We start from the raw sequence: 536,946 nt of genomic DNA on the forward strand, positions 1-536,946 counted from the left end.
TAATCTCAGTATAAATCCAGTTTTGTTTCTTAAAGAACATTAGTGAACAAACACCATCATGAAGATCGAGCTTCACAGCACACAGGTCAGCGATGTAATTTTGGAGAAGTGTAAAGCTTTGAACATCCCAAGCAGCTCTGTTAAATCCATCATCTGACAATGTTGTGCCACAACTACAAACCTATCAAGACTCTGCTGTCCACCTAAGCTGACAGGTTGGGCAAAGAAAGAATCAATAAGTTAACTCTAGAGGAGATGCAGAGACCTATAGTTCAGGTGGGAGAATCCATTGGCAGTTGCGCACTCAATAGTCTGTGTTTGACTCAAGAGTTGGAAGATTGTTTAGTTGAAAGAAACCCCTAACAAGTCCCGATGGCAGCTTGCCACAAGGGGACACAGCAAACAGAAGGAGGTGCTCTGGCCAGATGAGAACAAAACCAAACTTTTTGTTAGTTCTGTATGCATAAAGCTGTTTGTGGCAGATAATTGACATTACACATCACCCTGAACACAATACCCACCTTGACACATGGTGATAGCAGCATAATGCTGTGGGAATGCTTTTATTCAGCAGGATCAGGGAATATGGTCTGAGATGATGGGGAAATAGCTTGATCTACTATAAATATAGGGAAACTCTGAAAAAAACAAAACTTTTAAAGACTGCATAAGACTTGGGGCTGAGGCAGAGGGTCACCTACAAGCAAGACAACAACCTTAAACACACACTCTGAGCCAGAATGCCCAAAACCTAAAAGTAATTGAGATTATCTGGAAATACAAAAATCGGATGTTCATGGATGCCCTCTGTCCAATCTGACTGAGCTTGAGATGTTTTCTGACTGAGCTTGAGGTGTTTTCTGACTGAGCTTGAGGTGTTTTCGCAAAGACAAATGGGCAAAAACTTCAATTTTAGCTGATGGAAGCATACCTGAAAAGACTTTTGCTGTAATTGCGGCAAAATGTGGTTAATTTTAGATTGTAAAATGATGAAATATCTTTGCTGTTGTAATTAGTGGTTTCATCAGGCAGCTGAAAGAAACAGCATTCTGCTTTACAATTAAGTTACTAGACAAATGTTTTTGGATTGCATACATGAACAAAAGAAATGAACTTGCTCCCTGTTTGGTTTTCAGTCCTTTGAACAAGACTACGGTGGTAACGTAAAGACATAAAACAGTCAAACACTAGATGTATCTTTCTGCCTTTATGTGGTATCCTTAGATGGAATATGTGGAGGATTTCAGGCTGAACAGACATCTAAATTACAGAGTGTGCTCTAAACCTAGAAACACACAGATAATTTGTTAGTTGGCTCAGACCAGCTCAGGGCGTGATATCTATGTTCTTGCTGTAAGGTCAATGTTTGAAAGTCAGCTTTGAAGTTCTTTTTCCAAATATGAACATTTGGCCTGCACCCCAGCTGCTTTTACACACAGAGTTCATCTGAATGCATCAAAAATGTTTATGCAATAAAATAAAATGTCATGCAAATGAAATAAAACCATACTGAACTGTGAACGTTTGATTTATTCTAATTTTCTCGACTTCAGTTTCATATCACTTTTAACAATTACACAGTAGATGTTCACTGATACTCAATAGGTTCTTGTTCTGAGCCTTGTTTTGCTCGATAATATGGGAAGAATAATTTGTATAATACAAATAATTTATTTCAAAGGCTTTTATTAGCAAATCATATTAGCACATCATATGTATACAGTGTAGACCCTTCTTCATACCTTCTGCAATTAAATCTGACATGCGAGATATTAACATCTCAACCAAATCCTGATTGACTGTTACATATTCTTGTCTTATCAATGCTTGGAGTTTGTCACAAGTTCTTGGTTTCTGCTTGTAGACCCATAATATGAAAACTGGCCACACTTAGTAAGTCTCCTGGCCACAAGAAAGGACAACATTTGGGTGTTTTAATTTTTCAGCTAGTTATCCTAGCAATTATCCTTCATCATGTAAGGAATCAGACCAGACCATTTAAAAAACTGTTTGGATTTCTGGAAGAGGTTGCTAGTGGATTTTATGTCGATACTCTATACTTATTTTTGTTCTCTTTTCTATTAGAAGCAACCCTTATATCATATATGCTCAGCTGTTGAAAGGACAAAGGACTCATGGTAGCTCACACCTTTCATCTTCCAGATAAATGGTTTCCAAATATCCCTAATCAGAAGATTGGTTTATCAGAGATAATAACTTTGAAGTAGGGTCATGCATCTCTTGTCTGTGGTATGACTGTACAATGATACAGTCATGTGTTTTGGTAAGTGAAGTGAGATTTGATGCAATGCAATTTAATCTGCAAGCTGACAAAGCAAATAAATAATACTCTGCTACTGAGTGAACCAAACTATTGAACAGCTGCCTTTCACAAACTGGTCTTATTTAACCAAATTTAGGGCGCTTTAATAAAACGTGACAAGTTACAATGAGGCTTAGTGCAACATTAAGAAATTGGACAGGCTGCAGATTTGCTCACCACTCATACAGTGACTCTGCAGTGTTGGTAAATGTATCAAGATTTCTTCTACTTTTGCTTATTAAATATCCCATTAATGTCATAGTGTGCGGAGTAGGTGGACCAAGGGGCAGACAGGAACTCGGGAGCCACAAGGTGAGCAGAAGGTTTAATAGTAAGAATCAAAAAAGGTACAGCGACCACTTGGAGGCATGGAACAAAGAACAGGAAGATAAAGAATCCAGAGGATGATGAGTATGATGCACAGAGTAGGGTACCAGAAGATCTCTGCAAAGAAACAATAAAAATCAACTAGTATATATACAAGGAGAGAGTGAACACAAAGGAAGGGCAAGCGGGTGAGAATAAGCAATGGATGAGGAGAATTAAAGCAGGGAGCTGAGGGAGAGAGGGAACAATAGCAGGGACAGATAGGAAGAAACACAGGGAAGAAATCTCACAGAATAAAACAAAGCAGAAGAATAAACTATAAACGAAGCACAAAGGAATGAAATGATTTGGCAACATCTAACAAATAAACAACAAGGTAAGAAGGAAACAGGCATGAAATGAAACCCCAAAGCACCCACAGCTCATGACAATTAGGGTGTTAAAGGAGGTATTAAAATGTGTTATTTTGAATGTAACAGTAACATTGTTATTGAGTACCGTTATTTTGTTGGTTTTATTTTGTTTATCATTTACATGTTTATTACCCGAGGAACTGCAACCTGCAGCTCTGGAGCCACAAGTTTTATAGCCTACTAAATATTGTATCAAATAATTCCTTTTTGTTTGCGACATCGCACACATTGATACTGGGGTTTCCAACTGTGATTTGATGTAATAGCAGCTCTGTAAATAAGGTATTGTTTTCAAATTTATAGTTATCTGGTGTGTATACCTTTTCCATCTCTGCTATGTTTTTCTTTTAAGGCAAATATTGTAAATAAAAAAGACAGTGATGATTTTAAGCACATCTGCTCCACTTTCATGTAGTGACCAGTCTGCTGATTGGATGGATTTCACCTGTACTTTTGTTTTTGAGAACTTTATTTTTTATCTTTTCAATTTAACAACAGACAAACTATCTACATAACAAACAACAAAATCCACATAAAAGCAGTTTCGAATCTACTCGAAGATCTATTATCCATGCTAATAACAACCCTCTTTTATATGAAGTGGGAAAAAAGGGGTTCCTCCATGTTGCATATATGTTTGTAGTAACTACTAGGTTGGACAAGGCTACAATATTTTTCTTACAAAAGCTTGTACAGCTTCATTGAATATCTATATTTTTAACAAGCTCAGTAAAGGACGACCAGGTGTCTGTAAATTTTTCATGACATCCTTTTCTACTATATCTTATTTTTTCTAACTGTAGCATGGACAGCATATCATCCATCCAACTACTAAAAGCAGGTGGTCTGTTAGACTTCCACTGGAGAAGGATGAGTTTGCGAGCTATTAATGAGGAAAACGCTGGTGATTAGGCCTGTGTTTTAGTGACTAACTCCTGGAAGGAAGATCCCAAAAATACCAACAATGGGAGAGGGTGATAGTTTTCTCCCACACATATGCGAAATGATGTTGAAATAGATTTCCCGGAAGTTTTTTTTTTTTGTTTTTTTTTTACCATGTCCTGTCCGGCAGAGTATCGCTCAGAATTGTTGTCTGAGTGCCAAGAAACTGCACAACAGATTTACTTTCACAAGCAGAGCATCACAGCTAATGCTTTAAAGCTCTGCTTGATATTTATAAAAGAAACTTTATCATAAACTTCTTTGGGAATATTTCAATTGTTACGAACACGGAGACTGAAATAAAAAGGAAAAAAGAAGCTCAAAAAAGAGAGAGATGGGGGAAAAAGGGGAGAAAAGGAGGAAATAGTGGAGGAAAGAAAGAAGGATGAAGAGAATACAAGATTACACCATGCTTGCTTATACACCTGCAGCTGTTTTTATTTTTATTTTATTTTATTTTTTAACAAAATAGTACACGGTAATTCTGAATGTAAAATGTACTTAGTGAGAGGTACAGCCCAATATAGAACATCTGTGTATCTGTCAACACCTGAAGCTTAACACCTGTGAGTATGGGTGTGGACGCTCTTTTGTATACAAGGTTTCTCCACAAAAATATGCAATAGCGAGTGTGAGGACCCACAGGCCTGCCCCATGGTCCCTGGACGGACACTGAGGAGATCCAAGCCACAGACATCTAAAGGCCCCCCAAAGCACAGGAACCCCAGGAGAACCACCGCCGGGACCATAACCCCCCCAGAGAAGAGCAGTGGAGAGTCCCAGGGGAACCACCCAGCAGCGACAGTGCAGAAGCCCCAGGGAGCCGCAGCGACAAGCCCACAGGCCCCGTCGGCAGCCGTCCACGTCCAAGCAGATCCAGCCATGGACCCAGAGGCCCAAGACCCCGGGACACACCACCCCCCAAGCAGAGGCCCGACAGAGCCCAGGGGGCCAGGCCCCGGCAAGCATCCACCGGGAGTGAGCCAGCACACACCAAAGCACCCGGCCCCAGACACCGAGAACCACAAGTACACCAGCGGGCAGAGACTCCAACTCACTCATTTGAAAAAGTTTTCCCAGAAGTTTAACGACTGGGTCATATGTTTTGGAACTGGCAACGTGGCTTGATCTGTACGACATCTTATGCATGTTGGATCAACACTGGGGTATATTCTAGAAAGTTTATCATTGGAGTAATGTAGATAATGTAAGTAATCTGTTATGATTCTGGACCGTCTGCCTGCTCTGCTCTGCTCTCATTCATGCAATCAACTCATCTGCTTCACCTGTCTGCTGCTGCGCTGCTGCGCAATCACCGTCATGCCACACACCTGTGGAGATGCAGTTATATACGGCCCTCTGACAGGCAGACGGTGCCAGATTTTCGAAAACATTTGTGAGTAGTTATCCAGCGTTCCTTCCTGACTGATCTTGTTCTCTGACCTTGCCTTGCCTCACAGATTTTGCCTGCCTGCATGTTCCTTGTCTGACGGATTAGATTTCTGGATTTCGACTCTGTTTTCTGCTTCTGATTTTCTGCCTCTGCCTGCCCCTTGTCTGACGCCTCTAGCCCTGGAATTCGACACTGTTTCTGTCCCTGGATTTACGCCTCAGCCTAACCACTGGTTTATTCAGCCTGAGTCTGCCTGGCTCTCAAGTCCGCCTGGAATTATTGTCAAGAGGACAATCACAGCTCTCTGTGTTCCTGTCACAGTTTCAGCTGATTCCCTGGAGGATTCGGATCAGTCGGCAATCCGACTTCAGTCTGTTTGACGCTTCCTCATTAACTGTCTGGATCACTTCCTCCTCTGGATTCTGTGCCTCATCCCCAGACTGAGAAGGTTAGTGGCTTTATCTAACTCTTTGCAAATCCTGAGTTTTATTCAGCCACTAACTAGTCTCTCTGTTCTCAGTGGTTCCTGGAAGCTGACTGCTGTTCTCCTGCTTTCTGATCCTGAGTTACTGAATAAACCTTTTTACTTTTCACTTTTGTGTTTGGCTGAATTTGGGTTCTCTGTCTCTGGTCGTGATAGTAAAATCTGGCCAAAAGATGGACCCATCGCCAGCACAGCAGTGGCGCACTAATGTTGATCACTCTATTGCCTGTCTAGATTCCGTCATGAGGGAAATAATTTCTATGCTGTGCTCCATGACTCCTGCCTCCACGCCAGCGACCTCACAGCCAGTTTCCCCCAGAGTTCCTGATCTTTCCGCTGTGGTAAGAGAACCTAGACTCATGCCTCCTGAACTGTTTAAGGGAAATCCTGACCAGTGCCGTGCTTTTCTTACTCAATGTGACATTCATTTTGAGCTTCAGCCTTCTTCGTTCCCTTCTGAATGCTATAAGGGCGTTTGTCATTTCCCTGCTCTCTGGAAAGGCTAAGCAATGGGGCACTGCTGAGTGGCAAAATGGTTTGGTCACATGTGCTTCTTATGCTGCATTCTCCAAGGAGCTTATCAGGATCTTTGACCCAGTTCTTCCCAGTCGTGAAGCTGCCAGAGGTTTACACTCCATAAAACAGGGAGAGAGAAGTGTCACATCATATATCATTGACTTTCATTTGTTGGCAGCTGACAGTTTTTGGAATGAGCATGCTCAAATGGATGCTTTCATGCAAGGTCTTAATGAGAACATCAAGGATGAACTGACTACCCGACACTACCCTGCCTCCCTTCACCAACTTGAGGACATGGCAACCTGCATTGATTTATGGCTCAAAGAAAGGAGGAGGGAGAGGCGTCATAAGGAGGTTAAACCTTCCTCAGCTCACAGTCCTGTTCCCCACCTAGAACCCATGGGTCTTCCACCCCCTTTGTTATGATTCTGGCACGGCTGCTCTACCCTGTCTCCCTGGCTGCAATCAGCAGATTAGATGCACCTGGTGGCTGCTGCAGTGTAATGCAATCTGTGGAATGCCAAGCACCTGTGTCTTCCCTGATATATACTGACTCTGACAAGCAGACGGTGCCAGATTTTTGAAAACCATCGTGTGAGTAGATATCCAGCGTTCCTTCCTGTCTGATCATTGTTCTTGACCTTGCCTTTTGGATTTATGCCTCTGCCTGCTCCCTGTTGGACTATTTGGATTTTGGTTGTCGACCTTGTTTCCTGGATCTGGTTTATGCCTCTGCTTGCCCCTTGCCTGACGCCTCTTGTTCCGATCTTTGACCCTGTTTCTGTCCTTGGATTATTGAGCCAGCCTAGCCCTCAGATTATTCAGCCCGGAGTCACTTCTTACCTGTGCTGTGGAGATCACCGCCTGCCGCCCACTGAGGTTTCCCCTCTGGGTTTCAAGTTCCACTCAAGACAAAAGCAGGTTAGTGACTTTTCTGATCCCTTCAAAATCTGGAGACACTACAAGTCACTAATCCCTCTTTCTGCCTCAGTGATTCCTGGAAGCTGTGAGGAGTGTTACCTGTGTGAAATGTTCCTGTGGCTGAATAAACCTTTTAAACTTTCAGTACTGTGTCTGGCTGAATCTTGGGTCCGCCTTTTTCTGATTCATAGCATCCTTCTGATCACCGTTATGACCATAAGCCCATGCAGTTGGGTCGTTCAAAGATGATCGACGTACGGAGAACAACATGTGTTTTTATTGTGGTGGACAGGGTCATGTTGCCTTCAGGTGTCCGTTAAAAGCCCAGGCTCAGTAGAGGTGAGGAGAACTCTACTGAGCCGTAGCCAACTATCTGTCTCCTCATGCTCATTTCCTGCAACCATTCAAGTGTCTTCTACTTCTCATCAGATGTCAGTGTTCATTGACTCAGGGGTGGACACAGAATTTATGGATGAGTTGTTCGCCAGGGACCATGACATCAAGCTCCTTCCCACGTCTGACACCCATAATGTTCTGGCATTGGATGGTCATAGTATCAACAGTTCATACCACAAAACAGAGGTCATCAAACTCACACTGGGGGGCAACCTTTTGGATGAAGTGACTTTCAGGATCATCAACTCGCCTAAACTACCCATTGTTTTAGGGGCCTCCTGGTTACAAAAGAACAACCCCCACATTGACTGGCAAGCCAAATAAATTTTGGGCTGGGCTAAGTCCTGCTCGGCCACGTGTTTGTCTTCTGCCACCGCAGATAATATTCCGGAAAATTACATTGAGGAGACATACCCCAATTTGTCTAAGGTGCCTCCCGAATATCATGCTTTTAAGGAGGTTTTCAACAAGTCCAGAGCTACGGCACTTCCACCTCACAGACCCTATGACTGTGCCATTGAGCTCCTACCTGGCACATCTCCCGCTAGGGGTCGATTGTATTCATTGTCTGAACCAGAGAACCAAGCCATGGGGAAGTACGTCGATTAATCACTAAAGGCTGGTATAATCAGAACCTCTTCTTCTCCAATAGGGCAGGCTTCTTCTTCTTTGTGGGGAAAAAGGATGGTTCCTTGAGACCATGTATCGACTACAGGGGTTTAAACGACATCACCATCAAGAACCGATACCCTCTACCACTTATGAACACCGCTTTCGAACAGATTCAATGCACCAAGATCTTCTCTAAGTTGGATTTGAGAAACGCTTACCAGCTTGTTCGTATCAAGGAAGGGGATGAATGGAAGATGGCATTTAACACTCCCACTGGTCACTATGAGTACTGTGTAATGCCTTTTGGTTTAACCAATGCCACTGCAGTTTTTCAGGCATTAGTGAATGATGTCCTGAGGGACATGGTTGGACAGTTTGTTTTTGTTTACCTTGACGACATTCTGATTTATTCCCAGGATCTGGAAACTCACAGAAGTCTTGTTCTGACTGCTCTCCTCCGTCTTCTTCACAATCATCTGTTTGTCAAAGCTGAAAAGTGTGAGTTTCACACCACTACCACTTCATTCCTTGGATTCATCATTTCTCCAGACCAAGTCATAGTGTACCCCTCCAAAGTCAAGGCGGTCATGGAATGGCCTTCTCCTACCGACCACAAACAGCTTCAAAGGTTTCTGGGGTTTGCTAATCTTTACAGATGATTCATCAGGAATTATAGCCTCGTAGCAGCCCCTCTTAATGCTCTCACATCGTCTAAGACAAGGTTTGTTTGGAACAAGATGGCAGAAAGAGCTTTTGTCAAGCTCAAAGGATTATTTACATCTGCTCCTGTTCTACGGTCCCCTAACCCCGATAAACAGTTCATTGTGGAGGTTGACGCCTCAAACACAGGGGTTGGAGCAGTCCTAAGCCAAATAAATTCTGATGACTGTATTCACCCATGTGCCTTCTTTTCTAGGACTTTGTCCCAAGCAGAGCGCAATTATGCTGTGGGGGACCGAGAACTGTTGGCAGTCAAGTTGGCTCTCGAGGAGTGGAGGCATTGGCTAGAGGGGGCTAAGGAACCGTTTCTTGTATGGACAGATCATAAGAACCTGGAGAACCTGAGATCAGCAAAGTGCCTTAATCCCAGGCAGGCAAGGTAAGCTTTATTTTTTGGAAGATTCAACTTCTCTCTGTCTTTCAGACCTGGAGTCAAAAATGGCAAACCGGATGCCCTGTCCAGAATACAGGAACCCTCCGGGTCACGGGCATCTGGGGAGGATGAATTTATTCTCCCGGAATCAGTGACTCTCTGTCACCATGTTGGAGTTGGAGGGAGAGGTTAGAGATGCCACCAAAGACCTCCCTATCCCAACTTCATGCCCACCTGACCGGTGTTTTGTCCCGGAGTGCCTCGTACCCAAGGTACTTAATTCATGCCATAATTCACGTCTGTTCTGTCATCCTGGTATCAGCAGGACGTTGCAGATGGTCCGGACTCAGCTTTGGTGGCCATCTCTTGTCAAAGATGTCCCAGATTACGTCACGGACTGTACTCAATGTTCCCAAGCCAAGTCTTCTCGTCGCCCTCCTGCTGGACTCTTGCATCCCCTACCCATTCCTTCTCGTCCCTGGTCACACATAGCCATGGACTTCGTCACAGGTTTGCCAGTTTCTAATGGCTTCACAGTTCTGTTAACTGTCATCGACAGATTTTCAAAAATGGTTCACCTAGTTCCTCTCAAGAAGCTGCCTTCAGCCAAGGAAATGGGGGACATTCTGGCACGTGAGGTTTTTCGCCTTCATGGCATACCCACAGGCATTGTCTCAGACAGAAGGCCCCAGTTTGTGTCACGTTTCTGGAAAGAGTTTTGTTCCTTGCTGGGGATTAGTTTGTCCTCAGGATTACACCCACAGTCAGATGGACAGACTGAGAGGGCCAACCAGGAGGTGGAGACCAAACTTCGCGCACTATGGGAGTCAGACGCAACTAAATGATCTCAAACTTTACCCTGGGTTGAATATGCTGTCAACACCCTCCCGGCTAGTGCCACGGGGTTATCCCACTTCCAAGTTGTGTTTGGTTTTCAGTCACCCTTGTTCACAGTCCAGGAAAAAGAGGCTGAGGTTCCTTCTGCTCAGGCCGCGGCCCTAAGATGTCAGCGCATCTGGAGGAAGGCAAGAAGGTCTATGATCAGAATGTCGGAGGTGCAGGGACGCACAGCAAATCGTCGGAGAATCCCTGCTCCAAGCTACCAGGTGGGACAGAAGGTTTGGCTGTCCACCAAGGACCTCCCGCTTGTGGTTGACTCCCGTAAGTTGGCACCTCGTTTTGTGGGAAGCTTTCCCATATCCAAGATCATCAATCCTGTGGCTGTTCGTTTACGTCTGCTTCGTGCCATGAGAGTTCACCCTACCTTCCACGTGTCCCGGATCAAGCCCTATGTGGTGTCCCGTCTCGCTATGCAATAGCGAGTGTGAGGACCCACAGGCCTGCCCCATGGTCCCTGGACGGACACTGAGGAGATCCGAGCCACAGACATCTAAAGGCCCCCAAAGCACAGGAACCCCAGGAGAACCACCGCCGGGACTACCGCAACCCCCCCAGAGACGAGCAGTGGAGAGTCCCAGGGGAACCACCCAGCAGCGACAGTGCAGAAGCCCCAGGGAGCCGCAGCGACAAGCCCACAGGCCCCGTCGGCAGCCGTCCACGCCCAAGCAGATCCAGCCATGGACCCAGAGGCCCAAGACCCCGGGACACACCACCCCCCAAGTAGAGGCCCGACAGAGCCCAGGGGGCCAGGCCCCGGCAAGCAGCCACCGGGAGTGAGCCAGCACACACCAAAGCACCCGGCCCCAGACACCGAGAACCACAAGTACACCAGCTGGCAGAGACTCCAACTCACTCATTTGAAAAAGTTTTCCCAGAAGTTTAACGACTGGGTCATATGTTTTGGAACTGGCAACGTGGCTTGATCTGTACGACATCTTATGCATGTTGGATCAACACTGGGGTATATTCTAGAAAGTTTATCATTGGAGTAATGTAGATAATGTAAGTAATCTGTTATGATTCTGGACCGTCTGCCTGCTCTGCTCTGCTCTCATTCATGCAATCAACTCATCTGCTTCACCTGTCTGCTGCTGCGCTGCTGCGCAATCACCGTCATGCCACAAACCTGTGGAGCTGCAGTTATATACGGCCCTCTGACAGGCAGACGGTGCCAGATTTTCGAAAACATTTGTGAGTAGTTATCCAGCGTTCCTTCCTGACTGATCTTGTCCTCTGACCTTGCCTTGCCTCACGGATTTTGCCTTCCTGCATGTTCCTTGTCTGACGGATTAGATTTCTGGATTTCGACTCTGTTTTCTGCTTCTGGTTTTATGCCTATGCCTGCCCCTTGTCTGACGCCTCTAGCCCTGGAATTCGACCCTGTTTCTGTCCCTGGATTTACGCCTCAGCCTAACCACTGGTTTATTCAGCCTGAGTCTGCCTGGCTCTCAGGTCCGCCTGGAATTATTGTCAAGAGGACAATCACAGCTCTCTGTGTTCCTGTCACAGTTTCAGCTGATTCCCTGGAGGATTCGGATCAGTCGGCAATCCGACTTCAGTCTGTTTGACGCTTCCTCATTAACTGTCTGGATCACTTCCTCCTCTGGATTCTGTGCCTCATCCCCAGACTGAGAAGGTTAGTGGCTTTATCTTAACTCTTTGCAAATCCTGAGTTTTATTCAGCCACTAACTAGTCTCTCTGTCCTCAGTGGTTCCTGGAAGCTGATTGCTGTTCTCCTGCTTTCTGATCCTGAGTTACTGAATAAATCTTTTTACTTTTCACTTTTGTGTTTGGCTGAATTTGGGTTTTCTATCTTTGGTCGTGATATATTCTAATTATCTAAAAACAATGTGAAAAGTGTTTTGTTTATTTTTTCAAATTAGCAAACGATGGCATTAGTTGTAAATCCTTTGTGGCACAGGATTTACTTAATGACAGCCGTTAACCATTGCAGGTGTTAATTTTGTTTGCAGTCAAACTGTTTTTCAGTACTTTATCAGTCTTTGAATATTGACATCTAAATGTAAAGCAGTCTGGCACACTGTTCTTGAGACATATTGAAGATTTTGCACAGATTCATGTACAGGTGGACGGACATGTTTCTGTAGCAGTGGTCTGAACAACACCTGTAGGCGATGGCATCTCTTGCATTTACTTTTCCTCTACAGTGAGTGCTTTAGATGAGGTGGGAATCAGTATAAAATATTGCTCTCACAGCTTACTGGCTGTCCATGTGGCGTTTAAACAATGACTTCTCAATTAAAAATCACAAATTCCAATTGAATCATTGTCAGTCAGTAAAAAGCATTGGCTTACAGTTCAATACAGCGATTCAGACGCATAATTTCTGCTCGGGTCATTTGAACATCTAACACTGGGAAAGGCTCAATTAGCATCATCTCACAACCACTCAAGATTCCCCAATTACAGATCTTTTTTGTTCAGCGTTAACATAATTTCTGCTTGTTTCTTTTTGAACATATATAAGAATATTTTCTAATAACATAATATTCTCAGGATTTAAATGAACTCACATCCCATTCAATTCATGCCACCTGCTAGCAAACACTGCCCTCTTCTGTGGAAGACTGAAAAAAGGGCGGAGGAGGAAAAATTCAAACTTTGCCTAGCAACAGGCTCACAGTGCAGATGAGATAAGCCCTCATTGTCAGAACCCAGGATAGTATGAACCAGATTTATTATTTCTATAACACTTTCTGGAAGTGTGCTTGTGTTTTCTAGGAGCCAGCACCGATATAATTTTTTATGGGGTGGCACAACAGGGACACAGATTGCAAGAGGTGTAGTACATGTAAATGAAACAGTATCCCTGTCATGCATAGTGATCAGTACAGTGGACAGCTATTCAAATATATATATCCTGAATGGTTGTTGATGGTGTACTTGGATATAAACTACGTCATTTGATCAATCCTTACATTTCCACTTACTTGCCAACCAGCGTAAGTTGCTAAAAATGTCTTCAAACACTCATAGCAGGGACTAGCGGCCTGGAGACAATGATAAACGGATATAAACGATGGATGGATGGACTTGTAGCAATCATTCAGAAATACAGCACCTGTCAAATATGTACAGGTCAGCAGCCTGTTTATATGCTAATCCATTTGCTCTGTTGCTAGGTAGACAAAGGAACGCCTATAAGTATGATGATTAGTAGAATCAGAATCAGCTTTATTGCCAGGTTTGTACAGACAAACAAGGAATTTGACTCTGGTACACTTTGCTCTAAATAATAATAAATAATATCTTTTTAAATGTACATATATATACAATGTAAAATAATGTGAGATCAGTCCAAGTATGCATGGTGTTGTTCTGGAACTCAGACTGTCAAGTGTTCATCATAGGGGGAAGAAACTGTCTTTGTGGCGGCTGGTTTTAGCAGACAAAAGTCCCCCATCATGTCCACAGTCTTGAGTGGGTCTTGTAAGTTCCAGGTGGTTCTGACCACACCAGCATACCAGCCGATCCAGCTCCTGTCTGTATGCAGACTCGTTACTGTCCTGGATCAGTCCAATAACAGTAGTGTTATCTGCAAACGTTAGAAGTTCCACAAACGGGTCTGCTGAGGTGCAGTCATTTGTGTAGAATACACAATGTATTCTCATTTGTTGAGAATACACCCCTGGGGGGTGCCGGTGCTGATGGTTCTTGTGCGGGAGAAGATGCTCCCCAGCATCACCTGTAGCTGCTGGTCCTTTAGGAAGCAGATGATCCATTGACAGGTGGAGGCCAGGACTTTGAACTGGATGAGCTCCTGGTGGAGGATGTCTAGGTTGACAATGCTGAAGGCCGAGCTGAAGTCCACAAACAAGGTCCTGGCATAAATTCCTGGGTGGTCGAGGATGAAGTGTAGTCCCAAGTTGACATCTGACAACCTGTTTGCCCAGTAGGCAAACTGCCGCGGGTCCATCAGGGGGCCTGTAATGTCTTTCAGGTGCTTCAACACCAGTCACTCAAAGGATTTCATGATCTGACAGGGTTTAATGTCCTCACCGAAACTAATGTATGCTGTCACCCTTTCAGTAAGTTGGTTTAAATCAGTGGCTGAAATTTAAAAAACAGTCCAATCTGTGCAGTCAAGCAGGCCTGTAACATCTGCTTTGACTCATTAGTCCACTTATTAACAGTCCGAACCACAGGTTTGGAAGCTTTTTTAATTTCTGCCTGTAGGTTGGGATGCGGTGGACCAGAGAGTGGCCAGAAAGTCCCAAAAGCAGCCCTTGTGACAGCATGATATGCATCCTTTAAAGTTGTATAGCAGTGGCCCAGAGTGTTTTTATTTCTGGTGAGACACGTAATGTGGTGTCTGTATTTGGGAAGGCCCTCGAGAAAGGTTATAGCAGGCCTTGAAATACTAAATCCGTTTGATATCTGTCATCAATGACAGTAAAATGACAAACTATATCATTCATCTAAGTGGGTAGGCTTTGTAATCATAATGTTTATGACATGTTCTGCCTGCTGTATGGACCACCAATCAGAGCTTAGTGGAATCTGGTGGGGCTGAGTGTGCTAGCTACCATGTCCTGAGATGTTTCCTGCAGTTAGGCAGAAATTGTGACTGATCAGCTCATTCTCAGCATTATGTTTTAATACGAAGTTGGACAGTGTGTGACTGAAGGTGTTTATGAGTGGTCCTCACATTTTGGGAACTTGGACCCAATAGGTTCTGTTCTGTTTATACGAAGAACTTAAATGAACCTAGGTTCATTTGCCAGCGCTATATTTGCGAGTAAACGAACAATTCAGTCTGTCTTTTTCAGGGGCAAACTTTGATACATTTTGCAGAAATGGCTATATTCCCACTTGGCGGATGCTGTGTGTGTGTGTGTTTGTTTGTGTGGGCGCGGTTAAGCTGTTACACACTCATATTCTTTGTGGGGACCTGATGTTGGAAAAACTAATAGATTAAACACAGTGTCTGCTCTGAGGTTTCTGGGTAGGTTTCCAACTACAGCAGAACTGAACAAAGAAATTAAGCTGCAGCTCAATGCATTCTGTCACCTCTAAGTTTTTCTTCTGACAGTTGTATGGCTAAGCATAGCAGAACCCCAACTCGCAGTGCTTTACAAGTGGTCGCAATTACACGTGGCGTAGGAGCCATTCCTATAAATAACTGGAAACATAATGCAAAATACGTTATTTTGTAACCTGAGTTGTTTTCTGTGAATTTTAGCTGTTACCTTTTATAAGAAGATAAGCAACTGGAATTGTATGTTATTTAAGCTTACTACGTGGTGCATTTTAATAGGCCACTAAATAGCTAATATAAAGGCATGAAAACCATTAGTAGATAGGAGTAGGGATAGCAGGAGTCTGGCACACAGAGAGTAACACAGTCTTTTGTCCTGAATCTGTATGTTTTGTATTTGCCTTCTTTGAGTTCATTAAAGCCACAAACGTAACTGCTGGATTAAAGATTTTTATTGGAAGAAATGTGTTGCGTGCAAAAGAGTTTAAATGGGCTAGACTAGTGAGACCTTGCTGCACGTATCTGTAGTCTTAACCATTTATAGACTATCATCTTAAAATCACCCCAAACCACAACACAGCCAAGGCGGTGCATGTAAATCACTAATGTAATCACTAACTATTAGAAGCACTTTGCCGCCATCTAGCATGCCAAATATAGCTTGTTTGCATACTATATAACTAAACGTGGTTCTTTTGTATGTTATATTCAAGTCAACAACCTCTACTTAATCTAAAATTAGTTTGAAAGCAAAAACACAAACAATTGATTTTTTAACATAAAATAGGAAATAAGGGGTTATTAGATGGATTGTGAGTCAGAAGTTCAAACTCCGGCTTCCTTCCACAGTCCAAATACCTGCATTGGTCTCTTTACATTGTCCTTAGGTATGAGTGTGGGTGTGTGTGTGTGTGTGTGTGTGTGTGCGTGCCTGGCTGTTTTTCCTGTGTGTCTCTGTTGGTCTGTGATAGCCTGGTGACCTGTCCAGGGTTCACCCTCCCTCTAATACAAAGACTCCCGGAGATAGGCACCAACCCACCAACATACTCCGGGCGTGTTTTGATTGTTGGAACCTGTCCTATCCTAATTTACATCTTGCCTAGGACCTTTTTTACAGATAAAGAATGAAATAAAATCAAGTAAAATAAATCACTTTTATTCATGTTATCCTGTGCCGTCTAATCATCTCAACATGCTAATATTCATTGCAAAAGTTGAACCCACGAGACAGTGGGCCACTATGAAAATCTGAGAGCCTTCTGGGCTGCATACACTCTGATCTGATATTTACTCGCTTAAACACCAGTTTAGACACTTTAGATATGGCTGTCAAGAATTGCTGTGGCCCTTGGGAGACGGCCAGTCAGATTGTTGGAGTGACATGTGGCCCCACCCTTGTTAAGATCTGGCCAAAACAGCTGAAAACAAACACTCAACCATCAAAGTTTCACTGCTGTTAATAAAATCCCAAAACATCAATTTACTTTCCTGGAATCTTCCAAGCACTAAAATGTTAATCCACCCCCTTTTTAACAAAATTAGACAGAATGACAAAACAGACAGGATTTAATGGACTTTTTTATTTGCAATAAAAAAATAGGTTCAAGACCTCCCTTTACAAATATACCAGGGAATCGCAGCAGTCTGTGAAAACTGCAGGAGTCTCAATAGTGAAATAATGCATTCATATGCTCACTAATAATGCAATTATCTTGGCTGTCCTATGAACTGGATCAGCTTTAGAATATGCCACTGTTGAGCTACTGCAGTTTGTAAGAAATTCCAGTTTAGGAACAAAATATTGATCTTCTCCCTACTGCTTGTTCTCTACTTAAACCCACACTGGAATTTTCCTGTAAACGAGTTCAGTAAGTTAAGTTTTTATTATTCGAAACACAAGCATTTTGATTAGTTAAGACCTTATTGCTCACGAGTCAGGAACCCTCCTCTTGTTTCTATTTTCCTTGCAAAGTAAATATGTTAGTGCTAATTTCTTAGTAGTGGAAGATCTTCAGACTGTTGGCACAAACCCCAATAGTATTTCCTGCTTGCAAATAAAACTGGGGCCAGCTCATGAATGTTACTTTAAAAAGACCACATGGTACCATTTATTCAAAATGTCATTTAACTAAATCCTCCCTGCAGGATGTTGGGATTGGCTAAATCCAGACAAATTTAACTTGACCCATTATTGCATGTAGAGGCTTTTTTTTTTTTTTTCCAGCAATTGATATTTTGCCAGCAAAATCAGTTAAACTGAAGGCGCTGACATGTTTTCTTTTTCCCTGTATTTTTGGTTAAAATTGCAGTAGCTTTAATTTAGACTGAATATTTATGCTTTTTTTTTTCACCATTAATGCTCAGGTTCTTTATTTTATTAAATTGCACAAATGGGGGAAAAAAAAAAAAAAATCAGAATTGTCTTTTGTTTCTTCAAATTAAATAAATAATAGATGCATTTCGGGCAAACGTAAACTAAAATAAAACTTTTTAAAGGTATGAATGGGGCTATGTGTGACAAGATTTTTATTAAAAAGCTGTAGAAACAAACAAACACCAGTAAAGGAAAAATAAACAATGCAAATATAAAACTATTTAAAGAAAGAAAACCAAAAAACATCAGTCTTCAAGGCTACTGAAATATGAATACAACTTATTGTTTGTAAGGAAACCCCACAGCGTGGGAATTGCATTATTATTGTGTGCATGTTAAAACAGGACAGTGAAAGAGACGATGAAATTGTTCCTTGAATAAAACATTAAAAAGGCCTCCAAATTACATTGATATACATATAAATCACCCAAATTATACACATTCACATACAGCTACGGCATAGTAGAGAGAAACAGAGGAGTATGCTTACAACCTCTAAAACTACATGTGTTTTGTCCCAGAGATATGCTACAATAGGACACAATGTTTCAGATCAGCAACATCTGGATGGTTTTCTATCAGTCTCTTCCTCACTGCAACTAGAGTTTGTGCAGGTAATGCTAATTCCTAATGTGTCCAAACTAGGAACAAACACTTGTTTGCACACTGTAGTCTGTGGTTTATACTTTAACATGAGCTGAATGAAAATGTCGCCCGAAAAACCGTCATGACTGGAGATGCACCAAGAAATGGTCTGGTGATTGGAATCGGAAAGATCATCTTTATTAGTCCTGGCAGACAACCGGCTGGTTAGAAACTCAAAAATCGATTCTTTTTCCAAACCGTGAGTGCACCATACCGAAGCCCTACCTGTTCAGGTAGCGCCATCGCTGACACTCTTTGTTGTGGACGCTGTTATTGAGGAAAGAAGTCTCTCAAAGTTAGCCATTTTCTGGATCAATAAGGTTTTCAAAAAATACAGTCGGAGATGTCAGAAGCTTTTCAAAATTGAACAAAATTTTCTAGAACATATTGAGACTTCCCCTTGGTTCATTCAGCCTGCGAGAGAGTAGGACTTTCAGGACGTACCAGGAAGGCTGAACAGAGATCAGGAAAGCTGTTTTATCCTCGAGAGCTTTTGACCTTTGTCACAAAACTTGCTGGATTTGGAAATGTTGGCAGCATTTTGGAAAGCTCATTCAAGATAAGGTTCTACATTCTCTAGAATATACACACAGAGAATAATTAAAGAAACCAGAATCTGTAAAATACGTATCATAAGCTTTACCAAAACTTGAGATTGGCCACAAAATCTGGATCGGTGCATCTCCAGTGGTGAAAGTTGGGATTTTCTTTCAGACAGTCTGAGGTACATACCAGCCAATAGGCCTGTTTTGGCTCAGTCAGGAATACTTAAAGTAAGACGCAGTTACTAGCTCTCCTACAAGGTAATTAATTAAATATATTTTATAAAGGCAGTAAGGCAGGGGATGGGTGGGGGCAGACATCCAGTACATTCATTATATGTTGTCATCATGCAAAAGCTTCTGTTTTTGCACATTGTTTTGTGCAGATTTCTGTTCCACTTCTCGTAAATACTGATTAGTGTGTGCAGAATATAGTTGTTCATTCTGAAGCAGCTTTGCTCTTGATGTTTCTGTAAGCACAGGTTTTTGTTCCTTCATAGTTAAAAAGTCCAGCACATCCCTACAAAGTCATACGGAAAATCTGTGTGTTTTCATTTACATAAAGTGAATCCCAGCAGTGAGAAGCTACTCAGTCAGAGGTGGGTGCTTGGACAGGAGTGCCGTCACTCTGACAGCCCGACCAACCTGATGCCATCAGCAGAAAGATGTGCTCTGAAGGGCTACATGCCACAGGAATGAGTTCATGAACATCTCAGAGTGAACTGACACAGGACTAAAGGAGTAAACGAGTATAAATTAGTGAATGACTCAGACAGCATGAACAGATCAGACTTCTGAACTGCATAGACGTCTGAGCAGGTCAAAAGGTGGCCAGGTCGAATCACCGTGGCCTCTTTCGAGTGACAAAGATGAGGACCCTTCGAATGGCGATGAGGCGGTCCTTGAGGGAGGTCATGGATAGGATGGTGAGCTGGGCTCGATTCTCCAGTGGAAGGACAGCGAGCAGCCACCAGCACCAGGCTGGACCTTCAGGACTGGCCTGCAGGGGAACAAAAAGAATCATATGTACCATTAAATGTCTGAATTCTCAAGAAGCGTAAAAATGTATGGGCATAAGTAATGTCCTCCTTGCTGTAAACTTGTCAGTTTAGGTGCATGGCAACATCTTGGTTGGTTTGCAGTTGTGCCACATAGTGCCGTGTGATTTGCACTTGTTTACTTGTAATCTAAAATGTCCCACAATGCTTAGGGGAAGTTTGTGTTGAAACAGCAGCTATTGCTAATTTGAAACTATATAGTGATAGTTACTGAAATCATTCAATATGTCGAACGAGCATGAATAATTTACAAGACATTTTATAAACCTGTGATATCTTGTGAGTGTGTCTCATCTCTACCAGAGGATTTGTATGACTGGGATCTTAAAAACAACGTATAAAGAGAAGATTTTCCAACCTGTGGGTCTGGATCTTTGCTGGGAAGATGGCCAAAGTGGCTGAGTATCTGATTCTTCATGTTGTCCTTCAGTGATCTGAACCAGTTGTTGGCCTGCTCATACACAGAGTCATGCAGCTTCAGGACCTCCGCCAGCTCCTCCCCTTCAACCTGATTATCAAGAGAGATTTTATTTTGAGGATTATAACAACAGAAGAAACATTACTTGGACAATTACTGATTGAAAAACTTGCACGTTAGGTAAATGTACTTATTTAAATATATACTAATCTACACATCACCTGAAGAGACTTATTAGATTGTTTAGATTTATTTTCTATACTTCTAAAAAGCGAAGAAAACCCTGCTTTATGTGAGATTTAAGTATTGAGATCAAAACTATTCTAGAAATTATCCAAATGTCCTCAGACAGCAGATTCCCACAGCCATGCTCTCAGCTCACCTTCCCGTCCTCCAGGTACTCTATCTTGCAAGTGTTGTAGCCGTCTCTCTGTCCATGGCTAAGGACCTTGAACCGTGAAACACCGATGGTATCGACCACGGAACGGCCATCGGGAAAGAACTTTACATCTCGCACCTGCAAAATAATTTACAGCGTAAACCTATCACGTCTGCTTTGGGTGAAATACGATGAGATGAGCTGCAAAGGAATAAAACCAGTAAGATGAATTTTCTGTGCTCTCACCTGCAGCATGCAGCCGTAGTCAGCAAAGCCTTTGAGCTCGTCTGCTATGCACATGCCAAACTGTTTGGTACCCGTCTCCATGCAGCGGCGAATCATGAGGCGGTAGCGTGGCTCAAATACGTGAAGTGGGCAAGGGATGGTGGGGAAGGCCATTGTGCACACGAAGATGGGCACTTCCTGGTTCAAACTACAAAACACAGAGGGAAGAGGTTAATATTCCATTTGTAAGGGTTCCAGGGGTTTTAAAATGCTTAAAAACAGCCCATTTGACAAACTGAAAATCATAAGGAGTTGTAGAAAAGCAACACTATGTCATTTAAAAATATACAGTTAAACCACAATGAAATTCCAGTTGAAAACTTTTAGGTAGCTCAATTACCTTGTATAAACAAACAAAAAAGGCATCTAGTTTCTACTATTCTTTTTCCCATCATTCGTGTAAGAAAGTATACCGTTTACCAAGTGGAAATTCAGTGACTTTGTTTATAATGACACAAGAAATAGCATGTATGTGCTGTGGATGCCAGACACACAATGTTTGGATCAACACACAGATTTCATCAGAAAGATCAGCATTGAACTGTTCTCTCGCCAAAGCATGGTTCTCAAATTGAAGACATACATTGAACCTCGAATGCTTTAATATGTTTGGGATTTGTGTAAAACTAACTTTGACAGCTCCTTCATTTCCTCTTCATGGATTTTCTTCCGCTCTGCCAGTTCGTCTCCAAGGTAACGCTGCAGGACCGCCTCCATCAGAAAGGTCTTATTGTAACCTCTGGTAGCAAGATACTGTAACAAAATACAGAAAGCATGCTATTCCATTAATACCAAGACCACTATTTTAGACTGCATTTGCTTCTCTAACAAGACTACAATAAAGTTTTATTGAAAAAGAAATTCAAGTCTTTTCCAGAGTTCCGAATGCTTTACATTAATTTGAAAATACAAACTGCTGAGATTCGCTATAACTTTATGGCAGATGTTTGTACAGCAGGTTGGATTTAAATATAATATTTATTGAGTGAGTGAGTGAATGAAAGAAAGACAGGATTGCATAGAGCCATTGCTTGAACACCAACTCATATTGATAAATGATGTTTTCTGTTTATCCATTTCCAGTATAGGTATGGGTGCGTACCTCAGATAGATTCTCCTTGCACAGAGGGCAGTTAGGGTTGTGGTCCAAACAGCGTTCCAGACATCTGAGGCAGAAGGTGTGACCACAGGGAGTAGCCACAGGCTCATAGAACAATCTGAAGGAAAATGCTGGTTACTTTTAATCAAATATCGTCCCCCACCCTTACACAAGTGAAGCTACAGAATATTTGCATCTCATTGTTGTATAAGTTGAATTTGCAGTAGGTGCTGAAACATAACCTGTGTGTATTCACCTCATGCAGAGGGAGCACTCCAGGTCTCCACTGTCCAGTAAATGAGCAGGAACCACTCTCCCTTCACGACCTGAAGCCATCTGAACTGTGTTCACATCATCTGAATAACAAAGAATCATTACGTCCCCTGGTGTTTTAGCAGACTGTAGAACAGGACATGTGCAGCAGCATTTGACAGCATTGTATCGGTTAAGTACAAGACCCTATAGCGTGTTTTCTCCACTTTGTCTGCATTTATATTATAAGTTTAACAGCTGGATCCAACAAAACTAAACACGTTACTGTACATTAAAAAGTTGCAAAATAAAACCGTTCATCTAAAAATTCAACAAGTGCAGTAAGAAGCCACAAGAGGAGCCTCCTACATTATCTATGTTGGTTTTTTTTTTGTTTTACTTAGCAGTTAGCATTAGTTCTTTCACAAATTAATACGAGTTAGCAAAGCTAACTTTTTGGTTAGCTTTGTCCACCACTGCTTTTCTGCCTCTAAAGAAATTTAAAAGATGTAAGCGAAGCTTTTGTTTTAAACCCAGATTTAACATTTTAAATAAAAGGCTTTCCATGTAATGAAACTGTTAGCAGGAAGTGCGTCTTGCTCATGGCTTAAAAGGTAAAAGCAAACATTTTGCATCAGGTCACAACGGGACAAACCAACACCTGGTAAAGACTGTTCAGTTACATCTCATACTGATAGGATGGCAGACTGGCTGCTCAGGAACACTACCCGAGGTAACATATTCAGTCTCTGTCTCATTACTAGTGCATATTCAATCTAATTAACTAAGAATACTTGATAAAACTGATTCTCCTACCAGGTCTGGAATGTTTGGATGGTGGGTTGAAAGGTGATGAAGCCCCATCGCTGCTGTGCTTCCTCTTAAGCCCACCATGGGGCGCTGGCAATGAAGCTAAAACCTCAGTCAGACTTTTGGAGCTGCCTTCCCCTGCAACCTGGTCTGATTTAGCAGGAGACATGGGACAGAGCTCGGAAGATGATCCGCCCACAGGAGTGCTCTTTGCTACGCTGAACTCTGAGTCCTGCAAATAGCAGAATGAGAAGCTGCTGAGCGTGTTTGAGTGGATTATTACAAGGAGGGTTGTCTTTACAGCACGTGGCATTAATCATACTGAAAAACAAACCAAAACATAAATGTACAAAATCTTAAAATAAGCTGCAGCTGTAATTAAAAGGCATGGGTGTTTTGAAACAGTGATCTTCAGCACAAACGGTAAGGCAACAGTTCCTGGAGTAGCCTGACTATTAGTTCTTTTTATCTCAGTGTCTAAATTAGCACACAGATAAGTGTCTCACATCTGACTTAGACTGATGTCTCCAGAACAGATTAGAAAATAGGTCAATTCTATGCCGTACTCTTTAACCTGTGATGGTGGACGCTGTGTGTGTTTGTGTGCATTAACCTGTGAGGAGCAGCCTGGTTTCTGTGTCAGCGGCCTCAGGGTCTGCAGCAAGGCGGGGGGTTTGATCAGACGATTAGCAAACCCTCCCTGGAGGGGATGAAGAGGCGTGGACATGTCCTCATTCTCGAACACGGAGGAAAACACCTCACTAAGCACCTGAAACATGTAACAAACCAAAGCAACTTGATTCATCTCATCCTGCAGAGATGGATAAGATGAGGCAAACAGTGATTAGTTAACTGGTCTCTACTTTGCTTGGGGTCAATAACTGATGACATTAATGTCTATCAACATTTGTCCTACCTTCTGAGCTTCCAGCTTCACTTTGGTCCAGTCCGGATTCAGCGCCAAACACAGGAAGTACTCTTGCAGGGCCTCATCGTTTCGGTCAGCTTTACTCAGTGCTGTGGCTTTCAGACAGTGAGCCTGGAATAAACAAGAAAAATGAAGTAACTGCAACGCTGCATTCCCACCACCTTCTCTAAAAATGCCCATTAGCAACCAGCTGTATGTCTTTTATCCCAACAAATATTAACTAACACCACTGCTTTCATGTGTTCTGTAAAAGTTTGCCACAATCAATCCAAAAATTTATGTGTGGAGTTTTGAACTTTGGGTTCTTCTCCAGTGTTACTGAGGTTGCCGACAACGGATGTATTTATCTGCCAAGAATCTAAAAACGAGATCAACCAATGAGGTGGACTACAACTCATGTCGTGATGTCACAAGATAAAAGATCGTCAGCTAAAAGTGAATAAAACAATGTAAAAATCCCTTTGTTTTTTTCATAAATCCTAATCTTTTATTGAAAGGAATAAATAGGAAATCAAAGTCAGAAAACACAAACTTCTTGCCAAACTCAAATGTCATTTTCCATTCTTATGCAGACCTGGAAAATGACAACATTAAATTCCCTACTATTCCAGAATTTTCATAATGCTACAGGGACCCTGCTTTTCTGAGCATTGCTATTAGAAGAAGTAAACCTGAAAGTATTTATAACATCGCTACTGAAAAAAATGTATTTTTCTGCTTTGATATCTCATCTGCCACTAACTGGTGGTGTCGTCTACATCAGTTACAAAAGGGAGACTCACCTTTGTCCAGAGAGGTTTTAACCTGCAGAGACTGTTGGCATCCTGCACAGCCTGGCTGAAGTTCCTCATCTCCATGTGCAGCTCAGCACGTTGACATAGTAAGCTGCCTGAAGAGGGCACTGTAGACACAGAGACACACCACAGAGCCAGGTCAGACAGTCCTCTGTGGGATAAACCTTTTTTCTAGATCAGACAAGTGAGGCAGTAACGCAACAAAGTGGAACGTCACCAGCTTGAGACATTTTGTACTGAACATTATAACTTCTGTGTCAAACTACATAACATTTGGCCTCATTCAAATGAAATACCTGCAGAGTACAAGAAAATAACTGGGTTATGTGACAAACCAACTGAGATGCTGCAAGTAATCAACTAGATCCACAACGGATCAGGCATAATAATACGTAGCTGATCAACTACATATTATGTAGGACGAAACACAGCTAAATTAAACTGGGACCTAACTAATAAAACAAACATGTAGGGCCAGTTTCAACAAACAAAACACATTCTTGTGCTTTCAACAAGACTAAATCTGTGCTCAGACACACACACACTCTTGTTTTGCTATATGCAGTGAGGACCGTGTGTTGACTCCCATTGACTTCCATTGATTTTCAGTCATTTTCAACCCTTTCTATGCCCTAGCCCTGACAATAACCCTAAACCTAACCATTACCAGTGCATGCCTAAACCTAACCTTAACCTAAACTCAATTCACATCTTAGTCCTAAACCTAACCGTTAACAAAATAGGTCGTGAGGACCAGCAAAATGTCCTCACTTTGGTACAAACGGTCCTCAATTTGATGGTGAAATCGGGAAAATGGTTCTCACTGTGATGCCAAGACAGGAACACACACACACACACACACACACACACGACTGACAGGTGCTTCTAAAACCTAAACAGCTGGTGAACAACTAGCTCGACCTTTAGTGACTCCGCTCAATGAGGTTGTGTGCACAGACAGAAGAATTCACGTGTCCCAAATACAAGGCGGCACACATATTTTGGACCAATAAATAATCTCTGAAGGATACTTGCTGATTGCTCTTCCACTTGTTGACATTACTGTATACAATTGAAGCCAGATTTCTACATATCAGTGTAGATAAAAAAAAAAGACATCTAGCCATGACTCCTCTGACGTGACATTGAACTTTTCCCATTTTAGGTCTGTAAGGATTACCAAAATTATTTTTATTTGATAAATGCCAAATGAATGGAGGACCATTTAAGTGAACTCTTTACTATTTTCTCCAAAGTCAGAAGTTCACATACTTCTCAGTATTAGTTTAATTTAATTGTCTTTTAAAATGTGTGACTTGGGTCACATATTTAGGTATCCTTCCACACGCTTCTCACAATAGTTTGCTGGAATTTCGACCCATTCCTCCTGCCAGAACTTGTGTGACTGAGTCAGGTTTGTTTGGGACTGAGATCAGAGCTTTTCTGATGGCCTCTCCTAAACATTGACTTTGTTGTCCCTAATTGGTCATTTTATAACCAATTTACTGGTGTGCCTAGCTTTTAGCTTCCTGTCTGATGTCTCAAGATGTTGCTTCAATATTTCCTCATCATGTTCTTTCCTCATGAAACCATCCATTACGTTAGGTGCACCAGTCCCTCCTGCAGCAAAACCCCTATAACACCATGTTGCCACCTCTGTACTGTACAGTAGTTATGATGTTCTCACACTTTGATTTTAGTTACATTAGACTTCAGGACATGTCTCCAACGAATTAGGGCCTTTGCCACAGAGTTCATTCATCAGCTGTAATCTGCATTGTTCGTTGCTTTTGGAGTAATGGCTTCCTCATCTAAGTGACCTTTCAGCCCATGTTGGACTCCTTTCATTGTGGGTAAGGACATTTGGTAAAAGACAGAAAACAGAATTGAAGACATCTAAACTGCACTAATCTTTTGATAAAAATCTGACTTACAGGAAACTCTTCAATACACCCTTTTGTTCCTATCCACTGACTGCAAACAATATAAATAAACTTATAATGCTAATGTTCTTCCTCCTTACAAGTAAATACGAAATTATATAACCAGTAAAATTATGAAAAAGTGATAATATGTTGCTTTTTCAATATCTTAGCCTAGCGTAGAGCTGTTTTGCTACCTCACAAATAATAGGAAGTATAGAACAAGCATCAATAGCCTATAAAGAGAGCTTGGGTAAGATGTGAGTTTATATTAATGACACTGTTTTACTCGTGCTATATCAGACAGCAGAAGGTCTCCTGCTGTATGTAACGGGGAAACATAGGCTTGTAGTGACAACACTGAAAGCACACCTTCCTTCTGTCGCCCAAAAGAGACAGAAGGCATGAATCAATATTGATACGGAGAAGAAAATGTCTACATCATCACCGTCAGGATGCTCAATTAGCTGCAATTTTAAGCTTCAACTGATCACTTTCTAACAGCCAAGGCTAACATAAGATGGCGGACATCAGAGATGGGCAGTAATGCCACGGATCACGGACTCTAGCGTAACCTAGACAAACAGTCAAGAGCCACTCAGTGTAGAATATATAGTATTACAATTATGACCTGTTTAGTGTTAGCTTATATTATCAGATGGCACATTACATGCATAGACTAAAGTACAGTTGAAACATACGGTGGTGGAGTAAAGTTCGTGGGTAGGGGAAAAAGAAAAAAAAAAAGCATACATTACCCTGCTGACATGCAAGTTCATTTTATGCTGCTCGTTAGACCGTAGATATGTTCTCCTTGTATGATAATCTTAGATAAATGTACAGCGGTTTAACATTATTTACTCAAAATCCATGTGCTTTTTTTTTTTTAAGGACAAATAAAGAAAACTGCTTAGATTCTTGCACTGGTCTGACTGGAAAACAACATGTCCTGCAACAAAACCACAGATTGTAAACATAACAGCGGCCGCACCGTCCACTCAGGTAGATTGTTTTAACCAACACACACAGATGACAATGCGATAACAACAGCACCGACAGAAGGGACTACACTTCTGAAAACAAATCCCACATTGCCATAAAGTCTTTCTATGAACGCTAACCAAAGGAGTTTTTTCCAAGTGATAAATCCTTATCTGTGTCTCAGAGTAAATAACATTATAACTTCCTTCTTCGGGAGGAAGTCTCTTTCCTGTTTGCACTAAGGTCCCTTTCCATGGACAAAATTATAATAGAACTTATGTTACCCAGAGTCAAGACAAAATCCCAAGCGTTTTTATATCATAGCAATGTTTGGAATAAAATTACACCATCATTATCAGAGCGCTGAAGTCTTAGACTACAAACAGCTGACTCACTGGAGCAGGGACAGGTCAGGCATTATTCAGAGAAGGGCAGGAAAAGCATGACAATGAAAAGATAATCAATCTGCAACTTGTCCTACTTGTGTTACTCTAAAGAGTAGAAAGGCAAAAAAGTATGAAATCCAGCACTATAGGATCTTTTACAAAAATACTACCACTAAGTTTAGCAGGTGTTTATTCTGTATTTTAGCTGACGTTACTGTATCTGAATCAAAATAACGAGAAATTAATGTCATACAAAACATTCTAACTGTAAAAATTACTCATACTCGTCGTCTTTCGCTTATCCGGGACCGGGTCATGGGGGCAGCAGACTCAGCAGACGCCCAGACGTCCCTCTCCCCAGACACCTCCTCCAGCTCCTCCGGGGGGAGCACAAGGCGTTCCCAGGCCAGCTGAGAGACATAGTCCCTCCAGCATGTCCTGGGCCGTCCCTTGGGCCTCCTCCCGGTGGGACGTGCCTGGAACACTTCCCGAGGAAGGCGTCCAGGAGGCATTCGGTATAGATGCCCGAGCCACCTCAACTGGTTCCTCTCGATGTGGAGAAGCAGCGGCTCTACTCCGAGCCCCTCCCGGATGGCCGAGCTCCTCACCCTATCTCTAAGGGAGTGCCCAGCCACCCTACGGAGGAAGCTCATTTCAGCCGCTTGTATCCAGGATCTCGTTCTTTCGGTCATGACCCAAAGTTCATGGCCATAGGTGAGGGTAGGAACGTAGACCGACCGGTAAATTGAGAGCTTTGCTGTTCGGCTCAGTTCTCTCTTCGCCACAACGGACCGGCACAGTGCCCCCATTACTGTGGCAGCCGCACCGATCCGTCTGTCAATCTCCCGCTCCATTTTTCCCTCACTCGTGAACAAGACCCCGAGATACTTAAACTCCTCCACTTGAGGCAGGAACTCCCCTCCAACCTGAAGAGGACAAGCCACCCTTTTCCGGTCAAGTACCATGGCCTCGGACTTAGAGGGGCTGATCTTCATCCCAGCCGCTTCACACTCGGCTGCGAACCGCCCCAGTGCATGCTGTAGGTCTTGGCTAGAGGAGGCCAGCAGGACCACGTCATCTGCAAAAAGAAGAGACAAAATCCTCTGGTCCCCAAACCAGACCCCCTCCGGGCCTTGGCTGCATCTAGAAATCCTGTCCATAAAAGTTATGAACAGGACCGGTGACAAAGGGCAGCCCTGCCGGAGTCCAACATGCACCGGGAACAGATCCGACTTAGTGCCGGCAATGCAGACCAAACTCCTGCTCCGCTCGTACAGGGACCGGATGGCCCCTAATAAAGGGCCCCCGATTCCATACTCCCGGAGCACCCCCCACAGGACATCACGATGGACACAGTCGAATGCTTTCTCCAGGTCTACAAACACATGTGGACCGGTTGGGCAAACTCCCATGAACCCTCGAGCACCCTGTAGAGGGTATAGAGCTGGTCCAGTGTTCCACGGCTGGGACGAAAACCACACTGCTCCTCCTGAAGCCGAGGTTCGACTATCGGCCGGACTCTCCTCTCCAATACCCTGGCGTAGGCCTTACCAGGGAGGCTGAGGAGTGTGATCCCCCTGTAGTTGGAACACACCCTCCGGGGACCACCACCCCAGTCTGCCAGTCCAGAGGCACTGTCCCCGACCGCCACGCAATGTTGAAGAGGCGTGTCAACCATGACAGCCCAACAACATCCAGAGATTTGAGGTACTCAGGGCGGATCTCATCCACCCCCGAAGCCCTGCCACCGTGGAGCTTTTTACCACCTCGGTGACTTCAGACAGTAGAAATTAATGTCAGATTATTGTTTTTGCTGCAGTAGAAATAATTACCGTTTTACTGGCACACGTTAGGTACGATCTGCATTTTTATTTATGACACTGTTCCACTCATGCTACATCAGACGCCAGAAGGCCTCCTGCTGTCTGTATTGGGAAAACAGAAGCTGGCATTGACAACACTGTGAAAGCACTCCATCCTTCTGTCACCCAGAGGTCCTCAAAACGCAGAAGGCATGAATCAATGTTGATACAGAGAGGAAAATATCTACAGTGGCTGCCAACCAAATGCTGGAAGACGGTCATTTTGCCAGATGGGGGGTTTAGCTCAGCTTCCTCTGACTATCCAAATTGTGCAATGTGAGCCTCACCCAGGCCTGTGGTTACTGAGGCGTGCTGGCACTCTTTATATAATAAGAGAACATTCTGCATTTTGGCTCAGCAGCTATACAAATAAGGCTGACTGAAATGACAACAAAGCTAAAAATGAAGCCTATAAAAACACAAATTTGTTAACTACGTTATTTAAATCAAAAGGTCCAGCATCTATAGATTGTGAAAGCTACTTTCTAGCAGTTATCCAACAGCCTGTGAAACATTCCTACTAAAAGAGACCAGTGAGTTTGATGCTTATTCCCTCTCAGAACCAAAAGGAAGTCATGTATGGTATTAGGCAAATAAAACGTGACATGATGATGCATTGGGGAACCGCCACAGTACTCTGAAGTAAAAATAGAAAATAGGATATGAATGAGGCCCTGACAAGCATTATGAGACGCGTGCTACTTAGGTAACGAAGGACAGTGCGTCACATAACGAAGCAGCACAAGGGCGCCAACTATCGTTGACACGAGGAAGTTGCATTGATAAAGTAGGTCACTACATCTTTATTTATAACATATATAAAAAGTGTACATGTAAGATTTTTGTTACCCACTTACCTAGATCTACTGCTGCATTGTACCTTTCCAAAGCATCCACCAGGTTCTGTTTACTCCACAAAACTTCCCCCTCGATCCACATTTTCCTGGCTTTGCTCTCAGTTTCAAACAGTTTATCCAACAGGCCACTGATAACAACGTTAACTCTCCAGTCGCTTTTGCTCAGCTGCTGTTTACAGTTTATACAATCTTTGACAGAGTCGTTTTCTATGCATCGCTTACAGAAAGTGTGCCCGCACTCCAACGTTGCGGGCTCATGTAGCAGACATCTGCAGATGCGACAGGAAAACAAGTCCGGGGTTTCATCTTCTTCACACTCCCCGTCATTCTGAATCCCACCCTGTCCGCTGCTGCTGCTTTTATTATGCCCGTTTGAGGTAACAGGTAGACCCAGCTCTTTCCCACGAAGCGTCCGGGCGATGGTTTCCACCAGAACGGGCAGCTCCTCCGGGCGCAGCTTGCCCAGGTTGGCCGCTATGCAGTACGCTTCCAGCGCTTCTGATATCCGCCCGGCGCGGGCGAGAGAGTCGCCCTTCCTCAAGCACAAGCCCCGATCCGGCTGTTGGAGGTCTGCGAGCTGGGAGCTGTAGATCTCTACGGCCAGGTTAAAGTCACCAGCCCGACTAGCCTCCTCGGCCACCTCCAACATTTCGGGGCAGAGCCCCGCAGCTCCAGGATTGGAGAGCGGATGGAGGAGCTGGTCGCCCTGGTGAGGCAGAACTCCTGTCTCCATCTTCTCTTCACAGTGATTCAAATAATAATAATAATAATAACACACTTAATGTCGGTCTGACGAAAGCAGACAAAGTTCTCTTCCATTATAAATCATCATGGTACCTAAATGTTCGTGACAGTCATTTAAAAGTTTTGATCTTAAAACAGACCACCGCTTGGATCGACCCCTAGTTATGGCCATTGGATCAAGGTTAGGGCTTTTCCCAATCTATATGAAATAAAAACATTAAAAAAAAACCCAATAATAAATTATATATGGGCTAGGGTGTCACGGAAAATGAGTTCTTCAACCACTCTATATTATTAACACACCACTATCCTCTAAAATAAAGGAGACGGTCTACAAACTAAAACGTACTTTGATGAGACATTAAACTGATTCAGAGGTGTTTTGTTACACCGAGACTAGATCCTTAAAGCTTAACTGAAGAGAAAAGCTCATCTACCACTCGGTCAAGCGCACAAACTAATTGACAGCAAGTTATAAACTCATGTCCGACGATTAGATTACCTGAAAAATCTGTTTGAATTAAAAAAACATTAGCTACAGGTCTACGAGCTTGTTGTGTTTATATAAAACAGCTTAAGAGCTCTAGCTAACGTAGATTAGCTAACACCGACTGCTCCTTTACTGCTCCCCAAACTCCACAAACAAACTCTTTCGGACAAAATATTCCCAGATTCTTATCCGTTAAGGACTCCGATTATCATCGCTCCCACCGAAAACCGAGAAAAACACGAGTTAAAACAAAGCATCCACCGGAGAGAAACTTCGTCTCTGCTCGTCTCTGCTTGCTAACTGTCTTCAGCAGCTAAAGCTTCTTTGGATTTCATATAGAATTCGCCAGAGCAGACGCAGGACACCACGTGACGCGCGAGAAGAGTTTCTATTGGCTCGTTATGTGGCTCACTTATATAACTTAATAATATTGTATAACCTCTGGTAGACAGCAATGGCCAGCTTTGGGGTTTGGCTGAATAAGTTCACAGTTATTTGTTGTAGAGAGGTTCCACGCGTGATCTTACAGCGTGATACTTCTGTGTAAACCAGGAGAATTTGTGGTGTTTGGGTTGGGTCCCACAGTTTTTTCCTGAATGTTCTGTTTGTTTGACTGATTCATTGTTTTATGTAATGTTTTATATAAGCACTGTGTCAGTTCTCCTTCTGTTTTGAAAAAGCTGAAGAGATAAAAAAATTTGATCAAAACCCAGAAAAATTTCAGACCCACAGAATGCCGACTGTGTTACCAAATAGCTGTGACCATGTATGGAAGACAAAAAGTGCCACAATTTAATAGATGTCATTAAAATTAGTATTTATTAAGGAGATAATATAAATCAAATAAATATATATACATTAAATAAATAAATTCTTAAACAATAATTTATTGTCCATCAACTTATGAAATACATAATTTTATTATTTTACAATCCTTTCCACACTGTGAATATTAAGTTATTTTCCTTGCCTAAGTTAATATTACCCATCACAGTTAGTGGACAGAGCTAACACTTCTATCATACAAGGCGATTGATCTGCTTTTGCAGTTTTGGGCCTAAAATATATTTTTCAGTCCACTATACTGCCTGCTAAGCCTGTGTGAAATTTTTGTCACGGTAGGGTTTGCTAGGACTCCCTGCAGACATCCACATACAGCTGATTTTTGTGACTGCTCTGGCTGTGTGCATCAGCAGCCACAGCAACACTCCAAGTCAAAGCACGGCGCTAAACTTACAGCAGTTAAAAAAAACAATGGGACAGACCATGAGCTGAAGAAGAAAAATAACAATAAAGCTTGCTTTTTAGTATCACAGTCAGGAAAAACGTTCCTTAGTCTGGGTCAGTAGGCTACTCAATCTTGGGGTAGACTGCTGACTTAATTGAAGTTGCTAAGGAAGCTGGTTGTTCACAGAGTGCTGTATCCAAGCACATTGATAGAAGGTTGAGTGGAAGAAAAAAGTCTGGTAGGAAAAAAGTGCAAAAGTAGCAGGGATAACAACAGCCTTGAGAGGACTGTCAGGCAAAATCTTTTCAAGAATTTGGGGGAGCTTCACAAGACGTGGACTGAGGCTGAAATCAGTGAATCAAGAGCCACTGTGCACAGACGAATCACCGAGTTACAAATGACAAATTCCTCATGTCAAGCCACTCCTGAACCAGAGACTGGACTGTTGCTCTGTGGTCCTAAGTCCTCTTTTCAGATTAAAATAAAGTTTGCATTTCATTTAGAAATAAAGCTACCAGTGCCACTGTGTTTTGTTTTTTTTAGATATTTTTTCAGCACTAGTGGCCTCTGCACATGGTCGCGCGCTTAACCCCTACACCATCAGCGCCGCGCTCTACCAGTGCCACTGTGTTTTTTGAAGTCCACAGTCAACACAACCATCTACCAGGATATTTGAGAGCACTTCATGCTTCCATATAATAACAAGCTTTATAGAGATGCTGATTTCATTTTCCAGCAGGACTTGCCCACACTGCCACAGCTACCAAAAATGGAGGCGACTGTGGCTCAGTGGGAAGAGTAGTTATCTTGCATTTCAAACATTAAGGGTTAAATTCCAGCTTCCTCCTGCATGTGGATGTGTCCCTTGGCAAGGCACTAAACCTCGCTGATCTGTGTATTGGTGTATGATTGGGTGAATGTGAATGCTCTAATCTACAGTGCTTTGAGGGTTCAGTATGACTGGAAAAGCGCTACATCAATTCAGACCATTTACCATTTAAAAGCTGGTTCAGTGACCAGCAAACTGAGAATCTATGGGATATTGTCAAGAGAAAAATGAAGACACCAAACCCAACAATGCAGATGACCTGAAAGTAAGCAGAACCACAGGCTGATCCCTCCATTAATGCAGTAATCTAATTTTCTAAGACAGAAATTTGGGTTTTCATTACCTGTAAGCCATAATCATCAAAACCACAAGAAATAAAGGCTTGAAATATTTCACTTTATGTGTAATGAATCTACAGTATATAATATGAATTTCGCTTTCTGAAATGAGACAAAATAATTTTTGAGATGCACCTGCACAGGTCTAAACTCAGCCCAGCTGTAAACACAACAGCATCATTGCTTCCTGCCATAAAGCTGCTTCAGAGGAATATTGTAGCCAGAACACCACAAGGATTTCTATGCAGCTTTGAAACCTTTTCTCTTTTTGTGAAAACAAAGCGTAACTCCACAAAAGTGGGGATTCTCAGTCTTCATAAACTTTTGTGGAAATCTTTTTGTATCTTATCTAACTATATATACACTACATACAAAAAAGGTAGGGGAATTCGGCTTTCAGGTGAAATTTATGGAAAACCTAAAGTTCATGCTACAGTGATATTATATCATAAAAGTAGGGCAATGGTGATTTCCTCATCTCAAACGATTTATTGAAACAAAAGCCAACAACAATGGTGAGTATACCACAACAAAAATGTCATTGTCTGAATAACGTGTCAAGTGACACTGAGCATCAATTATAGCTTGACATCAACGTTTCATGCTGTTCACAAGTCGACTTATTGTCTGCTGCGGCATGTGGTTGGGTACCCTTTCAGCTGGTCTAGTATGCAGACCACAGACTGACTTTTTATGGACTTGTTAATTTGTTTTGCTAATTAACTAATTGCTGATTGTCTAATGTCTACATTTAAAAAAGCAAGGACATTTTATATTTTATCTTTACATTTCATTTTATTAACAATAAGTAAATCAAGGATAATCAAGGATTGTAACCGTTGAAAATCACCCTAAGGGCTATTTCCTAATGACCAAATGTGGTAAGAAGAATCACAAGAACAAACAAGATAGCAAAAATATGCTAACACTAATTCTACAGATTAGTAGTGCAGCTAAAAAGGAAAAGCCTTTTGCATTAAACATTAGTTGTCAAAATATTACCTAAGCCAATTAAAAGTCTAACTTTGATCAAACATTTACTGACCTCTAAGGAGTTTAAAGGAAGGGGCTTGCGGCCTTATTCTGTGTCAAATTCCTAACATTTGAGGGGGATATTTTGGGTGAGGGAAAAGAGACGAGAGGGAGGGTGTTAGGGATCTGGGTTTAGGATCTGTGTTTGTGTGTTTTTTTCCTTGGAGCTGCAGGTTGGCGGGGCTGAACCAGTAGGACTGCATGCCTACATTCCATTTGGCTCATCGGCTGGGGAATAAGAAGAGCTGCCAACTGTTGTCAAGCTGTTGTCATTTGTTGTGGTTTCTCTTTGAGCTTCTTCCTTGAAACTACCAACTTCAGAGGTTCTTGGATTTACCAGTTCCACTGAACTGTTCAATTCAATTCAGTTTTATTTATATAGCGCCAATTCACAACACATGTTGTCTCAAGGCACTTCACAACAGTCAGGTACATACATTCCAATTAATCCTAACTATTGAACAGTGCAGTCAGATTTAGTTATTTATTCAAATTGGATAAAACGTTTTTCTGTCAAAGGAAACCCAGCAGATTGCATCCAGTCAGTGACTTGCAGCATTCACTCCTCCTGGATGAGCATGTAGAGACAGTGGACAGTCACTGGCGTTGACTTTGCAGCAATCCCTCATACTAAGCATGCATGTAGCGACAGCAGAGAGGAAAAACTCCCTTTTAACAGGAAGAAACCTCCAGCAGAACCAGGCTCAGTGTGAGCGGCCATCTGCCACGACCGACTGGGGGTTTGAGAGAACAGAGCAGAGACACAAAGAGAACAAAGAAGCACTGATCCAGGAGTACGTTCTATGGGAAGGAAAAGTAAATGTTGATGGATGTAGTTCCTTTAGTCGTTTCACCTAGAAAGAAAGAACAGATAAACTCTGAACCAGTTTTCAAGGTTAGAGTGTGAAAGAGAGCACATATAATTAGTTATAGTAAAAGCTCAGTCAATTGCCATGTCTAGGAGAGAGAAAGGGTTAAACACTAAAAGACAGGGCCATGTGGATCATCGGTAGAGGGTGAGCATTAAGTTGTGCTTGGCATGGAGCAGTTGGCCTCCCCGCCTGGTGCATGTTTCTCTCTCATGGACTGGCGGGCTGGGGCTGCTGCCGATGGTTGGGTGGGCTTGGCGGTATGCTGCTCCACTGGCTGTTGTGTCTGGAAGGGGGATTGGGGTGGCGGGCTGGAGGGTGGCGTGGAGGGGTTGAAGTTTGTGGGGTGGGGGGGTTGTGTCCTCTTTTCGGATGTGGGGTAACCAGCATTTGAATCGGCTTAGCAGTGATGGTGGAGCTGACCTGGTTAATGTTTTTCCCTGGGCTGTCATTGCAGTGGCGGTGATGTGGTGTGTTTGTGTGGTTGCGGGGGGCGTGGTGGGGGCTGCTGGCCCTGGGTGATTGCCCTCTGGCCGGGGACCTCTTGCCAGGTGAGTTTATCCCGTCTTAGTGTGGGGTCGGGGTTTCCATTGATCGGTGGTGTTTGTTGTGCCTGTTGGCAGAGGCTGGGGTGGCATTGTGCAGGGCCCTTGCCTTGCAATCGCGGCACACTGTGTTATGGGGGGCAGGATGCGGTGGTGGTTCTCGGAGCGGGGCTGTGTGTGGAACTTGCGCTGTGTGGGTGTGTCTTCATCAGTTTTTCAGGGATGTAGTTCATCTGTGGGGGTGTGCCCCTGTGGGGATTCATGGCATTTGAGTTAGCTCTGGTTGGCGGGGTCGTTTGGATCATGTAGACCCCTCTTTTGTATGTGGCTCTCCGGATGGGGATGGGAGTTGTTGGGGGCTGGGGTTGGGGCAGGGGTAGGGGTCTGGGCTGGGGTCGTTTGGGAGCCGGCACTAGTCTGGGCTGGCACGGTCTGCCTCTCTTCACACCGGAAGGAAGGGGACCACCTCCTGGGTTCAGGGGGCTGATCGCCCCTCTGGGATATCGGCACCTGGACACCCCCCTAGGCTCCAGCGTAGATGGCTGCCGGTGGGGCCTTTTGGCTTGACGCTACAGCTCCCTGGGGCTTCTGCACGGTTGCTGCTGGGTTGTTCCCCTGGGACTCTTTCCTGCTCTGCTCTGGGAGGCCTTTGGATGTCTGTGGCTTGGATCTCCTCCATGTCTGTCTCAGGTCTAGGGGGCAGGTCTGTGGCTCCTCACACTCGCTATTGCATATTTTTATGGCGAAACCTTATATACACAAGCACGCTCACACTTAATCCCAACGGTGTTTAGATTCAGGTGTTAACAGACACAAAATGTTCTATATTGAGCTGCAGTTACCACTAAATACATCTTGCACTCATTAGTACCGTGCACTTTTTGGTAACAATGCAGTTGTTATATATGTTTCTGCAGGTGTAGAAGCTGTCTTCTAGGGGGTTATCTTGTAATCTTTTCAACCTTCTTTCTTTCCTCCATTCTTTCTCCTTCTTTGTTCTTTTTGCCCATATCTCTCTCTTTATTGCTTCTTATTTTTTCCTTTTCGTTTCCGTCTCCATGTCCATAACAATTGAAATAATGCCAAAGCAGTTTGTAATAAAGTTTCATTTATGAATAGCAAGCAAAACATTAAAGTCCCAGCCGTAATGCTCCACTTGTGAAAGTAAATCTGTTGGGCTTAATAGCGCACTGTGACTACTCTGCCAGACAGGACAGAAGAGTAGGAATTGGTATGAATAAGTCAGTTCAAACAGATGTCTTCATACACAGATGTTTGGAAAAAAGTAAAACCAGCAGTACTGGATGTAAAAATTACACTTTATACTGGTTACATGACTTTGCAAGTCATGCTGTGAGGCATGAAAATGTAATAAAAGAAATAAATGAGTGGTGCTTAAAGCCTTGTTATCATTTTACTTTCAGTTCCTGGATAACTCTTTTGACTGTGGTTAAAACAATTGTTTTGCCACTAATGAATAAAGATTTGCTTCTTAATTTAAGTTTTTCTGTTATGAAGGCCCTCAAACTACACAAGCAAAAAGTGTGAATATGTCAGCCTAAAACAAGTACATTTTGATATTTGTAGAAGTCATTAAGCTTTTTATACATATTTCTAGAAACATGATTACATATTTTTTCTGTTGTTATTTGATGTTTTAACATTCAGAAATAAAATGCGATTTTTATAATGGTACACTTAGTATCTTAGGTAAAGCACAGTTCAATGATAGGCTGAATTCTTATAAATAGGACATCCTGCTAAAATGTTGGTCAAACATTAAGCTGTAAACCTAAGCTTTCATAACCACTAGTCCAAAACATTACATGTATCACAATTAAGCTATACAGTTATGCAGTCAGTGCAGTGCAGGAGAAACATTATATATTGTTAGTTTTGTTTTTATCTCCTACATAAACCCCTTCTCTTGGGAGGGTTAATAAGTGCAAAGTTGTATAATGATTACAAGAACGTCTATGAGTCATTCCCTGATGTGATGTAAAAGCACCATTTGTCCTGTATGTTCGCCCTCCCCGACAGAGCTGTGTCTGTGTGTGGCTTGATAAGGTATCACAAAATGGCCACACATGTATAAACAGAGATCCGCATCAAGGCTTAATGTTTCTGTGTGAATATGCAAATCTAATATAACAGCAGTGAGTGATGTGTGATGATAGTGATCTTCATGAAAACACCTGGGTTATTTTTCCTTATGAAACAACCTTCAGTAACTTAATTTAGCATTTACTGCTGTTACACAATTTCTATAGTATATTATAAAAATGTAGCAGAGCTTCATTTTACAGCCATTGTATTGCATGGGCTTGATTAAAACAGCACATTGTCTTTTATTACATGAAGTATACTGAAATATCCTAGAAAGTGTCTGTGTGAGAAAAAAAAAAATTGCTATTTTGATAGCTCTAAAATACAAATCAGGCCAAGTAATTATGAATGATGAATTAAGATGATTACACAGGGTACAATGAACTGGTTTATGTTTGGGCTATGATACCATCCAAATTCGGAGTCACGCACAGAATGTTCTATAGTTTTTAAAATTACTGATACCCTACCTACACTTATTAATAAGAAACAATGTTTTCACACAACTTTCATAATGGATGTTAGAGCTGGGCGAGGTAGGAGTAAACTAAACCACTGCTTAGTACCCACATCCCAGTAGGGGCCCCCAAGAGCCTTTACAATTTTACACAATACTGACGTCAGAATCCTTTTTACTGTTGTTTGCAGTTTATCAAGAATGAGGAAACGTTTATCGTTGCCCCCTTACTGTTTTAAATAGCAAATGTAAAGTATTTAAAACTATAGATTTAATAAAATGAAATTAATTTATTCACCATTTATTTCATAGTGTGGATTAGCACTATTTGAAGTCACAGTACTATATAATGCAATTGGTAAAATGGTTTAAAAAGGCTTCTAAGAGAAAAAATTACCTACAGTTACTGTTTGAATCAAAGTATAAAATTATTATCAGCCAAACTAATCTGTATTTACTAGCAAGAAACATAAGTAACAAACTCGTAACAAAAACATAGAAAAATACTGAAATTATAATCTACTATGGATGAAAATAACAGAGTTTTGGCTAGAATAATAAGTGAACATTAAGCTTCTTATCATTTAACATGTTCCAATTCTAAAAGCTGCAAGGAGTGTGGGAAAGTCTTCTCATCTTTGTGATTATCTATTTAGCTCTCAAAGGAAGGGGAAATGTAGGAAGAGAAAAATGAGTTATGTATTTTTGTCTCTTCCTTTCAGTAATGTAAACAATCCCACCTGGGTGGAAGAAGCTTCAGTTTGTCTCCTCCAGGGGTCACAGGCTGGCAGCGAGCTCCATTATCTCTGGCTGGGAAGTGTTGACTCTCATTCTTTCAGTCCTGGTGATTGTTTCACAGAGGGCCGCAACTCCATTATCTCTCTTTCTGTACAGGTGTCTGTAGGTCATTCTTGGCAAAACCTATACTGCATTTGAATGAAAAACACAGCATGTTTTTTTTTTTTTTTTTGGGAGCTTGTGATCAAGCGGACCCTTAGATGCCAAGTTCTATTCGAAGTTTGGGGACCCTGACACATTGACGGGTGTCTGGCATGCGGCTAGAAAATACCTCTGTTTTCTAGTCCATTTCATGTCAGCAAGATCAACAAAACAGCAGCCAACACACACACTGAATAGTGTCGTAGTGGGTTGGAGTTCTAAGGTCACTTTGTCTAACATCAAAATAGGAGATGAAGTATTTTAATATTAAACAATAGAACATTCAAACATGAAAATTGTCTTAGCAAAGAAATATTGTGGCATGAGGATTTAAGAAGAATTTTCAAGGTTTGGGTTCAATTTGTGCAGAAATCAAAATCTATTTTAAAAACCAATATTCTGCAGTGTCAGGATGTGACATTTTGGACTTTGTGTTTTGTTTTGTTTACTGTTTATCATATTTCTCCAGCCCCTCTGGTTACGTTGTGTTTACTTATTGTTTACATTTTGTTTGTTTACATCCTAGTCCTTGTGTTCTCTGCTTCCCTTCCTGTCATTTCAGTCTGTGTGGTGTTAGGTTTCATTACTCTGTAATCTGGTTTGCTTTATGGGTTCCTTGTTCGTTCTTAGGTTTGGTGTTATGTTCCCTTCAGTTTCTCAGTTTCCTTCAGTTCATGTTTATCCCTGATTCTTATGCTTTATTTTTATCTTGGTTTATAGTTTCATTTAGGTCTGCTTACTGTCTTGTCTTTAGTCCCTTTCCTCATGCTTTGGTTTTATTAGGTTCACCTGCTCCCTCTGCCTCCCAGCCTCCTTGTGTCACCTGTTCCCTGTTCCTCTGATTACCTGTCCTATTGTTTCTTGTCCACCTTTTGTCTGTATTTAAGTTTGCCTTCGTCCTTTGTTCCACACGGTGTCGTTATGTCTCTTCCATGTACTCGTGAGATGTCTCTTTTGGATTTTTGTCCTTGCACTGGATTCTGTTAGGTTCTGTTTTCAAATACCCTGTCAACTGGATTATCTTGTCACCCTGCACCTCGCCTTCATGTGAGTGAACTCTTTAAATTCAAGTTGGAGTTTTGATCCCACTCTGCTTTTCTCCCTGCTTGTCTGCCTCTGGTCCACCACAAAATACAGTTATGACATGCAGTTGAAGCTGTGCATGACCTTAAAGGGAAATAATGTTACATCTTGAGAGTTCCATAATGGAACTATTACTTTAAAGATGTAAAAGAATTTATAAATGTACACATAATAAAATTCATATGGTTTGATAGTTATGTTACCATACTGCTGCTGTCATTTAATCATTTCTGTTGCTTGCTTCAGTGCTGGGGTCAAGTTTCATGCAATTCCTTTTTGCAAATAAATCTTAACAAGTAAAGGATCATTTTATTTAAATTAATCCTGGTCCAACACCCCAAATCTACCAATTATGTGCTAAAACTCTGCATATGACTAGAAAAGGCAACTGTGTAAGTCAGAAATAATATGAATTCCCATAATATATTTACAGCTTTCATTTTCTGAAATACTTCATCTCATACTATTTTTCTAATAAATAATGCAAACCTAATTATTTGATTGTTATACACTGTTTTAAATGAATTCATTGTTGGCTCCCTGGTTAAGTCTAAAACAATTAAGCAGTCTGATGTGCTTTTTTTATCTGAAGTGTGCTTCAGATGATGTGTCCTCTTTACAGTTGGATAACAATGCAGACATGCAGAATATGGAAAAGAAATCTGGTGGTTGCTTGGGTTGTCAATATTCTAGAAAATAATGGCCAAGTCAGCATGATTGACTTTAGAGTAAGGAATTATTCAAGAAGAAATGTGTGACAGTTTGGTGTTCTGTCCTGTTAAAAGTTCAGATAGTTATGTTTCTGTCTTTTTCCAGACTGGATTCAATTCCAGTCCCCTCTATGATGCAGCATCCAAGCATCCTCACTGCAGCTGTATCATTTGCAGTGTCATAGTAAAAGTAGGTCACAGAGAAACACAATTGACCACTCAGGAAACTTAAAATAAAAATACTTTTCTGATGTTAATTTTAAAAATATTAATTGGAAAAAACGGCATCAATGAGATAAAAAAATGTAGATTGTACAAAAACATAATCTGATAAAAATCAAACTTCCACAGGGTGTCGCTTCTGTTGGTCCAAAAAATAATAATTGTAAGTTGAGACATGATTCTCTGCTACTCAGAACCTTTTTTCACTGGTTCCCTATTACCCTGAGCCCAAACTGGGCTGTTTGATATCTGTGATTCCAGCACGTTGCTGCTTATGTAAGTTATAATGATTTTCAGTAAAGAATACATGTAAACTCTGTTCACGTGTCACTGAAACAAGTTTAAAATGCATTTTATGGATGCAGCCTTTGCCTTGAATAAGAGGAGAGATGAAGCAGAGGGAGCTCTAATTGGGGTTACAATCTGGTGTTCTACAGCCATAAACTCAATTGGTTTGCCAAAGACAGCAGCATCATTCAAAACTTCACACTGTTAGAGATACACTTTCTGGGTGGTGGGTTGTGGTGGTTTTAATGTGTACCTCAAAAACACTTATTAGTTCTGAAGGATTTACTCCCTCTGTCTCCAGAGATGGTCAAAAGCAGAAGTCTTTGATTTTTAATGTATTACAGTTAAAGTTAACAGAAATATAAACTCCAGGGGTCTTTAAACTAAGATGAATAAAATGTTGGCACTCTTCCTCCACAAAGCTCCATTCTAAAGGTTCAGGGGAATCTCCAAAGTACTATGTCCTGTCCAGGGCCATTTTCTGGGGTACATTTTCCAACATGTTATTTGCTTTTAGTAAAATTAGTAATTTAGTAATACCCTGGTGAACACAGTGGAATGAGAGGGGGGTAAGGAATGGTTCTAGGGAAGTACCCTCGTTCCTGGAAAACGTTCTTGAAGTAGAAATGCATCTTTAGATGTATAAAAGTCTATAGACCTTTGTTACCCAATGAAAAATACCTATATCTGGTAACATCCAGCTTTTGACAGCAATCTGATGTGTTTAATTGGCATTATCTGTGTGGAGTAGCTTTGCAGAACTTCTGAGTATTTCCTAGCTTCAGTCCCAATGACAGCTGAGGAAAATAGAACAGTTTGTTCATGTAAGTAAGTAACATTTTATTTATATAGCACCTCTCAAGACACAGATCACAAAGTGCTTCACAACACTAATACAAAGTACAATTGGAATAATATATTTATAAATGTAAAATAGAAGATAAGATCAAATCAAAAATAAACTAACCAAACGCAAGCCTAAAAAGATGAGTTTTTAGCTGTTTTTTAAAAGATGCCACCGAATCCGCAGTCCTTATACACAAGGGGATAGAGTTCCAGAGTCGGGGAGCTACTGTTGCAAAAGCTCTATCACCCTTAGTTTTCAGCCTTGTGTGATGTACAGCCAGTAGGACTTCATTGCATGACCTCAGAGACCTGGGGGGAATGTACGGATATAAGAGTTCACTGATATAAGTTGGGGCTTGACCATGAAGACCTCTATAAGTCAGGACCAGAATCTTAAACTGAGCTCTGAATTTAATGGGGAGCCAGTGCAGCTGGATGAGTAACGGTGTGGAGTGGGAATACTTAGAAGATTGTCAGACGTCTAGCAGCAGCATTCTGAACAGCCTGGAGACGTTCCAGGGAGTTTTTGCTAAGACAGGTAAATAAAGCATTACAGTAATCCAAACGTGAGGAAATGAATGCATGGATAGTAATCTCAAGTTCAGAACGTGACACAATGGGACTTAACTTAGCAAGGTTACGTAAATGATAAAAACAAGAGTGAACCAGAGATTTGATGTGGGTATCTAAGGAGAAAGCAGAGTCAAAGGTTACACCAAGGTTCCTGATGAAAGATTTAGCAAATTTGCCAAGAGGACCAAGAGCTTCCATTATCCTGGGTATAAATCTATCAGGGGCACAAAACAAGCCCTTCTCATGAGCTCAGGACACTAAGACTTTGCCCCCCTACGTTTTTCTCACAAGAAGCACATATTATCTCACCCTGTCATTTCAGAGAGAGACCCTGAAACTGCCTGCAACACTTTTATATCAGATACATATTATATAAAGATCTTAGAGAATAATCCAAGTTCACTGTATACATAACAGGTGACAAGTTGTTCTTTCTTTTTGTGTAGATTAACCTCTCTGCTGTCCAGTGAAAATGTATTATCCAGCCTAATCATCTTACACTATCATGATTACCAGATTGCAACCTTATGGATATGGTATAACTCCATCCCTTTATGTTGTCAGGTTTGTGCATTTGGAAGTAACTGTAGTGTTATTATGAAAATATCTGTATTTTCTGTGCCTTTGTATTGTCATATTTCATGTGTATTCTCTTCGCTGCCATTTCTTGCCAGCTTCAGGGGTTAAAATTAGACATGGCTGAAGGAACCTAGGAAGTTATGCTACCCTTCGAAAACTCTTGAGGCTGAAGTTCTTGGAATACTTTATCTGATAGTCAATGACTCTGAATGGTAGTGGTTAACGCACATAGGTTCTTCCACATGTGCGATGTTGGTATATAAAGCATCTGAAATTAGATCAACTTGCTGGCTGTCTGCTCAACCAAAGCTTCACTAAACAGTTCCTTGATTAATGTCTGGTGTCTCTCTGTAGTCTCTAAGGTGTTTCAAAGAATCATCACTACACAGTCACAGTGTGCTATGAACCTGTTGTAGCCAGGAAAAGGCTAAGGCTGAACACATCTTAGAAGATAAAACTCTATTTATAAAACCTGTTTAAACAAACTTGCTTTTGGTGCAAAAAAGGCATAAGAAATAACATCTCTTTTCAGTGTGGTGAACACAGGCATCATTTAGCAAATAATGATCTTAATGAGTCCTTTCAAGTTCTTCTTTTAATTAGGAGAATTTCAGTTTTGCTTCTTTTAGAGCATAACTGAAAGAGCTGTGAGCAACGAAAATGGACATATCCCAGATTCCCAGATTACCTTAGCTTTGAAAAAGTATTTTTTATGTACAGTATTTGACATTCAAAACTATTGCTCTTTGTAGTGTCCTGTGGCATTTATGCCACAGGGTACTCCAAACCTGAACAGAAAACATAGGTATGAATACTTTAAAGGTACATATAAAAGGATGATGACAACAAGACTGATCCTGCAACAGTATCCTTCCAATCATCCATTGTCTTTACCCACTTATCCATAGAGGTTCATAGGGAGCTGGTGTCTATCTCCAGCAGTCATTGGGCAAGAGGCAGGGTCCACCTTCACCAGTCCATTACAGGGCAACACAGAGACACACAACCATGCAAGCACAGTGATACCTATGGACAATTTTGAGTAATCAGTGAACCTAACAATTATGTTTGTGGACTGTGGAAGCCAGAGTACTTGGCGTGAACCCACACAGGCACTGGGAGAACAGGCTAGCTCCATGCAGAAAGACCCCAGGCCAGGATCTTGCTGCAAATCAATAGTACTACCAACCATACCGCTCTCCAACAGTATCATGATCTTGATTTAAGGAAAACCTAAAAACAATTACAGAAACACAACTTCAGAAAAAAAGAAACACATTAAGCTTTTACACTTCGGATCAATACTTTATAGCAAATCATGTCTACTGCACAACTTAAAGATATTTCTGTGTCTGCTTGTGAGCCAAGACGTCTCTCTTCTATGTAAAACAAGATCTGACTTTGTTATTTGAGTCCTTGCCTTTGCAGATTGTTTCATCAAGTATTCATCTCTTGAGTGCTTCTTTACTGCCACTAGTATCAAACAGCAGGCAGAGTTGTATAACTGGCTCCTATCACTGGTTTCCCATCACATTCACGTGGCTCCGGCTACATTCAGTATGTTCACATGTGTCATGGCCCCTGAACGTCACCTGTCGCCCAGCTTCTGTGTGTCCAGGCTGATGTGTGTGTGTGAAGTCAGTAGGAGTAAATGAGAGTGGGCAGCAGTAACACGTGAAGCTGGCCCCTCCTGCTCTCACACATGCAGAAAGGAAGAGGAGCAGATAAAAAAGGGATGTTGTGGTTACCATGGCAATGATTTTAGTTACATTTATATATACATATATATTTACAAAAAAACACTACCTGTTTTTACATATATTATAACAGAATAAATCTTTCGTTTTAGATCAACCTAAATTATTTCTATTTCATAAATGCCAAATATTGTAAAAGCAAAAGAGTTTGTTTGAAAATGTTTTTTTCATCACTTTTTTTCAAATTTATATGTTTACAATGAAATCAGAAATCAGAAATCAGAAAAGCTTTATTGCCAAGTAAGTTTTTGGACATACAAGGAATTTGTATGTCCAAAACTATAATAATTTCAGGAAAGCCTAGATGCATAGACTTAGATTTATTCACAACATTAGAGTTCAGTGGAGGTGCACTGGTGCACTTTAAGGCAACACCTTAAACACACTGCGTCACAATATCAGGAAGAGAATTGTGGATTAAACAAAATTTTGTTTTGTATTATTTTAGCCACTAGTGGCCTTTATTTTTCTCAGTTTTTTCAAAAGTAAGCTAACAAGAAATGGGGTGGCGAGAAGGGGAAGACATGCAGCAAAATCAACAGCTCAGGACTCAGGACCTGTGACACCCATGTCGAAGACTGAGGCCTCAGTACATGGGTTGCACACTTCCACTGTGCCCGAAACTAAAATTTAAGTGACCATCCTTACATTTGGAGAAAAAAGATGAAAACTTCTTAACCCAAGAACATCACGAGTGTTTTGCTGCACTTAGGACAGGTGCACTTTATAAAATAGATGGCAACATAAGGAAAGAACCTGGTGTGAAAATGTCATTAACATCTCAAGACACCAATGAGGAAGTTAAATTTGGGCCCAAATGAGAGCTGAAATGGACACGTTCCCTAAGCATACAGTGAAATTGGCTACAAGGAGGTCTAAAGTCAATGTTTGGAGTGTCTATGACACTGCCCTGATGTTTGTCCCATTAAACGTATGGGTGGCTTGTCTAAAAGACAAATCTACCAAAAGCTAAAGAAACGTATGTTAAATTCCTAATTTGATAAAAGGTAAAACAAATCTAAAAAGAAATTGTTATTTTGGCATTTAGCAAGTAGAATTATTTAATCCTTCTGACCTAAAACAGAAAAAGTTTAGTCTAATTTATTGTCAGTCAGTGAGAAAGAGAGGTTCTATTTCTTTTATATAGTGTATGTAAATACGTGGTTTCATCTGCCTATATAAACGTAACCTTCAGCCACCTTTTTGATGCAATTGCAACTGTCAGTCAGTCACTTTCTACCGCTTCTTCCATAGTGGGTCGGTCGCACGGAAGCTGGTGCCTATCTCCAGCAGTCTACGGGCGGGAAGCGAATGACACCCTGGACAGGTCGCCAGTCCATCCTATTGCAACTGTCTTTTGGGATGTCTCCACCAGTCTTGTCCCTTCATTATTGCAAAATAGCTCAGGTTTAGTCAGATTGGATGGACAGCATCCATTAACAACAATATTCTAGCAGATAAATATGTTTTGGTCTAAACCACTCCATTGTACCTCTGGCTGTGTGTTAAGGACAGATTCTGACTACCTTCCACCATGTTCGCCATAGAGATGCTGTGTTCAGAGGAAGGTACACTATTAGTTTTCTGCCACACAGTATTTTACATGTGGACAAAACGTAGTGACCAGAGTATCTTCTCCCATGTGTTTGGTGTGTCCTCCACTTGATTAGTGGCAAACTCCGAACAGGACTTCTTACAGGTTTCTTTTAACAATGTTTTCTATGTGCCACTGTTCCATCAAGGCCAACTAATGAAATGCATGACTATTAGTTTCTTGCACAGGTACAGGAATCATCTCAATAGATTCTTGCACCTGTGCTATGAATTTCTGTAGCTTCTCCAGTTGCCATTGACCCCTTGACTGCATTTTTGATTACTGATCTTCTGACCTTTCAGTTGAGGGTGGACAGCCATGTCTTGGTAGATTTGCAGTTGCACCTTACTCTTTCCATATTTGGATGATGCAGTGAACAGGGCCCTGTGAGATGTTTTAGAACCTAACTCTGCTTGAAGTGTCTCCACAACTTTCTCCCTCACCTGTCTTGCTGTGTTCTTTGATCTGTTGGTTCACTAATGTTCTACAACAGGCCTCTGATGCCTTCAGAAAATAGCTCTATTTATACTGAGAAAAAAATTACACACGTGGATGTAATTTACTAATTAGGCGACTTCCAGATGCAATTGTGCTGAATTTAATTTAGAGACATCAGAGTAAAGGGGGATATAAATGGACCCACACATTTCACATTTTTATCTATAAAAACGTTTGTTTTAGAGAGTCCTCAGTGAAAAATGTCCTGCATATGCAGCCTTATTTCTAAACCCAGTCCTAAAGATTTATTGTTGCAGATGTTTTTTTTTTTTTTTTTGTCAGGTGGACCACATTCATTTTCAAAACAAGTTTCTTCCTTGTGTTTAGTTTTTAAAACATAATGCCACGACCTTCATTAAACAAGTTAAGGTTGAGAGCAGGGCAGATTGAACCACTAGATGGCAGTATAAAGTCTTGAAATACTCTGCTTCACACACAGTAGAAGTGATTAGAGAATTGTATGGAGATTAACAGCTTTTCCTCTGTTGCTTCAGCTGCTTTAAAATGTATGTATCATTTGGACATGATTGTACAAATTTTTCATGAAAATGCATAAATTGGAAAGAAACTGTATATTTTATTTATCTTATGCATTTTATCTATGTAATGTAAGATTTTGAAAATGTCACATTTTCAGTTTAATTTACATTTTTACTTCAGAAAAAACACTTTTGTGTTATTTATATTTGTTGTTCTTTTTTGTGGTCTTTCCTCTAAGCCAGTAAAATTCCTAAACAACCCCTCTGTACTCACGGGTACTTCTAGGAAAATGTCGTCATTATAGGATTCAGAGATTGACTTTGTTCTGCTGTGCCATGAGTCACTGGATGATGATGTGAAGTAGTAAATCACAGCCAGGAACAGAATGCATTTCTTAAACTGATGATCTTAGCTGTTGTACGATAAAGCCAGCTGGGGCATCACGGTGCAGTCAGGCATGATTAATGAGAAAAATAACTTATTCCTGGCCCCTAAGGAGTGACTTCAGTCTTCACATCCAGTGCACATTTCTCACACCAGACAATTTCATGAGGACGAACAGTGCATTGTCTTTATACTGTGGCAGCATTAGTTGTTCCCTTTTGTGTTGAGATTCTACGGATACATTAGTAACAAAATGAAAATGGATATTTCTTGGGCCTTTCACCTGATGAAACTATGGTTAAGCAGCATGTTCTATCCCCAGTGCATTGTATCATTCACTTAATGGGAACTTAATGAGTTTCAACATAAAAACCATCATTAAGCAGAGTGCAAGTTTTAAGATCTGGTAGTCGGACGCATACATCCCTGTGTAACTGAGCTGAATACTAAAACTGAAGGAAATTAATCATAAAGCCTGAAAGAACATTGCAGGGGTAAAACGCGCGACCCACGGGTTGTGGGTCTAACCAGATAGTCAGCAGCACAGGAGCACCTCAGGCCACTGTACTCTCACCATTCCTCTTCACTCTGTACACCTCAGACTTCCAGTACAAGACAGACTCCTGTCATCTGCAGAAATACAGGTCCTTCTCAAAATATTAGCATATTGTGATAAAGTTAATTATTTTCCATAATGTCATGATGAAAATTTAACATTCATATATTTTAGATTCATTGCACACTAACTGAAATATTTCAGGTCTTTTATTGTCTTAATACGGATGATTTTGGCATACAGCTCATGAAAACCCAAAATTCCTATCTCACAAAATTAGCATATTTCTTCCGACCAATAATAGAAAAGTGTTTTTAATACAAAAAACGTCAACCTTCAAATAATCATGTAGAGTTTTGCACTCAATACTTGGTCGGGAATCCTTTTGCAGAAATGACTGCTTCAATGCGGCGTGGCATGGAGGCAATCAGCCTGTGGCACTGCTGAGGTCTTATGGAGGCCCAGGATGCTTCGATAGCGGCCTTTAGCTCATCCAGAGTGTTGGGTCTTGAGTCTCTCAACGTTCTCTTCACAATATCCCACAGATTCTCTATGGGGTTCAGGTCAGGAGAGTTGGCAGGCCAATTGAGCACAGTGATACCATGGTCAGTAAACCATTTACCAGTGGTTTTGGCACTGTGAGCAGGTGCCAGGTCGTGCTGAAAAATGAAATCTTCATCTCCATAAAGCTTTTCAGCAGATGGAAGCATGAAGTGCTCCAAAATCTCCTGATAGCTAGCTGCATTGACCCTGCCCTTGATAAAACACAGTGGACCAACACCAGCAGCTGACACGGCACCCCAGACCATCACTGACTGTGGGTACTTGACACTGGACTTCTGGCATTTTGGCATTTCCTTCTCCCCAGTCTTCCTCCAGACTCTGGCACCTTGATTTCTGAATGACATGCAGAATTTGCTTTCATCCGAAAAAAGTACTTTGGACCACTGAGCAACTGTCCAGTGCTGCTTCTCTGTAGCCCAGGTCAGGCGCTTCTGCCGCTGTTTCTGGTTCAAAAGTGGCTTGACCTGGGGAATGCGGCACCTGTAGCCCATTTCCTGCACACGCCTGTGCACGGTGGCTCTGGATGTTTCTACTCCAGACTCAATCCACTGCTTCCGCAGGTCCCCCAAGGTCTGGAATCGGCCCTTCTCCACAATCTTCCTCAGGGTCCGGTTACCTCTTCTCGTTGTGCAGCGTTTTCTGCCACACTTTTTCCTTCCCACAGACTTCCCACTGAGATGCCTTGATACAGCACTCTGGGAACAGCCTATTCGTTCAGAAATTTCTTTCTGTGTCTTACCCTCTTGCTTGAGGGTGTCAATAGTGGCCTTCTGGACAGCAGTCAGGTCGGCAGTCTTACCCATGATTGGGGTTTTGAGTGATGAACCAGGCTGGGAGTCTTAAAGGCCTCAGGAATCTTTTGCAGGTGTTTAGAGTTAACTCGTTGATTCAGATGATTAGGTTCATAGCTCGTTTAGAGACCCTTTTAATGATATGCTAATTTTGTGAGATAGGAATTTTGGGTTTTCATGAGCTGTATGCCAAAATCATCTGTATTAAGACAATAAAAGACCTGAAATATTTCAGTTAGTGTGCAATGAATCTAAAATATATGAATGTTAAATTTTCATCATGACATTATGGAAAATAATGAACTTTATCACAATATGCTAATATTTTGAGAAGGACCTGTACTCATGACTCTGCAGTTGTAGGGTGGATCAGAGATGGACAAGAAGCTGAGTACAGGGAGCAGGTGGACCGCTTTGTGGCATGGTGTGGAAACAATCATCTCATCTTGACTGTGAATAAAACAAAGGAGATGATTGTAGATTTTAAGAGAAACAAGAATAGGTCAGACACTATTGGGAGAAGTGGAGGTGGTGGAGTATAAATACCTCAGTGTTCACCTGGACAACAGATTGGAGTGGAGATGCAACTGTGAAGCCATCTACAAGAATGGACAGAGTAGGCTGTACTTCTTGGTGAAGATTAGGTCCTTCAGTGTTTGCAGTAAGATGCTGCATATCTTCTATAAGTCTGTTGTGGAGAGTGTGATCTCTTCGGCCATCATCTGCTGGGGAAGCAGCATCGGGGTCAGCGACTTAAAAAATAATAATAAAGAAGAAGAATACAGAAGAATAATAAAGAAGATTGACTGTGTTTTGGGGACTCCTCTGGAACCTCTGGAGATCATTGTGCAAAAAATGTTTCAAAAAATCAAGAACATTATGGAGAACCCTGAGCATCCTCTTCATGAGACTGTTGTACAACAACAGAGTGTCTTCAGTCAGAGGCTTCTTCAGACATTCTGTAAGACAGACCACTACAGGAGATACTTCACTGCCCACAGCCACCAGCATCTAAAACGGCTCTTTGAAGAAACTTTAATAATATGAGCTAGAACAACGTTTAATTTACCTTTGGGATGAATAAAGTATTTTTGAATTGAATTTGAATATTCAGAGGCCTTACTCCTTGATTTTGGCTGTCGTTGGTGCGAATCCCATCTAGTTGTCCTTTGCTGCATGTCTTCCCCCTCTCTCCAACCCTTTCTTGTCAGCTAACTGTCAAAAAAAAAAAAAAGCCACTAGTGCCACAAAAAAACTTTATTATACTTTAACACAATAAGAGTAGATAAGGTGAATGACAGTTGATGCCATCTAAAGAGATGAACATCATCTGTGTAAAAAATTAATTTTTAATGGCAAAGTAATATCAATGAAAAACAAACAAAAAGAACCATGTATATTTTTTTGTAGCCTAATGGAAACAAATTAAATGTGTATGTGGCAGTATGTATTTGTATACGTCTCTTGTTCAGATCATTGACCCTGTTTCTGTCCCCGGATTATTGAGCCAGCCTAGCCCTTGGATTATTCAGCCTAAAGTCACCTGTCTCTCTTACCTGCGCTGTGGAGATCATTGCCTGCCACCCATCAAGGTTTCCCCTCTGGGTTTCAAGTTCTACCCAAGACAAAAGCAGGTTAGTGACTTTTCTGATCCTTGCAATATCTGGAGAAGCTACAAGTCACAAATCCCTCTTTCTGCCCCAGTGATTCCCAGAAGCTGCGTGGAGTTTTACCTGAGTAATTAAAAATTTTACATTTCGGTTGTTTTATTTTGTTTTTTGTCTGTGCACCACCTGTGTAAAATCTCCCAGTCCATTAAATCGAACGCACCGATCTCCTTGGCATCCGCTCTGTTTTAGAGGTAAGCGCGCATGCGCTCTCGTGTAACGTATGTGAAATCTCTGGTCATAAGCGGTGTTTTCGAGCTGTACTGTGTTGTTGTAATTCAGCAAAATAACATGAAACACAACTAGTTTCTCCCTTTGCTTTTAACTGGAGTATTTAGCAGCGAGCAGACAGACATTAAACGTAGCGGTGCTCGTTTTAAAGGCAGGCCGTTCACAAAAGCCTCGAGCTCAGAGGGGAGAAAGCAAGAGCATTGAGGCTCCATCATATCAGAACAGTTAAACTATTTGGAATGAGGGGGAAAAAAACTATATTTATAAACAGATTAAGTCGTGTTTTAGACTGCAATCGCAATCTGATCTGATATTCTTTGTGTGCTCGTGAATTTTTGCAGCCGTAGCTGGTTCTGGATGACGGCTTCATAGCAGACCTGTTCTTCCCTCTTCTCGGTACTGCGTACCGGCGCAGAATCTTAGTGGTACGCAGTACTGGACCGTACCGCCTCACTTTCACCCCTGCCCCCCTCCCAACCTATACAAAAAATTGGATGGATGCGAACTGGTGTGAAGAAAAGCCCTTGGTGGAGATGCGTTCTCTTTGTACTGGAAATACAGTACAAGTTGGAATCCTGATCTAGAAAGTTATCCAACTTTCCAGATGGCTGCGCAAATAGGATGTCAAAGAGTTGCCAAAAATTTGTGTCATTAAACCAGTGGAACACATTCTGCTGTTTGTGATCATGTTTCTTCAGTGTTAGAACATATACAATGGAGAGAAACCTATTGTTTTTATATCATGTTGCAGACGGCACCAAATAGCAAATCCCACTTACAACTTGAACACTCTTAACTCAGATAGGATGTTATTCCCATGTCTAAACTCCAACGTCCGAGACAAATTTGAATGTAGCATTAACTTCTCTCTTTGTGGTAACAGTGAGCAGTAAACAGGATCACACCGAGTCTCCCAGACTGACCCATTAACACTGCTGTGGCTGAGTGTGAACATATGGTCGAGTCATCGGGAGTGTGGTTCCTAGTGACACATTGCAGATAATCCTCGTGCTGTGTGCCACCAATCAACAGTAGCTTTAAGTGGCTGTCAGCACCCACACTTTCCTTACCTTCATTTCAGCTGAATGAAATACTGACAACACCTTTGATTCACCTCAAAGTTGGCCTTATTAGGCCAGATTAGATACCTGGAGGTGATGTGGACTATAGGTTCATTTTTTTATTTCTGATTTCCTCCTTAAAGTCACCAAAGCTAAACCTCCATTGTCATCTCACCTTTACTTATCTTCATCGCTGTCCAAGTTTGAAAAGCTTGCAGTGACTGACTCTCTAACATCCCTACCATTGCCAACCATGAAGATTTCTGATGCAACTAACTCAGTGGTCATATTTAACCCGAGCAGTGCATTAGATCCATATGTTCCTTGGACTTTAGTTTCTGTTGTACTTTAAGTGTCTAATGTATTGTTTAAGGTTTTAGACTTACCCTTGTATACCTATTGCTATTTTTTGTAACTGTTGGTGTTATATTTCAAGCCACTCTTGTGTTTTGTCAAGTTTGTTCAATTATTGTTTTCCTGTGTTTCCTTTTTGTGTTTATCGGTCATTCCTCTAAATGGTATATAAGCAAGCAGTTAACATTATTTCCTTATCATTCCCTTATGCTCTCAGCTTAATACTTGAACCTCTTTTTGGTGTTTCCACCATACCCCTTCATCATTCATGTTTTCTTGTTTGATTTCTGCAGGATTTATGATCTTGGTTTCTCTATTTGATTCGTTCTAACTTTACTCTCAACATTTAGACTTTCAAAACTGTGATTAAAAAATTAAATTGCTTTTGTCCTTCTGAGGTGACGATCCGTCTGACCTGACAATGGCTTCCACCTTCCTTCCTGCTCCCTCCTGTTGGTCACCCCCACTGCATTTACATTACATTTTGAGAAGGACCTGTACATTTCCAGGTTTGTGATACATCCACTGACCTCTAGGGGCTCTCTTAGTAGAGGAGAGTTTCTTTTCTTCTCCTGTTTGTTTGCAAGCCTGCTGTCACATGCACAGCTAAAGTTGCTTCCTCCTCATCAGTGGACTGCATAAAAGCTTTAGTCATCCAGTGCTGCACCCCTTCCTCTTCAGCATCAGTGAAGTGGTTGGCTGTGAAGCTTAATGCTGATGCTTGATGCTAATGAGTGTCTCAAAGTGAGCCTTATTAGGCCAGATGAACTGTTTTGTTTAAGATATCTAGTTTTAGGTAGCAGGTTTGGTATGTTTTCTCTGCCTTTTTCGTTTAAGTAGTTTTTCTTGTATTTTGTGGCCAGCCTGCTTAGGCATTGTACTTTTGTTTTGTAAGATAAGAATTGTTTTTATTATTAGTCAGAAGGGGGTATTTGTTTGTTATTTTGGCCCTGGAGACCCTGAAGTTTATTTCTTCTTTTCTGTTTAGGTCATGTATGAAACCCTGAACTTGTAAAAATAAATCCCATTTATGCTGAGGAGGTTTTTTTTGAGTAGTTTTAAGTTGGTTGCTAGATTTATTTTATATATTTGGAATTACATCCGAGGCCTCCTAGACTTCCATTCTAGTGGTTATAACAGTTTGGAAGAAAATATCACAATAAAGGTTAATCAAAGGAAATTGTCTGTCTCACCCCATACACTTTGTATAGTTAAGTCCAAAATGTTTATACCCCTGACAGATTAAGATTTAAAATTATTTTCATCAAACAAAAGCAAGATAGAAAATGAGAGAAGCATTTCTTAAAAGTTAAGCAATGTAAAAGGACTATTAATAAAACATAATTTACATTTAATTAAAAATCTCATAAAAATCTTATTTCCCTTCTCAATAATCAATCAAAAAATCATCATTGCATCACAACAACCTAACCCTTTTTATAATTGCTGATAGGAGTTTAGCATGTTTCCCCTAATATTCCTAAAGGTTTACCTTTAGGAACCCATGAGAGCTCCAAGGTTGGAGAGTCCATGCCATCACCCTAATCTTTAGCTTCCTCTATAGATTCTCTATAAGATTCCAGTCTTGACTCTGGCTGGGTGAGTGCAAAACGTTGGCATGTTGGTAAAATTAAAAGAATACTTCAAACTATAATCTGTCAGATATATGAATAATTTTGAGTTTAGCTGTGAGTGATTTACAATGTTTTGTTTTCTCAAAGCACTTTTCTCAAGTCACTTGAGGCTAATGCTACACATTGTGTTTCAGTATTTTAACTTTCCCATTCAATTGGCAGCTGAAGTCAAAAATGTATTTTCTTAAGACCGTGAGAAAAACTGACATTTTCGCACATGGTAATAACTCAGTGTGACATCTGTCTGACTGCTATAGGTTCTCTTTGGGTGAGAAATGTGGACTTCAGTTCTACTTGGCTCTCAATGAAGTCTTTTTTTTTTTTTTTTTTTTCAGAAATATAAAAGGAAAATAACAGGTTTTACAAAAGAAAAAGGCATGGTTGAATTGCTGCAAATATGCATGTGAGCACTGTTAAGCGTTCATCAGAGAAAGAAACTGGGGAAAGAAACTGTCTCTGTGGTGGCTGGTTTTGGCAAATACCTCTAGCGCCAAACTGAAGGTAAAAGTCTAAATCGATTATGTGCAGCCTGTGTGGGGTCTACGTTGCCCTTTTCCTGAACCTAGACCTATACAAGTCCTGAAAGGACAGAACGTCAGCCCTGATGATCCTCTCTGCAGACCTAATTGTTTGTTGTAGACTAGATCTGTCCTGTTTTGTGGATGAGCCAAACCACACAGTGATGGATGTGCACAGGACAGACTGAATAACTTGTCCCTGTCCGGAATGAGACCAATTATAGTGGTGTCATCTGCAAACTTCAGGAGTTTCACACACGCTTTGCTGAGGTGCAGTCATTTGTGTATTGGGAAAAGAGGAGTGGGGAGAGACACGCCCCTAGAATTTATTGGGAATCTTCCCTAATCCACACATTTAAAATTGTACCATTAGGCTTAAATACGTGTATACCACCCCACTAATGTTTGGATAAATGTCTTTTAACAAGTTGCAACTTGACCACATGCTTTTTGTAGCCACCAACAAGCTTTTAACTAGCAAGGACTGCACCAGATATGAGTTCAAAAGTTTATTAAAGGAAGGAGTCGAGGGGATGGATGAATTGGGAGTGAGGATGGGTCATCTAGGAAGATTTGCTTGAAGGCTTGGGAGGTGAAGACTCAGTGTGGGGGTGCAATCTTCAGAAAATGGTTTTTTCCTGAGCCTACTTTGGCACCCCTCAGATGGAACCTGCAACCAAGAGGAGAGGATAAAAAATGAGGACATAGGGATAAGGCTGATGGAATGAAGAGGAGGAAGTGACTAAGTGATAACTTTTACAGGATGACGGTGGCTCCGCTGGTAGGGGTTGATCCTGTGGGCTGCCAGTTCGAACACCTGCTGTGTCCGCCTGAGTCCTTGAGCAAGACACGTCACCTACCTTGCCTGCTGATGGCTGCCTAAACTTGAGATAGTAAAATGCTCCATAAAAAACATTACAAAAAACCAAATAAACTCTTTAATTTATCAGCATTTTATAGTGAAATTTTTTTTTTTAAATAAATACTTAAAAGTCCATAATTGTTTGACTATAATCCCAAAAAAATAATTTTGTGTGCTACACTAAATTGAATGCCATGAAAGAAAAGTGTTAATGATTTGGTACAAGCTATCACATGGTTCAGCCTGACACATCCATTTGTTGCTTTTAAACAAAGCTGTATGGGAACAACACAACAACACAAAGTCTGTTTACTTTCCAGTATCTGGGTTATTCACCAGAGTTTAGTTGTGGTTTGTAAAAACTGTTTTTTGAGACTGTGAATGAAGGTTTTCATTACCTGAACAAATGCTTTGTTTGTGTGTGATGTTTTACAGCTCATCTCAGCAGACTAGGAATCTCTGCTTATTGAACGTGCAAATCATGCAGCGCATGTTTGCGATTTTATGATCGCTCACAAACGACTCTGCCAAGCTGAGGCTCTTTCTCATGAGCGGAATGGTTGCAGGAAATGTGCCAGGAAACAGATGTTTTGGGAAAATAATGAAAAACTCAGTTCTACTCCTGTGGTGTATTATCATGCAGTCATGTTAAAAAGAAAGAAAACTATTATTTAATCTGGGGTTACAGATATCCCTAACCTCAGAATCAGCTTTATGACAAGTTTGTACAGACAAACAAGGAATTTGACTCTGGTACACTTTGCTCTCAATAACAAAGAATATCTTTTTAAATGTTCATATATACACAATTACCTTTACAATGGAATATAATGTGAAATCAATCCAAGGATGCCTGGTGTTGTTCTGGAAGTCTGACTGTCAAGTGTTCATCAGAGAAACAGCCTGGGTGAAGAAACTGTCTCTGTGGCGGCTGGTTTTTGCAGACACCTAAGTTATGTCAGCCTTGATGATTCTCTCTGCAGATCTGATTGTTTGTTGCAGAATGGAGCTGTGCTGTTTAGTGGATGAGCCAAACCACACTGAGATGGACGAAGACAGGACAGACTGAATTAAGGTGGTTCTGACCACATCGGTGTACCAGCCGATCCACCTCATCTCTGTATGCAGACTCATCATTGTCCTGGATCAGTCCAATAACAGTGGTGCCATCTACAAACTTCAGGAGTTTCACAGACTCCTGAAGGTGCAGTCATTTGTGTAAAGGGAGAAGATGAGAGAGGAGAGAACATACCCCTGGGGGGGCGCATGGTTTCTTGTGCTGATGATTCTTGAGCAGGAGAAGATGGTACCCACGCCTCACCTGCTGCTGCCAGTTCTTCAGGAAGCTGGTGATCCACTGACAGGTGGAGGCCGGGTCTTGAGCTCGATGAGCCTCTGGTGTAGGATGTCTGGGTTGATGGTGTTGAAAGCTGAGCTGAAGTCCACAAACAGGATCCTGGTGTACATCCCTGGGTGGTCCAGGTGTTGCAGGATTAAGTGCAGTCCCAGATTGACTGCATCATCTGCCAACCTGTTTGCCTTTTAAGCAAACTGCAGGGGATCCAGCAGGGGGCCTGTGATATCCTTCAGAGGCTTCAACACCAGTCGCTCAAAGGATTTCATGACCATAGATGTCAGGGCAACAGGCCTGTAATCATTTAATCCTGTGATGGTGGATTTCTTGGGTACTGGGATGATGGTGGAGCATTTGAAGCAGGAGGGAACCTCACACAGCTCCAATGACTTGTTGAAGTTCTCAGTGAAGATGGGGGCCAGTTGGTAAGCGTAGGCTCTCTGGCATGATGGGGAGATATTATCAGGTCCTGAGGCCTTCTTTGTATTCAAGTGCTGAAAGAGCCTATTTACATCTTTCTCTGAGATCCTAAGTGCCTATGAACAAAACACACAACAGATTCCACACTCTCATTATTAAGAAAAAATCAAAAAGCTGTGTGTGAAAAACTAAGTACTTCCCAGCTGCAGGAGCCAAGTACAGCAAATAAAATGCACTAATGAGCAGTATTATTTAGGTTTGTGTTTAAATGAACCACAAGACTTCTGGAACAGTGTCTTCTGGGCAGATAATACCAGGGTAGAGATGCCTGGCCATTATGCACAAACACAATATAAAACACTTCATACCAACAGTTAAGCATGGTAGTAGAGGGCTGATGACTTGGACTTGTGTTACAGGTACAGGATCTGGGTGTCTTGCAATTATTGAGTCAGTCATGAATTCATTCCACTGTACTTATTAAAGTGTTCCTTCACAAGCCAGAGAATCAGAAGGAGGACTTTGTTTTCCAATGTAATTTTAGAACGTGGTTAAGATCAGTTAATACTCAAAGAGAGGTCATTTTTTGTTAAATTCAGTCCACTGATGGGGCTTCCTTTGAAGACTGTAGACACTTTAGATAATTCCTGTGCTGTTTTCGGATCTAATAGCCGATCTAATAGCCGAAATACAAAGTATTTCTAACCTATTTACTGTACTGAGGGCGGGAGTGTTTTTTATGAAATATTCTAGATAGTGAAAAGTTTATCGAAGGTGACTGATGTATTTGTTTTTTTTTTTTGTTCTGAGAGTCTTTGCAAGGTGTTAGAGAACCAGGGGCATCAGAGTTCACACCAACGAGGAAGGCCAGTTTTATTGTCTTTAGTTCCATTAATGACCTTCTTGGTGGAACAAGGAGTAACACAAAGACCCACAGTCGACAATTGGTGTTTCTTTATTTTAAACCTAGTGACGCTGCAGGCCATCTTAACACATGATTCACTTCCTACTTTTAGTGACACCTCATGCCCTGCAGATCAGATGATGGGAATAGTGTTTACGCACAAGTTAGGTTGATTTGCACTGACACAAAAGTGAGAGTCTTGGCTTTTGATGTCCAGATGAAACTGCATAAACTTTGTAGGTTTGTGGGGGCTAAATTAGGAAAATACTGTCTAAACAAGCTTGATTTTTGTAACTTTAAAGTTATAAAAATCTAAATATAGTTTAGTCTTTCATTAGGTTCTTCGATTGATTAGATCAGGTCTTTCATGAACCCCTCCCAGGATATTAAATGTTTTGACCACACACAGAGTTTCTTCAGCTTTCTCTTTCAGACCCTAGTTTCTTGAGATTTTCTAAGCACACATATAGGAAATCACAACACTAAGTAAATGTCTTTTTTTCTTCAGTCTTGTTATGTTCCTTCGAGAAGCTGCTGCATGCAAATCACCTTTCTTGTGTACACCTCACTTCCACCAGCAGACGTTGTTACTGTCCTGTGACTCATCCTGCACTGGGCATTAACAGGAGCAGAACGTTTTCCACCGCTGACTGGTTCAACTGGATGTTGAGACAACAGGTTGCACAGTAACAGTGATGGATCCCTTCACATGCTCCACAGCTAAAGTCAATAGAATAATAAATGCATACAGCTTTGTGCTCCTAAAGCACATCCATTGTAATCTTTCTCAAACAATATTTCACTACTGGACCAACATCATTACTTTAAATATGTGAAAGTTCACAGAAGGAAATTTATTTTTTAAAACGTTGTCCCTGCTTTATATGTAATCTGTTTCTTAATGTATAATTTAGTATCTGCTAAGTAAACTTGCAATTGTGTAGTGGAAGAAAAACAGGGTTTACAAAATGTTCTACATAATAAAGTCTGAAAAGTGTGGTGACACTCCTAAAAAAATTAATGTGCAACCAATTGCCCTCAGATGTCACTAGTAAACAGAGTCCCCCTGTGTGTAATTTAATCTCAGTATGAATCCATCTGTTTTGTGAAGGCCTCAAAACAATGTTAGAGAACATTTGTGAACAAACAGCACCATGGAGACCAAGGGAGACATCAGCCAGGTCTGGGAGAAAGGTGTGGAGAAGTCTGAAGCAGGGTGAAGTTTTAAAACAATGTCCCAAGCTTTGAACAAACCATAGAGCTCCGTTCAGTCTATCATCTGAAAATGGAAAGATTACGGTACTTCAAAACCTTTCAAGATATGAACAGCCACTTAAACTGGTAACTCTGGAGGAGCAGTCAAGTTCCCAAGCTCAGGTGTGAGAATCTGTCAACAGGACAACTATTAACAGTGCCATTTACAAATCTGGGTTTAATGAAAGAGTGGCGGGAACACCGTATTTGTTAAAAGAAAGGTATAAGACGTCCCATTTGCTGTTTGCTACAAGCCATGTAGGGGGGACAACAAACACAAAGATGACCAAAATATAAGCTCCTGTCTTACATGCAAATGGATTGTGTGGAGAAACCATGGCTTGACAGTATCACGCTGTGGGGATGCTTTTCTTCAGCATGAACAGAGAAACTAGACAGAGTTGATGGGAAGATAGATGTAGCTAAATACAGGGTACAAAAACCTGTTCGCGGTGGCAAAAGACTTGAGACTGGGGTGGAGATTCACCTTCTAGCAGAACAACAACCCTAAACATACAGCCAGAGCTCTGATTGAATGGTTTAGATCAGAGCATTTTATGTGTTAGAATGGCCCGATCAAAGTCTGGACATAAATATCATTGAGAATCTGTGGCAAGACTTGAAAATTGATGATCAACAATTTTCTTTTCAATCTGACTGAGCCTGAGCTATCTTGCGACGACAAATGGACAAAAATGTCAGTCTCAATATGTGCAAAGGAGGTAAAGACAACCAAGGAGCTGGGCTGAATAGCCTAATAAGGGCCTAACCCAGTGCAGGCTCCAGGCACTATAAAAAACAAGGTAGAGAGAAGAAACGTTGTTGTATTCCTCGCAGAAGACCAGCAAACAAGATCGGAGAGATGCCACAGAGGACCAGAGACACAGCCCAGCTGATCGACTGCATTTAACAGAGAATCAACCCGTTGCCTTTGAAGGACCGTGTCTCAAGATTAGGAATCTGATTTCATCTGAAAACGTTTTTATCCAGACAACAGAAGTGAACTTGATCGGTGAACAGCTGATTGCTCCAAGATTCAGGCATCTGGAAGTCCTCAATCAAACTCATTTGCGTCTCCGGTTTTCCCTCAACTCTTCAGCCCCTGGAAACCACAACCTTTGGGGACAAAGAACAACAAAGATCCAGTTTAACCATCAAAGTTTGGAGCATCAGTACCTGCCACTTAAAGGAAGAAAATTGAAGATTAAGTCGTATTCCCTTCAAGAAACCACTCGTTGTCACCGGAAGAATTCTTCTCCATCAGGTTCATGGATGAGTCTCCGTCTTCAAAAGCCTCTTTAAATCCACTAGTTTCAGCATCAGGGAAAGACCGGTTGAGTTGATTGATTCATTACTATTTTTGTGATAATTAATTGTATTGCTGAATTTAAGCTGTTACTGACTCCTGCCAAAGCGTTACTAATTAAAGCAAGCATATAAAATTCTAGTTCATTCGTGGACATTCAATTATTTGAGTCACTATACTGTTGGTTTTTCAGTGGTGGTAAAAAGTCTTGTTGCCTGGTTCTGAGATGTATTAGGAGGTTTTTATTGGTTGTCTTAGCCAAAGTTTGACAAAACAGCGCCCTTGAAGCTTGTTCCGAGCTACTAAAATTTACCTAGCCCATATACCAAGTGCCAGTTGTAAATTAGGGAATGAGCAGCCGTGAACAAAAGTGACTGTCGAAGGTGTAGATGACTGCGATAGGCTACTCGGTCACCCGGACCTCCAGTTGAAGAAGGGTGAGACTTTTGGATGTAGGCTGTCAGAGGCTAGGCGAGTCATTTCCCGACACCAGCTTAAACAGAACTTTCAGTAAATCTATTTAGTAAGACCTCTCAGGTTTGGGGAAGTCCGGACCCGTTTGATGGAGAGCTGGATTGAGCAATCCCTTTTAGAATTAAGGAAGTAGGAGGGTGGGGTTGGCTCAGCGGACAACGAAACCTTACACACTTACAGCTGTAATTACAGTTTCTAAAAGGTGGTGACTCAGGGATACTGAATACAAATACACATCACACTTTCCAGTGTTTTCTTTGTAAAGGATAACAGACAAGTACAGGTCCTTCTCAAAATATTAGCATATTGTGATAAAGTTCATTATTTTCCATAATGTAATGATGAAAATTTAACATTCATATATTTTAGATTCATGGCACACTAACTGAAATATTTCAGGTCTTTTATTGTCTTAATACGGATGATTTTGGCATACAGCTCATGAAAACCCAAAATTCCTATCTCACAAAATTAGCATATTTCATCCGACCAATAAAAGAAAAGTGTTTTTAATACAAAAAAAGGCAACCTTCAAATAATCATGTACATTTATGCACTCAATACTTGGTCAGGAATCCTTTTGCAGAAATGACTGCTTCAATGCGGCGTGGCATGGAGGCAATCAGCCTGTGGCACTGCTGAGGTCTTATGGAGGCCCAGGATGCTTCGATAGCGGCCTTTAGCTCATCCAGAGTGTTGGGTCTTGAGTCTCTCAACGTTCTCTTCACAATATCCCACAGATTCTCTATGGGGTTCAGGTCAGGAGAGTTGGCAGGCCAATTGAGCACAGTGATACCATGGTCAGTAAACCATTTACCAGTGGTTTTGGCACTGTGAGCAGGTGCCAGGTCGTGCTGAAAAATGAAATATTCATCTCCATAAAGCTTTTCAGCAGATGGAAGCATGAAGTCCTCCAAAATCTCCTGATAGCTAGCTGCATTGACCCTGCCCTTGACAAAACACAATGGACCAACACCAGCAGCTGACATGGCACCCCAGACCATCACTGACTGTGGGTACTTGACACTGGACTTCTGGCATTTTGGCATTTCCTTCTCCCCAGTCTTCCTCCAGACTCTGGCACCTTGATTTCCGAATGACATGCAGAATTTGCTTTCATCCGAAAAAAGTACTTTGGACCACTGAGCAACAGTCTAGTGCTGCTTCTCTGTAGCCCAGGTCTGGGGAATGCGGCACCTGTAGCCCATTTCCTGCACACGCCTGTGCACAATGGCTCTGGATGTTTCTACTCCAGACTCAGTCCACTGCTTCCGCAGGTCCCCCAAGGTCTGGAATCGGCCCTTCTCCACAATCTTCCTCAGGGTCCGGTCACCTCTTCTCGTTGTGCAGCGTTTTCTGCCACACTTTTTCCTTCCCACAGACTTCCCACTGAGGTGCCTTGATACAGCACTCTGGGAACAGCCTATTCGTTCAAAAATTTCTTTCTGTGTCTTAAACTCTTGCTTGAGGGTGTCAATAGTGGCCTTCTGGACAGCAGTCAGGTCGGCAGTCTTACCCATGATTGGGGTTTTGAGTGATGAACCAGGCTGGGAGTTTTAAAGGCCTCAGGAATCTTTTGCAGGTGTTTAGAGTTAACTCGTTGATTCAGATGATTAGGTTCATAACTCGTTTAGAGACCCTTTTAAAGATATGCTAATTTTGTGAGATAGGAATTTTGGGTTTTCATGAGCTGTATGCCAAAATCATCTGTATTAAGACAATAAAAGACCTGAAATATTTCAGTTAGTGTGCAATGAATCTAAAATATATGAATGTTAAATTTTCATCATGACATTATGGAAAATAATGAACTTTATCACAATATGCTAATATTTTGAGAAGGACCTGTATATTTCCTTCCACTTTACAATTATGAAAGTTGTGTGTTGAGCGAAGCAATGTAGCCTCTTTCAGTTTAGACATGTTTCTAACTCCATGTGATTGTTTTGTCATTGTAAAATGATGCATGTTTTCCATCAATTTTCCATCCTACATTCCAATAATTTTATTTCACATCCACGTCATTTGAATTTTGTTTACTTTCCTGGAAAAAAAAACGTAGATCTCTTTGATTCAGTGTTTTTCAAGAGTCTTAAAAAGAAATTTACAGTATTTTTCCCAATGCTTTCATTTTTGAATTTTAGATCCTTAACCAATAGCTTAAAGCTCCGCCATGCTTTCTCTTCTACTCTTTTAGAAATATCCATCCAGACCCTCAAGGGAAAATGATGAGTAGCAAAGTTTTATGCCATTTTCCATACAAAGGTAAAAATTATCCAGTGGACTCCCCAGTTGTGACCTCTCTCCAATCAAGTAAATGCAATTTGATCACAGTGTTGAGCTATGTCCTTGGAGCTGAATGCGTTTTTGTGTTCCCTAAGCAGCCCTTAAGCACATCGACTGTGTTTGATGTTCCACAATGGGCCATTTTAAAGGTAAGGTCAGCTCGCAGGGAAAGCTGAGTTATGGCGTTAATAAGGGGAGGAACATTAATGTGTCTCGGCGACAAAGTGATGCTGGATCCGTTCATTAACGCTGGGGGTTTGATAAACAGCCGCACCCAAATAAGAAGAACAAAACAAATTAAACACAAGGAACCCTTTGTCTGTTAAGGCTAAGCTCTAATCAAGATCGGGTTGTTTTTCTTGTTAGTTCAGATGAAAGCTGACATTTTTTTAGCATCCTCCTAAAACATTTTCATTACAATCTTATTACACTGTGTGATTCTCAGTGGGTATCCTGGTTCGAAATCTTTCCATTCAACATTCAACAATTTTTTTAATATAATCTTGAAGAGTTCCTATCAGGAATCAGTGTCTTACCAGCAATATACAGCCTACTAGGCAATCTCACTAGTGAAGGACAGTTTTTAAAGTACTGAACATCTGTATATGTTTTTCGAAAGTCAGGGTCACATGGATATTGTAGTCAGGAGGAGAGTAAAACTTGAAACATGTTTCAACCACATAAAAGAGATGAGAAAACTAATGTTAGGAGAACTCTAAGCTCGGAAAGTAGTTCAGCAGAGCAAAACAGAAATGAGGGAACCATCATATGGTGCATAGAGGGGGGCAGTTTCAAGGCTGGACAACACACGAAGAGGGTAGAACCAGTCGCTAATTCACATTATTTGCAAGTAAATACCAATGAAATTGAATTGTAAGAAGATCAAAAACTTGGAGAGGGGACACCATGTGGCTCAGTGGTGGAGCAGGAGGGTATAGTCCTCGATGCAGCTGTCACGGGTTCAATTCCCAACCCCGAGCCATTTGTTTCAAATCTTCCAATTCTATTAAGCTACTGCTAAATAAAAGAAAAGCAAGGCAAATTCATTTGTACAGCACATTTAAACAACATGACATTTCAAAGTGCTTTACATACTGAAAGCATTAGAAAAGAATACACATAGAAAAGAAAAGTACAGAGCATAGGCATAATTAATGAAAGTAAAGAAAGGTTGCACTACAGATTAATAATAATAATTTTTAACAGTCAAAGACAAATCTAAGCAAATGGGGAAATAATCTTGATTTAAAATAACTCAGGGTTTTAGCATTTTTGCAGTTTTCTGGAAGTTTGTTCCAGTTTAGCGGAGTATAAGAACTGAATGCTCCTTCTCCATGTTTGGTTCTCGTTCTGGTTAAACCATGGATGACTTTTTCAAGATCCTGCTGGGACAGTAGTTGTTTAATCCTGGAAATGTTCTTCAGGTGATAGTAGGCCAGCTTAATGATTGTCTCTGAAGGTTCAGGTCTGACCCCATCACTTCCCCCAGATTTTGGGCCGACCAGCAGTTTCGAGCTGTAGTAACTGAAGCTGTGTGCTGACTCCTGATTGTTTCTCCTTCGGTCCAAAAAATATTGACTTCAGTTTTGTTCTAAATTCAACTCAAGAAAACTATGGCACATCCACACATTATTTGTTCTATGCATTTACCCAACACCTGAGTAGGTTCATAATTACCTGGTAACATGCTAACTTATGTTGTTGTTCGTTATGGTCTGAGATAAGGGAAGCATGTAAACACTGAATAGAATTGGCCCCAAAATGGAGCCTTGGGGAACAGAACGTGTGATTTTGGTCAACTCCGATGTAAAGTTATACTGACACAAAGAAGTTCCTTTCCTTCAAGTTAGACTCAAACCAGTCAAGTGTTGTATCAGACAGACCAACCCAGTTCTCTAGTCGCTCCAGTAATATACCATGGTCAGCAGGGTTGATTGCTGCAATGAAGCCCAATAATAGCAGCACTGTGGTTCTTCCACAGTGCTGAATTTATGTGGATGTCAATGAATACCTTGACAAGGACAGTTTCAGTACTGTGGTGAACACGGAAACCTGACTAGAAGACGTCAAAGTGGCTAGACAATGTTAAGAAAGTATTTAACTGCTGAAATTGGAGATTTAAGATGGGCCTGTAATTTTGCAATATCAACTGGTCCAGACTATTCTTTTTCAATAGTGGTTTGATAATTGCTGTTTTTAAGGCCTTGGGGAAAAAACCTGTCAAAAGGGATACGTTAATTATGTGAAGCAAATTAGATGCTGACACAGGCAAAATGTTGTAAATGAGTAAACTTTTGAGACAGCAGGTGAAGGAGCTTAGTGGATGTATACTCTCCTTTAACCTTGTGTAGCTAATTTGGTTGAATTGTGTCTATTTGTCCAAATTGGTTTTGATTGGACACAACATTCGTGCTAGATTTAATAATATGTACAGACCACCCTTCTAAGCGTATGAATTTTCTCAGTAAAGAAGTTAGCTGGTAGAATGGAGTTTAGATGCTACATACACAGAGGGGTTTGTTAACCTGTTGACTGTGGCAAATAAAGCAGGAGCATTATTAATGTTTTTGTTGATGATTTCACAAAAAACGATTCCCTTTGTATCCTTAAATTAGTAAGTTATTTCTGCAGAGTCTCTTTTTAGATGCCACAGTGAACCTGGAGCCCAGTTTTTTGCTACCTCCATTCGGCACTCCCTTTTTTCACATCTCACCAGCAGAGCATTTCTCCACTGAGATTTCCTCTCAGCAGACAACCTTCACCTTTATGGAGGCAATTGAATCGATGTCTGACGTTTTACAATGGCAGTTATCTACCAGCTTATTTACGGACAAAGTGGAAGAGTAAACTTGGTTAAAAGTTTCAATTGAATTGTCCTTATAAAACAATTTCTTATAATATCTCTTTGGGTAAATGAGTTGATGGAAATGACGCTTTCAAAGATAACAGAAAAGTGGTCAGATACCAGGACATCAGCTACAAAGACCTTGGAAATGTTCAGATCCTTACAGGTGACCTATTCCAAAATATGTACAATATTTGTGTGTTAGCTGTTTAAAATGTTGAGTCAAACCAAAGTTTTTAAGTGTATCACATAGTTCTTTTGCCCTGTGTCTTGGGGGTTCTCCACATGGATGCTGAAGTCGTCCATGCTGACTCTATCGGCCTAGGTGTCTCACTGTTTTCATCTAACCATGTTGCTCTTAAAAATATAACACCAAGATTATGTTTAGTAATGAAGTCATTGATTAAAAATGATTTTTGTTTTTACAAAAATGTAATGTTTAATAAAGCCAGTTTACATGACTTAGTGGTTGGTATTATTTCTGGTGTAGGTTCCACTTGACAAGCAATAGAGTTTAAGTTTGCTTTCTGTCCACTGTTTCTTTTGCTATTACCTTTCTTTTTTCTTTTACTCAGCACAGAAATTATACAGCATTCTCCCAGGGGCCCAAGCTTTTCCTGGAAACAATCACTTTTGGGACTCTCGCCTGGACCCTATACATATCATAGGAATGTTTCTGGAACATCCTAAACACAAACAGGCCCATCATCCTAGATATGTTTTTATGTGGCACTAGTGGCCTTTATTTTGAAAGTGAACTGATAGGAAATGGGTTGGAGAGAGAGAGGGAAGACATGCAGCAAAGGTCAATGGGCTGGGACTCGAACCCGTGACAGGCTGCATTGGGGACTAAGGGCTCCATATATGGGTCACATGCTCTATCCCGGAGTCACACTCGCGCCCCGTGACCTTTGGTAGAAGCTGGATGTTGATGGGGATTTGTGGGGAAAACATGAGATTTGAGCATGAAGTATGTTGTATTCCAATATTGACAAGGTTTTTCATGTTTTTAGTGAAAAGCCATTTAGAGTGCAATCTACTCTCATATTTCTCACTGGTGTTTGAAGATGAGCTTTCCTTCAAGGAATCAGAAGTGGAGCAAACCTGTTTTCTAGTTGAATTCCTGGTTTTTCAGTTGGTTTACTCCTTTATTATTTATTTTAACGTGTCCTGTCTGGCAGAGTAGCACTCAGAATTGTTGAGTGCCAAGAAGAAGCCCAACAGATTTACTCTTATAAGTGGAGCATTATGGCTAACACTATAATGCTCCGCTTGATATATATATATATATAAATTATTAGAAAAATGATTAGAAAAGGAAAAAAAAGAAGCAAAAGAGAGAGAGAGGTGGGGCAAAAAGGAAAAAGGGAGAAAAAGGGAAAAGAATAGAGAAGAGAAAGAAGGTTTCATCGTTTTACCGAGCTTCTTGACCCACATGCAGAAACTTTCAGGAGACAAATGAAGTTTTAAGAGATTTATTCATAAGGGATATGACATGAATGAGGAATTCAGGGCGGCTCCGGCACGATGTCCTCTGAGGAGGGAAAGCAGAACGGTGAGTATTGTTTCAGAGTGAGGAGGGGGAGATTGAGTGATGAAGGCTTACTGTTGCTGGCAGGAATGGAGTCCGGGAGGGGTGGTCAGTTCTTGAATGGAAGGTCCGTGTTTCCAAACGTTAAGCAGTTCGTTGGAGGGCGGACAGGTTAGGCAGCTGAGCGTCTAGAACCCGGTGATGGTAAGCCTGCAATTCAAACGGGGAACTTCAGAAGGAGAGTGAGAACCACCCAGCAGCCACATTGCAGAAGCCCCAGGGAGCTGCAGCGACGAGCCCACAGGCCCTGCCAGCAGCCGTCTACGCTGGAGCAGATCCAGCCATTGACCCAGAGACCAGAGTCTCTGGGGCACTTCACCCTCCAAGTACAGGCCCGACAGAGCCAGGGGGCCCAGGCCCCAGCGAGCAGCCACCGGTAGTGAACCGGCACACATCAAAGCACCCAGCCCGAGAACCACCAATACACTAGCAGGCAGATACACCAGCCACCGGCAGGGTGTGTGGCAGGGAGGAAAAGTTGCCACATTTGATGGGGGGCCTAAGCTGATCCAGGGAAGGGAGCAGCCAAAGACCCAACCTGACACAAAAACAGGTGCACACAGTCACAATCACATATTCCCACCCTCATGCGTACACATAGAAACACTCACACCCACACACCCAACGAAAAGACGAACAACAATGGACATCGTACACTCACTCACACTCCCCATAAACACTCTATACTCCAGTGACGTGCAGTTAGGGGAGGCAGGTAAGGCAGTGCCTCACCACCGATGGCACAGTGTCACATACACTGATTGATGCAGGCAGTTGTCGCATGCCCATTGCTGTCTCTCTTTATGTCGACAATATATATGCTGCATTACACATGTACTAAACATGATGACTTTCCACAGTCTATCTAATACATTCAATGACTGTGTGAAATATTTAATCTTTCAAATCGGTCATAAATACGCAGTGAAAATGGACAGGTTGAGGCAAAAAGTACCGTGCCGCACTATAAAGGGACAGTGCTGAGGCCAAAAAGCACAGACAGCTTACCAGCACGTCACTACGTATTCTTCAGCTAAGCAGAGGGTTGGGGTGTTTTTACTGACAAATCTTGTTACCTTACATTTATTTAAATTTGGTCCGACGTAATGGAAGATTTTTCTAAACTGGATTTTCAGTCAAAACAGGAGGTTTTAGAGAGAGGAAGACCAACTTTGCAGCTGAAAGATCTGCTTCAAACAAGTGGGAGAAAGGTAACCCGCTTATTTCAACCAGTGTGGTTCACATGAAAACAATGTGGAGAACATAGATTTGCGGTGCTTGTCGCGGCGGCAATCCCCGAACCCGGTGGTGGACACCGGCAGTAAGGGACGCTGTCAAGCTGAAGAAGGAGTCCTATCGGCTGTGGTTGGCTTGTGGGACTCTTGAGGCGGCTGACGGGTACCGTGGGGCCAAGCGTGCTGCGGCCCGGGCGGTGGCAGAGGCAAAAACTCGGACCTGGGAGGAGTTCGGTGAGGTCATGGAGAAGGACTACCGGTTAGCCCCAAAGCGATTCTGGCAAACCGTCCGGCGCCTCAGGAGGTGGAAGCAGTGCTTCGCCAACACTGCTTACAGTGGGGGTGGGGAGCTGCTGACATCGACTGGGGATATTATCGGGCGATGGAAGGAGTACTTCGAGGATCTCATTAATCCTGCCATCACGCATTCCCTGGTGGAAACAGAGGCTGGGGACTCGGGGTTGGACTCTTTCATCACCCGGGCTGAAGTCACCGAGGTGGTTAAAAAGCTCCGCGGTGGCAGGGCTTCGAGGTTGGATGAGATCCGCCCTGAGTACCTCAAGTCTTTGGATGTTGTGGGGCTGTCATGGTTGACACGCCTCTTCAACATTGCGTGGCGGATGGGGACAGTGCCTTTGGATTGGCAGACTGGGGTGGTGGTCCCCCTACATAAGAAGGGTGACCGGAGGGTGTGTTCCAACTACAGGGGGATCACACTCCTCAGCCTTCCTGGTAAGGCCTACGCCAGGGTATTGGAGAGGAGAGTCCGGCCGATAGTCAAACCCCGGCTTCAGGAGGAGCAATGTGGTTTTCGTCCCGGCCGTGGAACACTGGACCAGCTCTATACCCTCTACAGGGGTGTTTTGTGGACCTGGAGAAAGCATCCGACTGTGTCCCTCGTAATGCCTTGTGGGGGCTGCTTCAGGAGTATGGAATCGGTGGCCCTTTATTAGGGGCCGTCCGGTCTCTGTACAAGTGGAGCAGGAGTTTGGTCCGCGTTGCTGGCACTAAGTCGGACCTGTTCCCGGTACATGTTGGACTCCGGCGGACCTGCCCTTTGTCACCGGTCCTGTTCATAACTTTTATGGAGAGGATTTCTAGGCGCAGCCAAGGGCCAAAGGGGGTCTGGTTTGGGGACCAGAGGATTTCGTCTCTTCTTTTTGCAGATGACTTGGTCCTGCTGGCCCCCTCTAGCCAAGACCTACAGCATGCGCTGGGGCGGTTCGCAGCCGAGTGTGAAGCGGCTGGGATGAAGATCAGCTCCTCCGAGTCCGAGGCCATGATTCTCAACTGGAAAAGGGTGGCCTGTCCTCTTCAGGTTGGAGGGGAGTTCCTGCCTCAAGTGGAGGAGTTTAAGTATCTTGTTCACAAGTGAGGGAAGATCGACAGACAGATCGGTGTGGCTGCTGGAGTAATGGGGGCGCTGTGTCAGTCCATTGTGGTGAAGAGAGAGCTTAGCCAAAAAGCGAAGCTCTTGATTTACCGGTCGGTCTACGTTCCTACCCTCACCTGTGGCCATGAACTTTGGGTCATGACCGAAAGAACAAGATCCTGGACACAAGCGGCTGAAATGAGCTTCCTCAATAGGGTGGCCGGGCACTCCCTTAGAGATATGGTGAGAAGCTCGGCCATCCGGGAGGGGCTCGGAGTAGAGTAGATCCTCCACATCGAGAGGAGCCAGTTGAGGTGGCTCGGGCATCTATACCGTATGCCTCCTGGATGCCTTCCTCGGGAGGTGTTCCAGGCACGTCCCACCGGGAGGAGGCCCAGGGCACGGCCCAGGACACGCTGGAGGGACTATGTCTCTCGGCTGGCATGGGAACACCTTGGGCTCCTCCCAGAGGAACTGAAGGCGGTGTCTAGGGAGAGGGACGTCGGGTGTCTCTGCTGAGTCTGCTGCCCCCGCAACCCGGTCCCGGATAAAGCGGAAGACGACGAGTACGAGTTTTCTGTGTTCTTTACAAACTATTTCTTTGATAGCAAAGCAATTATAGGATTATCTCAGCATCTTTTCAATGCAACGTATGACTCAGGATGATTTTGACTTTGGCTCCAACAATAGATTGGTTATGTCTGCTGCTAAAGGTCTTTAGAAGTTTTAAATCACATGCGACACTAGCTCCTAAGCATAATTTGTATTGCAGATTTGCAAATAAATGGTTTTGCGCTGAGCAAAGCACAGGTGAGGCACAGCTCATACCACAGCATGGAGATGCATGCAGCTCTGTGAAGCTTGAGATCCAGTCAAGTGTAAATTTGTTGAAATCTGACTGCAGTAAGCCGTGGCCGATACTTAGCCAATAGAGACAGGATACCTATCAAACTGCTCAAGACAGATCATTGGGCTCCTTCACAAACTCCACATTGCTCTGAATCATTGGGTCCCATCAAACTTTTCTCTCCATGTTTTTTCAATTCTCTCTCTTACAATAAAATATTTATGTCTATTGTTGATTTTAGCACAAGAAGAATTGCAGCTTTGGAGATAAAACAGCAATTCTCTACATTTGCTCATTTAGCCGTTATCACAAATCAGAATGATCAGGACAAAATTTGTGTTTTTAGAAAGTAGCAAGGGAGGATTTACACTACACCATGCATCTGCTTATATCATTATATTTGAGGTTATTCTGCCTTACAGTTACCATCTTTTTTCTTGAAGGAAGAGTGGTTTATTATTCTTTGGACATTACCAGGCTGATGCTTGGAATACATCTACTGTAGGTCTAAGCCTACTGATTATACAAATGCACGCTGTGTGTTTTAGAAAGTTAAACTGCTTGAGAATAATATCTTAGCCCATTGACAAAAATCTGCAAAAACGTCTAGACAATAACTGTCAATGTTATGGTTTTATGCAGGCTATAGGCACATGTTAAATTTAGCCATCCCGCAGTGTTGCTTACAGGAACAGGCATGGACAGGCAGGCAAGACAGGCTTAGCACGAACAGAACGAACTGAAATGTTTCCGCGAGGAATGAATAGAATGAGGGTGTATACGTATGTCGAGACACAGGTGAAAAACAAAAGCTGACTGACATGGTCAACAATAATCATAACCCCCAACATATGGCATCCCTGGGTGGGCCTTAAAAAGACAGACATCAAATCACTATTGCACAGAATGAACAGTTGTGATCTCCGTTAACTAGACGTGTATTGTGAGACTTTTGAGTTTCGCACAGAACGTTTGTGAATTAGGGGATATTTTGACTAGGTTGTGCTCAGTTCTACTGCAAAGGATAATATTATCTTTCAGAGGTGTTTGTTGTGGATGCAAGGTGAAAGTTGGTTTAACTTGTGGAAAAGTTCAAGTTAATTTCCAGTCGCCAGCCTGCTGCTGCAGCTGTAAAAACCAGCGCTGATAAGCAGCAGACCTGCCCCGGTGTCTGCTGGGCGTAATTACAGTTGTGACCAACATTCTCCCAGTCAGGTAGAGAACAACACCTACATCTGGTGGCCATTTAATAGATTACAGATTGCAGCTGGATTTCCCAAACCACAGACCTGCACTCAGTACCATGTGGTGGTCACTAGTGCGAATTGCATTTCCTACTTTGATTTTTTTTTTTTAAATCACTCAATTCATTAACAAAGGCAGATAATTCCATCACCTATGATCAAAAGGGCATAACTTGAAGTTGAAAGTTGAAGTTACAGATCATTCATTACCACTTTTGGATAAAATTTAAGCGTTTTTGCTGGGTTTTATTGTGTGAAGCATGTTTTGATCTGACTCATAAAACTAACTTAGTTGTCAAACAGGAAGGTAGGTGATTCATATTAGAGAACACTAACACTTATTTGAAGCTAAGAACAGCATTGAATGTTTTAGTTTCGTTTTCCCATTTTAAAAATTTTATTTTGAATTTGGGTTTGGGTTATTTCAAAATTATTTTCCCTTCTTCCTTCTTCCCCTTTTTGTGTGTTTGCTTGATTAACCCCATTAAAGCATAGACTTGGGTAAGCCACAGTTTGAACGGTCAAACTTGTGTGCCCATTTTAAGCAAACCCATACACCTGGAAGATGCAGGTATGAATCAGACAGCGAGCTGAATAGCTTAGCCTGTTGTGTGCGGCTAATTAATTTTAGCAATCCTTTAATCACTGAACAGCTTAGCCTGTTGTTTGCGGCTAATTAATTTTAGCAAACCTTTAATCACTGAACAGCTTAGCCTGTTGTGTGCAGCTAATTAATTTGAGCAATCCTTTAATCACTGAACAGCCTAGCCTGTTGCATTGCTGCTAATTTCTTTTAATGGTGGTTCATAAATAAACAGTTTGTGTGTTTGCATTGTGCATTTTGGGCCAAAGGTGGAGGGAACATCCCAGACTGCAGCTGGAGATGTGTGTATGGTGGAGGACCCCATAGGAATGCAAGCACAAGAGGTGATTGGGTCATTGATTCTGTTGTCCCCCAAGGAGCGTAAAGGCCTCAATGAGTATGGCATTGAGCAATGTGAAGCCAGGATTCAGGAGTTGCTCCAAGTCATTAAAAACCCACCGAAGGACAGACAGGTCTCAGATGTGTTAGGACAGCTCACTCTGTTATATCAGCGAAGGTTAATGTTGGAAGTTGACCAGCGCGTTAAACTGAATGATACTTTGCAGACAGTGGATGTCCTTAGAGGTGAAATAACAGAAGTTGGAAATAGATTGGAAGCAATAGAGGGTAGCCTTGCCACCCCTCCCCCACTGGAAGAATGGGGGGACGGACCGAAACCCACCTCACAGGTTGAAACCTTTGGAGGTGAGCCACACCTGCGAAACCCTGAGAGAACCTGCAGGTCAGATCTGGGGGATGTAGAAGCTGCTCCCCAGAGATTACCTTTCCAGGCTCATAGGGTTCCCCATACATCCACCGAGGCAAGAACAGGTGTAAGTAGTCAGAATAGGTTCAGTGGTGCGGTGCTCCACCCCACTGCAATCAGCAGCCATGAACGGTACCTAGCTGGGGACCCAGCAGGTGTAAATAGTTCACGGTTCAGATGCGAGCAGCCGTCAAACGTGACTCGCAGTATGGTCCTCTACGATCCCTCACCTCCGCCAAGGCGACAGGAGTGCCGCCCCTGGGATTCAGGTGGTTCCTACCGCCCTCAACCGCTGCCCAGGACCTGAGTCCGGGAAGCACAGGGCCCACCGTTATACCGGGAGCAGCCTCCACTGCCTCCTCCGAGGATGAGGCGTGATGCACCGATACCCCCTGAGTGCAGCCGGAGTGAACTCTCCGATGATGACTCAGATGGGCCGGGACCAATCCCTGAGAGTGGATTGCGCACCCTCCAGCTTGAGTCCCTTGCCAAAGACATAGAGCGTTTCGACCCTAATAAGGCAGAATCAAAAATTGATGATTACCTTAGGGAAGTGGAACGCTGTCTTCTAGATTTGTACTGCCCATCAGCACGGGAGAAACTGAAGTTCATCTGGAAGACAACGTCCAGGAGCGTCCATGTTTTCATGGAGAGCCTGACACCCGCAGTCCGAGACCGTTATTCAACCCTTTGCGAAGCTTTAAGGGAAGAATATTCTGTGTACACGGACCGGGCCTCCGCCACACATGGTGCTTTCACAATCCAGCAAAAGAAAAACGAAGCACCCAGGGAGTATTACCGGCATTGAGGAGGAACATGCTTTTAAATCCCTGTTCCTCCACAACCTTCATGAAAGTGTGCGATACGATGTTACTATTTATTGCAGAACCAAGACCGTGAGCATGCAAGAGATCCGCAAATATGCTCAGATGGCGTGGGAAACACGTGCTCGCCCGACCAAGGGATCGGAGAGCGAGGCTAGGGTTTTACAGGTCCAGACTGACAGAACCAGCCTCGCATTAGAAGGTCAGGAAATACCTCCAGCAGTAACCCACGCCAAGAACCGGTTCAGGGAACAATGTAAGTTTAGTCAGCAGGACCGGGGCGTTGGCAATGAACGGCAACCAAAGTCTGGTAAATCTGATAACCCTAGGTCCAACAGGCGCCCTGACTACCAAGAGAGGCCGAAAGGTAAGACTGATGGAAAAGGGTGGGACCAACATGCAGAGGGAATTATGGAGAGAGAGATGAAGGAGGCCTTACGCAAGATGGTAACAGAAGCGGTGCGTGAGGCCACCGCACCACCACCACCTTCAAAACGGGAAACCGACCACCTAGATAAACCAGATCCGAAACCCCTGTCAGCGTGACTAGGCGTGGATTCCGCCTCCACGGCAACCAGAGTCTATCTGGTCGGGTGGGGAGACAAACCTGAGAAACCTCAAGTACCCTTTGAGACCTCGTCAGGAAAAACACCCCGGACTCCCTTCCTAAAATTCTTAGGTGAACTAACCCACAACACACATGCCGGTTGCCTATACTGTCCGACAATTATAGGGGGGTGCGTTAAGGCGAACGCACTCCTGGACACCGGATCAGAAATTAGCCTGATGTGCTCAACCCTGTTTGAGGAGGTGAGTAGAGCTATGCTCACTCTCGGTAAACCATTTCAAATTGAGGGTTGCGATGTAAGCATAACCAGCTACACCCAAGACCGCTCATACATAACCAGTCCGGTGTGGTTGGATGTTTCATTCCAAGACATGACTTTGGTCCACCCCATTTACATTTGTACATTGGACACAGAGCCTCTCCTTGTCGGCCAGGACCTGCTGGGCAGGTTAGCCCCGCTCATTGACTGCCACCAGGGCCAACTCTGGGCCCAGGTGGAGACGCCAAAACCCCTGGGCACGAGCAGTAAACCGCCCTTTTCCACCAACCAAGTTTCCAGTGTGGAGGATTCCAAAGAACCTCTAGCGAAGCTTATGCCTATGACAGAACCAGTCTCGGGCACCTGTGGGGCACAAGTGCATCCGGCCACCCAGGGAACTGCCCTTCGCGGTCATGACTCGTTTCTCTGCTCTCTGGAAAGCGAAGGGGTGAAACCTTACAACCCCAAAATAGTGGAAGGTGTGCACCTGGAGGACACCTTCACACCGGAAGTGATCTTAGCACTTTGGCTGGAGAAGTCCGCAATCAGCAGGGAGTTATATGACCGTCTGTCCCAGGAAAACCCACATCTAATTGAGGCGCGACGTAGCCACAGTCTGCTCTCAGCAGGCTGGCCATGCTGCCTGCTGAAGGCAACCGGAGTCTGCATCCTCAATGTGCAGCTGGGCGTGAGACAGCTCGCCCATACCTTCAGTATTGCTCAACACCTGCACCCGCCGGTTTTCATCGGGGCAGATCTACTGGTTCGGCTGGGCGCCCAGTTAGACACCTTTAACCAGGTTGTTTGGACCCGAGCCAACGCTCCCTCAAGTCCCTTCCTGGGAACCCCTGAAGTCATGCTGTTGGGACAAACTACCCCTCAGGCCTGCCAGGCCATCAGTGAGACCGATTCACTAATACCGCAGCGAACAGCAGGGGTACCGATGCGACTGACGGTCAAAACCGGACAGAAGCTTCAGAACACCCGCGTTTTCTTCCAACCTCTTCCCTACTTCCAGGACTTGAACCTGGTGGTCTGTGGCACGCCCATGCTTGAGTTGAACAACCGTTCGACTTATCTTTTGGTGGAGAATCCAACCCAAGTGCCGATCCAGGTAGCTGCAAGGAAACCCCTGGGCATGCTCATAGACAGTTCTCATCATGACTTCGAGCTAACCATCCCCGTGATTGGAGACACGCCCTTATTTGTGTCCGATAGACAGGACTCTCCAGACGTTGTGTCCACGTTCCCGTCGGACATGATCACAATTGAGAGACATGAGGTTTTAACAACCAAATCCACCTGTGGTGCTACCCTGGGGCCTGAAGGCAACCTGGTAGTGTACGCACTGGCGACACACCCAGAACAACCAGCTCAAGAAGAGCCTGGGACCCAGGACTCCTCTAGCGAGCCCTACCCCAGTTTTGAGACTGAGGTCAGCGAGCAGCTGGAGAAAGCCAATGCGCTACGCACAGAAGAGGAAAGAACAGCTCTTAAGAAGTTGTTTTATGAATATCAGTCAGTCCTCTCGAAGGACTCACATGACTGTGGGGTCACCGACCTCCACATGGTTCGTATTCCAACGAACCCAAACGCACCCCCCACGTTCGTGCGTCAAAATAAGATACCTCTGGCCGCTTACGAGTCGATTCAAGAGATCCTCGACAAGCTGTTGGAGAAACAGATAATACGTGAATGCAACTCCACGTACAACTCCCCAATCTGGCCGGTGTTGAAACCGACCGGGAAATGGCGTCTGACAATCGACTACCATTCACTGAACAAGCAGGTACCCCTCTCATGATTCATCTGGACCAGGAGCTGGCTAAGGTGAGAGACGCTCGCTTCTTCTCCACAGTGGACGTGGCGAATGGCTTTTGGACAATGAAGGTAGACCCGGCCGACCAATACAAATTGGCGTTTTCCTTCGGGAACTGCCAGTATACCTGGAACAGGTGCCCCTTTGGGTACTCGAACTCTCCGGCTGAATTTAACATCTTCCTTCACAAGGCCATGTCCGATGCCGCAACCCGGGGAAACCTCATTTACGTCAATGACATCCTTATGAGGAGCAGGACGTTCGAGGAACACCTAGCCAAACTCCGGCACGTCCTGGACCAGCTTGGCGCAGCAGGGGCTAAGCTAGCACTCGCCAAAGGCCAATGGTGCCGGACAAAGGTGGAATTGAGCCACAAGCCAGCAGGATCCGAGCCATCCAAGATATAAAGGCTCCAACGAATGTGTCTGAACTTCGGAGTTTCTTAGGGGTCTGTAACTACTCCCGCCAGTTTATTGAGGACTATGCGGAGATGGCCAGATCCCTCACAGAACTCCTGCGCAAAGACACGCCTTTTACTTGGGGGGAGCCCCAAGAGCATGCCTTCCAACTCCTGAAACAGAAACTTGGTTCTGCTCCTTGCCTGGCCTACCCAGATAAGGACAAGGAGTTCTACCTGGAAGCGGGTTTCTCCTCCAAGTGTCTAAGTGCTGCATTGAAGCAGAAACATGACCAGGACATGCGAGTTGTCGCATACACAAGCCGACCTTTGAGTGACATAGAGGTTAAGTTCTCCAACTGTGAGAGAGCTCTGCTTTCTACAGTTTGGGCAGTTGAACATTTCCGCAGTTACATTGGGGGGCAGAAAGTCATTATTGAGACGAGCCACCAACCGGTAATTTTCTTGAACAGCGAACGTTTGAGAGAAGGAAGAGTGTCCAACAGCCGCATCGCAACATGGATGATGGCACTCCAAGGTTATGACGTTGAGGTCAAGTACGGTCAGAATAATAAAATGGTGTTGGGACAAGGGTTAGCAGAATGTCAGCACTGTGAATGCGACACCGTAGCGACCACCATTGACAACTCGGCCACCTCCCAGTTTTCCTCGAATCACCGCTATTTCGATGAAAACGTGTGCGAAGGGCTTCCAAGAGCCTACATTGACAGGTGCGCCTTTCTTCATGAAGGTCGATGTTGGATGGGTGCAAAAACTTGTTATCACTCATGTAAAAACCTTGGGTTGGAAGGCACCTGCACTATGCCTTCCTCCCTGTGTGTGTGAGATCATTGTTATCTCTGTGTGAACCAGCCTCCTTTCCGTCTCACACACACACACCCTGTCTGAACTGTCTGTTGAACTGTGTATATAAATAAAGAGATAGGGTGTCAAAACTTTGTAGTTTCACTGCAAAGTGGGCTACCCTTGTCACAAGTAACTCTGACTGTATCGTTCTTACCTCTGAGTTGACTAAATAATACCTAACATTTATTGGTCCTTCGAAGCCGGATTAATTCAATAACCTTATTTTTCTTTGCTTTAACAGTGACTCTGGGATCCGTGGGGGAAGCCTGACGTCGAGCGAAGCACCGCTGCACAGCCTCCTTTAGCCGGAGTGGCTGAAAGTCCCGGTGTGTGTGAATTCACACCTGGCCAGTGGGTTATTGCCTTCCTCTGCGCGGGGTGACTCTCACAGGGTCCAAAGAGTCACCAAGAAGTCAACTCCGAGGTGAGACAGTTTTAAAATACAGTTCATAGGAAAAGTACTTAACAGTCGTTGGTAGTGCGTCGCCGGTAAGGACGCTGCATTCGGATGGTTTTATTCCACCGTGAAAGGGATAGTGACAAATTTGGTACAATCCCGCCGTGAAGGGGATTAAAGAAAACGACTGAGGATTATTCTCCTGAGAGGGAATAGAGTAAGCGCTATATAAATAAAAGAAGAAAAGTACTTAAAAGTCGTTGGTAGTGCGTCGCCGGTAAGGACGCTGCATTGGGATGGTTTTATTCCACCGTGAAAGGAATAGTGACAAATTAAGGTAGGGCCCCGCCAAGAAGGGGGCCAAATAAAACGACTAAGGGTTATTCCCCTGCGAGGGAATAGAATAAGCGCTATAAAAGTAAAAAGAACGGAGTAAATTGAGCTCATAAAATAACACCAAGTTAACTTAGAACAATTACAAGGTACCTGAAACTAACTGTGTGACTGTGTTGTGTGTGTATGGAGGACTAAGCATTTTAATAGAATCATAGCAGGATTCTGCTAGTCCTGTGTTTTCTTTTGCCCAGATTAAAACTACGTACTGGTGACTTTGGAGATTCAGGTCGGATTTCATTCCAGAAAATTAACACCGCTGCGAATTAGTCGCAGTAGAAGGGCGTGTTAATGTCCTCTCCTTAAAGTCTCATGCCAGTGACCTTTTATCTGGGACATTCATACTACAATTAAACTAACATAAAACATAATGGGGAAGAAACAAAGTAAACTAATTGACTTAGAATGGGAGGTAAAGTTTATGGAGAACTATGTAAAAGGAGCAGGTATGATCTGTCATAGATGGAATAAAAAATAAAAAACATGGGTTTTTGGGCAAATTAGATACAAAGGATGTCTTAAAATTACAAGGGGATCTAAAATTAGCAATAATGAAAACTAAAAATAGAAAAATAACAAAGAACAATGGGGAAAGAACAGAGAAAAAGCTCTGATTTAACAGAAATATGTACACGATGGCATAAAAATACGGATTTTCAGGTAACTTAATTATCACTGAAATCCTAAAACTACACGGGGATCTTAAACTGGAGATTATGCATTCAAAAGATTCAAGAGACAATAAAAAACCTTGCCAGATTATAATTTCAAAGGGGACTTTTCAGTCCCTGAGTGCTCACAGTTGATAAACAGATTAAAACAAAAAGATGAATTAAAAAAACAACAATAAGAGCAGCTTTTAACTGACATAGCCATAATACTGAGGCCTTAAGAAAAGCACAGGAAAAAACTTTCAGCTTAACTGAAAACAAATAAAGGGGGGGGGGGCGGACCGCCACCCATCCCAGGTTAGATTATAAAGACTAAGAGATGGTTTTAGAGGACGTGGTAAAAGAAGTTAAAAGAGGAGGTGACAATGTGGACAACATGGAAACTGTCCAACTGGACAACCCAGTGAACAATGACTAGAGTTGTTAAAGAAGTAATCTGAGAGTAAAAGATTTTGTAGGCAAGCATTAGTGAGAAACAGGTGCTTTAAAAATCATTCTATGGTGTTATACTACTAACAATATCATGATAAAATGCAAAAGATTCATTTTACAGGGAAATAATTCCATATTTGGCTCAGATTGTGTGCATTCTTGATTTTTCCTCTTTGAGAGAAGTTAAATTTCAGCTCTGTGAAACGACCTTGACAAAGAGATGCAGCTGCCTGAAAACAAAGATAAAACTTCTGCAAACAGCAGAAGCCTGTCTCTGCTGAAAGGTCTGAAAAAAAATTGTAACTCTACCCTGCATGTGTCAAACTCAAGGTCCGCGGGCCAAAACCGGACCTCAGGAGTTTAGTGATTCTCTAGAAGTAGAGCCTTTTAATATGGTGATTGTGTGCTTGAATGTTATTTTGTCAATCAATAAGCAGTTTTGTCTACATTCTGCCACAATCTGCCTTTTGAAAATGTTTTGAATCTTGCTCTTTATGTATAAAAAAAAAAAAGAAAGAAAAGAAAAATTGGCTAAAGTCTGCAGACACAAAATGAACTTGGATTGAAGCTCTAACTATGTTTATTTAATCTGAGATTTTCTCCAAATGCAACAGTATATGTCAGTCTACATGAGATACTAACAACTTCACCTACTGGTATAATATGCAGATCTGATTGAATATGTGAAACAAACAATGATGAAAGTTTTTCAACAGGTGATGCTCATCCAGGAGGAAGACAGTGTTCCTAGGAAATGCAGCTCATTCATTAACAATCAATTTTTCTCCTATAGGTGGAAGTTTTGCTGACTAATCATAGGCTGGATCTATGAAACATTATGTGCACAGACCAAATGACCAAGGTTCTGACTGACTTATGAACCTCACTGACCTGACAATGATAACATGACACCCAACAGATAACACCTTTAAGGTGGACCCACTAAGACCACCTTATTGATTCTTGGTGAATAAAAAAAAAAAAATTGAAGCGTTCAAAACAGACCTAGTGGAAACAAAAGGGGTTATGAGGAAACAATGTGCATTTTAAGAATAATAGAAGTCAAATTATGTTCAAATTTTTGCAAATAAAAATTACTCTGACAGAAAAATAAGTAAGTAGTGTGTGAATGTGTGTGAATGGGAATGACTGATTTCATTGTAATGCATCTTTGAGGGACATTAAAAGCGCTAATAAAGGTCTGATGTTCTGATGATCTTTGCCAAATTTATATCTTAATAAGGTTTCCAGAATCTTTTTCAAAAAATCATTTAAAGATGGCAAAGGTTCTACCTGTATTAAAAATACTGATAACCATAGGAAAGTTCATAGACCCGTCTTGAATTTTTCCTAATTCTTTTACAAACAGGTTATTTAAACTTTCATGTGGCCAAATGTCTGTGTTTGACTTTCTGTTTTTGTGAAATAAATGTCTGTTTCATGTTATGTAAAAATTAGAGTCCTCAACATTACCATAATAATATTAGGTCAGTTCTCTATGGTAAAACAAAAAGATTTTAACAGATGTTTAGACTTTTTCCAGTTAGGTTCAAAATGATTGAATTAGACTCAAACTTAACATAAGATTAAATTAACCTTAACAGAATTACTGGACTGGACTGAAATAGATAAAACTTTAGTTAATTGAAACAAACTTTAGTTACTTGAATTAAATACAAAGCTGACTGAAAGTGTATGTTGTATCTATAAAACTGGGTAAGATAAACTAAGATTATAAGATATAATATGCCCTTCATTTTTTGTGTTCATCAGTGAGTGAGTTTTTATTTTTATTTTTAATAAGAACTAAACCAAGCATTATTTATAATAATAGCAATTACCAAAAATAGTGATCTCATTTTTAAATGTAATAAGGACTTACTTTATAATATATGATAAAAAAGAATAATAAGAATTTGGAAAAACAGAGGCTTTAAACCTCTGCAGGAACAGCACTGACACTGTCAAAGGTAGATCCTAATACAGGAATCTGGAAGCTCATTCTGGCGTGGATAGTCAAAGTCCATCCAAGGACACATTTAGATGAGGCAGAGGGACAAATACAGGGTTTAGCTGAGAGCAAAGAGAGCAACATGCATCCTGTCCTAGCTGCTGTCCCACCTGAACTGTGGTCCCAATCATCAACTGATGTAGGGCTTATAAAGGGGTTCCCACCGTACAAGGTTAAAACTAATATCTGAAAAAAGGCTATCAGTCCGCCAATACCCCTTAAAGCCAGAAGCTGAAGAAGGTATTAAGCCAGTAATACAAGATATGTTGAAGTCAGGAATATTAAAAGAAGCACCTGACGCTACATGCAAGACATATCACACTGACATCGCTATTATTATCACAGCCAAACATAACTCTAAAAAGATGTGCCCTTTAAATCCAAGTACTCTAATACCTACTGCAGAAGATGGAAAACCACATTCTTATAAAGCAAAAGTTGAAGAAGACACCAAACCCAGACAAGACATTTCTCAAACCCTTATACCAGATTCATGTGTTGTGTTTGTAGATGGCTCAGCATCTAAAGATGAATATGGAAAGAATAGAGTTGGTTATGCAATAACAACCATCGACAGAATAATATAAGCTAAATCTCTACCCAATACATGCTCAGCCCAAACAGCAGAATTATATGCTGTCGTAAGAGCATATGAATTACATGAGGGACAAATACTTACTATATACACAGACAGCCAATACGTTTTCAGATCAGTACATCACCATGCTAAGATTTGGCAAAATAGAGGTTTTAAAACATCATCAGGGACAGAACTAACTCATTTCAACCTATTAAAGAGAAAATGTCAGATCTGCTATTTATAGACACAGACGTGCTGAAAGACGCCCAACAGTCAGCAACCAAGACAGAAATAAAGGCCTGGCTAAAGAGAGGAGCACAGAAAAAAGATGACATCTATCAGATAGAAGATAAACCAATCCTCCCAAAAACATTTAACAACACAGCGGCTACAGTGACACATTGGGAAGACCCACGTGTCAAGGGGGGAATATGTCACATCTGGTAAAGCATTAATGCTACACTATAAATATTTCTGACTATGCAAATCATTTTTGCAGATCATGCATAATTTGTTGCAAACACGGGGGAAGAAATATTGCCTAGTTGTAATAGATGAACCTAGCGACACATTTCTTCCCCACATATGGTATCCCACAGATTATAAGGTCAGATAATGGAACTCATTTTGTAAATAAATTAATAGAACTAAGTTCTAATGCATTAGGGTTTCAGTTAAAGATTAAGGAAAACAATGGAAGAAACAGGGAGGCCATGACCCGAATGCCTATCCCTGGTTAAATTATGGATGAGAATAACTCCAAATAAAACTGGTCTTACTCCATTTGCCACCTACTGTACATCATTGTATGGCTCCACCCACTATATTCTGAGCCTGAGATCACGTGACACCAAGTTGCTGATGTGAATTTGTATTCTCAAAGAAATGGTACATGGCAGACCGTTTTCTCTGCCCTCTGACATGAATGAAATAGAGAAAGCACAACAGGAACCTTCATTAGCTGAGTGGATGAATAAAATGTTGCAGACAAAAGAAGAACAAATGTCCAGTGGTCTGCCGATAATCTCTGCTCCTATCCCACAGAATGAGGCCTGGAGACATGGTCCTGATTAAGACACTCCACCGGAAGGATTGGAGCACTCCTTGGTGGAAAGGGCCGTTTCAAATACTCCTAACAACGCCCACAGCTCTGAAAATAGCAGAGAGGCCTTCCTGGATCCATAAAAGCCACTGTAAGCCAGTTTTGCCGTTACAGGAGCCAAACCAACCGACGGGGTAGCAGAGGAAGTCCGGGTTCAAAGATGGCCCAGCGTCTCAAACCGGTGAAGAAAACAGCTGATCTGCGCCCAATTATAAAATGGCTCTCTGTAACTTGTAGACAGGACTGATAAGCCTGAGCTTAATTCTGGTAGCAGGACTCTTTCTCTATCTAAAGCAGGATCCACAGGAGGTGATACCAAACCAGAAGAGATGGACATCAGACGGGACCCATCTCAGAACACTGACGGAAGAACATGACGCACATCCATTCCTACAGAATTTCTGGTATTGTTCATGGTGGCATATGCAACACTGAACCAGGTAGAAATGCACGAAAATGAAGGGGACGATTATGATGACATGTTGTAAATAAATCACATCAAAAGCCTGAGTGAACTCATACATTGTATTTCATAAAATAACCTTACAGCAGAAAATCGGAAGAAGTTGTTGCTTAAGTGAAATGAGAAAAAGTACAATGATGACATAAACAGGGCAGATTTTTTAATTCTTTTATTTTTATGATTTCAAGTATTATTCTTTTATTTTTATGATTTCAAGTATTATTCTTTTATTTTTATGATTTCAAGTATTATTCTTTTATTTTTATGATTTCAAGTATTATTCTTTTATTTTTATGATTTCAAGTATCATTCTTTTATTTTTATGATTTCAAGTATCATTATTTTATTTTTATGATTTCAAGTATCATTATTTTATTTTTATGATTTCAAGTATTAATCAACATTTAACTTTTAATGGTCGCCGAGGGCGGCGGGGCCGTATGAGTATTTCCCACAAAATATAATCTGTTTACCGTCCGTGGGTTTTCGCTCATACAAAGTATTTTTCTTACTCGTTTTTATATTAAATGTTTTTACTTGTGATAAAAGGAGGGACTGTTGGATGGGTGCAAAAACTTGTTATCACTCATGTAAAAACCTTGGGTTGGAAGGCACCTGCACTATGCCTTCCTCCCTGTGTGTGTGAGATCATTGTTATCTCTGTGTGAACCAGCCTCCTTTCCGTCTCACACACACACACCCTGTCTGAACTGTCTGTTGAACTGTGTATATAAATAAAGAGATAGGGTGTCAAAACTTTGTAGTTTCACTGCAAAGTGGGCTACCCTTGTCACAAGTAACTCTGACTGTATCGTTCTTACCTCTGAGTTGACTAAATAATACCTAACAGTCGACTACAGGCTGGTGTGGGCATCATCTGGGTTGGACACCACGTCACCGAACCAAACCACCACCAACTGGGGCCGAAAACAAGTCAATATGCAGACATTGCAGCAGCACTCATCACCCTCCAGCAGGCTACAGCCCTGGACATTAAACAAATGGTGATCTGCTCCGACTCCAACTATGCCCGGCACAGTTTCGTCTCCCATCTCCCGGTGTGGAAAGAGAATGGAATGAAGAATGCCAGGAATAAAGAGGTAAAACACTCCGAACTCTTCCTGGCATGCTACCATCTCATCACAGAGCAAGGAATGGTAGTGTATTGGAAAAAGGCGAAAGGTCACTCCTGGACGTTGGGCCCAGACAAGGACGGAAATGATGAAGCAGACCGTCTAGCCCGATTGGGAGCTGAAAGTGGAACCCCATGGAGTTTCCAAAAAGAACAGCTTCCTACCTCTCATACCCATGTCATCTGTGCCGTTACTTGGCGACAGACGAAGGAGAGGCGTGAAAACCCTCAAAACTCCGGGGAGACTCTCCACCTTGGACGAAAACCCATTGACACAGACTTGGCAACCATGCAGGACCAAGACCCAAACCTCCACACCATTAGGGAGCTAGTGGCCAGTGGTCGGTCAACGGAAAATATGGAAAATAATGAACTTTATCACAATATGCTAATATTTTGAGAAGGACCTGTATATCCTCAAACAACTGCAGAAATTCATGGTCACCGAAGAGGACCTCAGCGGTAGTAAACGCCCAAAGAGATTCCTAGGTGGATTGATAGCCTCAGCTGCGGCGCTGGGATCTCTGTTTTCCATTGGCCTTTCAGCAGCAAATTCCGTTAGCCTGAAAACTATTCAGAGACACGTGCAAGAATTGGATGACGAAATGCCAGAAATCCAACAAAGACTCCTCCTCCAACAGAGACTATTAGACATACAAACCAAGACCCTCCAGGGCACCGTGGTTACTGTAAACCTACACTCCACTCTTATTAACAATACTCTGCATGCACTGCAAACCCTCACAGAAGTGGTCAGGAATGTTTTGATGTACACACAGGTTGTAAGAGATTTGATGCAGGACCTGATTAGGGAAGTTGGTTCATCGGTAGACTAACCGAAGGACGGATACCCACTTACCTAGTCCCGCTGGATTTGGTAGAGAAAATCCTAAAGTCCACCACAACAGACACCTTGCAACCTCCACAAACACACCTAGCTTATAGCTTAGGCAGTGCAATCCCAATTTTCATCAATCCGGATAACCTAGAGATAGGATTTATGCTCAATTTTCCTATCATCGAAAGAGCAAACGTATACAGGCTTAAAACAGTGTTAAATGTCAGGTTTTGGAAGGAAAACACACACGTACAACTAAAAACCCCATCACTCTTGGCTTACCACGAGGCCGACCCAAAGCTTTATTTGATTCCCAATTTAGACCTGTGCACCAAAACCAAGGACCTCCATTGGGTGTGCCCGAGTAACCCATTTATTAGAGATGTCACCGATTACATGTGTGGTTTAAGGGAGGGAGCTCCCGAACAAAATTGTCAAGCAAAGATAACTCTGAAGGATGTAGGGTTAGAAACCAAGGTCGAACGTGCGGGTAACCGATGGCTTGTAAGCACACCAGTAACAGAAGCCTTGCTATCCTACGATCAGCATGACACCGTTACCAGAATAAAATTACCCAACCAAACAATGTTCGTCTCCATACCCCAAGGTGCACTCCTACATCTCGGGGAGATAATTCTTCATCACCTTAATCTCGATTGATATGATACAGAAAGTGAAATTATGGATGCCTTCAAGGGATATAATTTCAGCATTGACGCTAGTATTGAAAAACAACTGATAGTGGAAGGTACCAAACAGATTAAGTTCAGCCTCACCCCTGCGAAATTAAGCTTCACACCTCTCCCTCAGTTCCCCCGGCGAACAGAATGGACAGAAACCCACACTATGACCGTTACGGTAGTTCTCCTTGTAATTGGGTGGGTCGTGACGGCAGGAATGGCACACACCGCATAAAGACAGGTTAAGCGTTTACAGGTCAGGATTGATTCCCTCACATTCATTCCCCCACGGTTCATAGCACCGCCTTTGCCAACACAGCCAGGGTCCAGTGCCTAATAGAAGTTGGACGAATAAGCTATGAACCATGATTTTTGTTTTCTTTTTTTATATATACATATATATGTACGATATCTTTTATTGTCGTTTCATTTTGTCTCAGGGTTACCAAAGCTGATGACATGAATGTATTGTCCTGTATTTTCTCATTGAACAACGTAGAAAGGTATGAGTTTAGTCAGAGTTTAGTCCTGCCCAGGCTGACCTCTACTCTGCCCAGGCACAGGTTTTGAGGAACACAGAGACAGTTTGTTTTGTTCTGTTTCGCCACGGATCACTGATTGTTCAGCAAAGGACAGAATGGTCCCAGTAGCTTCAAAGACTCCGATTCATCTCACCCTTTGAACCTAGGGGGGAATGTTGGACCACTTGTTGCTGAATATTGGACTACTTGCACAGACACCAGGCCTCCTGATGCTTTCGGCCATTTTGTATCCAGGACAGTCCGCTCCTCCATATCCCGTCAAGCATCACGACTGATATGACGGGGCGTCCCAAGTCTGACGTCACAAGATGCTATACAGGAAGGCGGACATTTTCGAAACTCGCTTTCAGCTGGGAATCTTGACAAGGTTACCACGCAACTGGAGCGTCCTCTGGAGAAGGAGAGATCCCACGTGGAGTCTTCATTTATTTCTCTCTCTCATTGGCCAACGAACAATTCATAACTGAGGTTTCTGGACTAGGAAGGCCAGAAATTTCACTTTGCCAATCGAAGACGTGAGCTTACCACGTAACTAAGAACACGGAGTTCGAGGAAACGAACCGTCATCGTGTTTCACCTCTAGTCGACTGCTGATGGTCAGATCCTATTTTTTCCTTTTCGTCAAGAAGACCAAAGGACTGACCGCTCTCTTGGAGTGTAACTGCGGACGCGCACAATGCTTCAACCCAAATATTCACATAGATAAAGAGAGAGCGTTTTGTGTTCATTGTGTGCGAAAGTGATTTGTCAGTCAAAATAAAGTTAACATTCCACACGTTTCAGCAGAAACAGTCGATTAAACAGTGACATCTCCGGCAATAGTTATTAATTATTACGGAGTATTTAACGGTTGTAATTGTCAAAGGCGTTGAGCCACAATTACAACACCAGAAACATCTCTGGTCTCGATTCATAAATGAGGATTTTGGTTAAGAAGTTGATTTTGTCAGATTATGATTTGTAATTATAATTATTGATCAAGATTAATCAATCAATAATCATAACCCCCAACAGGCGGCTACTTTAAGGAATCTAACATATAAAACATATTTAAAGTTCTTTTACAATTTTTGGTTCACTACATAATTCCATATCTGTTCATTCACTGTTTTGATGCCTTCAGTGAGAATCTATGTACAATGTAAATAGTCATAAACATAACGAAAAGCAATAAATGAAAAAGCCGTTCTAAAACTTTTGACCGATAGTATATCTTAATCACACATCAGTGTGTCCTGCTAGCGCTTACTCTCTGTCATTTATTGATCAAAAAATGATACGACTATTGAAAATTTGAAGAATATGTGAGATCTTGTCTTTATTTGTGATGTTTGACTGGATTTTCAGGAATTTCAAACAAGGCTGAAAAGAGGGAGTAGATAGATGTAGCAATGATGAAATGAAGCAATAACTGGAAAATGACTTTGTACTATTTGTCACAGAGTGACATTTTTGGACTTTGTTTTTGGCTTTGTGTTTCGTTTACCTTTTGCTTAGATTTTTCTATTTTGGTTTTTGTATCATGTTTTTCTTTTCTCCCTCTTCCGCCTCCTAGTGTTTTCTTCTTAAGTTATTTTATGGTTGTTTTCTTATTACTTTGTATGGTTTATTATTATTATTATTATTATTATTGTAATTATTATAGTTCTTGGTCTTCCCTGGATTCTCTAGTTTTATTTCTCTTTAGTATCTTTGTGGTTAATTGTGTTTTATTTGTTCCTTTGCACTCTTCTTGTTTACTAGTTTATTTTCTGTTTCCTTTCCAGTTAATTCAGTCAGTTTAGTAGGTTTGTTTACTTTTGTATTCAGGTTTTCTTTATGGGTTCTTTGTTTGTTCTCAGGTTGTTATTGTTGTTCCTATGTTCCTTCTAGTTTCACTGTTTACTTTAGTCATGATTATTCTAGCTTTCTTATTCCCCATTTGATTATTTATCTTTGTCTATAGGTTTGCTTGGTCTGTGTTTCTGTTTATTAGTTACTTTGCCCATCCTCAGCCTTTGTATTTGTTTCACCTGTTCCTTCTGCTTCCCTGCCTCCTTGTCACACCTGTTACCTGTTTTCTCTGATTACCTGCCCTTTGTTATCTCACAGTATATTAGTTGGTTTTGTGTCATTGTTGGCTGCTGGTTCCTTGTGTTCGTCACACCTCGTTCTCGTCCATGATTATGCCTTGTTTTTTGCCACGTCTTGCCTTGGGAAACCTGCAGTGATTTTGCTACGTTTTTGACCGTGTAAATAAATCTTTGAATTAGAAAGATGATCCTGCCAAGCTCTTGTCTGCACTTTGTTCCGCCCACAAACAACATCGTGACACTATTATATTTTGCTGTCTATCTCAAAGTCATTGAGAAGAGGAAGATTGTGTTTATTTGAATTTTTCACAATCATATGACAGCCTTCATTCCCTTTGAGAAAATGTGGATCCAAACCACAGGCAGAGACAGCAGTCAAAGACTATCCAATATCTGAACATCTCCACACATTTACAGTGATGAGGCAACTGCTGCAACATCCCAATCACTCTAAAAGACTGATCTGGAAACCACCAAACCACAGGACACTTTCCCATCACAACATATTGCAGACGAGTCTATCCTGAGCAGCTGTACAGGCAGAGCACATGTGCCAAGCTATGGGACCACAGGGGCATACAGCAGGGGTGCCTGGGAAACTTAATGGCCAATATATGTTGTGGATTGCATTGTGTTCCATATTGTTTGGACACACTGACAATAGCACAACTGTTGTACATGCCATTGGATTTATATGTAACAAGCAGCAGTACTGTGGATGTGGAGCTGTAAACAGGCTACACTGCACCTAAAGTACAGCTTACTAGTTTTGGAACCCCGAAGACCCATCCTTATTCCTGCATCAGTATGATCAAAAACGTAATTTTCCGCACACATTATAGAAGGAGCTTAATTTATTTTTAAAATGAAATGTTTTTTTGGGGTTTTTTTTATTTTAAGACAGGGCAGGGCCATGGCCTGATATAGCAAAAGTAAAGAAAAGTAAAGAAAAGTTGGACTACAGATTGAAATTAATGACTTCGACTGTTTTGTAAAATTGTAAGACTAAACGAACCAGGACAATGTTCATCTTTAACCCATTTATTGATGCACTCGGTCCATATTCTTTTTTTTTCTTTTTTGTTTTAAGTTAAAACATTTTTTAAGTTAAAACAATGATCATACCACAGTCCTCTAACAAGCAAAGCACTTTGTTGTTTAAGTTTCATATAACTCACCACAGCAGTTTTCTGTAAAGGGCCGTTTGGGTTATCATATTTCTATAATGCTCTTAGCTTTGTAGTAACACTTTGTTAAAAACCTTTAAAGAAATATTATAGGTGTTCCTGGCAAATGTATTTGTGTTGACACATAGCCATTGTATAAATCAAGGACTAATAAAAGATGAACAAATCATTAGCTCCCTGACTCGAGGATAGGTTTATTTCTTACAGGGATAGCAGAGATTTTTTTGAATTGGTTTTCTGTGAGGTTATTAGTACTGCTTCCCTTACCTGTAATAGATAAACGTTGGAACGTGCAGTCAGGACAACAATGGTAAGCACAGCCGACTTGCAAAAAGTAATTTTCAACATCAACTTATGTTTACTTATTTTGTTTTGGACACTTTGGGCAATAACTAAAGTCTTTTAATGCAGTATCAAAACCATTTACTTAAGCAGAACATAGTAGAAATAAGTCAAGGATGCTCTCTGCTGTTCAGGCAGGGGTCTGACTGCATAAGCAAATTCACTTAGTCCTTTGCTAGCATCACAGTGCAGGTAGGTACAATCAAACTGGAGTTCTTGCAACCTTTGTTTGAATTTGTTGTACGACAGTCCCATAAGGAGGATGCTTAGGGTTCTCCATAAAGTTCTTTCAATAAAAGTCCTTCTTTATAAAATCATCTCCAAAGGCTCCACAGCAGTCCCCGGAACAGAACTAGTCTTCTTTATCAGCTTGTTGAGCTTTTTTAAGTCCCTGGCTCTGATGCTGCTACCCCAACAGATGATGCCAAAAGACATTACACTCTTCACAACAGACTTACAGAAGATTTGCAGCATTTGGCTGCAAACAATGAAGAGCCCAAGCTTCGTCAAGAAGTACAGTCTGCTCTTTTCCTTCTTGTACGTGGCTTTACAGCTGTATCTCTACTCCAGTCTGTTGTCCAGGTGAACACCAAGGTATTTATACTCCTCCACCATCTCCACCTCTTCTCCTATGATGGAAATACTGCTTTACCTATTCCTGTTTCTCTCAAAATCTACAATCTTCTCCTATGTTTTTTTTTTTTGACATTCAAAATAATATGATTATTCCCACACCATGCCACAAAGCAGTCCAACAGGTCCCTGTACTCAGCTTCTTGTCCATCTCTGATCCACCTCACGACTGCAGAGTCATCTGAGTATTTCTGCAGATGACAGGAGTCTGTCTTGTACTGGAAGTCTGAGGTGTACAGAGTGAAGAGGAATGGTGAGAGTACAGTTCCCTGTGGTGCTCCTGTGCTGCTGACTACCTGGTTAGACATGCAACCCTTCAGTCTCACAAACTGTGGTCTGTTTGTCAGGTAGTCTTTGATCCAGGAGATTGTTGAGGTCCCCACCTATGTTTTCTGGAGTTTCTGACTAAGCAAATCAGGGTCAACTGTGTTAAATGCATTGGAGAAATCAAAGGACATGATCCTCACAGTGCTGCTGGCTTTGTCCAGATAACAGTGGGTTTGTTCAAGCAGGTGTATGAGGGCATCTTCAACTCCAACTCCATAGTGATAAGCACACTGCAGGGGGTCATGAATGTTGCTGGTTTGCTTTCTCAGGCCAACAGGGGTTTTTCTAGGACCTTCATGAGGTGAGATGTCAGGGAAACAGGTCTAAAATCATTAAGGACTGATGGGTATGCTTTCTTGGGTGCCAGAACAAGGCAGGAGGTCTTCCAAGAAACTGGAACTTTCTTCTGGGTCAGCCTAAGGTTGAAGAGATGCTGAAGTGGTGAGAAGTTGTAGTGGTGAGGGCTGTTGGATGGCTTGTGGAGAGATTTGTCTTTAAGTGACATGCATTGATTTGTTGTTTTATTGTGTTGTTTTATTGGGAAAGTATCTTACTCTTCTGAAGGGGAATTGAGTTATTCGCACAAAAGTGTATGTAGTTATTCACACACTCAGTCATGGCAATGATGTCCTCTCAGTGTGTCTAGGACATTACATCCCAGTCTGCTTCCTCAAAACAACCCAGCAGAGGTTTTTCAGTTTCTTGTGACCATCTTCTCACATTTCTTTTTATCACAGGTTGCCTCTGAACTAGTTCTTTATTACAAGCAGAGAAAAACAAGATTATGATCTGATTTGCCAAGCGAAAGTCTTGTTTTGGAGAGGTATGAGTCTTTGACATTTGGATAAAACAAATCCAATGTTTTGTTATCTCTAGTACAGCAACTGAGAAAATGCTGAAATGTTGAAACTGCAGCAGAGAGTGAGTTGTGACAAAAATCACCATTTACTGCCACAAGTGTGTTGGAGGGTTGTGCCTGTAGCATATTGACAACTGAGTTGATGATTGTGACGTTGTTGATGTTGTGCCTTTGCATCCCATTTGTGTCATGATTTATTTAAGCATGTGCAAACTAAAACATGTTTGCTCAAAGGCTGCCTTTTAATGCAGACTCTTAAGTTCCCTAGCAATGCTTAAGTTTAGATTAAAAAGCAGGCTCAGACTAGCAACACAGTCATAGATAGTAAGACTTAAATTGTTTTCTTGATTTTTCTTTAATAAAACAGAAGGGTGGGCGTAAGAAATATATACACTAAGAACATCTTTCTTCATATCACAGTATCTCTCACAAAATGTCTGGCTCCCTGTGTGACCAGCTGTTAGTCTTCCACTCTAAGGATTCCTCCCATGTTCTACTGCAGGGAAAGGGAACTACCATGTATATATAAACTTCACAAAACCTTTAAATAAATCTGAACAATCCCTTTAAAGTGTAATACCACCAACAACAATTAGTGACTATAGCTTCATTAAATCAGTGGTTCTCAAAACTTTTATGATAAATATCAACACAGAATGTTCAGTTTTCCAAGTATCATCATACTGACAGACATTTTAAAGTGCCACTACAGCAGGACGTGGACTTTGCCAGTTTGATTGTCATCAAAACGAAGATTAAAAACAAGGAGAAGAACATTGGCACAGCATTATACGTTGAATGGCGCTCGTTAATTATGCATTCCACTTTCACTAAGGTCTTGAAATTTTTTAAGTTATAACTTGGAAAAAAATAACAGAAAGGTCCCTGAAGTTAGAGTGTCAGTTTGGGAAATTGGAGGTTTCTCACCAACCCTAACCTCAAAACCTAATATGGTTTCCTTGTGTACACTTTTAAAGGTCAGAGCAAATTAAACATTCATGTGCACTTTCGAAAATTTGCATGTAAAAATGTAATTGTTAGTTTGTTTTACTGTTAGCCATTGGTCACTGGGGTTACCAGTTGGGAAACCCAACTGGTTTTTGAACTTGAAGGAAGTTAAATCATTGCCAAATCCCGGTTCTTGATGTCAGAGGTAAAGGGAACACAGCATATTGTTATGGTTTGTGAGATATAGGACCCCTCAATGCAGACCAGAAGGCAGTATGATGGTAAGTGAAAAAAGGTTTAATAACAAAAACTCACACTCAGCAGGAGGCAGGAACAAAACAAACGGGCAGGCAAGACAGGCATGGCATGATCAAAAAAACAAGACTAGGTTTGAGAATGTTTCTGCAAAGAACAACTGAACAGGAGTGTATATATGGAAAGTAAACCAGGTGGAGCTAGGAGACAGATTAGTTTGGGCAGGTGAACCGAATAAACTTAATTGACAGACAGAACAAAACATGGCTGCGGCAAAAACAGAGACTCTTGAACACAAACTAACAGAAACTAGAAAAAACATGAAGCAAAAGCATAACCAGATCCGAAAACCAAACTACCCCAAATCATAACACATATAAAGCCAAAAACATATGCTCCTTCTCTCATTTCTGTAGAGATTTGAGGCAAACCTTTGAACCACATACAACGTTAAGCAGAACGCAATCAAACGTTAACAGGTTTATTGATTACAATGTTTCAGAGGGTTTCTTGGTCCAGGGTTTCTGTTATCTCTGGCTGACTATTCACTAAGGAAGATGTAGAAAGATAAGTGTAGTGATTGGGCAGAAGTGAGTAGTAGAAAGGGAATTCATTATCTTATCTTACTCTTAGGAGGCAAAGGCTTGATGCTAGGATGTAATGTGGAGAGTCCAGGTGGTGTTGGTTTGTGTGGTGAGCCCTAGAGAGGTGTTACTGAGGGAGCTTTTGGTGTAGCGTTGGGGGATGGACAGGTAAGAACTTAAGAAGTCATGGAGAAAGGAGCTGTCAGTTGCCCATCATGATGATAAGATGACTAGAGGGTTATTGCACCAGAGAATCAGAGAAGTGGATCCAGGAAGAGTCCCAACAGAGAGATTCTAGGTAAAAGCATGGAAAAATACCTCACAAAACACAGAAAGTACCTTGTAAGTAATCCAGTGAGGGAAATATCCCAAGGAGGAAAAACATGAACATATGGAATATTCACAGAGGGTAGCAATTACCACAGAGGTTGACATTCAGGCTTTATTTTACTGATCCATCAAGCCCAATCAGTTGATTGGGCTTGATGGAGCGGGAGTACACCACTTGGCCTCACCCTCTGGCCTCACCCTCTGGGAAAACCTGCAGCTCAGTGGCAAAAACACCACAGAGACACCTGACAGGTTTAGTCTTTACATGGAGTTCTTGAAATGTCCTTAACTGTAATTCTCTTTTGAGAAGCTTCGAGTTAGGCAAAGATTAATGTGATTGAACAAATAATCTTTCTGGTAAACAGTTCCCCGTTCAAAGGACATTATGTCTTCCAGTTAAATCCTTAGGATAACTTTTCAAAATAACTTTTCAAGTAATCCATTATCCTGGTAGCAAATTTCCATCATTCCGTTAAGTGTCCTTGAAGTCTGTGTACAATAATTGAGTGAATGATCGAAATCATCACAGACAAAAACGGTTGCGACGGTGGTAGGGGTTCTTCCCGTTACCACTGGGTTGCCGCTTCGAACCCCTGCTGTGTCCATTGTTGCGTCCTTGGGCAAGACATTTCATCCGCCTTGCCTGCTGATGGTGGTTAGAGGGCTCAGTGGCGCCGATTGTATGGCAGCCTTACTTCTACAGTCTGCCCCAGGGCAGCTGTGGCTACAATGTACAGTAGGTTACCACTGTCATTGTGTGAATGGTTATATGACTGATTGTAGTGTAAAGCGCTTTGGGGTCCTTGGACTTGATAAAGCACTGTACAAGTGCAGGTCATTTTACCATTTACCAAAGATGAAACATTTGGCTTTAAAACAGACTCACAAATCCAAGATGGCTTTGGGACTTTCTGATCACTGTCTGATCCATCTTATCCCAACCTACAGGCAGAAATTGAAAGCTGATGAGTCAAAGCAGATGTTACAGGCCTGCTTTGACTGCACATAATTGACTGTTTTTGAAACTCCAGCCACTGATTTAACCAACTTACTGAGGTGGTGACATCATACATTAGTTTCTGTAAAGATGTGTGTACAGACCAAGACCTTCTGCACATATAATAACAATAAACCTTGGTTCACTTCACTTCTGAGGAAGATGTGCAGAGATAAGGAAGAGGCTCACAGCAGTGGGGATCGGGCTCTGTATCAGCAGGCCAGGAACAAACTGACCAGAAAGATCAAAGCAGCAAAGAGAAGCTTCTCACATAAGGACAATTCTGCTGTTTGGAATGGTTTGAAAAACCTGACTGCCTACAGGAGCCATTACCCCAACCCTGAGCAGAATCCTCACCTGCAAATCAATTGAATGGCTTCTACTGCAAATATGGAAAGCAGCAGTCCACAACTCCCCCACATCCCATTAGGGCACAAAATATTTTCCCAAACACTAACCACCCCCATACCTTAAAGACTCCTGCCTGCACTAAGGATCTCTGAGGAATTTATAAATAGGATCTTTCAGTGCCTAAAAACAAGGAAGGCCTCAGGACCTGATAATATCTCTCCATCATGCCTGAGAGCCTACGCTTACCAATTGACCCCCATCTTCACTGAGATCTTCAACAAGTCATTGGAGCTGTGTGAGGTTCCCTCCTGCTTCAAATGCTCCACCATCATCTCAGTACCCAAGAAACCCACCATCACAGAAATAAATGACTACAGGCCTGTTGCCCTGACGTCTGTGGTCATGAAATACTTTGACCGACTGGTGTTGAAGCTCCTGAAGGACATCACAGGCCTCCTGCTGGACCCTCTGCAGTTTGCCTACCGGGCAAACAGGTCGGCAGATGATGCAGTCAGCTTGGGACTGCACTTCATCCTGCAACACCTGGACAACCCAGGGATGTGTTGTGATTATGAATATGAATATGTTATTTAATATTAATACTTTAATATTTTATGAAATAATAATTTGGTCTGTTAAGGGTTGTCCTGCGAATACCAGCCCAATAAGGCGGTGGTATTAGGACAAAATTGAAAGGGATAAGCTAAGCTCTGACATTATTGAACAGCAAAACTCTGTACACACAGAGAATGAATTCACACAATTTCTTAAAATACAATAATTTATGCGTGGGTTCTCACTGGGTACTCCGGCTTCCTCCCACAGTCCAAAGACATGCCTGTTAGGTTAATTGGTAACTCTAAAATTGCCCTTAGGTGTATGAATGAGTGTGTGCGTGGTTGTTTGTGTGTTGCCCTGCGATGGACTGGCGACCTATCCAGGGTGTACCCCGCCTCTCGCCCATAGACTGCTGGAGATAGGCACCAGCTTCCCCGCGACCCACTATGGAATAAGCGGTAGAAAATGACTGACTGACTGACTGACAATAATTTATTAACAAAAATAAGTTAACTCAAAGTCAAACACATTTCAATCAACAAACTCTTTACTATGCTAAAACAATCCAACTAAGCTACCAAGCAGAATGAAAGAATAAAGAAGACTAACTATGTATAATATGAATAAGGAAGACTAAGGCTATGTACAATATAAACAAGTATATCAAAGATGGTTAAAAACCATGTCCAATAAAGTGATGCAACATTACCATTCAATGTTATTTATGTCTAAGAACCAAGGATTATCTTGCAGAATCCGGAAAAGTTATGTTAGTCTTGGAACGAAGTTAGGCAGTAATTGGTACACCTTCAAACAGCCATTCACAAAGCAAGATCAGATAAAACATTATTTTAATAAAATAACATTTTAAAGAATGATTTGCTGAATAAAACCAACCTGCTAGATAACTAATTATCAATGGTGTTTAATTAGCTGCCTTTATTTAGTACAATAACATTTAAAGAAATATTAAGGAAATATTAAAATAATATTTAAGGAAATATCCCTTTGAATAAAAACCAAAACTTTCTGGATAAATGTGTCTTAATGCTGTTTAATCAGTTATCACGTTTAGTAAAATAATATTTAGGGAAATATTATTCCGTATATTGGAAACTAACAACCTTTCTGGGTCAATGATCTGTAGCTGGCTCATAAGGTGGGCGAGCAAGTGTTGTGAGACGTTATTGGCTGTAGCTAACAAAAGAATCTTATAGTTGTTACCAGAATCAAACAGATACCTTTTAAATACCACTAATACGGTGCATTATGGCCAATCTGTTTAAAAACGACCCTAAAGTTTGTCTTAACTTTAAAAGACAACACAGAACACGTCCTTAGCTGAGTGCTAGTCTACTAGCACTTAGTGTAGCTAAGTTTTCTCAGCAAAAACAAACATAGATAAACAGACATTACTTGGATTATTTATAACTAAACTAATCTTCTCTGCCCAAACACTACCTCTTACGTGAAGCGTGCTGAGGAAAGGTTGTCCTGGGCGTTGAGGAAAACGACCCTAGCATTGGGCAAACAAAGGATTAGCTTGCAGCAAACCTCCGTAGCTGTGCGGAAGGGCCTTTAGCTGACCCAGCCAAACCGTACTACAATGGCACGTTTGGCTCCTTGAATGGCCGCGATGCGACGGGGAGGCTCTTGCTACCTGGACGTGCAAGCAGGAAGGCGTGCAATGTGGCCCCGGTCTTCTTCTCCAGGCCGTGGTGGAAATCCGCTTCAATTAGGGCTGCTTCTGGAGGCCTCAGAAGAAAAGTCAAGTCACACTTGTCTTATTATATCCTTTATATGAATGAATGCCGGATACTAGAACAGCAAATCATTGCTTAACTTTGTTGCATGTGATTGTAGTCACTCTGGATCCAAGTTGAAGAGTTATGTCTGCTTGTCAGCAAGGAGACAAATGCGCGCTGAGACTCTTCTGTCCAGTTCCCTTGGGGATCCGCAAGGAAAGAGGTCTGTTTGGTGGAACGCATGGTTTTTATTCAAACAGTGACGTCACGGGAAGTCCGCTGTTACTCCTGTTCCTGCCTGAGCTGGAAGTAGGTTAATGTGATTTATTTTGAAAGTTCCAGAAAAGTTCTTACTGGCCTTTAATGTTGTAACCCATGGCTAGGCTCCCAACAGATGTATGCCAGGATACAGTTTGTGGACTTCATCTTAGCCATCAACACCATCAGCCCAGAAGATCCTCGACCCGAAGTTCATCCAGCTCAAAGCCCTTTCAGTGGATCCCGCACCCCCCAGGGGTGTGTTCTCTCCCCGCTCTTCTTCTCCTTCTACACAAATGACTGCACCTTAGCAGACCATCTGTGAAACTCCTCAAGTTTGCAGATGACACCACTGTTATTGGAAAGATCCAGGACAGTGATGAGTCTGCATACAGAGCTCGGCTGGTACACTGGTGTGGTTAGAACCACGTGGAACTTAACCCACTCAAGACTGTGGACACGATGCTTTCTCTGATGAACACTTGACAGGCACTTGAGTTCCAGAACTACACCATGCATACTTGGACTCACATTATCTTCTCTGTGAAGTCATTTTCTCTGTATATATGTACATTTTAAAGATATTTGTTATGTCCATTTGTTCATATTGAAAAAAAAAAAAAAATCTTTTTCAAGAGCAAAGTGTAGCAGAGTCAAATTCCTTGTTTTTGTGTACAAATTAATAATAAAGCTGATTCTGATTCTAAAAAACTAAGGCATATCAGGTAATGCTACAGAGTTTTGCACTGACATGTCAAAATTAGCACACAGTTCATGAAGTTCAGATAATTATTCCCTTTATCCATCCATTTTCTTCCATACTGGCTCACGGGGAGCTGGTGCCTTTCTCCAGCTTTCTACAGGCAAGAGGCTGGGTACACCCTGGACAGGTCGTCAGTCCATCACAGGGCAAACTATTCTTTTTATAAAAATCTTTATTTAAAAGACATAAAGTTTTTGTCATTTTCAAATAAACAGAAAGGAAGAAAAGTTACAGGAAGTAGACATGTCTGTTAGGCCTCGAGGACAATGATGTAATTAAGGAAATAAATATACTGATTCATTGTTAGTATCCTAAAAAATTTCCCAACGTATTTTTAACTTCCTGAAGTAAAGGTAAAATACGGTAAAGGCATTCCACGTTACCTGTTCTGCATGAACATTTATTTTGTGTTCCTTCATTTCCAGTAAACAGGTATGGGTTGCTTTCAGGGGATCTAATCTTTCAAGCAAGAAAGAAAATGTATTTGAAGTATCTTCTTCTTCTATACCGCTTATTCCATAGTGGTCCATGGGGGAGCTGGTGCCTATCTCCAGCAGTCTATGGGCAAGAGGCAGGGTAAACCCTGGACAGGTCGCCAGTGGATTGCAGGGCAACACAGACAGGACAAACCACCACGCACACAGTCACACCTAAGGACAATTTAGAGAGTCATGTTAACAGTCATGTTAACCGTCATGTTTTTGGACTGTGGGAGGAAGCCGGAGTACCCGGTGAGAACTCATGCATGCACGGGGAGAACATACAAACTCCATGCAGAAAGACCCCTTTGGCAGGAGTTGAACCCAGGACCTTCTTCCTGCAAGGCAACAGTGCTACCACCTGTACCACAGTGCAGCCCTGCATTTGAACAATCATAATTATTCTTGCTTGTTTTGTTTCTTAAAACCTCCATTGCATAGAAATATTAACATCCTTTCTTACCCAAATAATGCAGATGTGACTGAAATATTTGCTACATATTGTGCAAAGATCAAAAAAGCCTCTTTCAATTTGAATAACTTTTATTTCTGTTACTTAAACTGGAAATTAACATGTAAAAATCTGAGCGGCCTAGAACGACTTCAATGAAACACTTCCCTGTTCACACGTTATATATGTGTAACAAGTACAGTTGTGCGAGACTAGCCAAAGTGTAGTTACAAAGTGTTCACCAACAGGAACTTCAACATTTTTTCTTAAAGGACAAAGGGAGAAATTACCGTCAGTACGGAAGGTGATGAAACAAGCGAGAGAGAGTTGCTTGAGGAGCTTCCTCACAAAAAAACATTAAGTAAAATTGTTTCAGGCATTATGAGTCTGCCACTCATTAACCCTGCCATTCTGAACATGATTTAAGCTAGTGCAAAATTCCACATGCAAGAATGTGGGAAGACTTAATGGCAATTTATTTGTGTCCAATAACTCTGTTGGACACAAAGAACCTAAAGCTGTGTCCAAAATAATGGGAGCGTGTTTAAAAAAGTAAGAATTTCCATACACACAAGTGCTTTGAAAAAATTGCTTATTCTCTTTCAAACAAAGCATGAAAAAACATCACACATTTGTAAAAAGCGGAAAAGGAAATATTAAGCATTAAAAAATAGTAGTGTCAGAAGTTTTCTTTACTACCTTTAACATTTGCGCTATAAACTGAAAAATGATTAGAGATTGATCTTTCCTGTAAATCCCTAAAACATTATTTACCTGCAAATGCACTGTTTTTTCATTTATCAACCTGTAACCTATGGGTTGCTTGTTCAAACCCCTGCTCTGCCTATCTCAGTCATTGTGTCCTTGGGCAAGACACTTCTCCCACCTTGCCTGCTGAAGGTGGTCAGAGGGCCCAGTGGTGCTGATTGTATGACAGCCCCACTTCTGTCAGTCTGCCCCAAAAGCTCAACTTCAAATAGGCATCTTACATCACTTTCAAGTAACTGGAGACCTTCTTTGATTATCCTGGAGCTGGCTGAGTCCGTTTTGGTTATTTAAAAGACAAAGTTTTTGTCATTTTCAAATAAACAGAAAGATACATGGAAGAAAAGTTACAGGAACATGTCTGTTAGGCGTTAGCTGGCTGAGTCCGTTTTGGTAATTCTTTGATTCATTGGAATTATACTTTTTAGTGGTTTTCCACAACTTTCTGGCTTTATTTTCAGTTTGAAAGCATTTGATCTTTTTGATCACAAGTAATCTGTTTTTCTGAATATCTGGAACAACTCCAATTACCTTGATTTTCAGAGAGGTACTGTACAACATTCACTGCCTTGAAGTATATATTGAAAATGTTAAGTTTGACTAGGGCAAACATGTAATGGCAGCTCTGGTGGAATTCTCCTGGTCTTCAGTGATTAGTATATACCAAAAAATGGTCTGAAGAAGGAATGTTGTTGAACTGGGATCAGGGTCATGGACAGCTAGAGATGACCGACACACAGTATTTGCAGACTGAATGCGGGCTTGTGTAGTCCAATCCAACAAACAAGCTACTCTTACAGAAAGGTCTCAGAATTGGTTATGCATGGGGCATTGAGTGATGTAGCAGTGGAGCGAGCACCCCATATATATAGGCTATAGTCCTCAACGCAGCCTTCCTGAGTTTGATTCCCAGACTTGAGACCTTTGCTGCATGTCTTCCTCTCTTCTCTCTCTGCTCATTTCCGATCTGGTAACTGTCAATAAAGGCTACTAGTGCCAAACAAATGTAAAAAAATAATTGACCATGCATATCTGGGTGTCCATGCTGATCCCTGTCCACCTTTTAAAGAGCTACCAGTAAGCAAGTGAGTATCAGACCTGGACCAAGGAACCATTGGAGAGGATGGCTTGGTCTAATGAATCATGTTTTTTTATACATCCCTTGTACAACTGTGTGTGTGCATTTATTACCCGTGCAACCGTTTCCCTTTCATAGTAAACCATTTTCCTCAATGACAGTGGCTTCTTTTCGGAGGATAATACACCCAGCCACAAAGCAAGTAGGATCCAGAAATTATTATTATTATTATTATTATTATTATTATTCCTCATTTGTATAGCCCTTTCAAAACTGCCAACTAGGCAACCAAAGTGCTTTACACATGTACAGATGAAAAGAAAAACTTTTCAGAAAAGGTAAAACAGCCAACCAAAAGCAGAAACAACAAAAGGAACACTAGAAAAAATGTGCCACCAAACTACTGGATATTAAAAGCCTTAAAAGCCTATTAAAAGCCCACATCAGAAATAGATTGTAGGTCCGGAGGGAGCCGGTCCCACAGTCTAGGAGCTGCTACTGAGAACACCCTGTCACCAGAATGCACATACTTAGTCCTTGGTACATTTAATAAAAACTGGGATGAAGACCTCGGGGATCTACAATGCCCACAAAGACACAGCAAATCAGATAAACTAGATGGGGCCAATGGTGGCTGGTTGACTGACACCAAAATAAAAGCATTAGGAAGAGTGTGTGTAGGTTTCGGCAACGGTGTTGGTGTTGGCGTTAGTTTTAGAGAGTATATCTGTAATCTTGTGCTGTTGTTTTCAAAGTGCAATGACAATAAATTTAGATTCTGATTCTGATGTTTTTCTCTATTTTAGTATGGTAAAGTACATTTATTTTCTAAATGTTACAATCTTGCGAAAACATGTAATCCCTCGGAGACTTTGTGCTCTGAAATCAGGTGTCAGGATTAGAAAAATATTCAACTCAAAAGTTCTGTCCGCAGCCTACCTGATCAGAGCAGTTAATCCCCTCACATGATAACACCGAACAGCATCCACAGCCGAACAACACCTGACAGAAGGTGGGTCATCTGATCAGATAAATAAAACAAAAGCATAGTCAGCCTCTCAAATTCATATGCAGCAGGAGAGGATGCTGTTTTTATCCCACGATAACACAAACATCATGTGTTACATAAAAGAAAATATCAAGGCGCATGCACATTCATCAGTCTCATCTCAATTGTAAACATTTGCAGTGCAATTTGGAGTTTAAAGGTTTAAAATACTGCGATAGCACATCTTTTGGTTGATACCATTTTAATTAATCAGCATTAGGAGAAGTCTGGATGGTTGAACTTCCCCTGAAAAGACAAATAAAAGTGGTAGTTAGGATGTTTCTGAAAATAAACATTAAAAATACACAATTCTCCATTAAAAGTAACATCTACTCCTTGTACAGAAAAACAATATCATATGGTAATCCAAGAGTTTTAAGGTTGAAGATAAAAATTGAAAAGAAATAAAAAAGATGTAATTTTAAATCTGTGTCATGTTTCATTTAAATGTATTGTACTTAAGACCCGTACATAATTTTAGCAGTAGAACATTGTTTCTGATTAAAGGCACCTGATAAAACCTTATCTTGCTTCTAATTATTTAATCTGTCCAGCTTGATTCTATGATTTAAAGTATTGTATTCTATAACATTTAAATATTTTTTTGCAACAAACTGTGCTTTATATTGTATGATGGCTTAAATAGGTCCCTCTTGAATAGGATCTCGTCTCTCCATGGGATTTAGCAAAATAAATAAAGGTTATGAACGATTGAATTATCTGAAAGGCATTGAAATTGACAATTTTACATCATACTGACTGGAACATCACAAGGTTGGTTATGCCATGGAGAGCTTTCTGTTCTCTTGGAGACCAATGAGTAACAGAGGATGTTTAAAAGTTCCATTGTGGCACAGCTCCAGATGTTAAATGTCTTGAATGGACACTTATTCATATCAAGATCTCGGTTTACTGTGACTGTAAGAGGAGAAAATAAAGCAGCACACCGGAGATTGCACTGCAATTTGCACGCTATCTAAGAAAATTATGGCAATGATTGCAAGTTACAAAATCAAAACTTATTTCCCTTAAAACACCCTTTAAATAAAAACAGTCTTGTACTTGAATTGAGGATCTTTTTTAATTCCTTATCAACTGGAGCCTTGAAAGCTGAAACCAGAACCTTATGTAAATTGTTTACTTCAAATTAAAATATGGCTCATCATGTGTTACAGCCTTGATCTGAATCATCTGGAAACGTAATTAGCTCAAACCCAGAGGAAATAGTACTGAGTACTATAATCTCCACACACAGCATATGTTGAATGGATCCATATCACACACAGTAGTGCATTTAACACGACATTAGACAGAATATTTTAATTTCTTAAAGTTTTTCTGACTAATTCTATTGGATTAACCTGTTTTTATATGAATAGTACTGTTTTATACTTTTATAGATGTTCCTAGTATCCTACAATTTTGTTTTGAAAGGCAATATGGAAATAATGTTCATGTATCTGTTGGATTGCAGATTACTTGAATTGAATTCAAAAATAACAACCAAATAACATATTCCAAATATTGAAGTTGCAATGAATGGTGTTCTTAGAGTTAGACTTATCTTTCAGATTTTCATCACCAAACACATATCTGGATCAGATTTCATTGCAATGGCTCAGGAAAAAGGAAACAAAACAGCAGCACCATTTTTAAATACTGTATGAAAATTTTCCAAAATTTGAACTACAAAACTAACCCCTTAGTAAAAGAAGAAAAGAGAAATATGTATGATAAAATAAATATTTTAAAAGATACAGAAAATTGTACATATGTCATCAAGTGCACTTTGTGAATTAGTTGATAATTGTATATATTACACATTCAACATAGTAATAGTATTCATTCTGTCAATACAAATTGGAAAGGCAAGATTAACACATAATCACAAAGTTTTAGCCTTAGTTTTAATTAAATGTCAGTATTAAAAGTTCAAGTGTCATCTGCTCACAATGTCGAATTATTAGGGAATCTTGTTTGATTTCTTAGGGCCTACAGTGTCCGCCACATTTATTTTCTCTCCTGGTAAAGATGCATTCAATCTCTTTAGATGATTCTGGGTCCTCCCTATTGCTCTCGTCTTTCCAGCTCACTCTACAAGTTTTTGTATTTAAATATGGCCATGGGAGAAGGTTAACCTCCTAGTGAACTGTTTCTCTCTTCATTTATTTAGGTTCAAGACCCATTTTCCGTTTACTACCAGAGTCCAGGTTTGACAAGTTTTGTTTAACATCCTTGCATTTTAAAGAATTTTTATGCTATGACTTCTTATGAGGTACCAGAAGCCTTTGTAAGAGAAACAACCCCACAGCATCATAGATCCTCCACCATACCTAACAGTGGGCATGAGCTGCTTTTCCACATATCTTCTTATTCATACCAAACCCACCCGGGGTATTTGTCGCTGAAAACCTTAATCTTAGTTGATATTTAACAAAGGATGTGGTTCCAGGTAAAGGGTGAGTTTATAGTAAACTCCATGTTTACGTTTGTGAGCCCAGCTCTGCTTAGGGCCCAGTGCTTACCAAAAATCCACATAGGGCCTGTATGTATTTTGCCTGAGTTTTGGACATGAAAATCAATAATTATAAGGAAATACTTTAATACAAGATTAAAATAACTAAAGGACACTGTAGATGTGTCTTTACAGTATTTCAATTACTTACTCTTTGGCAGAAAAAAGTGGTTATTTTGTCCTTTTATGAAGACCACGCTGATTTTGTTGTTTCTCGAAATGTCAGATAACAAATGCATATGGATACTTGGAAATGTTACTACCTAAAAACTCTTGAACTTTGTGCAAACTCTCAACCAATAAAGAAAGGGAAGTAGTATTCTGTGACTAAACTCATGAACATGATGTTCCTTTAGCCCACCATCACCTTGTTCCACTTTCAGATTGTCGACTAATTTCAACCCAACTTTGATTTGCTGTTTGGATTGTTTTGATCATTAGAAGCGGTGATCTTCCTCTCATCTTGCGAGACAACAATCACATCTATGTCCTGACGTAAGCACCCACCGTAGTTTACATCAGCCCAGTGATCCCAGTGATGCGCAGCCTGTGTGGACTGGTGATGTGCGCGAGGAGGTGTGGGCTGGGAGTTGCGCACGCGGCTGATGATCGGATCGGCGTGTGATTGGTCGGCGGGGAGGTTTCCTGACAGCGTTCAAAGAGTTTAAGGTGCTGCAAGCAGAGCACAATGTGGTCAGAACCGACGTGAACCGAACTGAGCGGACCACAGTATCTTTAACAGAACCACATAAGGGAAGAGGAACGACGAAAACGAGAGCCAGAGAGATGACTCTACCGACTGTGCGACAACTTTTCCTTCTGTGTTTGTTGGGGATTTTTGGATGTTTGAGCACAACAGGTAAGCTGAGACAGGCAGGGTTTTACTGAATGAAAGTGAACGAAAATGTTCTTATTGATAACTTTATGAAAGGGTCCGGGTTTGTTGTGTTTTTAGACATAATTACTTAAAAATAAACACCGTTGTTTGCCCTGCTCCAGCTCACTAAATATCGTCATTCATTAGTGGAAAAAAAACCTTGCTAGTATTAACTGGATTCTGATAACCTAACAGGGGTTTATTGTTATTTCCATTGTTTTATAATATCTAAATCATCTGGTTTAGGAACTGAGGATGCATTTTTAAACATTTAGATACAGATTTTTTTTTTTTTTTTTTTTCCAGCAAAACATGGAAACCATGTTTTCCATGACTATTGCGATGTTATAAAAAACAAGATTTTAGAGCAAAACGGATGAAATATTTTTTTTATTCTCCCTAATCTCCCACATATGATAAATAGTGTCAAATTATGTGGAAAAAAAACATTTACAGTCAAATTCAATAAGTTGGAATATTATGGAAAAGTATTTTACATAAGCATAATTACAAACTGACTAACGTTTTCCAGCCTTTATTTCTGCTAATTACGATGAATTTCTGCTTAAAGGTTATTTTCAAAAGCTACTTTTAATCTGAGAAATGAGCCTCATCGGAACACATGTTCTAATATATAAGAATACGACTGTAAAACTGTGTATGCTACAGAAGAAGCTGTGAGGGTTTTAAATGGTTCGCGTGAAATATGACCCATCTAAGAAGATACTAACTGAAGTGTATGCCTTAAAATTCTACAACTTTATACAACTGAATACTAAGCAATATATATATGATATATACTTACTTATATATACTTAAATATTAATTTAGTTTGAAAATGATGTAATTTGTTTTCAGATGGAATAATGGCTTAATTCTTGTTCAAATGTAACAGAGAGCACTACATCTAATCCCAATCTCTAGAAACCTTTTATTTTCCATTTGTAAATCAGGAGTCAGAAATCAGATTAAAAAGGATTTAGCTGAATCAACACATCAGTGTTATTGTGAGATTGAGCAATTTAACCACTGGCGGTCAAGTGAAACCAATTTTTAGTGGATGTTCTATTAGTCATCAATGATTATATTCTCTGTAAGGGTCTTAATGATAATAAAATCCTGTGAATTATTAGTCAGATTGTATTTGAAGTTACTGCTCAAAATTACCCTCATGTTATCTGATGTCACACAGAATTATCCAGTCTCTGATTGGCCAGGAAACTGTAAACTGCATTAAAGAAGAAAAAAATTCACTTAGAAAATATTTTTGGACCTCTGAACATAATTGCTATGGGATCAATGAAGAGTGTTATTAGATTATCCAATGTGCTGAAGATGTAATGATATTTTTGTTATGCAAAGCTGCACCAAATCTCACATACACAATTAGAAAATGTTAACATGTCCTGTTGTATGTCCTCTTTGTCCAGATGCCAGCGTTTTTGGACAGAGGAGGGATGACACTGCACTACGAACGGTGATAAAATAAGTTCTCTTCATCAGTATCAGCCCTCATTACTGCAGCATATCTGGTTACCCTCTTCATGGATGTTCACTTTGATCCCCTGCCGTTTTTTCTATTTCCTTCTACCTTAATGGCTAAGACACAGCCGCTGGCCAGATAATCGTGTTTAATTATCATAGATTAAGTGACAATTAAATACAATAGATCACACAGATTTGTAGCATCCAGACCAAAAGATGTAGTTCTGTGACTGAGAATAAAGCAGTAGTGATGCTAAGCTGTAATGAAACCTGTAGATTTTGTTCCATGTAATCTCCAAAGGCCTAATGCCTTTTTTTCTTTTTGAATAAACTAAAATACTAGGTTGTATTTGTTGTATGTAATGAAATCCTGAATAACTGTGTTGTTTGTTCATAGGTGCGAGGCATCCAGAGCAATGATATGAGTAATGTGTTGTGGAAAGACCAGAATGAGGTAGGCCAACATCCGAGCGATTGGACTGTCATGATAACATTAAATATTTATTTCAAAGAGAAAAAGAAAAGATGAAGCACCACATTTTTCCTTGAGCCTCAGTTCCTGAATGAGCAATGATCTGTTTACTTTCAGAGATAAATAGCATCAGCATGCTGATGCTATTGGTCACCAAAATCTGATGACTTTTCTTCAGCAGGTTACAGATTGCCAGGATCAGCTGTGAAGTTTCTAAATATATGGATTTGATACCAAACGATAGCATCTTCTACCATTCAATCAGTGATGCAAGAGGCCTGATGGGGAAAAAAAAGCTGGATTATTTCAGTTAATTACATGCAGAAAGAATCCTCTCTCTGGCTCAAGCTTCCTCTTCCTGTTTATGGTTCTGTATTGGTTCTCTGGTCTACTCTGTTTGTTTTTTTAGGTAGAAAAAATGATTTCAATGAGCCTAATGGGCAATTTTTACATTCGACTCAGTTGGGGAGATCCACGAGGTTCACCATGTACACCGTGGTGTTATATCATTGCTGGAGACTGTGGTCGTTCTAGGGTGAATAACCCTGACACAATGGTACCCTGAGTGGTGAGCCGCATCTCCAATATCAAGCACTACCATTGGCTGCAGAGACAGAGTGGTGGAATAATTTTAATTAACATCTGGAACCGTGGAGGCCTTGGTGTACAGTATATATTTTGGCAGATAATCTATATTTTAATCTCTGATGACTTTTTTTTTGCCACTTTATGCTGTCTCACCTATATGCTGATTCACTGAAACCATTTAAAGAGTTTACATCAGGGGTGCCCAAAGTGCAGCCTGGGACCATGTGAGGCCCTTGAAATAATTTTCTGTGGCGCCCAACATGTCTCAAGAATGGTACATATTTGGCCCTCCAGCAAATGGAGCAGATGCAGATAGACACTTTTTATGATTTTTAGGATAAGGTTTTTAATGACATCCTCCTTAAATGTTAGGTACAACACAATGTTTTTTTGTTTATTAGCGATGTCGTTTCTGCTTTCTTTTTAATATCATAGTAAGTTGAGCCAAAAAAATCAAGCGGTCTTTAAATCAAAAACAGACGTGGGCACACCCATTCATTACATTCATACAAGGCTGTATGACACCTGTGTGTGTTTAAATACTGTTGGTGCAATGGGGTAGCTCTGAGCACCCTCCACCTGAACAGTGCAGTAGTGAGCTAAGTTTGCTTCACACTTAAAAACTCAATCCACCTCTCCTCTCTATGGCTCCATGCAGTCTCATTCAAGAGATCACGCTGAAACGAAGCAACTTTCTTTCCAAGTTAGGTTGTGCCACAGGGGATGAATTGGATTTGACCAACTCACATGTGAAGGAGGGTTAAAATTTTAAAGTAATTTGAAATGCTAGGTTAAAAAAAATTAAAGCGGGAATCAACAGAGATTTTAAATTTTGTCTGACTACAGTATAATCAGAGTTTTTGGGGGTCAAAAAGCTGGAGAAAAAAAAAACTGAAGTTTGCTCCTCTGCTTGTAAAAATTGGGGACCAGTTGCTTCACTCGCTCCATTGTTCATCTACAGTACAGGTCAACCAGAAGCAAAGCAAACTCTGTTCCTCACTGGTTTGTTCATCCAATACATTGTGATTACGTCTGCAAAAGGTAAAAGCTCTGGAAAGCTTTAACTTTGCTCTAAAGATTTGTTAACTCACCTGAGAAGCGAGCATGGCCCAGCTTGAAATAATTTCTTGGTTATTTAGTTTTGCCATTCTGTGTAAATAACGTGCTAAATTCCATGTTTTGGAAAACCCACAACTGGAACCCTCAGGGAAATATTTGGAAAAGAGGTTCAATCATCTTTCTGACATACTGAGTTCAGGCTGTGCTTGTTTTTACACATTGGGTCAAAAATACCACTCAGAAATATAAGGTCTGTTGTTGTGTGGAGAAATTTATGGCAAGCTTCCAAACTTGGTGGTGGAAAATCTGGTAAATTAGCAGAGATGAGCTTCATAGACAGGCTAGTGAGGTAGTGAGCGAGGCCTGAAGAGGTAAAAGACGGTAAAAGATACAGAACAATTTCTGGAATTCATCAAAAAACACGGGACAAAAAATATAGAGGTAGAACATACAGCTGTAGTTAGGTACAACAAACACCTGGATAACCAGATATCACCTCTGAATTTTATGGTATTTCTTTCTTTCTGTGCCTCGAATATGATTTTATTTGCTTTTAAGAATTATGAGAGGTATAATTATAGCCTTTTTTAATTAATACTTCTGGTATTAATCTCTGATTGTGTTCATTTTCTTCCACAGGAGCAGGTCCAGAATGTTTTCAAAAGAGTAAGTTTTATTCCCAAATTTCCCAATTAGTTTTATTATCATCATTCCCATGGTAAATATCAGCTCAAGGAGATCAAAATTGCCTTTTTTTCCCCACAGTTCCTGTTTCATTACTCCAAAGCGCTCAACTCTGTTGGAGCTGTTAAAGAGGTGAGCAAAAGAAGACCAAAAGTGTAATCTCTTAGATTGTTTAGCTACTTTTACACTTATCTCAACATGTATATTATGTCCAAAAAAGCACTTTTTGTGACTCTAAATGTGAAGATGAGGCAGTTTGTGAACACAAGTCCCATTACACATATGACGTATATGTAGATTATTCATCATGTACAGATGTTATGTATATTGCATGTACATTAAAAAAGGGTGTAAAATTTACTGCGTGCCTCTGCTTCCAGACAGTTTTTTATCCATGCTTAACGATCATCTGACCATCTCGGGCTGAAAGTTCAATGCTCTGTAGTCTCAGAGTGCCCCTGGGTGGTCAAGTAGTTCTACTCTGAATTCACTAGAAGACAGTTTCCACTTCCATGTCATTACGCACCAATACTCAGCATACTAAGTTGAGGAAATCTTCATCAGTGCATACAGAGCATCTGCATAGCATAGCACTACTTTAAGTAGCATTACAGGTTAATTGCTACAATCAGTTCTATCAAACAAGTCTGTTTACGGAGCAAATATTTATGATACTCTAACTATGGCATCTCTGGCATGCTGATGCCACAAGAATTTTCCAAAAACTCCGTAACACCCCAGTTAGCTGCAGATCACATTATGAATGTTACAGTATCAGATGCATAAAAAGGGGATGCAGGAGCATTATGTGCTTAAAGCTGGGTATCTTTATACACCATAGATCTGTGAAACAGATGTGCAAAAGTGTGCCATGGCTATTTCAAATCTAATTTTCAGGATTTAAATTTATTTTCAGTAAAGTCCTTTCAGCTGTTGAAACATGTCATTTCAAATGTTAATATGGGTAAAAAAAAAAAAAAAGACAATCTAAGTACAACTACGGGTATTACAAATCATTGATTTATATACAATAAGTTGTTTTTTTCTTTTATTCTGTTGAAAATAATGATAATGGACGGGAGGGCAATAGTTTAGCCTTTACACCACTAGGATTGTCAGTATTTTCCACAACTTTCCATGTGCTAAATGTTAAAGCAGTTCTAATACTGGTCATACCTCTTATTTTGTTACATCACATAAATAATGATCAAATCTCTTTTTTTCATTTAGTCTCACTCAGTGCACCCTTTGATGCGACTTTTGCCTAAACTATCCCAGAGGAGAAAGAAGAAAGTGCTACTTCTGGTAAGAAACGTTTTCTAGTTAGTCTACGTTACATGTTTGCCACCAGCTGTTTTAGGAGATAAAATACAAGTGCACACAACTGCGTATTCCAGTAGAAATGTGAAAATGAAAGCAACTCTTGTTTCAGGAGGGACTTTTTTTCGAAGTTGCACAACTGATTATTTAGCAAAGACATAAAGGAACTTCCTTTTCAGGTTCCAGTTGTTTTATAGGGCAGATTTTTTTTAAATCAAGTCTTAATGATTCAAACGGGTTTAAGCCGCCTTGTCTTCAAGCTCATTGGCCACCCTTAGTCCTGTAGAGGCAAAGATGTATTTGAGGGATCAGTTGAACTATTTTGGCATTTGTAGATGCAACACTAAATGTGGTTTTATTAAGAGCTTGGGACAGTGGCAAACAGTCAAAAGTTTTGAATTAATCACCAACTTATTTCTTTTGTCATCTCTACTGAAACAAGGCAGTGTCTTAATTTATGCAGCTTGCTCCTAAAATTCTGACTTGATATTTTAATGAGCACAAACCAAAGCACAGTACATAGTTTTTCCCTTCATTTATCTCTCTTTAGGCCAGTGGAGGTTTAAGTCCAGACACACCATTAGAGAAAAGGACACATTCCATTATTTCTCTTCTACCTTTAGAGACTTAACCTTTCAGATAGAAAAGAAGTAGTAAGAAGTGATTAGAATGGAGCCCAAATAAATCACATTAACTTCATCACTGTACATGTTCATTGACTGCTCGCACTGACATTTCTCTGCCTCTCATTACCTCCTGCTAATTAAACAGAAAATCCGAGACCTGCCGGAGGGGACGTTGTAAAAGAAGAATCTGAGAAATGGAGGAAATGTAACACAATGGGCAGGAGGAGCAGCTGGCAGGTCCGGCCTGGATGAAGAGCCTACTGATACCGAGCGACACGCGGCATCTCTGGCTCGCGTCTCCAGACAGAAGATTTTTTTGTCTCAACAGAAAACAAATTGCTTATGAAGTAAAAAAAAAAAACAACTGAGCTACGATGACGGATACATGTCTTAATGTTTCCAAATGTTGATAACTATTACTTAATGTTAACAAGCTGCTCTCTGAAACAAGATATAAACACTTTAAGTTATTATCAGCAGTGACTTTTTTATTTCAAATAGGAATTTTGAAAACTAACGTGGCAAAGAGGTACACTCACATTTAATTAAAGGGGAATTAAATGCATATGTACATTTTGTGACATAATTATCATGTAATAAAAAAATTGTTAAACTTTGTCTCTCACGGTTCTGTAAGGTTGTAGCTGTTGTTCCATTTTTCCACTTAAACAGGTTTACCCTGGGGTTAATTCTCTCCTGCAGAGTGGCCTGCCCATGTGCCTTTGAGCAGGACTGAGCTCTGTACATAAAAAAAGGGATTGTATTTGAGATTGACACATTTTTACATACAAGGAGGTCTCCTCTCTCTCGCTGCTCAGGTCTTTAATAAGTGTTTCCATGTAAAGGCCTCGTCCTCTGATAGGAGTGGTTTTGTTTTGCTGTTTCTTCAATTGTCCTCATCCTCAGAGTCGCTGTCTTTTCGTGTAGGAAGCGAACTTCTGATTGACGACATTAGTTTGTCTTCGATTTGTTTCTTGGGGTTTTCCTCCAGGTCGGTCTTCACGGCCCCAGTTTCTGATAACCTCCACTCCAGCTCTGCAAGGGATATAGAAAAGACACAAAGGGAGGATTTCACACAAGGGCACTTGTGCAGGACATGAGCTAAAGCTTCCAAAATTAGCTCCAAAACATTTTGTAAAAAAAAAAAAAACAGAGGGATAGAAAACAGAAAGGAGAGAATGCTGCTGCTGCTAATTTCTGCTGACAAAGATGTCAAAGTTCCCAAAGTCGGGAGATTGTTTGTACTTCAACTACAATGATTTGCAGTGGGTTCAGTTATTGTGCACAGGCTCAAATATATGCACATACCACCACTATTGTTCCCTGGCAACCTGCAGAGCAACTGGCTAAGGTCACGTTTGTAAATGTGAACTGGTTCTCAAACATTTCACCTGCTAAAATTAAGGTAGAAAAAAAAGAAACAAAATCTGATACATAATACATACACAATTCTATGTATAAGAAATGCTCTTACTCATACTCGTCTTGGTTTATTTAAATTGGTTTCCTAGCAGCTGGCCTATCCGCTCCAATGTTGTCCTGCTGGAACACTGAACCAGCCAAAGGTTTCCAGCAGTTGATCTGGGATGACGTTGATGAATTCAAAGATAATTTTCCATCTTAATAATTCCCAACACTTTGAAGAATACTCCAGTACCACTGGCAGCAAAACAGAGCATTAGCAAGATGCTACCTCCACCATGCCTGAAAGTGGGTGCTGTGTTCCTAGGTTTGAAAACCTTACCTTGACTCCTCTAGCTTACCTTGACTATTTGGCCATTGAGGCTAAATAGTCCTTTCTTTTCACCACAAAGCATTTAGCTTTGTCACACGGAAGATTGCAGCTTTCAGTAATGCTTGTTGGTGACTTTTGAGCAGGTACTTCTTTTTTGGTTGGCGTGTTGATGGTAAACTCGCTCCACCGCGGAGAGCGACACTGGTGTTCAGGCAGCTTTCAATTCATGACAGATTTGAGCCTGATTGGTTCCTGGGCTGTTCTTAATCAGATCTCTTGAATTCCAGTTGTTGAGAGCCAGTGCCATTGCACCTTTTAGATGTTCCAAGAAACCTAAATCCAATGAATAGCTTATTACCAGGCCTCTACAGAACTCGATAACATGCTCAGGAGGTAATCCAGGTATTTAATTCAGGTGTTAATTTTTTTTTGCGGCCCTTTATTTTTTTCAACAGTACACTGATAGGAAAGGGGTGTAGAGAGAGGGAAGCAAAGGTCGCCTGGGTGAGAAGTCTAACCCGTGATGAGCTGCGTTGTGAACTGAAGCCCTGGAATATGGGTTGGACGTTTTACCCCTGTGCCACCACCGTGCCCGATTCAAGTGTTTTAAGGAGGGATGCATCTAAATGTTGCATGACACTGGCTCTTCAGGACAAGAGTTGGACCCACATGTTCTTAAACATCTTAACCTAATTCTGTCTTCCCATTGAAGGACAACGGTTTGGATCAGACGGTTGAAAATTCGACGCAGCTGGGCGTTTAAATAGGACTATTTTGGAATGGATAAAGCAGACTAACATTAACCTTCTGGAATGTCCCCGACCTCAATCCTACTGACAGGAAACCAACCAATTTAGCTGAGCTCGGACACAAGAAGACAGGCCAAATATCCAGTCATTTTTAGGCCAGAAACTTGGTGGCTACAAAAAGTGTCTGGTTTCTCAGCAAATTGCCAAGGGACATTTACTCAAATATTAATTGGGGTGTATGTAAACATTTGAGCCTGCATTTATAGTTTTGGCCCTGTAAGGATTAAAGAAAATTCACAGATTTAGGCTTGTACATCTCTAAAGTTATATGCTCTGCATACACTAGAGCCCGAAAAAAGAACAGTTTGAACGCATCATTTAAAACCTGAAACTAACCTGACAGTTATGCCCATGATGAACGTATGGAAATTTCTGACCGGTCCTGCAAACCTAAACTAAAACTTGGAAACTTATTTTGTTTTTTTTAAGTCATCAAGGAAGACCCTACCTTCAGCTTTAAGGTTCATGCCACCAAACACCAGCGGGCCGATGAACTGGGCCTTCATCTCTCCCTCAAAGTAAACGAAGATGGTTGGCAGGTTGCGGTCAGGGTAGTTGGGGATACAGGTGGTGGAGATGGATTTAAGGAACTTAGTCTGAGGGAATTTCCTGGCCAGGCCACTCAGGTGTTGGTTGATGAGGGTACACAGAGGGATGCTGGGCCGAGATACAACAGACAGGAAGGTTAGCACTGAAATGTACTAAAGTGTACTCTAACATACCTGAGGATGTATATTCTCGAGTAAAACAGCACATCTTAGCTGAGAACAACGTCCAGATAAGCTACAGCCTGACCTACCCCTGCTTGTAGAGGTGCAGCACCACCCAGATTCCTTCTCCAGCCTTGTTGACCTCCTTCACGTAATCCTGTCCAGAGATTTCACCCAACTCGCCGAACACGTTCTTCTTCTGAGCCGCCTTCCACTCTGCGAGACGCTGCTGTCTGAAAGGAGATACAGCTCTCATCAGTACATCGACAAGTGGATAATCTTTACGAGACTCGATAAATCAAAATCCAAGCATCACCACCTGACTTTCTGAGCAAAAAGAATCATTATCCACAATGCAACACATGACCTGTGGAAAAAAAACTTTTCACACAATACAATAAAGCCAAGTCATTTTCACTTACTTGTACATCTCAATGGCTGCCTCGTCATCTTCACCAAACTCATCTTCATTCTCCTCAAGTTCCTCCAGCGTCATGCTTTCATAGGTTTTAACTATGGGAACAACAATTAGAAACTGCTTACATGTTCTAAAAGTAAATCAGTTCACAATTATTTGATCAAAAAACGTCTTTAAAAAAAACTTTAATCTGTAACAATATCAAATATTGTGTGGTACTTAACAATAATCTACAATACAGAAGGGAAATGATCATATTGTAGGCATTTAATTTGTTGTGATTTATTATGATAACAACAACCTTTAATTGATCATGTTTGAAAACCCTAAAAACAAACAGTATGGTGAGGATTGTTTCTTTTACTATATTTCTCCACTGTTGGAATAACAGATATCAATTTCTGTGAAAATAAGATGAAATGTAATCATTAGCATTTTAGAGCAGTATGTGTGTCTGTGAATCTGACTGTATGCAGTGACATGTAGTCATAGCCATACACAATCTGTTGCCATGAAAGTCCATCTCTCCTATGTCAAATTTAACACATATAAATAGTACATTTCAAGCCATCTCTCATACCAACAGACTGCTGTTTTAGGGCCACTTCCTCCTCCTCTTCATCATCTTTAGGACTCTCTTTTGGAGGAAGGATGCCTTTCTTCCTCAAGATGTCATTCCACTCTGTATCTTCATTCGGGTCCTTCAGATAGAACAAAGTATATAGATATAAATGCAATACAATCACTGATCATTTTAGGTTGTTTTACATTGAATATATAACATATCCTTTGCCTGTGGCCTATCTGAGGTCCGATTGCAGGCGACTTATTGGTTTTTGTAAAGACAAGAGTGAAATGTCGCACAGAAAGAGAGAAAATAAGGCACACACGTTTCTTTATCTCATATGTTTGTTTTTTAGAGTTGAAATAGCTTACAGATCATAAGAGCACAGCTGAGTTAGCGGTTCATGCTGCTGCAACTTTATTTCAGTGGTGATTTTAGATATGGGTGATCTGATTCACAGTTTAGGTTTCAGGATATTTGAGTGTTTTTAGGAGGCTGGGCTGCATTGATCCTTTCTACTTTAAAATCTAACATGCACAATTCAGGATTTCTGAAACCTTTATTATATTTTGCTAACAATCAGAAATAATTTATGTATTGCTTTTTTGAAATACAAATGATTGTCCATCTAGATCCATTTATATCAGATCAACAAATTTGTTATAATATACTTTCTATTTGTTTTTCATTTATTAAAAAGGCTCTGTTGGGGGATTCGGGTGGCAGAAAGGTGGGGCTCGCCCAGGACTTCATTGATTCAATGAACACTCCTGCTTGAATTCATATAATGCTTCAAATTAACCTGAATGTGAGGATCTTGGGCTTTAACCTAACAGACGTAAGGTAAAATCCATATAAAACCTGGGATCTTCATTTGTTTCCCATTATTTTTCTTTCAATGTTTTCTTGAAAAAAATGTTAATGTTACTAAATATTGTTTGTTAAGCTGCTGGCAGTCTCGTCCTATTCAGAAAATCAATAACCATTTTAAATCATTCGTTTAATACTAAAGTCAATCTTAAAGTTCTGATTAACTAAAATGCTACAAAGCTAGCTAGGTAGAAAAGCTTTAACATAAAATGTCGGAAGGTTTCCCCTGAAGCTTATGGTAATGAATCGCCTAGTTCTCTAAAAGTAATCGGCATTCATTAAGAGAGCATAAAAATCTGAACTGACCTGCATTTTGTCAAGTAAAAGAGTCCCTTGAAATCACACCACTGCTCCTCTCCCTGACACGGAAACAGAAAGAGCTCACGGTGGGTGATTCCGGAAGAAACCGCAAACCTAAGAGGGCTTCAACTAATTTCTACATGTGCAGCTAATTCTAAAATCCAACTCCTTTCTATTACTATATTCGTATTATGATATGTCTATTCTTTTAAACTGATGTGAAGATCTGCATTTTTAGCTTGAAATTATCAGGAACTGTTGCTTTAATAGTACGACAATAATAAAGGTGACACCGACTTCCTTCGGACCTCAATATGACTATAAAAGGTGTGGGAGCGGAACCAAGTGACGGCGCTGAGAGCAAAACCAAACAGGTGTTGCTCTCTGGCACACAGAAGCAGACATTTGACACACAAATACGCATTAATAGTCTGCTTGGCATATTCACTTCGTATATGAGTGAAAAAGAACGATCAATAAAATGTTAAGTTTAAAACATTTTTCCTAAACACGATTGAAAAACGGAAGGATGCATGCACCGTGTTTGTATCCTGAAACATTGGGGCCTAAACCCGGCCCAAAAAGTTAGATTTTAGCATTATAGTGCATTATTTTCATGTTATTGGTAAAATAAACATAATACATGTTGTGCCAGTAACTGAATCACTTTAATAGCATAAAACTAAGTCCCAATTATCACGATCAAAATTTGTAAAACTTTTTTTTATTATTTCTATTATTAGTATAGTTAGCGCTAGAGTAAATAATAAGTGTAATACCAAGAGCCCCAACAGCACTTAAAACCATGTAGAAAATGTCATGTGAGCTTTGAGCTCATATTGTTGAGATAATAGAATCAAAGGGGCGTGAGTTACAAATCTTAGCCTTCACCAGAGCAAAGCTTGACCTTATGTCCTGATCCTCATGTAGGATGTTCAAATCCAATCAATGCTTTAAATACAAGCAAAGCTATGATGCCTGACTCCAGACGCAATAATAATAATAATAATAATAATAATAATAATAAAAGTCTTTGTAAGCTTAGTCATATGTTTTGGTCATTTCTGAGGTTTGAGATTTGTAAAACAATTCTGATATTTTGAAGAAAGAAACTGATCCTTCTCAGACTGCTGTATTTGGATTAGTAGATACTAGTAAAACATAATGTACTACTAAATAGTCAAAAATTATTTAGTTGACTTCATTTAAGAACATAAGAACAAGAGAATTCCTTTGTTGTGCGAGAATAAACTGCCTCTACATTCAGCTTCCTGCTTATATGACACAATGTCCTTTTTAAAGATGGACAACATAATATTTTCAATTTGAGGCTTTAGGCAACCTAAAATTGAGACTATACGCTTTTATCTTTCCATTTGAACAAGTTTTTGTTTTTTTCCAATGGTCTAATCAAGACAGTATGAATTACTCTTGTTGTATTTAGAATTTTATTTGACTAAATTCAGTGTTGTGTTTCCCTAAATCTTTTGTTTCTGTAATATTTTGTGACTGTTTCATGTGTTCAAAATGTAAATAAAATATCTTGAATAAAATTATAATATATGCATACATAAATGGATGCAATCGATTCTGCAGAAAATATATTTTTTTTTACAGTATGTATTATCTTGTCTTCATGGACAGACTATTAAAGTTAATCAACAGAGCTGAATGTATTTGAAACCGATTCAAAAGTATCAGATTGGATAAGACATGTCTTGGGCTGTCATCCAATGATCATGTCACATTGATGAGTAACACATAAATATGGTTTTGAGACATGCATAAGCCTCTCATAGATCAAAGCAACATGGTAATGATGTGAGTTGTTGGTTTCTGTGGTTTGACACAATTGTCTCCTGTCTACATTTCCAGTTAGAAAAAAAATACTTCCCGTGGTTGCAATCTGATTCTAATCTGAACTAAAAATTATTATTATTGTTATAAATAATTTATTATTAGTAGCCTACATTTATAACCCATTTCTTAATTTTTTTAATCATAAATGCATTTCTAGCAAACACTGTTGTTATCCAGATATTTACACGTGAGTTATTAATTTATTAATTATTAATTTGTACAGTGGACTTTGTGTTAAAATGATCGAAATAATACATTGACAACTGTGTCATTTGATAATCCAGTGAATGTAGGTCCAATAAATCTCAACCGGAACTGGCGAAAGGGAAAGCTGGTGAAAGGACGAAGAGAGGTAAACAGAAAGAAGACATCCTACTCTGAGTATTTTTCAGGAACCACACACACACACACACACACACACAACTGAGCCTACAAAAAAGGGGAAAATCTGAAGTAGTGGTTTTCTAACTTTTCAAACATGGCATTAGATTTCAGTTGGAATTTGATGCAGCATATGCCTACTATGTTTTGGGAATTTTAATGGATGAAACAGAAAAGTTTTTTTCTTTCTTGCTTCCCCCCCTGGCCCCCTTCTTTTCCCTCTGATGTTGGAATGTGTTTGGTAATCCACATAATTATTTTTTTAAACCATCTCCAACAGCAACACAACCAACTGCTAAATTTATCCTCTTGGATTGTTGAACAAACTGCTATAATTTTATGTTTTACTTCAATCATCACACCATAGTAAGGATTTAAAAAAATTATTATAGATTTTGTCTGTTAGTTGTGGATTCAGAACTAAACACCCCCACAACTTGATGCTGCCACCCTCATCTATCAGAGCTGGGATGGTGTTTTAAGGCTTGCAAGCTTTCCCTTTTCCCCCCAAATGTAACAGTCATCATTCAGACCAAAAACATACATTTTAATTCATCAGACCAGAGGGCATGTCTCTAACATTTTAAATCTTTGTCCCTGAGTGCATTTACAAATTGTCTGTCTTTTTATGTTGCTTTTCGAGGAATGACACCTTCCTCACTGAGTGCCTTTTCAGCCCATCTCGATACAAGACTTGCTTCACTGTGTATAATGGCACGTTTTTACTGGCTTCAGCCATCATCTTCCCAGGGTCTTCTGCCTGCACATTTTGGACCAAAACACTTTTGTCTTCGGGACACAGAAACCATCTCCTTCCTGAACAGCATCTGGAAAATGTGCCCAAAGATTAACCAGACTTGTGAAAGTCCACAATTCTTTTCCTGATCTCTTGGCTGATTAGTACAGATTTTTCATGATGTCACACAAGGAAGAAGCGTGTTTGAGGTGTGGCCTTACTTAACTTAATTAATTGTGACTCAATTAACTGAAATATAACAAATTAGCCTGTTTGAAGTTTAAAAAGCATATCATTTTCTAGGTTTTTCAAAATTGTTTAAAGGCAAGTTAAACCTTAGTATATGTAAACACATCTGCAGATGGATCAGAGAATGGCATCAAATCTAACCTCTCAGTTCCTAGTTCAATAACTAGTGGAATTTGTTTATTGGTATGTTTAGTGACGAGTTTAACTATATCAGGTCCGACCCCTTCCCTTCGAGCTTCTCCTGAAATGAGCTAATCTGAAAAGCCTTTGTTTTCAGAGATTTTACTTAATTGGCCTGCATTTGGTTCTCTGTCTCTCCGTGGGACGTCGCCCCCCATGTGGGTGGTGGTGATGTGTAAACAAGGCTCCTGTTCCCCAAAATCGTATATCTCTGATATTATTTTTATTATTCAATTTTTATTTAAATTTTTTGGTCTCACGACCAGATGCTACTGGATTGTTCTGTAAATGTTCCCAGCTTTAAACTTAGAAAAATTCTCCTTATAATTAAAATGGAAATGCATGAATAGATAGTGTCCTACGACCAGGGGTGAAAGTAGTTTTAAATCCTTGCCGGTACTTAGGGACGGAGCTAGAGGGGGGCTGGGGAGGCACTGGGGGCATATATGCATGCATATATATATATATATATATATATGCATGCATATATATATATATATATATATATATATGCATGCATATATATATATATATATATATATATATATATATATATATATATATATATATATATATATATATATATATATATATATACAGCGTACAGATGTTCTGGTCCTATATGGTCCTATAATGGTACTATAAACCCTGTCAGATGCGAGTTTCTCCACACCCCGTCAGATACCGTTCCTCCTGCATTATACACGGGGAAACTCGCATCTGACAGGGTTTATAGTACCATTATAGGACCAGAACAGTATCGATATCTGTAGACTATAAACTCTGATCCTCACTAGGGACCTTTCTATTAATTCCTAAATGTATACATTTGGAAAAAGTCCAAGCGGTTTTGAAATAACTCAGTATGATGGTACTTGAAAACTACACATTGCTCTGCAGAGTTACTGGCACTTATTTCAGTAACCGGGTACGTCATTGTGTCATATAGACGATCTTCGAATGGTCCGTACAGCTGCTGCAGATCGGGGGGGTGAGGCTGCAAGCAGACGCGTCCGAGGCAAGGAAGTCCGAAGCCTGCTGTTGTCAGGCAAGCGGGATAATCATGGATAAACAGCCAAACCCACCGCTTTAGCTCCAGCAAGGCTGCCCCCGGAACGGGAGGACAGGCGGAAATCTTCATATAACTCCGCAGCACCGACCGACGGGCGGAGGGCTTCGTCCGGGTCCTCCCCGCTGGAAGAAATGTGGCTGAACCCGGAGGAGGTTCTGCTGAAAAACGCTCTGAAGCTTTGGGTGACCGTGAGGAGCAACGACTTCTTCCTGCTGCAGAAGAGGAGAGGCCACGGAGAGTCCACAAACAGGATAACAGGTAAACAAAGCCCCCATAAGAAGCACCATATAGCAACAGGGAGAGACACAGGGCAGACTGCCTTGTGAGGTGGGCAGAAGCTTAACAGAGGGGAGGCCAGAGGGAAGCAGGTAGGAAACAATACAACTGCTAGTTTTATATGGGTATACCAGGGGTAATAACAGGGCATGTGACCTACACTGTACACAGTTTACTGTGATTATGAAATCAAAGTTCACCAACGATTGGAGTAGTATTATCTGCCCTGAAGCTGACCTTTATCAAGTCTGAGCTTATACAGAGGTGGTGTCCACATCAGTCAAGCTATGTCATCTCATTTTCTTAAACTCACTGTAAAGCTTCCCTTCCTACAGAAATAACAGTTTTTCACCAGACGTTTAATGTTCTCCACTTTCTTGAAATGGAAAAAAAAACAAGAAGTGTCGGTGAAAACCTAACAAAGAGGATCTATGTGTTAAGTGAGTTTTGCGCATGTGAAAACTCCACATAATTGCAAAACCAAAAGGAGAAATTGTTAATTGCTTCCCCTACATAAATGAACTCTATGTAGGGGGTTTACAGGATATAGGGTTTATTTACAGTGCCTTACAAGTAAGGGATAGCAGCACATTTCATACACCACGGAATCATTTTCACATTTTTTTCACATCAAGACCACAATATAAGTTTTTTGGGGGATTTAATGTGATGGAATAGCTCAAAGTAGCAGATCATTTTCAAATAGACGACGCATGCATGGTTTTCATAATTTAGCACCCTACACAATACTTTTAAGAAAGTCATTTGATGGTCTGTCTTCACCAGCTTTACACATCTTTAGCCATTTTTGCTCTCAACTTTGGTAAGATTGGATGAAGACTGTTTGTGAACAGCAGTTTTTCAGTCTTGCCTCAGATTTTTCATTTTGATCTATTCTGGACTTTGACTGGGCCATTCGAACATATGAATGTACTTTGATCTGAACCATTTCGTTGTATTTCTGGCTGTAGGTTTGGGATAAACCTCCACCCCTGTCTCAAGTATTTTGCAGCCGTTTTTGCCCTGTATTTAGCTTTAGCCATCTTCCCATCAGCTATGGCCGGCTTTCTGGTCCCTGATGTGTAGTGTTTTTTTTCTGCCAGTCATTTAGTAAAGGGGAGTAAACAAATGTATGGCAAACGTTTCATATTTTTCTGAAGAAAATTTGGAAAATCATGTATAATCAACCTTCAACTTCAAAAGTATGTGCTGCTTCGTGTTGGTTGACACATAAAATCCCAATAACATGCACTGAAGTCTTGTTTGAAGGTCCCAGAATGTGAGAAGTTCAAGGAGCATGGATACTTTGACAAGACACCGTATGAGCACACAGTGCAGTTTTTGCAAGCTTACAAGTTATAACAAGTGTATATCACCCCCCATTGTACCTAAATGGGATAAACATCTACACCTTTGTCCAGACTCTTTTTATTGAAACTTCTTTGGTCTCAATGAAAAACCCCCCTACAAAAATCTTTTGTAACTGACAGAAAAACCGACTTCCAGCTGTAATTTACTGTCAGACAATAAGAGGCTTTGGTCATGTTTATTATGCCTTGCTGTGTGGTAGAAATGTTGCTGTCTTGGTATGAAAACAAATTTTTTCACCAGGTGTTGGTTACAGATGCAGGCTGTCCAACTGCTTCAAACCGCTGCGAGTTACAGTGCAGCCTGTTTGCTGTTTCCTATATATGGTTTCCTTTCTGTAATTGGTTTCTGTACATCAGGCTGTACTGACACACTGGAACTAGTTCCTACAGTCATATGAGTGGCTCATGGTTCACACAGTGGCTTCTTTATGCCCTGTCTTCCGCCTTGTGGATAATCCCATTTAGAAGGTTTTTGTTTCTCTCTCATAAAACAGAATAAGGGGAACTTCCTGGCTGGGCTTTACTATAAATGTGTTTGTTCCTGTGGTTCCCCTAGCAAGAGGGGTAAAGGGTCAAGTGCTGTTGTCTTGTTCAGGATTAACTATTTCAATGTTTTCCACTTTGGTTTTCCTGTTCCAGCAGCAAGCAGAAGGACTGTACTAAGTATAAAATAAGTGTATTTTGTTACTCCTACATTTCCTGGCAAAAGTACTTGTATCAGTTGAGGTTTTCCATAATTTTCCACATTATAACCACACATTTGAGATTATTTATTGAGATTTTATTTGATAAATAGTACAAAACTAGTGCGTAATTGGGAAGTAGAAGGAAAGTGCTACAAGGTTTTGAAGATTTTGTACAAATCAAAATCGTAAAATGTGTGGCCTGTATGTATTCAGGCCCCTGTTACTCTGATAGTCTTGAATAAATTCCAGTTGTTTACAGGTGCTTTTCTGTCCAACATGACCGAGCTTGATCTGTTTTGCAAAGAAGAATGGACAAGAATTTCAGTCTCTATATGTGCAACACTGGTAGAGACACAATGGAAAGATATGCTGCTGTAATTACAATGAAACAATGCACTCTTTTGAGATGTTCGAAAACCCTTTATACTTGTGGTACAAAAAAATGTCCACAGATTCAAAGGGTATGAATGCTGAAATTTAGCTGGGTTTCACTCTCAAAGCTATGAAAACAAACCCACACCAGCAAACTACATATTACATCAGGACGCATTTAGCAGGGCTGGTGAGAAGAGCTGAAATGAAACATCAGGTGGTTGATCTTAGCCTTGGTTTAGCAAGCTTTTCAAAAGTGTGGGGGCTGTTCATCGGTGGTGCGCATCGGCTAAGTATTGAGAGTTTTAATGGCTGTGTTTTGTTTTTATTTTAAAATAACTTGCTCTGCCTCTCTGTCGTCATCACTCATGACCACATCTTAAAATACATCCTAAAAACATTTAAAACTGCGAACTTTATAAACCCTTACATACATGCACCTAGGATGGAAATAAGCAACACACACAAACACAATGTATGCTCCAGTCAGTGTTGCCAGGTGTACGATAATTATTGTATTTGTACGACAATTTTGCTCTCTGTACGATGTACGATCAATGACAACGGCCATAATTGGCTGAATAGTCCACTGCGCCTGCCCATGATTGAGGAAAAGAAAAAAAGAAAAGAAGAAGAAGCAGAGCCCGACACTGTGGGGCTGCAGATGTTGATAAATCCTACATGTTCATTCTGTGAAAATGATATAGAAATGATTGACCATATCTTCTATGAATGCAATCAAACCAAAATATTTTGGAATTGCTTAGAAAGGTGGATCAAATCAAAAATTACACTTCCTGAATCTATTTCTAGAGATATGGTAACTTTTGGAGTGTTATTAAAAAACAAAACAATAGAACTCTGTTGTAACCTAATATTTTGCTTGGCAAAATTCTTTATTCATAAACAAAGAGTGCTGAGATCATCCCCAGTTTTTGACATCTTTTTATCTGAATTCCAGTTGTATTTGAAATCTCTAAAATATATTGAATCATATCAATAACTGACTAAAATATTAATGGAACTGCCCACCGATGTATGTCAATCCTAACATATCAATCCCCTTGTTGCTATTTTAGTTATTGTTTCATTATTATTAGTGTGTATGTGTATATATGCATATGTATGTGTATGTATATATATGTATATATATTATTATTTTTTTATTTATTTCTATTTTTATATTTTTTTTCTCTCTTATCAATAATACTTTGTTTTTCCATTTTGAGATCTGCCTATACTATGCCCTATAAGAATTGCACTGTTGCTGTAATTGCCTTACTTGTTTGTGCTACTTTGTTTAAATAAAGTAAAAAAAAAAAAAAAAAAGATGTTTAAAAATCCATTCCGTTCTGACCCCACAAAGCTGCGAGTGTCTGTTAGACGCTATTCAACACATCAACAGACTTGTTATTTTGGTTATGACGAGTGTACAATAATTTCCCCCAAAATACGATAATTTTATGTCCCTAGTACGATAATCCTACATTTCTCACCTGGTAACACTGGGTCCAGTTGACCTCTTTCACAAACTGTAACTAAAACATAGTATAGTTTAAACCTACATTTATTGAATTGCTGACCTCTGAAACGTCATGTGCTCTCTGAAACTGATTCCTCTTGCAACTGCCTATCCTAAACCAGAACGGTGCAGTGGTAAAGAGTGGGCTCAAAAATGATTTAAATACTTTTATGGCTCAGTTTACACAAAAAAGCTCAATCCAAAAAATACATTTGTTAATTGTTCATTTATATAGGCTTTTAGCTTTCACCGTAATATCACCTACGGATTTCTCTTGAAAAAGTTGTCAGTCTTCTCTTGCCTTTTTCTTTTCTGCTTCTTAATTATACTAAGTGACAAAAAAACAAACAATTAAAAGCTTGACAGTGTCATGGATCTGACGGACATGACAGAGGAGCTGCTTTTTCTGGCTAACATATGCTAGCACGTCCAGAGAAACAATATGTTAGCAATTAGCGACTTCTGTGTCGTTACCGGTGTTTCCTCAGCACCAACTGAGCATAAGACAGGCGGGACTTAAGGCGGGACAGCCAATCAGCAGCTGATGTCAGGTTTCAACAGGAGAGGAAAGGGGAATACAGCGAGCGCAATATGGAGGAAAGAGACTGGAAGTGCTGTGGGTCCATCTCACAAGGAAAAGTGTCGGTGTTAAAACACCTACTTCCCCCCACAGTTGCGACGCCTATAGATCTTAGACAACTCTCTTTGTCTTTGAAGCCAAATGAACTTCATCTTGTTTTTTAAGTGTTGTTATTTTGACCAGATAGCCTCAGTTTTATTCCCCAATATAAAACAGTCAAATTAAAAACCCACATTTGGATTCTTAAAGATGTAGTTGTTGATGTTCAGGTTTTCCCAGAACCTTCTAAGGATTGCGGTTCAGAATGGTGGTACTTTTCTCAAGGCTTTACCAGAGTAAAGCGTTTCTGGGATTGAGGTGACAGATGGTTTTGCGTTGCCAGGCTGGCCGGTCTGCAGCTTCAGGCTCGATGTTAAATCTGAAGATGTCCTTTTAAACTCTGCTGAGAGCCTGAAGTACCCACTAGAAAGGACAGTACACTCTGCTTGCAAAAGGTTCTGCAAACATTGCTTACACCATGGTACTTTGTTGGGGCATCTTATTTTATTATTACAAAGTAGGACTAGATCTTTATGTCCAACGTTTTGTGTGCCAACATTAGAAATTCCTTCACAGGGGTAGTTGCATTCTGGCTGCATGAATTAGCAGGTTTTAAAGTCTAACTCCTCTAAATGTGTAGATTTATACTCTGAGAGCGCCAGATGTTTTTCTTTTGTCATGTCCTGTCTAGTTGTTTTAATTTCCTTATTAGGTACACCAGACCATAAAGGGGAACAGAAAACACAATGATAGAGATCTGTTCACCTTCATCACGTGCAGTCATAGTTTTGAAATGCAGCTGCTGCAGAGTGGGCACAACAATGCTGCCTTAAACATCTCAGAATGCCCTCAGAGATTAAAGTCAAGCTTGACGGGAACTTAACGTTTGCCCTTCTCTTTAATTTATTTCATAGACTACGAAGAGTTTAAACCAATCCTCAATACTGACAGCCTCTTATAAAGGAGTTTGGTACTTTAAACCATGTTCTAGCAGCTCTTCACTGCAGACTGATGTGTGGCTTTTATGTAAAAAGAGGCCTGCAGTAAACTCAGCCACGAGTAATCAACCAGCAAACACTGAAGCAGCTAACATTTACATATTCTTAGGAACTTGCGTAGGACTAAAAGGTTAAAATTGTGTTTTATTTGAGTTTTATGTAATTGACCAACATTTGGTAGTGTGTGTATTTAAATGTTATTTATTAATTTATTTTTTAAGAAATGCAAATCTGAAAGTGTGGCATGCATTTGTATTCCCCCCTCCTGAGTCAATACTGTGTAGTACCATGCTTTGCCTCAGTTACAGCCACAAGTCTTTCTGGGTATGTCTCTGCTATCTACAGGCGGACATTTTCTCCCATTGTTCTTTGCAAAGTAGCTCGGATAGTTTGGACAGGGAGGATCTGTGAACATGAAGTTGATGTCTTGCCACACATTTAGGTCTAGGCTTTGACTGGGTCATTCAAACATGTAAAAGTACTTTAAATTATTTCATTGTAGCTCTGGTTTAAGGTTTTGGTCCTGCAGTAAGGTCAACGTCCAGCCCAGTCTTAAATCTTTCCAGACCTTCCAGGATTTCCCTGTATTTATCTCCATCCTCCTTCATATCAGCTCTGATTCCAGATTTGTTGTCCCCGCTGAAGAAAAACAGTCCCACAGCATGATGCTGCTACCCCCATGTTTTTTGTTTTCACCATGTTTGTGAGGATCATGTGTTTAGTGTGATTTACAGTGTTTGTTTTCTGCCACACATAGAGTTTGGTCTTATTTGACCAGAACACCTTACTCCACAACTTAGCTTTGGCTTGTGGCAAACTGCAGAATAGAATTTATTGAAAAGTTCTTGCTAAGTCTCAAATCTTCCCTATAAAAAGAAATGTCCTAAATTGGCATTTGCAGTAATCCTAGCAACAACAACTGTATCTGGGTCGCTTTGTCTTGGAGATCTCTTGCTGTATTTAGCCACAATTATTTTTTTTTTCGGCATTAGTGGCCTTTATTTATTTTTTGTTATTTTTTTAAAGTTGGCAAATGGGAAGTTGGGTAAAGAAAGGGGGTAGACATGCAACACAGGTTTCCGGGGCCGGGACTCGAACCTGGGACAGCTGCTATGAGACTCAGCCTCCGTAAATGGGTTGCATGCTCTACCCCTGCGCCGTGCGGCTCAAGCATATTTAGCCAAGTTTAGTGAATGGGTATACCGAATCTGTTTTTTATCAAAGATGAATACTAGAATCTGTACCTAATATGTCCTATTTTTGAAGATTTAATTTGTCGTCATCCTGTTTGAAAGGCCTCGCATCAGTGAAAATCTTACCCCAAAATGTTTTTTAAAAGCTTCCACCTGCATCTGTTATACTTGTTGGCGACTCAGATTTGTACCGTTCTTTAACTACAATTGCAGGCCGCACAAAATCAAACGGCTCATGGGCCACACTTTGGACACCCCTGATTTATGTGGCACCTGTTCAAAACAGATGTAATTTCAAAGCATTTTATTGGACAAAAGACCCAATTCAGGACATTCTAGTTTAGCCTACATTACTTAATTCAATTCAATTCAGTTTTATTTATATAGCGCCAATTCACAACACATGTTGTCTCAAGGCACTTCACAACAGTCAGGTACATACATTCCAATTAATCCTAACAATTGAACAGTGCAGTCAGAGTTAGCTTTTTATTCAAATTGGATAAAACGTTTTTCTATCTAAGGAAACCCAGCAGATTGCATCCAGTCAGTGACTTGCAGCATTCACTCCTCCTGGATGAGAATGTAGCAACAGTGGACAGTCACTGGCGTTGACTTTGCAGCAATCCCTCATACTGAGCATACATGTAGTGACAGCGGAGAGGAAAAACTCCTTTTTAACAGGAAGAAACCTCCAGCAGAACCAGACTCAGTGTGAGCGGCCATCTGCCACGACCGACTGGGGGTTTGAGAGAACAGAGCAGAGACACAAAAAGAACACAGAAGCACTGATCCAGAAGTACTTTCTATGGGAAGAAAAAGTAAATGTTAATGGATGTAACTCCTTTAGTCGTTTCACCTAGAAAGAAAGAACAGATAAACTCTGAGCCAGTTTTCAAGGTTAGAGTCTGAAAGAGAGCACATAGAGTTAGTTACAGTTAAGCTCAGTCAATCGCCATGTCTAGGAGAGAGAAAGGGTTAAACACTGAAAGACAGGGCTATGTGGATCATCGGTAGAGGGTGAGCATTAAGTTGTTGCCAGCAGAAGCTTGGACGATGCCCCTCTCCAGAAGGTGTCACATGTAGACACAGAGCCAGGCCAGGTGTAGCTTCTAGGAAGAGAAAAGAGAGAACAAGGTTAAAAGCTGAAATAACAGCAAACAATGCAAAATTGGAGAGTAGTGTGAGAATGTAGCGAAGAGGGTGAAAGTGGTCGTTATGTCCTCCAGCAGCCTAAGCCTATAGCAGCATAACTACACAGATAGTTTCAGTTCAGATTATTTAGTTAAACGGCGCTTATTTACAACAATATCGTCTCAAGGCACCTCACAAAGGGTCCCACTGATGGTCATTGTTATACTAAAAACCACAATGATTGGGATACCTCCCTCTGTCAGACTGATTATAACCATTGGAAAAGAGAAGGGGTCATACAGGTAGCAGAAATGGATGGTGTGTTTGCACCTCAACCATAACTGAGCCGGTTTAGGCTAAACCTGACTCCCCCTTACTCCAACCAACAGGGAGGGAAGAAAACGGAGGTAAAAAATAAGGAAGATAGCTCAGGATAAACTAAGCCACTCTTAACTATAAGCTTTATCAAAAAGGAAAGTTTTAAGCCTAGCCTTAAAAGTAGACAGGGTGTCTGCCTCATGGACTAAAACTGGGAGCTGGTTCCACGGGAGAGGAGCCTGATAACTAAAGGATCTGCCTCCCATTCTACTTTTAGAGACTCTAGGAACCACCAGTAAACCTGCAGTCTGAGAATGAAGTGCTCTGTTAGGAACATATGGAACAATCAGATCTCTGATGTATGATGGAGCTAGATCATTAAGGGCTTTATATGTGAGGAGGAGAATTTTAAATTATATTCTGGATTTAACAGGGAGCCAATGAAGGGAAGCTAAAATAGGAGAAATATGATCTCTCTTTTTAATTTTCATCAGAACTCTTGCTGCAGCATTTTGAATCAGCTGAAGGCTTTTAACTGCATTTTGTGGACATCCTGATAGTAACGAATTACAATAGTCCAGCCTTGAAGTAACAAATGCATGGACTAGTTTTTCAGCGTCACTCCTAGATAGGATATTTCTAATTTTGGCAATGTTCCGGAGATGAAAGAAGGAAATCCTAGAAACCTGTTTAATATGGGATTTAAATGACATGTCCTGGTCAAAAATAACACCAAGGTTTTTTACTTTATTATCAGAGGTCAATTTAATGCCATCCAGGTTAAGTGATTGACTAAGTAGTTTCTTTTTTAAAGACTCCGGTCCAAAGACGACAACTTCTGTTTTGTCTGAATTTAGAAGCAAAAAATTTAACGTCATCCAAGTTTTTATATCTTCAAGACATGCTTGTAGTCTATCTAACTGGTTGGGCTCATCAGGATTTATGGATAAGTAAAGCTGAGTATCATCAGCGTAACAGTGAAAATTTATCCCATGCTGCCTAATAATTTGACCTATTGGAAGCATATATATAGTAAAGAGAATTGGCCCAAGTACTGAACCCTGTGGTACTCCACAATTAACCCTGGAGTTTAAAGATGATTTATCATTTACATGAACAAACTGGAATCTGTTGGACAGATAAGATTTAAACCAGCCTAGCGCTGTTCCCCTGATCCCTACAGCATATTCCAGCCTTTCTAAGATAATTTTGTGATTGACTGTATCAAATGCAGCACTGAGATCTAACAGAACCAAAACAGACACAAGTCCATTATCTGAGGCCATAAGAATATCATTAGTGACTTTCAGCAGAGCTGTTTCAGTGCTATGATGAGCTCTGAAGACTGACTGAAACTCAGGTCAAAAACAGGTCATTGCTGTGTAAATGCTCACACATTTGATTAGCAACAATTTTCTCAATAATTTTAGATAAGAATGGAAGATTGGATATAAGTCTGTAATTTTTCAAGTCATCTCAATCAAGCGAAGGTTTCTTAAGTAAAGGTTTAATTACAGCTAACTTAAAAGCCTGTGGTACATATCCATTTACTAAAGATAGATTAATCATATCTAAAATGGGGCTGGTAATCAGAGGGAACACTTCCTTAAATAATTTGGTTGGGTTTGGGTCTAACATACAAGTTGAAGGTTTAGATGAAGCTAATATTTCTGATAACTCAGGAAGCTTCACAGGATCAAAACAGATCAGGTTCTGCAGTTATTTCCAATGTTGTCTCACTTGCTGAGGATGAAGTACCGTATTTTCCGCACTATAAGGCGCACTTAAAAACCTTTAATTTTTTCAAAAAATGACAGTGCGCCTTGTAATCCGGAGCGCCTTATATATGGATCAATTGGTTAATTGGTTGATCCATACTGGTTGTACACGGCGCTCTGTCAAAATGTTTCAGTACGACTGGTAAACTACAAAGCCGCACCGCTTGTAGCATTACGGCAACCGTAGTCAGGGGTGTCGCCGAAGTAATAGCGGTAAACACCTGTACTGTGCTTACTCCTAGTCCAACACCACTTGTGTGTGTATAACGTTTGAATGTACTGTTGCAGGAATTGCCTGAACTATATGTGATTAGAAGCTCAGTGTGTGGGGTGTATGGTTCGTGTGTGTGTATGGAAGATGTTGACATTACTCCTCCGGACAGAGGTGGCGCTGTGTGCTGCCGTAGCTGAGAATCAAGAGTGAAGGAGTGACGTCGGTATTATTGTGTGTGGGGTGGGTAGAGACGGCGACCGGAGCAGCGGTGTATGAGTCTGTAAGCCCTGTGTTTTTACGTGCTGCAAAGTCATTAAAAAGAACCCCAAATCTCGTCAACAACTCAGTGTTTTGATGCTGTTTCTTCATGCTCAACTCAGCAACGTATGAGTGAGGGAGTTAACCCCAAGGAAACTAGTAACTTCGGCCCTGGAGAAAGCATCTCCCCTGTGTCATAGACTATGGTCAGGGAACAGAAACAGGAAAGGTTAACAGTACTAACGTTTGATTTAGTGCATCAAACTGTTTCTTTTACGTGTTTACTGAATCAGGAAAAAGTTCCCTTTCACGTTTTAACTAGCGTTTGATTTCAACTTCAACTTCATAGACTCCAATGCATTCCTAACGTGCGGTTGGCTCTATTCAATAGAATTCTATGTACAGGTCCTTCTCAAAATATTAGCATATTGTGATAAAGTTAATTATTTTCCATAATGTAATGATGAAAATTTAACATTCATATATTTTAGATTCATTGCACACTAACTGAAATATTTCAGGTCTTTTATTGTCTTAATACAGATGATTTTGGCATACAGCTCATGAAAACCCAAAATTCCTATCTCACAAAATTAGCATATCATTAAAAGGGTCTCTAAACGAGCTATGAACCTAATCATCTGAATCAACAAGTTAACTCTAAACACCTGCAAAAGATTCCTGAGGCCTTTAAAACTCCCAGCCTGGTTCATCACTCAAAACCCCAATCATGGGTAAGACTGCCGACCTGACTGCTGTCCAGAAGGCCACTATTGACACCCTCAAGCAAGAGGGTAAGACACAGAAAGACATTTCTGAACGAATAGGCTGTTCCCAGAGTGCTGTATCAAGGCACCTCAGTGGGAAGTCTGTGGGAAGGAAAACGTGTGGCAGAAAATGCTGCACAACGAGAAGAGGTGACCGGACCCTGAGGAAGATTGTGGAGAAGGGCCGATTCCAGACCTTGGGGGACCTGCGGAAGCAGTGGACTGAGTCTGGAGTAGAAACATCCAGAGCCACCGTGCACAAGTATGTGCAGGAAATGGGCTACAGGTGCCGCATTCCCCAGGTCAAGCCACTTTTGAACCAGAAACAGCGGCAGAAGCGCCGGACCTGGGCTACAGAGAAGCAGCACAGGACTGTTGCTCAGTGGTCCAAAGTACTTTTTTCGGATGAAAGCAAATTCTGCATGTCATTCGGAAATCAAGGTGCCAGAGTCTGGAGGAAGACTGGGGAGAAGGAAATGCCAAAATGCCAGAAGTCCAGTGTCAAGTACCCACAGTCAGTGATGGTCTGGGGTGCCGTGTCAGCTGCTGGTGTTGGTCCACTGTGTTTTATCAAGGGCAGGGTCAATGCAGCTAGCTATCAGGAGATTTTGGAGCACTTCATGCTTCCATCTGCTGAAAAGCTTTATGGAGATGAAGATTTCATTTTTCAGCACGACCTGGCACCTGCTCACAGTGCCAAAACCACTGATAAATGGTTTACTGACCATGGTATCACTGTGCTCAATTGGCCTGCCAACTCTCCTGACCTGAACCCCATAGAGAATCTGTGGGATATTGTGAAGAGAACGTTGAGAGACTCAAGACCCAACACTCTGGATGAGCTAAAGGCCGCTATCGAAGCATCCTGGGCCTCCATAAGACCTCAGCAGTGCCACAGGCTGATTGCCTCCATGCCACGCCGCATTGAAGCAGTCATTTCTGCAAAAGGATTCCCGACCAAGTATTGAGTGCATAACTGTACATGATTATTTGAAGGTTGACGTTTTTTGTATTAAAAACACTTTTTTTTATTGGTCGGATGAAATATGCTAATTTTGTGAGATAGGAATTTTAGGTTTTCATGAGCTGTATGCCAAAATCATCCGTATTAAGACAATAAAAGACCTGAAATATTTCAGTTATTGTGCAATGAATCTAAAATATATGAATGTAAAATTTTCATCATTACATTATGGAAAATAATGAACTTCATCACAATATGCTAATATTTTGAGAAGGACCTGTAGAGGAGACCTTACCATGAGAGTGAATGGAGTTATCAGAACGCTGGTTTGTAGTGTATTAATAAAGTTTGACTGACTGACTTATCTGACTGTTTTGTTGACATTCTCTTTAGCACAGCTCCATCTAGTGGATGCATAACGCAACCCCAGTCAAACGTTTGACTGCAGTAGCTTCTATTCTATGCGCCTTATAATCCGGTGCGCCCTATATATGAAAAAAGTTCTAAAATAGGCCATTCATTGAAGGTGCTGATAATGATCTACTATAATGAAATTTTCTTTCAGGTGTGGAGTACTCGGTTAAATTAAACTCAAAGGTTATTAAGAAATGGTCAGACAGGACAGGGTTATGAGAGAATATTGTTATGTCTTTACACTCAATGCCATATGTCAGCACAAGGTCCAGAGAATGAAGACAAAGGTGGGTAGGTTTGTTAATGTTTTGATCAAAGCCAATTGAGTCTAAGATAGCATTAAATGCTATATTTAGACTATCACTTTCAGCGTCTACATGAATGTTAAAAACCCCCACTATAATAACTTTATCTGTATTTAACACTAAATCAGATAAAAGGTCTGAAAACTGATCTAAAAATTGAGAGTAAGGGCCTGGTGGACGGTACGAAACAACAAACAGAAGTGGTTTTAGTGCTTTGCAATTTGGATGAGGAAAACTAAGGATTAAATATTCAAAAGAGTTGTAGCTATTGATTGGTCTGGGACTAATCAATAAATCGGACTGAAAGATGGTTGCTACTCCTCCTCCTCGCCCAGTAATTCGAGGAATGTGAAAATTTTAATAATTAGTAGGAGTTGACTCATTTATAGTAACATAATCCTCTTGCTGCAGCCAGGTTTCTGTGAGGCAAAGTAAATCAATCCGATTGTCACAAATCAGGTCACTAACTAGCAATGTCTTTGAAGAGAGAGATCTTATGTTCAGTAAGCCACATTTAATTATTTTCTTTTTCTTTTCGGTCTGAGTTGTGTTTTTTTTTATTAGATTTTCCTGATTTCCTCCTTTTAGATTATTTTTTAATCTATTTAATTTTGGCCGTGGGCAAGACACTGTCTTAATAGGGTAATGGGTGGGTAGCAGTACAGAAGCTGCAGAGAGGAGTGTTAAACTACGACCCTGCTTCCTGGTCTGAACCCTGGGTTGTCAGAGTTTTGGAGAACTAATAAATTCGGCCAGATTCCTAGAAAGAAGAGCTGCTCCGTCCAAAGTGGGATGGATGCCGTCTCTCCGGATCAGACCAGGTTTTCCCCAAAATGTTCGCCAGTTATCAATGTAACCCACATTGTTTTCTGGACACCACCTAGACAGCCAGTGGTTGAATGACAGCATGCGGCTAAACATGTCGTCACTGGTCCGATCGGGGAGGGGACCAGAGAAAATTACGGAGTCCGACATTGTTTTGGCAAACTTACACACCGAAGCTACACTAACTTTAGTGACCTCCGATTGATGTAACCGGGTGTCATTACCGCCAGCGTGAATAACAATCTTACTGTATTTACGCTAATCCTTAGCCAGCAGTTTCAGGTATGATTTGATGTCTCCCGTTCTGGCCCCTGGCAGACATTTGACTATGGTCGCTGGTGTCTCTAGTGCCACGTTTCTGACTATGGAGCTGCCAGTTACCAGAGTTGGCTTCTCAGCGGGTGTGTCGCTGAGCGGGGAAAATCTGTTAGAAACGCAGACGGGTTGGTGGTGACCTGTGGGCTGGGATCTAGGACTATGCTTTCTACGTACCGTCACCCAGCCGGCCTGAAGCCCCGGCTGCGCGGGCTCTGCTGGAGGACTGCTACGGGGAGCTACCCTCGGCGGCTCCGCGCTGGCTAAGGGGCCTCGGCTATCTGCTGGTTTTTCAACAGCGCGGAGCCGGGCCTCCAATTCCGACACCCTCGCCTCCAAAGCTACAAAAATGCTACATTTATTACACGTCCCATTATCACTAAAGGAGGCAGAGGAGTAACTGAACATCTGACACAGAGAGCAGGAGAGAGGAGGAGACTCAGAGAGAGAAACAGTAGAACGGGTAGCCATGGTGGAACTAACGCTAAGCTAGCGACCCCTTACCACTACTAGAAAAACCGTGTAAACACGGAGAGTCCCCAAACGTTAAAAGTAGCAACAGAAAGTAAGTGTTTTAACGTGCTTATGTATTATAACAAGTAAGAGATATCACAGTAGAGAGAAATCAGATCAAACGAGAGAGCTTCACACACCAACAGCGAAAACAGGAAGTGACGTTACCCAGAGCAACAGAGCATCCAATTACTTAAGATAAAGGTTTTAGTGGCCGATGTGATAAAGATCAAGTAGTGGAGGCTTTATCATGATGTGGGGGAAAGTGGAGCCTGAAACCAAAAACCCTGCCTCCTATCCTGTTTTTAGAGACCCTAGAAACCACCAGTACACCTACAGTGTGAGAACAAAGTGCTCTTCTGAAAACATATGGAACAATCACTGGAGAACAGTTGTTTCCAACCATTTGTAGATTAACTACGCCTCAGTGTGATGACATTAATGGTAGTGGCCTTTTGAGATACTAAAGAGGCATTTTAGTTGTTGATGATCGTATGCGTACAAACACTACTTTCAAAATTCAGAGCCATGAAACTGTTTCACTTCATCTGTCTTTAGGGAACAATTTTAATCTTCTGAACATCTGCTGAGGGAAAGGAGCTCCTCAGAGTGAGCTTCATTTAAACAGTCTGCAAACATTAAAACCGACCCACAAATATGATTGTCCACTGAATAATATGTTTCCTGACTTATCACATACTGAAGCCCTTTTGCCTTTAAATGAGCTTGGTGTTTGTGGAGCTAACTTTGGATTTGAAGTAGCAGCTTTGATTCTGTGTGGCTATTTTTACATCTAATCCAGCCTTTGTATTATATGGAAATGCTACAATAATCATTTATAAATCCATGACAAAATGAATAGATAATTTTACTCACTAGTTTTGCTGGTACTAGTTTATTAGTAAACTATTTGTCCTTGTGTGGACCAGGCAAAATGTCCACACAGTGTTGGTGTTCCGTCAGAGATTTTTCACACAAGGTTGGGTAGACACACACACACACACATTATAAATCGAACTTTAGTTTCGATAAAAATCTCTTTGCTTTTACCGACATTCACAAACTCCAGACACTATTTCCCATGGCAGATTGAAATTTACAATTCTTTAGATCCAACCAAGTTTGATTCTTGTAGAAAATAACAGGGATCTCTTAAAAGATAATAAAACAACATAAAATGAATATCAATTAAAAAAAAAGAAATAACTTGCTAAAGTTTGAAGGGCTTCTTGCCAAAGACCCTAATCTTTAGCTCCCTCCGCAGATTCTCTAATATTCAAGTTAAAACTCTGCTTGGCCAAACTATATTCACATTATTCTTTTCATGTGTTCAATATTTATGTGTGCTACATTGGTTCTTCTTTCTCAATGAAAGATCAGGTTATTGGTTTTTATTATGTTTTATGTCTTTATTCAGATCCTTTAATTTTCCTTTAGGATGTCTGTTATGACCCCATGGCTAATCATATCTCTGCTAAAACCAACATAAATATTACAGGTTGCTAAGACTTACCTCTGATTTCCAGTATTTCCATTCTAATTCAGGAAACTAATGTTTCTTCTTGTGATCTCTGCAGGTCTCCTGGTTGGGGCACTGGACACAGTGTTGGACTCCAATGCCAGGGTCACGCCGTTCCGTATCCTGTTGCAGGTCCCTGGCTCCCAGGTCAGCTGGGTCATTGCCAGTGGTGAGTAGAACCACCACTTTTTCACCTGCTCCTGTCTCTTAGCTTCTATTACCATTTGAAGATATTGTTTGTGTGCTATGTTGCTTAACTTATGTCTCAGTTTTGAAGTTGTGTTTTTCTGGCTTTTGGTTCAACAGGAGCCACCATACAGGAAGTGAATAAGCACTGGGACTGGCTGATCCACAACCTACTTCACTCCCTGTCAGTGTTTGAGAACAAAGAGGATGCTGTCAGCTTCGTCAAAGGAAAAGTCAAGGTTGGAACCATGCCCATGTATGCAAAATAAAACTTCAAACTTAAGTGTAGTATAGGTCAAGAAGTGGTGTCCTGTGCAGGGCCTTATCGCAGAGGAGGTTCGAGGACGTCAGGCCGCTCAGGAGGAGGATCCAGGAAAGTTCAGAGATGCCCTTCTGAAGTTTGAGCTGCACTTTAGCCTCCCTTCATCAGAGAAACTGGTGACCTACTACTCCTGCTGCTGCTGGAAGGGTCGGGTGCCTCGGCAGGGTTTCCTCTACCTCAGCGTCAATCACATGGCCTTCTACTCATTTCTGCTGGGAAAAGAAGGTATGCATGGTCAAGGGTGGGAGTACTGAAGGGTTCAAGCATGGCAAACTCTAATCTATCAAAAACGGCCCTGTAATTTTCCAAGCCTACATTTAATACCCTGAAATGCAGTGCCTTCTTTACCATTCTCACACTTTGTAATGTAGCAACTACAAACGTCATTATGTTTTAGTGGGATTTTATGCAATAGACCATCACAAACAGAGTGGAACAATAATGAGACATGGCTTTAAAACATTTTTACAAATAAAAAATCTGAAACGCGTGGCATGCATGTGTATTCAGTCCCCCTGAGTCAATGCTTTGTATTTCCCCATTTCCAAGTCTTTTGGGATATGTCTCAACCAGCTATGCACAACTACATCGCATTCTTCTTTTTAAAATTGCTCAAGCTCAGACAGATTTTATGGAGAACATCTGTGCACAGCAATTTCCAGGTCTTGCTTCAGATCCTGGATTGGAATCAGGTCTGGACTTTGACTGGGCCATTCTCACACACTAATATGCTTTAATCTAGAACATTTCCTTGCAGCTCTGGCTGTATGTTTTGGGTTGTTGTCCTGATTAAAGGTGAACATTTAGCAGCCTGCAATAGATTTTCTTCGAGGATTAACGTGCATTTAATCCCATCTATCTTCTCATCATCTTTGAACCACTTCTCCGCTAAAGAAGAGGCTCCTCAGAGAATGATGTGCACCACCATGTGGGATGGTGTTGCTCAAGGTGATTTGCACCTTTAGTTTCTTGCAACACAGCTTTTTATAACTAGTCCAAAAAGGTCCAATTTGCTCCCATCTGACCAGAGCACCTTCTTCTTTTTTGCCATGATGTGGTAGGTTTGTGCCATACTCTTCCCAGTTTTAGATGATGACTTCAGCAGTGCTCTACAGATTTCTTCCTGACATTAGTGCTGTGTTTCTTGGTCTTCATGATGCTGCTTCACATAATGTTCTCTCACAAACCTCTAAGGACTTTACGGAACAGCTAGATTTATACTTAAATTAAATTACACACAGTGAGACTATATTTACTAATTAGGTCACTTCTGAAGGAAATTGACTGCACTGAATTCTTTTTAGGGGGATCAGAGTAAAGCAAGCTGAATACACACAGACCACACTTTTATTTGTAAAACATTTTGAAAACCATTTTGTCATTTCCATCCTTTTCACAATTTTGCATTCCTTACTGTTGGTCAAAACCACAAAATATCAATAAAATGCATGAAATGTGGTTTTCATGCAGCCTTTGCAAAGTACTGTATCTGTCTTTTGATACTCATAAATGTTGATGGAGCTTATATAATCTTGCTTTTGCCTATACCTCATGCTTCCCTTTCTTCCCCAGTGAAGTTTGTGATTCCCTGGGCAGAGGTAACACGGTTGGAGCGGGTTTCCACCTCTCTGATGACTGAAGCTATCCGGGTCACCACCCGAAAGCGGCAGAGGGAGTTCTCCATGTTCCTGAACCTGGATGAGGCCTTCAGGTTCATGAGTCAGCTGGCTGACATCACCCTCAGGCGGCTGCTGGACAGCAAAGGTCTGGAGCTGGACCGCGTGCTGCAGCAGACAGCACGTATAACCAAGAGGTCAGGGCTGCTGCTGATAGTCCTGTTAAATCATTAGAACTAGTCCTATAGAGTAGGTAGACCCTTAGCTGTGTACATCTTCTAACTTAACCTTAAAACACTTCAACGATATTGAAATGGCTAAATATGGTACCAGCATCCGTACCAAAGAGTGTTGTCAGTGTGACCTGTTAGCACATACTCACTGATAGGAAAGGATCAGGGCCCGTATTCACAAAGAATCCTAAGACTAAAAGTAGCTCCTAGTGACATCATTCTCAGAAAAATCTTAGAATTTCTTGAATTCCAAGATTTTTCTTAGCATTTTCCCTCGGTAAGATAAAAAGTTATTCATGAAGCATCTTAGGCCTTAAGAGAGCTCCTAAGGCGAGGAGATGTTAAGAATAGTGAGGAGGACTTTTAGTGAGCCTAAGAGTGTCTTAAGCAGAGAAGATGTTGGAAAGACCGGGAAAAAGGAGAGATATTCAACGAACAATGAACAACTGAATTAATAAAACACTACCAGCTCCACGGTGCAGGCATCCACCCTCTCAACAGTCGAATAAATGAGCACATAAACTTCTATAACAATCATAACATTATTAACATAGAGATAACATTAATAATAGTTTGAGCGGTAGAACAGATTAAAGGTGCACCTCTAGTAAGGAAATATTAGGAACAATAAATAAATAAATAATAGAAACAAATAACCATGAATAAAAATTGAACAAAATTACAAACAGAATTATTTAAATATTTACAGACTGTAAAATGCTTTCAAAAAATAAAAATTAGATAAAAATTGAAAAAACCTGGAAAAAATGTATATATACATAGAAACTGAGGACAAGATATAGTACAATAATCTAAGCACTATATACATAGAAGGAAGATGTAAATCAGGTGAAGTATTTGCTGTATTGTTCATGATGTCAGCAGCGTAAGCCTAAGTAGTCATCTCCAACGCTCCCCGTCTGTGGAGAAGTTCTCTGGTGTTCTGCTATCTCCTCTCTAGCTTCTGATTGCAGCAGGAACCAGAACTGCTCACATTCCAGGCTGGTGCTGAAAGCAGAGGGAACGAAGCATTGATCTGCTGGGAATGCCTGATTGTTCCCATGGTGATCCCAGGACCAAATCTACCTTTCAACACTCCTCTCTTCAGGCTCTGCTGCTCTGTTCAGTTTGGTTTTCTCCACCTTTTTTTCTCCGTTTTGTTTTGGTCATTTTACCAAACTAAACCTCATTATACAAGAAGGAGATCACAGTAAAATGCAGAATTTTCATGTTAATATGAAATTAATTAATATGAAATAGATGCAGTATGAAAACGACCAGCATGGCAAGTAAACATGATAATAAGCAAATCAAAATAATGGCAAGCTTGTAGATTAGCTACGTTTAAAGATTTTGATGCTGTGTGACAATTAAATAACTTAATTTTGCTAATTCATTATCATGATTTACACATTTCTGAATCCAGTCTAAATTCAATTATTCTTTAATTTCTCTCCATTGATTACTAGAAGCGCATTTGTTTTTGTCTTTTGCAACAACCAATTACAGCTCTTACAAAGCAGTCACACCTTGTAATGGTGTCAACCACACCTCCTCACAAAGATGGAAATCTCTGTCATCTCCTCGCTCAGACTCGCTCTCATCAGCGAACTGAGTCACTCTTCAGCTACAAGTCCTTGGTAGTAATTTTTTGGCTAAGATAGGAGCTCACTGAGAGGACTCTGAGGATCTTTGTGAATACGGGTCCTGATTTTTAGTTTCTGATGCCCAATTAGAGCCCGTCAAACATAAATTTAGGGCAGATTCAAATGGTCACCAGCCACATTCTTTGTGCTTTTTTTGGTGCTTTATTTGTTTACCAGGACTGCATCTTCTGGCATTAATGTTTCTTCTTTACATGTTTAAATTTTTTGTGCTTCCAGCTCTCAAATATATCACACTAACATTATTAACAGTATCAGACGATCAGGTTCATTCTCATGAAGCTTTAGTAGTTCTTTGGGAATCACCTTGTTGGTGTCTAAGTACCATTTTACTGTTGTCAAGCTGTGTTATTGTTACGATATATTTTGTTAAGAAATACGAATTATTAATAGGGTTTAATGATTTCTATTTTATCATGCATAAAAGGAAAACTGAAAGAAGAAATTAAACCAGCTGCACACAGATCACAAAGACAGCAAAACGTGAGAAAACAGGAACTAAGAACTTAACTCGAATGTAGAAAAATTTTAAAATGCATTGAAACAACAGCGCGATGGATACATGTAGCACTTCTAGCATCATAGCTTGTTATTCAGGATTAACAATTCTGATTTGAATCAAACAAGTTTGATTATTCTAAAATATCATTAATTTATCTGGTCTCTTAGATTTGGTCCTACAGTTATAAAATAATAACTGTTGTTGAATTATTAAAGGTACATTCTCTCCATTGTTTTTGTACTCTTCACATTAAATCCTTTTTACTTTCTTAACTGTAGCCTTAGTCATTAATTAGTCATTCAGAATATAACATTTTAGCACATGAATATGAGTTTTTATTTGTGCACACATGCTAAGCGGGGAGCTGTGCATTTGAAACACAAAAAGAAAGTATAACAACTTTATCAAGGTGTCTAAGAACAAAAGCAGTTACTTACTGACACCCAGCCTGGCAAATGTACTCAAACATTGTTTTATTGCAACAATAAAGAAAAAGCTTCCTTAACAGTTTATTTCTATTTATCAATAATGTGGCTAATATCAGGAAAACATTCAATTGATTCAGTGCTAATTCTTGGGCTGCCTGTCTGTAACCATCTTGTCCCTCAGGATCTTAGAGGAACAGGCAATCAGAGAGTACGTGTTGGCTTTGTTTCGTCTGCCCCGTTCAGAGAAGCTCCACGAAGTGGCCTCGTGCTCGGTGTGGACGCCGCACAGCCGTTCCCATACAGCCGGGACGCTCTACACCACTGACAGCTATCTGTGCTTCTCTAGCAGAGAGGAAGGCAGCTGCATTCTGCTCATCCCCCTCTCTGAGGTACAGAATTCTGCTTCTCCTCCTCCTTCTGCTTCTTCTTTTCTGCTGCTGATGCTTCTTCTCCTCCTCCTGCTCCTTCTGTTTTTCTTCTTCAAAGGATTAGTTTAATGTAGTGAGTAAAACAGTATATCAGGTTGGTAATAAATGGGCCTTAATTATGAATGATTATAGGACTACATTTGACTTACAGATATTTAATAGCATTTTAACAAAACACAGAAATTTAAGTGATAGAAAGAAAAACATAAAAAGTACCTTTTAAAACTTCCTGTACAATCTCAGTCAGTCAGTCATTTTCTACCGCTTATTCCATAGTGGGTCGCAGGGGAGCTGGTGCCTATCTCCAGCAGTCTATGGGCGAGAGGCAGGGTACATCCTGGACAGGTCGCCAGTCCATCGCAGGGCAACACACAAACAACCATGCACACATTCATACACCTAAGGTCAATTTAGAGAGACCAATTAACCTAACAGGCATGTCTTTGGACTGTGGGAGGAAGCCGGAATACCCAGTGAGAACCCATGCATGCACGGGGAGAACATGCAAACTCCATGCAGAAAGACCCCAGGCTGGGAATCGAACCCAGGACCTTCTTGCTGCAAGGCAACAGTGCTACCAACTGCGCCACTGTGCAGCCCATTTGACTTACAGATATTTAATAGCATTTTAACAAAACACAGAAATTTAAGTGATAGAAAGAAAAACATAAAAAGTACCTTTTAAGGTACCTTTTAAAACTTCCTGTACAATCTAATAATAAAAATGTAATATTTGGGGAGGGTTAAATTAGGACCCCACCTCCACATTCCCACTTAAAATTCCTACATCAATAGCACATGAAAGGATGGGTACCGAATGCGTAGCTTTTATAGATACTGACCAAATTCCATCTGTACTACCGAGTACTGATTCATGTTAAAGTCAAACGGTACCGTGTTTCGGTACCCATACCATATTTGGAAATGGTACCATTGCTCTCCGGAAATGAAGGGGGCGCTATTTCCTGTACCAGGATGGTATGTCACATTTTTTTGTCTTTTGAAATCTCTTGATTCCAGCTGTTAAAACATAATAATAATAATAAACAGTGTAGCCGCAATATCTGACTTTTTAAATCTTCATTGATTCCGGTCATAGTTAAATAAAAAAAACAACAACTATACAACAATAAAATACATTAACACCTAAACTATTGTAGGTAATTTACTTTGCTTGTATTCCTAATTTTCTAAAAAACAAAATTATTATTCAATCATCAAACAAAACATAGTTAAGAAACAATATATTTACAACTATTGTAGTTTGTTGGTTTTACTATTTTATTACAGCCACAGACAACTTCACCATTTGCTGAGAAGTGAAGAAATGTGGTATGCCGTCACCGTCGGTTGCAGGAAGAACATCTTATCACTGCAAAGGGAATGTGGTATGCTGATTTAAAGGATGCTGAAACTACTCCAGTTGATTTCACCTGTTAATGAATGATCATTTTCATGTAGGTGAAATCTAATTTCACATGTTTTAAAGTGAAAACAAAAGTCAAAGGCCATTACCATCCTGCCAAGCACTGAGAATATCCATGGCGTTTCTATATAAACTTTATGTATCACCTTTAGTTGTCACACATTGTTGGTAATGTTTTCATTGTTTTCAATCGTTTTTGGTGAAATACATGAGCCTTTGGAATTGAAGAACATTACTTAACTCACTACATATTAGGGGTAAGGTACCCTAACTTGTTCCTTAGTCAGAAAATGCATTTTCATATTTTGTTACATTTACTTGAAGTACTAGAAGTACTTCTGGGAGTATTTTTACTGTATCACTTCTATTTAAGTAGTATTATTTTGAAGTAACGCTATTAACTGAGTATAGTCTCTGGCTACAGTGCCATATCTAAGATCTTGTAACCAAAAATGCACCAGACAGACACACACAGTTGATGTTAAAGTAAGACGTACTGTGTGGTAAGAGGTTTGTTGTAGTGTTATTTTCTATCTGCTGAGCCGACTGTGCCATTTGGAGGTCTGGTGAATATACAGTGTTGATATTAGCTGGATCTGTTGGGAATGCTGGCGGTTATTGGCCAGAAGAATATCAGACTTTTGAGTTTCCAGCTGGTCGATCATCAGTTCAGCCTCCTCTGTTCTTCTCTAAGTTAAGGCTTTAAAATGTAAATCCACTAATGGGTCCACTCAGTGTGACACAATCAGTCATGACTGAACTAAATAAGTATTAAGGAATATTTTCGGGGTTTGTCTGCTTTCCCTTCTTCCAGCTCATCTGGAATAAAACCCTGGGAGTGTAATTTTTTCAAACAGCTGCACCTCTGGGCAGAAACATTTTTATCTATACAAAACCGTGTTTAGGTGAGAAGTTTATTTTCAGCACACTTTGTGTTTAATTTGCCGGTTGCTGGTTAAAGAGTAACAGGCAGAACCTTGATGTGGTTGATAAAGTTTGCCAGCTTACACATTACAGTTTTTTACAGAAAGAAACATGTAAGCATTAAATTAAATGCAAAAAAATCTGAATGCTGACAGTTTAAGGAACTGGAAGTTGGTAAATACTGAGCACTTCTGTTGCATCAAACTGTATCTTTATTCTACATAAGTAATAATTAAACGTGGGCTTATTGGGTTACAGTTTCAGTTGATTTAATCTGAAAAGACCTATAGTCAAGTTAATCATTTCACAACAGTCTTGTAGCTATCAGCTTGACTAGCTCGTCATTAAACCAAAAATGAGCCAGTGTTCAGTCTCTGCTTTCACCGTGGTTATGTTATCATGCATTTTTTTCCTTTTGCCACCAATGTGGTTTATTTCCTCATTTCCTGTTTTTTTTTATAAATACGTTGCCTTCAGAACAGTTTAATCACCTCCACCCTTCTGATATCCTCTGTTTCGCAACACATTCTCTATTTTCTCTGGTATCCCTGAACATCTCCTTCATCATTGGAAAATAGTTTCCTATTTTAATGTTTTATTTTATTCAAATTATTTCTTTTGGTCACAAATATGTAGAATCATTATGTTTTGGTTAAAGGTGTTAGTCAGTTTGGTAGATGAGCTGTTATGTCAAAGTACTGAGATAATCTCTCACACTTGTACTATCAAAAGATCTATGTTTATATCTGGAATAATTATAATAAAATCTTCTGTGGTAATAATACACTACCTGGCCAAAAAAAAAGTCGCCACCTGGATTTAACTAAGCAAATAGGTGCGAACCTCCCATTGGATAATTACTGCATGGGCGATTATGTTTCAGCTGGCAACAAGTTATTTAACCCCAACTGGGGCAGTGAGTTGCTTCTCATTTCTTAAACAACCATGTTGAAAGACACATCTCGTGGTCGTGGAAAAGATGTCAGTCTGTTTCAGAAGGGTCAAATCATTGGCATGCATCAAGCAGAGAAAACATCTAAGGAGATTGCAGAAACTACCAAAACTGGGTTAATAACTCTCCAACGCATTGTTAAAAACTGGAAGGATAGTGGGAACTCATCGTCTTTGAGGAAGAAATGTGGTCGGGAAAAAATCATAAATGATCGTGATCGGCGATCACTTAAGCAACGTTTGGTGAAATAAAATCGAAGAAAAACAACAGTAGAACTCCAGGCTATGTTTAATAGTGAAAATAAGAGCATTTCCACACTCACAATGTGAAGGGAACTCAATGGATTGGTACTGAGCAGCTGTGTAGCCTTAAGAAAGCCACTAATCAGTGAGGCTAATTGGAAAAAAAGGCTTCAGTTTGCTAGGGAGCATAAAGATTGGACTCTGGAGCGATGAAAGAAGGTCATATGGTCTGATGAGTCCAGACTTACCCTGTTCAAGAGTGATGGGCGCATAAGGGCAAGAAGAGAGGCAGGTGAAGTGATGCACCTATCATGCCTAGTGTCTACTGTACAAGCCTATGGGGGCAATGCTATGATCTGGGGTTGCTGCAGGTGGTCAGGTCTGGGTTCAACAACAGTATGTGTTCAAAGGATGAGGTCAGCTGACTACCTGAATATACTGAATGACCAGGTTATTCCATCAATGGATGTTTTCTTCCCTGATGGCACGGGCATATTCCAAGATGACAATGCTAGGATTCATCAGGCTCCAATTGTGAAAGAGTGGTTCAGGGAACATGAGACATCATTCTCACACATAGATTGGCCACCACAGAGTCCAGACCTTAAACCCATTGAGAATCTTTGGGATGTGCTGGAGAAGGCTTTGTGCAGCGGTCAGACTCTACCATCATCAATGCAAGAGCGTGGTGAAAAATTAATGCAACACTGGGTGGAAATAAATCTTAAAATATTGCAGAAGACCATCGAAACAATGCCACAGCAAATGCGTGCCGTAATCAAAGCTAAAGGCGGTCCAGAAAAATATTACAGTGTCTGACCTTTTTTCAAACAATACTACATGTTTTAGGGATCAGTTTGGGCCATGTAATTAAAAACAAGATAATTATCTTAACCATAGGCAGTATCAACTTTTTTCTTTTACTATTGCACTTTGCTGAAGGGAAAGAAAGAAGTCTACACCATTGTTTTACGTTGTGTGTAGAGAAACTGATCTCGTTTTGCCTCAAATTTTCCTTTAGGTTTCGTCCATAGAAAAAGCAGAGAGCACCAGCCCCCTTCCCAACCCAGTAATCGTGAGCATGCGGACCAAAAAGGCCTTCCAGCTGATAGACCTGCTGGAAAGAGACGAGCTGGTGGAGAGCATGAACTCCAGACTCCGAGCTCTGCAGTGGAAACACTCTGTGTTCCGCAATAAGAGGGGCAGCAGGAGGAGCGTGGTGAGATTGTCAGCAGTGATTTAGATGTCCTTCATTTTTTCATGTTGTAAGTTTTCTGCTAACATTGCAAGCTTAGCATCTGCATCTCATCTTGCTCCATTTCTAGCTCTGGATGTATTTATCTCAAAGTGTGTGAATCTGCAATACCTAGACATAGACCATAGAAATATTTCATAAGGTATTCTGACTTCAGCAGTAGTACTTGAAACATGCTCAGCAGAAGATGTCCCCACCATAGACTTGTGTTAAACAGACCAACTAAGACACTAGACATTAAAAAACTGCATATAAAATAGGATTCCTAGTTTTCAATTTAAGGGAGTTAATTGTCACACTTGACACACATTGATTGTATTGATCTCGCTCAAAACATTTACTCTCACAGCGGGAAAAAAGATCTGACTTGTTTTCAAATATACAATATCAACAAAAGTGAGTACATCCTCTACATATTTGTAAATAGCTGTTATGATACAATGTAAAATAGTCAGTGTCCAGCTTGTATAACAGTGTAAATTTGGTTTCCCCTCAAAATAACTCAACACACAGCCCTTTATGTCTAAACCACTGGCAGCAAAAGTGAGTACACCCCTAAGTGAAAATTGTCCAAATTAATGCAGTGCCCAAAAATAATGGAGACCACACAAAATATTGACACTTTGGCCACAATTTCAACATTTTCATTTAAGGGTGTACTCATTTTTGTTGCCAGAGGTTTAGACATTGATGATTGTGTGTTGAGTAATTTTTAGGATACAGTTTACACTGTAATACAAGCTGTACACTGACTACTTTATCCTGTATCAAAGTGTCATATCTTCAGTGTTGTCCCATGGAAAGTTTGTCCCATGGACAGTTTGTCCCATGGACAGTTTGTTCTTGAATGCCTGCACAAATATGTTCTGCTACCATTAAATCCTGCTCTAATGCTTTAACTTTCTCAGTGGAGGTAAAGACTGCATTCTCACACCCTTTTTTTCTGCGTGCAGATTTACCTTGCTCCTTCTTGAAGTTGTAACTACCTGACAACAGTTGTAGGATGAAGTTGTAACTACCTGACAACAGTTGTAGGAAATAAAATGACAGCGTGGCTTTAAAGTCACTCCCTTCCTTAGGGCTATTCTGTTGTGTTCATGGCGGTTACCCAGGTGAGATTCTCAAGCAGAGAACATAACTGAGAGCGCAGCTATTAGTCACAAACAGAGGAGGTGTGAGTGTGAGGACCAGGATTAGAGCAGCACAAGATATTTGTCCAAGAGGCATTCAATCTGATTGCGGAAACATAGTTCTGAGGTGCAGCAGAGGATATGTGTTAGCATGCAAGACATTGTTTTACTGCAAGAGCAGATTTTATTGGGAAAGCAGTATATGTTCCGAGAGTGAAAATAAAGAATAATGCTTTTGACTTGAAATGTATTCTCTTAAATTTGGTCTTGTTGCTCACTATGCATCAAAGACCACATTAAAGATGTCATGAAAGTGCCGAAGCTGACATGAAAGTTCAGAAAGGTGTTTCACAGGATGTGAAAGTGTGGAATGAATCATCAGTAGGGATGTAAAGAAACACTCAGCTGACGAGCCAAGATGATACATATTAGGCTCACAAGATCGGACCAAGATGAGATTTCAGAAATATTTTAGGGGAAAACTAAGAATTCCTTTTTTGTTTTCTCAAACATTTTACAAATCACTGTGTTTTTTACAGAAACTACAGGTCCTTCTCAAAATATTAGCATATTGTGATAAAGTTCATTATTTTCCATAATGTAATGATGAAAATTTAACATTCATATATTTTAGATTCATTGCACACTAACTGAAATATTTCAGGTATTTTATTGTCTTAATACGGATGATTTTGGCATACAGCTCATGAAAACCCAAAATTCCTATCTCACAAAATTAGCATATTTCATCCGACCAATAAAAGAAAAGTGTTTTTAATACAAAATACGTCAACCTTCAAATAATCATGTACAGTTATGCACTCAATACTTGGTCGGGAATCCTTTTGCAGAAATGACTGCTTCAATGCAGCGTGGCATGGAGGCAATCAGCCTGTGGCACTGCTGAGGTCTTATGGAGGCCCAGGATGCTTCGATATCGGCCTTTAGCTCATCCAGAGTGTTGGGTCTTGAGTCTCTCAACGTTCTCTTCACAATATCCCACAGATTCTCTATGGGGTTCAGGTCAGGAGAGTTGGCAGGCCAATTGAGCACAGTGATACCATGGTCAGTAAACCATTTACCAGTGGTTTTGGCACTGTGAGCAGGTGCCAGGTCATGCTGAAAAATGAAATCTTCATCTCCATAAAGCTTTTCAGCAGATGGAAGCATGAAGTGCTCCAACATCTCCTGATAGCTAGCTGCATTGAACCTGCCCTTGATAAAACACAGTGGACCAACACCAGCAGCTGACACGGTACCCCAGACCATCACTGACTGTGGGTACTTGACACTGGACTTCTGGCATTTTGGCATTTCCTTCTCCCCAGTCTTCCTCCAGACTCTGGCACCTTGATTTCCGAATGACATGCAGAATTTGCTTTCATCTGAAAAAAGTACTTTGGACCACTGAGCAACAGTCCAGTGCTGCTTCTCTGTAGCCCAGGTCAGGCGCTACTGCCGCTGTTTCTGGTTCAAAAGTGGCTTGACCTGGGGAATGCGGCACCTGTAGCCCATTTCCTGCACACGCCTGTGCACGGTGGCTCTGGATGTTTCTACTCCAGACTCAGTCCACTGCTTCCGCAGGTCCCCCAGGGTCTGGAATCGGCCCTTCTCCACAATCTTCCTCAGGGTCCGGTCACCTCTTCTCGTTGTGCAGCGTTTTCTGCCACACTTTTTCCTTCCCACAGACTTCCCACTGAGGTGCCTTGATACAGCACTCTGGGAACAGCCTATTCGTTCAGAAATTTCTTTCTGTGTCTTACCCTCTTGCTTGAGGGTGTCAATAGTGGCCTTCTGGACAGCAGTCAGGTCGGCAGTCTTACCCATGATTGGGGTTTTGAGTGATGAACCAGGCTGGGAGTTTTAAAGGCCTCAGGAATCTTTTGCAGGTGTTTAGAGTTAACTCGTTGATTCAGATGATTAGATTCATAGCTCGTTTAGAGACCCTTTTAATGATATGCTAATTTTGTGAGATAGGAATTTTGGGTTTTCATGAGCTGTATGCCAAAATCATCCGTATTAAGACAATAAAAGACCTGAAATATTTCAGTTAGTGTTCAATGAATCTAAAATATATGAATGTTAAATTTTCTTCATGACATTATGGAAAATAATGAACTTTATCACAATATGCTAATATTTTGAGAAGGACCTGTACAATCAGTGCAGAACTACCCAGTCCAGGTTCACTTTTTTCACAAATTGCATTTTTAAGCTGATTGCTAGATGCTTGAACCCCAAAAACACAGTAAAATGTTGCCTTTTTGTGTTTTCAAATCTACAATATTTGTTTCATAAATTTCAAACTAAAGAATCTCTGCTCAGTGTAGAATTATCCAGTTAGGGTTTGATCAGTCTAAGGGTTGAAAGGTTGATTAGCCCAGAACAGTGAAGTCCTTTTGGTTTAATGTGAATAGGAAGCTCCAATGCAACCATTAACTTTAGCATTATTAGTGGCTGATAGTTAGCCAGTCATGACATTCTCAGGGTGCTTACAAGTTATCTATATGTTATGTGTAAGATGCTACAATGCTCTAGCCTTCTTCAGTGTTGGCAGCTCTCGCCCATGTAGCGGTCTTTATTAGTCAACTGTGTCAACACAACAGGGCAACCGGAGAGCTACTTCCTTTCTTCCTTCAAAATAAGAGTCTCCAACACACGTACAGGGTGTTCATATCCAGGGCTCATAATAGCTAAGTCTTAATTCACTAGACAAAAGAACATTCTGACAGCAACTGGATAACACTTCCTGGTTTGAATTGTACCTCAGGGGTCCACCATTTAACGGGCCCTGCCCTGGTCACAACTCTACAGTGCAGCGTCTCATCTCAGGGGTTTCCCAAGGCTCAGTTCTGGGACCTCCTCTCTTTGCCATATACATCACTTCACTGCACCGGATCATCTAATCACATGGCTTCTCATGTCACTGCTATGCTGACGATACCCAGCGGCCAAATGCATAAACATAAACAAGACAGACTTCGCTTTGGCGAGAAATATTGTAGCACCCCTAATCATCAAGAGTGTTAAATGAAAAGTTCAATAAGATGACACATACTTTAATGTTATTGTGAGCACACACAAAAGTATATATTGTTTTATAGATGTAGGCAGATTGTAAAACTATAAATATATTTCTTCTGTACACCAATTGCCCACTTTACTTGGGAAACCTTGCTAGTACTAAGTTTGACCCCCTTTTGCCCTCAGAACAGAACTGCCCTGATTATTTGTGGCATAGAATCAACAAGGAGTCTGAAACATTCCTCCATATTGACATGCAACCTTTAATATGCAGCACAATGGATCCGGTTACTTCACCCACATTTCTTTCCCTTTTATTGACGCTCAGTTTGATCTTCAGCAAGTAATCGTCACGTCTAAATGCATTGTGCCATGTGATCGGCTGATTCACTGTTTGTGTTTACAAGCAACTGAGCGGTTTCTAATAAATGCATGTCGAGTGCATGAGTTTTATAGATACTTTAGACTTGATGACAGTTTGCATGCATTAAAGCTTCTTTGCAGATATTTGGATGTGAGGAAGTGAAGTGTTTTATGGAGATGTCATTTTAGAACACAGACTTCCCTTTCTTTGCTGCTCTTTTCGTCAGTTTCACATTAACAACACCCAGTTAGTTTTTCAAGCAGCTTATTTTCAGTAACATACACAACAAAAAGAGATGTCAACGCCTACATTTCAGATCTAGCCGATAAGAATTTAAACCCAGAGCTTCACGTTTTTTGGCCTCAAAGGAGCCTCTTTACTGGATTTCTTTAGCTTGAGTTGCTTTTACTTACCTCTGGGACACACAGTAAATGGTAAAATTGAGGGTTTGTTATTTGTCAAAAAATTCGAACCTATTGAAAACAACTGTGTTCTGAAATAAAGGCTTGAAGTTTTTGATGCTAAAATAACCCAAACTCAGGACCTAACTGTTTTTCCTCCATCAGACCTCCCCAACACCCTACTACACCTTTTACTATGACACTGGCTTCTCTGATGAAGAGAAGGTGGAGGAGCAGGTCCTCCGTAACACCGTCAACAGCGAAGCTCTCATGACGGCGTTCCACCAAAGCCAGCCTGGAAACAATGAGAATAAGGTGGGAGAAGAAGAAAAATGCTCCTCCTTTCTCAAGTGTCTCTGAGATTTTTGCCCCTTTTAATACCTGAGGCACTTCTGTTTGTAAGAATATCGGTTTATTTATGTCAGAGCATGGAGCTGGTGAAGGAGCGACTGTGGGAGGACCATTTCACGGAGTTTGGCCGCGGCGTTCACATGTTTCGCACTGAAAAGATCCAAAGGCTGGTTGCTATGGGGATCCCAGAGTCACTGCGAGGGGAGCTCTGGATGACGTTTTCTGGTAAGAGGAAGCTGAAAACGAACTGGAAAACGACTTTGTGCACAGGCAACTCAGTAACACTGAGATATCTGCACCTCTAGTAAAGACGTGTAAGAATCTTAAAATAAATTGGGCTTTTATTGTAGAAGCAACATCTGATGCTGAAACATTTGAAAAAGGCCAAACCGTTCATCACATTTATTTCCACAGATGTCTGTTTTAAGGACTGCGATGGGGAAATGTTTGTGTTTTCTACTTAGCTATTTCTGTGATGTTCTGGATCATTATTCTGCTCCAAGATCTAATGATGACTTATTTGTAGTCTTCTTAAGACCAGACAGTTATTTTAAATTGCCTGGTATTTCAAATAAGTATTGCTGCTATGCACTAACAAGTATCTGAGGTCATTTTGAGGAGTAACAGGCCCACAGCATCACAGATTCTCTACCATAGTTAACAGTAGGTATAAGGTACTTGTCCCGCTTGTCATATGTCCAAAGCACAGAGTTCAAGTTAAAGTGCCAGTAGAGTTTAGCAATTACCCCCCCGCACACAGAAAGAAGTACAGATACCTTCACTTCCTCTTCTGTCTATCAGCTTTGGAACCTTTTCAGCCAGAATTAATGTCTGCAGGTTTATTTTGATCTGTTGTCAGTTCTTGTGTTCAGTCTCCCTTCAAGGTATTGAACCGGTCCCAGCCAGGGGTGAAGGAGAACTGGTTGTTGGCCCAAAAAAAAGAAACTGGCACTGAGTAGAAGTACCTGTCATACAGCTGTAATTCTAATGAACAGTTCATAGTATTTCTCAGATTATTTCCACTTAGGAAAACAAAAGCAAAGTGTGAAAAGTGTCCCTTCCTGATCGTCTGCTTCTATTTATAAAGCTGTGCTTCAGAAACAGAAAATCTCAGTGTTGCAGAATTTTCCATTGTTTGTCCACTTTTTCAGCTCTGCTTGGTTCGGTTCAGAAGCCTAAACATACATGTTACAACATGCACAAACTGTATCTTTCACTTCTTTCACAAGTCCAGTGAAGCTTGACATATAACCTCTTGGTCGTATGCATTGTTATCTTGTTTCTGCGTCTGTTTTGTGCAGATGCATGCACTGAGCTGGAGTCCCACCAAGGCTACTATGCCAGCCTGGTGCAGAAGTCGATGGGCCACAGCAACCTGGCTACGGATGAGATAGAGCGTGATCTGCACCGTTCGCTGCCGGACCACCCGGCTTTCCAAAACCCCACTGGCATAGCCGCGCTCAGACGAGTCCTCACTGCCTACGCTCACCGCAACCCAAAGATTGGATACTGTCAGGTAAAAGATTTTAATAATGTTAACATACACGGTAGATTAAACATTTCTTCAACATACAGAGTTATGCAAAAGTCTTAATACACCTTGAATATTTTCAAATTTTGACACAACAAACATCTCTGTTTACGTGGGATTTTATGCGATAGACCAACACAAAGTAGTTTTACTTTGTAGTTCTGAGTGTAAATGCAGTCATTGTGTGAAGGCATCACATCAGGTCAGGGATTGAGGTGTGGAGAATATCCCAAGCTTTGAACATCTCACAGAGAACTGTTTAACAATTAATCTCTTCTGAGTCAATGCTTTGTTAAACCACGCATACATTATCAGATCCTATACCAGGTTTTCATATTAAGAGACTGAAGTATTTTGCTTATTCTTCTTTGCAAAATTAGGGATATTATCCCACTGAAAGGTGAACCTCCACCCCTCTCCCAGATCTTTTTGAACCGCTAACAGGTTTTGGTCCAGGGTGGTGTGGTATTTAGCTCCATCCATTTTCCTATCAACTCTCACCAGCCTCTGTGTCCTAGCTGCAGAAAATCACCATCACAGCATGATGCTGCCACCACCGAGTTTCACTGTAGGAATGGTGTATTTAGGATGACCTTCAGTGTTAGTTTACCTCCACAAATAGCATTTTCCACAAAGTCCAAAAAGTTCAAATTTGGTTCTTCTGACCAGAGCACCTTGTTTTAAATGTTTGCTCTGTCCCCTACATGGCTTCTGTCAAACTAGAAATGGGACTTTTTGTGGCTTTCTTCTTCCCGCTCTTTCGTGAAATGCAACTTATAGTTGCTTTTCAGTTGCCCGTTAACAGTTATAGTTGCCCGTTAACAGTTATAGTTGCCCGTTAACAGTTATAGTTGCCCGTTAACAGTTATAGTTGCCCGTTAACAGTTATAGTTGCCCGTTAACAGTTATAGTTGCCCGTTAACAGTTATAGTTGCCCGTTAACAGATTCAGAACCTCCTCACAGCTGCCCTGCTGCATTTATACTGAGAATAAATTACACCCAGGTGAAATCTGTTTACTATAACGAAGGAAATTGGCTTTTATTCAGGGGCATTAAAGCAAACGGGGCTCAATAAAATTTTCAGGGTTTTTTTGTTAAAAACTTTTAAAAGTTTATCTTTATCCTTCACAATTGTGGGCTACTACGTTTCTGTCAATCAACTTCTTGCTCCAGCTTCTGACTTTCGTGTATTTTTTTCTTCTTTGCTCCTCCTGTGTAGTCTATGAACATCCTGACGTCTGTCCTGCTGCTGTATGCCAAAGAAGAAGAAGCTTTCTGGCTGCTGGTGGCTGTATGTGAGACGATGCTGCCTGACTACTTCAACCGCAGGGTCATTGGTAAGGGACTCAGGGAAAGGACCAGCGAAAGCAAAAAGTCTGAGCCTACAAGCTGTTTATTTTGTTGTGGTTTTATTTTCTAAGCTGTTGCTTCTCAGACACCAGAAGCGTCCAGATAAGCTTCTTTTTAGCCTTTAAACGAAGGGCTTATTTCCTCTGTTTTAGAGGCTGTTTATTTTCGGCCTGCCAGGTGCTTTTGAAGCAATTTCCGCTCCCTTCTAATGTCCATGTTTGCAGGCTTCTTTCATCTTTAAAGCAGCTGTGATTGTTTTCTGAGAATCTCTTGTGAGGCATAGATTAGACGCACATTAATAGGTAGAGTCATTTTTATCTTGAGGTAAAATCTCAGACAAAACAACAACAACTTAATCTAAGTATAAACCTGTCTGTGTAATTTATGAATCTGTATCACTGGTGCTAAAGTCTGGACCTAAAACACAGAATATAGTGCTGAACAGTCAGAAGTAGTCTGGGGTGTTCTCTTCCCACTCCTCTTCTTCCTCTACATAAATGCCTGCCCCTTAGCGGACCCGTCTGTGAAACTCCTGAAGTTTGCAGATGACACCACTGTTAATGGAAAAATGCAGGACAGTGATGAGTCTGCATACAGGAGGTGGATCAGCTGGTACGCTGGTGTGGTCAGAACCTCCTGGAACTTAACCAACTCAAGACTGCGGAGATGATGGTGGGCTTTCGGAGAACATCACCCCCACAATCCCCTCACCATCCTCAACGACACTGTGTCTGCTGTTGACCACTTCTGGTTCCTAGGAACCACCATTTCTCGAGACCTGAGATTGTCCTCACACATAGACAATGTTCGGAAGAAGGCTCAGCAAAGACTTTACAACTCAAGAAGTACAACGATCCACAGGAGCTGCTGGTCATCTTCTACACGGCCATAATTCAGTCTGTCCTGTCTTCGTCCATCTCAGTGTGGTTTGGCACATCCACAAAACAGGACAGGTCCAGACAACAATGAACAATCAGGTCTGCAGAGAGAATCATCAGGGTTGACCTTCCCTCCATCCAGGACCTATACAGGTATAGGGTCAGGGAAAGGGCAGCCAAAATCTCTGCAGACCCCACACACCCTGCACACAAACTGTTTAGGCTTCTGCCCACAGGTTGGAGCTACAGAGCGATGTCTTCTAAAACCAGCCGCCACAGAGACAGTTTCTTCCTCCAGGCTGTTTCTCTGATGAACACTTGCTGCCATCTAGTGGCCAGAACCATAACGACATACTATAACATAAAACTTAAATGACATTTTTTTTTTTTTATTTAGTTAAAATTTTCTGTTTTTTTGGTCATTTACAAATCCATTTATCAGAAATGTAGGTTTTTTTAAAATATGCTAAAAACAAATCTGTAATTAATGATTAGCAGAAAAAGTTAAAAAGGAATGACATTCACTGGATTGACTGACCAATTTTGTTGCAGTGAGGGAATTTCAATAGGTTAGATGAGTAGTAGATTTGTTATTGTTACATTACTCTTCTTTTAGTCAGAAGGTTAAGTCAAGGCTCAAGATTAATTCTCCCCTTCGTCATTTCATTGCCCTATTTTGTACCCATGTGCTGCATCTATAAACAAAACACTACATCAACAAACTCAACCCTTATATATCAGGTTATTTCACTTACATAGTTAAATATTTTGATGAATTATGGAGAAAAAGATTTATGAAAACTACTGTACTTTAATGTGATCGCATATTCTGAAGTTTTTTTTTATTAAACCTGTTTTCCATTTATTGTGGTTGAGATCCACATTTGGGCTAGTTGACTCTTATAGTTTAAGACAGGTTAGGAGCCCTTGCTCAAATCCAAATATCTATGAGGCATCTCCTGCTGGTATAATGTATTACAGTCTCATAATGACTTCCCTCACAGCAGACTTTGAGTAGAATACACAATTCAATTCAAAGATACTTTCTTGATCCCTGAGGGGAAATTAGAATTCCAGTACAACCCATCCAAACATACATCATGACACAAGACAAGGGGGGACGGGTCACCGAGGCTTTGCTGCCCGCTCACAGGCGCTGCCCTAGCTAGATGAGAAAAGAGGCCACATTAGGAAAGTAGAGGGAAAAAAATCATATTTCACAGTTTATCCTTAGCAGGATACAGTTTGAGATTGCAAAAAACCTCAGCACAAAGAATCAACAAGTTTACAAAACAACATCATGCCAGGAATGGTGAAGGTGGTGTGAGGGGTGCATATGTTTATCTTGAGCATGTGTGTGTGTGCAAGTAAGTCCATGAAGCACTGTCACAGAGGCCATTGTCCTTGATGGTTCGTTGGAATGTTCATCAACCGGCCACAAAGTTCTGAGCAGGTCCACAGGTGTCCTCAGGGAAGGGAGGGAGCAGAGCGTCATGTTTACATAACTTCCAGGAGAAGTTGAAGATAGCCAGCCATTGAGGCCGTGCAGGGAAGCCAGATTCAGAAAAACAACAATTATTTGGGTTAGGCTGACTCTTAATTTTCCATCAGCCTTGAGAGTCTCACTGGTGCTTCTCAAAGGCGAATCCAAACAGACAAATTACTGGTCTTTCTGCCAGATCCGAGCGAACAACTTTCTCCAAGATTTATCCCATTTCACCCCTGAATCCAGGAACCGCAACCTGCCTGCGATCCTGTATAAGGATCACATCCAGTCTGCGATTCAGCTCACGTAACATCTCAGTCTGAGTGTTGATCGCCCTGAAGATCCCATCACACATGCCAGGCAGCCTCACAATGCCCAGAACAGCTCCTGACACTCGGAATTTCTCGATATACCAGGTAACCGCTGACTCCAAAAAGCAGAAATCCTGATATCAAACATCCAATTATATACATATCTTCCACATCCTCGACTGACATTATCGACAAACACACAATCCTCCACTTCTGCCAGGAGTCCATCGTGTATCCAGAGAAAAACGTCCTGTCCGGACAAGTTGGGCTGTCCTTCACCCTGTCTTCTCCTCGAGAAAATTTGATCAATTGCATTGAGAGACCAGCTGACCAAATCCATAACTAAGAATTTGGAAGATGTGCAAAAAGAGGCTCCAAAGACAAGACACAGAGCTGAAGCAGGGCAGATATGGGAGGGGGTGGGAGACAGAGAAAAAGCGTCCTCTTCCAGCGAGAGCAGAAAAATTCTTTAAGTCTTCGGTTTTCAAAGTGGGTACAAAATGTCCCCAGCGCAGGTACTGGTTGACTCCCTCAGTGTTTATCAGTAGACTATGTGTCACCTTTGTGGTGTCTATCTGCTAGAGTGTGTAATAGCAGGAGTCCAATCCTCCAATCTAAGTGTTGCTGCAGCATTGTAATCAACCCGGTTGCAGACTGTTCCACAATCAAACCCGATATACTAAACTTTATATAAAAACCCTAGGTCATTTGTCCTCGTAATGTACGTGAATGAGGATTCTTATCCACATCCTAATAAAAGTGAAAATATCAGAATTTATACTTTATCATCATGCTGTGTGTGTGTGTGTGTGTGTGTGTGTGTGTGTATGTGTGTGTGTGTGTGTGAGAGAAAGCTCATCTATAAGTAATAATAAGAAAGGTTATTCCTAACACATGGTGAAACGTCCTGTAGCATGCAGCTCTTATTTTCTACCCAGCGATTTCAGTACTAAAATGTACAAAAAGTACAAAATGACAAAGATAACATACAACCAGACTCCATGATGATGGCTTTGTTTATGTGATATTAATTCTGATTAAACAGCAAGGGTCTTTGATAATAATAATAATTGTTGGACCTGCATCCCGACCACATGCCTTTTAAAACAATGATCCTAAAGCTAGTTTAGAACAGTCTGGCATTGTCTGGGTTAAAAAAAAAACCACAAAACTCTTTAAAAATCCCTTTGATGCCTGTAAATGTCTTATAAACATTGACTCACACACCAATGATCCCCTCACACATGTCCAGTAAATCACCCAGTGATGAACCCCGGCACCAATAAAGAAGGTGGATCTGGGAATGTTTGGTATTTAGAACGAGATATTCCAGAATCAAGCTGAAATCTGGATTTACCTGACAGCTGAAATACTGCTACTGTCTTCTGGGCCCTCCAGAGAAGGAAGGCACAGAAGCAAAGAAAGCAGGACACTGTGTGAGATGATGCGCTGTAAAACAGGGTTTTGTGAACATCTTAAAAAAAAAAAAGACAAAAATATTATTATTTAAACTGTTAAGCATCTTAAAAGGCTGCCAGCATTTCCCAATCCAGCTAGTTCCATGATAGGTAAAGACATGGATTAACTTTGCTGTAACACTTTCAGCCCTCCTGTTATCTGCTAAAGTTCAACTCCCTCTTTAAAAGCAGCATGTTAAATGAGCAACCTGCCTCACCCCTGGAGAAAACACAGGCTCCTTTTAAAACACATTTTTGTCTTTCATCTGACTTTATTTTAAACGCCGCTGATACTGAACATTGCTTTGAGTTTCCCTCCTTCAGTAACAACTTCTACTTTGAAAAGTAGTGTTGTTGTTGGCTCTTCAGGTCAGGTGCACTCACTAACCAATAAAAGGTGGACACACAAAGGTGTACCTTTACACACAGAAGTGTGTCCAGATTTGCACCTTTATCAGACACCTTCCCTGCAGATGTTGGTCATTTCCAACCACTCAGTGACTTTGTAACAACGTTTTCCCAGAAGTGGTAAACCACAGCACATCCCTGCTTGAAATTGCTCCTGGATGTAGAATTGTTTAAATTTGGCCCAAAACATTAAAGTCGTCCTATAAAGAGCTATATAGTCATTTCTTTGTATTAATATTATTTATTGTTATTTTTATTTAAATGCACAAATAAATGATTAAATTAGTGTTTTACATATTTGCTACATTTCAGGATTTTTTGATCCAGCGGATTGGCAACATGTCACAAAGTAGATTTTGAGGAAGATGAAAATATATTTCGTTGTCATATTTAGAGCTTCCCTCCTTTCCCACCCGCAAACCCACTACTTGTTGCCTTTTTCCCAAATTTCCCTTTGGGATGAATACAGTATTTTGAATTGTTGCTTGACCCCCCTTCTTACCCTGCAGGAGCTCAGGTGGACCAGTCGGTGTTTGAGGAGCTGATCAGGGAGCGTTTACCGGAGTTGGCAGAGCAGGTCCCGGATCTGTCTACGCTCTCCTCCGTCTCCCTCTCGTGGTTCCTCACCCTCTTCCTCAGCGTCCTGCCTTTCCAAAGTGCCGTGTGTGTGGTGGACTGCTTCTTCTTCCAGGGGATCAAAGTCATCTTCCAGCTCGGTCTGGCCGTGCTGGACGCCAACTCTGCCCAGCTGTCCGCTTGCACGGATGACGGACAGGCACTCATGATCCTCACCAGGTGGATTCTCTCCCACTGTGTGATTGAAGTCAGTTTTAATCAGCTGCGATCTGGTTCTGTCTATCGTTTGGGAGTCACACCTTATACATAAAACAGATGGAATTGTGTGAGATTAAAGCATAAATTGCTGTTTATTTATGACTTCATACAAAAAGGGTTTGCATATGATTTAAGCTCTCATTTTCAGCCAAAATGACCTCCATCATTATGACCTCTGCAGTTTCTTAGAACAGGTTGGAAATACAGAGTCAGCTTGTGTTCCGTCGACCCCGCCCGCTGCAGAGGAAAACAGCTGCAGTGACACAGATATTCCCACTGGGAGACACACAAACATCACCGACCTCATCAGTGAGGCCTTAGGGGTGAGTGCAGTGTAGATATAATAGAAAAATATATTATTAGTGTCAAATACTTTATTGTTCATATATTTTCTTTTAGAGGGTTTTCATGTTTACCAGCTTTTGTATTAGTCAGTTTTATCCCCACAAGAAAACTGTTTTACTGTATTTACATAGCAATATGGCATCTCACTTGTTAATATATTGGGATGTCAGAAGGTTTTTGTAAGAAAAAAGCTGATTCAGCATGGTATATCATCCTATTTGTGTTCTCTCTTGACAGAAATTCAGAGACCTGACAGTGCAGCAGATTGAGCGCCTTCGCTGTCTCCACAGAGTCCGTGTGCTGCAGGCCCATGAAGACACCATCAAAGACAACACTGTGAGCAGATTTTTGTTCTTTTTAAGCCATGAGTGAAATGTTCCTTGTTCGCTGTACCAGGCTGCTATGCAAGACCCCCGTGCTCGCTCTAATTACATTCTTCAGCTTTTTTATTTAAAGTTACGGCAGCTAAAACATTTATATCAAATAGAGCGACAGAAAAGAGTGTTGTTCTTGATGCAAGGGAGAGCAGCGGTTAGTTCATCAAGTAAAGAACAGCGTTAAGTTCAAACTTTCTTAAAAAGACACTCCTCTAATAACCTTGCTCACTTGAATGTGCCTGCACACAAACAGGTAATAAAGATCTTACAGGTTTTTTCAGCACAGACATTCAGTACTATAAATAAGCCTCTATTACTCTGTTCCTGGGGTGAGGGATCAATTTAGCTTTGGATTAAACAGCTTTGATCGATTAAATCAACAAACGCTCATGTGCTCTGTGGGTTGGCATGTAGCTGAGACTGGTTTCCTCAGATGTCTCCATCTCTCCTGAGAATCTGGATGACCTGTATGACCTCTTTAAGGTAGGTTCCCATTCCACCTCTGATGACTAATATCCTCAGTCTTTTATGAAAATGTATCATTTAAAAAGGTTTCTCTTCCTTGGCCTTCCAGACGGAGCACTTTATCACTCTGTATTGGGGTGACAGCAGCTCTGCGGCAGCAGCAGAGGCTGCGGCCTGGCAACACACCGACTCCGGTCACTCTTTCGTAGAGCGCCTGTATCGGCTGGACCGACCACAGTTCAAAAGTCTCTTTGGGCTGCTGGCGCCGTGGTCGTCTGGGTCAAGTCAGCACACAGACATACTGGCCAACCGCACCTTCATCCTGCTGGACCAGGACCGTGACAACCTGGTCACCTTCAAGGAGTTCGCCAGCTGGCTGGGTGGGTGTGGAGAGAATATAAGCTTGATTGAAATACAAAACTGCCTTTCTGAATTTTTTCTTTCTTTTCACTACAGACACACTCTACTGTGAAGATCTGAATGAGAAAATAAGGTTACTGTACCGTCTCCACATCCCTCCAGGTGTGATTATCTGTGAAAATGATGAAAGAATCAGAGTTTGTAGATGCTGTCAGGACTGAAGTGACACAGCTCTTCTCTGTGTATCTGTATGGCTTTAGCTCTGACTGAGAGTGAGGATGAACCTTCCCTGACGAGCCCCCTGCTGTCCACAAACAGGCCCCTTTACGTTAACAAGGAGACCCCTGGTTGGTCTGAACTCACACAATGTTTTCCTCAAAATCTGCATAAATCTGACATGTCTTTTTCAGTACCTTCTACAGTCTTATATTGTTATTTCTTTTTTTTTAAACAAAAACAGTTTTTGTATCTTGGCTTGACCCACCTGTTAGGGTTATTATATAAACCAACCTCTATACTCCATTTACTGTCATGGACATGCTATGGACTCCTCGTCGTAGTCGTTCCGCCTCATCCGGGACCGGGTTGCGGATGCAGCAGACTCAGTAGAGACACCCAGACGGCCCTCTCCCCAGACACCACCTCCTGCTCCTCCGGGAGGAGTCCAAGGCGCTCCCAGGCTGTCCTGGGCCGTTCCCTGGGCCTCCTCCCGGTGGGATGTACCTGCGAAACCTTCCAAGGGAGGCGTCCTGGAGGCATCTGGTATAGATGCCCGAGCCACCTCAGCTGGCTCCTCTCGATGTGGAGGAGCAGCGGCTCAACGCCGAGCTCCTCACCTATCTCTAAGGGAGTGCCCGGCCACCCTACGGAGGAAGCTCATTTCAGCCGCTTGTTTCCGGGATCTCGTTCTTTCGGTCATGACCCAAAGTTCATGGCCATAGGTGAGGGTAGGAACGTAGACCGACCGATAAATCGAGAGCTTTGCTTTTCGGCTCAGTTCTCTCCTCACCACAACGGACCGGCACAGTGGCCCCATTACTGCGGCAGCCGCACCGATCCGTCTGTCGATCTCCCGCTCCATTTTTCCCTCACTCGTGAACAAGACCCCGAGATACTTAAACTCCTCCACTTGAGGCAGGAACTCCCCTCCAACCTGAAGAGGACAAGCCACACCTTTCCCGTCGAGAACCATGGCCTCGGACTTGGAGGAGCTGATCTTCATCGCAGCCGCTTCACACTCGGCTGCGAACCTCAATCATGATGAAGTCACCTCAGTGCTCCTTACTAGCAAAGTGACCATTCCACAGATTTTATCTCAAGCAACATGCAGCATTGCTGTTGTTTTTAAGTTCATTTTAGCTCAGGGTGTTTTCTAGAAAGTTTTAAGGCTTGTTAGGTTTGAAAGCTCCCTGAGTTAAGTAATAGTAACATTTATGTTGAGCGTGCAGGGGATGTTTTCCTCTGATGAGCATGTAGTCTGCAGATTAGAAGCTTTCTTTAAGATGTAGCAAGATTTTACTTGTTCTTAACGTAAAGACAATAGTTTCATCGTCTTTTAGCAATACAAGTCACAAACCTTATACAATTGTTTCCTTTTCCTTTGTATTCATTTGCAAAAGCATGTATACCTTTTGAACATCATATTTTGTGAATGTGCCACAACAGAAGTCAATTTATTTCATTGGGATTTTCTGTGACAGACCAACACACAGTAACACCTAAGTGTGAGGTGGAAAACACAATCAATTGTTCTTTAAGATTATCCCAAATATGTCAGTCAAAAAGTTAGATTTTGCTCTCATCATAGCGGAGCACCTTGTTTCCCAGAATGCATGACTAATAACTGTCCTATTAGTAGATTCTCCCACCTGAGCTGGAGATCTCTGTAGCTCCTCCAGAGCCATGGGCAACAGTTGGCTAATTAGTTTTCTCCATGCCCAGCCTGTCTGTTTCAGTGGCAAAATGTGTCTTGATAGACTTATATTTGTGCTGCACCAGTTCCATTGCCAGATCGAAGGGAGCTGAATACCAATCCAATGGGACTTGCCATAATTAAGTGAAGCACGTTTTATGTTTTCAGTCATAAAAACAATTGAAAACCAGGTTGTAAAATTCCAGGAAAATACTTTGTATGCTTGGGTTGCATGACAAAATGTGGAAAAATCCAAGTGGACTTGCATTAGGCAATGCGTTCATATGAATGCCTGTAAATGTAATTCCTGATGTAAATGCATCTGCTCATGTAGTTCCAGACAGTGGAGAAGAAGTAAAAGACTACCAGGAGCAGCTGAAGCAGATGCTGCAGGACTTGGTCAAAGAGAAGGAGAAAGACGTGGACAAACCTCTGCCGCTTATGAATCAGGTGCTGAAACGAGGGCGACTATGTTCTGTTCCATCGCCGATGTCATAAAGATCTTATGTGGAAACTAATTATGAGTTGAAAACATGTTTATTGTAAACCAACATCTTCTCCTTTTCCCAGCGAGAGTTCATCCAGTTCTGTAAGACACTCTACAGCATGTTCCACGGTGAGCCGGAGGAGAATGACCTCTTCCAGGCCATCGCTAAGGTAACCAGTCTGGTGCTGCAGATCGGTGAGGCCGGCCACCGCAAACAAACCAAAGCATTGGAGGAGAAGGCAGCAGAACCCATCCAGGCATCCGACGGGGCTTTGGCTGCAGACGATGAGTGGACGGTCAGCTACGCTCAAATCCTGGCCTCGCTGCTCACCGAGCAGGCGCTGGTGAACTTTTTTGAGAAGCCAGCGGACCTGTTGGCAAAAATCGCACAGGCCAAACAGAATCAGTACCAGCAGCGGGCGGGTTTGCTCACACTGGGAGGGACCAGGTGACTGACAGTGAACCACACTGGAGCCATATGTGAGGACATTGTCACGTCTGTTTCATTTGGTCAAACAGGAGACCTTAAGATGGAAGCCTTATCTGTAACATTAATCTAACAGTTGGTTTAAGAGCCAGAATGACACAACATGAACTCAACGCTACCTTCTAACCACCATGATGAAGCCTGCCGGTTAACTGTCGTCCTCTATAATGTTTACACATTCTGACTAATTACAGCATTAATTATTATACGTCCTTGATTCCACCAGCCTGCCGTTTCCAGATGACTGCCTTATCAGAACCTTTTACCAACAGACCTTACAAACTGCTCCCAGGACAGATGTTACAAGCCGAAAAGGTTCTTTTTGTATTCGTTTTATTGCTTCTGCTTCTTTCATAGGAAATGTTTCCAGATGCTCCCTTTTTAATTAAATGCATTTTTAAAATAACTTTCAATTCTTTTCATTTAAGTTGACAAATATACGCTCACTGGCCAGTTTATTAGGTACCCCTTCCTAATACTGTGTTAAACCCTTCTCATCCTCAGGTGTCAAAGTCATTTCTCAGAGGTTGTACTACATATTTCTACGGAAACGTCACACAGTTGGAGCAGCTTTGTGAGCTGCATATCCATGGAAATTGCTTTTACTATTTTGTTTGGACAATGCAAATGTCTTAAAAATCTTAAATACTAGCTTAAAAAGTCAGTATTTAACAAGAAGGACTGACAACTTGAAGTGCTTCTTTAAATGAGCTGGGCAAGATCCAGTCACCAAGTATTTGGATGTAAATGAACAAAATGATGGATAACAGTGGAAAGAAGGAGGCGGAGTGCTGCAGGAGCTTGTGTGCTTTATTAATTACTGAGTAAAGGTAGAGGACGAGCCTTAGCCAGGACCCAAACAATCGGAAGAAACAAAACACACATGAAATTCTATTATCCAGTCGTCATTTAGAAGAAGGGAAGACTGGTGCTTATTTCATACAACTCTATAGGAGTGATTCGATCATGGAGGAGATGGGTGGTAGCTACCTCCTATTTTATTCATTCAGATCTTAGTACTGGATCTAGTCCAGAGTTCTTAGAAGAAAGTAATCTGTGTAGCTTGGACAAAAACCGTACATTAAATTTTGGTATAAATTGTTGAAATGTACAAAATAGAGGGTCTGGTCGTCTGTTAGTGAGTCGTGTTTATCCACAACAGGGTCTTGAAACGATCTAAAACGGTCATTTATAGAAGGCATGTTCTGTGAAACCAGGATTAATGTCACGTCATAAAGCTTATGTCACATCCACAGGAAGCACGGCAGCAGCGTGTGAATAACAACGACTTAAAGAGAAGTACAACACAAAACACTGTTGAAGAGCAACAAGAAACGAAAAAGCTACAGATTGCACAAAGCCACAGTTGTGATGGCAGGAAGACCAGTCAGCTTGCCCTGTGGATGGGTCTCGCCCACTCTGGAGGGACGATGGGCGGGCTCTGTCTTTAAATTGCTTCCACGTAGTTGGCGGGCAGCATGCCGGTCTTGCCGGTGCGCTGCACGGTGCCGTACATCCAGCCCTCGTCAATGGACTGCACATTGACGATGACGTCGGAGTCTTTGAATGACACCTCGTCGCTGTCTGCCGCTGTGTAGTCGTACATGGCACGCACGGTTTTCTAAAATAAACAAAGAGACGGTGTTTGAGAAGAGCCTGATGTTGGAGTTTCACGATCAGAAGTGAGGAACCCTCCTTGGAAGAGAGGGAGAGCCAAAACAGAAATCCTGTAAACAGTTTGAGTCAAAAGCTTACATGGCATAAATGCCTTTTTAATGTTGGGCTTTTGAAAATGACACATTTGGACTGATTATACATTGTTATTACAATGTGGAGCACAGATTGAATATGCTGGATTGTTTCTACTCCACACAAGGAAAAATAACAATCAAACCTTCGTTAATAATTAAGTGTCTAGACAGGACTATGATCAGGTTGTGGCAGAAGTCTGCTTTGGGCATTTCATAATTGGGTTTGATGTGTGATTCAACCATCTGACCCATACTATCATCTCTGATGAAAGAAATATTTAAGAATGTTCAAGATCAGCCCGGACCCCACCAGAAAATATGACCTGGAATTTATAGCTGCCCCAATAAACAAGCTGAATGCCTTCTGGAGAAAACATTTCTGGTTAGATGACAGAACGATTGAGGTGTTTGGCTACAACAAGACAAATGTTTGGAGGACTGAGGTTGAAACTTCCAATTTAAAGAACACTAACAAACTTTCAAGCATGGTGGTGGTAGCATCATACTGAAGGTCTGTTTCACCGCTAGTGGTATAGGTGCCCAAAGTGGGTGAAATTATGAAGGAGAACTACCCCTCAATTCTTTTAACTTCAACCTAACAGCTGCTGGAACACGGACAGAGTTGAGTGTTCAAACAGAACAATGATCCCAAACACATATCTCTTATTTGGGTTATATATATTGACCCTGTTGGGATTGTGCACCTAATTGTTGTTTTTAAAAATCATTGTCATTGTATATTGTGACATTATTTCCCCCTGAAAACAGAACAGTTTAAATAAATGATTGTAAACCCTGAATTAATGAAGCATTCATGCCCATCATGAGTACATGTAAACATCTGAGCCGAACTGCCTTAGAACTCTTAAAACTGCTGTGACCTGGAGGAGAAACATGTTTCCAGAAGATGGTGGGTATAACACGACATTACTAACCCCAGTGGTAGATGGGTGTGAAGGGATGGAGGAGACTGTGGTCTGTTGGGTGGCCACAGATGATGACCTCTGCTGCAGCTCCACAGTCCTGGTCTGCTGGTAGCCTGCAGATATTGAATAAACAACCAGGTAAGGAACAGTCACAGTACAAATAAAGCTCATATATATTAGATGAAAACCATAGACTGCTCAAATGTTTAAGAACAGTCCACTGGATATGCTGTTGTTGTGACTTTTTATTGTTACCCATAGAGCTAGCCATGTAGCCATTACTGTAGAGGGACAGATGGGGGTCAACATCCTGGGACACCTCTGACTTCTCATCAGCCATGCCACTCAGGGCGCTGGTGGAGCGGGAGTGCTCCTTGCTGCGACGCTGTGCTTGCACTGTTAGATCAGTGCAAAGAAGGCATAAAAGCCGTGTCAGTGTGGGAGAGATGAATGGTACATTTTAAATAGTTAACCAACATTGTGAGACACTATCTGGCTTAAGGCTGAGAGCACAACTGCTGCCTTTTTAACTGGAATTTTACATGAGCTTATATGTTTGCCAAGGAAGGAGGGAAGGAAATAAATGAATGACACAAAGAAGGGAAGTAATTATAAGAGGGACAAAACAGGAAGGCCACAAAATACTAAGGAAGGAAGTGAAGGTAAAGCAAAATAAAGTAAACAAAGGGTAAGAAAGGAGACGAGAGGAGAGGAATGAAGAACAGAAAGAAGAACGAAATTAGAATATCACAGAAGGAGGAAAGAGTCAGGGAAAGAAAATAAAATAAAAATGCTAATATTTTCCATATTCTTATTTTCTTTTTCTATATATGGAAAATGCTAAAATCAAATTCCACAGTTTTCTAAACTTTCCTTGACTGTGTAAAAGGCCTATTTGTTTTCAATAAATCCATTACCCTGACTCTTAGCGATCACTCATCATCAACTTAAACCTGAGAACTTGAATGTGTTGGTTAATCTGAATCTCACCTGACATCATGTGCAGACTCCTGGATTGGATGTTATCCTCAGCTGGGTCATAATCAAACACAGAGCCGGGGTTGGTGCGCCACACACGCAGATCTATAGATGCACAGTTATTAATTAGATCGAACAGATAACTGATAGGATGTTGATTTGATAGTAAAAATAGGAGTGCATTTATTTTCAAAAAGAAAATAATCATAGTCATATCTTTTAAGATTCACAAGGATACAGTACAGGTGAAAGTAATATTGCTTCATAAACCCAAGGAACATCCTACAGAACGCATTAGTTTATCAGCTTTAATTATTTACAGCTGATATCTAAAACAATTGGATCGTGAAAATTATGAGCAGGGGTATCTGTTCTCTATCACAGTACCAGTGATGGTCTCCTGGTCGTGCTCGATGGCGCGTCTCCTCTCCATCTCCACCACGCGCCTCTGGATGCCGCGGTAGCTGATGTCGCTGAAGTCCTGCATATTCTTCTTCACACGCTCCGTCACAGGGTCAGAGGTGGTGGGAGTGAAGCTGCCCTTGCTCTTCTCGAAGTCTTCATGGTATTTCACCTAAACGAGTAAAATGAAAGTCATATGAATATACAGCATTTTGATCACCGATACCTCTTAAACCTTTCACATTCTGTCATGCTACACCTTCTACCTTTCATTTATTCCATTAGGATTTTATGTGGTAGGCCAACACAAAGCTGTGCATGATTGTGAAGTGGAAGGAAAATGATTTATGCCATTTACAAATAAAAACCTAGAAGGTCTAGTGTGCATTTGTATTCAGTCCAATACAATCTGACAGTCCTAAATAAACTCCAGTGAAGCCAACTATGTAAAGTAGGAAGAGGACAGCCATTACTGAACAAGGAGTCCCATTTAAAGTATGCCACAAGCCTTGTAGGGGAAACAGCAAACGTGGAAATAAATGTTTTGATCTGCATGGAAAACTAAAATTGCCCTTTACCCTGAACACACTATATGTAAGGTGAAATATGGTAGCGGCAGCATCATGCCGTGGGAATCAAATTTATTTGTTATAAAATGGCCTAGTCATAGTCCATCCTGAAATGCATTAACAATCTGTGTCACAACTTGAAAGCTGCTGTTCACAGACATTTTCCTTCCAGTCTGATAGAACTTGAGCTTGTTTTGCTAAGAACAGAAATTCTGGTTTCTAGATGTGCAAAGCTGGTGGAGACATGGCCTAAAAATGTAAATTTTCCTAGAAGTTGTCTCTGCAACGTATTGACTCAAGGCATGTTGAATACAAATGTACTACGTTGTGTTGGTTTATCACATGAAATCCCACAGATCCTGCAGATTAAAACTACATAACAAAATAAATCTTACTCCAGAAATGATGCGTTGCGTCTCTCTGACACGCCTCATCTCAGGCGTGTCTAGAACAAAAGCCGCCTTCCCCTGGACCTGCCTACGGAAGCTGTCAGAGTACAGCACCTGGAGGAGCCAGGGAGGAGGAAGAACATAATAGTGAAGGCCTGAAATCTGATTCCATGAAAGCATCAAGAGCACAAAGAGGGAAATCTAAGAGAACACACAAAGTTGGAGGCAGAGTATTACTGGGAAATCAGACAGAAAATCAATTAGCAGGGTGTTTTTTTTTTATCATTCGTTATTTTTATTAGGAGAGGAAGATTTAGAAGAAACACAATTATGTTCCAATCTTCAGAGTGGAAAAAAGATGAAGTGGAGCAGTCTGAAGAACAAAAGAGGTTAGCGGCGAGGATGTGTAGGCACACCACAGCTGGTGGGATTAAAGGTATTCAAAGAGAGTGCAGTCAGGATAATTAATAAGATTAACTAAAGCAGGGGTGGGCTCAGTTAGAAAAAGGTTAACAGGAGGTAGAACGTTTCTTAGTAAGAATATGTTCTTGGAGTGGTTCTAAAGGTACCGAGCTAATGTTTTCTTGGTTCCTTTTGACTCGCTCCATCTCAGGAGTAAAGACCACAGGAGTTCCCTTGGCAGAACTGTCCTTATACAACACCTATAGGACACAAGCACAGTACCCAGGAGGGCCAGTCAGACACATTAGGACCACACCACTAAAGCACACTTTGCACATTTGGACTCTTCAAGCTTAAATGTATTAGAAAAAGCAAAAAGAAAACAGATTTATTCTGAAGATGTGATTCTTGTATTTAAATATAAAGAGGCCTTGACCCTGGTTTGAACAGCCAGGATCTCTGCTGTAGGAACAAAAAACATGTAGTCTTCATAGCTCAGCAGAAGATTTAGCTTCTCATTAGCTGGGATGTTAAAAATAATCAAGTAGAATGCCATAGATTGATGAAGAAAAAGCTTGGCTGCAGGTTAGAAAATATTGTATTAAAAGGCCAAAGAGGCAGGAATGATGTGGAAGATTAAAGGATAAAAATAAAAAGAATAGGACAGAGAGACAGGCAAATTTAGGGTGGAAATAATGGAGCTCAAGAATCTGCAGAGTGAGCCTTGAATAAAGATAGATGGGGTGAGCAGGAGATGGAAAAACAGAGCAGGAAGAGAAGATGGCAGGTAGCAAAAGGGATGGAAACTACTGTCTACGCTCATAGGTTAGGAGCACACGTGGTTCGGCTTTGTTCCACTACCGAGCTGATGTGCCTCTGGGTTTCTTTGACCCGTTTCACTTCGGGCAGGTCCGGTATTGCTGTGCCTCGACCCAGCGAGTCCTTGTATTTTATCTAGCAAACAAATATTGGAGGGTTGTATGCAGGGACAATAGAAGAACAAAAGAAGCAGATCAATAACGGACAATGACACAGACAGACAAAAACAACAAAGCAAAAAAACAAAACTGAATGAAATAAAAGCAAAAAATTCAACATTTCTGAGAAATGAAGAAGCGCTTCATGTTAGAGAAATGACAGGTGTTTAGCTCGATCCCTGGGTATGTTGGTGTTACAGTTACGGTCAGAAATGTACATTCACTGTTTACTGGCATGAACGGACTTCAAAGATGCACTTGAACTGTTTTCTTTTGGAAGAGGGAATGATGAAACTCTATACAACTTCAATTATTTTTCGAAACCACGACTGGATGAATAAGTCGTAATTTTTGTGGATCTTTTTCTAAATAACCGTGGGTAAAATTATATATACAAGCTCAAATATACATACATCCCTGCAAATATTTCAATACATATTTTTAAGCAGGTTGCAGAGAACCCACACGCTTTTTAAGCTGGGTATTTAGCCATTCCACATATCAGAAATAGCACAGCTCATATTAAACTGGCTGGCACAGACCTTGCTTTTAAGCATAGTATAAAATGTTTTAATAGAGTTAAAGTTTATGCTGTTACTGCAGATTCATTTTAGCCTGTCTTATCCATGTCAAACCATTTTTGATGTGTATTTGGGATCATTATCCTCTTAGAACAAATAATTGTGTCCAAGTTTGCAGCACCTAGCTATTGATGGTGAAATTAAGGATCTTAGAGGTAGTCCTCCATCTTCATTACACCATCCACCAGCGGAGCAGACCCTCAGCATGATGGTGCCGCCACCTGCTTGACAGTTAGTACAGTGTCCTTTGGTTTGAACCCTTCCCATTTACTTCTCCACTTCTTCCTGTCAGCATGGCCAAAAAGCTCAATCCTTTTCTCATTTGACCATAAATCAAGTGGGCAGCTGCAAATTTCAGTCAAGGTTAAAGGTCTCGATTCTGGAGCAGGCTCATCTTGGACAGCACCCTCCAGTGATGTCAAACTCTGACACTTGTCTTCATGACAGGCTTGTGCCTTAGTGGTTCCTAAGCTGTTCTTAAACATCCTAACTGATTTTTATTCATTTAAAAGTGACTGTTTGGGTCAGATTGTTAAAACATGGACACAGTTGGCTGTTCCAACAGGACATTGATTATAAACAAACATCAACACTGGTTCTGGAACAGCCTCCTCAAAAGGCCCGGCTTTAATCCTGCTGAAAAATTGTGAACTATGACCAAAAGCAGTGTATGTACAAGGAATCCAATCAATTTAAATACATTTCAGAGATTCTATCAAGTACACTGCAATAAATTCAAACATTTGCACCAGATCCTAGTTATTAAAAATCATATAAGATGCATGTCGCAAAATCCTTCCAACCTGGTTAAATTCCAATTCAAATGCAGCATTAAAATCACAATATCTGTATGACATTCGTGTCCAGGATGAGTATATGTAAGTTTCTGTGTATCAGAGGGTGGGGCTGATGTAACTTTCAACATCTAAATGGTCAGAGGAGGCTCAGGTGGAGGGTTGTTACGTCAAGATGTTTGCAGGAGATGAAGAGTGAGGTATGGGGGAGATGGATGAAGGCACAAGACAGGAAACTAAAGGGTCCCTGCTGTGAGGTACCGTGCTAATGTTTTGCTGATTGCGCTTGACTCGCTCCATCTCTGGGGTCTCTGGCACTGATGTGCCTTGTCCCACTCCTTCTTTGTAACGATGCTTTGAACGAGACAGCACAGAACAGTCACATACGGCGGCAACACCTTCCACGTTAGTTTTCAGTTTGAGCAGCGAGGAAACATCAAAAACAAACATAACAAAAAGGGAAAGAACGTCATTAAAAATCAAGTTTAGAATCATTTCTGGAAAAAGGAATGATTTATGGAAAATAGTTAGGATGGAGGAGGATAAATCAGCACTAAAAAATAGAAATGGGTGGGTTTTTTTTTTTAGAAAACAAAGGTATGAGGGATAATAATAAGGAGGAGGGTCACTGCAGTAGTTTTGCTCTACCAGACTGATATTCTTCTGGGTTTCTCGGACCCGCTTCACCTCAGGCAGATCTGGTATGGTCGTGCCTTGACCCACAGATTCCTTGTACTGTATCTGCCCATTGCAAATGTCACAGAGGTACACAGTAAGATAGCATCCTATGGTTCGTACACACGGACATGTCCATCCATTCATGCTTGTTTACACATAATTACTTCTGATGATGAAAATGGTTAATCACTTGTGGTGGTCGTGACGTAGGAGGTTTACTATATTAGTTTCCTCAAAATTACTTTAGATCTAGCATTAATATATTTAGTAGGAATGCCACCAAAGTTCCTGCAGATGATAAAAATGTTAATTTATAGGAACAATTTATGCTAGAGCTGAGGTCTTACCTATTCTCAATTCTCACTCAATCCAAACAGTCTGCAGACAGACACATTTAATCCTACTTCTGGTAAAAGTATCTAAACCTTCTCAAAATAAATTCATCATAATATTGCACTTAGTCTTCTATACCGTTGTACAAGCCAAGTTCTTCTCTTAGGCTCTCTTCAGCTCTCTTTCTTTTAAATTTAGGTCTGGGATTGAGATGGCCATGGAAGTAGGTAAATGTTTTGGATCATTATCCTGTTGAAAGACCTAATGATGACCTAGGGTTTCTGGAAGAGGCTATCAGATTTCTATTTAAGGTTTTCTGATATTTCAAAGAGTTCCTGATGCTACAAACCGCCCTGGACTGGCGACCTGTCCAGGGTGTACCCTGCCTCTCACCCATAGATTGCTGGAGATAGGCACCAACTTCCCCGCGACCCACTATGGAATAAGCGGTAGAAAATGACTGACTGACTGATGCTACAAACTCGTACTCATCGTCTTCCGCTTATCCGGGACCGGGTCGTGGGGGCAGCAGACTCAGCAGAGACGCCCAGATGTCCCTCTCCCCAGACACCTCCTCCAGCTCCTACGGGGGGAGCCCGAGACATTCCCAGGCCAGCCGAGAGACATAGTCCCTCCAGTGTGTCCTGGGCCGTCCCCTGGGCCTCCTCCCGGTGGGACGTGCCTGGAACACCTCCCGAGGAAGGCGTCCAGGAGGCATCTGGTGTAGATGCCCGAGCCACCTCAACTGGCTCCTCTTGATGTGGAGAAGCAGCGGCTCTACTCCGAGCCCCTCCCGGATGGCCGAGCTCCTCACCCTATCTCTAAGGGAGTGCCCGGCCACCCTACGGAGGAAGCTCATTTCAGCCGCTTGTATCCGGGATCTCGTTCTTTCGGTCATGATCCAAAGTTCATGGCCATAGGTGAGGGTAGGAACGTAGACCGACTGGTAAATTGAGAGCTTCGCTTTTCGGCTCAGCTCTCTCTTCACCACAACGGACCGGCACAGCGCCCCCATTACTGTGGCAGCCGCACCGATCCGTCTGTCGATCTCCCGCTCCCTTCTTCCCTCACTCGTGAACAAGACCCCGAGATACTTAAACTCCTCCACTTGAGGCAGGAACTCCCCTCCAACCTGAAGAGGACAAGCCACCCTTTCCCGGTCGAGTACCATGGCCTTGGACTTGGAGGAGCTGATCTTCATCCCAGCCGCTTCACACTCAGCTGCGAACCGCCACAGTGCATGCTGTAGGTCTTGGCTAGAGGGGGCCAGCAGGACCACGTCATCCGCAAAAAGAAGAGACGGAATCCACTGGTCCCCAAACCAGATCCCCTCCGGCCCTTGGCTGCGTCTAGAAATCCTGTCCATAAAAGTTATGAACAGGACCAGTGACAAAGGGCAGCCCTGCCGGAGTCCAACATGCACTGGGAACAGGTCCGACTTAGTGCTGGCAATGCAGACCAAACTCCTGCTCCGCTCGTACAGGGACCGGATGGCCCCTAATAAAGGGCCCCCGATTCCATACTCCTGGAGCACCCCCCACAGGGCATCACGAGGGACACAGTCGAATGCCTTCTCCAGGTCCACAAAACACATGTGAACCGGTTGGGCAAACTCCCATGAACCCTCGAGCACCCTGTAGAGGGTATAGAGCTGGTCCAGTGTTCCACGGCCGGGACGAAAACCACACTGCTCCTCCTGAAGCCGAGGTTCGACTATCGGCCGGACTCTCCTCTCCAATACCCTGGCGTAGGCCTTACCAGGGAGGCTGAGGAGTGTGATCCCCCTGTAGTTGGAACACGCCCGGGCTGCAGCAGGCTTGGCCTCACGGTACCCGTCAGCCGCCTCAGGAGTCCCACAAGCCAACCACAGCCGATAGGACTCCTTTTTCAGCTTAACAGCATCCCTTACTGCCGGTGTCCACCACCGGGTTCTGGGATTGCCGCCGCGACAGGCACCGCAGACCTTACGGCCGCAGCTACGGGTGGCAGCATCGACAATAGATGCGGAGAACATGGTCCACTCGGACTCTACGTCTCCAACATCCCCCGGGATCTGGTCAAAGCTCTCCCGGAGGTGGGAGTTGAATACATCCCTGGCCGAGGGCTCCGCCAGACGTTCCCAGCAGACCCTCACTATGCGCTTGGGTCTGCCAAGTCTGTCCGGCTTTCTCCTCCTCCAGCGGATCCAACTCACCATCAGGTGGTGATCAGTGGACAGCTCAGCCCCTCTCTTCACCCGAGTGTCCAAAACATGCGGCCGAAGGTCTGATGATACGACAACAAAGTCGATCATCGACCTCCTGCCTACATTGCCCTCAAACCTTTTTTTTTTTCTTTTTTCTGGCACCTATACCAAACAACCAGTTCCAGATACGGTCTAGTTGTTTTCTCAACTTGGGGACCCTAAAATGCCACTTCTGGCTTCAGTTTTCTAAAAGTGAACCATAAATATGGGTCAGTATGCAGACTAGAGGTCAGAGGCTGAGAAAATATTTGCTTTATATTTATACCCCATTTTAACAGGAAGGCCCAACTTGATTAACTTAAGAAAGGATGAATTAAAAACATGCTTCAGTTACATTTATTTTAAAGGTATTTTTAGGGGTAACCAATACTTTTGTCATCAGTAATTTTGTTAAAAACAACTATTTCTGAACTTTTATGTTCTTTATTTGGGCTGTCAATAAATGTGGCTGGTGCTGTACCACCTTGAGAAAGTAGACTAAGAATCTCTGACATACTGTAATTTAATTTCTGAAGTCATTTTTCCTCTTGCTGTAGCTTATAGATGTAGGATAATATTGCTGATTCACTGTTAATACCTAAAATGAAAATATGCACTGTAGGTGGACATCTAGTGTACCGTGGAAGGAACCTACATTTAAATGTTTCGACTGTTAGCTTATTAGCTTCATTCTCAGATGAATAAATGAATAAGAAAACCAACAGAAATTTACTTTAAATAAAACGTTGAACTGAAAATGTTTATGGGAAGATATTATATGTGACGTCAGTTCAGGCTTTATTCTCTGTTACACAAAAATATGGGCGCATGGATGGAGAACTGAGGTTGGGGAGATGATGGAGGGCAGGGTCATTCGTCGGAGTACCGTGCTAATGTTGCGCTGGTTACGTTTTACTCTCTCCATCTCAGGGGTTTCAGGCAAAGCTGTCCCTCCTCCCAAATCTTCTTTATAATGAATCTTTGTGTGAATGAGAGACGAAAGCATGAAGCAGAAGTTAGCCTGATATTTGTTCTCGCTCATGCTCAAGTTAAATAAAAACAAAACACCTTGAGAGCACAAACCAACGTGAAATAGGCAACAAAAAACGGAAGAACAAACTAAAAGCGCACAACAAAGCACAAGATCACAAGTCTAGCAGCTATAAACATTAGTCTACAAATCTCATTTTAAAGGGTTAGTTGCATCAATTAAAATGCTGCGTCAAACAATGAATAATGGCTTGTTCCAAAGATATGGGAGATTTATGTCAGAGTTTGTTAAAATGAGGAATGACCAACCCAAAAAAAGTTAAAGATGACAAAAAAAAAACTGTTATCAAAAATGGTAAAAAACTATCATGGAATAAATACCAAGCTGAAATTCTTTGTATTTTCTTTAACACGGAGCATTTCTGGAGTGTCCTTAATAGTAGACACTTTGCCCTTTGTGTTTTTTAGGTCAATCTGGTATTGAAGCTATAAGAAGAAGGGAAAGATGGTGTGGTTAAAATGTCTGAAGGCTGAAACAAAATGGTGCTAAAACAGTATATAGTTGAGGAAAATAATGCACTGTTTTATCTGCACTTTGTGCACTGATTAAAGTACAAATAATAATGCCATACACACAACTGAACAACATACAAGAGTTAAAGGACAGAAGCAAAGCATAAAGGATTTAAAGTATCTTCATATCTCATTATAGACAGAGGCAGAGACTGAACAACAAGGCAGCAACACTGAATAGAAAACTGAAGTTTTCCTGAGGAGCAGACAGAACATGTCTCCGCTAACTTACAGTGCTGAAGTTCCTCTGGTTCTCACGGACTCTCTGCATCTCTGGAGTGTCCAGGACCGGTACGTAGTGAGACATAGTCTTCTCTGCTTCCTCTTTGTACTTTTTCTGTTTAGACAATATAAACAGTTTAAAGGACACGCTGGTTATTTGGGTTCAAATCTACTCACAGGTAGGACAGGAAGCTGAAAGGAAAATGCTTGTTCAGGTGGTCAGAGACAGGTGTTTTGGTTCCTTTCAACAGCATACCTGGCTGACGATGTTCCTCATCTGCTGAGCGTGGATGATTTCAGGGGTGTCAATGACAGTAGTGTAGCTGGCTCTGTCCATCTCAGCGATCTGTTTGTACTTAGTCTAAATAAACAGAAGCTCTCAGTGAGGACCTCCTAATGTAGCTACAACTGAAAACACTGTATTTCAGCACACACATTATAGAGTTATAGTGTCTTGCAAAAGTACTGATGTCCGTTCACATTTTGTCACATTACAACTACAAACTTTAATGCATTTTATTGGAATTACATGAGTTAGAGCAGCAAATGCAGTATAAGTGTTTTTTTAAAGAATGTTTTACAAATTAAAAGTTGAAGTGAATGGAGGGCATTTGTATTTTTTCCCATTCTTCTTTGCAAAATAGCTCGAGCCCAGTCAGATTGGATGGAGAAAGTATCAGGTTTTGCCACAGATTCTAAATTGGATTAAGGTCCAGAGGTTGATCAGATCATTGTAACAAATTTGGCCTAAAAAATTCAATTTTAGGTCTGACTCCGTGTTTAGGGTTATTATCCTGCTGGAAGATGAACATCTGCGTCAATCTCAAGTTTTTTGCAGTATCTAACTTCCATAATTACCCTGTATTCAGCTCACTCTGTCTTCTCAACAACTCTTCCCATCTTCCTTGTCTTTTCTGAAGAAAGGTGTCCCCACAGCAATATGCTGCAGCCAACATTTGTCAAAGTGGGGATGGTGTGTTCAGTTTGATGTACAGTATTAGTTTTCTGCGATGCATAGCATTTTGCATGTGTTAAAAATACACAATTTTGATCTATTTGAACAGATCAACTTCTTCCAGATCTTTGCTGTTCTCCTACATTGTTGGTTGCAAACTGCAAACAGGACCTGTTATTGACTTTCATTCAACAACGGCTTTCTTCTTGGCACTCTACCGTGAGGCAAGAAGAGCGCAACAAATGGTTGTCCTGTTATCAGATTCTCCTACTTTACAGAATGCAGAATTCTCCCAATTCTGCATTACTCTGTGTCGTTTTCTTAAGACAAAATCCCAATCAAATACACAAAATCAGGGAAAGAATGAAAAGTTTTGCACTTTTTTTTTGTGGACTCCACACTGATACATTCAGGCAGATATCACTTAAACAAACCTGACTGAGGATTTCAGTAGCATTCCTGGCTCGCATAAAGTCCGGGGTGTCTGTAGCCAAAGCCAACATTCCTTTGCCCTTGATCTCCTGCTCCAATGACTTCCTGTACTCCCTCTGTAAATGTGAAAATTTACAAATCACAGCTAAATTATATACTAATACCAAATATATATAAACAACCAAATTTCTACTCTTTCATACTGTGGAGGGCTGCAAAACACCTAGGGGGGCAGGGCACAGAGGAGGTTAGCAGGAATTAGGGAGAGGATTTAGGGAAAACAAATGATGTAAGATAGTGTGGAGCTCCTCTAAAAACTGAAAAAATTAAAGAATGGGAGTCAAGAGTTAACATAGTGTATTAAAGCATAATTAGTCCTTACAACCTAACTAATTTCTAAAACAAAAATAAAAAAATTACCACTTTACATGTTTTATCTGAAAAATAGAAGGTTTGATATAGTTTAAGCTCATTTAATGCTCAGTTTTCATTACACAGAGTGGTGTAAGCATAAGAAAACAAATTCAGCAAAACTATGCAGGAGAAGAGGAAACAGTAATTTTGAAACTAAGGACCAATGGAAAATTAATCATGTCAAAAAGCAGGAAGCAAGAAACAGAATCAAACCGATGTAGTGTGGCGAAGCAGCTTAGTTAAGAGGGGGAGAGGATTCAACATAAGTGAGGTTAAGGGAAGTCAGTCAGATGAGAGCGTGAGGCCACCTCCATCACCTCTCAGTCAGCCGTACCTCACACAGGATTTGAGTGGCATTCTTTGCTCTCAAAAGCTCCGGAGTTTCCTCCAGTACAGTTAGCCCTTTACCCTTCACTCCCTCCTCTAGATCCTTCCTGTACTCTTTCTACACGGTGGAAGAAAGACAAGAGAGACTGCAGAGATGGGCACACAGGCAGGCAAGGCCAAGCCATACAGACAATTAAGGCGCAAAGTCACCAAAATCTCAAAAAAAGACAGTTTCTGTAATTATTACAACTAGAAACATTTTCACAGAGAGAAAGTGGAGATATTGTTGACTTTGGCAAGGATCCTGAAAATAGACATGGTAAAACAAATTTTACAGGATAAAACATGAACATCAAGAAGAAAACAATCAGCATTTCACTGAAAACAGCACTTGTTCATTAAACCATTACATGCACTCCTAAAGAATGTTGCTACATAAAGACGAGGGGTTGATGGCAGACATGAGGAGCTCAAGATGTCAGTGGATGCAGAACAATTCAGACTATTTATCTGTAAAGCATGCAGTGGGTGGAAGGTGTTATGTGGTCAAAATGTGATCAAACAAGCAACAAAATCAAACAGAAACCACTTAAAAGTGAGCTTATAAGAGGAAATGTGTGAGGATTTGAGGGACTTTGGCTGTGGTATAGTCTTAGTATGATGAGGTCAAAGGGGGGAGATTAACGGGATAAACCATCCTTCAGTTACCTCACTGGCTATTTTGGTGGCGTGTCTGACATGAATCATGGCAGGAGTGACCTCCAAGCCTGAGAGGTTCTTTCCCCTCATGTACTCCTCAAAGTCCTTCTTATAGTCTTTCTATTGGCCACAAAGATAAGACAGACAGAGCTCAGACAATTTCATGCAAGCAGAGCTGGGTTGAAATGGAGTTACAGCCTTATTGTTTGCAAAGCAGTGACTCTAACAGCCATTTTTCAGTCTGTGACATTTAAGTTTTAGCCGGTATGTTTATAACTTTAGGGATTGGTTGGAAAAGCAGCTCAACTGTTGTTTGATTTTTTTATGCTGAGTATTTATCTGAATATATTAACAGCAGCAATAATCTATGTGGATCTGGTCCGAGGCTTGATACAGTTCTAAACACAAAATTATTTGGGGGCCTTCCAATTAATATTAATCACTGCAGCTCAACTAATATGTAGTTAAGATCATCAGTTTGTCCATTAGGCTATTAGGGTCAAAATGTTTTATACCACAGGCAAATTTAGATTTAAATTCTTTCATTGAATCAAAACATTTGTTCCTGATAGGAAATGAAAGAAGCAGCTCTCAGAATAATAAGACATAAATAGTAATAACAAGAAAATGTAGGAGTATCAGTTTTGAAAAAAAAGGTTTTGTTTATAAGTTATCTAAAAAATGCATGTCAAACTATTTATTCCCTTTACAATAATACAAATCCTAATTGGCTTCACATCAATCAAACCCTTCCTACCTCTGCTGACCAGCTTTTTGCATGTTTTTCACTGGCTTTTTCAGGAAGTCAGTTTCAGGGTGTTGCTTGAATTACTTTTCCTTCATCATTTATTTATTTACAGCACTTGGGATGAAGTATGTTTGTTTAAAGGTTTTAAGACAGCTGTTGCTAAAAACGTTAACAAGGGCTGAGTAATGGTTTGAAGTGGTCAGAAGGCACTTTTATCCCAAACTTGCTCTTTTAAAAGAACATGGTTGGCATAAATGTTGTTTTTGGGTACTTTGTCCTTCATTACATGTAACAAAGTAAAAATGAATAACATACATTTTGTTTTGCAGGATAACCACTGATTATTCAAACTATACATTTATAAACCTGAGTTCTGTGCAACATAATGCAAGACAAGGTAAGAAAAGTAAAACTTCAACACTTTTCAGTCTGCCTTCAGTTTAATTTTATTGCGAGCACAGCTAATTATAAAAAGAAAGTGTGATGGAAGCAATGATGATTTTTTTGAAGTGTCCAAAAGGTAATTACAAATCAAAACACGATAGAACAAAGTGATCCATGTGCAGTTAGCTAGCGTTTTTACTTTCTTCAAAACTTCCAGATAATTCTGTAAATTCATAGTTAACAACCATCCAAAAAGCTTATTAACTGATAAAAAAAAAACAAGGAGCGCTCCATTTTGAATCTAAGAGACACAAGGGAGTCTTTGAAGCAAAGCTGGCATCTGCAGCAACTTTTAGCACATAGGAGAGAAGAGTATTTACCTGGCTCTGCATGTGCTGGGCCTCCTTGGCAGTCACATACGTTGGGGTCTCAAAGTCCAACATGGGTTTGCCCTTCTCCTTCTCATACTTCTCCTTGTATTTAACCTGAAATGGCCCAAAAAGACCATTATAAAATAAGCTTTATTTAAATGTTGTCGATTAAAAGCTTGTTCATCATTTCCATAAACTGACGATGCTTAGCTTGTTGAATCTGTCATTGCAAAAGTCGAATCTGCATATTGTTTTACATTTAAACCAATGTATCAGGTAGAGATGTCCCGGTCCAATCTCAGGTGTTATTATTGGGGTCCAAATCAAGGCCTTTTTCTTAAGTGATTGGTAAAGGAGTCCCTTGCAAAAACTGTAAGCCATGCACATTGTTTCATTAGTCTAAAGAATCTAGGTTTTCCTGGAACAATATATGTGTTTCTCCTCCTTTACAGTGACGTTCCCAGTGATAGAGAGACTGTATTGTCTGCTGTGGATTCCTCTCTGTCTGTTTCATGTGACCTACTCTGCACCCTGTGCTCAGATATCCCCAGAGGGCTAATTGAGAGTTGTGCAGAAACACAAGTTATTAAATTCTACAACGTACAAAGCAAAGCACTAAGTTTATGAAGCAAGAGGACAGATTTTTCCTGTGAGTATTGTGTGCATATGACTAACAGTGACTGCAATGAAATATGTTCGCAGTTGAAATATTGAGACATACCCAGATTGTGTGAAAAGATAGCTAACGTTAGCCTAAATCTTCAGCAAAATGTTCAGTATAAAAACATTGTCAGCGGGAGCACAATGTGAGGTTACTGAAGAATAGCTGTATGTGTAGAGTCAGATACAATTGATTATTAGCTTTTTATGTGACATGTCAGGACATCCCAGAAGTCTCTTAACTTGGTTTACCCTGTGTTGGAGCAGCATATTAAGGCTGTCCTAAAGAAACTTTGGTTGGGTCAAATTATCCGTTGCTGTCAAGAAAAATAAAAGAGTGACCCAATCAAACTAGGAATATCTGTTCTCTAAAATGACCAGGGTCTGTATTGGACAGAAAATACTGATCGGGACATCCCTAGTTCAGGTGAAAATTCAGACAAACCGGAAGATACTTTTGGGTTGGCAAAGTGTTTGTTGGTCTCCACAGTTTGCACCACTTACGTTGCTCTGAAGTTCAGAGGCCTCCTTCAGATGAAGTTGTTCTGGTGTGTCAGGAATCATGTGGTAGTGACCCTTACTCTCCTCAAATTTCTTCTTGTAGCGGTACTACAGGGAATTCCCAGTAAAGTAAGGCAGTTCATTACAGCAAATGAGAAGTGTCTGGCTAGAGTCTACTCCATAACAAATCAAGTTGCTTGTACAGCACCTTGCAGGAGCATTCACACACCTACAGCTTTTGCACATTTTTGTCATGGTAAAACCACAGTTTGAGGTATTTCATATGGATTTTATGTGATAGAACAATGCAAAGTAGGGCGGCAATGTGAAGTACGAGGAAAAAATTATGCATGATCAGGGTTAGGGTACATACATTTTCATTTTTTTGCCACAGATTTTCAGTTAGATTTAGGTCTGGACTTTGGCTAGACCACTCCAATACATAAACATGCTATGCTCTACACCAATTTATTGTAGTTCTGGGTGTATGTTTAGGGTATTTGTCCTGTTGGAAGATAAATCTCTCAGGGGCCTCAAAGTAAAGGGAACTGAATACATATGCATGCCACAATTTTCATTTTTTTGTTTTTGTAAAGCCTTTTGACAGCCATGTCTCATTTTCCCTTCACTTCTGAATAAAGCACTGTGTTTAGTTGGTCTATCATATAAAATCCCCTGAAGCTCATGATTGTAATGTGACGAAATAGGAAAAAGTGCAAAGGGAGATGAATACCATCGCAAGGCACTGTAAATGGTAAGGCAGAAGGAAATGCTAACTTCATAAGTTAATGGAAAGATGTAGTTATAAATCAGAGGATAAATGATCAAAAGAAGTTGAAGTTTGTGTTAGGTTATTTTTAATCAAACGTTCATTTGACCTCCAGGAAGCATTAGATGTTAAAGGTGAGGAGGGTCGGGATCACTACCAGATGACATCTACAGAATATGGATCTTTAGATGATGGATCTTAGAGTTTAAGTGTATGAAATGGTGAATGGTTTACAACAAACATGTAGGATGTTGCTGTTACTCAAGGGTTCAGTTCCATTTCAGTAGACTACAGAGGGGCGACTGGAAGTAGGCAGCTGGGGGGGAGCAGGAGAGGGTTAAACAGTGATAATGACGATGATATCTTACATCACTTGAGAGCTTGCTGGTGCTCAGACTGTGCTGCATGGACAGAGACTCAGCCATGTCAGTCACAGGTTTGTGGATCTTCTTCAGGTCACCCTTGTACTTCACCTGTGGGTGGTGTTAACAGATGCAGTTTTAATAAAGCAAGCACATAATCTTCATCAGGTGATAAAAAATCAGAGATGAGATCTTATTATACATGTTTTGGAGAAAAAGCGGTGAAAGCATTTTCTTTAATTACATGACAATTCAAAGGAAAAGCACTCAACAAAATATGCCAAGTATTCATTTTTCTTTTAACACTCATGATGGCAAACCGATAAGACTATGCAAATTCTGACCCATCATCCTACATTAGTTCATGCCCACTAAGAATAATAAAAACGCTTTTAGATGTTATAATTGATTGAAATGATTCACCTAACTTGATTTGATCCTTGGAGAACTATGTTCTGCTATTCTTGTAACAAACCTTTAAACTGCCATGCAGCCATTTGAAGATACCTGTAACTGCTTGGTGCATGGTTACACATAAAAACTGGAATAACATGATGTTAGTTATGTGTCCACCCACCTCACTAGCCAGATCATTGGCATCCTTCAGAGTTTTGTAAATTTTGCTCTCCTTCGGGTCAAATTGAGGTTTCTTTCCTTTCATCTCCTTATCAAACTTCTCCTTGTACTTCACCTGATGAGGCAAAATGACAACATATATTTTAAGTCAGCATGAGTTCTATGTTAAGACAAATAAGCGGATTTATAGACTCAAAACAACATAGAGAAGGGGTATACATGTGTATACAAAATGATTAACATCTCAGATGTTTTACAGACTCCTTGCCTTAAACATGCTGTATAACTGCTAGTAACTATGTATAGAACCGGCCCTCATGTATTGCCCCCGCCGGGTAAATAATATAAGAAAACCATTTATCTTTAAATCGCAGTAGTATAATATCACCCTTCAACAGTCTGACCTTTAATGTGCGTACATTTATTTGTAGGGAGGAAAATCTCATGATGAGATATAATTGTTTTTAATAAAATTACTGGTGGCAATTATTGGTACTCTTAACAGTCCATTTAAAAAAATATCCCTGAAACATTTGTTTTTTTTTAAGTTTATCATTTTCAAGCAATCTATATTCCATCCATTTGTCTGAGAGTAATGCCAAAAAAAATGTATTTTTTGGAATTGTGACTGGAACTTTGTGCTTTGATCAGATTGGAATAAGACTGAGACTTTTAGCAACTAAAACAACAGGGTTGTTTGGTATTAGTAAAAGAATTAATATGTGGAAAATCATCTCATGCCAACTGTTAAGTAAAGCAGAGTATCTGTTATGCTGTGGGCCTGTTTCCTATCCAAAGACCCTGGGAACATTTTTAGAGTACATGACACCATGAACTCTTCGAAATACAAGGATATTTTTGTACTTTAGGAAATTTAGGACAATCTAAAGAGATTGTGCAAAGAGCAATTATTAAAAAAAAAAGTTTCAAACTCACTTTCTATGTATGCTCCAACCTTGGGAAATACCACATCAACAGAAGCTGTGCTAAAGTGCTGTCTCATTGACCAAATGAGTTTTTAGTATTAACAATATAGTTACCAACAATTGTACCCTCTGTGATTTTGTTAAAAACAACTAGTTCATACATGATTTCTTTTACCCACAAAATAAATTTACTAGAATTAAACTTTTTAAAACCTTCTTCAGTGTGAGATTATGCTCCTGCAGTGAAAGATTAATTTACTATATGCAATCCTGGCACTATATAGATCCCTATATGTGCATGCAAATTATATATATATATATATATATATATACACACACACAGTATAGACCAAAGGTTTGGACACACCTTCTCATTCAAAGAGTTTTCTTTATTTTCATGACTATGAATATTGTAGCTTCACACTGAAGGCATCAAAACTATGAATTAACACATGTGGAATTATATACTGAACAAAAAGTGTGAAACAACTGAAAATATGTCTTATATTCTAGGTTCTTCAAAGTAGCCACCTTTTGCTTTGATTACTGCTCCGTACACTCTTGGCATTCTGTTGATGAGCTTCAAGAGGTAGTCACCTGAAATGGTTTTCACTTCACAGGTGTGTCCTGTCAGGTTTAATAAGTGGGATTTCAAGCCTTATAAATGGGGTTGGGACCATCAGTTGTGTTGTGCAGGAGGTGGATACAGTACACAGCTGATAGTCCTACTGAATAGACTGTTAGAATTTGTATTATGGCAAGAAAAAAGCAGCTAAGTAAAGAAAAACGAGTGGCCATTATTACTTTAAGAAATGAAGGTCAGTCAGTCCGAACAATTGGGAAACTTTGAAAGTGTCCCCAAGTGCAGTCACAGAAACCATCAAGCGCTACAAAGAAACTGGATCACATGAGGACCGCCCCAGGAAAGGAAGACCAAGAGTCACCTCTGCCTCGGACAATAAGTTCATCCGAGTCACCAGCCTCAGAAATCGCAGGTTAACAGCAGCTCAGATTAGAGAACAGGTCAATGCCACACAGAGTTCTAGCAGCAGACACATCTCTAGAACAACTGTTAAGAGGAGACTGTGTGAATCAGGCCTTCATGGTAAAATAGCTTCTAGGAAACCACTGCTGAGGACAGGCAACAAGCAGAAGAGACTTGTTTGGGCTAAAGAACACAAGGAATGGACATTAAACCAGTGGAAATCTGTGATTTACTCTGATGAGTCCAAGTTTGAGATCTTTGGTTCCAACCACCGTGTCTTTGTGCAGCGCAGAAGAGGTGAACAGATGGACTCTACATGCCTGGTTCCCACCGTTAAGCATGGAGGAGGAGGTGTGATGGTGTGGGGGTGCTTTGCTGGTGACACTGTTGGGGATTTATTCAAAATTGAAGGCATACTGAACCAGCATGGCTACCACAGCATCTTACAGCGGCATGCTATTCCATCCGGTTTGCATTTAGTTGGACCATCATTTATTTTTCAACAGGACAATGACCCCAAACACACCTCCAGGCTGTGTAAGGGCTATTTGACCAAGAAGGAGAGTGATGGGGTGCTGCGCCAGATGACCTGGCCTCCACAGTCACCGGACCTGAACCCAATCGAGATGGTTTGGGGTGAGCTGGACCGCAGAGTGAAGGCAAAAGGGCCAACAAGTGCTAAGAATCTCTGGGAACTCCTTCAAGACTGTTGGAAAACCATTTCAGGTGACTACCTCTTGAAGCTCATCAACAGAATGCCAAGAGTGTACGGAGCAGTAATCAAAGCAAAAGGTGGCTACTTTGAAGAACCTAGAATATAAGATATATTTTCAGTTGTTTCACACTTTTTTGTTCAGTATATAATTTCACATGTGTTAATTCATAGTTTTGATGCCTTCAATGTGAAGCTACAATATTCACAGTCATGAAAATAAAGAAAACTCTTTGAATGAGAAGGTGTGTCCAAACTATATATATATATATATATGTGTGTGTGTGTGTGTGTGCAAAACTAAATATGCAAAACCAGAACTTCGTACATAATAAGAATGAAAACTAAATAAAGTAATGTTATTATGTTCCTAATCCACTAAACTTGTTTTTTATAAAGAATGTGCTAAAACAATAATAGGTAAATACCATAAATATTACAAGTGTATAAATAGTATTCCCACAGTTGTAGACTTGTGTTGAAATCGATAAGGCTGTGCTGACCTCTAGTGTCCAAATTAAGAATAAATCCCAGCAAAGTTCTGAGAAATGGCAAGCTTTTCAGGAAAATCTAGTTGTAAAAGCTTGGTGATCATTTTACATGTTTCAGTCTGTGAACAATTAGAAACACACAGAAGACTGAAGGAGGGATATTTAGAAAATACAAACAAATACTGTATGAGAACCAGTGCAGCTAATGCTGCAATGCATTTTCTATGCTTAGCAATAAGCCACAGATTGTACAGCAGAGGAAAACAAAGGATGCACACATAACTGAAAAGTGCAAACAGTAAGACAAATCAAAGCATGCAGTTGTTTCATAGAACAGATAAAAATGATTTTATACCCTTAATAGTTTAAAAACTTGATTACTAATTAAAAACCCAAATTCAATTGAACATCTGTCTAAGAGTTGAAAAGGAGTGAACTGTTTGACAAAGGAGACAAACACATAGCAGCAGCTCTTCAGTTTTACGACATGCATCTCCTTACATCACTAGTCACAGCACTCATTTTCTTAATGTGGCGCATCAGGGGGGTATCATAGGAAGCTGCTCCATGGAGGGAGGCCTTGGCCTCCACCTACAAAGCCCAGTGAGATTGTGGAATGAGAATACAAAGACATTATGGAAGCAGGGATGACAGGAAAGAGATTAGGAATACTAGCAAAGAGATGAAGAAGAACGGAGAAAGAAAATACACATGTGGTCAGGTTTAAGGATGGGGTTAGACGTGTACAAGGATATGAGCAGTTAAACATGAATATATATTATGAATTCACAGTGACAGATTAAAACATGGATTTTAATAGAGGATGACAGAGGAAGCACTGTGAAAGAGCAGCTAGTTCAGTCATTATGCCAACAGGAGTGCTGCTAAGCATCACATCTACTCCAGCAAGTATAACTGGTGGAAGGTAGTCTGATAATTTAACCAAGACAGTGGTTTTTACATTTTTATGCTGCCACTTCCTGATTTGAGGGGCCACATAAGTCAAAAAAGAAATGGAAACACAAAGGTGATTTTTTCCATGAGGTGGTATTTGTAAACCACCACAGAGAAAGAGATGTGTCTTTTTCCTGAGATGTACTAAGATAAAATGACTTATTTCTTGTCTTGTACCTGACTGGTCAGCTGGGACACATGGGTTGCCAAAGCAATGTCTGGCCGGTTAATAAGAGAACCTCCACGGCTGGCCTCTTCACGTGCTTTTTCACGATAGCCAATCTGATGGACAGAGGAGGAAACGAGAATCAGAGGACCATTAACAAACTGAACTCATGCAGGTGTGGTGTTGTGTGGTTTCAGATTAATATTAAGAAAAGATGGAGTGCAATGTTTATGGGGACACAGTCTGTGTGGTTCAGTAGTCAGGGACGGAGACTTTAAAACTTCATCATTTTTATGAAAAAGTTATTCTCATATTTCTCTCCAAAGGGTACGTTTGTATTCTCTACCTCATGGGGTTCAACATTAGCCTCATGCAGATGCAGGTTTGTCAATGAGTGGATGTCTCAGACCCTCTCCATAAAGAAAACTACCCTAAGGTCTCACGCTAAGACCAACCTAAGGTCTCCAGAACCATTAGAACATCACTGGACAGCCACCAATTGCACAATTTGGAGGTGTGAGCGCTTCTTTCCCATTGGGAACCCCTATTTGCAGAGAGCACAAGCATGCATGAGAGCTATTTTTCATTTCGGTTGCTTGGTGAAATCCTTTTGTTGCTGCCAGAAGAGTAGCAGGATCCTCACATGTGCATAGGCTGGTATCTAGTAGCTGGTAGACAGTAAATTAGGTTACTTGAAATTTTTCGGTTTTAGCCTTGGCATAGGATTAGAGTGGCCACTACTTGTTGAAATCCTCAAATGGCCAGGCCTGGTAGTCCTCACTCCTGCTATCAGGCTCCTCCATGACCACAATATCGGATCACCATGACCTTACCAAGGTAGGTCAGGGCATATTTAAAACAGTCAGGAAGCTCTCATGCGCCATCATGCGTAATGGGGAGCGAGCACTCTAGAACAACTCTCTAAGACCCTGCAGAGATCACACTATTCTCTTTGATTTTTCATATCATGTTGTTACTCGAGTGTGATGAGGGACATAGTCTTTGAACTAAATATTTATACAAGTATTTGTTGCTTACCTCACTGATAAGCTTAGCAGCCTGGGTGGCCTTCTTGATGTCAGGACGGTCAACGACAGTAGTGTAGTGCAGGTTGGCTTTAGCATCCTTTTTGTAGGCAACCTATGATATGAAACAGAGTGTCAGAAAAGTACTGAATGCACTGAAAATTGAGCAACACCTCGATAGGCAAACATACTATAAATAAAACACTGAAGTGTAAATGTAGAAATATCTCACATTGCTCTGATTCTTCGCTACGTCCATGGCATGCTGAACGTCAGGTGGCACAATCATCTGGTTGTACACTGACTTGCCCTTTTCCTTTTCGAACTTCTGTTTGTACTGTTTCTATAAATAAGGGAGCACAACAGAGTGTCATCAGCAGCTGAATAAACACAGTCCAGAATGAGGTGGTTGGGTTGATTTGGGTTAAATAAAACAAGAAAATGAGAGAGAGGTGTACCTCGCTGACCAGCTTCTTCACCGCCCTGCTGTGGGCAGTATCACGAGTCTCAGCCAGTGTGGTGAATGAGCCAGACTGCATGATCTTCTTACTTTCCTGCTTGTATTTGCTCTGAGAATGAATGTGGGAGCATCACATCTCACAACATGTTGTTGTTACACAGTATTCCAAACCAGGCAAGGATTTGCTCAAGAATGAAAAAATTTAAAACTCTTTTTGTTTTTACGTCCTCACCTCTGATACCAGAGTGCGCACTGCTTTGGCATGGAGAATCTGAGGGGTGTCCATAACAGGTATGTAGTGACCCTTTGTCTTTTCATACTTCTCTTTGTACTTCACCTGGAGAGGGTGAAATATAAAAGCATTCATTATGTTGGTGCAACCTATTATCATAATTAAAATAAAAAACTGTCCAAGCACATTCATGAATTACTTTCATGGAAAGACAAAAAATACTTACGACACTGGCTATTTCAGCATTTTTCTTGTACATGAGAGTGTACTTATCATCAGACACAGGTATCACACAGCCCTTCATCATCTCTTTGTCATACTTGTACTCAACCTGTGGGTAAAATTAAATTTAGATCAACGCTGACATATGAACAATGACATAGAAATTACACTTCTAAAGAAGAATGGACTCACATCACTCTGCTGCAGAGAGTTTTTGGCAGCATTGAGAAAGTCTGGCCTGTCTGTTGTCCAGATCCACTTGTTCTTAGTTGCCTCATACTTCTTCTTGTAGTCCAGCTAACAACAGAAACATAATAAGTACTTTATCAATATTGCTAGGGTCCTTTGTGTTAAGTTTGGTTTTTAACAGGCAATGGTATTTCCTTATGCTGTTAATTATGGCTGCTTACATTGCTGATGTTCTTGTAGGCCTCCTTGGCAGCACGGATCTCATGAGCCTCTGGGTCCATGTTGATCTGGGCTTTGCTCTTCTCATATACCTCTTTGTATTTTAGCTGCGAGATGAATAAAAAATAAAGTTAAAAACATTTGTTTTTTCATGTTTCAGGTCTGCAAACTGTAACAAGTAGGCATGGGTTATGGTTGTCCTCAATCATCATGAAGTTATACTAAATGTTCCATCATAATGTTCTTACAGTTTAAAGACCTTCAAAGGAAAGGCCTTAAAACATGCCAAAGTGAATAGAGTTCTCCATTGAAGCTCAGAATAATACATTGACATGCTATTTTAAAACTAAAGTTGGCAAGCTAAGAGCAGCATGTCTGTTAAGCAGCCTGCTGCAGGCTAGCTAACAGAGCAGATTGTCTGGCTAATTAGCCAGCTAACATTGTTCTATTATTCTCCTAGTGTTTTTCTATAAGAAGCAGAATTACAAAAAGGTGTGACAAGTTGGACAATACGCACATTCACATCAAAACTACTACTAAAATTAGAGGGTGTTAATTCTGTATTCTTGCTTAAATAAAACAATATTGCAGATTCTAACTGTAATATTTCAATATGTTGCGTTATTTTAGTATTAAAGGAACAAATGTTTCTTTTCTGCTTTAAATACAAGCAACAAGATCTTTGTGTATACATTTTTACTTCAAAACATTTGTGGTAATATGTCACTGGAGTGAAACTTACATTGCTGGTGATCTCTTTGACCTTCTTCATGTGCTGCTGGTGTGGAGTATCATAAGGCAGGGTGTATCCCTTGGCCTTAGTCTTGTTGTACTCCATCCTGTATATAATCTAAGTAGACACAAGAAATATTATAGTAAAGGAAAGTGAAAAAAAGTGAAACATAATAGGGAAAGAAAAACACAAAACTTACATCAGTGATCTTCTTGCTGCGTTTGTGAGCCTCATACTCGGGAGTCTCCAGAACGGAGGTGAACTTATCTTTGGCACGTTCATACTGCTCCCTGTACTTCCACTGAGGAAAGATGAATAGAGACATTAAAGTTAGTGTAGCTCATTGAAAGGCAATTAATGACATGTTTAAAATCCAAATCCAAATTTGTCTGCTTCTAACGTAAGAATGTAAAGAAAAAACTATCCAAATTGAATCAAACAGGGAGAAAAACATGTATTTCTTACAGTCAATTCAGATACTAAAAGTTTAACATGACATTTAAATAGTCAAACGACGTTATACCTAAGATATAATAATAATGTAATTATTTTCACTATTTTGGATAGTTATCTGACTCAAATCTCAAGAAAAAGCCAAAAACATCATGTCGGGTTTCTTAAAAATAAATTAGTGCAGTGTTGTCATGCATGTCACCAAAAACATGCTTTATGAGACACAGAGAGACACAGACAGAAAAATTAAAACACAAGTTACCACTATTTGGTGATGAAAGCCACATTCTTCACAATGACCAGCTGCTCTTCTCACTGAGCTAAATTTAATATTATTTCAGAATGTATCCAAAAACGAATGCATTTCTACATTAACCGTATCAGTATAAGGAATTATCTCTTGTACTGGATCATCTTGTGAAGCTGAGGGTGTTAAAAAAAGACCAACTCAGTTTTCCTGTAATGTTTGCCTACCCTGGTGATCTTTTGTTATCTGTTGCTCAATAAATAGGGTCTGATAAAATGTAGTCTAGTTTTGGTGAATGGCTAGAAAATAAAAGTGTACACAATAAAGAATTTAAAAAATCAGATTAGTATTATCAATCAAACTATCGAACAGTTCTAAAGTATATCACACAAAATTTGCACCTCATGTAATATTTCATATTACATGAGGTCTAAGTATGTAGATGACGACTAACATTTTTGCAGCTGCATTTCTGATTCTACGTATGTCTGCTCACAACTGGGCAAGGACACTGCGATTTAGAATGAGTTAAAGTTTCATTACCTAGTGAGATAAAAGTTAGGAAATGGAGGAGGAATGCATGGATTTAGAACCCCTTTTAGGCGGATTAAATGGGTGGAGGGAAGAAATAAACATGTCCAGAAACACCAGGAAGAGAAAAACAATTCGTCTATAATCTGTGACTTTAGTAGGTGATATGACAAAAAAATCGCACCACATTATTTTCACTTTCAAATCAAAAGTGCAAAACTGTTACATCTAAAATGATTAAATAATTTAACTTATTAGACAGTATTTAAGTTACGGAACATTACCGACCAGATTTTGATCTTTTTGTGCCTTTTTTTCAACTTGTGTCGCTCATAACCAACAGACTTTAACTGTCTAAATCCAAAAGACATTTTAATCTAAAGGGTAAACAACAACAGCACAATCTAATAACTTGTTGCCCGGCCCTAGTTGAAGGGAATAGTTCCTGTGTGTTTGTGGACAGGTCTCTGTTACAGCAGTTCACTGGTCTCTGACTGTTTACCTTACTGCCCATAATGGACTGGCAAAGGGCTGTGAGGATGTCAGGGCGGAGTAACTCATTGCAGCCATTCTTTAGTAGATCCTTTGCTCGGGATTTATACTTTTTCTGTCCACACACACAATGACAAACATACACACAAAGCATGCCACAGTTTAGAACAAACTGAGAGACAGAAACATCACTGGGAGGACTGGAAGAGAGCTCCGGAGACCAGACACCCATATGTACTGATCTGTGCCAAAAGAGTGATAGAAACGATCACTTTCTATAGATCCAGGTTTTAAGATTTTTTTAAACATTAGGTATAAAGATTTAGAAATCTGTGAACTCAAGCTGTCTCTCTCATGGAACAGATATAGACAGGTCATGCTCACTCAAGGTAGCAGCTGCTATTTGAGTGGCACGAATCATAGGAACCTGTCAGGGACAAATAGGCAGAGAGACAATGAGTAGAGATGATGCAGAGGACCCATCACAGCCATGCGGCGACCACTCCCGCTGGCAGGTCTGTTGACAACCTCATGCACCAGTATGAGCAGTCTGGAGGCCCAGCAGTGTGCAGGTAGGCCGGCCGGTCGCTCAGCACATCCAGGACGTTTACCTGGCTCATATTCCTGTTCTCCCTGGCCAGCTGGTATGTAGGATCATGTGTAGTTATGGTGAACTTATCCTTGGTCTTCTCATAATTAGCTCTGTAGATCCTCTGCTCAGAATTTCAGAAGGTTGTTAAAAACAAATGTCTGAAAAAGGTTGTCTCTAGCATTCCAACAAACTTTAAGGAACAGAACACAGTTAAAAAACAATGAAATATGCATCAGCAAACATGAAAAACTGTTTTACACATTTAAAGATGGTTCCCAACCATTTGTCCTTAGAGCTTCTTTTCTTTCTTCAACAGAACAGCTGGGACCCCAGCCCCCTCCCCTGCTATCGACCTACTGTACACACTCTAGATGTTTCTCTTTCTAAATAAACCAACATCTACCTTGACCTTTCTTACCACTGTCCAGGGATCCGATGTAGCAGCTGTTACAGGTGTTTTGTTACTGCAACAAGTACCTAAATCCTCTGAAGTGCATGTAGTACTGAATAAGAAAATAACCTGGGTTGGTCAGTCTGAGCTCTAGTCAAAACACTTTGGTCATGATCCTTGTAGAAATACTTCACACACTCTGAATCCTACTGAAAACAGGTAGTTACGTCACTGCATGTTTGATATGTCAAGGAAGTTCCTCTTATCTCACACATTTAGCTTCAATGGACAGGTGTTGCAAACCTGTGTGCCAAGACCCTTTTCTAACCATTCAGCTACAGCTTACACATAACGTTTGTTACAATGCCGTTTATTTATTTTTTATATGATTCTAATTCCACTAACACACTTGGATAATGCAGTTATGCGTGTAAAAGCACTGTTTGGTGCCAAGACGATTTCAGCATACGTCCGAAAAAAGCATCTCTTTGGAATTATAGCCTGGTTTCTCCCCTTAGCTCTCTAGCACCCCCAATGTTGGGAATCAGTGTTCTAAGCAATAACGAAATAAAATAAAACATTTAAATTTTTTTACCTCCAAGCAGAGAGTCCAAAAGGGAAGCACAGAGACAGATAAACATGGTTGGTATATTCAGACCAAATAGTAATCATATTATTTGATAAAGCATAAGACAAAAGAAGGGAAGGACTCACATCGTTGATCAGAACTGAGGCGTTCCTTGCAGCCTCGAAGAACGGAGTGTCGCATGTGTATTTGAAGTTTCCTCTGTTCTTCTCAAATGAGGCTCTGTACAGTCTCTGTAATAGAAAAATATGGTTGAAATCAGGATGCATGCTTGTTGTATGTGTTTGAAGAATATATGAATGGAACTGGTCATTCACCTCACTGTACAGAGCCTTATTCCTATCAGCCAACAGCATCTCAGGAGTGTCCCACACATAGCACCCAATACCCTTCAGCCACTCCAAGTCCTCCTTGTACTTCACCTAAAAACAGAGAAAAATAGGATTTAACACAAATATTATGTAGCATGTAAGTCCTTCTATCTGCTGTGGAGACACGCTGTGTGGTTTTGAGTACTTACATTGCTGACATTATCATTGGCTATCTTGCTGAAGAAAAACTCGGGGCGGTCAGGGATGGACTTCCATGTGCCCAGAGAGTTAATATACTTCTCTCTGTATTTCACCTGTGGAGCAGAAAAGGACAGCGAGGCAAGTCAGTCACCTTTAAATTGAAAAAAGGATCATTGTACTGGCATTCATAGGTAAATTTGGATCAATTCATTTCAACAGCCGACCTCACTGATGTCATCAGTGACTTTGCGGTGGCAGACAATATCCAGAGCGTCCTTGTCGGTGTGATAATGGCCCTTGGAAAGTTCAAAGGTTTCTTTGTAGCGCAACTGAAGGAAGAACAAAATAGGGGAAAAAGTCAATTTTCAGTACTCCCTATTTGTACAAAAATGCCCTCCCTTAGAAATGCCAGAATACATTACATTTTCAACAACAATGCTGAAAAATATTAACTTAAGAAAAGGTTTTTTGTCATGGTCATACTTACGTCACTGGATTGCAGGTAGGCTTTCTTGGAACGTATCAGGATCGGAGTATCAGCAATAGCAGTGTACCTGTGCTTCATCTTTTCATACTGCTCTTTGTATTTAGTCTGAGTGGAGAACAAAATATGCAACATATTTAGATTTATTTTAAAATATTTAGATCAATGTAGGTAACATTTTCTATCAAGTATGCTAAAGTAAGACAGAGAGCTTACCTCACTGTAGATCACTTTCATTTTTCTTGCGTGTTGAATATTTGGAGTGTTAGTTTCTGGCGTGAAATGAGCTCTCTCCTTTGATGCCAGATCTGTATACTGGTACTGTAGAAATAGAAAATCAATCAGTATGTTTTACATGAGAGAAAATTGCATACTTGCTTAATAATCTGCCAGAAGAGCAAAGATGTGTTTAAGCTTGCCTTGTTAGTCAGCTGTTGGGCCCACTTGACTCTCTTGATGTCCAAAGAATCTGCGAGGGAGGAAACTTTAGCCATTTCCTTCCTGCTCTGGGCTCTGTATATCCGCTGGAAAAAGACAAGCAGTACAAAGAAAAGTTAAACATGGTGAGAAAATTTTTTTTTTTGAAATCGCATATGATACTGCACACTAACAAAGGATGAGGATAAGGGTATAAAAGGATACGGTATAAAAATCTACAGCACAAAACATGATTTCTTCTTGATCTTCTGAATTTCTTGTGACCTTCTTTCAACAATAACTTTCTTGTTGTCACTCTTTTTGGAGAGCCCCACTAATAGTTGTCCTGCATACAGAGTTTTCAGCAAAGCAGTAAAAGGGGCCCGGCTACAAGAGTACGTCACACTTTTTAGATAATTATATGTAAAGAAATGTGAAAACCAGGTATCCGTTTCATTTTATTTCTGAATTATGTGCCAGTTTGTGTTGGTCTGTCACATTGAATTACAATAATATTTGAAAATTCTCAAGGTTTAGGGGTATAGACAGTTTTCCAAATAACTCACATCACTCATGTGAGTCTTCAGCTCAGTCACACGGTTGTACTCTGGAGTATCCAGGACCACAGTGAAGTTCGAGAGGTTCTTCTTAGCCTCCACTGGATAGCTTGTCTGTAAAAGTAAAAACAGGCAATAGGAAAGATGTGCCACTGGAGAAAGAAGGACATGCACTGAAAGTAAAAAGGACACACGCACCCTCTGTTTGGTGATGTTACGGACGTGGACCATCTCTGGGGTGTCATACAAGAAGCAGCCTATGCCTCTCAGCCACATCAGATCCTCTTTGTACCTCAGCTAATAACAGCAAAATATTTTTTTTTAACAAACTTGGTTTTAAAAAAGATTTTGTCAATATCTGGGGAAAAAATTATCTGTCTCTTCTTCCGTTTTTGCAATACCTCGCTGGTGATGTCATTGACGTGACGACAGTGCATGAGTTGGGGTGTTATAGGCATAGAGATCAGCTGGCCTCTGCTGTTGTAGTATTTCTCCTTGTAGCACAGCTAGGGTGAGAAAAAAACTGGGGCATAAATAGCACATCCTCTCAACCCAGCTAAACCAGAAAAAAACAAGCGTAAACATGAATGTTGATAATAGTTGCATACATCACTCAGGTTGTATTGGTTCATCTTGACTTGTTTGACATCAGGAGTGTCATAGACTGTGTGGATCTTGTCCTTCTGCTTGTGGTAAGCCTCACGATACAGCCGCTGAGGAAGCAAACAGATTATCACAAATTATCACAAAGGGTTATGGGCCTCTTCACATGTTCAGCCCAATGATGCTGGGAATTTCCTAACTTACGTCGTTGATGATCTTGTGAGCCTTTCTTGCAGTGACGAAGTTGACACCTTCTGGATGAAGAGTGTAAGCTTTAGCCTTCACCATCTCAAAGGCCTCCTTGTATTTTACCTGAACAGACAAGAGCCAAAGTGTCTAATTTCGGGTGCATCGCGATGGTCCTTTACTGCTGTCAAATTCATAAATACTTACATTGCTGGTGACAACACTGTTCATCTTGGCCTGCTTGATGAGTGGGGTATCACTGGGCAGAGAGTAACCAGTGGGCATGAAGTTCTTGTTGGCCCCTGTGTACCAGTTCTAGTAGAAGACACCAAACAGGTTTAGGAGAACATATTTTACATTATCTGCTAACATAAGAAAATGATACTGAATGTTTAGGGATATTAACTTACATTACTCTGGATGTGATTGGCCAGGCGTGCTCTTTCTGTTTCCATTGTAACGGCAGGCGAAGTGTGCTTGCCCTTGACGTTGGCATTATAATCCAAACGATAGTGAAGCTGGGGCAGAAGCAAAGGAAAACCGACCTGATATATGATGCTGTTTATGTTACAAGGTAACATATCTTAAATCAAAAACAAATTAAAGGAAATAAAAAGACAAGATAATGTGATTACATCACTCAGGTTCTGAGCGTTCTGCTTGGCTGTCTCATACACTGGAGTGTCCATCACTACAGTATAGTCCTTGAACGCCTCAATGCCTTTGGCTCTGTACGTGGCCTGCAAATGAAAACAAAAAAAACAAATCGTCATAACTGTGAGATAGCATGAGAGGAAGGTAAAAAGTGCTTGATGTGCTAAAATTAGATAAAGAATTAATATATTGACAGCATTTACCTCACTCTGTAGGACACCAGCATGCTTGACACGGAGGATCTCTGGAGTGTCCCAGGCATAACACCCGATACCCTTCAGCCAGTTCAGGTCATCCTTGTAGAAGATCTGGAGAAGAATAACTTAAATTTAGCATATTTTAAAATCTCCTCTTTTTATTCCTTTCAGCTGTTAAACCTCTACTCAGAAATACTAATAACCCAGATAAAGTGCATGCAAATTGTTGCACCAACTTTCTCATTCAGTCAGTGTAGTACTGTGACTGCATGATGGTTACTCACATCACTGAGTTGCTCGTTAACTTTGCGGGCCTGGACGTACATCTGCATGTCAGGCAGGCAAATCCACTGGTGGAAATACTTGCGGTAGTGGATGCCGCTGACAGTGGACTGGGTGTTGCGAGCAGACAGGATCTCCAGCATGTCTGGAGGGATATGGTTCTTGGCCTTAGTCTTCTCGTAGTTCTCCTTGTACAGGCGCTGAACAGATAAGCAACAGGTGCTTGTATTAGCTGAAACATCTTGTGTTTATCATGAACTGAAACAGATTGTGGCATTCTTATTAACAATGACTTCTCTTTTAGAGTATTTAGCATTAAATTAAAAATGATAAATAAAAATGGTAAAACACTCACATCTAAAACCAGCTTTCCGGCTTTGACACAACGAGCCGTAGCAGGATCGTCTTCGAGTGACTTCGGCAGACTGTAAAGGGATTTGAATTTCTCATAATCCTCCTTGTACTTGACCTAAAGGGGCAAGAAGACCCACATAGTCTCTTAAAGTAGACATTCACATGCAAATCTAACCAAGATCAACACTTAATTGTAACAAGAAATTATGTTGTTAGAGCTGAATTTGAACTTACATTGCTGAGAACGACCTTTTGTTGTTTGGCATGCTGTAAAGCATTGGCATCAACTGGAATTTGGTAGCTCTTTGCCTTAATTTTATCCCAGGCAGCTGTATAGTTTTTCTTTGGATAGAAAAAGGAAGACATTATCAACATGTTCACATTCATCTTAAACTTTCATACTTGTGAAAAGGTTTTATTTTTACTCACATTGCTGAAAAACAACTTAAAGTCGTGGCATCTAGCATAATCATGGGTATCCAGAACAGTGGTGTACATGTGCTTCTCCTTATGGTATGCCTCCCTGTAGTTCAGCTGGAAAGGAGAGTTTAAGGTTAAGGTTATTTTTCTTTCCTGAACACCATTTATGAGGATTTTCAAAACCTTTCTAACTTACATCACTGGCCCAGGTGTGACCCAGGACAGCAGTCACATACTCGGGTGTGTCGGTCACAATGGAGTAGTTGTTAAACTCTTTCTTCGCATCAGCTCTGTATTTAAGCTGGAATATATCACATAGACCAATTAATACATTTTTTCTTTCTGAAATAGGCTTGAATTAACTATTTAACATGAAAGTGAGTGCATCTACTCACATCGCTCTGCAGCTCGTAGGACTTCTTGGCCCGAATAATCTCTGGAGTGTCCCAAACATAGCAGCCGATGCCCTTCATCCAGTTCAGGTCATCCTTGTAGAACACCTATTGAATGACATTGGTAACATGTGAAAGACTGTATGTTCTTCCACCTTCGAGACATACTTACATTTTTCAGACCAGCACAATGTTGCTTATTCTGTATATTTAAGTGGCCAACAACCAGGGTGTCAGAAAATTACATTTCATTAAGTTTAACACTTTTAACCACTATTTTGTAAATATAAGACCTGCATGAATTAAAAAAAAAAATGTTGTGAATTTCCTTCCTAGGTTTATAAACCCTTTTTAATTTACCTAAGTTAAATAAAACGTTATCAACCTAAGCTTTATAACAACTAGGTTTTAGCAAACTATTAAAATCAGTTTTAAAGCCAAACCTTATGAGCTGCTAGTGGATAAAATAACAACAACATTTGTATTCTAAATTGCCCAGATATACAATAAACCAAAATTTGGCTTATTATATCTATTATAAATGTATTATAAATTGTATTGTATTATGAATGAAGTCATGCACAGAGATGATGTCAATTAACATTTAGGATGTTTTATGGGATGTTTCGATGCATTTTAGACTTTTAAAAGGCCTAAGAGAATTTAAATGAAGACTTTTTAAGATGTAACAAAATCCCTGAGTAATGGTGTAAAGATGTCACCTTCTCCATAGAATCATTGGGTAGAGATATGAATCAAAAAGACTTTGGCAACACACCAAAAAGAAATTAATCAAATTAATCAATAATAATTCAATCAATATAAAAATACATCTATGCTGAATTTTCCATAATTCTAATTTCAAAAAGTTAATGTGACACGAGTTTGAACAATGATCGAATCTTCACACAGAAAGATGACGTACATCGCTGAGAATCTCGTTGGTCTTCCGGGCCCGGATGGCGTCCTCCTGCTCTGGATGGCAAGTCCACTGGTGTAGGTGGGTGCGGTAGAGGATGTCGCTCAACATGTCCTGGCACCGCTTAGCTACCTGGTTAGCAATGATGTCAGATGGGAGGTGGATCTTGGTCTTGGTTTGGTGGTAGTCCTTCTGGTAGATCCTCTGTTAAGACAAACATTATTGGAATACAATGAATCAAGCCCCAGACTCAGTCAAATCACAACTGAAAGAAAACTATATTTAAACAGCACGTTATCAATGAGGAAAGATAAACTAACCTACATTCCTATATTGGGCCATTGATCTTTATTATAAAGTTAACAACAAAGACATTTTCAATTACAAATTATAGTGCCTTGCAATGGTTCTAGACTTTGACTGAGCCACTCTAACACATGAATATGCTTTGTTCTACACTATTCTGTAGCTCTGGCTGTATGTTTACGATTGTTGTCCTGGTGGAAGGTGAACCTCCACAGTCTAAAGCCTTCAGCAGCGACTAATAGTTTTTCTTCTAGGAATCCCCTGTATTTAGCTTCATCCATCTTCCCATAAACCCTGGCCAACTCCTACTGAAGGAAAGCATCCCCCCCGCAGGATCCTGCCACCACGTTTCACATTTAAAAACCTCTTAAGCATTTACAGAACATAGCAATTTTTCTGAAATTAAACATAAACAAGTGGACTTATTTTTAGCAATTAGGAGAAATGTGAGGGCAATCTCTTTCACTAGATTTCATTCAGGAGTGCCTGAGTAAAGGAGACATAAAATAAATCTAGTTTTCCTCCACTGATAACTATACTTTACACTGTAACTCTTTTATATATAGCCATGATTTAAACATGGATATAAATATATACATACAAACTGTAGTTTTTGTTACTTGGAATACTTCTATCTTATTATGCAGGTTGTGTTTGCCTAACGTTTACTTACAAATCTTCAAGCCTTTTAGGTTGTGTGTGTTGCAAAGATATAATAAATGCAATATTGCAGACATCTTACCAGTCCCTTATTCTTCTCCTGCTGGCCACAGCGCACCACCTCAGGGAAGTCCACAAGGGTTCCAGCCATGTAGTGGCCCTTGGCTTTCTCATGAGAATCCTTGTACTTAACCTGACATCCAAAAATAATAAAGTATCAATTTTATTTACATGCAGCCAGAAAAAAACACACAATCACATGAAGTTTTACCTTCCAAGCACCTGTAATAAAAATAAATAAAGATAAATGGTAAAAACTTACATCGCTGGCAATCTCCCTGCCCTTCTTGCCACTGAGCAGCGGGATGTATTCATGGTTCAAGCTGTAGCTTGTAGCTTTAGTATTGTCCCATTGTGATTTGTAAAGTTTCTAAAATGATTAAAGAAGCTATAGTCAAAAAAAATGTGAAGAACGGTAAAGCTGGGTAAAGAAACAACTCAGTCTGCTATTACACATTACCTCACTGATAGTCTTGGCCATTTCTCTGCTGTGTGCCAGTTGGGGAGTATCCTCTGAGCCGATGTAATGACCTTTTTCTGCATTGAAAGTCTCTTTATATTTCAGCTGTTGGGAAAGAAAAAATGTGAAATGTACATTTATTTATTTATTGACAAAATGTAATTTCTTAAATGTATCATTGAAAGTGCTCGACTACGTACGTCACTGAGGTTGGCGGCGTTTATTTTTGCCAAGACGATCTCGGGACGATCCACAATCAGGCTGAATTTTCCAAAGCATTCTTGGGCGTTCTTCTTGTACAGTCTCTGCAGATAAAATGACAACATCAAGATAAACCACCATAAGGCAATAGCTCATGCAAAAGCCAAACACTAGATGCAATGATAGAACCATACATCATTGAGTATTTCCTGGGCCTTCTTGACTTTGACGTGATCAACAGAGTCAGCCGCCATCCAGCCGCAGCCACGGATCCATTCCAGATCAGCCCTGTAGACGTTCTGCAGGTGGAAAAAAAACATAATTTGTTTGGAATAAAGTTTCAACACTTTACTGAATACATACAAAAGCTCAAAGCTCATTAACTCACATCACTCTGGAGGTCATAAATCTTTCTGGCCTGAACCACATCATTGGAGTCTGGCAGACAAGTCCACTGGTGCAGATGAGTCCTGTAGTTGAAGTCATTCACTTGCTGCTGGCATTTCTTGGCCAGCTCGAGATTCAGCATGTCCACTGGGAGGTGGAACTTTGTCTTAGACTTGTTAAAGTCCTTCTTGTACAGAGCATCACTGGCAATCTTGGCTGAGTTTATAGCCAGCATGATGAGAGGATCATCCTGCACACTCAGGGCTCCAATGTGGTGGCCAACCTGCTTGCGGTATCCCTCTAGATACTTGTGCTACAGGATAGACAAAACATTCTTAGTCCCATCTTTGTGTTTGCAAAATAAGAGATAACAGTACTGCATGCTTTTAAGAGCTCAGTTTTAGCACAACTGTCTCGATAGTAGGAGTCTATAGCAGGAAAATTTGAAACATAACGTCAGACGATAAATCTAAAAATAGTGATAATTGGCCTTTTTAAGGTGGGTTCAATCTTTAATTGACTGTCATGTTTTAAATCTGAAAAAACAAGTAGACAACTTATTCAACAGGTCTCAGAAATAAAATATCTTGCTGTCATTTTGGAATTCCCATTTAACAATTGAGAAGCACTACGAGATGTAAAGCAGAGCTGCGAAGGTAAGCAGCAGCCGCAGCCGCAGCTATCATATACTGAAGATGTTCAGTATATTATATACTCAAGTGATTAAGATCTAGGACAGGAAGCCTTTTAGATTACATCACAATCATGTTTTCTAAAAACTAAACATGATGAATTTTGAAAATGTATTATATTCTCAAACTCTTTAAAAATGCTTAAATTAGTGATATCCTAAAAAATTTATATATAAAAAATAGCAACAAACTAAACACAGTATTATAAAATAGTCTTATTTTTGTATAAAAGGGATCTGTAAATGTTTTGAGTCCAGAAAAATAAAAAGAATTTTGTCTGTTTGCCATAGTAGAGGAATACAATTTCCTAAATTTCTTGAGTTGAATGTTTTACATTTTTCTAGGTTTAGACTTTTGTTTTGTCTTTTTTCAGCAACAAGAACAGACTGAGGACATCAGAGTGTCTTCAGTCAGAGGCTTCTTCAGATCTGCTGTAAGACGGAGCGCTACAGGAGATCCTTCCTGCCCACAGCCATCAGCATCTACAACGGCTCTTTGAAGAAACCTTCATAATATGAGCTATAACAACATTTAATTTCTCTTTGGGATGAATAAAGTATTTCTGAATTGAATTGAACTCATATGGGTCTCTCTCATCAAAGATTCATGTTTTAGTTTGTCAGGTTTAAGAAAACAGGTCACTGGCTGGTAATAACAAAACATGTGTAGTACCTAGTGTATTAAGCACTTCTTTTTTAAAAGCGCTGATTGTATCACCGCTTGTGCTGACAAGAAATTAGTTTTTTACTATTTTTGAATTGCGATGTGGGCTGAACAACATCATTCTGAGGGCCACAAATGGCTCCTGTGCCTCACTTACATGATCCAACTGGGTCACCTGATTTACATGATCACACTACTCGAGTGCTTCATGCCAGTGATTCAGGAACCAGAGGGGAATTGAGTGGGAACTGTAAAGTAGCTTTGTGTAAATCTTCTCTTGAACAAACAGCCTGCTCTCTATGAGGGGTCAACATGTGGACCTTCTGACCATCAGAACGTAACTAGACTCTGACCGGCAACATTTATGATTAAAACTTGACCAGATATAGTCATGACTCATCAACACCATTCTATATTTAATTTAATAGAACTGTGTTTTATTATTTATTACTTTATTCTGTATTGTCAGACCTTAATGAGCGTTATGGTTTTTAGTTGTTTTGTATTTGCATTTTAAACTTGATTTATATTGTTTATGCTTGCATGTAACCAAACAGCCAGATAGGAACAGGAATCACATAGCATAGGCTGTAAATGCAGAGTTGTACAGATAACACTTATCTCTTTACAAAAAACTCCCACTACTCACCTTACTCTGTACTTTAGTTGTAATGATGCACTGTTTAATTGGTACAGCATCTCCAGGCATGAAGAATCCAGTGGCTTTCACTTTGTCCCATGCTTCAGTGTATAGTTTCTACATGAAATAAAGAAAGCAAAATTAAAAGAAATCTCCAGACTGGTCCAAGGTAAAGGATTCTTTAATTGAAAAATGTGACAACTCTTACCGGGTGAATGTTTTTAGCGACCTCTCTGGCCGTGGCAAGACCAGGAGTGTCTACCAAAGTGTACTTAGTCTTGTCCTGGTGCCAAGCCTCACGGTATTTGGCCTGAGTAGGAAAAAAAAAACATTCAGTTATTTACAACATGATTAATGGGATACTGCAACATCTCCGCAAAGTTATAGTCAAGCATTCAAAAAAAAAAAAAAAATTGTATTACCTCGTTTAAGACCTCAGCAGCATTCTTGGCACAGGCCATGTCAACTCTATCAGCAGGAACTGTGAACTTTTGCTCATCTAGCTTGACACGGTAGCCTCTCTGTGGAAAAAAGTAATGCCAAAAAAAATAAATATTACTTTTAGTATTCCGTTTTGTACTGTAACATTCAAAATGTAATATTTTAAGTGGTTTGAGAATGGTTAAGTGTCAAACTTACATCAGCAAGAATCTTCTGTGCATGCTTCACCTTTACAACATCTACACACTCATGCGGTATCCATCCACAGCCTCTTATCCACTCCATGTCAGCTTTGTATACAGACTAGAGGGGAAACGGAGACAGATTCATTTTATATTTAATCAATCCAGGTAACAATCAGATGACAAATGGACACTTTCCAAGTGCATTCCCGTTAACGTACATCACTCTGGAGATCATAAGCTTTTCTGGCCTGAACTACATCATTGGAGTCTGGCAGGCAAGTCCACTGATGCAAATAAGTCCTGTAGTTGAAGTCATTAACTTGGGTCTGGCATTTCTTGGCAAGCTCGAGTGTCAGCATGTCTACTGGCAGATTGAACTTGGTCTTGGACTTGTTGAAGTCTTTCTTGTACAGAGCATCGCTGGCGATCTTTGCTGAGTTCAGTGCCAGCATGATAAGAGGATCGTCCTGGACGCAGCGGGCACCGATGTGGTGACCAACCTGCTTGCGGTATCCTGTCTTGTACTTGTACTAATAGGAAAAAAAAAAAAATGGGTTAAAGAACATTCAGCAAGTCCATTACAGATTTATGTGATGATTTTCTTCCCCCTTACATCACTTATGATGTCCCTGGAAGCTTTAGCTTTCAGCACAGCTATGGCATCCTCCTTGATGTGAAAGGCTTTAGACTTTTGGTTATCCCATGCTTGTGTGTACAGTTTCTGCACAGAACAAAAAGAACAATTAAAAAAATAGAAGTTGATGGTAGAGATATCCATTTACACCTAAGATATCACTTTCAAACCAGGAGGCATTTCAATATAATCAGAACAGGTATGTTATTTTTATATTGAGAACTTAATGCGAACTTACATTGCTGATGGTGATAGCATTGGCCTTGGCCAGCTCATAAGGAGGAATGTCAGGTGGGATGTGAATGACGAGCTTTTCTTTGTCCCACACTTCCCTATATTTTCTCTATTAAAGGAAAAAAAGGCATTATTATTTCTCATTTGCACAAATATTTGTAAGAGTTTTCATTTTAATCTGATAAACCTCTTGTTCAGACATGAATACTCACATCACTGAGGTTGTCAGCATTTTGCTTTGATAGGACGATAGCTGGGAGGTCAACAACACTGGTGAACTTGACGGTGCTTGGGTGCTGGCGGTAGAGTCTTTCATTGAGAACAGTCTGGGCATTTTTTACTTTAACGACATCTAGACAGTCCTGAGGTGACCAGCCGCACCCTCTCAGCCACTCCAGATCCGCTTTGTAAACAGCCTAAAAAAACAATACATTTGTAGATATGGTTGGTTGATTTTCTTTTATTTTATAAGTTGGACTAATTATACTGCATGATATTAATAAACAGAAATAATGACATAGAGTACAAGTATGCAGTTCTTACTATTACTACAACTGCTATTAAAACACTAAAAGATAATATAATAATTAATTAATAATGGCATTTTTATAGCTGTTATGAATAATAAAGGACAATAAAAAAAATTAAACTGTATAAATTATACAGTTAGACCTAGGTTGATTTATACAATAATAATAATAATGATTTTACATGCTTTCTTGCCCTGTCATGCCCAGCTAGGAAGTACACATGAAACAATAAATGTTAGTTTTAATCCCTCTAAATATAATTATTATGGCTGAATTGGTTATGTTTGACATTGCTAGATGTACTCACATCACTTTGTAGGTCATAGATCTTCCTGGCCTGGACCACATCATTGGAGTCGGGCAAGCATGTCCACTGGTGAAGATGAGTTCTGTAGTTGAAGTCATTCACTTGCTGCTGGCATTTCTTAGCCAGTTCAATGGTCAGCATGTCCACTGGGAGGTGGTACTTGGTCTTGGTCTTATTAAAGTCTTTCTTATAGATATTGTCACTGGAGATCTTGGCTACATGAGCAGCCAGCATGATCAGTGGGTCATCTTTAACGCTCAGAGCACCAATATGATGGCCGCACTGCTTGCGGAAACCAGCCTTGTATTTGTACTACAAAGAAAAATATTTCCACAAGTTTTGTTTTACATAAAATTATTTACATTTATTATCAGCAAAGGATTAATAAGATGGGGAGTATGAAAATGTTTGAGAAGGGATACAAACTTACATCGCTGACAATATCACGGGATGCTTTGGCTGCAACAACAGAAACTGCATCTTTGGGAAGGACGTAGCCCTTGTTGATGGCGTCCACAAAACCTTCACGATAATATTTCTGTGAAAGAAACAAAAAGCAATAATGCTGCAAGGGTGTACTCTTCCGTTTGTCCTATAGACCAGCATTTAAAAAAATAGAACAGCATTTATTTAATATACATAAAAATCTACTTATCGGACTAAATAGTTATTTAATTATAAGAAAGCCACTGCATTACCAGACTGGTGTTGAGTTTATTCTGCTTGGCCAGAAGGATCTCTAGAGTGTCAGGTAAGATGTGGAGGTTGATCTTGTCCTTCTCCCAGGCCTCAGTGTATGCTTTCTATAAACAAATTAAATGAAATATACTTAGGATAAAGCATTACATTAAAACCTTGTTTTCCCAATTAAGTCATTTTGATATGTGCCAAGAGCTCACCAAAATGCCCTGAAAGTAGCAATTAATAAATGTAGCTTTTTATACCTTGTTCATAATCTGGGCATTAGCTTGAGCCAGAGCATATGGCATATCTGATGTCTTGGCAGTGAACTTGAATTTGCTGGGATGCTGCCGGTACTTCCTGTCGCTCAGGATCTCTGCTGCTTTCTTGGCTTTCTCCACATCTAGTGACCCAATTGGCACCCATCCCATTCCCTTGATCCATTCCATGTCAGCCTTGTACACAGCCTGTGAGTGGGTTGTAAAAAGAAGATTTGGACTGCCAGACAAATAATAAATATGAATAAAGAATTGCAATGCACATGTATTCCAAAAGATAAGTGAATTCAGCCCCCCAGTGTCAATCCTTTGCAGAACCACTTTTTTCTGCAACTATAGCAGCAAGTCTGTTGGGGTATGTCTCTACCAGCGTTGTTTATCTACAGACTGAATTGCAAAATAGCTAAAGCTACGTCAGATCATATGGAGAGCAACTGCAAACAACTATGAAGTCTTGACTAAACTATATTCAAGTCTGGCTGGAAGTTCAGTAGAAATGAAACAATTATGGGTTTTAATGATTACTGGGATCAAACTTCTTAAGGTTAGTAATACCGATTTAAAAATCAATGTATTTATACTGACATTCAATTACTTAAAGGTGGATGCACATTATATAAAATCATAAAGCATGCGTTGAAGTTTGTGGTTCAAACATGAAAATATATCAAAATGATCAGTATTTTGCAAGGATCTGTAACATAACAGGTTTTCTGTACTCACATCACTTTGTAAGTCGTAAGCCTTTCTGGCCTGGACCACGTCATTGGAGTCTGGGAGACAGGTCCAGTTGTGGAGATGAGTTCTGTAGTTGAAATTATTGACTTGGATCTGGCATTTTTTGGCCAGTTCAAGATTCAGCATGTCCACTGGGAGGTGGAACTTGGTCTTGGACTTGTTAAAGTCCTTCTTGTACAAAATATCACTGGCAATCTTGGCTGAGTTCAGAGCCAGCATGAGCAGAGGATCATCCTGACAACTGAGTGCTCCAATGTGGTGACCAACCTGCTTGCGGTATCCTGTCTTGTATTTATACTTTGCAGAGAAAGAAAATTAAATCAAAGTTAATATTTTAAGCAAAAGCACATGTGAGACTGAAAATAAAGAAAGCATTGAGTTATATGTTACATACATCACTTATGATTTCTCTTCCGTGTTTAGCAGCAACAATAGAAACAGCATCTGCCTTCATGTCGTAGCCTTTTCTGAACATATCCTCGACAGCTTCTCTGTAATTTTTCTGAAAAGGAATGGAAATGGAGATTGCAACGGGACCGAGCAAAGCTAGATCAGGCAAACATAGGTCCGACATACCCTGCTGATGTTGTAGGCATTGGCTTTGGAAAGCAGCAGTTCAGGAAGGTCTGGGGTCACATGGGTCTTTATTTTGTCTGCTTCCCATGCAGCAATGTAGCTTTTCTGTTGAGAGGAAAAAAAACAAAGAGGTAAGCCAAGAAGCTCCTTTGCAAATAATCGGAATAGCAAAATTCCAATGTGCACTTCTGTACCTTATTGATGGTCTCAGCATTTGTTTTGGCTAAGACCATGGGCATGGCAGTCATATCAGTTTTGTATTTAAATGTGTCTGGTTTCTGCCTGTAAAGACGGTCGTTGAGTATTTTAGCAGCATTCTTGGCTTTCACCACATCCAGGGAACCAATCGGTATCCACCCTACACCTACAACTTCGTCCAAATCAGCTTTATATACAGCCTGAGCAAGACAGTTTGAGTATTAGAAAGTACATGAAAACAGTTGCATGGCATAGTAAACTGAATATGTGAAAAGGGTGCTCACATCACTCTGAAGATTATAAGCTTTCCTGGCCTGCACCACGTCATTGGAGTCTGGCAGACACGTCCACTGGTGCAGGTGAGTCCTGTAATTGAAGTCGTTGACTTGGATCTGGCATTTTTTGGCGAGCTCGAGATTCAGCATGTCCACTGGCAAGTGAAACTTGGTCTTGGACTTATTGAAGTCCTTCTTGTACAGAACGTCACTGGCAATCTTGGCTGAGTTCAGAGCCAGCATAATAAGAGGGTCGTCCTGGACGCAGCGAGCACCAATGTGGTGACCAACCTGCTTCCTGTATCCTGTCTTGTACTTGTACTGATGGGATCAGAAAAAAAAAGTTTACCATGGAACCACAACTTAAATATTATTTGAATATTAGTCAACTAAATGTACACAGATTACAGTCTGTGGGACTCACATCACTGACGATATCCCTGGAGGCTTTAGCAGCCTTGACAGAAACTGCATCCTGAGGAAGGAAGTATCCCTTCTTGATGGTCTCCTCAAAACCTTGTCTGTATAGTTTCTGGAGAAAAAAAAGGAAAATTAGTGAAGGTTTTTGAAACATAGAACAAGCCTACAGTGGCCAGTAACACTTCACTTATCTCGTTGATACAGTGATACGTTTATTATGAATGAAACACATTATGTGCTGTCCTGTGGTTCTGTTATGGCCATGTGTGACATATTATTGAAATGGAAGACTGCTGTCCACCCAAACCTAATGACTTTTTTGTTGTTCTATTCACAGTCAAAGTGACAAATTTATTAGGACTGCTGTTCCTTTCTTACATGTTTCAGATCTTCAGTTTAGAGATAGGCTTGCTGTTTTTTATTTGTAAAAAAATATATACAGACCTTGCTCATGTTTATGGCATTTTGTTGAGAGAGGACAATCTCAGGAGTGTCAGGATTGATGTGCAGCTTGGTCTTTTCATTCTCCCATGCCTCAACATAGAGGCGCTAGCAACACACCACACAAAAATAGCATTTTTGTCAGACAAAACGAGACAAAAAATTGTTCTAAAATCCACATGAAGGTTAGTTTTACCTTGTTCATTGTTAGTGCGTTGTTCTTTGCCAGCACAATATTCATGGCATCAATGGGGCTGGTGAATTTTACTGTGCTGGGGTGCTGGCGGTACTGCCTTTCACTTAAAACCTCTGCAGCCTTTTTGGCTTTCTCCACATCCAGTGAACCAATGGGGACCCAGCCCAGGCCCTGCAGCCACTTCAGGTCTGCTTTGTAAACGGCCTGAAAAGCACAGCAAGCTATATTTGTATGATTTTTGTAATGAAATAAGATACATGTATTTAAAAAAAAAGTGCCACATACATCACTCTGTAGGTCAGATGCAAGTCTGGCTTGGACCACGTCATTGGAGTCTGGAAGACAGGTCCACTGGTGCAGGCGAGTCCTGTAGTTGAAGTCATTGACTTGTTTCTGGCATTTCTTGGCCAGTTCAAGATTCAGCATGTCCACAGGCAGGTTGAACTTGGTCTTGGACTTGTTGAAGTCCTTCTTGTACAGAGCATCACTGGCGATCTTGGCTGAGTTCAGAGCCAGCATGAGGAGAGGATCATCCTGGATGCTGCGGGCACCGATGTGGTGACCGACCTGCTGACGATAGCCTGTCTTGTACTTGTACTGGACAGAAAGATAAACAGTATTATAGTTACATTCAAACACTGTAACCAGGGTAAAGCAATAAGTAGATACTAAAAATAAAATGGTTGCATTCAATATATGTCGAACATTTACCCAAATGTTCTGTCAATATTAAATCTTTTCAGACACATAAATATATTTAAATGACTTGTCAGTTAAGCATCACTTACATCGCTGGCAATGTCTCTGGATGCTTTGGCTGCAATGATAGAAATGGCATCACCGCGCAGGTCGTAGCCCTTCTTCTTGGCATCTTCATTTGCTTGTTTGTAGTTTTTCTGAGAACATACGCAGATATAGTACATGTTTTTACAACTACAAGTGAAGCAGAAACTTGTTTGCATCATCCATTTAGTCTGAACTTACCACGCTATAGTTGACATTGTTTGCTTTTGCCAGAAGAATATCCATGGCATCAGGCATGACATGGATATTTGTCTTCTCAGTCTCCCAGGCTTCGATGTAAGCTTTCTGTGGTTACAGAAACCAATAACATAAAATACCAATAAAAAGTGAATCTTGCATAACATGCCAAACATACTTCTCATCATTTTCATCAATAGCAGGTGGAAGGGTTTGGTTTCTTACCTTGTTCATAACCTGAGCGTTGGCTTTTGCAAGCGCCAAGGGCATATCCTCTGTAGTGCTCTTGAATCTGTAGTTGCTCGGATGTTGCCTATACTTCCTTTCACTCAGGACCTCACCAGCTTTCTTCACCTTCTCAACATCTAGTGAACCTATTGGCACCCATCCAATGCCCTGCAACAATCTCAGATCCTCCTTATACACAGCCTGAACAAAAAACAGAAATCAAGATTGAGCAGTGATGATATGATAAACAATGCAAAGTATGAATTGAAAACAATATTATCTCACTACAGAAAAAAGTAGAGACTCATGCTTACATCACTCTGTAGGTCATATGCATGCCTGGCCTGGACCACGTCGTTGGAGTCTGGAAGACAGGTCCACTGGTGCAGGCGAGTCCTGTAGTTGAAGTCATTGACTTGTATCTGGCATTTCTTGGCCAGTTCAAGATTCAGCATGTCCACAGGCAGGTTGAACTTGGTCTTGGACTTGTTAAAGTCTTTCTTGTACAGAACATCACTGGCGATCTTGGCTGAGTTCAGAGCCAGCATGAGCAGAGGGTCGTCCTGGACGCTGCGGGCACCAATGTGGTGACCAACCTGCTTGCGGTATCCTGTCTTGTACTTGTACTAGCAGAAAGTAGTATAAAAGAATTATTAACATATATGATGATACATTGAGAGCAATAGATCATAACTGATTGCTGATGACAGTTTACATCACTGGCAATGTCCCTTGATGTTTTGGCTGCGATGATGGATATGGCATCACCACGCAAGTCGTAGCCCTTCTTCTTAGCGTCTTCATTGGCCTTTTTGTAGTTTTTCTGAAAATAATCCAAACATATCCTATTGAAATTAACTCTGCCAATTTTTATTATTTAAACTGTGAAGGGAAAGGATTTTAAATCTAAAGCATTTGACTATTAGATTAAGTTTACGTTTGTGATCAAATGCATACTTACCAAGCTGTAATGATAACTGTTTGCTTTAGCAAGAACGACATCCATGGCATCTGGCATTACGTGGATCTTTGTCTTATCATTGTCCCAGGCTTCAATGTAAGCTTTCTGCAGATGTTGGGAAATATGTGAGGGTAAGTTATGTTGCAAGCCCAGTCAGACACTTTTATGAAATGATAAGTCATTTGTCCTGAGTTAAAAACAATTCATAGCACTTGATGATGACGCACCTTGTTAATAACTTGAGCATTAGCCTTAGCCAGCACCATTGGCATGTCCTCTGTAGTACTTTTGAATCTAAAGTTGCTCGGGTGCTGACGATATTTATTTTCACTCAGTATCTCACCAGCTTTCTTCACCTTCTCAACATCCAGTGAACCTATAGGCACCCATCCAATGCCCTGCATCAATCTCAGATCCTCCTTATACACAGCCTGAACAAAAAACAGAAATCAGGATTGAGCAGTGTGTATGAATTTAAAACAATATTATCACACTACAGGATGAATGCAGAGATTCATACTTACATCACTCTGTAGGTCATATGTATGCCTGGCCTGGACCACGTCGTTGGAGTCTGGAAGACAGGTCCACTGGTGCAGGCGAGTCCTGTAGTTGAAATCATTGACTTGGATCTGGCATTTCTTGGCCAGTTCGAGATTCAACATGTCCACAGGCAGGTGGAACTTGGTCTTGGACTTGTTGAAATCCTTCTTGTACAGAACATCACTGGCGATCTTGGCTGAGTTCAGAGCCAGCATGAGCAGAGGGTCGTCTTGGATGCTGCGGGCACCGATATGGTGACCAACCTGCTTGCGGTATCCAGTCTTGTACTTGTACTGCAAATAAAGAACAAAACTTACTAAAACATCACATATCTAAAAATAATTGGTTTACTAATACTGACATCCTTTTGGATTGTAGTTCCAACCAGTGTCAATAAGCATTAGTAGCACATTCATTTATTTTTTAGATTTTCTGATTCATTTATTATCAATCTACCAGCAGTGAATGATAATTAAATTATCTTACATCACTCGCAATATCCCTGGAGGCTCTTGCTGCAATAATGGAAATGGCATCATTTCGGAGGTCATATCCCTTCTTCTTTGCCTCTTCATTTGCCTGCTTGTAAATTTTCTACATGAACAAACAAAAAAACATGTCTGTAAGTAACTCCTTAAAACATTAAAGTATGATACCTCAAACTTTAGACGATAATGTTCTAATTGTACATAATAGATCTCACCTCGCTGTAGATGACTTTGTTTGCTTTGGCCAGAAGAATATCCATGGCATCAGGCATGACATGGATGCTGGTCTTATCTTTTTCCCAGGCTTCAGTGTAAGATGTCTGCAAAGATTTAAGATTAAGGTTTAATCATAACTGAAAAAGGAACGTTTCAAAAAGAAATTCACTTCAAAATTGAACGTAAACTTAGCAGAATGGTGATGTGGCTTAGCTCGGATTAGCTTAATGCAATTCAATTCCTGTTCAAGCAAGCTAGTAGGAGCATTAAAAGTAAAATAATTAATAAATTAAAAGCTACTAACTTAAAAAGTGAAACAAAACTTGAAATAATGTGTCAAAACACACACGGTTCCTTTAGGCAGATGATGCATGCATTTTTTAAGATATAGAAATTTTCTTCGAAGACAGTTTTGTAAATGAAGAGACATTAAATTTATAATTAAGTTTATCATACCAACATATAAAATAAAATAAAAAAAACAGACAACATAAAATATTTCGTTTTCATTTTCTGTAAAATAGATAATACATTTTAAACAATATCCTTGCCACTTCTTTGTCTGCATCAGATGCTGTTATCCATCTTCCCAATGGTGGCTAAAACAGTACAGGCAAAATATATTGCTTTATACCTTGTTAATGATCTGAGCATTAGCCTTAGCTAGCGCCATTGGCATGTCCTCTGTAGTGCATTTGAATTTGTAGTTGCTTGGGTGTTGACGATACTTTTTCTCACTCAGGACCTCACCAGCTTTCTTCACCTTCTCCACATCCAGTGAACCTATAGGCACCCATCCGATACCCTGCATAATCTTCTGATCTTCCTTGTACACAGCCTGAGAAAAACGTTTACTATGATTAAGATTATCATCAAATATCCAGAAAATTGTACAAAACAAATACAAATTCATACTTACGTCACTCTGCAAGTTGTATGCATGCCTGGCCTGGACAACATCATTTGCATCTGGCAGGCACGTCCAGTTGTGCAGGCGTGTAATATAATTAGCATGGGTGACCTGAATCTGGTTTTTCTTGGCCAGTTCAAAGGCCAGCATGTCCACGGGGAGGTTGAACTTGGTCTTGGACTTATTGAAGTCCTTCTTGTACAGAGCATCACTGGCAATCCTGGCTGAGTTCAGAGCTAGCATGAGCAGAGGGTCATCCTGGATGCTGAGGGCACCAATGTGGTGACCAACCTGCTTCCTGTATCCTGTCTTATACTTGTACTGTGCAGGAAATTTACAGAGGCTCTGGTTTTAGTTTCTAAACTCTAGTAATGGACTAAAACAGAAAGTCTATTTGGCAGATATAAACACAAACACTTACATCGCTAGCAATAATAGTCGAGGCTTTGGCAGCCTGAATTGCAATGGCATCAGCACGAAGGTTATGGCCCTTCTTCTTGGCTAGCTCATTGTCCAGTTTGTATATTTTCTGCAAAGAGAAAGAGAGAATCCATAATTTTACTAAGGATCGCATATCTTTGTATTTGTATATCTGGTCAGAATGCATCTATTGCATATAGTCAAAAATGAAATAAGATGTGTAGTAAATTAGGTTAATATATTATACCTCACTATAGTTTTTCTTGTTATCCCTGGCTAGAACGACATCCATTGCATCTGGCATAATATGGATTGAAGTCTTGTCTTTATCCCAAGCTTTTGTGTAGGATTTCTCAAAGAAAAAGACAGAAAACAGTAAATAGCTGGCTTTCAAAAAGATTCTGTCAATTTATGAAAAGTGCTGAAGAGTACCTTATCCATGATTTGGTTGTTGGCAGTGGCCAGAACCAGGTCCATAGAGTGCATGTCCTTAGTGAATTTGAAGTTGCTGGGATGCTTTCTGTATAGTTTTTCATTTAAAACCTGCCCAGCTGTTTTCGCCTTCTCAACATCAAGTGAACCAATAGGAACCCATCCTATTCCCTTAATGTAGTTCTCATACTCCTTCTTGTACTCGTTCTGGTGTTAAAAATACACATAAGAATTGATTGTATAACAGTAACGTACAATTACAGAGTACAGTTTAAACATGTAAGCACAAATGAATATATATAATGTCTTTCCACATACATCACTGGCAATAAACTGCATGTTACGAGCAAGCTCCAGGCCCATGGCATCAGGAAGGAGAGCATTAGTGTGCTGGATCTGCCTGTATCCAGTCATGGTCTGGGCAGTTGAGGCCTGCTTGGCATGAACCACACTCAACATGTCCACCGGAGTGTGATACTTCAGCTTGGCCTTGTGGTAGTCCTTCTTGTAAACTTTGTCGCTCTGTATCTTAGCCACCTCCATGTAGTGAACCAGTAGAGGATCATCCCGAAGACTGCGGAAGCCAACATGGTGGCCTCTGGCCTTCTCATAAGCCAACTTGTACTTGTACTGTGACAGTGAAAACACACTTTCTTATTCACACAGCCCACACAGACATATTATATATGCAATTTTAATTTATAGAGATATGTTTTGACAACTTACATTACTGACAATAGTTGTACCAGACTTGGCAGCCACAATGGGAATGGCGTCAGCTTTGAGGTTGTAACCTTTATTGGCCATCTCCACAACTCCGGCTTTATACAGTTTCTGTAAAAATACAATTCAAGTAAGGTAAGGGTAGAGATAAACTATACTCAGGTAAAATAAATAACATTAAACATTCAAGGTCTTTTTAAAGAGTTCTCCTACATTGCTCATAGTCAGTGCATTAGCCTTTGCCAGGACAATCTCAGGTGAATCTGGCATGACGTGGACTTTCAGTTTGTCTTTCTCCCATGCTGCAGTGTATGCTTTCTGTAAACAAAAAAATTAGAAAAACAAAACAAATAAATGATTATTATTTAGGAAAATATTATGTGACCAATTCTATTGGCCTGAACTTTAGAGTAGAGTAAAAAAAAAAAAGAGACCTTGTTCATGATCTGGTTATTGACAGTAGCCAGAGCCACATCCATGGAATCCATTAATTTGCTGTACTTGAAGTTAGACGGGTGAGTACGGTACTTCTTCTCGCTGAGGATCTCACCGCCAACCTTCGCTGTTTCAACTGAAAGTGAACCAATGGGGACCCATCCAATACCTTTAATGTAGTTGTTCCATTCAGCCTTGTAGTTCCACTGCAAACAAACACAACCTTGTCAGAAGTCCTAATTCCTCAGTGGCAAAGGCTTTAATAAATAAGTGAAGGAACGTAAACCCAACACACTAAGCATGTCTGGATTGCAAACTCACATCACTAGAATTCAAATTCATTGTACGAGCAAGCTCCAGGCCCATGGCATCAGGAAGGAGAGCATTAGTGTGCTGGATCTGCCTGTATCCAGTCATGGTCTGGGCAGCTGAGGCCTGCTTGGCATGAACCACACTCAACATGTCCACCGGAGTGTGATACTTCAGCTTGGCCTTGTGGTAGTCCTTCTTGTAAACCTTGTCGCTCTGTATCTTAGCCACCTCCATGTAGTGAACCAGTAGAGGATCATCCCGAAGGCTGCGGAAGCCAACATGGTGGCCTCTGGCCTTCTCATAAGCCAACTTGTACTTGTACTGTAATAATAGAGAGAGACTTGTTAATAATGTATGAAAGCTTGTAGGAAACCACATTTCTGATCTGGCAAACCAATTTGTTTCTTACTTACATTACTGGCAATAGTAGTACCAGACTTGGCAGCCACAATTGGAATTGCATCAGCTTTGAGATTGTAGCCTTTATTGGCCATCTCCACAACACCGGCTTTATACAGTTTCTAGGAAAAAGAATGCAAATTAATATGCGATTCACACAGAATTGCACAAAAAAAAAAAGTTATTATTTATCTAGCATGTATTTGATATTATTTTACATCAATTTGCTGTGCTAATGAAGGACTTACATTGCTCATGGTCAGAGCGTTTGCCTTGGCCAGGACAATTTCAGGAGAATCTGGCATAATGTGGATGGTCAATTTGTCTTTTTCCCAAGCAGAGGTGTACGCTTTCTAAACATTCAAAACAAATAAATAAAAAACACATTTTAGAAAAAGCTTACCACCTAAGTCTTGTCATACCATAGATTTCAGACATGTCGTACCTTGTTCATGATCTGGTTGTTTGCAGTAGCCAGGGCCAAGTCCATGGAGTCCATCAGTTTGCTAAATTTGAAGCCGGATGGGTGCTGTCTGTACTTCCTTTCATTCTGGATCTCACCGCCAACTTTAGCAGTCTCAACTGCGAGAGACCCAATTGGTACCCATCCAATACCTCTGATGTAGTTGTTCCATTCAGATTTGTAATTAACCTAAAAACAACAAAACAGCTAATAACACTCATCTGTTTTGAAATTTAAAACTGTATATCTTAGGAATAAATCCCCCATTTAACTCTCACTGATACTAACATCACTGGACAGAACATTCATATTTCTGCACAGCTGAAGGTGCATGTTGTCAGGTAGAAGCAGGTGGCTGTGAGGAATCTTTCTATATCCAGTCATTGTCTGAGCAGCAGAGGCCTGCTTGGCCTGGACCACACTCAGCATGTCCACTGGGGTGTGATACTTCAGCTTGGCCTTGTGGTAGTCCTTCTTGTAGTTCTTGTCACTCTGCATCTTTGCCACTTCCATGTAATGGACCAGCAGAGGATCATCCTGGAGGCTGCGGACCCCAACATGGTGTCCTCTGGCCTTCTCATATTCTTTCTTGTACTGAACCTAAATGAAAAAGTTACATGTAAAGTTTTATTAAAGCATTTTAGAAGAATCTGACTATTGTTACAATATAATTATTATGTATATACATAAAATATATACATTGCTGGCAATATGTCTGCCCTGCTTGGCATGGAGAATAGGAATAGCATCAGGCCTCATGTCATATCCCTTGGCAATATCTTCCAGCCACTGGTGCTTATAGTGACTCTGTAAAAATAAACAGCGTTAGCACAATGTACAAACAGAACTCTGGTAAAACGCATAACGTTACCTAATAAATTTAGTCAAAACTGCACACTAAATATCCAAATACACCAAATTCTGTATGGTTACAGACTCAAATTTTCTAAGTTCTCAATGGATGGATGGATGGATGGAGGGATGGATGGATGGAAATGCACATATTTTTCCATACTTTCCAACTATGGAAAATATATAAAACAAATCTCATACTTTTCAAGATGGTGTAGGAAGCCTGTGAATAGAAAATTGTTCAGTTCTCTAACCTCGCTGATGGTTTGGGCGCTGAATTTAGCCTGGAGGAACTCTGGGCTGTCAGCTGGCAGATGATACGTATGCATGAATTTTTCACCAGATGCCTTGTATGCAATCTACATGGAGAAAAAAATAAGATTCTTTAAAAATGGTTCCTTTGTTAATGTTTTGGAAGAACTGACATAAGTATGAATGGTTCATACTTGGTCCATTTGCTTTGTGTTGGCTAAAGCCAGAGACATGTTCATGTCATCAGTCTTGCTAGTGAACTTGAAGGAGCTGGGATGCTGGCGGTAGCCTCTATCATCTAATGCAGCTCTGGCAGATTTGGCTTTCTCAACATCCAAAGAACCGATTGGTACCCAGCCAGTACCTTTAAAGTAGTTGTTGTATTCTGATTTGTAGACATTCTGTGGATAAACAAATATGACAACACATAGGAGCATAATATGTGATATACCATGCTAGCAACAGCATACAATGTTATATTGATGAGAACATACATCGCTCTGAATCTCCATCATGTTGCGACAGCGCTGCAGGTGCATGTTATCAGGAAGAAGGAGGAAGCTGTGAGGGATTTTCTTGTATCCAGTCATTGTCTGAACAGCAGAAGACTGCTTGGCATGAATCACACTCAGCATGTCCACTGGGGTGTGGTACTTCAGCTTGGCCTTGTGGTAGTCCTTTTTGTAGTTCTTGTCACTCTGAATTTTTGCCACTTGCATGTAATGGACCAAAAGAGGGTCGTCCTGAAGACTGCGGAAGCCAACATGATGGCCTTTGGCCTTCTCATAAGCCAGCTTATATTTGTACTGTAAAAAATAATGTATTGATTAATGTTACTGAACATCCTAATAGTTAAATCACGTGAGCATTATCAGATCTTACATTACTGGCGATGTCTCTTGAAGATTTGGCAGCCAAAACGGGAATAGCGTCTTCCTTGACGTGATGTCCCTTGAGGATATCTTGGCGATGTGCATAGGTGTAATAGTTCTATGGAAATATATAGAATATTACCAACATAGTCACACATTCATTTCTGGAAGTTGGGTTGTGGATTAAAAATGCTGACACTGACCTGGCTAATGTTCACAGCATTGTACCTGGCTTGAATCAGTTCAGGGGTATCAGATGGAAGATGGTAAGTGTGCATGATCTTCTCTCCACTGGCTTTATATTCTCTCTGCATTGTTATAAATGAAGAGTTTGGTTTATGCTCATCTTACAAAAAAAATAATCACTGAGAAAAATGAATAGATGAGATTTCCTGCTCCTTACCTCATTCAGTATCTTGGCATTGGTTTTAGCCAGCTCCATGTTCATGGAGTCCGTGACGCTGGTGAATTTGATGGTGGAAGGGTGCTGCCTGTACTTTCTCTCATCTAAAGCTGCTGCTGCCGCCTTGGCTTTTTCTACATCCAGGGAACCAATTGGAACCCAACCAGTTCCTTTCACTGAAGTTTCGTAATCCATTTTATAATTGTTCTGCAAAACACAAGAAAAGAAAGAATTGTTGGATGGTCAAAGAATAATATTTCAGTAGATGTTAGAAAACAAGTATTTCTGGAAGAAACAATTTAAACTTACATCACTGGCGTTATAGTTCATGGTGCGAGCAAGCTGAAGATTCATTGCATCAGGCAAGAGAAAATAATTGTGATGGTGCTGCTTGTAGCCAGCAAATGTCTGCACTGCTGTGGCATGTTTAGCATGAACCAGACTCAACATGTCCACTGGAGTGTGATATTTCAGTTTGACCTTGTGGTAGTCCTTCTTGTAAACCTTGTCGCTCTGGCTCTTAGCCACCTGCATGTAGTGAACAAGCAGAGGATCATCCTGGAGGCTGCGGAAGCCAACATGGTGGCCCCTGGCCTTCTCATAGGCCTTTTTGTACTGCACCTGGGTGTACAAGCATAAACTAGATTGTAGGCACAAAAACAGAACATAAAGTGTATGGTATGTTAAATCACTCTTTAGCATACTTACGTTGCTGACAGCATGCATGGCTGCTTTAGCAGCAACAATCGGAATAGCATCGGGCTTCAAGTCATAACCTTTAGCTATCAGCTCCTCCCAGGCATACTTGTAGAAGTTCTGAAATTTCAATTTTGACAACTTAAGGTGAAAAAACATCTATAATGACAAAAGCAAGGACATTTTTCATATTTCTACACTGTTACACTTTGTGCATATCAATAGAGATCAAACAATTGTTTTTTTTTTTGTAGTTACGTATGTAAGGACACTATCTGATAATGTTTCTTTTAATTCTAAGAAATGATTATAAAAACATAGCTCAGAAATGAAGTATTAACTTATACTGCAGGATTTTACAACATACAAAGAGCAAGAAATTTTATTAGTACTTATTATGGCGCTTAGGTGAATCGTGAGACATTCTGAAGCAACTGGGATGCATTTGAGTTGCAAAACATTCAGCTTTGTGTATTTGATGGCTGTACTGCAGATGTGCTGAGGGTGGGGATAACTAATAGCATTCATAATTTTTAGCTGGAGTAGCACCAGAAAACATAATTCGGCCTTGAGAATCATCCCAATAAAACAGAACAATTAGGCTGTGTGTAACAGCTTGGCTCGAAATGATTGCTGAAGATCTTTAATAATGAAATCCAGCCATTCCAGTCAGACACTTCAATGTGTGACCTAATTTCCCTGAAATACACTCGGTGTTTGTTTTGCTGCAGAAGTACAGAATACAAGTAAACACCTTTCAATGAGGCTTTTGATTAGAAACATTGCCATATGTGTGATGTCTCCATAGGGATTATCTTTTTTGGAGGGTTAATTTTATCTTGATAAATAATGATTTGGGGGAAAAGAAATAGAAAACATTACCGTGACATGTTTTATGTTATAGACTATATCTTAAGTGAGTCTAATTAATTTTACAATAAACTCTGACTATTATCATTATTACCACAATTCAACTTAGATTTTTACAGCAAATGTTGACTGGATTAACAAGAAGAAAATTGGTTTATTTCATTTTAAAAGGACTCCAATCGCCTTTTAGCAAGAATGTCCTGGGTTTAAAAATCAGGCTGAGGTCTTATCGGGGGAAGTTTCCACATTCTCCCTGGAGCACAGTCCAAAAACTGTGGGAGGATAGTTTTAGGATACTTTTAGGAGTGTGTGGATGGTTGTTTGTCCTGACTATCACTGTGTTGCCCTGTGAAATATTGGTAACTTGTGTACCCCGACTCTTGACAAATGAGTGCTGGAGGAAGGCACGAGACCCCTAATTACCATACAAGGTCAGCCGGGTATAGACATGGATTGAAGAATGGATGGATAGATGGATGTATTTGAATAAGCCACCTTGCTGATGTGACCTGTCCAGGGTGCGCCCCGCCTCCTGCCGATAGACTGCTGGAGATAGGCACCCGCTCCCCCGTGACACACAATGGAAGAAATGAGTATAGAAAATGATTAACTGACCTTGCTGATGTTGTAGGCATTGCACTTGGCTTGGAGGAACTCTGGGGTATCAGGAGGCAGAGAGTACTTTTGATGGATCTCCTCAAGACCTCTCTTGTAGAACAGCTGTGAGGAGAAAAGGCCGTAAACACACACGCACACACATTAGAACCAATTACATTGAATCTAAAACAAAAACTATCCATTTAAAGAAATATTTTAAAAAGTGTAAAAATAATTCAGAGCTTCATGGAGAGTGGACTTACATCACTCCTCTGAAGCTGGTTGACTTTAGCCTGCAGCATTATGGGATGATCATCTATCGATGTGAATGGGATCGTATCTGGGTGCTGTCTGTATTTTCTCTGAAGGACATGAGGACACGGATGTATTACGTAAAAATCTTTCACCAGGTATCAAATACGATTGGTGAGAGAACAGGAACACGATGCCGTTTGCTCACACACACCTCATTGAGAATCTCAGCAGCTTTCTTTGCCTTTTCTACATCCATGGAGCCATATGGGACCCATGGGGATCCTTTAACATAGCTGTTGTACTCAGCCTTATACTCATTCTTTGGTGAAGAAAACAAAACAAAAGCAAAAAATTAAGCACATCAGTAAAGAGCAACAGAAGAAGAATAACAAAACACAATCTTTCATGTAAAATCTGTCTGCTTACATCACTCTGGATGCTGTTGGCTTTCTTGGCCAGGTCCAGCAGCACGCTGTCATGAGGAAGGAAGTAGTTGGGGTTGATCTTCCTGTAGCCAGCCATGCTAGCAATTGCCTGGGACTTCTTAGCCATGGTGACTGATATCATATCAAGTGGTGTATGGTACTTGGTCTTGATTTTTTCATAGTTCTTCTTATATTCACGCTGTGGATAAATCAGTCAGATTTTTTTCAAGTATGTTCTCTTTTATCACCGATAATAAACTCTAATTTATCAATTTTAAACGAATGACTTACATCACTCTGGATTTTGGCCACATGAACTGAATGCAGAATCTTGGGATCGTCATTAATACTGAGGGCCCCAATCATCTGTCCCCTGTTCTTTTCATACTCCTTTTTGTACTTAACCTGCAGGGACAAAAAAAAGAAGCATGGCAAAAAAATAATAATAAAATTAATATAAACAAAACAACTAGTCCATCAGAAAAAAATTTCAGATTGACAAAAAGCAGAAACTTATGAGGGCTGACGCTGTAGCATACTTACGTCGCTGACAATGTTTGTGTGAGCACGGGCAGCAAGGATTGGGATGGCGTCACCCTTAATTTCGAACTTCTTTGCTTTAGATTTCTCCCAGTCATACTTATAACAACTCTGCAAGGAGAATACACAGCCATTCATGAAACTAAACAATTAATCAAGGTAAAAAGTGATTAATTGTAGAGATTGGTAGAAATGACTTACGTCACTCAGGTTAAAGGCGTTAACTCTGGACTGAATGAAGAAGGGATAGTCTGGGGGGAGATTACACTTGAACTTTGTTTGCTCAAACTTTGCCTTGTAGTTCAACTGCAAGAGAAAAATGTTCAAATTAAAACCCTCTCACAGTCCTGCTCTGTTCAGCTTAGTCCCGTCACTAGAGGGCAGTAGTGCACTGGCTACAGACAGTCTAACTCTTTCTACCCGCCAAGCCCCTATCTGATGACAGACTTTATTCTGGGCCAAGTGAATGCTTGTTTCTATTTAGAGAAATGGCTCTCCAGTTTCCATGGAGCCCATAGAAAGACATCTGGGCTTCACGGATGATTGGATACAGTTAACGGTGATCTGCATTAGTAGAAGAGTTTGGTCTAAGGCCCTAGTGGATGATTTTAAAACATTTTGATGAATAATTAAACAGTAAATAAATAAAATGTTTTAACCACCTTACAGGTACATCTCAGTACATTAGAATATGAGTTCTGATGAGAGTCATTTGTTATATTAAAAGTACTATTTGAAAATAACCTTTAAGCAGATATTAAACATTCTTTTCATTAAGCCCACATTTCTGTATTACAATGTTTGTATTTATTGGTCTGGTGTTTTATTCTAACCTCTAATTTCATATTTTCATTAGCTGCAAGCAGAAGATCATCATAATTAACAGAAATATGAGCTTGAAAACATCAGTTTGTATGTAATTAATATAAATAACTTGTTTAACTTAACCCTTTTCAATAATGTTCTAATTTAATGAGATGCAACTGTACGTGATTCGTTATTAAGCTTTCCAAAAATAGAAATATTGATTGGCAAGAGGCGATCACAACACTGTGCAGATCTGATTGAAGTTTACAGTTCTAGTCAGACGTTTACATACACTTATTATGGCCATGAAGGTCATGTTAACTTGGGATTTTATTGCTCCATCTACACCATTTTTTTCTCAGGGTAATAATATTTATAAACAGAAGTGAGATTTACAAGTTTCAATTTTATTGTTTATTTCCTTTAATCCAAACAGGGTCAAATTTAAATACACAGGTACATGGGCCGGGCTTTGGATAGGTCATTAAGTCAGTTATTTATCTCAAAACCAGTTGTTATTTGGGTTTTACATTATTGTCTTGTTGGACAGCCCTACTGTGTCTAAGTTTCAACAATCTGATGTAAAACTGTCACCCCCAGATAAAGGGAAATAGGTTCAGACATTCAGAGCTTATCACAAACTGGAAGATGCTAAGATACTACAATCTGTCCCCAGTGAAGCAAGTTTTACACCACATTGGAGAGAAAGGGGGCCAACCCCCCATAAAAAAGACAAAGGTCCCTGCCATAAAGTCAGCATCTTAAAACTTGACTGAAATTTGCACCTGCCCACATGGACAAACAAAATGGCTTCTAGGGGAATGGTTTATGGTTAGAGGGAATGAGCTGTATGGCCACGATGTGAAGATATATGTTTGAAGGAGTCAAGGTGAGGCTTTTAAACCAAAGAAAACATGGTAGTTGTGGCATCATGCTGAGGATCATGCTGTTTTACTGCCAGTGATAATGGTGCGCCGCACAAATCTGATCGAAACAATAAGAAGAAAATTCTTCAGCCTCACTTGAAATCAACAGCTAGATGGCTAAAATATAAATCTCAACTCTACAGAAAGTTTGTGGACTCTGCTTGAAAGGTAGGTCTGTGCTAGAAACCAACCAGATAAAATAAACTCTACGAACACTAAGATTCACAGAGAAGTGGTCAACTATTGGGTCAGTTATGCTAGAAGCTTGTTATGACTACATAAACTTGCTAAGGGAATTTAACCAAATATTAGTAGGGGTGTATGTATATATTTGAGCCCTATATATAATTTTTATCCTGGTTGTATTATAACATCCATGCCGATGGTGAATGTATGTAAACCTCTGACCAGAACTATAGTAAATTAAACTGTGATGCACAGAAAGGTCCAATATGGTACATACGTCACTAAGCTGCTTGGCATTGATGCTGGCTTGGACGAGGACTGGAGAATCCACCACTTGTGTAAACTTCACTTTGTCAGGATGTTGTCGGTAAACTTTCTGAAAACCACCAAATAAAAAAAATGTGTCATGCATACAACAAATGCAAAAGAATGTTGAAAGTACTTCACAGGATGAAAGTACTTACATCGCTACACCCCAGAAGTTTCTTCCCGGCCTCATATTCAGGTGTAATAGTTTGAGGAAAGAAGCATCTGGTTTTTATGTCTTCATAGTCCGCTTTATATAAGTGCTGGGGGGAAATGTACAATCAGACATTGTTGCTGTTAATGAAATACAAAAAAAAAAAACCTCAACATAATAATTTTGAGAAAAGTGATGAAAACGTCTATTCATATACTTACCTCGCTCTTCATTTCCTCAACTTTCTGGCAGTGAACCATGTAGAGGTCTTCATAGCTGCCAACGTAGTGGCCCTTTACCTCATTGTCATACTTCTCTTTGTAACGTAGCTAAAATATTACAACAGTAAAATTTGTGTTTTAAAGAGAAAAAGGGAAATATTTAACAAAAACAGTGTAGCCTCTGAATTTCTGAACCATTCTTACATCAGAGAACTTTTTAAGCACTGAGTCCATCTGAAATTTTGGTGTGTCACAGTAGTTGATGCTGAAACCCCTGGATTTCTCATAGCTGGCCTTATATACTTTCTGTGAAGGAAACAACAAAAAGGAAGAAGATTAAAACAACCAAAAGATAGTAAACAAGCAAACAAAATCGATCTATCTATGATTTTCTTTTTTAATTTAACAAGAAGGGTAATCACAAAGAGATATTGATCAGTGTATCATAAAAAACGGCAACTTGATGTGGATCACAAAACGTGCTGGTTAAATAGTAAACAAGTTGGTAAACCATAATTACAGATGGCTGTAATGTTTTAGTAACTATCTTAACAAGAAAATTGAGAAAATAAGAGTGAATGACATAATTTTGCAACATGTAGATAATGAATACATTAAAAAACTATTTTTGCTAACCTGACATTGTGTAGCAGTAATATTTTCTTAAAATTGGACGATATTTAAAACCAACAAACAAAAAAATGAATCCCACCCACATCACTAAGGATGGTGCCAGCGTATCTGAGCTGTCTCAGGAGCGGATTCTCTGTAGCAGGGAGCGTATTGTAGTCACACTGGGCTTTATTCTTTTCATATTCCTTCTTGTATTGGACCTAAAAACAGAAATAGATACATATGAGTGAAAACAGACATGTAAATAAGGGTCACTCAAGTAGCTCATAATGTTGACTAGTAAAATCACGGCCGCTGACGGGGGGCGGGGGGACTTGCAGAGAAAAGAAAATATGCAGCTGCTCCGTCACTTTCCTATAAAGAAACGGAAACGCAACTATCACCTGAGGAGCACGCCTCAGTCCACAGGTACAGCCTAGCAGCTGGACCTCTCTCATGTCTGTTTTCTCTGCTTTAAATGCGCTAACAAACTCAGCACTTTTGTTAGAGACATGCTGTGTATTTTTACAAGTAGAAGCTATAATTAGAACCGGTCCAATAGGTAACGATTGGAGGCTGATAAACACTGATAAAGATTATACTGTCCCAGGTCATGGCAGTCAGCTGGCCTGAGTAAAACAGTCTGCTGCTGAAACTAGTTAAGGGCCGCTTCTCTGGGTCGAGGTACAGTAATGTTTTAAGAAGCATATAAAATGTCCTTTCTGCCATTCCTTTGGTTCAAAGTCCTTTTAATGACAAGCGTGAGAGTTACTTGAATTCTTTCCAGTTGTATTGAGCAAATAGTAACCCCTCCCCCCGTTTGCTTGCACTGCCATTCAGAAGGCTGAAAGAGGACTCCTACATTTTCCCTTGCTAACAAGAAAGATAAATAAGACTCTCTAAAATGTTTTCAGCTGCAAATAACAGTCATGGTGTGGAAACTAAAGGAGTGCCACCCATCACTCTCATTAAGGTAACACCTTTTAAAATCTACATTTGGCAAAATATGAGCATTGTCTTAGTCACGCAGCAAACTACAAACTCTACCTGAGTAGGTGGCCTAACTAACCAGATAAAATCAACTTGTCATACTTGTGTTACACTATAAAATGCAGATCAAAAAAAGGTATAATATTGTTCAAAAAAAGCACTTGAAAACTACTTCTAAATTTACTGTTGGGTTATTTTAAATTTTTACTCCAAAGTACAAAGATTAATACAGATAACATCCTTATAACGATCAATTAACTTGTTTTATTATTTATTTACAGTAAGAATAATTGTTCCTTATCTGTTTTAAATAAAATTCAGTTGAATTAAAATTCTGTGTAAATACCATGAAGCCTTGATAACTCCACTCAAGGACTTTCCTAATTGAAACAAAAGGGGCTTTTTTTATTCCCGTTTTAAATATGCATCAAGTTTACACTGTGTGTGAACAAGAAGAGGGCGATGAGGTATGCAAAAAAACCCAAAACATCCTGAAACAGTTCATAACTTGTTACTGTGCCACGTTGTAATGACAGTGAATCCTTGCAGCGGCATCCATGGAGCATGTGAGAGTTTCTGCGTCACTCACTGTTGACTCACACAGTGCTCTGAGACAGGGCTCAACTCTCTGTCATGTCTTCCAAATGAGATAGGATCTATAAAAAAAAAAAACAGTCAAATACCTTTCTCTGAGCTTACCTCACTAGCAGCAATACGAGCCTTCTTGCATGCGTCGTACACAGGTGTGTCTGTTTGCATGAAGTAAATTTGGTCTTTTATATTCTCATAGTGTTGAGTGTATTTTCTCTGTAAATAAAATGACACAACAGTAAGATGCAAGTAAGAAAATAAAACATTTATAATGTAATAATAATAATAATAATAATAATTGCACGCACATCGCTGAGATTATCCATTGCCATCCTGGCGATGGCGACGTCGAAGTAAGGTGTCTCACACCACTGACCCCTAACATTTTTATTGTAGTCTTCCTTGTATTTAAGCTGTGGGGAGAAACAAAAAAAAAATCACTGTTAACAGAGTTGGGTTTTACTGTTGCTGAGGAGTAGATGATGGACCTATAATAGTATCACAACACCTCCGTATGTTTAATAAAAACACAGGAGGAATCACAAGAATCTCTGCAACCTGAGTACTGTTAGCCTGTCCCTTCCAGCTTAGTGAGGACAGAAATGTTAAAGAGCAGGTGGCCAGTTATTCCTAGCTGCAGCTCAGGGTTGGATGATGTCTGTGGACCATGTTTCTATAACTGCTCACAGCTACAGACACATCTTTATCATCCAGGGTACACTTCTACCCGATTCTGTAGTTGTGCCAGAAAAAAATGATCTCTCCAGAGATTTGTGTTGGCTCACTATCAGGTATTACTTACTGTGATAAATATCAACCTCTACATGGTTAGAGATGTTCCTTCTACTTCAAGTAGAGATAGAGTAAGATTGATTTTGGAAGCAATGGATTTAGCTTTACCTATTGTGTTAACTCATCACAGCCCTAAAGGGTTATGAAACAGCTACTGCATATCTCAAAGACAGCCTTTTGCTGCCTTTTTACTAACAAAAACAAAACTGAGAGCAAGGGTAAATACTGTTACAAGGGTGCTTTAAATTTTATAAACCTTGTTATCATACATCGATTTTGAAAGCAGTATTTACTGTAAATACATTTCTTCTGTATGGCTAATGCATGCACAAGCACTGCCAAAGTGAGAGGAAGAAAGGGAATTAATTCATCAGTAGTCCTGCCCTGATTATCATTTACTTGTTACATTTTCGTAGGATTTATTTGGATGGAGTTCTGCTTACATCGCTGCGCTGATGGGCAACTCTCTTGGCCAGCTCCATCTCGGGAGGATCAGGCAAGGACGTGTACTTGGCTTTGCGCTCAGCGTGTCCCTTCTTATATTTAACCTGTGGGAGAAAATTCATTTAATTTAAAAAGGCTTTTAATTTACTTATTTTTCCATTTGCAGAAAGGTTAAGCACAACAAAAGAAAATAATAGGAAAAGATGTTAAAGTTGGGATTGGGAAGTTAAATTAATATTTATGATTGTTTGATTTAGCACAGGTACATACGGTGGCATTATAAAACATGCAATGTTGATGAAATTTGCATTTTTGTGTGAAGAATAACAATACAATAAATGAGATGTTCAAAATTGTTACATTAAAACAATAAGAACTACCACAAATAATAGAAAGAAAATCTCTGTCATATTACATCCATAATATACTCTTCTCTGACATCTTACAATTAGAGATATAAAACAGACTTCTGTAAAGCATTTTGCTGGTAATGTTGACTACCCACTCTTAAAATACCACCCATTTTCACTCAACCATTCCGACACACAATCACTCAGCAGTAAGATGGGGTTTAGTCTCATGTCCAAGGACAATTGACAGGAACGTTGGAGTAAGTCGAGATCCAGTTGAAATTTTAATATTTAAAACTGAAACTATTTTGCTCAACATTAAAGCTAAAAAAGACCTCTGCACAGACTTCGCTGGGCATGTGTTTTCATTCACACCCAGTTTATATTGCAACCTAATTCATCTTACATCACTCAGGACCTCCTGAGCCTTAGCTACCCTGCGCAACTCAGGGCTGTCAGTGTAAGGGTAGTACAGGGTCTTTTCCTCGTCCCAGGCTTCTGTGTAAAGTTTCTGAAAACAGAAAGTCGTTGTTTATTTTTACAAATACCTACACTATTAAAAAATTTCAATTTTCTCTACATATACATACCTTATATATGTATTCTTTTTCTTTTTAAATAGATTGGACTTACTTTGCTATAATTAGCAGCATTCTTCACAGCCAGAACCAGCTCAGGAGCATCGGGAGGCAGCAGGTACCTGTCCTTAGTCTCATCCCACTTCTGTCTGTACAGAACCTAATGGAACATTAGAAATTGTAAACAGCTATTTTTTTAAATGTTTACATATTGATATTAGCTGAGGTTACTAACCTTGCTGATCAGTTCCGATACATGCTTGACGTGGATGACCTCTCTGGCATCACCACCGTACAAGCTGGTTGTTCGAGCCTTGTTTCCCTCCATGCGGTATTTCACCTGTTAGCAACAGCTTTTGTTACTTACTTCAGTGAAGAATTTGTTTTCATAAATAATTTCAGTAGAAATTCAAGACGACAGTCTTCTATTCCAATAACCCCCCAACGTTCAGCATTTCACAGCACCACAGCCCTCTGTGATACCTCACTGAGTTGCTCCTGGGCCTTCCTGATACGAATCAATTCAGGTGTGTCAGTGATGAAAGCAGGAGGCGTCCCTCTGGACAAGTCATAAGCTTGGCGGTACTTATTCTGCCAAGGATACGGTGTTAAAATGATGCAGTTGGAAAAACAAAAAATACCAATAGAAATATTTCATAATTAAGTAACTAAAGGTCATGGGCTCCTTACGTGGCTGAAAAGCTCCAGCATCTTCTGGCTGTGGGCCAGATATGGAGTCATGAACTTGGAAGTATCGACTTTAACCTTCCTTCTGACTGCCCTGGTGGGCAAGCCAGACTATACATGGAAAGAGAAAAACACTTACATTTCCATTTATTCACTATACAGTAGTAACATGTTTACTAATCATAGCAAAATGAACAGCCAGGAACATGAAAAAGCTTTTACATAGCAAATGAAGTAAAATGTGGTGGCATACTGATGGAAGATTCCACTCTGGCAAGGTGAGGCCACTATCTTTATAAACTAACAAGTTGTGCGAGCCTGAAGTTTAGCCATTACTTTATTTACTTACCTTCAGTAAGCAAAGCGATTAAAGCAAAAATTTATTCAGCATCACTTTATTCAACATGGATGTCAGTTGGAATTAATATGACTACAATAGAAGTAAACATGCAGGGTGAAGAGATGAAGGGTGTTTTCAGAACACAATGACACTAAATTAATAAGATATATCCCCTTGACGCTAGGAGGCACAGCATTGTGTAGGAGTCGCATGTAGCATGATAGGAGCTCACAAAAATGTAGAAACATTTTGTCTTCCAATTTATACAAATTACAGGGAGAGGTACAGAAGAGGATTAGGACCACTTTGGAAAAAAATAGTCTCCAAAATTCGGACTTTTTGCTCAGAATTGTGAATTCTGAGCAAAAAGTCAAAATATTTTAGATTTATTTTTTCCACAGTGGCCCAAACCCTCTTCCAAAAAGAGTTTTACCTGTCATTTGGTAAATAAGGTAGCTACCAGTATGCTGTATATGTTCTCTGTTAATGGTTTTTGTTATATTTGAAATAGAAAAGCATGTAAGGTGCCATCAGGGAACAACCACAAAAAGGCCAGAAATAACAGTTCGGTTAATAAGACAAACAATAAAACAATCAAATTCTAAGAATATGAGTTTGGAATAACAAAATGCAAAACGAAAATAAAACATTGCCAGGAATCTCACTAATTTTAAAGGCTCCTTTTGTCATGGTAACGGGACCAAGTCTTCTTTCACAAACCTCTCATGATAATTACCTTCTCTCCATATTCTTTCATCAATTTCTTCTCTCTTTTTCTTCTCTCTTTATGATTCTCTCTTTTTCTATCTTTGTCTGTCACCTTTAAACTGAATTTTAGCATAACCACAAGGTAGCTATATATCCTCAGAATAGACTGTTTTCATGACGTCTGTAGGCAATTCCTTTTCTGCTTGTAGTTTACAGCAAAACAACATAAATGACCCTGTGCATAGTTGGGATCCCCGCAGACGGGGCCAGGCTTAGCTAAATAGCTAGATTTTTGAACCCATTTCCCGGCTTAAACAGATCAACACAAATGTCTTATTTAAATGGCCTGTTTGTTTGTCCTTCCTATTTTAAAGTTTATTTTGTGGCTTAAGAAGAGATACAAATAAATAAATTACTGTAATAGTAAATGATATCTTAATTTCAAAAAGCCATAAACAATGCAAAAAAAAAAAAAAAAAAATACTCTTCTTCCTGGAGGTTTAAACTAGCATCTACTGATACAACACAAGACAGACAAACCCTGCAAGGTTAAATAACACATGCACAAAAATATTTGACTACTTATTTGTCTCATTCAGACATGCAGACAAGCTTATCCTGCCCTGCTTGAACTGTTGTACTTTGGGAGGAGACATTTTACCTGAAAGGACTGAGTGTGTTGCTCAGTGTACGTCGTTGTTGTAATCTGCTCAACATATTACAAATATAGGAGAAACTTTGGGTTTTCAGAACAGCAGAGCACTTCTTATGGATTGAGGTTGATTTTTCCCCACAGCTCTGGTGTTAAACGACTGCCACTAGTTTTTCTTGTGTGCCATTTAAGATATATCTGCATAAGATTTGTTTAAAATATCCCCAAACCATCCATCGACTTTGTGAGCATTAAACGCTTTTTTAGTAGGATTTTATGGCAGTCCGCATAAAGCCCTCTACATCCTGGTAATGCTATAGAGGAGTAAAAAAAAAAACCAGCCACAAATAAACTATGATCTAACTGTGATGGCAGTCGACCTGAGCTGCTATTAAGCAGAGGATTAAATGTATTAATATTGTCTGTGCTATTTGAGTCATACTGCTCACAATCTTTGATCCCTGGAATACATTTAGAAACACCAGATGAGAGCATTTCTATTTTTATTTCTTATTTCACACCCCGTTGCTTTTGTTGATCAGTTTATTATGAATCCATTATAACAGATTTATAATTTTTGCATCCTGAAACAAGAAGCTCTGTCTTTTAAGGGCTGCTTAATTCAAATTACAGAAAACATTTATATTTACATTTATCTTTCAGCTCATACTAGGGCAGGTAAGATAAGATAAGATTTTATTTCATTTTCAATGAAATGCCTTGAATTATCTGGAATGTCTGAAGTGTTTACTGTAAGAGCAAAAGTCGTTTGTATTAGAAATTAGACAAATTGTAAAATATTTATGAAATAAAGAATGTCCTTCCTTCACTCAGTCAGACCTCAGGCTAGATGTTTAAACATTATTCCTCCTCACAAACTGGTAATTATAAAGGTAAACATTGCGTGCATATTTTTGAGACCATGTGGAAGCTTGTTTTTGGAGTGGTTTAACCCTAAAATGAGTACGAAAGAAAGAAGACGTGATCTAATTTAACATAGATCAAACAACTTTATAGAGTTTTTTGTTTTAATCCCTCTTCTTATGATATTATTTTCATCTAAAAGAGTAGAAGCTAATAGAAATTCTTTCAAATTTACCTGAAGTTGGGCTGGATAACCAGAGCTGAGAGAAAGAACATCTCAATCATTTTAATCAACATTTGTAAGAGGCTTTAATATCCAAATCTATCATACAGGAGAGAACCATAGGTGTAGATTAACTCCCAGTGTGCATTATCAGTCATTTATCATTTGGGGTTTTTCAGTGAGTCCACCTCTACTAAGCAGTCTTTCATAAATGTAAAGTTAACATTTTGGAAAGCATATTGGAGCATGATTTACAGCTCAGCTTGTCTCGTTTTCATGCCCTCACACTCCCCCCTAACGTCTCCCTCTTCTCCATCTCTCTATGTGCTGCAGAAGTTGATTTCTAAATTTGTCTAAATGCCACTCAGAGATCTCTGTGCTCCATTTTTTCCTGGTCAAAGCAGTTTAATTACATTTAAATAAAATCTTAACATGCTTAAAAATACTGAGAACATACAATTAATTCTAAAAGACCTAAACAGTAGTTTCCAAAATAAACTCTTTAAAGACCACATATTTTTATCCTGCCACCTAAACAGCCCTATGTTTCTCCCCATTATGTAGATTAGATAACAGGCCATCCTAGGTCTTATGCAAAACAATGCATTTTTTCTCCACAGTATAGATGAAAGTACTAGTGAAATCAGAGTGTATTTATTTTGCACCTATCCACGTGTCCCGCCTCCCAAATGATTTGCATCTTTGCAGTGAAGATGGCAAATCTGTTCGTTGATATGTTATATGGGAGTAAAAGGATTCAGTAAATACTTGGTGTGATTTAGTTAACGCAGAAAAATCCACAGCTCAATTGTTTAGGCTCCCCTATAAGATATCAGCAATATTACAGATATAGAATACAAGGTTAACTTTAACCCCATTTCCAGTGGAAATATGGGATTAATAGTTAGCCTTCTGCTTTCACTCTTCCATCAACCACTGCCACGGAGACAACAGACAGAACATTAAATTACACATTAAAGGAAAATAAAACTTCCTGAACTGCTTTGGGTAAATGCTTCATTCACATAATCAAAAGAAAACACAACTGAAAAGTCACTGATAAAGACAGATCCAAATTACATTTTGTAGTGCATAAGTATAAATATATACGTTTAAAATCTATGGCTATTGGTATATATGTGAATTATGCAGAGATCAGTGTAATTAAATACAATAACTGGTCATTGTTCATGTTGTGCAGCTTTTTGCCAGAAGATAAAGGCCAAAATATCAACATTATAGCGAGAAAATTTGTTTCATTGGAGGTTTTAAATTGATTCTTGAAAATTGCTTGTATGGTAGCAGACATACAAGACCTATTACGTTAACATTACAGCGAATCACAGGGCCTTGGCCTTTGGACCTGTAGATCCAGCAAATCATCCCAATGCTTTAATTACAATAGATAGGAGAATAAAATGACAGTAGCAGAAAACAGTCTGGCAAGTTTGTTTCTTGTTAAGAGGTGAGAAGACATCCACTTACCTGCTCCATTAGTTCCTCATCTTCCTCCTCCCCAAATTCATCATAGTCATCTCCAGTGTCTGCCATTTTGGCAAATTTTAAAGGTTCTGAACAAAACAGAGATGATATTTTCAGCCATTCATATTTTAACTACAACTGAAAAATGAATCAGCCTGAAACATGCATGTCCCCTATTTACAAGAATGAAAAACAAAAACAGTTTTAAATATCATGTAAGGCTTTTAAACATCCTTCTCTCAGCTTGGTTTTGGGAAAAAAAGTAAAAGCTATAGCCTCAGATGTCTACAGTATTTCCTGATAGCAAGAAAGCTTCACTTGCCATTCACAAGGGCCTCAGTCTGATTCCAACTCTGTGATTTGCCACACACCTAAATAAAATAACAAAATGTGTGAAACATCTCATCAACTGTGTTTGTCAATGCATACACATTAAGACAGGAAGATTCAGAGGCTAATTCCACGATACTGGACCCCTCACTTTGAATATGTTAGAAGACCCCCATCAACCCCCACCCTTACATGCCACAACACAGCTGAGTGAATGGTGCCTCCTGGCTGAAGGTTAGGGACAGCTGCCTAAAAGTGCTTTCTGCTATTTGACATGTAAGCTAATGCCACGGCCTGATTGGTTGACTGCGTTTAGCAAATGGACATGCAATGCCTTCTGAGGCTGCAGGTTAAATATAGGGTTGCATATTAACTACCTTTTTTAGCATCTGATTGCCATATTTTAAATTTTACTTGAATTTTACTAAAAACAAATGAACCAAAGCTGATGCAGAAGGAGAAAATAGGCAGCTTGGTTTTAAAACAGATCAATGCAGTGAGAATTGTTGAAATTTTAGGTAAATCCAAAGCTGGGTCTGGTATGATGTCTCTTCTGTCCTTAGGTTCTTGCTTGTTAAGTTATTCCTTCAAAATGTAAGAAAGGGTTCTTGCTTCTTAATCCATAGTCAGCTCCTTCTGGATCCCAACACCAGTAAAAAAAATGGAGACAGTGGATGTCCAAGGAGATGAAAAGCCATGCAGGTGGTATAAATACATGGGCATTTGTAGATTTATCCTTTCCTTCGCTTACCAGTTATGTTTAAGTTTAATGGTCTTCCAAGCTGCCAAAGCCTTCCCAGCCTCCCTCCAGAGAAACGCTGGGCGACAGCACACAGCTGCACTTTCTAGCCAGGTTATCATGTGGCTGACACAGCCAATCGGAGGCCTGAGCTCTCAGGTTTCAAAATCTAAATATACCTAAGTGATCATTTCAGAAAGGAGCACCTGTCGAGAATAACGCATCAGAGGTACAGTTATGAGGAGGCCAGAGGAGCATGAGTTGTCAAGTCCCAAAAACACAATGGTAAACCAAAGAGACCCAGTGTGAATGGTTATCTCCTGGAGGTGATTTTTATCACCAAAATCTTAACAAATGAGACTATATGTACGTCTCTGAGAGAGGAGGGCTAACATCAGGGCCGGCATGTATGGGATCTGATGATGTCGCCCATCAGCTGACCCAGAGAAAGCTCCAACTAGTCAATAATCAGGTCAACAGAGTAAGAGCTTGCCACACTTTGGTGTTTTCAAAAGTGGCTACATTTGAAAAAAAGCTGATCTGCTGCTCAAATACAGCAATTTGCAAAAGTATTTCCACTTCTCTTTTATTTAGGTTTCATTTGATAGATTTGCACAAAGTACTGCATTATTGTTAAGTGGAAGGAAAAGGTTATATTGCTTTTAAATCGTTTTACAATTAATACTGTATCAATACTTTGTAGAAACACCTTCACTGCATGTCTCTGTGGGTGATGTCTTCACCAGCTTTACAAATCTAGAAAAAATACATTTTTACCATTTATTTTGTGGAAAATACAGGCACACAAACTCTTAAGTCTTTTCAAGGGTGCTCAAATTAGATTTAGGTCTGGACTTTGACTGGGACATCCTACTATATAAATATGTTTTGATTTAAACCACTCCAGCTTTGGGTGTATGTTTACGGTCACTGTCCTGATAGAAGGTGAAGCTTCAACAGTGTATCAGGTCTTTCCAGCTTCTGAGAGGTTTTCTTCCAGGATTGTCCTGTATTTAGCTCCATCCATCTCACAAACAACTCTAACAGGCTCCCCAGTTTTTGCAGAAAAAGAAAACATTCCCAAAGCATGATTCTGCCACAACCTTGTTTAACTGTAGGGATGGTGTGGTTTGTGCAGAATTTGTTTTCCACCACAGACAGCATTTTCAATTTTGGTTCCTCTGACCAGAACACGTTCTTCATTTGCTCATATCTAGATTGTGGGAAACTGCTAATTGTGGCTTTCTTGCAAAAAATAGTTTTGTTTTTGTCAATCTTCTATTTAAACTAAAATTTGGCTTTGGATTTCTGCAGCACCTCCAGAGTTACCATGGAGCTCTTGGATGTTTCTGATGATCTCTTAGTCTAGCCTGTCAGTTTTGGATAATCAGAACCTTAACTGACAGGCTGGACAAGGAGTGTGCCATCATCTTTGCATTTTGGATGATGGTTTAAATAGGGCTCCATTAGAGCCCTATTTGCAAGCTTGAAATATTGCTTTATAACCTAAACCTAATTTGGACAACTTTCTCTCTGACCGGTCTACTGTGTTCCTTGGTCTTCATGAATCAACCAAAAAGTAACTGTATTTGTTCCTTTTTGGTTGCCTTACTTTGAAAACCACAAATCAACCAATGCTTTTCAGAAGAAATTGATCTTAGATTTTAAACCCTGTGAAATTTACAGAAAGAACGTAATTCATTTGTGTCTGAGCTAAAGCTTCTCTGGGTGTTTTTTTTCTAGTTGCTCCTGTTTCCACAGTTTCCACTAGCTCATTTAGTAATCAAAATGAGGGAATGGTTTCAAGGAAACAGGTACTTACTTAAATCTAAAGCCAGAGCAATGATTGTAAAGTTTTAAACAACCGGCACAGTGGCAAATAAGGCTGAATGATGACTTGCCACAGCAAGTTTGTCTTGCCACCGCCCACAGTGAGGAGGATGGTAAAGGATGTAAAAAACAGAAATCTCCAGAATGCGATGGAAGATACCTGCAGCAAAAAGAGTCATGGTGAGGTCACAAAGACCCCATAACTATTTATACACACATTTACCAAGGGTGCAAATAACTGTGGAGGTTGCTGGTCGGTGAGCATGTACTATATTCAGCCATTTATTTTTGTTTTTGTGATATATTTTGTTGTATAAAATAAAGAAACAATTATATGCAAACATACAGTTAAGACCCTTGTTAAATATAGATGTATATATACTTACAGCTTTATAGTCTGGAGCAGGGTCTGCAAACTCTGGCTGCAGCTGTTTAGGCCCTAATCAGTGGCTCTTAGTAACTTTTGTCAGAAATCACAAAAGAAAATGTTTTAATGAAATGCTGACTCCTATTCTATGGTTTCATGTGGGGTTTGTTGTATATATCAAGATTTATTTGGGATTTCTATTATTTTAGAACCTGGTAAAGACTAGCCTATTTCTACTTTAAAACCATAGAATTGACATGGGGTGTACTTTCTTTTTATCATAATATTTAAAAAATGTGCTTGTTAATTCTGCCATGTTTATTTGCTTACTCTTTGTCTAAGGAGCAAGAACAAGATGGACAGCAGCAGCTGAAGTCAGGCACCTCAAGCGGACTGCTGCTTCATCGCAGTAAAACCAACCCAGCAGTTCTGATCTCATTGGCAAAACTGTGATTTCTTTATCAAACATTGTCTGACTTACCCCATGTATCCACAGCCTTTGCCATTTGCATTTACTACATTGTAATCTAGGGACTGATTGCTTGTGTTTACTGTCCACAAACCTCATTATCATAACTTCATCACTGTTCATGGAGTGATACTTTTTTGTTTCTCTATCCTTTTTGGCATTAATAGGTTGTATTGACATGCTGAAAATGCTAGGCAGTTATTTTAGAGCTACAACACATAACCTGCTTTTCAGATACTAATGCCCACTTCCTTTTCATTAAAATTGATTGAAATCTTTTTAAAATAAATGTCCTAAGATTTAAAACTATTCTCTCAGATAAGTGTTTTCTCCACCTCTTTAATGACTGTCATTGCTACTTCCCATCTTAGGAGAACTTGACTTGATACCTCCATGTTTAAACATTTTAGGTACATTATTTTACTGGTTTTATTTAATTAAAGTTTAAGAAAAGCTTGTTCTTAATCAAATAAACTAACATTCAAACTCAAGCATTTTTCCCAAAAATACCAATCTGGTTTCATGGTACAGAAACTGCACTAATACAGATTTGAAATGACCTGATATATAATATGGATATGAAAAACATTTCAACACTGACATTACTAAGTCAAATAGCAGTGTAAAACTGCTGTCCACACCATCCTAGTAGACAGGTTCAGGTAGATTCAGATTTCTGGAATTGTCCTTGAGGGGTTTAACTTTGACAGACAATTCTTTTTTTAATTCAAATTTTTTAAAATAAAAAATATGGAGTACCCGATGGCTCAATTTTCGAGCCCCACTCTTTTTCATCTTTATGTGCTACCAACAGTAGACATTGTATTAATTTTCATAGCTACACTGAAGACAATAACAGAGCCCTATTTTGCAACATCTTCTAAAGACCAAAGAGCAACTTTTCATTGTACTATAGATATTTTTAATTTTTATTTATTTATTTCGGACACAAGATATGGTCCATATAAAAAACAAAAAACCACAAAAACACAGAAAATTAAAAAGCTTTTCTAAAAAGGACCAAACGCCATCGATACCATAAAATAGAAAAGTAAGCTCAGTCCAGAGTTGGTCAATGATGGAATTTACAGATATAGAATGGAAAACACCTTTATTGACCCACGGTGGGGAAATTCAGGATATTAAGTCATTAATGGCAGAGAATTTCCATCAGCATTATTAAGGCAAAACTGGAGTTTTAGTTATCAGTACCGAAATGTAAAGAGAGAAACTCTCAGTGCAACTTTGAAATATGGCGACAAATGAAGCATTCAGATCAAATAAAAAATCACAGCTTTATCTTTGAATTAAGTTCAAGTTTCACAAACCACATAAAATATATATATATATATTATTTTTAGAACACTACCAGAGGTTGCATGGTGGAGTAGTGGAAAGCAACATTGCCTTGCAGCGAGAAAGTCCAGGGTTTTAATCCCACCCTGAACTCTGCACTGTTTGCATCTTTAACCAGTGCACATTTGGTTTTTGTTTGGTTACTTTAGCTTCCTACCACCCTGCCCCATGGATAAACAGGTATAGACATAGGATGGATGGCCAAACTCAAGTATTCCTGAAAGAATTATGGCTTAAGCTTTAAACTATTAAAATCTATTTGTTTGATCATTTCTGTTCTAGTTAATTTTAGCAGGTACTAAACTAGTTTTTTATCTAAATATGTTACTAAAAACACTATGTTTTTTCTGGTAACATAAACAGTACATACATTTTGAATGCTTAAGAGTATCATAATCACAATCCGGGAGGGGGCATGATGCTTAGTCACTGGAAAAAATGACTGATGGCCAGTAATACCAGGACACAACAGCTGCAGTACAGGCAACCACAACAAAGATACTACCAACAGCCAATCTCAGCTCATCAACATGTATATAAAACCTCCCAGTGAGGTAAGGAGTCTTAAATTAAAACAATTGGTTGGTTACAACGTGACTTTGTAACACTGGGATGGTTGTTAATAATACAGGAATTTTCCAGATTAAAACTAAGTGCTCTTTATTATGCTCTCAGCTTTATTGATCAGAGTACCCTCATATTCAATCTTCTCTTCATTTCATCCAACAGGTTTTCTATAGGATTTAGGTCAGAGATCTGATATGGCCATGGAAGATGGTTGATTTTGTGCCTGGTGAGCCATTTCTGTGTTGATTTTGCCAAATGTTTTTGGATTATTATCCTGCTGAAAGACATGAAGACTAACTTTTAGGTATCAGGCATACGCCTCCTAATTTTTAGGTAAACTGGCCATGTAGTTTAAAGCTGCAGAAGGTAACTTTTGGTAAAATGTATTTTTGACATATTTGTTAAAACTGTCACCATGTCCTGACAGGGAGGGCTGTAGCACGGCAGAGAGCAAGGGGGAGGGACCTGTAAGGTGTGCTTGTTCAAACTTTCAGGATAAATCCATAGTTTTCTCAGAACTCCCTACTGCAGCTTTAAAAAGATTGCAGGGCCTTTGGAAGAGAAACAGATCCACAGTATCATAGGTCTACCACCTTACTTAACAGTGGACACGAGGTGCATTTCCATATACTGTGACATACTGTCCCCAATCAGGTCTGCAGGGAGAATCAGCATGGCTGACATTCCCTCTATCCAGGATTTATGTAGGTCGTGGGTTTAGGGAAAAGGCAGCTAAAATCTCTACAGACCACACATCATGAACTATTTAAACTGTTACCTTCAGGTTGGCGCCACAGAGCGCTGTCTGCTAAAAGCAGCCGCCAGTTTCTTCCCCCAATTCTGTTTCTCTGATGAACACTTGACAGTCAGTGTCAGAACAACACCATGCATCCTTGGACTAAACCACACATAATCTTTTTAATTTCCATTTATAATAAAAATATATATATAAATAAATCTTCACTGACAGCAAAGTGTACCAGAGTCAAATTCCTTGTTTGTGTGCACAAACTTGGTAATAAAGCTGATTCTGATACCAAACTCACCTGAAGTGATTGGAGCTTTATTTCATCTGCCCAAAGAACATGGTTCCTATTAAAATTACAGAGTTAAGCAAACTCCACATATTTGTTGTAGTAGCTTTTTTTTTTTGTTTTTTGTCAGGCATCACTCAACAACCAGTTGACACTGCTGAGTCTTAGGGACCCCCACTCTTTGCTGCAGCTAAAAGGGATATTTGGAGATTTGTTTTTCCTTACCTTCCTGCTTGTGGTGCATGATGACAAGAAATACATGGGTCCTCATCCAGCTCAGGCTAAAAACAAATGGGCCTCTAGCTCACGTCATATTAATGACCTTGGGGAACTGAAAGTCATAGATTTCTAGTTAGAATTTTCTTAAAACTCTGAAAAACTGAAAAAGTATTTATTTAAAAACTCCTGTTTGCACAATTGCTAGGCAGGCTGTAATTTTATGAATCCATTTTATCATTGAAGAACTACAATGCTCTCAATCAATCCAAAATGTTGATAAACACCAAATCTGAATATTTAAGAAATGTTTTTACATTTTACTGTATACTATTACTGGGCAACTATTAGTGTGCTAATATTGTGCAACTAAATTAAAAAAATGAAAATTTCCACATCTCACTTTTGTCTGTTAAAGCAAGAATAAACTCAAAACCTAAAAATAAAAATGTCTGACAAAAAGAAAACCACACACATCAGTGAGGAATAACAAACCTTCCAATAACGGAGTCTTGTCAGTTTCTTGATCGGTTGATTATCAACCATTTGTCTAGTAGCAACAACAGCCTCCCAGACACTGTTCAGATGTGGAACCTTTCCTGCACCATAGACCTGCTGTTTAAGAATGGCCCCACAAGTTCTCAGTAGGGTTTAGGTCAGCTAAGGAGGTGGTCATGTCATTGTTTCTTCAGAAGAAAGTGTTTTCTATAAACTGGCAATAGGTTTGAGCTGATTTTAAGTCCACCTTCAACCCAAAAAGGTCCTTCTAGCTCACCTTTACCAGCCCATACCAGTATCCCACTCCACCTCCACCTGAGTCGAAGTCAGGTGTGTACTAGTTATTGAGCCAGCTATGGACCCATCCATATGTTCCATCATGAACCACTGATCTCATCCGTCCATAAAACCTGAAACATCAGTGTTCAGATTTTGTTGGCCCAGTCTTGGTGTTTTGGGTTGAAGTTTTAACGTATGCGTTCAGCGGTTGTTGGGTTTCAGCCTTTCTTACCTTGGCCTGCATGGTCTGATCTTCACATTTGGTTCTTTTCAAGTCTTTGGCAGTTTGCACGTTTCTTTTTCTGAACGCCTTTCTATTGACTATTTGAAACAAAACCTTTGATGAACACACCCTAATATCACAGCAAATTCCAAAACTGCTTCATTTCCAATGGAAGATTTTTTTTTTTTTTTTTTACAATTTTGTGACTTTTTAGAGCAAGTTAAATGTTGTTTGGCTCATTTTACCAGATGATAGAAGCTGCCTAATAATTATTTACACCTTGATTTAGTATTATTCTCTTTAGGCCACACACTCTTTCATTACACATATACATATCACCTTACATCCAAGCATTCAAGTTATAACAGCTCAGTTTGCATTAAAAATGATAACCTAGTTATCATTATCATGTGTTCACTGGCCTAATAGTTGTGAACACATTGGAGGTTGTGCAAACAATGATTTGGTTAAAAAGCCTTATCCTACAACTGAGTAAATGGATTAAAATCATAGGTTGGATTTTTAAAAAGCTTATTGTGAGATTATTTAACTGCAATAAAAGCTGAACTTATTTAAAGCTTTTTGCACGTCTTTACCATGTTTACCAACCAATTAATCTACATCTGTACATTTTTGTCCTCACAGACACATCTGGTGGTTTATTGGTACATTTCAAAGTTTATATTGGGGTAAACGTTTTCCTCTCTTCATCACTCGTTGTCCTCATTCTGCCCTGATGTCTCCTCTTTCTCAGTCCTGCTTTCTTATGCAACGGCTCACGCCACTATGCTTCTGAAGCTGCTCATCGCTTGGTGTAAAAAGTTAGGCACCAGGAGCTCAGGTGACACATTCTGCCCCCTAATAGGACTTAAACAAAGAATAAGCACAGCAGTATATCAAACAGTTAATACAGAACAAGATTAGGTGAAACCGTAAACCTCAAAGAGTCTGAAGTATTTTGGCCTTAAAGAAAAGGAATGTGCCCATGAAAAATCAAAACAAGGCAGTTCACCTAAACAGATAAAAACACTTTATTTTAGTGATTTCTCATAGGGACTGAAGGGAAGAGGGCATATTGTGAAGTTTTACCCTCAGTCAAGCATGTTTCAGTCACCATTGACCATCATCATCTGAGCTTACTGCTGCAGGCACCAAGTTATAGAATACTGGACTGTACACACAGGGGGCAATGAAAACCATCAAAGCCAGTCTGGACATACTGCAAGGCCACCATGGGCTAGACTCACACACAGCTGAAGAATAAGCCCAGAATAAGTCCATGTACAGTTCCAAGCCAGACAGTTTGCTGACTCCTGTGTTTTTCTGAAAAGCAAAACCGTGCAGAAATTTTACTTTAAATATTCTCTTTCTCTGTGTCCACTGTCCCTCTGAAAACGTCTCTTTTCTTGACCCTTGTTTAATGTCTTTAGTCAAATAAATTATTACAGGAAAATACAAGATCCTGCCAGCGGTCTTCCATGTCAGGAAATTATGTACCATCCAATAACTGATTTCATCCCATCCTTTTGTCCAGAGGCAGGAAAAAAAAAAAAAAAAACAATAGAACAGGCACACTCCTAAACAAAGTCACGAGGGTCATCATCTCACACGGAGCCGTGACATCATCCACTCAAGACCTTGACACAAACTGGAGGCAGGGAGGACATGGGAAGTGGCATGGAGAAAGAGAGATGTAGAGGGAAACAGAAATACAAACAGAAGTGTTAAAATAAATTTCAGCACAGTATGAGTATATTCATTTCCGTCTCCCCAGAGAGAAACACAATAACAGTGTTCTGTAAACGTTGTTCTCACCCCTCCCCTGTGAGGGCGCAACAGGCCTGGATGTGCCACTGGTGGTCTTTAACGGAGGTTAGTTGGAGGCTCTGGGAGATCTCAGCCACAGTCATGCAGCCTTTCACATCTTGTTTGTTTGCAAATATCAACAGTCCTGCTTTTCGGAGGTCCTGCACAAGTAAAATAAAAATATTTTATTTCTTTCACTTTTCTTTTTTTTTTTATATCGGACAAAAGCTAAAAAAAAAAAAAAAGACATTTAAAACTAGCAGAAACTTATTATTAAGTTCAACTCAACAGAGAAAGAAATCCTTCCAGCAGACCACAAATAAAACAAATTTCAGAAGATAAAACACAGTGTTTTGTGTGTTTCACTGTGTACAGTTTTCTTGTAGATGTGGCAGAAATGAAACCTTTAAATAATCTTGTGAGACAATCAGTTGGCTATAATAAGATGAAATATGTATGGCTGTTGCAACAGGAGAGTATGAGACAAAACCATCAGGCTTTACAATGACACTCTGAAGGCTCAGGCGTCATTCAGTCTCTATATACCCATTACTAGACCCCCAACCCCTCAACACATACACAAAGTTGCACCATAGGCAAGTACTAACAGTCTGAACTCCAGCATCTTGTCCTTGCAAGCATCCGTTTACCCAGTTCTTGCGTAACGGACTTGGTTCCTGCTTAAGGCCCCTGCAGCCTAATTGCACATGCACAAATGTTACACAGTATGCATTTAAGCTTAACCTATACAAATAAACACTTTCTAAAAATAAATAAGGATAAAATTAATCTACAGTATTACCATTTAGTCCGAGGACCAAATACAAGATGTTTAAGAATATTGTCTGATATAATCAAACTTTTGTATTTATGACCACATAAAAAAAAGGCTTCACCAAAAAAAAGGTCAGACTAATATTTTGTTGGACCGCCTTTAGCTTTGATTACGGCACGCATTCGCTGTGGCATCGTTTTGATAAGCTTCTGCAATGTTACAAGATTTATTTCCTCCTTTCTTTTAGATGTACTCTGTTCTCTTTCAAATCTTTGTTTCTGCGCTCTGATCTAATTACTGCATGGACGATTATGTTTCAGTTGGCAACGAGTTATTTAACCCCAACTGTATGGGTGAAATTTACTGCCAAAACTCAGGAGCACATATTTTCAATTTGAGAGCAGGATTTCATTCTGCTTGCGCTCAAAGCTTCTGCTTTCTTTCAAATATACTCTGTTCTCTCTCAAATCTAAAAGTTTCTGCGCTCTGATCTAATGCTTCTTGCATAGATAATTTCTCCTCCTGCTTGCTTCATCTTCCATGCGCATAACCTTGCTCTCTGCTTGGATCAAAACTGCGCTCTCAAGTTCCTTCCCTGCTTGAAAATTTGTTTTGCTCTCTCTCAGATTAAAGTCGTATCATCTCCTAGCAACCATATCAGCCAATAGCATGACAGTGTGCAACTGCAAGGTCACAGGCTTAGTTGGGGTGCGCTTGTTTCCTTCTACTGACTGTGCCTGTGTTGCTACAATTGATGATTGAGAACATATTGCATTTGGCTCAGCAATGGCTCCAGAGTTTGACACCTCAGCAGTCTGAATCAATGGTAGAAAGTATAACATTATAGTTATTTTATTGTGAAGCATTTACTCATAAATAGCTATCCCAATAAGTAAAAAAAAAAGTGTGGACCAAAACCTTAAAATGTAAGGTTAGCCATGCCACCATTTTACTGAAAATATTGTTATTACTGAATCAGGGAAATCAGTGAAAAGTTCCCTTTCACGTTTTAACTAACGTTTGATTTCAACTTCATCTTCATAGACTCCAATGCATTCCTAACGTGCGGTTGGCTCTATTCAATATAATTCTATGTAGAGGAGACCTTACCATGAGAGTGAATGGAGTTATCAGAACGCTGGTTTGTAGTGTATTAATAAAGTTTGACTGACTGTTTTGTTGACATTCTCTTTAGCACAGCTCCATCTAGTGGATGCATAACGCAACCCCAGTCAAACGTTTGACTGCAGTAGCTTCTATTCTATGCGCCTTATAATCCGGTGCGCCCTATATATGAAAAAAGTTCTAAAATAGGCCATTCATTGAAGGTGCGCCTTAAAGTGCGGAAAATACGGTACTTCCAGATTTTGCTCTGTATGACCTGTGTCAGGGAAGTAGCAACACAGGTACGCTCAGCAGAAGAAAACAAGCGCACCCCAACTAAGCCTGTGACCTCGCAGTTGCACACTGTCATGCTATTGGCTGATATGGTTGCTAGGAGATGATACGACTTTAATCTGAGAGAGAGCAAAACAAATTTTCGAGCAGGGAAGGAACTTGAGAGCGCAGTTTTGATCCAAGCAGAGAGCAAGGTTATGCGCATGGAAGATGAAGCAAGCAGGAGGAGAAATTATCTATGCAAGAAGCATTAGATCAGAGCGCAGAAACTTTTAGATTTGAGAGAGAACAGAGTATATTTGAAAGAAAGCAGAAGCTTTGAGCGCAAGCAGAATGAAATCCTGCTCTCAAATTGAAAATATGTGCTCTTGATTTTTGGCAGTAAATTTCCCCCATACAGTTGGGGTTAAATAACTCGTTGCCAACTGAAACATAATCGTCCATGCAGTAATTATCCAATGGGAGGCTCGTACCTATTTGCTTATTTAAATCCAGGTGGCCACTTTTTTTTTGGCCAGGCAGTGTATGAAACAAAACATTTCCACAGGTGTGTGACTGTACATCGAACTTAAACCCAAATGAAAAGCTAAACACACATTTATAATTTTTATTTGAACACAGGAGCTAAATTCAAGCAAGCTGAAGATAAAAAACAAATGATAGAATGAATCCCAACTGAAATGTATAGTGTATAAACCACTATTTGTTTTTGATCATTTCATCAAATCTAAAGTGTTAAATGTTTATTATTTTTATTCTTTTCATTTATATTTGGATTCTGTTGTATAACACTGTTGTACCTGAGGGGCATTCATACTTGTGCTTTACAGTACCTCAGTCAGTTTCAAACAACTAAATTATGCTCCCAAAGCTAAAATTTTAGGCATTTCTAAGCATGATTACAGGCAGCCAGGAAAAAGGTAGTAAAATAACTAGAAAAAGAATACAAAAACAAGCATGGCTACATTTAAATTTAACATCAGAGAAGAACATCATCTTTGATGCATCCTATGTACAATAATAGTCTCCAGAGAAGAGATCAGGTGAGAGACCGTTCTTCCTCTACAACCAGAATCAATCAATCAATCAATCAATTAATCAATCCATCAAAGAGATTAGGATTAACAAAAAAAAATGAATCTATGAATATTTGATTACCCACAGTGGATGCATCAGGTGACATAAACCAACAATAAAAAGGTTCATAGAAGCACATAATGACTGAAAAATAAAATGTTCCCATGATACTGGCTGTATGATCTCCTCTTAATCATTTATATAAAAACACATAAACTTACTTCATGTGCTAGCATTCTGTAGAGTTCTTCTTTGGTCACAGAGATTCTTTCTCTGTCTGTGCTGTCAACCACAACGATTACAAACTGAATATAAAGGAGATAAACAGTCTATTAATAACAGATCAAGAACACAAACCCTGCACCACAAAATCAGATGCAGACGCGCTAGTTATTATCGTCAGACATTCACACTTATTTAGAAGTTAGAGAAGGAACACTGGCCCACACACACACACACACACACACACACACACACACACACACACACACACACACAAACACAACTCCTTTCCATAAATAAGAATTCTCACTTATTTTAACCCTTTTTCCTTGCCTCAAAAAGTCTCTAAAAGAGTTTGCTGGTGAAGATTCTCATTCATCCAACACATGGCAAATCCAAAAATGCAAAACAACTGGAATTTGACATAAATGGCTCTCTAAAGTGTGCCTCATGTCCTTGAGGCATGTAGGTGCACAGCTGAGTCTTGTCCTGGGGAGCTGGCTCTCCTGTGTTGAGCCATGCGTCTTTGGAGAGGCTGTTTAGTTTCTCCAGTATTCCCCACACCACGCCGCTCAGTTTGAGTTTTGTAGTTCATCCTTAGGATGAAACAACCTGTCTCTGAGAGTTTGGTTAGGTCTGACATGCACAGGGGTACTGTGTTTGGAAAAATCCTTGTGAGATTCTCAGATGTTCCTGCACTGTAGGGGATGAAAATGTTTTTGTGTTTGTTCTGTTCAGCTGTGTGTTTTTCTGGATTTTCTCACCGCCTTAACAAAAGGCCCAGTTAGGGTTTCCACAGGTTTGGAAAGCTTTTTTTTGGATGGTGGTTCTGTTCTCTCATTAGCTTCAAATCCTTGGATAAAGAGCAAAAAGTCTTCAACTAAAAGAACTCAAGTTCAGTTGATTTGTTTCTTTAACCTTTTTTGGACTCAAAAAAAGTTTTAAAAAATAAAACATATCATCATATTATCATTTAATATTCATCCACAAACCAAAATTGGGAAAGTCCAAATCCTGCTAATTTGTAATGATGGTTCCAACAAATTTAAGTTTTCTAAATTTTTTGAAAAACATTTTAGACATTAGACTACATAATATTTACATATTTGTCTTTTTTTATCTATATGTTCCAGCAATCATGAAACCACACGGTGAATATGTTAGAGTCTAATTCTGCGGTCTGTTTGAGAGCTCCTTTTTGTACATCGCTCTCTTTTAATATCTCTAACATTTAGAGAGGGCAGACCTATTAATCTGGTGTTCCTTGACTTACAGTAAAGATATTAAAGCACTGAAATGTGTGATTCACTTGGTTTGTAAAAAAAAAAGGGTTAGGGTGAGTTTTATGATTTTCTAGTTTAATTACATGTTTAAAGCACAGATTTAACCATGTGAAATAAAACAATGTGACAAGGAATTGTTATAGTCTAGAAACTAAATGCTCTGTTCTCATCACTTTTCCAGACTTGGAATGAACCAAAAAAGTTCTCATTTCCCTCCAGAATGCCTAGAAACCCGGTATGTGCCATTCTTATTTACAGCATCTGATTCTCTGGCAATTAGCACACAGAGCATCTAAAGATGTATGTCTGATTTCAGTTTGGACAGTCCTTAGTGACTAGACATTTGCGAATCTAGTTTTGCAATGCATGTTGAAAACATTTTATTGATTCATTTTGATTTTCCACACTGGCCACATTTTTTATGCAGGTTCAATATTTTCACCATCAGTGGAGCTAGAACTAGTAAATGCTGGAACAATACTCACCTCTGTGTTGGTGTAGTACGTATTCCAAGACGACCTAAGGGACTCCTGACCCCCAATGTCCCACATAAGAAAATGGGTGTTGTTGACAATGATTTCTTCCACGTTACTCCCAATAGTAGGAGAGGTGTGTACCACCTCATTCATTGAGCTGTAGTATACCACAAGAATAAACGAATGTCTGACTGACATTAAGTGTCAAACTGAATAGATGCATTTTATAATTACTAAAAAACATGCATCTGTAAAGATATTAACTGACTATATTTCGTAGATACTTACAATTGGTAAAGTATTGTAGTCTTGCCTGCATTGTCCAGGCCAACAATAATGACTTTGTGCTCTGAAAATCAGAAAGAAAATTTTGCTTTAAATATTGTGAAAGATCATGATTTCATAATTTGGGTTTAGTGGCTGAAGATTCAATGAAAATCCCCTTATAATCAACGCAGGCACAATGGAATTTCTACAGCTCCTCCACTTCTATAGCTGATTGATTTTTCTCACTTTTAATTTGTTTTAGATGTGTTTACTTGATTTGGTCAGTTTAATGTGCATCTCTCTAATGCTTAAATGTTTTTATATTCTGAAAGGACTATGTGTTACTGCTGACTGTATAGTGCTTTATAAATAATGATTGATTTATTGATTTGCTCAAGTAGGACAAAGGCCAACCATGATGCTTCATTTAAATTAGAGCTGTTAAGTCTCTACTCGCTGATACATTTATGCTGGTTCTGACAATAAGACACACAGTAGATTGCAGTTACTCGTATATGAGTCTTTCTAGTTGCATTTCGTTTACAATGCTGAACCATTTCCATCACTGAAAGCACCTATAGTTAGCATGTCAAAATGAAATCAAGTCACTGAGCAATGGATGAGATGTTTTTGTTTTCTTTCACGTCATTCAGGCCCTTTGGTTCATGGACATTATTTACTAGGAAAGACATGGCACCAGGATGCAATTAAGAGGAACAAAAATACAAGCAATGCAACGGCTTAGGGAATTTTCACCGTTGGTCCTACATTTCATTTAGACATTACTTTGACAGGTACAACTGGTCTAACTGAATGTGTATGACTGAACTCATCTTTTCATTGAAACAGTACTTATTGGCCAACCATAAGACGAATGCATAGTGATTTTATAAAAGGACACACTAGAATCATACATCTGTGGGATGTGCTGGACCAACCATCTGATTCACATAAGCATCACTAACATGTTGCAGTATTTAAAGAATCTGCAACTGAATTCTTTGTTTGAAGATACAATGGAAAACTTGCAGGGATCTAAAAATGTTTGGGTCTTTATGGAAAGAACAGCTCTGAACGCCAACTAAGTATTAGGCATAGAGTCACCTGTTTTGGTAAACTCTTTGCATATGAGTTGAATGTTTATGTAGGATGCCATTATTCTTTTTTAAATATACTAATATTGATTCAAAAGTAACATTTCCATACCTTTTACTAATTCATTGATGGAGAAGTCTAACAAAATGCAATCAAATTCTACTTCATTACCCTCCAAGAACTAAGGATTCACTTGTCAACATGCCTGACTATTTTGATACAGTGTAACAGAGATCCAGGCTCTACATGCCACAGCAAAAATGAGCAAAACTTCACTCTGATTCATTAAGCCTTCCTGCTCAAACAGTGTCCTCATGTCGCTTTGTCTCTTGTTCTTCCTAACCCTTTGAATGTGAGCTTTTGGGACAAGCCTCCTAACCTGCATCAACTGTCTCGCTCGTGTCAGAGATTTTAATCAGAGTGAAAGACTTTCAGTGGGACTGACACACCTAGTTAAACAGAAGGATGACAAAAGCTTGCATTTATAAGCTTATTGTTTTCCATATAGTTCTTTGTGTCCTCCCTAATGTCACTGATAGGGCAACATCAACAAAAGCAAGGGCTTTAGTTCATATGAAGACAGCAATATTGACAACTCTGATCTCTCAGTTTGTGGCAATGAGGCCACTTTTGTTCAGGTTTGGAACAAGCAGTATAAAATTAAAGCACCAGTTATCAGCTCCTCATTTATAAGCAATACACTTGCTGGAAGACGTCTACTAAATTTTCTATTTCATTAAATCTACACTGTATATTTTAAAACAAAAATCCACAATCTCGCTTACAGACATTATATCACTCAGGAAAATGAAGCTGCAGAGGTTTAAAAAAAAAAAAAAAACAACAAATGGGGGAATGTAATTTCAGAAAACCACCTACTTTAATCGAAAAACAGGAAACTGAGAAATGTTCCACTCAGACGAGGGTATGCATGTAGCTCACTGCAATGCCAACAAAACTGCAGCTGAATAGAGAGCCGTACAGACTAAAAAGGTCATGCAGGTGTGAAATTCAAACCCGTGCACACCATATGCGTGTAACATCTTTACATGTGGGCTATATGGGTGCATGTGAATTTAATCCAGCTGTGAGAATGCCAAAAATTCTGTTTTTTTAGCAAATATACTCAATATATACACCACTGGTAGAACGCCTTTCTCACTTATTGGTTTTCGTTATGTTTATGACTATTTACATTGTACGTAGATTCTCACTGAAGGCATCAAAACTGTGAATGAACACATATGGACTTATGTAGCAAACAAAAAAAATTGTATAAGAACTTTAAAACAATAGAAACTATGGGAGGAACTAATTTACATAAAAGACAGCAAAACTCCGAGATGATCAAGCAACAGCATAAAGTCTCAGGTTTGAACAATACACAGATTAGTTTTCAGATTCAGATGCACCAGAGTTGGATGCTTGAGATTTGTATTGTGAATAGCTGACAGATCATATCATGACATTTGTGGGTCCAAATCGTTAAGGTAATCTGTATTCATGACGTTATACTGACAAGTGATGTACTAACAGTGGCATTGCAATGTGATTCAGTCTAAAGTCACCCATTGATCTTTACTGTCCCAGTACTCAGCTGATGTACACTGTTGAGTGCTCTGTGTGTGTACCCCCTCTCCAGTAATAATGCCGGTGGTATCGACTCAAAACCAACGGGATTCACGTTACAGGGGGTGTCGGAATAACCCGTTTACTGATTAAAAATCTCGAGATACGGTTTCACTTACCTCCGCTTCAAAACCTGAGAGCATAAATAATATAGCACACAGCTAATCAACATGGAGCTAGTCGGAAACCGTGGTATTCAACAATTCAAAAGCTTAACAGTGGGGTTATAAAACCCGACTAAACGTGATATCCCCACACAGTCACTTTGATTATCATAACAGAAACATCATCATGTCTAGAAAGCTGGATCCTTGGCTAATGTGAAGGAACAGTCCAGTGGGCCTTCTCTGGCCAAAGAGGCCAATTAGCTCCCACGTCTTCGACAGTTTTACATTAAATACCAACGGAGCACTCTTACCTTGGTGATTGAAAAGCCTCCATAACTTCGTAAATAGTATCCCCATGGCTAAAGGTGAAGTTCTTTCGATGCCAGCTTTGTAAATATCGCCTACCACTTAGCTAGCTAGCGTTGATGATATTTATTGCTATCAACTTGATCTAGCTAGCTAGCCTGGTAACTACACAGACAACGAGTTGTAATGGCATTTAACTACAACCTCCATGCTGACATTGCCCAGTATTACTTAAAAAGTCATTTTCCAGAAGAAATCACATGTAAATAAGACGGCTAAAAAGGACAAGACAAAAGCGGTAACCAGTACGACTAAGTGGTTGAGATCAGCTGGCTGGTGTAAAGTGCGCTGGGCTGTCAAGTTGGCGCATGCGCATCATCACTCAGTTATACTTAATATACAAAAATATTACATAAAATAAAACTGCCATCCATACAACAGTGTAGTTTATTTCAATACGGCTGTAAAATGACAGTGCACACTTCTAATTAATGCATGTTTCTCTCACAAGCATTTTTCATATTTTTTAATTGCTGCTAATGCTCCACTATTTGGAATCAACAAAAATATTCTTTTTGATCCTTCAGGTTTTACTGCAGTGTGTCATTTAGGACCCATGGAATACAAATAACTGCATGTTATAATACAAGGTTCAAGATTATGTCATTCCAAGATTATGCTCTATTGTTCCCCTTGTTTATTGGCAGTGTACATTTAAATGAAAAATATAGGAAAATCCACTACATTTAGCAAAAAGCAGCATGTAACAGAAATGAAATTTGGAAAGACATGAAAGTGGAAATAGACCAGTTAATCAGCCAGTGATTAAAATGTCCCAATTTTAATTTAATCGACTCTAAACAGTAATCAGCAGGTCAGATACTGAAAATAATTTTTCACTTATTCCTCTAATGCATCAAAACTTAAAACTAGTAATTTTTCAGACTGTAAACACATCAAGAAATCACATGTTCTTTGATGCAATTTGTTTTGAGTTTAGTGAAAAGGTAGTCCTGCAATCCATCCATTTTCTTTTGGATTCAAAACTACTACCTCTATGAAAGAACCTGCAGCACGTTTTCCTTTTTATGGTCAGTGATAGTTTAGTTGTTAGTATTGGCCAGCAAAAGCTCTAATGTATCTCTACAAAACAGTCCTGCCTTTGTTACATAATTTTCCATGTTCATCAAGAGTTTCTAAAGGTCATTGAAATACTGTAAAAAGCCACACTTGAAAATATAGAAGAGGGTCAGGATCAGTTTCTAATCCATGAACATTTTTCAGTTATTTATTTTATAAAATCTTTGGAAAAAACGTGTTTTTTTAAAAATCTGAGATATGTCCAAGATCCTGGAAAAAACTCATTGAATGTAATCAGATTTACCAAAAGTGAAATTTTAGAGAGGATGTTTTTTTTTCTATAAATGTTAAAAGTATTTACACATGGAAGCCCTCAATATTTCACAAACTAAAATCCACTCTTGGTTTTTGTAATCATGCCCTGCTAAATTCATGTCTGAAGACAAAAGCTAAATGCATATTATAGCATTCCACTACAGCTACAGTGCCTTACAAAAGCATTCACACCCTTTGAACGTTTCTACATTTCATCACATTATAACCACAAACATTCATTGTATTTTCATAAGATTTTATGTTTTAGCCCATCATAAAGTCGCACATACACTATATTGCCAAAAGTGTTTGGTTCCACCACCAAATCAATTAATTCTGGTGTTCCAATCACTTCCATGGCTGCAGGTGTATAAAGTTTCATGTGAAAAAACTTGACTGGTCTTCACAGAATCCTGACCTCAACCTTCCTGAAAACCTTTGGGATCAATTAGAGCGAAGGCTGCAATTCCGATTTTCTCATCTAACTATGAACATACTCCTAAACCTTGAGGAAGATATTTACAGAATAGTTAAAGATGGCAACAAATCAACAACCTGGACTTTATTGATTAAGAATAGGATGTCATCAAAGTTCATGTACATGTAAAAGTTGACAGACAAATACTTTTGGCAATATAGTGTAATTGTTAATGAAAGGAAAATGATACGTGGGTTTCAAAAGTTTTGAGCATAAAGTATTTCCACTTTCTAGAAACACTTTATGCTTTGATTGTAGCTTCAAATCTTTCAGGGGAATGCACCAGCTTAGCATATCTAGAAGAGTACAGTTTTGCCCATTCAAGCTCAAATAGATTGGATGTCTATGAACAGCAATTTTTAAGCCTTGCCATTCTCAATTGATTTTAAACGTGGACTTCGACTGGATCATTCACACTTCAGTATGTTTAGAACTAAGGCTTTCCATAGTAGTTCTGACGGTGTGTTTAAGGTTGTTGTTCTGCTGGAAGGTGAACTTCCACCCCGGTCATACAGTGGTTTCACACCAAACCTTTGGAAAGTTTTTACAGTGCCAGAGTCTGGTTTCTGGAGTGGATCACACTGATGTGAACCCATCTGGGGGCCCTGAAACGGACCAGAGAACCCTACCCAGGCACGGTTACAACTGCCAGTCTAAGTCTTAGTCTTAGGCACAGTTTATGCGGACCCTGGAGCAGTTCGCAAGCAATGTGAATGCATGCCTGGCCAGCGTGCCAAAAGCAGGAAGAGAGGATGTAATGAAGAGCAGCGCATATGAGTAGAAGAAGAAAAATTAGGGCAAAAACAAAATAAGAGCTCAAACCTTAAGACAAAAGAGTTTGAAATTGTCTTGTGGCGCTATGTGGAGTAGTGAAGAGCTGGAGACGCATAACTACATTGAACACCAAAGTAGCAACAGAAACCCCGATGAAGCAGACTTTCTTCTTCTTGCCTTTTTTTGTCTCCGCCAGCGCAATACTGCTGCCGAAACAATCCGTTACAACTGCATGACGTTGGTTGGTGTGGTCTAAAAAAATCTCTGTGTGAAGGCAAACCAGAGCAATTGAAGGTGTACTGATCCCTGAACTGGACCAGTAGTGTGACCGCAGCCTCTGACAGGGTTTATTCCAGGATTGCACTTTATGTAATGCCTTCTTTTCACTCACTCTGGCCAGTATCACCACAGCATAATGCTGCCAACACCATGTTTTATCCCAATGAAATTTTAACGTAAATACTCATGGAAGGCACTGTAGAGTAAATAATACACCAAAAATATATTCTTGCCAGATGGGTAGAATACAAACGCTACACTTCCAGGTCTCAGAGACCTCTCATTCCTGAAGTTTGGAGCTTTAAATGTCTATCTATCTGCATGACTTTGGATACAACTGATAACAAAAAGGGAATTCAGGGAAAATAAAGAAAGAGTACAGGAAGCTATGAACTTTGAAGAGAAAACAATACAAATCACATCGAAAACTCATAGCAAAAGTAAGGAATTTGCGAACAAGCTTTTACAAGACTCTCGCGCTCAAGTTGAAGACAGTAGCAAACAAACCTTTTAATATTGGCATAATTTGCTTCCCTCAGCTCTAAGATAGGTTCAAACAAGTACTGAGTTGCTAATCACAGCAGGATACTGTCTGGCACTGGCTTCACAGCCCCACCTACATGCTACAAGGACAGCTGAGATGGCAGGGAAAGTGTAGAAGAGCCTCCTCCCCACACATTCACTTGTTAGTTGATTTAACTTAAAAGCTACTTGTGTGACATATTTAAACAAGCTCCACTTCCATCCTTCCCTTAAAACATAGTTCTTGTGCTACATGTCCACCCTTTTATTCACATAATAGGAAAGGCAGTTTTTTATTAGGTTATAAATGTCCATTTGGCAACAACCAAGGTCAAAGGGGATATGAGGTACTACACAGACAAAAGAGATCGTTCCAGTTCACGACTGTAGTAGATTTATCACAACAGAGCGGCTAATGCTGCCTCAGCTTTTGTGTTCACGGCAGATGTTTGGAGACAGGTATCAGCTCAGAGCCTATGCCTGGAGTCCTGGCTATAGCCTCCGGGGGATCCTCGATTGCGGTGAGGCTTGTAAGCGTCCTGATAGGGGTCCTGGTAGTCTTCCTCCATCAGTGGTGAGTGGTCCCTGCTGTGCTGTGAGCTCGAGGACAGGCGGTTGCGATTCTTCCGGGCCCGTTCGTTATGATAGTTCTCATCTGCAGGCATCAGGCTGCGGCACTCGACGGGGGAATGGTCAGTTGTTGTGTGGTTGCTGTTTCGATTCTTTTGGGCCTATTTGAGAGAGAAACACTATAGTTGTACATATGTATGTATATACACTGTATAAAAAGAAACAAAAAAACACATACCCATTTTCTTTACTGTCTGACATTAAATCAGATCAAACTTCATATTTTAGGCCTGTTTAGATTACCAAAATAATTTTTATCTGCTAACAACCATAATAATGAGAGAAAAATCTTTACATACATCTCTTTAGTACATGGTAGAAATATCCTCTAAACTGTATGACTGGGGTCGCATGTTTAGGTATGCTTTCATAAGTTTCTAACAATAGTTTGTCTATTTATCAAAATAGACTGAAGGACTTAATTGGCTTTTCTGGTGTTGTTTTAAATTATTTTCTGCTGAGATATTTTATGGTTTTAATAAATAACGTGTTTTCAGACATAGCTACTCTGTCTTTTGGCATCCCCCAGGGATCTGTTTTGGGCCCATTCTCTTTTTCTTGAATCTTTACCACTTAGGAAAAATCATCAAAAGCTATATATTTAGTTGTATTGCTCCCTTCAGATGTCTGAATTGTACAAACAGCTTGAACGTAGCCAATTTTTGTCAGAAATTAAACTGTAGCTTTACAATAATTATCTGCAGATTGATGGCAAGAAGATGGAAACCCTGATCATTGCTCCCAGTGATAAAATCTTGGTTATCAGGCAGCAAGTGACCTTTTCATCTGCTTCTGTGAAAGATGGTGTCAAAAATCTGACAGCCCTTTGTCTCTTGATAATCACTGTACCCATCTTGTTATCACATAAGAAACATCTCTAAGGTAAGGTCTTTAGTATCTTTAGCAAGAAATGAATATTGATGCTTTTATTTGATCCCACTTGGACTACTGCAACAGTCTGTTAACTTGTTTAAACAAGGCATGTCTGGATCTCCCTCAGACTGTGAAGAATGCAGCAGCAAAGCGTTCATCTGATGCTAACAACTAAACCACATATCCCCAGTTCTTGCCTCCCTTGCTTTCCTAGCAGAGCATAACAGACTAAAAATACACTGGCTTTTAGTAAAACTAGCTGGATGTTTGCCAATGTGTGTAAATCAGATCCCCATCCAATCTGAAGAGATCTCGTATGAAGCTATCTTCCTGGAAGATGTAAAGCCAAGCAAGTATTCCTTAAATGTGGAAAAAAAGCCAGATGACTCACAGTATGAAAAAAGAAAAAAATACTTTGGGAGGATGCAAAAACAGGCTGTCTGATGTGATGATTAGAAATACCTGGCTGTGATAGAGAATAGGTTTTCAAGTTCTTCAGTATGGAGCTCAACAACAAATCAAAACATACAGCTAAGAACTCTAAACATAAATCAATGTATTCAAGTCAAAAACACTTTATTAATCCTAAAGGGAAAATAAATAACACTAGCAAAAAGTCCCTACCCACAATAGATCCCTTTGTCTGCTGTTGCAGAAAGTAACACCAAACTTCCTTCAGCTTGGTTTCATCTACCATCCACTCACATACAGCATGATGGGTGGATGGTAGATCCATGTACCTAAGATACAGTGCCTTACAAAAGTATTCTTACCTCTCAACCTCTACCACATTTAGTCATTTTTAAATGACTAACGTCAGTGTATTTCATTGGGGTCTCATGTAATAAACTAGCACAAAGTAGAGCATAATTTTGGGGTTGAAGGCAAATGACTTGAATATATGTGAAAAGTGTGATGTGCATTTGTATTCAGCTCCTCAAAAAAAATAAAACAGCACCACGAGGATCAAGAAACAAACCTGATAGGAGGCCAGGGATAAACTTGTGAAGAAGTTTAAAGTAGGGTTAGGTCATAAAACAATATCATAACCTTTGGCCTTTTCAAAGAGCACAGTTCAGTCCATCATTTAAAACATAAAAGAACATGAAACAACTATGAATATTTTAAAACATAAAATGAAAACCAAAGCATGAGGAGAAATATTTGAAGAAGTAGCCAACCGGCTTATGGGAATTACTGAGGAGCAGTAGAAACCAAGAACTCAGGTGGGAATATCTGTTGACAGCACTATTAATCGTGCACTCCACAAATCTGGCCTTTATAGAAGACTGGCAGGAAGACAGCTATGCTTGAAAGAAAGTCCTGTTTGAAGTTTGCCACAAGCCATGTAGGGAGCACAGCAAGAAGAAGGTGCTGTGAGCAAATAAGACCAAAACTGAACCTGTTCGCCTACATGTAAAATGATATTTCTGATAGCAAAACCTGCTATACTCACACCACACACCACTTCCACATGTTGAAACATGGTGGTGGCCGTACCTTGTGGGTTTGTATTCCCTGAACACGGACAGTTCAGAGCCGTTGGAAAATTGATGGAGCTGATTACAGGGAAATCCCGTAAGCAAACCTTTTAGGGGCTGCAAATACAAGGACTAGGAAGGAAGTTCATCTTCCAACAGGAGACATACAGCCAGAGCTGAATGGTTTAGATCAAAGCATTTTAATGGGTTTAAGGGCCCAGTCAAGTTCCAAACTTCACAGATCCTGGCCAGTCTGGCTGAGCTTGTGCTATTTTTCAAAGAACGGGGAAAAATGCTTGTCTCAAGATGTGCAAAAGCTGGTAGAGACATAGTCCAAAACACTTGCACTGTGATTGTTGTTAAATCTGATTCTACCAAGTACTTACTGAAATACACACTATACCTTTCAGATTTTTACTGGAAAAAAATACAAATATAAAAGGCAGGTTTATCATTTTCCTTTCACTTTACAGTTATGCACTACTTTGTGTTGCACATACAATCCCAACAAAATACACTGTATTTATACTTCTGAAAAGCACTGTTTAAATTTGATTCAGGTGATTGCTTGTGCTCTATACGTTTTTTGAAGCTTAACATTAATGTTTCGATGCTTCAACCAGTCAAAATGGTAAAGGAATAATATAAAACTATCTGGAACAATTAAGTATTCAATTACATTGTATAAATTAATAATTAGACATAAAAGGATTCAGTTGTTAGCTTTAAACAAACCTATGTTTCAAGACTACTGGAAATCAATCTAAAAAAATGAGTAATAAACATTACTTAGTGTAATAGTATACTTTATCACTCCGTGGGCCTTTGCAGACTTTTGCAGACAGAGAACATAGAAAGAAATGTGAAAATGAATTGTATATTAACCAACAGAACATGGAAAGGAAGAAGGAAGAAGCCAACTTTGTGTTCAGCAAGATAAGTTCACCTGAATGGCGGCTGGATACGGGGAGAGAGCAGTGGTACCCAGATTGCGTCCCAGCAGGGGGTTGAGTGGCGTGCTAAGTGAAGTATGGGTAGCACGCCAGTACGCCTCCAGGTATTCTGCCAGGTGTTCGCAGGCATCTTCAAGCTGGTTCTCATCCAAAATAATGTCAAACATCTCCTGGGGAGGGGGGAGGGAGAGAGGGGAATGTTGCTGATGCATGCATGTTTCGTCACACGTGGTTGCAGAGAGAAAATTCATTACAGTATTTGCAGCTTCTTTGAATTTAAAAGAGTGCTTAAAGTTTACTCACAGATGGGCACTGAGCTAGTTTTTCTGCTGCAACAAGCTGCACGTTCAAGTGTTTGCTTTGAGATTTCCCTCGTGATTTGATGAGACGTTGCAAGACCTTTAGACACATTTGAAGTTAAAGAACAGAATTAAGTATCTCCAAATGTGGAATAAATACAAAGAAGCACCTACTAAAAAATTCATGCTTTTTTTGTGCACATGGGTGATACTCGTTTAGCATTTTTGAGTACAGTACCATTCAGAAGTATCAACACCTCTTTAACCTTTCCACATTTTGTCCCATTTCAACCACAAACCTTAATCTATTTGATCAGGATTTTATGTGTTAGACTAACACAAAGTAACAAATTTTTGGAACTGAAAGAAATGTTGCAAAATTTAGCTAAAATGTATCTGAAAATTGTGGTAGGCATTTGTATTAAGCCACTTTTACCTTGATACCCCTAAATAAAACTCTATGCAACCAACAGGCTCTATTGAGCTTTAGTTTATTTATTCATTGAAAATGGAGAGAATACAATAAAACTACAAGCTGTTTGTTTTCGTCACATGTCATGGCGGCAGACACGTGTGTGTTACTGTGTGCGACTTGGCTGCGAGACTGACATGGGTTGCATGCAGCGGGAGAGAGGAGGAGGAGGAAACTCGTCTTTCTCAAGCAAATTAGCCAGATGTTAACAAGGTGAAAGAGAAGAAACCTTAAAGCATAATACCGCATTTTTCAGGGCTAATTTCTATTTGGATGTGTGCACACTTAATTTGGTTAATGTTTACAGTTAAGTATTGTTTACCATTAGTGAGTTGCCTTAATAATTATATTTAATGGCGCACGCAGTGATTTCTGTTTCTGCCAAAGCAAGTCAAGTGCTCTTTTTTCTCCTCCATTTTGTACATTTTGCTTTCTTTATTTTCTTCCTATATTACAAACAGCACTAAAATGCTATTAATGCACTCAACACTTGTAATAAATAAACATATTGGTATTTGATATTTATATTTTGATAATTTATACTTAATTTTATAAAAAATTATACCCAAAGAAAGTTTTTCATTTTACATGAATAAATCCCATCACTACTACCTACTAAAACATGGCCATCCACATAAACTGAGCTATGTAGGGAACACAGCGAACAGGTGGAATAAGGTGGGTTAACCTTTTCTTGTGTATGCAGAATGCCATGTGACGGATCACTCTGAAAACCATCCCCACAATGAAACATAGTGATGGCAGCATCAGATTTTTTATTTTAAAAAAATGTATTTGTAAAATAAAATCTGAAGAACATGTTACAGTATGTTTCTTTTATCTACTTTCTTTCCTTGCACTTCACAATTACAAATTACTTTGTGTTGGTCTATCACGATCCTGAATAAAATCCATTGGTTTTAATGTGAAATGTGGAAAGGCTTAAGGTGGAAAGGCTTAAGGGGCATGAATTTAAAGGTACAGTGGTGTTACACATACAGTATCCTGCTTGCAGTCCTACCTTAGGAGATGACACCTTGACATGAACAATGATGGGAGCTAATGAGGTCTTGATAAGCTGTGCTGGGTGATTAATGGTGTCTGCATCCAAAACCACGAGCTGTAGAGATCTGGCCAACTCAAAGATCCTTTCTATTTCACTCTGGACCTCAGCTACAAGAAAACAAGAACATATAGTGGGGGAACTATGAACAAGAAGGAAATATGAGACTAAACAAAATACCTTAATCTGCTCAAACACAGACAAGACATGCACATCATTGAGTGAGACAGTTCCTGTAGCTTTACCGAGGCTGGAGCGGGTGTTGGATCTCTCAATGATGGCCCTCTTACTAGGGTTGTTAAGTACTGACCTCTTGGCTAATGAAATATCAGCAGTAACCCTAGTGATAGATATCCTGCAAAAAGACAAAATATGAGTGTCACAGAGAACCCAGTGGCAGCACGGTGATGACCTGATGACAGACAGTGCTTCGATGTTGGTCGCTCACCTCCCATCAAACCTGTGCTTCAGGAAGTCAAACAGGGCTTTCTGCATCATATCTGTCACCTAAAGCCATGAGTCAGAGAGATGGGAGAGGAGAGAAGTGAAAATAATGAAGGTTGACAGAAGAGAAAATAGCCATTATGTTCAGTCCGCCTTACAGATTTCTTCTGTTTTTACTTTTTTGTCACACTAAAATGTCAGATCATCAAACAAACTTTCATATCAATCAGTAAAAACGAATCTGAAACGGTGAGCTTTAAGTTAGTTCACACAAACGAGGAATTTGACTTCAGTTTTACTTTGCTCTCAGTGAAGACATTTTAAACATAAATATATAAAAAGGGCAATAAAAATAATTTCTCGTGAATATGTACATACACAGTGTTTTTAAAAAGAGGAAGAAAGATGTTTAATTGCAAATATGCAAGGTACTGGGAACTTTATATATATATATATATATATATATATATATATATATATATATATATATATATATATATAATCACAGAGCTAGTAGTGTGAGAGTCATACCTGTATTATCTGTTTTGGGGTTAAAGGAGATGGGATCCAAATCTACCTATCCTTTAGGTATGCAGAGATTTAGTGATGCCTGGGGCGTTTTTAGGGTCTCAAAACATTGGGGGCTTCATCCCAAATCCAAAATATTTAGATTTCAATAAGACAATTTATAAGTAATTTAAGGTTAAAATAACAGAGCACATATTGTACCAGTTCTCTGTCTGGCTGGTTTTAGACTGAATATAAATTATTGTGAATCAAACAAAAAAGGTTTGCAATAATTTTACTTTTGATTTTTGTTAGAAGCTGAATGAAGGACAAGGAGAAACAGAGTTTAGGCCTGATGAAAAACCATTTTGCTGAAGCAAATAATGACACATTTTGAGGTATTTAGAAAAGAACTTAATCTGAATTTTTCGCTGACAAAAGTTTTTCTTAAACTCAGAGATGTTTACTTTGGGCCAGATAAATGTGCTTCTTTTGTCATCTACATAAATTACTTTTTTAAACGTTACATTCTTATCAAAGTGTTTCACTCCTGAGGCTCCATTGTCTTTATTCTTATATTTCAAAAAAGGAAAGTGGAATAAAGTTGATTTTCCTAAATCTTAGTCAAATAGTAAAATCCTAAAACACATTTATTTCATTACACCAAGAGCTTTTTATTAAACTTGTTCCATCTTTTATGAACCTGTTCTCTTTTATCGCCATATTTTCTGCACTTCATTCCACTTCTGGAGAAATTTGGCCTGCCAAAAATAATAAAAGAAACATTTTACAACACAGCATGTGAGACATTACTGCAGTTCTTACTATTAAACACTTTGAGAGGAAAGGGTGTTAAGTTGTGGTGTTTAAAATATAGCATAGAGCCTCATCCTGGACCTTATCAGTACTAATATTACAGTTATTAATAACTGTATACATATGGTATGTATGTCTCACCTTCAGTAAAACTGTATCCTTGTTTAATTAGTTTAGTTTATATAATATTTCATGTGTAATTCAGAAAAATTAAATAGTTAACTAATCAATGGTCCACCTATGATTAATTGCTACAATTTATTTATTAATTATACTGCATCTTTAAAGCCAGAGCTGTATGTTTAGAATCAGCTCAGAAGATATGAAAGAGAAGAGGGAGGCTTACGTTTGAACTTTCTACTACGTCTTACTGGAACCAGGAGATATTTTCCTGGTTTATTGAGCAACACTTTTTTCTGTCTACATCTAGAACTAGACTATAAGACTGGCTGCAGCCATGAGATGCAATGTGTTGATCTGAAGGACCTTTTAATGTGTTCAGCAACGTTAGGATTAAATGCTTTTATTTTGAAGTAAAGGACCAGATATTTTCACATTATGATGCAAATCCGGCTAGAAGGTCACAGAGAAGGTTGCTGCTGTTTTCTATCACAGATCATTTCACTTCACCTGTAGCTCAGGTGAAAGTCCCTCATCATAAACCAGAAGATGCTCATTAGAGTGAACCTCCACCTCATGTCTTGCTGGGTGAATCAGTGATTATCTGTAACTCAAAATTAGCCCATTCTGTGTCAGCATTCAAGTTTTACCGCTATCTTCGTCTGGATTATACTGCTTGGCGTCCACCTGTTCCTGAACACACACGCACCAGGCTCCCACTTTCATTTTGGCTCCGCGGTTGCTCTGAAATGAGTCCTGTTTGAGGCGCTCAGTGCAATTTTTCAGGTAATGAAGGAGGCAGGTCGACCTGGAGTAAACTGCTGTTCTGGACTTCTCCAGAATGGAGTCAGTCTCCGGCTGTGTGCGTAGCTATTTTTTTTCTTCTCCTTTTAACTCATTGTCAGGTTAGGTGGAGCGGGACGTGATTATATGGAACACAATTTTATTGTTTTTTAATAAAAATGTGAAGTCCAATACCATTTTGTGGCTGCATCTTTTTAATACTTCTACATTTCTTCTTTTAAGATGTCCGGGGACATTCAGAAAACATCCGGGGCTTCGGCCCCAGAAGCCCAGGTCTAACTACGCGCCTGAATGATGCTATAGGGAGAATTGCATAAAAGTAGGTCCTTTTTGAGTTTTTGAAGACGGGTACACATATAAAAACACCCAGGGTGGCATTATTTTTTACTTTATTGATAATTAATATTCTGCATTAATATAATGAATGTATTATTTATTTTATGATATATTTACTTATTTAAGTTTGTCCCTTTTGGGCCTCCATAAACCAATGCCCTGACCATTATGTTGTAATAAACCATGGGGCAGAGAGCATTTTCTTGAGACACTGTGACTTTAAGAAAATTGACTTAAAAGTTTTCAGATAAAAGGTTACAAAACCGTAGTTTCTTGAATTAATTTGCCAGACAATTACACTTTTTCAGGACGTACATGACTAAGAAACGTGTTAATATTACGAGTATATTTATAATTAGCTCCTTCAGCCATATTTCTATCCGTTTTCCTTATCAGCTGAATTCGGGTGTGCTGAGGTGTGGGCGTTCTAGCATCTAGCAGGGAATGTAAATCTCTGCAGGCATGCATTTTTCAGGCATAACACCTATCATTGAACCCAGCACATCTTTCCAACAGTGATGCAATTTGCATTTATTTGAGTACCTTAGGGTTATAAATCATTTACATCATATATCTACATCAATCCACACAACAACCACAATATGCAAAAACACAAATATGCTAAAGACTTTCATACTAGTAACAGCTCTTCCTCTGGCTCTGCTGTAGCAGCACACTCGGCTGTTTATTTTCTTTCCTGACGGACAACTTCTTATCAAATAAGTAGACACTGATATATATATATATACACTCCAAAGTGTTCTCCAGGACCTCCGATTGACACCACAAAGTCTTGGTCACCGCTGAGCCTGTTTAAACTTTTTTTCAGTTCAAGCACCCTCCAGACCATAATCCAAAACACAAATGCAAACGCAGAAAGGGCAATTGAACCCCTATATGATGAAATCAAGACTGCATGTACCTCTGTCTTCCAACAAGGCAGGGAGATATTGTCATGGACTTGATGGAATTTTAGCTTCTTGGCAAAGGTTATCATCTCTGTGTAGATAATTTCTACACCAGCCCCGACCTGTCAGTAAACCATACCGCCGCTTGTGGAACCATCCGACAGAGCAACACGGAATGTTCTTCCTAAGTCAGCTCAGAAGGGAGACATGAGGTGGCTGCGCAAAGATGGACTGCTCTTTGTGAGCTGGAAGGACACCAAGGAGGTGACTGTATGTAGCACATTTCACAAGGCTTATAGTGGAGACACTGTGCAGAGGAGAATAAAGGAGGGGGGTGAGTTGATCGTCAAGGACATTGGTGTTCCCGATGCTGTGAAGGATTACAATAGGTACGTGGGAAGAGTGGACTTATCAGATGCCCTCATCCAGAACTATTCAGTCAGAGGACAAACGAAGAAATGGTACAAGACTTTTTTTTTATAATTTCATGACATTGCTGTGGTTAATTCTTACATCCTGTTCAAGATTATGGCCACCGGAAGAGGAAAGACTCCGATGACACAGAAGAAGTTGAGGGAAATCCTCATGCAAGAGCTCTTTGATGAGCCTCAAGCTGCTGTTCATACAACTGCTGATTGTACACCTCAAAAACCCAGCTCTTTAAACATCTACTTGCCTGTTTACTATGGTCCAAATGCCACTGACCACAGAAAAGAGTGTGTGTTATGCAAGGAGCAGGGCAAAAAATCAAAGATTCCATTGTACTGTACCAAATGCAATGTTCCTTGTTCATCGTTAGTGTCAGAAATTGTTTTAGAGAGTATCATTTGAAGTTGTAAGGTGTGTAATTTTTATTATGTGCTTGGTTTTTCATAGTTTTCTGAGGTTGTCTTTGCACATTTGTTTACATCATTTTCCATTGACTAATCTTTTGGGACATTTGTTTACATGGCTATTCATTGATTATTAATTTTTTCAATGAACAGTTGGAGACAAAAGTGTCCACACTGCCCACGATACCTTTTGTGCAACAAATGTTCTTCAATAATTTCAGTCTTACTGTGATACAGTTTTATTAAAGATGTTGATTAAAAACTTCTGATGCTTATTTTGGGTTTTCAGAAGGCTTTTCATGGTGTTTTGCACTGTTTTTTAAAGAAAACTTTAGGCGAGGCTCAAAAGATTTATTTGTTTTATTACAAAGATATAGGTAACAGCTGCAATAAGACTTACACTGGAAAAGCATTGTTTAATATCTTACCTTTACACAGATACCAAAGGTTTGCAAAGGTTTAGACCTGAAAATTGTGGAGCTATTGATTTTGTTGTTGTTTGTATTAGGGGTGCACCGATACAATCGATCAGCCTGGATTCCCTTAATTTTGGGAGATCGATGATCAGCTGACACTTATACGTGAAAAAGATCTTTTCCATTTATCTTATCTACTTGTCTAACCTATTGTGCAAGTTTTGTTTCTTTTTAAAATGTGAAAAGTTAAAGACTAAAGGTACTGAAAAGGTCTAAATCGTTTCATTTATATTTGAGAGCACTGCCTTCATGTGTAGTTAAAACAAGTTTGTATTGTTTCACAGGTATTGTTAAATGTTTGTGAATAAAATAGGATTGCAACTTTCAAGCTGTATTGTGACCTTATAACACCTGACAGTGTCATTTGTAAAAATAAAAAAAAATCTGTATCTGTCAAAAATCTGAATCGGTAGGTCAGGCTTTTTAGAGATCGGTAATTGGCCAGAAAACAGCAATCGGTGCCGTTTGAACATTTTCAGGTGGAAATTATTTCTAAAACTCTTAGGGTTTAATAGGCTGAAACTATTCTGCAAACAGCAGGCCAAAATTCCTTCACAATGATGTAAAATTTAAATTGCCAGTTAATGCGAACTCTGGATGGCTGTCATAGCTACCAAGGGTAGGCACATCAGTTATTTGGTTTAGGGGATAATTACTTTTTTACAAAGGGCCGGGTTGATTTGGATAGCTTTTTTTCCCCCCGGAATAAAAGAAGGCATCATTTACTTTCTGTATTTATTCAGGTCATGTTTGGGTGACTGCAATTCATTGGATCATCTAAAATACTTTAGGTGAGATAAAAAAGCAACAACTGATGAAATATTTAAATGCTTTTTCACATCGCTGTAAAGATAAATTGTGCAAAAGATCAATATGCAATCATATCTATAAAAGCTTACAATATTCAGCCTGTTACACATATACTGTTCAAAGACGGATCCTGTTATTCATTCTGATGTAGCATCTACTTAGCCAGATTAATGGCTCGACGCACTACACACTCAACCGAGCTGAAGCCTCCAGTGTGCAAAGGGTATGGAAGAAAGTGATTAGGAGCTGGAATGAATTGTCAACAAGACCTATGAAAAAGTGAGTAACTGGAGCAATAACATCACATCTTTTAATATAAGTGTTACATTTAACACTCACTGTTGCTGAAGGATTTAAGTGTTGTTTAATGTGATTTAGATTAAAAATATAAGCTCAAGAACAGACAGGTGATGAGCAATCAAATTGAATAAGAAACACAGAGAACCTTCCTTGGAGCGACGGAACACAATATTCTTCCAAATGCTAATGCCTGGTTTAGTGCTTAAAGATGGTGGAAGACAGCTTGTCTTCGTGTTCCTTAGGACAAGTGCAATGCAATTAAGGAGGAGGACAGTCAATTAAGTATATAAACATATATTCTTGCACACAAAATAAGGCTGGGTTTATATTGGGACGGACGTTGGGTAGGTTTTACTGAAACATTGGATCAAATATTGTGACCCAGTATGTCGAATTGGTAAAGAGATCAGGAGTCTCATTACTCTTCAAAGATCATTTTGAAAAATATGACCTGATCCAAACTAACCAACCTGCCCCCACAAAAAAACTTGCCAGTTCATGTCTGCCATTGCCATACAAGGGCATGCAAACCCTCAGCAGCAACCTCTCTTCCCTTTTTCCTTCCCTGTTTAATTAAAGATCAAATTCCCAGTGGGCTGGAGAAGAGTGCAGCTGAGTCCCATCATCCACTGCCTGTAAGAACCCCGGCTCTACAGCAACCTGTCACCAGATCCTCTTAAGTTTCACTGTTAGTGCTAGCCCCCTTCTGAGATATTGGAGATATTGAAACTTCAGATTAATCTTACTAATTCGAATCTAACCACATCCATCTACAGATCAGCAGCAGAACCCAGGGAAACCCCTGGGCTTTACAGCAGCTACACTCCTTGAACGCCGAGTTCGCCATTGCTAAATGCTTTTTGGTGGGCAAAGCCATGCAGATTCGTGCTATGCAGGCCAATGCTAACCAACCAATAGGCAGAAGTTGACGCCTGAAGACACAGCCCCTATTTTTTTGCATAATGACGCTGGAATGCATACAGAAATGTAAAAAGCACAGGCATAAATAAATAAAGTAAAAAAAATACCAAGGAAAAACAAAACAGACAGATAATGTTAAAACATACACATAAATAAATACATTTAAAAATAAGTCATTAATAAATAAAGTTGAAAACTGTAATGGATAATAAATAAAAAAGGTACATTTTACAAAGGTGAATAAATACAGAAGCTAATGAAATTAGATATATACATTTATGTCTCAGTGAATAATTTAATTACTGCCTCCATTTATTTATTTACTGTATTATTTGTTTATTTAGTCATATTATTATTTATTTATTGAGCATTTATTTATTTTAAAAGAGATATATACATTTATGTCTCATTGAATTATTTACAGCCTACATTTAGTTATTTACTTCATTTTTTGTGCATTTAATCATATGCTTATTTATTTATTGAGCATTTATTAATTTCTCTAAATATTGTTAATTATGGCAGGATTGGTCCTCCATATTTAAAGGTAGCAGTTTAAAAGAAAAAAAGAGCCAACTCAAAAATTCATATGATCTTTAAAGTTGTCTTCCATTTGTTACCTAACTCTACTTGTTCTGACCACAGAATTATCCCTGAACATGAAGGTAAATGCTTTCTGATGTTTTGCCCAAACATGAACATATCTGCAATACATGAATCAATGCAGGCAAAACTGTTTCTGCCTTTGCTAACTGTTCCTTTTATTTATTCAAATATGCTTCATGGTTGGAAGTATTTTTCAAATGCTTTGAATTGTTTGTGATAGAGCATGGAGTACTTCCAAGCGCAATGACTGAGGTGTAAGTCCAGTACTCCTCTTGTTATAGCTTGTTCGTGATTGTTATATATCCTACGAAAAAACCTGAAGGCAACAGTAGGTCAGCTGTATCATTTTAATAGCAGGATGACGCACTACACAAATGTCCTAGTCATTGTCATATACTCAACCAGCAGAAATAATATATGTAATCACAAATAAAAACTCTGACTGCTGTATACTGCACTTTAGGTCTGAGTCATCCCATAAGAGCAACAAAACCAATAGCAACAGATGGCTGATGTGTGAAAGATTTAGGATTTTTCCCACCCACACACTTCATTTAAAAACCTCCAGCATGGTTCACATTATTCTGTTTCTAATTTCGACCCGTGCTCCACTTTTTCAGACTGATGCGGTTTACCCAGAAGGTTGTTACCAAGGCAACGCCAGAATGGGAGGCAAGGAGCGTGATTCCATGACAACTGACTTCAATGCTCTCGTCACCTTTCCTGGTATGCCTTTCCAACTGATAATAGGTGAGCAGATTTGATTTTAATGTTGTGTTTGTGAAAGTCAGTGCACAAAAGCATCTACAGAGTGAGCACACTGCATGCAATAGCTTAGACAGGAAAACTAGCCAAGAAATATAAGAATTTCAATATATGAAGAAAATCTGTGTGAGAGTTACAAAATAAAGACTGAGACCTACCTCATAACCTTTCAGGGATGGTCCAACCAGGACCACCGGCCTCATAGATGGAACCACATCGTATGGAGGGACATGTTCAGCCTGGAGTGGTGAGAGCACACAGCTACAGTCACATTACATAAGTGTCATCCCAGCTCTCCAACTCACCCTATATCGTATTATTACATTTAAATGTAATTCAGATGAGGATATTTTATATCACTACTTGGCTCTGTTGAAAATAAATTATTTACATTCCCTGCTAGTGGTGGTGGACACCGGCAGTAAGGGACGCTGTCAAGCTGAAGAAGGAGTCCTATCGGCTGTGGTTGGCTTGTGGGACTCCTGAGGCGGCTGACGGGTACCGTGAGACCAAGCGTGCTGCGGCCCGGGCTGTGGCAGAGGCAAATACTCGGGCCTGGGAGGAGTTCTGTGAGGCCATGGAGAAGGACAACTGGTTGGCCTCAAAGCGATTCTGGCAAACCGTCCTGCGCCTCAGGAGGGGGAAGCAGTGCTTCGCCAACACTGTTTAAAGTGGGGGTGGGAGGCTGCTGACCTCGACTGAGGACATTATCGGGCGGTGGAAGGAGTACTTTGAGGATCTCCTCAATCCTGCCATCACGCAATCCCTGGTGGAAACAGAGGCTGGGGACTCGGGGTTGGACTCTTTCATCACCCAGGCTGAAGTCACGGAGGGGGTTAAAAAGCTCCGCGGTGGCAAGGCTTCGGGGGTGGATGAGATCCGCCCTGAGTACCTCAAATCTCTGGATGTTGTGGGGCTGTCATGTCTTCAACATTGTGTGGCGGTCGGGGACAGTGCCTCTGGACTGACAGACTGGGGTGGTGGTCCCCCTTCATAAGAAGGGGGGACCGGAGGGTGTGTTCCAACTACAGGGGGATCACACTCCTCAGCCTCCCTGGTAAGGCCTACGCCAGAGTATTGGAGAGGAGAGTCCGGCCGATAGTCGAACCTCGGCTTCAGGAGGAGCAGTGTGGTTTTTGTCCCGGCCGTGGAACACTGGACCAGCTCTACACCCTCTACAGGGAACTTGAGGGTTCATGGGAGTTTGCCCAACCGGTCCACATGTGTTTTATGGACCTGGAGAAGGCATTCGACTGTGTCCCTCGTGATGCCCTGTGGGGGATGCTCCAAGATTATGGAATCGGGGGCCCTTTATTAGGGGCCATCCGGTCCCTGTACGAGCGGAGCAGGAGTTTGGTCCACATTGCCGGCACTAAGTCGGACCTTTTCCCGGTGCCTGTTGGACTCCGGCAGGGCTGCCCTTTGTCACCGGTCCTGTTCATAACTTTTATGGACAGGATTTCTAGACGCAGCCAAGGGCCGGAGGGGATCTGGTTTGGGGACCAGTGGATTTCGTCTCTTCTTTTTGCAGATGACGTGGTTCTGCTGGCCCCCTCTAGCCAAGACCTACAGCATGCACTGTGGCGGTTCGCAGCCGAGTGTGAAGCGGCTGGGATGAAGATCAGCTCCTCCAAGTCCGAGGCCATGGTACTCAACCGTCAACAACTCAGTGTTTTGATGCTGTTTCTTCATGCTCAACTCAGCAACGTATGAGTGAGGGAGTTAACCCCGAGGAAACTAGTAACTTCGGCCCTGGAGAAAGCGTCTCCCCTGTGTCATCAGACTACGGTCAGGGGACAGAAACAGGAAAGGTTAACAGTACTAACGTTTGATTTAGTGCATCAAACTGTTTCTTTTAAGTGTTTACTGAGTCAGGGAAAAGTTCCCTTTCACGTTTTAACTAACGTTTGATTTCAACTTCAACTTCATAGACTCCAATGCATTCCTAACGTGCGGTTGGCTCTATTCAATAGAATTCTATGTAGAGGAGACCTTACCATGAGAGTGAATTAAGTTATCAGAACGCTGGTTTGTAGTGTATTAATAAAGTTTGACTGACTGACTTATCTGACTGTTTTGTTGACATTCTCTTTAGCACAGCTCCATCTAGTGGATGCATAACGCAACCCCAGTCAAACGTTTGACTGCAGTAGCTTCTATTCTATGCGCCTTATAATCCGGTGCGCCCTATATATGAAACATGTTCTAAAATAGGCCATTCATTGAAGGTGCGCCTTATAGTGCGGAAAATACGGTATGTTACTTTACTTTACTTTACTTTACTTTACTTTACTTTACTTTACTTTACTTTACATTACTTTACTTTACATTACTTTACTTTACTTTACTTTACTCTGATGCTCCTGCTAAGTAAATCAGATGCAAACAATTACCTCCAAAAGCCACATTATTAGGTTGTTAGTCAAGCATTCTGCAAATTAGACTCTATGGAAGAGTGGCAGAAAGAAAGCCATTTTTAAAAGATCATGAGAAATCCTGGTTGCTTTTTGCCAGAAGGCGTACAGAGGAAATGGCAAACAACAAAATGTAAAATGGTCCAAATCTATGTGTGGCAGAAAAATAACACTGTGCATCACTCTGAACACACCATCCTCGCAATGGATCATGGTTCCATTATGCTGTGGGGATATTTTCTTTAGCAGAAACAGGAAGATTGATCAGAGTTGATGTCAAGATGAATGGAGCTAAACAAAGGGCAATCTTTGCAGAACATCTATTTAGGCTGCTATTTAGGTAGGTTTCCCTTCTAGTTAGACATGCGAAGCTGCGATGGAATTATTTACATCAAAGCATATTCATGTGTTAGAATGGCTCAGTCCAAATCCAGACTTACAAATCCAATTCAAACATTCAAGGTTTGAAAATTAAGGTTCCTAGATGCTTTTAATCCAGTCTGAGTTTGAGCCTTTTTATGAAAAAGAATGAGCAAAACATTTAGTTTCTAGTTTTGCCAAACTGGTAGAGCCATAAGACTTGTAGCTGTAAAGGCAGTGGAAGGTGATTCTATGAATGATTGACTCTGTGGGGCTAAATACATTTCCACTGTGCATTTTTCATTTAATATTTATACAAAAACTTTAAAACAATGTATAATTTTTCTCCTTTTTCACAATTATGCCTTCAGCATGTTTGCTTATAAAACAAAATCCAATTAGAACACAGCAAAGTCTGTGGTAATAATATGACAACAACCTTTTTCTAATTCACCATACAGTTGGAAAATGCTTTACAGTTTAATCAGCACAAAACCTGTGAAATAAAATGTTTAAATTATAATATAATGATGTTAAATAAAAGTACAACTCAAGCGATACATGTAAAATGCGTTTCTTAATTACTGAAAGATCTAGACCCCCCCATTCCACAAAGTCAAATGCTTTTTCCAACAGGTGGGGCTAACAGCAGCTCCTCTTGGCAGCACAGGGTTGTAACGTGAAAAGTGACATTTCTCCTGCGTTGTCCAAAAGTAGCCTCTTTTTATAATCAGCTGACTGGTTAAGCAAACAGCCTAGCTTATGATGGTTAACAAGCTCAAACTAGTATGCAGTACACAGCAGTGACAGGACAGAGGAGGACACAAGAACAATAGATGAGGGATAAGAGGAGGAAATACAGAGGAGAGATTTTTCAAAAACATCTCGCAGGATGTTAATGTCAGATATAAGCCTTATTTATATTTTACTGACATTTTAGATTTGTTCCTAGGGAGATATCCAGATTTTGAGTCTCGAAGTATTTTTAACTTAAGTTTGAGGTCAGGGTTTTTTGTAGGCTAGTTATCACATTACTTAGATGTTCAGTTTGACAGATATCTAATTTCTTTTAAAGTCAGGTTGTTCAGTTTTGATTGTTAAAACAAAATATAAAAAAATGGGAATTATTGGCCCACCTCCCACTTATTAATCCCTAGAATAGGCACTGTGACTCTGAGAACATGACTAACTGGGTAAAGGAAATACTGAAAGTTGTCATAGAATTAAATCAACATTTGATTAATAATTGTAACATTCTTTATAAGGCTCTCTTGTGTGTATAAAAGAAATAATAAGGAAAATGAATCACACTTACCACCTTTTGCTTCTGTTTTCCTGAAATTAACAAAGTAAGAAAATGCAATTAAGTGCACTGCATAAAATGCTTCACACTAGTCCTAAAAGAGAAATAGGAATACCATCAAAGCAAAAGAGAGACAATTGAATTCAACATGAAAAAGAATAAACATTTTCCTCTCAAACCTAATAGGTAGAAACCTATGTGACTGACCTGCTGAGTTTGGGTTTGGTTTGAATGTGCCAGACACCATTTCTCCCAGACTGGAGGAGGAATTTGCACTGGATTTGCTGCTGCAGTGATGAAAGTAAACAGCAGAGAAAAAAAAAATCCGAAATTCTGTGTAGCACTTGTTTAAAATGCAATTAGAGTACATTTAAATCACAAAAAGACCTAAACTTAAGATAATGTGACCACTTCATTGACTAGTTTATAAAATTGTGAATTTAAATTAGAATGAAAGACAGGTGAAATGAAAACATTCAGTGTGAAACCTTAATATAAATTCTAATTAATCATTATATGAGTCTACAAACCTGGTTGTTCATTGTTTAAGAGTGGGGGAGTTTATTAAGGATGCTCAAGTAGAGTCACAAAAGCTGCCAAGTCATTTCTCTAGCAGCATCGTCTCAGGATTACTAATCTTCTTGTTGGTTGCAACCCAACAGTCCCATCTGATGGAAAATTCTGCAATGGCTGCAATCCAGGAACACCTCTGAGAGGCTGGACCACACAACACAACTCAGCAGTTATCCAGCTGACTTCCTGCTTATCTGTCAGTTTCACTGGCAGCCTAGTTACTCATCCCTAAAGTGTTTCTGTCCTAAACAGAAACCCAACACCTCCTTCCTTCAAACTCTCCTTATCCCTTGCCATCTGTCTCCTTTACATTATCTGCTACTATTCTTGAGGCCTCCACTCATCCGATGCTCACCTATGGAAGCGTCCTCTCTTTTGCTCCTGCTGAAGCCGGACATTTTCCAGCTTTAGCGGGCTCGGGATGAAGCCGATGTCACAGCCTTCCTTCACCAGGCGACCGATCCACCAGTCATTGTTGTACTTCTGCAAAACAAAACGAAACAAATAAGTGAGAAAACAAACAACGTCCCATTATTAGAATTATATATTAGTTCATAACAAAGATCTTCACAAATAAAAATCAAAGGTGTCATTTTCATAGATGGTATTCTTTTTTTTAAAGATTTTTTTTGGGGCACTAGTGGCCTTTATTTTTCCGTGTTTTTTGATAGTAGGCAGACAGGAAACAGGGGTGGACAGAGAGGGAAAAACATGCGGCAAACGTCACTGGGGCTAGGACCCGAACCCGGGACCGTTGCATCGAGGACCAAAGTCTCAGTACATGGGCCACGCACTTAAACCTCTACACCAACAGCACCACGCCCAGACAATATTCGTTTTGAAACACAAAACGGCAAAAGCTTGTAATGTTTAACACTGTCTAAACATAATAGAGTAACTGCTTAATCCAGGAAAAGCGAATAAAGAGTCCAAATTCCCAATTCTCATGGAAACAAAATATTTGGGCTCAAATTAATGGTAACTGATTCAACCTGTAATGTTCTTCATATCCATGAATTCTGTTAGATTGTTTCATCAATTGCTTACAGCAAACACTCAACAAGAACTTAGAAATTAGTTATATTCCTTGAGGGGGCAAGAAAAAAAACTAAGTTCTTCTGGCCAGAATTTCATTGTTCACAAGAACCCCTGTCAAGCTCTCATAGATCCCTCATACTGCAGCATTTGCACATGTTGGAAGCCATGTAGGAAAAAAGGCTGCCCAGAGATGTATCAAGAACAAGCTGCAAGAAACTCCCATGAAATGAATTACGTCATTTTGTTTTTGCAGTCCTGGGAGAAAGAACTCATTTCTTTGTACGTTAAGACTATGTACAGAATTGGGCTTTATTTTAAGTGATGAAGAAATTTTTCAAACAGAAGGTTTAAGCCTTTGTGAATAAAGCATTATGAAAATTCTGCATAATTAAAGCAATCTGTCTTATAAGTAAAATCTAAGCTCCATGTTGATTAAGCAGGCAAATGGTTCAGCTTAAAAAGCTACGGATTTACAGATCCTTGCTAAAGAAAATTGTTCTCGACCCTCTCCACACCTTGTCATCTAAAAAGTGTAGTGCTTTTTAATAATACAACTGAATTCAGTCGGTTGTAAGTCTTTTGCTGGATCTAAAAGGTTTTTCTTCCAAGATTGCCCAGTATTTAGTTCCATCCAACTTCCCGTTACCTCCAAGCAGCTTCCCTTTCCCTGCTGAAAGGAAGCATCTCCACAGTACAATCCTGACACCACCATGTTTTATTGTGCGAATGGTATGTTCAAAGAAATGTACACTGTTAGCTCTGCCTCAAACAGCCTTTTGTATGTAGGCTAAATAGTTCAGTTTTGGCCTCAAATTAACCAGAGCACCACTGGTTTGTTTTAGCAATGCAATAAGAAGTCATGTTTGGGTTTAATGACTTTCTTTCTTTCCATTGTTCTACAGAGGCCAGATTTGTGGATTGTCCAGCTGCTAGTTATGTCATTGACCTTCCCTTTGCAAGACAGTAGCTTTTTGCAGCTTTTCCAGAGCTACCACTGACCATTTGGCTGCTTCCTCTGATAAAGGCCAATCAATTTAGCAACATCTTGGTAGGTTTTTAATTCTGTTTTCAGATGATGTATTGAACAACAATAGCTTTCTACTTTCCACTCTTTCATAAAAGCCAGATTTGTTCAGTGCACAACTAATAGTTTTCCTATTAACAGATTTCCCTACCTGACCTGGGGATCGATGGAGCTCCTCCTGACTTAGCACGGCTCCATTATCTGCCTTACTAATTGATGCTCTCCTTACCCAGCCCATCAGTTTTAGGTGGGCACTAATGCCTTGGTATTTTTGCAGTTGTACCATACATTTTCCATTTTCAGATGATAAACTGAACAAAGCTCTGTGAGATGTTCAAAGCCTGGGCTGTTATTTTACTGTATAACTTGGCCCTATATTATACTTCCTCAACATTACTAATGAGCTTTCCTCTGTGTTTCTTGATGCCTTTTGCCACTAATATTCTCTAACAAACCTCTGAAGCCTTCACAGAATAGCTGTACTTTTCTCAGACCATTGGCTGCACAGATTGTTTTAGGGGTATCAGATTAAAGGGGGCAAAATGCAAATGCAACCCTACTTTTCTAAATTTATTTGTAAAAAAAAAAACCTGTAAAGCATGTAATATATTTCCTCCCACTTGACAACTGTGGACTACTTTGTGTTAGTATTTTACCTGAAATCCAATTAATATGTATGGAAGTTTGTAGTCGTGATGTCACAAAATGTGAAAATATTCAAGGGGGAACTAAATACATCTGCAAGACACTGTACTTTGGATTTCAGTCACATGAGAAAAATGCATGAGTTCAAATATGCATAGTCTTATTTTTTGACAGTTGTTTCTCACAGTAGCTTTAGTTTTAGTTAAACAATGGTCTTGATCCACAAATATAGAGCCAAAAACATAAACAAACAATCCATCTGACAGTTTTACAGTCTTTAATATAAAAGCGCTGCTTGGTTAAAAACCTTACAGTTAAGAATAAATTCAGTTTATTAGGTGAAGCGTTACCAAATTGCATGTGAAGTGTACCTCTTTGATGTGGAGGAAGTCCTTGGCATCAAAAGAGACAGCTGTGCCGGGCACAGGAACGTCCTCGTCCAGCGCACCACAGTAACTGACATTGGTCCTCACAGCAAATGCCACTGCTTTACTCTGTAGTGTAGATGGAAATCTCATTTACTTATTATTCAAAGTTGTTTTGTTTTTCCATTTCCCAAACAATTTTAAACTAAATTATTTAACTTATGTAATTGAATATGGGTAAGATGAAAACTAATCACAAGATGAAAACTAATCAGAAGTCGCGGAGAGGACATAGATACAGCAAGTATTTTCCCCTTTCTGCAGAGCTGGTTATTTCACCCCCAGTGTGCTCATCCAGCTGTAGCATAACACACACAGCCAGCCTGCCACCCAGAGAGGGGTGAGCACTGATGAGGAGCTGCTATTTCAGGCCATCTGACAATGGTGGCAACGACACAGCAGCAGCACTGATCACAACAGATACGCTGCACATTCCAGGGTCCCCCCCCCCCCCCCCCCCCCCCCCCACACACACACACACCAGCCCTCCATCCCCCCACCCGACGCACACACACACACAGTGTTCTGAATTATCCTCAGTCTCCATCAGCAGATAAGATCGTAGCCCACTCAGCTGCTGCAATCTTATGTTGATGCTTTATGGGTCCAGGCTTTAGAGCGTTTACTCCTGTTTGCCTGTGGGAATGTCCAGGGTCATAATAGGCAAGAGAAACATAAGATCTAAGCTACCAAAACAAAGAGTAATCTTAAATCTGAACATCATTCCTCACCAGCATACCACCAGGATACCACACCAAATATAGCAACTTAATGTAAGATCTTTACCATGAAGATTCTTTTTAATCCATGATTTTATTCTCAAATACAATTTTGATGGTATATTTTTAAGTGATACTTGGTTAGGCCAAGATAACAATTCAGCTCCTCCTAACTTTAACTGTATGAGTGAAATTAGAACACATAGGCAGCAGTGTTTCTGTGTTATTTAATGAAACATCACAATGCAAGAAAATAAAATCTAAAAATCTAAACGTTTTACTGTTCAGTCCAGATCTTTCTGTGTGGAAAATTTTTAACCACCTACAGTCCTTCCACTTCTGTTTACATTATCTAGATAAAAATTAAAATCACAAATATGAAAAAGGCATAAATCAATGTAGATAACATACAGTAGTGTAAAAGGCATTGCAGATAGCTGTTGACTCTTCCAGCATGCACTAGAACCAACACCTAACACAGGACATATTTTGGGTCACCAATTTCCAACATTCTGAGTATTCACCATTCTGATGTTGCTGATCTGCTCATTACTGTGGGCTGCTTTATATAATCATCCCTGCGATCAGTAGCAGAGCAGAGATTATCCCAAGACACTGCATTAATAATAACACTTCTGCTTTAATCACCTAGGTTTTTACCCTGTCACCTCTGCTGATGGTCGTGACAATAGTTCTAGTTCTATACATTATAGATGAAGTTATCAGGGCATGGATGAATGTTAGACAAGCTCAATATAGGGGGAGATGTATGAAGAAGGTCTTCACACTTACAGTACATGTGGAATTAAATAAAGCAGGTCAGTTATATTTCTTTGATACTATCAGTAAAAACAATTATAAAGCTCAGACGTTATTTACTGTTGTTGGGAGGCTGACCGGGTGCCCACAGAGGCAGTAATGCATCTAGTCGATTTTCAACTACTGAATTATGATAAAATTTGATCAGTTCATGAACTATTCATGGCCTAAAATCCATGACTTTGTTGAGATTCATAAAAGGTGTCCTTAGTTGTGTTGCACATGTGATACTGCAAGATAGTAAATAGGATTATTTTTTGAGAGGCCTTCAAAAAAAAGAGTTGACAAAAATCCTTTAAAGAAGCCTAATTTGGATGAGTTGATAATAAGCTTTGTTCCTATGTCTAACCTAATATTTTTGGCAAAGATAACTGAAAAGGCAGTTTTTAAACATATTTATCAATTTTTGCTAAAAAGGCTAACCTTTGCCCTCTCAAGCTGAACCGTGGCCTGCTGTTCCCTCTCTTGCCGACCACCCTCCTTCTCCTCCTCCAGGGACACATCAGAGTCAGACGGTCGGCTTGTGTAGGAATCGGCTGAGCCCTGCAGAACAAGCAGAAAGAGAAATGGAACCAACTTGTTACTGGAAGCAATAAAAGGTAGGTCAGTCAGTCAGTCAGTCATTTTCTACCACTTATTCCATAGTGGGTTGCAGGAAGCTGGTGCCTATCTCCAGCAGTCTATGGGTGAGAGGCAGGGTACACCCTGGACATGTCGCCAGTCCATCACAGGGCAACACAAGCCTTATGCTTTAAAATGTGTGTGCTAATTAAATAAATCAGAGGTTTGTTATCAGTGGGGCACCTTCAGCTGATTCAAAATGCTGCAGCAAGAGTTCTGATGAAAATTAAAAAGAGAGATCATATTTCTCCTATTTTAGCTTCCCTTCATTGGCTCCCTGTTAAATCCAGAATATAATTTAAAATTCTCCTCCTCACATATAAAGCCCTTAATGATCTAGCTCCATCATACATCAGAGATCTGATTGTTCCATATGTTTCTAACAGAGCACTTCGTTCTCAGACTGCAAGTTTACTGGTGGTTCCTAGAGTCTCTAGAAGTAGAATGGGAGGCAGATCCTTTAGTTATCAGGCTCCTCTCCTGTGGAACCAGCTCCCAGTTTTAGTCCGTGAGTCAGACACCCTGTCTACTTTTAAGGCTAGGCTTAAAACTTTCCTTTTTGATAAAGCTTATAGTTAGAGTGGCTTAGGTTATCCTGAGCTATCTCTGTAGTTATGCTGCTATAGGCTTAGACTGCTGGAGGACATAATGACCACTTTCACTCTCTTCGCTACATTCTCACACTACTCTCCAATTTTGCATTATTTGCTGTTATTTTAGCTTTTAACTCTATGTTCTCACTCTGTTTTTTCTCTTTCTAGAAGCTACATCTGGCCTTGCTCTGTGTTAAGCTGTGCCATCTTCCAGGAGGGGACATCGGCCGAGTTGCTGCTTAATACTCACAACAACTTAATGCTCATCTTCTACAAATTATACACTTGGCCCTGTCTTTCAGTGCTTAACCCTTTCTTTCTCCTAGACATAGCTACTGGCTGAGCTTCTACGGTAACCAACTATATGTACTCTCTTTTGTACTCGAACTGGCTCATTCATCTGCTTAGCTATCTTTCTCTCCTAGATGAAGCCACTAAAGGAACTATAACCATTAATGTTTCACTTTTCTTTCCCATAGAAAGTACTCCTGGATCAGTGTTTCTTTGTTCGTTTTGTGTCTCTGCTCTGTTCTCTCAAACCCCTAGTTGGTCGTGGCAGATGGCCGCTCACACTGAGCCTGGTTCTGGTTCTGCTGGAGGTTTCTTGCTGTTAAAAGAGAGTTTTTCCTCTCCACTGTCGCTACATGCATGCTCAGTATGAGGGATTGCTACAAAGTCAACGCCAGTGACTGTCCACTGTCTCTACATGCTCATCCAGGAGGAGTGAATGCTGCAAGTCACTGACTCGATGCAATCTGCTGGGTTTCCTTAGATAGAAAAACTTTTTAATCAATTTGAATAATAAACTGAATCCGGCTGTACTGTTTGACAGTCACGGTTAATTGGAATCCATGTACCTGACTTGAAATCTGTATGATTCAATTGAATTGACTTTGTAAAGTGCCTTGAGAGGACATGTGTTGTGAATTGGCGCTTTATAAATAAAACTGAATGTAATTTAAATCTGAAGCACTGTATCTGGCATGCAACTACTGGCCAATAAATATTTTAGCAGCATTTTCCAAGTTTTTAGAGAAGGTTGAGGCCAATCAAATAATAGAGCACCTATTCTTAAACAATTACTTACAGCCTTTACAATTTGCTTTTTTCTTCCTCAATGTTCTACACAGACCAAAAATTGCCTTCTTTAATGAGCAAATCAAATCCTCACTAGATCTGCAGTTTTTCAAGTTTTAGGTAAGATATTTGACACATTATAAAACACTCAAACATGAATGTTTCTACTATGAGTTTGGAATGGTTTAAATCATATATTCTAAATAGTAAATAAGTGTTGGGAGGTCTTTCATTTTGGAGAACCAATACAGGTGTGCCCCAAGGTTCAGTGGGTGGTCTACTTCTTTTTAATCTACAAAGAAATTGTTGCCATATTCTTCCTAATGCAGCTTTCCAGATGTATGCTGATGCCACAGTTTTTATTGTAACCTGTAAGCACATTGTATCTGTTTCAACACAAATGTCTTTGGAGTCTATTGCAGCATGGTTTGATAAGTCATGTCTCAGCTTACATGTAAACAACCCATGGCAAATAATTCTTCCTGTAGGGCTCTATGTTCAGTTAACATTGATGAATTAATTTAAAATGCCAATGGGCAAATTATCAATCAAGTTTCAGAAGTAAAACAGTTTGGTGTCTTTAATTCTCTAAAATGTTACAAATATGAAAATGGTAAGCAGATTTGCAAAACAAAACTTCCATTCCTTTAGACTAAGCACTAGAGACAACCATTTAATGTTGTATTTACTTCATGCATTCAGTGATTTTGTTTCCCTACTTAAATTACCTCAAGCTTACAAGCAGCACATACAACAATCAAGCCACTGAATGATATATAATTGGGTTGACGAGTAATGAGTATCCAGTGACCATTTTGTCATAAATGTCTTGTTTTTTGTTTTGTTTTATTATTTTTTTGTATATACTAATGAAACCAAGACACTGTTTTGTAAAAATTTGATCTTCTTTTAAACCCTTTGACCTGTAGTGTTTTTCTTGCACAGTTTGGAACCATCTGATGGAAATGTAGTCATTTCTCATAATAATTTTAGTTTGTAATTTCCTTGTAAATTTCTAAAGAAAAAAATTAACGAGGCTCATTTCAATTAGGTCTGCCTGATGCTCCAAATAATATCTCGGTATCTGGTGACTAATTACTGAAGAAGTGCTATAGGTGTTTCCTTTTCTTAGTTTAGTATCAGTTGTGGTGTTTCTTTGCACCCTCAACCCTCATTATCCTTATCCTTTAAGTTAGTGGCTGCTGGTTGAGAAGACCATTAAAAGATATTAACTCAAAAAGAAAGAAAAAGAAACCAGGGAATACAAAACCAACAAAATTATAACCAACTAGCTAAAGAAAAAATGAGCATATACAAGGACAACAGTTGATGCATTACTGAAGGCTGGATTTTCTGAAAGCAGAGAAACCTAAAACACCATCCGCTCATCAACTTTTGCATCATTTGCACTCAGATGGAGGTGAGGGAAGGGCACTGCTAGGGAGAAGCTATTGCAGACTTCCTAATGATGCAGCCGTCACCGGCGATGCAGCATCTAAATAGCTTGCTATCCAGGGCCAACCTTGCGGCACTCCACCAGAGACAGTATAACAATAATCTTTAATATATTTTAGGAACATCCTCATAGCTGCATCTTGCTTTTCCTAACAACAGCACCTACAGTTTACTTGTTTTATTTGCCTCTAATGAAAAATAAACTGCAAGCTTATTCTAAGATTTTTGACCAGTCTGGCTTTCAGGAGAGCTGAGTGTAAACAAGAGTAGTTTAACAACAGTAAGACAAGAGGAGCACCAGCAAAGGAAAGTGTAAGGCAAATAATTGATTTTCCATGCACATTCCACATTTCTGATTATGTAGGCGCATCACATATGATCTTCAGTACAAAACTACAATTAGCTGATATGTCACCCATATTTGTATTGATCCTTGTTCTAGAATTGCGCCACTCAAGGTGGCAGCAGGTTGGAGTAGCTCTTTTACTTTTGATTCTGATTGATTCTTTTTTGGGAACTCTTCCTCTTGTGGTGGATACATTTCATTTTTTTTGGATGACATGTCCTGTCCGGTGTCGGATGCTGTGCAGCTTGGAGGATTTTTCCTAATACTTTTCTACTTTTGGACATTTGTTATGATGCATTGTCATGGCAATGGGTTTGTTTCTTACAATCGGGAGCAGCTGAATAATATCTCAAAAGCTCAAATAATACTTCAACTACAACCCCAAATCCCTGATGAGTTGAAAAGGAGACGCCATGGATGCAGAGCAGGAGCTAAGAGAAGAGAGAGAAGGAGGAAGTTCAAACCATCTCTTCAGTCAATTATGATGGGCAATGTGAGATCGTTGGGAAACAAGTTGGATTAACTCCAAGCCCTACAAAAGACCCAGCCAGAGTACCGGGAATGCATTATAATTGGTTTTACTGAGACAAGGCTGCAGTATCATATCCCCAACTCTAGCGTCTGTCTGCCAGGCTTTTTAACCATACAAGCAGACAGAGATTTAAAGGGGAGCGGCAAATGTAAAGGAGGTGGACTGGCAGTACTTGTGAACAACAGATGGTGTAATCCAGGACATGTTACTGTGAAGTGTCGTCTCTGCAGTCCAGATATTGAACTGTTGGCAGTAAGTTATGTTCCATATTATTTACCCAGAGAGTTCACCAGTGTTATTTTGGCAACAGTATACGATCCACCTTCCGCTGTTGCCGACACTGCATGTGATGCCATCAGCTCAGTTGTTGCTAAGCTACAGACACAAAACCCCAATGCATTTGTGGCAATATCTGGTGATTTTAACCATGCTTCACTCTCTGCTACACTTCCAACGTTTCAACAGTTTGTCAGCTGCTCTACCAGAGAAAGCAAAATATTGGATTTGTTTTATGCAAATGTCAAGGACTCATACATCTCTACAGCAAGACCTCCTCTAGGCAAATCAGATCACAATCTTGTTTTTCTCTGCTCGAAATAAAAGCCCCTTGTTCAGAGACAACCTGTAATAAAGAGGACAGCGAGAAAATGGTCACAAGAAGCTGAAGAAGCCCTGCAAGGTTGTTTTGAGGCTACAGATTGGGACGCACTGTGCCAGCCACATGGAGAGGACATCAATACCATGACTGAGTGTGTAACCGACAATGTAAACTTCTGTATGGATAACATCATCCCCACCAGAACCGTGAGATGCTTCCCCAATAACAAACCCTGGATCACCGGTGACCTGAAGGACCTGCTTAACAAGAAAAAAGAGCCTTCAGAGAGGGAGACAGGGAATTATTGAGGATTATACAGAAGCAACTTAAAGTCAAGATAAGACACAGCAAGGAGGTGTACAAGAGGAAGCTGGAGAGCAAGCTCCAGCAAAACAATATCAGATGTGTGGCCAGGGATGAAGATCACAGGCTTCAAGCAGAAGGATGATCAGACCAATGGAGGTCTGGACAGAGCCAATGAACTGAACACATTCTTCAATAGGTTCAGTTCAGAAACAAGCTCAGCATCCTTCTCTCCTGCTCACAGCCAAACAGACATCCCACCCTCCTTTGACCCACAGAACCCACAGCTGTCCAGTAACACCTCAAATGTTTTATCTTCCACCTCAGCCATAGACCCTTCTGCTTCTACATGTTTACCTTCAACCATATCAAAAGATGCTGATGCTCCCTTTGCCTCCCCCTTCCACCTGTGTGTCTCAAGAAGTCAGGTGAAGAAGCAACTGGAGAGACTGAATCGGAATAAGGCTGCAGGTCCAGATCATGTCAGCCCTAGAGTCCTGAAGGATTGTGCAGAGCAGTTCTGTGGGATTCTGCAGCACCTCTTCAATCTTAGGCGACTGTGGCTCAGTAGGAAGAGTAGTCGTCTTACAATCAGAAGGTTGTGGGTTAAATTCCAGCTTCCTCCTGCCAAATGTCGACGAGTACAAGTTTGAGACACAGAGTTCTGCATTACTTAATTGTCTGTCTGCATGACACAAAATTGAGCAAATTTATTATATTATGTTATGAAAAGCACTTGGCTCTAAGTGCTGTGTTGTGTATTTTAAAGGCTCTGCTTTTATATAGTGAAATTTTGATAAAAATCTCAATTTTACTTTAAAAAAATTGTTCTGTGATAATTTTGTCATATCGGTCCAAACATGCATAAAACCAGACTTGCATTGTCATCCTGCAGGATGGGCACAAAAAGTCCATGTACAATGAGTATATTTGCATCACCTGATGTTTGAGTTTATAATTTCAACTGTATTCTGTACAAGTACAAATCCAACTTTGAGATCCCCTCTACTGCTTCAGTGTGGGTTGATGTGGGGAATAAGTGTTAATTTATGAATTTGGGTGAGGACATCTATTTCTGGTTTAATTATGCAATGTCAACATTGTGTTCTGTTGTAGAGGACTCAGTGCTAGCTATTGCAAATGCTTGGTGACTTGGTTGTCTTTTCCATCAAGGCAAAATAAGCTGGTTGCTGAAGGACTAAAGGAAGTTGTAAATTCTTCAGACTGCAGTCTAAATACAATATATATTTGTCATGCTATAAAAGACAAACTTTAGCGTGGTATTTTGTGATGAGGAGGGAAAAGGCGAAGAAATAGGACAAGGTTAATAACAGAGCTTTCCATGAAGTTGCAGAGCAAAAAACATCACATTCTGTGTTGAGTTATCAGATTTTGGATTTTGTGTCCTGGATGCCTTGTGAATGCACATGTGGTATGTACACTAAGTGCTGGACTAGATTAAATTGAATCCACAGGATGGCACACTTAGATGTGCGCTGTGCTCTAGACAGAAAATCCAGCACTTTTGCTGTCTCATGCTGCTGATGATCAGATGGTAGCACTGATGGGTTTTTCTCCTCCGGAGCATGGCTAAAAGTGCTTTTGAAAGAGCAGAAACCTCATATAATACTAGGAAAAATCAGCTGATTGTTGGGATGTATACTGCAGAGGTGATTACTGTGGAGGTAGCATAGGGTCGCCAGAAACAAAACAGGAAAAACCTTCTAGGTGAATGGAGTACAGTGGTATCACGATTGTCCTAACACAAAAATTTGAATTGTTCCATCGTGAAACTCACGAAGAGCATATTTGGTCTTCACTGGTATGAAGAGGGCCCAATTGGTAAAGACTAAAAATATAATTAGTTAAGCAAGACAGATAACCAAAATGTTTTTTGGGCTTTTACTGAGATATTAATTTATTAACACATTTTTAATAGGAGTGAGCTCCTGCAGAGCTGCTCCACAGACCTCCTACAGAGCAGACTGGATAAAAAGACTGGATTGTAGTGTGCATCAAGCAAAATACACCTTTACAGTCAGGTATGACCAGAGAACATTAAACTAAATCGGAAGGACACAAAACACTATTGATTTTTGGTCCAGTTATCTATTTCTGCGATTGGCTGGACTGCTGCTGCTATGTGACAGAAAATCTGTACTTCACACTACAGCTGAATAATTACCATATTAGCATAAACACTGGGCAGTTTCTTCACAGCCAGGGAACAACTAGATTCGTTAGACAGTTATTCTCCCATTACCAGCATGAAATGACAGAAGAGACAGAAAGAACTGCTTCATCACCCGTTAGAATAGAAATAGAATAGAAATATGCTATATTATGGGGAAATTCAGGTGTACCAGCAGCAAGTTAAAGGCAAATGGAAACATTCAGATACATACAAAGATAAAGAATATAAAAAACAAAAAATGAGAATGAGAGACTGACAGCCATGCTTGGGCCCGGGACAATATAATCCTAGGCATTAACATTTATCAGCCTCTAATCGTTACCTATTGGACCAGTTCTAATTATAGCTTCTACTAATAAAAATACAAAGCATGTCTCTAACAGAACCTGCTGAGTTTGTTTGCGCCTTTAAAGTAGAGAGGTGTGTTCCTCAGGTGACAGTTATGGTTCAGTTTCTTTATATCAAAGTGATGGAGCAGCTGTATATTTTCCTCTCTCTGCCTGTAGCATGCAGAGCAATTTATACATTACTAAACCTGATTAACGAGTACAGTGTTAGAAAATTGGAGAAAAAATGGTGCTCTACACACCTAGAGGATTCCTACTTAATCTGGAAAAAGAGCCTACTGTTGTATAAAAGGACACTTCGCCAAGCTAGAACAGCTTATTTCTCATCATTAATAGAAGAGAACAAGAATAATCCTAGGTTTTTCTTTAGTACGGTTGCTAAACTTACACAGAGTCGTAGCTCTGTTGAGCCGTCCATTCCCTTAGCTCTCAGCAGTCATGACTTTATGGGATTCTTTTTAAATAAAATTGATTCTATTAAAAAGAAAATCTTTGACATACTCCCGAAGATGATTACTTCATCCTCAGCAAGTGAGACAACATTGGAAATAACTGCAGAACCTGATTTGTGTTTCGACTGTTTTGATCCTGTGAAGCTTCCTGAGTTATCAGAAATATTAGCTTCATCTAAACCTTCAACTTGTATGTTAGACCCAATCCCAACCAAATTATTTAAGGAAGTGCTCCCTCTGATTACCAGCCCCATTATAGATATGATTAATCTATCCTTAATAAATGGATATGTACCACAAGCTTTTAAGGTAGCTGTAATTAAACCTTTGCTTAAGAAACATTCGCTTGATCGAGATGACTTAATAAATTACAGACCTATATCCAATCTTCCATTTTTATCTAAAATTCTTGAAAAAATAGTTGCTAATCAAATGTGTGAGTATTTACACAGCAATGACCTGTTTGAAGAGTTTCAGTCAGGTTTCAGAGCTCATCATAGCACTGAAACAGCTCTGCTGAAAGTCACTAATGATATTCTTATGGCCTCAGATAATGGACTTGTGTCTGTTCTGGTTCTGTTAGACCTCAGTGCTGCATTTGATACAGTCGACCAAAATATTCTCTTAAAAAGGCTGGAATATGCTGTATGGATCAGGGGAACAGCGCTAGGCTGGTTTGAATCTTATTTGTCTGACAGATTCCAGTTTGTTCATGTAAATGATAAATCATCTTTAAACTCCAGGGTTAATTGTGGAGTACCACAGGGTTCAGTACTTGGGCAAATTCTCTTTACTATATATATGCTTCCAATAGGTAAAATTATCAGGCAGCATAGGATAAATGTTCACTGTTACGCTGATGATACTCAGCTTTACTTATCCATAAATCCTGATGAACCCAACCAGTTGGATAGACTACAAGCATGTCTTGAAGATATAAAAACTTGGATGACTTTAAATTTTCTGCTTCTAAATTCAGACAAGACAGAAGTTGTCGTCTTTGGACCGGAGTCTTTAAAAAAGAAACTGCTTAGTCAATCACTTAACCTGGATGGCATTAAATTGACCTCCGGTAATAAAGTAAAAAACCTTGGTGTTATTTTTGACCAGGACATGTAATTTAAATCCCATATTAAACAGGTTTCTAGGATTTCCTTCTTTCACCTCCAGAACATTGCTAAAATTAGAAATATCCTGTCCAGGAGTGACACTGAAAAACTAGTCCATGCACCATGCATTTGTTACTTCAAGGCTGAACTATTGTAATTCTTTATTATCAGGATGTCCACAAAATGCAGTTAAAAGCATTCAGCTGATTCAAAATGCTGCAGCAAGAGTTCTGATGAAAATTAAAAAGAGAGATCATATTTCTCCTATTTTAGCTTCCCTTCATTGGCTCCCTGTTAAATCCAGAATAGAATTTAAAATTCTCCTCCTCACATATGAAGCCCTTAATGATCTAGCTCCATCATACATCAGAGATCTGATTGTTCCATACGTTCTTAACAGAGCACTTCATTCTCAGACTGCAGGTTTCCTGTTGGTTCCTAGAGTCTCTAGAAGTAGAATGGGAGGCAGATCCTTTAGTTATCAGGCTCCTCTCCTGTGGAACCAGCTCCCAGTTTTTCCTCTCCACTGTCGCTACATGCATGCTCAGTTTGAGGGATTGCTTCAAAGTCAACGCCAGTGACTGTCTACTGTCTCTACATGCTCATCCAGGAGGAGTGAATGCTACAAATCTCTGACTCGATGCAATCTGCTGGGTTTCCTTAGATAGAAAAACTTTTTATCCAATTTGAATAAATAACTGAATTTGACTGCACTGTTCAATGATTAGGATTAATTGGAATGTATGTAGCTGACTTTTGTGAAGTGCCTTGAGACGACGTGTTGTGAATTGGCGCTATATAAATAAACTGAATTAAAAATGGATTCACTTTAAATAAAAGTTTTTAAAAAGTATCTTTTTTACTACAGAACCTCACAAATGTGCACTTGGTGTCGAAGGATCACTTGGGGAACCATCCTGAAAAGATACGTCCCTGCATGGCATGTACCACTGACAGATTGAAAGGGATATTAGTACTAATGGCTAGAGAAGAATGGACTGAAAGACAGCAGAAAATCACTAATCATGGCAGCATAAGAGCAGTGTATGGAAAAGTCTACCACATTAAACAGTACCTAAGCTGCAGAGTGTGCAAATATGCCCAAGAATCAGTAAGAGCACAGAAACCTGGGTGTTAGATGTAGCCAAGAAAACCACAGCCAAGTGGCTGGAATAGTATACAGTACCATCTCTGCTAAATGTGGGAGACACCACCAAAATTTGTAGATAAAGACAGAGATGCAGGGTGATACACAAGTGATAACAGACATGTCAAGAAAGAACACAAGAAGCTCAAAAGTAGCTAGTGCTCAAAGAGGAAATAGAGAGGTTGTGGAAAGTCAAAGCCTTACTGGTGCCAGTGTTCATTGAAGCACTTGAGGCTTTGTCTAAGTATATCAAGAAATAAGCTGCTCAGAAATATCCTTTACTGTCCCACAGTGAGGAAATTCAGGTAATGTTTCTGTTTCCTATAATCTATATCTCAGTCAGGCACTATTAGCTTGCTCACATATGGTTCTGAATACACACTACATAAATAATTAATTAACGTAATCAACTTTTTTAATTACCCTCATTTCACTGAAAATGTCATTAAACATGTTCATAAATGTGATTTTCACTGATGAGAGTACATCCCCATCTCTTTCTTCCCAAGCGGCCGCTCCGGGTGCCGTTGGAAAGCCAAACATTATGGACATGTTCCATGTGACTACACTCATATGCCTGAATGTGAATCATCTTGTATGATTGCTTGTTGCAATCATGCAAACAGGCAGCATGTGTGGCTGATGGTAAAGCATACCATTTGACGGGTTAAACAGTAGGTATGGTAGTTTAAAGCAAACATTTGTATGAGGTTAGGAAATTCTTTTGCAAATGTGGGTTCACACATGGATGTTAATGCTTTGTGGGATTATTCTGGTTATCCAACTGCTCTATCAAACCTGGTGGATTCTAATTTCTATATGGTGGATGTTAAGAATCCTGCCATCTTAGCCAAATGGGTTAAAAAATTGCAGTTCAGCAAATATGCTCACCCAACAGATGATAGCAGTCTGTTGCCTCTGCACAAACAAACATTTGTTTATGCACCCCTCAACATCACATAGATAATCTTAGATCAACTAGCATCATAAACTGGATCAGGCTTTCTTGTATTACACTTAGGATCAGATTGGACTATACGTCATTAAATCTAATAACTCTATATGACTGGATTGTATTGGTTGATTTGTTGTGCATTTCTGTATAACTAAATACATTTCACTTGTTTGTCATTCACATTTGTTGCAAATTGGCTGGTCTCAATAAAATGAGGTGAATGCACAGCCACCGTCAAAGAAATCCGGTTATAAGCTGCAAAAGATGAGGCTCGGTCGGAGGGTTCACCTTCCAGCAGGGTGACGATCATAAACATACAACCAGAGCTACAATCAAAACATTTACATCAAACTGCATTCAAGTGTTAGAATGGCTCAGACAAAGTACAGAGCTCAATTCAATTGCAAAACTAGGCTAAGGTTTGAAAACTGATGTTCACATACGGCCTCCATCCAATCTGACTGAGCTCAAGCTGATTTTGGTAAGAAGAATGAGGAAAATCTGATGTAACTAGATGTACAAAGCTAGTAGAGATGTACTCCTAAAGAGCTGCAGCTGTATTAACTACTTTGTTTATCACATAAAAAAGGTCTGACAAAATACTTTTGTGCCTGTACCCTGACAAAATGTGAAGAAGTTGCGTCTGCAGGGCAGTACATAGAAGCAAAATCTTCTCTAGTGGAAAATCTCCAGTTCACCCAGATAAATTTTAAATAAATAAATACAACAGAATGAATTGTCATTGTGAAAACGTCATGTCTTGTTTCAGTGTGGCATGCACAGCTTAATGTTTGGAGAGGCTCATAGGAGGAACTAACATGCTCACAAATGTTTGTTTTCACATGAGAAATAAGATACGGTGCATTGCTTTAAATTCCTCTCTGCTCATCAGTTCCAACTCCTATATTAAAGCCTTCATCTTTCCGAGCAGAACAGGTGTTTAGCATGGCAGAGAAATTGAGGTTTCCTTCCTGCAAAAAAGTAGCACATTCTAAGCTCCAAGCTGAATTGCCAGTGTTCTGGATGTCTATGTTTGACACAGTATATTTCAGTTTTTCTGCAAATGCAGATGAACAAAGCTGATAATTTAAGACTTTTCTCCATCTTTTACTGAATCGAGACTAACAAATGTATCTTTTGTAAATGTGGAAACCTTGTTAGGAGCCGGATACATTGCTTTGTGAAATATCACAACTCTAGTATAACAATACCTTAATAAAATATGAATGCCACAGAGAATCGGTGCAGCAGTAAGTCTTTAAAATCAGCAAGTCAGGCTGGAAGGAGAAGGACAGGGAGAATTAATGCCTTGGTTCAGGGCTTCTTGGCATCCCTGCTAATGACCCATTCAGAGCCAGGGGAGTCTTTTCTTGATACAAATAACTGTTATTCACTCCCTCATTACAAATGAAATCTATAAACCAGAGGACTGGAGAGAATAGGAAAAACAGCCCTAACACCACAGGCAGCAACAGACAAGCACCTGCTTTATTTTTAGCAATTAATTCTTGAAGTACATATAAAGAAACAGAATATACTTTTAATTTTAGTTTTAACACATACAAGGAGGTTGACTTTTAGCTCTCCATAGTTCTTTGCTAGTGGTAAGAATTTATAGCTCCTTCCTGCCTTTGTCATAATACATTCCTGGCACTGTTTATACATGAATCAGAGGGATGATGTCAGTCTGAGTACATGTTACTTTGCCGCATTTCCAAAATGACTATTGTCAATTTTAAGAAAGTCAAGTGAGTGGTCTTGAGTCCATCGGTCCACACTCAAGTTTTATCTGTACAGACGCCACGGCTCCATGTAGTTTCACTATAAACGTCCCTTTCTGCAGTGCATCCAGCGGCTGACAACACAACGCCCAGCAGCACCCTGGAGGTCCGTGGGGCACACGTCTCCAGGTTTAACCTAAAAATGGCATTTCAGATCACAGCGCACTACTGGCACCTCAACACATGAGGTGTAGTACAACTACTATCAGCCAGGGCAGCAGGTTTGATGGGCTCTGTGTTTTATATAATAGCTGTTGTAAAGATGACTCATACATTTGTGTATGGCCAGTACAGTAGTAGCTGCAAATTTCTTTGTAATGCAAATATGCCTACTCAGATTTCCTACAACAACACTGAACTTAAACTGCTGTTTTCTTCTCGTAATAACAACGGGGACAATGATGCTCAAGCCTTAATATGGAAGTTTCCTTTATAATGTGAATATAATTTAGATATATAAAGAGTACCAGGCGATAATCCCATTTCATTTCGGGGGGGCAATAAACAGGAAACTTTCAGAGAGTAATTCCTGGGAGTTTTTTTAACAATCAACACTAAACAATCTGACTTTAAGAAAAATTAGATATCTGTCAAACTGAACATCTAAGTCCTGTGATAACAACTAGTCAACAAAAAATAATCAAAACTTTGACCTCAAACGTAAATTAAAAATACTTGTATACATTTCAAAATCTAGATATCTCTAGGAACAAATCTAAAATATCAGTAAAATATGAATGAGGCTTATATCTGACATTAACATCCTGAGAGATGTTTTTGAAAAATCTGTCCCCTTTATTTCCTCCTCTTTTCCCTCATCTATTGTCCTTGTATCCTCCTCTGTCCCTTGTCACTGCTGTGTACTGCATACTAGTTTGAGCTTGTTAACCATCATAAGCTAGGCTATTTGCTTAACCAGTTAGCTGATAAAAACAGAGGCTGATTTTGGACTTTTCATGTTACAACCCTGTGCTCGTTGAACAAGTGGTGTGATAAATGATTTCCTGGCTTTTACCTTGGAGCAGTTCCCTCATCAGGCGAGCCTGTCACTCACTATAACATGAAGCTGCCGAGAGGAGCTGCCAGTAGCACCACCCGCTGGAAACAGCATGCAGACCAAACCACTTTGTGTAATAGCCCCCCTATTACAAGCTCTTTCAATAATTAAGAAACGCATTTTACGTTTATAATTCAAATCGTTTGAGTTGTACTTCATTTAGCATAACTATATTATTATTTAAACATTTGAAGTGTGTTTATAATGGTTCTTTAGGGAGACATCTTTATGGAAGGGGGGGTCACATTTCTGCCTATGCTCCAGGTGGGTTTGGTGTTACACAAAAAATGACTATATGAAAAAGGACGTCATGGCCACTGTTAAATAAGCTTAAGGATCTGTGAAACCCTAGGAACTTGGTTAGAGTGTATGGCATCATGAACTGGTTGTGATACCAGGACATTTTAAATAGAAAGTAAACTTCAATTTTTCTTCATTACAACAGAATAATAATCCGAACCAACCCAGGAGAGATTCACAAAATACAAAAATCAGTAATAACAATAAAATAAATAATGTCTGGGCTTTGAAATTATAAACTAAATTAAACTACCTTGTATAACATTTAGGATCAGATTTGACTGCGTCATTTAATCTAATCCATCTATATGATTGGATGAAATGTTAAATGAATCACTTTTTTGTGTATTTCTGAATAATTGTAAATGAATCCAACTTGTTCTACATGTAAACTGCCTCGAATGACACTAGTTGTAAATTAGTACTATATAAATAGATGAAACTGAACTGAATTAAACAGATCATAGGAAAGAACCCTTTCTCTGTATGCTCCAATCCAGGCAGAAGACTAACTGATATCCTACACAGCAAAAGGAAGTACTGCGAGTGGGGGTAACAAACGTGCCACTGGTGATTTTGTCAAAAGAAATTGTTTCCTAACATGGGATATTTTCCCCACTGAACAAATGTACTCAAATTGACAGCTTTTTTGTGCGTGTGAATTTATGCTAGCCCAACCCACAATGAGTCAGACAAGTCGGCCTGAGAATCATCACAGCAAGGGTTGGGATGAAATGAATGCCTTTATTTGTTTCGTCTTCCCAGTGCATCAGCCATTCCTGGATGAGGTGTCACTCACTAAAGAGAACCAGACAAGCTAATGACAAATGCTGATAGCAAACCACAAGCACTGTACGACCCTGAAAGATGTCTCCGGTAGAACTGTCAAGGCAGAACTAAATATGGATCTGGACTGATAACAGCAGCCCTCACTGTGTGGGAACCAGAGTCTGACGATTGCATATGATTAGTGTCAAAAAGAGTACAAAATACACATTCTGTGTTGAGAAATATGTGACTCAAGTTACTGTTTGAGCAAAATTTAATAAACAAAAGTATTAAATTTAGAACTCCATTTAATCAGTTTCTCTAACAACTACAGTTGGAAGTTAAAAGTGATGTTTCAGATATTTATATTCCCAACAACTTAAATGTTCTCCTTAAAATGGGTAAGGTGAGCATTACTAAATGTCAATGGCAGCTCTGGAGGAGTTACAAAGATTCAAAGTTAGAAAAATCTGTCACAGGACAACTATTAGCTTTGAACGCCACAATTCAGCCCTTTATGGGTATGTGTGATAACAAGAGAGCCATTTTTTTTTTTTAAACAAGAATAAAAAGTCAGGCTGCTGTTACTAGTTCTGTTTGACAGTTTGGCACAAGCCACGTAGGAGAGACACCAATCATGTTGAAACAGTTGGTCTGCCCAGATAAGACCAAAAATGAACATGCATAACACTGTGTGTGGTGATAAACTAACACTGCACATTATCCTGAACACACCATCCTCAGGGGTGAACATGGTAGTGGGTGAGGTTTTGAAATACTTTAAAGGTTGCATTGTAATATGAGAAAATGTAAAAACCAACAAGAAATTTACTGAACTGCATAAAGCCCTGCCTTTAGCCTCCTAAACTGGAATCCCCAATCATAGGCCAGGCTTAATTACCACCTGTGAAATCCAACCCCTGTAACTGAGACAGGGGGGTGGTTAGATAGCTCTAGAAATCTTGGTGCCTTTTGTTTTATCGGCTGAAAAATAATATAAAACCCCAGTGCAAGTCAAACATTTAGAAAAAAAAAGCACTGTGGACATATACAAAATGAGCATATTTTACAAACAAGACATTCTTGCAAAGCAGAAACATCATCATGTACTGTAAGTACTGAGGATGGGTCAGAATGTGCTAAATTTCCCTGTGCCTTTTATGTTCAGGACGCAGCCAGCACGTCAGGTGGAATTACAGAAGCGTCTCAGTCTCTCAGTCTCAGCAGCCTCTGCCTCAGCGGGATTCCCTCCTCCCTTCCTCCCACAAAAGGCTCTGACATTTATTGCCTTTGTAAGCATTTTTTCTACTATTCTCAGACATTTTTATGCCACCTATGACTTTTTTTTTTTAAGTATGCTTCTATCTGTGGATCAAACTCTTTAGCAGATAGTAGATATTTCTAAATGCCCCCCCCCCAGGAAATATGCATCCTCAACCCCTCAAGTCTCATTCTTCAGCGTGGGTGTTTCTGAGAGGACCAGCCAGCCAACAACACATGAGAACATAAAAGTTTCTGAGCAGCGGACCAGCCCATCCACTTACCGCCTCCGAGTCTTCAAAGCCATGGAGGTAGAGGTTATCGTACATGGAGGACTGAGATTCCAGGAAGCGGATCTCTAGTGCAAAAGACCTGATCCAGAGAGGATGAATGAGGAGGAAGGGGGGATCAATGAGTGCACCAGCAGCCTCTTTCTCCACATGAAGGTAGACAATGCTGAGCCCACACCACAGCAGAGCAGCAACATTCAAAAAAAGGTGGAGTGCTTTTCCTTCCTGATGTTGAACTGAACGTTAATGCCAACAAGTGGAGTGAGTATCTGTTCCCATCATAAGGCAGCCCAGTTTTTCCCAGATGCACAGGAGACCTGGCATTTCATCTGCCTTCGGAGCTTTGATCACTTCAGCCAATCCCTTCCTCCCGCACTGGCTTATGGCAGTGTGGGATGCTGCCCTACCATTGGCTGACGGAGACTCCAGTCAGCATGGCTAGGCTGTGAGTAAGGAAGAGAGACAGAGAGAGAGAGAGACAGAGACAGGGTTGTCTGAAGCCTGCGAGCATCATTCAGCAGCAAGTTGTGCATGTGTGTGCATGTGTGTGTATGTGTGTGTGTGTGTGTGCGTGTGTACCTCTTAAAATAAACAGCCATTTGCAAAGACTGACATTTAATTTACACATGCAGAGGTGAACAGGCTGAGCGATGGTACTTTAAACAGGAGGCAGGACTGATGTTATCGATGCTGCTGATGTGTTATAGGAACTACTCACATCTTTACAGCCTCGTGGACACAACAGGGCTATTATACCCATCCATTAACATCTGTAAAACAGAAACGGATCACGAAGCACATCACTGTGCAGACGCTACTCTACACACTTAAGAGTGTACAGATTGACACTTAATACTGGCAGTGAATGGGAAAGAAAACTACTCTGATTATAACCTTTCTGAATATGGAAAATGTCATTTTGACATTTTCAGCTTATGTGACCTCTATAGGCTTTACTAGAAGCTTTTTTTAGCTTGATTATCTGACATTATATAATATTAGAAAAGGGTTTCTAGTTATATGGAACTCAGGAATCTGGACTTTTTGCACAATTTACTTATGAACATGGCTGTTTAGAAAGCCTCCATCATGACTTTAAATGGAGCTAAATCACCTGTTATTCTAGAGATTGTGTGTGCAAGATTATCAAAATATTTTGACCCTAAAGCCACTGTGATTAACTGTTTATTTTGATATTTGTTAATACATGTGAAATTAAATGTCTTTATGGTCTCATTCTGCTAAGTTTATAAATCAGCAAGCTTCTGCAATAAATGCATGTTTAGCTGTTTTCGCATTAGAATACATTAGTCCACTCTTACCCCTTTTTCACCAACACAGATTGAAGCCTGTTCCCAAATCTGATTTTGAACCGGTGACGTGCGTTTTCACCAACAAAAAGAAGTTCCAGAGCATGAACTCTGGTTCAACTTGAGCACCGCAAAATACTTGATTTTTCTGCACAAACTGCAAAGTCACCGGTGGGCGAGTCGAAGGTGCAGACAATAGAAGCAACAAGTGCGGTGGCGAAGACGAAAAACGGACCGTATAAACATTACTTATATGTTTGCAAAAACACACTAAACACGCATTGTATAACTACTGGTTTCTGATACACTCGTGGATGTTAAACACATGCAAATGAAAACATTGTACAAATCATTGTTCTTGCACGTGCTTTCTATGTTTGGACATGCCACCATTCATTTTAGCTTCTCTGAACAACTGCATTCCATACAGATATTCTGTATACACTAATGCCTTATAGAGGGCAATGATCCGGTGGTTTACACTGTCTACTAAGAAGGGAACAAGAAAAGGGCTTAAAAGAAAAAATAAAGTGATTTTTCACTAAAATATTAATGCACTTTTTGCATCTTTGAAGTCATTAAGAGATACCCACACTGGAAAACAAACTTTGTTGTTGTTTCTATTCTTCTGCCTGTGATCTGACCCGTTGTTTTCTTGATCTGCTCCGTGTTAGGCTCCACCATCTGGCTGGGAGTGTTATTGTTGCTGGTGGCATTCACTGCCAATGTGATCATAAAAAAAATGGGTTGCTCGCAGACATCAGCAGAGACTTCTGGTGGGAGGGTACAGAAATACATGTTGCACAGGCAACACAGATGAGCAAGCTACAAAGTGGATTACAAGGTATCAATAAGTCTTAAGAGAGAAACAGAACCAGAACAATAAAGAGAGCTAGATCAGAATCTAAGACATGCTTGATCACTTTGTTTAAAGTTGAGAAATTCAATGATTTTTGTTTGTTTTGCCTTCACACACCTGTGATTGAGAAAAGCCAGCATATCCTAGCAACATAACTTTTTTGATACTGTTTATAATTTGGTTACTAATTCCAAAGAGAGGAACCCCTCAGAGGTCTGTGAATGTCCTCCCTGAGCAGACAGAACTGCTGATGGAGTCGACAATCCCTACAGCAGAGAGAGGGACAAAGCTAATGGAAACCGGATCAGAAAGCAAAGCTGGTTCATAAAAAGTCCACAGCTGTCTGACCTAACAGTATGCACTCTCTTCCCATCGTGCCGGTTCTAGTTGGAACCTGAGAAAGGTTCTCTTCTTTCAAATGCTCCTTTTTCTTTTCCTCTCCAAACCTTTCCTAGCTATTTAGAACTCCAATTGATGCACAAAAACCTTTATAAATTATTTTTTCTGAAAGAAACACACATAGTGATGGAATGTTTTACAAAGTTACACCTTGAATCAACCACTAATACTTCCCTTCAAAATCTCTCTTCAAGTAGTTTCTTCATACTTTTTTTGTAAAGTTTTGTTTGGTTTATTAACTTGCTTTTATAGCTTACTTCTTCAGATTGATTATTATATAGATTTGAAAAGAAGCAAATAATATATTTTATGAATGACACTGAAATATCCAAACACTGGTCCACGTCTTCATAATTTCCTACAGTTTTATGGCAACCCTGATGTTATTAATGTGTGCAACCAGAGAACAAGATCCTCTCAGAAGGTCATGTAAAAGAAGTAAACTTCCTGAAAAGGCTCACGTGTGAGAACCACACACAACAAAAACATGGAAAGAAAAGCTGAATTATAGCGTTTCTAAGGAACTATTATTTGTTATGAACTTCCTTTGTAAAATGACACCCTGAAAGAAACACGTGAACATGACTAAATAAAAAAATAAGTAAAAACATATCCCGTGCTATGACCTCTAGCTTGTTGTTTATACATTTTAAATTCAAATGAATTTGGATCCAAGTTGTTCCACATTTAAGAAAAGGTAGAGCAACAGCACCCTCTGGTGGCTACTTGTGTTAAGCAAATTAAATCAAAAAAGTTAAACCCTACATTCTGTCCCTCCCTAAGAAACATGTAACATATACAGGTCCTTCTCAAAATATTAGCATATTGTGATAAAGTTCATTATTTTCCATAATGTAATGATGAAAATTTAACATTTATATATTTTAGATTCATTGCACACTAACTGAAATATTTCAGGTCTTTTATTGTCTTAATACGGATGATTTTGGCATACAGCTCATGAAAACCCAAAATTCCTATCTCACAAAATTAGCATATTTCATCCGACCAATAAAAGAAAAGTGTTTTTAATACAAAAAACGTCAACCTTCAAATAATCATGTACAGTTATGCACTCAATACTTGGTCGGGAATCCTTTGGCAGAAATGACTGCTTCAATGCGGCGTGACATGGAGGCAATCAGCCTGTGGCACTGCTGAGGTCTTATGGAGGCCCAGGATGCTTCGATAGCGGCCTTTAGCTCATCCAGAGTGTTGGGTCTTGAGTCTCTCAACGTTCTCTTCACAATATCCCACAGATTCTCTATGGGGTTCAGGTCAGGAGAGTTGGCAGGCCAATTGAGCACAGTGATACCATGGTCAGTAAACCATTTACCAGTGGTTTTGGTACTGTGAGCAGGTGCCAGGTCGTGCTGAAAAATGAAATCTTCATCTCCATAAAGCTTTTCAGCAGATGGAAGCATGAAGTGCTCCAAAATCTCCTGATAGCTAGCTGCATTGACCCTGCCCTTGATAAAACACAGTGGACCAACACCAGCAGCTGACACGGCACCCCAGACCATCACTGACTGTGGGTACTTGACACTGGACTTCTGGCATTTTGGCATTTCCTTCTCCCCAGTCTTCCTCCAGACTCTGGCACCTTGATTTCCGAATGACATGCAGAATTTGCTTTCATCCGAAAAAAGTACTTTGGACCACTGAGCAACAGTCCAGTGCAGCTTCTCTGTAGCCCAGGTCAGGCGCTTCTGCCGCTGTTTCTGGTTCAAAAGTGGCTCGACCTGGGGAATGCGGCACCTGTAGCCCATTTCCTGCACACGCCTGTGCACGGTGGCTCTGGATGTTTCTACTCCAGACTCAGTCCACTGTTTCCGCAGGTCCCCCAAGGTCTGGAATCGGCCCTTCTCCACAATCTTCCTCAGGGTCCGGTCACCTCTTCTCGTTGTGCAACGTTTTTTGCCACACTTTTTCCTTCCCACAGACTTCCCACTGATGTGCCTTGATACAGCACTCTGGGAACAGCCTATTTGTTCAGAAATTTCTTTCTGTGTCTTACCCTCTTACTTGAGGGTGTCAATAGTGGCCTTCTGGACAGCAGTCAGGTCGGCAGTCTTACCCATGATTGGGGTTTTGAGTGATGAACCAGGCTGGGAGTTTTAAAGGCCTCAGGAATCTTTTGCAGGTGTTTAGAGTTAACTCGTTGATTCAGATGATTAGGTTCATAGCTCGTTTAGAGACCCTTTTAATGATATGCTAATTTTGTGAGATAGGAATTTTGGGTTTTCATGAGCTGTATGCCAAAATCATCCGTATTAAGACAATAAAAGACCTGAAATATTTCAGTTAGTGTGCAATAAATCTAAAATATATGAATGTTAAATTTTCATCATGACATTATGGAAAATAATGAACTTTATCACAATATGCTAATATTTTGAGAAGGACCTGTACAGCTCATGAAAACCCAAAATTCCTATCTCACAAAATTAGCATATCATTAAAAGGGTCTCTAAACGAGCTATGAACCTAATCATCTGAATCAACGAGTTAACTCTAAACACCTGCAAAAGATTCCTGAGGCCTTTAAAACTCCCAGCCTGGTTCATCACTCAAAACCCCAATCATGGGTAAGACTGCCGACCTGACTGCTGTCCAGAAGGCCACTATTGACACCCTCAAGCAAGAGGGTAAGACACAGAAAGACATTTCTGAACGAATAGGCTGTTCCCAGAGTGCTGTATCAAGGAACCTCAGTGGGAAGTCTGTGGGAAGGAAAAAGTGTGGCAGAAAACGCTGCACAACGAGAAGAGGTGACCGGACCCTGAGGAAGATTGTGGAGAAGGGCCGATTCAAGAACTTGGGGGACGTGCGGAAGCAGTGGACTGAGTCTGGAGTAGAAACATCCAGAGCCACCGTGCACAGGCGTGTGCAGGAAATGGGCTACAAGTGCCGCATTCCCCAGGTCAAGCCACTTTTGAACCAGAAACAGCGGCAGAAGCGCCTGACCTGGGCTACAGAGAAGCTGCACTGGACTGTTGCTCAGTGGTCCAAAGTACTTTTTTCGGATGAAAGCAAATTCTGCATGTCATTCGGAAATCAAGGTGCCAGAGTCTGGAGGAAGACTGGGGAGAAGGAAATGCCAAAATGCCAGAAGTCCAGTGTCAAGTACCCACAGTCAGTGATGGTCTGGGGTGCCGTGTCAGCTGCTGGTGTTGGTCCACTGTGTTTTATCAAGGGCAGGGTCAATGCAGCTAGCTATCAGGAGATTTTGGAGCACTTCATGCTTCCATCTGCTGAAAAGCTTTATGGAGATGAAGATTTCATTTTTCAGCACGACCTGGCACCTGCTCACAGTGTCAAAACCACTGGTAAATGGTTTACTGACCATGGTATCACTGTGCTCAATTGGCCTGCCAACTCTCCTGACCTGAACCCCATAGAGAATCTGTGGGATATTGTGAAGAGAACGTTGAGAGACTCAAGACCCAACACTCTGGATGAGCTAAAGGCCGCTATCGAAGCATCCTGGGCCTCCATAAGACCTCAGCAGTGCCACAGGCTGATTGCCTCCATGCCACGCCACATTGAAGCAGTCATTGCTGCCAAAGGATTCCCGACCAAGTATTGAGTGCATAATTGTACATGATTATTTGAAGGTTGACGTTTTTTGTATTAAAAACACTTTTCTTTTATTGGTCGGATGAAATATGCTAATTTTGTGAGATAGGAATTTTGGGTTTTCATGAGCTGTATGCCAAAATCATCCGTATTAAGACAATAAAAGACTTGAAATATTTCACTTAGTGTGCAATGAATATAAAATATATGAATGTTAAATTTTCATCATGACATTATGGAAAATAATGAACTTCATCACAATATGCTAATATTTTGAGAAGAACCTGTATGTCATTCCCAAGACAAATTGACACTGTACTGGCCACAAAAGGAGGCCCTACACCATACTAATAAATTATTGTGGTCTAAAACCAGGTGTTTTAGTTTCATATCTATTATCTGTTAACAGTGATACTATTATGGCATAGCAATATCGGCCTGAATTGTCATATCGGTGCTTCCCTATCGTAAAAAAAACAATAAAAAATGATGACCATCAGCACCGGTTCCCCCCAAGGCTGTGTTCTCTCTCCTCTGCTCTTCTCCCTGTACACCAACAGCTGCACCTCCAGTCACCAGTCTGTCAAGCTTCTGAAGTTTGCGGACGACACCACCCTGATCGGACTCATCTCTGATGGTGACGAGTCCGCGTACAGATGGGAGGTGGACCATCTGTTGGACTGGTGCAGCCAGAACAACCTTGAGCTCAACGCTCTAAAGACAGTGGAGATGGTTGTGGACTTCAGGCAGAACCCAGCCCCACCTGCCCCCATCACCCTCTGTGACTCCACAATTGACACTGTGGAATCTTTCCGCTTCCTGGGAACCATCATCTCCTAGGACCTCAAGTGGGAGCCAAACATCAGCTCCCTCATCAAGAAAGCCCAGCAGAGGATGTTCTTCCTGCGGCAGCTGAAGAAATTCAACCTGCCAAAGACTATGATGGTGCACTTCTACACAGCCATCATTGAGTCCATCCTCACCTCCTCCATCACCATCTGGTACGCCGCTGCTACAGCTAAGGATAAGGGCAGGCTGAAGCGTGTAATTCGGTCTGCTGAGAAGGTGATTGGCTGCAGTCTACTGTCGCTCCAGGAACTGTACACCTCCAGGACCCTGAAGCGGGCAGGGAAGATTCTGGCTGATCCCTCCCACCCCGGTCACAGACTCTTTGAGACTCTCCCCTCTGGCAGGAGGCTGCGGTCCATCCGGACCAAAACCTCACGCCACAAGAACAGTTTTTTCCCATCTGCCACCAGCCTTGTTAACAAAGCCCGGAAGCCACACTGACACTCTCCCTTTCCCCCACACCCCCCCTTTTTTTGCTGACAGGACACCTGTAACCTGTAACTCTATGCATTACATTAACGCTCAGCATGGACTCCTGCTTTACTTGCACAATGTTGTATTGCTCTTGCATCTTATACTGCTCTATACTTACTCTCACTCACTTAAAACTGTGCACATATATTTATATTATATTGTAGATATGTTTATACTGTTTAATTTGTATTGTATTGCACTGACTACGCCAAAACAAATTCCTTGTATGTCCAAAAACGTACTTGGCAATAAAGCTTTTCTGATTCTGATTCTGATGACAGTCCTACTAATGAGTGTAATTCAAACTGCTGACTGGATGGGTAGTAATTATAAACACTCCTTTTTTCCAAATATGTCACTAGGCAGCCTATTCTGTCTTAACTGTACATAATGGTGATCATTATAGTGTCTTTTATTTAAGATACAGGAGAACAAATCCTCTCATTTTGTTTGTTTAGAGGAGATTTAGATAGGAGGTATAGTCAAAGGCCGACAGGTCAATTTGTCAAAATTGGCTCACTGAGACAGAGGAATTACTCTGACACTATAAAGCCTTGGTGCTTTTAAAGAGTGCAGCACTACGGCAATTTATAAACAGACCCCAAAGATAGAGTCAATAATGAGCTTTACACCAATATAAAGGAAGAATTTGAATTTGGTGCTTACCAAAGATATACATCTACTGATTATGTATTAGGTGAGATTAGTTTGTAATTTGCAGATTCAATTCTTATTGTTGTGTAAACATTTAAGCTTATCAAGAAATTTTGTTTGAACTGGGGGATTCATTTACTGCTGAGACTAGGAGGAGCCACAAGGGGCAAATATCAGTCATGATGAGAACAGCAGCAGAGGGCTAAAAGCTTATAGATTGTATTGATTATTGGAATAATAGTTCAACAGAAAATAGTTTTTCTTCAGTGAGGACATGAGATATGTTTACTGAAAGAGAGGTAAGAATTAACATGCACCACCTATTCTATCTCAACCCAAATTAAATTTTTTCATTGCAAGCCTTGGCTTGCTGAAAGCAGCAAAACAGGCTGTTGCATCCTTAGAACCGGTGCCATGACTTTGCACTCAGTGAAAACAAAAAAAAAAAATACACAAATCAAAAGTAGTTCAGACACTAGAGATGTTCATAATCTTTTCTCCCAAGTCCAAGTCAAGGCTACAAACTTTCATCCTTAGTCCGAGTATGTCTTTAATGGCTGAAATAAATATTTCCACATGAAATGCCTGCCACGATATAGTGGACCACAACACTGCATTTCTGTAGGTTACAAATTCAAACTGAAATTTAACACATGATCATTTAACAATTTTCTTTTCATCTTTAAACATTTACCAACAAAATATTCTAATCTTTAAATACGAAATTTAATAAACAAAATGACACAAAAACAAATTAAATACAGAAATAAAACTAATACTGCAATTCAACAATAAATCCTACTTTAAATGACAGAATTCTCAAAATAATTTAGTTTGCTGAATAATATTCTTCATCACAGAACATGGGTAAATCAGATGTGGTCTCATTCACATCGCTCCTATCTTAGCCTAAAAATACTTGTCAAGGACTCCTAGCTGAAGAGTGATTCTGTTCTCTACTGAGAGCGACTCTGAGCGAGGAGATGGCTGATATTCCTATCTTGGTGAGGAGGCGCGGTTGACCCTGTTGCTAGGTGTGACGCTGTCTTGTAAGAGCTGTGATTGGTTGTTGCAAAACAAATAAATAAATAAATAAATTAAAAAAAACAAATGTGCTCCTAGTTATCAATGGAGAGTAATTAACCAATGATAGAAGTTAAACTGGATTCAGAAATGTGTAAATCATGACGATGACTTTACACATACGCAAAATTAAATTAATTGTCATGCGTTTATTTATATGCTCGTCATTATTTTCATTTGCTTATTATTATGTTTACTCGCCATGTTGGTCATTTTCATACTGCATTCTTCTACTGCTTCTTGCATAATGAGGTTTAGTTTGGTAAAATGACAAAAACATGGAGAAAAAAAGGTGGGGAAAACCGAACTGAAGAGAGGAGTGTTGAAAGGTAGATTTGGTCCTGGAACCACGTTGCAAACAAACAGGCATTGCAGTGGAATTAATGCATCGTTCCCTCTGCTTTCAGCACCAGCCTGCGTTGTAGATTATTTAGGCTTAGACTAATGACATCATCATTAACAATACAGCAAATACGTATTCACCTCATTTACATCTCCCTTCTGTGTATATAGTGTCTAAATTATTGTACTTTATCCGCTAGGCAAATCAGATCACAATCTTGTTTTTCTCTGCTCGAAATATAAGCCCCTTGTTCAGAGGCAACCTGTAATAAAGAGGACTGTGAGAAAATGGTCACAGGAAGCTGAAGAAGCTCTGCAAGGTTGCTTTGAGGCTACAGATTGGGACGCACTTCACCAGCCACATGGAGAGGACATCAATGCCATGACTGAGTGTGTAACCGACTATATAAACTTCTGTGTGGATACCACCATCCCCATCAGAACCGTGAGATGCTTCCCCAATAACAAACCTTGGATCACCAGTGACCTGAAGGACCTGCTTAACAAGAAAAAAAGAGCCTTCAGAGAGGGAGACAGAGAATTATTGAGGAGTTTACAGAAGCAACTTAAAGTCAAGATAAGAGACAGCAAGGAGGTGTACAAGAAGAAGCTGGAGAGCAAGCTCCAGCAAAACAATATCAGAGATGTGTGGACAGGGATGAAGAAGATCACAGGCTTCAAGCAGAAGGATGATCAGACCGATGGAGGTCTGGACAGAGCCAATGAACTGAACACATTCTTCAATAGGTTCAGTTCAGAAACAAGCTCAGCATCCTCCTCTCCTGCTCACAGCCAAACAGACATTCCACCCTCCTTTGACCCACAGGACCCACAGCTGTCCAGTAACACCTCACATTTTTTATCTTCCATCTCAGCCCTAGACCCTTCTACATGTTTGCCTTCAACCATATCAGAAGATGCTGATGCTTCCTTTGCTTCCCCCTTCCACCTGTGTGTCTCAAGAAGTCAGGTCAAGAGACAACTGGAGAGACTGAATAGGAATAAGGCTGCAGGTCCAGATCATGTCAGCCCTAGAGTCCTGAAGGCCTGTGCAGAGCAACTCTGTGGGATTCTGCAGCACCTCTTCAACTTTAGCCTGGCCCAGAAGAAGGTTCCGGTGTTGTGGAAGACCTCCTGTCTTGTTCCGGAACCAAAGAAAACTCACCCATCAGTCCTCAATGACTATAGACCTGTTGCCCTGACATCTCACATCATGAAGGTCCTAGAGAGACTCCTGTTGGCCTACCTGAGTAAGCAAACAGTAAACAGGACCCCCTTCAGTTTGCTTATCGCTGTGGAGTTGGAGTTGAAGATGCCATCATACACCTGCTTCAACAAAGCCACTTTCATCTGGACAAAGCCAGTAGCACTGTGAGGATCATGTTCTTTGATTTCTCCAGTGCATTTAATACAATCCAACCTGATTTGCTTTGTCAGAAACTCCAGAAGACTCAGGTGGAGGCCTCAACAATCTCCTGGATCAAAGACTACCTGACAAACAGACCACAGTTTGTGAGACTGAAGGGTTGTGTGTCTAACCAGGTAGTCAGCAGCACAGGAGCACCACAGGGGACTGTACTCTCACCATTCCTCTTCACTCTGTACACCTCAGACTTCCAGTACAAGACAGACTCCTGTCATCTGCAGAAATACTCGGATGATTCTGCAGTCGTGGGGTGGATCAGAGATGGACAAGAAGCTGAGTACAGGAAGGTGGTGGACCGCTTTGTGGCATGGTGTGGAAACAATCATCTCATTTTGAACGTGACTAAAACAAAGGAGATGATTGTAGATTTTAAGAGAAACAGGAATAAGTCAAAAACTATTTCTATCATAGGAGAAGAAGTGGAGGTGGTGCAGGAGTATAAATACCTCGGTGTTCATCTGGACAACAGACTAAAGTGGAGATGCAACTGTGAAGCCATCTACAAGAAGGGACAGAGCAGACTGTACTTCTTGAGGAAGCTTAGGTCCTTTGGTGTTTGCAGCAAGATGCTGCATATCTTCTATAAGTCTGTTGTGGAAAGTGTGATCTCTTCTACCATCATCTCCTGGGGAAGCAGCATCAGAACCAGGGACTTAAAAAAGCTCAACAAGCTGATAGAAAAGGCTGGCTCTGTTCTGGGGACTCCTCTGGAACCTCTGGAGATCATTGTGGAAAGACGGATTCTTCATAAAATGAAGAACATTATGGAGAACCCTGAGCATCCTCTTCATTAGACTGTCCTACAACAACAGAGTGTCTTCAGTCAGAGGCTTCTTCAGATCTGCTGTAAGACGGAGCGCTACAGGAGATCCTTCCTGCCCACAGCCATCAGCATCTACAACGGCTCTTTGAAGAAACCTTCATAATATGAGCTACAACAACATTTAATTTCCCTTTGGGATTAATAAAGTATTTTTGAATTGAATTGATCTTGTCTAGAGTTTGTATTTATATACATATTATTTTGAGTTTTTCCAAATAAAATTTTTTGAAAGCATTTTACAGTCTGTACTATATTGTTTGTAATTTTGTTCACTTTTTATTCATGGTTATTTGTTTCTATTATTTATTTATCCTTCCTAATATCACCTTGCTAGAGGTGCACCTTTAATCTGTCCTGCTGATGAAACTATTTAAGTTCCAACTAGGAGGATGATGAAGTTTATCTTATCTATATTAATAATTGTATGATTGTTATAGAAGTTTATTTACTCGACTGTTTAGTGGGTGGATGCCTGCACCGTGGAGCTGGTAGCGTTTTATTACTTCACTGTTGTTCATTGTTCATAGAATATCTCTCCTTTCTCTCTGTCTTTCCAACATCTTCTCTGCTTAAGACACTCTTAGGCTCACTAAAAGTCCTCCTCACTATTCTTAACATCTCGCCTTAGGAGCTCTCTTAAGGCCTAAGATGCTTCATGAATAATTTTTATCTTAACGAGGGAAAATGCTAAGAAAAATCTTAGAATTAGAAAAGTTTTCTTAGAAAGACATTAGGAGCTACTTTTATTCTTTGTGAATATGGGACCAGATCTACCTAGGAAGCGCTCACAGATTGGAGAGTTGTATAAGCAGTGATTCGTGGTATTAATGGTCTACACAAGAAATTCATTAATTAAATGCTGCTGCTGAACTTAGCTGGGTGGCCTAAATAGTGGGGGGATAAGCAGTGTGAAGTCCACCCCTTATCACTTTCTAGGCTGCAAATAGAAAAATTAGGTCAAATTCCAATGTATGCCATACATTTTAGGACTAAAACATCGGAATAGAAAATGTAAAGGGTGCTGAATAACATAAATTCCCCCATAATATTAAGTTTTATATAACTTAAATGACAAAAACATAACAGCAGTTCTACATATAAACACACATTGTAGCTCTAAAAATCAATAATTTTGCCATTTTCCATCACTCTCATCTTATCAGGCACTGTGTTGACTATGTCAGTGTCTACGTATTGTTTATGTATTTTGACTGCTATACATAGGCTTTTAGGTAAACTATCTGTATTTTATGAACCCCAAGTAGTCAGCAGAAATCCTAAGGTACTATTTATATTATGTATTTTACTACATATGAGGTAAAGTCTCAAGATATCCTTCAGGCTCTTGTTTTAAAAAAAAAACTTAATACATCATTTACAGAGGCTGCTGTTTAGAATATCAGTCAGTCAGTCATTTTCTACCGCTTCTTCTATAGTGGGTTGCAGGGAAGCTGGTGCCTATCTCCAGCAATCTATGGGCAGGAGGCAGGGTACAACCTGGACAGGTCGACAGTCCATCGCAGGGCAAATGTATGTCAGTGTTTTTATTTTGCTTTGTTAAACATATTCAAATATATTCAACAGTCTAAAGCAATACCACCAAAATGTCAAACTAGGAACTTCATTTTGAGATCATAACCACATTCATTTATTTGAGCTGTGGAAACCGGAGAACTTATGAAGGGACAGGGATAACATGCAGACTCCATGCAGAAAGAGCACTGGCCTGGGGTCTTGCAATGTTCTATTCGTGCATGCATTAGTTCACTCCGAGTACTCCAGCTTCCTCCCATTGTCCAAAAATTTGACTGTTAGGTTATTTGGTCTCTGTTAACTGCACTTAGATATGAGGGTATGTGCAGGGTTGTTTGTCGTGTGTGTATTTGTGTTGCCCTGTGATGGACTGGCCACCTGTCCAGGGTGTACGCTGCCTCTCGCCCAGTGGCCGTTGGGCATGAGCTGTAACTTTGTACCACACACAGTGAGCAGGATGGTGTTTGGAATATATGACACAGAACCCATTTCGTATATATGAACCTACCATGAAAGACGGGAAAGCTAGAAAGGGTGGGAGAAAAAATCCAACAAAGAGTGACATCTTGAGGTCACCAAATCTCCATAGCAACCCTTAGATGCTATTTACCTGACAACTGGTTGTTTGGAAGTGATGCAAGAAAAAAGGTATTTTCTGTCCTACCACCACAAATGTAAACATGTGAAGTTTGTGTAACTTGACTAGGCTTTAACTTGATCTGTGTGCTTTAGTCAGATGAGACAAAGATTAAGCTTTTCAGCAACAACCCCCCACCATCAGATCCTCTGCCTGCACTAAAGATCTCCGAGGAAGATGTAAATAGGCTCTTTCAGCGCATGAAAACAAAGAAAGCTAGAGGACCTGATAACGTCTCCCCATCATGCCTGAAAGCCTGTGCAAATCAACTCGCTCCGATCTTCACGAGGATCTTCAACAAGTCACTGGAGAAATGTGAGGTCCCCTCCTGCCTCAAACGATCCACCATCATCCCGGTTCCCAAGAAACCCACCATCGTAGGATTAAATGACTACAGGCCTGTAGCCCTGACGTCTGTGATCATGAAATCCTTTGAGCGGCTGGTGTTGAAGCACCTGAAAGACATCACAGGCCCCTGCTGGACCCCCTGCAATTTGCTTACCGAGCAAACAGGTCGGCAGATGATGCTATTAACTTAGGTCTACACTTCATCCTGCAACACCTCGACTGTCCAGGGACGTATGCCAGGATCCTGTTTGTAGATTTCAGCTCGGCCTTCAACACCATCATACCAGACATCCTCCACCAGAAGCTCACACAGCTCAACGTCCCAGCCTCCACCTTTCAGTGGATCAACAGCTTCCTGACGGACCGACAGCAGCAGGTGAGACTGGGGAGCATCTTCTCCCGATCCAGATCAATAAGTACTGGTGCCCCCCAGGGGTGTCTTCTATCCCCACTCCTCTTCTCCCTGTACACAAATGACTGCACCTCATCAGACTCGTCCATGAAACTCCTTAAGTTTGCAGACGACACCACTATCATTGGACTGATCCAGGACGGTGATGAGTCTGCATACAGACAGCAAGTGGATCGGCTGGTACACTGGTGCGGTCAGAACTACCTTGAACTGAACCCACTCAAGACTGTGGAAATGGTGGTGGACCTTCAGAGAACACCACCCCCATACACCCCCCTCACCATCCTCAACAACACTGTATCGGCCGTGGACCACTTCAGGTTCTTAGGAACCACCATCTCTGAGGACCTGAGATGGTCTTCACACATAGATACTGTTCGAAAGAAGGCCCAGCAGAGACTGTACTTCCTGAGGCAACTCAAGAAGTTCAACCTTCCACATGAGCTGTTGGTCATCTTCTACACTGCCATCATTCAGTCTGTCCTGTCTTCATCCATCTCAGTGTGGTTTGGCTCATCCACCAAACAGGACAGGTCCAGACTGCAATGAATAATCAGGACTGCAGAGAGAATAATCAGAGCTGACCTTTCCTTCATCCAGGACTTATACAGGTCTAGGGTCAAGAAAAGAGCTGCTAAAATCTCTGCAGACCCCACACACCCTGCACATAAACTGTTTAGAGTTTTACCTTCAGGCCGCCGCTACAGAGCACTGTTCACTAAAACCAGCTGCCACAGAGACAGTTTCTTCCCCCAGGCTGTTTCTCTGATGAACATTCAATAGAGTACAGAACAACAGCATACAGATGTTGCAAGTGAACCTTTTTTATTGGATATATGTATATTGTACATTGTAAATTGTAAATTTGTATATTCTGTAATGCAAAAACAGAACAAAAGAGCAAAGTGTACCGGAAGCAAATTCCTTGTTTGTATGTACGAACTTGGCAATAAAGCTGATTCTGATTCTGATTCTGAACAAACACTTCAGGTGGGTTTGGAACAAAGCAAAAGATTAATATGAGGAAAAACTCCACATGCTCGCTGGTGAGTACGGAGGAGGATTTGTGACGCTGTGGGCCTGTTTTCATGACCACATGAACTTTGAAGGGCTCTACCAGTAAACTGAAAATGTGTCATGACTGGGTTCAAAACATGCAACCAATTCAAAAGAGAAATGGTGAGACAGCTAGAAATAATGGAATTCCACTCCAAAACAGATTTGCTCCACTACAGAATGAAAACCAGGAAAATGATCCATCTTCTGAGAACAATAAAAGGTTTGAGAACCTTCATTCTAAACAGTCTTCTCCTAAGCTGCCAGAGAAAAAGCGCCCCACCAGACCAAGAACCCTAATAGTGGGCAACAAAGCTGTGGATGGGATTAAAAACTTCTGCAACAAGAGAAACACAGAAGTTATGATTGGTACCAGTAGTGTGGTATCCGGTATCTCAGAGAATATTCTGGTAATCACAGAAAAGCTCCTGTCTCTAGAAAACCTTATTATACACTGTGGAGCCATGGATGACGTGGCCGAGAAAAAATCAGAAAAACTGAAGGAGGATTTCACTCGTCTTCTGAATGTTGTTGGAGGTCTCAATATCAAGGTGTTTCTCAGCGGACCCTTTGCGCTGATTTTCTGTGGAGATGAGATTTTTCCAGACTTCTGATGATTAATAAGTGGTTGAAAAAAACATGTGCTACTACATCTGTGAACTTCATCGACAACAAAAAAGACAACTCTTCAAGCAAGATGGTTTCTGTTTGAACAAGCCAGGAGCCAGACGTCTCACATCTAAACTCTTCTATTCAGTAAATAATCCGCCATCAGCTTCGACCTTCAGCAGAGAACATGGAGTATCAACAACAATGATAATGCTGCCTCCAACAGCTTCAGCAGAAACAATCAGCCAGTTGGCTGAGAAAGAGATTTCATCACAAAAGGTCTCCCCATCGAAATCCACAGGAGAAGTGGACCCCCCCGTTATACCCCCATCCCCCCAAACCCAGACCGACACCCCCGGTAAACCCCCCTCACCCCAGACCCCGACCCAAACCGCACAGAACTCTCCCATCTCCCCACTGAGCCCGCTTTTTGCTTTACTGGATTCTGATAACATGAAAGGAGCTCTTAAGATCGGGACCCAAATGGCTCTGACATCTTCTCCATTCAACACCCCCCATGGCCGAGGCCCTGCTACTAAACCAACATCTTTCAAATGCTGCAGACCTCCACCACCTTCTAATCTATCTCCTCCTAATCAGGACCTTCAAATCCCTTCTCTGTGATGCAGTCTGGGCCCCAGTGCTAACTCTATCAGAAATGAGCATGTCCAGGAAGAACTTGGGCCCCTAATAGGAGATAGTTGTAAAATCTCTGTGCTTATACATGCCAGAAAGAACAAAGCCAAAAGGATAAGAGACAGTAATAAACAATCAAAAAAAGCCATAAACTGTCAGGTACAACCAGACACACAGTTAATATCAGCAACTAAGTCATATAAACTGACTTTATTGAACATTAGATCTCTGTCAGGTAAATCATTTTTAATCAATGACTTCATTACTGACCACAATCTTGATGTTATGTTTTTAACAGAAACATGGTTACATGAATTTAATGAAGCTCCCATTCTGATAGAGTCGACGCCTCCGAACTACAATTTTCTTTGTGAAAGCAGACAGCAAAGAATAGGTGGAGGGGTGGCCACTTTGTTTAAAGATTTATTAGTGTAAAAATTTATTTCTGGGCAAATTTCACTCTTTTGAATATTTGGCTCTCCAGGTAAAGAGCCCGGTCCGAACCATGTTCTTGAATGTTTACAGGCCTCCTGAGTCCAAAACAAACTTTATCAGTGATTTTAATGAGCTTTTATCTGTGATATGTGTTGATTATGACTGTTTAATTATTGTGGGAGACTTCAACATTCACTTGGACAATCCTGAAGACAGAAGTACAATAGATCTATGTGACACTCTTAGAAACTTTGGTTTGACTCAACATGTTAAACAACATGTTAAACAGCAAATGCACAAACAGGGACATATTTTGGACTTGATCATCACTAAGGGTCTAAACATTTCCAAGGTGTCTGTAACTGATGTTGCTCTATCTGATCACTTTTCTGTTATTTTTGAAAGCATCATCTGCAATGGCTCAGTTTGCCAAAGAGACATGATAAGAAAACGCTACTTTAAGGACAGTGCTGCTGAAACCTTTAACCAGATTTACTCTTCTACCTCCACTTTGCCCTGTAACACTGTAGATGAGCTGGTAGATAACTTTCATTCTAAAATCTCAGACATCATTGATTCAATTGCTCCAATTAAAGTAAATGTCGTTTCTGGGAGGAAAATGTCTCCGTGGAGAAGTGCTCCACCAGTCAGAAGTGAAAAAAAGTCGAAAAGCTGAACACAGGTGGCAAAAGACTGGACTCCAGGTTCACTATATTATCTATGAAGAGAGACTATACAGGTATAACCTACAACTGAACAATGCAAGGGAATCTTTCTTTTCTGAGATCATCAGCAAAAACATTAACAATGCTCGTGCATTATTTGTCACGGTCAACAGGTTAACAAACCCTCTTGTTACTGTAGCATCTGAACTCCACTCTATCAGGGCCTGCAATGAATTTGCTAAATTCTTTACTGAAAAAACCCAAAAGATCACAGGGGCAATCGTACAGCACATCCACATCAACTCCAGTACCAATGCTGTCTCCAACTAGAACTGATTTTGACAAAATTTCCCAATTTCACCAAATAAACTACAAAAACTTAGAAGAAATTATACACCAACTAAGCTCTTCTTCCTGCTGTCTCGATCTTTTACCCACAGCTTTCCTTAAGAAAGCTTTGCCCATAATAACATCTGATTTAACACAAATAATAAACACATCCCTTTTGTCAAGTGTTTTCCCCCAGGCCCTAAAAACAGCATTTATCAAACCTCTATTGAAAAAGAGCAATTTGGGCAAGCTGCTACTACAGAACTACAGGCCTATATCAAACCTCCCCTTCATCAGTAAGATTACTGAAAAAGCTGCTTCAACAGTTAAACAACTTCCTAACAATGACCAACCGCTTCGATGTCTTCCAGTCAGGCTTCCATGCTCACCACAGTACAGAGACTGCTCTTGTCAAAGTGTTCAATGACATCCGTATAAATGCAGACTGTGGAAGAACCACAGTGCTGGTATTATTGGACCTTAGTGCAGCATTCGACACTGTTGATCACTCCATTTTATTAGAGCGCCTGGAAAACTGGGTCGGCCTTTCTGTTACAGCACTCAACTGGTTTAAAACCTACTTGAAGGACAGGGACTTTTTTGTGTCAGTAGGTAACTTTACATCAGAGAGCACAAAAATCACATGTGGATTTCCCCAAGGGTCCATCTTAGGGCCCCTCCTATCAGTATCTACATGCTCCCCCTAACTCAGATTTTAATAAACAACAACGTAAGTTATCATAACTATGCAGACGAGACACAGCTATACGTTACGATGTCACCAGGTGACCATGAACCCATTCAAGCGCTGGGTAAATGCTTAGAAGAAATCAATGCATGGATGGGCCTAAATTTTCTTCAGCTGAATCAAAACAAAACTGAAGTAATAATCTTTGGACCAAAGGAAGAGCATTTAAAAGTTAACACACAGCTTCAGTTAATACAGCTAGAAACCACCAGTCAGGCTTGAAACCTGGGTGTAGTGATGGACTCAGACCTGAACCTTCAGAGGCACATAGACAGTAACAAGGTCGGCCTTCTATCACCTAAAGAACATCTCCAGGATTAAAGGACTAATGTCTCAGCAGGACCTTGAAAAACTAATTCATGCGTTCATCTTTAGTAGAATTGATTACTGCAACGGTGTCTTCACAGGCCTGCCTAAAAAGTCGATCAGACAGCTACAGTTGATCCAGAACGCTGCTGCCCGCGTCCTCACTAGAACTAAGAAAGTGGAGCAGATCACCCCGGTTCTAAAGTCCCTACACTGGTTCCCTGTAGCTCAGAGAATAGACTTTAAAATACTTCTGTTAGTCTATAAATCACTGAATGGTTTAGCACCAAAATACATTACAGACTTGTTGTCAGTGTATCAACCACCCAGACCTCTCAGGTCTTCTGGCTCAAATCTACTCCGCATACACAGAACCAGAACCAAACATGGAGAAGCAGCTTTTAGTTCTTATGCTCCACTAATCCGGAATAAACTCCCAGAAAACTGTAAAAGTGTCAAAACCCTAAACTGCTTTAAATCAAGATTAAAAACTTATTTGTTTAGAGTGGCCTTTGACTGGGCCATCTAAGCATAATTAGTTACGTTTTCAGTCCAATTTTCCTTTCATTTTCTTGTCCATCATTCTATTCTCTTTATTTTATTTAACTTTTTTAAATTACCTCTGTTGTTTGATTTTATCATTTGATTTGTTTTTCTGTGTCTGTATCTGTGTTTATTTTTTGCTTTGTGATTGTATTGTAATTGTATGTACAGCGCTTTGAGTGTCTCGTTGCTGAAAAGAGCTATATAAATAAACTTACCTTACCTTAACACAAAGGATCGACCTTCTCCTGTGGAGATTTCAAATCTAAATCTTCTAGAAAGCCTATGGGGTGAGCTGAAGAGAAGATATAATAAGAGAGGACCCGGGACTCTGGACGATCTAAAGAGATTGTTGCAGAGGAAAATAATGTCTCTCTGTATATTGCACACGTTAAATGTTACAACAGAGCCCTAAGAGCTATCCTGCTGGAAAAAGTGGGTTGTGCAAAATATTAAAAGCAGGGATACAACGAACTGCGCTGCTGGTGATTTTGTTCAAAACAATTATTTCTTAACATATGATTCTCTTTCCTCACTAAATGCATGTTTTCACATTGAAGGTTGTATTTCTCTCCATTTATCCGTGCGAGATTATACTACCAGGGGTAAAAATAACCGCGCCCTGCTCTGTAAACTAAAATAACATGAGAGAGAAACATTTAGCCCCTAAAGTCAACAAATGAATATTAAAAAGCTGAAGACAAGCAAAAGGTTCTCTGTGCAATTTTGGTTCTGCAGCTTGGGATAACTCTACAGTGAACATCTGCTGCTGTGTCCTCTTTTCAAGGAGCCTACTTGCTGGCCCAGAAACTGATCAGACATCTGCACACCGGCTACTCACAGAGGCATCTGCCTGTGTCAGCAGAGCAAGCAGAGGACCTCTACAGTGTCCTGTAAAAAATGAGTCGGCTCCATCATTTTAAATCAAAAGGCAGATTTTAGTTTGGATAGGAGTATATAGCGTCATGAAAAATTTGTAGTAGATTTGAAACAATGTTTCAGAGTGCTTCTCTGTTCATGAACTCAATGAATGAATAAAAATGACACCCAGCACTGCAGCACTATTTAAAAACACAGAAGGTAAAGAACAGCAAAGCTCAAAATGGATCAAAACTGTTTAAAATGTAAAAGTAAATGGTGAATATTTGAATAACAATTATGTAAATACACATAATGAGGATTTTTCTCATACAGATTTCTTCTGCTTTTGTTTTTGTCACAGTGAAATTATTCAGATAATTAAACAACTTTTAATATCTGACAAAGATAACCTGAGTAAAAACAGCATTTTTCAAATGATGGTTTCATTTGTTGAGGAAAGAAAGGCTATCCAAACTAATCTGGCCCAGTTAAATGAGGAATTAACTGCGATTAACCACAGTTGATTATTACTGCACGACCTTTAGAATCAAGAAAGCACTGAACTAGAACCTATGTGACAACATGAAGTGGGCTAAAAGATCACATTTTGCCCCAATCTGAAGAACTTTAACTACTAATGTGTCATGTTCTACCTGTATTAAGAGTTTTTGTTTCCTTATTCTCCTATTAATGTTCTCTTTTTTGCTGTTATTTGTTGTAATTATGTGCATTGATATTTGTTTAGATTTCCTCCTTGTTGTTTATGTTCTTCAATTGCTGTCATCTTCATTTATTATAGTTCAGGTTCATGATTCATTCTTGTGTTTAGATGTTTCTGTTACTTCCCTGGATTCCCTGCTCATCTGTGTTAATTAGCCTCCTTCCTTCTATTGCCCTGCAGTCTCCCTTTCACCAGCTGCTCCATATTTCTCCTCATTCGCCCCCCTTGTTCACTGGACCGTTCTCCACCCTGCCTCCGTATTTATACCCTCTGGTTTTTATTGCTCACCACTGGTTCCTACTGTTTACTACCAACTCTGTCTCCCTCTGTAACCCTACCTGCATTCCAAGTCCTGCATCACCCTGTGAGTCTGCCTGTTTGTTAAATTAAAGACTATTCTACTCACCATGTGGCTTCCACGACAGTGTGCACATTGGTCCACCATCAAATCAGAACTTATGACAAATAAGCAACAAATTTAATTACATCTATTAGGGTGGAAAGCATTACAAAGCCATTTCTAAGGCCATGGGACTCCGGTGAACCACCAATGGAGTAAACATGGAACAGTGGTGAATCTTCACAAAAGTAGAGCTCTGACAAACCTACTCAAAGAAAGCATCAACAACTGATCTCGGAGATCACAAAAGAACACAGAACAACATCTAAACATCTAAAGCAATGTGTATAAATGATGACCTCACTTACCTCACATAAGGTCGGTGTTGATTATTAAACACTAAGTAAGAGAATGGCCAAAAATGGTACTATGGAAGAATTTCATGACAATCGACTGTTGACAAAAAACAATATAAAGGTGAATCTCATATTTTGCAAAAACATCTTGATGATTCCCAACACTTTTGGCAAAAATGCTCTGTGGGCTCAGCCAAGAATGGAATTTTTTGGTAGCTGTGCTTCCTGGTGCAAAACTAACTCAGCAAACATGGTGTCGGCAGTGTGATGGTCAGGGGCTGCTTTGTTGCTTCAGGACCCCCATGACTTGCCATAATGGCCGTTGAATCCTGAAGGAGAATGTCCGGCCATCAGTTGGACGTTTAGTTTAAACAGAATTCATTTATACAGCAGGACAGGAATGCAAAGCACACCAGCATGTCTGTTTCTGAAAATAAAGGTAATGGAGTGGCCCAGTCAAAGTCCTCAAAAACAAAGAAATTCATTCTCAAAAACAATGAGGCAGAATTAAAGCAATTGTGCAAAAAAAGAGTGGGCCATAATTCTCCTACTGGAGTGTTTGCTGCTGAAAAGCAAAACTTTAATCTTATCTGACCAAAGCAAACAGATCTAGTTAAAGTCCCAGTGGTATTTAGGAAGCTGCAGGTGTTTACATTACCATCTAATGGGTGAGTTTTGGAGATTTTGTTACCTCTCGTACTGCCCTGCACTTTAATGTTTCCCCTTAAGTTCCTCTTTATACTGGAGAGTATTTGATGTAAATACTTGTTTGATGTTGTGAAAGGAAGGAAGTGTAGTTTGCTTATAACAACCTTCTGGGACTGACCTTTGTTGTTAAAGGGTGGCTGTTACTATGGATACACGAGGGAATCAAATGGAGCCCACTCGCTCCTCTTCTCACCTGATGACGAACGTGCGGATGATGACACAGATCACAGCGGGGGAGTAACAGAAATCAGCGAGTGTTTAACAGGAGAACGAGTGGGCATCAGCTTTAGTATCAATCTCCATCCTCCTCATTAACTTTTGATTCAGGTTTCTTCCTTGTGCCATGCTTACTTTATTTCTCTTTCCCGTTACTTTTACCACGACTCACAATTTACCACAATTACCCAAGAAAATCAACAGTTAGAACATTTGGTCTACTTAATGCTTGCTTTGACGAAAATAGAAACTTTCTATCTGTTGCCACATTATCTCATTAAGTTTCCTACAAAGAAAGTTTGTTTTTGTGATGGACAGAATTAAACATAATAGAAGTTGAGGACTCTGCAATGTAAAGCTAGGTTGAAGTAACTTCTTAGAGGGATGTCAAAGTCCATTTTAAGTCCCTTCTATTTTATAAATTATAGGAGGGATTTCATTCAGAAGACCAATTTGAATTCGTTTCATAGTTGCGTACATAAAGGAGACAGCAGCCTCTCCATTCAAACACACCAGTCTTTATGAATAATACATGATTAGTGCATGATTACAAAGCAGCACAGCAGTCTGATATTCCAGGTTACCACAAATCCAGGCCATTTTAATTCCCTAAACTGAAGAAGGGCACAGTGGCTCAAATCCCAGCAACAGATCGTTTAAAGTCAAAGCGATTCTTCTACTTGATGTTAAATGAGGGTGCAGTTTTACGTCATGAAATGATGGATTGAGGTCAGAAAAAAAAGATACTCTGCAACTATGGACGAATTTCCTCAGGCTTCTTCTAATGTCAAGACTAAGACTGTGAGGCAGCTGATGCCATGCCCTGGTTTCCTGTTTGCAGATCATTCCAAACTTGTACAGTAAAAACATCACGTGCGTTTTAAATACATCTCACTCCATTTCACTTTTGTGCCTCTTCACTCTAAAGGCTTCCTATCTAAGGAAATGGCAGTGTTTTCTCATTAAAAACAATCGTTTTTAGATAGTTGCTTCACACATACATTGTTGCTTCACTGATAACCTTACTTCTTCAGTTGTTAAAATCTACATTGCAATAATTTGCACAAGTTTTTCTGCATTAGTTCAAGCAGGACAATAGATGAAAATATTCAGAACAAACTCAAACTTGCTGCCTTTTTACTTTACAGGTGAGATTTAAATGGGGTAAAACCCGCTAATTTTATTAAGACAGAAACTTTCCAAGGGCATTTATGGGAAAAGAAAACTGGAATTTACAATAAATATTACAGCTTTTTGAAACAACTCAGAATAGACTAAAATGGATATCAGCAGGTCAAAGTATTTGCCACTGGGGGGCGTGGCGCCTGGCGTAGCTGTAGATCGTGCGACCCATATACAGAGGCTTCAGTCCTCGATGCAGCTGACCCGGGTTTGAGTCATAACTCCGGAGACCTACATGTCTTGCCCCTCTCTCCATCCAACTTCCTGTGTGCCTACTTTGAAAAAATAACAAAAATAAAGGCCACTAGTGCTGCGTGTGTAACAGAAGACAAATTACTTGTTTGTGCACACAATCTTGGCCAATAAAGCTCATCCTGAAATGAAACTCTTCTTACTGTCCCAAACCAACCACTGACTTTTACCCAAATCCTGTTCTTATTGCAGAGAATAGACTAAATTCTTTCTTTTGTCGAGCCCAAAATAATTTCCAAACCGGACGCCCTACATTTAATAAGGCAAATGTGCAAAACCATTTTAAAGCTTTGGATCTATTCTGATTTACACATGCCTTTCCTACAATTAAAATCAGTTTGATTGATTAAAAGATGGCACGTTTAGTCTATTGTTGAGCAGGTAAAAAAAACACACAATGAAATCAAATTTTTTGTGACTAGTGACCATTGGCTTAACATGTATTTATTTATATGTTTCTGTTACATTCGGGTACAAAATGGGTGATTTTATTTAGTACATAACCACAGTAAACAATCAGGGAGGAATGTCCTACTGCTCAGGGTGAATTTCCCATTAAGCTCCCACTTATGGTTCATTCAGGTCAGCTCTCATTCAGCTCACTTCACCACAGACGCTTGTGGTGCATGCTGTCCTCTCGGCCTGACTGCAGCTGACAACGATGTTTTTTTTTATTTTTATGGAACAATGAAAATATACTACATTTTCTGACTTTTCTGGAAATAAAGCCTTAAATTGTTGAAAATGTGAAAAGAAATTGTTATGAAAATAAGAAATCAGCAATGTGCTCTAGAATGCAGCTTAAATGGATCCTTTATAATGAAGAGAAATACAAACAGGCAGCTACTAATACTGAAGAGACTAGTGTTAAACACTTTGTAAATAGCTGACCATAATGCACCCTTCTCAGGGGTGTGTCCTGATCGGGTCCACTGATAACCTTGAGGTGGCACAGGAGCCAGAGCAAAGGAGATTTATTACGCTGCTGTGATACATTTAGGTGGGAGGAGCAAAGTGTGAATGATGGGCACTTAGAAGAGGCAAATTACACAATTCAAATAAGCCAAAAAATAATTACTCAAATGATGCCCCCCTATATCCCCACCCACCCCCTGTTTCCCACCCCAACCAAACACACCACTGCACCACTCTAATGAGACTCAGCACCCTACCTGTCTCAGAATGAAGCTTGTGGATGTGGTGCTGCCATCGGACCTCTTCAGGCGACTGCGTCTGGAGTATGTTCCTCTGTTGCCCTGGTGATGCCAAAAACCATACAAAACATTTAGACACTGTTTTATTGACACACAAAATATGTGTTTTACAGACTCAGCACCTGGTAGACGTACAACATAAGAGAAATGTCTCACTTTTGTGTTTTAATATGTTACAAATAGTCTGCTGCATGAGATATGGGACAACTCAGTGAAGATACATCTGAACAATTTAACAACCAGTGAAAGGAGTAATCATTGAATCTGAATTTCTGTTAATGAACAGGTTCTGATCTGTTTGGCCTGTCTTCTGCTTTCTCTTCTCCCATAGAAACTGAAGGGCACCTTCTCCTTAGCAACCCCATTAACACCAACTACTCACCTCCAGGGGTTGAAGAGCCTCTTGCCTCCATCTATTCTTTCCTCTGCAGTGACCTGATATATGAAGTCTGTCCTCACTGCTCAATCAGCCAGACTATAAGTTACTGCAATTACAACTTCAGGTCTTTTCAGGTATGTCTCTACCAGGTTTGCACATCTAGAGACTGACATTTTTGCCCATTCTTCTTCGATGAACACCTCAAACTCAGTCAGATTGGATGGGCAGTATCGATGAACTGCAGTTTTCAAGTCTTGCCTCATTAGGATTTTGGTCTGCGCTTTGATTGAGTCATTATAACACACAAATAAGTTTTTATCAAAACCATACCATTGTAGCTCTGGCTGTATGTTTAGAGCTTTCCCATTCCTGCTAAATAAAATCATCCCCACAGCATGATACTGCCACCACCATGTTACATGCTGTAGGTAGTGAATTCAGGGTGATGTGCTGAGTAAGTGTTTCTCCATATACAGGTCCTTCTCAAAATATTAGCATATTGTGATAAAGTTCATTATTTTCCATAATGTCATGATGAAAATTTAACATTCATATATTTTAGATTCATTTCACACTAACTGAAATATTTCAGGTCTTTTATTGTCTTAATACGGATGATTTTGGCATACAGCTCATGAAAACCCAAAATTCCTATCTCACAAAATTAGCATATCATTAAAAGGGTCTCTAAACGAGCTATGAACCTAATCATCTGAATCAACGAATTAACTCTAAACACCTGCAAAAGATTCCTGAGGCCTTTAAAACTCCCAGCCTGGTTCATCACTCAAAACCCCAATCATGGGTAAGACTGCCGACCTGACTGCTGTCCAGAAGGCCACTATTGACACCCTCAAGCAAGAGGGTAAGACACAGAAAGAAATTTCTGAATGAATAGGCTGTTCCCAGAGTGCTGTATCAAGGCACCTCAGTGGGAAGTCTGTGGGAAGGAAAAAGTGTGGCAGAAAACGCTGCACAACGAGAAGAGGTGACCGGACCCTGAGGAAGATTGTGGAGAAGGACCGATTCCAGACCTTGGGGGACCTGCGGAAGCAGTGGACTGAGTCTGGAGTAGAAACATCCAGAGCCACCGTGCACAGGCGTGTGCAGGAAATGGGCAACAGGTGCCGCATTCCCCAGGTCAAGCTACTTTTGAACCAGAAACAGCGGCAGAAGCGCCTGACCTGGGCTACAGAGAAGCAGCGCTGGACTGTTGCTCAGTGGTCCAAAGTACTTTTTTCGGATGAAAGCAAATTCTGCATGTCATTCGGAAATCAAGGTGCCAGAGTCTGGAGGAAGACTGGGGAGAAGGAAATGCCAAAATGCCAGAAGTCCAGTGTCAAGTACCCACAGTCAGTGATGGTCTGGGGTGCCGTGTCAGCTGCTGGTGTTGGTCCACTGTGTTTTATCAAGGGCAGGGTCAATGCAGCTAGCTATCAGGAGATTTTGGAGCACTTTATGCTTCCATCTGCTGAAAAGCTTTATGGAGATAAAGATTTCATTTTTCAGCACGACCTGGCACCTGCTCACAGTGCCAAAACCACTGGTAAATGGTTTACTGACCATGGTATCACTGTGCTCAATTGGCCTGCCAACTCTCCTGACCTGAACCCCATAGAGAATCTGTGGGATATTGTGAAGAGAACGTTGAGAGACTCAAGACCCAACACTCTGGATGAGCTAAAGGCCGCTATTGAAGCATCCTGGGCCTCCATAAGACCTCAGCAGTGCCACAGGCTGATTGCCTCCATGTCACGCCGCATTGAAGCAGTCATTTCTGCCAAAGGATTCCCGACCAAGTATTGAGTGCATAACTGTACATGATTATTTGAAGGTTGACGTTTTTTGTATTAAAAACACTTTTCTTTTATTGGTCGGATGAAATATGCTAATTTTGTGAGATAGGAATTTTGGGTTTTTATGAGCTGTGTGCCAAAATCATCCGTATTAAGACAATAAAAGACCTGAAATATTTCAGTTAGTGTGCAATGAATCTAAAATATATGAATGTTAAATTTTCATCATGACATTATGGAAAATAATTAACTTTATCACAATATGCTAATATTTTGAGAAGGACCTGTATTACATTTTGCATGAAGGACAGGAAGTTTTGTTTTGCTCCAGTCTGACCAGGGCACATTCTTTCACCTTTTATTGCTTTCTTTTAACAATGGCTATCTTCTTAACACTGTTTCCAAATCGGCAGATTTACAGAGTGTATGACTAGTAGCTGTTCAGATCGTCCCACCTTAGTGGTGGATCTCTGCAGCTCCTCCAGAGTTACCACGGACCTCTTGGCTGCTTCTTTGATTGTTCACCACTTTATGTTGGCCCTTACATAAAATCCAATAAATTGTTTGTAGTTGTGATGTTACAGAACATGAAAAAGATGGAGAAACTATACTGTCACTGACCTACTTTCTTTCATAGGCAGTTAGTTCAGGTTTGATGAGGTAATGGCTTAGAGGAAAGGAGGGGGGCTTCACTTCTCAGCTCTTCTAACTCTGCCTGTGTGTGGCATCCTGTCCCCTGGTGACTGGAAAGAGCATCTGGACGCTTTCAGATTTTCTGATGCTCAATCTGCACCCCAAGCTGTGCAAGGATCTCAAGAGGGGATTTGAGCAAAGCTCCAATAAAACTTAAATAGCTCAGAACAAAGGAGCAATCCCAACATTTAACCAGCGTTTTGTCATGACGGAGGCTGAAAGAACAGCCTGCTCTGCTTAGGTTGATCCCAAATGTACCAGTTATGATCGGTTGCAGGTTTTCTATTTTATACCATTTATTATTAAAACATAATACACAACTGCATTAATAATAGCTGAATACACAATATTGGGAGTGAAGTCCTATTTATATCCGATCAACACACTGAATAAGGATGCCCAATTGACAAACCAGTCCAAAATGTAGCTTACATAAAGAGCTAGTCATTATTAATTTTGTTTTACTTGTTTTGTGAAATGCTATTTTTGAGCTTTTTCAGATCTGGGAGAGAGCAACTAAAAAAGCAAACTGTGCTGAGATGTAAAAAGCGATCTGAACCACCTCATATAATGAGTTCCATCAGGAAAGGTTTAATAATTGAGGACCCAATTTCCTTTCTTTCTTCATACATGAAACCCTCTCACACACACCCCATGATGTGCTCCTCTCCCTGACTGATGACACCTCAGGGAGATGTTCGGAGTGATGAAGAATGGATCTGTAGTTACACTGAGAGCAGAGTAAATGACTTCAGATTCTGTGGGGGTTCGTGTTTGTCTTTAATTACTAAATTCAGTGTCAGGTACAGTTTTAAAAGCCGGGCTTTTTATTTAATAATCCAAACTTCAAGGGACTTCTGAAGACATGACTTCCTGCTCTAATTGATTAAATATGTGCAAAAGATGATATGATGTTTTTTAGGGGGGGGGGGGGGGGGGGGGGGGGGGGCGGTTCTCCTCCTACCTGGAATACAGGCTTCTGTAGCCCGTCTCGGGTGTAGATGTGCCGGGACATCTCAGCCAACTCGTCTGTCCAAGGCGGAGGCTGTCGCTCCGCGCCGCTCCACTGGAACTGCCGCTGCTCCTCCGGCGGCGGCGGCGGCGGGGGGCAGTGCGCAGCCGGCTCCAGCTTTACGTCGCTTCTCGCCAGCAGAAAAGAGGAGAGCAAGTGCTGAACGCTCAGGTGGATCCCACACTGCAGCAGAACTGGCATCAGAGAGCCTTTTAACCCTCCTCCTCTTCCTCCACTCACATCACAAGCTGTGCTGCGTTCACGTTCAAAGGACAGCTTCAGGATTTCAGACACTCGGCACAAAATAAAAACGCACTGGAATGGAAAATACTACATATGATTAGTTACAGCAGTCAAAAAATTAAAATTTATTGAAAACAGAGGCTTCCTAAGGCAGGTCAGATATCTAAACTATTGACCTTTATATATTTTTCTTTGTGGACAATCTACACAGCGACGGCCACCAACAAATAGGTGTTGGAGCAACACTTGGTACCATGTGAGCTGTGGAGAATATGATCTTAACCTCAAGTGGCGGTTCTTTCATGAATACCGCCCTGCGCGAGCCCCTCCTCCTGTGCTCAATGCCTAATGCATATAGGGTTTAAAACAACAGAACAGGACTATAAGACATTTAACACATTTTCTCTTAAAAATTAATCCGAATTTTGTTTCAAATAGTCTGTAATCACTGCGATGGACTGGCGACCTGTCCAGGTTGTACCCCGCCTCTCGCCCGTAGACTGCTGGAGATAGGTACCAGCTCCCCCTGGATCCACTATGGAAGAAGTGGTATAGAAGATGAATGAATGAATGATCTGTAATCAATGTGAAATAATTCATTCAACGTTTACCAGTATTTGCATTGCTGTTTCATTACTTGCCTCAATTTAAGATGGCTTAATGACAAAATATAAAATGAAATAACTATATGTATATACATGTGATTTCCTGAATTTTAAACCTCGGCTCCTTCATTTATTCATTAATCTTTTCATTACATTTTGGTGATGTTTATTGTTTATTGAAAAGCTGACAAACCAATGCCATTAGACAGTAATTATTACAATTTTGGCTACAAATACATACTTTTTTTTGTTGTAATAAAGCCCCTGTCAATTTATCTGACCATTATGTTATTGCTCAGGATGTCAGATTTTTCCATTTTAAGATACTTTTCTGTAAAAAGGAAGGTTGGAGCAATTTGCTCAAGCATTGGATTCTATATTTACAATTCAAAGACTTTTTTTCAGACAGTCAAAATGTGGCCCAGTTTAGCCTACCTCTCCCTTGGTGTGGTCCATTTTAGGTCACAGATTTTTCATTTTTAAAAATCTGTCTGGTTTTCTTCTAATTTTAGAAAGCAATCAAAAAATACATTTTGCTTTGGCAAGGTGAGATTTATCACCCTTAATAGTCAGCATGGAATCTGCTATGCTGGGGTTCATTTCTATGGCACTTTATACAGCACTGTCTGACCCGATTACAACCAGGGTTCCTGAACCAAGTGTTCAAAGTTAGTTAATGTGATTAGTCACAACATTTTAGATAAATTACATTTCCCCCTCAGTAATATCTTGTAAAACCTGTCAAAAGATCTTGCTTCTACATCTTGCCAACACAAAAAGATGACTAAATATTCTCAGTTATCCTCAGCAAGCTTTTTTATAATCCTGCAGATCTTTGGAAAGGGCACAGAATCTGGAACAGTAAAGATTGTATTTGCACTTCAACACTCCACAGTACTGACATTCAGACTGCATGCATTTGAAAAGTAAAGCAGTTAAGAGAAAGGGCAAATTTGATAAATAAATCATGAATTCTTGGTAGCTGAAAAATATTGAATGCAACTCATAAATCATGGTGGGAACAGATTATTTTAGGATTTTCTCTTAAAAAAAGAAATACAAAAGAGACCATTGTTGATATAAGTAATCTTCTTTTATTTTAAAGAATATTTATGTTTGCTCTGTTACAAAAGCAGTTTTAAAATTCCGGATAAAGAAACCTTTCCTGGAATATTTCAAATGTACAGAATTATACAAATGCAATGACGTTGCTAGCCAAAGATGCGTTTGTCATTATTTGATTTCTAAAGAAGAAAAGAAAATGAAGGCATTTAGTGGTAAATAAATGTTTACAAAGCTAAGGTGCAATATCAACACGGAAACATAAATCCAGGTATTTTACATTTAATGTACAACTCCTAGAAATGCAGGGTCCCAAGTAGAAATACAACACAAATAAAATCACTTACAGGGTCACTGGAACATGGTTGGAGATTGGATGAACGCTACGTTCATTTTAACTGAAAAGCAACAACAGGTTTAAAACATGGTGTCTCACGTTGAGATATTGCTGAAAACGGCTGTTCCACAAGCAAATAACCAAGACAAAGTAAAAGCACATATAGCTAGTTTTAACTATGCAAGTTACACTATATATATATATATATATATATATATATATATATATATATATATATATATATATGTGAAATTGTTATGAAATTAAAGATTTCAGTAATGTACATATTGCATAAACAGAATCTTCAGCTCCACTGAATTAAAGAGACCCTACTCATGGAGAGAGAAAAGTACAGATGTAATAACATTCAGAGGATGCAGCATTATTTAAGATTAACAAACTAAGAAAGGTGAGTAGTTCACCCTATAATTTGATAAGCCTTTGAAACTCCACTCTTGATTTATAATGAAGAACTTCTGACACATAAATCATCAAAACGCAAAAAGCACAAAGCTTTGGTTTCCATAAATATCTCTAACACAACCGCGGAACGCAAGGCAGTGAGGTTTTGGGAAAGTGGTCTGTGATTCTTTTACAGTAATGCAAAAACATTTGTGACATTAAAAAAAAGAAAAAAAAGATGCTGGTGAGATGAAGAGCTGGCTTTGGAGACAGACAAGTTCTCAAATCAATTCAGATGAGTTCAATTTGAGCTGCTGTAAATGAACCTGAAATTCCCATTTAGCTGTCCCATAGCTTCACAGCTTTACTTTATCATGCGTGCTTTGTTATTCATGTGCATTTAGGAAGAGCCCAGTTCTCCCTGCCCACGCATTTAGGAAGAGCCCAGTTCTCCCTGCCCACGTACATCTGGTGTTTTCTGCTTTGTTTACCCTCGCCGCTACAGTCGGCTGACTGCCTTTTTGTACCAGACACTTTCCGGCTCCAGTCATGCATCTCACACGTCCGAATGAAGAAGTACATCGCTCTGACTGCCACCCTTAACATCACCAATAGATTTGGCTCATGTGAAGCCTTGCCTTCTGTTTGCATGTTGCATGAAAATTAAGGATTGGTTTATTCCTGCCTGTGTATGTTCTTTTAGCGGGCTGAGAGCCTAATCCTGGCAGACACTGACAGGAGGCTGCAGCTGCTGCGCTGCTTTTTCTACATGACCAGTTCAAAAAAGGTTGTGTGAAGGTAAAATATAAGGATCACTCAAGACTCCATTCCATCTATAGTAATGCTCTCCGACCACCTGTATCCAGCTCAAAACATTACAGTCAAGAGTAAATTCTTCAAAGCTCGTTTTGGAAATAGCACTGCATGGAATCGTGAAATTCTGTTAATCTGTACATTAGATAAATAATAGGTGGGTAAAACCATAAGTGTTTTGTGTCGTCTTGTGGAGACCACCATGTCCTGCCTCACCGACAGCTGAATCCTAACTCAGGCGCTCACCACACCTGGGTCTCACACATACACACATTTCATTCACCTCAGCTGCTCACACCACTGCTGTCAGTTCAGCTAGACAAGACATTTTAAGGCCAAATAATGTATCCTAAAGCAGAAAAAAAAAAAACACAGAAGTTTAGATGATTGACCAGAAGAGTGTAGTTAAAGCTCTGCTGGCAGATGTTTACAGCAAATGCTGCTGATAATACGCTGCCTGCTGCTGCTGTGGAAGAGCCTGGTGAGGAGGAGCAGTAACAACAGGATAAGACACAGGAGGCATGCTAGCGTTGTGATAGGTCGACATATCCATGGTCACGCCCGCCTGGGCTGGGTACGGAGCTCCAGGAGCTTGGGTCATGTATTGAGAGTTCATCCCGGTGCTGCAAAGAGAACAAATATCTGCTTTCAGTACCGGAGTGAAACTGGAATGTGAGGTTGGTAAGATGTTTAACAATATTCCTGTTACAATTACTAGCTGATTATTACTGCATTAAGTCCTAGATGTTTTAAGCTACCGTGACTTGCAAAAGTATTCATACCCTTTGAATGTTTGTTACACCTTACAGAGGCAACCTTCAACGTCTTGTATTGGGACTTTAGGTGGTAGACCTACTCACAAAAGAAGGAAGATTGTACATTGTTTTCAAAAGGTTTTAAAATCTAAATCCTAGATATAGTATAATATTAGATAAGCACCACACAAATCTGGCCTTTATTGAGTTGTGAGAAGAAAAAAGGCATTATTGAAAAAGTTTTAGAAGCCCCGCTTGCTACAAGTCATGAAGGGAGGGGAGTGCTCTGTTCAGATAGAACTTTTTATCCTACTTTTCAAAATGCTATGTTAGCTGTCCACTTAAGCACACCGTCCACACCGTGAAACATGGTAGTGGCAGCATCATGCTGTGGGGTTGCATTTCTTCAGCCGGTCCAGGGAAGATGTTTAGAGTTGGTGGGAAGATAGATGGTGCTGAAAACAAGGCAATCCTAGAAGAAAACCTTTTGGAGGCTGTAAAAGCTTGAGATGGGAAAAAAGGTCCACCTTCTAGTAGTACAATGACCTTAAACATACAGCCAGAATGGGCAAAAATCCTGATAAAAGGCAAACCCTCAAATGACTTGAAGCTGTAATTTCAACAAATTATTGACAAAGGGCGGTTGAATACGCATATGAACACACACCATTAAAATTGTATTTGTAAAAAAAACTCCTTCCATTTTCCTTCCATTCACAGTCTTACCCTGTTTTGTCCTGCCCTTCACATTAAATAAAACAAACTCCAATAAAACGCTGAAGCTTACGGATGTAATGTGACAAATTGTGATGAGGTTCAAAGGGTAAAAATTCTTTTGCAAGGCGCCGTACCTTTATTGAAGTATGTGGCATCGCTATTGACAACCTCCAACCTGTCCTGCTGCTTATATTTTACCTCATGTAGGAAGGCTGAGCAGCCTGGCAGCTGGGGGGTGCTGTGACGGTGGGGGGCATTGAGTGTAGCGGACCAGGCTGGTCATTGGGCAGAGTGTAAGGCTGCGCAGAAGGAACCTGGGGGATACCTGGGGGCAGATATGGGACACCAGCAGGTCCAAGGTAACCCTAAGAAGATATGAAGAACAGGCTGGTTTTAATATGTGCTTAATGGACACTTTTTTGAATTCAACATTCACTGCCAAATTTTTCTTTACATTTCTTTAAATGTCCTTTCTGCTCTAGTTGCACACAAACATAAAAATTAAAAAAATCAAAGTTGGTTAGTTAATGTTTGGAAACATAAAACACCTGGAAACTGCATTCTAGAACATCAAAATTGCTTGTGGAAATCCAGGAGACTTCATGCATTTTTCATAGATTGTAAAACAAAAACAAGTAAAAGCGTAAAGTTATGCATATAACTACTGTTCCCTGAAGGAGAGTAATGAAGTACAACACATGAGTATGGGATATCACGCCCTGCGTGTCCTGGCTGAAGCCACCTCTAATCACGCCTCCTAGGCAAATGATGTGATGACGACAGGTGACAGGCCCCGCCTGCACAATATACCTGTCCGTCATCGTCGTCATTACTCAGTTCGATAGCCGCTATTCACCGAGCCCAGCTGAGCAGCGGGGCAGCAATGTGTTGTACTTCGTTACTCTCCTTCAGGGAACTGTAGTTATATGCATAACTTTACGTTCCCTTTCAGTCGATTCACTCAGTACAACACATGAGTATGGGACATATATAAACGCCCCGCAGAGCAGCCATCAAAGCTGGATCATACACTGCATACTAGTGCAGCACTTCAGACCCAGCAGAAAGAACAGAGTGAGCCACAGAATGGGTTGTCACATCCAAACAATAAAACTTTACAAATGTGTGCGGCGAAGACCAGCTGGCTGCAGCACAAATGTCACTCATGGGCACCCCTCTAAATAGGGCCCAGGAGGTCGCTATGCCCCTGGTGGAGTGAGCCCTCACACCACGTGGCATTGGGAGACCCCTGTTGCTGTAAGCCAGAGAAATAGCCTCCACAATCCAGTGGGAGAGTCTTTGTCTGGACAGAGCTTTCCCCCTTGCTGGGTTAGCAATACACACAAACAGTTGATCACACAGCCTCACAGACTGAGTACGGTCAATGTAACTACGCAGTGCACGTAAAGGGCACAGGAAATGTAACCTCCTTTGTTCCTCAGATGCAAAAGGAGGTGGACAAAAACTCGAAAGCTCCATAGTCATGGAGCTGTAGTCCGAAGGTATAACCTTAGGAAGATAAGCTGCATTGGGTCGCAAGGTGACCTTGGAACCATCAGGTGAAAAGTGTATGCAGGTAGGATTTACAGACAAAGCATGGAGGTCTCCAACTCGCTTTGCAGTTGTCAGAGCAAGAAGCAGAGCAAGCTTATATGAAAGGAACTTCACATCTACTGACTCCAAAGGTTCAAATGGAGGGTCACAAAGAGCTTCTAGTACCAATGTGAGATCCCAGGAAGGAAAACTGGGTTTAATCACAGGTCTGAGTCTACAAACCCCCTTTAAGTTTTTTATTTATTTATTTATTTATATTTATATTATATTGTAGATATGTTTGTACTGTTTAATTTGTACTGTATTGCACCGACTACGCCAAAACAAATTCCTTGTATGTCCAAAAACGTACTTGGCAATAAAGCTTTTCTGATTCTGATTCTGAAGAAGCGTACAGCCAGAGGATGAGCACCGCCATGAGCATTCCTCCAGAACAACTCCGACACCGCTACCTCCAGTAGCTCCACCTTCACACCCTCCCCACAACCCCCCACAGTGCCCCTAGCGGATGAACATGTAATACGAACCAAACAAAGGATTAACAATCTCCCACCTTTTCTAAAAAAAAACAAACAAAACAAAAACAAAGATACATACATTTTTAAGACTCATGAGAAAACACAGCCGTTAAAGATCTTTGTTAGAACAGTTTCAACCTGATAGAATGTGAAACATCTTGTGAATGAATTTATTGAATTTTCCAAAGGCCTTCATAAAGAGCCTTAAGAAGTGAGGTTGTGGATGCTCCCTTCTTTGTTAAGCAGTCTGCAAGTTGGTCTTTTGTTTGAGACCACAACACTTAATGAACTCTCTTAGTTTGAATCAGCTCTTTAATTGAACTGATTTCCAGCCGTAACCTTTTCTCTGCAACAGACTTAGTTGACTTAAGTGCATCAACAAGAGATAAATTATCAGTCACACAGATTATAGGTGGAGGACATGCAGTACTACCTGGTCTGAGTTCAGAAAAGAGTGTGGAAAGAAAAATGGCATTATCAATCCCCTCAGACATAGCAAGTGTTTCACCTGCCAGAGTGCTTCTGACAATTCTCTTAATTCTCTTTGACTGCCATGAAATGGGAGAGAACTGCCCATTGTCACCCATCAAAACAATGAAGTGCCCGCCTTGAGTGCCCCCATCTGAAAGATTTCCAAAAGATGCATCAGTAAATGTAACCATCTTTAAGTTACTGTCTTCCCCAATATGTTGAAAATTCAATTAAACTGACTTGGCCTTGAGCTTACACACAACTCTGTTTGCTTCATTAATGGTCTGTACTGTAGCATGTTTGAGACGAGATGCTAAATTACTAGCATCAAACATGACATCAGGCCTGCTCTGTTTCGCCACCCACAGAAGTTGACCTATCTTAGATCTGAGCTGCTCTGTCTCCTTTTCGGTGAGAGGTGAAGCTGACTCTGCTGCTCGTGAGGGTGAGAGGTGTATGGACTCCAAGTGCTGAATGTATGTTTCTTGGTGTATTTGTACCTTCTTACCTTCAGTGACAAGATCTACCCCCACATAGGAAAAGCTATTATGTGCTTCACGACCGACATTAAACTTTGACCTCAGGTGAGGTATGACTGACTCTGAAAACATGTGTGATCCACCCCATATAAAATCATCAACATGACAAGCAAGTACACCAGTTACATTTTTTTAGCTCATCCAGCCAATAGAAAACTGCAGGATCAACCTTAGACATAATGCCTCCTGCTTCAATCATGATGCTTTTTACCCTGTTATACCAATACAGTGAAGCATCAGCTAAACCATACACACATTTTTTTAGTTTCCAAAGCACACCTGTGCTCTTGGCCTCTGGAGGAGGTTTGATAAAAATGTCTCTGGACAGTTGTATTCCTTGTAAAAAGGCAGATTTAATGTCCATAGAGTGAAGTTCCCAATGGTTTTGACATATAACTGCCACTAGGAGTCTCAGTGACTCTGAGGCACAGGTTGGAGAGTCCTTTTGTATGTCAGAAACTTGTAGCTCCTCAAATCCTCGTGCAACAAGTCTTGCTTTAGGTATTATACCATTTTCAGTTTCTTTCAGAGTGCACACCCAACGAGTGGAGACACACTTTTGTCCTTTGTCCTCAATTTCTTCAAACACTTGGTTTTGTTTCCAGCTTATTATTTCATTTTTCTTTGCTTCATCAAACATGTCATTTACTCACAAAAACATCCTCGTGTGTATCCATATCCTCAGCATCTGCCTAGACTTGAAAATCCTCCAACTGTGACATATCAGCTGATTCACTGTTGCCAGCCACTTCTGCCGGCTCCAACAGCTCCAAGTTAAACCAGTTCTTGTATTTCCCAGCTGCTTTGCCGGCACGCCCCAACACTTTAGCTTTTTGTGAGACACCCTCTGCATTTCTGAATGTCACAATTTGATCTGTCTTTATGATGGTGTTCCCGGTGTGCTGTCTCTCTGCATTTACAGGAGCAGGCAAAGGATGATTCTCAGGATTAACTGCAATAGTCTCTTCTCCTACATTCTCTTGAATGATGTCCACTGTATGTTGTCCTTGAATGTTCTCCTCATTGCAGGCAATTTGAGGTTCTTCATTCTCGTGAGTAACTTTTCTCAATCTGAGTTGATGCACTCTGACACAGGTGCCTCCGTGTCTTACAAAAACGACTGCACCATCTTGACCAATCACCACTACTGGTCCTTTCCATTCTGGACAATCCACTCTTTTGTAAAAGACTTTGTCTCCAGTTTCATATCGCTCGTCTGTGGGTCGCAGCTGCTTCTTTAGTGCTCTGCGTATCCTTTCTGAACATTCCGCTTCTGTAAAAGCCTTTCTTGCAGCATGCAGGGCTGAAATATGCTTGGCAATCCATTCGCTCTTGGTGGTGCCCTCTAGAGCTGGAGCTTTGTCTATTAATACAGAGGGTAGGTTGGGATTCTGCCCGAACACCAGCTGATGTGGGCTGTATCCATGGACACTCTGCATAGAGTTCTTTGCCATAAGGGCCCAGTCCATGGCAATGCTCCAGTCACATCCAGTACTTGCTTTGACTTTCAGTAGGATCTCCGTCAGAGTTTGATTATGGCGCTCTAACAGTCCATTGCTCCACGGACTGTAAGCAGGTGTTGTCTTAACTTCAATATTAAAGTTCTCGGCCATGTCTCTCCCTTCCTCGTTATTAAATTCACCACCATTGTCACTGAACAACTTTTGTGGTGGGCCATGTACACTGATCCAATCATGGATAAAACATTTGACTATTTCTGAAGACTTCTTTGTGGTTAAGACACTACCAGCACTGAAACGGGTGAACTGGTCAATAATGTGTAGGTACCAAACCCCAGGTTCAAGTTCGTGCAGATCTACAGCAACTGTTTCATTGTATGTAGATGCCAATGGTAAGCCGACAGCAGGTTTTGGTTTGGTCTTACAATATCTTTGACACACATCACACTGGTTCACAACCTTTTTCAGTAGGCTGTTGTATTCTGTGTCCTTGTTACCAGAACCAGTCAAAAGTCTCTGTATTTTATCAGCAGAGGCGTGTCCAAACTGTTTATGAAGTTTCTCCAGAACTTTCATCTTTTTATTTGTGTTCATCTTGTCTGTTATAGTCAGTATTTCTTCCTCAGTAGCTTGTAATAGCTTATCAGAGTGAATAACATTTATATTTTCACTGTCCACAATGTTCACGCAGTAATGACCTGAGCTAGTAAAGTCCAGTTTGACAGGCTGGTTGAACATCACTGCTCTGTCCCTTTCCATGTCCAAAACGGTCCCTGCCCTTTTTAATGAGGTTTTACTCAGAAGCAGCGAGATGTCAGCAGGTACTACTTCAGTTTCTATATTACACTTTGTGTTGCCAATTTTAGCAGGTATCTTTACCTTTTTTATGGAGTAGACGATTTTTCCGCCATTGCTCCGTTGCAAACACGGACTCCTGTCTAATGCCTTCTGCTGCCGCTCTCTGCTCTTTTTTCGCCAAATATTCTCTTCAAAGTGGACTTCATAGAAGCAAATGTTACATCTGAGCATGCCGTTAAAGCCAGCTGTCCATCATATCCAAACATGCAGTGCCCAAAAGCTTAAAAGCCAAAACTCCGTCAGGTAGCTCCATGTTGTATTTTTTCATGCGCGAGTAACGCTGCTCAAAATCAATAATATAGTCCGCCATCGACATGTTAACTTCTTCTATGATTCGATCAAAATCCGAGTACGCCTCATAGATCCTGTCCTTTTCCTCTTTCAGGAACAAGTCATCTAGTTTGGCGAACAATATAATCATTCCAGTGTCTTTATTTAGGTCGTCTACCGGAATTTCCATCGCCGTGTCCCGCGCTCTTCCAGACAGTTGCCAGGGCGACTGCAAGCGCTTGTTTCTTTTTTTCCAAATCAGTAACTCTCGTCCAAATGTTGACTTCATTCTTCCAGCTTTCGTAAGGCTTTCCTTCTTCAAACGTTGGCGGAACTCTGTAGTTACTAACCATCCTCTGCTACCAATGTTAGTCAAAGAAAACAACTTGTTTATCCTTTCGTAACTTTATTCCGCCATGAGCATTCCTCCAGAACAACTCCGACACCGCTACCTCCAGTAGCTCCACCTTCACACCCTCCCCACAACCCCCCACAGTGCCCCTAGTGGATGAACATGTAATACGAACCAAACAAAGGATTAACAGTTTGCGCACCCTCTCTAGTACAGGTAGTATCATTTCCACTGGGGGGAATGCATACAGGAGTACATTGGGCCATGGATGGGCCAGGGCATCCACTCCCAGCGGAGCATCCTGATCTGTTATGGAAAAGAACAGAGGACAGTGGGTGTTGGCTCTGGTGGCAAAAAGATCTACTGCTGCTGTCCCAAACAGACACCATATTTGTGCCACCACGGAAGGGTGAAGCCTCCACTCTCTCACCCGAGGTCCGCCTCTGGAGAGCAAATCTGCACCCAGATTCAGACGTCCCGGGACGTGAGTAGCTGATAGACAGAAAATGTATGCTGCACCACTGTAAGAGGGTGTGAGATAGTTTCAGGAGAGGAAGTGAACGAGTCCCTCCCTGTCTGTTTATGTATGAAATCACAGTGGTGTTGTCTGTCCTGACCAGAACATGTTGGTTTAACAGAACCTGGCAGAAATGTTGCAGAGCCAGTAGAACCGCTAAGAGCTCCAGGTAGTTTATGTGGAGTTTGGATTGTACTAGTGTCCAAACCCCCTTCACGGCCATGCCATCGCACAACGCGCCCCACCCCCTCAGGGAGGCATCCGTGGATACCACCTTGCGAAAGGTTACTCTCCCTATTGGCGAACCTCGGCACAACAGTCCTGGTTCCCGCCGAGGGCTGAGAGCCGACATACAGGCAGTGGTTATCGTTAGCTTTCTGCTGCGGTGACGCCATGCACACAACCGGTGAGAGCGGGTCCACCGCTGGAACGGGCGCATCTTCAGTAGACCGAGTGGTACTACTGCAATCATAGATGCCATCATACCCATCAGTTGTAAGATGGTCTGGAAACGCAGTTTGTGTCCCAACTGAAACTGAGCGAGGCAGCGGTGAAACGCGGCCACTCTGTGGTCGGAAAGACGTGCCCTGCTTGTAAGGGAGCATATTTCCAGACCGAGAAATGAAAATTGCTGACTTGGGATCAGCGAGCTTTTCTGAGAGTTTACCAAAAATCCTAGGGCTTGAATGTGCGACAGAACCCGAGACAGCTGCACTGTCGCCTGCTCTCTGGAACTGGCTATTAAAGCCCAGTCGTCCAGATAAGTTAAAAAGCGGACCCCTGTCTCTCTGAGAGGTGCTAGCGCTGCCTCTACACATTTTGTAAAGGTGCGAGGCGCTAGAGACAGACCGAAAGGCAGTACGAGGTACTCGTACGCCTTGCCCTCGAAGGTGAATCTCAGAAACTGTCTGTGGTCCGGGTGTATGGCTACGTGAAAGTAAGCGTCTGTCAGGTCGATCGTGGCGAACCAATCGCCCGGGCTGATAGCACTCAGAAGCTGCTTGAGTGTTAACATTTTGAACTTGTATGTTCGGAGGTATTTGTTCAGAACTCTCAAGTCCAGGATTGGACGAAGCCCGCACCCTTTTTTCGGAACAACAAAATAACGGCTGTACCAACCTCTGTTTATGTCCGACTCGGGAACCGCACGGATAGCTCCTTTTGCCAACAGTGTATTTACAGGTCCTTCTCAAAATATTAGCATATTGTGATAAAGTTCATTATGTTCCATAATGTCATGATGAAAATTTAACATTCATATATTTTAGATTCATTGCACACTAACTGAAATATTTCAGGTCTTTTATTGTCTTAATACGGATGATTTTGGCATACAGCTCATGAAAACCCAAAATTCCTATCTCACAAAATTAGCATATTTCATCCGACCAATAAAAGAAAAGTGTTTTTAATACAAAAAACGTTAACCTTCACATAATCATGTACAGTTATGCACTCAATACTTGGTCGGGAATCCTTTGGCAGAAATGACTGCTTCAATGCAGCGTGGCATGGAGGCAATCAGCCTGTGGCACTGCTGAGGTCTTATGGAGGTCCAGGATGCTTTGATAGCGGCCTTTAGCTCTTCCAGAGTGTTGGGTCTTGAGTCTCTCAACGTTCTCTTCACAATATCCCACAGATTCTCTATGGGGTTCAGGTCAGGAGAGTTGGCAGGCCAATTGAGCACAGTGATACCATGGTCAGTAAACCATTTACCAGTGGTTTTGGCACTGTGAGCAGGTGCCAGGTCGTGTTGAAAAATCAAATCTTCATCTCCATAAAGCTTTTCAGCAGATGGAAGCATGAAGTGCTCCAAAATCTCCTGATAGCTAGCTGCATTGACCCTGCCCTTGATAAAACACAGTGGACCAACACCAGCAGCTGACACGGCACCCCAGACCATCACTGACTGTGGGTACTTGACACTGGACTTCTGGCATTTTGGCATTTCCTTCTCCCCAGTCTTCCTCCAGACTCTGGCACCTTGATTTCTGAATGACATGCAGAATTTGCTTTCATCCGAAAAAAGTACTTTGGACCACTGAGCAACAGTCCAGTGCAGCTTCTCTGTAGCCCAGGTCAGGCGCTTCTGCCGCTGTTTTGGTTCAAAAGTGGCTTGACCTGGGGAATGCGGCACCTGTAGCCCATTTCCTGCACACGCCTGTGCACGGTGGCTCTGGATGTTTCTACTCCAGACTCAGTCCACTGCTTCCGCAGGTCCCCCAAGGTCTGGAATCGGCCCTTCTCCACAATCTTCCTCAGGGTCCGGTCACCTCTTCTCGTTGTGCAGCGTTTTCTGCCACACTTTTTCCTTCCCACAGACTTCCCACTGAGGTGCCTTGATACAGCACTCTGGGAACAGCCTATTCGTTCAGAAATTTATTTCTGAGTCTTACCTTCTTGCTTGAAGGTGTCAACAGTGGTCTTCTGGACAGCAGTCAGGTCGGCAGTCTTACCCATGATTGGGGTTTTGAGTGATGAACCATGCTGGGAGTTTTAAAGGCCTCAGGAATCTTTTGCAGGTGTTTAGAGTTAACTCGTTGATTCAGATGATTAGGTTCATAGCTCGTTTAGAGACCCTTTTAATGATATGCTAATTTTGTGAGATAGGAATTTTGGGTTTTCATGAGCTGTATGCCAAAATCATCCGTATTAAGACAATAAAAGACCTGAAATATTTCAGTTAGTGTGCAATGAATCTAAAATATATGAATGTTAAATTTTCATCATGACATTATGGAAAATAATGAACTTTATCACAATATGCTAATATTTTGAGAAGGACCTGTATCTCCTCTCTCAGAACCTCTGCTGCTTGGGCCATTACTGCCATGTTTACCACGCCAACAAAGTGGGGTGGTCTCTGGCGAAACTGTAAACAGTAACCCATAGCAACGGTCCTCTCCACCCAAGGATGGAGTGCGCATGCGCGCCACATATGGAGACGTGCAGCCAGGCGACTGGCCTGCGGCACTGTTGGTGGAACGGTGCTGCCCTCTCCTGACGTGCGAGAGAGGTGCAGCCTCATTTGGCTGTTGCCTGCAGCTCTTTGATTTTGACTTTTTTTCATAGAAAAAACTGTCTTTATTGAAACATTTGGAGCATCCATACAAACATTTGGAACAACTGCAGTGCTCAGAAACACATTCAACGCATCCAAACTGGGGGCTTTTAGTGCAAATATATTTGTTGGGAAATTGTGCTTGGGAGACTGTGTGGGGGAAACGCAGCGCCTCTTGGGACTGGGATCCCGAACAACACCAGCAAAACCTCTTTTGGACGGCACCCGCCGACAACTGGCAAACATGTCTCCCTGCTCCCGAAACTCCTGAGTCCCGAGTCCCACAGCTAGGAGGACTGTGTTTTCTTCTTTCGGGACGTCGAGTCCCTCTGGAGCCCCGGAGGAGGACCCCTGCTCCAGGCCGTCTTTCGGGGAGCTTGGCCGTGGTTTTGTGGCTGTGCCGTCTGAGGGTTCAAGCTCACGGGTCGCGTCATCCTCTTCGCTGGGGGTGGCGGTACAGCTGGTTTGCGAGTGCCCGAGCTGGATTTGGGTCTCACATCTCGCCTGGGGATGATACTGCGCAGTGCTTCGGTCTGCTTTTTCCTCTGCTCGAATTTCGCCTGTATGGCGTCGAGAGATTGTCCAAACAGCCCGTCGGCTACCAGCGGTTCATCCAGGTAGACGGCTCTATCCCTATCCGGGATGTCAGAGAGCGTCAGCCACAAGAGCCTTTGGGCAACCACCGTCGATGCCATCCCTCTGCCCAGTGACAGCGCTGCACAGCGGGATACACGGAGGATGTAGTCAGCGGTGATTCTCACCTCATTCAAGAGTGGCATCACAGGGCTCTCCGGCGGTGTTGCGGCTCCAAGCTCCGCCAAGCGCATAGCTTGGTATGTTTGCAGCATGGTAATGGAGCTCAGGGCATGAGCGGTGGTCGCTTGAGCCTTGTAGATTTTCTCCAATTGAGCAGCGGAGAACCTACAGTGCTTAGATGGAAGCGATGTTGGACCACCCACACCGTGATTTTGGGATGGGGCCAGATATGCTGCCAAAGACGGTTCCATAGGCGGAAGATTCACCAGTCCGGCACCAGTCCGGTACCGTGACGCGGGTGGACAGAGGTTTGTTCCATGAAGACGTCAACTCAGAGATAAAGTCTGGGAACATGGGTAGATGATGCTTGACTGCGGCCGGCTCCGAGGGGAGATAAAACCCCGCGAATCGCGATGGCTTCTCCGCAGGAGGTGGGGATGGCCATTCCACGTCCAGTGTATCAGCTGCACGGCGGCAAAGAGAGAAGAAAGACGTGTCGCCCGGGTCTGCTGGCGGAGCAGCGGCAGCCTGACTCGGCAGAGACTCATCCTCATCATCGGACAGACGATGAACATCCAAACCGATGTCCAGTACGTCCTCTTCTCCCTGAAGGGGTTCTAGCTGAAGCTGAGACCGAGCACCTGCATTATCGGCTAACCCATCAATATACTCCATATGGTCTGCCCAGCTGGAAGCGGGGACTTCGATCGAAAAGCCGTCCTCGTCAGAATCGGACGAAACTGGGTTTCCCGCCTCGGAGAGCAGTGGGTCTCGCCGTGAGACAGCAGCCTCTCCCAGCACCTTTTCGAGGAATTTAACCCGCCTCTCCAGGGTCGAGCGACGAAGCTGGCGACAGAACGCACATGCTTCGGGCTCCGTCAACGCTCTGCGAGCGTGAACGATCCCGAGACAGACGGGACAAGCCTCATGCTGGTCCTTCTCATGACGCGAGAAGACGCACCCCTGAGGACAGGGACGAATAGATGACTTCTGCTTCGCTTGTGTTGGCTTTGTGCTCATCCCGAACCACAAAGCCAGACCGAACTGCTTGAAATCAGCGCTTCGCGGGCAGACACGCTTACCAGCAGGCAGCAGTGACTAACTCCAACAAAAGCAGTTGAACTAATTCCAAGTAGCCCTTTGAAAAGAGACACAGAGCTAACCAGCAGCAGCTAGCTAGCCTGACTCAAACATTCTTAGCGAGGTGAAGAGCGTAAGAACTGAGTAATGACGATGATGACGGACAGGTACATAGTGTAGGCGGGGCCTGTCACCTGTCGTCATTACATCATTTGCCTAGGAGGCGTGATTAGAGGTGGCTTCAGCCAGGACACGCAGGGCGTGATATCCCATACTCATGTGTTGTACTGAGTGAATCGACTGAAAGGGAACCGGCTACAGCGAAGCATGTTTTTTTTTTCTTCCCCAAATCAGCTCCACACACACACACACAAAACAAATCCCATCAAGGTCAAGTACAGCACTGAGGGGCACTCAAGTGTAGACCTAACTGGTGACATTGATAGACTTTGAAATCTGCAGGGGAAGTCAGTGCCATCAATCATAGCTGAGAAAAAAGTCCCTCCTTGAAAAATAAGCTTCTCAAAGGAGGAGAAAACGCTGACTGCAAGCTACCCAGAAGAAAACTGAGAACGTGTGAACAGAGAAGGTAAAAACTGGGAGCAGTCAACGCCTCATGCCTTTTTCCCCCTTCAACATTTTCTCTGTTTACCTCTATTAAACTACAATTATTAAACAGACTGTATAATAATGTATGTATAGCGCTGTAATTTAAATAGAGATGTACAGGATAGCTGCTGTATAGACAAACAGTTTAAATATTTTGCCAAAGCCACACACTTTTGAACACAGGATCTTCACACCTCAGTTTTCTGAATTGTGAAACAGCACCAAGCTTAAATTATGCACGCCAGCTCTGCTTCCTATTGATTCTGTAGATGTGAGAAAGAAAATGGGACCTGCAGTCAACTGAAACAAGGAGATGAAATTCTTGTTAGTCTGGCAAGAAGTATAGAAAACACCTTTATTGGAAAACATCATAAAATAAGTCATAGGCAATCATTTCCATCAGTGATTCCTACATCCTGCCTTTCTTAGGTCATCTAATTTAAACAGAACTGTCCCCATTTTATGAACCTTCAGGTCTTCTTTTGTCACTAAAGTACAAACCAAACCAGTCGGTATGAATGAGCCTTATTTATGGAATGAACCTGGGGATGGGTAGGAGTGTAGCAGTTTTTAAAAATACTCTACTTAGAAAACTTTGTTTTTTCAAGTTAGTATTTATCTGAGTTATTTTATTCTTATACTCCAATCTCTGTATCCAGCTTTTAGTGTGGCTTGGATCTGAATTTAAAACTAAACCTTTGCATAGTTCTTTGTGTAGTTTTATTATCTAATTTTATCCAACTGCGTTATTTACTGACCTATAGATGACAGCCGCACAATGTATCCGGTCGTAATAGTCTTCGCAATACTACAACTGCAAAGGGCAGTTTGGCTGCAACATCCGGTGGGATGTTCTATTTTAAGGGTTGGGCATTCAGGCGCTGCACATCAGTAACATATTCAGCCATCATGTTGGACGCTAACTGGATGTTTATCTCTAGTGGCTGAGATGCTGAAGGTCATGCAGCTCGATAAGGTTATTGTATAAATGGTAAAGAAAAAAAATCATCAGGAAAAGTTTGGTTAATAATTTTTAGCAATAGTATTGCAATTTAATATATTCTGAATATTGAGTTGCCCTGCTATATTTTCTTTTATTTAATTGATTTCTTATTCAGGATTTCTATCAATTAATCCACATCTATAGTTAAACCATTTTTTGTAACCATTGTTTTTAACATAAATATATGTATCTATGCGCTTTATTTTTCAGTGTTCCCTCAAATAATAAAGATAATGCTTCCTTTGCTCCTGATACTCTATATAAATTTTCACTGAGTCTAGATGTGTTTTGGCATGTATGATGGTGTGTGTTTATTAGGTCTAGGCATGTAATATCCCACTTCATTGTACATGTGTATATTTCTATCAGATATTTATTTAGGATTTTTCTTTTTTGAAGGGGTCACTTTGAGTGGGGGTTGGGGGAGGTTGGTTTGTATTTAATCTATTAGGCATTGCGTTAGTATGGCCAATTATACAAGTAAAATCTGATTGGGAATGTCAGTATAATTTATCAGAACATTGGGGGAAAAAAAAAGTTTAATGGCATTAATAGCACCGCAGTTAAACAGAATGTTTTGGGCAGGGCAGCTTTCATGCATTTTTCTGACCTGCATGGGCACAGAAGAGCCAGCTGGGCCGTACTGTGACTGCATCTTGGAGTACGCAGCATAGTAAGGAGCTTCGTTCATGAGCTTATTGTAAAGCTCCAAGGCCTCCATAACTTTCAGGTTCAATTCTGACAACTCAGAGTGATGCCTATAACACAGAAAGAGAAGGTTATGCAACATTGTTTAAGTTAATTCTAGCTTTTATATAACGTGAACATTGACCGAACAACACCTGTCGATCTCTTGCAGCTTCTCATCAATCAGTGGGTTCATCTGTTCACATGCACCTGTCAGATACAGGCAAAAAAAACAACAAAAAAAACAGTTAGGACAATAACACTTGATTCAGGCTGACTGCAGCTGTCACTCGGAGTGTCTAGATTTACAGCAGCATTTAAGTGTATACCTTCCAGATGGATTAGCTCCAAAGAGTCAGGAGTCGGATCTGCAGGATCTGCATTCTGCAAGAGCGCCAGCGATCTGTCCATCTTTGCCTGCGGAGGGAGAACAGCAGTTTGTGGTTGGTAGTTTGATTAGGACTTGGATTAATAAATCCGGATTCAATATCCATGTGTTACCTCGTCAATGTAGACAGGTTCAGGCTCAGCTTTGGTTTCCAAACTCTCCTCGGGAGTGGCTAACTTCTCAACATAGGCCACTGTGGAGGAAACAAAAATAATTAGAAACAAAGAAACATGTCTGCTCCCGAGTAAATCAGGCAGCAGAAAAAAAGTGCAAACATAAGCATGACAGAAATGTGTGTATTTGTGTTACGGGTAAGTAGCTACACCACACAGTTCCAGAGTAAACAACAAAAAACCACCTGGCTCTGGATCAGCATTCAAATTGGTTGTGACAAAATTTGAGGGAAAAAGCCCAACTCCTCTGTGGTTTTCTCCTTTCCACCAGTTTGGATCACTGCAAAATACAAAAACAAAGCATAAAGGAAATATAGAGGTTGAACACATCTGGAAAACATGTAATGTTTCATCTATCCCAATGCTTTATATGTGCAATATTTATTATCTCTTTATGCTGATTTCTACCAACCAGGGCAGAAAGAGAGAGTAAGACTTTCAACAGATAACAGGAAGGCTGAATATTTTACGGTAAAGTAGGTCTGCTTTATCCTTCTGAGTTTCCCGCCTCTGTCAGGAAACATGTTGGACATGGAAATGCTGGAAGCCTTATCGAAGTTTCAGAGTTAAGATACGGATCTATATTATCTAAGGAAAACTGAAAAAGACAGCTTATGGATATTTTCTCTTTGTTTAAAAATAGTAAAACCGTGTTGGGCAACAACTGCTCTGTAACAGAAGTTGAGCGATGTCGCCTCTGCTTCCAATATAAATGTTTAAAAGGCAAACATGGCAAAAACCCTGGAAAGAAAAATTCTCAAAGCTTATCTTGTTTCTTCTATTATAGTTCTTAAAATTAAAGTGATCTGGCCAAAATCTGCACCGTCATGTCAGAGCTCTACAAAAATCAAAGGTTTGGAAATTGGCCACTCTGGCCGCATCATCTTTCCCTCATTGTTATTCATAGTTGTCAAAGAAAAATTGGCCTCATCAAGTAAGAGCTTTCCAAAAATTGGTAAAAAAAAAAACAAGCTACAAACTCTCTTATTGTTGCATATCTACAGACTATAATCAGTGATATTTTCCATAATACATATATTTACCATAGGCATGTTAATTTCCTTATCAAAGCAATTTTTGGTCAGTTGCATCTAATAGTCTTTACTGGATGTAACAGAGCTAACTGATACATGAGTGAGATATGAAACATTACCTGTCGTCTAAAACTATAATAAGTTCTCCAGCTTTGAAGGTGAGCTCGTTGTCTTCCGCTGCTTCGAAGTCGTACAGTGCGCGCGCTTTTCGGATGTCCTGCCCTCCGCCGCCGTTAGTGTTGTGTGGTGGGTCAGAGGTCAGGATCAGAGGTCGTGTTTCCGCTGGCTGTTTCTGTTCCTGTAAGGATAGCTCAATGGCTGCGAGAGAAAGAGGAACAAGATGATAATAAAACACAGATGAAACACTGAAAGTATCAACAAAAACGAATAAAAATGACAAACTAATGGCTCTATGGCTTTTAAAGAATGATACATCAAACAGTAAAAATGTATGGCATCTATCTTTACCCTTGGCCAGGTCATCCTCGTCTGGTGCTTTGCTTGCAGCAGGTGTGCTGACCTTTGTGCTGGATCCCTGTGGTCAATATAGAAACATAAGGTCACCTCTGTGTGTGTGAATACACAAAATAAGGAGTAAGGAGAGAGTGGAGGGAGTGTTGCACAAAGACTGAATGTGAAAAATTGGTTTCCTGCCACCCGCAGCTCATGCTGGGTACCACATGTTGTTCAGAAGACTTCATTCAGGCAAGAATCATCAGTAAGCGCAGAAGAGGTTTACTGCCAGTAAATACATAACATCGAAGAGGCTTAAATGTAAGAAGTTGTAATTTCCTGAATAACTCAATTTCTAGTTCAATTTGACAAGTGATGCTGCTTCCATGGACTTTGACCTACATGCTGCGTGGCCAGTAGACAAAACAATCATGGCAAATGGATTCCTGTCATGCAACTAAATTCAAATAAAAAGAAATGCCAACATGACGTATAAAAATAAATAAAAATTGCATTTGTGTTCAGAATGGATGATGGGCACAAGTAAATACTGGCACAGCTTGAGCCACACAACCCGCTGATATTTGCTCATGAGCTTTTACAGATTAAATGTCATACCTGCTGCCTCGTGTGTCACCTGCTTTCCAATGAAACACAGTGCTCCCGGTTTCTCACACCAAAGCTAAACGGAGCGCCTCTATTTGCCTGAGCAAAAACACCAAAGGTCTCTGAATGGCCTTTACACTTTTTATACTTTAACAATGTATGTTATTAAAGTATTCAAACCCCAAGGTATTATGATTATGTTATAGACCTACATGAAGGAGCACATAATTGTTGAGTAAATAGAAAACCAAGACATTGCTTACATTTTATTGCAAATAAAAAGCTGGAAAGTTTGGCATCCATTTGTGGTCAGCCCCCTTTACTCTGATAGCCCTAAATAAAACACTTAATTAGTAGTTTATTGCAAGTATAAATGCAGCCAGTCAGGGAGATAGATGTGGGGAGCATTAATGCAGGGTTTGGTTATAAAACAATATCTGAAGCTTTGAACAGATAGAAGGTGCTCTGGTCACATGAGACCAAAAGTGAATTTATAAGCCAACAAATTTGAATTTAAACACCATGTGTGGAGAAAAACTAACAATATAGATTATCCTCAATGCACTATTCATCCAGTGAACCATGGTGGTGGGAGGGGTGCATCATGCTGTGGGACAGGGAAGTGGGCCGGAGCTGGTAGAAAGGTAAATGAAGCTAAATACAAGCTAAACCTGGAAGAAGGCCTGTTGGAGGGTGTAAGACACCTAAAATGTGGTCCCGGTTCACGTTCCAGAATGACAAAACCCCTAAACCCAGAGGCAGAGATACAATAAAATGTTTTAGACTAAAGCATATTTGTGTGTTAGGATGGCTCTGTCAAAGTCCAGAGCTGACGAATCTGCGTCAAGACTTGAATTCCCCAAAAAACCTAAGGCCCTAATTATAAGCAAGGGTGATTGACTCATAGGGGCAGAATACAAACACAAAGGACTCTTTTTAGTTTCAAATTTGTAAAATATGCTGACAACCATGAATCCTTCTCCTTCCACTTCACAGTGATAAACCAATTTGTGTCGCATAGAATCCCAAAAACAATCCACTGACGTTTGTGGCTGCAATGTAACAAAACACGATCAACCAGTATGCATACCATGGTACAGCACTGTATGAGATTTTAAATAACATATCTTAGCAATAAAGTGCCTTTACAAAGACGATCGTCATATTAGACTGTAAAATTAACAGCTGAGGATTAAAGTCTAGTTTACCTTGTGACTCATACGTTTACATAATGTACAGTAGAGGAATCATGTGATGGAGCAAAAACCACAGGATGTTTTCCTCAAACCAAAATTTAAATCCTTTGTCTAACACACACACACACACACACACACACAAAACAAAAAACAATATAAAAGACCAGACAGTAAAACAAAGACAGAAATCTGAAAAGCTAATCAGGATAATTCAGTCAATCAGAGACAAATATCTGGATAAGACGTAGAACTTCAAGTGGGATTTAAAACAATCAACAGTCGGTCAAAGGAAGACTAGACGCTGAAAGCACGCCATCAGTTTGTTTTCAATCTGGATCGAGGTATAAATTAGACCTTGGTCAGAAGATCTTTGTGGTCCAGGGAGATTGTGAGGAGCTACCAGGTAACAGATGTAGCCAAGTTATTTGTTGATTTATAAAATATTAGAGTTATACGAAAAGATGGGTGAATGGCAAAGAATAATTGCTAAACCTAAAATGTTTAAGCAGGTTGTGTATATAAAAAGGTAATTATTGAGTCTAAGTTTCTCATCTAAAGGAAGTAGATTCTATGTTTCTAAAGGTGTTTTCACACCTGAGGTGTTTAGTCCGTTTAAAATGAACTAAATGTGACGTGACCACAGCAATCACACTAGGGTACGGACCAAAACAACCGTATCAATACCGACTGGAGGAGTTGGTCTCGCTATGGTTCCAAACAAACTCTAGAGCGGTTTATTTATGGTGTGAATGTGATCGGACCTCCAACCCACACAGCTACTTGGTACTGCAAGCTTGAGCCAAACGCCTTCCCATGGCCAGGTTTGCGTTGCATTAAGGGATGCGGTGCAGTAAGCAAATTACAATGACAGCACTTCTTATATGTATAGCATAAAGCCCTATGCAACTTTCAAGACATCTTCTCAGAATCATTCAGTTTAATTCTGTTAAATTTGCATGAAAAAGTACAGAGAAACCAACAAATATGAATAAATTCTCAATTTTTTTCCTACTAGCTCAGAACACAGGATCTGCCTCCTGTATTTACAATTGGTTCTCCAGCCCCTTCTGCCATACAATGTGACATAAGATCAGCACATTTGAGAAGAAGAAGAAAACCATTAGCAAGAGCTTAGCTTTCTTCTTCGTTTCAATCAGCACAATACTGCCCCCACAACACCCCGTTGCAACTGCATGACGTTATTTGGTCTGGTTATAAGAACCTGTGTGTGAAAGCAGACCACACCAACTAAAGGGTGTGGGTTTACTCCCTTTCAACAATCCCTGAACCGGACCAGCAGAATGAATGCACCCTGAGATGGTTGGACATGTCATGATGAGTCTTATGTGTTTTTAACAATTTACTTGGCAACAAGCAACAAGTACAAACACAATAGTACCCTCAGAGTTAACATCGCATTCACTTTCCACCCACCTGTGAGGAGGCTGCTGGGAAGCTGACCCCTTCCTCTTTCAGATTCTTGATGGTGGCACCAATCAGGCTGAGCTGTGGATCCTTCTGGAAGTCCTCTGCCCACTCCACCATCATTGCCTTTAGCTTTTCAGACACCTTAGGGTGGGACTACAGGGGTCGTGAAATGGACATTTATATTACTCGCTTTTGCAACAGATCATTATGGCTTCAGCTGAACCCCGTTTTATCCCTTGCTCCTCATTCGTAGCACTAAACCTATTAATTGTTTCTGTGAATAAAGAGACATTGCTTTCTAGCTTTAATTCTTTTTTTATGCAGCAAAGTTGGAAACAAGCATGAAAAATTTTGAAAATAAACATTTTTGAATTACATTTTGTTTTACTATCACAACAATCATAATATCTAATAGGATTCATACAAATTTATTTTCTTTTACAACTGGCAAAAGATAAATAAAGAAAATTAAAATGCTCTGTTTAAAATAGAGCAAAACCAAATATACACTAACATCTAATTCAATGTATTAAAGTGCTTGTGACATTTTCATGACAAATCCAATTACATTGATGGAAAGGAAACATTGATACAATATTTTAAAAAGTAAATTCATGCCACTGAAATGAACAGTTGTTGAGATATATATATCAACATTTCACTAAAAAGGCATTTCCAGACTAGGCTACTCCTTTGCGATTTTGTTGCGCTCTTTTATGACGTCAGAGGGGAATCCCCGCACGTAAACTGACCACTAATATAATGGCCAGCAACACAGAGAGCAGCGAAGAATCTGATATTTCTTTACATAGATTAAAATATGCTTATTTTCTGTCACAATTGTCTTTTTTTACATCTTTAATCCTAATATCACGTCAATTATGGCCCAATTCCTTCAATATTAAGATGGTTATTTTCAATTTCCCTTTAAGTTGTATCACATTTTCCTAATATTCCCTCTCTTTAAAAAAAACATAAAACGTACAGCATTACTGACTAACGCCGCAATGATAACTGTAAGTTGCATGTTTACAAGAAACTATCAAGCACTGATGCATCAGCTCCTTGAAGCAGTGTCCCATTTCCCAGTGGAATATGTTCACAACTACCTTCATTAAACACCGGGAATGGGGGGGAATGGAAGTTCACATACCTTGTTTAACACACTCCGTACTTCAGCTGAAAACTCCCTTGAGCAGATTTCCAAATGGAATATTTTGCCGCAGTTTGATACACAAGCACCCAGCAACTGGAACATAAGGATGGTGACATTTTATGACAGCAGGAAAGAAAAAAGCAAAGAATAATTTAAATTCTATGTTAGTATCAGGTGGCTGATTTAGGGATAAAATGGTAAATGGCCTGACGTTGTATAGTACTTTATGAAGTCCCCAGAGAAACCAAAGTGCTTTAACACTACGATCAGTCATCCACCCATTCACATACTGACAGTTGTAGACTACATTACAGCCAAAGCTGCCCTGGGGCAGGATGACAGGGTTGAGGCTGCCATACACAGGCGCCATCGGGCCCTCTGACCACCATCAGCAGGATAAAGTATTAATAATAATTGTTGAGGTTTAATGCAACATCTGCAAGAATGGCCATACCACAGCTACATAGAATTATAAACAAAATAGATATGCAAATCACTGAAACGCTGCAAAAACTGGAATATTTTCTTCAATTAAACTTGTTTGTGAAATATTCAAATATAGATTCCTAAAATAACTGCATTTATTTAAACAATTAATAAAACATGCTGAGTACAATTTATATCAGAAATATAATAAAATACATTTATGAACTAATCAAAATATTTGAATGAATATGTTAATATTTTAAGATATATTCATAAAAGTATAGCACTCTAGGATAAACAAGTTCAATGTTCCTGAATTTAAAGCAGAATCACGGCTACAAAGTTAAGTAGGAGCTTGACTTCAGTGCCATTTCTATTCATATTTACTCCTAAAACATTGTATGAAACTCACATTGAGGGCCTGCATGGCAACATGAGGCACTTTGTGGTTGACTCTCTTCATTATGGATCTCAAGCTGTCCTTTGGTCTGTACCAGAACAGAAAATAAATGATTAATTGCCAGCAAAGTAACAAAAGAACAGGACACTGTAGCTGGAGAGGCACAGATGGCATCTGATGTACTTTCGGTGTCTAAAACTAAACTTGTATCCATCCTCTCGATATTCTGAGGCGAAAGCCTTTCTCCCTCTTACCCATTAGATGTCGTTCCAATCTTGTCACAGATGTCCAATATAAGACCCCAGTCATCTGTTGTGTTGTTTTCATTTGTTGCCTTCTCTGTAAAATATGCGAACACGAACACATATGGTGAAGTGAGAAAACATGTTCACTGCCATCATGGCGGCTTGTTTTCCACGCCGGCCCCAGTGGAGAAGTGTTGAAATTATACATATAAAGCACAGAGCTGCTGCATTTTTGAGCTAACATGTGTTGCACAAAGGTCTGGGAGCCGAAGTTAAAATATTATCTTCTTGGATGAATCATGAAATTCAGGAAATGTTCAGAATTACAGTGTTTCAACACAGAAAGTTGCCATTTTTCCCAAGTAAACTGCAGGGCCAACATGTTACCAACATGTGAACAGTCATTTTAGCCAATAAAAACTGTAAAAACACCAGCCCTATCAAATCATTACTAACCAGTTTAGGCTTGAATGTTGTTTAGGAAAACTTTTAAAAAATCTACCTATGTTGTTAGGATAGAGGTAGACTTTGTGTCACACCAAATGGAACAAAACGTCTAACAAATATGAAGGCAGGAAATCCCCCAAATGAAGATTTGTCACAACACTCATGACTCCTAAGTCAACAGTGCACCATTGTTTTGTCATACAAATATGCTATGTGTTGCCAAGGAAGATACAGCTGGTGGATATTTAAAATAAAATTTACATGCATATCATTGAAGCTGGTTCTAAACTCGGCAGGTGAAAGGGGTCTGTTTGCATTATAACTTTTATTCACCCGCGAAACAAAAACATGTTAAAACTAACTGAAACGCCAGTTTTTCCGTCACTATCATGGTTTTTTACCCTGCTATCGCTGTGTATGTCCAAGTGCTACATTTCTATGTTTGGCCAACTGTATTTGAATAAATGCTCAACTCACAGCAACAACATGGAATGACCTGTAAACTATAACGTTTTTTAAATGTCAAAGGCAAATTTTTTCAGACTTGCAGCCAACAAGTATTCAGTGATTCCAGTATCAAATACGTAAATATTGCTTAAAAAAAGAAGATACAAATGAATTGTCACAATTAAACTACTAACTCATCAAGAAGGGCGTATTCTAGTATCAAGGTATTACAAAGTTATGGGTTCAACCCGCTGAAACTTTAGGTCACATCGTTCTTACATTACTAAAACTTTTCTTTGGCTGTTTAGGTTATAGTGCTACCCACGGCTGGTCAGCTGGGTGAATAAGGACTACTGCACTTTTTCCACACAAGAAAGAAAAACCTAGCTGTTAATAAATATTTTTAATAATTAGATGTATGGACAGTCGTGATGTGGATGCTAAAGGTATGAGGTGGCCGTAGGAGAGCCTGGCCTTCATTTTAAGGAAGACCCAAGGACTGCAACTTAAATAATAACAATAAAAGACTTTTTCCGCACCTCAATACCATTCAGTGTAGCTGTACAGCATGCTGCTGTATGAAAACAAGTACTGAGAATTGAGTGATGATTTTGATTTACGTTTACAATTGAGCAATCTACAAAGTACTTCTATTTGACTATTTAACCTGTACTTATAAAACAGCCAGTCGTAAAGAACTTAAAATCAAATTTACATCTGTAAATTGCTTATTTTTACCCATTAATAAAGATTAAAACAAGGCAAGACGAATCTATAAATAATCACAATTACAACAGCTTGGAACTTACTACTGAATGGTTTTAATGAATATGCACTACTATAGGAAGCAAATTATTTTTCCACAACAAATGACCCTGGTCTTTTAAATTCATCACTATAATTTCAGATTATACTAGTGTTTTAATTACATTTTTAAATGTATTTTGTTAGTTCATTTTAGAGCAAATGTCGTGGGTTCCTGATGTGATTTAAATTATGTTGACATTTTATTTTAGGCTGCATTGAAAATAACCAAAAAACAAAGCTCAGTTAACCAGAGGAATAAGCTGTGGGCGCAAACGTATTGCCGATTATTCAGTTTATGGTTAGACTCGAAGTTGGCTTCCAAACTGTCCCTCAATACAACAAACAAAATGACCGCTGAACAAGCTGTTGACAGCTTGTCAGTTTGTCTGTTATAGGTCAATAAATAGGCCAATACTTTGATTTGTTGACATGGCAAAAGCTTCCATCGTTGATTTAAATCCACAGAGAACTACAGTAGCTAAGTTAGCATTAGCATTAGCTTCAGGACTCTTCAGCAGCTCTGACTCCGTTTAAAGTAAAAGGCCCCGACAACAGCGCTCTACTTACCGACATCTTGGTCAAAGGGGTTTTGAGAAAACAAAGGCATTTTACCGATATAAAAAAGAGAAACCCGACCCCGGGACAAAGGAAAAGTAGACGCGATACCAAGACTAAATCTCAACAAATGTCTCTTCCTTGTCCATTAAAGTTACACCAGTTGCTTTTCCGGAAGTCTGGCTGTCTCGTATCTACCTAAGCGATATCCTCCTTCTTCTGTGGTGTTTTACTGCAAATTGCATCTACTTTGTTTCATTACCGCCTCCTGGAGACGGAACCCCGTCTCTACATTTAACATTTTATTAAATAACCCAATCACCAGTTATTTGTAAAAACCATACAATAACTGTTCACCCAACCTCCCCTTCTCCACACCTCAGCATCTCTCTGTTGCTGATAGGCTTCCCTGCTTGTTTATCCTTCTGAGCATAATCCTCCTCTTCCTCTCATACCTCCCACATCTAATCAATATGTGCACGACAGGCTTCATCCTAGTGACCAGCTGTTTTCTTCTGCCCACACCCTTTTTCTTGAGCTGTAAATAAATGCCTGTCCTTATCTGATGTCTCCAGTAATGTTGCTAAACCTGTACTACCTCCTTCTTAATCAGACTCCCTCCTTCCCCTCTTGCTAAATAGATATTGAATCCCACCTCAACCTTTTGTACTGCTTAATTTGCCATCCTATTCACTCTTTTATTCCCAATTATTCTTATGTGGGCACCCATATAAACCCATATAAACATGACTGTTTTTCCCATGCCCATCACCGTACAGTTACCCTGGCAGATTTAATGCAATAGATCTGCTGTGGTTCCAGCTCTACATTGTATGTGTTCAGCTCATTTATAGTTCTCCTCCCATATGCTACTTGAAACTGCTATTGCAATTATTACCTTAATTTTCCCAGTCTGGAGGTCTTTTAAACCAGCTGTGTGTATTTGCATTAACCATTATAATTCCTGTAGTAGGCTTGAACTAAATCAGCACCGTTATCTCTCGCCCCTGAGTAGTATCCAATCCAGTTTGTTTGAGAGAGAGCTGCATGTAAGCCAGAAAATATTATCACAACTTGTGAGTTTTATGTCGACGTATTTTGATAATGGAGATACAGATCGTCATGCACAGATGATTAGAAAGGGAATAAAATAATCACAAGTTAATGTAACGTTTTGGTCAACTTTCTACGGAAAAGAGTGGCCCCTAGTGGAGAAAGGGAAGATTTTCAGTTTCCAGCTATATGTTTCTAGCACAGCAGCACAACTACAACAAAGTTGCCAAGTGGCATTGACAAAAACACCTTTTATGAATAATACACCAACACTTCACTTCAAATTACAATATATATTTTTCTACCTACACGAGCTTTATCAAAGCACAGATATTCTGACTCAGAATTAAATCCATCTGTCAAAGAATGGCACATTTTGAGTTCACAAGGTAACTACAATCAATCAGAGTGCATCAACTTTAAAAATACTAGCAATTGATGGCACTACAACAACTGCATAGTATGAGTTTTGTTTTTTGTTTTGTTTTCTGTTCCCTGCATACAGGACACATAATCCACTACTTGTATTTTGAGCTGGGCAGTATGGACCAAAGAATATCACTATATTGTTTTTGGTATTTAACAGTTTTGATAATTATTACAAAATAGCTTCAAATTAAAAACCAAGTTTCTAAGATTTCATCAGTTTCAAAACAAACTGAAAGAACAAATTAAAATAAACAAAATTGATATTTTCAAAACTGCCATATATTAAACACACTGTTTCATTGAGCGATGTGGGACATTGGGGATTACATGTAAGCTAGTAATAAATACAATCTCTTCTTCATCGTGTAAACATGCATAAATAACGGTGGCCCCATGTACTGCCTGACATTGTTTGTCCTGTTGAATTTTGAGCCTGCCATTATCGTTGATATTGTTATTTTCTGTTCCTCAATAAAATGTCTTCATTAATTTACTGTCTAGCAGTACTTGTATTTTTCAGTTTTACCTACAGTACACCGCATTCATCATTTGGGAGCTGAGTGACAGCATTTATTGTTTAGATTATAAACACATTCAACAAAGTTTTTTTTCCTTTACTGAATAGGTAGAATGTAAAACTGGGAGTTAACTGCTTGGAGTGAATAAAATATCCACGAAATGTTCCAAAGTTACTTAAACAGTGGCAGAACAGAACAAAGGGGGGAAAAAAGACCATTCTCTGATCTCTCACATCTAGTATCATCTACGGAAATACACTCGGGATAAAACTGTTTGCAGTGTTGGATCTCCGACTGTCTTTGGCTATGATGTTCATGCAGCCAGCAGAAGGGACATCTGGTCATGTGGCTGATGATGATAGACTTTCCACAACCACACAGTTTATTACCTCTGTTGTCCTGGTCATTAGCCAGATCCTGTTCCCGTGCCAGGTTTCCTGGTTCCCAATCTTTTTTCCACTCCTCTCCTTGGGTCTGCTTCTCAGCCCAGGCCTCTTACTCTCTTTTGGCCAACTCTTCTCCTCCCTTGTCCAGCCATTATTTGTCTTCTCTTGTGTTACATTTCTACATATTATGTATCATGTATCAAAATGTGACAACAGATTGGAAAAATACATGTTAGCAACTGAAAACAAACTGCAGCCTGTGCCCAAAGGCTTAATCTATGAAGGATCCTGCAATGCAGTTATGTAGACCAGTAGTTCTCAGACTAGTATCACCCCGGTAAATAACACGTTTTTAAAGAGCCATCTTCACGGACATTTGGCATTTTAAACTCGGCCTTACAATTTTACAATTAGTTGTGTCATATCATGTAAACAATAAAAAAGAAAATAGAAATTAAAATAAAAGTTCTGATCAATTGGCACACACTGTTTGATAGGTTAAATGATACAATGTGATTATGTTATTTTCGTTTTCATAAAAAAAAGGGGACGGGAGGTGAGTAAAAGACTATAGGGGGCGCGCTTCTCTTCTGCAGCACTCAGATGAAGCGACCAAGATGAAGTATTTGTTCAAGATAATTCCCTTCTATTTATACCACTATTTGTAGCAAAGTATTTTGCAAGGCAACGTGTTGGTGGTGACTAATTCAGTTCAAGTGAAAACGAATGATGTCTAACGACAGCTGAAATAAAAGTAAATTCGCAGACTAAAATATTGGTTAATCCGAGTGTCACGCTTTTGTAACAAGTTAAAGCAAAAGCGGAAGTGATGAGTAGTGATGTATCTTGTGTCAGGTGGATGCTTGGCGCTGTAGCCGCTGCTCCCTTCCTGACTCGGTGAAGCTGACAGCCGCCGTCGTTCAGGACCAGAGACCGTTTGGAGGTTGGAGTCATGTCGGCAGCTGCTCAGGGGACCAGCAAAGCGGCCCACAGTGATGTGGGCCCGAAAAAGAAGAAAGGACCGGGCGCCCTGGCCACGGCCTACCTGGTTATTTACAATGTTGTTATGACAGCCGGGTAGGTAGCGTGGTTCCTCGTGCTAACACTGCCGCTGCTGTGATGGTGGAGCGTGCGTTTGCGCTGTTTAGCAAATCCGGGCTGGACGTAAGATAACGTTGCACCGTTTGCAATATGCTGACTTACAACTGTTCCTTTTGTCGGTCCTGATTTAGAGTCAAGCCGTTAAATTTCCTTTGCATTTTTGCACGGCTTCCGACAGTTTACAGCGATTACAATAAGCAGAGCAACAGACAGACAAGCTGTGACTGAAGAGTCCCCACTGGGATCCACATTAAGATATTTAGACAGATGGTTCATTGTTTGCTCACAGTGTGCATATGCCCAACACCGTGATTTTAGTTTCACATTGCATTTATTTATTTTGTGAGGGAAGACTTTAGATTTTACATTTATTTCTATAACAAAATGATTGATATCCATGTTAGATTTCGATTTAAAATGATTTCAGGTCAGATTTGTTTCTAATAGCCAATGAGACAGGCATCAGCCAAAAAAAAATTAAAAAAAATGTAAAAGAGACATCAATTTAGAACAAATAGTTTTATTTATATGTTATTACAAATGGCATGTCAAAAATTATTTATACTCTTCCCAATAATCAACGAACGTTTGGCATTACAGCGATCAAACTATTTACACCATTAGTAGCCATCTACAGATAGATGGCTGCAAATAGTCACTTAGACTATAATATTAGTTGAAGTTATTAAGTTAACTTTTGAAACATAATGGATTGTAGGACGGTTTGCTGTGCTTGATGAGGCCACAGCAGCCAACCAATCAGATACTAGCAGGTTTGAAGGCCCACCTCTTTAACTGCAGTTTTTACTGGAAGGTTATAAACATGTATAGGCAAATATCATTTAACCTTCATTTCACAGAGAATATAAGGGGAATGTAATCAGCAACAGCAGTATAATACAGCAGCTTACAGTTAAGATAGTTGGTTTCTGAACAGTGTTGCACATTGTGTCCTAAATAGTCCATTATCAGTTATTTCATAACCTCAGACAAGCAGTAGGAGCTAATAAATCCCTCTACGTGTCTTTTTATTGCTCTGATTTTTAAACTGTTGCACAATGACACAGTGGGCGGTTTTTTTTCTCACTGTTCCAGTTTGGTCAGATTTACCCCACTCAGTACTGATGCACTGCTAGACAGTGCTTGCTATGTAGTGGAAAAAATGTTGGAGTTGCAGACTTGCAAATTCTTGCAATTACTTCTGTAGGAGCCATTTATGTTCTTGGTGTTGGGTTATAGTTTGATTTATTTTATTTGGTTTGTTTTGGGTGATGTTTTCACGCTGGTTTTCACACTGACCTATATTTGGTTCTACCACTGGTGGCGGTGTGGGTTAAAAGTTATATAGGTGCAGAGGTGAGAAGGCAGAAGGTTTGGGTGAGGGAAGGTCCTACGGTTTTTACCGCTCTGTTGGCCAAAGCCTAGCTTTTATTGGTGGTCTTGTGTTAGAGCTCAGTGGATTAAACAATCCAACCTTGCTAGCTGTTCAATAAATGGGAGCATTCCCCAACATATTTGGCAGTCTGGATATTATTTGTAAGCGCGTTGGAACCTGGATCCGCCCAAACCCAGAAGCGACCAAAAGAATGGAACTTGATGATCACTACAAAAAGTAAAAACCATCAGCGATGCTGACAGAGCCAGGATTGCAGAGCTGGAGAAGGCAGAGGTTTCCAGGCTGCAGAAAGTCTCTGATGTGACCATGTCTCAGGTGTCTGCTCTCCAGGCCAGACAGAAGTCCAATGATAAAGAAGTAGAAGGTTTAAGGAGACAAATACTTGACTATCAATCATAATCAGATGAGAAGGCTCTGATTGCCAAGCTTCACCAGCACATCGTGGCCCTACAGCTCAGTGAGTCAGCGACTCTGGGAAAACTTGAGGTGGCTGCCTCTCACATCCAGCAGCTGGAGGCCTACAAGCTGCGTGCTGAGCAGCGGCTCGAGCGGCAGTGAGCGAGCGCTGTTCCTCGCCCGCCAAGAGGGCCATAATCGCGCCACTCACGTTCGGCAGACCATCCAGTCTCTACGCAGGCAGTCTGCTGGAGCGCTGCCCCTCCAACAGCAGGAGAAGTTCTCTTTAACAATGTTGAAACTCCAAGAGGACAGAGTCAAAGCCCAGGAGGGGAGCAGAGGAGGAGAGGCAGAGAGCAGAAGAAAGAGCTCAGGAGCTTGAAGTGAGACTGCGAGGTCTGGAGGAGCTTATATCAACCCTGAAGGATGTGAAGGGTGCCGAGAAGGTAACAGAGTGGCACAAGCGAATGGAGGAGGCTCTCCTCCAACATCTGATGAAGGGCAGGGTGTTGGTGGTCCAGAAGGAAACTTGTTGAGGAGCAGGACCGAACAATCTGCTCTTTGGAAGAGGATATCGTTCAGATGAAAGCTCTTCTAGAAGAACCGCAGCTCGCATGGGATCAGCGGGAGGTGGAGCTGGAGTACCAGCTGGACCACTATGAGAAGCAGCAGAATGAGATTCTCAACAGGGCTGAAAAGTTTAATGAAGGTGCAGGGTCCCTCCCTGACCCAACGCTGCCTCTTGCTCGTCAGTTAGAGTCCGCCTTGGGTAAAATCAAAGCGCACATTAGCACGATTTTGGACCTTCAGGGAACGTGCAAAAGTTTGGACAAGAAGCGGAAAGAGAGTGAAGTGGCTTTATTGAAAGCAGAACAGAACATCATGTCCAGGGACAAGGTGATCAACAAACTGTGTGTCCGGCTCCCAGCAGCCGCTGACAGAGAGCGTCTTCTTGCAGACCGTAGAAGGAACGACGAGGAAGAGCTGGCCCACCAGACCATCAAAGATCTCCAAAGTCAACTTGACAAGAAGGAAGATGTGCTGAAGAAATACCAAAACCAGCTGGCTCAGGCCCGACAGGATCAAGAAAAGATGATAAAAAGACATCAAGAAGAGTTGATAATATTACATCAGGAGCTGGACTTGCACACAGACACCTCTCTGGATCAGTTCAAACAGACAGCAATGGAGCTGATGAACCAGCCCACTATCAGAGTGCCAACATCTAAACACCCGGAGCGTCTGGCTGAGTTGTAACAGACTGTGGCTGAGCAAGATGCATCGCTCAGCTCTGTCACAAAGAAGCTAAGGCTGACCACAGCTGAACTGGAGCAACAGAGGATCACCATGGAAACACAGGCTAAGAGGCACACTGAAGAGATGGCAAAGCTGGAGGAAAACTATGTGGGCCAGGTGAAACCTCTAACCCGTGAGCTGGTTGACAAACACATCAAAGACCTGAACGCTCAGGTGCAGGAACTGAATGTAGAAGTTCAAGCTGCAATTTAGTCTACCAAAGCAGCCAGGAGCAGAGAAAATATTCTGAAAGAGGAGGTCAAAGGTCTGAACCAAGATTTCTAAAAATATCAAAAAACTCTGAGACCTCTGCAGGCTGAAAAAGAGGAGCGAGAACAAGAAGTAAAGGGGCTCAGGCAGCAAGTAGAGAGGCTCACCAGCTCCATGCAGAATCAGACGGAGGCAGTTGGGAAAGGACCCCTCATAGAGAATCTGCAGAAGAAGATCAGGAACCTAGAGTCTGACCTGGAGAAAAGAAGCGATGTAAAAAACATCAAAGATGATCATGGAAAGACTAGAGATGAAATTGTGAGGTGGGAGGAGAGCAAAAAATGGCAGGCTAAGGTAGAAAAAGAAGAATTCCCTGAAGGAGAAGGAATGAGATAATGGATCATTGTAAAAGGAGCTCAGCACTGTTAAGGATCTCTATGCCACTGTAACCTATGTTACTTAAATTGAGTGCCCGTTCAGCTGTCAGTGGTGCTGTTATAAAGGGAAACGCTCTCATAGTACGCCCCGTTCTGATGTCACATCCTCCTTGCTGTTGGCTGTGCATGGCTGGAATACACAAATGACCGATTCAACACGAAATCCGATTAACACCTTATGTAAATCTTCCCATACTCATTGGTAAGTTACTTTACAACATGATTGTTCAGACCGGTTGGGTAAAGTCATCAACTTTTCTGCTGAAGTTCATTTTTAATGCCGGTTGTGTTATGGCTTCACTTCCGCATTCACCAACAGAAGTCCAGAACACAGTTATTTTTAGACATTTATGTTCATAAAGTTAGTTACGGTCATAAATTATGACCGTATATTTGTTTGTGGCAAATGTTTAACAATTTGGCTGCATTTCTATGGAATCATGCAAATGTTTTGGAATGTTTTGACACTGTTCAAATATTAATGCTGCTAATGTTAGTAGCAATGTCAGTGAAACGCCTAATGCATGCATGGTTTCTTTTAGCTTTATGCTACTGCCTGTATTTTGTTGAATTAATTGAATCTAGCTACGCAGCTTATTTTGAATACCGTATTTTCCGCACTATAAGGCGCACTGGATTATAAGGCGCACCTTCAATGAATGGCCTATTTTAGAACATTTTTCATATATAGGGCGCACCGGATTATAAGGCGCATAGAATAGAAGCTACTGCAGTCAAACGTTTGACTGGGGTTGCGTTATGCATCCACTAGATGGAGCTGTGCTAAAGAGAATGTCAACAAAACAGTCAGATAAGTCAGTCAGTCAAACTTTATTAATACACTACAAACCAGCGTTCTGATAACTCCATTCACTCTCATGGTAAGGTCTCCTCTACATAGAAATCTATTGAATAGAGCCAACCACACGTTAGGAATGCATTGGAGTCTATGAAGTTGAAGTTGAAATCAAACGTTAGTTAAAACGTGAAAGGGAACTTTTCCCTGATTCAGTAAACACGTAAAAGAAACAGTTTGATGCAAACGTTAGTACATTCACAATATAGTAGCATTAACTGTTGAATTCTCTCGCTGCTGCTCTATTTCCATGTTCGACTGCGTAGCTGACAGCCTTGAGTTTGAACTCAGCATCGTAAGCGTGTCTCTTGAAAGGTGCAATTTTGGGGTCGTTATACACACACAAGTGGTGTTGGACTAGCAGGAAGCACAGTACAGGTGTTTACCGCTATTACTTCGGCGACGCCCCTGACTACGGTAGCCGTAATGCTGCAAGCGGTGCGGCTTTGTAGTTTACCAGTCGTACTGAAACATTTTGACAGAGCGCCGTGTACAACCAGTATGGATCAACCAATTAACCAATTGATCCATATATAAGGTGCTCCGGATTACAAGGCGCACTGTCATTTTTTGAGAAAATTAATGGTTTTTAAGTGCGCCTTATAGTGCGGAAAATACGGTACAATGATCAATGAATTAATTTTGAATCATTTGAAATTCTGAATTATTATTGTAATTTCTGTATGTACAGAATGCAATTTAGAGATGTTACCAGTAACCTAATGTATTTTTCCAGATGCTAATTGCATGTATTTTGACCTTGTTTATAGGTCAGGTTTTTTTTGGAGTTCCTGAACTTCTTCTAGAGTGGCGAGCTGGTGGGATTATTTATTTTCCCCTTTTGATTCGGGACCTTGGACACTGTGAGAGTCCTGTTTTTTTCCCCAAAAAGTACTTAACTAAAAGAACATGGACAATAACTGAACTTTCATATTTAGTTTGGATAACCACAAACTGAACCATTTTGAACTGAAAAGGATGCGAAAGTAAAAAAAAAAAAAAAAAATAGTATTGCATTTGAATGACTGGATACTTGTCTAATGTAATCTTGTCTTGACACACTTATCTGGTGTCTGTCTAATTATTTGTTTGTTGTAATTTAAGTTAAATATATATTTCTGAATCAGATGAGCATGTGGTTTTTTTCCTCCGGTTGTCTTGGTCCATCCCAGGCTCCTATGACGAACTTAATTTTCTGTTGTCAGTTTTGTTAATATCTTTGCGACAACTGGTCCATACCAAAAAAAAGTAACCCATACAAGCATATTGTGGCAGTGTTACACCAGACTGAAACAGGAGAAAGCTGCATTGCAGAAAAAACTGAAAGGTCGAGGTGTGACTGCTGACCAGGTGGTGGGGGCGGGAGCCAGTGAAATGGAAAGAGAGATAGAAAAGTTGAAGAAGAGGAATTCGGAGCTGGAAACCCAAATCATATTTTGCTGCTCAAAGGAAAGTCCACTCCTGCTCCTGGTGTTTTTCAAGACAGTGACGTTTACCTCTGGAGGCAAGTGCAGTACCTCTCAGACCTGTTCTGGAAAAGGCGGACAAAGGAATACTTACCTTTGCTACAGGAGAGACAGAAATGGTCCAAGCCTCGGAGAAGTTTTGTCATTGGTGAAATTGTGGTGGTTGAATAGCGCTGCTTCTCATGGTTCCTGGATCCTGGGAAGAGTTACAAATACTTACCCAGATAAAAATGGACTGGTGCGTGCTGTGGAGTTGAAGACAAAGACAGGACAACTGAAGAGACCCATCTCCAAAATCTTCCTCCTTCAAGAAGCCCTTTAAAGCTGGAGAAGAAAAGAAGATTCTTGGGGCAACACACTTTGTGGCTCCTTTGTTAGTGATGGTTGAATTGTGCTGTCTACACAATTGGGGCCGGTGTGTAGGAGCCGTTTATGTTCTTGGTGTTGGGTTATAGTTTGATTTATTTTTATTTGGTTTGTTTTGGGTGGTGTTTTCACGCTGGTTTTCACACTGACCTATATTTGGTTCTACTACTGGTGGCGGTGTGGGTTAAAAGTTATATAGGTGCAGAGGTGAGAAGGCAGAAGGTTTGGGTGAGGGAAGGTCCTACGGTTTTTACCGCTCTGTTGGCCAAAGCCTAGCTTTTATTGGTGGTCTTGTGTTAGAGCTCAGTGGATTAAACAATCCAACCTCACAAACTGTTCAATAAATGGGAGCATTCCCCAACATATTTGGCAGTCTGGATATTATTTGTAAGCGCGTTGGAACCTGGATCCGCCCAAACCCAGAAGCGACCAAAAGAATGGAACTTGATGGTTGCTACAACTTCCTTAACTGGTGCACATCGTTCCTTATTCGGATATTCATCTTAGACTAAATTTGATGCTGTGGCAGAAAGATTCATGCCAAACATGCGGTGTATAGAAATAATTATCAGGCCTGCTCTTTTTACCGCTAACTGTTTTTGCTTTTGCAACAGATACGTTGCTTCAGATGCTGCATGACATCGGCTCAACACCTAGTTACAATGTTATTGTTGAATACTGCAAAAACTATACCGATTATCATTAACGCACCCTTGCCTTTCGCTTCTTTTTATTTTTTCCAATCAGCTCTGCATCTCTACGACATTGACAAATCTTCTGTAAATTTAAGCATATCGGTGAGAATTATAACAGCACTTCAGATATTACATCCAGTCCTCCACTGCCATTTCGATGTGCCATTGTTAGTTGTGATTCAGCATATGGTGTAAAGAGTATTTTACTAGACACCAGAATTTTTGTTTTTATGTCAGATGTAGTTATGGGCCGGTTATCTCATTTTCACAACCTTAAGGAAAAATGTCACAGTATTAAAACAAAAACTTAAACCAAACGTGTTTTTATTTTGGTTTTTTAAAAGTTTGTGTTTTTATAGTCAAGAGAAAAGTGTAGAAGCTTACTTTTGACCAGCTGATTGGCAGTGCACAGCAACAGGTGGGGGAAGGCTAGCCCTGCATTGCTTTGTGCTTTATATATGCTGAGAAATCCTATTTTGCTCCAGCTCCATGCCTATTCAAATGTTTTTTTTTTCTAAAAGTAAAGACATGTTCAAGCTTTAGTTCTTCAACTTTGCACTGCAGGCTGGACTATCCTTTACAGTGTACTTCCTTCTATTGGGCACTAGTCATTTGCTAACCTGATAAGATAATTTATTAAATACGTTTCTGGATTGTAACTCTGTCCTTCCGTCTGCTTCCAGGTGGCTGGTGATCGCCGTGGGTCTGGTTCGAGCTTATCTGGCCAGAGGAAGCTACCATGGGCTGTATTACTCTATAGAGAAGCCGCTGAAGTTCTTTCAGACAGGAGCTCTTCTGGAGGTCAGATAACCACAAAGACTGACACAATTCTGACTTTTCAGAGTATAAGGCATGATGTTTCAGGGTTCACTTGTATCAGCACACTGTTTCTGAGCTATAAATGGTGATGTTTAGGATGTAACTGGGTTATTTCTTTAGTCAAATAGGTTCCCATTTCATGGGTTAATAAGCCATCAGGCTAACATAGCTGTGCCCAGCCCAAGCCTTGTTTTCTGTTATCTGTAGAGTGTTTGGTATGTCCTGAGTTAAATGTCAGCCTAATAACCTAGCGTGCCTCACAGCATGAGTTAAAGGTACAGATACTTCACTTTTATAACTTTCTGTTTGATTCCAGTCGATCAGCATAGAATGACACATTTATCTGGTGCTGCAGTGAGAGATGCTTCACTGATTATGAATTTAACGTCATTCCATCAATGAGCAGATCATTTCCTTTTTAAAACCCCTGTTGCGACTTACTTAAACTATACGTTGAAGATTTACTCAGCCAGATCTCGCTTATTGAGCTGTACATATTACAAGTACCTGTCTTCATAGTATTAATGGAAAGCAAAAACCCAACAAGTTGTTGGCATTAAGAAAATAACAATTATGCATCTGAAAAGAAACTAGCAGATCAGGTCCTGTAAATCTGTGCTGTATGATTAAAATGAGGTACCTGTGGGCCCTCCAGAAGCACATTGAGTAATTTTCTCTTTTCATTTCACAGATCTTGCACTGTGCTGTAGGTGAGTGTCTGCAATTTTCCTCACTTCTACCGCTTTCTGTGAACAGCTTGTTTAAGGATAGAAGCTGGTAACAGTTTTCAAGGTCATCACAGCAAGTGTCTCTAAACTTTATTATTCCAAAGGTTATTATTATAAGAAATGTATACAATCAAAATATACGTTTTTAAATATGTTTATAGGCCAAAAATAGTGTGAGTTCTTTGTTGTTATGCTTTTATTGAATAGATATCAAAAGAAAAATGGCTAATTATGACCTCTGCCCTCTTGAGTCTTGTATCTCTACTTTTCAAAACATTGCATTCATACATCTGTAATTACTTTACGACTTATAAGATCTAAGAAAAAAATGTCCACCTAAATGTGACTTTATTTTTATGGTGCTGTCCATCCACTTTGTTATTTTTGAGCTAGCTGAACTTTCCCGTTGTAAATAGGCCTCTGCAGCTAAGCTCAGAGCAAGCACTGGCTTGTAAAATAGTCTACGTTTTTATTTGAGCAGTTGTTAAACAGCTGACCAAAATCGTCTTGAGTATCAGATATTTTTACTATTTGTCATTACTTGTGTTCTATTGTTTAACAAAAGCAAACTTTGGAACTGGCAATTTTGCCCCAAAATTATTGTGTTGTTGAGGTTAAACAGCGACAGTGCCCGTGTCCAGCGGAACTCGTGTTTGGCTCCATGTGCATCAATGTAGGGGTATTATTTTGTTGTTGGATGTTTTTTACAGCTGCTACTATACAGTCAGCATGTACACCTGCAAGTATGAGACGGCTTGTGTCTCAGAGTCCAACAAATGCTAGCTATGTTGGCAGCTAACACAGCTGAGTCCAAACAACAAAGCGGTGGGTCTGAAATATATATGTGATGCATGCCTGAGCTAAAGTTTGAAGCCTAGATGAGGCAAGGTAACCATTGGCCACTACAACAGCTGGTTACCACGGAGACTGAACACAGTTCTAGTGGTGATATGTTTCTCACCTTGCTGACTCCTCCTGCTGCCTGGGCATCAAGAGATGTGACAGATGCTTCTCTCCTCCCAAGTCTAAAGGAAGACACTTTTTCATCAGTGGCCACACTACATGAAAAATGACTTTTTACATTAGTCAAAATCTCCACCATAGTAATTCTACTCTGTCACCTTTGATAACTCAGCTACGGATAAACTCTGTCTTTACACAAGGCCAATTTTAGGATGTGCTTTCCTTCAGTCAGATCAGAGTTTTTTTTGTTTTTTTTTTAAGTGAAATTAGACACATTTTTTTGGTACTGTTAGTAGGGGCTTTGGGACATCTGGTGATTGGTCTCTTGTTAAATAGGAAATGTATTTGTCCAATGAGGAACAAAAAAACAATCCAGCTGGTAGGTGTTTAAAAATGACCCACAAAAGTACAGCCGAGGCCCAGTTTGTTTTGCGATGGAGCATATTTAAAGTTTCATCTTGATCTTAATTTCAGGAATCGTACCGTCCTCTGTGGTCCTGACGGGGTTCCAGGTCATGTCTCGGGTCTTTCTCACTTGGGCCGTGACTCACAGTATCAGAGAGGTATATTGAGTTTATTTCCGTTTATAATGCAGCAAACTGAATCAACTTGTCTTTATTTAAATGGTTTCTTATGGCATTTTACAAAGTAACCAGCTGATGTACTCTTTGCCCTGTTCATAGATTGGAGGAAAGTACATGTGTGAGTAAAAATAGAAGATCTTGCTAGAGGATTTCAGGAATGAATCTACTATATCTTAATATTCCAAATAATATATGTTGTTTAATTCTGATCTTTTGTTTTTTAAGTGTGTCTGATGTTACTGACATTTTTCATAAGCTATCCTCTTTCCCGCTTATGTAAATGCCTGTCGGAAGAGCATATTCATTGTGTTATTGAAACAAAGTGTGTTTATGTCTCTAACATCATATCTGCTTCGGTATTAACTCGATATTCTCAATATCAAGTGTTGATGAGCCTGCAGTGTGATCTGAAGCAAACAGCATGGTCCTTGGTTGAAAAGGTGTAGATGTGAGCCCATCTTTTTCCGTGTCCTCTCCAACCATCATCCCCTGCGTGTGTTTGTGTAGGTGCAAAGTGAGGACAGTGTGTTGCTGTTCGTCACAGCCTGGACCGTCACGGAGATCATCCGCTACTCTTTCTACACATTCAGCCTGCTTAATCACCTGCCGTACCTCATCAAGTGGGCAAGGTAACAATTCCTGCCTCAGTGTTAATAGGATGGTGCAGAATTATTCACAACCCTTGAATTGTTTGTCACATTTTGTTACATTACAGTCAGATACTCCAAGAAATACTTTTATGTTATAGCCAAACGCAGAGTTGTGCATAATTGTAAAGTGGAAGGAAAATCATACCTGATTTTAGGACTTACTTAAAGTATGGTGTGCATTTATATTCAACCCCCTTTGATTTTGACCGCCCTAAACAAAATCCAGTGGAACCCTTTAGAAGTTGCCTAATTAGTAATAAGTCCACTTGTGTGGACAGCATCATGAAGACAAGGAACACACCAGACAGAGCTTGAGGTGAATGAGCACTTTAGCAAAGGCCTGTATAACGCCGCGTTCTATTATTAGTTTTACAACGTGTTTTTCGTTCATCTATCTGTACACCCACTCATGTAGTGCTTCCTGTTGTATATTTGCACAGTTTATCTAAGCAGCATTTTAGTCTCACAGGACATTGAGCACATAAGGAGCAATAGGGCGATTCATTGTCCTGCTCAGTATACTTTGACACCTTGATATGAGCCTTAGCTGCACCAGTAAGGCAAAGAAGACAACCAGTTATGGACTGGTCAGAGATAACTCAGTACAGTCAATCCACAGTCTGCATTAACTAAGGAGATTATGTTGGAACTTATCTTTGATACAATAAAACCAAAGACTACTGTTCAAAGACAGTAAGAACATTTCCATAGTCACCGATGCAAGGCAAGTTTATTTGTAAAGCACATCTTTACAACAACAAGACAATTTAAAGTACTTTCATGATGACAAAAACACTTGGAAAAAATACATTGCAGTGGAATGATAAAGGAAAGGAAAGTTAGACTACAGATTGAAATTATTGACCACAACCTTCTTGTAAAAGACTAAAGAGACTAAACAAACCCCCTGCAGGAAAACAACACTTAAGTATACATTGATACTGGTAAGCAACCCATGTGTACACAAAGAATGAATACACGTTAATACAATTTGCCATAGTAATTCCTCTTGCACTTTCTGGCGTCGGTATTCAATTTAATTGAAATGTTTTACATTTACAGACTGTGCTACTGCAATGCATCATCAGATAACTACATAAACTACCGTGGAAAAGTACTAAAGCCCCCCACAATTCTCTACTTCATCATTTAAGAACCAAACCTAAAAAATGTTGACTTTCAGAAAGCCTGGAGAGATATTGCCCAAGATCAATAAAAAGAATGACCGGATTGTTCGCCCCTGAATAATATTTGTATAAATATATTAGAGTGCCTCAAGGTTTTTACTAAGAATTGTTAGTACAAGTAGTCAGGTTAATTGTAAATAATTCTATCTTCAGCACTTTTTATAAGCTTTTTTTTTTTATGTGTTTAAAACACACGTTTTAGTTCCAGTGTTTATGTAACAGCTCAGTACTCTGCTTGCATTTAATGCTATATATTTGCATATGAAAAGACACCTGACCTTTTTCTTTTCTCTGTTTCAGATTAAATCAGATTAAAGATTCCTTAAAAATCATTTCTATTTCTTGAAAGCCGGAGAACTTCAAATTCACAGGTTTACACACACTACCTTAGTATTTGGTAGAATTGTCTTTTCATTTGTATGACTTTGGCCAAACATTTTGGGTTGCTGGAATGTTGGCCAGTTCCTCCCGACTGTTTCGGGTCAGTTATGATTAGAAAAAGGACGTCTGTTTGCTGAATGAATAAGAATGATGAGAGAGAGATTTTTCCTTTAAATTTTGAAGTTTGCGTAATTACTATGTTTTAAGTAAATTGTAAAAGCCCAGATGACAGTGTAATTTCTGTGTGGGCTTCTAATTGGTTCATTCACAGCCTTTTAAGTGGAGGTACAACTTGGGCTTGGAAGCCTGCAAACACGATCCCAGCTGTGACGTTCCTGGGTGACTGCATCATGTTGTGTGGGGGTTTTGCTCCAGGAGGGACTGATTCATTTCACAAAATAGAAAGGCATCCTGAGGAAAGCACGTTATGTGAGAATATTGAACCAATACCTCAAGGAAGTTAAAGCTGAGGTACAAATAGGTCTTTCAAGTGGACAATGACGCTTATATACATGGATTAAGGGACAAGTGGTCATAAAATAAGCCCTGATCTCAGTCCCAGAGGATATTTGCGGGAAGACCAGAAAATGTGTGCGATCAAGCTGGATTACAAACCTGACTCAGTTAAATCATTTCTGTGTGGGACAGAATGTTGTGAGAAGCTTGTGGAAGAATACCCAAAAGGTTTGACCCAAATCATACAGTTTTAAAAGCAACTCTACCAAATACTAGGGAAATGTGTGTAACCTTGAGAATTTGGAAAAAGCTCTATAATACCACATAAAGCTGGTTGGTTTGTTTCGACGTTCCCACTCCATCATCACTGTAGCAGAATGACAAACTTTAAGTTTCCCACGTAGCAGACTTTAGCAATAGCTGGGAGTCCTCTCTGTTCCAGGTTGGTTGCCTTAACGCTGTGCGACGGGCCGGTTCACCGTAGCAGTGTAAGTTGTTTTTCTCCGCTCAGAGTTGAAGGACGAAACTTTAGATTGGAAATGTTTCGTCTGTGCGATAAAGGCAAACATGATTTCTCTTAGCACTCTGTTTACCCTCTTGTTGCATTACTGAAATGCAGAAGTGCCTCGTGTGTTTAACTTTTCTCCATCTCTTCATTTTTGCATTCCTCGTATTATTCCATTTCACAAAGATGCTAGACAAAACTTTCAGTCTCTAGATGGACCACAATGGTAGAGTAAAACATCAAAAGGTGATTTCACAAAGGATTGCCTCAGAAAGGATGCATGCCATACTTTTTAGGGTTTAATTTAAAACAAAATCCATGTTCCATTTTCTTCTCACTTCAGATTAATGCACTCCTCTGTGTTGGTCTGTCAAATGAACTTGTCACACGTACGTTTGTTCATGCTGCCTCGTTTGACTGCTCAAACAGACTCCTGACATGCTCTTGGTAATCTATAGTGATGGAAAGAGTGAATGTTTATGAATGTCATCCTCGTTAACGGAGCACTCTTTAAATCAGTCTGTAAAAGCAGTACACAATAGCATTCATGTGAATCAAATTATCAAACGCAAATCCTCTATCTGTTTCCACAATGAAAAACAACATCTCTATCTGGCTAACAGGGTTTTTCTGCGTCTACAACCAAGGCAACAGTTGTTAAGTGTCTCCCTCCCTGCGGTCTTTGTTGCTAGGTAGCAAATGAGGCCGCTGCTATATTGGTATTCGCGTTTCAGTTGAATTGCACCCTAAGAGACAGAAAATTGGTTGTGCATCTGTGGAAAATCCAGGATCAGGAGTGAACAGTTGCTGGATTTGGGCTGCTGGATAAAGTAGACGCTGAAGTTTTTCCTCTTCTTTTTTCCCCCTTCACTTTGATGTCTATTCTCACTGTAGAAGAAAGGCAGCGCGGTGTACCGCTCATCTTTAATTCCACGTCTGCACTTCTTTTTCTTCAGATGATCCAAAAATAAACCGATCCTTGAATATTTAAAATTATTAAGTATCTGGAAGCTTAAAGAGGCAGTTTTGCACTTTTTGTTTTTTATTTACTGATCCCCTTATTGGCTGCATTATTATTTACTGTGCTTGATTCTTTTGACAAAATAATAATACATCATAAAAGTTGGTTTATTCTTGCCCCATTCTCCAGTATCAGATTTAAATTGCAATGTTTTCATCATTTTAAACGTCCATCTGTCACTTTGTTTTGTCGGATTACCCTAAAATCATCTTTCTAAATCCAAAGCTTAATTATATATTTTTTTTATCTGACAAGATTAAACGATGTATTTGTGGCCTTGGCAGCAAGTTTTATTCTCCTCTGCTCAACATAGTTTTTTTGAAAACCCACTTTTCCAAACCTATGCCACAGATTTCTCCTACAGTGTAGTGCTGCTTACAATAGTGATGCCGCCCACCTCTCACTCCCTCGTCGTAGAAGCAATCAATAATAAAGTAATAAAATGGATTATTTATTCCTCTGTGCCTTTTCCGTCTTGAATCACTGCAGGTACACCTTTTTCATCGTGCTGTATCCGATGGGAGTGAGCGGAGAGCTGCTGACTATCTATGCAGCTCTGCCCTACGTGCAGAAGACAGGCCTGTACTCTGTCACCCTCCCCAACAAGTATAACTTCTCCTTCGACTACTACTCCTTCCTCATCCTTGTCATGATCTCCTACATTCCTCGTGAGTAAACAGGCATAATTAGTTTTTTACAGTTTTATTTCTGCTGTGACAGTCGGAGCACAAAACATTTTGTCTTCCTACAGTACAAACACATGTGAAATTGGTTTAATTAAACCTGATAAAATGGCTGTAGACATTTGTGTTAACCTATTTTGAACGCGACAAGCCTCTTGAGTAATATCCCCAGGGATAAACGGAAGGTTTGAAGGACAAAAAAGATCCAGCTAATGCATGAATAGGATCAAAGTAGTAACGGACAGCTACTGCAATGGAAAAATTCTAATTTACAAATAAATCTGATAAATATTGATTTAAGAAACGTGTTGGGTTTTTTTTTAGGAACGTTTAAAACATTACCAGTCTATGTGGAATGGGTTTGCTCTTTACAAAAAACCATCAGATCCCAAATGATTGGTACCTGGGGAGTTTTGAAACCAGTTCAATGCCCATAGGCCAGTGATTTTCAAGCTTTTTCTAACCAGAAAATTGCCTTTTTTTAAAAAGTAGTAGAAAAGACTTGGAATAAAAATAAAACCCCACCAGTGCAACCTCTTCTTCAGGACATATTTGAGTGTATGAAATGCAAAGAATGCATTATTAAATTCTATTGCTTGGGCACTTTACACATCAATTAGCAGAGCCAACTGGTTTCTGAACTTGCAACCAAAACATATTTAGGTAGGGCATGATTCCCAGATCTAAGATTTCAGAGAAACGCATTATAAAGTAAAGGTACGGTGGATATGGCGCTGTTGGATCAGGAAAGAATTAAAAATGTAACAGCTGCCGAAGGAAAGAGAGACCATCTCTAAGGCACATTCTACACAATGCAGTTCAAAGCTTTGGGTCAGACGCAGATGTTTCAAAGCAAAAGAAACTTTTATATAGGTGGGATAAAAAGATCATTGATTACCATGGCAACAATAAAGCAGATAACAGCACCTGTTCCTTGTTTACTGTTTACTGTACTCCAACAAATCAGTCAGTTGCTTTGTATTCACCTTGCTAATAATTAGTATCACTTAGGGCAGATTCAAGTACCACCAGTGGCCTTTGAACAACAGGTGTGCTGCAACAACCTTGTATAACCCATTTCCCCACCAGCTTTGGTTACTTTCTTACTGCAGGCAAACGCACCCCATATCCATCTTTTTTATTGCAGCCTGAATGGTCCAATTGTTTGGTGTTTTTTTTTTTTGCAAAAAATCTGATTTCAGCAAAAAATCAGAATTAACAAAATCAATAATACTAATATTTTTTTTTGTATAACCCTTTACAATAACCACAAGGTGAACCAAAACACAAGCAGTAAAACAGGCTTAGGATAAACAATGGAAAAATAGATGTAAAGAAAGTGTCACGCTGCTAGGTATTCAAAGCCCTCCTAAATCAGGAGTTCTTTCCAAAGTCTAGGAGCTGCCACAGACAGGAGCTAAGCATCTAGACCTGCTGTGTGAAGGAAGCCGTAGATACTATCAGTAGCAAACTGATTGCTACAAACTTAGCCATTTTAGGTTTTACCACCAGATTTAAAAATAAGAATAACTGTATAGTTTCTAAGCAAAGCGTATGGCAATTTTCTGAATAGATATGTTAATGAAAATGTGATTGGACAACTAAGGCATCTTTGTTTTTTCAAAAAGTTGGTGTCTAACCTGTAAACATCTTCACTTTTGGAAGTGATCAGTGAGTCTATAATGTTTGCCACTTCACATTCAGATATTTCCTCCAGTTTAAAGGTGAGCTGTGTAGCATCAATAGGTCCACGTAAAGCATTATATTTACTTCACCAGACCAAGTCATGCTGACAGCTACTGGTGAGTTCTTTGTGATACAGAGATTGCTTCGACATCAAACATTTTGGCATTTTTACATCACAAGATCTTGTCACAGTTTGACTGTTTGTTTCAGGTGTTGTTTTCCTTCCTGTATGGAAATAGACAATACCCCATGACATGTATCTCACAAATTGAGATGTTTCGCACATGTGGGTGGGCTTTATTTGATTTCCCAAAAATTATAATTTCATGTGCTTTTAAAAAAAACAAAAAACAAACAAACAATCAGAAACTAACATGCGCAGAGAGAATATTGGGACCAGACTGTAATTATGGGAGCTGTTCGTCTTTCTAAAATAACTCTTTATATCGACATTCAGAACTTCGGCTGTAGCTTTTGCTGAGCAGGTTTTAAGGTATAGTGGGGAACGCTGTGCGATGCCTGGGAGAACCTGTTTGTCTACGGAGGACTATTGAAACATCTAGAGGCGTAATCACCATAAATGCCAAAGTAGCCGGGCAGAATAATGAACTGTAATAGTCAATTTGATTCAGTAGGTTTTAACATTGTTGGTATATATTTGAAATACACATAAAAGTTCTTTTAGATCCATTTTTAATGTTGGAAATCATGTATATAAATGTTATTTAAAAGAAAACTTTGATCATTTTGCTTCCTAGAGAGTCCTCTAGGAATCTCTAAAGAAAGTAATGACCTCAGGTATATTCAGTGGGAACCATTTCAATTTCAAATCAGTCTTTTTAAATTAAATTTAGCATTGTGGCTCGAAGTTAATGGATCTTTAAATGAACCTCGCTGTTCTTTTCTTTTGCTATTGCACAGCGATATAATTATGATCAGATTTGTTTTTAATTATGTTTAGAATTACTGCTATTATTTCCATCTTAAGAGGGTGTATTATAATGACGAGAGATCATAGCTCTGTTGTTAGATAAACCGTGATCTTTTTGCTTTTCATCCTGCAATTTAACAAGATTACAAGCAGTAACCAACATTTTAGTTGCTGCATTTGCTGTTAATCTGCTATATTACACTAGATGGTGCAAATCTCTTCATCTTAAATTTAAAAAGTTAGCCTTTTCTGCAAATGGATAAAATGCATTCATTGTAACGATGTCCGTGCCCTATATCTCCCCTCAGTCTTTCCCCAGCTTTACTTCCACATGATACGACAGAGGAAGAAGGTGCTGGGCCACACAGAGGACTACAGCAAAGTGGAGTGAGCTGTGCATCGCTCAGAACGGTTCAAATGAGAGAAAAGCAACCAAAACATCCCATAAAGATCAAACCAGTGTTTTCAGTTTTCAAACTGCCTAAACCAACCCCGTAGATCATCCTATTATCCATCCACATTATTTTATCAATTTTATTTTTTCAGTCATACAGACATTCTGGATGAACTTATTCTTGCATATTTCTGAACAAAGTGTGATTACATTGAAGTTTAAAGAAAAGATTGACCTGGATAAAGATGAGCTGCTCTGTGCCCATTGAGCAGATCCTGGACACAGCTAATCTGAACTGAATGAACACTAATAGACCTCTGACCTCTAAATAAATGGCAATGAGGTGGAGAGTAGAATCAGACTTTCACCCCCTGACTTGTTTTTCGATATCCTTGTAAGAAGCAGGCTCGCTATAGGCTAATGTAACATAGAAAGAATAATTAATGAATCTAGCACTGAAAGTAGGTGTCTGTAGGTTTTGCATCTGCTGTTTTGGTTTGTACAAACTGTGGAACACATTTGTACTTTTTCCATTTTGTGTAATTTATTGAAAAGTTTGGTTACATTCCATATTTAGATTAATAAATCCTTTTCCATCCCATGCTTGCATGCTTGTTTTGTTTTTTTTAACGTTTCTGGCTGTTTATCTCCTGTTTATTTGGCTCGTGTTAAAATACAGGGAAGTTCGAAAGAACTCCTACTGTTTCACGTTTGTCTTGCAGAGATTTCAATATATTTTGGGGAGATTTTATGTGATAGACCAACACAAGGTTGGCCATAATTGTGATGCAGAAGTAAAACCATACATATTTTTCAGTCTTTTGTATTCTGCTTTGTAGAACCATATTCCACTCTAATTATAGCCAAAAATACCAGCTTTCCACAGTTAGACTGAATTTTTTTGTGAATGCATATTTACAAATTGACTCGGTCAGTCAGACTGGATGGAGAGCATCTTTGAAAATCAGTTAAGACTTCCCACAGATTTTCAGTTGAATATAGTTGGGAACTTTTGACTGGTGTATTCTAACTCATAAATATGCTTTGATCTAAACCTTTGAATTGTAGCTTTGGCTGTATGTTCAGGTACCATGGCCTTCGTGGCGCTTCTCTGATTAATGCTCTCCTTGCCTAGCTTGTCAGATTAAGTGGATGGTCATGTCTTGGTAGGTTAGCAGCTGTGATAAACTCTTATTTTTTACCAGCTTTTGAAAACCATGTATGATTTCCCTCTCACTTCACAGCATTACTATTTTTGGTCTGTCACAAAATCGCACTAAAATACATTGAAATTGTGGCTGTAACATGACAGAACCCTTAAAGGTTTAAGGGGCATGAGTACTTTTGCCAAGCACTATATAGTGATTCAGTAATGACATTTTTCTTTCCTAGTGATGTCACGAGTCGTGTCTTGCATGATCTCATTGTTTGATGCTTCACTACATGTTGAAATAAGTCCTGTATTATAGAATTCATCCATCATGGGGCAAAATTGTTTTTCTACAGTTACATTTTTTCCTATATTCAGCTCTTTTTAAATTGATATTTTGGTAAATAATTGAATAATTTTTTTCTGCTTTTGTAGGTTTTCACCATTTTGTTTCATTTAACAAAAGAAGTGGTACAGTTTGGCATTAAAAACAACTGATAGCACAACATGCTGTAGCAAAAGTGTTTAAAAATGAGATAAGCTTTGAAATGTAAGCAAACGGCATTGTAGCCTAAATAAGTGTTGGATGTTTAAATTTATTGGCTTCTATTTTTTAAAAGGCAAAATTACTGTGCTTAAAATGTGTGGTTCATATTGAGATATGTGAGATGAAGTAATATTCTCAAGTGAAGAGCTTGTCTTTGTGGGTAAATTATGTTTAGGATATTTTTGAGTTCTGATCTTGTGGGTTTTTTCTCTTTCTATGGTGGGCTGAGCTGAAACTGTTCTGTCACATGTTAGCAAGCTAAAAAGCACTTTATTTCTTCAAACTTTATATCTTTCTGCTATATTTTGTTTCATTTTTAAAGGTTGGGTTCATCTAAGCTACACACATCTGAACCCTTTAATGATATCTAACCACGCATATGGAAATCTATAAGTTACAGTTTTAGGCTCCCCAAATATCTCGTCCTTCGTGGACTGCAGCAGTGAATGGTATAATAATTACAGCTAGATTTTTCTATCATAAAAACAAAGTGCATCAGTAGTGTCATTCCGAAGGGCCTGCTGACCACACTGTTTGTAGCACCTTTGTTTTCTCCTGTAAGAAGGAAGTTGCTGTAAACACTGCCACTGGGATATGTGAATTTTCCAGAACAATTTACCAACTGGTTTTGTGAAAAAATAATGTACAATTCTGTCTAGTGCAAGTTGCTGATCATGTGTGAAGGATCTCAGAATTGCTCTGGCTACTGCAAATGTTTACTCCATGTAAAGTACAGTATATTGAGAAGATACAATGCCTTGAGAAGGCATTCTTGACAGTTATTACATTTTGTCACCTTACAACCACAAACCTCAACTAATTTTATGTGATAGACCAACACAAAGTGGCACATAGTTTCAGACTGGAAAGAAAATATAAATGGTTTTCAAAAAAATTAAAAAGTGTAGCGTGCATGTGTATTGCCAGAGATGCTCAGCTGGTTTTTGATTTGGACTTTCACTAGGCCAATCTAACATATAATAATGAAAAAAAAAACTCTGCCCCTGTTTCCTTGGTTTTCATAATAGTGTTTGTTTATGAATGTTCTCTAACAAACCTCTCAGGCCAGCTTCAGTTTGATATTGAATTACAAGGGGACCCCAGATGACTTGTGAAGGCAGTTGTGTGCATTGGATTTTACTTAGGGTTATTGGTGGTAAAAGAAGCCAAATAAAAATGCATATTACACTTTCAGATTCATGCTTATAAAACATTTTAAAAATCATTCATCTTTCTTCTACTTCACAATTATGCGCTACTTTGTCTTGCTTTATTACATAACATCCAAATAAAATACATTGTGATGGTAGTTGTAATGTGAAAAAATGTGTTCTAGAGGTATGAACACTTTTGCCAGGCACCGTATTCTCTTTATGAAGAGATCCATTAATGTTTTCCAAACATGGCCGCCCATCTTTAGGGTGATGGCTAGACGTATTTGGGATTTAAACACTGATCAGCAAACAAAGACTCCTGTACTGCGGTAAGATGTGCTTCAAATGGCTGTGGCATCAAATAAGTTTGCTTTTGTTTCCTTTTCCTTCATCAATGGTTGAGCATGATCTGGCCTGTTTGTTGGAAATACCTTGCACAACACATCTGAAAACAGCATGACAGAGGGGATGCAGATGCTTCGAATGATGACTTGTCTCATAACCCAAGTGAAAAAAGTTGGGAAAAAAATAAGCATGGTATTTTTCTTTATATCTAGTTCTGTTGAATAAAAGTTTTTATACCAAACTTCTGCAAGACAACAGCAGACTGACGGATATGATCACTGAGTATATATTTACAATAAACCTAAAATATGGAAAAGCGCATTTGCAGTTGTGTTTGTGTTACCATCATTAAAATTATTCATTGCTGCCATAATACCCCCAACCTGCAGAGACAGAGAATGGCTATTTTGTGTATCTGACCTCATGTCGCAGTGACTTACTTTAACAGCATGTAGGAGGAAACATTGCATGTCGTATAAGCACTAGAGAGTCTTAAAATCCATTAACTGACAAAGCTGCTATTCATTCATGAAAATGAGTACCATGGAAGCCAGAGGGATCAGTTGGTCTGGATGCCCGAGTCTTTGTAAATGGGTTGCTCTCAGCCGCTCAGTAAATTCCAGCATGGTGCTGTGATAGAATGCCACCTGTGCAAAATTTCCAGTTGTAAAATTTATTTGCCACTAAATATTTCACATTAGAGCACACGACCCATGTATAGAGAGGCTTCGGGCCTCTCTGTGGCTGTCCCCTGGTTCAAGTCCCAGCCACGGCAAGCATGTGGCATGCATGTCTTCCCCCTCTCTTCACCCCACTTCCTGTCTACCTATACTTCCAAAAATAAAATGACAAAATAAAGGCCACTAATGCCACAAAACAAACCTTAAAAAAAAAAAAAAAACATAGTCAACCATTAATGGGATTATACCTAAGAGTAAATAACTGAGAACAGGAAATGGTAAACCATGGAAAACTGCAGAGCAGGGGAAGCCTATGATGAGGTGCACAGAGTAACTTTCTGTGGAGTCAATGGCTACCAACTTCCAAATTTCCTGTAGCCTTTAGATTAGCTCAAGAACAGTCCATATGGAGTTCGATGGAACGGGTTTCCATGACTGAGCAGCAGCATCTAAGCCTTCATCACCACATGCAATACGAGGCGTAGGCTATTTGGCAGTTGCCAAGAGACCGTCGCCTGCCTGACTGCTTTGTTTCAAAGTTTAGTGCAGAATGGATTGTGGTGCAAGTCTGTTTTTTGGGAGTTGGACTTGGACCCTTGTTTCCAGTGAACTCTTAATGCTTCAGCATATCCAGACATGTTGGGCATGTAAGCATTTCATGTGCTCAGATTTGTGGGAGCACACGACAGAGCTCCTTTGGAATTAATTAAAGCAGAAACTGCAAGACAGGCTTTCTTGTCCAACATCAGTGTCTAACCTCAAAAATGAAATTATGGTCAAAATTTGAACCAACATCCCTAAACTTTTGGAAAGCCTTTCCAAAAAGATTGACACTGTTATAGCCCCTAAGGTGAACTGACATCCTATTAAAGCATTTGAATTAAGAATGTGATGTTACTTATGCGCACATATGTGTGATGTATAGTGTATCTAAAGTCAATTTGAAACCAGGTGTTTTGTGAATTTTGCAGTTTTGTGACAATTCACATTGCTAACTTTATTTACTTTAGTCACAAAAATCGATTTTCACAGTATTTTGTGCCCTGATACAAAATCATCCCTCAATTTATTTATAGTGGTCACATTGTTAGATGGAGATAAAGATGTAAAATCTGAAATCAGACCATCTACCTAATCGGCAGACTACTGGAAAGGAGGGGCAGTTATGCTGAAAAACCGTCTTTAAAAACATTTGGGGTCATCATTGCTTAGCATCTAAATTATTTTAAAACGCTGAGATATTTGCTGCTAGGGCTACTGTACCTAAACAAATGTGTTTTCCTGGTCATCAAGAACTTCAGTGTAAAAGGATCAGGAGGAAAACAAAATGTCCAGCAAGAACAATCATTGTTTGTGTGCTACAAACATGTGGTCTCACCAGTGCAGATCAGGGCAGCAGAGGGTGTACGAACATCTCCGAGGACACCTTCTTCCAGCCACAACTTGGTCATGATCTTTTGTATTTTCAAGCATGATGGACCACTGCTTCTACAATGCAGATGGTTTAATGATATTGCTTAAAGATCAAACACTGTAGCATTGGAATTGTGGAAACTGTGGTCACTTCTCAAAATATACAAATACTAATAAGACAAGAAGGGGTCATAATCAGTCAGGACATTGCCCAGACCTTGATGTCCGGAAAGCAAGACGGAAGTGCTGAAACATTCATGGAAAAGGAATGAAAATTAAAAATTTTCATTCAAAATTTGCTAATAAAACCTTCTGAAAAATTATTTTTGAATGTTCATTGGTACTTGTACTCGTACTTGTCGTCTTCTGCTTTATCCGGGACCGGGTCGCAGGGGCAGCAGACTCAGCAGAGACGCCCAGACGTCCCTCTCCCCAGACACCTCCTCCAGCTCCTCCGGGGGGAGCCCAAGGCGTTCCCAGGCCAGCCGAGAGAGATAGTTCCTCCAGCGTGTCCTGGGCCGTCCCCTGGGCCTCCTCTCGGTGGGACGTGCCTGGAACACCTCCCGAGGAAGGCGTCCAGGAGGCATCCGGTATAGATGCCCGAGTCACCTCAACTGGCTTCTCTCGATGTGGAGGAGCAGCGGCTCTACTCCGAGCCCCTCCCGGATGGCCGAGCTCCTCACCTTATCTCTAAGGGAGTGCCCGGCCACCCTACGGAGGCAGCTCATTTTAGCTGCTTGTATCCGGGATCTCCTTCTTTTGGTCATGACCCAAAGTTCATGGCCATAGGTGAGGGTAGGAACGTAGACTGACCGGTAAATCGAGAGCTTCGCTTTTTGGCTCAGCTTTCTCTTCACCACAACGGACCGGCACAGTGACCCCATTATTGTGGCAGCCGCACCGATCCGTCTGTCAATCTCCCGCTCCATTTTTCCCTCACTCGTGAACAAGACCCCGAGATACTTAAACTCCTCCACTTGAGGCAGGAACTCCCCTCCAACCTGAAGAGGACAAGCCACCCTTTTCCGGTCGAGAACCATGGCCTCGGACTTGGAGGAGCTGATCTTCATCCCAGCCGCTTCACACTTGGCTGCGAACCGCCCCAGCGCATGCTGTAGGTCTTGGCTAGAGGGGGCCAGCAGGACCACGTCATCTGCAAAAAGAAGAGACAAAATCCTCTGGTCCCCAAACCAGACCCCCTCCGGCCCTTGGCTGTGCCTAGAAATCCTGTCCATAAAAGTTATGAACAGGACCGGTGACAAAGGGCAGCCCTGCCGGAGTCCAACATGCACCGGGAACAGGTCCGACTTAGGCATGGCTCCAGGGTGGGACCCCGGCTCCGCCGTACTGGGCGACGTCACGTGCCTCGATTTTGTAGTCATCATGAGGGGTTCTTGAACTGCTCTTTGTCTGACCCGTCACCTAGAGCCTGTTTGCCATGGGAGACCCTACCAGGGGCATTTAAGCCCCAGACAACATAGCCTCTAGGATCATTTGAGCACTCAAACCCCTCCACCGCGTTAAGGTGGCGGTTCAAGGAGGGATGTTCGTTGGTATAAATCTGAAATTGTCAAAGTAAAAAAAAACAAAAAAACATTTAGTAAACAGTCTGCCAAAACATTTGCACATGACTGTAAGAGAAGGTGATCTGGACAAATGGGATCCCAGAAGAGTTTAAGCTGTTGTAATCACTGAGGTGCACTGATGATGGCGCAGTTGGTAGCACTGTTGCCTTGCATCGAGCAGGCCCTGGGTTTGAATTCCGACCTGGGTTCTTTCTGCATGGAGTTTGCATGTTCTCCCTGTGAGTTCTCTCCGGGTTCTGCGGCTTCCTGCCACAGTCCAAAAACACGACTGTTAGGTTAAATGGTCTCTCTAAATTGCCCTTAGGTGTGCATGTTTGTGTGTCTCTGTGTTGCCCTTCGATGGACTGGCGACCTGTTTCGGATGTACCCTGCCTCTTGCCTTTAGACAGCTGGACATAGGCACCAGCTCCCCTGTGACCCTCTACGGAAGAAGCAGGTATAGAAAATGGATAGATGGATTTTACTTATGTTCATATGTATGTAAACAACACAGCTGTGCTGATAAATAATAAAGAACAGCAAGCAGATAAAGTATTGGCAAACAAGAAACAAAAGAAATCAAGTTCCAGAAACCTCTGGTGGATGGGTAAAAGTCAATAAATAGAATCAACAGTGCAAACATAAGTCACAGGATTAATACCTTAGACAAAAAGGCATGACATGATTTGGGCACAATTATATTCATATTGATAAGCAGACGAACTAAGTCAATAGATCTCGGATCTAAGTAGCACTTTCAGTAACCTTAGTTTTAAAAGCATGCCACAAATTGGAGGAAGCTAAGAAGATTAGAGTTGTCTTTTGAATGAAGTGTGCATGTTCCAAATGAAGATGGATTCCACATTCTGATAATGATAATGTGGTTCCGGGTAAAATTAGCATGGAGCATGAGCTTTAAATTTGCAGAACAAATATGTGTGGTTTTGAATCACTGTGTAATGCTGCTTAAATGTAAGGGGCTTGTCAACTGTGCTGACACATTTTGTAGTCATCATATATGAATCCATGTTTTTTTGGTTGTACAACGGATGGTTTAGCTACATTTGTGAATCAAGTAAGATATTTGACTTGAAGGCATTTTAATGTCCTAAATATATTGGTGGAAGTGAAGGTGAAGTCTCTAAATAAAGCTGGAAATGCATATACTTCAATATGATTATTTGCATAAATCTTTATTAATAATCAAGTGACACGAGTAGTTTTAGTTCAGTTCACTCTGGTGAAAAAAACGCTTCTACACATTTTAAATAAAACAATAATCTTGGCTTTGAAAACCTCACAGAGCTCTGTTCAATCCATCATCTGAACGTGGAAAGAGAATAGCACAACGGCAGACCTACCAACACATGACCGTCCACCTAAACTGAGAGGCTAGGCAAGGACAGCATTAACCAGAGAAGAAGCCAAGAGGTCCATGGTAACTCTGGAGGAGCTGCAGAGATTCACAACCCAGAAGAAAGAATCTCCTGAAAGAAACAATATTATTTGTGCACTCCCCAAATCTGGCCTTAATAAAAGATTAGAAAAAAATAAATTAGTTTTTGAAAGAAAACCATGAAAAGTCCTGTTTACATAAACATCCATGCATCATATTGCCAAAAGTATCCATTCACCCATCCAAATTACTGAAATCAGGTGTTCCAATCATTTCCATGGCCACATGTCTATAAAATCAAGCATCTAGGCATGCCAACTGTTTCTACAAACGTTTGTGAAAGAATGGGTCGCTCTCAGGAGCTCAGAGAATTCCATAGTGGTACTGTGATACGGACGCCACCTGTGCAACAAGTCCAGTCGCCTAAACGTCCTCACTCCTAAATATTGCACCATCAGTGGTATTATAAAGAAAGTGGAAATGACAGCAACTCAGCCACGAAATGCTAGGCTATGTAAACTGACTGTTCAGGGGCAGGGGATGCCCCACTAGTGTGCAAAGGTGGCCAACTTTCTGCAGACCTACCTTCACATGGCCTTCAGATTAGCTCAAGAACAATGCGTAGACAGCAGCTGCATCCAAGCCATACATCAGCAACTGTAATGCAAAGCATTGTATGCAGTGGTGTAAAGCATGCCACCACGGGAGCCTAGAGCAGTGGAGGTACATTCTCTGGAGTGATGAATCACGCTTATCTATTTGGCGGTTGCCAGGAGAACAGTACTTGTCTGACTGAATTGTGCCAAGTGTAAAGTTTGGTGGAGGGGGATTTTGCTGTAGGGTTAGTTTTCAGGAGCTGGTTTTGGCCCCTTTGTTCCAGTGAAAGAAACTCTGAAAGGTTCAGCCTACCAAGAGATTTTGGACAATTACATGCTCCCAACTTTGTGTGAACAGTCTGAAGATGGCCTCTTCCTCTTCCAACATGACTGTGCACCAGTGCAAATGTGAAGGGATGCACGGGTTGTTCTGTGCTCTTTTTTGACAGGAAAATCTTTTTTTGGCAATGTTTTGAAGATGATAATTATGGAGAGCCGTTTCATTCAAAATTAAATAAATAAATAAATACTGCTATTGATAAATTATTAATAAATATTCCATGAAATATTAAATATCCCCATGAAATAAAACAAAATAATTATGTTAAAAGACATTTTCATCTTATTTTATTTAATTCATTTCAAGATTTATTTAATTTACTTAAATATTTATTTATTTCATAATGCAGTTTTATTTTGTGACACTTTTATTTTGTAAAGCTACTTTACGTATTTCAGTGACTTTTACTTTTTAACCCCGTTTTTCATTTTAAGCTCTTTTTATTTCATGTGCTTATATTCGCTGTGACAGCAGGGGCCGAGCTCAATTTGTGGCTGAGGCCGGCAGAAATACGCAAAGTAGCTTTACAAAATAAAAGTGTCACAAAATAAAACTGCATTATGAAATAAATAAATAAATAAATAATAATTTTGTTTTATTTCATGGAATATTTAATAATAATTTATCAATAGCAGTATTTATTTATTTATTTGTTTAATTTTGAATGAAACGGCTCTTCATAGATAATAGGGTGTTTTAGTAGCAGATTAAATGTTGGTAAAATGTAAGTCTGAGTCCAAAACTCATCAAGTTTCTCTGTCCTTGCATTTTTGGGACCAACAAACAACTCTTTCTGTCTTATTTGCATGAGGCTGGAGGACATTCTGACCCATCAACTCATTGATATTATGAACACACTGACTCTGTGGCTGTAGTGGACTAGGGTCATGCAGTGCCACAGAGATAAAATCATGCATGTCATCAGCATACATATGTCGAGAGGTGTTGTAATACTGCATAATCTGAGCAAGGGGGATTTTGTTGATATTAAATAAAAGTGGCCCAAGAATGGACCCTTGCCCAGATTTATGATTGCTAAATGACAAAAAATAGATCTTGACCAGTTTTATTAAGTAGTAGTTTTATTAGTATCAGTACCACCCTTTGATTACCTGTGTCAAATGCAGCACTCAGAACGAGTATACAGCTCTGTATGTCCCTCCATGGAAATGCCTACCCAGACCAACGATAACCCACCACCAAACCAATCATGTTGAACAACATTGCAGGCAGCATAACATTCACCTCTATGATGGCTTTTTCCCTCCACACAAAACCTTGGTCTTTATTGGTCTTTATTTCATCCATAGTTGTCATAATATTCAAACTAAACCTATCAACAAGGTCAGCAGCAGAAGCTGAGATCAGGCTGGGTGACAGTGAACAGACCTGGGTGAATACTGCAGAGGTGTTGTCATTAATGCTGCATCTTCTTACAACCTCTGCTCTGTTTCTAAAAACATTTTGGTTTTTATTCTGCCTTCTTATGCTTGCGTGCCTGAAGCAAGCATTTAGAAAACATCCATCAACCTTTATATTTAAAATGTGAATCTGGACAAGGCAAAGTTCTAACAGAAATTGGCTTCTATGAAAGATTCAAACTATCTTGACTTTGATCCTGTTTCTAGAAGCAAATACAAACATAATTTTGGAATTACATAATTTGTGACCACACATGGAATACAGTTCAGTCTAACTGTATACAAATGCTGAGTTTTTGTACATAAAACAGAATATATTTCACTAATTCCTTTTTGTTTAAAGAAAAAGAGTTGATTAAAATTTGAGTCATTTATTTTGGGATGTTACAGTTTTCAATCTATTTCCATCTACTTCGTTCATTCATCAATATGTTGTGTTACTTGTATCTAAGAGAACAAAGAGAACAAATAAAAGAGGCCAAGCAAACAAGCAGTCATAAGACAAGCAGAGAAAATAAGTTGCACAATTTGGACCAAGATCATTTTGTGTCTGATGGTAATAACACTGAATGGAAGTTAGTGTTCTCCAAATCAACACTGTTTCACCCTCGATGAATCCCAAAAAGGGCATAAGGAATACAGCTGGAGGTGAGCAGTCATAGCTAAGACATGCGGTTTACTGTCACATGCTTCCACTTTATGTTTATTAGCACCCAATATGGGCTTAAATGAGCCAAATGTTACTTTTTAGTTCTCAAAATGTAAATAAAGTTGTGACCTGCCAACCAGGATAGGTGTTTATAGGGTTGAGGGGTATTTTGAGAAACATTATAAAAAACAAAACCTCTCCAGCCAAAAAAAAAAAAAAAAAAATAAGCAGAAATACTAAAAAAAGTTATTTAACAATCACAAAACTACATTTAACAGATTTCCAACCTAATAACTGGTTTATGACATTTGATCAGTGTCAGGCCTTTACATGGGTGACTGCGCTCACCACCCAGGGCAACATGGTCTTAGAGACAAGACAAATTCTAGAAAGAAAATAACTATAAGTGTGATTTCCACTCCACCCTTGTTAAATAAAAACTATAAACAAAACTGTGTTTTTGCTTGCTGAGGTTAAATTAGGACACCCTACCCTCTAAGTGTTACTCCCTCTGGCTGAAATAACATCATTGAGACTATTTTTCTAGCTATCTAGTCTCTGCCAAGATCCTCACCTTGCATGTACAGCCCATTTTATGTCACACCACAGCATCTCTATGAGATCAAAATCTGGGCTTTGACTCAGCCCAGGACTTTCCATCTTTTAATTCTCAGCCAGTCTACTGTGGTTTTACTGATATGTTTGGGTCATTGTCATGTTGCAGGGTCCAGTTCTGCTTTAGATTTAATTTCTTTTACACTGATGATCTAACGTTTTCCCCAAGCATGGTAAATTCTATAATGGTGAGTCCTACAGCAGCAAATGATTTCCAAACTATGACACTTGCACCTATACGCATGGTATGAGGTTCTTTTCTTGGAATGCTGGATTTGGTTTACACCAAACATGTCTTCTGTTATTGTGTTCAAATAATTTAATTTATCTTGATAAATCAACAGTAGCCAGATCCTGCTGTAGGTCTTGTGATGACATTTATATATATATATTTTTTTTTACTTCTTTTAGCATCTTGCAGTCCGCTCTTGTGCTGAACTAGCTGAGATGGCTATACCTAAGCATGTTGGGAGTTGTTTTGAATTTCCTCTACTTGTAGAATACTTTCTGTGCACTGGATTGTCTGATCTAAATTATTATGAGATCTCTTTCAATCCCTTACCATACTTATAAACTGCTATAATCCTCTTTCTGATGTCTATCAGACAGCTCTTTGGGTCTTAGAAAGGGTTGACTCTCACTTCAGGAGCACACCAAACTTAAATGGATGAGGGTTGAACAGGGTAAACCTTCATAATGCTGAAGGTTCTTATCATGTGAGCCTAATGTACCTGTATGCCATTTAAGCAATCATAAGCAGGAATAAATGTGGAGGTGTCCTAATTTATTACTCACCACAAATTAAATTTGTATTACACTTCACAGAAACTATTACTTATTTAGTTTTTATACATTATTTTAAATGTTCAGTATTGTTCAAATTAATATCAACTATCTATGTAACTGAATACGTTTGAAAGACACACAGGCTGTAGGGCGTCTTTATTTTTTCCACAACAGGCCATTGAGTCCTTAAATTGTCCCAACAAGTTTACATTTCAAAACTTCCTTTTTCTTGTTGATTCTTTCAAGAACGAGCATATCTTTCAATTTTCTCTGACATTTTCAGGGGAGTAGAATGAAAAATTCTTAATATTTTTTAAAAAAACGGACAGAATGCTAATAGTGCTGTTATAACAGCCATACATTAACGCTACTAACAGCTTGTGTGTGCATGCTTATTGCAAACAGTAACTGCTTGTTAATGATTTTGAAGAAGGAATTGGTACATTTCTGTGGTTGACAAAATGTTGAAGAGATAAAAAGTTTTTTTGTTCTAAAAGACAATTTTTGCCCAGGGTGCCATAAATGCATCAACCTTGCCAGCATTTGATTAAGAGTCAGCCTAGTTTAAAACAGTAGCCTAATTTATAGGCCATAGAAAATGCAAATACAAAATTAATTTAAGAATTACTCACATCTTGTTTTAGTGTTTAAATTTCTATATTTCCTAGAAAAAGTAGCCTATAGGGACATAAAACTACAGATCCAAAGATAATTAGATCCTAGTTACACAGTAGAGGCAAATTCAGTCTATCATGCCAACTGGTAGAACGTTTTCTGGTGAAGGAAGCCCAGCTGATTGCAGTGAGGCCTTGAGTTTGCAGCAATTCATCATACTGGGCTAGCATGTAGTGACAGTGGAGAGGAACAACTCCCTTTTAACAGGAAAAAACTGAAGTAGACTCAGTGTGATGGACTGACTGGGGATCTGAGAAGACAGAGCGCACACACACACACACACACACACACACACACACACACACACACACACACACACACACACACACACACATATCCGTGTTTTACTATCTTTATGAGGACTTTTCGTTACTTCCATTGACTTCCATTCATTTTCCTTGATTTTTAGTGCCTAACCCTGACCCTAACACTAACCCTAACCCTAACCAGTTAATACCTAACCCTAACCCTAACAATAACTCAATTCATACCCTAGTCCTAAACCTAACCCCTGTCCCAAGAACGGAATTTGAAAAAGTGAGGACCAGAAAAATGTCCTCACTTTGTCAAAATGTCCTCACTTTGCGATACAAATACGAAAAATGGTTCTCACTCAGCAACAAGTACAAGAACACACACACACACAAACAAACAAACAGATGTTTTGGTAAAGGGGTACTTTATACGTTAATGAAAAAGTATACAGTAATAATGGCAGCTCTTTTAGTGGATTCATTTTAGTAGAAAAACACAGCTAAATTGGGAAGCTCTGAACAGTAGTACAATCTTTTGGGTAAGAGTAGACAGTATTATTGCATTGAACTTGATTTATTGTGTATGACATATTTTAGCTGGTTTTATTGTGTGTTTTTGAACTTCCAGAGGATTTCAACATTACAATATTGAGTTACTGTTTTTTTCTTTGGGGAGAGTGATCTAAATCTGGAGATTTCTGTTCATATCTATAAAACTGAAATCAATTTTGTAGGGTGCATGTCCCTAAAAATAACAAACTATAGATCTCAAGGACAACATGGCTTAAACTCATATACCCCTTTTCCACCAACACAGATCGGAGCACTGGTAATGTGTTTCCACCGACGAACAGAAGCACTACAGAATACCTGGTTTTTCTGTGTGAACTGCAACTACAGAACATTTATATAAACATTATTTATTTGTTTGCAAAAACACAGGCATTGTATAACTACTTGTTTCCATTAGACTCAAACATTGTACGTACTATTGTTCTTGCACGGAGTCGCCATCCTCTTTCGTATTACCTGTAATTTATGGATGCTCTCTTTTTGCATTAAAAGGAACACTGTGCGCAGCTCAGCAAACTCCACTGTCTCGCTACCACTCTGTGTAACGCCCACTGTTTATGGTTCAGGCTTGGTTCCCAAAACTGGTGGAAACGTGCATTGGTGCTCAGCTTGAACAGAACCGGTTCAAGAATGGGAGTTACTTCATTGAAAAAAAAGAACCATTAGAGTATATAATGTGTGAAGAAAAAACAACTTCAAAGAGAGCTTTTTAAGTTTTCATACCCCTGGAAGAAGCCTATTCAGGTACATGAAGCTGCATTATTGTTCAATCTTTCTTTTATTTTGAAACCATGGTAAGTTCAGTAAGAAGAAACTGCTGGAAAGAGGAAAGGAAAACATTAAGCCCTTGGTCCATGCGTGGTCTGCGTGTGCGGGCTTTTCCAGCTGTGGGGGTCGCTCAGCCTCCGATTGTGATTGACCGGCCTGCAGACCAATGGGAGCTCGCTGAAGAGTGACTCACCCTCTTCCCTTTTCCAATGGAAGAGCGTTGGAAAGGCGGGCCACAGGAAGCACACTTGGTTGAATGATCATCAGAGCAACAATCAGCGGCGGATCTGTTTGTGATGCCACGCTCGGAACGGACACCGAGGGGACTCGCTGGAGGCTGTGAGAGACCACTTCAGCGCCGAGAGGACCGGCTGTGAAATGCTCGCCGCTGTCCTGCCGCGGATGCAGAGTCTGCAGCTGCAGAGCGATTCAGGAGTCCCTCTCTGGGAGATCTAAGCGGTGATGGAGAGCTGTTGGCCATCGATTGTGCGTTAGAGCTGACGATGAACTCCTGGCGCGGTGACACATGCTGTGCCGTTGACCAAGACTGCCAGAGGAAGAGGAGGATGAGGAGGAGGAGCGGCTGAGCTCTTCTTTCTGCTCCGTGTGAGAGGATCGTGATGATGATGGTGATGATGCTGCCTCATTTTGGCCAAACGTGTGGATCCCACTACCGTCAAAGCTGAAATGTTTGCAGAGCACAGGTGCATGGAGATCGCAGCTGCCAATATGGGAATTGGCTTTTTTTGGTTTCGATGCGCATCACAGGCGACCAAAGGAATACAGGAAGCAAATCTGCAGATGGCTGTAATGGATTCACGGTATAACTGATGGTGCTGCGCTATGATCTCCAGGGACCTTCAGAGTTGTGTAATGCGTTTATCCTATCCTATCTACAAGACGCGCTGCAGTGCAACCTCTCCTTGGGTGAGCGCTAATTGGGCCCAATGATGTAGAGCCAAATCCACCTGGATCAAGCGTTTCTTCCCCCTGTGACTTTTTATGTTAAATTGATTTCCTTTCTTTTATTCCCCGTGGTTTTTTTGGTCACTTTTATTTATTTGTTTTTATTAATTTAAGAGAAACATTTTGGGAGTAACCGGGAAGTAATTTTTTCAGCATCAGATATGTTTAGATTGTTCCCAAAGATGAAGTTTAGTTCATATGAGATATTTAAAGCCAGTCAACATTGTGACTGAATAGTCCCCTGACTTATTCTCAGTAGAGAAGAACTTTTCCTGTGTCTGTTGGGTCCTCCACAATGTCCAGATCAAACAGCGTCAGCCCACCCGGCGTCGGTGCGCCCGGGTTAAGGGGAGGGACCGAGCACAGATCAGCGTGGGGAGAGGCTGAGTCTGTGGCCAACGGCTGCCCATACTCAGCCAGATCCCCGCGCAAGAAGCTCACCCGAACCAACAGCCGCTGGAGGCAGGAGGAGGAGGCGGGGGATGTCGATCCGGAGCGCCGGCCTCCCGGGCGAGCCTCCACGACCGTCAGCAGGGTCAGCTTCAGGTCCCGGTCGGCTTGGCAGGACCATGGCGAGGAGATCCGAGTCAACAGCAACCCTGCGTCTGCAAAGCGTCCAGACGGCGGCGAGGTGAGACCCAAGTCCGTGGAGCTGGGTCTGGAGGAGCGGAGAGCCAAATCTAGGAGCGATAAGGGGGAGCAAGAGGAAGAGGTCATGCCGGAGGTGAACTTTTCCCTGGTGGCGTGCTGCGTCAGCGTCATGCACATTTTTAAATCCAAGAAGTTCCAGTCAGAGAAGCTGGAGCGGCTCTACCAGCGCTACTTCTTCCGCCTCAACCAGAGCAGCCTGACCATGCTGATGGGAGTGCTGGTGCTGGTCTTCACCGTCATGCTGGCCTTCCACTGCTCCGGAGCTCCGAGGGTCACCTACGTGGTGGTGTTTTCACTGGCCATATTCTTCACACTGGTGCTCATGGTGGTCTGCAACAGGAACGCCTTCCACCAGGACCACATGTGGGTTGTGTGCTATGTAGTGATCCTGCTGGTGATTGTGATCCAGGTGATAGGGGTGCTGCTGGTGCAGCCCAGGAGCGCCTCGGAGGGGATCTGGTGGACCGTGTTCTTTATCCATGTCATCTATACGCTGTTGCCCGTCAGGATGCGCGCCGCTGTCATCACTGGAGTTATCCTCTCCGCCATCCACGTGGCCATTTCTTGGATGTTGAACGGAGTGGACAGCTTTCTGTGGAAACAGGTATGTGCTTTGTTCAAGGGATGGCGCTCAGGGAGCTGGGATTTTACGCAGTCCTTGTGCGCAAAAAGGCACAAGTGCCAAAAGTTGAGTTTTGAGTGTCTTCTGCTGTATATTTTTTTTTTCATACTGATGGAACACGGAGTTATGTAGAATAAGATGATGATAGTTGCAAGCAGTTTATTGAAACAAAACCACCAAAATAAGCAGAGACAAAAAGTTTTTGGAAAGAGTAAGATGAGGGTCGCTCCTCACTGTATTGCAAGGACTAAAAAGAGCTACTTTAACTATACAGAGTTGAGTTTAACTCATTTTGAATGTACCAGGTTGCTTGTTTGTGTCAGCTTTTTAGATCTAATTTTAATCAGTTTACTGGTAGATAGGATGGTAATGATCAGATGAAGCTTTCTCTTCATTTTTGCAGAATTCTAAAATGACTGAATTGTTGGAGAACGTTTTCTCTTTATACGAGATATTTTCCGGCTTAAAATGGGATGAATCTGAAATATTGACATCCATTTTCTTTTTACAGGGTGGTTCATGTATTATTTGTAAAGGCTAAACTGTGAGTTGGTACAATGTCTTTAATTACTTTTGATATTTTATTTGTCATCATAACATTTCATATTTTGCCAGACTAGTCCAAGCTTTGGTTTTTTCCTTTCATTTTTAAAGGTCTTATTATATCATCCTATTTTTACGTTATTTCTACATTTTAGTGAGAATAATACCTGTTTTAAAACTTCAATTTGTTTGGCTCCATAGTTGCGTAATCCTCTTTGGGAAGGAGAGCTGTGTAAGCCTTGCAGCATTCATATCATGTTGGGCTACCTCCATATCAGTTATATTTATTTTTAACAAAACCTCTGCACTAACTGTTTAACAACAGTCAGAACTGAATTCTGTATGGCCAGAAATACCTGATACGTTGTGCAAGGAGTACATAGTGGTGAGATCCGGGCTTTAACCAAAGTTAGGAAGGAATTTCTTATCATATTTAAAAAAATGTAATAAGCAAGGCTAATGAAACACTTTGCATTAGTTTGATTTTCGAGGACAAGCTGATTTTAAATTAGTTTGTGTATATAGCAACCAAGCTGCAGAGTCTTAACTGAGCAATCGCCTCCTGATCCTCCTTTTCCCAAACCAGTTATCTGAAACCCCAAAGCTTCCTTTCAGGATTAGCATTTAGAATGTCACTTTAGGGGCTTTATGCCAAGAAGGGGAGTACGCAGACCACACTAGAGCAGGATTATGACATTTGTACCATAGAAATGAAATGTTTGGTCAACTTTAACATGGCAGAACATCTTAAGTGTAGCTGTATGGTAGTACGTTTCTTCAACAACAATTATGTTTGCATATTTCTATATGTGAAATAAAGTTGAGAGCAGTGAACTAACTAATATTTGTTTTTAACTGATTATCTGTGGATAAATATGTTTTCATTCAATCACTTTGCGATTAAAATTTAAGATAAAGTGGTCATGGTTAAATGGGATCAAGATAAAGAAAATGACTAAACATGACAAAGATTTTTTTGCCCCATTATTTATAAACTGTCGTTTTCTTTTGGATAATTCAAAGTATAATTCCATTGATGGGTCAGTGTGATAAATATTTAGTTTTATCAAGTTAAAAATGCCTGTGGCCTTTGATCATACATTAAAGAAACATCAGCCCAGTTGTATCATATCAGGGCCTTTTGTAGCAGAGAAATTCTATCTCAGCAGTTCCCTTTTTAGCTGCAGAGCCATAAAATAACATTTGTAAAGATCTCTCTATTGTTATTTGAAACTCTTTTTTTCTATTCATGACTATGCTTATTTATCTATTGCAACAATCATGGCAAAATATGCTGCCAGAAGTCATTTTTAAATGTAGTTTCTGGATATTATCTCAATATCCTGACTGTTTTAAGACTAAAAGTAGAGTTTTAATCCTAATTTTGAGCTCAATGGCAAAAAAAAAAAGAAAGAAAAAGGTTATTGGCTTTTGAAAACATGAGATGTTTAATTCAAACTGAACTCTACTCTTCTTTGTAGAGGTGTTGAAAACTGCAGGGTTAGGTTGATTGGTTTCTTTTGTCTTCACAAATAGTTCATTCAACATAAAGCAACAAAGCAAAATGTTTTATTCTTGAACATAATTCTTATCAGGAAAAGACTTAATCACAACAAAGGGAATGCAAAGATGTCCATTTGTCTTAAGTTCATTTGTTGGGTATCCGCTGATCTATGGGATATAATTGCACCTGTGTGAGTATCAAAATAATGATACAAAATGACAAATCCAAATATTACTGAATATACTCACTGTGGACTTCTAAAAGCAAAAAGAGAAGAGACAAAGGTCCAGATTGGACTTCTATCTGTTCATACAGTTATCAACAAGTATAAAAAGCATGGGAATGTCTAGTCATTGTACTATCCAGGAAGAAAATGGGTGTTCTGTCCAAAGATGAATGTGTTTTTGTGCAAAATATGTGCACCAACCCCAGAATAAAACTAAGACTTGCTGAAACTAGTAAGAATGAGCCATTATCCTCAGTGAAAGAAATCCTGCATTGATATGGGCTCAAAAGCTGCTCAGTGAAGAAGAAGCCATTATTGCAAAATCATCATAAGAACCAGGTTATAGTTGGCAAATACACGCTGGGACAGGCCCTGCGGTCTAATAAAACTAAACATTTGGAGACAAAACTGGGAAGTTTGAAAATCGGAGTACACTACCTCAGCTGTGAAACATGGTAGTGTTGGCAGCATCATGTCTTGGGGAGATTTTGCAGCAGGAGACCCTGGTACACTTCACTAAACAGGTGGCATCATGAGGAAAGAACATGGTGGAAATACTAAGGCAAAATGTCAGGAAATTAGTAAAGCTGTTTGGTCCAAATGGGTCTTCCAAATAGATAATAACCCTTAGCATACAAATTAATGACAAAGTGGCTTAAAAACAACACCAATGTTTTGGAGTGGCCATCACCAACTTCTAATTGGAGTTCCCTAGAACATTTGTGAGCAGAGCAGAAACGGTATCTGTGAAAGGCGACCTACGATTCTGACTCAGTTACACCAGTTCTGTCAGGAGGAATGGGCCAAAATTCCATCAAACTGTTGTCAGAAGTATGTAGAAGGATACCCAAAATGTTTGCCCCAAGTCATTTTGTTTAAAAGGCAACTGTACCAAATTACTAAAGAGTTGTATATAAACCTCTGGATTTGAAATGAAAGTAATAATCTAAAACAAAAAAAAAACACTCTTATTATGCTGGCATTTAGCAGATGGAACATTTGTGGTAATCAAACCAGACCGACAGAAACTGTCTGATTTAATAACAGACAGTAAAGTTTGTCTCTTTAAATAGTGTTTAATCTACGACTTGTTTAATCTGATTTTAAAATATTTAGCATTAATCGCCTAATTTGTCAGGCAGTGTGTCTGCAGATTGCAAAATAAATTATTAACTGAGCATTACTTTTAATGTAGCAAAATTGTATTGGAAATGTTTTGTTTTGCTAATCAATTTAATTAAATTTAGCAGTAGTTTTAAAGTGTTTATTCTGGGGAGTACGAAACTTTTTTTACTCTGTAACAAGTAAAACTAGACATTAGCTGGTTAATTGGCCAGGCTATCTGTTTCGCTGAAAGCTTTCAGTTGGCTACTTGCCAAATGCAGCGTTAAAACAACAGTTTTGAATGAGAGTAATGGGTTGTTATTTCGTATAAACACCAGGATTGTGTGTGTATTTAGTCACTGGGAATGACAGGAGCACAATATTTTGAATCGTGGTCGTCATGGCCATACAAGTGTGTACAATATCACAATTGCAAAGGACTGGCTTCGATGCAACAAGCAAGTTTCATATCCAATCAAATACTGCAACTGCTATATTGCAAGCACTGGTACTGTGATGAATTTAGTCTTGCATTTCAATAGTATATTAACATGCTTGTTAAATTTATATTTAGCCAGTTGAATGGACTCTAACTACCCCTACTGCCCACACCTGATGTATTTTTAGTGTCCAAGAAGCTAAAGCTCAGTGGTGGGGACCTTGTGTAATGGTAAAGAAAAATTTGGAAAATGTGGGTTAATTGTAATCAAAATTGTAATTGTTATTCACAGCAATAGTATTCCAATTATTTTATAATTTTCCTAATATCGTGCAACCTTACTGGAAATACAGTAGTTCTAAAGCCTGAATTTGTTTGTCTTGTAGCCAAAAGAGAATAACAGTAGCCTCCTTTTAGCCAGCTGAGCGCCAGTGTGCAGCAACAAACGGGGCAGGATGTGGTTATGGAGTGTTATGTTACTTTATGCTGGCTGCGGTCACTGTGTCACCTTCTCTTTAACTGTAGGAAAGATCTAACAAAAAATTTTCAATAGTTTTTAAACCATGCCATTTTAAGCCCCTGGTGTACCATTGTTCTGGTACTGTATTTAGCCCATGCTTACAGGTGACTTCAAAACGTCATAGCATCCCAAATGTTCTTGGTGATATTTTAGTCAGAATCTTAGTAAGCATTTCTTATGGCAGGTGGACTGTATCTTTAACAAAGATGCTTACACATATGGGTTTAATTTACCTTGATTTTTTTGAAGATGCACATAATGGAAAAGTTTACTTTCTCCAGCTCATTGTTATTATCCTTAAACTGGGCCCTGTGTTGATTGTGTCTCGCTGTAACTTCTAAATGGGTTGCCATTTTTGCATGCCTGGGTTTTGGCTGCTGACCCATTTTACTGTTTTTATCAGGCCCTGTAGAGCTCATAAACATTTGTTTTTACAGCACAGTGCTTATATTCAAAGCACTTTTATAAAAATACCTCAATGAACAGTAGAAAGTTGGGCCTTAATGTTTTACACCCAAAGACCCCCCTAAAGAATATGGAAGAATCTGTTAACCAAAGGAATTGTACAGTGCTGTGAAAACATCTTTAACGCCTCCTTGATTTCTTCAGTTTTTGCCTATCTGTCTAATTACATCTTTCAGATTACCAAATTGTTTTAATATCAAGCAAAGATAAAGTTGAGTTAATACAAATGCAATTTTCAAATGAATTCATTTATTGAGGGAAAAAAAGCTATCCAGCTCCAATCTGTTGGAGGTAAAGGTAATCCCAATGACAACTGACAGTGAGTCTTTTATGAGTAATTGTTTTAATTCTGACACATTGGTGGGTTTTCAAAAATAAACAGTCTGTTTAAGGTCACACCTCAGCATTTTAATTATAGTCAATTCTGAACTTTGACTAGGCCTCTCCAAAACCTTTATGTCTTTGACCTATTTAGAGTTGGGCTTGCTGGTGTGTTTTGATAATTGCTAGTGTTTCTGCAGTTGAAGGATCTTGTTGAATTCTAATTTTAAATGTATTTAAACCACTTTAAAAATAAATTAGCTTGGATTGTTGTTTGAGACAGATTTCTGATTGTTCTTGGAAATCTGTTGACAATAAAGACAAAATCAGCAAAGTTACAGCAAGATTGTTTTGGATTTTACTTTACAGCTTTATAGACATCCTTCTATTGCTTTTTCTTTTTTTGCTGCTTGTGTTTCCTCTACTTTTCCACTGATTTATTTTAACCAACTTAGCTTCATAAAAATGTTGTTAAATTTTGTTTCTTGTGGGGATTTTTTACAGAACACACTCATGTTTCTACACTGCCTGGCTAAAAAAAAACTCGTCACCTGGATTTAAGCAAATAGGTACGAGCCTCCCATTGGATAATTACTGCAGGGCGATTATGTTTCAGTGGTGCAATGAGTTTCTTCTCATTTCTTAAACAACCATGTTGAAAGACACATCCGATGGTCGTGGAGAAGATGTCAGTCTGTTTCATTGGCATGCATCAAGCAGAGAAAACATCTAAGGAGATTGCAGAAACTACCAAGATTGGGTTAAGAATTGTCCAACACATTATTAAAAACTGGAAAGATAGTGGGGACCCATCATCTTCAAGGAAGACGGATCCTGAATGATCCTTATCGGCAATCACTTAAACTCCAGTCCTCGAGGGCCAGTAACCTGCAACTTTTAGATGTTCCTCTGCTTCAACACAGCTGAATCAAATAATTAGGTCATTAGCAGGACTCTGGAACTTCAACTTGACTGCATACTGAGGAGGAAATGCAGTCGTTTGTTTGAGGTGTGTTGGACCAGGGACACATCTAAAAGTTACAGGATACTGCCCCTCGAGGACTGGAGTTTGACACCCCTGACTTAAAAGTTTGGTGAAATCAAATCGAAGAAAAACAACAGTAGAACTCCAGGCTATGTTTAATAGTAAAAATAAGAGCATTTCCACACAATGCGTAGGGAACCCAAAGGATTGGGACTGAAAAGCTGTGTAGCCTTAAGAAAACCACTAATCAGTGAGGCTAATCAGAAAAAAAGGCTTCAGTTTGCTAGGGAGCATAGAAATTGGACTCTGGAGCAATGGAAGAAGGTCATATGGTCTGATGAGCCCAGACTTACCCTGTTCCAGAGTGATGGGCGCATCAGGGTAAGAAGAGAGGCAGTTGAATTGACGCACTAATCATGCCTAGTGCCTACAGTACAAGCCCGTGGGGGCAGTGCTATGATCTGGGGTTGCTGCAGTTGGTCAGGTCTGGGTTCAACAACATTATGTGTTCCGCTGTCGCTACATGCATGCTCAGTATGAGGGATTGCTGCAAAGTCAACGCCAGTGACTGTCCACTGTCTCTACATGCTCATCCGGGAGGAGTGAATGCTGCAAGTCACTGACTGGATGCAATCTGCTGGGTTTCCTTAGATAGAAAAACCTTTTATCCAATTTGAATAAAAAGTTAACTCCGACTGCACTGTTCAATTGTTAGGATTAATTGGAATGTATGTACCTGACTGTTGTGAAGTGCCTTGAGACAACATGTGTTGTGAATTGGCGCTATATAAATAAACTGAATTGAATTGAATTGAAAAGAATGAGGTCAGCTGACTACCTGAATATACTGAATGACCAGGTTATTCCATCAATGGAGTTTTTCATTCCTGATGACACGGGCATATTCCAAGATGACAATGCCAGGATTCATCGGGCTCCAATTGTGAAAGAGTGTTTTAGGGAGCATGAGACATCATTCTCATAGATGTGTTGGAGAAGGCTTTGCGTAGCGGTCAGACTCTACCATCATCAATGCAAGATCTTGGTGAAAAATTAATGCAACACTGGGTGGAAATAAATCATGTGACATTGCAGGAGCTTATCGAAACAATGGCACAGCGAATGCGTGCCGTAAACAAAGCCAAAGCCGTCCAAGGAAATATTAGAGTGTGTGGCCTTTTTTTTTCGGTGGAGACTTTTTTTTTTGCCCAGGCAGTGTATATGGTTGTCATCAAACAATGTGTAATTTAGTGGGTGTTGTTTTTTTAACAAACAGCTCAAGGCCTTAGTAGTTATTCATTCACACAAAGAATAGGCAGGACTTATAGGAAATGCTTGCATGTCCTTATTCATAGCTGACCTTAATATAGGTTGATTCCTTTGTAAATGGAAATACTTTAAAGATACCATGTCTCTCAGGGACTGTGTTCAGTAAACAGTGTCAGAACTGAAATTTTGATAAATTGTATTTATATTACTTCAAACCTTTTTTTGCTTTGGGATCTTTGATTATTTGCTGTTTGGAAGTCATGTTTCCTCTATTATCCTTCACTTTTAAGATATTAAGGCAAGAAAGAAAATAACTTAGCCTCAGTTAAGGTCAGTGTTTATGGTTTAACTATAAAAAAGAGACTGGGCTTCCATGACAGAGCCCCCAGGCTAAAAAAAAAAAGAATCAAAAAGCCTGTCTCTTGTTTAAAAAAAGAAAAAAAAAAAAAATGATAACCTAAACTTTAGGGAAAATATTCTGCAGGCTGACAGGATTAAATGTGAACTTTCTGAAATTTGAGCATGCCGTTAGATCTGGTGTAAAACCAAGAAATAATTTTAGAAAACCATCATACACACACAGTCAAGCCCAACATGCCACTGGTCTTTTTTTCTGCCTGCAGTGGCCTATGCAAAGTTTAGACTTAAAACTGTAGTAGGTAACTTTTGTTATAATGAATGTTGTCCATATTTGTTAAAACTGTCACTATGTACTTACAGTAGAATATGGACAGATAATCTGTGAAAAAAGTCAAGCTCTTCTGGCTCCTCCCAGTGGTCCTACTGCCATTTGCAGAAATACATAGTCAGAAACAACCATTCAGAGCCAGGAGGAATGTCTTAGTGTTGTCAATCACACTCGTGTATGCACTGCTTAACAGTGTTGGTAACGTTACTTTAAAAAAACAAAACTAGTTATAGTTACTTTTTGGGAGAAGTAACTAGTAACTGAGTTAGTGCAGTAACTGAGTTACTATCAATGTAGGGCTCGGGTTGTTAGCCACAAGTTTGGAAGGGTGTAACGATGAGAGGTGCTTCTTAAGGTTGGAGTTGCTGGTCACGGACGTAGATAATTTCTTTGTTCCCGGACATAACTTGCAAATCACATGCACATTTTCGCCTTCAGTGAACATGAAATACTGCCAACACTTCCAACTTTCGAACGCTGTCTTTGAATTTACCAGAATCCCCTCAATTGTCATATTTCTCTCTTGCTGTTGGTTTACCCTGTCTCTGTGGTGAAAACCCACCTACCTGAGGCCTTCTCAGCCAGTCGGCGTCACGTATGCCGCTATTTGTCCGTGTCCCCCTCCCACTCTCCCCCAACTCCTGCTTTTTCCTTGAAGAGCTTTAAAAACACACTGCAGCTGTGGGAGAAAAGCAGATCTCTCTGCAGCAGCAGACTGTCCTCTTATTAAACCTTGCTTATTGAGTTATAGGTTGTCGCGTTACATTGTAAACATCATAACGGCATTACGGAAATGAGAAAAGTAATTAGTTAGATTACTCTGTTACTGAAAAAGTAACACAGTTACTAGCGCCCTTATTTTGTAATGCCGTTACTCCCAACATTGCTAATAAAAGCTGTGGCTCCGCTGTAAGGATGGAGGTGTGGAGGGAGGGCTGTAGCACAGCAGAGCGCAAGGGGGGAGGGACGTGTAAGGTGTGCTTGTTCAACCTTTCAGGTTAAGTCCATAGTAGTGGGCCACAGATGACGGATAAACCGCTATGGCACATTCACTGGCAGGGATGAAACATCAGTGATATGCTTTACATTCACTATGACCTGCCTATACCATTAGCACAGCTGAAGCACAAGAGCAATCTTGAGCTAGAACGACGGTACGCGCTGTGCGGGGGAGGACATTAGTGTGACCAACACTGCTAAGACATTCCTCCTGGCTCTGAATGGTTGGTTTTGACCACGAGTGGTGTATTTCTGCAAATAGCAGTAGGGCCACTGGGAGGAGCCAGAGGAGCTTGATTTGTTTTTTTCACAGAGAATCTGTCTCATATTGTACTGTCAAGTGTACTGTCATGGTGACATTGTGTATGTACATTTTAACAAAGGTTACCTACTGCAGCTTTAAATCTGACTTCAATGCATTGACATGGCTTTAAAATATTGAAAACCCTCTTATGTGCCTAAAAACAAAACTGTCATCAGTCAGTCATTTTCTACTGCTAATTCAGTAATTAATGCAGAAAGACCCCCGGCCGGGAATCGAACCCAGGACCTTCTTGCTGCAAGGCAACAGTGCTACCAACTGTGCCACCGTGCGCAAAAAAACAGATGAGTTAAAAAAAAAGCTCTAGAAATCTGTATGCAATTGCTGTGTTGATACGGATGACAGTTAATAGTTCTCTCTGTCATTAGCCTTACTTGTTTTCTTATGCTTTTTCAAACAAGGGTTAAGAAAAGTTACAAATTTCCACTATCGAGTTCCTTTTATTTAGAGCCCGTTAAATAAGATACCAGATAAAGCACCATAGCTTTGTATAATTCTTGCTTCTCTGTTTTGATTAAAAGCAATCGGATCATGTCATACATTTCTGCTTTTAGTTTCCATGTATATACAGTGACACTGTGAAACGTGGTATTTTTACTTAAGTTTGCCATACCATGCGAATCTGTTGCTGCTAGTTTGGATGTTTTATATGCTGCTCAAAAAAATAAAGGGAACACTTAAACAACACAATATAACTCCAAGTAAATCAAACTTCTGTGAAATCAAACTGTCCACTTAGGAAGCAACACTGATTGACAATCAATTTAACAGCTGTTATGCAAATGAAATAGACAACAGGGGGAAATCTTTGGCGATTAGCAAGACACACAATAAAGGAGTGGTTCTGCAGGTGGGGACCACAGACCACTTCTCAGTACCTATGCTTTCTGGCTGATGTTTTGGTCACTTTTGCATGTTGGTGGTGCTTTCACACTCATGGTAGCATGAGACGGACTCTACAACCCACACAAGTGACTCAGGTAGTGCAGCTCATCCAGGATGGCACATCAATGCGAGCTGTGGCAAGAAGGTTTGCTGTCTCTGTCAGCGTAGTGTCCAGAGCCGGAGAGGCTACCAGGAGACAGGCCAGTACACCAGGAGACGTGGAGGAGGCTGTAGGAGGGCAACAACCCAGCAGCAGGACCGCTATCTTTGCCTTTGTGCAAGGAGGAACAGGAGGAGCACTGACAGAGCCCTGCAAAATGACCTCCAGCAGGCCACAAATGTGCATGTGTCTGCTCAAACGGTTAGAAACGACTCCATGAGGATGGTTTGAGTGCCCGACGTCCACAAATGGGGGTTGTGCTCACAGCCCAACACCGTGCAGGACGCTTGGTATTTGCCAGAGAACACCAGGATTGGCAAATTCGCCACTGGCACCCTGTACTCTTCACAGATGAAAGCAGGTTCACTCTGAGCACATGTGACAGACGTGACAGAGTCTGAAGACACCGTGGAGAGCGATCTGCTGCCTGCAACATCCTTCAGCATGATCGGTTTGGCAGTGGGTCAGTAATGGTGTGGAGTGGCATTTCTTTGGAAGGCCGCATGGCCCTCCAAAGAAATGCCAGAGGTAGCCTGACTGCCTCGCCAGAGGTAGCCTGACTGCCATTAGGTACCGAGATGAGATCCTCAGACCCCTTATGAGACCATATGCTGGTGCGGTTGGCCCTGGGTTCCTCCTAATGCAGGACAATGCTAGACCTCATGTGGCTGGAGTGTGTCAGCAGTTCCTGCAAGATGAAGACATTGAAGCTATGGACTGGCCCGCCTGTTCCCCAGACCTGAATCCGATCGAGCACATATGGGACATCATGTCTCGCTCCATCCACCAACGTCACGTTGCACCACAGACTGTCCAGGAGTTGGTGGATGCTTTAGTCCAGGTCTGGGAGGAGATCCCTCAGGAGACCATTCGCCGTCTCATCAGGAGCATGCCCAGGCGTTGTAGGGAGGTCATTAAGGCACATGGAGGCCACACACAATACTGAGCCTCATTTTGACTTGTTTTAAGGACATTACATCAAAGTTGGATCAGCCAGTAGTAAGTTTTTCTTCTTTAATTTTCTGTGTGACTCCAAATCCAGGCCTCCATTGGTTAATAAATTTGATTTCCATTGATGATTTTTGTGTGATTTTGTTGTCAGCACATTCAACTTTGTACAGAACAAAGTATTCAATGAGAATATTTCATTCATTCAGATCTAGGATGTGTTATTTGAGTGTTCCCTTATTTTATTTGAGCAGTGTATAAAGGTGCTGAAAGTCTGAAATCTCCTATGGAGCCTGATGTTTTATGAAGTGGTACAGCAATATCTACAATTTTAAGTGACAGTTTTGAAAGTCTAAAGTGGTACTTGCTTCACACTTTCAGCCACACAGCACACATTATTTGAATCCCGACAGAAGGAATTAGTGCATCTTTTTTTACAGAGCATTTAGTTAAAATGCCATTTTAAAAACTCAATGAGACATCTCATCCTCTCAATTATCAAAGGAGTTTCTGCACTGTAAACTTGCAAAGAACGTGTCAATTAGTGAAAAGCCTGGAGTTTCGTTCTTTGCAACTCTTTTTTCTTTTTGAGGTCTAATGTTTAGCTATAGTACATAATAGCCCGGCTGATGGTTTAGTATGATTGTGTGAATAACATGTAGCTCTGCATCTGTTTGTGTTTTCAGCGGAAGCCACACTGTCATTTTGATGTGCTGATGTGGGAACAAACTGCTGGATTTGTTGTTCTTTCCTCACCATGCGGCAGTTTTAATATTTGTTCTCCCCAGTTCTTTACTGGAAGTTGTTCAAGATCCAGAGATGCTGAAAAAGAAAAGTAACATGAGATGTCTGACATTTCTAAAGCTTTCCTTTAATAAATTGCAGATTTTTCATTTAATGTGGAATGATTAGTTCAAATGTTTATTTTGCAGCTCATTTCCCGTAGAACAACCTTCCTGTCGGAACTGTATGGAGAGATTGTTTGTTGTATGGAATTTAGAGAGTACTGGTGGGTGTTCCAGTTTGGATCAAATGCAGTTTGGCATCGTTGCTTTATATGAACAATCATTCAATATATGTTTAATGAAGAACCATGAGACATTGAGAAATTTTCTTTGCTTCGCTCAGTTATTAGTCTTAGATACAAAAGTGTTTTAGCAAACAACAGTCTTTATTACGATTAGGAAAAAAGATTTCTTAAGATAAATAATTTCCTAATGTTAATTTTCATAGTAAAATGCTTATCCACCCAGTTAATTTTAAGGGTGGTGGTGTTGAAATAAAGTACTGCAAGGACTCCAGTAAGGAGTCAAGCAAATGTCAAGCAGTCACTCAAAGTTTAGTCTTTTTTCTGTTCTTAATGTAAACCCTCTGTAGTGTTTTTCTATTTTATAAGTGTAAATATAGGTATCTGGGATGGTTATATATCGAGGACCTTTCTCTATAATTTAAACATCCTGGGGTGAAAATAAATATCCTTGAATAAAAACTAAATACATTTAAAATTAGTTTTCTCTGCTTTTATTACTGTGCACCAAATATCTGTCAATAGATTAATATAAATTCTGTATATATATGTCATCTGTATAAATATATAATACCAAGCACACACTTTTGATTTGCCTTCACATTAGTCATTTTCCATAATGCATTAAAACAAGCTGATTATGCCATTTAATTCCCTCTCGGACCTTGAAATTAATACGTTAACACAACTTTATGTGTGTGATCAACGTTCCTTTTTGTCCCTTCCAACACCCTTTTTAAATACATTGTTGAGAGAATTACTCAAATATTACCTCAAGAAAACAGTTTTGCAGTCCTGAGGAATGGCTTTTTGCAGTCGCTGTGGCGCCTGCCAGATGGGAGTAAGGAGATGAGGTTGTACATGGGGTATGTATTATCCTGCAGGATAGTATTTGCTCGGCGGAAGCAGTGAGTCCTGAAATGATCATCAATCGAGGGCAAGGGGAGTCCGATGATTGTCTCAGTGGTTCTGATCACATGTCTGAGGGATTTCTTGTTTGTTTTTGTGCAGTTTGTGTACTAGACTGTGCTGCAGTAAGTTAAGACAGACTCAGTGAAGCAATGGCAAAAAGTCCTTAGCAGATCAACACATTCGATGTATGAATGGGTGCGCGTTTGTGAGTGCAACTGGTTGAATGTGGCTAAAGAGTAAAGCAATGAGTAGTCAGTATTAATAGAAAAGCGCTATATAAATTCAGTCCATTTAATGAAGGATGCTCCTGTTAAGGCTATTTTACCTGAAACCACCACTGATGCAGTCCAACTAAGGATATCCTTTGTAAAATCGGTGCTGCCGCCTTCTGCTGCAGATTCAGAAAACTCGCCTCTGTGTCCCTGTATTTTAGCAACAGATTGTATGTCAAAAACACCAAACTACGTTTTTTCCACAGCGATGTATACCCATGGTACACTGTTTTATGTTTAGGCTGAAATGGAGGAAAAGGATTTGGGTATTTTCTTCTGTTTTATCTGTTTTTTCTAAATATAGTGAAGCCTCAGAAAGGTGGTTCAAGGCAAGGCATGGACGGTTTATTTATAAAGCACATTTCAGCAAAAAGACAAAGTGCTTTACAAAAAACCATCAGAAAGTACATTGCAGTGGCATGATAACGTATAAAACCGAAGGTAAAGAAAAGTAAACAATAGTTGGACTACAAACTAAAATTAATGAATGCACTCAATGCTTTTAGGCCCATATTTCCTGAACATAAAATCAGACGTTTCTCCCTGTGGAGGAGGCAACTCTTTCAAAAGCAAATCTAAACAAAAGGGGTTTTGACCTTGATTTAACAGAACTCAGGGATTCTGCATTCTTGCAGTTTTCTGGATGTTTGTTCCAGATTAGAGATAAGAATTGAATGCTGCTCCTCAGTGTTTAGTTGTGTTTCTGGGGATGCAGAGTAGACTTGAACCAGAAGACCAACAACATAAAATCTTTAATGTATTTTGGTGCTAAGCCATTCAGTGACCTTTAAACTAACAGAAGTATTTTAAAGTCTATTCTCTGAGATACAGGGAGCCAGTGTAGGGACTTTAGAACTGGGGTGATGTGCCCTACTTTGTTGTCGTTTTGAAGGACTAGTGTTTCACCTTACTGAGCAGAGCCTCACCTGAGCAAGTTGCATCATACAAACAGGAAGCTGCAGCAACCAATGCAGTGTCTCTGTAATGGTTCTTTCACCCTGGATGTCATTCTAACGGTTGGAAAAACTCATAGTTTGCTAGGTAAAATTCAGACTTGTTGGATCACAAACACATATTAACCAGTTTCACAATATTGTGCATTTTGCTCATGCACTGATGACACTTAAGACAAGAACCCACACATGCACGTGGAGAAAATGCAAACTCAATGCTGAGATTCGGACCCAGGACCTTCTTACTGGAAGCCCTGTAGATATCATGATATCCTGTATTGGCTCACTGTTTTGTGTACATTGTTCATGTGTCTCTTGTTCTTTTGGCTTTTTAGTATTCAAAAGCCTTTTAAAATATACTCTAAATGATCACTTGTTGTAGCAGCTGAAAAAGGATTTGATGGTACAACTTCATGGTTTCCACATTGTGTTTCCACTGTGGTTAGCTGAGCAACATATAAGCTCGCACTGGGACCATCTTTGCTCCACTCTGCTTGTCTGCCATTCATTAGCATTAATTATTTTGTTTGCCTTGTGGAAATACCAACTCATAAAGGAATTATTTTCAGAAGAAATTATAAATTATGTTATGCATCCCTAATGTGCAATCATGTGGTTTAGTGTGGTAATTCTTCTGTGGGTTAGTATTCCACTCAGGCTGAAAACTACAGCTCAAATTAGATTTGTGGTATTAATATGGTTGTTTTTTTTTTTTTTTATCATCCATGTAAATAAAACTATTAATCTTAATTAAACCCTGAACTAATATTTAGATGGACTCATCATTATGTGACAACTACATTTATTTGTCAGCAGTTCCTTATATTGTGTTTCTGATTTATCCATTAGTGGCAGTGAAGAGCATTAAACTTGCTTTTTGAAGCAATATGTCTATTTAAAAAAGCTTGTTTGTCCTAAGAATTAACAAGGTACTAGAACTGTGGTTTACACTTTTTTTTAATGTGCGTCCTTAATGTGATGCTTTTCACCAGTCAGGGATAAAAAGTTTGATTAATTAACACCCCAACTTTGTACAACATTAACTTATTAAGAGTGCAGGAAGAACATTACTACTTCTGGGGAAAAACAAATACAACTGCTGGATCCGTCGTCATAGACATTAATAAGCATGATTCGGTCAGCAGTGTCAAGGTATACCAAGGTTTTAAAAAGTTTGTTTCTGCCTTTTAAAATCCTTTTAAATGAGGTGTTAGAGACATGTTGTGGTTATATTGGGCACACAATAAAGCAGTACTGATCCTCCACTCCCACTATTTGTTGATGTGCACTGCCAGTCAGCTGGTTGAAAGAAGGCTACCGCACTTTCACTTGCTTAAAAGAATACCAAGAGAATCACATTATAGCCCTTGCATAGACTCCAATGATTTTTATATAGCCTTCTGTGCAATTGGCTTCACCTTTTTATTGTCTTATTTGGTAGCAAAACAAACCACACAGTTAAAGAGGACCATATTTTATCCAGATCACAATGTGTGCTCCACAAGTCAGTAGGACAACTAAGCTCTATAGTTATTGTGGTGTATAGACTACTTTCTAAGTTTCTAGGCATGACATTGAATGTTTCTTGTTGGGCTTAGATTGTTCATACAAAAAACTTGCTGTCTGAGGAGAAAAATACTGTTTCCACTGCTTTGGATTGGAAAACGGGAAGATCCCAGGCAAAAATTATTGTAGTCTATTAACTGACAGGAATGTACTCGTACTCGTTGTTGTCCGTTTTATCCGGGACCGGGTTGCAGGGGCAGCCGACTCAGCAGATACACCCAGACGTCCCTCTCCCCAGACACCTCCTCCAGCTCCTCCGGGGGGGGAGCCCAAGGCATTCCCAGGCCAGCTGAGAGACATAGTCCCTCAAGCATGTGCTGGGCCATGTCCTGGGCCTCCTCCCAGTTGGATGTGCCTGGAACACCTCCCGAGGAAGGCGTCCAGGAGGCATCTGGTATAGAGGCCCGAGCCACCTCAACTGGCTCCTCTCGATGTGGAGGAGCAGCGGCTCTACTCCAAGCTACTCCCGGATGGCCGAGCTCCTCACAACGGACTGACACAGCGCCCCCGTTACTGCGGGAGCCGCACCGATCCGTCTCTCACAGGAATGTTTTTCCAATCAGGTGTGCTGAAATCAGATGTGCTGAAGTAGGTAAACATCTAAAAAATACAGGGCAATGTACCTTGAAGACCAGGGTTGAAAAACACTGGTTTAGATATTAAAACAAAAACAAAAAATAAAAAAACATTGCTGATTAAAAGGCTTTTGATCTACTGCAGTCATCTGAATCAGGAGTGTTAAAGTAGACAAACATCTAAAACAAGCAGGGCAGTGTGCCTTGAGGACCAGTGCTGGAAAAATCCGGATCTAAACCAATGAACACCTCAAACAGAATGTGTAAGTTGTGTATTGTTGTCGTTCTCCAATTTATTTGTGACAAATGTTTGTGTTCAAACCTTCAAACCAATGGAAATGCTGACCTTTATTTGTTCAGAATGAACGCAGGGTTCGCCAGTGGATTGCCATCTTATCATTTTAAGTTATGAAACCAGGGCTGATCTGTGCTCTTTCACAGATGTGACATAATTTGGGCTTAGTTGTATTTACATTATTTTCTTGAAAAACTTTAGAAATAAACTGCATTATTGCCTTCGTTGCCATGTACCGTGGTGGTTCCCACATGCATGCAGTCTATAACCATCTCTATTGTGTCAGCCAAGAGATACATCTGCGTTAACCCCACCGTGAGATTAGGGACATCGAGTGCAGTATGACGTACATAATCTTGCCTTTGTAAGATTTTGTGAAAGCAGAGTGAAGGAAATTGTAGAATATTTTTACTTTGCAACAACATCATTTTGATATTACTAGCAATCCCATGGGTGTAAATAATAGAATTAGCTTGTTTTGCTCATAGTAAATGTTGATAGGTGTCTGCTAGGATAGAGATAAAAGAACTTCCACTTCTAACTTTCATGAACAGACAGGTAGGGTTGTGTAGGAGTGTTCTGTGGTGCCACATAATCTTCGCATATTCTATGAGACATTGGAATTACATTTTTATTTGCTCTCACACTTGACCGAAACTGTGGCATCGAAGTACATGATGGCAATTGTTATATCACTTTAAGTTTGCACTTTGAAATTGTTTCTACACATTGACATCAAATAGGCTGGACACCATTTGGCACCTTTTCACTGAATCCAATATATTAGCTTCAGCTGTAATTGAGTACCAAGTGGCTACGTAGAGTGAAAATGCTGAGATACAGTATGTTTCAAGCTTTAAATTACAAATATGCTTTGGTTCTGTGCTGACTCTTTGACTCCGTTTGTATTTTCTTTGGCCTATAACAGAATATTTGTCTTGCTCACTATGATCAGGTTGGCCACGGTAGAAATGTGGTAATTCTCCTATGGTGTCTCTCTACAAGTCTCCCATATTTTTTATTTTTTTTATCTCCACTGCTATGCAAAACATTTAGATAATATGAAAGGTTGCTTTAAGAAGTGATCTTATTGGTACAGTAAGAACAGTATTTATAGTCCTATGATTTTATAATCCTGGCCATGTATTTGGAGAACCAGCTGCCTGCAGAATAACCTAAGGCCTGGTCAGATGCTTCTCTCAGAACTTTGCTTGGTCTAAAATGTTTTTGAATCAGGACATGAATGATCGTAATATGTATTTGCTCATAGCAAAAGACATGGTGAGTCATATGACCTCAGTACCTACACTGTTCAAAAGCTGTAGTGTGTTTGAGACTCTCAGTAAGCTCTTGAGCATTTTTCATGAGCATTGTGTAATACTGATAGGTTAGTTCATAAATCAATCCTTTGCAGAACCACCTTTTTTGACGTTGCAGCTGCAAAACCATTGACAGTATTTCTCTACTACCTTTGCACATCTAACACTGAGACTGAAACTTTTGAAAGTTCAAGTCTTGCCACATATTTCAAATTAGACTTAGTTTTTTACTTTGACTGGACCTTTCTAACATAAATATCCTTTGACCCAAACCATTCCATTGTAGCTCTGTATGGTCAGGGTTGTTATGTTGCAGCCAGGTGAATGTAACGGCATGTCACTCTTCCCAGATTTTTTATTTTTAAATTGGTGTAATAAAATTACATTTTCTATATTTCCTTGATTTGATTAATGCTTAAATAAGAGCAGGGCCACCCAAACATAGTACTATTTGTTGTGGCACCAATACTTTATCCAACTCAAATTTAAGATTATTGAACCTTTTCCAAAAGATAACTCCTTTTGACTTTGTTGAACAATTCGCCTAAATTTGTTTCACTAATTATTTTCTGCTTTTAAAACCAATTGAGTCCTCTGGAGCAGAGCACATTTTACACCTACCCATCTGTATAATGGCTGTGGGTTGTCACCTATTGCAATAATGCTTTACTGATGCATAAAGGACTGTTTGTCTAAAAACACTGGTTTATGATGATTAACTATTATCTAAATCACTTTTATTCATATCAGAATCAGCTTTATTGCCAAGTTCGTGCATACAAACAAGGAATTTGCCTCCGGTACACTTTGCTCTTTTGTTCTGTTTTTGCATTACAGAATATACAAATGTACAATTTATAATGTACAATATACAATGTACAATGTACAATGCAATATTCTGCATTACAGAATATACAAATTTACAATGTACAATATACACATATCTAATAGAAAAGGTGCATTTGCAACATCTGTATGCTGTTGTTCTGTACTCTATTGAATGTTCATCAGAGAAACAGCCTGGGGGAAGAAACTGTCGGTTTTAGTGAACAGTGCTCTGTAGCGGCGGCCTGAAGGTAAAGCTCTGAACAGTTTATGTGCAGGGTGTGTGGGGTCTGCAGAGATTTTTGCAGCTCTTTTCTTGACCCTAGACCTGTATAAGTCCTGGATGGAGGGAAGGTCAGCCCTGATTATTCTCTCTGCAGTCCCTATTATTCGTTGCAGTCTGGACCTGTCTTGTTTTGTGGATGAGCCAAACCACATTGAGATGGATGAAGACAGGACAGATTGAATGATGGCAGTGTAGAAGATGACCAACAGCTCCTGTGGAAGGTTGAACTTCTTGAGTTGCCTCAGGAAGTACAGTCTCTGCTGGGCCTTCTTTCGAACAGTGTCTATGTGTGAAAACCATCTCAGGTCCTCAGAGATGGTGGTTCCTAAGAACCTGAAGTGGTCCACGGCCGATACAGTGTTGTTGAGGATGGTGAGGGGGGTGTATGGGGGTGGTGTTCTCTGAAGGTCCACCACCATTTCCACAGTCTTGAGTGGGTTCAGTTCAAGGTAGTTCTGACCGCACCAGTGTACCAGCCGATCCACCTGCTGTCTGTATGCAGACTCATCACCGTCCTGGATCAGTCCAATGACAGTGGTATCATCTGCAAACTTAAGGAGTTTCACGGACGAGTCCGATGAGGTGCAGTCATTTGTGTACAGGGAGAAGAGGAGTGGGGATAGAAGACACCCCTGGGGGGCACCAGTACTTATTGATCTGGATCGGGAGAAGATGCTCCCCAGTCTCACCTGCTGCTGTCGGTCCGTCAGGAAGCTGTTAATCCACTGACAGGTGGAGGCTGGGACGTTGAGCTGTGTGAGCTTCTGGTAGAGGATGTCTGGTATGATCGTGTTGAAGGCCGAGCTGAAGTCTACAAACAGGATCCTGGCGTACGTCCCTGGACGGTCGAGGTGTTGCAGGATGAAGTGTAGACCTAAGTTAACAGCATCATCTGCCGACCTGTTTGCTCGGTAAGCAAATTGCAGGGGGTCCAGCAGGGGGCCTGTGATGTCTTTCAGGTGCTTCAACACCAGCCGCTCAAAGGATTTCATGACCACAGACATTAGGGCTACAGGCCTGTAGTCATTTAATCCTACGATGGTGGGTTTCTTGGGAACCGGGATGATGGTGGATCGTTTGAGGCAGGAGGGGTCCTCACATTTCTCCAGTGACTTGTTGAAGATCCTTGTGAAGATTGGAGCAAGTTGATGGGCGCAGGCTTTCAGACATGATGGGTAGACGTTATCAGGTCCTCCAGCTTTCTTTGTTTTCATGCGCTGAAAGAGCCTATTTACCTCTTCCTCGGAGATCTTTAGTGCAGGCAGAGGATCTGATGGTGGGGGGTTGGTTGCTTTATGGGAGTAATTTGTTCCTGAATGGGATGTAGAGGGGATGATTTGAGGTGTGAATGGCTTCTTGTCATGTCTGCAGTAGAAGCCATTCAGACGGTTGACCAGGAGACGACTCTGTTCAGGATGGGTGGGGGGGCTCCTATAGGCAGTCAGGTTTCTCAGACCAGTCCATACAGCTGAAGTGTCACCAGTAGAAAGGCTGTTCTTAAGCTTCTCACTATACCTTCTCTTAGCTGCTTTGAGTCCTCTGGCACAAATACTGGGGTTGACTAGAGTGCTTTACAGGCTGAAAGCATTAGATAAGATTTAAAAAAAAATCTTGAAGTCTGACTTTAAATATCTATTGAAACTGATATTTTTAGATTTTAACACTTTTGCTTTAGCTTTTAGTGCTGTTTTTTACACATTCCATGTGCTGTATTTATATTAAGTTTATAATTAGATATATTGTAACGGTCTGTATTCACAGTCAGTTGCACAGCTGCTAAATCTGAAATAAAGACTGTAGGAATGGACGGGTTCTGGGTCAAGATGAACTTCCATCAGAGCAAATATTAGTTTAACAAATTCTGCTGCTGTTAAAACTGTGGGTTTTTAAGGAGAAAAAATATTAACATGGTTTGAAAGGTTGCTATACCCAGTGACACATTTATTGGATAATAGTGTAATTTAATGAGTCTTCCCACTGTAAACGGGAATTAATTATTCATGAGCGGAGAAAAAAGTAGAGAAGTAACAGCTAAATAAAATAGCTGTTTACTATTTTTTGAAACAAAGTCAGGAACATAGGTTGGCAACATTTGTTTTTAACTGTTTAAACAACTATTATTGCTGTGCAACCGCATAGGTTAGGAATGACAAAATTCCTTCTTTTTTTGGTCTTTAGTAGAGCACAAGAGGTTCTTCAAGAAGACAAATCCTCATCAAGGGTAGTGGTCCCTGTGCCTTGCAAAAGTATTCACCCCCTTGGCTTTTTATCTGTTTTGTTACATTTCAACCTGTAATTTAAAGGTTGTAAATTCTTTTTTTTTAATGTGATAGATCTGCTGTAGTCTAAGTTGGTGAAACAAGACAAATATATCTTAAAGAAAAAGAAACTAATTGGCATGAAAATTGGCCTGTGCAGCTTTATACCAGTCATTATTCACCCCGTTTGCTATAAAGCCCCTAAACAAGTCTGGTGCAACCAATTGCCTTCAAAAGTCACATAATTAGTGAAATAAAGTCCATCTGTGTGCAGTCTAAGTGGCACATGATCTGTCAGTATAAACAGACCTTTTCTGGAAATGCCCCAGAGGCTCAAACACCACTAAGCAAGGGACATCACACCATGAAGACAAAGGAGCTCTCCAAACAAGTCGGGGACAAAGTTTTTAGAAGTACAAGTCAGGGTGAAGTAAAAAACATATTCAAATCTTTAATGTTCCCCTAGAACACTATAAAATCCTTAATTTCAAATGGAAAGCACATGGTACAACAACAAACCTGCCAAAAGAGGGCCACCTCTCACAGACCAGGCAAGGAGGGCATTAATCAGAGGCAGTACAGAGACCAATGGTAACCCTGGAGGAGTTGCAGAGTTTCACAGCAGAGACTGGAGAATCTGTCTAAAGGACTACAATAAGCTGTACACTCCATAGAGCTGGGCTTTATGGTAGAGTGGTCAAAAAGGTATTAATTAGTGTTAAAAATAAGAAGGCACATTTTGATTTGGCCAAAAGGCATGTGTGCAATTCCTCAAATGTATGGAGGAAGGTGCTCTGGACAGATGAGACTAAAATTGAACATTTTGGCTACCAAGGACAACACTGTCTGGCGCAAACCGAACACATCCCATCACCCCAAGAACACCATCCCCACAGTGAAACTTGGTGGAGGGAGAATCATGCTGTGGGGATGGTTTTCAGCAGCAGGAACTGGGAAACTGGTCCGAGTTGGGGGAAAGATGGATGGTGCTAAATACAGGGATATCTTTAAGCAATACCTGTGTCAGTCTGCCTGTGATTTAAGACTGGGTCAGAGGTCCACCTTCCAGACCCAAAGCATACTGCTAAAGCATCACTCAAATGGTTTAAGGAGAATCATTTAAATATGTTTGGCATGGTCAAAGTTCTCAATCCAATTGAGAATCTGTGGTTAGACTTAAAGATTGCTGTTCACAAGCAAAAACCATCCAACATGAGGAAGCCGGAGCAGTTTGTCTTGAGGAATGGGCAAAAATCCCAGTGGCAAAATGTGGCAAGCTCAGAGAGACCTACTGACTTTAAGGGGGGTGAACAGTTATGCATGCTAAAGTTTTATTTTTGTCCTATATGTCGTTTGCTTCACAACAAAAAAATAATACATCGTCAAAGTTGTAGGCATGTTCTATAAATAAGAAGTGCAAATTTTCCATTTTAGGCAACAGAACATCAAAAATGCCAAGATGGGTGAATACTTCTGCAAGGCACTGTATGTGTATTTTAGGACAGAAATGAAGTGCAAAAACTGTGAGCCAGAGATATTTGGACTCTGTTTTTCCTCCATTTTTGTCCACCCCAACACGGACCTCCTTGCTGGAGAGAATTTTACCTCAGAGTGGTAGTAAGATAAAATAAAGACTACAGTAAATAATGTGTTGTAATCTAATCCAGAAAAAATTAGGACATGATGTATTGTTTGTCTGCGGGCCTTTGTATGTTGTAGCATATTTATTGTTATTAGCCAAATCCTGCTTGCTGACAGCAGCATAGGCAGTGATTCCCTGTCTCATATTTGCAGGCTCGCCTCTTAATCGGTGAATCAGAAGTACTCCATGGACAGAGACAGTAAATCTCCTGGTATTGGTCATAGCTGGAGCTGGAACAGAAAGTGGATACCGGGTTCAGCCTCATGAATACAACTTGCATTATAATGTGAGTGTGTGTGGGTGGCCTCATGTCTAAAATCATTAGAATTCCTGAAATCCCAGGAAGCAATTAGTCCCTGCTTCTTGGCACTATCTAATCTGTTGTTCACCTTCCACCTGGTCATACTCTGTGCAGTCCACTGTAACCAAAGCTTCTAATTGGACTCAGTAGATCCAGGGCAAGGTTTTATTTTATTTTATTAAAAGGAAATCAAAATAATAAATTTTTTACATGTTTACTAAACAGTAAAAAAAAAAGTTGTGCAACGTTTACTATACCTAAAATAACATGCATATGCAATGTAGCCATCTTTGATTCAAATAGACCATTGAATACTTCTGTCCCACTGTTGAACAGCTTTGTTTGTTTTGATGAAAACATAATATTGTTTTCCACCTTACTACACATCTGACATTATAGCATACACATTTTGATTACCAAATAAATCAGGCTGCCACAGATTTGTTTGGGAATTTCAAAAAGACCTTGTCGCATGAGCACCATGGCTGTCGCATGCCATGTGTAATGCACATTTTTACCACTGCGTCAGAATCATTAAGCTTGACCTACTTACGGATTATTTTGGCTAATAGTTTTCTGACCACTTGGTGCCCCTCATGCAGCATTAAGATTTAATTACCAAACTGTGATCATAGTATTAAAAAAGAAGGTGATAGTATTGCAAAAGCAATAGCTTCTCAAAAGTAATGTACCCAGTCCCAATGCAGCAGAATGCTGTGAATGCCACACTCAACACACCACCAAACATGGCAAGATGGGACACATTGTTACAGGAAGTTAATTGTTTCTTAGTTTATTAATGTATGAAACTTCTTGTTGTCATTTTTTAAGAGAGCTATCATTCAAGCCAACATTTTCTTTCCAGCGGTATAATCAGTATTTCAATCTACTAGTGCTCTGAATTAATATTCCTTTAATAACATAAAGTGAATCAATGGCCTCCTTAGTGGCCACAGTACCTCCCCTCTACTAAATACTTTCAAATATGAGTAGAGTACAGTACAGGTACAGTATTACAAATTCTAGTAACAACAAACAAAGAAACAAATGTTTCTCTTTGTCAACCTGAACAGTGTGTGTAGTGCTTATATAGTGCTCCTCACATGCTGTCATTGTCTAGGTGGCACATGGAATCCATTGAACCCATTATGTGCTATTATGCAAATTGTAGAATATAACTTCATTATCGTCACTAATGAATGCCAATCTTTTGTCTGGTCTACACCTCATTAAAGCCTTGACAGGATAGAAATTTAGCTTTGCCATTAAAATATTCACTAATATATGCACATTTACTGATGACTCATCAGTAAAATGCGGATGAAACAAAGTGCACTTCGTGTGGTATTTTTAGAACTCATTGTGCATCGTGTTCACAACTCTGTCCTGTGATAATTCAGGTAAATTTTCAGATTTTTGCACAAAATTGCCACAAAGCTTACTAAATGTTACTGTTTTTGTTTACTTTAACTTATTATCCTTTATGTGTAGCCATTTGGGGGGCTCATGTCTCATATTAAAAACAGATGTTGTACCAAAGTAAGGCAGTTTGTTAATTGTTTTGTACACGTGTAGTTTTTGAGGTTGTTTGTATCATTTTATACAACAAGACATCAAAAATCCAGTCGCACTTAACTGAAATGGATTTCCAGCAACACTTGCATCAAGAGAGCAGATTTGTTAAGTGGCCAATGCCGTTTGGTTTGTGGACTTTATCAAGGTCTGTCATGAAAGAGCCCAAAGTCTGAATACAAAAGAAAGGAATTCAAAATAATTGCAAGCAATAACAAAACATAGGGAGTGCGATGGTACACAAAGAGCAGCTTTGAATATAGCATGGACAACTGTAGCTTCTAATTTTTAATAAATAGCTGGTATGACTTGGTAACTTAAATCTTGACTTGAGGGGACTTCATATCATGGGTGTCGTACTGTGATCATTGTTTTCCAAATGTATGGGTGCATGTCTGCTTTTATGACTTGCATGTATTAAGACTTTGTTTTTTATCCTGAGTTGTGAGGGACTATCAATGACAAATTTTGCACTGCACTGAGACATTGCAGGTTCTAACACTGAAACACTGCACAAAGTCCGCACTGAAGCTACATTTTTTCAGTAATGTTTAAAGTCCTGTGATTCTGATTTGTGTGTAATTTAGTTCAACATACTGTAGAAGTAGTTACATAACTTACTTTTGTTCAAAAATGCTGGTATAAAGCTGCTTTCTACAATTCCAGTTCCAATGAAGTCGGGACATTGTATAAAACATAAATAACAACCGAATACAATGATTTGCAAGCCCTGTTCAACCTATATGCTATTGAAAACAACACAAAGACAAGGTATTTAATGTTCAAACTGATGAAATGTATAAATTTTTGCAAATTTTGACTCATTTTGAATTTGTTGCTTGCATAGTTTGAGATTCATACAACTTCTATCTGTAAAAACAGCAAATAGGAGCATTTTCAATTTTTTAGCATTGAGATCACCTTAGACTTAAATGGACATAAAAATTGCACTGTATAGACAGTTGGATGTATCATTACAGTCTTATGTGCTAGATGCAGGGTGAGATATATAGGTCCAATCTATAGTTCTGCATATCACCATTATGCATGTGTACAGGTTTAAAACGGTGCTTAAGTTGTTGGGGCATGTGTGCAAAAGTGAAAGTGGCATACTAAACATTTTCCATGCAAAGAGATGTTCTATATAACAACTATTTTAAGAAGCATTATCTAGACCTATCTTCACCAATATTTGCTCGACACTAGGGTTATACTGTATTAGGAACTACTGTTGCTGCATATTGCAATGATGATATTAATTATAAATGACCCACATTTTTCGGGCACTATTCTTAATTTTCCCCACTTATTTTTGTGAACTTTAGCATCTTGACTTCAACAAAATATACAATAAAGTCAATTGAAAGGGCTAAATATAATAATGTCATGCAGACTATGCATTTGTAGCAGTAAAATATAATATCCTACCAATAATTGCATTCAAGCAGTCCTTTGAATTTGTGATATTGCACATATGGAAATTGGGATTGTGATTTTATTTATTGTGCAGCTCTGCTAAATGACTTGTTTAAATTGAAAAGTAAGAATTTGTACTGCTCCAATTTTTACTCTTTGCTGAACTGGATCATGCTTACAATAGATTATTTAGACAGACAGTTGTCTGGGTGTGTTTATTCTCACAAGATTGAGAGGAGTGTCTCTGCACATCTGCTTTATTTCCTTTTATATTTAGAAAGCGCCTGTTACATTGAGCTAAAACAGGCTCTGAAATTACACATGGTCCAGATCAGTGGAGAAGAGTCGTCTTTTAACTCTTAGGTTATCATTATTCTTTGGCTGGTTGTCAAAGAAAAGCGTCAGCCCTCAGATCCCTCACCAGCGATGCTCCCCACACGTGTTGTGACTGTGGAGCAGAGCAGTAAAGGAACTCAGGGTGTGATAACGCTCCCAGTCTCCCCGTCCGGCCTTATATGGATGAGGTTTGAGCCTCAGCTGGTAAATGGGTTTAGCTGGATACAGCTGCTCACGAGTTACAGGTCGGAGTTAAGTTGTAACTGTCGTGCTCATAAAACCACCCTGATCCCTGTCATGCCTTGTGAACTGAATCCAAAGCAGAGATTTTCCAGTAAAGTCATCTGTTACCAGAACTGAAGGCAACATGAGAGAACCGCTGTGATAAAGAAGCTCCGTATTTTGATAGAACCTCTGGATTTCAGTCCACTTGGGAATTACAAGGTTCCTTATTATTTTGGTTATGTGATAAAGTTCTCTTGACAAATGTGATGGTTAAAATCAAGGTAAATACAGTTGTTTTGGTCACATCCATAGGACTCCTAGTAAACAAATGATTGAAAAATGATTTCTACATTTAATCTAAATAATGCTGACTATATGAAAAGTGATTTTGATTGTACATATTTAAAAAACAGTGTTTAATTTCATCATACTTAATGACTTTCCTATCATATGCATATAGTTCTGATTTAGCTTTGCTCCTTTTTGCCTGGAAATAACTTTTATTTTGTTTTTGATTGTCCTCTTTCATCGCTCAGCTGGCTAGTTGTACAGATCTTGCAATATCACTGGATCACATAACAAAGCAGTGCTGCCAGCTTACCTTTTGCAAGTGCTAGCTGTTCGTTCAGAGGTGTAACAGGCGCAAGATAACTTTAACCTCTTGTTGAAGGAGATAAGTGTGTTAGGTCAATTTTGATATGAATTATGTGGAAAAACCAGGGCCAACCTGGCTCCATCTGTGTAGGGATGGAAAATTAAAAAAATATGGATATACACTAATATTTACATAATACAATTTAGTATTTTGGAATGAAATTATCACCTATTTCTGCTATATTATCTTCTATAGGCATCTTCCTCGTAAAGCTTTTCTTTTCTTCTTTAATAACTTCTAAACTAATTCTTATTCAATCATTGTAAGGTGCGTTATGACCTAAAAATGTCTAATATTACCTATAAAAATAACAAACACATCCTCTTGTTCAGCTAACCTTCCCTACTATGATGCAATCGGAACATACATTTTTATTCTGTGATTCTTTTTTTATTGCTTTGGTCCAGTTGCTTGAAGTATCAGCAAAACCTCTCAGAACGTAGCTGGTTTTTCTACTATGCATGATTAGCACTATTAATTCTTAACAACAGTGAAGTACCTTTGCAAGGTACTCGAATTAATAGCTGCAAACCCAGCATGTTTTATGACAAATTTTGAAACCTCAAAAGGTTAAAACTAAGCAACGTTGCTGTATGCTCAGCCTTTCTGTTATCTGCTTAAGTCCAAATCTCTGTGTAAAAGTAACATTCTGGAAGAATACAAGACATAAACAAGGTGTAGAAAATAGCGTTCATATAAGCAGCTTCTTGCACCTGTAGTGCTTCCTCTGACTTTATAATTAAACACCTTACTGATACTTACAGTAGGTAACTTTCAGCCTTCTTCATTCAATACTAGCTTCCACACCAAAGAATGTTGTTAGCGTCACCTGACCTCGCTGGAGTGTTCTGTGACTGGAAGGATAGGATTTTTTTTAAAGATCCAACTGGCCTGTCACCAGTCAGGCCAATAAAGCTGAAGATTTTCCAATTCCAGATCACCAGCTGCTATGGTTTTTGGTCCTGTCATGTCTTAATTAAACTAGCTGAAATCCTAGTTATGTGCTATTTGTATATCTCAGAACTTTAAGTTTGGATTGAGGTTATTTGTTGGTTTTCTGTATATTTTAAAACCTGGATTATTCAGCATTTTTCTTTATGTTTGATGCAGCTCTCTTTAGATATCTTTGTTGGACAATGAAAAAAGAAGTCATGCAGTCAAACTGGATTTATTCAGTTTAGATGAGTACTTTTTTAGTAGATAAAACATGGACACCCAAACAGTTTTTACTGCCTAAAACCACTCTTTAAGTTTATCTTTCTTATATTTTTATTGGTGATTTGTGGCATAAAGGTCAAGGAGGCCAAAACATCAAAATGTAAAAAGAATAATTTAGTGGCAGAAACTGCTGAATGAATTCCTTCTTAGACTTAATCAGTTTTTCCCTCAGGGAATATTTTAAATCAAATGATAAAGGGCTCACAGGTAAATAGTTTCAGGTGTTTAAAGACTGTCAAAGAGGGAGAAACGGGACTGTAATTATGAGCTCTGAAAGCCTCAGTTTTTGTTGTCAATGGCTTGTCTCCATTATGTCTTTTTTTTCCTCACGTTTTTCTCAAGTAACGCTGTCTTTAAACCACTTTAGTTATTACACTAAACAGATTTATCCAACTATATTTCACAGAGGTTAATTAAGAGGCATGGTCTTTGCATTAAAACTCAATTACCCAAGTTCACAGAATATATTAGACTGTAAATAAAAAAAGAAAAAACAATGAAAAAAAGGAAATTATTTTCATTTAATGTTCATCTTAAAAATATCCGGAAGACGCAGGAAGACTTTAAAATAACTTGATATTTACTTAAAAGCAACGAATGCAGAATTATTGAATGAACGGATATTGTCAGTTTTGGACTACTTTAACCTATCAGTGCAGGGCTGCAAACAATGCAGATATGGGTTTCTAGTTTTACGTCTCCTTGCTGTTAATGAATCAAATGATGACACATTTAATGGTTCCTTTTAAATTGATCTGTTTGGCAGTGAGGGTTGTTAGGGAAACCACCTGTGTTTTGGTTGGCCCAGCTGTGGAGTTGGCATATTTTGAAGGTGTTGCAGAGTAAACTGTCACTAACAACCCAGTTGTTCGACTGTCCAACAGCCTCTGGTCTGTTTTGGCTCAGCGCTGAGGAAATCACAGCGTGGGTGTGTTTGATCACTCAGAACATGTCCGCTGGCCCCAAATCTGGCTATCAAACACCCAAGTGCAACAGACGGACAGCTACAGAACATCACAAAGCCAGTGTGGATTAAACTGTGAAGCGGGCGGTTGAGCTCGAAGCATGTGACACATGTTCATAAATTCAGGCTGCAGAAGGGCACCTATTCAGTCCTGAGTATTTGCCTTTTCCTTTCCTCCTTTTCCTGCATCTTTTCTTCCTCCCAAATTTTTCAAGATATCAGAAGTTTTTTAGTAGCGATGCCAACAAGAACAAAATGATATCAAGCTGATAAACATGAAAATTAGAAGAACGTTCTTTGAAGTCGATCATAAAATATTTAAGACAAACAGCTTACTCCGCCAGAGGCTGTCCTGCTTTTTCAACAACGGATTATTTTTCATAATAAATCAGATTTTTCCAAACATCGTTCTTAAATTTGCTTTTGTGTTTTTATTCCAAACTAAACCTAACATAAAAATTATTTGCAGTTCAGAAACCTATTCCAGGAACCAGGGTAGTTTTCTGAGGTCTTATTTGCCCTCCCCATTTTCCACTGCATCTTCCAGGATAAAAACAGATTACAGTGGTAGACATTTACCCCCAAAATCAGACATTCAATTTTATCCTGACCGTTAAGGCAGAGCTTTGGAGAGAGGGTGCTATCCTCTTCTTATTGGTTGAATTATATTCCGGCATTATATTCCAGTCATCCACGTTCAAATTATGCTACAGGTCATAATTTATTGTTACCTTTACCTATGACAGCTTGTGTATCCTGGATCTCTGCTTCTGGCTGTCTGTGAAAACGCAAGAAGCACAGCGCCTTGCAAGAGCCTTTATGCAAATCGAACCGTTCCCCATTTTTTACATCCAATTGCTACAAAGGTTTGTGGATTTTGTTTGGGATTTTATGTCATAAGCCAACATAAAGTTGTTCATTATTGTGAAATGGAAGTAAAATGGTATATGGTTTTCAAAACGTACCTCTAATAGTGTGTGTGGCTCTAAGATCAAGTTCACAGAACAGTTGTGGATTAAATTACACAGACTGTATTTGGGCAAGTGACTTTTGAAGGCAATTAGCTGTACTGTTTTATTTAGAGTAGTTTAAATAAAGGGGGCAGAATACAACTGAATGGCACACTTTTTAGATTTTTATGTGTTAAATATTGAAATTATGTATTACATCTTTCAGTTTCATAATTATTTGCTAGTGTCACATCACAAAGTCCCAATAAAATACACTAAAGTTTGCGGTTGTAACATGAGACAATGTGGAAAAGGTCAAAGGGATATTAATAGCTTTGGAGAGTACAATACATCCTACAGTCTTTGTAATGTTTTAGGGCTGCAGTATTTTAGGTTAGAATGTAATTTAGGTACAAATAAACACAAACATGACCTCCTTGGACCAAGTATCGTTAACATATTTTAGTATGAAAGAAACAAAACCCGCTGCTTTACTGTGTGCAACTGTGGCAAAACAGATTAGCTTCATTTATTAAATATATTTCATTGTTGCATGTTTGGAGGGATATTCATTTGGTTTTTATCTCGCTGAAAGGCTCAGATCTGCCACGGATGCTGTAAAGAAGGAAGTCTGCATCGGTAATTTACATTTAAACAGTTGCACCTTTGCATGGAGTTTGGAGTGACTTTATACACGTAGAGTGGAAAAGCTATCCCCTGTAACACACTCTAAGCTTCAGGGGACATTTGAATAAACTGCTGTGCAGTCCAAATGAATGCAATAAACAGCCGAGGGGAGATTAAGAGTTCAGGATAGTAATGTGCTGGGGAGGAAGGTTTAGGATTGCAAAATAGAAACACACCCATAGGCATATCTCTAATTGTGTTATTATTATTTCTTCCAAAGAGGCAGAATTATTAGTAATGTTACAGTTGTTTTGTCTACCAGTCCTTCAGTTTCTTTGATTTTGAAGTTTTTCTTTGAACCTGGGTTGCTTTTTCTCTCGTTTTCCATCCAAATTTCGCTTTGCCTGTCCATCCAGTCCATCACAGGTCAACACAGAAACACTCAGGACGGACAACCACGATGCCCACATACATACCCGATGACAATTTTAGAGTGTATTTTGCTTTATGTTGTAAGGAGTTGAAGGGAGATGAGGAGTTTAAAAGAAAACATGTCGGGTCTAACAGCATGATTTTCACAGCCTAACTAAAGATCCAATTTATCTCCGAGTATTGATCAGAGAATTGACTGCTGAGATGTCTTCATACTGGCTTGCAGATAAGTTCTCAAATTAGTTGTCATTTCAGTTATAGCATTTTCTTTTCTGATTTTACATGCCCATGCATTACACTGTCGCTTAATTCAGTTTCAACTTTGGCTGCATGTATCAATGATTCTTCTCCAAAAGGTGTCAAATAAATACCAGAGGAGTGGGAACTGCACATGCACTGGAGCTGAGCATTAAAGGGTCAGACATGGCATGCTTGGTATGTTATGTTTTTGAGGCTAGATACGTCTCCCACTAAGCTAGCTGTCATTGACAAACCGCCTATGTAGAACTAAGTAGGGGTGAAGAGTGGTTTGAAAGGAGCTTTTCTCCTAAATGTAGGGAAAAGATGCAAGCTGTGAGGAAGAGGCAGTGATCTGTCAAAATCAAGGTTTTACTTTGTGATCAATCTTTGACACTATCAACATGCCACAGAGGTAATCATAAGTCATCTGCTGCTTACTGTATAGCTTTGAATGCTGCAGGTTCAGACATTTTATGTGCAACTTTGTTGTTATTGTAGCCGTACAAGAAGAGTTCAGGTGAGCATTTACATTATCATAATCGTCTCTGCTGGTTCCGTTTGTAGAACAATGATTAAACTGCACTGATGTGTTAAAAAAAGCATCCTGTTAATATTCTGTACCTTTTTATGCCAAGTCTGTGCCTGACTATTCTGTCACTCTAAGAAATTACAACGAAGAAAAATCTGACTAAACAATAATCCAACTTCAGATTTGAGATGATCCAAAAATAGATCCTTGTGGGACCCCTACCACATCATTGGTGTTTGACAGTTTGTTTTTCCTGAAATAGAGCCTACGATAGACATTAATGAGGGACTAACACCCATGAAACTTGGAGGATGTTCATTAATCTGAAACAAAAGTTAGAGAAATACTGCCGATCCCGGCTTTATATAGGGCACCATTGTCACAAGGATCACCTATCAGTTTCGCCTCAAACAAGGTTTCTATTTTCTTCATTTGCATGTCCTGTGGGCACCCAGTATTTTTGGATATGTGTGAGGTGGCAGAAGAAAGTGCTCACTAGGAGTTCAGTTCATTCAAGCAACACCACTGATTGAAATTACACAAAAAGATAAACTTCCTCTATAGTCAAATAATAAAGGAATGTATTTATGCATTTGTTAATCAAATTGTAGACTTCAATTTCCTGTACTTTGTACAGAGCTAAAAATATGTCACAAATTTGCCTTTTGGTGCTTTCCAGGATGCATACACATCATCCATATTGTGTGTGTGTGTGTGTATACTGTATACAGGTCCTTCTCAAAATATTAGCATATTGTGATAAAGTTCATTATTTTCCATAATGTCATAATGAAAATTTAACATTCATATATTTTAGATTCATTGCACACTAACTGAAATATTTCAGGTCTTTTATTGTCTTAATACGGATGATTTTGGCATACAGCTCATGAAAACCCAAAATTCCTATCTCACAAAATTAGCATATTTCATCCGACCAATAAAAGAAAAGTGTTTTTAATACAAAAAACGTCAACCTTCAAATAATCATGTAGAGTTATGCACTCAATACTTGGTCGGGAATCCTTTGGCAGCAATGACAGCTTCAATGTGGCGTGGCATGGAGGCAATCAGCCTGTGGCACTGCTGAGGTCTTATGGAGGCCCAGGATGCTTCGATAGCGGCCTTTAGCTCATCCAGAGTGTTGGGTCTTGAGTCTCTCAACGTTCTCTTCACAATATCCCACAGATTCTCTATGGGGTTCAGGTCAGGAGAGTTGGCAGGCCAATTGAGCACAGTGATACCAGGGTCAGTAAACCATTTACCAGTGGTTTTGGCACTGTGAGCAGGTGCCAGGTCGTGCTGAAAAATGAAATCTTCATCTACATAAAGCTTTTCAGCAGATGGAAGCATGAAGTGCTCCAAAATCTCCTGATAGCTAGCTGCATTGACCCTGCCCTTGATTAAACACAGTGGACCAACACCAGCAGCTGACACGGCACCCCAGACCATCACTGACTGTGGGTACTTGACACTGGACTTCTGGCATTTTGGCATTTCCTTCTCCCCAGTCTTCCTCCAGACTCTGGCACCTTGATTTCCGAATGACACGCAGAATTTGCTTTCATCTGAAAAAAGTACTTTGGACCACTGAGCAACAGTCCAGTGCTGCTTCTCTGTAGCTCAGGTCAGGCCCTTCTGCCGCTGTTTCTGGTTCAAAAGTGGCTTGACCTGGGGAATGCAGCACCTGTAGCCCATTTCCTGCACACGCCTGTGCACGGTGGCTCTGGATGTTTCTACTCCAGACTCAGTCCACTGCTTCCGCAGGCCCCCCAAGGTCTGGAATCGGCCCTTCTCCACAATCTTCCTCAGGGTCCGGTCACCTCTTCTCGTTGTGCAGCGTTTTCTGCCACACTTTTTCCTTCCCACAGACTTCCCACTGAAGTGCCTTGATACAGCACTCTGGGAACAGCCTATTCGTTCAGAAATTTCTTTCTGTGTCTTACCCTCTTGCTTGAAGGTGTCAATAGTGGCCTTCTGGACAGCAGTCAGGTCGGCAGTCTTACCCATGATTGGGGTTTTGAGTGATGAACCAGGCTGGGAGTTTTAAAGGTCTCAGGAATCTTTTGCAGGTGTTTAGAGTTAACTTGTTGATTCAGATGATTAGGTTCATAGCTCGTTTAGAGACCATTTTAAAGATATGCTAATTTTGTGAGATAGGAATTTTGGGTTTTCATGAGCTGTATGCCAAAATCATCCGTATTAAGACAATAAAAGACCTGAAATATTTCAGTTAGTGTGCAATGAATCTAAAATATATGACTGTTAAATTTTCATCATGACATTATGGAAAATAATGAACTTTATCACAATATGCTAATATTTTGAGAAGGACCTGTACAGAGGTTAGACAATGAAACTGAAACACCTGGTTTTAGACCACAATAATTTCTTAGTATGGTGTAGGGCCTCCTTTTGCGGCCAATACAGCATCAATTCGTCTTGGGAATGACATATACAAGTCCTGCACAGTGGTCAGAGGGATTTTAAGCCATTCTTCTTGCAGGATAGTGGCCAGGTCACTACGTGATACTGGTGGAGGAAAACGTTTCCTGGCTCGCTCCTCCAAAACACCCCAAAGTGGCTCAATAATATTTAGATCTGGTGACTGTGCAGGCCATGGGAGATGTTCAACTTCAATTTCATGTTCATCAAACCAATCTTTCACCAGTCTTGCTGTTTGAATTGGTGCATTGTCATCCAGATACACGGCACCGCCTCCAGGATACAATGTTTGAACCATTGGATGCACATGGTCCTCAAGAATGGTTCGGTAGTCCTTGGCCCATCTACCACAAGTATTGGGCCAAGGGAATGCCATGATATGGCAGCCCAAACCATCACTGATCCACCTCCATGCTTCACTCTGGGCATGCAACAGTCTGGGTGGTACGCTTCTTTGGGGCTTCTCCACACCGTAACTCTCCCGGATGTGGGTAAAACAGTAAAGGTGGACTCATCAGAGAACAATACATGTTTCACATTGTCCACAGCCCAAGATTTGCGCTCCTTGCACCATTGAAACCGACGTTTGGCATTGGCATGAGTGATCAAAGGTTTGGCTATAGCATCCTGGCCGTGTATATTGACCCTGTGGAGCTCCCGACGGACAGTTCTGGTGGAAAAAGGAGAGTTGAGATACCACATTTAATTCTGCCGTGATTTGGGCAGCTGTGGTTTTATGTTTTTTGGATACAATCCGGGTTAGCACCCGAACATCCCTTTCAGACAGCTTCCTCTTGCGTCCACAGTTAATCCTGTTGGATGTGGTTCATCCTTCTTGGCTGTATGCTGACATTACCCTGGATACCGTGGCTCTTGATACATCACAAAGACTTGCTGTCTTGGTCACAGATGCACCAGCAAGACGCGCACCAACAATTTGTCCTCTTTTGAACTCTGGTATGTCACCCATAATGTTGTGTGCATTTCAATATTTTGAGCAAAACTGTGCTCTTACCTTGCTAATTGAACCTTCACACTCTGCTCTTACTGGTGCAATGTGCAATCAATGAAGACTGGCTACCAGGCTGGTCCAATTTAGCCATGAAACCTCCCACACTAAAATGACAGGTGTTTCAGTTTCATTGTCGAACCCCTGTGTATATATATATATATATATATATATATATATATATATATATATATATATATATATATATATATATACAATGACTCCAAGCAAAGTGTGATTGGACTTTTGTTTAAAGTAAAAAGTATGACTCCAACCATTACACTTTATAACCAGCAACCATGCATGCTCAGTATGAGGGATTGCTGCAAAGTCAACGCCAGTGGCTGTCCACTGTCTCTACATGCTCATCCGGGAGGAGGGAATGCTATAAGTCACTGACTGGATGCAATCTGCTGGGTTTCCTTAGATAGAAAAACCTTTTATCCAATTTGAATAAAAAGCTAACTCCGACTGCACTGTTCAATGGTTAGGATTAATTGGAATGTATGAACCTGACTGTTGTGAAGTGCCTTGAGACAACATGTGTTGTGAATTGGCGCTATATAAATAAAACTGAATTGAATTGAAAATTGAATTGAATTAAGGAATATAGAATAATTCAAATTAATGTTTTCTAGAGATCTAACAATGCACGGTTTAAATGTAAGTTCTCACTAAACTACGTGTGAAAATTATTCTTTTAATAACTTCAGTTGCTGTTATCTTAATTGCAAGGAAATAAAGTTGAATTTGGTATCTGTTTTTTAGTTTGCATCTGAAGTACTGGCGTGTCTCTGTGTTTACCAAATTATTTGATAAATGCTGTATCATATGCAAAACAGTTTGAAACACTGAGACACTGAAACACTGGAAACATTTATTTTACTAAAGCTGACGTTCAAAAAGGTTTATAAATACCAAATCATCTCTTTATGGTTTTGTTTGTTTGTTTTATGGACTGATTCTAAATAAATAATTTCCAATAAATATCATGCAGTCTTCTACCAGTGAAGTTTTTTCCACCCTGGCCAATTAATCAGAGATTTCGGTGGGGAAAACCAACACTTTTTTTCTACTTTTTTATAATGTCATATAATTTAGCTGCCCAACTTATTCCTTATTAATGTCTATTTTTTTTTCGGCTTTGCCCTCACAATTAAGAGACCACATATACTATTATAGAGTAGACATGAGCTAATTTATCATTTACAGGTATTGTGTGGGTTTTTTTCTAACCTTCGACAGGAAACTTGATTTAATGGGACAATGATAAACTCCACATAAATATGTTTGAAATCCTCATCATGTAGATTTTTTGGGACTGTTACTTTTACTCTTTTTCCGCTGTTGGTTCAATGAGAGCAGCATTAAAAAAACAATATATTTAAAAATATAAATAAATGTATATTATTGTGTGCTGTTTAGCAATAACATTGTACTGCATAATGTCACTGGTGTCCTGAAGTAGCCTAGATTTAAGAGCAGTATTTGTGTTTGTGAAGCCTCAACTGTGGTGACCTGCTGGCCCAGCTATAAAATCGGTTGTCACAAACACTGCCGTGGATTTTTTTAACATTACTTATCGTTTTTGCTATAAATACCACAAAATATTGAGATAAACTTTGAAGTTCATATTGCTCATCCCTGTTACAGAGGTATTTAATGCAGTATGATCTATGAAAAGACACCATTCTCCTGCTATAGTAATGATTCAAATTGAATATTCTTGGAATACTGGCCCTCCTTAAAAACTACACATACACCCACACACAAAAAAATGTATACATTTCAAAATCTATTTGCCCTTTAGTCATACAGTGCGAACTATTATAGCCCAACATGTCTCAGTATATCTACAAACGAATTGGCTTATGTTACTGAAACAACCACTGAAATGTACAAAGCTGTTATAACACTCTTTAACTAACTGTTCCTGGTTCCTGTTGAGTGTACAAAAAAGTGTCTTATGACCCACCTGTGATGCAGCCCATGAATAAGGGCTCAGTGACACTTTAAACCTGGAAAACTGTTTCAACCAAACTGATAAAGCTGGTGACATGTGGAGATGAAGTCCCACAGCTGCTTTCATGTTTGCCTTTAAACTGTTTTTGTTGTTGTGGAATAAAATTATGGATGAAGCTTTAGCTGTATGCTTCACATTCAAATGAGACTGCAAGTTTAAGGTAGTCCTTTATGTCAAGTTTACCTGCTCTGGACCTAGGGTTCGTTCATTGTTTTTCTGTTTCATTCATACATTCTTCTCCAGGGTGATCTTTGGCTTTGTTTTCTAATCCTTTTTTGTTGAATTATCAACCCACAAGTTCAAAGAGCAAGTTGGGTCCAACAGGTGCGAAGAACCTTGGTTTGATGCAACACCAGGGTAATCTTCTTTAGCTGCTTCAAAGTAGCTAGTCAACCACTTGCTGCATTATTGCTATATTGTGGTAGCTTCAGATTACAACTAGGTTCAAATCACTTCAAACATGTGGATACACTGACTGGACCTATTTTAAGGCATCTGGAATTTAAAGAAAACACTCAACTCAGTGCACTGATGGAGAAAAGAAGAAATAACCTCCTCCTTCCATATGTGTCTGGAGTATCCGAGAAACTAAGAAGGATATTTTTTCAAGCATAATATTTCTGTGAATTTTAAACCCAACAACACTCTCAAACAGAGACTGGTTCATTTGAGAAACTAAACAGCAGTTACACAAATGGATGGCCCAACAAAGAAGAGTAAACTTATCGGGTCGAGAATTAGCGGTTCGTTTGTATCTTAAGGAGTTGAATGAGAGGCGAAACATCTTCCAGAAACAAGAGAAGTACAGCTGCCCTACTGAAGCACTTATGACTGTCAAGTCCTGGATGACTGAGAAAATCTATACCAGTGAATTACAACCAGATTCTTGTAAACCCAAGACAATCTTTTTGAAAATAAGTTTGCTTGTACTGTTGGTGAATTTGTCTGCTTAACAATTTGGAAATCCCATCCAAAACTCTGGTATAGTCAAATATTAGATGTTCTTGATTTATCATTCTGGTTGGAAATATCATCATCTATCCTTCCATTCCTCCATCCTTGCTCATTTTTTAGGTCTTGAGGAGCTGGTGCCGATCTCCAGCGGTCAGCAGGGCATAAGGTGCGGTACCCCCTTAATAGGTTGCCAGTCCATCACAGGACATATTTCTAAAGTTTATTAAAAATGTTTTCCCACTTCTGGTATGGAGGCGAGCTAGAGTAGACGTGCGAGGAGCACCCAGAGCACGACTTATATATCTTTAAAGAAAACACAGCTACAAAGACTGGTAAATCTAAGACCTGTGGGCAACGTTGAAAGAAGATAAAACTTTAATTATGTCGGGAAAGCAGAAAACATCGTCACAAAAAGGGAAAGTTCCACAGGACTCATCTGATACTAGCGAGAAGACGCCAGGAAACGGCATGGCGCTACCTACGTCTATGCTAAAGATTGAATTGGAGAAGAACTGATTTGCTACTTGAACTGAAATTAATGCATCGCTTGTGCCTATCAACTCGATCTTAGAAGTAGTCTGTAACAAGCTTGATGCATATGAGCCACGGATAACGAAGATGGAAACATGCTTATCGGAGCATAGCGACAGGCTTGACCGCATGGAGAAGCGGGTGGGCACTCTGGAAAAGGCGAAAGAGGAGCTTCTGGCAAAGGTGGAGGACCTGGAAAACAGATCCCGAAGAAATAATTTGCGAGTCATTGGCTTACCAGAAGAGAAAGAAGGCACTTTTGTTGTAAATGTGCATACCTGTGGTGTTTTTATACTCTGCTGAGATGCAGGGAACTTTAGTCTAAAGTCCAGTATTTATTTCAGATAATTTATTAAAGCTGCATTTCTTCTAGGGCTTTTTGAGATGAATATAATTAAATCCTTACAAAATGTTATTTCTCATTTTTTGCTAATGGTGATATGACTACCTAGTTCTACCTTATTCAAAATTAATTTGTTTCTTGTGAGAGTTTTTAAAGCACTGGGAGTGAATTAATTTTGAGTGTCACGCAGTCCTGTCGCCCATCAGACTCTTGTCCCAACATGGATTCTATATTTGGAAGAATATCGAGTTAGTCATTGTTCCTTTGCTCTTTTGAAACACGAGATGAAAAATTAACCATGCTTTTTCTTGTCGTCTGTGAGCTTGTCTTTCTTCTTCAAAGGCATGACTCACAGAATGACCTTTTAGTTACCATGAGTTTCCTATCTCCTGTGAGGCATCACTTGAAAGCAGCTAGGTGACACTGTTCAAAACTAGGACACCAAAAACAACTGTGGAAAATATCTTCTTCAGTTGTCAAAAATCCTACACAAAGGAGGTCAGATGCAATGTAAAGTATTTTAAATAATATCAGATGTGTGCTTTGTACTGCTATTTTCCTCACTTCCTCTGTTTTTGGTCTAGTAGTCCAAAAAATACTCACAACAAGGAGACGTGACTCAGAACTGAGGCTTATAATGATGTATAATGAGATGTTATCAGGCTAATTTCTGCAATTGAAATAGCAGCAAAATGCATTTAATGTGTTTACATATTCTGTTATAAACAGAGCTATGACTGTTTTCTTGGATGAGATTTAAGTATATTTCTTTTTTTATAGCTTCACTTCTGTTTGACATTACCATCACTAGATGGCAATACGTTTTACTCACTGGAGCTTTAAAGTGCTTTGGAGTATACTTATAAACATATAACTATGAACCATTGCCAGGTAGCAATATATATATTGTAGATTTGTTTTTTTGTCAGGAAAATTTATTTTTTACATGTATGAAATGAATTTAATTCAATTCAATTCAGTTTATTTATATAGTGCCAATTCACAACACATGTTGTCTCAAGGCACTTCACAACAGTCAGGTACATACATTCCAATTAATCCTAACAATTGAACAGTGCAGTCAGAGTTAGCTTTTTATTCAAATTGGATAAAACGTTTTTCTGTCTAAGGAAACCCAGCAGATTGCATCCAGTCAGTGACTTGCAGCATTCACTCCTCCCGGATGAGCATGTAGAGACAGTGGACAGTCACTGGCGTTGACTTTGCAGCAATCCCTCATACTGAGCATGCATGTAGCGACAGCGGAGAGTAAAAACTCCCTTTTAGCAGGAAGAAACCTCCAGCAGAACCAGGCTCAGTCTGTGCGGCCATCTGCCACGACCGACTGAGGGTTAGAGAGAACAGAGCAGAAACACAAAGAGAACAAAGAAGCTCTGATCCAGGAGTACTTTCTATGGGAAGGAAAAGTAAATGTTGATGGATGTAGCTCCTTTAGTCGTTTCACCTAGAAAGAAAGAACAGATAAACTCTGAGCCAGTTTTCAAGGTTAGAGTCTGAAAGAGAGCACATAGTTTGTTATTTAAGAAATCCATATTTTTTCAATGATGATCCCCAAGCATGAAATAGTAGGAGCAGGTGTGGTTTATAAACCTTTACCAGATACATTTCTGTTAAAACGTATTTGGAGTATTTAGCCCCTTTCAGATTTCTTCATTTTTAGTTTGTTTGTTAAATTTGGTAAAAAAAACGATATTGACTATCAAACAAAGTTCTATATCAGACACAGATAAGCTACGTAAATAAAAACAAAACACAGTTTACAAATGATTTCTTTTATTGAGGGGGAAAAATCAGTCTGAACCTACCTGACCCTATGTGATAAATGAATTACCCTAAACCTAATAACTAGTTGCACCACCCTTGGCGGCATCAACTGTCATGTAACTTTTGAGATAACTGGCAACAAGTATTTTACTTTCCTGTTGAGGAATTTTGTCCCACTCTGCTTTGCAAAATTGTTTTAAATCAGCCAAATTGGAGGGTTTTCAATCTTCTCTGACTAGGACACTCCAGAATCATGAATCATGAGCAACATGTCCAGAATGTGCAATAGTTTTTCCTCTTACAAGCAATGACACTCCTTTACAAAAACTAGATTTTTACTGATGAGACTTCTTATTTAAAATGATTTTAAATCATTGTGTTTTAAATTTCACCAGGTGTCATTTTGGAACTCATATTAATCCACTCTTTTTGTAATTACCATTATTTGATTAGTTATGTTGTGTATTTTGCACATTTCTACAACTCTGATAATCATTCATTTGCAATTTTTCATATGGCCTAGTTAGTTTGAATAATTAGTTCAAATGAATGAAATAACAATTTGAATGTTACATTTCGTATACTCTGAGGTTACATTTATCAGATAATAAAATTGGTTTGATCTGAAGTACGTGAAAGGGTCAAAAAAGGAGAAAAAAAAAGGAAAAAATGATGGTAAATATTTTTTCAAAGCACTGTAACTCTGTTTTCTGCTACTTTTACTAAGTAGTACATAAAAGAATGAGTCCATATTTAACACATGATCACTCTGTCGTTATAACTGCTTATTCATTTGGGTGACACGGTCACAGCTTTCATCACTTTTACAAGTTTAATTTAGAAAACTAGAACACCATAAACTGTACTTTAATAAACCAAACTGAATGTCTAATAAAGGATCTAAATTTGATTTCAACAGAATATTAATCAGACACATCCTGCTACTTAATGTAAGCAGGTTGCATGCAGTTTGGGTTCTTAAAAAGTAATTAATATACTAGCTGACTGCTTTCAAGGTAAATTCCAGTTAAAAATAACTCCAGTGGCTCATGTGAGAGACATTGAGTCCCTCGCACATTGCCGTGCAGAAACAATCCGGCAGTGGGCTGCTCAGAGTAATCAACATGCTGCACATGATCTGCATTTATCCCTAAAGAACACCAAGTGCTCCAGTGTAGTAACCAGCTGGGGGGGTGTACACTTAAGCAGATGTAAAAGTAACAATGGACTAGTACAGTGTTCTAGTATTATTCATATATTAATCTGTTGATATATTTATGTACGTTCTTGATAAAGATTTTTTTGTTTTTGGCTTTTAAAATCCAACCACTGTGTTTCCAAATGTCCTCTGCTTTTACCCCATTGTTTCAGTCCTGCAATGTCACTTCCTCTGTTGTCAGTCAAATTGCTGAAAAGACCGAGGGTTTTTCTTGGCAGTTTCTTGGAGTATGACCTACGAGGTCAAGTCCTCCTTTACCACAACCCCTCAAATGAATTTTGTGCCCCCACCCTGCAATGCATTTCGGCAGTTTGCCTACTCTCAGCTGGAAAGCAACTCATCTTGTGCTTTGAACTTTAATATTAGAACCACTCTTTACTTGATTTACTCCAAGCATATTTCTAAGGTTCAGTTTTCCAACCCTTTACACTGCTTTCCAATGCGTTGGTGCAATGAAAACCAGAAACTCGCCAAAGAGCTAATGGTTTGCAAGGCATCATTTTAGAATTAGCTATGTCATTCGACCAAAAAAAATGTCTGTAGACCAATTATTGCTATATTTAAGGTGTATAGTGTGGGCAATTTAATTCTGGTGCAAGACTGTCTAAATTATTGTTGTACAGTACAAAACGGAATGCTCCAACATTCGTTACTTTGACTTATCTTTTTTGTTGTCAGCTTAAACACTTAGGATTGTTAGTTTTACTTTCTATAATGCATTCTTACACGACATCCTTGTAAAAGAGACTACTAATTTTAATGGATTTGTTTCCTGGAAAAATAAAGGTTTAAAACAACAACAAAACAATTTTCACCACATGATTACTAAGCGCTTTATATTCAGGCTGTGTTTACAGGGGAATCCCACTCTAACCGTACAGTTAGCTTAGCTCATTTTAGCAGTCAGACTGGTCTGTAAATGAGACTCTGGTGCTCCGAAAAATCCGAAAGCATCTTTCTCAAAGTAGGCTCATAATCTTGATGGACTGACTGTACAGATGAAGTTTTTAGGTCTAAATTCTTGTTTAAAAACATCTTAAAACTACTTTTCGTGAAATATTAATGGTATAAAAACAATAAAGTTGCACACATTACCACTGCTGTTGAAGTAATGCCTTGCTCCACATAACCCTGGTCCTTTGACAGTTCTGGTAAAATCTAAAAAGACCTACCTCAGAGTAGAAAGTCTCACTCTCGCAGCGTTTCCTGGACGTGAGCCATAATGGACACTTACCTCGGGTCTCCTTGGAGACCCCCATCTTTCCTACTCAGAATTCCAACTATACGGGCCATTTTTGTTGTATTTTCAACTCTGAACTCCCTTTGTTTCCTTAGTAAGTGTCCACATCAAAAGGTTTTGTATGAGCAACTTGGTAGTTAGTATGGTGCATTATTGGTGCATTCGATGATTAGGAAAATATAGAATTTTTGAGTTTCCAAATTGCTTGTAACAGGCCAGGAGTGATCCTGATGAAAATCTGTGGAATCTGGTCATTATCTGACTTGCTGGTGTCTCTGCTCTGCTTGCAGACTTTTATTTTCAGTCAGACATAGCTACTGGCGGACATAACTATTGGCTGAGCTCTTACTCTGAGTAACTGTATGTGCTCTCTTTGATCTTATAAACTTGAAAATGGGCTTAGGGTTTCTTCCTGTTAAAGGGTAGTTTTCCTTTCCGCTGTCACCACACGCATGCTCAGTATGAGGGATTGCTGCAAAGTCAATGACATTGCAAGCAACTGTCTACTATCTCTGCATGCTTATGCAGAAAGAATGAATGCTGCAAGTCAATAACTACATCCAATCTGCTGGTTTTCCTTAGATACTTTTTTTAACCTCAACACTAGCAATAAACTAAACTTGACTGAATTGTTTGATAACTAGGGTCCATTGGAATGTATGTACTTGACCTTGAATCTGTCTGTATGATTGGATTTAATTGCATTTTTTGTTTTTATTGTAAAGTGCTTTGAGACAACATGCGTTGTGAATTGGTGTCATATACAGTAAATACATTAAATTAAAACTATGTCAAAGCTTGTATTGTAGTGCTGCCTCTTATTGTAAGGGAATAAGTCAAAACAAGCTTTTTCTTTCAGCTGGGGATTAATTTGTTTTTTGGCGGGATTTGCACCACATTACTTATGGTTTGTTACCACAAAACTTGACAGAGAATGTAGCTTAGTTGTATTTTTTGCATTTTCTTGTTTTCTTCTTCACTGGTGCTCTTGACTGATTTAGAAAGTGTGAAAATGTGTTGGCTTTACCAATTTTAACGAAGCTGATTCAGAAAATCGCTTTCTCCTGGTGTATAGATAGCTCCATAATTAGTGCAGACCTCAATGGTTTTCTGCTGCCTTCTGGGTAGATATATTTCTGTTTGCACCCAGGGATCATCTTGGTTTTAAACACTGTACTTTTTCTGTTTCTTTCATGCCTCTGTATTAAGGAAAAGCTCATGTAGTTTCTAAATAAGGCCTGGGTAAGCGTTTGCAGTATTAATAGAACAAGTCTGCAGCTGGGGAATATTTGTATTGACCTGTTGAAAGACTTTATCTGATGCATGCCGTTTCTATGACAGTGTGTAGGCGGGATCCTACATGCACTCTGTGAAGCGCTGTGCACAGCTGTAACTGGATGCATGAGTGGAGGCAGCAGAAGCTCTGAACTAAGGTGTTTTAAAATGGTTTAAAACAGAAGTTTTAATCTCTTTATCAGATTTAAAGTTTTTCTATAGTTTAATTAACTAATTTTAAGTTTGCACCAAGTTTTCATTTATATTCTAACACATCCACATTAATCTGATTTTCTTTAGGTTTTGCAATACGTGTTGGGCATTTTCAGTATTGCTAAACCCTCGCAAAATCATATCCCTGGATATTGTTGTTACTCTCTGTCTATTCAGGCTTGTGATGTTGCATTATTTCTACATGTACAGTTCTGAGGAAAAAGTGTTTGCCCCCTTTGTAGTTTATAATTTTTGTGTATGTTTGTCACACGTAAATCTTTCACATCAGCAAACAAAAAAAGATATTAGAAAACACAAGTCAAGGCAAAAATCATTGCTTAAATGACGGTGAAAAAATATACAGACCTTCATTGCCCTGTGTGAAAAAGTAATTACCCCCTAAACTTAATAACTGGATGGGCCACCCTTACCCACAGCAACTGCCATTAAGCATTTCGCTAAGTCCAAAAAGTCTCAAATTTGTGTGGAGTAATTTTGACCCACTCATCTTTGCAGAATTGTTGCAATTCAGGGTTTTGGAGCATGAACTGCCTTTTTAAGGTCATGCCACAGCAACTAAATCAGATTCAGGACTGACTAGTCCACTCTAAAGTCTTCATATTGTTTTTCTTAAGCCATTCAGAGGTGGACAAACTATCTGGTGTTTTTTAGATCATTGTCCTGCTGCAGAACCCAAGTGTGCTTTTAGCCTGAGGTCACAAACAGATGGGCAGTTTTGTTTTATAATTTATCATAAAAGCAGAGTGGCTTAAGCTTGACACCCTGTTGTATCAATGTTTACACACGGTGCTGGATAATATCTACTTGTGAACATGTTCATTTTGTGTCTCAACGAATGAAATAGATACATACATATTTCTATTGTCTTGTATTGCTTACAGTAGTTATCATCTAAAAAAAATAGCAAATCTTACTGCCTTCCCAGTCGACCTAGGGCAGTCCCAGCTTAGGTGTGACGGCAAATTGAATACATGAGCGTTCAAGAAGCCTCTATTACTTCTAATTTCGTGGTGTGGGTACTTGGCCAAAATACAAAATGGTGACGGACAAGAAGGATTTCTAAGCATTGTGCGATACTGCGGATGGCCGGCCTTTAGCTGCCAACAATGCTAGATTTGGCATCTGCTACGAAGCTTCCTATCTGTGCGGAAATAAAGGACTATTTTTCAAATTTTTTTTTATGCCTGTAGTTTTATTGTATTTTCGTTTTTATTCTCTGTTAAAAATCTAAAATACAGAATGAAATGGATAACTCCACGCTGAGCAGAGGTTCTTTTAAATGTGAGTTGTTTTGTGAAAACAAAGAAATAATGGGGCTTTTTAGTTTTCTCCCGAATATTGCAAAACTTTTTTCTTGTTCCTGGGAACTTAATACCATGTACAGCGGTTGGACAATGAAACTGAAACACCTAGTTTTAAACCACAATAATTTATTAGTATGGTGTAGGGCCTCCTTTTGCGTCACTGCCAGGGACTACCGAACCATTCTTGAGGACCATGTGCATCCAATGGTTATATATATATATATATATATATATATATATACACATACACAGGGGTTGGACAATGAAACTGAAACACCTGGTTTTAGAGCACAATAATTTATTAGTATGGTGTAGGGCCTCCTTTTGTGGCCAATACAGCGTCAACTCATCTTGGGAATGACATATACAAGTCCTGCACAGTGGTCAGAGGGATTTTAATCCATTCTTCTTGCAGGATAGTGGCCAGGTCACTAAGTGATACTGGTGGAGGAAAACGTTTCCTGACTCGCTCCTCCAAAACACCCCAAAGTGGCTCAATAATATTTAGATCTGGTGACTGTACAGGCCATGGGAGATGTTCAACTTCACTTTCATGTTCATCAAACCAATCTTTCACCAGTCTTGCTGTGTGTATTGGTGCATTGTCATCCTGATACACGGCACCACCTTCAGGATACAATGTTTGAACCATTGGATGCACATGGTCCTCAAGAATGGTTCGGTAGTCCTTGGCAGTGACGCGCCCATCTAGCACAAGTATTGGGCCAAGGGAATACCATGATATGGCAGCCCAAACCATCACTGATCCACCCCCATGCTTCACTCTGGGCATGCAACAGTCTGGATGGTATGCTTCTTTGGGGTTTCTCCACACCGTAACTCTCCCGGATGTGGGGAAAACAGTAAAGGTGGACTCATCAGAGAACAATACATGTTTCACATTGTCCACAGCCCAAGATTTGCGCTCCTTGCACCATTGAAATCGACGTTTGGCATTGGCATGAGTGACCAAAGGTTTGGCTATAGCACCGTGTATATTGACCCTGTGGAGCTCCCAACGGACAGTTCTGGTGGAAACAGGAGAGTTGAGGTGCACATTTAATTCTGCCATGATTTGGGCAGCCGTGGTTTTATGTTTTCTGGATACAATCCGGGTTAGCACCCGAACATCCCTTTCAGACATCTTCCTCTTGCGTCCACAGTTAATCCTGTTGGATGTGGTTCGTCCTTCTTGGTGGTATGCTGACATTACCCTGGATACCGTGGCTCTTGATACATCACAAAGACTTGCTGTCTTGATCACAGATGCGCCAGCAAGACGTGCACCAACAATTTGTCCTCTTTTGAACTCTGGTATGTCACCCATAATGTTGTGTGCATTTCAATATTTTGATCAAAACTGTGCTCTTACCCTGCTAATTGAACCTTCACACTCTGCTCTTACTGGTGCAATGTGCAATCAATGAAGACTGGCTACCAGGCTGGTCCAATTTAGCCATGAAACCTCCCACACTAAAATGACAGGTGTTTCAGTTTCATTGTCCAATATTGTGATAAAGTTCATTATTTTCCATAATGTAATGATGAAAATTTAACATTCATATATTTTAGATTCATTGCACACTAACTGAAATATTTCAGGTCTTTTATTTTCTTAATACGGATGATTTTGGCATACAGCTCATGAAAACCCAAAATTCCTATCTCACAAAATTAGCATATTTCATCCGACCAATAAAAGAAAAGTGTTTTTAATACAAAAAACGTCAACCTTCAAATAATCATGTACAGTTATGCACTCAATACTTGGTCGGGAATCCAGAGTGTTGGGTCTTGAGTCTCTCAACGTTCTCTTCACAATATCCCACAGATTCTCTATGGGGTTCAGGTCAAGAGAGTTGGCAGGCCAATTGAGCACAGTGATACCATGGTCAGTAAACCATTTACCAGTGGTTTTGGCACTGTGAGCAGGTGCCAGGTCGTGCTGAAAAATGAAATCTTCATCTCCATAAAGCTTTTCAGCAGATGGAAGCATGAACTGCTCCAAAATCTCCTGATAGCTAGTTGCATTGACACTGCCCTTGATAAAACACAGTGGACCAACACCAGCAGCTGACACGGCACCCCAGACCATCACTGACTGTGGGTACTTGACACTGGACTTTTGGCATTTCCTTCTCCCCAGTCTTCCTCCAGACTCTGGCACCTTGATTTCCGAATGACATCCAGAATTTGCTTTCATTCGAAAAAAGTACTTTGGACCACTGAGCAACAGTCCAGTGCTGCTTCTCTGTAGCCCAAGTCTGGGGAATGCGGCACCTGTAGCCCATTTCCTGCACACGCCTGTGCACGGTGGCTCTGGATGTTTCTACTCCAGACTCAGTCCACTGCTTCCACAGGTCCCCCAAGGTCTGGAATCGGCCCTTCTCCACAATCTTCCTCAGGGTCCGGTCACCTCTTCTCGTTGTGCAGCGTTTTCTGCCACACTTTTTCCTTCCCACAGACTTCCCACTGAGGTGCCTTGATACAGCACTCTGGGAACAGCCTATTCATTCAGAAATTTCTTTCTGTGTCTTACCCTCTTTCTTGAGGGTGTCAATAGTGGCCTTCTGGACAGCAGTCAGGTCGGCAGTCTTACCCATGATTGGGGTTTTGAGTGATGAACCAGGCTGGGAGTTTTAAAGGCCTCAGGAATCTTTTGCAGGTGTTTAGAGTTAACTCGTTGATTCAGATGATTAGGTTCATAGCTCGTTTAGAGACCCTTTTAATGATATGCTAATTTTGTGAGATAGGAATTTTGGGTTTTCATGAGCTGTATGCCAAAATCATCCGTATTAAGACAATGAAAGACCTGAAATATTTCAGTTAGTGTGCAATGAATCTAAAATATATGAATGTTAAATTTTCATCATGACATTATGGAAAATAATGAACTTTATCACAATATGCTAATATTTTGAGAAGGACCTGTATCTTGTGTGCTGGGCACTGAACAGCTAGCAGTACATTTCCCACCACAGAAAAGTTTTGCACGTATGCCACTCTGTGTAAATGGGAATCAGCTGAGAAAATAAGGGATATTCTTCTTGCGCTCTCATACCCAGTTTCTTTATGTTTCTAGGTCATGTCTCACTTTCAGGTTAGTCTTCCACCAGCATCACATTCCTCTGCGTCTGTTGATATTGCTTTAAAATCAGCTGGGAAATTCTTGGTTCATTACAGAAATGTTGTTTGTTCAGTTTGGTCTGGCAACTTTAAGGCCCATGGTGCAGAAGTGATTCAGCTAGCTGCCCGTCCCAGGCCATACTCTATGGCTTGCTTTGATTAGATACAATGTGTTACAGAAGTTGGGCATAGGACAGCTTGCAAGCTACATGAAAGGTTGACATTGAGCAAGTTCACTGGAGACAGGACGTAGTACTTATTTTGTGATTTTAAGTAAGATAATTGTATCAAGCAATATAGCCCCCAGTACAGAGTAACCCACAGAAACCCTTCCACCTCTGCTAGGCAGTCTCTAAACTGCCTCATGTGCTGGCAGTGGGCCCTCAAACATCCATGGCTCCATGCTACTTCTGGTTATTGGGCCATTTCTCTGTTTACTGTTAAAAGCTAAAAGTTTAAAAATGTTAAGAGTAGTGATATCCCAATGAGGATTTTTTTGTTTTGTTCCCAGTACAGATCCAAGTAATTCAAGATTAGGAAAGTGCCAAAAGAGAGTCCCAGTTCGACATTTTATTAATGATATTATATTCAATACATGAAAACTCAGTACCTATCAAATACTGTAAAATATTTCGTATTTCATCAGTATTACATTTACCAACAGGGTTTAAACGCATCCTTGAAAAGTAAGTAATTCGACTTTAGATCTTTGACTTGCAGGTCTGGGTGAGTATAAACTGAGAAGAAACTGAGCATGGAAGAATTGTATTTTCAGACATTATTGCCTATTTCTTTGTCCAAATGTTGTTTTTCCTTCCATCCTGTACTTTTTGCCGCCTCTTTCTTCTCTAGTCTTTTCCCTCTTCCTCGCTTGTATGTCATTCCTTCCCAGTGTCCCTTCCTTGTGTGCCTTATTCTTTCTTAGTCCTCCTTCTGTTCTTCATTGTCTTTCACGCTAAAATTATTAAATTAACCATAGAGCTCTGAGAAATATGGAAAAGTACAGATTTGTACATCAAAATTTTGTAGAAACCTTCCACAAAAGCGTTTTGGAGGTTACGGGTCCTCTTATCAGTTTTTCTTTATATTCACAGATATTTTGTCCCAACTGGAGTTTCTGTGGGACAGCTGTAATATGCTGCTCCTACACTGGTTAACTTTGTTCTGAAAGCTACTAAAATGCTCCGACCATGCGCTGCCTAGCACTATCGTTGCTTTACCATTTGTTGACTTGATTTGACTTGTTGGTAGCTGAGGTTGTAATATTTTTCAGTGTTATTTCCTTTCATGGATTTTGGCCAAATCTTCCAGAAAAAAATTGTTCTTCTGTGTTGTAAATCTTTCTTTGTTTGGCTTTACAAATTTAAATTTAATGACATAACCTGTGTCCAGGGTAGGTCACATAGTTTTTCCAGTTTTTGCCAATTTTATTTTTAAAACCAGTGTAAATCTCCAACATGGACTGGGGAAATTACTAGTTTTGACATTTAGACTTTTATATTTATAAATTACTGGAATTATCAAATCAGCTTTTAGGCTAACATAGATCAAAAACAGACCAAATGAGAACATATGCTGGATATGTGTACATATTAAATATAAGCCACGGGCCATATCTTTCTGAATCCACAATATATTAAAATCTGAGCTTTTCAATGAAGATGCCTGCTGGTTAGATTGGATGTGAACACACAAAGCATTTTGTATGCCTTTGTGGAATCAGATAAAAGTAACAAAAAGACACCTTCTACAAAAAAGTTGTGGAAGGACGATTTTACCTTAGTTGTGTGTGTTAAAGCTTAAGTTGAGCCTTTTTATCTATTGCTTGCTCCCTTATTGTGTGTTGCTATGTCGCTTTCATTATTTTGATATTTGTGAGGCATAATACCCGTAACAGCCTCGACGAAGGACCAAGGCCTCCATACATGGGTTGCACGCTTAACTCCCGCACCACCTGTGCACCATCACACTTTATAATATACCTATCAGGTGGACCATGAAATCCCTAAAGTTTTTGTGGGATAGCTTTTAAACATGCTTTTCGTTCTTTATAGTGATAGCATTTAAGGAGTTTTATATGTGACAATATAATACAAGTCATTGCATGGATTTAGTTCTTTTTTTAATTGATAGAGATGTAATCAGAAGTTGGTTTGTTTTGCATCAGCGCAGTTTGGTCTGATCATATGTATTCACACATAATTATTCCAAGCTGGTAACATGTAAGCTGGCTCTGCGGAGTCTTCTAATGAGACAAGCATTTCCTATATAAAGATATTCGGACAAACACTGTGTCAAAACGCAGGAGAGGGTTGAGACGCCCTGTTCCCTATGCAGAGAGGGAGGCACACCAGTGGAGCAGATGGAAACAAAGAGCACTTTACTCTCAGTTAGAGGGAATACAGCTGCAGCTGGGGAAAACATGCTTTAAACACTTTGTATCTCTCCCACTGCACTAGTCAAGCTTTTCATATCTTTGTTCTGCATATTTCAAGCCTAAATAGCTATAAATAGAGATAAATAGCTCTGTAACAGGTGCATCACAAACTAAAAGTTTAGATACTTGTAACCTTTGTGAAGTTTTACAGGTTCTGCTAAGTTGTCTAGTTTCAGTATTTTTTTCCTAAAATAAACTTCTGGTAAAATATATTGTGTCTTGCAAAAGAATTAGGAACCCAGAAATTTTTCACATTTTGTTGCTTCACAAACACAAACATCAGTATGTTATATTCAGATTTTATGTGATACACTAACACAACATACTACATAATCTGGAAGTGGAAATAAAATGAAAATCTATAAAGTGTGATGTGTATTTGACAATACTCAATGTTGTCCTTATTTAGCAAAATAATATTTAATGAAATATTATCTGGAATGGGAACCAACAATCTTGGAGACCAGCTGGATAAAAGATTCTTAATGATGTTAACTAATAGACCACTAAGATGGTGACGAGGAATGACTATTGACTGATAAGATGGCGGTGAGTCGCGTGTAAACCTCTGACTTGACTGGCGCTAGCTGTTAGCGGATTCAGCAAACAAAGTAAAGCCTATACCTTCCTTAAAGTCAAACATGTACCGTTTCAAATACGATTAATACAACGATTACAATGCATAAGTGTTAACGGTGTGTTATGTGTTTGAAACCACACTTCAAATAACGTTTGTCTTAACTTTAAACCAACACAGAACAAATGGCCGGCCTCAGTCCTGAAAGGTCTGTTCACATTAGATGGACGGACAGCCTGCTAGCACTTGAGATACTTCATCACAAACAAGCAAAAACATCATGAAATGATAGTATTGATTATTTCATCCTAAACAAATGTTATCTGCCCAAACACCACCTCTTCCTTGAACTGTTCTGAAGAAAAGATCTCCTGATTAATGTTCTCTCTAACTGACCTGCCAGTTCAGGTAGATGGCCATGTCTCAGTAGGGTTGCAGGTGTGATTAGAGTGATATGCAGTGTTTCCCACCACATGTAGCATTTTGCTGGTGGACCAAAAAGTTCTGTTTTGGTCCCATCTGACCAAAGCACATTCTTCCAAATGTATTTTGCCATATTGTTTGTTTCCTGATAGTGTTGCAACCATACTCTTTCCATTTTCAGATATTGATTTAACAGCACTCTGTGAGATGTTCAAGGCTTGTTATATAATTTTGAAACCCGATTATACTGAAAATAACACACTGGTGGACTCTCTTTACTAATTAGGTGACTTCTGATTGCTATTGTTTGAACTAGGTTTTATTAAGGGGAATCAGAATAAAGAGGTCTGAATATAATGATATTTTTCAGATTTTATCTGTGAAAACTCAAACTTATTTCTCTATTTTTTCTTTACTATTATTCATTTGTTTGAGCTGGTTTGTCACATACAATTCCTGTAAACTACACTAAAGTTTATGGTCCAACCAATATAGAAAGGTTCAAGGGATATGAATACTTTCGCACATAGACTCATTATCAGAAACTAGCACAAAACATTGCTGAGGTTCTTAATTGAGACACTGTATGAAGCCATTTTTAGTGTAAGTTAAAGTGCTGATTCTTTTGACGTTAGACAACATTCTCTGGTATTTATCACTATTTTCTTACCAATTACCATACATCACAATCCTTATTCCCTGTTATTTACTGCTTTTTCAAGATGAGCTTTACAGAAAATAACGGCAACACATGAATGATGTTACAGCATTTACATCAGGGATGAAACAACAACACCTGGAGGCATCAGTGCCTCGTATTAGTAAAGCTTTGCTACAGAGCAGCTTTGAAACCAGCTGACAAAAATTGACAAACATGGAAATCAGAAATTACACACGGGATTGATAGAAAATGGGTCCAAAGTGTGGCTAACTTCATTGATCGTTATTTATACATTAAACATATTTGAGCTGCAATGATGTTGTTATAATGTTATTAACCTAATTAAAATATAATAAAGTATATTTAAAAGTTAGTGTATTTTGAAGGTTATCTACTGGCAAAATATTTTGTCATTAATATTTTATAAACTAAAAGAAAAAACAGACGTACTGCTGCTTCAGAGTAGACATGGGGTTATGGTGGTTTGTATTTGGCTTTTACTTGTGCAGTTTCAAGTGTTCTCTGTCTCTCTTAAAATACACAATAGATGACAGGCAGTGCATTTATCTGGCAGATTTAAACTGATGGAAATCCCTTATCTTTTCCACCTGTTTCCACAGATAGTGTCCAACATCCTGATCTTCTCCTGCTCAAACATTGTTGGAGTGTGTACCCACTACCCAGCTGAGGGCTCCCAAAGGCAGGCCTTCCAGGAGACCAGGGAATGTATCCAGGCACGACTTCACTCCCAGAGGGAAAACCAGCAGCAGGTAGGCTTTTAAGGCAACACCCAGAAGTGTGTCCAGTACAACAGTTGGCTGTTTTATGTAATACTACAATTGTGAAATGCCTAACACACTATCTGCTGCAGATTTACAAGCTTAGAATAAAATACACATTTCGATTAAGTGGCAATGACCTAACATACTGTTGGGAGAAACTGTGTAAGGCTCCCTCAATTCATCTTTAAATTGAATTTTTACAGAATTTCAAATGAGCTGCTTTATTTTCTTAAATTAATATTAAATGTTTCTGTCCTCTAAGAAAGTCAATCAAATGGCATTAATTCCTCTTCTGCATTAATGCGGAGGTTTTTGATTTACAGACTATATTCCGACTCACACCTATGGTCATGGATGTCAACTTCTTCTAAAGGTGGCTGGGCTCAACCTTAGAAAATGAGGTGAAGGCAGGGGCTCCATGATGGGAGCTTGGCATAGAGTTGGTTCTCCTCCATATCAAAAGGGGTCAGCTGGGAAGGTTCAGACATATAGGATGCCTCCTGGGTTGATTCCCTTCAGAGAGTATTCTGGGTATACTTCACTAGGAAGAGAACAAAGGGTAGACCTAGAACTTAAAACAAAGACGAACTGATTTGGAGGGGACATTTGTTTAGAATCTTGTCTCTAAATATTGTGCCTAGCATTATTAACTGCAAGGATTTGTCTTCCTGGAAAATGTAGACGCTTACATAATTCATGAGTTTACCAGGAGGGGCAACATTTACAAATCCAGCATTTTTCACAATGGGCTGAAACAAAAAAGGATCAAACAGAGCAATTATGCTGTAATCAGTTGAGCCTTCCTGGCATCTGCTGAAGTTGACTCAGGATCAGTTTGCCCCTATGTGACAAATGACAAAATTTCCCTGAGGTGGATCCAAATTTTATGTCCTATAACAGACAGCTCCTTTTCATACCTGAAAATGTCGGAAATGATCAAAACTGCAAAGTTATAAAATGATGAAGGAGTGGAATGGCCAGCACTAACTCTTGTAGCCTGAATTACCAGGTGACATGTAACTGTTTAGTAGAAAATAGAGTTTTCTTTTAAATAGTTTCTTACAACTTTTGAGTTGTCTCTGGCTTTGTTTTCTGAAACCGCAACATGCTGTAAATAACTATCTTCTAGTCTCCCCTCAGTAACAGCCTACACACCAAAGAGTGTCATTCTTGGCACAGCCTGGTAGCTGTTTGCTATGCTATGCATGTTCATTGATTGGAAATAAATAGGGGTTTCTGACTCACTGGCTACCAGTTTGGGCCAGTCAATCAGAAGAGCTAATTTCTCAAAGCTTCTCTATCAGATGCTCTTCCAACACATATTTAGTCAGACCGAAATCAGACTGCATCAGACTTACCTCTCTCTTTCCTGCAGGAGCGTCTCCTGCTCTCAGTACTTCCTCGTCATGTTGCCATGGAGATGAAAGCTGACATAAATGCCAAGCAGGAGGACATGATGTTTCATAAGATCTACATCCAAAAGCACGACAACGTCAGGTAACATCAGAGGAACTGTGATGATGAGGGGGAAACCAGATGAAAGCTGGAACGGATAAAGCCTTGTAAAACCTTTCAAATAAATTTTTTGAGATTCAAAAAAGATAAAACATTCACAAACATCAATTTACACTGAATGTCCTCATCATCAGGTAAAAAATCAAGTGTCAAAGCAATTTGAATTTGAAAAGTCTTAGAACACCATTAAAAATTCTGAAAATTCAAAACTATTTTGCAGGTCAAGCTTGAAGGGTGGCACAAGAGAAAACCTTGAAGGGTTAGTGGACAATTTCTGCTACATTTAGGCCCAATTTTACTTATACTCCAGGCAGGTTTGGATTTAAATTATTCTTTTCTAAATTTTATTCAAAAACTGGCACATCAAAAATTATTTATACCCTTCTTAATAATTAGTGCAAAAGCTTTTATTTACATTACAGTAATCAAACCCTTTTTTATTTGCTGACCAGCTTTTTGCATGTCATCTTTTGCAAAGAGCTTCATTACTTTAAGGTTGGAAGGCCTCCTTGCCATTACCCTAATCTTTGGCCATTCCAATCAAATTCTCTGTCAGATGAAGTCATGAATCTGTTGGCAACTCACAAATCATCAATTACTTCTACTCATCAGAAACGTGTTGATAAAAATTTTAAGATTTTTTTACATCTAAATCTGACAAAATCTTAATTGTATTGACAACAATACAAACATATATGACAATGCATGCAGTATTGAGAGACTGTAAATGCAACGCAACAATTTCCATTCATTAATCTGAGTATAAGGTTCCCATAAAGAAAATAAAACAATGTTCAGATCGTAAAGAATCAGTTAACCGTTGATGCAGAGGCTCAGGGAGCCTACTTTCTAAATTCCTGTAGCAGCCAGCTGTGCTGCAGTGCTAATGCTAGTTTTTACTGTAAGTGAAGATTCATTTTAGCTGTTATGTTATTATGTCAGTTTTTCTCAGTGTTAACATTTTTGTACGTATGCACACTAATGAAAAAAAGAACATCGCCATCTTTGCTGCTACTTAATTTTATTTATTTATTATATCTGAGCAAATTCTTCACTATTTTTCAGTTCGCTATCAATCATTTTGATCTGTTTGACTCTCTCTCAGTGGGTTATAAATGAATATTATAATAAAGCAAACCTAATTCGACTAAGTATGGATGAAAGCTGTAATAAACATGAAGTGCTTGTATGATGTACATACTTCACTACATTCAGCTGTGTCTAGAGCCTCAGGTAGCTCAGTAATCAGGACCTCTGAGGCTGGAGGTTCTTCTACAGTTCACTGAAGTTTAAATTCTAGCCTGCAACTATCATTTCAAGATTACTATATTTTAATTGTAAGCAGCTAATTTAGATCACACATTTATTACACACAGTGACAATAAGGAACTGCTTTTAATTGGAAAATTATCTTGCAAAAGCTCTTTTTAAAATGAAGGACAGTTCGATCCATGTTAAACCAGAATGGCTGAGCCCACCCACAAACAGTGGCAGGAGAGGTGGGAGAAGTACAGACGTTGCCATGTCAACATGCTCTATGGTATTTTCCTCAAGAATATTTTTCACTTATCTCTTGCACAGTATTCCTGTTGGGTATAGTGTGATTCATAATGTCATGAAATAAGAGGTGCTTACAGTTTATTAAGACAAATAATTGGTCAGCTATTTAGAGGCTTCCTCTGTATTTTAAACATGCATTCAGTCAGTAGAGTTAAATTATCATCCAAAATGCCTTTACTACAAACTTCTGTGTTTTTGTTGGGATTTTATTTGATGCACCTAAAGAAAGTGGTAAATAACTGGTAATTGGAGGGAACGAATACACTGTTTTATATTTTGTTTTTTACAGATGAAAATCTGAAAATGGTTTTGTACATATGAATTCAGTCTTCTTTACTTTGATACCACTTGATAAAACCCAGGGCTACCAATTGCTTTCAGAAGTTACCTTATTAGCAAATATAGTCAATTTGCTATCCAGGCAGGTGTGTAGCAGCAGGAAAACACCTACAACACTTAGGTCCTGAAGACTAGGGTTGAGAACCACTGTATTTTGCAGAACATTAGTGAACAAATGGCATCATGAAGGCCAAGGGACACAGCAGACAGGTCAGAGATACATTCTTGAGTTGTTTAAAGCAGAGTTAGTTTATAAATCAATAGGCCAAGCATCGAATGTCCCACAGAGGATTGTTTTAAATCATATGAAAAAAAAAAAAAAAAAAGAGTATTGCATGAGTGCAAACCTACCAAGACATGGAGGTCCACCTAAACTGACAGGCTAAGCAAAGAGGGCCTTAATCTCAGATTAGCCAGGTAACCTTTTGTTAACTCTGGTGGAGCTGCATTTTCAATTGACAAATTAAACATAGTTTATTTAAATATATTCCTGAGATTTTGATTTGTATTAAAATATTTTTTGAATGTAGAAAAGAGTGGAGGTAGCAAGTCTACCACCAAGATGGCGCCGACGATGGCCGACTCGGAGCTTCGCTCTCTCTTTTTGTGTATTTTGCGTGTTTATATGTTTTTCGAGCCACAGTACTGTGGTCTCGGGCCACAATTCTGTGGTCTCATTCAGCAGAGAGGAACTTCTTGTTGGGAGTGGAATCTGAGAATATTATTTAATATTAATATTTTTATATTTTATCAAATAATATTTCGGTCTGTTAAGGTCCTGTGAATACCAGCCCAGTAAGGCGATGGTATTAGGACAAAATAGAAAGGTGTGAGACGAGCTCTGACATTATTGAACAGCAAAACTCTGCACATATATGGAATGAATTCACACAATTTCTTAAAATACAAGAATTTCTTAACAAAAATAAGTCAACTCAAGTCAAACATATTTCAATTAACACACTCTTTACTATGCTAAAACAATCCAACTAAACTACCAAGCAGAATTAAAGAATTACGAAGACTGATAGGCTATATACAATATAAACAAGTTGATGAAAGATGATTGAAAACCATGACCAAAAGAGTGATGCAACATTACAATGCAATATTTATGTCTGAGAACCAAGGATTATCTTGAAGAATCTGGAAATGAAGTTAAGTTAGTCTTGGAACCAACTTAGGCAATAATCAGCAAACATTTAGACAACCCTTCACAATGCAAGATCAGATAAAATATTATTTTAATAAAATAATGTTTTAAATAATGATCTGCTGAATAAAACCAACCTTCTGGATGACCATTTCTCAACGGTGTTTAATTAGCTGCCTTTATTTATTAAAATAATATTTAAAAAATATTATTAAGGGAATATTTTGGAAAAGAGCCAAATCTTTCTGGAGAAATGCGGCTTAATGGTGTTTACTTAGTAATCAAATTTAGTAAAATGATTTTTAGGGACTGTTATTCACTATCTTGAAAACTAACAACCTTTCTGTTAAATACTCTACGTGTTCTTACCGGTTAGCCATTGAGCTAACAAAGAAGCTTACAGCTTAGCACCAGAATCAAGCACATACCTTTAAAATACCAGGGTTAATAAAAGGGTTAAAATGCATAAGCGCGGACGGCGCGTTATGATCAATCTTCTGTTTAAAATCAACCTTTAAATAAAGTTTGTCTTAACTTTAAAAACACACAGACAAAGAACACAAAACTGAACGTGTGCTGCAGATATTCTGCTAGCACCAAGATAGCTGAGTTCAACACAAACAAAACCAAACTTCATAAAATGAAAAACGTTTAGATCTAAATCACTTCTATATTATTCTCCTCTGCCCAAACCTAACCTCTGACCATGCTGAGGAGTTGTCCGGGTGACGACGAAGTTTGAAGAAGGTATCCACCGTGAACAATGGTTAGCTACAGGGGTTTGAAGGTGTGGCTCGTTGTGTGAACAAAAGGGGTTAGCTTCCAGCTAACCTCCGTAGCTGTGCATGAAAGACAGCTCGTTGTGTCCGCCAACCACAATGCACGTTAACACGATGATGCGGCCTCTGCTGTCTTCCTTCCAGACTGGGAGACTGCGTCTCTGCAGGGTCTTCTCTGGAACACCGTTTGCTTCTGCAGACCTAAGAGAGAGAGTCAGGCAATGCTTATACCTTAATTTCCCCTTTTTATGAATGAATACTGGGTACACAAACAGTTATTCACTCGTACTTAACTGGTGCATATGATCGCATGATCTTATGACACTCTTGGATCCAGTTGAAGAGTTATGTCTTTTTGCCAGCAAAGAGACATCAGCGTGCTTTGTCTCCCCTATCCGGTCCCTCTGGAAGGCCGTGTGGAAGAGGCGGATGTAGCAACAGCTGTGCTTTTATTTGGGCAGTGGCGTCTCAGGAAGTCCGCAGTTATCCCGTTTCCTGGCTGTGCTGGAAGAAGGTTAATGCACCTTATTTTGAAAAGTTCCAGAAGAGTTCGTACCGGAGTTTAATGTTGAAATCCATGGCTGGGTCCCAACATTCTCAACATCAGAGAGTCCTCTCCTGGGATTTTTTCACAATTTGTCATCGATCCGAGGTTCACTGAGCTTCTGGCAAGCGGAGTTGCAGCACTCTATGGGATTCTGCGCGGACGGAGACGTCGGAGGGCAAAATGGGCTGGTGCGCTGGTAAAACTCAGCAAAAGAGGACTTCACACACCACTGCCTTCAATCCATCTGGCAAATGTCTGCTCTCTAAGCAACAAGATGGACGAGCTGCTTCTCCTCACCGGTAAAAACTCGGACCTCCGCGGATCAGCGGTTCTCTGCTTCACCGAGACATGGCTGAGTGAAAACATCCCGGCCCATGCACTGCTGATGCCGGGTTTCCAGCTGTTCAGAGCGGATTGCAGCACGGAGCAATCGGGGAAGAAGCGAGGAGGCGGAATCTGCTTTTATATAAATGAAGGTTGGTGCAGAGACATAAAAGTGCTAGGGAAAACACGTAGTCCTGATTTGGAGGCATTTTATATAAACTGTATCCCGTTTTATTCACCGAGAGAGTTTTCCTCCTTTATAAAAATTGGCTCATATTTTCCACCGCATGGCTGCACTTTTGCTGCTGAAAAACATCTTGCTGAGCTGATTACAGACCTGGAGAAAAAACACACAGACTCTTTCATCATAATACTGGGAGATTTTAACAGAGCAAACCTCTCCAATGAACTCCCCAAATACAGACAGCATATTAAGTGTCCCACCAGAGACAAAAACACACTGGACCATTGTAATACAACTTTAAAGGACCCATATCATGCTGTTACCAGGGCTGCTCTGGGTTTTTCGGATCATTCTCTTATCCACCTCATCCCAACCTACAGGCAGAAACTAAGAGCTTCCAAACCCACGGTTCACACTGTTAAGAAGTGGACTGAGGAATCAAAGCAGATGCTACAGGCCTGCTTTGAATGCACAGACTGGACTGTTTTTGAAACTTCAGCCACTGACTTAAACCAACTAACTGATGTGGCTACATCATACATCAAGACATGTGTGTGCACACCAAGACCTTCTGCACCTTTGGGAACAACAAGCCATGGTTTACTCCACATCTCAGGAACCTGCACAGGGATACGGAAGAAGCTCACAGCAGTGGAGATTGGGCGCGGTGCAGGCAGGCCAGGAACAAACTAACAAAGGAGATAAAAGCAGCCAAGAGAAGCTACAGTGAGAAGCTAAAGAACAGCCTTTCTACTGGTGATACTTTGGCTGTATGGACTGGTCTGAGAAACCTGACTGCCTACAGAGCAAATCTTGAAAAGAATCCTCCCCTGGCTAACCGTCTGAATGGCTTCTACTGCAGACATGACAGGAAGCCATTCACACCTCAAATCATCTCCACATCCCATTCAGGAACAAATTCGACCCGTAAAACAACCAACACCCTACCTTCAGATCCTCCGCCTGTGCTAAAAATCTCTGAGGAAGATGTAAATAGGCTCTTTCAGCGCATGAAAACAAAGAAAGCTGGAGGACCTGATAACGTCTCCCCATCATGTCTGAAAGCCTGCGCCCATCAACTTGCTCCAATCTTCACAAGGATCTTCAACAAGTCACTGGAGAAATGTGAGGACCCCTCCTGCCTCAAACGATCCACCATCATCCCGGTGCCCAAGAAACCCACCATCCTAGGATTAAATGACTACAGGCCTGTGGCTCTGACGTCTGTGGTCATGAAATCCTTTGAGCGGCTGGTGTTGAAGCACCTGAAAGACATCACAGGCCCCCTGCTGGACCCCCTGCAATTTGCTTACCGAGCAAACAGGTCGGCAGATTATGCTGTTAACTTAGGTCTACACTTCATCCTGCAACACCTCGACCGTCCAGGGACGTACGCCAGGATCCTGTTTGTAGACTTCAGCTCGGCCTTCAACACCATCATACCAGACATCCTCCACCAGAAGCTCACCCAGCTCACCATCCCAGCCTCCACCTGTCAGTGGATCAACAGCTTCCTGATGGACCGACAGCAGCTGGTGAGACTGGGGAGCATCTTCTCCTGATCCAGATCAATAAGTACTGGTGCCCCCAGGATTGTCTTCTATCCCCACTCCTCTTCTCCCTTTACACAAATGACTGCACCTCATCGGACTCGTCCGTGAAACTCCTGAAGTTTGCAGATGACACCACTGTCATTGGACTGATCCAGGACGGTGATGAGTCTGCATACAGACAGCAGGTGGATCGGCTGATACACTGGTGCAGTCAGAACTACCTTGAACTCAACCCACTCAAGACTGTGGAAATGGTGGTGGACTTTCTAAGAACACCACCCCCATACACCCCCCTCACCATCCTCAACAACACCGTAGCAGCTGTGGACCACTTCAGGTTCTTAGAAACCACCATCTCTGAGGACCTGAGATGGTCTTCACACATAGACACTGTTCAGAAGAAGGCCCAGCAGAGACTGTACTTCCTGAGGCAACTCAAGAAGTTCAACTTTCCACAGGAGCTGCTGGTCATCTTCTACACTGCCTTCATTCAATCTGTCTTGTCTTCATCCATCTCAGTGTGGTTTGGCTCATCCACAAAACAAGACAGGTCCAGACTGCAACGAATAATCAGGAAGCAGAGAGAATAATCAGGGCTGACCTTCCCTCCATCCAGGACTTATACAGGTCTAGGGTCAGAAAAAGAGCTGCAAAAATCTCTGCAGACCCCACACACCCTGCACATAAACTGTTTAGAGTTTTACCTTCAGGCCGTCGCTACAGAGCACTGTTCGCTAAAACCAGCCGCCACAGAGACAGTTTCTTCCCCCTGGCTGTTTCTCTGATGAACATTCAATAGAGTACAAAACAACAGCATGCAGATGTTGCAAATGCACCTTTTTATTTATATATGTGTATATTTGTATAATGTATATATGTATATTCTTTAATGCAAAAAAACAAAAACCAGAGAGCAAAGTGTACCTGAGTCAAATTCCTTGTTTGTATGTACGAACGTGGCAATAAAGCTGATTCTGAATCTGAAGTTTAGCTGTAGAGAAGATTTTTTGCTGAGGGTGTTTTTAAAAATATTTTGAAGGGATTGTGTATATTGAAAACATGGATGTATGTTTAGTAAAAACACTTGTATTTTCCTCATATTTACACCTGTGAACACATTTTATTTCATTGCAATACACTGAAAGAGAAAAGTACAAAATCGGAAATTTAATGTGAAGCAATGGTTTTGTATGTATTTCCGCCTTCACTGAAGGGTTGCAGCCCATACACATTTAGGAACATGTCACTCATTTTCTCCTTTCTATCAGAGAAGTTAAATCCTAATCTCATCAGAAATGTGTCACATGACTCAAATCTGCAATACATTTATTAGACTCTGAGTCAATTCTATTGATTGATAAGGGGTCCTGGTTTTACTCCTCCCTTTTTCAGGCATACACCTTTTATTCAGAATTAAAAGGAGATAAATTGCCAAATGCAATCAGCAAATGCTCACTTATTAGTGGTGTTATTAAGAAAATGTGTTTACCGTGAAGTAGATATCGAAAACATATGGTGTCCATCAGATGTATGGTGGGAACTGCATCTAAATGGAGTATTCCATCTTATTTGACCAGTTTTGGTCTGATGTTTTTGTTTTGTTTATTTATTGTGAGTTCGAACTTTAATGTGTCAGTGATTCAGTTTTGAGTCACTAGCTTACTATTGTCCTTAACTCCTGAGAAGTTGGGTTTCTGATTTTCTGTTGTGTGTGTATTTTGACCATTCATTTGCTGTTTGTTTTGTTCTTTAGGTCTTGCTTCCTTTCGTTTATTTCTCTGTGCTCATTTGGTTAGATGTTTTCCTTATTAGCTCATTATTTGCATTGAGTTTCTTAGTTTATTCTTCTGTTTTTTCTACTTAGCTATTTTTTGTTAGATCTCAGTTATACCTGGTTCACACAGCATGATTTAAAAATTGTCGGTTGATTCTTCAAAACCGGAGAGACACCACACATGGCGATAAAAAATCGTAGGTATAACATGTTTGGTCCTACAGTGTGTGGTGTCCAGGCACACGGCAAGCACAACAACAACACACACGAAAAGATTTCACTCACAAACATTTAGATGTCAGACGGGAAATCTCGCAAACCCTCTTGAGATCAAACGTGAGTTCAGAGTAATTCCCTTCCGTGTATCTGTCACCTCGCTTTCTGATTGGCTACACGTCTCATTCAATAGCACTGCTTGCTCGTTAGTCCTCGAGTAACAACCCACACAATAGGATACTGGCCAAGACAACCCAATATTTTGAATATCCCCAAAGTCAGAACAGTCCCATCATCTTTATGAGCAGACTAGATCACCCTTAACACACCACACACATCAGGATTATCTCAAAAGATTATCTTAACAGTCATCTCGATGATCGTGGCATGTCGGAAGGTGAAGATCGGGTCGAAAAACAGGCATCAAAATCCTGCCGTGTGAACCAGGCATTAGATATTTTCCATAGGTTTCTTTGTATTTCTTTTTCTGCTCTGCTTTGGCTAATACCTCTCCTTCCTTCAGCTGCTCTTCCTACAGGTCAACTGGTTTTCCTGTCATTTCTCTTCCCCTGCTTCAGTATATATACACTTACAATTTCTCTTTGTTCCTCACTGTATTCTTCCTTTACCTTCATCCCCTGCCAATTTCTTTGCCTCTCTGCTTTTTTGGCCTTCTATGTCTGGTCCAGTTCCTGAGTTACATGTCTCTTCTCCATTTGCAAGACCAGTTTGTAAGTTCTTTATTTTATTATTATTATTATTATTATAGCATTCACTTCACATCAGTGCCGCTCTGCACTTGAATTCTTCAATAACTAAAAAATGAAAACTGAAGCTTTTAGTGCATAATGTGATAGCTTGACTATATTATGCAAAAGTATCATGCATTGTGTAACCTCATCAATTAATGATTGGAAGATGGCAGGTTTAGTACCACCTATAGAGTAAGAAAAGAGAACTGGTTTGACAATTTGCTTCCGTTTATATATGTTATTAACACATAGCTCATCTATACAGCTATACTGTAGAGCTTGTAAGTCTCCAGGAAATGTATGTATATCTGTTCAAACTCCAAAGTAGTCTCTCAAAGAAGACCTAGGCAACAGCAGCCTGGATCTGAAAATGCAGTTTAGGTTTTGTTGCCTCTAGTTGTGAGTTAGGTGGTAGAGCAAATACATTGCTAAATAATAGCAGCCCTTTATGTCTCTGATGTGTCCCTGTGAAACTGTACTGGTTAGAGCATCAAGTCACGTACTGGTTCTCTCAAACAAAAAAATATTTTCAGTGATTCTTACTGGGGAAAAAATCGGAAGGATCTGCACCCGAAAGAAAGTGCTTAAAACTACAGATGTGCTTTTCAATGAGCTATTAGATATTTTATTTTTAAAATGTTACAACCATAAACATCCATGAATTAGTGAGATTTTTTGTGATACACAAACACAAAATTTCATATTATTGTGGAAAAGAAAGATGGAAATTGACACAATATTTAAAAAAAATTTTTTATCTGACAAGTGTTGCTTGTACTTACAGTATATTCAGCCCCTTTATTTTGATATCTGTGTCTAAAATTCAGTTATGGAGTTGTTCTGTAAAGGCCTCAGAAGTTTGTTAGACAGCATTAGTTAATAAACGGCATCATAAAGGCAAAGCACACAATAGGTCAGCACAGCAATAACCGAAAATGTACAGCCAGAGCTACAATCGAATAGTTTAGTTCAAAGCATGTTCATTTATTAGTGACCCAGTTAGACCAAAATTTAATTAAGATTTTGTGTCAAGACATTAAAATTTGTTTATCCAATTTGATTGAGTTAGAGCTGTACTGCAAACAAGAATAGACACAATTTTCAATCTCTAGATTTGCAAAGAGAGAGACATACCCCAAAAGACTTGAAGCTGCATCTGCAGTTAAAGGTGACAAGTGGGCTGACTACAAATGCATATTACACTACAACAAAAAATATCACATATCATTTTCCTTTCAGTTTCCAATTATACACTACCTGACACTAGTCTACTGCATACAATTTCAATAAAACACACTAAAGCTTGTGGCTGTACTAAAAAATACATGAAAAAAGGTCCAATGGGTGTGAATTTATTTAGGCCATTGTATCTGAATATTCTAAAATCCGCTTTTGTTTTCATTATGAGATAAATTTTAAGAAATTCATGATTTATTTCAAAAGGATCCATTAATGACAGCAGTGGATTAAGCTGGACTCAAAAACAGAAGTGTGGCATGTAAAACAGCAAAACAAAACTTGGACCCAAAGGCAGTGGGATAATAGATGATCTGCGACTTGCTGAGAGCATGAAGCACATTAGCAGCATCAACTGATCTGGGCCGAGTTCTGTCAGCGGTCATGAATGTGCTGCAGAGTAACGAGGTGTGACTGGACTTGTTGGGAAGCAGTCAGCAGCTTTTGGTAATTGGGGCTCTGCTGAGAGGCAGTGAAACAACAGGAAGAGGAGTGACAGCTCCCACTGCCACGATTAAAGAGCAAGAGGATAAACAGAGGGAGGTAGAGACGCGAGGAGGGTGCTGTTTGGGGTTGAAAGCCTGCTTCTGCTGTACAGATGCATTACGCATATGTCTGTCCGCAGCTTTTAATTTGGGAATTCAGAGCACCTCACAACAGAGGTGGCAAATCGGTTAATGAACCATGGAAGGCATGTAATTACATCCTTTTGATCCAACATAAAGGCACAAATTGTCTCTGATGGTTGAGGCTACACATTTTTACCCATTCAGAGTGGGTCACTGTTACTTAACTCATTTGATATCACAGTGACTGAATCATCTGGATGCTCAGGTAAACAAACATGTGTACAGGTTAAATTCACATCAAGTATCAGCTTCATTTAACAGATAGCTTAGTGAACATTTTAGACTGCACAATAGGAATGGGAGATATGTACTTCAAATATTATCCTGACATTGTGTGGTATTTATTCCCATTATGATAAAAGTCGTGATAAAAAGCGTTTTAAAATTCATTCTGGTGTGTTTTTGCAATAGATTGTTTGGCTATTACTGTAAGTCACTGCATATACAGGTCCTTCTCAAAATATTAGCATATTGTGATAAAGTTCATTATTTTCCATAATGTCATGATGAAAATTTAACATTCATATATTTTAGATTAATTGCACACTAACTGAAATATTTCAGGTCTTTTATTGTCTTAATACGGATGATTTTGGCATACAGCTCATGAAAACCCAAAATTCCTATCTCACAAAATTAGCATATCATTAAAAGGGTCTCTAAACGAGCTATGAACCTAATCATCTGAATCAACGAGTTAACTCTAAACACCTGCAAAAGATTCCTGAGGCCTTTAAAACTCCCAGCCTGGTTCATCACTCAAAACCCCAATCATGGGTAAGACTGCCGACCTGACTGCTGTCCAGAAGGCCACTATTGACACCCTCAAGCAAGAAGGTAAGACCCAGAAAGAAATTTCTGAACGAATAGGCTGTTCCCAGAGTGCTGTATCAAGGCGCCTCAGTGGGAAGTCTGTGGGAAGGAAAAAGTGTGGCAGAAAACGCTGCACAACGAGAAGAGGTGACCGGACCCTGAGGAAGATTGTGGAGAAGGGCCGATTCCAGACCTTGGGGGACCTGCGGAAGCAGTGGACTGAGACTGGAGTAGAAACATCCAGAGCCACCGTGCACAGGCGTGTGCAGGAAATGGGCTACAGGTGCCGCATTCCCCAGGTCAAGCCACTTTTGAACCAGAAACAGCGGCAGAAGCGCCTGACCTGGGCTACAGAGAAGCAGCACTGGACTGTTGCTCAGTGGTCCAAAGTACTTTTTTCGGATGAAAGCAAATTCTGCATGTCATTCGGAAATCAAGGTGCCAGAGTCTGGAGGAAGACTGGGGAGAAGGAAATGCCAAAATGCCAGAAGTCCAGTGTCAAGTACCCACAGTCAGTGATGGTCTGGGGTGCCGTGTCAGCTGCTGGTGTTGGTCCACTGTGTTTTATCAAGGGCAGGGTCAATGCAGCTAGCTATCAGGAGATTTTGGAGCACTTTATGCTTCCATCTGCTGAAAAGCTTTATGGAGATAAAGATTTCATTTTTCAGCACGACCAGGCACCTGCTCACAGTGTCAAAACCACTGGTAAATGGTTTACTGACCATGGTATCACTGTGCTCAATTGGCCTGCCAACTCTCCTGACCTGAACCCCATAGAGAATCTGTGGGATATTGTGAATAGAACGTTGAGAGACTCAAGACCCAACACTCTGGATGAGCTAAAGGCCGCTATCGAAGCATCCTGGGCCTCCATAAGACCTCAGCAGTGTCACAGGCTGATTGCCTCCATGTCACGCCACATTGAAGCAGTCATTTCTGCAAAAGGATTCCCGACCAAGTATTGAGTGCATAACTGTACATGATTATTTGAAGGTTGACGTTTTTTGTATTAAAAACACTTTTCTTTTATTGGTCGGATGAAATATGCTAATTTTGTGAGATAGAAATTTTGGGTTTTCATGAGCTGTATGCCAAATTCATCCGTATTAAGACAATAAAAGACCTGAAATATTTCAGTTAGTGTGCAATGAATCTAAAATATATGAATGTTAAATTTTCATCATTACATTATGGAAAATAATGAACTTTATCACAATATGCTAATATTTTGAGAAGGACCTGTAATAAAAACCCACTTTGGGGTTTGCAACCATTATTAGATGGAATTCATCATCACAATAAATCAGAATTTTTATTACTTCATTTCTTTTTTTACCAGTAACAATGAAGGGTATGAAAATTGCCCATCCCCACCATCAGTTGCAAACAGTTGAATTGGTAGAACTGGTTCCTAGAAGAATGACTTTCCAAAGGTAAACCAGGTTGTTCTAATCCAGGCTTTGCTGGTTTTTGCAGCTGTTTTATGTAGTCCAGACGTTCTACAAGTTCCTTGAGTTCTACTCAATACTACATAATCCCAAAGGGAAATTGGAAAGATCAGGACCTTACTAGGGGACACAAAGAAGTAAGGGATTATGAGATCCTCTTCCGAAATCGAGTGATAACAAAACCAAATAGTAAAAGCATATTTATCAAAAAATGTTAAGCCCGGCAGACACTGTAGCTTCAAGTATCGTACAGGCATTAACTGTGTCAGACTGTGTAAACTGACCCTCAGTTTTACATGATATGATGGAAGATGGTAGAATGCTTGGATTTGTTACAGAGGCAGAACTGAGTCAGAAACGTCCAACAGACAGATGGGTCCAGCAATTAATGGACAAAAAGGTACGGATGTAATGTGCTTATTATTAGAGATACATGCTGAAAAGAGGGAGCGGTGGCTGGAATAAAAGGGACCTGAAGCAGAAGTGCATCATGTGCGTCTGTCACACTATTCAATTGAGTTTATTTATATAGCGGCAATTCTCAACAGATATTGTCTCGAGGTGCTTTACAAAAGAAAGTAAATTCAGTCCAATCACACAGATTCAAAGTAAATTAAAAACATTCCAAATTGATCCTTGTTGTCAAACAGTGCAATCAAGCTCAGTTTCTTTCATCAGATTGGTTAAACGTTTACTATCTAAGGACATGGCACAGGACTTGCAGCATTCACTCCTCCTGAACCAGTATGTAGAGACAGTGGACAGTCACTTGCACGGTGTTGTTAGCTTTGCAGCAATCCCTCATATTAGGCATGCATGTAATGACAGCAGAAAGGAAAACTAATTTTTAACAGCATGAAACCTCCAGCAAAACCAGGCTCAGTGTGAGCAGGCATTTGCCATGACTGACTGGGGCTTTGAGAAGACAAAGCATACATATACAAAGCTGAAACACTGATGCAGTAGTACTTTCTATGTTAAAGAAAAGAGTTAATGACAGTATTAGTTCCTTTAGTGTCTTCACCTAGCTAAAGTCTATAGGACTGAAAAAGAGCACATACACAGCAAAGGCTCAGCCAATTGCTTTGTATAGGAGAGAGACAGTTTTAACCACTAAAAGACAGGGCCGAGTGTATCTATAGGAAGAGTATATAATGTTTTTTGGGAGCAGTAGCCCAGTGATGCCTCCCTTCAGGAAGGTGTCACAGCTAAGCAGAACACCAGGCTAGATGTAGCTTGTATGAAATGAAACAAATTGAGGGGAACATAAAGTTAAAAGCTAAAATAACAGCAAATAATGCAAAATTGGAGAGCAGTAGGAGAATGTAATGAGTGAGGTAAAGTGGTCTCTATGTCCTCCACCAGCAGCATAATTACAGAGGAAGCTCAGGATAGCCTAAGCCACTCTAACTATAAGCTTTTTGAAAAAGGAAAGTTTTAAGCTTAGTCTTAAAGGTAGATGGGGTGTCTGCCTCACGGACTAAAATTGTGAGCTTGTTTAACATGGGTCTAAGGTCTGCCTCCCATTCTACATTTAGAAATTTTAGGACCCATCAGTAGACTTGCAGTCTGAGAGTGAACTGCTCTGTTAGGAACATGGAACAATCAGTTCTCTGATGTATGATTAGGTTTGATTGTTTTTTTGGGGGCTTTATATGAAAAGGAGCATTTTAAATTCTATTCTAGAACAAAGAGCCATTGAAGAGAAGTAAAAAGTATGAGAAATATCTCTCTTCTTGTGTACACTGAACAAGAGGAATACGAAGTTAATCTCATGATCAGATATTCTCTCACAATTCCTCAACAGTAAAATATTTTATCAACTTGTAGAACAACAAGAACTAAAACGCAGTCTTATGCTCTGTGGTCGTAAAAACATAATTCAAATGTGGCAACTCATGGCATAGGTGACCCAGGAAGAGGATATAGTTTAAGATATTGGAACAAGAAAGCTGATTGATTTGACTTTATTGTGGCAAATTCACACTAAAGATATTAAAGATACATTTTGTAATTATATCATTTTACAAGGACAAAATAAGTACACTCCCCCAATTCCATAAAATATGAGTAATTCATTCAACTTTGGCACCAGTGAAAGTAAAAACATTCATGGATTGGCAAGAGGAAATATTTTATATTTTTCTTGTGCTTTGATTATTGATACTATTAAAACTACTCCAACATTTAAAGTTGTGTTAATCCATGTGAGCACAGGAAGAGTTAACAGCGTTTCCTAAGTAAGTTGACATCATTCATTCATTGTCATGGCCTAGAAAGACATAACTTTCATCAGTTATTTTACCATTTTATTATCAAACAGTTGTGGTGGTTTTTATCTCTGCTTTTAAAGATTGTGGTATTCTTGTTGTGTTCATCCTTTATAGTAATGTTCTGTGGCTCGACGAATGAGGCCAAAATGCATGCTGATTTTTGGATTATGCAAGATAGTTCTGAGGGAGGGTGGATTGGTTAGGTACATGTTGATGCTGCCGGGTTGCCCTTTAAATGTACGAGTGATATTCTCCAACAGAACATTGTGGCGGAAGCTGCTGTTGCTGGTATGTAGGACAGCAGCTCTCCAAACCGCATTACGTAAATTAGAGGGACTGACCTTCAGTGCCTTTGTTCTGGTGGAAGCGTGAACAAGACATGAACCAGAAGCAACAAACAAATGTGGTTTCAGAGTGGACAAACCTACAGTTGAGCTTGTATCTTTGCTGTAAGCTGGTATTGATAAGAGAAGAGCAGCACACTGATGTCTTGTAGCAGGTTGCCTGAAATAATGTATAATGTGCTAGTGTAACATTTAAAAGAAGAGATTTTTTTGTGTTGCACCCTGAAATTAAAAGAAAATAAAAAATTGAGAGAAATAGACTGGTTAGTGAACATAGCTGCAGGCTTCTGCAGCAGAGGACAGACTATTGGATGGCAGCAGGCTCTAAGTCTGAGGCCATGGTTCTCAATTTGAAATAGGTGAAGTGCTCCCTCTGGATCACGGGGTGAGTCTTTGCTTAAAGCAGAGGAGTTCAAGTATGGTGGTACCTTGTTCACCACTGATTGCATGATTGAGAGGTAAATGGATGGACAGATTGGAGTCTCATCTGCAGTAGTGCGGGCGTTGCTTAGCTCTGTTGTGGTGAGAAGAGAAGCTGAATAAAGCAAAGCTCTCAATTTAGAACATGCTGAAAGGACTATCGATATCCTTCCTGGCAACACCTTGTGATCCCCCAGAAGGAGTTGGAGGGTGTCATCAGGCAGAGAATTAACTGGGTCTCCCTCCTAAATCTGTTACTTCTGCTATCCGATAGTTAGAAAATAATAAATAAAGGTTTTATTTTATTTTATGGGGCAATAGTTTTTATAAGATGGGACTATAAACTATTTAGTTATTCCTCAAAATATATGATGATTTAGGTGTTAATAACAACCAAATTTGATGAACTGTATGACAGTATGTTTGGACAACAGGCTGTTACCTGGGGTGAAGGCCTTGCTGGTGGTAAATAGTAGAATTATTTCCCCTACTAGGTTATAAACATACCTACAAACATAAGAAAATAATGGGGCAATAAATGTACTATTAACATATTCCAAAAAGACATTTTTTACAATAAATTTGAGTACGTTGTATCAGGTTCTGTGAACAGACATTTAAACAAATTGTCAGTACAATTTAAGTCAAAATTTTGGGGATAGTGCTTTTGTATCAAATGATGACTACAATCAGCCATTGACATCACCTCCTTCATGTTTATTTTTATTCTTAAGAAAATAAACGATCCCAACCTTTTCTTGGAATCTGTCTGAACTGTGAAAATGAGTCTATTCAAAAGTACTTTATTAATCCCAAAGGGAAACTAAATGTAGTACCTTTTCTATGGTAATAGTTTATTTTCCAAAACAAAAAAAAGGGCTTTGATTTAAATTGTTTTTTAATTGGCTAAAAAGTCACTGTATTTTAGTGTCATTTAATTATCTCCTATTTTTCTCTGAAGAGATTGCATCTTACTAATGCATGTGAACAACAAAGCCATTGTTTCCCTCATGGGCACTATGTGTGGCCTCTCAGCTCACAGTCTCTCTTGCAGGGACTCTCACTTGAAGATTTCAGAGTAAATGTTGCAGACTAACCAGTCATTCATCACCAAGGTAACAATTAAATGGGACTTAGTGACCCTGGCAGCCTTTGTCATTCTCTCTCCATATCACCACTGACGTTATTTCAGGCTGTGAGAGGAGCGGCCTAACTCTCTGTTTCTATGCATTAGTTTGGATAATTGACCAAAAAGGCACTTTCCACAATTATTGGAACCCCTGCTGAAGATGTGTTAACAACATTTATTGATATTTTATTGCAGTAAAAGAATCTCACACTGAAAGAAATGCTGCAGTTCTCTGACAGCAAGCTTTAAACATTTTTATCTCCCTTACCATCCATCTGCGATTGTAGAAATGGACAACATAGGCAAGCAGCTTTCTTGTGGCCAATTTATAAAGACCAAAAAGCTTCTGCCTTACTTCAGTGGTATGATCTCTTGTCCTTCCCATTCTGAATAGTGGCTAAGAGAAATAAGTCTCTGTGACACATCTTACCGCATGGGCCAATAATTATAAGTTCCTCAACATTCTGGTCAACTTAAAAAGTCAAATGTAGTTAAATTTTTACTGGTTACATTTATTATCTGGGTGTTGCTAGGGGTGCCACTAATTGTTGAACCGATGATTTTGTTAAAAAATAAATGGTTTGTTTCCTCTCTGAATAAATGGAAACAAATTAAAGATGAGATTTTCTCAATTTTCTCAAATTTCAAGTGTTTAAATTGAAGAAAAAAAATCATCATAAGTGAGGAATTTGGTATGTTTGGTGTCTAAGTATTCATACCCTTTTCATATTTTGTCACATTATAAACACAAGGAATAATGCATTTTATAGGGAATTTCTGTTTTACAGAATAGTGAAATTGAAGAAAGAGAAAACAATCCACATGTTTGGCATGCATTTGTAATATGACCGTTTTCAATTCAAAAATACTTTATTAATCCCAAAGGAAATTAAATGTTGTTGTAGTACATTTTTCCCTTACAGTTATTCTTAATTTTGTTTTTTATATTTTTTACCTTTGTGTGTATCTGCATGCTTCTACACTACCTGGCCAAAAAAACATCTCCACCAAAAAAAAAGGTCGGGCACTCTAATATTTTTTTGGCTTTGTTTACGGCACACATTCGCTGTGGCATTCTTTCGATAAGCTCCTGCAATGTTTTAAGATTTATTTCCATCCAGTGTTGCATTAATTTTTCACCACGCTCTTGCATTGATGATGGTAGAGTCTGACCGCTGCACAAAGCCTTCTCCAGCACATCCCAAAGATTCTCAATGGGTTTAAGGTCTGGACTCTGTGGTGGCCAATCTATGTGTGAGAATGATGTCTCATGTTCCCTGAACCACTCTTTCACAATTGGAGCCTGATGAATCCTAGCATTGTCATCTTGGAATATGCCCGTGCCATCAGGGAAGAAAAAATCCATTGATGGAATAACCTGGTCATTCAGTATATTCAGGTAGTCAGCTGACCTCATCCTTTGAACACATACTGTTGCTGAACCCAGACCTGACCACCTGCAGCAACCCCAGATCATAGCATTGCCCCCATAGGCTTGTACAGTAGACACTAGGCATGATAGGTGCATCACTTCACCTGCCTCTCTTCTTGCCCTTATGCGCCCATCACTCTTGAACAGGGTAAGTCTGGACTCATCAGACCATATGACCTTCTTTCATTGCTCCAGAGTCCAATCTTTATGCTCCCTAGCAAATTGAAGCCTTTTTTTCCAGTTACCCTCACTGATTAGTGGCTTTCTTAAGGCTACACAGCTGCTCAGTACCAATCCATTAAGTTCCCTTCACATTGTGAGTGTGGAAATGCTCTTATTTTCACTATTAAACATAGCCTGGAGTTCTACTGTTGTTTTTCTTCGATTTTATTTCACCAAACGTTGCTTAAGTGATCGCCGATCACGATCATTTAGGATTTTGTCCCGACCACATTTCTTCCTCAAAGACGATGAGTTCCCACTATCCTTCCAGTTTTTAACAATGCGTTGGAGAGTTATTAACCCAGTTTTGGTAGTTTCTGCAATCTCCTTAGATGTTTTCTCTGCTTGATGCATGCCAATGATTTGACCCTTCTGAAACAGACTGACATCTTTTCCATGACCACGAGATGTGTCTTTCAACATGGTTGTTTAAGAAATGAGAAGCAACTCACTGCCCCAGTTGGGGTTAAATAACTTGTTGCCAGCTGAAACATAATCGCCCATGCAGTAATTATCCAATGGGAGGCTCGCACCTATTTTCTTAGTTAAATCCAGGTGGCGACTTTTTTTTTGGCCAGGCAGTGTATTTGCCTTTCACTTTGCTGCTGGTACACCTAAATTTCCCCACTGAGGGGCAATAAAAGATATTTCTATTCTAATTAGTAAATAGAATCCATATGTGTGTAAATCTAAATATAGTCCTGTGAAGGCCTGAGAGGTCTGTTGGAAAACATTATAGAGCTATATTAATATATAATAATATAGTGAAGGACTGTTTTGAATGCAATATTATGTTCAGCAAGTGTCAGCAATACCAACTGCCCAAGATGGTGGTTAAATGTTTTTTTTTATGCAGTCCATTAGTTAACAAACAGCTCTATGAAGGCCACGTAACACACCTCAAAGGTAAGGGAAAAACTTGTGGAGATGTATAAAGCAGGTTTAGCTTTCCACAGTTGTTAGGAAAATGGATGCAACTAAATTCAGGAAAATGATACAAGAAAATCTTGTAAGACTGGGGTGAAGATTTGCCTTCCAGCAGAACAAGGACCCTCATCATACAGTCAGAGCTACAGTGGAAGGGTTTATATTGTAGACGTTTCTTGTGTTAGAATGGCCAGGTCAGGTCAAAGACTTTCAATTTTATTTTCAGGTATAGGTAAAACATTAAAAGGAGTGTGTTCATACTTGAAAAGTATGGTCAGCCTTTTTGCGGCTGTTCATCTTTCAGTGAACAGAGGGCCTGATCTCAAAAATCTCAATATGGAAACTCTGCCCTTCCAAACAACTAGAATGGAGATTATACTCCTAAATTGGTTTGTCAGGATGTCCAACCTACACACCAGTAAGTTGCTGCAGTGATCACTTAGCTTCTTTTCACTCATAGTTTACCTTATTGGTTTAGTTATGAACACTTTTATGAAGCTTTTTAAGTACTCTGAGTCTTTAACTTTGACGTGAGCACTAAAGTACAGATTTCTTGTCCATTTTAGTTGCTTTAAAAGAAAAGGAACTCAGGAATATTTCACTGATCTAATGAACAGAAATGAACTGAATAAAAATAAAATTTTCTTTCTTGTGTCTAAAGCATGCCAAATATTCTTTGTTTTTTAGGCATTCCCTCATTACTACATTCTTGTTTTGCTGTCCTTGTTGACCATAAGTGGTTTTGTTTTTGAGCTCAGACATACAAGTTTAGTTTCTGGTTTCACTTGACCTCCCATGCAACAGTTCAGGGAAAGTCATCCATTATTCTCTGAAATGTGTACCCTGGTGTTGGGACACTTAATCCCTTCCCAGCCTAAGATCCGAACTGAGTGGGTTTTGAGCATTTTCCTGCCTGGGTTCACTAGAACATGTTAATGCTGTTGACATGTGAGAAGCCAAGAGAAAAACACACTGATGTCCTGGACAAGACATTATACAGACACATAATGGTCCCTGGGGTTAGTGTTGGACACGTAGCGTGCATAGTGAGCCTTTTCAATGTAAAACATTTCTTACTTTCTAACTTTCTCTTATTTTTACTGCAGCTCAGACTCAAAAGATACAAAGAAACTAATAAAATATAAATTTGTTCACAAAATCTTGTTTAAATTTGTTCACAAAATTTTATTGATTCATATTTTGTCTTAAAAGATGTTAGGATTTATGTGGGCAAAACCAAGGAGGAATGCATCATTATAAGATCAAGATAAAAAATAGACAGCTGTACAGCAAAGTGCTTCTTCAAAAAGAGTCAAAGTTAAATTTAGTTTCTAGGTATCAACATATGAACTGAAAATTTTAGGCAATTTAAAAGTTCTGTCCTAATGGCTAAATCGGAAGCAGATATTTAAGTTTATTTAAGTGTATTTACTTCAAGGCTCGTTTCTGTACTTTAAAGTCTAGATATTGTTACAAAACCGGCATTTTGGCATTAAGCGAATCTCTCTTGGTTATATGGTTTTTAAATTACTGAATAAATCTTATTGGAGAAACTGAGCATGTGTTCTTTGAAAGACCCTTAACAAATACTCTACTGCACACATGCATTTATTTTTATGTTAAATAGCAATTATGCTTTTTTTTTTTTACTTTACCTATGCCTTTTATATTGATATACATTTTGTTTTTGTTCTGTGTTGTGATTTCTTTGTAGTTTTTTTTTTTCATGGACCACATTGAAGCTTTTGTCATCCTTTGGGCTGTACTACTAGTTCTGTTCTTATCGCTCAAATATTAAAATAAATCAGATCAAGCAGACAAATTGAAGAGTAAATGGTTTATTCAGGTTAACTTTTGGGTGAGTGGATGGGTAGGGGGTGCTTTTGAGAGCTGGAGTGGGACTCGCCATTGAATTTGTTATTTATGTATTGTATTCCTTTGAAGGGTTCCAAAGCTCAATAAAATTGTTAAAAATAAGATACATACATACAGACAAACCATGTAATTTGAAATCAATCAAATGAATTATTAGTTTGATAAATCTCAGAAGAGGGAATTAACATTTGCTTTTTGTTACCTTAATTATCAAATTTGTTTCATTATCTGGGTCATGAATATTGTATGTTGCCAAGCTTGTTTTCCAGCTACTATCATTTAACCTTTGCACTGTGGAGATATTTGAGATTAGCCAAGTCTAAATTAGAAAATCATGAGATCCAAGATTAGTATTAAGGGAAATGTGCTAAATTAGAAAATTGGTTAAGATTTTGTTTAAAATCTATGTTTATTAAAATGTTTTTAACATTGAAGAAGTTATAAAGAAGAAAAAGTAAAAAAAACACAATAAACAGTCATGCCTTCTGACTTTGACTTCAGTGCATCACATGATTCACCCAAGGAGATAACTGTTAACCCGAGAATAAATATCCTCATTGAGACAAGAACAGCTGAGCGCAAGATGTGAATTTTTGTGGTGCAGGACTTGCAGAACAATCTGAGCTGTTGAGGATAAGCTTTTCCTGTGAGTTCACATGAGGCCAAAGTGCCAGTCTTTCCCAGCCTGTTAGAGCCTCTACCTATCAGCGGGGCCTCAGCGCTGAGAGAAATGATTCAGCTTGGGGAGATCATAATGAAGTTGTCTCAATCAGTAAAAAACGTGTGCTGTATTTTTATTTTAGCAGTGGTCCAGCAATTCAGACCATTGGTCGTTTGGCGAAAGCCAGGTTACACCCTGTATAGGTCCACAGTCCATCACAGGCCTATTTCTATTCATTATGTTTATCAACTGAGAAAAATAAATGATCAGAGAAATGACTGGCACTGGTTTTAGATAAAAGTAATTGATATGTGTGGTTTTCTTTTATTTTTTGTCATTTGATTTTCCAAATTAGTTGCATTCACTAAAAGATTTTATTAATACTGAACACGATAAAACCTTAAAAACCTAGTTTCTCAAAAGGCTTCCAAAATCTCCTAATACTTTTTAAAACGCCTTTGCTCGTAGTCCAGACTGTCTTTTCAGTCTTTCAACTGAATTGCATATTTTAATTATTTGTCCTCTGCTCTAAAATTTTCTGATTTGTGTAGTTTTCTTGGCTTTTTTTCTTAAGCTTCCGGATGTATCACAAAACTACCCACTGCCTGTCAGACTTTAAGTTGTTAAGCATCAGTTTGGCCAACCGTTTACATTTCATTTTGAAAACTGGATCAATCAATATTTGAAAAAAATATCAAACAAGTTCATCATTTAAGTTTTTATTTAAAAGAAACATAAAAACTGTGTTCAGGAGGTATGCGAAACTGTCTTATGTATAAACATCTTATATATATATATATTTTTTTTTTATTTATTTATTTTTTTTAGAATTTTTTTCGGCACTGGAGGCCTTCATTTTCGATAGTAGGCAGACAGGAAGGAGGGGCAAAGAGAGGGGGAGACATTCAGCAAAGGTCGCCGGGTCCGGGACTCGAACCCGGGACGGCCGCTTCGAGGACTATAGCCTCTAAATGTGGTCAATTAGCATTTTTACACTGAAATAACTCTTGTTCTTGAACTGGTTCGCGTGCCTTCGAACTTTGGTGCTTTGTTGAGCACCGATGCCGATTTCCACCTGTTTTGGGAACCAAGCATGAGTCATCAACAGTGGGCGTTATACAGGGTGCGAGGGGTAAAGCTTGGTAGCAACACAGCGGTGCTTGCTGAGCTCTGTCCAGTGTTCTTTTTAAGACAAAATGAGAGTATCCATAAATTACAGTTATTACAGAAAAGGAGACTACGACTCTGTGCAAGAACAATGCATTTGCATACAGTATAGACCAAACATTTGGACACACCTTCTCATTCAAAGAGTTTTCTTTATTTTCATGACTATGAATATTGTAGCTTCACACTGAAGGCATCAAAACTATGAATGAACACATGTGGAATTATATACTGAACAAAAAAGTGTGAAACAACTGAAAATATGTCTTATATTCTAGGTTCTTCAAAGTAGCCACCTTTCGCTTTGATTACTGCTCCGCACACTCTTGGTATTCTGTTGATGAGCTTCAAGAGGTAGTCACCTGAAATGGTTTTCCAACAGTCTTGAAGGAGTTCACAGAGATGCTTAGCACTTGTTGGCCCTTTTGCCTTCACTCTGCGGTCCAGCTCACCCCAAACCATCCCGATTGGGTTCAGGTCCGGTGACTGTGGAGGCCAGGTCATCTGGCGCAGCACCCCATCACTCTCCTTCTTGGTCAAATAGCCCTTACACAGCCTGGAGGTGTTTTTGGGGTCATTGTCCTATTGAAAAATAAATGATGGTCCAACTAAACGCAAACCGGATGGAATAGCATGCCACTGTAAGATGCTGTGGTAGCCATGCTGGTTCAGTATGCCTTCAATTTTTAATAAATCCCCAACAGTGTCACCAGCAAAGCACGCCCACACCATCACACCTCCTCCTCCATGCTTCACGGTGGGAACCAGGCATGTAGAGTCCATCTGTTCACCTCTTCTGCGCTGCACAAAGACACGGTGGTTGGAACCAAAGATCTCAAACTGGGACTCATCAGACCAAAGCACAGATTTCCACTGGTGTAATGTCCATTCCTTGTGTTCTGAGGTTGGTGACTTGGATGAACTTATCGTCCGCAGCAGAGGTGACTCTTGGTCTTCTTTCCAGGGGCAGTCCTCATGTGAGCCAGTTCCTTTGTATCGCTTGATGGTTTTTGCAGCTCCACTTGGGGACACTTTCAAAGTTTTCCCATTTGTTCGGACAGTCTGACCTTCATTTCTTAAAGTAACGATGGCCACTCGTTTTCCTTTACTTAGCTGCTCTTTTCTTGCCGTAATGCAAATTCTAACAGTCTACTCAGTAGGACTATCAGCTGTGTACTGTATCCACCTCCTGCACAACACAACTGATGGTCCCAACCCCATTTACAAGGCTTAAAATCCCACTTCTTAAACCTGACAGGGCACACCTGTAAAGTGAAAACTATTTCAGGTGACTACCTCTTGAAGCTCATCAACAGAATGCCAAGAGTGTGTGGAGCAATAATCAAAGCAAAAGGTGGCTACTTTGAAGATCCTAGAATATAAGACATATTTGCAGTTGTTTCACACTTTTCTGTTCAGTATATAATTCCACATGTGTTAATTCATAGTTTTGATGCCTTCAGTGTGAAGCTACAAAATTCAAAGTCATGAAAATAAAGACAACTCTTTGAATGAGAAGGTGTGTCCAAACTTTTGGTCTGTACTGTACAGAAATGAGTAATTATACAATGCATGTTAAGTGTGTTTTTACAAACATAAATAATGTTTATACAGTACGTTCTTTGTTTTCGCCGCCATAATTGCTGCTTCTATTGTCTGCGGATTCGACCCGCCCACAGTGACGTTTTTGTTCACCCAAAAGAACCAAGTATGCTGAGTTGAACCAGAGTTTGCACTTTGGAACCTCTTTCGTTGGTGGAAACATGCATCAACAGTTCGAAATCACGTTCAGGAACCGGAAGGGGCTCTGAACCGTGTTGATGGAAAAGGGGTAAATGATTCCTTCCAGGACTGTCGGCTGTATTTAGCTCCATCCATCTTTCAATTCTGAACAGCTTACATATGTGTGCTGAAGAGAAGCACGCCTACACCATGATGTTGCCACCACCATGTTTGGTGATGGGGATAGTATATTTAGGGTGATGTATAGTGTTAGTTCTCAACCATACCATATGTGGTGTTGAGAAGAAATTTATATTCTATCTGACCAGAGCACCTTCTTTCACATGCTGCTTTGTCTCCTACACGGGTCGTAACAAAATTGAAATCAGTTTTCTGTGGATTGATTGAACAGTGGTCTGTGAGATCTTAAAAGCTTTGGATTCTGTTTAGTTACCCAACCTTGTCTAAAATGTTTTACAATTTGAACCCCGACCTGTCTGCTGCATTCGTTGGTCTTCATGCTGTTTGGTTATTAAGTTCCTTAAAAAGAAAAAGAAAAAGAGCCCTTGAGGCTTTCACAAAACAGTTGTATTGATACTGAGAATAATTCTGAAAGCAACTGTTTACACCGGATTTAATATAGTGATATCTGAGAAAATGGGGGTGGATACATCGGAAAAGAATTCCACACCTAATAATTTAATATTTCTAAAAAACCTTTGAAAACATTGTATAATTTTCCTTTTGCTTCATCTTTTTGCACTATATCCTGATTTATGACATAACCATTAAAGTTTGTGGTTGTAATGTGACAAAATATAAGGTCAATGGGGTGACCTTTAAGTGTACAGCTATACCAGACACATGGCAATATATGAACATTATAAAATCCTTTCATAAAGGCAGAATGACAATAGGAGCTCATGCTAAGCTTGCTGAGTAACATCTATGTGATGTGAAATAACTCTTCATCCATATTAACACTTGCTTATCTGTATCAGAGTGGCAGCCTGTCGTGCTGCTTGAGGTGTGTTTCACACTGACCAGTTTGCCAGTCTTGTCACATGGAGGCAGACAACTGTTTTCACACTCACCTTCAGCCCTCTGGGCAACTTCAAGTTGCAAGAATTGCTCACAAAGCTGTGTAGTAAATAAAACATAAGGACTTAACAGAGTTATACCATTTCCATCAGAAAGATTCAGGATTAACAATGTTCTTATGTCACTTTACAGTACTCAAAAGAATGATGATCCTGCCTCTCATGGGGAGACTGACTGGGTCCCTCACATCTGCTCTCACTAACAAAGCTGATTTAATTCCCACATAAAAAGCAAGATGGGTCTTCTTTTTGTTAGAGCACTGACCCATGACAACTAAATGTTGAAGCTTGACCCTTATGATTATTCACAAAGCTCTCTGGAAACACTGGATCTGGAAACTGGAAACCCTATTTTTTGACAGCTGAGATATACTGTAATGAAAAAAAAAACCACTAGGTAGGCTCACCTTTAGTTAAGATTTGCTGTTAAAATCTGTACTTCATTGCTTCTGTGTAGAACTATTTTCAGAAAATAACTGTTGTTGTAAACTGTTGGCGTATGAGAGCGAAGCGGCTGATGATGCCAGGTCCCACCTTTCCAAGTGTTCATCAAACTTAACAAGAAAATAAAAGTGAGAGGAGAAAGAAATACAGTGGTCCTTACTATTAGGTGAAATTTAAACAGACCTGATTAGAGAAAGTTGGGTTCTATCTCTCTTGTTTTTGTGTTTCTGCAGCATCCTGTTTGCTGACATTGAGGGCTTCACCAGTCTGGCGTCACAGTGCACTGCACAGGAGTTAGTGATGACTCTTAATGAACTTTTTGCTCGCTTTGACAAGTTGGCAGCGGTAAGGATGTAACAGCATGGATGTATAATTTTTAAAGATTGCATTACGCTTGAGATTGTATGCTTTTTTAAAAATATGTCATCTCTTTCTGTAAACTATAAAAAAAGATTTAAAAAAATCTTTGGAAAGCCTGGCTGACATGTTGGTTGAAGGGTTCTAAATTGACTTACTTTTGTAACACAGATTTTTTTATGTTTTAGGTGGGTGAGGTAAGAGGTTAGCGGTAGAGGGTGACACGGGAGTGGATTTTCTCTCCTGTCCCATCCCGCTCCCACAGAAAAATGTCTTGTCCCATCCCAATCCCAGGCCAGCATAACGAAAAAAATCCTGTCCCGTCCCACTCCTGGTAAATTGACTCCCATCCCGCTCCCATTCAGAACGACTCCCACTCCTGTGCCGCACCCATTTTTGTTTTCTTCATTTAGTCTTTTGGCAATTTCTTTGAAGGACCAGTTAGGTCCCTGTTTTTAGCTGTAGTAAAGGCCAGTTAAAGTAAAAAGAATAATAATGAAGAAATAATAAAATATTAAACAAGGAAACAGACCATGCCTATCTTAGTTGAATAAACAAAATGTACATAGTTGTATTTTACTTATTTATTAAGTGACTGTTTCCTTTGAACAATGATATTACTTTTATGTTTCAAGTTGCTGAAACAAAAGAAAAATGCACCTAGCAAGAGAACTGTTCTTGGTGAACAAAAGGCCAAAAAGGCATTACCTTCACAATTTAGAAACTGTACCTCAATGGTTCACAGCCCTGGTCCTCAAGGACCCCTTCCTTGCAAGTTTTAGATGTGTGTCTGCTCCAGAACACCTGATTCAAATTCTGACTTGACCTCCTATACAGGCATCAAGAATGGAGGGTCAAACTGGACAAAATTAATACAATAAAATCATCATTAAATAAATAAATGTTGTGAATGTCCCATAAGTGAAGTAAATGTAACATGAAAGAAATGTAACATTAAATGTGCCATTAAATTAAAGGTACCATTTATTTATTTAATACATCATTAGAAACAATAAATGTACCATTATATCATGAAATGGACTATTATGGAATTAAATGTGCCACTGAATAATTAAGTATAATTTTGAAGACGACATGACGTAATTAGTGGTACACTTAATATTTAATGATGTATTAAATAAATTGTACATTTAATGGTACATTCAATTTTTTTCTATTTCACAACATCTTTATTTAATATCTTCCCTTGATGAAGCCTTTCTACGAGGTCCGCGAGGGGACATGGGGAATTTTTTCTTTTTTGCGTTCTCACGCAATAGTCTTTGCGTTATTTCGCAATACTTTGTGGGATAGTTTCCAAACCAGATAACGACAAAAATGAAACAAACACTACACCCATTTTGAGATTTATTGAGTTTTATTTTGAAATCAGCATTAAATAAAATTATCTTCAATCAGACTAAAAGACAGTTTTTATCCACAAGCTGTCAAACTACTGAACTCTGGAACATAAAACTGCACGAAACCACATCTGTGACACTTTATTTCCTTATTACTGCTGCATGATGTGTACTTTTTTTTTGTACGCCATTAGTGTTTTTGTTTTTATCGTGATTTGAACGGTTCTTCTTATCCTAAGCATTTTATCGCATTGTTGACTGCGTGTTAACCTGCATATGACAAATAAACCATATCAATGACATATCAGTGTTTGTTTTATGAGCAGTTTATCATCTGTGCTGTTGCTCCAAAATGCCAAACGCAAAAGTATTGCGTGGGGACGCAGAAGAAATAAATTTCCCCATGTCCCCTCATGGGCTTCCGTACCTTACCTCTTAAATCTTTAGTGCACATGCAGTAATTTTGTTGGTCAGATGAGACTTGACACATGATGGTACTTTTCATTTGATGAATGAAGAGATGCAGGGCTGATTTAATCCAGAATCTGTCTTACAAGTGTCCCTTAATCACTTGTGAACTTGATTACGACTAAACACGTTTTACAAGCAGCAGACTGCGTGTTAAAACCGCTACATTCAACTCTCCTGAAGTTCGGTAATATTTGCGACTTTCCTGTCAGCTCTATAAGTTTAATAAATAAGTCCTTACTTCTGACTTTACGTTACAAATCCAATTTTACCACGTCCAGTTCTTCACCTGCGTTTGCTCCCTCCATCCTGAACGCAGGTGGAAAACATCGAGCAGAAGAAGTGTTGGCTTGTGGGTCGTGTAGTTCGTTTGACTCACATTATAGTATAGGCTTCTTGGAAAAAAACTACACAATGGCGGCGTCGATCCAAGTTATTTTTTCTTAAAGTTTATAACAAAGTCTCAGTTTTACATTTCCAAAGACAATTGATCCTAGTTTATTTTCCCTCCTATTGGTTAGCTCCCGCTCCCGTCTGCTCCCGTTCATTTATTATCCTGTACCGTCCCAATCACGGGATCTTTACTGACGCTGTCTCCCGTCCCGCGGGATTCCCGTGGGAATCCCGTGACCCGTGGGCCTCCCGAAAAAATGTCAGCTTCTAGTTAGCGGCGGCCATACAAACATTTAGTACAGCCTTACAAACGAAAGAAAGACTCGAAATGTGCAGAGCTATAAGCTATTGTTTGGAATCAGCTGATTTTCCCCTTTATCAACCCTGACCAGCTGACCGGTCAAAAATAAAAGAAAATCAGATCTCTTTTTAGAGAATTCTGGACATAACAGGAAGGCTAGTTGTGTTACAGCACCATTAGATTTGAAAATGTTGGGAGCATTTTAGTAATCTCAAAGGTTGCAAAACTGCCATTTGCAGCCCTAGGAGTCATTTGGTGTGGCCCACGACTGCAATTCAAGGTACAAATTTGGCCCTCCAGCAAATAAAGTGATGTGAGATGGACACTTTTGGCTTGACAAATGTATGTAATGTATCGGTAATCTTTGACAGTGTGACTGGATGCTCTGAAAGTGGCAGCCTGTTATCAATATTACAGTAAGCAGTTGATGGCGGATGATCTGCTAAGCATTAACCTAGCCACATCCACTCTGACTTAATCGAATGCAGAGCTCTGCTGCTTCTTCTTTGGTTGCAAACAACAGATGCCTACCGCCACCTACTGTACACGTGCGTGTGGCCTAATATCAGCAAAACTATAATTTTCATACATTCAAATTTTAAATAAAAACATGCAATACCTTAAAAAAGCAATTGCTGTTAAAGACAGAAAGCCACCACTTTGTTTAGTAATTTGTCAATTTGAAGTATTTAAAGTAGTTCAAAGTCTGTTCAAAAACTAAAAAGAAATTACAAAAAAAAAAATTCTAGTTGCATATTCCATTGTTTTAATGGCATGCCAGTTTTATCTGGTGGCATTTTCCACTTTTTTACTGGTACGCCACTTCTATCTAGTGACATTTTACCTTTCTTTTTCGAGTGTTCAAATATTGTTCTTGTGGCATTAGCCATTTTAAAAGTTATGTTACCGTTGATCTGTTTTTTTAGCTATCAATTGGCATATTCTAGGACAAAACACAAAATTTCTATAGATAGATTATAATACAAATGAACAATTTGGAATGAATTTTTACCAAAATCTGTGAGGTAGAAATGGTCACTAGCTTATTACTTTGTAAGTGGCTAGGCCAAATACTTAGCAGATCACGTGCTATCAACTGCTTACTGTAATATTGATAAGAGGCTGCCTGCTTTCAGAGCACTCAGTCACACTGAAAACACAACTACGGCAAAGATTTGGTGATATAAATGTTTACTGTTTTCTCCAACACAGAGACACAAACTATGTTACAACCACATACATATACATTCATTTTCATAACTGCATAAAATATCTTGCCAGAATACGAAATTTAGTGCCTTTGTTGGGCGTTTGAGTAAAAATGATTTTAAATAATTATAAAAAATAAAAAATGACAAAAGTGGCATGCCACTTTTGAAACTGGTATGCCACTTTTAGAACTGGCATGCCAGATACTACTTTTCCTCTAGGTGCTACTGCAAATTTACCCGGGTAATTTCACCTCCCCAAGGCCTTACTTTCATGGGTAGCAGGTTCTAAGGACTGATCTACACACAGAAAAAAGACCGGTAAAAACTCTGAATTGTAGAATGCAAAGTTTAAACCCAGCTCTTCTATGTAACCATATCCCAGTCAAAAAAGGACTAGTTTCCTAAAGCTTTCTGCATTAGCTTCTGCAGAGAGGAATTTGAGCCAAAGATTCCCAATAAGGGACGATGTTCCCAATGAAGCGTTTTTTCTCTACTGCCTGGAAAACACAGCAATGAAACTGCAGCTCTGCACTACTGCATGCAGTCCGAACAGACGCTCCCCCTCCCAGCTGCTACAGCACCTGCCACACAACTCACTACCCTATTGGACCTCCTTTCATCATGTTGTTTAGAACGGTTCATGTAAGAGGTTGTGTCTGGACAGATAAAATTAGTTTAGGAAAACAATATAAATATTGCTTATTTAATTGGATTTTGCTTTGTTTCTATTTTTAATCTGCTAAGCTAATAGGCCATTGAGTCAGTTACATTTGGTTAATGAAGTTCACTAGTAAAGAGTCACTTTATTCCTGAAATGTGGGATAAATCCATTTTATCTGAGTTTTCCAGTGTCCTTTTCACTCACCTGCATAAATTGTCCGCCTAGTTCCTATAAACATGTTAAATTGTCTCCCTTATCCTTAATGCTAAAAAGCTACAACTCCTAATGTATAAATGGTAGCCACTATTAGTTAAGTTGTGTTAACAACATGATTCATTCTGTATGTGAAATGGTAGTCCGTAACACGTCGCCAGCTCTCATACACACATTATTATTTGTGTTAATATTTAAAAGTACATGTGGAACCTAAAGGGTTGCTAAATAAGCTATTTTCCTTGTGTTAGCTGAACCGCATACAGCAAGCTTGACATAACCATCATCACACAACCAACCATCATTCAAAGGTCATTACTTTGGACCACCCTGGTTTAAAGAGCCATACTGAAAGATGTAAACAGATCTCATTTGGTAAACTGCCTTTACATTAGTTGTTGTTTATGTCTCTACAGAACAGAAGTTTTCACACTTAAATTTTTTTTAGTTTGGTATGAGGTATACATTCGTACATCACTGTTTTAATGTTTATTGGCTTCTTAAACTTATTTGTATAAATATCAACTCTAAATTAACTTCACTGTCATTACTGAAACTGTGCAGTTATTAATATTTGCACCACAACCTTTTAAAACAGCATATTCATGAATATTGATGTATTTTCCTTATCCAGCATCGTCATTGTTTGTTGAGCTGATCCTCAGTGTGTGTCATTTGTTTATGAAAGGTGAAATGATCGGCTGCTAATCAATATTTATGAACCAAACGAGCGTAATGGTGTCGTAAACCAGAATGTTGCACCTAACACTTTTATCTCCATGCCAGATGTTCCTTCTGTCTCTGTGTGCACAGGCACACCCACAAACACAAACACATGCACACACACAGGGACACACACATTTGCTCACTGTGCTCCTTACACAGTGGCTCCTTTTGTATTTTGGTCCATGTGCTACAGAGATACTCAGGTGGCTATCATGAGACACTAGTCTCCCGAGCCCTTAGGATGCACACACACACACATACAGAAACCGACTAATTTGATGTTGACTCACAAGTTTTTGAGTCTCGGGATGAAATCTATGCTAAGACCCCTGTTATACTATTTTTCTTAAAATGTATGATGTTTCCTTCAGGAGTTGAAGTCCTACTTTAGCCACTGGACCATCTGTTTGTAAACTCTTATGCTCTAGTGGCTAGTATGATGATCCAAGAATCCAGATAATTATGCTGAAATACATTTTCTGTGTTTGAGGCCATTTTTGTGACTTTTCTGTTTTTGTCGGAGGAGAGGCAGCCACATCTCTATTGAGTACTGATGAGGAAGGGACAAACAATACAAATTGAAATACATCCAAGTGCTGGATGGTATTAGAAAACCATGCAATGGGGTTATAAAGTTAGTTATTGCAATGATGTAACATTGACAAAGCCACATATTTCTTCTCTTCTCTTATACTCGTCTGTTTTTGCAAAACGTCCAACACTGTGCAACCTTTAGCGTCTGTGGCACCATCGCCTGTGTCAGGTGAGGGCTTCTAATGCAGACTCCATCAAACAGGCTGTTTGTTCCATTCCTTGACTTGGAATGCAACAAACAGCAAATATGGTGTTTCAAGTGGTCCTTTGCGGTATTTATATTGCACACACTGGCACTGCGGTGATGATTTCTGCACTACATTCCCCCTGTAATACAAGCTGTTTAAGAAGGGTAGCGCACTAGATTAAAAACCTTGTCAATTTCTCTCCTTTTTTTGTTTTTTGCTAAAACTCAGATAAAGATTTTAATAAGTGATCTGATCTAGTTCAATGGAGCTGATCTAAAACCAAAGAAATCTACTGTTTCACAACAGACTGATTGTGAAGGCATGATTGTGCTTGAGGCCAGGTACTTTCCCAAGTGAGTTCTGGCTTTCACTTGCTGGCATTCTTCCTTTAAGCAATAGAGGTTGCTAAACAAACTGACAAATTCTGGCTCTTTTTAACAAATCCTAGCAGAAAAATTGCTGTTTTTTTATTACTTTTGAAAAAATGTTATGCCAAAATTATGACAATTAACCTAAACCTTTACACAAAATACAATATCATAAGTGAATTTAGAAAGGGGCCCAAAATTGTTGCTAAGGGAAACTTAATTTTAGGTGGTACTGCAGTTATAGAAGATAAACCTATGTAACCCAAGAAAGAAACTGCTTCCAGTTTTTCTCAAAGACTGGTGCCTGTGCACTGGAAAAGCTCATAAAATAATAAATGTGCTCAAGTTGTCTTTTTTTTACATGACATAATATGGCTAATATTCGAGCCATGCATTGGGTTTGTGTATTTATTTTGTTTGGTGTAATACCTGAAGACCACAGTATGCGGCACACTGTACCAATAAATAGAACGGAAGGTAATCTCTTGGCAGATGTGCTGATTGAAGGGAGAAGCACACAGTCTTTGACCGTCTTTCTTGTTGCAGTCATCTGTTTTCCATTGTGGCGATTATGTGAGCCATGTTTGAACTACAAGTTACATGTATGTAAATGTTTTCACTCAATTGATTTCATTCTAATAAACAGCTGTGATCGTACAAGGTACTCATGTTTTTTTACTCATTGGATCCCAAAGACAACGCACCAATTTAGTGAGTCTAGTCAGCAACACCTTCAGTGGTTCGTTTAGGTTCGTTTTATTTGTTTTTTTAGAACAAGTCACTACAGCTAATATGTTCTTCCTCAAGGCTTTTATTTTCTACTGGAATATTTAAAAAGGTCCAAATCTTAATTTGCACACTGGATCACACATGATTTTGTGACCATCTTTTATAGATTTGGCAACTTATCTTCAGATCTCAAACACATTTTTAAAGCAATTGTGTTTTAAAATAGTGTAAAATAGTTTTAGCTGAAGTTTTCCTGTTTTGTGTGGCAGGAGAACCACTGTCTGCGGATCAAGATCCTGGGAGACTGTTACTACTGTGTGTCTGGGCTGCCGGAGGCGAGAGCCGATCATGCCCACTGCTGTGTGGAGATGGGGCTGGACATGATAGAAGCCATCTCGTAAGTTTGACAACTGCCCACACATTGGTATAATATTACAGTTCTGCAAGCCGTTCACACTAAAAACTGCTGTGATTGTTAAATGCCAGCTGTGCAAAATTCGGCCACACAACTCACTGGGGGTGAAGCCGACTAAATCACAGACAGTAGAGCGACACAACGTATCGGTTAATATGTTTAGTCATAGTCTCTGGTGAACCCCAGCATCAGCATTTATTGGGAGAAATGCTATTGAATTTATAAACACTAATTTTGCAGGTTGTCACTCTGAAGCAGTTTTTTCTGTTTCCTGCAGGCTGGTGCGGGAGGTGACTCGGGTGAATGTGAACATGCGAGTTGGCATCCACAGCGGCAGGGTGCACTGTGGGGTGCTGGGACTCAGGAAGTGGCAGTTTGATGTCTGGTCCAATGATGTTACACTAGCAAATCAGATGGAAGCAGGGGGAAAAGCTGGGTTCGTTCAATAAACTTTGGTTTCCATTTTCATTTCCTTCAAGTTCATTCTGTGAGGTGTGAATGATTAGCTGCGGAGGTTTACATAACACCCTGAGTAAAGAACAATTCTAAAAGGGATGCTCTCATTTCAGGCGCATACACATCACCAAGGCCACTCTGAATTATCTGAATGGGGACTATGACGTGGAACCAGGAGCAGGAGGAGAGAGAAACGCCTACTTGAAGAGGAACAATATAGAAACCTACCTCATTGTGGGCTGCAGTCAGAAAAGGGTACAGCTTTCATTACTGACTTAAAGCTCAAGTGGACATTAAAAAAAGAACTGAAATCATTTTCAACTTGTTGAAAGTTGCACAGTTGTTTCTTTTGCCAGTAGGATGTCAAAAAGGAATATATTAGAATCATTAGTAACAGGTAACGTTTAGAAACAAATTAGAAACCAAGAGTTAAAAACATCCAACATAAGCTGCCTACTAAAGCCTAATTCATACATATTCTTGTTTCTTGTTTTATATATTTTTTTAAATGTTTCTTGTATTTCTAACATCTAAAATCCTCCTATAAGGTAGTTATGGTAATTGGTCAACATTGAAAAATGAGCTTAGTGTGGTGTGCAGTTGTGTTCATCCCCCTCTACTCTTAATTGCATAAATTAAATCCAGTGCAACAAACTGCCTTTAGAATCGCATAATTGGTCATTTAAATCCAACTGTGGGTAATTTAATCTCAGTAGACATCTTTCTGATCTGTGAAGGCCTCAGATGTTTGTCAAAGAACATTAGAGACCAAACAGCATCATGAAGAACAAGGATCACAGCAGACAAGTCTGGGAGAAGAGAGTCAGAAGAAGGCCTGTTTGCATTTCCTCACAAGCCATTCAGTGGACATAGCAAAAATGGGAAAGATCACTTGATCAGATAAGACTACACCCTTTCAAGTTTTTTGGCCTAAATGTAAAATGCTGTGTGTGGTGGAGAACTCACTCCACCCTAAACACACCATCCACAATGCGACATGTGGTGGGGATGTTTTTTTTCAGCAGGGACGGGGAAGCTGATTGATGGAAAAATTATTGGCACAAAGTACAGGGTAGTCATGGAAGAAAATCATTCAGAGACCACAATAGACCTGAGACAGGGGCAGAGGTTCACCTTCCAGCAGGACGACCACTCTAAACATGCCAGCTAGAATTACAAAGGAATGGATTGGATCAAGGCATGCTCATGTGTTAGAATGGCCTAGTCAAAGTCCAGACCTGAATGTAATAAATGAATTGAGTTGGAGAATGGCAGACATCCCTCATACTACTATATATATTCTACAAGTGGTTGGGTTGTGCTTGTCATTGGCAGGCAGCTTACTTATTTTTTGCCTGCTATTTATGGTTGAACTAGTGATTCACTTTCCTTCTGCTTCACAATTGGTTACTACTTTGTGTTGGTCTATCACGTAAAATCCCAATAAGATACATTGAAGACGGAGGTTGAAACAACATGTGAAAAGGTGCCACGGGTAAGAATACTTCAGCTGATTTGATAGACTCCTCTTTGAAAGCACACAGGTCCAGAAATTGTGTACCATATCAACTATCTTTCAGAGAGGACCGGGTTTATCACTGTCTCCCTGCATGAGCCTCTAGTTTGTTTATGACTTGGCTTTTTTATCATCCTCCCCTCCCCCGGCAGCATCACAAGCTGCGACTATTGTTAGCAGGTCATGTGAAGTGATATTTGATTCTGATTTTGTTGCCTGTGGTTGAGGACAAAGGCAACTTTTTGAAGTTTATTATATTTTTTTATATTTCCAGTTTTTTTTTTTTTACATATACAGCCCAAGGCTACTGTTCAGTTCTGATATCAGATCAGAAACACAGAACTATCCAGGACATTTTTTTAAACTGTTTCACAGCACAAGTTTTTACTTAATTATAATAGTGAACCACACTCTAGTAAAGTGCTGTTCTTGTCTTCTCACAAAATGTGATGTGAAGTAAACGTTCAGCATTTCATCCACAGTAAAAGACGTGATTGCCGAACATTTGACTAAGATCCACAAACAGAACCGTCTTCTGATTAGGAAGCTGTCTGTGCCACTCGGGTGTTGAATGTAAAGAAACTACAGTGGGAGTGAATAAATCTTTAAAATATTACTGGACCTCTGGATCATGTCACAGTTCATTTTGATCAATGAAATAAAGACTATTTTACTATTTTAAAAGAAATATAGGCAGAAGCTTAATTGAGTAATCATAATAATAAATTTAAATAAAAACTTTCTTTTCAGCTTATCGTAGAACACACTGTGGAACGTCCCTCTCCCCCTTTTTGGCAGCCATATTTCTACCATAGCTCAGAAAAGGCAAATAAATATGACCTTACAGGTTTTCCAAATTTGTACTATCACCACCAAACTTCCTGCACAAAGCCCATGAAATGAAGCATTTCATTTAGTTTTAGTTCATAATTAATGCCATAAAATGTAAGCAGACCTAACAGTATGTCAAGAGATGATCCTGAGTGACAGCTTGCTTATGGGAAAGCAACATATTTAGCAATATAAATGTCTCAACATTTTGTGCACCGCTGAGGTAAATCATCCTAATCTGTTGGAGTTCTTAATTGAACAGGATGTTGCTCTAAGATTTTATGACATTTCTTTTATTAATTTCTGCATCCTTTTGTTTTTACAGAAAGAAGAAAAGGCAATGATTGCCAAAATGAGCCGACAGAGAACCAATTCTGTCACTCACAACAGTGGCCACTGGACTGATCGTCCCTTTTACAACCAGATCTCCAAGGAGATGAAGAGGATGGTGAGGAAGATGCGAGAAAATGACCATTGCTATACTGAGTTACACTGGCCTTCTGCTTGGTAGTAATATTATGCTTATCGGGATTATTAGAGTGCCACAACCAGGTGACTCCTGCCAATACCTCATCTCAGGCCTCATTTGGTGGTGAAGCCAGCACACTGTTAATGATCATAATCCTTTGATCTTCTTTGCTGAGAAGCAGCAGGGATAGCCCTTCATGGCACACCTAACCCTGGCAGTGAGAGGCTCTCAGCGGCACTCAGGAAGGGGGGAGAAAGCCAGCGTGTAGGCAGCTACAATCAAGTGAGAAATGCTGCAGTGGAGTGATGTGAACTCATTGAGATTCGAGTTATATTTATGTGCTGTAGCTGTGCTGGGTCTGAAAACAGGAGCATACTCAGTGAGTGCAAGCATCTCTAGATGACAAGTTCAGAATCTATGTTACAAACAGAAGATGAGGGATGGGCACAGTTATCTTTAGGCTGGTTTCACTGGTAAAAATCCATTGTATACAAATTTGTGGAACCTAAAAATGTGAGATTCAAATGCATTCTGGGGAATAGGTTTTCAAGCTTCAGCTTGTTTTTTGAGACAATGACTGGCTTGTAATTAGTCTAGGTAGATATTTAAACAAATAAGATTCTGCCAATGGGTTTAGTTGTGCTACTGGCATAAAATATGCTGAAATAAATAGTGGTTTTCTTAACTAGTGCAAATGAATTGTTTTCACAAACAGGGAGATTTCTGATGTTATTTTATACTTTCATTTGCAGGGACCAAAGTAAGCTGTTGTAGATTTAAAAAGGCCTGCCAATAAGTGTATGTGATAGCATGAATTCAGGCAGACATGGTGTGAGCTGCTCAGAGATGCAGAAAGGATTTATAGGATTACCACTGGAATATTATACATGAATATTGGTGTGTTGTCATGTGGTACATAGGAGGCTATGTAGCTACCTGATTGCAAGAAATAGAGACTGGGTTGTGTCCTCCAGCAGATGGGGCTGAGCAGAAAAAGAGGAAAATGGTGCCACCTACTGAATTTGCACCGATCTAATGCAACAGCCCTTTTTTAAATAAAAGCTGACACAACTCTGCATATTATGTCTGTCATAAGTTTATTTAGCAACAAGTAATGACTGGTTTTCTCTTAAATTATTTTCCTGATATGAGGTATTTGTGTCACCAATGAGTCATTACACCCTGACTCATATGAGGTTCCTCTAAAACAGTGTAGCCACATTTTTAACATGGGTTATGCATCATCTTTCGTGATACCTATCACTGTTTCCCTTTCTGTGTCTTCAGTGTTTATTAATAACAGCAGATTCTGCAGAAAGAACAAACCGAGCTGCAAAAAGTAGGGTGAATGAAATGCACAGAAAGTAAAGCTGAGGAACTCACTGAAGCATCCAGAATGTTTTTATGATCATGAAAATAAAGACTTTACATAAATGCAAAACAGTAATGCAAAATATTTGCAGAAAGAAGTTACAATACAACAAGGACATTTATACATTAAACCTCAAGAGGGGGCTAGAGGTGCATAGTTAAAATAACTGGCATTATATGCAGATAACATGAAATAAACGTACTGGAGTAATTTATCTTTAGCAATGTTGATAAACTGTTGTCAGTTTCTTAGTTTGATTTACATTAAAGGGGTTAATTGGGTCATTTATCCTTGTGGCTCTTATTCATGCATATTGTGAGAAAGTTAAAGCCAAAATAAAGAAATCAGTGAAGCTTATTCGTTTTCACTCTGCTCAAAACTGTGACCACGTCTTCAAATTGTATTTTTAAGCTTTATTTCTTTGTTAATCCTCAAACATATGATCACCGACAGTTGTACAACAATACTAATACCTGACCAGTTAAGTGAAATCTTAGGAATTTTTGTATTTATGTTTAAAATGTTATTCTTTAAAAATTCAGGAGATCCAGGAAAAACATGATCAATGCAGAGTTCGAGTCGAGTTTGATTAAAATATCTTTCATCTAACGTTACCTCCATTATGTATTCCCTCCTCCTGACTTCTTTCCACCCACTGGAAACATTTCCTGTCATGATTGCTGTTTTTCTCCCCTCTTTGCCTCAGACTTACCATTATGTCATCAGGTCCCTAAATACTAGTTATTTTTGAAATAATAATACGGGGTTTGCAGTTGATTGTTATCATTAGGTTGAACACGCTGCAATCAGGGGTTGTTTGATTTGCGGAAGCCCTTCTGTTTTTTTAACAAGCTTCAATGAAATAAAAAAAAGCTCAAAATAAAAATCATATGCATCCATATTTAGATGTTAAAGGTGTGAAAAACATCAGACTGGTGTGTTTAAGTGATATAACAGCTGTTACATGATTTAGATAGATAGATAGATAGATAGATAGATAGATAGATAGATAGATAGATAGATAGATAGATAGATAGATAGATAGATAGATAGATAGATAGATAGATAGATAGATAGATAGATAGATAGATAGATTATATACAGACGGGTGTTTTTATGCCTTTATTTCAGTTAATTATGATGATTTTCTGCTTACAACTAATAAAAACACCACATTTAAAATTAAAATATTACATCACACCATTAAAAACATTTTTTTCAAAAGGTACTTTTAATCTGACAAACGAACCTCATCAGAGAGATGAGGTTCTTATTCATTAAACATGACTGTATATCCAAAGTTTGTTTAGAAATAGTTTCAGTCAAACTGCAGTCTAAAGAATATGGTATTTTTCAGCTTAAATAAAAAGTTAAGTAGAAATTGAGTTAATAGTCTGTTTTTGTCTTTTTTGTTGTTGTTGTTTTTCAGGGCTTTGAGGATCCCAAAGACAAGTGAGTAACAACTGTGCCATAACATACAGCCCTGAAAAATCTTACCTTCCAGTTGAGTACATCAATTCAGAGGGGAGATTATTGTAGTTATTTTTAACGAAAATAAAGATGCCACAATTACTGGCACCCTTGCAGTTAATACAAGTCCTCATTTTCCACCAGGACAACACTTTGTCTTCTCTCTAAATTATCCAAAAATGACAATGTTTTTCAGTTTTAGGCCCACACTTCCTGAAAAACATGAAGTCCAATTCCACATTGTCAGTCTCTGTCTCACCTGACCAAAGCACATGGTTCCAGTTGAAGTCCCAGTACAGCTTAGCAAATTTTACATGTTTATGATGGTAGGACGTTGTACGCCTCACTCTAAAATATAGTTGGAATGTAATGCTTAAAAATGGTTGTAATGGAGAGTTATTGATTTTTGCTCTAATAGTGGTGACAACAGTTTGTGATTAAACTCTGCTTTTTGTGCATGGTGAGGGGTTCAATATGGGTCCTCATCCAGACCAGTGAACACTGGCTAAAAAAACAATCAACCTTGGTGTTGCATTATATTTATACTCTGGGGAAACACAGTGTCATAGATTGCTAATTATAGGTTACTATGATTACTATACGGTGGAGCATCTCTTGTGCCTGCACTGGGGTGGCTGGTGGGATGTGCTTGGCCTAGAGCAGTTGGCCTGCCTGGCCCGGTTACCCGGCTGGTCCGTGTTTCCCTCTCACGAACTGATGGGCTGGGGCTGCTGGTGCTGGCCGAATGGTTGGGCGGGCTTGGCGGCGTGCTGCTCTGGTGGCTGTTGTGTCTGGGGGGTGTGGGGTGGGGGGGTCGAGGTGGCAGGCTAGAGGGTGGTGTGGGGGTCTGCAGCGTGTGGGCCTGGGGGTTATGTCCTCTTCTTAGGTGTGTGGTCACCGGCATCTGAGCTGTGGTGGTAGAGTTGAGCGGGATAATGTTTCCACCTGGGCAATCATGGCAGTGGTGTCGTGTGTGGTTGCGGGGGCGTGGTGGGGACGCTGGCCCTGAGTGCTTGCCGCTGGCTGGGGACCTCTTGCTGGGTGAGTTTGTCGGGTCTTGGTGTGGGGTCGTAGGTTTCCGACCCCACACCAAGTGCTCGATGGTGTCTGCCCTCTGATCCTGTGGGTGGGGGCTCGGGTAGCGTTGCGTGGGGCACTTGCCTTGCCGTTGCGGCAAGTGTTGTGTTGTCCATTGTGGGTGGGGGGCTCATGGGGCTGGGATCGGAATTCATTGGGACTATTTTATTCTGTGGCGGTTCTGGTTGGCGGGCTAGTTTGGACCATGTAGACCCCTCTTTTGTACATGGCCCCCTCTCCGGATGTGGATGGGGTTCGTTGGGGACTGGGGTCGGGGTGGGGGGTCGGGGTCCAAGCCGGGGTCGCTCAGGTTCAGGCACGAGCCCGGGCTAGCCAGGTTCAGGTGCTCGGGCGGTCTGCCTGTCTCCACCCCAGGAGGGAAGGGGACCACCTCCTGGGTCCGGGGGCTGGCTGTGCCTATGGGGATCGGCACCTGGACTTGGGAGTATAGAGTACGTAAGGAGAGTGTGAGTGAGTGTATCTCGTCCATTGTTGTTGGTCTTTACCTTGGGTGCATGGGTGTGAGTGTTTTTATGTGTATGCATGAGGGTGGGAATGTGTGATTGTGATTGTGTGCCTGTTTTTTGTATAGGTTGGGTTTTGGGCTGCTCCCTCTCCTGGATCAGTTTAGGCCCCCCATCAAATGTGGGGCCTATTTCCTCCCGGTCACACTACCTGCTTGTGGTTGGTGTCTCTGCCCGCCGGTGCAAGTGTTGTTCTCGGTATCTTGGGCTGGGTGCTTTGGTGTGTGCCGGCTCACTCCCGGTGGCTGCTTGCCAGGGCCTGGACCCCTGGGCTCTGTTGGGCCTCTGCTTGGGGAGTGATATGTCCATGGCTGGATCTGCTGGCTGCAGCTCCCTGAGGCTTCTGCACTGTGGCTGCTGGGTGGTTCCCCTGGGGTTGAGGTAGTCCCGGTGGTGGTTCTCCTGGGGTTCCTGTGCTCTGGGGGGGCTTTGGATGTCTGTGGCTCAGATCTCCTCCGTATCTGATTTTGCTGAAACTATAAAATCAGACTCAAAGTCATTTTGTGTCCTTGGACTGCTATTAGTCATCTATTGTACCCATGACAGACAGAAAAAATGCTTCCCTGGAGGGCGATGACTCATCTAAATAGCAGTGTGTGCAGGTTTCCTTTTCACATCTGAATGAATTTTTGTAGCATAAGGTGGTGAAGTCTTTCTTCAAAACTGATATTGTCATTCACGCCCTACTGCTCAGTAATGTTCTCTGGTGGTGCAGCAGCAGCAACTGTTTCATCCAGAGAATAAAAAGAAAAAAATCAAAGACGTCATTTATATAGAAGTTATTCTCTCTTTGTCGTCCTTCCAAGCTTTTTTTTCTTATTTTGTTCTTCAAATAAGCTTGCTGTAATTATCATTTAGTACCTTAATTTGAATCCTATTATACAAGGGCAAGTGTTACATTGGATAACACACTGAAACAGGTAAACCAGGATTTATTCTAATTGTTATATCTGTAATAACAGGAAGTGTGGGGGTCCAATCTGATTATCTTAAGGAACCTGAGCAAGCAGTGCCATCCATTCAGCATCGTCTCTGACTATATAAAAGCTTTTTTCTTTTAGTATCAGCCATGGCTGACACCAGCAACATGGCTGATGATGATGATGATGATTTCCTTTATTTGTACAGGGACAGTGCACAGCAATACATTGACCTAAAAACAGGAAATATGCATGGTGCCAGGTTATAGCAAAAGATGCAAATTTTCACCTGTAGTCCCTTGACAAGTTGATATTAATCAAAACTAACTGGGTTTTTTTTATTTTTATGGAAATGTATGAGAGAAGAGAACCAGTGAACATAAACTAATACAATACAATCGTAACAGACCTCGCCCCTTAGTTACACCAGTTATTAAAGACTTCCAGGAATTTATAATTTCTCTATCACACGCTTGCACCTATACAATAAACATACCTATTTGGTATGTTTATTGTTGGTTAAGGTCCCTGTGACCATGGACTTCATTATAAATAACCAGTGAATACAAAACTAAAGTTGATGCAATGATTTGTAAAATAGTTTTTGTAAGAATCGTCCAAACTTTTGAGGTTGAAGTTGTTTTACCTTGGCAGAACTCCACTTTTACATTGGCCAACATTTGACTGGACATTAGCTGGAATACTAATCTCTCCTACAGCAAAACAAGTTGAAATAGTTGGTATTTACCACGGATTTTATTCTTTGCCGCTAGTTTAGATCTGAGTCACTTGAAACGAACCATTATGCAGAGACTGTGACAACCTGATTCTGCATTAAAGTTAATAAATCAGTGCCGTCTATAAGTCAAAATTTATCATGGCAGACGTTCTGTAGGACAACCTAAACATACTGCTTCAACATGGGGCTAAACTAGATTACCAAAACTATTTTTTTGTTTTTAAAAGCATATAGCTTTACCTTTTTTTCTGACCATATACTGTATCTGACATGACACACTCGGCTACACTCTTCAATAAACTCACACAATGCTCCTGTGGAGGATGTTTTCGTGCAGTTTGCTGAGGTGCTTGGCTAATATAAGCTTATTTTGAAATCAGTTGTTGATAATTGGGCTTGTTTTATATATCAATGCAGTTACAGAAAACTTACAGAAAAAAGGTTGTTCTGCTTCATAAAACTTTGTGCTTGGCTTTGAATGTCTTCACATTTAACACCAAGTGTTTCAGCTTGTCTTTGTGTGCCTTTCCAGGGACAGTTGGCAGATCACATGACACAAACCGAAAACTGCAGCAGCCAAAACATTCACTCTTTCAATTGTAAAAACACTCAGATCATTAGGGGAGTTTGTTTGATCAACCATTCTGCAATTTGAAAAAGCATCCTGAGAGTAAGATACTGACTGTTCATAACCTCAGAACAGAAGAACTTCTACTTAACAAATCTGTCCTTTTTAGACCTCAAGAAATCATTTAACTTGTGGAAAAGGGCATATTGTCTTTCCTTTAACTTCTTATAAGTTGTTTAAAAGGCTTAGGTTGAAATGTTAGGTCGGTTAGGTGCTGGTGAAGTTACTGGTATTTTTTAAAGGTTTTTGCGGCACTAGTTGCCTTTTTTTGCAGTATTCAAACAGTAAATGGTCAGAGAGAGAAGGGGGAAAGACATGCAGCAAAGGTCCCAGGGTCGGGAATCGAACCCCAGACTTCTGCATCGAGGAGTAATATCCACCGTATATGGGGCGCATTCTCAACCTCTACACCATGCACCACCCCAGTGGTGTTTAGTTTGACAATTTATTCATCGTCCACATTCTGAAATTCAATATTTCAGTTATAATCAAACCTGAAGGTCTTCGAACTGGTTTTGAATATTTTCAATAAGTTAGATGCATTTTTATCATTGTGCATGTTGTATTTTTTTCTGCTGTGCATCTCATAAGGGAACTATAAGCTAATAAAACAACTTGAGAAATTCTTCTAAATCTGGCATCCACATTGGGTGATTAGTCCAAAAGAAATATCGAAAGTGACACATCAAAAGAATTCACAAAATAGGATTGTACAATATAGCAGATAAGAATTATTATTATTGTTATTATTATTGGGATGATTTTTCTAACTCATATTTTTCCTGTTTTACTTTTTTTTTCTTTTGGAGAAAAGAGGGAAAACTTTTTTTTCATTGACCTCAGAAGCAAATGTCACTCAGTCTCATCTTGTTTTATTCAGGCATTTTATTTTCAGGAATACGCAGGAAAACCTAAACCCAGAGGACGAGGTGGACGAGTTCTTGGGCAGGGCCATTGACGCTCGCAGCATCGACCGCCTACGCTCTGAACACGTTAAAAAGTTCCTGCTCACCTTCAGAGAACCCGACCTGGAAAAAAAGGTTAGGCCATACACAAACACACTGCCAGTACCTCAGCAAATAAGTGGTTGTGACAGACAGTCCGCCGTGTGCAAAAAGCTTTATCCTTTCTGTCCCTGAAGGAAATCAAAGAAAGGAAAAACAGAAAGGGGAGAAACTGCAGGTCACATTTGGATGTAGAATACTGAAAGTCAAAGTAGGAAAACTGCTTTAGACAGTGAAGGACATACTTTTTTTTCACAGAAGACAGATTTTAAGTACAGTTTTTAGACTTTCATCGGTGTTCTTTATGTATTTGTAAAATTTTAGAAAGCGAAGCCTTGCAACAGATCAGGGGGACTTTTTGAGACTTCAGCTTCCATTACAAAGATTCATCATCTTACTGATCCTCGGTCCACAGTTAGTTTTGATCTCCGACAAAACAATTTCTACTACTCAGCTCCCTGCTGCTCTCTGGGCCCGACACACAGAGTGGCTGTCAGTGTAGTTTAAATGAAACGGAAACACTCTCTTATTTTGTTTTGTTTGGCCATAAACGCTTATACAACTACAAGTGCTGTTCCATCAATATCTGCAGCACAGATCTATTAGCCAGCAGGCATTACAAAATATAGGAAGAAGAATTATTTTAAAAAAAACAATCTAAATAAAAAATCATCAGAATCAGGAAGATTAAAACACTTAAATTAAAAACAATTGAAAAGCAATTAAAATCCAGCAGAGACACAATATTAACAATTCAAATCTAATGTGCATTTTAATTTAATTCTGATATTAATGATAATATAATACAAATTCCCATTACAGTTATGGACTACTTGAATAATAGCGTTTTTATTCTAGAAACAATATCATTGCTTATTTTGAATTCATACTTTAATGTTAAAGAGAAGGTATTAGGTGCTGACCGTATCCGTTGACTTTTTTTGGAAATACTTTTTTGCATTTTCTTTTTTCTTTTTTTTTGAAGGACAGAGTGTAAAAAAGTCCAACATTTAACTTGTTCTCCCATCTTTTCAGTACTCCAAACAGGTAGACACCAGGTTCGGTGCATACGTGGCCTGCGCCACCCTAGTCTTTTTCTTCATCTGCTTCATCCAGATCGTCATTGTGCCAACGTGAGTCACACCCTCTGACACAGTGTAATAGTACAGATGCTTGTATGCTCATATCCTGGCTGTTCGCTGAGTGCTGTATTCAAGAATATTAATGGAAGGTTTAGTTGAAGGAAAATGTTTGGTAAAAGTTTGGTAAATTCAGCAGGGTTAATTTTTATTATACTTTTATTATTTATTAATATAAATTATAATTATTAGAAAGGGTTAAAAATGTTGGCCTTCTAGCATTTAAATTAGGCTGTGTTTGTAGCCAGCAGCTAATTACAGGTCCTTCTCAAAATATTAGCGTATTGTGATAAAGTTCATTATTTTCCATAATGTCATGATGAAAATTTAACATTCATATATTTTAGATTCATTGCACACTAACTGAAATATTTCAGGTCTTTTATTGTCTTAATACGGATGATTTTGGCATACAGCTCATGAAAACCCAAAATTCCTATCTCACAAAATTAGCATATCATTAAAAGGGTCTCTAAACGAGCTATGAACCTAATCATCTGAATCAACGAGTTAACTCTAAACACCTGCAAAAGATTCCTGAGGCCTTTAAAACTCCCAGCCTGGTTCATCACTCAAAACCCCAATCATGGGTAAGACTGCCGACCTGACTGCTGTCCAGAAGGCCACTATTGACACCCTCAAGCAAGAGGGTAAGACACAGAAAGACATTTCTGAACGAATAGGCTGTTCCCAGAGTGCTGTATCAAGGCACCTCAGTGGGAAGTCTGTGGGAAGGAAGGTTGCCGTGTCAGCTGCTGGTGTTGGTCCACTGTGTTTTATCAAGGGCAGGGTCAATGCAGCTAGCTATCAGGAGATTTTGGAGCACTTCATGCTTCCATCTGCTGAAAAGCTTTATGGAGATGAAGATTTCATTTTTCAGCACGACCTGGCACCTGCTCACAGTGCCAAAACCACTGGTAAATGGTTTACTGACCATGGTATCACTGTGCTCAATTGGCCTGCCAACTCTCCTGACCTGAACCCCATAGAGAATCTGTGGGATATTGTGAAGAGAACGTTGAGAGACTCAAGACCCAACACTCTGGATTCCCGACCAAGTATTGAGTGCATAACTGTACATGATTATTTGAAGGTTGACGTTTTTTGTATTAAAAACACTTTTCTTTTATTGGTCGGATGAAATATGCTAATTTTGTAAGATAGGAATTTTGGGTTTTCATGAGCTGTATGCCAAAATCATCTGTATTAAGACAATAAAAGACCTGAAATATTTCAGTTAGTGTGCAATGAATCTAAAATATATGAATGTTAAATTTTCATCATGACATCATGGAAAATAATTAACTTTATCACAATATGCTAATATTTTGAGAAGGACCTGTATAAGCTGAACTCAAACCTTATTCCCACAGCATCATGATGTGGCCTCTACTTTAAAGCCTTGCAGAATTACATGAATTTCTCTTCACCAAAGGTTTTGTAGCTGCCTGCCCTGACATTGACAGAATACTCCGTTTACTGTCAGATCAATGCTGCTTTGACAGAATCAGGACATTCAATCCCAGATCTGCTATTTGAAAAAAGGCAGTTAATTGAACTTTGGGGCCATTTTGTTTTTTGTTTGTTTTAATAAGAAGCAGCTAATAAAAACTACATCTTGCTACGTGGAGATATCTTATGGGACAATTCTCCCTAACCAATCAGAGCCTGCTGTGGTTTTACATAAGCATTAGGCATTACGGCAGGTGAAGTGAGAAAACATCAAGAACGAGTGAGAATCATTTAACACCATGCAGTGCAACAAACCTTCCTGGCTTGAGGTTGTAGATCTGTTCTTACAGGGAGGATGTGAAGGTTTATTTCCGCAGTTTCAATCATAAACTAAATCTCTGACTATATCAACTTGAATGTTAAATAAATGAGGGTTTATAACAATTTTCATGTGACCTTGTGGGAAGTCAATTTAAAAAAAATATCCAAATTCAGTGACATCACACAGCTCAGTTATGGCTTTTCATCAAGCAATCGGCCTTCCAGAAGTTGGATCTGTGCATAACGTCATGCTAAAACCTTTAAAGAGCAAGCTGTAGCTTAACAGCTGCAGAGATTCATTTTATAGGAACAGGCCCCAGCAACTAATATTGAACAAAAACATGATGATCATGTAAATAATAACCTGCTTTCTTTCTCCAGCTCCAGTCTCATGATTGGGTTCTTCGTCACCTGCTTCATCATCCTGATGGGCATCATGTTCATCTCCGCTGTGTACTGCTGTTTTGGGGTGAGTAGAATCAGTTTGACTAAAAAGACAGTGATCTAGAAAAATGTATCTAAATTTTGTCACTCAGAATGTGACACTATAAAGTCGACTGTTTGAGCTCATTATAAACCTTTGTGTGTCAGTCTGCCAAAACAAAAATGACTAACTAAAATGTAAAATCAAAGTATTGCGTCTTATTTACCCGTTTTTCTTTTGCTGTGTTGTCCATTAAAGACATTCCCTTAGCTTAAGTTCCAGTGCTGTATGGTGTTTGCTGTATTGTGTTTGTATCCAAGACATTTGGCGGGGTTTAAACTTTAAAGGAAAACTGTGAACTCTTGGCTGGATTTCTAAAGGGATCCAAGAGCTTTGCTATGATGCGTTGGCTTGTTCTGGAGTCTGTATCTGCTTAATATAAAACAAGCCTGTTAGGCATTTGTATGTGTATTTGGTCCCTTTATGTGAGATCAATTAGTCAATGATGTCAGATTCTGCTGAGATTTGATGGGAAAAAACAAGGTTGCCTTTGTTTGAGGATGAATAAAGCTGTGTTGCACCAAGAGAGTGACGTCAATCACTGTAAAGTTAACAAACCAGGCCAGTGAATGGCCATGATTCAACTAGTGAACATTCTGGTAAATGGTATCTGTCTGAAATAAGATACCTGATCACTGAGCACTCAACCCACTTTACTAAGTCCTCGACGCCATTTTCACAATGGCACTTAAAATCCCACAGAGGAGGTACTTTGAGCACTTTCAATAAAAATGCACCAATCTGTGTTTTATTCCAGAGTTTTGACCTGCCAATACTGATTTTAGCTGGGTCTTGGGCTGATTGTTTTTTTTAACTTTAATATAGGATGATATTACAGCATTCTAAATATTGCTTCTAGCCTTCCTGCCATGAGGGGCTCTCAATTATTTATATTAAAAGCAAAAGTGATTTAACATCGTGTGAGAGGGCCACTGTTGTAAAGCGGGGTTTTACTATTACTTTACGCATTTGGGTGTGATGTGTTATCTGATCAGAAAACAGACTGGATTTTTGAATTCATGGCCAGCCATCAGTGGTCAGGTCACCAGATGATTTCTCAGTGGATCTCTGGTCTTGAGTTGATAACGTTGCAAATAAATACCATTAGCACTCATATAAATCTCCTCTTGGTTTTGTCAAAAATACATGTTTTGTTAATTTACCATGATGGCTTTATTTTATTTTCTCCATTTAAACAATCCAAAAAGTAAGAAAGCTGTAAAATGTTTGCAGTGGATTTTTTTAATTAAATTGTATGATATTCACACTGACCTCAAACAGCATTTTTTTCTAGAAATACCTGCTTTTGGGATTTCTGTAAACATTGTTTATAATGTGATTCTAATATCTCTAAAAGGTATTTGTATATTCCTACACACTCATTCTCACAGGTTCTTCTTTTTCATTTCTCACTCTCCGTCATCCTCTGCTTGTTTTATTTTGCCAACAGTGGAGGCAGATCTGTCACCATGCTGTCCTTATGAGATTAAAAATCAATAAATAAATATCTTTTTCACTATCTCCAAAATCTCAAGTATCACAAGCTAAGAATCCTTCTCTTAAATTAGTTACACTGTGTGTCTCCCTACGTTGTGGAAATAAGTAAAAATAATGAACAAATCCTTTGTCCAGTTCACTTCAGCTGATGACTCATAGGAAGCTAGAACTGGTGCCTTAAATAGAAAATGTTCTGTAGCTGGATGTAAACTGTAGCTTCAGTGTTTCTTTTATTAAGGACTAAAGAGAAAACCAAGGAAAAGATAGCAAGTAAATCACATGAAGGTGAATATTCAACAAAGTATATTTTCCCCCAGATCTTCCCAGTTCCCCTGCAGACTCTTTCCAAAAGTATTGTCCAGTCCAGACTCAACAGCACCTTAGTTGGTGTCTTCACCATCATCGTCGTCTTCCTATCTGCTTTCATTAATATTGTAAGTTGGCATTCAAATTATACTGTACCTAAAAAGAGCAACAATAATGCTCACAGAGCTGTTAATAAATTCAGCGTTCATACTTTTCTCTTTATGCTGTTTATTGTAAATGACGTGAGTCCACTCACTGACAATTGATTTGGTTCAGTTCACCTGCAGCAGTCACGACCTGCGGAGCTGCATCAGATCAGAGCTCAACATTAGCCAGGACCTTGTGGACGCCTGCCACGCTCTCCTCCTCAACTACAACCTGGACACACAACACAGCTCCTGTGCGGAAGACGCCCTCATCTGTAGCTTCCCTGAGGTGTACATATATCTGAGACTGTTTTTGTGAAGTGGGGGTTTTTGATATGGGCAACATGGGGGGGTGCGCCCAAGAACTATTTAAAAGAGCCATTTTATTGCCCAGTTGTGCCCTGGATGCATTTTGTGTTACAGTTTTTCCAGGTAGCACTAACAGGAAACTCTGCATGGCCTGGGTAGTAGCAGTGTTGCTAGTCATCAACTGCTTGATTAGTGCAGCTGGAAGCAATTCTACACCTGAGAAGACCTTTATGGTTGGGTTTTGGGGCCAGGGGCAGATTTCATGCAAGAATTGCCACTGTGTTTTTTTGGTGATTTTCTATATGTTAATCTGACACAAAAGTGTGTTACAAGCATTTGTATATAGCTCACAATATAAAACAGAAATTTAGCTACCTTCTTTATTTTTTAGAGAATCATATCCATATTTTGTCTCATTACAACCAGAAAGCTCTACGAATTGTATTGCAATTCTATGTGATACATCAATGACAAATGATGTATAGTTCAGTGGAAGGCATTTATATTTAGCCTCTTATACTCAGATACCCCCTAAATAAAATCCAGCACAACCGGTTTTCTTCTGAAGCCACCTAATTAGTAAATAGAGCCCAACTCCAAATCCAGCTGATCTGTGAAAGTCTCAGAGGTTTTTTAGAGAACATGAACAAACATCATCAAGAAACTGGCAGGGTGGGCAGGAAGAGAATTTATCAGAGAAGCTGTCAGGGGCCTCATGGTAACTCTAGAGGAACTACAGAGATCCATAACTCAAGTGGGAGAATCAGTTTAGCGGGGCACGTATATTTATGCCCTCCACAAATCTGGCCTGAATGATGGGGTGACAAAAAGAAAATAATTGCTGTGATATCCCCATGTTTTGCCATAGGGATAGTTTTTTTCAACAGAAAGAAAGGTGAATGGAGTTAAATACAGGGCAAACCTGTTGGAGGAAGCAAAAAGCTTGGGACTTCCAGCAGGATAATAACCTTAAACATACAGCAAGTGCTACAATAGAATAGATCGAAGCATATTCAACGGTAGGAATGGCCCATTCAAAGTCCAGAATTGATGTTCACAGATGTTATCAATTTTATCTGACATGATCTAAGCCATTTTTAAAAGAAAAATGAGCAGTAATTTCAGTCTTTAGATATCAAAGGCTGGTAGAACAACATAGCCTTTTCAGTAAATTGGGGGTAATTGAATACAAATACATGACACACTTTATATCAAAAAATATTATAAAGCATGTATTTTTGCAGTATTTCCTGATTACAATGAAAGATATATGTTAACACTGAGGCACTTATGGTATTTAAATATTTTATGATCGAAGTTACTAAAAAGGGCTGCAGTTTAATAACAGAACAAACTGGTAAGTCTGAGTGTTATTCCAACTATAAATAGTAAGATCTGCTTTGCAAATGAAAGTCTACATCATGCTAATCTCCTCTCTCTCCTCCATATCCTTCTCAGTACTTCACATCCTGTGTGCTGCTGAGCCTGCTGGCTTGCTCCGTCTTCCTGCAGGTCAGCAGCATCGGGAAACTCTTCCTTATGCTCTTCATTGAGCTGCTCTACCTTCTCATCATGGAGGTACCTAAAGTAAGCCTCTTTGACAACCAGGACCTGCTGGTTATGGCAACCGCCATAAACTACACGTGAGTGTCCTCCTCACCTCTGTGGCTGTTGTTAAACATGGCTAGACATCTAAACTGCTGATCAGCTCTTCTCTGTTTTTCCCCTCACAGCAAACCAGATAATAGTACAAGGTGAGACTGATGGCAGGTTTCATCATTGCTCTGTCATCTATTCAACCGGCAGCATTTTACCACACTAATGAAACTAATAATGACCTGCTGGCAACAGATGCTTGCGCTAATGAGCCGAGTTTTAAAGGACAGCTTGTTTGTGTCAGATTCTTCCTTGAAGTATATAGTAAATATTATGTAACACCTGTATCTCTGGATTATTCTGCTAATTCATACATCAACATGTTCATTTGTGCGTGATCCAGCTGTGTGGTGGACAACAAAGTTCCTCTGAAGATCATGACCCCTGTGGTGATCACAGTCTTCGTCCTTGCCCTTTACCTTCACGCCCAGCAGGTGGAGTCAACAGCCAGACTCGATTTCCTCTGGAAGCTGCAGGTCAGTCTGAGCTGCTGCCTCGAGTCAGAAAATTGTTATTTTCTTTTCACCCTATTCCTGGTGGTGCTGCTAGTGGATTGATTATTTTTGTAACGTCCAATACAATAGATGGGAGCAGCAGCAAAGGAGCTTGTTTTGGTATAATGGGCAGTATTTTTGAAGTAGCCGGTTAGCAGTTTACCAAAATTTCTTCTTTATTGTTACAATAATAACACACCTACTGACATGTCGTGTCAAACCATTACATTTGATACATCCAATCATAGTTATAAAAAACTGCAGTTGAGCTCAGCTTATTATTTAGTTGGTAAAATGTTTTCTATTGAAATAAACCCATCTGATTCATTGAATCATTGACTTTGCAGCCATATCCTCCTCCTGAACGAGCATGTTGCGACTTAGGACAGTTGATTGCATCAAGTGGTTAACTTTGTAGCAATTCCTCATACTGAACATGCGTTTGGCAGCAGTGGAGTACTCCTTTTTATCAGGAAGAAACCTTTAGCAGAAGTGCTGCAACCAACTTGGGATTTGAGAAGACAGGGCTGTTGCAATTATTATTATGCTTATTGTATTTAATATTTCATTAAATAACCATTCAGTCTGTTAAGTGTTGTCCTGTGAATACCAGCCTAATATGGCGGTGGTATTAGGACAATAGGTAAAAGGGTAAATTGAGCTCTGGCATTAGTGAACAGCAAAACTCTGCAAACGTATAGAATAAATTCACACAATTTCTTAAAATAAGAATTTTTTTACAAAAATATATCAACTCAAAGCTAAACATATTTCAGATAAACTTTTTACTATATTAGAACAATCCAACTAAAATTACCAAGCAAAATGATCGAATAAAGAAATTAATGAACTATATATAAATGAAGAATCAAGGGAATCAATGTCATGTGTACAAATCTGACTTCACCGGCGTTGGCATCAGGCGTTAGTGGTTGGAGCTAACATTGGAAAACTTACAACTTGTTACCACTTCTTTAAAGTCAAAGATATACCTTAAAGTACCATTAGCACAAGAATTAAAATTCATATGAGCGTCGATTGTGCATTATGGCCAATCTGTGTTTAAAACCACTTTAAAGAAAGTTTGTCTTGACTGTAAAACACAAAACAAAAAACTAGCCTTAAGGCTGTGAAGGTCTGTTCACATTAGCTGGATAGAGATTCTGCACTAAAGGGCAAAACAGTTGTGCGCACTTGATGCTGGACATGTCCACACAAAGCTCAATTTTTATGGCCGCGTACATGGTGCCACATAATAAACTGCTCGGCGAGAAAAAATCTCCACATATGTGACACACTGCTGCGAGCAGCCGGTCATGGCCACTCTCTGCCTCGCACAGACAAGTGTATTCCTCTTTTTCGTCCCTAGTCTGGTTTAATGGCCTTTAACACTACCCTTTTTTCCTTTTTGTTTTTCCAAAACTACACGGCAAATTAGTTCTGCCTCCCCGTCCAATGTGGTCATGGCAGAAAGTTTGGGAAATGTAGGAATTTGTCTGCAGACACAGGAAATTGGTTTGCTTGACTATGAAGCTGTGGACAGTACGTGCGGAGTCTGCGCTGCTCACTGTATGCCCAGCTATGTTTTCCCCGTTAGATAACTGGATTTTCTCATCACAAACAGAGCAAAACATCACGAAATAAACAGTATTTAGATTGTTTCATCCTAAACTAATTTTCTCTGCGCAAACACCACCTCTTAAGTGAACCATTCTGAAGCAGGGGCTCCAAAGGCACTGGTTTTGGGAAGTGAAGTTGGTCCGGTCCGATCCAACCACGTGGCGGACAGAACAGAGGACTGGCAGCTACTCTTAGTAGTGGGGGCCTGGCTGCATCAGCCTGCCCACTGCGGTTCCAAAACCTTTTTCTTCAGGGCGTGGGAAAGACAATTTCACTCTACGTTGTTAGAGACAGGGTCTCTGATGGGAACTCTCTGAAACACAGGTTGCTTCTCTCCAGGCCTCAGAAAGAAATGTTCAAGCAGCGCTTGAACGGTGGATTATCTGAGCAGGAGCTCATACTTAACTTTGTACTTGCTTTCGATCGGCTGGTATTCAACCGTTGGATCGTAGTCACTTTGGATCAAAATTTGAAGAGTTATGCCTTCTCACCTGGAGGGAGACGTTGACACACAATGCCTCACCTGTCCAGGTCTCGGTTGAGAGTTGCGTGGAAAGAGGCCCCATTGTTTAAACTTTATGTTTTTGTTTCTGACTGAATGATGTCACGGGGAGTCCAGCTATGTCTCCTCCTTCCTGGACTGGGTTAGACGTAGGTTAGTGTGATTTAAAGGTGCAGAGAGGTTCATACCGGCATCTGTGTACAGTTCAGTCCATGTTTTATCCATGGCTAGGGGCCCAACAGAGCATACTCAAAAAAAACACAGAAGCACTGATTCAGCAGAACTTTCTATGTTACAGAAAATGTAAAGAGTTGATAACAGCAGTAGCTTCTGTAGTGGTTTTATCTAGCTAAACAGATAAGCTCTGAAGCAGTAGTAAAATGTATAGGATGAAATTGAGTACATACAGTTAGCCATAGAGCAGTTCCTCCAAGTTGTTTTAGAGATAGATTTAAACACAGAATGACAGAGTTAAGAGTAACCTCTACAGTACAGACAAAGAAACATGGAAGAAATATGGTAGTAGTAGCTCAGCTGATGGGCCCATCCAGGAAGTTGTCACAGCTAAACATAAAGTCTGGGTCAGGTGTAACTTCTATAGAAAGAAAAAAAAAGAGAAATTACAGCAATAACTGCGTGTAATGCATAACTTAATGCATAACTGGAGAGTGTTAGGAGAAGAGAGCTTTGTATATATGTGAATTTAAAAAGATATTTTCTATTTCCATTACTATATATATATATATACTGGTCCTTCTCAAAATATTAGCATATTGTGATAAAGTTTATTATTTTCCATAATGTAATGATGAAAATTTAACATTCATATATTTTAGATTCATTGCACACTAACTGAAATATTTCAGGTCTTTTATTGTCTTAATACGGATGATTTTGGCATACAGCTCATGAAAACCCAAAATTCCTATCTCACAAAATTAGCATATTTCATCCGACCAATAAAAGAAAAGTGTTTTTAATACAAAAAACGTCAACCTTCAAATAATCATGTACAGTTATGCACTCAATACTTGGTCGGGAATCCTTTTACAGAAATGACTGCTTCAATGCGGCGTGGCATGGAGGCAATCAGGCTGTGGCACTGCTGAGGTCTTATGGAGGCCCAGGATGCTTCGATAGCGGCCTTTAGCTCATCCAGAGTGTTGGGTCTTGAGTCTCTCAACGTTCTCTTCACAATATCCCACAGATTCTCTATGGGGTTCAGGTCAGGAGAGTTGGCAGGCCAATTGAGCACAGTGATACCATAGTCAGTAAACCATTTACCAGTGGTTTTGGCACTGTGAGCAGGTGCCAGGTCGTGCTGAAAAATTAAATCTTCATCTCCATAAAGCTGTTCAGCAGATGGAAGCACGAAGTGCTCCAAAATCTCCTGATAGCTAGCTGCATTGACCCTGCCCTTGATAAAACACAGTGGACCAACACCAGCAGCTGACACGGCACCCCAGACCATCACTGACTGTGGGTACTTGACACTGGACTTCTGGCATTTTGGCATTTCCTTCTCCCCAGTCTTCCTCCAGACTCTGGCACCTTGATTTCCGAATGACATGCAGAATTTGCTTTCATCCAAAAAAAGTACTTTGGACCACTGAGCAACAGTCCAGTGCTGCTTCTCTGTAGCCCAGGTCAGGCGCTTCTGCCGCTGTTTCTGGTTCAAATGTGGCTTGACCTGGGGAATGCGGCACCTGTAGACCATTTCCTGCACACGCCTGTGCACGGTGGCTCTGGATGTTTCTACTCCAGACTCAGTCCACTGCTTCCGCAGGTCCCCCAAGGTCTGGAATCGGCCCTTCTCCACAATCTTCCTCAGGGTCCGGTCACCTCTTCTCGTTGTGCAGCGTTTTCTGCCACACTTTTTCCTTCCCACAGACTTCCCACTGAGGTGCCTTGATACAGCACTCTGGGAACAGCCTATTCATTCAGAAATGTCTTTGTGTCTTACCCTCTTGCTTGAGGGTGTCAATAGTGGCCTTCTGGACAGCAGTCAGGTCGGCAGTCTTACCCATGATTGGGGTTTTGAGTGATGAACCAGGCTGGGAGTTTTAAAGGCCTCAGGAATCTTTTGCAGGTGTTTAGAGTTAACTTGTTGATTCAGATCATTAGGTTCATAGATCGTTTAGAGACCCTTTTAATAATATGCTAATTTTGTGAGATAGGAATTTTGGGTTTTCATGAGCTGTATGCCAAAATCATCCGTATTAAGACAATAAAAGACCTGAAATATTTCAGTTAGTGTGCAATGAATCTAAAATATATGAATGTTAAATTTTCATCATGACATTATGGAAAATAATGAACTTTATCACAATATGCTAATATTTTGAGAAGGACCTGTAAATCTTCACTGAGAGAAAAGTGTACTGGAGTCAAATTCCTTGTTTGTCTGTACAAACTTGGCAATAAAGCTGTTTCTGATTCAGATTCTGAGTAACAAAGTCTCAAACGTTTATGATCGGTAATACAGTAGGGCATGATTAAATACATTCCAGTGTTTTCCTCCCTGACTGCATTCCAACCTACAACAAAGAATTATCACTTTAATGTTTAAAACATGGCTCATGAGCTCTTAGAGATTTAAAAGCATTGAAAATGCCAAATGTACATTTATACCAGTCTACATTTTAGTAGACTGGTCGAACAGCGAAAAAAGTAAACAATTTACTCTGGTTCTTTTATTACATACTATACGAATCTTTAGTTTTTTAATCATATGTAGCATTTACAGAGGGGGGATCCATTTAAAACCAGGCTTGTGGTCATAATATTATGACTGATCTGTGCGATCAGTGAAATGTAGCCCATCAGTTAATTAAGTCCTATGTACCCATCCTTAACCTTATGTCTTTTCATACACTAGAGGACTTTCCTCCATATGTGAGTCAGTCAGTCCTTTTTTATTCTAACTCTCGTCTTGAACCCACCTTCAGGCCACAGAGGAGAAGGAGGAGATGGAGGAGCTGCAGGCTTACAACCGCCGTCTGCTCCACAACATCTTGCCCAAAGACGTGGCCGCTCACTTCCTGCAGCGTGAGCGGCGCAATGACGAGCTCTACTATCAGTCTTGCGAGTGTGTTGCGGTCATGTTCGCTTCCATCAGTAACTTCTCCGAGTTTTACGTGGAGCTGGAGGCCAACAATGAAGGGGTGGAGTGTCTGCGGCTTCTTAATGAGATCATTGCTGACTTTGATGAGGTGGGCATGAATGTTGTCAGGGTATGAGTCTGTGGGTTTTAAAAGTCTCTGTAAGTTTTTCGTGTTGTTTTGTTAGCATGAGTGAAGATTTCTCCCTGAATAATTCACTTGATGTATAAAATCACACCGATATCTAAGAGTATCAGTAAGTGACATTAGAATAGTATCAACTCTTAACGTTCCTGCTGCTCTCAATAGATCATCAGCGAGGATCAGTTCCGTCAGCTGGAGAAGATCAAGACCATCGGCTCCACTTACATGGCAGCTTCTGGTCTCAATGACTCCACGTACGATAAGGCTGGGCGCTCGCACATTCGAGCGATGGCCGACTACGCAATGAGGATGATGGACCAGATGAAATATATCAATGAACACTCCTTTAACAACTTTAAAATGAAAATAGGTCTGTGTTACAACCATGTTTATCCAACCAGGAAGCAATTGTTATGAGATTACTTCAGCTGCAGAGAGATACAAAAATTGTTTTTTTTAGGAGACCATGAATGGCTTCAACAGATTCCAAAGTTCAGTCAGTTTTGCATAAATTGCAGTATTAAATGAGTTGGCACGATGATTTATCCTATTTTATATCCATCCGTTTTCACAGGTCTAAACATCGGCCCGGTGGTAGCTGGTGTGATCGGCGCCAGGAAGCCTCAGTACGACATTTGGGGGAACACAGTAAACGTAGCGAGTCGTATGGACAGCACAGGGGTCCCGGAAAGGATCCAGGTAACTGATTAAAAACATATTGGCCAAAATTAATTTAAACGTTCAAGTAAAAGCCCTTTATTGTACAGATAATTAGTATTTTCTTCTCTGCAAATGGTTTTAGGGTGCCTTGCTCAACCTAACTGTAACTCTGTTTAAGCAGCAGTACTCGTACTTGTTGTCTTGCTCTATATCCGTGACTGGGTCACGGGGGCAGCAGATTTAGTAGAGATGTCCAGACTTCCCTCTCCCCAGACACCTCCTCCAGCTCCTCCAGTGGTAGCCCAACGCATTCCCAGGCCAGTCAAGAGACATTCTCCCTCCAGCGTGACCTGAGCCATGTCCTGGGCCGTGTCCTGGGCCTCCTTCAGATGGAAACTTGCCTGAGACACCTCCCAGGGGAGGCGTCCAGAAGGCATCCGATACAGATGCTTGAGCCACCCCAACTGACTCCTCTCGATGTGGAGGAGCAGTGGCTCTACTCTGAGTTCCTCCCGGATGGCCGAGCTCCTCACCCTATCTCTAAGGGAGTGCCTGGCCACCCTGCAGAGGAAGCTCATTTCAGCCTGGGTGATGAACGAGTCCAACTCCGAGTCCCCAGTCTCTGCTTCCACCAGGGAAAGGGCAGGGAGGGCAGGATTGAGGATCATCCTCGAAGTACTCTTTCCTTTGCCGGATAATGTCCCGCGTCAAGGTCAGCAGCTCCCCTCCCCCACTTTAAACAGTTGCAAAGCACTGCTTCCCTCAGTAGAGGCCGACCAGTAGTCTTTCTCCATGCCCTCACCGAACTCCTCCCAGGCCCGAGTTTTTGCCCCTGCAATAGGCCGGGCTGCAGCACGCTTGGCCTCACTGTACCCATCAGCCGCTTCAGGAGTCCCACAAGCCAACCACAGCCAAAATGACTCCTCCTTCAGCTTGACGGCATTCCCTACTGCTGGTGTCCACCATCTGGTTCAGGGATTGCTGCCGCAACAGGCACCACAGACCTTACGGCCATAGCTACAGGCTGCAGCATCGACAATAGAGACGGAGAACATAGTCCTCTCGGACTCTGTCAAGTTTTTTTCTCCATCTGAAGTCACTTCAGCATTTTCCCAAACTTGAAAAGGCTTGCTTTCTCCAAAGAGACGCAGGAACAACTCAGCTCAGTCACATTTGTTTATTCATCCTTTCTTTTTAGATGGATCTTAACAGCAGTGCAACATTCCTAGGACTTAAGTAGGTTGATAACCTACAAACAGATGAGATAAACATTAAACATCAATGTTCACTTTGACTTTTCATATTTAACTAGTTTCTTAATTAATACTTTTAATAATTTACTTTTAACTTAACAGTGAATGAAAAAGGTAAACAAACTATGTTGCAAAGCGTGCATACTAATATGTATCCAACCACAAACAATCAGCCAATTTCAGTACAGTTTTAGTTTTTCGAATTAAATGTGTATTATGTACTTCAAATAATATTGTCCAGTTCCTACCAGTGGTGTCTTTGGAGAAGCTTTCAGCTGAAGTTCTTTCTCTGAATAGAATTTGATCTGAGCACAGGTGAACAGGATTACCTTATAGATTTGCCTGCTGAGATAGAACAATGACAGGGATGGGTGCGCTTGATTCGTTGTAGAGTGCACTCCAGTTGCATGGAGATAGTAAACCATTTAAAACTGTCAGATTTGTTGGATTAACTTGACACCTCCCACTTGAGCTCCTGAGTTTTTTAACCTTAGGAGGTCACATCTTTCTATCTTCATCGTCAGATCTTATCACTGCAGTGTTCCTTATTCTTCTATTGGCAATAACACAACAATGCGCCTGACATCTCTATGAAGTATTGTTGAAGGTATCTTCATTGAGAGTTTTTTCCCCTTTTTCTTTGTTTGTCCTCCAGCTTTAACAGTGGGCACAGGGTAACTTGGATAAGTTCTTACATATACATCTCTCACAATCCCCTTTTTGTCATTGTTTACCCCAATCACTTTGCCAAGTTTGTACTGACCTCTCAGGGCATATTGGTCTGCAAGCCAAACGATGTCTCCAGTAGCTACGTTCCTTTTCATTGAATGCCATTTACTTCGGACAAACAAATTTGGTCCAGCCAGTTGACTCCACTTTTTCCAGAATCTGTCAACTTCTGTTTGAATGAACTTTAGTCTTTTAAGGGAATACCCTTCAAACTCAAAGCCATAGCTATCACCTGTGGGATCAGTTCTTCCCAGCAACAGAGAGTTAGGAGTTATGTAGTTTATGCAGTCTTCTCGGCTTTGAGTTCATGCATCTATTGGTCTTTCATTGGCCAGATTCGCTGCAATGTACAGGAATGTCTGAAATTCTCCTCATGTGAAAACTCCATCTCCTCCTAAATTGTGTAAAGCTTGCTTGACAATCTTTACAGCTGCTTCTGCTGCTCCATTTCTGTGGGGGGAGTCTGCAGGATGTATTTTCCAGCACCATTCAGTCCCATGTTTCAAAGTTTCCTGTTGAATTTGTTCTTTGTTAAGTTGGTTAAAAAACAAATAGAAATCACTAAGAGCAGATTTAGCTCCAACAAAGTTTCTCCCACCATCTGACCACAACTTTTTTGGATGCCCCCTCAGGGCTGTAAATCTTTGGTATGCCAACAAGAACCCTTCACTTGATTGATCACTTACAAGATCTGTGTGGATAGCTCGAGATGACATGCAGCAGAAGATGATGCCCCACACTTTCAGTTTCACCCTTTTCCGAGCTTCATCTCTCACTTCATAGGGCCCAAACAGATCATTAGCTGTGTACTCAAACGGTCTGGCAGGCTGTGTTCTTTCAGGAGGGAAATCCCCCATTATCTGCTTACACCTTTTTGCTTTGGCTTTCCGGCATATCACACAGTTATCCACAACTTTTTTAGCCAATCTTCTGCCTCTTACCACCCATGCTTTTGTTCTCATCCGCAATAATGTTCCAGCAATATCTTCGTGATTTATCTCATGAGATTCAAGGGCAAGCAGTGTGGATATCCATGAATCATATGGTAAGATAGGAACTACTTTTTTGTCTTCACCAAAAGATTGAATGCGCCCCCCACATACCTGAAGTCCAGAGCCTTGTTCTTTAAACACAACTAGTCTGTTCAAAGTGGTGTCATTGAATAGAGTACTCTCTTGAGCAGCCAGAAAAACATCTTTCATCGCATCTTCACACTCTTTAACACTAAGTCCAGCATGAATGGCTGTCTGTTGGTTTGTGCAGATCTTTACTTTCCCTTTGCTGGCACTCTGTCTTTTTAATATGAGTTTCCACTTTTCAATAGCTCTTCTCACCCATGCAATAACTCTGACCAGTTTAGAAAGATTACTGTATCTTCTCTCCTGGATTAATTGCTTGGCAATACAAGTTAGTGGAAAAACTTTACTTTGACTGCCCTTTTCCTTCCACTCACTGGCTTTTAATGGATTCTTTGTCTCATCCTCCTTCCTAATTTATTTCTCATTAATTTGCTTGGATTGTGCCCTGGTCATCACTGCTGAAAAAGCTTTCCTTTGGAGCTTTGCGACACTTTCTTTTGCAGACACAGCAATATCTTCGGCAGACGTTATCGGCCATTGTTCAATAGGTTGGCACAGGAATTTTGGTCCATTTTGCCACTGTGAATCCTCTTGAAGGTACTCAAGATGCTCCTCTTGTTATACTGTCAGCAATATTGAGATCACCTGGAATCCACCACCAATCTGTGATAGGTCCAGCTTTCTGTATTTCACCAACTCTGTTTGCAAAGAAAGACTGGTATCCATAACTGTCACGCTGAATGGCTCCAAGCATGGTTTGGCTATCCAAAAAATGGAACCAGTTTCCAATGTCCAACCTGCTGTGCTTTTCAACATACCTCCTCAGACGAGCTGCAAACACTGCACCACAAATTAACAGAGTCTCCTTTTTGATCAAGTGGAGTGAGCTTTGCTTTGGATTCAACCAATCTCACTTGGATCCCTTGCTCAGTCTCCCATCTGAAGTATAGAACTGCACCATAACTTTTGTCGCTTCCATCAGAAAAGGTTATTCCCATGGGTTTTCCACTCCAACCAAATGGTGTCAAACTCCTGTAAAATGTAATTTGGCTCAGACGCACATATTCTTGGAACAGTTCAATAGCTTCATTTCTAAACCCATCCCAAAGTGGTAGGTGCCAGGTGTCCCCAGCTTTATCTCCGCTTCTGGCTTCTTGAAAAGCCTTTCTCACTAAAATAACCCCTTCTGTTTGATAGGTGTAGCTAGACCAATGGGATCAAAGAGGCTGGCTACTTGGCTCAGAAGGTCTCTTATAGTGAGAGGATTTGGAGTATTTATCTTAACTTCCTCCTCTCTTAGGTCCTGTCCCACCTTCATTCTTTTCCTTCTTTTTGAGAAGTTGATTGATGTCATCACATAGAGTTTATCTTCTTCCACCAGGTATCCAACTCCCAAAGCCTTATTGTCCTCCTCCTTCAACTGGTTGGGGAGTATAAAGACTTTTCCTTTATTATAAGAGAAAATGTCAGTTTCTGAAGAAGTGTTTTGCCTCCCACTTTGGCCTGACAAGATCCATGGTTTCAACAAAAATCCTCCAGCTTGCAAGATTTCTTCCACCTTCTTTATGTGGTTTTGCAAAAGTTCTGGATTATTATCAGATGTTAAAATGTCATCAACATAACAGTCTTCTTCCAGAATCCTCCGCTCCTCTACACAGCAATCAAACATTGGTAGTTTTGCTGTTTCCCGCATTGCTATTTGGGCAATACATCCAGTGGGACGATCCCCAATATTAACTCTGGTAATAGTAAACTCACTGATTTCCTCTCTTGGGCTGTCTCTCCAGAGGAATCTGTGCAAGTGTCTCTCTAGGTCCTCTAACCATACAGAGTTGTACATCTTTTTAACGTCTCCCAAGGCAGCATGTACTCCTCTTCTGAACCTAAGTAAAACAGCACGTATAGGATTTAAAACATCAGGACCTTTCAGCAGAATGTCATTGATACTCAACCCTTCAAATCTTTGACTGCTGTTCCATACTAAGCACACAGGAGTGGTTACAGAGTGAGGATTTGGTGCCACTTGATGGTTTACATACCACACAGGTCCTTCCCAGCTGTTTAAAGTTGCCTCTGACAGTTTAATTGCTGCTTTTCTTTGCACCATTTCGTGCACTTGGGCTACATAAATGGTTTTCCATTCAGGTTCTTTATTCAGTCGTCTCTCTGTTCTCAAAAAAGTTGATTCCACACTCCTCCTGTTATTAGGAAGACAGGTAGGTTCTACAATCCAAGGATACTTTGCATCCCAGTGTGGCCCATCACTGTGAGCATCTCTTTCCACATAAGTAAGACCTTGTTTGATTATTTCAAATTCTTTCTCCACCATTAATGTCATATCTTTTCCCCCGGGCTGACAATTTCCACAACGACATCCACCACACTTTGGTTCACAAGCTGCTCCTATGCTCTCCCAGTTCCACCAGTCAATTAACTCTTTATTAGAAGATGTGCTTTTGCTTTCAGCTTTGACTTCTTTAGGACTGCAAACTTCTTCATATCATATTGCAGCAGTGCGCATAGAGCGAGCAAAGTGAGTTTCTGACCTGTGTGCTACCACATCAGCCTCTTCATAAAGATCCGGATGAGTTCCTCCCACAGTTATGCCAAGTGGGCTGTTCCACAGGACCAGGTCTCCAACAACCTTGACTCTTTGAGGGGCCAATCTACCTTCTCTGTGGCTAATTAGCAGGTCAATGGAATCTGGCCTTTTGAGATCCTCCAGGTCAACTTCTGGAAAAAACCTTAGCAGTTGCTGTGGTTGGATGACTCTGTGCACTTTGCCAATCTCACTGAGCCCATAACAAATAAGTTGGTGAGCTCTCTCCGTTCCTTTGGGTGTCTTAACTCTTACTTTTAACAGATATTTCTTTGTTCTTACTTTAATTGCCATTCCCCCTACACCATGAACGATAAACATTATGTTCTCACCCATCAGGTTTAATTTTTTCGCTGCTTGATGCATAATGTAATTAGTGTCAGAAGCCAAGTCAATCAAAGTGCCAATTTTTTGGCCTGCATTTGCAGTGACTTCCAGCAGCATTAGAATAACAGGTTGCTCTTTTAATCCATATGCCTCCATAAGCCCATGGACTTCACTTTCTGTGTTGTTTACTGATGCAGCCAAATTTGAGAACGCTCTTCTGCATTTCTCTGCCATTTCTGGTGAAAGTTCAGCTATGAACGTCTCCTGTTCTTCTGTAAATCTGCTTCTCCTTCTAGTTTTATCAATTCCACTCCTTTTAAACTCAACTTTTGGGCAAAGAAGGAAATGGTGATCTGAAAAGCTTAATTTCTTACAATCTTTGTTTCTACATAGATAAGTGTTTATACATTCAGAATCCTCTTCATGCTTTCTCAGACACTTTCTACATGTATTTAATGTCTTCACAATGTTGAGCTTTTCAAGTACATTCATTGCCTTGAACTGTTTGCAGAAGAATATTTTATCTCCATGTTTTGCATCTCCACACACAATGCAGCCATGATTCTTTCTTATAGATCGATGTAGATGTCGTTTCTCAAACTTCTTCTCTGTTTTTTCACCAACTCCCAGTTGCTCTAGTTTCTCCAGAACTTCCTCTTGTGTCTTCAGGAATTTGAGGAAGCTGTCAAAATGATTGTCTGCTGTCACCCCATTAATAGGATTAACCATAAAAACTAGCCAATCTCTTTTTATAACATCAGGTAGTTTGCTTTCCAAAGATTTAGTAACCAGAGGATTTTTCATGGCTCCAGTATTACCCAACTCTGTCAAATGAGCTAGAGCCTTTTCAATTGTTTGTATAAGGTCTATCACTTTCCTTAGCTGATTTGTTTTCAGGGGTGGGATTTTCTCAAGCTCTTCAATAATCTCCAAAGCAATACTTGACTTGTTTCCATATCTATTTTCCATCACTCTGAACATGTCTGTAGCAGTATCATATGAAAACAAGTGCAATTCACGACATATCCTTTCATCCACACTATCCAACAATTGAAACTTTTTCACCTCAACTGAGCCAGTTGGATCCCCCTGCTTCTGTAGATTCTCCCAGTCTTTCTTCCATCTATGAAAATTCCTTTTATATCCATAAAATTTTGGAAGACTAATGGGACGGATCTTCACAATGGATGTGGCTTGTGCCTGTATAGGTAAAGATGTGAAGTCTGATTGAGCTGCTGCAGATTTACTCTTTTCCTCTGTGATTGTTTGTGCTACAGAGAACTGTGATTTTCTTGTTTGAAATTTATTTCTCATCACTTGAAGCTGCCTTATTTTACCATCTAAACTGTTTCTTTCTTCTGCTGGAACCCATATTTCCCAGGTAGCAAGGCTTTTAATTGCTTCTGAATCACTTCCTCCATAAAGGACAGCTGCATTTCATATGCCCTTTTGTTCACAGTTAAAACCTGTATATCAGCAGCATCATCACAAGCCTTTTCTGCCTGCTGAATTGCAGTACAGAGTTCATCTTGACCATATTTCCTCCACAAATTGGACTGAACTATTTGTTTGACATCCTCTAATTTCAATTCGCAGTCATTAATAGTTTTTTCCAAATCGGCTTGTTGCTGTTTATCAAGTTCCACTTCACCATGTTCCCCAGCTTTGTCTTCCATTTCTGCTAATAGCCCAGCTATGTAATCATCATTTGAATCACTTACATGTCTAGCGTCAGAGGTGAGCTTTTTGAACTCTTCCCGCAGTTCCATCTCTGTCATATTGGGAGTTCTTCTGCTCAGGAAGTTGGCTTGCTTGGTGAAGGAAGATTTAGCCATGGTTCGCTCCAGCTTTAATTGTTTTAGTGACTCTCCAAACATTTCTTCAGCCATTGTGAACCTTAATGCTGATGCTTGATGTCCTCCTTGCTTGTCCTCTTCTGCTCACCAGAACTCTCTTATCAGGTCTTCACTGGAACCATGGTTATCAACTGTCAAGTTTTTTCTCCATCTGAAGTCACTTCAGCATTTTCCCAAACTTGAAAAGGCTTGCTTTCTCCAAAGAGACGCAGGAACAACTCAGCTCAGTCACATTTGTTTATTCATCCTTTCTTTTTAGATGGATCTTAACAGCAGTGCAACATTCCTAGGACTTAAGTAGGTTGATAACCTACAAACAGATGAGATAAACATTAAACATCAATGTTCACTTTGACTTTTCATATTTAACTAGTTTCTTAATTAATGCTTTTAATAATTTACTTTTAACTTAACAGTGAATGAAAAAGGTAAACAAACTATGTTGCAAAGCGTGCATACTAATATGTATCCAACCACAAACAATCAGCCAGTACAGTTTTAGTTTTTCGAATTAAATGTGTATTATGTACTTCAAATAATATTGTCCAGTTCCTACCAGTGGTGTCTTTGGAGAAGCTTTCAGCTGAAGTTCTTTCTCTGAATAGAATTTGATCTGAGCACAGGTGAACAGGATTACCTTATAGATTTGCCTGCTGAGATAGAACAATGACAGGGATGGGTGCGCTTGATTCGTTGTAGAGTGCACTCCAGTTGCATGGAGATAGTAAACCATTTAAAACTGTCAGATTTGTTGGATTAACTTGACAGACTCTATGCCTACAACCTCCCCCGGAATCTGGTCAAAGCTCTCCTGGAGGTGGGAGTTGAATACATCCAGTTACAAGGATCAGTGACAAGATTGATCATTACAGTATAAGTATCATTATGATCCATACATGCCAATATTTACATTCAGCTGCAGAGCTGCTAAATCTGAACTACAAACTGTTGAGAGGGAAGAAGTGGGGATCACAGAACGTACTTAAAAAAGGTTGCTATAGCGGTTTTGGGAGAAAACATTGATAAAATGGTCGAATAGGTTGCTACATCCAGAAACAAAATTACTTGGTCATAGTGTAATTTAACAAGTCTTACTGTTGTGAAAGATCAATAACTATTCATGACCAAACATCTAAACATATTGGGAGTTTACTATTCAAGAGAAGCAAAGTCAAGAACAGATGAAAGTGAGATTTTTAATTCAACTTTTATTAATAATTAGAAGATACTGGATGAAAAGCTCAAAATGATGAAACATAGCAACTTTCTGTGATTTAGTTAGACTTCCCTTTGATGCGAAAACAGTTTTTGTTGTGTTCATCCTTAGTTATTATGAACATGATGTTTACATTTTTGTTTGCACAAAACACAAGTAGCTGAATTGGATTTTCTCTCTTAGCATTAAATGTTTGTTCACAACCGCAGGCTTCCTAACTATCTGTGTCTGCATGGTTAAACTTTAAAGAATCTGGGCAAATATGACATATCTGTATTGATATGAAACACCGGTTTATACATAACATTATTATGTTTATTATTTAGGTGTGCAACTACTTTTTTGCATGTAAGTTTTTAAACCTTCAGAGTAAAATGAGACAAAACAACAAAGGCAATGTGTCTTCATAGCACCTTCTAAAAAGAACAGGAAGAAGTGAGAAAAGCAATAGCAGAAGATCACACCTGGAGTATTTTTTACAATTAGATACAAATTGTAGTATTTTACTAAAATAACTTAGGATCTACTGTGTAAAAAAAAGAGTTTCTGATAAATAATTTCCAAAAATGTTCAACCTTTAATGAAGAAAATTATATTTTCTGCCAATTCTGCCTCACCAACATCATTGACCTCTCTCAGATGGTAAGAATATCTCTTGCCCAAATTCCCTCTTCATTCTAGCAGATACCTGAAGGTTTTAGGTCAGAACAGACCAGCATTTAGGAACTGTTCATGATTTTGTCCACCTTGACAAAATATCTAAGTCCACCTGAAGAAAAGTAACCGTAGAGCGTGATTCTGCCACCACCATATTTTGTAGAGGGTATGGTGTGCTGTGTTGTTTTGTGCCACACATACCTTTTGGAACTGTGAATCAGAAAGTCAAATTTGATTCTTTCAGGCCATGATGCATTCTTCCAGAAGGATTTAGGAGATTTTAGCCTGGGCTTCTGTCTTCTAACCCTAGTCCATAATCCAGACATAGGGTGAATAATTGAGAATGTTGTCATGTGTAGAAGACATTGGAGAAGCATCAGTTGAGGGTGATGTCACTGTCGTTACATAATTTCTCCAACTGTTAATAACTTTTATTATTGTGCCAAGGAACATGGAAAAAATCAAAGGATAAATGATCAAATTAGTTTAACAATTGTCTGTCCAAGCTCTTGCATCTTTTAATTTTCTTTCAATATTTTTCCAGTTAAACAGATTTGCTTGTTTTACCATTGAATATTACAGGATATGTCACATTAATGGTGGGTAAAGTACTGAAATAAAATTTATTGGACAAATTTTTTATATCACTAAAAACCTGGCATTTTAACATGGGTGTCCACTGTATAAATTGTAAATGGTAAATGGCCTGCACTTGAATTGCGCTTTATCAAGTCCAAGGACTCTGAAAGCGCTTTACACTACAATCAGTCATCCACCCATTTGTACACTGACAGTGGTAGACTACATTGTAGCCACAGCTGCCCAGGGCCAGACTGACAGACGTGAGGCTGCCATACAATCTGCACCACCGGGCCCTCTGACCACCATCGCCAGGCGGAAGAAGTGTATTGCCCAAGGACACAACAATTAAGATGGAGTGGGGGTTCGAACCAGCAGCCCACTGGTTCTGGACCAATCCCTACCACCTAAGCCCCTCATTTGATCTAGTTTGGTCAAAAGAGCAAAACTAGCAAAACTTCGAATGATGAATAGTAGTTCTAGTTCACATATAACTATTAGTAATAGTACAGTCCTTACTAATGCCTTTTTTGTTTCCATATTGCTACATTAATGCCAACCAAAAGCTGTTTTTTAAGAAAAAGTGACTTGGAATCTAAACCAAACTGTCTGCACACAGGTGACAACAGATCTGTACCAGGTACTAAGCTCCTATAACTACACACTGGAATACCGAGGCGTCGTCACCGTCAAAGGGAAAGGAGAGATGATGACCTACTTTCTCACCGCTGGACCCCCTGGCAGTTAACCTTTACTAGGTGACAATCAGACATAGGGGGGTTGTGCACCTTCTCTCGTAATGAGCTGGCTTACAGACCTCTGATAGCTTATAGCAGACTGAGGTTTTCCTCACAGCAGCGAACGCTCCTTGAACCAGTCGGCACTTTGAATGAGAGGATTCATTCTAGAGCTGGGCTTTCTTCAGGGGGAGCCCATGAACAGCTGGGGGCATGTCTGCTCAAGTCTGCCTTTTTGACCAAAGATGTTCAATTGGAGCGTAAAGACAGATTTGGCCAGCTAGGTCTTGGAGGAAAACAAAAAGGGTCCTGGAAGAAACTTGCTGAGCCAGGTTCTCTGAGGGGTTCTTGGACAAACCTGCAGGATAACCTAAGTTATGTCACCTCCTATCCTTCTCTCTGCCTTTGTCCTGCTGATTATAAACAATATGTACATGTAAAACCCAGGACGTTTTATGCATATGTGTATGATTTTGTGTACTGTTTGTAAAACATTTATTCCACGTGCTGTGGTACAGGTTCAAACCTCTCAAGTACAGACACAAAGCCAGCACTGCAGCCCTACTTGTTCATGCATCCATCTCTCCATCAAGCACTACCAGATTAATGCAGTTGCAGTAACCTACGTTCTTCACAAAAGTATTCACACCCTTTGAACCTTCTCACATACTGTCCCGTTAACAAACGAAAGTTAAATTTATTTTAGTTGGATTTTGTGTGATAAACAAACACAGAGTCATGCATAATTGTCACGAGAAGGTAAAAGGATTAATGTAAGCATAGACTTTGTGCTAATATCTGGAAAGTGTGGTGTGCCAAAGTCAATTTGTTTTGCACTGCCATCTGCAGGTCTTTTGATGTATGTTCCTACCAGCTTTGCACATATAAAGGCTAAGATATTTTGCCTTTTCCTTTTGCAAAATGACTGAAGCTCTGTTAAACTGGAAAAGGGGGAATGAAAGGCCCATTCTAACATATTTTATGCTTTGATATAAACTATTCCAAAAGCTGTTTTGGGTTGCTCTCCTGCTGGAAGGAGAACTTCCTTGAAACTCCCAAACCTTTAGTAGCTTCCAATAAGCTTTTTATCAGGATAATCCTCAATTTAGCTCCATCTATTTTCCCATCAACTCTGACCTGCTCCCCTGTTCCTGCTGACGAAAAACCTTCCCATAACATGGCACTGCCACCACCATCTTTCACAATGGGGATGGTGTACAGGACCAAAAAAGTTACTTCTGGAATCAAATGGTTAAACTGGATTTTATTTCGCAGTATCGAAGTAAAAATGACTAAAAACACCTTTCTTTTAGAATAGAACATGTTTTGCATTTTTTTACAACTCACACGTATGCATTACCTTGTCTAGTGTTTGTCTACCACACAAAATGGCCAATAATCTATAAAAGTTGGCAGTTAAGTGACAAAATGTGAAAAGCCCAATGAGTATGAATATCTTTTCAAGTATGGCTTACTGCACACCATTTCTCTCATAAGTGAGGGGATCATTCTTAGAGTATATAGTTTATGTTTGATAGGAGAGTCCACTAGTGTTTTCTATAAAGCTTTCCATTAGCCTCACACAAATAATATATACGCACCCCTGCAACACAAAGACGATGTCAGTAAAAAGCTTTTCTACTCTTAAAGTGGTTTTGTATTTTGACTTCAAAATCTCAAATCTATGAGATATTTAAAGATTATATATTTTCTACATTCATATAATATAGAGCTGCGTATAAATACCAGTATGTATCCACATGTGCATACTGTGTCACTCTGTTGAGACTGCAGAAACCCTCACTGGCGTTGCCTGATCTCAGCAAATCGACATTCCTGATTTCCTTTTCCTCTCCTGCTCTTTTCAACAAATCAAGCATTTTTTTATCTGCTGGAAGTCAACTGCTGGCTGATTAGAAGCCACTGACAATCTCCTCTTTAATGTATCTCAATGTCATAGCAGAAGGGAGTCACCATGCTGAGCGAAAATGCAGTTTGAACTGAAAGGCATCAACCCCGGTGCTCAAATGCCATTTTGCACTCCAGTGCTTTCGGCCGTCCCCCTCCCCTCGTGCACTGCTTCAACGGGCCCTTTTTGTTTGCTCAGTTAGGTGGTACGACACAATGAATGTCCAATGTTCTCCAATGAGGCCTTTAATGCGGACGCTAGAGCGACTACGATGATGATGCTCATCCTATAGACAGATGAGCATAATGTGGAAATGTGCACTTTTTATCTGCTGTTTTGTTTGTTTTTGTTTTATCTCATCAAAGCAGTTTTCTTCAGTATTGCATTGTTACTCTGCATTGTTGTCTCTCACACACAAAACCTTATTGAAAAATTACAGCTTTGCCTTGGATGAGTCACAGTCACTATAAAAACCTTCAGGACGGTGTCAGGTTTTCCCCTAAGAATATGATGAACTATAAAAAAAACATGATACTTGGAAATTGAAGTCGGCATCATTTGATCTTTTTTTATTGCCAGTAAATTTCATGAATGCACAGAAATGTTAAAGTTTTATTCATGCAGTGTGCAACTGTCTCTCCTACACCTAGTGTGACTGAATCAAAAGCAAATGCATATAACTGCTGTTAAATTGACCTGGCTTTCAGATACACTACAGGTCAAACGTTTTAGATACACGTTCTCACTTAATGCATCTCTTTATTTTCATGACTATTTACATAGTAGATTCTCACCAAAGGCAACAAAACTGTGAATGAACACACAAACAAAAAGTGTGAAATAATAAAAATAGCCACCCTTTGCTGTGATTACTACTTTCCTCTCTTGATGTTCTCCCCATGAGCAGGTCACTTGAAATAGTTTTCCAAAGAGTCTTGAAGGAACCTCCCAGAAGTTCATTGAGAGACGGCCAGAGGTTGATATTTCAGTCATCACAGCAAAGGGTGGCTACTTTAAGGAATCTAAAATATAAAACGTATTTTTTTCGGGTATATTCAAAGTTTTGATGCCTTCAGTGAGAATCTATGTACAATGTAAAAAGTCATAAACATAAAGAACACCATTAAATAAGAAAGTGGTTCTAAAACCTTTGACCGGTAAACACTGTAAGCGCTGGCTGCTACTTTGGATTATAAATATTTATCAAGAAGTACAAATATGAAAGCTATAATAAACGTTGAAGAATTGAATAAAGACCCGTAACTTGGTAACTGCAATGTATTGTCAACAAACTGACCCTGATGACAACGTGTTGTCTGGCCAAAAAGGGTCTGACGACACTTGAACTTTTTGTCACAACAAGTTCAAAGTCAGACTTTGATAACTGGTTGAGGAAACAGGGTGATTGATTATTTTTTGTCCTTGAGTCTAATTACTTATGGAAATTCAAATACAATGTATTAATGACAATTGGCCCTTTTTTTTTTTTTTTTACTAAATCAGTTAATTTGTTCACATAAAATTAATCTGTAAAATGACTCCATGTTTATGAATTCTTTATGAATTACAGACTCAAAGAGAAAGTTAAAAATGTTTTAAGTGTTGTTCTGTAAAGACATTATAAGCAGTCAATAGCTTACCTGCAATACTTTCAGTGTAAACTCAGGTTAGCTGGTCCCAGAAGTTGAAGTAACAGCTTGTTGGAGAAGGTCCAAGACAAACGTGGACCTCTACAGTCTTAAAACAACTCTAATCCTAAAAGGTCATGTTGGCTTATAAGAACAATGAACTCTTAAATTGTCACCACCTTTGAATTAGGGGCTTATACACAGCCAATGATTACACATGATTTTACACAGGAAATGTAGGAATTGGTGCAGCACCAGAAGTCTTCCTGTGGGAAACATGCACTAAGAAAGGAACATGTAAAGCATTTCTAGCTTGAGTAATTTTAGAACATAAACATCAAGCTGTGGACAAAATAAAATGATCATAGCTGGTAATGTTTTGAATTATATACTTTCTATCTGTTAGGAATTTACTCTAACCTGAACATGTTCCGTTCTCAGTGCACGTTTTACACAAGCAGACCATTGGTGGCACACTACCTCCTACCGCCATTTATCATGTAAATAATCAGCTTCTGAGTTGTTTTAAGATGGTAGAAGTCCTCTTTGGTCTCAGTCCCTCTCGTACTAGCGGTTAGCTTCAGCCTCCTGGACCAGCTAATCTGGATTTACAGTAATGAAGACAGTAATATATTAGATGCTTATAACCTTTTCACCGAGCGTAATTTCAAAAATTCTCATAGTTCCCGTTAAAGTGCCAATTTGAATAATAAACTTGCTCAACGGTTTTTCACTGTTTGACATTTACAAGCTCAAAAGTTAAAAACTGTACTGTTAGAAAATAATCAGTTTAAGCCCTTTATGTTTAAGAACCCCTTAAAATGCTTAGCTTGTACAGACTGATTAGCTGATTGGTTTAAAAAAAATAGTTTTAGGAATGTTAATAGTGTTTGTCATGAAGAATGCAAAAAATGCATGTAAGCATGGATAATCCAAATGTGTTACCAAGTGATGTCATGGAATACAGAAAAAAACAAAAACATGTTACTCTTTGTTGCATTCCTCACGTTTTACATCTAGAGAAAATTAATAGTTATATTCACATATAGGCATTTTCAGTATCAAGGTATACCAATGTTTTTCAAAGTTAAAGACTTCCTGTCTGACCCTTCTTTGGTTTAAAATTCCTAGAATAAGATTCCAAAGAAAGTGCCGGAATGACCAAAGCGTTCTCCGGCTATATGGAGCATATGGCAGAGCAGCACCGTCCTCCTACACTTTTCCTTTATTTACAGGAAAGAGAAATTCTTCTGTCTGAAAAGATTTTCAGTGATGAAAATCATGGGCAGCATTACTATGGAAACTAAACAAGCACCACCTATCATTCTATTAGGGTCAGACTACAATATGCAAACTAAGAGCAGCAAATCTGTGCGACTGATTGACCGGCTAATACCAGCTCGTTATTCTTATTGCCTTAACATACATAAGGTCAACGATTTAATAGTTTTTACACTGAAGAACCATTATTGGGTCTTTTCATGATCATTTGCTGGCAGTAAAAAATAAATGTAAATAGGTCCCAACTTTTTAAGTGGTTGGTTTTGCTTTTACTTTACTGGTAGAATAAAATAAGTAACAAATTGACAAGTTTTACATCTCTGAAAAATAAACTTGCAATATCTTACCCAGGTATCTTTGTCTTGGTGTCCTGTTGTACCGCTGCAACACAACTAAAACTTTGAATGCCATTTTATTTGACTCACTGAATGTTGTGCCCATTTAGGCCCATGTAAGCCTCTGTTTTTTGGTTGATTGAGCATAACTGTGCCATCACCGGAGATAAGGCATAGATCAACAACAAGCTAATTTAATATGTGACTCATCTCGTTTTATAGGAGCAGAGGCAGTCCGTCTGCTTTACTGCTACTGATTCCTCATAATGGCTCTGAAATGAAGCCTCTGTGATAAAAACGGCTCCAGATGGGTTGTTTTGCTTTTTTGTTATCTTGTTCCAACACTATTTCTTTTTTTACAGTAAAATAAATTGCTGAGATGTTTCACAGGTACATGATATCACTTGTTTTTTCTTGAATATTTTGTTTGATTAAATCAGACAGATACAAGTCCAAATTCTGTTTTATGTGTAAAAGCTGCCCTGTCACCATATCAGAGTTTCAGACAGAGTCAAATATATATAAAAAATCTCCTTAGAAGCTTAAGACAGCTTTAATGAGAATCTCTAATAAAGCTCAAGTGTGTAACATGCCTGAGCCTTAACTGTTGTCATGGAAAATGCTTAACTTCTACCAACAGGTGGCAGCAGAGCTACATCACTTGTTCTATGGAGGAGCCTTTGTATCATCATGATTAAAGGTTGGAAAACAGGAAACAGAAGAGCTGATTAGCACCCTGGCTGTTAGTTCATTCATTACAGGATTAATCTCTATATTTATACATTAGTCAAATCACTAGTTGTTTTTTCAAGTTTGGTACTTTAATCAGCGTTATTCTGCTGATCTTGCTATGCACTTGTGTTCAGTAGAAAATTGTGTATTTTATCAGGAAGCACAACAGTGTTTATTTGGTGCTGGAGCAAAACAAAATCCTCAGACATAATGATTTTGACCTCTTTAGACAGGAAAATTAGCCCTAATTGTGTGCGCTTTGCCACAAAATCATCACTGCTGAGATTTGCATAAAGGACACAATTCATGTTATTCAAGTTGGCAGCCTACATTTAAAGGAAAAAAACAATGGTAATAGTTACCGAAAGTGTTTAGAAAAAAAAGCTGTTATGAGTCAACCGTAAAAACCATCAATTATAATAATTCCTCATGTGTCATGTGCAGCCTCTGAGTCTTGAGGTAACATGTAGCTTGTTGTTGCCTGTTAGAAAATATAATATGAAAGCAGCAAAAGGCTAATTGAATTAAGAGCATCTTCAATTATGATGTTAAGTCCTAGAATTCAGTTTATTTACACAGTGCCAATTCACAATAAATATCATTTTAAGGAAATTTACAAGACAAACCAGTTGTTATTCATATGCAGATATATGTACTGAAATCAATTCAAAGTAAGACACTCATTTAGACAGATTTAAATTTCGTACTCCCAGACGTCCCTCTCCCACGGCCCCCGTCCTCCAGCTTCTCCAGGGGGAGCCCAAGGCATTCCCAGGCCAGCCGAGAGACATAGTCCCTCCAGCGTGTCCTGGGCCGTCCCCTGGGCCTCCTCCTGGTGGGACGTGGCTGGAACACCTCTCAAGGAAGGCGTCCAGGAGGCATCCGGTATAGATGCCCGAGCCACCTCAACTGGGTCCTCTCGATGTGGAGAAGCAGCGGCTCTACTCCGAGCCCCTCCCGGATGGCCGAGCTCCTCACCCTATCTCTAAGGGAGTGCCCGGCCACCCTACGGAGGAAGCTCATTTCAGCCGCTTGTATCCGGGATCTCGTTCTATCGGTCATGACCCAACGTTCATGGCCATAGGTGAGGTTAGGAACGTAGACCGACCAGTAAATTGAGAGCTTTCCTTTTCGGCTCAGCTCTCTCTTCACCACAACGGACCGGCACAGTGCCCCCATAGATTTAAATATATATATAATATATACTATCAGGTGAAATATAAATTATTAGATTTCAATTTAATAATTTCTATTTCACTTGATAGTATATATTATAATACAACTTAGTCAAGTTAAAAATGCCAACTGGTAAAAAGTTACCTTAGGACCCTCAGCTGTCAGCAATTCCTCATCCTGGACAAACATGGCGACAGTGGAAAGGAATGACTCCCTTTTAACATGAAAAACCCACTAGCAGAACCCAATCACTATCGACTGGGAAATTCCTGGGTGGACACTCACTGTGGCCTCTCTTGCACTAGAAACGATGTTTATTTCTGGCTCAATTCACAATGATGGAGTTTATTTTATGATTTTCAACAGAAACAGAAATGTACTTCAATGAAGAATGAGGACTGGCAGTCAGCTTTTCATGTAGGAGGGGCTGCATGGATGATTGCTGGAATGGGAGCTTTCTG

General features: G+C 40.0%; 10 protein-coding genes and 1 long non-coding RNA gene across 16 annotated transcripts; 5 read left to right on the forward strand and 6 right to left on the reverse strand.

Annotated features, from left to right (window-relative positions):
* Positions 1-17,832: 17,832 nt before the first annotated feature.
* Positions 17,833-32,463, reverse strand: lonrf2 (LON peptidase N-terminal domain and ring finger 2). Its single transcript, XM_047370049.1, has 12 exons — positions 30,916-32,463; positions 24,896-25,014; positions 24,102-24,224; positions 23,799-23,954; positions 23,192-23,417; positions 22,380-22,479; positions 22,127-22,241; positions 21,656-21,777; positions 20,986-21,172; positions 20,743-20,877; positions 20,301-20,450; positions 17,833-19,884 (listed from the first exon to the last, which is right to left on the reverse strand). The coding sequence occupies exons 1-12, from the start codon at positions 31,646-31,648 to the stop codon at positions 19,726-19,728; spliced, it is 2,325 nt and encodes a 774-aa protein (XP_047226005.1). The 5' UTR covers positions 31,649-32,463; the 3' UTR covers positions 17,833-19,725.
* A 76,736-nt stretch (positions 32,464-109,199) lies between these two features.
* nms (neuromedin S) lies at positions 109,200-116,805 on the forward strand. The gene is made up of 7 exons (XM_047371513.1): positions 109,200-109,604; positions 111,053-111,099; positions 111,505-111,561; positions 113,866-113,892; positions 113,992-114,042; positions 115,141-115,215; positions 116,002-116,805. Exons 1-7 carry the CDS (start codon positions 109,532-109,534, stop codon positions 116,032-116,034), a joined length of 363 nt encoding a protein of 120 aa, XP_047227469.1. The 5' UTR covers positions 109,200-109,531; the 3' UTR covers positions 116,035-116,805.
* Positions 116,324-121,424, reverse strand: pdcl3 (phosducin-like 3). The gene is made up of 6 exons (XM_047371511.1): positions 121,270-121,424; positions 120,109-120,229; positions 119,533-119,623; positions 119,200-119,343; positions 118,849-119,057; positions 116,324-116,891 (listed from the first exon to the last, which is right to left on the reverse strand). Exons 1-6 carry the CDS (start codon positions 121,273-121,275, stop codon positions 116,743-116,745), a joined length of 720 nt encoding a protein of 239 aa, XP_047227467.1. The 5' UTR covers positions 121,276-121,424; the 3' UTR covers positions 116,324-116,742.
* Positions 121,425-125,650: 4,226 nt separating this feature from the next.
* LOC124871300 (TBC1 domain family member 8) lies at positions 125,651-171,349 on the forward strand. Of its 2 annotated transcripts, XR_007038994.1 has the most exons (21): positions 125,651-125,999; positions 142,160-142,270; positions 142,408-142,526; positions 142,606-142,834; positions 144,182-144,422; positions 147,234-147,441; positions 152,046-152,243; positions 157,364-157,513; positions 157,624-157,774; positions 158,851-159,065; positions 160,301-160,418; positions 165,481-165,766; positions 165,987-166,128; positions 166,388-166,486; positions 166,942-167,010; positions 167,102-167,372; positions 167,449-167,514; positions 167,613-167,699; positions 169,599-169,714; positions 169,835-170,553; positions 170,743-171,349. XR_007038994.1 is itself a non-coding variant. In XM_047370511.1 (20 exons), the coding sequence occupies exons 1-20, from the start codon at positions 125,873-125,875 to the stop codon at positions 170,201-170,203; spliced, it is 3,372 nt and encodes a 1,123-aa protein (XP_047226467.1). In that variant the 5' UTR covers positions 125,651-125,872; the 3' UTR covers positions 170,204-170,644. The 2 variants fall into 2 exon arrangements, 1 of the variants encoding a protein (XP_047226467.1); XM_047370511.1 differs by lacking the exon at positions 170,743-171,349 and having other exon boundaries at positions 169,835-170,644.
* On the reverse strand, positions 171,031-242,281 carry neb (nebulin). Its single transcript, XM_047370512.1, has 137 exons — positions 242,201-242,281; positions 237,932-238,039; positions 237,725-237,832; positions 237,477-237,581; positions 237,297-237,401; positions 237,070-237,174; positions 236,313-236,417; positions 235,386-235,490; positions 235,186-235,293; positions 233,601-233,717; positions 233,089-233,190; positions 232,885-232,992; positions 232,668-232,772; positions 232,481-232,579; positions 230,486-230,590; positions 230,288-230,395; positions 230,036-230,149; positions 229,746-229,943; positions 229,531-229,638; positions 229,328-229,426; positions 229,083-229,187; positions 227,610-227,717; positions 227,211-227,522; positions 226,902-227,108; positions 226,702-226,806; positions 226,509-226,616; positions 226,121-226,432; positions 225,821-226,027; positions 225,629-225,733; positions 225,222-225,329; positions 224,811-225,122; positions 224,505-224,711; positions 224,308-224,412; positions 224,074-224,181; positions 223,670-223,981; positions 223,348-223,554; positions 223,127-223,231; positions 222,917-223,024; positions 222,509-222,820; positions 222,191-222,397; positions 222,006-222,110; positions 221,760-221,867; positions 221,348-221,659; positions 221,063-221,266; positions 220,428-220,532; positions 220,211-220,318; positions 219,706-220,017; positions 219,409-219,612; positions 219,182-219,286; positions 218,936-219,043; positions 218,535-218,846; positions 218,218-218,421; positions 217,996-218,100; positions 217,800-217,907; positions 217,297-217,608; positions 217,012-217,215; positions 216,819-216,923; positions 216,379-216,486; positions 215,964-216,275; positions 215,676-215,879; positions 215,482-215,586; positions 215,300-215,407; positions 214,891-215,202; positions 214,153-214,356; positions 213,907-214,011; positions 213,639-213,746; positions 213,209-213,520; positions 212,584-212,787; positions 212,376-212,480; positions 212,117-212,224; positions 211,722-212,033; positions 211,517-211,621; positions 211,300-211,398; positions 211,086-211,187; positions 210,887-210,994; positions 208,884-209,195; positions 208,690-208,794; positions 208,495-208,599; positions 208,295-208,399; positions 208,097-208,204; positions 207,857-207,967; positions 206,815-207,012; positions 205,893-205,997; positions 205,694-205,798; positions 205,507-205,611; positions 205,312-205,419; positions 205,079-205,192; positions 204,726-204,923; positions 204,448-204,552; positions 204,226-204,330; positions 204,001-204,108; positions 203,798-203,905; positions 203,609-203,716; positions 203,410-203,514; positions 203,203-203,307; positions 203,000-203,098; positions 202,811-202,915; positions 202,247-202,351; positions 202,044-202,148; positions 201,831-201,935; positions 201,568-201,672; positions 201,352-201,456; positions 201,149-201,253; positions 200,960-201,064; positions 199,273-199,377; positions 197,739-197,840; positions 197,549-197,656; positions 196,809-196,913; positions 196,591-196,695; positions 196,403-196,507; positions 196,177-196,281; positions 195,943-196,053; positions 195,717-195,827; positions 195,498-195,599; positions 194,471-194,575; positions 193,841-193,930; positions 190,227-190,340; positions 189,656-189,760; positions 188,522-188,626; positions 187,367-187,471; positions 185,864-185,974; positions 185,163-185,273; positions 184,417-184,530; positions 183,284-183,388; positions 183,038-183,142; positions 182,614-182,718; positions 182,129-182,221; positions 178,656-178,748; positions 178,269-178,361; positions 176,517-176,609; positions 175,823-175,915; positions 175,260-175,367; positions 174,281-174,467; positions 173,906-173,998; positions 173,171-173,311; positions 172,925-173,028; positions 171,031-171,859 (listed from the first exon to the last, which is right to left on the reverse strand). The coding sequence occupies exons 1-137, from the start codon at positions 242,264-242,266 to the stop codon at positions 171,686-171,688; spliced, it is 18,948 nt and encodes a 6,315-aa protein (XP_047226468.1). The 5' UTR covers positions 242,267-242,281; the 3' UTR covers positions 171,031-171,685.
* LOC124871302 lies at positions 234,344-246,238 on the forward strand. Its single transcript, XR_007038995.1, has 3 exons — positions 234,344-234,469; positions 237,286-237,359; positions 245,806-246,238. It is a non-coding gene; the product is annotated as an uncharacterized LOC124871302 (long non-coding RNA).
* Positions 246,239-251,112: 4,874 nt separating this feature from the next.
* Positions 251,113-260,908, reverse strand: arl5a (ADP-ribosylation factor-like 5A). The gene is made up of 6 exons (XM_047369563.1): positions 260,552-260,908; positions 257,431-257,491; positions 257,152-257,299; positions 255,383-255,466; positions 251,921-252,072; positions 251,113-251,753 (listed from the first exon to the last, which is right to left on the reverse strand). Exons 1-6 carry the CDS (start codon positions 260,595-260,597, stop codon positions 251,705-251,707), a joined length of 540 nt encoding a protein of 179 aa, XP_047225519.1. The 5' UTR covers positions 260,598-260,908; the 3' UTR covers positions 251,113-251,704.
* Positions 260,909-260,975: 67 nt separating this feature from the next.
* Positions 260,976-334,967, reverse strand: cacnb4a (calcium channel, voltage-dependent, beta 4a subunit). Of its 3 annotated transcripts, none has more exons than XM_047370642.1 (14): positions 334,655-334,967; positions 330,781-330,864; positions 288,155-288,274; positions 286,140-286,262; positions 283,417-283,544; positions 282,696-282,772; positions 282,501-282,520; positions 278,570-278,650; positions 270,214-270,272; positions 270,011-270,120; positions 269,724-269,875; positions 268,235-268,330; positions 267,925-268,101; positions 260,976-264,725 (listed from the first exon to the last, which is right to left on the reverse strand). In XM_047370642.1, the coding sequence occupies exons 1-14, from the start codon at positions 334,901-334,903 to the stop codon at positions 264,462-264,464; spliced, it is 1,740 nt and encodes a 579-aa protein (XP_047226598.1). In that variant the 5' UTR covers positions 334,904-334,967; the 3' UTR covers positions 260,976-264,461. The 3 variants fall into 3 exon arrangements, with proteins under 3 accessions (XP_047226598.1, XP_047226596.1, XP_047226599.1); XM_047370640.1 differs by having other exon boundaries at positions 282,696-282,775; XM_047370643.1 differs by lacking the exons at positions 330,781-330,864; positions 334,655-334,967 and adding an exon at positions 304,911-306,654 and having other exon boundaries at positions 282,696-282,775.
* Positions 334,968-336,621: 1,654 nt separating this feature from the next.
* Positions 336,622-363,351, reverse strand: stam2 (signal transducing adaptor molecule (SH3 domain and ITAM motif) 2). The gene is made up of 14 exons (XM_047370951.1): positions 363,145-363,351; positions 360,886-360,970; positions 360,644-360,719; positions 359,803-359,898; positions 358,656-358,802; positions 355,435-355,501; positions 355,086-355,284; positions 354,118-354,212; positions 353,873-353,952; positions 353,701-353,788; positions 353,527-353,581; positions 353,295-353,442; positions 339,835-340,001; positions 336,622-338,787 (listed from the first exon to the last, which is right to left on the reverse strand). The coding sequence occupies exons 1-14, from the start codon at positions 363,182-363,184 to the stop codon at positions 338,592-338,594; spliced, it is 1,539 nt and encodes a 512-aa protein (XP_047226907.1). The 5' UTR covers positions 363,185-363,351; the 3' UTR covers positions 336,622-338,591.
* A 3,032-nt stretch (positions 363,352-366,383) lies between these two features.
* hacd2 (3-hydroxyacyl-CoA dehydratase 2) lies at positions 366,384-385,326 on the forward strand. 2 transcript variants are annotated; one of them, XM_047370830.1, is made up of 7 exons: positions 366,384-366,595; positions 374,421-374,538; positions 375,248-375,266; positions 376,722-376,810; positions 377,339-377,460; positions 381,521-381,699; positions 384,640-385,326. In XM_047370830.1, exons 1-7 carry the CDS (start codon positions 366,471-366,473, stop codon positions 384,720-384,722), a joined length of 735 nt encoding a protein of 244 aa, XP_047226786.1. In that variant the 5' UTR covers positions 366,384-366,470; the 3' UTR covers positions 384,723-385,326. The 2 variants fall into 2 exon arrangements, with proteins under 2 accessions (XP_047226786.1, XP_047226787.1); XM_047370831.1 differs by lacking the exon at positions 366,384-366,595 and adding an exon at positions 370,483-370,556.
* A 15,587-nt stretch (positions 385,327-400,913) lies between these two features.
* adcy5 (adenylate cyclase 5) lies at positions 400,914-534,970 on the forward strand. Of its 2 annotated transcripts, none has more exons than XM_047370666.1 (21): positions 400,914-401,873; positions 456,871-457,020; positions 458,408-458,529; positions 485,804-485,915; positions 493,410-493,537; positions 493,833-493,991; positions 494,125-494,266; positions 496,684-496,806; positions 499,629-499,651; positions 504,438-504,597; positions 505,597-505,694; positions 507,855-507,942; positions 509,772-509,888; positions 510,037-510,195; positions 511,674-511,858; positions 511,949-511,969; positions 512,215-512,347; positions 517,436-517,699; positions 517,898-518,102; positions 518,307-518,431; positions 529,307-534,970. In XM_047370666.1, the coding sequence occupies exons 1-21, from the start codon at positions 400,914-400,916 to the stop codon at positions 529,433-529,435; spliced, it is 3,603 nt and encodes a 1,200-aa protein (XP_047226622.1). In that variant the 3' UTR covers positions 529,436-534,970. The 2 variants fall into 2 exon arrangements, with proteins under 2 accessions (XP_047226622.1, XP_047226623.1); XM_047370667.1 differs by having other exon boundaries at positions 504,453-504,597.
* Positions 534,971-536,946: the final 1,976 nt, after the last annotated feature.

This window comes from Girardinichthys multiradiatus, chromosome 7 (assembly GCF_021462225.1).
Source record: "Girardinichthys multiradiatus isolate DD_20200921_A chromosome 7, DD_fGirMul_XY1, whole genome shotgun sequence".
NCBI classification, from domain to species: Eukaryota; Metazoa; Chordata; class Actinopteri; order Cyprinodontiformes; family Goodeidae; genus Girardinichthys; species Girardinichthys multiradiatus.

What these genes read in the sequence shown, in the direction of transcription:
- cacnb4a (XM_047370640.1), bottom strand. Translation starts at nt 334,903, where the DNA reads ATGCCAGTTCTGCTGCAGTGTGGGATCCACCTGAGCGTTCAGCACTTG. An exon ending in CAAGCTTCATTCTGAGACAG is followed by an intron (nt 288,275 to 330,780) that starts GTAGGGTGCTGA and finishes CTTGTTCTGCAG; the next exon opens with GGCTCAGCCGATTCCTACAC. An exon ending in ACTTCCTCCACATCAAAGAG is followed by an intron (nt 283,545 to 286,139) that starts GTACACTTCACA and finishes TTTGTTTTGCAG; the next exon opens with AAGTACAACAATGACTGGTG.
- stam2 (XM_047370951.1), bottom strand. Translation starts at nt 363,184, where the DNA reads ATGCCTTTGTTTTCTCAAAACCCCTTTGACCAAGATGTCG. An exon ending in CGAGGATGACCTGGCCAAGG is followed by an intron (nt 355,285 to 355,434) that starts GTAAAGATAGAT and finishes TTTCTCTCGCAG; the next exon opens with CCATTGAGCTATCCTTACAG. An exon ending in GCTCTTCTGTGCCCATGCAG is followed by an intron (nt 340,002 to 353,294) that starts GTCAGAAAAATG and finishes ATATCTTCTTAG; the next exon opens with GGTTACCTTGGACCTGCTGG.
- neb (XM_047370512.1), bottom strand. Translation starts at nt 242,266, where the DNA reads ATGGCAGACACTGGAGATGACTATGATGAATTTGGGGAGGAGGAAGAT. An exon ending in TCTATGACCTACAAAGTGAT is followed by an intron (nt 212,788 to 213,208) that starts GTGAGTACATCT and finishes TTGTTTTTTTAG; the next exon opens with GCTGTTTACAAAGCGGATCT. An exon ending in CAACTAAAGTACAGAGTAAG is followed by an intron (nt 209,196 to 210,886) that starts GTGAGTAGTGGG and finishes TCTATCCTGTAG; the next exon opens with CACAAGTATCTAGAGGGATA.
- LOC124871300 (XM_047370511.1), top strand. Translation starts at nt 125,873, where the DNA reads ATGTGGCTGAACCCGGAGGAGGTTCTGCTGAAAAACGCTCTGAAGCTT. An exon ending in CTGGAAACAATGAGAATAAG is followed by an intron (nt 157,514 to 157,623) that starts GTGGGAGAAGAA and finishes TATTTATGTCAG; the next exon opens with AGCATGGAGCTGGTGAAGGA. An exon ending in TCATCAGTGAGGCCTTAGGG is followed by an intron (nt 166,129 to 166,387) that starts GTGAGTGCAGTG and finishes CTCTCTTGACAG; the next exon opens with AAATTCAGAGACCTGACAGT.
- nms (XM_047371513.1), top strand. Translation starts at nt 109,532, where the DNA reads ATGACTCTACCGACTGTGCGACAACTTTTCCTTCTGTGTTTGTTGGGG. An exon ending in TGGATGTTTGAGCACAACAG is followed by an intron (nt 109,605 to 111,052) that starts GTAAGCTGAGAC and finishes CTCTTTGTCCAG; the next exon opens with ATGCCAGCGTTTTTGGACAG. An exon ending in ATGACACTGCACTACGAACG is followed by an intron (nt 111,100 to 111,504) that starts GTGATAAAATAA and finishes GTTTGTTCATAG; the next exon opens with GTGCGAGGCATCCAGAGCAA.
- lonrf2 (XM_047370049.1), bottom strand. Translation starts at nt 31,648, where the DNA reads ATGGAGACAGGAGTTCTGCCTCACCAGGGCGACCAGCTCCTCCATCCG. An exon ending in GAAATGAAGGAGCTGTCAAA is followed by an intron (nt 21,173 to 21,655) that starts GTTAGTTTTACA and finishes TGTGTTTTGTAG; the next exon opens with TTTGAACCAGGAAGTGCCCA. An exon ending in GCAAAGATCCAGACCCACAG is followed by an intron (nt 19,885 to 20,300) that starts GTTGGAAAATCT and finishes GTTCCCCTGCAG; the next exon opens with GCCAGTCCTGAAGGTCCAGC.
- pdcl3 (XM_047371511.1), bottom strand. An exon ending in CCTAAAACAGCAGTCTGTTG is followed by an intron (nt 119,624 to 120,108) that starts GTATGAGAGATG and finishes TTGTTCCCATAG; the next exon opens with TTAAAACCTATGAAAGCATG. An exon ending in CATGAACCTTAAAGCTGAAG is followed by an intron (nt 116,892 to 118,848) that starts GTAGGGTCTTCC and finishes TATCCCTTGCAG; the next exon opens with AGCTGGAGTGGAGGTTATCA.
- arl5a (XM_047369563.1), bottom strand. Translation starts at nt 260,597, where the DNA reads ATGGGGATACTATTTACGAAGTTATGGAGGCTTTTCAATCACCAAG. An exon ending in ACTACAATACTTTACCAATT is followed by an intron (nt 257,300 to 257,430) that starts GTAAGTATCTAC and finishes GGTATACTACAG; the next exon opens with CTCAATGAATGAGGTGGTAC. An exon ending in TGCGCCCTCACAGGGGAGGG is followed by an intron (nt 251,754 to 251,920) that starts GTGAGAACAACG and finishes CCCTGCCTCCAG; the next exon opens with TTTGTGTCAAGGTCTTGAGT.
- adcy5 (XM_047370666.1), top strand. Translation starts at nt 400,914, where the DNA reads ATGTCCAGATCAAACAGCGTCAGCCCACCCGGCGTCGGTGCGCCCGGG. An exon ending in GCAACCGCCATAAACTACAC is followed by an intron (nt 511,859 to 511,948) that starts GTGAGTGTCCTC and finishes TTCCCCTCACAG; the next exon opens with CAAACCAGATAATAGTACAA. An exon ending in GGGTCCCGGAAAGGATCCAG is followed by an intron (nt 518,432 to 529,306) that starts GTAACTGATTAA and finishes GTCTGCACACAG; the next exon opens with GTGACAACAGATCTGTACCA.
- hacd2 (XM_047370830.1), top strand. Translation starts at nt 366,471, where the DNA reads ATGTCGGCAGCTGCTCAGGGGACCAGCAAAGCGGCCCACAGTGATGTG. An exon ending in AATGTTGTTATGACAGCCGG is followed by an intron (nt 366,596 to 374,420) that starts GTAGGTAGCGTG and finishes GTCTGCTTCCAG; the next exon opens with GTGGCTGGTGATCGCCGTGG. An exon ending in TGACTCACAGTATCAGAGAG is followed by an intron (nt 376,811 to 377,338) that starts GTATATTGAGTT and finishes GTGTTTGTGTAG; the next exon opens with GTGCAAAGTGAGGACAGTGT.